Consider the following 502,152-nt stretch of genomic DNA (forward strand, 5'->3'; position numbering starts at 1 on the left):
TCCATCACAAATGCCACCTCTTTTAGAGGGAAGGAGAGTCATCAGATGAAGAAGAGATGTGACACTCCTAAGACATAAGCTAATTTCTCAATTTCTTAAGTTAATTCCTGTATATTAGTTATTTGTTTAAGTATGAAGCCATCTGCACATGTCAGCAATGGACTGGAACTGATAGAAAAGCCATCTGCCTGTTTGTGAAGTCTCGCATTTCTTTCTTGGCATTAAAAAGAAAAAGAGGCAGAGCTCATATGAGGCTAAACTGGAAAGCTCCTTGGAAGTTAAAATTGGAAACTGGGAAGGAAAAGTATCAGTGTGGATGCTAGCTTTTAATATGGAAAGTTATAATAAATAACCAGAATAGGCCTGTGCTGAAGATGAGCCAGGCCATGTGAATGGAACACAGAGAAATACACAAATAATCTTGACAGGAGAAAAATAAAATGTTTGCTAACTCTGAAAGGACTAAAGAATGCGAAGCCATGATTGTTTCCCCTATCAGATTTCACTAATTATTTATCCATATGAAAAACAGGTCTCAGTTTCAGGGTTCAAATTTCAAGGGGGAGCTATCAGATATACATAGAGCAATGTAATTTGAGTCTTCTCTATCCCTGTTAGTGTATCTCATATGGTTTTCCTAAAACTGAAGGAAAAACATTGATATAACCCATTATTAGTGTCACTATTTCATATCTCTTGTAGTTGTTCCTTTATTGAAAGTTATTGCTGTATAGTTGGATAAAGATAATCTGTTATCTTTGTAGTTTGCTGCCTTTAGTACTTAAACAATATCTTTCTCTGTCTATCCTAATGGTTTTTACTTTAATTCTACTTTACCTATGTCAAAACCATATATATATGTTTGCCAGTCCTGAGGCTTGAACTCAGGGCCTGAGCCCTGGTTTCCTTTTGCTCAAGGCTAGCACTCTACCACTTGAGCCACAGCACCACTTCCAGCCTTTGCTGTTTTGTGGTGCTGAGACAAGTACTCTACCACTAAGCCACATTCCCAGCCCCTAAGCCCTGTAATTTTTAAAATTTGAAGTTTTCTATTTTATTTTTAACGTTTGAAACCACTTAATTTTAGACATATCCCTTTCAGCAGCATAGAGCAATCTTTTCACCAATAAGTGGAATCAACTTGCTTATGTGTGTTGATATGGGATCTGTACATTTAGTGTTTCTTTCGTCATATTGCTCTGTGTTATATTCTTATGAAATATAGAAAGTTGTTCACTATGTACACTACTCTTTTGCTCCATTCATTTTTAAGATATATACTAAAGTATTTGATGGTAGAATGTTACAATGTCTGGGATTTAGTTTAAAATACATTGGCCATAAAATGTAGTATTTGTAGGATTCAGAGAATAAATTCAACAAAATGTTTGTGGCTATTGAAGCTGGATATTGAGGTTTATTGTAATTCCTAGTTTTAGATACATAGATAGTAAATAAATATTTTATCTTTAAAATGTGTTGTTTGTTTAAACAGTTAAAAACCTCATCTTTTTCATCTATTATACAGTTTGCCTGTTTTTTAATTTGCTTTGACAATAAGCCAAGTTATATCTCCATGAACATAGACCTGAAATAATTAAAACGTAAAAACACCATAAAAAGCAGTGTTAGTCTCTAAATCAAGTAAAGACCTTCTCTATTGCCTCAAGCTCTGCAGTAAATTATACATACTGTAAATGAGCATAGCTCCTTTTAAACTCACAAGGAACAGTTTTGTCTTTGTGAGAGTTTTATAACTACATTCAACAGCCTATAAAAAGCCTGTCTTTATGTGGTTCCCATGGTGACAGGACATAATATATGTGTCCATTAAATTTGGAAATGTAATGAAGTGTAATAAAAATCTACTTCAGAAAAATACACTTTCTCAGCATATTTTTATTAATTAAAATATTACATTGAGCATTTTTCATGTCTGCATGCCTGACAGCAAATAAAAGCTTTGCCACAGATTAACTGTGACTCTTGAGTTCCGTCCAATATTAATTGGTACAAAATAGGAAAGGCATTTTTGCAGAGAAAATATTTTGACTGGTGGCCCAGAGTGATTAATGGATAAACAGTTATGCTTCCTGAACTATGCACATACCATTTCAAATGCCATCAGCAATACAGATTTGACACTTGTATTCATAGGGGCAGGAAAAGATGAGAAGTGCATGTCTTCAGTACTTGAGGAAGAAAAGAAGCTCCTTATTGATGACTGCCCTAGCCTTGCTGAAGGTTTTGTACCCATTTTGTCTGGGCAGGAAGCATGGTATTATAACAAGAGCTTAAGAAAACCTTGTATAGCCAGGCCTTGTTAGCTCCTGTTTGTGATCCTAGCTACTTAAGAGGCTGAAATCTGGGGCTAGGGATATGGCCTAGTGGCAAGAGTGCTTGCCTCGTATACATGAGGCCCTGGGTTCAATTCCCCAGCACCACATATACAGAAAACGGCCAGAAGTGGTGCTGTGGCTCAAGTGGCAGAGTGCTAGCCTTGAGCAAAAAAAAAAAAAAAGAGGCTGATCTGAGGATCATAGTTCAAAGCCAGCTTGGACAGGATAACCTATGAGACTCTTATCTCCAATTAACCAATAAAAAGTGAGAAACAGTTGGCACCAGTGGCTCATACCTCTAACCCTAGCTACTCAGGAGGCTGAGATCACCGGATCCTGGTTCGAAGACAGCCTAGGCAGAAAAGTCCCCGTGAGACTATTATGTCCAGTAAATGACTCAAAAAATCAGGAAGTGAAGCTGTAACCCAAGTGGTAAAACACTAACTTTGAGCACAAAGAAGCTCAAAGATAGCATCTAGGCTCTGAGTTCCAGCCCCAGGACTGGCAAAAGAAAAAAAAGTCAGAAGTGGAGCTGTGGCTGAAGTGGTAGTATGGTGTCCCTTGAGAAAAGAAAAGACAACCCTGTTGAGCTTTTTCATTCAAGGTACAGTGTGCAGGCCCTGGGTTCAAGTCTCAGGAGAGGCACAAAGGAAAAAGGAAAGAAAATCTTGTTTAAATTCAACTAATAATGACAAGAGCTAAGGCTCTAAAAGCCATCTCAGTATGCCCTTGCAAGCAGAGGAGATGCAAAACAAATTAAGGTGGGATGGGAAGACCACAACCAAAGATAATAAACCAAAGCACTCTGTTTTGTTGTGGTGATGAACCCAGACATGGCTTTACGAACACTAGGCATGCGCTCTACAACTAAGCCTTCACAGTCTACTATGAATAATTAAAATTGTGTGCAGAACAAGAGGAGAGAACAAGTCTTAGTCTCTGAATTATCATCCAGTCAACTCCACAAGAGGAGTAGGAAATGTGGGCATCATTTGCTTGAATTATTTTCTACATTTATTCCTCCCAGCTAACAATGTCTAAATGAGTCTGAAAACATACTGGGAGTGGGGTGAGGGGGACTGCCTAGCTTGTGCCTAACCTTCAAGATCCCTGTATCACTCAGTCTTTTGTATAACTTTGATAAATACCTGAAAGAATAACCTAAAAGAATTAAAGATTTACTTGGGCTTCAGCTTCCTACATTTCAGCCCATCATGTTCCAGATAGTGTGGCTGAACAGAGCAGTTCAAGTGCTGGTAGCCAGAAAGCAAAGCCCATACTAATTGCTTGCTCTTTTGACCATTTTGTTGCATTGTAACGCCCCCCCCCACCTATGAAATGGTATTGTCCACCTTCAGATGAGCCATCACAACAATGAATGGCCTCTCCTAAAGTAAGTTCATGTGAGAGGTATTTGTCTTTTGAATTCTTGTGTCTCACTGCTGCCGTAACTGCCAGAATTATCTCCATGTTGGCTGTTGCTTCATAAAGAACACAAACTGATACAACCACATTGAGCAGTGAAACTGAAGGACAATGAACTGGACTCTCTAGCTCATAAATTTTCACTCCAAAATGGTTTTTTAAGACATATTTTTACTGGATTTCCATGAAAACACCACACCTCAGACTTGTAGTCCCATTTGGGGGAATTATGGAAAATATCTAAAAATGTCACCACTCTTGCTTGCAAAGTGCCACATTTAAAACTGAAATAAAATGTTTGGGCATAGTATTTACACTGCCCATCATTGAGGGGAAAAAATGTGGATATTGCATTCTACTATAGAGATTTGCCTTGCTGTGGCAACGAAAAGGCAACTGATATCCACCAATGTTTGGAAGTTACCCAAAGCAAACTTCTTTTTCCTACTGCAGCAGAAGGATTTTTGGAGGATAAGTGTTCATTTCAAGACAAAAACAGAAGGCAAAAACAGCAGACATGAAGAAATGGAAGGCAAGCCAAAACTGGAGAAATCTGAGTCTGCTGTGCTCTACTTTTCAGGACCAGGTATATAAGCATGCTCTTTCAGCTACCTGAATGGGCTGTTTCTCCACCAGAACTCATCAGTACTGTGTGGAGTCTCATCCTATTTACCCAGTTTCCAACCCATCCACTCCAGCTCCTGTCAATTCCAGCATTCCCCTCGGTGAAGAAAACAATTGTTATTTGGGGCACTCTACTTTTGTTTAGCGTGGGGGAAGTACCAGGGTTTGAACCCAGGGACTCATGCTGATATAAGTCTCAAAGTCTAAGGAGAGAAGAGGGTCTTAAGTGAGGTACAAGAAGCTTTATGGGATACTCAAGGAGTTCAGATTTATTGCACTGCCAAGAGAAGCCATTAGGCTGTTGTTAGGAAGGAAGTGACAAAACCTTGTTTTTAGAATAGATTACTTTTTATTATTAATTTTATAGTTTTAAATTTAGTTGTACCAACAGGTTTCAATTCAACATGTCAATCTGTGAGTCCAATGCATCTTGATCAATGTCACCCTTTCATCATTCTCTCCCATCTGTCCCAACCCCACTGATCACTTCGACAGAAGCAGAGTTAGAAGGTTAGTTATCAGATTCTGAAGTGAACATGTGAATCAACCCACTGTGGTCTCCCAAGTGTTAAGGGTAGGATTAAGGGATGGATCCTTGTAGCTCAGGTCAGCTGAACTACATATAATCTTGGGGTTTCTCAGTCATGTGGGATTTTGCTTCCCCAAAGAGGCAGCATCCAGAAGCATTCTTGGTGGTGATAATGAAGGGAAAACATGGCAGAGGTCATAGATGCTGTTTAACATCCTACAGTGCACATCTATTTATTGATGACAAGGTTGAGAAATGTGTACTGATACTCTGCTTGACTCCTGGGCTGCATAATAGAGCAACAGAGAGAGAAGAAGAAGGAATAAACAAGAAGGAAGGAAGGAAGGAAGGAAGGAAGGAAGGAAGGAAGGAAGGAAGGAAGGAAGGAAGGAAGGAAGGAAGGAAGGAAGGAAATTATATTGACATTATAAGATGCATGTATTCATGGGAAGAAAATATAAACAAACAAACCCTGAAAAACAGAACAAATAAGAAGGGTAAAACTAAACTCAATCCTCCCAAACTTGAAGTCATCCACAAGTACCTTCTGTACCAAAGTCAAAGTGATTTTGCTAGAGACCCTTTAATTTTAAAGTCCCTTTAATTTTATGTTGTACACTCAATACGAAGACCCTTAGAGATGGAAAATACACACTTAATACTTTCTTTTAAGTAAACAGCATATCACTTAGATTACATTATAGTGACACTTAGAAATCCTTAGTAATGGCACATTTTGTTCTTAGAAGTATCTCTGGGAGTTGCTAAATTGTTTTCAGAAATGTGAAAGTATTCTTTGCAATGACACCTAGACCTTTCTATTAATAATGTCTACTAATAGTGACATTATTTCACAGCAGACAGTTTAAGTTAAGTTAGGTGTTTGTTTTTCTTGAAAAGAGTGAGTAGTTCCTCAGGATTTCCCCAACAAATAATCAAGCTCAGTGTCAGAAAAGATCTCCCATTTTCAGGGAGTTTGTGGGATGTTATTATTATGCCTCAAAGGACACATGAACATTTGCCTTGCGTAATATATCCCAAGTCACTGTGTACCTCTGACCTAAATGAGTTGACCAAACAGAGCAATGAATAAGAAGCCATTCAAGCTTACCTTAGTAGTCTGAAATACAATATAAATCTTCAAAATAAATCCATAAATATGGGAGTCTAGAGATTTCCCTTAAGTGTCTCTATTTCCCAAATGTTGATATGGAGTGAATCAGAGGGAAATACAAAGACTAGATATTTGTACAAGACTGTGAGCATTAACCATACTAGAATGAAACACATTGTGATAGAGACAAAAGAAGCATGGACAAATATGCTTAGTGGAGAAAAGTACATGTTTATACCAGTTATCATGGTAGAAAGTGTGCTTTTGTATACCAATGGTTTGAGGATTATAAATCATTACAATGATACCTAACCTTCTCATTGCTTTCTATCATGTGAATGATCAGAGAAGTTCATAAAGATTTATGAATATTTGTCGCATAATTATATGAAAGACTATAAAATGATAGCAATAAACATTGAAGATTGGCTAAATGAAATATAGGTAACCCAGAATATGAAATATTAGTAAGTTATTAGTAATCAAGGTTCTAGAAAAGCATTTTAGCATATTCTTTATTGATGTTTCCCCAAAATATAAGACAGTACCTACTCTGTTATGTTGAGTCCTCTATAAGTATTTACTGATGAAACTATAATATTGAATGGAAAAGGATATGAAGTCATTTTTACAGTATGACCCAAATTCTTATAAACACACACACACACACACACACAGATAAAAAAGACCTTGACTAAAATATTTTTTAAAATTGTTTACAATGATGCTATCTTTGAGCAGTGTTTTTGTGTTGTTTTTACATCTTTTAATTTCAGCTCTTTTACAATAAATATTTGCCAAACCCATTATAAACAAGAATGACATTTTTAAATAGCAAGAGCAATGTGTACATTAGAAACATAAGTCACTATTTTTGGGTGATCTTCGTTGATAATCTTGATTTCTGCATAGCAATCCTTTTTTTCAGTTTTAACATGATCTTTTTAAATTTTATTTTATTTTCAAGCTGATGTACAGTTACATACATAAGGTAGTGAATACATTTCTTGTCATACTTGTTACCCTGTCCTCATTTTTCTCCCACCTTCCCTTCCACCTATTCCTCCCTGACCCCCCGCAAAGTTGTACAGTGAATTTCCAACATATTGTCTTTTTTGTTAAACTTTTTTCTTTATTGTCAAAGTGTGATACAGAGGGGTTACAGATTCATGTGTAAGGCAGTGAGTTGAACAAGTTGAACATATTGTCTTTTGAATATCGCTGTCGAGTTGCTTCACCCTTTATCCTTTGTCTACCATTTTGATGTTCCCCTTCCTTTCCCTAATTCAGATAAACCTATATTAAATACCCAGGGTACCAAAATCAAATGCAAGGACAACAAGGGATAAACCATAAGAAAGAAAAACAAAAGAAAAAAGAAATTGTTTCACATAGTACATTAAAAACAACAACGATGAAAAACCTCTATGGCAATTCGTGAATGTTTATAAGAACAACTAATTTTCGTTAACAAATTATTAATGTCCTTTTAGTTGTCTGTCATTGCCTGGCAGACATAAATGAACAGTACACTTCATACTGTTAAAGATCTTGAAGTTAATAGGAAGATATATCTTATTGTATGTCACATAAAAATAATACAGTTAAAGCTGAGAAACTTTTCTAGTATCTGAAGTCAACACCAGATACTAAAGACTATCATGGGAGTAAAGATCAGGAATTCTTTTCCTAAATTCAAGGAAATCCAGAAAAAACAACTGAAGTTTAAGAAGATAAGGAGGGCACAGCGCCATAGAAGCCACGGAAAAGAAACCAGAGCAGGAGGAAGCTCCGTTGTCATACTGCCAAGAAGATCACACCTGGCTGAGTAAATTTTATAGCTATGTTCCCTAAAGAGACTACTAAGCCCACAAACACTCCACAGAAAAGAGATTTCATGGTCAAAAAGCTTGAGAAGTGTTATGTGTCTTCTTGGAGAAATTTAATACATCTTGATGTGTTACAGATCAAATTTAGTGAAGTAAACATACAGCTTGCATAGCTTTGTTTCTTGGGGTGCATTCTACTCACATTCATTTCTCCTTGGGGAAGACTGCCTCTTCCAGCTTCATGGCCAATTTCCCATCCCCTCAACCCTCACTCTCATTTGTGAATCAAGCCCCTCTCCCTTTACAAACTTGATCACTCCACTTTCCATCCTTCCTCTAATAGCTATCATCCAGCAAATCCACGCAAAGAAACAGGACACTTTCTGGAGTTAAAGATATTCATGATTTAACATGCAGACAGTATCAATTCAAAAGAAGACTTAAGTAACTGCTTGAGGGAAATTGAAACAAAACCAGAGCTTTTCTCTGCTTATTGTCAAATTGGCATGGAAAGATGGATGACCTTCATACTAGATTTTTACATTAACAAATCTAATCCAAAGAGACAGCCCAGACCAAACCTTAACTCCAATGGAGTTCACACAAATATGTATTTTACTTAATAGCCACACAGGTTTAAAAAGATTATGTCACCAATAAGCACCTAGTCTGCTTTTGCTGCAATGTATAGTTAATCAACGAAAGTGGGAAATTTCTTAAATTCCACAGAACAGAACTTAGCATAGTTAGCATGTGGACTTTAGCACACTAGTGTCATGGAATTAGATAGCTGCCATAAAAAAAAAATGAGGGTCCTGGTTAAAAATTCTAGAAAACACTAAATTCGGTATTTCTTTCTCATTATTTCAAGGTGAATTAACTTTCTCCAAGACAGTAAGATATGTAACATTTCCCAAGTGGTGTTGACCCTATAATCTCTTTTTGTTGGGTATTTTAAAGGTCTAGCAGTTTCTTTGTGGATGTATAGGTTTAAAATTCATTGAGCCTGATTATTAAGAGAAATACCTAATCTTGGTGAGATGACCTTCTACAAGAGTTGTTCTTAACTGTGGATGCACATCAGAATAATTTGAATGACTATAAAGGCCTAGTGCTCAAGCCATATGTCAAAACGGTTAAAAATTATTTGGGACTAGGACCCGAGCATGAGTTGCTGTTTTTTTTTTCTTTTTCCAAGCTTGTTAGGGGAGGAAAATGGGTAGCCAAATTGAGAGCTGCTGATGTTGCCCTGACATATACTAGAGATGCAGGAAATTTCCACTTCCTTGATCCCCTGGTGTATTAGTTCTTTCATAGTAGAGAGCTTGAAGCTCCCATGGGAGAAGCAAACACTCCTCTGCTATGTTCAACAGAAGATGAAGCACTTTGTGTCTAAGATTCCATTTATCTCAGTAATATCTTACATTGCTACAACTGTAGGGCACACAACACATTCCTATCTTCCATCAATAAATGAATGGCCAATAATTTTTTTCTCCTTAGTTGCTCAAACACAGCATTCCAGATAAAATTCTTACACAACAAGCTTCCAATTTATTAATAAAATTCTAGCAGTAAATATTGGAAAGCAAATATCTAGATAGAGAGTACAGAATATTAACTGTGACATGTAATATTTAAGGGCAGAAATTTTTATTAATATTTATATACCTAATATGTACAATCTAGAAATCTAAATAGCAGAGATGCTTTTTGCATTATGCAGAGACCCAGTGAATCTAGCTAGCCTCTTAAACAGAGTAAGACTGTTTTAGAGATGGGGACTGACCTAGGCCACTTTGTTGTGATTAGAGCTTCAATTAACTTTGTTTGTAGTTCTCTCAAGTAATGCCTTGCTTCATTTCAATGAATCATTTGGAAACTATACTGTGTATATTCAATTGAATAATCAAAATTTTTTAAATGTCAACATTAAAGATTTCAGTAATACACCTAACCAATCAAAATTTGGGACTTAGAAAAGAAACAGTTTTGACTGACTCTACCAAAACCCAACTTCTAAAATGATACCCAACAAACAAAATATACCTAACTTGGTCTACTGTCAAATGCTACAAATCCTCCTGTTAAAATGTATAATATTTTAAAGGATTAAATTAAATTGATTGGTTTAATTTACCCATGGATTTCATGTAAAATTTGCACTAAAATGAAAAAAGGTATTTTATCATTTAAACTGAAAAGGCTATCACAAGGTAGTTGCATTGTTTACTTGAGCTATAAAATAAAGCCCAAATTCAACCTGACTTTCTAAAACCTTTGTTCCCTTCTTAATCCAATTTCTTTATTATTTGCATTGCTAATGACTATTTTGATTAAGAAATTAGGAATAGAAATGATAATGCCATATAATTAAGAATGAAGAGTTGGAGAGTTTTTGCCTTTAAAGTCAATGTACTCAAAGAGTTACATTTTGATACTAGATAATTTGTGCCATTATATTGTAACATTTATGTGTTAGGATAGTTAAGGAGCTAAGCATTTCACGATTATTCCATATCCAATGGCTAGTAGAACATAAATATACCAAATGAGTTTCAGAAGATCTTTTAAAAATCCAATTTATTGAATTAAGTATGAGTTTTAACAGCCTAATAAAACATCATTGAAAGATAAATATTGGGAATTACATCACTCAATTTTAATGCAGCAAGTCATTTAATTTTATCTGTATAAAAAATAAATATTACAATTATTTCTTATGACAAATTTGTACCTAATTTTAATGACACTCCTTATAAAATTGCTAGTTTTTATTATACTGTAGCAATATTCACAGCTATTTGTAACACAGCTTGTTAGTCAAGACTTAGGGAAATGAGTAGTGTTTATACTAAGGCAGAAACAAGAAAGAAGCTGAGAGGACAGGAAGAATGTACGCCTTTGTTTACTTCTGTGATTGACTGCTGTCTTATAAAATAGGGATTAGAAAATCTGTGATGTTACTGGGAGCTTCAGAATTCATAGACATAGATATTTAGCACAACATAAAAATAGTTTTAAGTACTCAGAATTATCTCGAGGGTAGAGTTTCACAAATGAAACAATTCTTTTATTAATAAAGTCAAACAGCTCCAGGTTTGATCATCACAAAAAGGCATACTGAAGATGACATATACTGACTTAAAATCTGGGAGTCAACAGGATGGCTTTTAAAGTCTGTGTAACACTATGAGAGTCTAGAATTAGCTAAAATACATCACAATTGATTGGGACTTATAAAAAAAAGAAAGAAAAACAAGGAATTGGGGCTGGGACTGTGGGCCTAGTGGTAGAGTGTTTGCCTAGCATGCATGAACCCATGGGTTTAATTCTTCAGCACCACATATTCAGAAAGAGCTGGAAGTGGTGCTGTGGCTCCAGTGGTAGAGTGCTAACCTTGAACAAAAAGAAGCCAGGACAGTGCTCAGACCCTGAGTTCAAGTCCCACAACTAGAAAAAAAACAACAACAAGGAATTTATTGTGAACAAATCATTTGAAATTTCAGCTGTCAAAGTGTGTATATATATATATATACACATGTATTACATATGTGTATATAATATATTATGACTTAATAATAAAATTTTTCAAAAAAAATCCTTTGACCCAAAATAAGCTTACTAGGAAACACACATTGTTACAATTTAAAGCTTTCCATATTAAACATGTACAAAGTATGATCTTTTTTGACATTTCATATTAAAAATATAAAAAAACATGTTTATAGTGATATCCATGCTTATAGTGATATCCACCATATACTCATAAATTATTAAGCTTTTGTCTTCCTGTTATATATTTATTTATGTTAATAGTTATTTTCTAAAAAAGAGTATGGCTAATCTGCAAACATGAATAAACTATTAGAAGTACAGTGTGACATGATTTGTGAATGAATACTCAACAAATAAAGATAAAAACTTACACACAGATAATTCTTCATCAAACCTCTTCTGAACCTCAATTGTCTGTTACTGTTTTATTTTGCTACTGTGTTCTTTGTGTTAAAGAGAAAATGTTAAAGTACCAAATTATACTTTTGTATCTTTGTCTTTTAATTTCTTGGTGCAAAACTCTGTTGAAAATTCACACAAGTTGGTAAACTATAACATTCAGGACAAATGTTACTGTGAGAGCACTGTCCTAATATTTTTTTCTATAAAATGTTCTTAGAAATATTTTACATCTTAGAGTAATTTAATTTAAAGTTAAATCATTATTGACAATTATTTAGAGTTGTAATGTCAAAGGGTATATCAATTATGAGGACAGAAAAAGTACCGAGAATTAATTGTGTTGAATTATGTTATTTTGTCAAGCTACAGCACCATTGTTAAAATCAAAGCAATAACCACATGGCATGAGTTCAGGGGAAATTTTGAATTTTTATGCAGCTGCCTGCTAATATCATGCAAGAAAACCTACAAGAAAAATCTGTGTAACCTCTCTGTACCACACTTTGACAATAAAGAAAAACGTTTTTTAAAAAAAGGAAAAATATGTACTATTTGTTTTGTATTGCCACCCATGTGCATTGTTTTATAATCACCACTGTCTTCATTTAAATGTTATAGCTGAAAGTTAGAGACATCACAGGAGGCCTTAAAAAGAGGTTCAAACTCTAAATGTTTAAGATTATTTGAAATATCTAACAATCACTATGTGAGATAACAGTCTTTTAAATGCAGTTTCTAGTTTCCATCAGCTTTGCATGTTGTGTGACTCAAATCATCACTCTAGGAGATGTAATTTTGGTGTTGGGCCAAAGAATCAATGTGTCATTAAGAAAAATCAGATCCTCCTCCTTCCAAGCCAACATCATCACTTAGCAATGAACATGGAACTGGAAGGGGCCAGCCTTAGAAAACTGGTAGGAATTTCCCAAGTGTGGTACCCTACATCAGTATCCTTTTTCTCAGCTAACTTAGTCACTTCATCCCCTCATGCAAACTCAGCACTATCTCTAAGTTCTATGATCAATCCTTCACCTGCAAGCACTTATGAAGTGCCAATTCAGAACTCAGTAACAAATATCCAGTCAGCCTAACTCTGGTTTGGTCTTTTGTACCAGCTCTGGAATTCATTCTGATGCGCAGTCCTTCAATCAAGACCTCTATCTCTCCTCAATCTAAGAAACTATTCTTGCTTTCCCTGCTCCCCCCTGCTGCTGATTGTATGCTGGGTTAACAAGGCCTACAAACCAATTTCTCTGCAGTTGAAACTCAACTCTCCCCTCATGTTTGACAGAAGTTGAGACTCCTGAATAGTTTTGAACTACTCACACACACATTGTAAATGAGTGTCAAAATTGTAGTATTCTTTAAATGTTTACTTTGAACAAAACTTGATGTTCTTAACATGCAGAAAAAAGCCCAACAGAATATACTGTTTTCAGCATAAGAAAATTATAGATTTTCTAAAATCAGGTCAGAATGCATTACAGGAAATGTAGCTGCAATAGGATTCTAATTTTGTTTTTTAAATCCACAGTTTGATCAATGTACTCAAAGCACCTGTGTAAACCCTCATCAAGAGATGTGTTGAATGATCCTTTGTCTTTGCAGACTTGGTTTTTAAAATATAATTATATTTTTATTATCTTTAAGTACTTGTACAAAGGAATTATAATTCCAACACGTCAGTTTACAAGGACAAGGCATCTTGATCAATATCACCCTGTTCATGGTTCTCCCTCATTCCTCCTGACCCTATCCATCCCTCTCAATTTTCCTAGTTTCATAGGGTCTGCATTAAGATTGATGACTGCCTCTTCCCTCTCCCTCCTCTCTTCATTTGTCTATCTGCTTTAACCACCTCACCTGCTCTGGGCTGAGACTGGCTGGCACAGGCAACTAACTGGCTGCCCTTGGCTTTTTGTTGAATTTGCCAGTGGAGATTAGTAGCAGGAAATTGAAGGGAATGGTGAGATAGGTTCAGAAATAAATGTCCCCAGCTTCAACTTGCTAGTTCCCCAGTGGGTTGGTTGACTCTCTCAGCCTGTAACTTTTGCTCATATAAGGTTATTTTCTCCAAATTTTGCTTACATCTCTCCCAAGCACCCTTAAATCTAAGGACAATAACAACCCTTCACTGTTCCTAGCTTCAAACAACTATAGTATCTCCTTGTGGTCTCTATTCTCCAATGTGGTGGGTGCTATTTATTTCCTGTTGCAACTTGCTAATGGGGGAAATATGGCAAAAATTCTAAACCTAGCCAAATGCCAGTGGCTCACACCTGTAATCCTAGCTACTCAGGAGGCTGAAATCTGAGGATCATGGCTCAAAGCCACCCCAGGCAGGAAAGTCTGTGAGATTCTCATCTCCAATTAACCATGGGAATGCTGGAATTGGTGCTGTGGCTCAAGTAATAGAGTGCTAGCCTTAAGCTGAAGGCTTAGGGACAGAGCCCAGGCCCAGAGTCCAAGCTCCATGACTGACAAAAATAAATAAACATATTAAAAAAATTCTAAGTAAATATAAAGTGCATTGACCCTTGTGGCTCTGCTTTGTTAGCTCTGGGTTTCCATAGACTATGTCTTAAAAAAAAAAAAAAGAAAGAAAGAAAGAAAGAAACTTCAGTCCTGGCTCTGAGCCAGGGTTGTGGGTAGTTAATTTTATGCTACAAACTATTAGAAACCCTAGTTTGACTTCTCAAGTTTTGTATTCCTACTACCTTAGTTACCAGACATTGTACCCAGTCCTATAGATTTAACAATGGAGTCATGTATCCAAAATTTAAGTCTTCAGCAGAGAACTGTTTCCTGGACATTCATGCAATTCCACACTAGTGTGCATTAAAGGTTTCCCCTGAACAGGACCAAAATTTCAGATGGTGCTTCTGCCCACTCAGTCTGTTTCTCCTGGAAAACTGCCTGTTTCACCAAATAATGTTTTCATGCATCCACATATAGGGGAAGAAAATCTTGAATCCTTTCTGATCCAACCCATTAGCAAATTCTGTCCGTTCTGCGTTCAATACATATATCCACACTTTCACCGCCATCCACCATCTCCACCATGGCAACCTTGGTCCAAGCAGCAACATCCCTTACCTACACTAACATGGAATCTGCCTGCAGCTTCTCCACTTCTGTGTTTATTATGTTACACAGGAAGATAGGGAATCTTTGCCCAAAGTAGGTCAGCCCATGTCACTTCTCAAATGAAACCTCTGCAGTGATTTCCCCCTGTGCATAGTGTACATAGAAAGCTCCAGTCTTCATCTCTAATTCCCCCACTTCTCATCTGCATCATTTTAAGCACATCTTCTAGCACTCTCCTTCATGTGTTCCATCCATTCCAGCTCTAGAGACACCTGGGGTCTTCCATATATCTACTTCCACTTTAGAGACTGCTACAATTTCTAGAAACACTCTTCCTCTAACATCTGCCTGTCTTGCTCCATCATTTGCTGAAGGTCTCAGCTGAGATATTAGCTTAAAGAGTCTATTTCTAACTAGTTCTATACAAATGAGTATGTCTTATATAGAACACATCTTATCCCCTTTATCCTGCTTTTTGTTTTTTCTCATTGAAAATAATATGCTCTGTATCACCTTTCTTTATCATAAACTATGAGGTTTAAGAATTTTATCTTTTCAGTATTTTGGACAGTGTGTGCATGCTACAGGACAAGTGTGTACACTCTATTCACTAGAGGATTCAATGAATCAATATGGTACCATTTGGTTGCCAGTCTTCTCCCCCAATGGAAGTCTGGGTCTTTGTCCAACCTAGTACATCATCTGGAACACAATCAGATCTTGGTCCAGGCACTCACAATGTTCCAAGGAAGTGAAATCTAGACTTAATCATCCTTCCCAAATTGGCTTTGCCTTTTGGGCGTTTTATCATCCCTTGTACCAAGACTGCTGACTTGAGTTATTACAATGTTCTCCTAAGGAGTCATTTGATGTTCATAAAACCCTAAAAACCAGCACCTATGGAACAAAGAGGCCAATGTCATGTGGAGATACATTATCCTCAACAGCTTAAGATGGCTTCCAGGAATAGGTTGTGCCGTGTAATAGCGTAATGGCCTGTCCATTTCTCATTAAAAGGAGACTGAGTGCAACCAGCATCACACATTTATTCTGAGAGCTCTTTCTCTCTGAGTTTCTCACTGTAGACTTAGAGGGAAAATACAAGGTTCTAAATGAGATTTTCTAATATCTGGGCAAATAATCAAAATACCCCATGCCTTTTCAATGTGGAATTAGAAAAATGAGGGCAAGGGGGGAAGAAAGCAGGGAGAAGTAAATGCTTCAGAGATAACATCAAGCAAGCTGCAAACAAATCTTTACTCTAGGAATTAATGTTTTGAAAGACTAGCCAGAGAAAATATCTTAACTCATTTTCTCTGTGTTATCTAGATAAGTTGTTGACTGTATAACAGCACTGAGAATTTTTTTGTAGGTATTGTTGGTTTTAATCTTTTTGTGATGTTGATTAAGACCATGGACTTCGATACTACAGACACATAAGTGTGAGCTGCTATGTACTAGCTGTGTGACTACACCAGACCTCTCTGATCTTCTATTCTCTTCATAGTGGAAAGATTAAACAAAAAAAATAGATGAACAATGCTATCTGCCATAGCAAATATAATGTTAACAATAGATAAAGGAGCAGGTATTGCAGGAAGAGAATGAGAAGAATGAAGCAATGTCCAATATACATGATACATCTTCCACATTTTCATATTTCTAGTCAATGTTATGTGTTTTTTGAAGAGTTGGTAACAGAGCTAATAGCTCTAGACTCCTGTTTCTCGTGGAATATGAAGAGTTTAGAGATAATTTTCCTTCATTGGACATCTGATTTCCTACCCAATTCATGCTAACTTTTGGGTATGACATTGCCATGCTTTTGCTAAGCATTCACACTCCCCTTATGAGAACTGAGACAAGTCCATATTTCTGACATTCCTCAAATCCTACCAGTTCCCTGTACGCTATGGTCCATTACAGAAGATTCATCACCACTCCTTAAAGACAGGAAGCATTTAAGACATCTCAGCTCATGACATTTTCTCCTGCTGATGTTTTTCTTTGTTTCCACCCAAACCCACTCAGACATCCTCCACACAAAGGTCCTACATATGTCTCCTAAAACAACAATGAGAAAATGATTTCTGACTTCTTTCTCACCCTTGGTGCGCCTTATTAGAATGATATTATGGCCCTAGTATTGATATTGCAACTAATTCTTCATATATATCATGAGATTAGGATCTGATAAACCTGAATTCTAATTATAACTTCTCATTTACTTTGTGACTTTGAAGATGCTATTTAATGTCTTTGTCTCTTCACATATACAAATACACACACACACACACACACACACACACACACACACAACACAAGATTATTACCAGATTCCAATTAGATCATGGAAATTAATATTTAACCCATGACTTTCAAAGTGTTTTATATGCACAGTATCTGACATATAGAACTCAACAACATTGAAAATGCTTATAAAACATCAGTTCTGTATAAGGCACTTGCAGTTCAATAGGGAACATAAGTCGCAATTCCAGAACTGAAGAGGCTGAGTGACTCTGGGGTGGGGCCGGAAGTGCTTCCGGGGTAAGGTGCAATAGAACAGTGCATAAAATGTACGGAGAAACAAGAAAAGCTGAAATCATGACATGTTTTGGTGTGTGCTGCTAGGAGTTGAGATCACATGAGTGGACACACATACCCCTGGGCAGCAGAAAGGCTTCTTAGAAGCTCTGGGATCCAAGCTGTGATCTGAAGGGGAATTGGGGATTAGACACATGGTGGTGTACATGGGGGTATTTGAGGTGATGATGTTAGTGGGATTGATGGTGCTAGGAGAAGCAGGACATGAAGGCTATTCTTGAAAGGGAATATATAGAGATCTTGAAACCAAAGAAGACATATGAAGTTCAGAGAGCCAAAGGCACTTCAGAATGGCTGGCAACAGTGAAGAGAAGCAATAAATATTGAATTAAGTAATTTGCTAAGCAAGCAATGAATTGAATTCTTGATTTTCTTTTCTTGGCTGAACTCTTACAGTAGTTGCTGCTGTGTGCTACATGTATTTGAGGATGTAGTCACACTCAGTGTAAGACAATGAGTGGTTCAAAGAAGAACACTATATGTATAGTACATAGGTTCAAATCCCAGCTCTGCTATTTCAGTAGCTATGGGACATCAGTCATTTTTCTTTCTGCTTTTTGCTTGATGCAACAGAAATAAAAAAGAAATGGTTCTATGGATTTAGATAAGAAATGTGGTAAAAGACAGAGTGATTGTCCCATCAATGTTATGGCACAGTAGTGTTCCTCCGTATCCGATTCCTATCAATACTTCCTGTCTTCTTGTCAGATTATAAGCTGCTTGAGGCCAAAGTCATCGTTTAAAACATTTTTTTCCTTCCTGATTAGATAGACTTGTGCTAGTGCTGATAATTGTATCCACTCAGGCTGCATAGCATAGTGTATAAAATTGCGAATTCTGGAGACAGATGAACCTGAGCACCTATTTGTATCTCAACCATGTGCTGATTCTGTAATCTCAGGAAACATGTTTAATCCTCTCATTTTAGTGTGCATACATATATACATATATATATATATATATATATATATATATATATATATATACAGAGAGAGAGAGAGAGAATGATTATCGGCAGGATTTCACTGGTTTGTTATAATGGGTTGACCTATAGAAGACCTCTAAATCAAGGCTTGTATTTAAGAGGCAATGCAGTTATTTTTAGGATGCTCATATTTGTAATTTTATAGAAGAGGGAACTCAAGATGTGTAAAGATGCTTCCAACCTAAAGAGACAATGTCATAAAAGTGTATAATTTTCATTTGTCTGTATATAACCAGTTGCAAATATGCACAAACATATACCCTCAAACTCATACTAAAAATAACAGTCTAATAAAAGACCATGCATAGTGTTGTTCTTGCCTTATACTTAATTTTGTCTTAATAGCTATGAGTCAAACAGAATCATGACTTCAGCAGACCCCAAATAAGAGACTACAGACTTCCCAGAAGTCTGCATTTTAATATTCTGATACCAACACATACTCAAAATTACAGCTTTAAAAGTTTAGATATTAATGATGGATCCAATCCTAAGAGACTTAATGCAATTTGAACCATCAAAGTCAGTTCTAAAGCTGGATCAAATCCACTTACCCATTCCTGATCTAGAGCTTATGGATTTTACTCTTCTAAGGATCTGTAATCCCAATATCTCATTTGGGACTCAAGGGGAAAGAGGCAATAAAGTGTACAGAATGTGAGGAATTCAAATGGGGGAATTCTTAACTCCTTAATTAAAGTTGCAGGATAATTCTTTCTGCATCAATCAGATCCATAAAAGTATAATAACAACTCCAGATTTATGGCTAGACAACAGATATGTGTCATGCTCTGAGATACAGCTGAAGACAGAGTTTGTTAAAGCTGAGTTATAGCAAATGCCTTCCACTGAAAAAAAATGTATGCATAAAATATTAGCTATGATGCACATCGAATACTCTGCAGTATAATAAAGACAGTTTCTTTTAAAGGTCATAAATTAAGATTGTTTCCTTTCAAATGAATTACAATTATCATTTTCTTTTTAAGAGTGGCTAAACATATATGATATGTCTGTCTTCTCAATAAAGTATATGTCTTTAGCCTTAACATTGACCTATGCAATTTCACCCAATGTCCCTAGACTACAGGCACAAAGCTACTAGATAATTGAAAATGAAGTACAGTTTCGTCATTGCAATCAGTAATTATGCTAGCTACCAAGCTGCTTCTACAAATACTTTAATTCAGTGGATAGGCTTATGAATGTTCAAAGCATCTGTTCCCCTTACTGATTATTTTAAGGAAATCCAGCTGGAAAAGACTTAGGCAATAAATATTCCTAGGTCACTCACTATGAAGGCATACTTCATTTTCTTCCAGGAAATAAGAGGAGAAAATGTTTTAAAGTATTTGAAGGTATGTTTTTCCTCAGGAAACCAAGGGATTTGAGGTCATAACTTATATGTTCAGGAAAGGGAGATCATCAGGTTCAATAAGTGACGTGATCAGACCTGGGGACTTTCACCTAGCTGCAGGTGATGAAATGAGTTTCAGTAACACCAATTGTCAGGTTTGTAATAATATTTCAGCTTTGCAAATTGCTTTACCAACTTCCAACATCATCCATCTATAGTGCCCCTTACAGCAAAACTTGGCATTGGTATCCACTGGTTTCCTGGCTTGAGTTATTGCTGCGATTATGTAAAACTTATCAGCTTTGGCTTCATCTCCTTATGGGACGAGTGTGACTCACTTAAAGCTTTTTCTTTTAAAGGGAAAAATACACACAGACATGCACAGTTAATTCTTTTTTTTTTTTTTTTGGCCAGTCCTGGGCCTTGGACTCAGGGCCTGAGCACTGTCCCTGGCTTCCTTTTGCTCAAGGCTAGCACTCTGCCACTTGAGCCACAGTGCCACTTCTGGCCGTTTTCTGTATATGTGGTGCTGGGGAATCGAACCCAGGGCCTCATGTATACGAGGCAAGCTCTCTTGCCACTAGGCCATATCCCCAGCCCCCAGTTAATTCTTTAATATTGTTTGTTAAAGGACTCTAACTGGATCTTAAAACATATTTTTTAATTCATAAGGTATGTTTGAAAGTGTTTGAGATTTCCAATCTATGTGCTTTCAGAACAGAGAACAGAGAAAAAAATAGACAAAAATTCCTTGATCATCACTTGTCTTTTCTTGGCTTTTGATTTGTTTGTTTTTTGTGTTTGTTTGTGCTGTTTTTGTCTTTGCCTTTTCGGTTTGTTTGTTCGGCCTTAGAGACTCACACTTGCTAGGCAAGTACTCTACCCCGTGAGCCACATCGCAAGCCTTTTTTGTGTTAGTCTACTTTTCAGATAAAGTCTCATATGTTTTTTGCTTGGGGCTGGCCTTGGACAGAGATTCTCTTGGCCATGCCCGGTTTTTGTTGTAGTTGGATTATTCTTTTGCTAATTTTGCTTTTTGTTTGTCTTTTTTTGATTGAGGTAAGGGCTCACTAACTGTTGTTCTGGCTGGCTTCAAACCACAATCCTCCCATCTCTACCTACCAAGTAACTGGGAAAGCAGGGATGAGCCACCATGCCCAGCCCTGTATTTTTTTCACATACATACCTCTCTCTCTCTTTTTTTCACATGTATGTGTGTGTGTGTGTGTGTCGTGTTTGTAGAACGCATGCTTGTCACTTTTCTTGAAAGAAAACATCACAGTCATTTAAATATAACAGTACTTCTTAATTCTTCTTTGCTGCTGCTAAGAAAAGTGTGATTAATTATAGGATCATAAAGGTTTTTTTCCCCTTAAGTCTTGGAGTTTAGCTCAGAAGGAGGGCATTTGTCTAGCATGTGCAAGGCTCTAGGTTGGATTCGTAGCACTGAAAACAACAACAACAACAAATAAATCCATTTATTTCACTAGGCAGTAAAAGCATAATGCCTAAGGTCAACAAAAATTTTGAAACCTACAAAACACAATTAAGAGAAATAGGAAAAAGAAAATTGCAATGCAAGAACTAATATATGCTATGATTATAGCTACAGAAGGCATCGTTTTGTTAGTCAATGATGATTAAATCTGAAGCCAGTCGTATGTTAGTTAAAATGTTCCACTTATTAAAATGTGGTTATTTCAATTTAGTGTATTAAATTTACTATGATGTGGGCCTCCAAAAGACAGCCTGTGACCTACAAACATGTTAAACTGGCTGTAAATTTAAGGATTTCCTCCAGTTACTTTTTTTTTAATATAACATACCTAAAGTACCTGTGTTAATCAGCTGTCACAGTGACTAAATAGCTGAGATATATTAACTTAAAAGGAGGAAATGTTTATTTGAACTCATGGGTTGCTTCCAGACCATTCAATCTACAGTTACTCAGTCCAATTGCTTTGGGCCTATTGTGGTCCAACACACCATAGGTGGAGTATAAGCCCAAGAAGTCTATTTACCTCAGGACAGCTGAGAAGCAGAAAGAGGGGGGCGAGAGGTGGAGGGGAGGGGGTGAAGAGAGAGAGGAGGAAAGAGAGGAGGGAGAGGGAGTGGAAAATGAGAATGGCCAGGGCCATCATATCCCCTTTCAGTATATCTTCCAATGACTTAATTTTCTGCCACACTACCCCATCCCATGAGGATGCTAGCACCTTCCAAGATCACCACACTCTGGACAACAAGCTTCTTCAGCCCACTAGACCCTACTAGATTCCACCTTTGGAGGATTCTATCACCACTAGACCTCCTCTCCCATTACAATCCCAGAAGAAAGTGTGTGAGGAGGGTCTGTATGAAAGGCATTGCAGTACAACTGTTCAAGCACATTAAATCATTCTGATCATTTAGGGTCAATTTTATATTAGTTTAGGAATTTGTTTTGTACTATAAGTTCTGCAATGCTAGCCAAACACCATCTTTGCAGGAATCATTTTCTGAGGATGGCAGTATGGAGTTGGCTCTGTTAAACTATTTTGCCCTTTTAAGCCAAGCTTCATCAGAGTCTCAAGTTGACAAGCACAGAATTTTTTTTTCCTCTTGGAAAAATGAAACCGTGATTCTACCAATATAAACATACCAGTCATTAGAAATAAGGAAGGTGTGTAGAGGACAATGTGTGATAACAAGTAATCATGAATAACCCCATTGGTCAGATGTATAAATCTAAATCTATAGATTACTCATTGATCCTTAAGGAATGTGATTTCCAAGTACCACAGGAGTTAAGGGCAGAAATTGAGGTATTCCTGGCCCACAAATCTAACCTAATGATTTCCACTGAATGAAATCTTTCTATTCCCTGTGGAAACTAAGTGGATGACAGCCATGATGACATGTATGCTGAGGCATGTTGCTAAAAAGAGGACTATTGCTGCTGTGTCTCAAGATCTATTTGTTATCACTTGGTTTGGAAATAGCATACATTTGTAAGGTGAGGAGGTTCCATTGTGGTATTTCCATACAGGCACACAGTGTATGTACTTTGAACAAATGTTTAATTACTACAGATGGAAAATGAAAGCATTAGATTCAGGTTGCTTGGCAAGAAAGTAGTTGTGTCTCTGGATAATATACCCCTCAAATCTCAGGGTTTTTTCATCAGTACATGGGTAGTCAAGAACAGAGCCTTTAATATCCTAATGAATCAGTCCTGTCACCTGTAATGCCACTGATGCTGCTAAAAATTTGTAGCGCTCGGGATTCAAGAGTCTCTTATTCTATTCAGATGTATGAGTGGGAGAGGCAGGCAGCAGGGAAGTAAGTTAGGGTTAAGGAGAAGTGGCAACCAAAGAAAAAATCCTGGAGATTAAAAATATGCCCACATTAAAAGGTATCTTCCATGCACCCTGCTTGGGAACTTTTACTCTGGACTATTTCCTGTGTTCCAGCTGCACTTCCCCTTCCTTGTTTTTAATAATAAAAATCCAGCACATTAATTTTTTAAAATATGAAATGATAGGGCAAAGACTCGATAAACAGCCGAAATGTTAATCACACAAAGGCTCCCAAAGCAATTTCTCTCTGGACAGATGCCTCATGGTTATGCATTACAATAGGAGTTTTCATCAAGAATACTGACCCCAGGAGGGGCTGCTGAATGAGCAACACCTAGAGCAGCCTGAATCTTAGTGACAGTTCTGGAGGGCCAACCCAGGCAGAATGTTCCAGAAAAACTATTGCATAAATAATGGTAGAATTTAGGTTCCTTTCTCACTCTCTCTTATTTGCTTTAAAGCATTGATCACTAGTTAAAACTACTCTGTCATTAATTTGTTTACTTACATCATCTATATCTCAGAAGAACAGGATGTACGTTGGGCATTAGTGGCTCACACCTATAATCCTAGCTACTCATGAGGCTCTGATCTGAGGAAAATCTCTTATCTCCAATTAACCAGAAAACAGCCAGAAGTGGAGCTGTCACACAAGTAGTAGTATACTAGGCTTGAGTAAAAGAACTAAGGGATAGCTCCCAGGCAAGTTCAAACTCCTAGTGGCAGCAGTTTTTGTTTTTATCCCCAGGGCTCAGAACAAAGCCTACAGCACAGTGCTAGATTTTGTGAACAAATATTAAGTGAATTATGATAATTATGTTTCCATTAAATGTCTTTGTTCTGTATAGCACTTCCCCTTTATAGATCAAACATTAAACTGCAATAGTGCTATGCAGCTGGAGAAAAGACAAATTAGCATTTTATAACAAAGAGAAAGAATAAAAAAGGCTCAAGTTAGGAGTCTGAAGCATTGCTTAGGTGGTAGAACACCAACCAGTGAGCAAAAGCATCAGATACCAAGTTTGAGTTCTGAGCTGGGAGAAAAATTTAAAAAACATAACGAAAAGCCTCAAGTTAGAAAGGCACTTGTAGACAGTCACAATGCTGTATTTTAGTAATGAAAAAACCAGCTCAGAGAAGCTGACGGACTTCCCCAACTAAACTTAGCATGGTGTGTGTGACTAAGAACAACCCTCCAAACCACGGATCTCAGTCTAGAACATTCTTCTCTTGTTTATCCACCAGCTGACCCAACTTAGTCTTTGTGATCAGATCCCAGGTTTCCCACAGTATGGATGAAGTTCAAGCACTAGAACTTGATTTATGGTCTTGCTGAAAGAACCCCCAGTGCCCTGAGTTACAGCCCCGCTCTTCTCAAACCAATTCTCCTTTCTCTGTTGAAAGAGGCTGTAATTATGTTCTGTTCTTTGCTTGCTTTATAGCTTGGTAGTGACATGGCAAGAACATCTACAATAAAAATGTCTATAGGGCTTTGTTTCCTTTTGTATAAATTCATTGTCTGAAATCTAGCAGCCACATATCATGGTGATTTATCAGAATTAGTCCATTTAGAAAGTAGTGCCATGCTGGACTGGAATCTGTTTTCTTTGTCTTACCCAAACATGAGTCTTGTCCATGAGGCTTAAACTCAGTTCTCATATGTATCTAAAAGAAAACAACTAACCGCAGTCAACTCTGATCCTAAACCACTGGGTTTTAATCTTTTTTTTCTTATTCTCTATCATTAATGAATACCACTTCATCATGAGTTTCTTTCCCACCACCCAACTTTTCATCAGTATTTGACAACATAATCTGATGGCAATCTTCACTTATATAACAGAATGTACAATGGGACAGAAAACTATTTTTTATAGATAGAAACTTCATTACTTGTGAACCATGATTGCTTATTGAGTACATAATGGATAACAATGAACAATAACATAAGATTCCAACACCTATACATATATTAATACCTTAATATATTAAATCTTCAATTCCTAAAATAATGGCTATTTTGAAAGAAATCTTCTAATATGCAAAACAGATCCTAAAAATAAGTGATACATGAATGAAATTTCACAAAGCTTCCTGAGATCTGTCTCACCATGTCAACTTCAGGGAGCTTTTAATCAATAAAAGCTCTATGCATGCTTTTCAATATATGATATATGTTTTATTCCCCATTTATTCAATTGCAGACAAGGAATGCATACTTCATTGTTATTAAATCTTTTAAAAAAGGATAATTGTATTAATGCACAGTATTAGCATTTTTTCACTTGCTTCTTTGTTCCCTATTTTTGGTTGTCTAAATATTCTTTTCTTCTAATATATTCATGGTACAGATTTGCAAAATTCAGTGCCAAGGAGTAGACAAATTCTGGACATGTAAATTGTAGGACAAGTCAGGCTATTATTCTAAGACAAGAAATAAATGTTTACTGCCTGCAGGGATGTTAGAATCTAGATGATAAAATATAGTCCCCGACACATAAATATTGCAGTCTAAAAGGTGTTGAGAGTCTCCTACCCATCACATGGATTTTGTCCTTGACTCATTTTCTGACTCTAGCCCAGGGTGCAAGGATTGGTTTATGTGGTTTGCTTTTAGGTAAGTGAATTCATCTTCTAATGATTTGTTTCTCTGCCTCTGATACCCACTCCCACACACATGCATATACAACACAGGTGTAATATTCCCTCAAGGGTTTGCCAACATAAATAAAGTAAACGATGTCAAGTGATACAAGGAGAATTTTTCAAAGAAATTCTAGTTGGCATATAGAATCCACACATAGGACAGAACATTTGAACCAACAGACCGCATGTTTGTAAAGCTGTTTCTCTACAACACCACTACACAATACCACTGGTGTGTGAAAATAGCTGGGCTAGGACAAGGAAGCAATAATTATGCCCCAGAGTGCTGGAAAGTTAAGCTTCTCTGCTCCAGGGCTTAATTTGAGCAGGAAAGCTTGGTGTGATTTGGTTTGGACTATTGTAGCCCTTTCTCTCTCTTTTACAAAAGAACCAAAGATCATATAAAGTCTTCTGCTAAACAACATACTGTTAAAACACAATGCTTCTGATTTTTAAATCATTCTCCCACAGCTAATACCTGTTCATTATAGACTTATTAGGAAATGAGCAAAATATATTTTTCAAAAAAACATGTAATCTTATTTCTGAGAAGTAAGCTTCTAACATATTGGGTACATACTCTTTCTAGACCTTCTGTTGGAATATTTTCATAGATATCCCTCTATGTCCACACTCAGGTATACACACAAAATGCATACACAAACACATACAGGATGGTATTTTCCATCACTAGATAATTGCTTAATATCTCCCTCGTTAGTTTTCCTTGTCTGTAAAACTGCAAATAAAATGATACCTACATCATGGAGACAGTTCAAGTATGGAGTAAGGTGTCTTTTCTATTCCTTTTCTTTATTAGATCTCAGTAGAAATGGTCCTCCTGGAGCCTTCTTTTGTCCCCTAAGTAAGTTCCCTTCTTCACACTCTACCTCATTTGCTTTAAAACATTGATCCCTACTTAAAATTAGCCTGTTTATTCGTGTATGTGTGCGTGCACAAGCACGCACGTACGTGCATGCGTGTTAGTGTGCACACACACTGGTCCTTCGGCTTGAACTCAGGGCCTGAGCCTGGGTGCTGTCACTAAGCTGCTTTGGCTCAAGGCTAGCACTCTACCACTGAGCCACAGTGCCAATTCCAGATTTTTCTGAGTTTACTGGAAATAAGAATCTCATGGACTTTCCTGTTCCAGCTGGCTTCCAGCCACAATCCTCAGATCTCAGCCTCCTGAGTAGCCAGGATTATAGGCACGAGCACCCAGTATCCATGTCATACTTTTGTATACTGTTCTTGAATAACAGGAGAAAAATACAAGACCCTTTGTTCTTGACCATATTCCCAGTGCTCAGAACAAGGCCTAGAACCCATACGGTTTTGCGAACAAATATTCAATAATATGTAATTAATATAGTTTCATTAAATGCCACTGAAGAGATTTAATGGCTGCATAAGAGTCCATTGAACAGAGTAAGTGTGGTATCATGAATGCCTTCTCTTGGTTCCATGTTATGGTAAGGTAAACCATGGTCCCCCATTTGCCCACATCCTAATCCACAAAACTGGGAGTGTTTATCTAAGGTAGCAAAGAGGACTTTGAAGCTGCAATTAGGCTATGATTCGTAATCTTTAAAGATTAAGGTTAAAAGATGGGAATATTTTGCTAGACTATTTGCATGAGCCTGATACAATCATCACAGTCCTGGGAGAGAGATACACAAGCAGGAAGAGTTAGGGCTATGTGAAGATACAAGAGGGGTCAGAAGGTAAGTACTTAAAGATGGTCCACAAACTAGGAACTATAGATGATCAGTAAACAGGGGAACTATAGATGATCAGGGAGAAGGAGGAGGGGGAGGAGGGGGAGGAGGGGGAGGAGGGGGAGGAGGGGGAGGAGGGGAGGGGGAGGAGGGGGAGGAGGAGGAGGAGGAGGAGGAGGAGGAGGAGGAGGAGGAGGAGGAGGAGGAGGAGGAGGATTATTAAACCCACATACCCCAGGTAAGATTCACCCGCACACTTGACTTTTGTCCAGCAAAACTGATTTCAGCCTCTGACTTCCAGGAGCATAAGAGCATTTGTGATCTTTAAACTCACTAAGTCGAAAGTGATTTGTCACAGCAGTCATAATTTAGAAGCAGACCCTAAATGTTTGCTCTTAAAATGATGCTATAATCAACTGCCTTTTAGAGACATTTTCCTCTGCCCTTCCAATGAGTTCATTACAATGAATTCCTAAATGCCAGATCACTGTAACCTTCCACTGTCTTACAGCCTCCTCCTGTGTTGGCTGGACAACCTGGCTGTTTAGAAAGTTGGCTATTTGGAACCATAGTCACGTACCATAAAGAATTAACCCAGTTTGTGTAACCATCTCATTCAAACACAGATTGCTTTTCAGGAGAAACAAGGCATTTAAAATAATAGGCCAACACACAAGAGCATTTTTAGCTTGGTTCCCTCCCCCGCCTCCACTTCCCCATTCTACCTTCATTTTTAGCACCATAATTTAAAAGTTCAAGAAAGGGTTAAAAATGGAAGCAAAGAAGAAGCTCCAGTCTAGCTGCAAAAACTTCAACATACCTTTGATAGCTGCCAGATGGGCCTTTGAAGTTCAAAACAAGAGCAGGTCCCTGAGGGAAGGCTGACACTCAAGTCCTGACCTGAGAATTAATCAGAGAAGTCACTGGGTGTGAACAGAGAGCACTTTAGTGGGTGTGGCTGGTATTCTGCTTGACCAATGTGGTCTCCGAGGCAAGAGAGAATAATTTATTTGCCAGTGAGGAGATTAGTATGGGGACTCTCAGCCCAGGCCAGGAGCAACTTAAAAACATTTAATCATTGATACTTGAGAAGGACCACATTTTGTGCTTTCTAAAATGTTATGCCCTAGAATTTTATAATCCATGTATGCTTTGTATAAAGCCATATAAGTGCCGCATACCAGGGAATCTCAAGAAATCATGGAATTAGAATCCAAATTTTAACAATGTTTCTACATGATCCTTATTCATGCTAAAATTTGAAGACAAAAGCCCTCCAATGTAAGCTACAAAAAAAGCAATCTTGTTCAGTATTCTAATTCCAGTACTCAAACAGTTTTTCACATAACTTGGGAGTGCTTATGAGTGTTAAGATAAGTGAATGCACTTAAGTTCACATATTCAAGATGAATTTGAAAAGATGAGTTATTCTTGCATTGTCTTCTTTATTTTAGACACACATGTATGTGTGTCTATTGATACACGTATGTATCAATAAATAATGTTTGTGCATTTATGCCTTTCAGATGCATTAGTACAACCAGAACAAGTGGTTATAAAATGAAATCCTTCTCTAGTCAATATAAAAACATAAATCCAACAAATAGATTGAGAGTCAAGATCTGGAAGGAAGTTAGGAACTGGTGGCTCATGCCTTTCATCCTAGTTACTTAGGAGGCTGAGATCTTAGGATTTTAGCTCAAAGCCAGACCAGGAAAGTCCATGAAACTCTTTATTTCCAACTAACAAGGAATAAAGCTGAAAGTAGAAGTATGGTTGAAGTAAAAGAACACAGCCCACAGACAGCACCCAGGCCCAGAAGATCAAACACTAGCACTGGCACAAAAGAAAAACATTCTGGAATGAGACCAGAGAACTTATTCCCAGAACTGCAACATGGTCTGTGGTTTCCTCTGTGGAGAAATTTATACCTGCTTGGGAACAAATAGTACAAGACTCAGAAAGGAGTGGGCTTTAAGAAACCTGAGGCTAGAGAAACCTAGTGTGGTTCATCCTGGACATAAGTATCCCAGACCCAGAAAAGCTTCCTTTGACCAGCCTAGGCATAAAAGCAGCACTTCCCTCTTCTTTCTCAGTCTTATTCATCCCAGATAATGAGCATATATAATCACAACCCTGATAATTTGAAGACAACATAAGCCACATTGTTCAACAACTCTAGAAAGGGGGCAAATGAAAGGACCAAGGCCAATTTTTTTCCCAGCTTTCAAGGAGGCTGTGAGTCTGATATAATTCTATTTAAAGAAAATTAAGGGTGACATTTACTTTTCCAAAACTTATTTTAAGTTTTTCATTGTGAACATTTCAAATATGCAGAAGGGACAAAGGGGAAAGTAAAATGAACTCTCATTATTGATCATTCAGCCTCAAGATTACAGGCACATGCTACCACATCCTGCTCTATTTAGCAGATTTACTGAGGCCTAAAATATATTTAAAAAATTCCATTTTAAGAGTACAAGTCAGTGTGTTCTAATAAATTTATACATATATGAAATATTATCAGTCAACTTTTAAAAGCATTCTCATAATCCCAAGTCACCCTGTGCTATTTGATCCCTTCCCTACAACTAGAAAACCACAGATCTGCCTAAAGATCTGTGTCTGTACAGGTTTTCCTTTTCTGGAAATTTCACATGTAGAGAATTATATAAGTCCATGCATGTTGTAATAAACCTAAGTAGTTCAATAATTTTTATTCATAGATATATTCTATTATATGTTTATGTATTAGTGAGTAGATGGACACTTAGATTGTTAACAGGGATAATATAATAGTGGTATAAACATTCAGTGAATTTTATGTACATGTTTTCATTTTATCTTGAATATATATTTATATGTGGAATCGCTAGGTGCTGTGGTTTCAATGTGTACCCCCACAATTCGTATCCTTGAAACTTAATTTCCAATGCAACAATATGGACAAATAGAACCCGTAAGAGGTAATTAGGACATGGAGATACAGCCTTCATGAGTAAATCAAGGCTGATATCAAGGGGGTGGATAAATTATGGAAAAAAAAGAGTTCCCTCCTCATTTCCTCTCCCTCCTCCATTCTCTTGCCATGTGGTACTTTCCACTGTGTGATGATGTAGTAAGAAGGCGCCCACTAGATAGATATAGGATCTCAATCTTGGAGGTCCCAGCTCCAGAACCATTTGTCAAACACATCTCTACTTTGAAAATCATTTTTCTCAGTCTGTAGTATTGTGATATAGTATCAGAAAATAGATGTAACTATTGTAACAAGTATAACCAGGAATTATAGTAAATTTTTCCAGAAGTTTAAATTCCATTATCCAAAATGGTTGCACTACTTTACATTTGTATCAGAAACATGTGAGTTGCAGATTTTCCTCATCCTGTCCAACACTAGTTTTGAACGATTATAGCCATTCTAGCACACAATGAGATCCTAGCTGAGTGAATATTTGTTCTAGTATTAATTCACTTTCACATGTCTTCTATATGAGAAATCTATCCGAGTCTTTTGTCCTGTTTGGCTTGTTTTCTCCTTATAATTTAGTATCAAGCTCCTTAGGATACATCATAAGGGTTTGCTCAAATAAATCTGACTTGTCTTCTCATTTTCTTAATGATGTCTGTGAAGTCCCCCTGAGGTTGCACATTGATAAAAATTTGCTTACTTGGATTGTGTAGGTACCTCATTCAACTACATTTAGTTCTTTTGGCTATCAGAAATGACTGGGAAATCAATTTCACCTGAAGCTCTTTATGCTTTATAAAGTACAAAGACTTGCATCTGAAGAAAACAATTCTGAACCAGCTGCTGGCAGAGAGGAGCACTGAGGGCCTTTCAAGAGGGCAGGAAATAAGTCCAGCAGAGCATCTGCTTCAATTTTTACAGCGATTGATTGAATGGATAGATAGATTTGGGGAACACCAACATCTTCCAATTCATTGAAACGGTATTTCTCACTTTGGGTTTACAGTTTCCAACATTACAAGTCTATCGTTCTTTTGTTAAGTTTATTCCCAAAAATATTCTATTCTTTTGCAGCTATAATGAATGGAATTGTTTTCTAAATTTCATTTTCAGACCATTCATTGCTAGTGTATAAGATTACAATTGATTTTTGTGTATTGATCTTGTATCCTGCGACCTTGTAAACTCATTCATTATTTACAACATTTTTTTTCCTCATGGATACCTGAGAATTTTCTTTACATAAACTGTGGCTTTTTGCATGCATGCATCTATGGAATAAGATATCCTAACTTTAAATTAAGCAAATGAGAATATGCTCAAGATTATTCATATTAGAGGCTTCATCTGCCTAAGGAGAAAAGTGGCAGAGATGTTCTAAGAGCCTCTCTTTTATTGTTATTATTATCTTTATTAATTATACAAAATGATTCAATTCAAAATGTCAATTTATATTTTTAGGAATTACACTTCATGCTTTACCTACAGCTATACTTATCTAGTCTATAGCCTTATGATACAGTTTCATGGTGGATTCATTTATTAAAATGTGCCTACCATGTTTATCGCGGCACAATTCACAATAGCCAAAATATGGAAACAACCCAGATGCCCCTCCACAGATGAATGGATCCAAAAAATATTGTACCTATACACAATGGAATACTACATAGCAATTAGGAATGGTGAAATACTGTTATTCGCAGGGAAATGGTCAGAACTTGAACAAATAATGTTGAGTGAGACAAGCCTAGAACACAGAAAACAAAGGGGCATGATCTCCCTGATATATGACTGTTAACAAAGGGAGACGGAGAGACAGTAGAGACCAAGTCTGTGAATACTGTATATGTTCTTGATACATTGTATATTGCATATATGTCAACCTGACCTAGACAAGGGATAGAAAAACAGGTCGTAAGATATCACAAGAAATGCACACACTGCCCTACTATGTAACTGCACCCTCTTTGCACAACACCTTGTAAAAAAAATTATGTCCAATTAATAAAAAAAAGTATGGAAAATTTTCAAGGTGAAATATACCATTGAAAATAACTGAAACCTGCATTTCTGGGCCACAATCACTCATATTGACTCAGAATAAACTATTTTCTTGTTTTCTTAAAGCAGTGTTATTTGCATGTTAACAGATGGAAAAAATAAAGAGGAAAACAAATGAAAAAAAAATGTGCCTAGGCTATCAGTAACATGTGTCAGAGGGGAGAAATCATTGATAACTGATGTCTTTTGAAAGTTTCTTGACCTGAGACAAATCCTTGAGGAATATGACAGAGAGAGGGAAGAGATGAAGAAGAGTAACAGTAGTATGAGAAAGGAACAGAAGAGACATGGACTTCTATCCTAGGTGATGGATTAAATAAATAATGTATAAGAAGGGTTGACTTCCCTAGTTGTCAGAGAATATAGATAATGGTGAAAAAAATCCACATTTTGACCCCTGTAATGCATGTTCAATTCAAAGTGAATAAAGGCAATGAAAGGAAAACATGTCGTCAATGGCCAATTACTTAAAAAAAATTTTCAAAAATCCTTGTTTTCTAATATCATTCAAAACCAGTACATCATTTTAAAAATGTGTAGAGCACTTAGTTTTTATTAATACTAAGTATTAAATGAATGGCAGCTTCTTATTATAATACTAACAATTACTACTACTACATCTTCAACTTAAATTAGAGGCATTCTATCACTTCTTCCTAGTATTCAACATGGTCGGGGAGATCCTTGCTCAGTTTTATGGCCATTTCAGAGACCATATCATGGATCTGAGAAAGTAGATCTGGCAGCCTAGGGTAGAAAAGCTTAAGGGGCGGGGTGCATAAATGAAAAGAAACAGAGAGAACAAATACAGCAGGAGTTCTTACTAGACACTATGTTGAAAATGAACTATACAACTTCAGGGTGGGGATGAAAAGGAAAAACTGGGAGAGAGTGAGGGAAAATGCAAATTGTCCAAAAAGAAATGTACTCATTATATGATTTAGGTAACTAGATCCCCTCTGTATATCACCTTCACAATAACAATAAAATAAGCATTTTAATTTTAGAAAAGGAAAGGACAAGGAGGAAGATGAGAAGGAGAAGGAGGAGGATGAACAGAAGGAGATGGTGATCACCATTAGGACTAACCACCCATGGAAATTAAGATTACAGAGTGCATTTGGGGAAACTAATGAGTGAACCTGCATTAGCCAACTTTTCATGTGAAGACAAAACATTGAAGGCAGGCAAACATAAAGAGAAAAAGGACTAGTTAGCTTGTAGTTTGGGAGGTTCAAATTCAAAGGCCGGGCAAGCAATGGGGAGGGCCTGTTAGTTTGGCTTCTGGTGAGGGTCTCACTGGGAATGTGTCACAGTGGTGGAAGTGAATGCAGGAGGGAGAGATCACACTTTGTAATTTAGAGGCTCAAAGATGCTTCCCAGAGCTTCGGTTTGCTCTTTGTTTTGTTTTGGTTTTTTGTTTTTTGCCAGTCCTGGGGCTTGGACTCAGGGCCTGAGCACTGTCCCTGGCTTCTTTTTGTTCAAGGCTAGCACCCTGCCACTTGAGCCACAGCGCCACTTCTGAGGAATCGCACCCAGGGTTTCATGTATATGAGACGAGCACTTTACCACTAGACCATATTCCCAGCCCTTGGGTTTGTTGTTATAGTATGTCTCTCTACTGAGAGCTATGGATGAGGAGAGTTCTCAAGAGCTACCTTAATCCCTTCTCTCAGGGATCGAAGGACCTCCTGCGAAATCCTACCTTAAGCATTCCACATTGCCTCCCAATCCTGGCAGCAAAGCTTCCAGCACATGAACACCTGGGGGAAACATTCAAACCTTATCCCATACACAATAATACCTGAAGTGTTTGTGTGTGTGTGGGGGGGGGTGTAGTCAGAAAGTTTATTTTATGTTTTAATCTACAACCACGTTTAGCTATACCTTTACTACTAGCTTGTAAGTTAAGAAACATGTTCCCTTCTTGCTTTTTCTTTATATTGAAAGCCTCTTATTATTGGAAGTAACGACAAGCCAGAAATCGCTTGACAAAGGGCGTTTGAGAAGGGAGCTCTTCCCTCTATTCCTCTACTCCTTTCCCATCCTTCCTTCCCCTGTTCTCCCTTCTCTTCATGCATTAAGGGTGGACTCATCTGATCTAGCATGTTGCAATGTCATGACTTGGGAAGTAGAGATTCCTACATTTTGGTTCATTTTACTCCAATTTGCAAACTAGAAACCAAATTCAACTTCAGTTTGGAGACCAATTGCACTAGGTTCTGAAGAAATTATTTCTATGGGTTCTTGTGGGCTAAGTAACATGAAGCTAAAATGTGTGAGAAGATGGCTCAAGGAAAAGCATTCCAAGGTAATGATGAGCAAAAATGCTCAGGCACCTCCTGGTGAAATTGGCACCATTGATGCTCCCAAGACTGACCAAACACAATCTGCCCTCTAAGGCTGTTCTCTAAGGCTAATTAGACATGATATGCCTCCTTAGACCCTCTCCTTTCAACAGATAGAACATTTATAACCAGCACAGAAAGGGAGACAGAGACAGAGAGAGAGATGAGAGACCTGACTGATACAAGAAAGAAGCACTAAGCATGGTGATTTTCTCTGTGTTATTTCTGCCGAATACCTTGGCAAACTGTGGCCACTGCCTTAGGAAATGCTGTGCTAGAACAGAACGAACATTCTAGACTCCACTTTGCCAGTTAGAAAATTAAAATCATTTTATTTTTCTGAGTCTCAATTTTTGCTTCTAAAATTTCCAAGTGAAATAATTTCTACTTGCAGGGTTGCGTCAAAGATAAAAAGAATGTTCTAGAATGTTCTCTGTGAGGTCAAAAGAATATAGAAATAGAAACCAAAACTATGGATAAGTTGCCTCCATGTTGTAACATGTCAACATGGTCCAGATATTCATATTTTATAAGTTGATTTTCCCACTGTCATTGTTTAAAAGAAAAAGTAATTGAAGTTATAAATATATATGTACATATATTATTATTTTCATACAATTCTTTTTTTGTGTGTCAGTTGTGGGGATTGAGCTCAGGGCCTGGACACTATCCGTGAGCTCTTTTGTTCAAGATTAATGTTCTACCTGTTTAGGCCACAGCACTGCTTCTAGTTTTTGAGTGGTTAATTGGAGATAAAAGTCTCATGAGGACTTTTTTTTGCCAGGGCTGGCTTAGAACCCTGATCCTCAGATCTTAGCCGCCAGAGTAGCAAGGATTATAGGTAAGAGCCACCAGCTTCTGGCTATTTTCATAGAATCCTATAGTGTCATTTTCATTTGTATAAAATGAGCTGCTCTAGGGGCTGGGAATATGGCCTAATGGCAAGAGTGCTTGCCTTGTATGCATAAAGCCCCGGGTTCGGTGCCCCAGCACCACATATATAGAAAATGGCCAGAAGTGGCACTGTGGCTTAAGTGGCAGAGTGCTAGCCTTGAGCAAAAAGAAGCCAGGGACAGTGCTCAGGCCTTGAGTCCAAGGCGCAGGACTGGCAAAAGAAAAAGAAAAAAAAAGCTGCTCTAGCACTTTTTCTTTCTTTCTCTTTCTCTTTCTCTTTCTCTCTCTTTCCTCTTCCCTACCTGTAGGGAATGGCTATGCCTTTAAGACCTGGGGCGGCTGGCCGCTGGCCCGTCCCACCTCCTTCCGGTTCCGGTTCTGAAACCAGAAGAGTAGCCAAACCAGCCCCTGCCTCTCCCTGGCGAGCCTGATGATGCCTGCTGACCCAGAAGGTGGAGCCAAGAGGTCTCCGCCTCTGCGGGAAGTTCTGTGACATCACTGCAATGGACATACTCATTAGCCTATCATTAGCACCTGGCCAGTCCCTCTCCTTCACGTGTCATTACTGCTATAAGATTGTTAGCCCCGCCCCTGAATAAACAGACAGCTCTTTGAAGCTTCTCTGAGAGCCCACGCTCCCTGTGTCTTCCTTGGCAGGTATAGGGAGGGGGAGAGCCTCTCGCGACCACACGCTGACGGAGGCTACACGTGGACCTCACTTCCGCTGTAATTCCTTCTGGCCAGAGGATATGTGTGAGAGCGATAGGGGACCACACGGAAGGGGCAGACAGGCCCAGGACCTCTATACGGAAGGAGGTAGAGCTTAGCCCAGCACCTACCTCCCTCTCTCCCTCTTCTCTCCCCCTCTCTCCCTCTTCTCTCCCCCTTTTCTCTCTACCACTTCTTAAGTGGGTCCCTATACAAAAAAGATGTTGTTTATCATGGCTCTAATTGGTTCCCTTGCTTCAATCTGACATTGTGTAATCCCTGTTTCCCACCACTGCCAGCCTGCTCTCCTTCACAGACAAATTTTAGGTTGACTCCATTTTTTTCCCTAACGACCTATATCTAATCAGTCAAGTCTTATGGTGTCTGCCTCCTTAATATTGCTCAAATTCATCCATTTTTCCCCATCCCACCTGACATGCCTCCATTTTAATCACTATCATTTCTCACCTGAAACTAATGACCCAGCCGCCTACACAGTCCCTTAGAGCCCCATGTTGCTCTTTACCGCCAATCCTTTCTCTGCACTACAGCCAGAACGATCTTCCTGAAGTGCAAATTTTATCTTGCAACTCCCTGTTGGAAACTATAATTGTTAGGATAATCCAGATAAAATCCCCAACGGCTGGGCCAGATTGACTGCTGTTTTGGCTCGTTCCTTTTGAGTCGAGCTCTTGGTCAGCTCCCATGTGCTATTTCTTTTATTGCTTTGTTAAACCATTCCTAACTCTGTAAAGTGACTCTTATGTCACATTCTTTTATTGTGTCAGCTTATGCTGTCCCCTGAACCTGGGAAAGATATATAGATAAAGATACATATATTTTATATATGTGTGTATGTGTACATATATACACATATATGTTATTTATATATGTATATACATATTTACACCCATACGCACAGCTTTCTTTACTGAAAGTCAAAATATATGCATATAATGCACAAACATAAGTTACAGTTCTGAAATAGTGGTTCTAGGGAGGTCAGAATTGGGCAGAAAGGAGACAGAGCAACAACTAATTGAGAAAGTACTTTCTGGGCTTTCACACTGATAAGGAACACTACAGAATGTAGGGGTTCATCACCAAGTAAGAGGTGTCAGGAAAGAGGTACACTAACAAGAATCATCTTCCAAGTACACAGTTCCAAAGAATTCCGTGACCAAAAATGTGTGCCTTTCCCTGAAAAGCCCAAGAAGATAAAAGCTTATTAGAAACACAAAACTTAGGTTTAGGCTAGTCACAGCAGTGGATCACAAGAGTCCAATAGCTATGCCCTTATGAACAAAAAAAGATGATGCTAAGGGAAATGAACTCCATGATATGGAAATGACTGTTATATCACTGTTGTAATTACTTTCAACATGCGATGTGAAACTGTAGCATTATTGATGATCCTCTTGTATCCCCTTCCTGTGGTTGTACCTGCACTATCTCTGTATCTTATCTGAGTACATTGGAAACCATGTATACAGGTATTAGAACTAGGAAACTGAAAGGGAATATCAAAATCGAGAGACACAGGGTAAAAAAAGACAAACAACTACAAAAGCAATACTTGCAAAACTGTTTGGTGTAAATGAACTGAACAACTCATGGGGGGGAAAGGGAAAAGGGGAGGGGGAGGGGAGAATGAGGGACAAGGTGACAAACAGTACAAGAAATGTATCCAATGCCTAACGTATGAAACTGTAACCTCTCTGTACATCAGTTTGATAATAAAATTTAAAAAAGAAACTGCATATATATGCATATATATATATATATATATATCCCATGTGACCCCATGAGGAAATAACATAGCCAATTGAAGGGTTTATTTTTTTAATAGCGTGACAGAGTGAAGAAAGACATTCTTGAAGATGTATGCATCCATTAGACACTGATCATATGAAAGGGAGAGAGAGATGGGAGATAAGTACTCTGTTAAGGACTGCCTCAGAGAGTGTGTCGATCTCAGTCCTTATCAGAAGTCAGATGAATACAGTGGCCAAGAGATGACCAAAGGAACATCAAGGGAGAAATTGATGAGGCTGGAATTGACTGGATTTGGTTGCTATCACCTTTAATGATGAGAAAGCTGGGAGAAGGACTCATCAAACCCCAAGCCTTTCAAGGCCTCTGAGATTATCTAATTTGATGCTTGTCAGCCTTTTTATGTCCACATAAGACTTTCAAAGTTTCAAGAATAATTCTAAAGTGCAGAACACAACAGTACAACTGTTGGGACATTTTACCAGATTGTGTGAAAGGGAAAATATAAGGAATTCTTTTTTTTTTTTTTTTTTTTTTTTTTTTTTTTTTGGCCAGTCCTGGGCCTTGGACTCAGGGCCTGAGCACTGTCCCTGGCTTCTTCCCGCTCAAGGCTAGCACTCTGCCACTTGAGCCACAGCGCCACTTCTGGCCGTTTTCTGTATATGTGGTGCTGGGGAATCGAACCTAGGGCCTCGTGTATCCGAGGCAGGCACTCTTGCCACTAGGCTATATCCCCAGCCCCAAGGAATTCTTTTCCATTAGAGAATACTACCTGGGAATATTTAGGGCAATCTAGATCTGAACTGGCCTCAACCTACAGACTTCACAATTCAAGTACTATCTCTTCCACTTTTACAATAGTCCCAGACAAACAAGTTTCAGAGGCATTAGTATTCCATGTATGTAATTCTGGAGGCCTTGATGGGTGGAAAGACTCATAGCAAGATAGACAAAGGTTGAGATTGAGTTGACTCCTTGAGATCAATGTCTGGTGCCATTCATACCCACTGTATGTTAACTTCAAACCATTCAACTTTCTTGTCCAGAATTAAGCCTTCTTCTGTCTTTTTCCATCTGCAGAATTAGAACACTAATTGACTAGTCCCCAATGTCCATAATCATTATGAAGATTAACTTTTCCAGCCAGATTATTATTACAACACCTAACACAAGGCAAGCAATACATTGAGCTCATTATTTAAGAAATCCATTATATACCAAGCACTAGGGTAGGTCCTTGGGGATAGATCCAAACAGGATAGTATTTAGGTTTTCAATGAATAATTGCTTTCATTTACTAAACCCTGAAATTCTATTGCAATATTTTAATGGTGCTATCTTTTGTGGATGTACAAAGTGTGTCTGTTCTTAGACACTCTCTTCAAAAAGTAGAGCCAATTTTCTTCACCCTAGGTACAGGCCTGATTTAGCATCTCACTTCTAACAAGAAGGTTTTGTAGTTTCCTCCATGCTCTCTATCTTGGCTACTCTCTAGCACCACTGGATATTATAACATAATATGCCAGGGACCATTTGGATAGTGTAACTAAATTCTAGCTATCAATAAAGGCAGATGGGCCATGGGAAGACAACAAGTAGCACAGGTGTCTGTCTCATCATGAACCAAATGATTTTGAGCATCTTATACAACTTGTAGGCAGGATGTTCACCTCCTCCTCAGGGGAAGCCAGCTGTGATTTGGAATATCACAGCTTTGGGGTATCCTAGAAAGAGGAATACTTTTTCATTAGCACTTAAGACCATGGGGGGGGGGGAAATCAGTCTATAATTTTGTCTACTGGATGTTGCAAGGTATTGAGCCAATATTAACTTCTAAGTGTGGAGTGGAGCTAGTCTGGAGCAGATACCCCAAACCCTAGTGAAGGCTTGGGTTGAATACAGACATCCTGCCTATAGCCTTGTGAAGGATACCGAGGTAGAGTCACTCAGATAATCTTTCTCGGATTACCTGAATTACAGAAAGTGTATGAGATGATCAATATTCATTATCTAAAGTCCATGACTTTTGAGTTAGATGGTTACTTCCATAGAAACTCCATAAGCTATGAATTATTGTCCACATTACAGATAAAATTAAGGCCAGAGATATTATTTTATTTTTATTTCCACATAGCATACATGGTAAGAGGCAGTTCTACTTCATCACAGTGTCATTAGAAGAGCCCATTTTACAGCACATGTAAGGTAGTATTCAGAAGCAAACATGTCTCTACTGTGTTTATTTTCATTTTCCCTGAAACGAGCACAGAGCGTGAGAAAAAGGACCACTAGCCCCAAGAGGAAGCATTATATAAAGATGCAGAGAAAAGCTTAATTAATATATCCCCATGTTACCTGAGGCCTACAAAACATATACTACTTTATTAGCCTTGAAGACTGCAGGAATAAAATCCACCCATAATTTTCTCTACCCTATAAGATTCGTATCTCTAGCTCTTAGCATTCTTGCATAACACAGAGCTCACAGAAATACTATGCAATGTTACATTTTCACAAACAAGTAGCACAGTCTGGAAAGACATGGAAAAACCAAAACCCACAGCTACACTATACACGTACTGCATTCTTTCTCTCCCAGGTGCCCCCTAAATCATCGCCCATGTCCCATTTTTCTTTTGCTCCTTTGCATTTGCAGACATTAGGATTGAGCCCTAGATCATGCCGTCAGGTTTATGAGGACAGTCATCTGTCATCAGTACCCAAGGAGCCTTTTGCTTCCCTCTGGCTGCATGAATTCTCCCAGCCTAACCCTCTGACCATTGATGAGCAGATTTTCCTTAGCTCTCACCCCCAAAGCCCAATCCATTCTTTGCTTTTGAAACAACACAATATGCAGTGTTTTTTTCCCCCTTTCCCCTCTCTGCAACAAGAAATTGTATATGACCCACTGAAAAGAAAAGGCTGCTGAGGTTTTATCCATTTACTTGCCTACTCTTCAGGAAGTAAAGCACAAAGTTGGACTTTTTTGAGGCCACACCTGATATCGATATGTCCATCTCCAACCATAATTCTACCACTCTTCAAAGCTGCATATGGTAGAGATGCGTACTATATGAAAACTCAGAAGGGCAGCAGCACATGGAGGCATGCAGACTGGAGAGTTAGTATGTCTGGTCTTTGGTAAAGCACTTAGTAGAATTTCTGGTAAGAAGTAACTTCTAAATAAGCATTTTTTTCATATAAATTATTGTCTAATGGGCAAACTCACGTTATTTAGAGGTCTACCACTACTCTAAGATGGAGTTGGTTTGTCATTCAGATTTCCTAAAAATCAAATACCATATCAAGTCCCTGGAGCACTGAAGAAATGATTCAGAACTGTCTCTGCCCCCATTCAGAGCTAGGAAATTTATTATTATTTTAAAGAAAGAATGTCTTCATAGATATATATTGGCATAAAATTTCTCTTACAGTCATTCTTCTATATTCTCTAATTCTTATATACAAAGAAATTGGCCTATAAGATTATATACATAGTATGTTTATAAAATATTGTGTGTGTGTGTGTGTGTGTGTGTGTGAGAGCGCGTGTGTGTATAATTACAGTCCATACTCCTATCTCCTTGAATCATGGGCAATATATAAGGTATTTTCAAATGAAAATTTACTCATTCTTGGTTTCTACACTACTTTTTAAATTTGTGAGTATAACTTCATTGAAGTTGTCCTCTACTTTGCTAGTTTTGTTGTGCCTTATAGGGGAGTTTATTAGTAAATTAACTTGTGATGTAGTATGCCTGAGATACACCTTTTTCTATGTATTATATAAGATCATTCTTCAGAGAAGTATGGTAATAATCATTCCCACAAATATATTGAACACTGTGCAAAGAAACTCAGCTATGCTTTCACTTGATTCATCCCCTATCACTACTCCAAACCCCTAAATACATGAATATACTTTTCACTTTTTGCGAGCAATGGTTAACTAAATCAACCCTTTTGCAAAGCCTCAGTTCTACTATCTGATATACTGATGTTCCTCATACTTCAGCATGAAATCAAATCATCTGCAAGACCTGTTTCTTAGTAGAGGGAAGCCCAAGAATTTCAATTTTTTCATTTCTTTATTGTTAAAGTGTTGTACAGAGGGGTTACAGTTTCACATGTAAGGCAGTGAGCACATTTCTTATGCAACTTGTTACCTCCTCCTCATTTTCACCCCCCTCCCCCCTCCCCATCTCTCCCCCCCAATGAGTTGTACAGTTGGTTTACACCATATAGTTTTGTAAGTATTGTGAAGTTTAAGAGAGACTAGAAGGAATAAGACTTAGAAAATAATAAACTCTAAAGTAATTAGCAGCTATTGTACACATGCATTGAAAATCTGTGTGCTGGAAAAATATGTAAAATCATTATATATTAATCAAAAACTTTAAATGTTTTAGAGACAGAAGTCTTAATTACTCTGGTTTGATCATTACACACTATATACATGTATCAAGTACTATCCTGTACTCAATAAATTCATAGGATTAAATTAATAATTACCAGAAAATAAAATAACAAATCTTAAAAAGTAGATTAAAAACAGCTTCTGGTTAGTTTTAGAATCTCTGTGTAGAGAAGAATCTTTGTTATTTTGAAGGAAGAAGTCAAAGAGAATCCATCAAATGCTGATGTCACAACTAGACATGTAGTTTATATACTGAAAATCAGCAACATCTTTTCTAGTCTTCTGAAGGTATGTATAGATAAAGATGACTTCCAGATAACTCCTAGGGGACTAAAGACTGTTCATAGTTCCTGGTGTTGGTAGAGAGAGACAGCTCTGCTAAGAAGTGCTGCTGAAAATTGACATAAGGATCACAACTCCAGAACGCACAGTGTTTGTATGTAATCAGCTATTCCAGTCAACAATAATCCCATACTCTTTTCTATCAACAGAGTCTATCAAAACAATGAGCAAATGTTCAATTCACCATTTTCCCATAGCATCACCATGGAATTTCCCTGCCTGCCTGAGAGAGCTATCTACATGGCCGAACTTAAGCTTTCCTGTGACTTAACTAAAAATCAGATTTTGGCAGATTTGCTTCAGACCCTGCAAATAGCCTTCAGGTCTTTGTTACCACTTCTCTGAATGGGTGCGTTTGTTTCTGGAAAAAGCTAATAAGGTATTATTGGGAGATGAAGATGATGAGGCGAAGAAGAGGAAGAGGAGAAGGAGGAGGAGAAGGAGGAGGAGGAGGAGGAAGAGGAGGAGGAGGAGGACGAGGAGGAGAAGGGGGGGGAGGGGGGGAGGAGGAGGAGGAAGGGGAGGAGGAGGAGGAGGAGGAGGAGGAGGAGGAGGAGGAGGAGGAGGGCAAATAATTTATTGGATGTCTGCTAAATGCTGAGATTGGTGCGCAGTACTCTTTCTACATGCTCTCAATTATCACTAAGCACCAATAATAAATTAGGTTATATATATATATAATTTATTTCACTGTATTCCTGTACTGTGGAAAAATTAAGGCACAGAAATATTAAAAAATTGATTAAAAATCAAAGGCTACTAAATATCTCTTAGGATTACATCCTAGCTGTAATGCTTATAAAGCTTAAAAGTTTATACTAAATATTAAGACAACCATAGCTAGCAAAATAAATTCCATCCATATTTTGGAAAAATAATTTGTCTTTGATTTTGATTGTAAGAATTTCTCCCAAATTACATTACCAGCAACACACCATATCATTTACTCAAATGCAATGTGATTTAAACAGAAGGAGCTATGCTTTTGCTTAGTTCACAGTCCCTGAAATGTGCTTACTTCTTTCATAGATTCTTGGTATAACTTGAATGGATGGCCTTCTGTTCATGATTCAAGATTAGGAAGGGTGTGTTTTTCTCATTTTAATAGCAATTCCATCCTGTTAAAGTTTTAGACTTTAGGGATTGGGTCTTCCTCATTAGACTTACAGATCTCCCAGATCTGTAAGATGGAAATATGATCAGCCTTTTTTTTTGCTAATGTGCACAGCACCTTAGCTAGAACAACAAATGCACAAAAACATATATGCATATTATTTCAAACATTAGGATCTGGTAGAATCTGTGGTCACATGCTAATACTTCTACTTTTCTAATCTAAACCACTAGAGGAATGTGCTGAGCTCATGTTTTGCTTTGTGTGTCCTTTGAAGCATTAAGACATTATTGAATCACTGCATATATCAAGCTTTCTAGTGTTAAGAGTATAAGCCCTTCTTTTTGTCACTGCCAAATCCTAACTCCTCGAGTACACATGAAATCAGTTTTGTGATCACATAACCAGTTTTGGAATCTAGATGGAGGAATGTGGCACTACAAATCCTTGCACTCACAAGCATTACATGATCTTGAGATATTGAACAAATCACTCCAACTCACAGACCCTCTGTTTCTTCATTTGAAAATGGTGTATCTTACAGTGTTTTCATAGGTATTAAATGAGGTAAAGTATATAAAGGAGCTTAGCACAGAACCCGACACTGTAATCAACCAATAAGTGATAATAAATGCTGATAAAAGCAATGAAAATAATGACAATATAATAAATTGTTTCTTGAGTGCTTACTATGTAACCACAACTTTAAGCATGTGAAAATAGAAGAGTAATGCATGAGTGTTCATTTTAGCATTCAAAGTGACTATGTAAAACAACAGCTTAATAATGAATACAGAAATTGGCTTATGGGGGGAATTGAATGGGTTCTGAATTTTGCTCCTTACTAAAAGTGTGTACACCAGTTAGGAATTATACTTGGCTACTGATTTTTTTTTAAAAGACCACAAATAATAGCCATTTAAGTAATATATCATTTTATATCCTGTTGTATGAAAAAAAATTCAGAGATAGTCCATGGATGGCTAACTGATATCAAAATCCTCATCTTTCCTCTCTTTCTGCTATGTCCTTTGTGTCCCAAAGAATAATACACAGTTCAAAGATGCTGCATTGATACTTTGTCCTAGGTAGGAAGCAGGAAGATTAGAGAAAGAATAAGAGGAGCCACATCAGGTAAAATATCCTTTTAACCTCAGGTATGGCTCAAGTGGTAGAGCACCAACCTAGCAAGCCCTGACACCCTAATTTCAAGCTCAAGTACTGCTAAATAATAATAATAATAATAATAATATACTTTTTGGAATTTTCAGTTAAAAACATTTACTAGATTCACTTGGCCAGAAAAGGAAGGTTGGAATATTAATCTTATAGTTGGACCATAATCATACTAAATAAAGAATCTGAATAAAGAGAGAGATTGGACATCCAGAAGAACTTCTCAGGCCCTGCTCTACTAGAATCACACAAACAAATCACCTTTAGGTAAAATCAAATTCTTACACCTCTTTCCCCCACTTAGTGCTTGAAGATGTTACAAGTGAGAATCAGAAGGTTGTAATATTCACATTGTGGCTATCTAGTACAAAATTAGTTAATGGTTAACAGTGTATTACTGTTTTTATTATACTGGTAATAAATTGTTACTAAACACTGGTAAACAGAGAAATAATATCCTGCTAAGTTTATATCAGAGTCCAGTGTTGGTTGATATGCACATATGCCACAATAGTTTTGAGTGGGAAAAATCTAACACTTGGATCCCTCATTATTCCTCATGGTTTTCCCTTCACTTTCAGAGGGAAAGCCAAAACTCTCAGGTTAGTACACAATCTATTTGTGCTTGTAGACACTTCTCAGCACCTTCAAATATGAATCTACTCTTTCTTTTTTTGGAGATGCAAACCATCACAAATAGGCCTTTTATTTGTCACTATTAAAAATATGAATTTAAAACAGATTCTTAGACTGGTTTGTATCCACCAGCTTGTTAGACTTTAGAACCAGTCTTCCCCCAGTAGCTTTTCCAGAACTTCCACCTTCACATGAAGCTCTATGAGTTTTCCCAATTCAAACTTGGGCTTCTTCAGTATTTTTACTGTTCTAACGAAGACATCATAAGTGGATAAATAGACTTGCAAGACTTGTATGACTTTCCCAGTGCTGCCTAGAATCAATTTATTTACTACTTTCAAGTCATTTGTCTGCACTTCGTGGGTCATGATGTCCATCATCCTCTTCCAGATTTGGCAGGTTATTGATGCTGAGCATAGGAAATCTTAAGTATCTGAAGGTTAATTTTTTTAAGCAAAACCAACACAGAACAGATGAAGAAAATAACCACTTACAGTCTAACACTTTTTGATCATGGAGCACATTTTGTCTCAGGTGAGAGCCATTCCATGAAAGTTGGTCAGATAGTTCTTGCCCTGAACATCCTCAGTCATTAGCTTGGATTTTCTAAATGCAACTTCATCATTCTGCAGGTCACTGAGGCTCACTTCAAACATCCAGCCGCTGAGGCCATCAGATGTGATTTTGGTTCCTAGTCATGAAGATGACTAGGGTTTTCTTATATTGAACATGTCTGGCCATCTTAGGAAATGGGTCACCCACTTTTTTCTTGGCTCCTTTTTTTTGCCACCCTTTTAAAGGCCTTTGTTCTTGCCAACTGCCATGGTGCTGCTTCTTAGAGAGACAAAGGGCATCTTATTTTTTTAATATATTTTATTACCTTTACAACATGCCAATTTATGTATAATGATCTTGATTAGTGTCACCCAGTCCATTATAATCAACCTCTCCTACCTCCCAATCTACTGTATCCCTACTCCATCCTGTTCTTGAACCTCTCTATATGTTCATGGTGTCTTCTTCCCTTGGACCATTGGCACAACCTGTAATTGCCATTCAAATACCTGTCTCTACCCATATACAACCAATAGGATATATAGGAATTGGCTCATGTAGTTATGGAAATTCTCAAGGTCTGCAGCTCCCTGGTGAGCTGATGGTTTAGTTTCAGTCTGAGTCTAAAAGCCAGAGAACCAAGAAAGTCAAGGATATAGCTTCAATCCACTTCTTTCAATATTATTTTCACCCAGAAACATCCTCACAAAATATCCAAATACCTGGGCACCCTATGGCCCAGTAAAGTTTACATATAGAATCAACTCTTATACTAACCATAGATAGCCCTTACTGCATGCTATTTAACAATCTGCTTGCTTATCTATCCCACCTAACTCCTGTTTCTTCCCCTCATCATGGGTCCCTTCCTAATAAGTCTATGAGCTTATCTAGGAATTTCTAGGCCCATGAAATTATTGAATACATGTTGATTGCCTAATACAAGTTTGTTGGATAAATGTGATAGAATGAAACAAGAGAGAGAAAAGTATGATATATACTTGAGTGTAAATTGATAAGTAATAATACAGAGAAAAGGCAATAAAAGTGATATTTTTGAGAACTTAAAGGAACCAGGTACTTTGCTGTATGCTTTACCTCTCTTACTATCAAGTATATGTTATTAACTGTGAGCCAGGTGCCTTTCTACGTAAGTGCTATACATAAATCCACTCACATTATCTCTCTTCCAGCTTGATGAGAACCAATACTGCCAATTTGTAAATCTCCCATGCATGGAGAAACAACTCAGAATCACCAGATGTCTGACTCCAGCAGGTAATAATAACAAGAGTGAAGAAGTAAGTAAGTTGCAAGAAGATATGACAAGACTCCATGACAGCTGAACAGAACACCCATTAGAGTAAAATGACAAATGTATCTGACAGATCTCCTCTCATTATTCAGGCACATTTTTGTCTCTTTAAGGGGATTACACAATAGAAGTTATAGATTCCAATCACCTGAAGGACTAAGGAAAAAAGGAAACAATGCTGGGACTGGGTAAGTTACTTTGAGAGTATTGGTATTACTATCATAATTATTTTTAACTGTCTCTTCCTACAAAAAATAAGGCTAGGATATGGTCAGAATACAAGATGTATCCTGTATTCATTTTATTGTTGAATGACAGATTATCACAAAGTTGGTAACTTAAAACAATATCCACTTGTTAGCTCACAATTTTGTAGCTTGGGCATTTGAGAGCTCATTTGCAATCACAGCTCGGGTTTATAAGATCACAATCAAGGTGTCAGCTGGGCTATGCTCTTATCTAAAGTCTCCAGGGAAATTTCTCCCTTCAAGCTTGTTCAGGTCACTGGTTTCTTACAATTACAGGACTGAGGTGATATCAATAGCTCTTAACACTGGCTAAAAATACTTATTTTCAAGCCCCACCTTAGGGGCTTGAACAGGGGCACTTAAGTTTATAAAATCTATAAGTAGTTATAATTTTGAGCAAGGCTGAAAGGCCGTTTTCTATTTTTTCTTTAATTTGGAATATTTTTCATTATTCATTTATTTTTTATAAACTGTACAAGAGATTTCATTGTGATATTTCAAAACATGCAAATAATATACTTTGACCAAATTCATCCCTGTCAGTTTCTTAGCTCTCTGCCTCACCTCCATTTTAACCGCTTTAAGTGGGTTTCATTATAATGATATTTTACAAACACACACATGTGTGGCGAGTGAGTACTTTTTTTTTATCATATTCATGCCCAGTCATAAATGTATTTTTAAGCTTTTAAAGATCTTGGATTCAAATATAAGGGCCAGTAAGACGCACTGTTAATGCAAAAATCTCTTTAAATTGTCTTAATATCTTCCCAAACTGACGTGCATCACCTGTTTCTATTTCCATGCATTCAATGTAAAGAAAAGCAATGCTTTAATGATTTTTATATAGACCAAGTCAGACAATTTTGCTTGGAAAATTCTTGTCTCCTTGAAAATGGTGTCTTACTAAACAGGTCTCTCTCTACTGCTGTACTGGAAGTCTTGGGTTTGATTTGTACACAGTTTCATGGGCTCAGCAGTAAGGACTATCACAAAGGATATTTTGGAGTTACATTTAAGTGTTTTCTAAACTATGTAATATACAGTCATGTTTATTACCGAACAGAAAGACTAAGCAGGTACTTAGTCAACATAAAAAACCAGGTGTGCATATATACATTCAGAAACAAAATTGTTTTGAGGCTGAGATCTGAGGATTCTGGTAGAGTGCTAACCTTGAGAAAAAGAATCTCAGGGACAGTACCCAGGGCCTGAGTTCAAGCCCCAGGACCAGCAGAAGGCAGATAAAAGAGAGACAGAGACAGGGAGAGGAGTCCTGGGGCTTGAACTCAGGCCCTGGATACTGTCCCTGAGCTACTTTTGCTCAAGGCTAGCACTCCACCACTTGAGCCACAGTGCCATGTCTCAATATTTTTTGTCTATGTGGTGCTGAGGAATTGAACCCAGGGCTTCATGAATGCTAGGCAAGCACTCTACCACTAAGCCACATTCCCAGCCTGAGAGGAAAGTTCTTATGACTAAGACAGACCTTTGTCTGTCTCAAGAATCAGATATTTGCATTCTGGGTTCTTTTTGTTTGTTTCTGGTTTTTTTTTTGCAGGCTGCTTTAAAAACAAGATAGTGGAGGGTGCCTAGCAAAGTTGAGGCCTGGCTAGTGTAACATAGTATGGCTTTTTTAGCTCAAGCAATTTAATCTTAACCTACTCTGTAGTTCAAGGACATCGACTTATCCCTATCAGCCATACGTGTATCTGTATTTCCTCAGTCAGGAGAAGAAAAAAAAATAGACACTTAGATTTTGTCAATATTTCCCAGCTCTAGAATTCTACTGCCATCCCTATTATTTCTTTTTATCTTTTTAACAACAACAGCAGGTAGAGCATAGGTTCTGACGTTGAAAGAGCACTCATTCTTAGACACCACTGAGGATTAGGGCTTGTCACAGGCTGCTAGGAGTTGGCCTAGGCCTAGCAAGCTGAAGGCCTTTCACCTTAGAAGCCCCATGTGGTCCTTGGTCCCCTCCCTGTTCTCCAGTGGAATCCTGGCTCCAATATTATTTGCTCATACCGACTCCTTGGGGCCATTGCTTGTTGGGGGTTTTAAAGCCACTCCTTCCTCCCCTGCTACAATTGGTATTTAGCTACAGGAACTACATTGGAGGATCAGAAGAAATTGGTCTCCCCTGGTGGGACTCCCCACCAACCACACAGCTCAGGGTGCAAAAAATTACACCTTCAAATGAACCAGGCAGCTAGCTGGTACCTCTGCTCTCACTACATGGGTGACGCCAAGTCCAGGAGCGAACCAGAAGGAGTGCACAGCACAAGCCAGCACACCTGCTGCCTCCAGGCCCACCGGGCTGGCCAGGTACCCGAAGCCGCTAATTGACAGGAAAGGTTTCAATCACCAGTCCCTCCTTTTAGCGCCCAACGAAACCCGACGCACTGCATCTTGGGACTTGTAGTCTCCATCACCTCCAAGGGCTGCCACGCTCCCTTCTCAAAGGCCCCTAAAGGAATACTTCATTTGACCTCTCTGAAGGAGATCCGTGGCTTGAGGGGGTGCTGGCGTATTGTGCTCCGTGGGGCGCTCGAGGGTGTCTCTGGGGTGGCTCGCTCTGAAGCGAGCGGACTACACTTCCCAGCCGGCCCTGCGCGGAGCCGGGAGCCGGCTGCTCGCTTTGCGTGAGCGCGGCAGGTTGGTCCTGGAGCAGATGAGCGCAGAATATTTAGGCGAGAGCGAGGGGCGGGGGGAGCGCGGGGCAGGAGGAGTACCTCGGCCGAGAAAATTATGCATGCGTTAGGGAAGCTCTGAGAGAATGGCTGTGGAAGGTAAGGGACGCTTGGGGCATTTTGAGCTCCCTCTTAACCCGTGCACCCCAATCCTGACACATCCCCGGGGAAGCTCAGCTATGGTGGGGAATAGAGGAAAGGGGGTGGCGGGGAGAGGGGCCCCCTTTCCCTCTGAATGGGCTCTCACCTGAGCCGCCGAGGGCCAGAAGGCGCTCCATTCGGTTGCTGTGGAGATACACACGCAGGTGCACCCGACTTCAGGGTAGGAGATGGAAAGTGCACCTAACGGCACAGCGATGTGCAGGGGGTGGGGGGTAGTGGGGGGTAGGGTGGGGAACAGGAGCCATCCGGCCTCAGGCTACCGTCCTGAGGCGTCCCTCTGCCTGTCACTTTTGGCTAGGGCCGACTAAGTGGCTACCAATCTGGGGGGTGCTTGCTTTGCCATCCACATGTGGGAGAAATCCCTGGCCAGGCGCGTCATCCCAAAGCCTGGTGTGCGATTGGGTTGAGGGCCCCTTGTCCTGTTGTGCCCAGCAGCACATCTTCAGCAAAGGTACCCACGGGTGACAGTGTCTTTACACCTGCCTCGGTTTATACAGTCCTACCTGGGGCTGGCAAAGTTCACAGAGAGGAAGTCTTGTCATCAGCCAGGAAGGAAAGACAAGTGGCCTCTCTGAGATTTTGGGGGGGGAATCCTTTACTTTGAAAACTACCTTCCTCTCACCTATTGCAATTTTTGAGTTTGGGATTTGCTGTTTGGTCTGCACAGCCCTGCTACCTTTGAACTTCCTGGTTAAAACATGGGCTCAGGTAATGGTGTGAGCGATCCCCAGGTTATTTTTGTTTTGTTTCTTCTTGAATCTCAGTTTCACTTACTTTGGAACACACGTCTCTTTGTTTAGAGGAATTGAGAGGGGAGATGTGTAAACCAGAAGGGTTTCTAATGTCAAATTGTGCCTGAATGCTCCAATGAAGTGATTGTAGGAAAAACGAGGCCTACTTTCACTCTAGAACTATGGTTCCTGAGTGCAGCTAGGGTCAGAGGGGAACAGAGGTAGGAAAAAGAAGGCATGCTTGCCAGCTGCTTTAGGCTCCTTGCCAAAGGGAAATGAGCCTGTTCCTTGTATGCAAGAAGCAAGAAGCAAGGGTTTACTTGTTTCTGCCACCACTCCCTGCCCTAGGAGAGAGAAACTGAAACAATCTGATTCCTGCTTTCTTTATAATTACTGTCTTAACAACCTGAAGTAGCACAACCAAACTCCTACACTCAACACCCGTAAACTCAGCAAACTAGCAACATTGGGTGGTCTAAGGTTCAGAGATCTACATCTGACCACATTCAGTTTGCCAACTGTATCAACAAACATAAGATTTTTCTCTTTCTCCTCTCTCTGTAAAAAAGGTAGTGTTGATAGTTCTGAAATTAAAACACAGACAACCATCATTCCTTCCTTGCTTTTTCTCTGCAAACATACGAGTAGGGCAGTCTTACTTTTTGCATGATGTAAAATGGATAGACTAGACTTCTGGTGACACATAAAGCAAAGTTCATATGTTCATATTGAGTTTGAAAACAGTAGGTTGACTCTTCCACCTTACCCACTGATGACATTGATTATGATATCTTTTCTGTGTCCCCACATGAGTGACACTCCCACCTGTTGGCAGGCTATAGTGTTCTTGAAAATCATTTCCTGTTCACTGTAGGAAGTATAAAATCAGATTTCTTGTCCTATGGATGACTATGCCTGTGGAGCCAGACCTTAGAAAAATGAGAGCTCTGAAAGGAAACTGATGGCCTTTTTTGTTGTTGTTCATGTGACTTCTCTGGTGAAAATACCTGTGTAGTAAACAGAAGACCATAGGTGAGAATCACAATGATGTCTCAAGATATGTGATGAAAGAAGTGTTTTAAACTTTTGCCACAAATGACTTCTGTGTCAGTCTTTGTAAATGTAGTTTCCTTAGTGTGGACTGGGGTTTGCCTGGAGAATCCCATGGGTCTTTCAAGGTTCCAGAAGCACTTCAGTTCCTCTGAGAACCTGTCCTAGCCATCTTGGATGCTCTGCCTTCCCAGTTATATGAACTTCCTGTACTGAGCTTCCCTCAAACCAGTAATTGAATCTATCCCAATACTTTCCACACTTAACCTGTTTCACTAAACTCTGAGATTCCTAGGGGAATCTCCGTGGACTTTGAACTTCCTAGCCAATAGCATGGAATCTGCCCATAATAGATGCTCAGAAAATATTTATGGATTGCGTGGTCAGTATATTCATTGAGCTTTGGTAATTGTCTCTATAAGAGCCTGAGGTCTTTCTTAGGAACCCAAATGCTATAAAATAAAGGACTTTGAAACCAGAGGAGCTTTTTAAAGAAATGCTCCTTGCCATAGTCTTTAGTTTTGATGTTAAAAAAAAACACAGAATCTATTCATCTACTGCAGACAAATTTGGACAAATTTGGGATGTTGAGGAACTGGTACTGGTGGCTAGGAACAAGGAAGGCTGTGTTGAGTACTTTGTGACCATGGCCCAGTGATGTTAAATATACCGAAGTTCATGACTATCCTACACAGAATTTCCTGACCAAGACCAAGCAATGCAATTTACTCAAGTTCATTGAGAAACACTAATTTGGAGAATAAGACATCTTACTAGAGGAACTGGAGGAGGAAATACAGTACACATAATTTAACATTGCAGCTTTAGCTTTCATATGTGGAAAAAAATGTGCCCTGTACAGTTTACTTGGTGGGAACAGTGTAAAGATTCAATAAAGGAAAGGTTTTACTGAAGGCTGCAAGGAATCTGGATTCTCCATCTTGCTATCCTCCCTTCCCATTCTATCCTTACAAAAAATGTAAAACAAAGAAGAGAAAAAGCCATATGCTTTCATCCTGATTTTTTTATTCATGCCATCTAGTCTCCCTACTTGTCACACGTTAGAAGGATATTATAATGCTTAACCTTTCTCTTAAGGAAACTTGAATATATAAAGGTGTTCATTGCTAGAAGAGTGTTCATCCATTTGGCCATTTTGCTGAAAACATGAGAGAAGGTTGAGGCCAACAGCCATGTTGGCTCTGACGTCACTGGGCTACTCCTACTTGGTTCTGAATTGCCTCCTGGTGGTGATCAGTGATAGGACGATGGTGATTCCATGTGGGCAACACACTGTCCTGCTTATTAAGCCACAGAGAGTCTTGGCTTCTCAAGCATTTAGATTAGCTACCACACAATTCCATTTTAGCCAATAACACAATTGCTAGAAAAGGAAACAAAACTGACATCCAAGGAAAATGACCAGCTTCTGGAACTCCCATTATGACTTAGACATTGAATAAGTATAGTTTGCATGCCAGTCAGTCTTTCTAATGAGAAACAAATTAGAAGGATTTTATGATGTGTAACCTTTCTCTGATGTGAACTTGAACTTGTAAAAGTGTTCATTTTTAAGTAGGGTGCCCATTCACTTTGCTGAATCTGCAGCTAAGTACTTAATATGAAAAGGAGGTACCTATTGTTTATTGTGTCATGCATACCGTATATTTTCTTCTCTGAATTTAAGAATATCTCATTGTATTTCCTAGCCTAGTGTTTTGCTTTGCATTTGTCAGTAGCTGGGCATCTTGGAAAGTATGCGTTCCAACCAAAGAACACGTGTCACATTATAATCTGCATTAAATTTGGGAATGTATTGACATCTATTGTCTTTTTTTTTAATGGAGAACTAGGATCTTAGATTAAAAGGTCCCAGCTGGAGCCCCAGAGTCATCCTGTCTCTATGGAGAGAACATGTTGATGGTATTATCTATTTTTAAATTTTATTTATTTATTTATCGTCAGAGTAATGCACAAAGGAGTTACAGTTTCATACATAAGGCAGTGAGTACATTTCTTATCAAACTTGTTACCTCCTCCTTCATTTTCCCCCACCTTCCCTCCTACTGGGTAGTACTTATTGATGAAGCACTATGTATCAGAACTGGGTTGCAATATTGTCCTCGGAGAGGAAAACAATGTTCATCATTCAGGGGTTGTATTCATCTTTGGATTCTAAGAACAGTGCCTGGCAATTAGGAGGCCCATAGTAATTCTTTCATGAATGAGGTGTAAATGCATGGTCTTCTACACCCAGAGAAGTTTTCTTTTTTCATATTTCTCTCATTTCCCCCAGTTTCTTTTTTCTTTCTCAATGCTTTATGAGAAAAGTTGGGTGGATGAACATTGTACATAATGCTTCTATCCCAAATCAAATAGAATAGCTCCTCTTACATGGCAAAAAACAAAACAAAACAAAACAAACCCTGCTTTTTAATTTGCAGCACTGGCAACTCTCCCACCCCACCCCTGCTAAAGAAAAGTGGATTTCAAATGCAAGGCTATGTGCTCTAAATCACATCTATGTTAAGGGGTCTGAGTTTTTTCCTTTTAAGTGATCAAATTAACTTATTAAGTGATTTTAGATAAGTCACTGAATATGTAGATTCTGTAGGGTTTTTTTAATGTAGTGAAAGTGATAAAATAGTCCTTCACTGGAGTTTGGAAAGGCTGAATAATAATTGAATGGCGGGGAAAAGAAATAGTGTTGGACACTTGTAGAAATGAGAAGCAGTGATGGTACATAGGCTTTGGGAACCAGTAATTGCTGACTCTCTACCCAACTTAAATTGAGAACATAGAGTCAGAGGGGTAACAAGAGGCGATAAAAAGATCACTCTTATCTCAAGGCCACATGGGTGAATTCTTTAAGCTTTGGCCTGCTAACATTGCTTTGTCAAGTAGTAAACTTCTGTTTCTAGAAGCACCCCTAACCCCTCCATTTTTCTGCTAGCCCAGAGCAGAGAGAATATGGGCAGCCTCTATGTGGGACCAAGAGAAGAGGGGAAAGAGGGAGGAGAGGAAAAATAGATGAGAGAGAGGATGGGAGACAGAGGAGAGAGAAGAGAGGAGAGAGAAAGGAGACTGGAGAGAAAGGGGGGAGAGGGAGCTGTGTCCTCTATGTGTTGTGATTCTTCACAGACTTGTACATGAGATCGCTGTTGTCTTTTCTCCTAAGCAGAGGTCATAAGAGGATGGAGAGAGACTGGAAGCATCTTTGTGATGAGTTTCCCCTTATACAACACTTGGAACAAGTGGGGGAGATGGCTTCCTCCTATCCTGACATGCCTCTCATTGCCAGCCAGCCAGCCTCTCAGTACTTTCTCTAACTACCTTTCCATTTTGTCATATGCCTGACCCAGCTTCAACCTCTGTGAAACATATGGAAGGCAACTGAATTACTGATTGGGATTATGAATGAGTTTGATTTCTACAGTAGCCTCCCCCCACCCTCCAGGCTTCTGGAGAATTCCAAACTGCATTCATCTGCACAGTACATGTAAAGATGACTGGCAAGCCAGGCATTGGTGACTCATACCTCTAATCCTAGTTATTTAGGAGGCTGAGATCTGGGAATCATGGATTGACAACTTGGGCAGGAAAGCCCATGAGGCTCTCTTATGTCCAACTAACTACCAAAAAAGCCAGAAGTAGAACCTTGCTAGCTTTAAGCAAATGAAGTGCAAGGATAGCTCCTAGGCCCTGAGTTCAAATCCCAGGACCAGCACACACACAAAAAGCGGTGATAATTTCAACAAGTTTCCCTCATAGGTATTTAACTCCTGCAGGCCCTGTGTTAAACTAATTGTTCCCTGATTGTCTTTCACTCCTCCTCATCAGGGCCTTTTTTTTAGGTTTACTTACATTTTGTTTTCCAGCTCATCAGATCTGACTAGTAAAGAGCTGAGCAATAAAGAGGTTCTACTAATGCTGCCTCAACAGCTGCTATCAGTTCACTGTTTTTGGACATGGGGATGGTAACAAGATGGCAGTCTTTGAAAATTCCTGTGCAGTGACTGAGTGAGCAAGAAGTAGAGCCTTAAACTCTGGTTGGAAACTTGCAAGGGCAATGGTTCCTGCCCCTCCCATTGCTTTCCTTGCCTTTTTAGCCAGTTCAGACAGGGTTGGGTCTAATCCTTCTATTGCCTGGCATGGCCCAGCCCTTCTTTTTATCCCTCTCCATCATCAGCCTTGTTCTTATATGACAGAAGGAACAAGGGCTGGGGCAAAGAATGAGAGATGGAAAATACCAAGTCTGCCATGGTGAATCACAGTGGCTGCTGTCTTGACTTGTTACAGAGGGTGAGCTGGGAAATCTGAAGCCAAGGATACTTGAATTCCCAAGCTGGTACATCTCATTCTTTAGGAAAAAGAGAGGCTAAGGGAAACTCTCATTCACTGCCCTGAAGGAGGGTCTTTAATTATCTTTCGATAGTCAATAGTAGAATATGGCCTATGAGCAAGGAATTCTACGTGTTTTGGAGAGGAGTATAGTAAAGAAGGGACCTGACCCTACACTGCCTCTCCCTTATCCCCCATTCCAGCTTCCACTTTGGTGAAGGAGAGAGAAGCAGATTAGCCTGAATGATACAAGTGCTAAAGGAAAGCACAAGCAACATAACGTGGGAGGTCTGCAAACAAATGGAGCATTTAGTTTTTAGCTGGACTGCAATAGCCTACCAAAAGGAATAGCATTTGAGTGATCCTTTGAGTAGGATTTCAATGGGTGGGGAATGAGAAAAGGGCAAGAAACAGAACACTGTATGAATGATGTGTGCTTCCTGCTAGGGACTTTCCCAAGTCTTGGTGCTGTGGGAGTTTAGTCCTCTGGACATGAGAGTAAGGAAGAAGGTTCCTCTAAGGGCTCTAGAATTGGCCAAATTTCAGCACTTCTCACAGCCTTCATAGATCTTGCATAGTATACCTTTCATCCCTTTTTGTTCTGCTGGTATGGGAAGGAGGCAGGATTTTAGAAATTAAGTGTTTCCCACTTACTTGGCTGGTGTTCTACTGCTTGAGTCCTGCCTCCAGCCCAGCGTTTTGGCTGTGGAGCCACACAGTCTTTTCTACCTGGGATGGCAGTGAATCATAGTCCTCCAGTCCTCTGCTAGGATTATTGGCATGAGCCACTAGCAAAACCACAGGACCCAGCAAGGGAAGCTGCTCTCTTGCAAAATCAAGCTGCTTCATCCCTGATTCTCCGAAATAGAATACAGCAGCTCCATCCTCTCCAAGCTGGCTCATGAGAGAAACATGACTATTTTTAGTCTGATTCTTCTAAAGTGTGGGTGCAAGAAGATGCTCGTACAGCTTGCCTCTCCAAGTGCAAAGCGTTATGGGCACAGATGCGGGTGACACTGGTGGCCCGCCTCACTGCCTCCCACAGCCTCGTTCCCAGGGTGCTGGGGCACAGAAGATCCAGCTGGCAAGTTGAGCTCTTTGCTTCTCCCTGTTCTTAGCTGTCTTGTTGCTGCCAAAGGTGTTTGTGTTATTCTGTTCAGAACATCCCAAGATCTCAAGTGATTTGACAGATGTGTGTGGACCAGCTCTAGGGTTGACCTTCAGAGCTTCCACTGCCCATGAGACCTCAGGCAGGACCAGAGAACTTTTTCTTGGTCTATCAATGTGTGAACATCACAAACGTGAAGGGGGGGAGGGCGCCTAGAATTTTGACAATGTTGGCTTTTAACATGTAAGCTCTGAAGCCAGATGAGGCTGAACAGGTCTGAGGAGGATGTGCATTCTGTGTCTGAATAACTCACAGAATGGATCCGAGACTCTTTTGTCTCTCTATCCAATGGGAATACTAATAGTGATGTCATCATAGGCTGTGGGAAAGATACATTAATAGCCAGGAGACTCAGAAGAACGGGTGTGGCAAGTGCAAAGATAAGCTCAGTAAATGTTAATCCTGGTGGCGATATAGTCCATCTTCCTACCACACTGAAGACAGTACTAAAGCCATGGTAATATAGTATGTAATAGAATAACAAGTGTTCAGTGAAGGACGGTAGGTTTTCAGAGTTGGGATAATACCAACAAAACATAATCAGCAAATGGTAAAGCATTCTGTTTGTTTGTTTGTTTGTTTGTTTTTGCCAGTTCTGGGCCTTGGACTCAAGGCCTGAGCACTGTCCCTGGCTTCTTTTTGCTCAAGGCTAGCACTCTGCCACTTGAGCCACAGTGCCACTTCTGGCCATTTTCTGTATATGTGGTGCTGGGGAATTGAACCCAGGGCTTCATACGAAGCAAGCACTCTTTGCCACTAGGCCATATTCCCAGCCCCTGATAAAGCATTCTCAAGTATCAGTTTCTTATTTCATGTGTTCCTTATCTATTCTTCTGCAGATATGAGGTAACCAAGGGAAGTAGGAGGTACATGCAAGAGTACATTAATTAAAAAACTCATTTACATATTTTATCTCACCCCAAACTTGTCAATTAACATCAGCAATTTTGTAGGTTGTTCTTTCTTCTTGTCCGATGATCACCCAGACTTGCAGTATGTAGAAAAGACTCATTTGCAGAACAGAAAGAAGTTTCAGATATTTAAAAAATATCATGGACTATAAGAAAATGAAATTTGGGGGAATGGCTAGAATCACAAAGTTATAGACAATTAAAATATCAACTGACCAAGGACAGGTAACCATTAAATAGGAGAAAATTGGCTAAGTATACAAGAGAAATAGTAGGACTTTCTAAGGGGAAAAAAAGTGATGCTCTCAAACATTTTGAAAAAACTGATCTCCTTCCCAGGCTATGAAAAGTCAAGTGTGAAATGAAAGATGCTTTGTCCTGTTGCCATATATTTTCTTGCCAACATTTTATAACAAAAATAGACTTTTTTCTCTTTTAACAACACATCTACAACCGGAACCTAAATATGATTTAAAAGATAAATTTCTCAGCTTCTCTTTATAAGATAAAATATAATTTTCTATTGAAACATTTTGAAACACCAGTCTCCATTTCAAGTATTCCTTACCTCCCCTTCCCTTCTGCTTTATTATTTCATACTAGGATTTTAAAGTTTATAAAGTTTGGGTTATTTAGGTATAATTTATATACAGTAAAATCTTTTTTTCCTTGTAAGTTTTGGAAAGCATATATACCCTTTGTTGTCATATAGAATTCATAAGTTCTTCCTTGCCCTTCCCTCTACTAATTTATTTAAATTCTATCCCTATCTGTCGCTCTGCCTTTTCTAGAGTGTCATATAAATGGCATCAGTGAGATGCCATTAACGGGGTGGTAGCTCTGACTGGATTCCATAGCACTTTATCTATGCTGGTACATTAGTTCATCCTTTTGCGTTGCTGAATAGTTTTCCATTGAATAAATAGATTGAAGTTTGTCTAGCACACGAGTTATTTTAGTAACTGTTGCTGATGCTTTTCAGTTGTTACAGGACTCCATTGGCCACCCATTTGGCTACTAGCAGGGAGGTTTTTCAAGTAATATAGTACATAAATATGTTTTAGTTTTATAAGAGACTGCCAAACTATTTTCCCAAGTGGTTTTTTTGTCTCATGTATTCTTCTTTACTTGATTATCATTCTCTGTAAGATAATTAGACTGTCTAGAAGGGAGCAATTTACCAAAGACAAATTCCTTAAGTGTGCAAATATACAAGTCTGAGTCCTCAGTTGCTACAGAATTTAAGGATAGATATTGCCTAAAGATGCCACTGGCAGTAGCATACCAAGTAAAAAAATTCTAAATTTAATTTGATAATAAGTAGTATAAGACTTTTTTCATGAAGTTCTGTATGTTGATTTTATTGCTGTTGTTTTTGGAGAAAACAAGATAATGAGATGTTACTTTGGGTGAAAACTAGGCAGAGACACAACGGCAGGAAAGGGCAAAACTTAATTTAAGAGGCTACAAAAACAGTTTAGCTAGAGAGGAAAAAAAACTCAATCTGAAAGGAATTGACCTCACCTACCAAGATGGGTTGCTCCTACCTGCCAATGTTTTGGAACTCATCTTTCAAAACTTAAGAAAATGTTCGTTAGCCAGGCACCAGTGGCTTATACCTGCAATCCTAGCTACTTAGCAAGCTGCGATCTGTGCATCTTGGTTCAAAGCTAGCCCAGGCAGGAAAATCCATGAGACTCTTAACTCTAATTAACTACCAGGTAAATAAATACATAAATAAATAAATATAGAAGTGGCTCAAGTAGCAGAGTGCTAGTCTTGAGCAGAACATCTCAGGGACAGTGCCCAGGCCCTGAGTCCAAGCCCAAAGTCCAAAGCGCAAGCGCATACACATACATGTAAAAAGAAAAGAAAATATACTTGATAGTTTCTAGTGCGGTTCACTTTTGAATATGGCAGAGATCAGGCTCACATCTCATCGTCCTATGCAATTCTGAATCAGAACAGGTCTCTCATGAGATGTCATTGTATCTAGAGGGAGCAGTGCCTTAGCTTACTTTAAAGAACAACACCAGCACCACCACACATATTTTCTCAGGCATAAATGAATATAGGGCTTGCTAATGGAATTGGTCTCAGAACTGTTGTTTGGATGCTACCATTTGGGGATTTCTAGGGCTTCTCATTGATCTTCGGGATCAGAGGCTGGAATGTTGGGTTGAGCTCCTATATTAGTGAGCTCATAGTGCTCTTTGAGGTTGTAAAATGTATTTTACATGAAGAGTTTGGTTTTGGCTTTGGAAAAGTGCCTGTGCCTTCTATGGAGATGAAAACAGGCCATTAACTAGGCTGTGGTAGGTGTAGTGTGCACAGATTTTTCTGGAGCTTTGTGGCTGCTCCCCTGATGACTACTGGTTTAAAGGTACAGGAGAGGGAGTAGTCAGTAGCCAAAAAAAGGAAGTGGAAATGGGCGTCTGTTTCATGGCCTTAGCTCAGACACCCCCTTTCCTACCAGCTCCCACTATGAGAGGAGTGCTAGGTGTGGGTCATGGGCTTAGCGTGGTCTCACATCTACCTTCTGTTTCTTTTCTAGCTTTTCCACATTGTGGCCACTCAGTAACTCTTCTGCCTTGATAAACTATAGGATCAATCACTGGTGTTGGAGTCACATAGGAATTGATATGAAGTAGGAAATTCTTTTCCTGTTGGTTATAAGTAGAATAGTTTTTTTTTCTTTTGTTTAAATGATTTCTGAGGCCTACAAAATACCCTGCTCTAGAATAGTTTTATTTTCAGTCATACAAGGTGATGGTAAGCTCAGAAGAACTAGGAGTGCTAGAGACCGAGTTCTTCTTAGGCAGTGCCTCTTATATAATTCTCCTAGGCTGATCCTTTGGGGGTACATTAGAAATAGGGCACTGAATTAAACATGTGTCCCCTGTCATTCTTACCAAAGATATCTGTGAGACTTTAAGGGTAGGAATCGTTAGCTGAAGTCTTAAGAGGATTTTGAAAGATGCTTAAAATCTTTACAACTGTAGGAACCACTTGTATATGAACATGGTGTGTATTTTTCATTGCCAAGGGACTGGGGTGTTGGTTCTACCCTCACAGGGGCTGGAAATAAGTGGTGTTAGATCCTTAAGAACAGTTTTCATTTTGTAATCTACTTCAAGTCCCTGCACCTGGTCCATAGAAGGCACTCAACTGTTTGACAAACACAAGAAATGTTATTTTGTACCTATTCTGAGCCAAGATCTTTTATATTGTTCTCTAAAACTTAGTTCTCATAGTACAGTGAGATAGGTAGGTTTTCTTCTATCCAAGAAGAGAAGGAATTCAGGCCCAGAAGAGATAAACAAACTCCCACGTCCAGTTTACCTTGTGTTGGGATTTGTAGATAAGTTTGCTATATTCTAGTATCTGCTTTATTAAGCCCATTGTGTTGTTTCTTGGTTTGCCCCAGTTTAGTAATTTAGTTGTGGTTGATTAGAACTTGATAACTTAAGCATTTTAGGAAACAGATTGTGTAATCATGTTTTGCATTGTGGAAATTTCTTTGGTGCTTTTGGATCAAATCTCTGGTGCAGTGTTTGTCTCTCTATTAGTGGACTAAACCGTTGCACCTTTCTGGAAGCTGTGCTAATTGTTTGAGGTTTTATTGTTTTCCAGGGCTAATGTCCAGATTCACCTGTTCAGCCACTCTGTAGTTTTGAAAGTTTCTGTTTTACGTGGCCCACAGGTGTTTATCGTGCAGCTGCTATAGGCTCGGCCCCGTGAATAGCACTGAAAGATATAAAAACATCTGAAAATGATGAACCTTTCCTTCCTGAAACTCCCAATCGGTGAAAGATTTCAGGCTCATGTTCTGTCTCATAGCCAAAAAAACCTGCACAGGAGATGATGCATAGAGGCTGTGTCCTCGGTACCATTGAGCGCCCCTTGAGAACTCGCTGGAGGTGTCTGTGTTGTTTTAAAGTTGTTTTTCAGGGAAAGTTTGGTCACAGTCTGCAAAGACTGAAAACACAAGGGAAAAAGATGAAGTAATGCAGTCTATAAAGTGATCAGGGTAAAGAGGGAACAGAGCAGAAATGTTTCACCTTATAAAAAGAAAGCTAGGATTTGGGATTGTTGACTTATAATAGGGAGCAGCAGATATATATTTGCTTCCTTCTGTGAGGGGCCACTCCATTGCCAATAAAACGAACTCCAAGCTCCTCAGTGCGGAGGGCCTTCCTAGAAGGACGTGTCCTCTTCTCCAGGGATACACCACACTCCTGAACAATCTTCCTTTGCTTTCCAGTATCTGTGGAAGCAAGATTGAGCTTCTAAAGTTGTAAGTAAATACCTTGGGTGGCATGCAAGTGTATACAAACGTATTAACTGAAATATGGTAGATTCAAGGGAGAACTCAAGCTGGGTAATTCCTGAGAAAGGCAAAGTTCAACTAAATCAATCCCAGGAAGTAGTTACTTGAAAGGGTTGGAGTAGCTGGGAATATGGCCTAGTGGCAAGAGTAGTTGCCTCATATACATGAAGCTCTGGGTTCGATTCCCCAGCACCACATATATAGAAAACAGCCAGAAGTGGCATTGTGGCTCAAGTGGCAGAGTGCTAGCCTTGAGCAAAAAGAAGCCAGGGACAGTGCTCAGGCCCTGAGTCCAAGCCCCACGAATGGCCAAAAAAAAAAAAAAATGGGTTGGAGTAGGGTCAAGGAGAACATGGTAGGGAAATGGAGAATGCAGTAGAGAATTCAATTATATCCTGTAAATCAAGAGTGAGGGAAGGGATGGGAAGGAAAGAGATGGGTGAGAATATTGAAAAGGGAACATTGATCAAGATGTATTTATGAGCTACTTTATTAGATGGCAACTTCTTTGTACAGCTACTTAAAGACAGTAAAACAAAAATGAGAGAACCATCTCAAAAAGAATCCTCCTTTGACACTCAGAGCTTCCTGGACTACTAACATGCCATTCTTGTCCTATTAAATGCCTTTCCTCACATGCGTCCATGTTCTCCCTTTTATGTCCTACTGTAGACACATTTATAGCAAGAGAGTAGGTGGACAAAAGCGTGAAAGCCTGGTGAGAGAAAAGCATGACTGCCAGGCAACTGCAGCATTCCAGGGTTGGGCAAGGGTAAGGAAACTGCAACAGACAGGAAAACAAAGCCAGTGCAGGTCAAGAACCATACCATCTCCAGTCTAGGCATTGCCTGAAACTGGTCAGTCAGTAAGGTGCTTGCTAGGACCTGGTCATGAGGTTTGGCAAGCCGTAAAGGCATTATAGTGAAAAAGGAGGTAAATATGAATATGTAGAAGGTACCCCGGAAGTGCAAATCTGGAAATGGGAAGAGGGAAATAATGTATTCATGGGGAGAAAAGGCAGAAGTTGTTTGTAGCATGAGTAATCGAGATGTATTATGCTCATAAACTGGCATGTTGAATGGTAACTCCTTTGTACAACTCTTAAAGGTAAGAAAACTAACTTTAAAAAGGTGAGATCAAGCTCATAGTGATTGTAAGCATGGAGAAGTTGGAAGATGGAAGACAAGACCAGAAATACCTTCTGTATCTGTTTTCTTAATGATAGAAAGTATTTGGTAGTGTTTATAAAATGTAAATTGACTTTACAGCAAAGGTGTATTTTGTAGATATGGAGGATATAGAAGGTTATGAAAGGCAATCAGCAGTTAAGATGTATTAGTTCTTAGAGTAGGGACTGTTCTTTCTGGGAAGGTTTAGGCAGTAGATGGGACAGATAAGGAATATTGTAATGACAAATTAAGCACATGACTATTAAAAAAGTCTTAGGTCCTGGGCAATGTTCTAAGTGCTTGTTATATATTAACTTACTAATCTTCCCATCAGTCCTATTCAGTAAGGACCAAGAACATCCTTATTGAAAATCATGAGAAAAAAAAATAAGAAAGCTTAGGTAACTTGCCTTGGGCCACACGGACAGTAACAGAAGAGCTGGCATTTGATTGAGATGTTGTCTAAAAAGGGTGATCATCCCATTTCCTAGTTAGGACACTGGGGAATACTAGAGTAAGGCATTATTGTCTCCATAATATTCTTTAAAAGGAAATGGAATCATTAAAGGGTGCTTTGTAACATATGGGGCTTTGACAGCTTCTTAAGAATTAGTTTGTTTTGTGATACCTAATTCCAGGGAGACAGGAAGTGGAAGGACATCTCATTCTAAATGCTGGTGGAGACTTTTTAGAGCATGAATCATTTTCTGGAGACATTTGGCCTTGCAGAGTGCCTGGTGTGGGGTAGGGGTAGGTGCAGGAGCTAGCTAGAAGTACCTCAAAGGGACTCAGATCCTAAACACTGGGGCTGGAGTTTAGGGAGACAACAGAAGGCAGAGGTAATGTCAGAAAGGGAAGCTGAGAAAGGTGTAAGAAAGCAGATGTCTCCATTTTGCCAAGACAGAAACGTGATCTCATAGTCACACTTCCTTCTATCTTCTTCTGCCTTCCTGCCCATATAGCTTTATGTTTTAGGTTCCAGGGTGCTGAGATCATTGTCCCTGATTCTAATGGGAAGGGAGGGATTTGACTTGGCTGAAGCTCAGTCTCTTGCTTGCTAAGTACCATTAAATAGCTCTCTGATGCTCCTGCCTCCTTCTAATTTTCTTTGGCTAGCCAGGGTTTCTTAATTGAAACTCAATTGCTGGTAGCTTTGGCATCCTTTGTTTGCTAAGACCTACTCTAAGGCCATCATCAATAGGATCATGCCACTCTAGCTTCACACTGCACAATCTTCCTAAGTACAGTCTCACATTTGAGCCACAGTGTATCCATTAGCAACTTGAGCAGGCACTCTTGCTTCCTTTTCATAAATAAGATTGTAAAGATTCCCTTGAACAAGCTCCATTAGTGTCCTCAGTGTTGTTTTTTTAATCATCTCTTCTCTCATTGCTGCCATGAGTTGAAGAAAAAACAGCTGGCTTTGAAGGGGCTTGTTAAAATATTAACATCAGTCTGGAGTTATTTTGACATTGATCAAGATACATTGTACTTATTAGCCGATTTGTAGAATGGCAACTTCATTGTGCAACTACTTAAAGATAATAAAAATATAGCTTTAAAAAAAATCTGTCCAGTAAAAAAGTAAAAAGGGGCTGGGAATGTGGCTTAGTGGTAGAGTGCTTGTCTAGCATGCATGAAGCCCTGGGTTTGATTACTCAGTACCACATAAACAGGAAAAGCCAAAAGTAGCACTGTGGCTCAAGTGGTAGAGTGCTAGCCTTGTGCAGAAGGAAGCCAGGGACAGTGCTCAGGCCTTGAGTTCAAGCTCTAGGACTGGCAACAAATAAATAAATAAAATAAAAGGGATCCAGAATTTATTTTTTTAGATTATGGATAAAGGCTACTAAAATGAGGTTAGAAACCATGTCATTCTGTAGAGGTGCCTGGCTCCGTATTGTAAGAGGTTCAGTTCTTTTACTTTCTTGGTATTTTGTTAATTGAATTTCTATAACTGTTTAAATATTCATATTAAGATAATACTTAAAATGTTTTTCTGAGTCTGAAAATTGTTATACACCCCATAGAAATTTTACAAATAGATCATAAAAACACAAAAAGAAATTCAAGTAATAGCCAATGTTACATTTATTAGGCACTCACTGATACCAATAGCCAGGGTGTTGTTTAGTCAGTAAATCCTAATTAGCTATACTGGTTGGTGGCCAGTAGCAGTTCCAATAGGTTAGTGTCTAGGACATACTGATTTTTTAAAATCTTTTAAGTAGTTGTCCATAGAAATTTCCATTTAACAAAGCAGTTTATGAATAAAATAGATCTCGATCAATGTCACTCCTTTCAACATTCTCAACCATCCCTTGCGACCCTACCCTTCCCATCACTCTTCTTAATTTTTGTAGGATATACATTGGATTCTTGACTACATTTCCCCCTCCCCCCTGTCTTTTCCTCTTCATTTGCCCACCCCTGTCCCTTTTAATTCCACCCCATCTCTTTCAAATACCCACTTCCTGGTGTTTATTTCTAATGTCCCACTTTTCACAACAATCCTACAAAATGGTTATTGATATTACTTCCATTTTCTACATGAAAAATTAAGGGCCAGAGAAATTAGGTAATTTCCCCAAGGCAACCAAGTAGAAAATGATAGCAGAAGCATTCACATCCAAGTTCAAATGACTTCAGTGTCTGTTCGGTCACCTCTAAGAAAATTTGCTTTCCAGAATTCCCAGTAGGTCACACAGGGAGAGTTCATATTCTTTGGGGATTTATAGAAATAACTAGTTGTACCCGGGGTAATAAGGTTATTCTAGCAAATCTTAATAGATCTCGGTAAATTACTAAAAATATTAGTGCAGGTTCTTTGTAGAATCTTGTTTGTAGGTGCAAGGACATGAGTCAAATCCATTCTCCTCAGATTTGGTTAGCACTTAATGAGGACCATAGTGAAAGTCTGGGAGGTCCAAGTTTCAGAAGCTGTCCTTGTTTTATGTCAGTTCTGTCTTATGACTAGTCCATGTAATGGGTTGGGATTAGACATCAACAAGACACCTGTTGTATTGAAAAGTGTATCTGTGTTGAATGGACTGGGAGGTCTTTGCAATCAGGACAGTATCTGAGTTATTTATAGAACTGGGTGGTAAGTCGTTCCTTTAATTCACCCCTTTGGCTTCTCCACTTTGGTCACAGCCTATTGATTACTCACTATTCATCACTTTTACATGATCATTGCTGTGATTTATTCTTCTCCCAGTTTCCCCTCCTATCTCTGTCAGCATGTTCTTTTAACAAGGATTTTCTACCTATGTTAGCTGTTACTGTTAGTTTTTTTTCTTTATATTTTTCCTTCTATAGGGAATTTGAAGGCTTTTCATGCCTAGAAAATGTATTTCAAGTTTTAAAATGGTTTGTTATATAGCTATTCAAAGATCTGGTAATGGAGATCAATTGACAAAACACTGAGAAAAAGAACTGAGCTTCCCATCATGCTGAGCCAATTATTAGGCAGCTCTGAAGAATGACATGATCTCAACTCCTCACTCTGCCTGCCTTCACCCATAATTTAATTTAATTTAACCTATCTTTTTCTTGTTGAATTGGTTCCATTAATTATCTCCCTCATGTTCTACAATTCTTTTCTTCTTTCTTTTCTTTTTTTTTCTTTTCATTATAGTATCCAGGCTATTCAGCCACTTTGGTTCTTAATGTTTTCGAACCTTTGATTAAGCACTAGGAACATTGTAATTCTTCTGTTCTGCCCTTAAGTGTTCTCTTGAGTTCATGTTTTAAATTCTAACTATTCTTTTTAAGATGATAAAACTTACCTAAGTATTTCATGTACAACTATAGACAAATATTCTCTGCTATTTATTAAATGCCTATGATATATCAAGGACCAAGGCTTATTAACATGCTGTGTAATATCTCCAACAATTGTACTCATTCTGAGTTTTTTTTAATTGTTTAAATTTTATTGTAAGAGTGGTATACAGAAGAGTTACAGTTACATAAGTCAGGTCATAAGTACATACCTTTTTGAACAGTGTCACTGCCTCCCTCATTCTCTCCCAGTTTTTCCCTTCTCAACTTCCCTAATCCACAAGTTGTATAATTCATTTCCAACATAGTGTCTAGTGAGTATCATTGTTGAATTGGTTCACTTTTTGTCCCACTCTTTCTGTGCTTCCCCTTTCCCTCCCCAAATCACATAAATTTATATACAAAACTGTGCAGAAAATTAAAAAACTGATAACAAAATGGAATAAACCAAAGGGAGGTGGGGAGAACCTCAAACAGGACAATAAAAAAACCTCTTATGGAAGTGAGAATGGCCAAGAGGCTAAACATATAGCTCCCCTATGACCCAGCAGCCCCATTTTGGGGCATTTACCCAGTGGATTACAAGCAAGACCACATTAAAGCCACTATCACAACTATGCTCATCACAGTAAAATTTACCACCACTAAAATACGGAACCAACCCAGATGCCCCTCAGTAGATGAATGGATCAAGAAAATATGGTACATATACACAATGGAATTCTATGTTTCTGTCAGAAAGAATGGCATCGCCCCATTCATAAAGAAATGGAAAGACTTGGAAAAAGTCATACTAAGCGAAGTGAACCAGACCCAGAGAAACATAGATTCTATGGTTTCCCTCATTGGTAATAATTGATACATGTCTAGGATAGTCCTAGCAGATGACCACAATAGCTCAATATGATGCTAAGCAAATTCAACTCCAAGTTACGGAAATAAGTGGTTTATCATTACTGTTATTTTTGATGTTCCATGTGAAATCATGCCATTTTCTTTTGTCTTTCTTCCCAGTAGTTTCACCCCTGATGTCACTGTAACTGATTTTGGTACCTTAGGTATCATATATACATTTATCAGGACTAGGTAAGGGAAGGGGAACATCAAAATGGAGAGACAAAGGGTAACAGCAATACTTGCAAGACAATATGCTGTAAACAAACTATACAACTCAAGGGAAGGTGCTTGGGGAGGGGGTAAGGTGGGGTAAAAATGAGGGAGGAGGTAACAAGTTTGATAAGAAATGTACTCACTGCCTTACGTATGAAACTGTAACCCCTCTGTACAGCACTTTGACAATAAATTTTGAATACATTTTTTAAAACCTCTTGTTTCCATTTCTTGGAGTTCCTTTTGTTAAGATCATTTTGTATGATCGTATGCACATAGATATTGAGCCCTTGTGATCCTCTCCTTTGTTCTCACTGTGGGAATGTTGAGTGCTGTTTAATTAATCATGTCCAAGTCTAAGTATTTGTCTTTTACTATCAATTGGGTTTACTTATACATTTATAGGCACATTCTAATTATTACAAATGAAGGAAACCATGTAAATTATGTTCCTTTGGGTCTGGCTTACTTCATTTAGCATATTTTCCCAAGTATTTCCATTTCCTTATGAAAGGGGCAATGTCACTTTTTCTGTCTATATACCACATTTTCATGATCAATTCATCCATTGAGGGGCATCTGGATTTATTTCATATCTTAACTATGGTAAACAATGTGCTGCAATGAACTTGATTGTGTTTTAATGTGGCCTGGTTTGTAGTCATTTGGATAAATATTCAGGAGTGAGGTTTCTAGGCCATAGGGAAGCTCTATGTTTGTTCCTCTGAGAAACCTCCATACTGCTTTCCACAGTGGTTGACCAAGTTTACATTCCCACCAACAATGTAGTAGGGTTCCTTTTGACCACATCCCCACCAGCATCTCTTATTGTTAGTTTTCTTGATAATGGTCATTCTAACTGGGATGAAGTGGAATCTCAATGTTGTTTTGATTTGCATTTCTTTTATGGCCATAGATGTCCAATATGTCTTCATGTGTCTATTGTCAATTCTTATTTCTTCTTCTGAGACATCTCTAAGTGTTCATAGCCCACTTATTAAGTGAGTTGTTGTTTCTCTGAGGATTTCTTTTGGGGAAGTTTAATTTTTTTAATTTAATTTACTTATTAATTGAACACAAATTTTTTGACAAGGTGTTGTGAAAAAAGGGTACAGTTACACAGTAGGGCAGTGTATACATTTCTTGTGATCTCTTACGCCCTGTTTTTCTTTCCCTTCTCTAGGTCAGGTAGACATATATATATAATATACAATGTATCAAAAACATATACAGTAGCCAGGTGGCCAAGCCCAAGAAGATTCGCCTTGGGCTTTGAATGTAATGTCGATATTAGACAATATGTCGACAGTAGTCTTATATGAACGTACATACATAGCTTTTGAGCTATTGTATTCCACTGAGAGGTCAATTTTTGACCTTTATATGTTGAGTAGTTGTTTGGTTTTAGTTACATACTGTTGGGTCGCTGCCCCAATCCTGTGGGAAATACCATTTGACAAGCAGTTTTTGGTTTCACAGACCTCGTCTCTACTGTCTCTCCATCTCCCTTTCTTAACAGTCATATATCAGGGAGATCATGCCCCTTTGTTTTCTGTGTTCTAGGCTTGTCTCACTCAACATTATTTGTTCGAGTTCTGACCATTTCCCTGCGAATAACAGTATTTCACCATCCCTAATCACTATGTAGTATTCCATTGTGTATAGGTACAATATTTTTTGGATCCATTCATCTGTGGAGGGGCATCTGGGTTGTTTCCATATTTTGGCTACTGTGAATTGTGCCGCAATAAACATGGAAGTACAAATGTCTTTTTGATATCTTGGGACTTGCTGTTTAGGATAGATGCCTAGGAGTGGTATGGCTTGGTCATAGGGTAGGTCTATACTGAGCTTTTTGAGAAACCTCCATACTGTTCTCCAAAGTGGTTGTACTAATTTGCACTCCCACCAACAATGGAGAAGGGTTCCTCTTTCCCTGCATCCCCTCCAGCATTTGTTGTTGCCTGAGTTCAGAGTATAGGCCATTCTAACTGGGGTGAGGTGGTATCTCAGCGTTGTTTTTATTTGCATTTCCTTTATTACCAGGGATGTTGAACATTTCCTCATATGTTTCTTTGCCATTTTTATTTCTTCTCTTGTGAAGTCTCTCTTTAGCTCATTTGCCCATTTCCTAATTGGTTTATTGGGCTTGGAGGGGCTTAGTTTTTTGAGTTCTCTGTAGATGACAGATATTAGGCCTTTGTCTGTTACTGTGCTGGTAAAGATCCTTTCCCATATCATTGGCTGTCTTTCTGTTTTGGTGGCTATGTCCTTAGCTGTGCAGAAACTTTTTAATTTGTAGTGGTCCCATTTGTTGAGTCTCTCCCCTATTTGTTGTGACCCTGGGACTATATTCAGGAAGTTCCTTCCTGTGCCTATAAGTTCTAGTGTCTTTCCTACTCTGTCCTTCAGTAGTTTCAAGGATTCAGGTCTGATATTGAGGTCCTTGATCCATTTTGAGTTGATCTTCGTGCATGGTGATAGACTTGGGTCTACTTTGAGTTTTCTGCATATGGCTGCCCAGTTCTCCCAGCACCAGTAGTTGAAGAGGCTATGTTTATTCCATTGTATGTCTCCTTTGTCGAATATAGCTCCTTTGTCGAATATCAGCTGACTGTAAGAGTGTGGTTTTATTTCTGGATCTTCAATTCTAATCCATTGGTCTTCCGATCTGTTTTTATACCAATACCAGGCTGTTTTTGTTTTGATGGCCCTGTAGTAGAGTTTGAAGTCTGGTATTGTGATACCTCCTGCACTGCTTTTTTTGCCTAGAATTGCTTTGGCTATTCTAGGTCTTTTGCTGTTCCATATGAATTTATGGATTGCTTTCTCTATTTCAGTGAAGAATGTGACTGGGATTTTGATAGGGATTGCATTGAATTTGTATAACAATTTGGGCAATATGGCCATTTTCACTATATTGATTCTGCCTACCCATGAGCATGGGAGGTCTTTCCATCTCCTTGTGTCTTCTTTGATTTCCCTTATTAGATTTTTTTATAGTTTTCATTAAATAGGTCCATCATGTCCTTGGTTAAGTTGATCCCTAGGTACTTTATTCTTTTTTTGGCTACTGTAAATGGAATTGTTTCCATAATTTCCTTTTCTGTTTGTATATTGCTGGTGTACAGAAAAGCTGCTGACTTTTGTGGATTGATTTTGTATCCTGCTAGTTTGCCAAAATGGTTTATTAGGTGTAGGAGTTTGGGGACTGAGTTTTTTGGGTCCTTCAGATATAAGATCATGTCATCTGCGAATACGGATAACTTGATTTCTTCCTTGCCGATGTGGATCCCTTTGATGTCCTCCTCTTGCCTTATTGCTATGGCTAGGGATTCCAGCACTATGTTGAAAAGAAGTGGGGAGAGTGGGCATCCTTGTCTTGTTCCTGAGTTTAGGGGGAATGATTTAAGTTTCTCTCCATTTAATATGATGTTAGCAGTTGGTCTGTTGTATATGGCTTTTATTGTTTTGAGGAATGTTCCATCTATTCCTGTTCTCTCCAAAGCTTTTAATAGGTATGAATGTTGTATTTTGTCAAAGGCTTTTTGGGCATCGGCTGAGATAACAATGTGATTCTTGATTTTAGTTCTGTTTATGTGGTGAATTACGTTGATTGATTTACGGATGTTGAACCATCCTTGTGACTGTGGGATGAAGCCTACTTGGTCATGATGTATAGTTTTCTTGATCAGTTTCTGGATCCTGTTAGCTAATATTTTATTGAGGAGTTTTGCGTCTGTGTTCATTAGTGATATTGGTCTGTAGTTCTCTTTTTTTGTTGGGTCTTTGCCTGGTTTGGGAATGAGTATGATATTAGCTTCATAGAATGAGTTTGGGATTTCTCCCTTTGTTTCTATTTCACGGAAGAGTTTGAGGAGTATTGGTATTAGCTCCTCACAAAAGGTTTCATAGAATTCATTGGTGAATCCATCTGGGCCTGGGCTTTTCTTTGTTGGGAGGTTCTTGATTACCTCCTGTATCTCACTGTAAGTTATTGGTTTATTTAGTTGATTTATTTCTTCTTGGTTCAGCTTGGGCAGTTTATACTTCTCTAAGAATTGATCCATTTCTGTAAAATTATTGTTTTTTTACTGAGTAGAGGTTCTGGAAATAGCTCCTTATGATTGTATGAATGTCGTGTGTACTTGTAATTTTTCCGGTGGAGTCCCTGATTTTACGTACATGAGTCTCTTCACTTCTTTTTTTTGTAAGTCTTGCGAGGGGTCTGTCAATTTTATTTATTTTCTCAAAGAACTAGCTTTTAGTCTTTATTTGTTGAATGGTCTTTCTATTTTCAATCAGATTTTTCTCTTCTTTAATCTTTGTGATCTCTCTCCTCCTAGTCATTTTAGATTTGATCATTTCTTGTTTCTCCAGTTGTTTTAGTTTCATCGTGAGGTTATTCACCTGCTCTGCTTCCATTCTTTTAATGTGAGTGCTGAGGGCAATGATCTTGTCCCTCAGTACTGCCTTAGCTGTGTCCCATAGGTTTCTTTGTGATGTATTTTCATTGTCATTGTGGTTTATGAATTGGTTGATTTCATCTTTAATTTGGTCTGTGGCCCAAGTGTTGGATAACAGTGTGGGGTTTAGCCTCCAAGAATGTGTATAGCCTCTGTGGTAACCGTTGTTATTGAGGGTTCCCTTTAATCCACTGTGATCAGATATAATACATGGGATGATGTCAATACTTTCATATTTGCTGAGGTTCTTTGTGTGGTCTATGACATGGTCTATTTTGGAGTATGATCCATGGGCTGCTGAGAAGAAGGTGTACTGGGTCTCTGTAGGGTAAAAGATTCTGTATAGATCTGTCAGATCCATTTGGGATATGGTGTTACTTAGGTCCTCAGCTCCCTTGCTAATCCTCTGGGTGTTGGATCTGTCTCTTGGAGAGAGTGTGGTATTAAAGTCACACACTATGATTGTGTTTGGGTCTATCTTGTTCTGTAATTCTGTGAGACTTTGCTTGACATATGTAGGGCCTCTTTTGTTCGTTGAGTATACATTTATCACCGTGATGTCTTGATTCTGGATTTTTCCTTGTATTAAAATGTAGTGTCCTTCTTTGTCTTTTTGAGTTGATTTTAATGAAAAGTCCAGCTTGTCTGAGATCAGGATGGCTACACCTGCCGTTTTGGTAGGTGCGTTTGCTTGGAAGATCTTGCTCCACCCTTCCATTCGGAGCCTGTTTTTGTCCCTTGCTGTAAGGAGGGTCTCTTGTAGACAACAGATGCCAACTTTTTGTTTGCGGATCCATTCTGCCAGTCTGCTCCTCTTTATCGGAGAGTTTATACCATTTATATTTAAAGAGATCAAGGATAAGAGTGTTTTTTCTCCTTCCATTTTCTTGTTGGGCTGTTTTTTCCTCTTTTTTTTTTTTTTTTTCTTGTCTTTAGTGAGCTGCTCTTTCTGTTGGCCTCTGGCTATAGTAGTTCCTTTCTGTTTCTGTCTGTGTGTCCTGTACGATCTCTGTTGGGTGGGATTCCCCTCTTAGAATTTGCTGTAAGGCTTGTTTTTTATTCACATACTCCTTTAGATCCTCTTTGCTGTGGAAATATCTGGTTTTCCTTTCAAATGTGAAGTCCAATTTTGCTGGATATTTAATCCTAGGTTGCATATTGTTGGCCTGTAGAACTTGGATGGTGTTCTTCCACTCACTTCACGCTTGGTAGGTTCGTGTGGAGAGGTCTGCTGTTATTCGGATCCTCTTCCCATTGTAGAAAATTTCTTTCTTCGCTTTGGCTGCGTTCAGAATTTGCTCTTTATTCTTGAGATCTGAAGTCTTGAATATTATGTGCCTTGGGGTGGCTTTTCTGGGGTCTGGCCTGCCAGGTGTCCTGTAGGCTTCACTTACCTGGATGGGGTCCCTTGTGAGATTGGGGAAGTTTTCTGAAATAACTTTATTGAAAATATGATAAAGCCGTCTGCTCTGGTATTTGGCTCCTTCTTCTATTCCAATTATGTGCAGATTATATCTCTTGTCTTTGTCCATTAGTTCCTGGATTAGTCTTCCCTGAAGCTTCACCATTTCTTTGAGTGTGGTAATTTTCTGGTTGTTGTTGGCTGCTTCACCATCCAAGAGAGAGATTCTGGATTCCATATGGTCAATTCTTTGTGCTGTGGATTCAATTGTGGAGTTTATGGATGTCAGAGAGCTATTTATGGTTGTCAGATCAGCTCTGATCGTGGAAATTTCTTCCTTTAAAGAGTTGTATTTTAAATCTATTTTTTCATGCATTTCACTTCTCAGGATGTTAAGGTCTTCTTTAACAGAGGTTTGCATTGTATCCATTTTTGCTTCCATCTCTTTCTTGGCTTCCTGGATGTCCTTCAAGACTTCTACTTTAAACTCCTGGAATTGTTTTCTGATTTCATTTTTGGTGCTTTCCATCATTTCTGTTAACATGGCCTCATTTGCTTTTTTATTCTCCATCTCCTCTTCAGTCGTGCTGCTTTTTGGAGCTGGCGAGTTGGCTTGCCCTTTGATGAACTGTGTTATATTTCTTTGTGATTTGCGCATCTGGAGATCTGTGGGTGGCTTCCCTGGTTTGGTTTTGTGCTGGTTCCCGCTGGTCCATCAGTGGGAGCCTTGTGCCCTGGTGTACTGGCTCTGGGTTTGGGTTTGGCTGTTGAACCTTGCTTCCCAATGGGTGAGTGTGACCCTCTCGGTTGTTGCTGAGGTGGTCACTCTCCGTGCACTTGGGGGCCGGTAGGTTCTGTGTCTTTCTCTGCGGGACAGTGTCCTGCCGCTGTGCTGTGCTGACCCTAGCGTGCCCCTGTTGGGGATTTGCTGGTCACTGATTCAGTGTGGCGTGGAGGCTTATCTTCTTTGGTTCTCTTTTCCACTCTGTATCTTGGTCAGAGGAGCTCACCTCTCAGGCAGTTCGCCTTCCTGTGTGGACCGCTCTGGGGCCGGTGTTGTTGGGGTGCGGCCCACCAACTTGTGCGAAATGCACCAAAGTGAGTGGGCACGGGCCGATGGAGAGCCCATTCTGAGTTTGCATGTGAAGAAATAGACTCTGGATGGACAACTTTCCTGAGCCCCTTAGTAAGAAAAGCAGTTGGAAGTGAAGCCTGTGAATGTATGTAGAATTAAAATCATCGTAAAAATGAATTTAAAAATTGTAATATGTCCAGAAGCCTAATGAGCACTTTAAAAACTTAAAATTTAGGTCTTATTTTATTTGAAGTCACAGGTGAACATAATTTTGGAAATGTCACTCTTTAAAAAATAAGTTGATTAAGAATTGGAACTTTGGCTCAAGAGGTAGAACTCTAGCTTTGTGTAAAATAGCTCAGCAACTGTGCCCAGTCCTTGAGTTCAAGCCCCAGGACAGAAAACAAAATAAACAAACAAAAAACCACAAAACTCCAAATTAAACAAACACAGAAAAAGCTGCTTAATTTTTTGTTGTTATTTGTATAGTATCCTATAAAGTTATCATGGACTCAATTCAAAAATTGCCTTCATTTGATAAATCTCTTCCCAAGATGGTAAGATTCTTAACTTTTTAATTTTTTCTTTGTGATACAAGGGTCTGATCAGAGATTCATGTTTGGATAACATTGTCTGCCATTTAAGCTATACATAGTCCTTTTGATTTCAGTTTTTTTTTCAATTACAATGCCTGACTTTTGCTCATTCAGGTCCTGAACAACCAACCCTCCTAACTTTCTTTGCTAACTAGTGCTATAGGCATGTACTAACATGCTTGGACACCATATTTTATTGACAGTATTGACTATATTTTTACTTTTTTTGTATGTGTGTGACTGTCCTCTGGCTTGAATACAGGGCCTCAGTACTGTTCCTGAGCCTTTTTTTTTTTTGCTTGAGGCCAGCACTCTACCATTTGAGCCAAGGCTGTGCTTTTGGTGGATCATTGGAGATAAGAGTCTCACAGATTTTCCTGGCTTCAAACTATGATCCTCAGATCTCACCCTTCTGAGTGGCTAGGAATATAGCTGTGAGCCACTGGACCCCGGCTATTTTTTTTTTTTTAACTTTTAATTGAACTTCTCTTTCCATATTTCTTTCTTCCAAGTTATTTTTAGAAAACTTTTTCATTCTGGTCTTTTTCATATATTGTTTTCTTCAAATGTTGATTCTTTGCATTTGAATGACTTACTTAAAAATAATACTCTCTAAGTATGAGTAGGGTTTATGATCATGATTTTCATTTTTAGTCATAGTCTCACAGTAAGATGATCTAACTGGTTTAGGGCAGGGGAAGGGCCTTCTTATTTCAGAATACATAGGGTTTAGTTTTCTTTTTCCTATTTGGCTGCATTTCTCCTGAGAAGAGCAAGTATTTGAATCTAATATTTGACCTCTATGCTTCTATATTTCCTTTTTATTAATTTCTAATAAGATTCAATATGTGTATAACTTGTATTTTTTTATTTTTCTTTCTCTCCCTTTTCTCACCTTTCTTACCTATTTCTCTGTCCTTCCCTCTCTCCCTATCTTTTTCTTTCCTTTTTTCCTTTCTTTCTTTGAAATAAAACCCAGGGCCTTGCATCCATTAGACAAGTCCTCTTCTCATGAGATTTACGTTCAGCCTTATTGTATATTTTGAAGGAAGTTAACAGTCTAAACAGACTTTTCTTCTCATTACTGAAAATGTTTTCTGTATGCAGGAATTTCTTTTCAGCACACTGATAATTTTGTTTCTTCATTGGTGTGTTTGAACACCAAAAGGAATATATAGTATAAGTGCTTAGAAAATAACCATTGATTGCGGAATTCACATTTTGTTTGAAATACTGGGTTTCCTGACCAATTTATAATAGGCTATAAAAGAAAGCTGCATTTCTGAACTCCTGTCCTGTGCTGGGGTGCCCAGGTGTGGACACGTTTGGGTTTGATAAAGGCAGGCATGGAAATGAAAAATCCATTCAGCCTTGAAAGACGAGGTTCTGCTTTATGGAAATTCTTCGGGGCAAAGATATGATTCTTTCTATTTGGGATTATTGAGGGGAGCCAACCATAAATTGGCCTGAAACAGACAATAGAAAAGACTATGGGGTATATAACTGCTCAGCTTACGAACACTGAATGTACTCCTGTTAGGATCATAGCATTCTGCATCGTGATTCAAACATACAGTCTGCCGACTGGGTCTTTTTAAGGTCTCCCAGAGATCTTCCCATCTGTTCCCTTCTGCTGACTGGGTCTTTTTATACTTAGAATAGAGCACTATTCCCCAAGGGGACACCACAGCTGTTTCTTTCCATTCTCACTAGATTTCTTCTCTCTTGGCTTCTATTCACTAATTCATCACTGGAGTAGAACTCAAAACAGGAGTATACTAACACTAAACTGGCCTATTTGGAAGAGCTGGCTGTTGCCCAAAGGGGTTTGGCCATTGGAATGGCCATTTTGTTCCATGATGTTATTGATGCCCTTCATTTTAGCATCTATGCATCCATCCAGGCTTCCATTCTTGGAAGGGGTCACTGGGGTGAGGATTCACTGACAGAAGGAAAAAGAAAACAAGAATTCATTAGTTCTAAGGTTTGTTTCTCTTTGACAAGAAGGAGGTACTACCTTTAAAGATAATTGTCCATTGAAATTGAATTCATGATAATAAGGTCATTCCATGTTGACTTATTTATCAGTACATGGGGAAAGAAAAGGAAGTTGTTTTAGGAAATAGAGCTATTTTCTAATTAGAAATATGGTGTCTGGGAATATTTAAGCCAATACCACTAGGTGTTCATTCACTAGGCATGGAAAAAAAGATAATTTACCCAGTTATATAGCTATAGCATATACTTAGACCATAGCTATAGTTTGTAAAATACAAAAATTTTAAACCCAATTTAATATGTGCTTCTAATCTCTTACAGAGATATGAAAATTTTACAAATTAAGCAAATATGAAACAAGCTATTTCTCTACCTTTTAAGCCAACCTTTTAAAATAATTACGATTAAATGTTTACTTTATATGCCCTTTGGAAAGCAGAAATAAAAATGTTGCTGATGGATACACCTTCAAAAGAAAGCTGCTATTAGTATGTGGCATATTTTCTTCTAACTTTGTTCTCTCTGTATAGTTTTTGGTTTTGTATGTCAGTCATAGGCATGTTTGTTTGCTTTTAGTGGAATTTTTTGGTCTTCAGTTGGAATTGACTGTGGTTACATTTTGATAAAGCAAGTCTGTGAATTATTCTTTTCTTGTCATGAGGTTGAATAAGCAATGCCATAGTTCTCAACTTGAATAAATTCTCTATGTGCTTTTAACATAAAACACTGTTCAGATTAGAAAGTGAATAGTCCTTAGAGCAAAAGAAGTATGAGAATATGTTTCACAGCCATTAAAAATATCAGATCTAAAAGGAAAAAATGTGAATCACAGAAATAACTTGACATAGTACATAACAAAGACAAAAGTTTAAGTTTCTTGTGATAGGAACCAGTTGGTTCCCCTTCCCCCCTCCCCCTCTTCCCCCTCCTCCTCTCCCTTCCCACCCTCCGCCCCCAGTCCTGGGGCTTGAACTCAAGGCGTGGGCCTTGTCCCTGGGATTCTTTGCTCAAGTTTATCATTCTACCACTTTAGCCACAGCACCACTTCTGGCTTTTTCTGTTTATGTGGTACTGAGGAATCCAACCCAGGGCTTCATGCATGCTAGGTAAGCACTCTCCCACTAAGCCACATTCCCAGCTCAGAAACAGTTTCTTAATTGTCTCAAACAGAAAACTGATATCTAGTATTATCTATTGAGTATGACACATTACATGCCATATGAAATGCAAGCCTCTGGAATCCCGACCCAACTTTGTTAGATCTATCTATGTATGAAGAACCCTTCTTCTGCCTTTACTGTCTGTATGTAGATCTAGCAAGGCTTTATTCAGGGCTCCATCTTCTAGATGATCAAGGTGTCAGCAGGCTTGTCTTCTCCTACATCCTGTTTCCTTGGCTTACAGGTAGCCTTGTTTTCCTATGCATGTACATCCCTGGTATCTCTTCTTTCTTACAAGAACATCTGCCATATTGGATTAGTGAGCCACCCTTTGACCTCATTTAACCTCAATTACCACTTTAAAGACTTTACTTCCAAAATATTTATGATGGAGGGTAGGCATCAACATATATAAATTGGTAGGGGACACAATTGAATCCATAACAAGTACTGATGCTTTGACACTTGGATGATAGCTAGGATTCCATTAACTAGAAAAAAATGTAGGGATATGCTTTCATTGAACACCTTGCATAGAGTTTCAGGCTGTAAAGGGCCCTATTAAGCAGAACTGTCTGAAGCAGCCTTGCAGAGGGAAAACATACCAGACAGAAGAATAGGTGAATATTTATGAAAGAGGAAGAGCACCCCCTCCCCATTGCTGCTCATGCAGTCATTTAGTTGTGTGTGTGTGTGCTTTATAGTTGTCTTTAAGAAGTTGTACAAAGGAAGTGCCATATCACAAAGCAGTTTATGAATACAATGCATCTATCTAGTCATCTTTTACTGGGCGCAGTGCAGGAGCCAGGGACGGTTCAAGATCCTTGTTCTCATGAATTACAGATTTTCTTGGAGGAGTCAGACAATAAGCACACATGTTGTTTAATATCAGAGAATACCAAGTGACATGTAGAGGTCAAAAGAGAATGATAGAGTACTGTTTACATGAGAAATGTCTTAGATTATCTGGGCAATGTCCTCGCTGAGGAATTGATGTGTTAAGTGGGAGTTTGAAAGACCAGGATTCTGCCAAACTGAGACACAAGGTTCATAGCTGATGAACTATCTCTAAGTCTTTTTTTCGTGTCCACTGGCAAAGTGCATGCTTCTATAACCAAGTAAGCTGTGGCTGAGGAGGAGCTGGAGGGGCTCTGAGCACTGAGATGGGAAGACTTCTAGTAACTGAGGTCTAAGATGCACTCGTTGTCGTGTGTGTGTGTGTGTGTGTGTGTGTGTGTGCGCACGCGCACGCACGTTATGCCACTTGAACTCAGGGCCCAGGTGCTCTTCCTGAGCTTTTTCACTCAAGGGTAGCACCCTAGCACCTTGAGCCACAGTGTCAATTCCAGTTTTCTGGTGGTTGGTTAATTAGAGATAAGAGCCTCACAGACTTTCTTGACTGGGCTGGCATTGAACCTCAGATCTCCTCAGATCTTGGTCTCCTGAGTAGCTAGGATTATAGATGTGAGCCATCAGCACCCAGTCAGCACACATTGTCCTCTTCATGAAGAACAAAATCCTATTAGGATCCACTGGATCATGCAGAACTGGTGCCCACCCCCACTTCTAACCTCATCCACTACCAACACCCATGTCCCCTGTGCCCTCTGCCTACTCCTGCTTCTCCATCATTGCTTCACACATGAGAGCCACATGGATGGTTCTTTGCCAAGTAGATTCTAACATGTTCTCAGGAAGGCTTTTCTAGACACTAACCTCTGGGGGCGTTTCCAGTTCCTCAGATTCTACCCCAGCCACATACAAGCTGTCCAATATCCTGTGTACTGGTTCATTTTGTAGCTGCAAAACCATTTCTGATGTTCCCTGCTGAATGGGGTAGGGGTGTGCCTCCTGATAACATGTTGTTGGGCTATGAACTGTGGTTGTATAGGGTCCAGGGCCATGCATGCCCTCCTTACCAAGGGAGCATCAGAGATGGTGATATATAGATTGTCCAGTGAGGAATGCTAGAAGGGAAATGGGGTAAGCCAATCTCCCCTGGAATTTCTGGGGGCGGAAGGGCTGGCGATATACTTCCAAAGACTATGAATCATCTGGTTCCGCGTATTTGTATAACCTTGAGATCCTATATCCATGTACTACCATACGTGACCCTGCTTCTAATCTTGCAATCACGGTCACATGTGCTGCCTCGTGTAACCTTACATGGCCAGACACCACTTTCATCCAGTGGGAGTTGGAAGCGTGTGCTGCCCTAGGGCAGGGCGCTGCTGCTGTGGGCGGTGGATGAAGCAAGGCTGCCCCTGAGAGCCTGTGCATAAAGAAAGCATGGAGAGGAGAATCTGCACAACATCAACAAGTCCTAATATGGATGACACTAGGAAGACTGAAAGCTATCGGCTTCCTCTGGTGTCCGTTGTTAGTGGAATCAGCCACAGGTAGAAAAGCCAGAGTATGGTGTATGGAGACAGGGTGAGAGGTGGGAATCAGCTGCGTCAGGTGGACAGTGCTCTTGGGAGTGGAGGGACACATTGTTTGCTTGAGCAGACTCCGTAGGTGGACTGCTGGTTTGAGGAAACTTACTTCCTTATCTCAGTTTGTTCATCTGTAAAATGGGATCCTGGTATTTCTACTTAGGAGAATTTAAATGTTCTTGGCATGTGTATTCACTACTGCTATGTTATACAAATTATTTTGGAGTCTGAAAAACTCTGAAGGATGCATTTATTGTTCTCATTTAGTCTTCTGGCTATGTGGTTGTGGCTCTGGGCTCTGGTAGCATCAGTTATGCTTTATGTGCCCTATTCTGGCATTTAGGTTAGAAGGTCCCCTGTTTCCTGGGTATCATCACTTCCTCTGCCTGTCATAAATGCACAAGAGACCAAACCAAACTTCATACATCTTGTCTATTTATATCCATTGGCCAAATAAATGCCCAAGGCCAACCTCATTGTATACAAATGATACTCTGTCCCAAGGAATAACGCAGTTATTCCATGGATCCTAATTTGTAAGTAGTTTAGAATAATGCCCAAATAGGTCTTCTTACACTTGAAATAATAACACACTTGCGACAATCCTATTTGGGATTGGGTTAAGGAAGCAAAACATTTAATAAATGAGCATGAAAGTTGCTTAGTGCAAGATTGGAGCATGTTACTAGACTTAAGGGCTGCTTGAAGATATGAGACAGAGTACAGTAAAAGAGAGGCGATTTCTTCCTCTTGGCTTTTAATACCAGTTACAACAGCAGCCAAGGAAGCAAGTGGTTGGATTGATAGACTTTGATCTGGGCCTTGTGTTCTTGATTTCTTCCCCCTCCTCCCTAATGTTAAGGAGAGACTTAAGTAGTAACAGTTGGTGTTTACAATGTTTTAATCGCCATCATATTGAGAAGTGACTGGAAGCATCTTTAGAAATACTTTACACCACCATAAAATGAATTGCTAGTCTTTCAGAGTGGATTCTTTGGAATTTTGCTATTTGTTTTTGTATGCCAGCCAAGAAGATACAGACCAATGATGAAACTGGTAGAATATTTTAGAAGCATCATCTGATTTAAAAAGCTAAGTAGGAATATAAATCCTTTTTAAGTGCACACTCATGCTCTGCTGTTTGCTTGTGATTTTGCTTCTCTAGTTATCTCCCAGAGCAGTGTGTTTGCATATAAGCAACCCACAGGAAGCAGGCTCACCAGTACTAAGCTGCTGGACTCATGGAATGACTCTGAGTGCTCTGGGTTATTCGTTAGCTGTCGTTGTTTAGCTTCTACCTGGGTCCAGGACTTAAAGAGACACAGGTAATAATATTGGTGAACAACAAAATCATTACTTATAGAATTGAATTTTGTGGTAGTGAATTAAAGTGATAACACATTGCCCTTAATATTGTGGATAGTGCTGTGAGTGTTCACAATGAGGAATATAGGCATGGGACAGGGCCAGAGACTTTTGTTGCTGAATATAGTGATGCTAGGGCTCCAACTCACGGCCTTGTTCATGCTAAGCCCACACACAGGCTTTCCCACTGAGCTACACCCTCAGCCCCCAGGCAGGACATTTTTAACAGACTACATCTTGAAGGATGCTCATTTATCAACACATTGAACATGAATACTGTTACTGTGTGTTTATTCATCCATATTACTGAAACAACATGAGCTAAGTTTCTGCTGGCTACAAACATTTATCTCCATAATTACTTAAAGAAAATGATCCCCAACTTGTGCTAATATCTCAAAGTCCATGACATCTAGGCTGTCCTTTAGTCTCATCTCCATGATTTCCTTCCTCCCTCCCTCCTTGCCTCCCTCTCCCCTCCCTTTCTTCCTCCCCTCCCTCCCTCCTCCTTTCCTTCCTTTCTTCTTCTCTTTCTTTCCCACAATTAATACCAAAAACATAATATCTAAATAAAGAACAGGGCTTTTGCTGAAACCATTTGGTCAATGGAACACTCACAATGTGGTCTGGCTTCTCATTTTGTTGTAGACCAATGAAAGCTTCATTCTGTGTTTCTCTCCTCTCTGGATAGACATTTGGGAGCCACTGTTTTAGTAGACTGTGAGCTGTACCAGACCTGATTTATCTCACAATCCCAATTTATCTGTATCCCCCTCGGAGAAAATCTTAGGTCTATAAAAGCTTGTAACAGGAAAATAACTGTGATTTGTGACACAGAAGCAACTAGGTTGGGGAATAGATTATTCAAAGACCTGACAGTTGTCTAAAATAACTAAACAGGGAGTCACTTGCTTTTACAAAACCCTGTTTGAAATGTGTATGAAAGAGCATTAGACAGGTTACACAGCCTGTTCAATTCTCAGAGGGCTAAAATTTTATATAAAGTCCCTAATAATGGCATGATGGTTATTTTTTTCCCTACAGCATGGATATGATTTAATGATTAGATCATTTCAGACAATTAAACAACTCTAGAAAAAATACTCTGTAAAAGGTAATTTCTGACCTCCAGTTTTGGTTTTCTCAGTTGTTTTCGACATCTTTATAATAGACCAAAATCATTTTAACACAGGAGAAAGACAGATGACCTTCAAGCTTTTGCTATCTAGAACTTTCTCTGATGATGGAATTTGCGCTGTCCACTTATGGTAGCCAAGAGCACACAGGACTACTTAAATGTGGCCTGTACAACTGAGGGACCAAAATTTAATTTTATTTAAAAATAGTTAAGACAGTTGTTAACTGTTGTGAAACAATTCCAACTCCAATTTTCTTTTTCCTTTGCCATTTTCATGGTGGTGAACATCTGGAAGTCTTTTCTTCCATTTAACATTTACTTTAGAGATGGAGATGGAAACTCTTTCATGTATGTTAATTCTGTGCCACTTGCTTTTTTCTTCCTGAAAGACCAGATTGTAACACATAAAGATGTTCTAAATGATTACAGCTACCTTTGTCTCATTAACTTAGCTTTCTAGAGAATGCAGTCCGCTTGTTAGTAGAAACTGTAAAACAGGTGCAAACTACTTATTTTATCTTCATTTGAAACCTCATTTAGCAATTCCTACCAAAGTTGTTTATATATTTGAAAAGCTCTTCTTTTTTAATTCTTCATGTTTCTCAATTGAATTTCACTTTACTTTGTCCTTTTCATTTAGGATTGTACTTTTCAAGTCCATACTAAGCTTTATCTTTTAATAGTGCATGGTTAACATTTTATTAAGTATCTGTGAAATTCTTAGTGTCCAGTTCTCCTTCATGGTAGGAAGAAAGCAATAGGGTAAAGGTAAATGTTTAATGAATATATGGAATGTCTTCTGTTTTTAAAAATCTTATTTGTACATTATTTAATAGTGTATGTTAATTATACAAAGGGGTTGTGTTAGAGTATTCACAAATACATATATTGTACATCCATCATATTAACTCTCTATATTGCTTTCCCTTTTCCCTGTCCCTCTCCCACTTTACAGTAGATTTCAGTGGGATACCTTGTACATCTTCATATATAAATTCAAACTATTTCAATATTGTCCACCTTCCATCATTATCTTCCTCTTCCCTACCATATATGATCCCCTAATTACAGTCATGTTTTCATGTGTGTCTGTGTGTATATGTGCTTGTGTGTGTGTGTGTGAGAGAGAGAGAGAGAGAGAGAATGGGGAGAGAGGGAGTTGTTTAATATGTATTTTATTTATCAACACATTAGCATTATAAGGATCAAAAGTAAGGTAATATTGCTATTGCCATTTTGCAAAAGACAGGTGATATAACTTGCCTGTGTTTAAGTGTTTGCATATATGTATGTATATACATACATATATACTATATAGTTTCTGTACACACACACACACATACACACACACACACACATAGTCAAGAAATAAATTTTGGACTTAAAGCAGGTATGTTTTAAATGGAGAAGAGTGATATGAATGAAAACTAACCAGAAGTCATTTGTAAACCTATAAAGTATGCCTATGATCTGTGTTTTTTACAGCTTTGAAATTTATATGATAAGCAGCAAATGTATTGTTCAGTTCCTTCTATTATATTTAGGTAATTTTGTATAACTCAAAGCAAAAAGTAGACTGTTGGGGACCATTTTGGTCTTGGTGGAAGAAGGGCACCAAGAGCGAGACGCTGCCCTTCCCCCAGCCCTGGGACAATGGGAGGGAGCCGCTCCCACCTTCCGGCCTCAACCGGAAGAGAAGCCCCCCCACCCCTTGGGGAGCGAGCGCGTGTGTGCCACCATGATGGTTGCCCGGCCCTGAAAGGAAGTTCCAGGATCACTTGAGTGACAGCACAGTCAGCCAATCAGTCAGTCACCCCAAGTCCTTCCCCTTCCGCCTTTGTCATTGTAATAAATTTCTCTGTCCCGCCCTCTGGGGGCTTAGACGCACCCCACCATAGCAGTGTGTCCCTGATGCCTTCTTTTCCGCCCCCGCTTCTGGTAACATGTGAGGGGACTGGGGGGAGGGGAGGCTTCAGCAACCTTTCCTCAACTTAGCGCAAGTCCATGAGAGTACGCCTTTGGCCTTCTGCCGGCAGAAGGCAAGGCCGAGTGCTCTTTCATAGATTTTAGGGTTCAAGCAGGGTTCTCCCTGGGAGATCGGGGAGAAAGGGATCATTCAGATCCCAACAGTAGACCATTTCTATTCCCAAAGCAGTGCTCTCTACTTTTTCCCATTATATCTCTTCCCTATCCCCTTTGGTTCTGGGGTTCGAACTCAGGGCCTTGGATTTCCTAGACAAGTGCCCTACCTCTTGAGTCATGTCAGAAGCCTTTTCTGCTTTAAGTTACTTTCCAGATAGGGTCTGGTGATGTTTGTTTTCTGACTGTGATCTTCCTGCAGCCTCCCACATAGCTGGGATTACAGATGTAAACCGCCATGCTTAACTTGTTTGTTGAAATGCCATCTTGCTAACTTTTTTCCCATACCAGCCTTAAACCACAATATTGCTGAACTCTGCTTTTTAAGCAGCTGGGATTGCAGTAAACCTTGTTTCTTCCATTTTGCTATTGAACCCATCCACTAAGAGTTTTATTTTGGTTATTATATTTTTCAGTTCTAATACTTCCTTTTGTTGTTCTTGTCTTTTCTTTTCTAGTACTTTGTATTTCTTAGCATAATCCTTCAACTTTTTTCTATCTATGTCAAATATAATTGCTCATTGAAGCATTTTTAGAATAGCTTCTTTAAAATCTTTGTCAGATAATTTAACATCATCTGATGTTGACATCTATTGATTATCTTTTTCTTTCAGTTTGTGAATCTTCTGGCTCTTGGTTATGGTTGATTTTTTATTGAAACTTTGATATTTTCATGTTATTAGACTCTGGAGTTTATGTAAATCTTTTTTTACAAGATTTTTTTGTAACATTCTTGCCAACGATAAGATGTGTTAACACTAGGCTGCTATCAGATAGAATGAGAAATCTAAGATCTCAGCATGATCTCAGTTGCTGTCTGAGAGGTAGTCTCTTCATTGTGGCTTGGTGCTCATGGAAGTTCTCTCTCATCAAGCTTCCTTCTAACACCACAAGGGGATAGAGAGCTTACTTCTTCTGGCCTCTTAGGGGAGATATTCTACCCTGCCCTATCTTCATGCACATGTGTGAGGTGAGGAGGTAGCGTAGTTTGCAATTGCCAGTCATAAATTAGTCTCTGCTTGGTTTCTCATGGCACTGTATTGTTGGATACAGTAGTGGTACCTTCCTACAACAAGTCTCTCAGGCTGGGTAGTCTTTGTTAGTATGGATGATAGGTCACATTGTGTGTTTGTGTGTGTAGTATTTCAGAAGAGCAGTCACTATCTAAAAGTTTTCCATCTTTCTAGCCTGTCCCTTTCCTGGTCATTGACTAGAGAGGGCAAGTGATTTTGAGTGTTTGTGTGTTTGTTTTTGCCTGGCCTTTTTTTTTTTTTTCTAAGCACCGGCTATTTTAAGTCAAAAGGATGATCAAGGACTTCATACCTTTAGCATTCATCCAGTTGTAAGGTCTTTAAGGGGTTCTGACTTCCCTTTACAATTTGGTCTTTTTATATTTATTTTAGTTATGGTGTCCATTACTTGTGCTTTTAATTAGGTGAGATGAATTGAGAAAAAGATCAGTAGATCATATGTATCATTTAATAAAAAGTTGGTTATAGAAAAATAGATACATACACATACATACATACTTACATATATATGTACATACAGCTATGTTTGGTCATGGGTTTGCAATATGAAATGTATTTCTTACATTCTCAGGTTAAACTTATTTTATTTTATTGTTTGCCAGTCCTGGGGCTTGAACTCAGGGCCTGGGCACTGTCTCTGAGCTTCGTTTTTGCTCAAGGCTAGCACTTTGCCACTTGAGCCACAGCACCACTTCTGGCTTTTTCTATTTATATGGTACTGAGGAATCCAACCCAGGACTGCATGCATGCTAGGCAAGGACTATACCACTAAGCTACATTCCCATTCCTACACGTATTTTAAAGTCACCAATATGACATCACTCTCACAATGTGATACCTGAATTTCTTGCCTAAAGCTTCACAAAATCTGAGTACATCTCCCTATGTCCTCTTCATGAATATGAACAGTTCCTGTGTGTGCACTGTGGAGATTGTCCAAAGCCTTTCCCCACACTAATGGTACTGAAACACGTAAGCTTAAGCATTGTCTTACTATCTACTATATTTACATTGTCTAGTATAGCTATCATAGGATGTGTGAATATTTGATGTGGTGATTATAGTTAAGTAGTCTTTGGGGAATGAGATTCCCTTGTAACAAACTGTTTTACAAAGATGAAATTGTCTTTGTAGACAAGCAAGCCAGAGTGAGTATGTATCATGCAGCCTAGGGCAAACAATGTCCTTTACACAGCAGCACGTGGTCTGAACATCTGGCTAGATGAACAGTCATCTGTACCCAGCTTCAGTGGCCACATCACTGTTGTAAGGACTCCTATTAGGCAACTTGTGGGGACAGTTGGCTATGTTTTGTGGATCTAGTACCTCCATCGTGTTATTTCTTCTCCTCTCTTTTTAGAAATGGAATGTATTCCAGTTCCCTTGCTTCTTCTTGCCTAGAATAGGGGAATCAGCTATTTATTACTGGTTACTTAAGACTTTTGGGGAAGAAAAGCTCACCATTGTAATGATGCTGAATTGCTTTGTCTACAAATTTGTCTTCTAACCCTGTTGTTTTTGATAGAGCTAAAAAAATAGTTCTACCTATATTTTAAAATTTGGAACTTTATCATGTATATAGAAAAATCCATTTAGCTGACCGAGACGTTTGAAAGTCATGTTCTACCTCCTCATAGCTTCACCCAAATGACAAAATTAAACACAATTGCACTTATTTAAATTGCCAGGGCTTGGAGAAATGTAGGATACCTAAGATGAGAGTCTTGCAAAGCCCCATAGGCTCCTCCTTGTGCTGTTCAAGAAGAGGAGATGAATTGTGTATCTCAGGACAAGGTGGTACTGAGCCCAACTTCAGTGAATGTTTTCTGTAAAGGACCAGATACCAAACAGTTCAGCCTTTGCTGCTTCACCACTTGGTCACAAAATCCACACAGACCAAAGGCCAACCAGGTCTGCTCTCTGCAGCAGCCACAGCAGTTTCTGAGACGTGGAGGGGGAAGACCAATGCTATCCCAAGGCAACCTTGTGGCCACCAAACATAACTCTGATGCATTTAATCTGGAGTAACTGTTATGATAGAACTGTTATGAACCCAACTCTAATCTTGGGAGGGGGTGGGGCAGAGCCAGAGCAGGAGCACTCTGGGCCTGTCAATCTTTACAGGACTCCTAGATTCCCTGAGCACTTTTCCATGAACGAGAGAGAGAATAAGGAATCAGTGAAACCAGGGAGTTTGGGAGCAGACTGGAGGCAGCTTCACGAACCGCCACAGTCCACACAGCTAGCACACATGTTAACCTGTATCCTAAAGATATTAATTAAATATTAATCCTAAAGAGTTTGAGAGCACAGGAGAGAAAAATGGAAAAGCAAAATCTTGGTCTATACCAAAGAATTGTCAGGACCAGATGTACATTTGACTTTTAGCATAGATAGACATAAAAAACAACACACTGATTTTACATCATTATATACCACATGCTGCATATTTGAACCTTTTGGAGTTTTTGTTAGACACATTTGCTTGCACCCAAACATGATTGTTACGCCAAGTCGCGAAACAACCACCAAGAAGGCCACCGAGACTCAGATGTTCCGAAATGCAAAAGCAAGGCAAGGCTTTATTCAAGCGAGCTGCAACTCGGGCCTTGTCCTACCCACCGACACAGTGGAGATTAGGAGGAAGCCTCGAGCTGCGATTACACAGGGCTTATAAAGGCAAAAAACAAAGTTACAACTATCAGGTGTTCAAGCAAGCAAGACTAGGACACAGGTACAAATCTGATTGGCTCAGGGCTCGAGGCATTGTGGGGGCAGTTAGAGTTAAGCATTCCCAGTGGTTAGAGATCTTGACCGACTGGGCCCTAATAAGCTTGTCCTGGGTTTGCTCACAGGGCCTGCTTATCTCAGGTTCACGTGGTAAAGTGGGGTTCGCGTGGTAAAGTGGGGCCTGACTTCAAAGTCTGGCACTTCACTACCCACTGACACAGCGGAGGTTAGGAGGAAGCCCCGAGCTGGGATTGCACAGGGATTATAAAGCCAAAAAACAAAGTTACAGCCATCAGGTGTTCAAGTAAGACAAAAAACAAAGTTATAGCAATCAGGTGTTCAAGCAAGCAAGATTAGGACACGGGTACAAAGCTGATTGGCTCAGGGCTCGAGGCATTCTGGGGGTGGTTAGAGTTAAGCATTCCCAGCGGTTAGAATTCTTGACCAGCTGGGCCCTAATAAGCTTGTCCTGGGTTTGCTCACAGGGCCTGCTTATCTCAGGTTCGCGTGGTAAAGTGGGGTCTGACTTCAAAGTTTGGCTCTTCAATGATCAGTTTGGGTTTAGAACCTGTTTTTTTGTGGGTTTTTTTTTGTTTTGTTTTTTTAATCTTTTGGCTTGGAGTCTGCCTCCTGGCTCTTTACTGTGACCCCACCCACAGGCTGCAAGGATCCGTTTAACATAAAACTTAAGCAAATTAAAATAGTTAAAAAGGCAAGTGATCTTTAAACCATGATGCTAGTTTTTACATGCTTTACCCACAAACAGACAGACAGACACACATACAGACAGTTGTGCACAAGCTTTGGGCATAATTAGAAAAAAATTTTCTTTTTCTGAATTGGCCATGTAAATCTCCTGGAATTCCAGTGGCAAAATGATATTCTTTTGCCAAATTTTAGAACCACATGGTCTGTTAGAAAACAAAACTTTTAGCAGGCTCACCGCAAGACACCTTCATTGTAAGGCCACTGCTCAGGTGGGGGGCAGGGTTATCGGGAGCCTCCAAGCCCCTGCCCACCCTTGAGGAATTTCGCAGGCCCAAAACCTGGGGCTCTACCTCCAACCAATGTTTAGGATTTAGCCAAACAAGCAGAATTTAACCCAATCTCCAACTTAGCAAACATCAACAAGAACCGAAAGCCTTTTTTGTCTCTTTCAAAGCAGATTAGCCAACAACAGATGTTAATAAGCCTTTTTCTCCTGGGCAGCCAGGGGGCTGTCTCCCCCCCCCCCCCCATCCAAGACATTTTTCAGCAAATGCTTCCCAGGCTCTTTTAAGCCGCCTCAGAAGCAATCCTCTCCCTCTGCAAAACATGGTGGGAAGCCCTCGCCTCTGGTGGAGGAGGGGTGGCGAGGCGGCGGCAAGTGTCCTGGGGCCAAGACGCTTGGCCCAGGATCCGGGGGATGAGACCAAGGCAGGTGTAAGGCCCCTTCTGAATGAGGCTTTGCACCCCTCTCCTCCTGGGCAGCGGAGGGTTGCCCCGCTCCCAAGCAGCCAGGCTGCAAAGGCCGCCAGCCGCCAGCCAGAGTGCTGCGTGTTTCAGCCCTTCCCAGACCCTCCTGGTCTGGGAGTCCGAGACCCCCAAACCTGTGTTTTGTAGCATGAAGCTCAGTGCTTTGAGCACTGGGTCGTCATGCTGAGTTTGTGCCTGCCCCATCTTTTTGGGGTGCCCTCACCTCAGAATCCAATTGGCCTGGCCCGCCGACAGTTTCACCTCGCCGTGTGCTTTGAGCCCCATGTTTAGGCACCAAAAATGTCAGGGGGTTTTAGCCTCCCGGGCTTTCCTGTCCTGCAGGAGAGACGGGAAAACACGCCCCACCCGGGCAGACCAGGAAGAGGAAAGGGCCGATGAACTGCCACCCCAGCCCCCCTTTTGTCGGAGGACACACAGACAGTCCCGGAGCCAGTCAGTGCTAACACTCATTTAATGGCAGCAATGAGCTGTTCCACGGCCCTCAGGACCGCCTCTGGGTTCATCACTCACAGCCATCTTGGCACACACGCAGTCTGAGGCGGGCAGCAGGGCTAGCAGCCACGCGGCCCCAGGGTTTGAGAAGAGGCAGGCCTATTAGGACCGCCTCCTGAAGCTGCAAGCCAGTGCCCCACATACCTGAGACTTTGGGAAGCCAGGGTTTTGTTTTCCATCTGCATATGTTTTGACTACTCCCTTGTAAGTGGAATCATATATCTGAGTTTTGTGCATGGCTGATTTTACTTAACATGTTTTCAATGTTCATTCATTTTTTTGTGTCTATCATTGTATCCTATTTTGTTTGATCCATTTTTCCATCCATAGGCATTTGGGTTGTTTCTACTTCCTGATTTTTTTCTACCCCTTCTCCATCAAATCAGTCTGTCCTGCTTCCTTCACACCTATTTATGCCAGTCCTCCATGAAAGATCCATTCTGTCTCAGCTTTACTTCCTTCTCTATGGGAAAACTGCCACACACTTCTCTCATGTGTGAGCTTAGACCTCTGTGTCAGAAAGCCTTGTGGGATTTTTTTTTCTGGCTACTGTGCTGTCACATGCACACTGTCCTCTAGATGCTTCGTCTCTTCAGAAAGTACTACTACGTTATCTATCTGTGCCCAAGCACAGTATAAGTTCCTGCCTGGCCGGCACCAGCATGTCAGTCATAACCATAATTTTCCCTCTTGGGTCTACTCTAGCACATACACGCCCTTTAGAAATATTTAACGAACTAAAGAATGAACCCAAGAACTTTATTTATGTAATCTTGCCTTAAATCAGAAGGAAAAATTTTTTTTTCCCTACAAGTAAATACCGGGTGCACAAAATGTATGCTAACTATAAACAAGAGATATTTGACTTTCTTTTCACGTAGCTTGATTCCTCACACAAATATTTTTATCCTCCATAGCTGTTCCCTCTTTGACTGCAAACTCAGTAGTTGATTTAGGCTTTTGTGCTTGGACTTATTTATTTCAAATGATTTCTGACAGGTTTGTGCTTTTGTTTTCCCTGAAATTTCATGGCCTTAATATTTGCAAACCAGGCTCTTTTCCAGTGCCTCCTTATACGTGACCTTTGTCTCTTTGCTTATCTTGTAAATGGTATACATGCTTTGCTTTCTTTACTTTGTCCCCATCCTTCCCACTTTCTTGTCTTCACCAAAGTTATTTACTCAATTTTCTGGGCTTGGCAGCTTTTAGAGCAGCTTCAAGACCCTCTTCCTGTGTCACTGCTTTTCCCAGTCATTCCTGTGCCTAATGGATTTCTGGTTATTGAGTTGACATTGAGGGTGGCCTAAGGTCTTTACCTTGCATGCTTCTACTCTTTATTATGCTTATGTGAACATCGCTAACACTAAATTCTTCAAAAGGATGTATGGAAATTTCACCTAGACTTTATAAACACTGTTCTAAAGAAAAATGTAGCAGGGAAATTTGTTTTCACTGAAGACGCATGAATACTCTTAGTTCTGTTTTGAAATGCCATTTTGAAGGCACCATCATTTTTTCATGTGCAAAAATACACTTTCCCCCGTGTTGGAAGCCAGTGGCCCTGCTGATAGCAATGTGGAAGAACGCACAGGTAGAGGAGAGCTTGTTTTGTGGAGAGGGAACATGGTGAGAGCAGGTGAAAGAAGTATGAGAATCTCCTTTTGTGAGAGGAAATAGAAAATAGGAGGGGTTGGAAGCTGGCTACCATATTAGCTACCATACCTGCTACTACACCAATAGTTATTGGTATCCCTAGGTATTTCAAGGTAGAAAGCTGCAGGGGATAGATAATGCTACAGAGAAAGATAAAAGCTATCTCTTTTTTTCTCTCTCAAATGGATTTTCAAACTCCCAACAGAAGCACACCTTTTTAGTGTAATCATACTTTGTGTATTTAATTGATGGTAAGTAGGAGAGTCTTTGGAGATGGGGAATTAATATTAACCGTAAGTAGACTCATGCTCTCACAGATTATGACTACTAAGTTCTCTTTCTGTCGATGCCTAGTTTGGGCACTGTTGTTGGTTTCCCAACAGGCATGCAGTTTGAATAATCAACCTTAGTTGAAGGTCAAGTTTTAAGGTAATCCTTTCTTCACATCCAGGGTTCAGTAATGGTCATGTGATTCACTCCTGGCCAATGAGAAAGGGGGAACATTTGGAGGAAGTTTGGGACCAAGAGATGGTGGTCAAGCAAGTTCTCTTGCAGTGTGAAAAAACACATGCTGTCTACCACCACACTACCCTGAATGTGCCCAATCTCGATTGTCTGATAAAACAGATGCTTACAACTCTGGGTGCTGAAAGGGTGCTTAAGCTTAGCCTGAAGATAATGCTCTGGATAGTAGCATGGAGATACAGAAACAAAATCAGAGTTCTTTGGACCACTGAAAAGCCACAAAATCAGCTAAACTTAAAACTTGTACTGAGACTAGACTTTCTGTCATACAAGCTGATACATTTTCTTACTGTTTAATCTCTAACTTAAAATCATGTCATTCGAAATTACCTTTGATCTTTGTCACCTTTTTCAGATACCTGCCTGATCTTTTATGATCCTAACCCCATGACCCCTTGGAATCTCATTTTGCTTATCTGGGAAATGAATATAATTATGTCTCTTAGAATTTTTTTTCGTGAAGCTTTTTTTTGAGATTCAGAAGAAAGCCCAAGGCGAGGCACTGTTGAGTGTTGACACATGTTGCGATAGATGCTGAGTGCTGACTCTATGCACAAGATAGGCTGCTCCTTGGTTTTAGGACTCACAGGAACTGATGGGAGATTCCCACAGATGGGAATGGGAGAAATAGGATTGCATGTATATGAACCTCTGTACAATCAGGTTTTCAAATCATGCATATGCATGGCTTTCTTTTAGATCATATTCATTGGATACTCTCTGTTCCATACACATGGGCTAGCCTGGGAGGCCTCAGGAGCAGAAACAAGGAAAAGGATGAAGAGAAGGCATATTTGAAGAAGACTTGAAGACTTAGACTTGAAGTCATATTTTGAACTTGAAGGGTTTAGGAGAATATCCTAGAAAATGTGCCTACAGTTTTATTAGTGGGGTTATCTATATTCAAGGATGTAGGAAAAATAAAATAAAAGGACTAAGAGCCATTGGGCTTGGTAATCCTAATTTCACTTGTGTCTTTTCTTCTCTTCCCTATAGTAGTGATGACTGTTAAAATAGGTGGTTTGTGTGCCTCCTCCATTAGACTATGGGTTCTGTGAAGGTGCTGCCTGTCTTTGTGTAAATCTGTGTAGCCAGGGATATCCTCTATATCCTCTAGTAAGCACTTTAAAAAATATTGGTTGAAGTAGGGTTCCCTTTTGGCCACATCCCCTCCAACATTTGTCATTGTTAGTTTTCTTGATATAGGACATTCTTACTGGGGTGAGATGGAATCTCAATGTTGTTTTGATTTGCATTTCTTTTATGGCCAGTGATGTAGAGCATTTTTTCATATGACTCTTGGCGATTCTCATTTCCTCATCAGAGAAGTCTCTTTTTAAGTCTTTAGCCCACTTTTTGAGGGGGCTATTGGTTTTTTGCTGTTTTGTTTTGGAAGAAGGTAATTTTTTTAGTTCTGCATATATTTTAGATATGAGGCCTTTGTCCGTTGTGTGGCTGGTAAAGATCTTCTCCCAATCTGTGGGCTTTCTGTTTATCTTGCGATCTATGGCCTTTGCCCTGCAGAAGCTCTGCAGTTTGGTGCAGTCCCATTTGTCCAACTTTTCTTTGATATGTAGCCTTTCTGGGTCATTGTTAAGGAAGTTCTGTCCTGTGCCAAGAAGCTCAAGTGTTTCTCCTCTCCTTCCTTTAGTGTTTTCAGGGTATCATTGTTGGTGGGAATGTAAACTGGTTCAGCCACTCTGGCAAGTGGTATGGAGATTCCTCAGAAGCCCTATGACCCAGCAGCCCCACTTTTGGGTATCTATCCAAAAGACCACAAACAAAATCACACTAAAGCCATCAGCACAGCAATGTTATTCGCAGCACAATTTGTCATAGCTAGAATCTGGAACCAACCCAGATGCCCCTTAGTGGACGAATGGATCAGGAAAATGTGGTACATATACACAATGGAATTTTATGCCTCTATCAGAAAGAATGACATTGCCCCATTTGTAAGGAAATGGAAGGACTTGGAAAAAATTATACTAAGTGAAGTGAGCCAGACCCAAAGAAACATGGACTCTATGGTCTCCCTTATAGGGAGTAATTAGCACAGGTTTAGGCTAGTCACAGCAGAGGATCACAAGAGCCCAATAGCTATACCCTTATGAACACATAAGATGATGCTAAGTGAAATGAACTCCATGTTATGGAAATGATTGTTATATCACTGTTGTAACTACCTTCAATGTGCTATGTGTAACTGTAGCTTCTATTATTGATGATCTTCTTGTATCCCCTTCCTGTGGTTGTACCTATACTAACTCTGTATCTTATCTGAGTATATTGGAAACCATGTATACTGGTATTAGAACTAGGAAATTGAAAGGGAATACCAAAATCGAGAGACACAGAGTGAAAAAAGACAAACAACTACAAAAGCAATACTTGCAAAACTGTTTGGTGTAAATGAACTGAACAACTCATGGGGGGAAAGGGAAAGGGGGAGGGAGGAGGGGGGAATGAGGGACGAGGTAACAAACAGTACAAGAAATCCAATGCCTAACGTATGAAACTGTAACCTCTCTGTACATCAGTTTGATAATAAAAATTTAAAAAAATAAAAAAATATTGGTTGAATGAATACAAGAGTGGCTGTTTGGAGAATAGAGAAGTTTAGGGTGATGGTGGTGGAAATGAGCACTTTCCAGATGAAGGTAGAGGCATACACCAAAGCACAGTGTTAAAATAATTGAATGCATGTTGCAGTAGGAAGTGGGCAGACTGGGCATTCTCACCTGTAATATAGGCCTAGTAAGGTGCTTGAATTTAAGATACTTGAGAACTGGATTTTTCACTTGGTGCCTTTCTGCCTTCCAAGCTCAGAGATTTCCCCACACCTGTTCCATTTCTAAACCCTGAGATGTAGATGCCTTGTTTCTTTTCACTTAGGCCTGTTGAAATGCATTCTGTCATGGACTTTATTGATTTGTGTAGTATTGGGGCTTGAACTCTGGGCCTTGATTACTCTACCACTTAAGCCTTTTTTGCTTTGTTTAAGTGATACTGTTTTTGCTTGGAGTGGCCTCCAACTGCCACACTCCTACTTTTGACCTCTGGTATAGCTAGGATTATAGAATTACATCACCATGTCCTACTTATTGATTGAAATGGGGTCCTGCTAATTTACTGACTCTGGCTGGCTTCATGCTGTGATCTCCTGAGTAGCTTGTATTATATGCGTGCATCCCCATAATCAGTCTGGCACTTTGTTTGCATGATTTCTGAGTTCCATTTTTGTTCCTCTTTCCTAGCTCTCCATTGTGGTTTGAATCCACGGGGTATTGATCACCCTGCCCATGCTGATGGTATTAAACTGCAACTTGATGGTGAAGGTGTGGAATCTCAATCCATTAAAAACAAAAGTTTCCAGAAGGTGCCTGACCAAAAAGGAACCCCGAGGAGACTTCAGGGAGAAGCTGAGACAACTAAGGTAAGTAATAAGCTGTTAACTGGAGAGAATCTAAGGCCACAGCTCTGCTACTTTTGTGGTCCCACCACAAAAACCTGATAGTGTTTCCATTGAGGACTTCTGTGTCCAGTTAAATGAGCACTGCATCCTGAGGACAAGTGATAAATAAGTGACAATACTGACTGTCAAACTCATAGCACTGCTTGTAGAGAAGAGCATCTTGGGCTTTAGGACACTGGGCACCACGTCACTTTGTAAGTCTCAGATTCTCCATCCGTAGAGTGGAAATCATAAAGTCTACCTCTTCTACTAGTTTGAGCTGATCAAAGAATTTGGTACTTGTGGAACATTTTGTAAAAGCCTGGGCATAATAGGCTTTGGGTGATAAATCCTATTAATTAATGGTACCTTATGAAATATAATCTGGCAGATTTCAAGACAATGCTACATTTTCTGTTCCATTGCATGGAGAGGGTTAGTTGTATACCATCTCATTTTCACGGGCAGTAGTTGAATCTCTTCTAATGATCCCAAGACTTCAATTAATGGAGGATAGACATTTTTTCACTTTTGCTGAAGGATACCTGCTTATCAGCCTAAATGGAGATATCATAAAATTGACAACATTTTCATTGTAAAGATTTATGAAAATGTAGGATTTCAAAGGTAGGTGACTCTTTGATGCCTCTTAGAAGGGCTTTCTATAATGGGATTGGCACTTTATGAATTTCTGTCTGAATCCAGCGATAATACTCAATGTTGAAGATGTTCATTTTGGGATTTTTCCCATTGGAAAATGAAGGCATTAATATTCAAATGACATTTGATTTCTCTCTTTGTATATTCCCTGCAAGAGAAGACCTTTCGGCTTATAAACATTGGAAAACCAATGTGAGCACCACAAAAAAATACCTTAAGGGAAAGGTTACTTTGCTTTTCCCTAATAAGGGTCTTCTAGATTAAAATTTGAGGTTTCATTTTTCTTTATCTATAGTTGTGAATAATTGCAGTGATTACTTCCTTTCTTTAGCTTAGATAGCTAACAACTGATGCCATTATTTGTGTTTGCATGTGGTACATGCACACATGTGTATGCACACTGGTGGGAAGTAGGGAGTGGTGATTGAGGGAGAGATTACAGGTGCTTTGCACTAGACATTTTAGCTGAGAACAGCTGAGTCTCCCTGGAAATTGGTTGATGATTCTTGAAGTTTGCCTGTGAGCAGAGTTGGAAGTAAATGAGCCCTTCTATACTGACTAATCTTAAGTAGTCTGAGGAGCCACACAGGCGTCTTGAAAAAAAAACACAGAAAAAAATGTTCTCAGGATCTTCTTTTACTAAGAAGATTAAAATAAAGCTTGCTTGAGTAGGATTAAAAAAATAACACTGAGGTCTAGCATATTAAAAATAAGGGGGGATAAAAGACAACTCTTGATAACTTGTTTGATTTTAGTTTAATGATAAACATTTCCACATTATACTTCTTTTATTCATAAAAATTAGTAATAGAAAAATCTGGATCAATCTACTACGGTTTGATTATTTGTGAATTATTTTAAGTAAGCGATCTTACAGAAAAATCTGAATTTTGGTGTGGTTGCCCATTGTAGTTTCTGTAGTACTGATAACATAATTCATTCATAATAATAGATCTCATTATAAGCCCTTCCTCATGAATAGTATTGAAAACTAGATTTATTTAAGTTTGTGCAAATGGTATATAATAAAATGCCCAAAGGAGCTTGAAAGAAGACTCAGGAGCTTTTCACTTTGATATCATGTTTAGGAGTGAACACACTGGAAATTTTAGGAAAGCTTAGATGAAATATTTGTCTGCTTTATTTTTTTCATGGGGGAATAGAGAATAAAAGTTGTTGTTAGGGAAAACAGTGGATGATTACCGCAGGCTTTGGTGCCTCACAGATACTGAGGTTTCTGTTTCACAGATAATGTGAACTTGTATTATGCATGTGAAAACACATTTACATTTTCTCTTCTCTTACATTTAGAGGGTTAGTTGGGAGTCAACCTCTTTTCTCAGACAGGTAATTGAATCTCTGGTAACTTGACCTACTCTAAACTTATTAAACCTCTGGCCAGAAGAACATGTATTTAAAGCCATTTGGTAATAAAAATAAATTGGTATTGCTTTTCTGGAGGACACTCTGATAGAAAGTATTAAACTTTACATGGATATAATTTTCAGGCCAGTAATTCTCTTTCTAGGAACTTATCCTAAGGAAATAATCAAATGTACAGTGATAGATGCATGGGAGTGGGTACTGTAGCAATGCTTATAAGAGAAAAACCTTGAAAATGGCTTACCTATCCATCCGCAGGACACAGGCTAAAGAAATAGTGTATGTTCCTGCAATAAAACTTGTATTATTCATTTCATGTGGGAAAATGCATGAGAAAATATTTTTAAGTAGGAAGAGATGCAAAAGGATAGAATACTACAGTGTGTGTATGTGTGTGTTTGTGTGTGTGTGTGTTATAATGGTCTCATTTATGTAAAAATACGTTCTGTACATTACCATCAGTCAGTGAAAATTTTCTCCATATTTTGGAACATAGTTTATATTTGCAGTTTAGATTATGTGGGACACTTTGACTTTCTATACTTCTGTTTTGTTTGAATTTTTAATAACACTTTTTTTTGTATTTTGTTTTTGGTTTTGTTGTTGTTTTGCTAGTCCTGGGGCTTGGACTCAGAGCCTGACCACTGTCCCTGGCTTCTTTTCACTCCAGGCTAGTACTGTATCACTTGAGCCACAGTGCCACTTCTGGCTTTTTCTGTTTATGTGGTGCTGAGGAATTGAACCCATGGCTTCATGCCTGCAAGGCAAGCACTCTACCTCTAAGCCATATTCGCAGCCCCTAATATTTTTAATTCTATTTTAATTCTATCTATTTTAAAGCAATTTTTAGACTAATTTATTAACTGAGTAGCCCCACCATGATTTGTCCTGGATTTTGGTCAAATTTCCTCATGTGGCTTCTGAATCTTGCTACTAAGTATATTTACCAAAGGAAAGAGTTACTAACAGGCCTTGTATTGTGGGGGACAGTTGATGAGCTACTTTTGCATTTGTCTCAGTCTGAACACAAGGATGCAATAGCTTTGACCAGGTGTTACTTTGGTGTTTCAAGTTGTAGTTCTAAGTATTTGCTTTTGGCAGAAATCGAGTCCTTCATACAGAACATAGTGAGCTCCTTTCAGGGAAAGTTCTCAGTCTGTTTGGAATCTTTGTGTTCTAGTATGTTGAGTCTAGCCACATTGAGCTTTGAAACCAGTCCTTCAACACATCACTTGTTCCAGCCACTGTGAGCTTCCTGTCTCCTCACTGTAGTGTTTTTCTGATACCCAGAGATTTTTTTTGTTTTTTGGCCTGGATTCCAATCTTGATCTTACATAAAATTTAAAACATTAAATACAGTATTCAGTATTTTTCAGCAGTACTAGAGCATCAGTGGGGATCATACTATGTACTTAATCTATCATATATATGTATGTAGACATATATGTATACATGTAAAAATACATATATAAGCATATAAATCTGCAGATCCATGGGAGCATTAGTATTATGTGAGATCGTTTTCTTATTTGGGAATCATTTATTCAAGCTCTCCTCAAAACGAAGAATACCAATTCCAGAAGAAAATTGTCTCTGCCACTAGTTTTACAAACCAAAGAGAAACCAACTTCTTGTTAAGTTCTTTGTTCAGGCCATCTTCAGTCTAGGTGGGAAAACAGTGCAATGGAAATAGGACTGTGCAAAAGCTATGTAGTCCATGTGGAAGTCGTAAATGCCACCAGCCCTTGGGGATCCACACAGAGCATGCATACACCCCAGAAGCCCTGGTTCCAAGCTCAGGATGCAAAAACTACATTTTCTTGGCTTTACAAGTGGGCATAAGGCAAGATATTTTATAGGCATAAAATTTTTATCTCATGGGGAGGTTTGGAGGTGCTCCAAAGGCACAGTATCTTTTTGCCCAACTCAACCCCTGACTATATGAATTGTCACAGCACAAACTGTGCTGTGAAATATGAGTAAAATTCAAATACCAAGCACTAAGGATGGAAGGTTCTCTTATTGACAAGGCCTAAGTATCTTGGTCCAGGTATGGCATCAAAGATAGTCAGGTATGTTCAACATCAGTCTTTTAGACTCAGGGTTTTTGATGTGGAAATTGGGGATAGAGTAGTAGGTTGGGGCTCACCTATATAGGACTCAAATGTTTTGGTGAAGAGCGTGGATGAGCCACAGTGCCACATTGGCTTTTTCTGTGTAGTTTATTGGAGATCAGAGTCTCACAGACGTTTCTGCCCAGGCTGGCTTTAAGCCATCATCCTCAGATCTCGCTTCCTGCGAAGCCAGGGTTACAGGCATGAGCCACCATGTGGCACCTACCGTTGGCTATTTAAACGTCTTAAAATTCTATAGTGAACATTTTTATTTCTATGGGCAAAATCACCACTTTCATCTATGTGATCACCACCTATGTAAAGGGGCTTCATAGTTTGGACAATATGGAAGTGGATGATGACAGTTATGGCAGGAGGTTTTGTTGGGCATTGCTATTGTAATCTCAGAAACAACTGAAGATTTTGGATACAGAAGTAAGATGGAACGAAAGTTTCTACTGGTGTTCTCTGAACCTTGTCCTTGGGCTTTCTTGAGAGTAGGTACATGCTTCAGTCAAAAAATATATAGTCAAAATAATGAAGGATCTGTTTTTGAAAGTGGTGTTCCTAAACATTCTGATGGTTGGAATTTGGAGTTTCTACAGCACCTCTGACTATGGACTAATAGGCGATCAGCAGGCAAGATCTTGGCTATCTCTCATGTTGGAATTCTGGGATGTGTCATCATAAGGAATAGAAACATGACACTGGGAAGTTAGAGACTCTATTTCTGGAGTTGATTTTTTTTAAGTGCTTAATGGGAACTTCTCTTTGCCGTATTTTTATGCTTTTTATCAAAGGCTACATAAAGCTTCTTTATTTATGAAATATTTTCTATGCTGTGATCCTAATGCCAAGAAAGAGAGCCTTCTGAGTGGCCTTCATATTTGCATATCTACCACATACTGTTTATTTTTAAAGTCTGCATCACCATTTTTACAGCTGAGATATCTAACATTTTAAATGAGTTTACAAAATTTGGTTTCTAGCAAGTGAATGGAAGAAAGTGGGACTCAAGTCTAAGTCTAAGAGTTTTGGATTCCGAGCTTTAGATTTCCCCTAACATTAAATGAGCAAGCTATTTATTCAAGAAGAAAATGAAATCTGTTACACAGAGAATCTGGCCAACCAAGCAAAAGAAGAGGTTAAAAGAATGTGTGCATTCTTTACTCCTCAGAGGAGAAACACAACAAGTCTCGATTACTGTGTAATATAAGGGAGAAACAATGCCACCTCAAAAACAGTGAAGATTGCTTACACTTGGTTGTGGGATGTATTGTGTGAATCTTTGGCAGCAGATAGCCTTTTTTCATTAGGCTAATATTAGATTTAGTTTGTATTTCTTTGGCACAGAGTTAAAAGAGCTGGCTTGCAACTTTGTGCTGGAGGCAAGAGGAAGAGAAAGCCTAGTGTTTTGAATAAGCCATAGGCTACAGGCCACAAGCTTGGGGGTGGGTAAATGAGAATTGACTGCAGGGCAAGTGGTAGACATTTGTTACAATGAGTAGGAGTCATTAATCTGGGATGAAAACAGAAAGTTAAAGAATTTAGACTTAGGGTAAAAGATGAAGAGTTGATTATACTTAACCTTGATCAAATTACATGGCTCAGCTCCCTCTGAGAAGGGCTGGGGCAATCTTGGGGATAGAATGATCTCATTTTTGGCTATCTGTGTTTTTTGGCTCAAGGAACAAGAATGTCTCCAAATGAAGCTGCCAACCCAGTATGTCACCAATGATAGGGAAGGACATAGTGCATGAGAAACAATAATGATCAAAAGAGACAAGCAAGAATGACTTCATGCTGTATGAGTTCAGGGCCCCAATGTCTCTCTGTTGGGTACAGTCAGCTCACATTTGAAGACATAAGCATTTATCACTAACAAATAGAGCTCTAAACTGCATAATAATAAAGACTACATTAAACCCTAGTTGCACCATGTAATCAACAAAGAAAAGCTCTAGGGAGCACCTGGCCATCTCATTTATCTTCCCAGGTAAGGGAACTGAAACTTAGATTAAATTGTTTCTATATGAAGTTGGCAGTAGTACCATGTATCTTAAAACACAGTTCCTATGCATGATCAATGTTTTCACTCTCCTATGATTTAAAAAAAAACACCAAAAGGTTATGTGACATAAGTGCTTGCAGCCTTTTGGTTAATGGTATATTTCTGATGGCCTGAGACTACAGTGTGTGCCATTTAAGATGCAGGATGAAGGTTAGTATTCAGGCAAGAAAAAGTCCCAAAGAGTGGATGTATCAGAGGGCCCAGTGCTAGGTCCATTGACAGTTTCCATGTAGCAAAGATAAGCCTCAGAAGAAGAAGAAGAATACTCCGTGTTTGAGTTCCAGAGATGACTTGCCGGTTTGTACTCTACCTACATGTTGTTCTTGTCCTGACAAAAACTCTGAAGATCCACATCTAACCTTTGCCATCCTCGCAACAGCAGAAAAATAATACTAACAGTCAAAATTGGATAAGATATTTCAGAATTACAATTGAAGTATTTATGTGAAGACAATGTTCAGGGGTTTTTTTTGAGAAAGACAGACAGGGGAAGAACTCATGACAGCATTGGGTTAATTTTACAGGTAAATCTAACCAAGAAACCTGCCTTTTACCCAGGGATGTTAAGAAAGCCTAGAGGAATCTAAAAGTCCTGTCCAACCCAGCCAAGTGAAGAAGAGCCAAATAGAGAAGGATGAGGCAGTGCGAGCTGACCAGTGGAGTGTGTGGAGCAAAGCGGGGTTAGGTCTTTCCCTACACCTGTAGCCAGGGGGCTACCCTGTGGCTTCATACATATATGTCTTCTCTAAGCAGATAGTTTATTTTCTCTCTCAATATGCATACCCTAACCTCTCTGTGTAAATGCACATTGTAAGGTATTTAAGTAATTCCTTGTTTATTTTTTCCATAATATTCTACACTGCCAGACTATGGCTCTTTGGACATGGGTGACCATTAAGCACAGAACTTACAAGCTTTCCCTGGAAAGGGCTCTGCATGGTAGGCATCTATAGTCCATGTGATTCAGAGGAGACAGATACAGTTTGTTGAGATACTAAGTGGTAGGGCCGTGGTTTGAAACTTCCCTACAGCTCATTACCTCCACTGGGCCTCAGAATGGCTGATCAGAGATGCTTAGCCGTAAATACTGCATGTGCAGTGGTGGTGCGAACCAGAACTGATGGAAGGGGTGTTTTAAGTTACTTCAAACCCAGCATACCATCACCACTTCCTTCTTCTTTTTCCTGTTTTTGTACTGGTCCTGGGGCTTGAACTCAGGACATGGGTGCTGTCCCTAAGCTTCATTGGCTCAACGCTAGTGGTCTACCACTTGAGCCACTTCCAGCCTTTTTTGAATGTTTATTGGAGGTAAGAGTCTCATGGACTTTCCTGCCTGGGCTGGCTTCTAGCTATGATCCTCAGAGCTCAGCCTCCTGAGTAGCTAGAATTACAGACATGATCCACCAGTTCCTGGCTCTTCTATCAATGCAATATTCTATTTGGATTAGTTTTGCCAAAAGTTGATAGTTGTAAAGACAAGGAACATCAGTATAAGAATGAATGATTTAGAACTGCCTTGACATCACTGATTCTTAGGAATAGAGAAAGATTTTACAGTGATAACTGAAGTGGAAAAAATAGAGAAGAGTATGCTAACTATGCAAATATGGAAAGGCAATTCTGTTGTTCAGAGGTGGTTTAGCAAGGCCTGCTCATTCTCCCCACTACATCTGAAATCTGTGCTATGTGCCACCACCACCGTCTTGTCTCCATAGAGCCTATCAGTATCCTTTTGTAGCTTCCACTCCACTTCTGCCCTTCTGTGATCCATTCCCCCATGTCGTAGTTATGAATTGGGAGATGACACTTGCCTGCTTAGCATCGTTCATGGTTTTTCATAGTGTGTCAAGTAAAAAATCCAGCCCTTTCCTATGATTGACAAGTAATAATAACATTTGGGCCCTACTTACATCCTTTCAGGCCCTATTCTGGTTGTCTGAGCTCAAGGATACTTGCTTTTCTTGAATCTATTTAAATAATTCCATCTAAGGTTATGGGGACACGCCATGCCCTCTGCCTATGGTTTTACCCCTTTATTTTTTGCCTACTTTGTTTCCTGTCTAGGTCCCAGCTCAACAGGCACATTCTGACCACCTTATTATAGTCGTCCTCAGACTCACACATACTCTCTTCTCTTTTTCCTCTCTCTCTCTGTTTCTCTCTCTCTCTCTCTCTCTGTTTCTCTCTCTCTCTCTCTCTCTCTCTCTCTCTCTCTCTCTCTCTCTCTCGTCACTTGGTCTGGTATTTTCTAGAGACCTTTTTTCTGTCCCCCACACTGGAATTAAAAAAGCACCACACTTGTTTGTCTTGTTCAGTAATGTCTGTTGTGACTGTCCACCACATAATTAAGATTAGGTTTTTGAGACAGGAACAATGTAACACAGAAGCCCCTTGTCTCTGGGTTTTCCTATCTCTTCTGTTTTGTAGTTATTTCTTTCTCTGCAGCTTCTCCACAAGAAGGCAGAAGACAGATCCTGTGGGGTCCTACATCTGAGGAGAAACGCTTTTCTCCACTGGTGGGTGCCAGCTTTCTGCTTCCAGAGCCACTCATTGCCCTGAGCCCTCAAAAAATCTAGATTTTTCCATCCTTCCAGGCAAAGCCTGATTGGAGAGTATGGCAAGATTCCAATCTTCACCTAGAGTTTCCAGCTTTCACATCAAGGCCTGTGATCTCTCTGCTACCTTCAGGGTTGGCCACCATTTCAGAAGCAGAAAAGGCTTCCTAGAGCACTGCACTGATCAGAGTCTTCAGTACAGGCATCAACTCACTTCCCTGGTTTCTGACCCATCCTCCAGATTTAGCCCAAAGTGGAAAGAAATAGAAAACAAACTTTTTCTCTTGGATTGATTAGGAATTCTGGCCAACTGCAAAATCAGACCAGAAGTTACCAAGCAAAACCTGCAGCTGGTTTCCGAGTGTTGCTTTCACAGTCCCTTTAGGTGTATATCAGCCATCTTGAGCTGCTATAACCGACTACCATGGCTGGCTGGCTTCTACAACAATGGACATTTATTTCTCACATTCCTAATGGCTAGGAAATCTAAGTTCAACTTATCAGGTCCAGTGGAAGTCCCCCTCCTGGCCTGCTTTTGTGCTGGTTGCTTTCTTGCGGTGTCTGTACATAACAAAAGAGTATAGTTCAGCTCTCTAACTTTTCCTGTAAGAACATTCCTCAGTGATATTCACTAGAAACTATGCTAAAAATGAAGTTTACATCTTGTGGAGGAGAGGGAGGCCAGGAGGGAAAAATCTGGGAGAAAATGAGGGGAGAGATGACACTTAAAAAAAGAAATATACTCTATACCTGACTTATGTAACTGTAACCCCTCCGTATATCATCTTTACAATATTTTTCTAGAAGAACATTACTCCCACAATGATCTCACCTTGCCCTAATTAACTTCCCAAAGACCTCACCTCTAAATGCCATCAAATTGGACTTCAGGGATTCTATATATGAATTTTAGCAGGCGCAAGCTTTCAGTCCTTGACATGCACCAAATATACATTTTAACCAAATGCCAAGTGTCTGAGTAAAATCATTATTTGGCTGAAGTTGAATATCATCATCACAAAATGAATGTCTGAAATACAATAATAAATCTAAAATATTAATAACAATACCTATTTATTACAACTTAATTAAAGTTATGCCAAGCAGATTTTTAAGTATTAGCATTATATAGCATTGGTAATCATTTCTTGGAGCTGTCAGTTCCTGTGGAGTTTTTTATTACACACTCATGATACTGAAAATCTGTTCTCTTCCAACCAAGGTCAGTGTGGGAGCAAAATGCATTTTTGTCAAGTTGTCATTACAGTAGTAATGCTAATAGTGAAAGTCCTCCCCCCACCCCTCAATCATTAAGCTTTCTTCCTTTACAATAATGAACAACCTAAGTAAAGACTTGATGGGCTCCACTTGGCATACTGGTTGATGGCCATTATGCAGTTTGTGGAATCAGTTCCATAAAGTAAAGCTTTGGACTATGGTCAAAGGTGCTTTTTAAAAATTCTCGGAACCACCAGTGATTGACTCCTGTAATCCTAGCTACTCTGGAGGCCGAGATCTGAGGTTTATAGTTTGAAGCCAGCCCAAGCAGAAAAGTCCTTGAGACTCTTATTTCCAATTACCCGTCAAAAGCTGGAAGTGTCTATATGGCTCAAGTAGTAGAGCACCAGCCTTGAGCAAAAAAATGCTCAGAAACAGCACTCAGTTCTGAGTTCAAGCCTAAGGACTGGCAGGAAAAAAAATCACAAAACAAAGCCTCATTTTATTTTTATTCATTTGTAGGGTTTTGGGTTTTTTTTGCCAGCAATGTTTATACAATTCCATTGCTAAACCTAATTCTCAACTAACTATGAGATGATCTTGTTAATGAATGAGTCAGACCATGCCATTCCTCTACTGATGCATCTCATTATCCAAATTAAAAGCCAGAGTCCTTACATCGTCCTTCTGGGTACTGTGTGATCTATCCCCTGGCCAGTCACACCTGTTATCTGCTCCTGAGTCAAAGCATGCACCTGTCCTCCTCAGAGCCTTTTCACTGGCAGCAACCTCTGCCTAGCAGACTCTTTCCTCAGGATACGTGAAACATACTCCATCTCCTTCAGATCTCCACCCAGGGCAACTGGCTCAGGAGGTAATTCTACTCGATTCATAACCTGTTCCCCAAGGGCCTAATCCTGTGACTCATCCTATTACCCATCCCCGTACCTTTATCCATTTTTATATAGAAAACAGTATATAATTTCCATATTTACTATTTCATTATTATTTGATAGTACCAACTGCTAGAGTATAAATTGTGTTCACTCAGTAAGAGACCCCCAGGTCTTACAATAATAGAGCTGTTGGTGATTAGGAGCCAATAGCATTTTCAACTTGCTGTCTGTGACCTTCCTGCAGAAAAACTGCTGTCATTCACCACTACTCAGGCTAATAATTGTTCACCACTTCTTTTCCTCTCCTGTGGGTTTCCCTGAATGACTCCTTCTAAACAATAGCCAGTGAGAAAGAAAGTGATGTGCTGTAAAAAGGCTCCTACAGCAAAACTCGGGACCCTGGAGGTCTGTGTCCTCCTTATGTTTTGCAGAGTACAGTGGCTATGTTTTGTTGTTAAGGTGGTTAGGCCCAACTTCAAAGGACTTTGACCAAGTCACTGCATGGAGGAAAGTTTTCCAGAAGCTGCTTTACAATATACTTTGCATGCACAGGAAATACAGTGCTATCATGTCTTGGGTTATGAGGGAGATTTGGTACTGCAAAAATTTTAGCTTAACTAGATTCAACTAGGTAGCAAATAGAGAGAAAGTTATCATGACTGCTCTTCAGTGGTAAGCGCCTCTCAGGAAGGCATCTTGCTGAACCTTAGGCTAAGGGCAACTCCTAACAAAGATGAATATCCTTCACAACCTATTTCATTTAAAAGACATGGAGACTATCCGTGCTTTTTCAACTCCTAACTACTGAACTAAAATTTAGATTCCATGTGAAGATTCTAAAGCTTTTCTTCTCGAGTCCAGAATTTGTTACCTATGACAAGACATTTTGGGGTATGCATCCTCAGTAGTGCCCTATTTGGTCTTCCTGTGTAATTGACAGCACTCAGCAGCTGGCTTTACCTCCCTCTGGTGCTGGGATTTTCTTTCCTGTGATTCTAGCTTTCTGTCCCATCTGCCACTGAGTTCCCAGGCCTTGCTATGGGTCTCAGTTACTAGGCTTGAGAGTTAGAGATGAATGTTGTTTGGTATGTCATTCGTGTGTGTGTGTGTGTGTGTGTGTGTGTGTGTGTGCGCGCGCGTGCATGTTGGTTGGGATAGGGGTTAATTTCCTTAAGTAATTATTGTGTTTTGGAGAGTCTAACCTATTTTTCCATTCGGCATGCTAATCTGACCTACTATTTACATATCAACTTTCTGAAACACAAGTGCTTCTCCTTGGATGACCCCTTCTCCTCTTGTGCTTACTTGGCTAGTATTTATCACCAACATCTGGAGTTTAGTTATTTACAGCCACGCTTATTGGTGCAGTTCTGTGAGTCATGGCAGGTTGTAGCCAATTCTGCTGTTTTGTTAAGAGTGGCCCCCTCAGAGCTCTGAGCTTTTCCAGCCATTTCTTGGGAAGCAAAGACTTTGTGTTCATAAAATACCCTAGAGAAAAAGAATGGTTACAGTTTCAGTGGTCATTAAGAACCATCTAGTGCAGTCTTCTTATTTTACTGGTGAGGTATTTATAGGTAAAGACAAATGGTTTGCAAAACTTTGCAAATAGATTACAGAGATGCAAGTAAGAGCTAGCTTTTAGCTTTTGTTGTGCCATGATGCACCATGACTTTTCCTAACTCGTCCTTATTCAGTATTTGATCCATAATGTTTCTGGGGAAAATACCTTCTTCATTTGTAAATCATTTCTTGGGTATCCTTTTATTCAGGGGAAAAAAAGATAAAAATTTGGGGTGTGTTTGGGTTAGTTTTGGAGTTTAAAGGCTTCTTGGCCTTCCTTATAGAGTTCCCTGTAGAACCATCAGTAGGTTAGGAGGCAGTAGGCCTGTAACTTTGTGCTATGGATTGGATGGAGATTGTTGGCCAAGAATGTAATAGGAAGGAACTGGCTCTTTGCACTGTTGTTCACCGAGGTTCTCAGGCCTTACCTATATCCTCTTCTTTTCCAAATAAATATGTGATATTTGATACTTACTTAGGAACATATAAACTAGATGTATATGAGTGACTTTAAAGCTATCAATGACAAAATCCTTCACTAAATTTATAAAGTTATCTTTTCACTCCTGCATTAATCTCTGCTATTCTCAGGACATCGACGGCTCTTTTAACTGTTTGGTTTTCTTTTCTGGTATTTTTTTTCTTTCTTTAATATGTTGTTTGACTGTGTACATTTGTGTGTTCCCCTGTCATTAAAATACCACAACTACAACCATGTTTCCTTTTTTTATTTTAATTTTTTGAAAATATTGTCTTTATTGAAAAGGTGATAAGCAGGGGGGTTACAGTTACATAAGTAAGGTAATTATTACATTTGTGTTTAGACAGTGTTACCCCATCCTCCATTTTCTCCCCCTTATAATACAGTCCTGAAGTATAGTAGTCTCCGAGACAGTAATCTCCAAGATTACCATCAACTCTTTCTGTATTCTGCTTTTTTATTCTTACAATTCTCCTTGGCAATCTCTGTGCAGATAGCAGCCAGAGCTATTGTCCAGGCAAGCCTGGCTTCTCTCTGGTCCTCCTTCTCCATTTTCAGTTGCTTACTGAGCAGTTGTATGTGGACGTGCTGCTGTCCTTTCAGAGGGAAACAACAAAGAAATATAGCAGAGAGAAGGCTCCACCTTTTCTTTAGGAATGCCCAAGTGTTTGATATAGAAATCAAGGAGGGAAAATCCAATATATTCGATGGTAGTGAAGCCTAATTTTTAATGCCATAATTTTCAAGGTGAATATTTCTTTATAGATACTCCATATCCAAAATTGTTTACTAATATTTTTTCTAAATCTTTGCTTTCTATTCTTGATATTTGTATTCATGGACTGAGAAGAAATCTGTTGTTACATTTTATAGCTTCCCAAACAAAGTTTATTAATCACATAGTCTTTTAAACCATAAACTTTAATGCACTAATTTCTTTTACTCTAGTCAAAAGTTACAATTTAACAGTTGGCTCTTTTTAAGACAGTTTTAAGACAATAATAAAAGTTTAAGTTTTAAGTATTTATAAATGGTTTTAATTCTTATTTAAAGTTGAACTGACAAGGACAATGCAGATATAGTTTAAAACATAGAGATGCAGATGCATTTTTCATTTTAAAAATTGTTATTATCATAATAAATTGATTTTCAATGCATTAACAAAAGTTTAAATCTTCGTAATATTTAGGCCAAAATGTCACTACTAATTACTCCACCAAAATTTTCCACCAAGCTTATTTTCATTGCTGCTATTTTTTTACTTTGACTATGCAGATGTACTTTACACAGTTTTGAAAATTTAGCTACAAGTTATCAAATATAAAAATGCATATTATTTTAGATTATGAACAATGTAAGTCTGAAAAGCTAATAAATATAAATATTGCAACATAGAAAAATGTTTTTGATAGCTCATATTCCTCTGTAATACATTTGGCCTGCATCTTTCAACTATGCATTGATAACCTCTTCCTAAAACAATGGTGTTTAATTAATTTTTATAACAAGGAGAGACATAATTCAATCTCGCAGGTGTTAGAATAGAATTTTTTGGTATTAATATTGAAGTATTTTTTATCATGTGACCTTTCCTACAGATATTCACTGGTTATAGTAACAATCAGGCTTGAACCCTAAAAGAGAAAATATGCTGAGTTTTCCTTCCTTCTATTCCTCTCAAAAGAGAAAAAAAAAATAAGCCTTGTTTATAATTGCATATGCTTATTATGTTGCCAAGTCTGTCTCATACAGCCTCTGACTTGATACCTATGAAAACTTAAATTCTCATCTTTTAGTTTTCCATGTGTAAAGATTAGAAGAATTTCTCAGAGCCTAACTATGGCTTGACTACATTACTGCCTCTTACATCCAGTGTTAAATGGCACTGTTTCAGTAATTGAATACATCCATCTGGATGGGAGAGTGGGAGAGAGATTTTTACAAGTCAATCTTGCACTGAGAGTGATGTCAGTAACTTACCTGTACATGAAATAAGTATATAGTACCATATACATTCATAAATAGGTTTTACTGTACACAGACAAAATGTGATTTTCCTTAATTTCTCCTTACCTGAATTCTCCAAACTGGCTGTGGGTGCTTCAGCATCAAAATGACGGATGGCAGGGTGGAATAGAGGCAGAGGCAGTTATCTTAATGGACTATGGATGACATGTCTTGCTTTTGCAAATTTTACAAGCATTCTCAAATTAAATGACCATGTAAATCCATAGGCAGGGCCTTTTCTTATCCCTGAGCAAAGGAACCTTCCATTCCCACAGCTTTACAGTGTAGTTGCCTCTATTTAGCCTAAGTACACGTAAGAATTCCCAAAACTTAGATACCTTGACTCATAGTTTATGATGTATTTGTAGTTTTACATGGTCACATTTTAAAATTTTATTGTTAAATTTCAACATATTTCCTTTGGGGTACTACCTTCCCTCAACAAGTGTGTAATTTATTTTAAGTTGAATGAAATAAAGGCACTAGGCCACCGCACCTTCCCATAGGAGTTGCTGAACTTTCACTCTGTAGAGAAGAGACAAGCATGCTTTGGGTGACAGAAAACACTTGTAGAGCCATTACCCAGGCCAGCCGTTGTTCCAAGTGCCTGTGATCTATGTCACCATATCTTGTTCTGGCAGAATTACATGGTAGATAAACTGAAAGCCCTTCTACTACAAATCTCAAGAAATGCTAGATCAAACATAACAAACATTCTAATAAATGCATGGCAGACCTTGTAAGGACATGAAGCAAATCACTGGTGCTAGAAAACAAAGAGAGCACTGAAACCCAGGAAGCCAAGTGTGGAAGATGGCCTGGTGGGGCCTTGCCAGCAGATAGTCTGTGTTAAATCTTCATTCCTTCTTAGGGGTGGCCACATAAAATAAGAACCTCTCAAAGTCTGTATTCTGTTGGAAATAATAGTGGTGTAAAGAGTTTTCCCTCTAGTTTAGGAACACAAAAGGAATTTTTCTGCCTCAATCAGGATTCTTGCTAAGGAAAAATGACTTAACCTTTTTTAGTTTATCTACTCGTGGCCTTAGAATAGGTGTCAGAATCAAAATTCACTCTGAAAGAGCTCTTTTGAGTTATCAAGTAACAACACATAACTCCTTTCTTGAATCCTTGAACTGGGATCAAACTACCAAGTGTCTAATCAGGAAAATATCCTGACAAATCTGGTTGGGCAGTGCACATATTGACTTGTTAACACTTCACTTTCAAGTCTAACCAGCTTCTCCATTGAGACTTAGCTGAGTATCAACATTACAGGCCTCCTTATAGGACAGGCCATTGAAGGAAATTTCCTAACGATGGTCTGTGTTCTAGCAGTCATCCTTGTCATTCTACCGTGACAGAGGAATTGACTTAGCAAGATGTGGCAATTATAAAGTTGTATGCACATAGTAAAATAGCCTCAGAATGGACAAATAAATAAGTTGATGAATTTCATAATTAATAGTTAAATTTTATAATTTAGAAGAATATTTTAACCATTTTAGTCATTGAGGCCTTTGGTAGGCCAACACTGAAATAAATATGAAAGTATGAACAACGCAGTAAACTATCTTTATATATTAGAAAAAGTTAGAACCTTGGACTAACAATGACATAATACCATCCTTTTGTGTGAATAAGCCAAAAAGCTGTAAGTGAAAAAATTAAACATGATAATACCTTGCATAAAGAAAGCCTCTAATATAGAGACAGTTAAAGAAGTGTTCGCTGCAATATTCTCATAGGAGAGAAAAACAAGGGAAAACCTAAATTTCTATGAGTATTTGAATTGTGTCATCTTGATCAAAATGAACTCTTCTAAGTGTTGCTTCTCTCTTTGCACATTCATTTGCTCCGACATTTTGACAACATAAACCTGACCCAAATCTCTTTTAGACACTATTATTATTGAAGACAATCTCTGTGTCCTTACCATCCATAGCTATTAGCATCTTTATACTTAGTAGATTCTGAACATAACATTAGCAAATTAAATTTAAGATTGCATTTCAGAGAATCCTGGAGCCAATAATTATTCATTGGTGAAATCACTCACCAGTTGGCAAAAGTAGGCCATTGAAATGTCTAAAATATTATGTTACCTATTTGAGAGTCTTGGTCAGTTCTGTGATGTAAGTCCAAAAGAATGCTAGAGAGCATTTTGAAAGGTGCCCTTTAACTCTTCATGGTCTCATTAGAAATCCTTGAAGCCCATGTTGAGTGTCTAGAGATAACATTTCTGTTCTAGAATCTCTAATGTTTAAGGATTAATGCTATTCTTGGAAATATAAAAATATAATATTATGCCAGGTGCTGATGGCTCACAACTGTAGTCCTAGCTACTCAGGAGGCTGATATCTGAGGATCAAGCTTCAAAACCAGCCCAGGCAGGAAAGTCTGTAAGATTTCTATCTCCAATTAACCAGCAGAAAACCAGAAGTGGAGTTATGGCTCAAAGTGGTTGTGTGCTATCCTTGAGCAAAAGAGCTCAGGGACAGTTCCCAGGCCCTGAGTTCAAGCCCCACAATTGACCAAAAAATCATACTATATACAGAATAGTTTTTCAGTTAAATCTTTAACATGTCCTTTGCAAGAGTTGGTAGGTAGGTTTCCATTCTTTACATTTTAAAACATGAGAATTAAGGTGAAATAATGAAACTCTAAATCTCAGCTTGGTACTTTTTACATAGTGCCCTGTCCAGAATATTTTACTCCGACATTTCCAATTCTCAGGACTTAATGTCTTCCTCTTCTTTTTGTTTGAACCAGATCAGTGGAATGTCATTGATGACTAGGATACTCACTAGAAATCATGCAGGGTTGGTAATTGTACCCCCCCCCAAATCATTTTAAAAGTATGTCACTTTAATAAGCAGTGAGTTCATGCACTGCTCAAAGTGCTCATGACCCAATTTCATGTTGTAGTAAGTGCTGGTTCCATCCAGTAGACACTGGCATGGCAGAAAAATGGATTACTCTAGACATATAGCATTGTCAAGAGAAGAAAGGGGGAGTTTCAGACAGATCCAAAAGCTCTGGAGTTTTCTGTGTCCTCAGCTTTTAATTAGAAAGATAGTCCATTTTATCTTGGAGTTGGTTCCACTTCACAGATCAAAGGGTACATTCCAAGAGGCAGATAACAGAATATCTGGATGTAGTATAGATTAGGGACACTAAAGAACAGGCACTCATAACTAGACAGGATCACTGTAATTTCAAGTACTCAGAATCCTGTGTTTTTGTCACTTGCAGTTTACACACAGGATAAAGAAACATACATAGACCATTTTCTACTGGCAGCATGCTTCCCGCCACACCCCCACACCATCTAATCATACTTCCTGTGCTATCATAGCTCACACCAGGCTCTAGGGCCTCTGCAATTGAGCATAGAGTATCTGTGGTTGGGCTCTGTCGTAAAGGCTTCATTATGCTTTATTTCTCTGTGTAGGGAATATAATACTAAACATGCAACAGAGCAGGAACTGGTCTGCACATTGACACTCTAGGTTATCTGAGGGAAACTGGGAGGTGTTGGATGTGCTGATTCAAAGAGCATGAGACCTCCTGTTTATATTTTATGGTATTAATATTTTTGAATGTTAATTAGGATGTCATTGTGGGCTATAGAATATACTCCCTGGTGTGCTTCACTAATAAAATTCTTTGTATGTTGGGTCTCTGATAGTGTGGAGGAAGTCAAGCCTATGGCTACATATCAGTAGTCAGAGTGATGCCCAAGGCTACAAATTGCATGGTGGGAGGAAAGGAGGGAGAAGGAGTGTTGTTTTAGGGAAATGCATTTAGTGTGTTTTTCTTTCTGGCACCCACTCAAAAAGAAAGAAAAATACCATGAACAAACTACAGAACTTGGGTAGGAATGTTTTCATTGTTTTGTTAGTGATTTAAACAAAATAAAGAATAGAAATCAAGTGCAAAGATAAACAATATCTAGAAAGGAAATATCCAGTATGTGCCCTGAAAAATTTTTCATAGAAACTTATTTATAGTTAATTGATGTGAAGAGACATCCTGTATGTGACTTGGTTTTATTTTCACATTTGTCATGTTAATGAACAACAGATGAATGTTAGTTATTTTGTAGTTGCTCAATTATTATTTTCCCTCTTTGCATTCCAAACTCTTAATTGGTCATTTATAGATATGAATGCACAGACATAGAAAAGCATCTGTAGAAAAGCATACATATATATATATATATATGCATTTTCTTCATAGACATCACACCAATGTTACGTTATTTTGCCTCTTATTTTTTTCTCTCCTTTTTCACTGTTTTTAACTTCTGTATCTTTTGTTTCATATGTAAGTTTATCTGTTTTAGGGAGGGTAAGGGGGAGCACAGGAATGGTGGGACAGAGGGTAAACAAATGCAGTAGTGATACTCACTAGACACTATGTTGAAAATGAACTATACAACTTATGAGGGAGGATGATGGGGAAAAACTGGGAGAAAATGAGGGAAGAGGTGAAATGTACTCATTACCTGACATATGTACAGCCCTGTTAAAATGACAATTCAAAAATGAAATCACACCAATGGTGCATCTAGGCCTATGCTATTTATATATTGAAAGACTTATTAATTAGGGACTTGGCTTATGTGCTTATAGGGACTAGTGAGTTGAAATCCATATGGCAGGCTCACAAACATAGGCAGGATTTTTACTTTGTAGTCATGGTGCTAAATTTCTTCTTTGGGAAACCTTTATATTTAAGCTTTTGAACTAAATAGGCAAGGTCCAATCACATTGTGAAGTTATCTGCATATCAGTTGTGAATTACTTTAAAAAGAAAAAGATCCTTTATGGTGGTGTTTAGACTAGTATTTGTCTAGACAATTAGCCTGCCAAGTTGATAAATTAAATGATCCACCATACATAATACTTTTTAAAATTATTTTCATTATAAAGCTATTGTGGCTACATTTCATGTTGTTGCAAAAGAAAAAGAGGAATACATCTATTACCTCAGCAGAGCTTGGTTTATTTTCTTACAATCTTTTAATAAAAGGATATATTTTAAAGTGATTTGAAATTTTTGCCGTAGTATTTTAGATAGATGAAAGCTCTTTTGCTCTTATATTTGTCCCAGTTGACAGAAGAAAAACACTAAAATGGAAGCTTAGGACTCTGCATGTTTTTGTTGTTGTTGTTGTTTTAGTATGCTACTCAGCTACCTTCATCAGTTGACAAGGAAATGGAATCCTCTTGGCTTATGGTTTCCTTAACTGGAGTGAATAGTTTGGCACTGATAATCTCTAATTTTTTCTTTAGCTGGAATAAATTCAAGAGTTCTCCAACTAGCTTACTTGTAGTACCCTATTATGTATATGCCAGATATTGGGGAATTAACCCATGTTTCTTGGTAGTTTAATATTTCATTGTGTACCTTGAAATGAATATAACTAGAATACCAAACTGTGATGTCTTTGTTATCACTGCTTAAGACAAGAAGAAAACTGACAAAGGGAATATGTTCCAACGGAAGTGTTAGATTGATATGGGAAAACACTAGAAAAGACTAGAGCTTGGGACATATCCTATATTATCCTATGAATCTTAACTTGGTGGGTTCTCCTGCTTCTTTATTGGTCTGAGAGACTGATAAAAACCACCAATTTCTTAGCAGACATTAGCATAGATCATTTCATATTTTGCTTAATCTGTACTGTGTACAACCATGTACCATGTGCCAGTGCAGACTACTTGGGTGAAGAAGTGGCTGTTGGTTTGATCCTAGGAAGCTTAAAGTCTAATGGTACATCAGAAATGCAGGAAGTTAATTATAGCCCCCAATCATATCTGTACTAATAGCTGTGTTACAAACCAGAGTTGGGATATAGAAGGGACAGGATACCTTGGGGTACTAGGAAAAGTCTAAGTGAAGTCTTGACCTAGCCAACAAATTGGGGGTGAGTGGGTACAAGGGACCTATAGAGGCTTGGGTATTTTGTTGATTTCCTAATTTTAAAAAGTCCCAAGTGACCATCTTGAGCCACATCAGAGACTACTTGTGAGTGAATGCCACCTCTGTACTTACATGTAGCCTATCATGGGGCTTCTGTTTCTTTAGTACTGAATGAATCTCAAGCAAAAGTGTACAGAGCCTTTGAACATTCTTTTTCAATATGGCTTTTGTCATTTTTGCTTTCAAATAAAGGGACAAAGAAGGAAAAAATGGTTTTTAATGATCTTAGTTGAGGAAAACCTTTGCATCCATAACTAAATGCCCCAGCCTGCTTTTGTGTTTGTTGGGAGTCTACTATAAAGCAAATGGATGTAGCCTTCTGTTCGGTTCCTGGAGCCAAGAGCTTGCTGGGCTGGGTTCCTGCTGAGACCGGGTAATGTGTTCCTTCTGCCCCAGCCCTACTGCAGATCTACCACAGCTATACTGCAGATCTGCCATGGCTGACATCATCACCTTGAGTAATAAAGCTTCCCAAATGTTAAGAGTCTGCTGCCTCAGTGGAGCGGTGGGAGTTGGGGCGGGGGTGGGGGGGGCACAGAACCTTGCCAGTGAGTTTCAACATTGTAATTCTGTCTGCGTTCTTAAAAAAAAAAATCTTTGGTAGATATATCACTGTAATTAAGAGACATCACACATTCAAACTTGAAGCATTGTATAAGGCTGATTTATTGCTTTTCACTCGCTGCCCTGCACGCACATCAGTTCATCTTTTGCTTGACAGCTAGCTGGATTCATGTTTGCTTTCCATCCCAGTGGGCCTCAGCAGGACTCCTTTGGAGCTGGGGGGTGGGGGGAATTTGATGCACAAAGTTAGGGTGGACCACCAGGAGTATTGACTCAATGTGGTATGGAATCAAATTCTCTTTCTGGTTGAGAGCAGATGATTATAGGGCTTTTATTTCTATACCAGAGTTTGGGTTTATGGTCATCTCCCCATTCCTTTCTTTAATTTGACAGTTTGATGGTACTCATCATTGTTCAGGTCTCAGCATGAGCATTAATTGTGGTCCAGAACCCTTGACTGTCAGCCTGCGGCTGGTTCAATCCCAGATTGTACTCTCTAGGCATGCCCTGTGCTTCCCTCTCATCACATGTGATGAGAGTTCCTTCACTGTGTGCTGCGTACAGGGAGGAGCAGGACACTAACACAGGATACCTGCAGTGGCTGAGAGCTCGCTTTGTGTCCAGAACTTTTCTCAGGATTTTTTGGTGCATTCTATGGTTGCATGCAACCTGGTCTTGGAGTGCAACGGCTCCTGTCACCTTGGAGGACAAATAAAGGCTTTGGAGTTGACAGCCATTTTAGATTATCTCATACTAGGTGTATTACTTGAGGAGCTTAATCTCAGGCATAGAACCACAGATTAATCCTGACTGTAGTGGGAGCTTGACAGATGTTAAGTGCATCTCATCAATTAAAACATTTATATTTTTGACATTTCTGAAGTTGTAAGGGTGCTTACTGTTGCTTGCATTTAATTTGCAGTGGGATTTTCCCCTCTTTCTTTCTTGGGTGCATCTAAATACATTGCAGTGAACAAAAGATATGAGGTCTAGAGGAAGTGGTAGATATCCTAATTCAGCAGTTCTTGCAATTATCCATCCTTAAATATTTGTGTAATATTTGGATCGTATGAGCTCTTTGTTTAAAAAAAAGTGTGTGTACACACAAATTTATATGTATGCGTGTATATATGTACTCCTTTATACATATATATGCATCCACACACAAAATATTCATATACATATGCATACAGAAATACTTTTTTTTTGCCAGTCCTGGGCCTTGGACTCAGGGCCTGAGCACTGTCCCTGGCTTCTTCCCGCTCAAGGCTAGCACTCTGCCACTTGAGCCACAGCGCCGCTTCTGGCCGTTTTCTGTATATGTGGTGCTGGGGAATCGAACCTAGGGCCTCGTGTATCCGAGGCAGGCACTCTTGCCACTAGGCCATATCCCCAGCCCCAGAAATACATTTTTAAAGTTTTACATATCAGCCTAGCTCTACTGATTTGTATTTATATGACTGAAGCATGGATATCAATGTTTTATCAATTTCCCTAGAGGGATCTGTTGTAGATGGCATGAAATGACTTGAGAATAAGTGTCTATATATACTTTACCTCTTAATTATACTTTATCTCATTCGGTTTGATGTTTTCCTTTCTTCTCTTTATCTCTGGATGTATGTAGCACAAGACCTTGCATATAGCATGGTCTTGATAAACCTAACTTCTTTTCCCATGATGTTTTCACAATTAATGTGAGTAGGAAGTGTAGAGAGGAGCATGTGTTGAGAAAGGAGGGATGTGGTGAGAGGAGAACTGCTGAGTGACTTTTGTAATGGTTGTTAGCAAACCAAGAGGAGTGAGGAAAAAGAAGGAAACATGACCCTTAAGGTCATATGCTCTATCTGCCTCTGTACTATGCTGTTCTTCCTGTGTATTAGGGTCTCCATAGGTTTCAGTAATCTTTCAAGATTTATGAGTCTCTATCCTCTGGCTTGACTCAGTTCCCATCATTTCGAAGGACATATGCTTGTAAAACTCAAATTCTAGGAAGCATTTGTGATTTGCTTGTTCATAGTCATAGACAAGTATGTCTCTTACCTTGGAATTCAGATTCCTCTGTATATTCCCTCAGCTCTTGCTTCTGTTTGGCCTTGCAATTTACCCTTCAGCACCCTTTCCTGGGGTTTCAAGGGAAGGTTGAATGCGTGCCTTAGCCAAAGGTATGACAAGGAAGGGAATCCTCTTTGTTTCTGATTGCCCTTAAAACTAGTTGATCTCTCATCAACTATACCTCTAAACCTTGTGTGTTAATAGTTCACACTGAAACTATTATATTATAAAACTAAAAGTTGATCCACTTTTGTGCCCAGCACAAAAGTGATGATTACATGTTTGTGATATTAGTTGAATATCTGACTGGGAAAGGCTGACAATGAGTACTGCCACTTGGCAAAGCATTGGTAACTAGCCTAAGCCATGGAGGGTAGGGGATAATAAGAAAGATGGGGTTGGTTGGGGTCAGATAGCAAAAGATCTAGGATATCACGTCTAAGAGCTCTGATTCTGTTCTTTATGCTGAGGGTCTTAAGGGATTATTCTTAGCACAAGAATTATGGGACAAAATGATATTTTTGTATGATTCCTCTATCCCTGGCTGCTGGTCATGGGGAGATGTTGGAGATGATGTGATGAGAGGTAGATATGAGGCCATTCCAAAATTCATAGATGCCTATGTTTTGAATAGCGTCAGAGGGATAAAAATGGAGATAGGGATGCAAAAGTAAGTTCATAAGGAAGAATCTTTATTGCTGCTATGCACTAACCAAGATCCCTGAAGTTTCCTCAGTGAAGTTCAGTTAGAGGTATAGGAGAAGAAAGCTGGCTAAGGGGAAAGTGAGATTTTGTTTGATTAGATTAAAGCATGAAATGCAAGTCATTCATCTAAAGGGAAATCCTAGCTACCAATTACAGCAGAATGAGAAGCCAGGAGATAAGTCAGTAGTGGTGATGAGCCACTTGGAAGTTGAACCTACAAGGGTATAATTAATATACTGAGTGTTGAAAAGTGAGTGTAGAAATAAAGACCTAGACTTTGGGGTTGCTCAGAGTGAGTAAGCGCGGATTCCACAGCCCCCCAGGAGTGACATGAAGTTTCAATTTTCTTAGTTCTGTTTACATTTTTGAGAGAGGACGGGGATAGGTTTATGAGGAAAGCACTTTTCTTTCATTCTTGGGTTCTTTTTCTTGGTTTTCTTTCATTTTCCCCTTCCCTTCTTTTATTTCCTTTTACCTCTTTTTAGGTGTTTTACCTTTTCTCCTTTGCTGCTTCTACTTTCTCTTTTGTCAGTCTTATCCTGGCTTCCTTTTCCCTTTCGAAGGGAAAAGATGCCTGGATATTTAGCCATAGGCTGGGGATAACCTTGGATATAAAAGGAGGGTAAGTAGAAACAAACACACATACAACCTTGGGAAATTCATGGTCATATTTTTTGTATTATATACAAGGCTACTCTGTTCATCAAGGGAAAATTATTTCTCATAATAGAAATAAAATGCATTTTGTTAAATGGGTTTACAGTAAGCCCATATATGAGCATAGAAATTGACTTTCATTTGGATCAAGTTATCAGTAATCTCAAAAGTGATTGTCACATAAATGTCTTTCCGTGTTCTATCAATTTTTAATACTGGAAGGCTCCCTGTGTTTCTGGGTAGTCATGGTGAAAGTTAAGGTCAGAATATTCTCCTCTTTCCAAGTACCCTGAGAGCCATATTCCCCAAAAGAACAGACTTTAAAAGATATATCTAAGATGATACTCTTGTTCTCTTGAAATACTGTAATACTTTAAGCAATTATATTTGTGACAAATTTTCTGAGCTGTAAATATTTAAATTTAGTTCTGAAATGCATGTAGTTATTCATAAAGTGATTTCATTCTTTTTAAAAAATGCTGTGAAAATCGATGTGTTTATTTCCCCACTGAGACTGGGATGATAAAATCACCTTCAAATATCTCAGAGAAAAAATATCCTCTAGACACTCTTACATTGCTGCTTGATGTTCTTATCTTGATATTGTCTCAGTCTCAAACCTTTACTGATTTTCTGTACAGCTAAGGCAGCCTTGTTTCCCACTGGCCTAAATAGTTCTTTCATTCTTGCATGAAGTAAAGTAAAATGCCCTTTTAGGGGAACAGCTGCCTATCTTTGTTAGCTTTATCTTCAGTGAGATACTAGTCACACTTCCCTTCAAGAATCAGAATACTCAAAATCAACATCATGATAGATTTATATGTTTATTTATTTGGGTGTCAGTTAATGCAATGGGTGTGCTTTTTTATTCTATTAAAATATTTTCAGTATGTGGAACTTAGCAATATGGAACTTAGACTGGTTGCATGGCAGGAAACTGCTTAGAACTGCAAATTATTACTCTGATACCAGAGTTGAATAATTTCGATGGAAATTGTGTGTCCTGTAAAACCTGAAATGTTTATTGCCTCGTCTTTCAAAGATGAAGCCTACTTGACCCTTAGCTTTTATCAGCATGTTATCTGATACCCAAAAAGTTGGCCATGGGCTCACAGCTAGGCAGATTTAAATTAGATACAAATTCATATAAAACATTTTATGATTTCCTGGAGGAGCATGAACTGAAGAGCAAGGAAGGCATAGACTGAAATCTGTTTCTCTCTTTGGTGGATGGATGTCTTTAAACAGAGACTCAATAACACAGCCCAAGTTTCATCGGGATTGTATGCCTTTTAGGTCTGTCCTTCCTGAGTTATGAGGATTTAATGAAATAACACACATTTAGTACCTAAACATACCACTGTATTCAGGGTTTGCTTCTTTTTTTGGTTTAGACAGGTCCTTGGAGCTCCAGGCTTATACACTTTTGCTGAAAGAGATGAAAGAAAATCTCATCCTCTCTCCCAGCCTCCTTTCAGCGTGTTCAAACGCATTCTGTGGGGCATTGCTGGTTCATACTAGTAATCCTAGTTGCTTCAGGATAAGGCTAAGATCTGGAGAAACACAGTTTAGAACCAGCTCAGGCAGAGAAGTCTATGAGAACTTAATTTCCAAAATAACCATGGGGCTGGGGATATAGCCTAGTGGCAAGAGTGCCTGCCTCGGATACACGAGGCCCTAGGTTCGATTCCCCAGCACCACATATACAGAAAACGGCCAGAAGGGGCGCTGTGGCTCAAGTGGCAGAGTGCTAGCCTTGGGCGGGAAGAAGCCAGGGACAGTGCTCAGACCCTGAGTACAAGGCCCAGGACTGGCCAAAAAAAACAAAACAAAACAAAACAAAATAACCAGAAAAAAGGCTGGGCTGGAGATGTTATTTATGTAGGAGAGCACTAATGGAGCAAATGTGAGGTCTTGAGTTCAACCCCAGTACCAGAAAAGTTAGCAAACACAAAAGGATCTCTATTGGTCCTGCTCAGATCACATCCAAACTGTGGATTAATCATTGCTTGATCAGGATCCAAAGAGCATTTCCTATCAGAAAGGAATACCACCAAAATGTTATATACATGTCCAATGTCCTGTTCTTACCTCTCTGACCTCATTTGATTTTTTTTTTGCCAGTTGTGGGGCTTGAACTCAGGGCCTGAGCACTATCCCTAGCTTCTTTTTGCTCAAGGCTAGCACTCTACCTCTTGAGCCACAGTGCCACTTCTAGCTTTTTCTATATATGTGGTGCTGAGGAATTGAACCCAGGGCTACATGTATACGAGGCGAATACTTTACCACTAGGCCATATTCCCAGCCCCCTCATTTGATTTTTTTACCCACTATTTGCATATATTCCAGCTAGAAATAATTTTTCAAAGGTCAAGACCTAGAACATACTGGTAGGTGTTCTGGGCCAGTTGCAATGACGAAGGCTCCTCTCTGTAATGGCCAAACCTTATTGAGTTACTATGATATATTTAGAATTCTATGAAAGACATAGTCTCTGGGATCTTTAACTTTCAATCTGCCTTTATAAACATAGAAATGTTTTTCTCACAGTGAGCATACCTCTGTGTACATACTCAGGGTGGTGTACAATTCTGTCCATGCCGGCTATATCAGATTTCTCTTCTAAGAAAACATATGGGAGTGCAACTGAGACTGACACTATTACAGATGACCTTGAATCTGTTCAGGAAAAACCACCATAAATGCTAGCCAACTTTCGCATTTTATTATAATTAAAAACCTCACTAATGACAGACCTCATCAGTGATCACAGTACACTGGAGACCTGTGTCATGACAGTTGAAAACCACTACCCAGCAAGAAGTTGGAGTCACCTTAGGATGATGGAAGAGACGTATGTAATGAGTGATGATAAAGGTAGCAAAGGTTGAGTGCCTTCTAAATGGAACCAGCCTCTGGAAGCTAGATGAGTTGAAAATGTAAGGCAAACTATAAATGGAAGAGTCTTATGTTTGTAGACCTGTGTTAGGGATTAAGACTCAGCTTACAAGAAATAAAATCCCCTGCTTAAACAAAAAACAGTTTATTTTATATGGATTACTATTTTATAGTTCTCAGTTAACTAAAATGATTCATGGCACATATTAGGTACACTCAAAATATCTCTTAAATAAATGAACAGCACCTTAAAGAAGCCCGAAATCATATTCTATCTACAGCTTTTGTCTCTCTTTTTTCTTTTTTTTTTTTTTTTTTTTGCCAGTCAGGGGGCTTGGACTCAGGGCCTGAGCACTGTCCCTGGCTTCTTTTTGCCCAAGGCTAGCACTCTACCACTTGAGCCACAGCGCCACTTCTGGCTTTCATTATATATGTGGTGCTGAGGAATTGAACCCAGGGATTCAAGTATACGAGGCCAACACTCTCCCACTAGGCCATATTCCCAGCTTGTCTGTTTCTCTGTGCATGTATCCTTTTACATTTCCTTTGATGCAGCTGGCTTCTCTTTTCCAGGCTGTAAAACAGAAAGTACTGACACCAAACTCCTTAGTTTACCCTGTCCAATGTTAGCCTTCTGATGAAGCTGACATGACTTCTTCATTCTCAACTGTAAATTCTGGGAGAGAAAGAATCTGATTGTCCTTAGTGAATTAGTGGTCCAGCCTTGGAAAAATCACCTGTGATACAATCAAGGCATTAGGACTGGGAAGCAGGATGAGAGAGCATTCCTAAATAAAAACACACCGTTCATTATAACTGAAAAAGCATCCAGTAGTGTCTTCTATAAGCCACATTAGATAGAAGTGAGAGGGAGAGAGAACATATATGAATATACTATTTCTACATATAGAATTTATATATACTACAACCTGTTTATACACATACATATGAATGAATGTATTGTATATCTACTCCAGCTTCTATGTAGCATGTAGTTTACAGAATTTTCTGGAGATTGCTAGTTGAAACTGGAGTCTGAACATCAGTCTCCTGGTCTTGGGTAGAAGGCTAACCCTGCTCTTTTACCTTTACTATTGTCAGTTAAACTCCATGCCAGTCAAGAGAACATAGAATTGTCATTTGCAAAAGTGTTGATTTGAGGCATCCTTATTTTCATGATAGCAGCTAGTTGGTGCTGAATAATAATGGAATTCTATTCCTGGACTTCGTGATTCCATCTCTAAGCAAATGCAGAGCAGATCTTGGCAGGTATATCTATATATGATCAGCAGTGCCAAGGCTCTTCGTGCTGCTAATGCAGTACAGCTGATGTGACTGACATTTTTAGGCTGTTTGCACCGAGTATAGTAATGTTTTAATGTGGGATGCATCACATGTTACTCTTGAGAGGTAGCTTGGTTTGCAGAAAGGGGCATTAAGTTTATAGCCTTGTTAGGCCACTTTCTACCTCTAAAATATCAGGCAAGTTCCTTAACCTTTCTGAGTTTTACTTGTGTCATATGCAAACTAGAGATGTTATTGCGAAAGAAAAAGTACATCAATAGATGTCTTACTTTGTGCCATATGTAAAAATAAATTTCTTATTAACATGCTAAAATAAAACCTTTAATCAGAAGGTAGTATAGAAGAAAGGCTCCTTTAAGAATCACCAAAATAATATTTGTAAATGTAGAAAACTACTATGAATATAGTTCATAGAAAACATGTAATTTATGATGTATTCAGCAAAACAAGTCTATTATAAATCATTAAAAATCTATCAAATACATGAATAGCATAAAGGAATATGCAGACAATTCAGAGAATAAGTTTTCCATGACAGTCAACTTACTGGTTCAATTTCATTATTAACCAAAGAAATCCATTTTTTTTTAATGAGAACATTTTGCAGAGTATAAACAAAAAGCTAAAACACAAAACATTTGGTACTGATGATACAGAACAAAGAGCACCTTCATATATTGTTAATGAGAATATTCTTTGCTATAATTTAATTTTAGGTTATCTTAGCATTAATCCAGAGATACAAAATTTGAATACTTTTTAAGCCAGCAGTGCCACTTTTAAAATATTCTAACATTTATTGTCTTTAAGTAGTTGCACAAAAGGGTTGCCATTTAACAAAACAGTTTATGAATACAATATATGTTGATCAATGTCAACTTTATCAATGTTGTTACCCATCCCTCTCCTATCCACCCTTCCCTCATTCTTATTAAGTTTGCAAATTTTTCAATATATACATTGTATTTTTTTCTTTTGTTGGTTGTGGAACTTGAACTCAAGACCTGGTCTCAAGGCTAGTGCTCTGTCACTTTAAACCACAGTGCCACTCCAGTTTTCTGCTGGCTAATTGGAGAACAGTGCCACTCCAGTTTTCTGCTGGTTAATTGGAGATAAGAGTCTCATGGACTTTTCTGCCAGGCTGGCTTTGAACCATGGTCCTCAGATCTCAGCCCTCTGAATAGCTAAGATTATAGGCGTGAGCCACACGTGCCCAACCACTTGGACATTGCCTTTCTAAATATTTACACTTTTGAATTATCCCTTGAATATACAATTTTTAAACATGTTTTCACCCAACAATTCCACTTTTGGAAAGCCACCAATAATTCTTATGAACAATGATGATTGAGAATTATGAACTATGTTATAATGTACATGAAGTTCTATTTTAGTACATTTTGTTACAGAGAAACAAAGAAGAAACAATATACTTTGGTAGTTGAGTAGTTAAGATTCTAATTTATTCATTAGAGTGGAAAATTGGAAATAGATTAATGTCCTTTAATAGGACAGTAGCTATATAAGTCATGGTATATCAATTTGATAGAATTGTATGCAAAGATCTGAGCGACACCGGCCTTCACCGTTTATTTTGGAAAGTTCTTCAAGACCTATAACTTAAAGAAAATAATTGAATCAGAATAAAAAGTAGAGCATGATTCAGTTTACATAAAATTATTCATACATATGTACATTAATATAAGGAAAAGGACAGAAGTGATACCTATCAAATTGGACAATAAACCATATGCCGGTGGCTCACACCTGTCATCTTAGCTACTCAGGAGGCTGAGAGCTAAGGATCATGATTCAAAGCCAGGAAACTCTGTGAGACTCTTATCTCCAATTAACTACCAGAAATCCCGAAGTGGTGCTCTGGCTCAAGTGGTAGAGTGCTGTCCTTGAGCTGAAGAGCTCAGGGACAGCGCCCAGGCCCAGAGTTGAAGCCCCACGACTGACAAAAAAAAAAGTACATCAAATTGAACAATTTGTGGAAAAGATCAATACTGAAAGATAACAATTACAGTTTCCTACGTTATTATGTGGTTTATTTTGATGAAACCACATCGTTTCTTCTGAAACATCAACTAACAAATGACATTGCTATGAGTATAAAGTTACATGCACATCACTTAGGGCAATGCATAGCATATACTAGGTCTTTGATGCATATTGCTGTATCTCTCCCTCTAAATCTTATCCTAGAATGGAGAAGAATTGATGAATTAAAAAACATTCACTTGAGGAAAGATGAGAGAAAAAGGAGGGAGGAGGTAACAAGTATGACAAGAAATGTACTTACTACCTTACAAATGTAACTGTAACCCCTCTGTACATTATGTTGACAATAAAACTAAATTTAAAAAAGAAACATTCACTTAATACATACTATGTAGCCTGGTAAGAACTAGTTTGGAATGACTTTCTATTATGTCTTTAAAAATAAGATAGAAACACTTGGAATTTGTGAATTTGCAACTGAAAATTATCATTCAAATTAAATGAATAATACAAATAAAAACTACCTAGGCACTTGACAAGGATATAGGCCCCAAGGGAATTATATCACTGTAACCTCTAGTACCTCTCAGAATTGTGTTATTATTCTCTTAACCACATGCAGAAATCTCCCTGCTGAGGGTGGAGATGACCACTAATGGGTCAGCTCAAGGAAGCTGAAATTTATATTAATAATGAGGGTTAGGATAATTTTGAATAGGAAGAGATGAAGCTGTATGGTATTTGTGGGACTAGTGTCAGGGTGAGTTGTGACAATGGGTAAGATACTAGAATGAGTAAAGGCTTGATTAATAATACATACACACGAATCAATAGTATTGTCTTTATTCTCAAAATGTTCTCAAATTGGAAATAAGGAAACTGCATTCATAGTTGGTCTCTATACTGGTGTGCTGTGGGGGAGATGCAACGGGGTACCGAGTCATAGAGAAAATACAGTGTTATTTGCGTTTTACAAAGAATGATTTGGCACCTCTACAGGGCATAGTTTGAATGTTGATTCTGGAAGCCCCAGTTATGAGTCCTCCAGTGATTTGGGCAGAGATGATGTGACTACAAGCCATGGAGCTACAAGCCATGGTGATCAGAAAGAAAAGAAAACAAGTTCAAATATATTGAGAGAATAAGGAAGAATTCAGAACTGTCTGGAGGGGAAGAAGAGGGAAGAGTCCCCAGGTCCATCCAGGATCCTTGGTGAATGTGGCCCAGTGAATAGGATTATTGGATACTAATGGAATCTGTGTGGCTCCATGAAGATGAGGGGCAGATTCAGTTTCCATGACCTATTTGCAGAATAGGCAAGTGTTGTGCATTGGGTGATTTCATGGATTCAGAGCTGAAGAGAAGGATATATCGAGGAGATATAGTTGGGTTTATTATTAGATTGTTTTGCCTGCCTAGTGTAATTACTGGACCAGTGTTTCTTTCCAGAGGACAGTGATTCGCAAATGCTGATTGTAGAGACAGTTTTTCTTCCCGTTCTTGCGTTCTCTGTTTTGCTCCATGCCTCAGAAGGCTATTCTGAATGGACAGTATCAAGTTCCCCCAACCCTCATTGGCACTGACCTTGACAGAACTTTGAGGCTCCTGCCTTGAAAACAAAACAAAACAGTTGTGTTTCCTTGAAGCCATTGATGGCTACTTTGTACTTTTTGATAACTCCTTCATCTTGTCCTTTCAGCCTGGAGGTGTGAATAGCCCTCTGCTGGTGTTCCCATTTACTTTATCCCCACCAGCACCTTCATTAAAGTCCTCCTAATCACTCCATTTTATGTGCTGTTTGCTGCTTGCTACACCTGGGCCTTGGATTGGCTGCATCAAAATCACCCGGTGTGCCTGTTCCAAAACCAGGTCTCTGAGCTTCCATCCTGAGCTGCTGAATGGGAAGGTATAGGGGTTAAAGCAAAGACATCCATTTAACAGTGTCTCAAGTGATTCTTGTCTGTGGCCAAGCTGAGGGGCCTTTCTTGTTTTTCCTTAGTGACCCTGCTGAGGCTCATTAATGTCATGAGCCCATGGTTAACTTAAGGAGCCCTGCCATTTGCCATTGTATGGCCTGTGGCAAAATTATTTACCTGGCTAACCCTTGGGATTTCACAAATAGAAAGAGAGTTAATCGTTTCTACCCCAGATTGTTCAGAGGCTTAAATGAGGAAATCCATGTTAAACAGCAGGGAAGTAATAAGCTTCCTGTAAGTGTTATTTATTATCTATTGATAATTTCCATTTAATCTCCACATATGTAGTCCAATTTTGTCAGCTTGGGGGCAGATAAGACTTATTTCCTCTATTTAGTCTTGTGAAGGACACAGAAAAGTAAAACAGTTGTAACAAAGTACAATTAAATACTAGTTATAAAGTTCTAATTTATTAACTTCTAATTTATGAATTCTAATTTATTAACTTCCATTGATGTCAGCAAAGCTGGTGACAAAACACAAGCTGGCCTTATTCTCTTATCTGTGGTAGTTAAGACAACAGTGTTGCTTTGAACATACAAATACATGTGTTTGTGAGCCTGTGTAGAGACTTTTCCTACAACTGCTTTTAGGAATGAGCACAGAGAAGTGAGCAGAGATGAAGGAAGACTTAAAGACCTTTTCGAATCCTTGCAAGCACTGGAGAGGAGGCAGGGGCATATTTAAGTCACAGGTAATAGCATCTGGAGTCTGTGAAATGTGAAAATATGGAAATAGGCATAGTCTGATAGAGAAACAACACAGCATTAGAAGCATCTGGTGAGGTTTGAGTCAGTCTTTTTTTTTCAGGCTAATATTTGGAGCTTCAACTATGGATCTGGGACTCTTGCGAAGACACAGATGAATGCACATTGGCAGAAAGCATGTCTGTCCTAACAGCACTTGTACTTCTTTTTTTTCATTTCTTTATTGTTAAAGTGATGTACAGAGGGGTTACAGTTTTATACATAAGGCAGGGAGTACATTTCTTATCCAACTTGTTACCTCCTTCCTCATTTCCCCCCCTCCTCATTTCCCCATGAGTTGTACACTTGGTTTATACCATATAGTTTTGAAAGTGTTGCTGTTGCATTGGTTTGTCTTTTTATCCTTTGTCTCGAATTGGGTATTCCCTTTCCCTTCCCTAGTTGCAATACATGTATATACAATATCCAGGGTACTAAAGTCAGTTACAATAACATCAGGGGTAAGAAGTTTTAGTCAATGAACAAAAAGTGTGTCTATAATGTGCAGTGGTGATCCTTGTCATAGAAAAGTTTACAAAGCAGGTGGTTGAGACAAAGTGGGATAGATGCTGGTAACACACAGTCTAAGGAAGGCCTCATGAAACTAGAAATTAATGCCAAAGATATCCAAGTGGATAGTTTTCTGGGAAAAACCATTCCAACAGAGAGAACACCATCTAAACACTGTGAAGTGAAGCTTTCTGCTATGCTAGAGGAGCAGCCAGGAATCTGTGTGCCTTCAGCACAAAGAAAGGAAGAGTGGTAGGAGACAAGATCTGAGAATGGAGAAGGGGTTTCAGTTCATGTAAAGCCTGGAAACCACTGGGAGCACTTTGGCTTTACTCTGAATGAAGCAGAGAAGTATCATCAGGCTGATAGAATCTAACTTAGCAGAAAAGACTATCACAGGATTCAGGAAAGTGGAGATATCTCATTTAGGAAGGAGAGGGTGATATACCAGAGCAGTGAAAATGGAGAGGAGGGTGTCTAAAGGATCCAGAGGTAAAGGCAACTTGTTTTGATGATGGATGGTATATGGATATAAACACAAGGGATAAGGAATAATTAATATTGATTTAAGATTTGGGGCTTGAGAAATTGGAAGATCCTAAGTACTAAGTGTTGCAAATAATTACAGGAAGAATAGGTTTTATGAGTACAGGAATTCTCATTTATGTACTTTTAGGTAGAGTTGTCTAGTAGGCAGCTAGATAGATAAGCCTGAAGATCAGTGGAGAAGTCAGAGCTATGCATAAAAGCATCCAGAGACACCAGAAAATAAATGGTTTTTAAGGTAGGCAGACTTTCCCAGGAAACCAAAGATGACTGCTGGGCCTGACTGCTGGGCTTCCCTTATTCAGGAGCAGGGGAAATTAGAAGGAACCAGTGAAGGAGCAATGGTGACGTAGGAGGAAAAGATGGTGAGTCTTGTCCTGAATGCTAAAACAAGAAAGTGTTTCTGGGCAGAATGATAGGCCAAAATGTTCCTTGATATGTTGAGTATGGGGTCTGAAGTAGACTCGGCAGTATTTGTCCCTGATGACCAGGGAGAGCTCAAAAGCCTCATAGATATGGGTTTATTAGAAAATGGGCCAGCTGGATTGGGAAAATAAGAGCAAAGACAATACCTTCCAGGCATTTTGCTCTAAAGAAGTGAGGATAGAGGGTAGGTGTCTTAAGGACTGTGCCCTGATGGAGTGGTCCCATGGAGAAACATTGAGGATAGGTGGAAAGAGTGGACATATTTTGGACCGTTTGACTTCAGGGAGTCCCCACAGTTACAAGTGAAAAGGAAAAGGAAAAGGACCCAGAGATACAAAAAATAAAAATGGAAGGATAAAGTTCTATTCAGACAACTCTACTGAAAAGAACTGTAGTGCCCATTCAAAAGAGAGGATTGATGGAGAGTAGGTTTATTATTATTATTATTATTATTATTATTATTATTATTATATTACTGAGGATCAAACTCAGGGCCTTTCACAAGCTAGGCAAATGTTCTTCCACTGAGCTAAATCCTCCATCCTGAGAAAGGACATTTTGAAGGGGAAATGAGTGAGAGAATACTGAGGTCCTCTTGAATGATTGGCCATGAATTTCAAAGGAAGCCATTTGGCAGAGTTGATTATATTCTCTGGATTCTTCTATATTGGTAGCCATAGGTATTAAATAGAGTACTAATTCATGCAAGATTGGGGTTTACATGCCAGTGAGATATACCAATAAAACAAAGGAGATGCAAAGTATGCTACCTATCATAAGATTTCCTCTTCAAGCCCTGAGAGTCAGCTATGGTTGTGTATGTGTTTTACACAGATACATGTGATAGCAATGGGGAGAGGGTTCTACAATTACAACCAGTGATGAGTGTTAATTCCTTATTATATTGTTTTCACACTACGATTGGTGTCTCCTGTGTAGCTCATGGACTCCTTTCCACGTCTGGACCTATCACTAGAATGGAATCCTTTTACTCACATGCAAATAGGAATTTCCATTTTCATAGGAGGTTGAAGGAGCACCCCAGCTCCTGTCTCCCCATCCCTCAGACTTAATAAACCATGTGCCTATTCAGCAGTCTCTGAAATGTTTGTGACTCCCAGAGCTCATTTTAAAACTTTTGTGTATCCCAGTGCACCTAGTTGTCAACCCCTTTGGTTCAACTGGGCCAACTATTTTCAGATACAAAATATGTTTTGTAAGTTAGATATATATCTAAGAAGTACATTTTTGTAAAGCCCAATAAAATTACATTTTCAGCCAGAGAAATATCAAATATCAGAATGACCCCCAAGGACCAAAACAGTCAAGAACATTGTGTATCTTATTAAGTAGAGAGATCCCAACAAAACCCATGATGGGGGTTTGTATAAAATACCTTTACACCAGAATAATCTGTCTTATATACTCTCTTCTCAGGATGGCCTTAACATGGTTACTTGCTTTATATTCTCAGGAACAACTTTATGCCTTCTTTCAAGTTTGTTTTTACTTCAGGCTGAAAAAAAAGAATAAAAAGTAACTTTAAAAACTGTTTGATCCATTAAGCTATGTTGGCTTTTTTATGCATTTTATATCTGACGATTCCTTTTGTTTCTTAGGATAACAAGTTGGGGAAGGTATGCTGACAAGATCTACAAATAAGTCAGTTATTAAATTCCTTAATCATACCTTGTCACTGGTTGATAAAAACATGTTCCTAACAACATTTTTAAAAGACTTTTTTCTTTGTGAAATGATTTTTTTTCTGTTTTTCTTTGATGAGACCTTCATTAAAGGTCATGTTTATTGATAAAATGCAGTTGTTTAGTACTAACTAAACATTTGTCTTTCTAGACTTCACATTTGTCTTTCTAGGTGGGCATTCATTTTTAATTAATTTGGTGCCTGAATTTGTTTTTGTAAGCCTAGCATCATGTGCTTAGGTCTCCAGAATGCTGCTGTAAACAGCTCTTGACCTGACCATCAGCCATTAGAAGTAACCTCAGTAGGTTGAACTGAAGGTTGAGTTGAGTTATGTACTTGGGTTCTCTTTAGAACATTCTGCCTATTTTTTGTTTTGTTCACATTTTCTTGCCTGCCACTTCTCTCAAGTTTATTTGTACATATGTGCGTATGTGAGGGGGGAGGGAGAGGGATGGAGAGTAAGAGGAACACACACATATGCACTAATCTTTTACTAAGCAGTCTGTGTTGCACACCTCAGGGAATGGAATACAAAGTGATGGGAAGACAGTTTTCATCCCCAAGAGTATGATTTGGGGAATACTGGACACACAGTGGTATGTTAATTACCATATGGACTAGAGACCTGCTAGTCAAACAGTACATCTTTGGCACCATGTATTTGCTGTTGACAAACATGGACAAGCCCCATGTAAGATCCCTTATTGAGTCATCCAATTTGAATTTCAAAAACTAGGCAAAAACATCTGCCTGGCACAATGGAGGCAGAAAACTTAGGCTTTTGTCTGTGCTCTCTAGCTCCTGAGTCTGGCTGAGTGCCAGCAAAATGAGGCGGCTACAGAAGTATGACATTTAATTACCTGGGAAAGAAAGAAGCTTAATAAATTCTTGGTCTTATCACTTAGCATTATTATTATTACCATTAAGGAACGTAAGGGCCAGGGGAAGAGCCATCAACATAGTCCTCGCCGTCTTGGATGCTCCCCGAATGTGTGCATTGAGCAATAGAGAGCAGTGAAGGTCACGCATGAGTCACTTCAACCATACATGTGCATATCTGGTAGAATAACACTATCAGCAGTGGCATTGTCAAATATGCAGGCGGCCAGGGGGGATAAATATGGGAGCTGTGTGAAAGGTAAAAGCAAGAATGGAAGAATAAATGACAGTGAGCACTTATCTCTCAATGAGAGAAATGATTTTAAATGGACCCTCCTTCAGGCCAGCTCTGACAGTTCTCTAATACAAAATCCTGTGCATAACACAGCCAGCATCTGACAGTGAGAGACCCTGTGCTCAGCCACCTCTGCTCAGCAAAGGGATGAAGGAAATAGACATGGCAGCTGGTGTTAAAGGAGCTTAGCTCAAAGGGAGGATCAAGGGAAATGTGACAGGCAGTGAGTGCCGGGTTGAGATAACAGCTGTGTGATGGATGTTTAGAAATGTGTGAAGAATTGGTAAATGCAAAAAAAAAAAAAAAAAGAAGAAAAGAATAGAGTGGAAGAAACGCTATAGTTTTTAGATCAATATGCACAAGTACTCTGGTTTGGACTAAAAGGTGAGGGTCCATCAGTCATTCTCAGAGACAGAGCTTAGATGGGCAAGAAGGAAAAAGAAATGTGTACATACATGTTTTGTACACATTGTAATTAAAAATCCGCACAGAGTTTCACAAATCTTTAGTGCCTGAGCAGGTATACCACAGGGATGAGACTGATGGAGAATTGGTGCTACATAATAGGTTTACCCTTGTCCTAATTATTTTTTATGGATCACTACCCAGACTGGATATAAAAAAGAATGGCTTTAACCTTTCTCTCGGGCTGATTGGAGTTTTACTATCTTTTTGCTCTTCTCCTTTCTAAATCAATGGAAAAAAGAAGTTTGTATAAGAAACAGTAAATTGAGCCACTCTGACCTTTTGATATTTGGATAAAGCAAAAATCTAAGTGATTGTCTTTAGATATCTTATTGATGAGCCTCCCAGAAGAGAAATCTTAAGTCTCTTGCTTTTCTGATTACTTTTCTTGGGGTATTTCATCCTTTCTCAACTTTTCCACTGAAGCCTCTATCTTTTACACATGCCCTATATGCTCTCAGAAACAGTTCATTCAAATACATGCCATGGACTAAATGTTTCGGTATTTATTATCTAGATTCGAATGAGCTTTTATATTTTGTAAGTTATCATTTTTACCTCTTTATTCTCATACTAATAATTTGGGGGAGGGGGTGGACTTGTGTTAAGGGCAGTTTCATCCGCCGACATCAGTAATAGCTGTGTTGTAACCTATCTGATGTCATGTGATCTCTTGCCACACCTGCCAATTCAGTCATTCCAGGCAGGAGGATGTCAGGACAGGCATCTAAGTGATTTAAATTGACTATGTTTTCTGTAAAGCCAGGAATTTGAACATAGAAATTTTATATCTTTTTTTCTTGCTCTCTCTCTCTCTCTCTCTCTCTCTCTCTCTCTCTCTCTCTCTCTCTCTCTCTCTCTGTGTATGTGTATGCACATGCATGCATGCCTGTTCTGGGGCTTGAACCTCAGGACCTGGGCACTGTCAAGGCTAGTGCTCTACCACTTTGAGCCACAGCTCTACTTGTGGTTTCCTGGTGGTTAACTGGAGATATGAATCTCGCAGATTTCCTGCCTAGGCTGCTGGCTTCAACTGCAGTCCTCAGATCTTAGTCTCCTGGGTAGCTAGGATTACTGGTGTGTGTCACCAGCACCTGACCACCACTACTATTACTACATTCCCCTCCTCCTCCTCCTCCTCCTCCTCCTCCTCCTCTGCCTCCTCCTCCTCCTCCTCCTCCTCCTCCTCCTCCTCCTCCTCCTCTTCCTCCTCCTCCTCCTCCTCCTCCTCCTCCTCCTCCTCTACCTCCTCCCCCCTCCCTCCCCTCCTCTTCCTTCTTTTTCTCTTGCCTAAAGTTCAAAGTGTATTCAGTTTACGTTTGTCATAGGTAATTAAATCGTCATAGTCTAATATTGCACTTATTTTAGGGAAAAAACCAAGCAAATTAAACTAGGAATAAACTTACCCTTCCCTTGCTCGATTCTGCCCTTGATGCTGTAATGTCTTCCCTTGGCTGTGGGTCCACAAAAAGCTCATTCATATTACTGACAATTACCTGAAATTATCAGTAATCATACAAGAGGCAATTAGAACTTATGGAAGCACCAACATAATTGTTACATTTTTAACACTGAACTTAAATGTACTGTAATAGCTTGAATACAGACGGTGTTATTAGTCCAATTATCAAGAACACACAGACCACATGTTAGATCCATTTATTTTGCCATGGCCAATAAGGGCAAGTCTTTATATTTAAACAGTATATAGATCTAGACAAAGCATGGATTTGCATTCCTGGTTTAAATCATAGCATATTGCTCAAGGTCATACCACAAATCAGATCACCCGTAGGTAGAGGGTATGATTATATGGTATGCTTGTGTGATCGTGTGTCAGCATCCCTCAGTGTAAACAGTGTAAACAGTCAGCAAATACTATCTGCCACTTGAAAGCAAAGGCACGGCCATTACACATTCATATATCATCCAAATGAGTTAAACTGTGCTCCAAGCTCTGGACATAAATATATTATAATACACTGACTAGGAAAGGCTTCCCAGAGGGCTTAACATTTCTATGTAGAGAAAGAATATAAGAATGTCAGCCAGAACCAGGCAGTACTAATGGCTCAGGCATGTAATCCTAGTGACTCAGGAGGCTGAGAGCTGGAGAATAGCAATTCAAGGCCAGCTCAAGCAGAAAAGTCCACTAGGCTCTTCTCTCCAAAATGAGGACGTTAAGGTATAGAACAGTGAAATAATTTCCCTAGGTAAGCAGTAAATGTTACAACGCTAGCTGACCCTTGAGTCTGAACCCAAAGTTCTGATGTAACTACTGACCAATAGCATCTGGCTCTGTATCTGAATTGGTTTTTTTTTTTTTTTTTGGCCAGTCCTGGGCCTTGGACTCAGGGCCTGAGCACTGTCCCTGGCTTCTTCCCGCTCAAGGCTAGCACTCTGCCACTTGAGCCACAGCGCCGCTTCTGGCCGTTTTCTGTATATGTGGTGCTGGGGAATCGAACCTAGGGCCTCGTGTATCCGAGGCAGGCACTCTTGCCACTAGGCTATATCCCCAGCCCCCTGAATTGGTTTTGACATATAGGAATTTGATACACCTGTGAATTTACTCCAGAGTTTTTTCCCTTTTCTTTTCATCTACTATGTTATTCTTGGTGACTCCTATACCTTTTAATCCCCTTTTGAGCTAGGAACCATTCAAAATTAAAGCTGCTTCTTTCCCATGGACTACTGGTGGGAATGGATATTCACTCACATAAGGAAAGATGAGAATCGGCCTAAAAGTAAGTCCTAGATTTTCTTGGAACTGTCTTTACATATGGAATCTGTAGAAATATAGATTATGCCTAAATCCTATTAACATATCAATTGGTTTGTCTGGAAAAAAAACGAAAAATATCAGCAATAAAAAAAGAGCCTTGAGTTAAAGTTAAGGGGAAAAAAATGAGTCAACAGGAAAAGATAACTGGAAATAAAATATGTGGAATCTAGGCAAGGAAAACAGAAATTTCCGGGCCTTCTTAAAGGCAAAGACAGGATAGGATAGAATGCTAAGGATAGCATTCTGTATTTGGGGTCTCTTGATCCCTGCCCTGAGTAGTTCTCTATGTGTAGTTTAAGCAATACATTGTAATGATATATATATAAAATGAAATTCTATGACAATTGTCATGGTCAACATAAATGAAACAACTAGACTAGTATTATAAAGCACCATTTATACATACAGATCCTCAATACTAGAGTCAAACAAAACTCACAAGGACCCGGAAGTACATGATGCAGAAGAGGACAGATGGGAGAAGCCGATGACAAAATAGATTAAAGAGAAGGTGACTGCAGAAATGAATTCCTCTGCATTTGAGCCTTTCCGGTCTATTTTGCAAATTCTTGGGGGCTAGAGGCATGACTCAAGTGGTGGGCCACCTGTGTAACAAATGTGAGGGCCTGAGTTCGAGCCCCAGTATTGCCAAAACAATAGCCAGCCTGAGCTGGGTCCTCAGACCTGATCTTCCTGAGTAGCTAGGATTACAGGCAGGACCCACTGGTACCCAGAGGACAATTGATTCTAAAAAGTTTTAATTCAGTTGGATATCAGCACTCAATAATAGAAACAAAATATGAATCCTAAGTATTTCTGGGAAAGTTATATTTTCTGGAAACTGAATTCCCACAGAGAAATAAAAAATTTCTACAGGTTTCATATGTGTAGAAATAATGGGCTAAAACACAATAGCAATGGTGTAATGTTTTATGCTTACTTATGGCTCCCGTCATTGTCTTTCTAAAACAGAAGTGAGGTGTTCTCTTGCTATTGATAGTTGGGCTTTGTGGTTCCTTCCTTTAGCCTTCTCTCCTCATTTTTATTACCTGTTTTGTCCCTGCAGGGAGGCATATTCCTGACCTCTGCCAACCACTCTATCACCAAAAGGTCCTCTCCTCCCCAATCTCCCCCCCCCCACCCATGCCAGCTGTCTTTACCAGAATCATTTGCCTTAGAGGCATTTTCTTCCTTTCTCTTTAGCGCAAACAAATCCTATCCATTTCTTTATAATAGCAGAAAGTTTCTGTTGTACATGAGCCACCCTTTAACATATGCACAGGAATATCTGTAGTTACTGAGGTTTGTTGGTTGTGGATTTCTTTGGGGGAAGGCTGCTTTGAGCAGCATCTGTTTAGCAGAATAGGTATATTTCTTACTTTAACATGCACCCGCTGGGCCAGGCTGGCCATTTGCTATTGCCACAGTCTTTCCTGTATCCTGACTTTAATTTTTTTTTATCGATATGTGCAAACACCTTTCTCTTTGAAGTTTCAACTCTATTCATCTTTATTGGGTTGGTTTTAATATTTTATTTCTAAAATTTTTTCTTAGTGCTCTCTGCCTATCCTTGAGTTAGCTGCATTTTGGCACATCATTTGATTTGGTTTTGCAAGAGAAAAATCAAATAGTCAGATGACTGATTTATGTCTTATATGAATTAGCTTTTTTAAAACTTTTTTTGGTGTTTGGTCTCTCTATATAGCTCAAGGGTGGACTGTTACAAACTAGTCAAGGTTGACAGAGAACTCACAATCCTTTTATCTCACGGCATGACAGACATGTTATGATGGCCTGTTTAAACCAACTATTCAGAATTTATTTATCCTAAACAGTTTAATAGGCTGTGACAAAGTAAATGATTACAGTCAAATCAAGACAAAACCTACACAGGTCATACACACAAGACAAAAAATAGTACCAGTGCTCAGACACACTAACAATAACTGACCACTGTGGAACCGTTAGTAGAGCATAAATGTTTCTCCAGTATGTTTCTTTACATAGCAAGAGCTTTATAGAGGACAGGCAATTGTAATTGGACAGAAGGTTGAGGGAACGCTTCCCAGAGGTGATGCCATTTCCACTTGGCTTTGAAGGGTAGTTGAATTGGAATAAGGGAGAAAGAATCCTAGAGTGTGCATCTCAAGCCAAGAGAATGCAGGTGCAATGTACAGGGTCACAAAGGGAAGGTATGTTCAGGTGTGAGCAGAACAGCAATGGGGATACATCTCAGAAAGTCAGGAACAACGTATGGGTCATATCATTGGGGAAAGAAAACGAGTAGGACCAGATCACAGAGATCTCAACTGACCGCACTCCAGGATTTAAGCAATAACCAAGAAAAGTCTGTCTTTCTAGCCATGACCTGGTGATTTGATTTTCCCTTTGTGTGGTCACAATAAAATTTGAATGTTGGATGTAATCCTGTTTAGTACAAGACATACATTCATTTGTAAGGGACATATAGGTAAAGCAGACTATTTTATGCAATCAACAACCATTCAACCAAATATTAGGGTACTTATTGGATCCAAGACTTGAAAATTAGAGCTTAGGCATGGCTGGACTCCGAACTCACACAGTCTCATTATTCCTATCTTCTAGGTCTGTCTTTTTGCTTTGCTTTCTTCACTGTCTCTACATGTGGCAATCCTCAGAGGTAAATGTATCTTTCCTGGTAATTTTTACCCCAGTCTTAATCCAAAGTAGCTAAAAGAACCATTTTAATTGTGTTTACTTTCCTGACTAGTACTTGAACTGAGAGCATTGGAGAGGTACTCCAAAAACAATATAGATCCTATTTTAAGATGAAGAGGAGTGAGTACAGATTTGAGGGGGAAGGAATATCTGATCCATTCTTTTCTCTTGAAAAGGGTTGACCACTGTTTACTTACCCATTATTTAGTACTAGAGGCTTCACTTTCATTGTTAAGAAAAAGAGCAAGTTTAGTCTCTTGGCCTATCCTAAAAGTAGCAGTATTTGGTTTAAAAAAACACCTGTCTCTTCATGTGTTGATTTGTATATATCCTTGCATACTTCTACAAAATAAATTGTTATCTATAACATGATCACAATGAGCAATGATTTAACCACAACCAAATTGTGTCAGTTTAATTTTCCAATATAAAATCTACATGATAGTACAAAGCCCAATGCAAACCTTTATTCCATTGTGAATTTTGTGTTGCAGAGTGTTGAGAAATATTTTCTTTCTCCCTTAAGAGCTTTCTATAGAAGGTTGAATGTAGGGCTTTAAGAAAGAAAGTGCTTCTTCAACTGGAACTATTGACTTGTCTGGGCCCTGCCATGTAATTGACAGTAGAGGTTCAACAAACAGTGCTCTTAAGTTTACATTATCAAATCAACCCAGATTTTCCAATCCACAAAACATCCATTCATATACTTTTTTTTTAAACATTGAGAGGTTTCTAAATTTGTCAATTGACCTGCTAGACATTGCTTATTATGTTGCCTAAAATAACTGCATATACTGAAAGCAGTGGAATTGTCAAATCACCTACAGTTTTAACCGTTTTCCCTTTCATATGAACATTTTAATTTCAATTGCTGTCAGTTCCTCTGAATAAGAATCGATCTTTTCCCCCTTTGCTATTCCCATCATTCCTGGTGCTTTCAAGGCAAGTAGCCAAATTAAATTAATCTCGACAGCTTTGAGATTTTGTATTTATTTATTTATTCCTTTGTTATTTGGTGAAGGTATTGCACTAAGACATCCCTTTTGTTAACAGTTCAATTTCCTTTTACTGTTCTAGATGAGTTGTCAATGATAAGCAAAGCAATATTTGAATTCTAGTAGGTTCTTTGTGAAGAAAAATATAATAACTCATATGTCACAGTCAGTTTACTTTTTAAATGACAACAGTGCTGTTCTACATTTTAACTTGAATTTTGTGAGAAACTTCCAAGTTTTAATAGCTTTAAAATCAGTAGTAAAGCAACCACATTCATGGTTTCTTCAAAGTAAAGACATTCTGTATAATGAATATTGTGAATTTTTAATACTTTTAATTTTTTACCCAATCTCTTTATAGATACACTTGGGAGAAAATGAAATATTAATGTTGAATACTAAGTAAATAAGTAAATGGTGCTTGTTTTTCTGCCTCAGGGTTTTTTTTATTGTCACAGTGATGTACAGAGGGGCTACAGTTTCATATATAAGGCAGTGAGTACATTTCTTATCCAACTTGTTACCTCCTCCATCATTTTCCTCCCACTTTCCTCCCTCCCCATTTCCCTCCACACCCATGAGTTGTACAGTGGATTTACAGCATATAATTTTATAAGTATTGCTGTTGCATTGATTCACCTTTTATCCTTTGTCTCTCCATTTTGATGTTCCTCTTTCCTTCCCTGGTTCCAATAAACATATAACTAATTTTGGTACCCTGGGTATTGTATATACGATTATTTTCTCAGCTTTTTCTTTTAGAGTAACTTTTTAATGAATAAAATAACCTGAAAAAATATTTTTTACAGTTTTTATTTCAATAAAACAACAGGCAACACTTGATGTATAAAGTACTACATATGGACAACATTTACACAAATGTACAAAACTTCAAAAAAGCTAAACTACAGTTTATTTCCATAGCCTTAAAAAGTCAGGAACACATAAAAATAGCCAGTCATGTTTATTCTTTAGGAATGTAAAATCTAGGAACACAGTTAGAAACAAGTATATCTGTGTCTGAATATGTGCTTTTTACTAGCATCAAGATTCTAGTTCACATTCTGTTGTTTCTTTTTATATGGAGTATCTTGTGTGCTTCCTACTTTCTCAGACATGTATTATTATTTTTTCCCAGCAAATACACTTGTTGCCTCAGCTTTTTAAAGGTTGGTTGGAGAGGTTCCTGGTGTTGGATGCCTAGTAGACTTGTATTGTAATTCCTCAACGTGACCAAGAGGTGGCACTATCCAATATGTGATACTCACTGAAAGGCAAGGAATAACCAAAGGGAGGATGAATTGCTTGATTTCACTTAGATAAATGGCACCCTCTGGAATTGTGTTTCCCAGATCTATCTTCAAAGTTCAAGATTGATCAATTTATGTGAAATAACTTATTATCCTACTTTATAAGCACAAATGGAGTATTATGAACAAAACATTCATCAATGTACAGTTCTCATTCCTGTCTTTTAAAAAATGATTGTGTTACTGAGCAACTGAAGGAAATAAGACTTTGTTCTTCAGTGTAAAATCTGTAACTGATGCATATGAGATTTCTCAACAGTAAAGATTTGTGGGAGTTCTGGGAGTTTTGCCCAGTGGTAGAGCACTTGCCTAGCATGTGTGAGGTCCTGGCTTTTAGACCCAGCACAATGAAATAAATGAAAAAAAGATTCTTAGACCTTACCTAAGCCTATGCAAGCAGAAATATTTTAGTAGGGGGAGCAGTCAATAGTCAGCAACTTAGGAAATTCTTTCTCTCCCATTTCAAAGATTACTAATGACCATAAAGTACTTCTTCAGTACACACTGGAAAGGTTACTTATTCCATTAAGATGATAGGAAGGTGGAAGTGTGTGTGTGTGTGTGTGTGTGTGTGTGTGTGTGGTGTGCACGCATGCAGGCACACACACATAACTGCTCTAGGTGACATAGGTAACTCTCACCCTCAATACTGTCAGCTTTAAACAGCAGTGACAATGTTTTTCATTAGTACTGAAGTAATTTAGTGCACATTAACTAAATATTATGCTATGCTTTGTACAAATATCATTCAGATTTATAACCTAAGAAAGTAATGTTGGATATTTAGGATATATGTTAAAGAGAAAAATGTGGAAATCTAAATATTTTATTGTGCCAGGCAGAGTGGTGCACACCTGTAATCCCAGCTACTCAAGAGGCAGATATGGAGAAGACTGTGGTTTCAGGCCAGGTGAGGCAAAAAGTGAGTGAAACCCAATTTTAATAAATAATTTGGATGTGGTGGGTCATGCCTATGATCCCAGAAAGGAGGGTTGTATAGACAGGAGAATCTTTGGTCTGTCACTAATTCTAAGCAATAATTCAATACCCTATCTGAAAGTTTAAAAAATAAATAGATATTTAATTGTAGAGGTATGGCAATGATGTAGAGCTGTTGAGGATGTTGTACTGTACTTAAAAATGGCAAACACCCCACAACGTGGACTTCATACATCACAATGAGGAAAGGGGTGTTTTATGGGTAATGCTTATTCTTGATTTTGGATAAGTTACATATAGGATTTCTATATTTGAGAAATAGAACCACTGTAGGAACAAGATTGTGTATTAGATGTGTCCACTCCTGCCCTCAGAGTCAGAGCCAGTTTTATGAAGACATAATAAGCTTGTATTTAATGGGGCAGAGATTTTTGGAAGCTTGCTTCTGCTGCGCCCTAGGGTCTGTCCAACAACACTACCCCTGGCCCCTGGCCCCTGACCCCTTTCTGCTGCCTGGGCTAACCTGGGTGCTTCATTGGGACAGCGTGGATGACTGTTTGGGCTCTAGGTTGATCCTGGAGGGTTAAATATTATTACATTTTAGAGAACTGACCAAATCCATTCATACAAGAACTTGAGAAGTTTTTGTGTTTTAGCACTCTGGAATCCAGGCACTCACCCGCACACATTTCACTAGGCTTGTGAACTATTTGCCTCTTCACTGAAGTGCAATACAAAATCATCCTAGGAAGTGATGCGCTACTTTACCAGTAAATTATTGAATCTTAAGGCTAGAAGGCTAATATTCTTTTTTTGTAGCATCCCTTTGCCTCCCAAGTGTCAATTCACTGTCAATATTTAGACCAAAGCATTATGAAGATGAGATGTTATTACAGAGCAGATTCCATAAGAAATTTTCCTCCACTACTTTGGTACGATACCAGGCTTTCCTTCATGTTGTAAAGCTCCATTTTTTAATGTTGCCTTGGCCTAGAATAATTTCCAAAGTTGCAGGACAAAATGAAATTAGAGAAAACACATTCATCCCTTTCCTATCTCTGCCTCTGCCTAGCTCTGCCTAACTCTGATTGCTCCCTGGAATTGGGTGGGAGGTAAAGACAGTGTGTAATCATTGATCACTGGGTATGTATACCCCAAACTGTCCCTGTATTGAAAAAAATAGTGAAAAATCATGAAACCCCTTCCCAAATAGGTATAGGAAAGATGAATGCAAATAAGTAGCAAGTGATATTGAGACAAGAATCAGAGATGTCACAGAGTTGTCTTTCTTGCCTGCTCTGATGTGCGGAAATAACAGGTAAATCAAGATTGCTTTCATAAATCAGAATTTGTTATTCGTTGTAAAGGTAGTGACACTTAGGAAAGCACCTGGGTGACTTCTGTCTTTGGGAGAAGGCTACTTTAAGTCTTTGATTCCATTCATTTTTATACAGAAAGATTAGTTCAGTGTTGGAATTTGCTTAATCAAACAAGTAGCTCCTTATTTTGAGAGTGAATACAATCTGGCCTTACAGAGTACTTCCCTTATTAGTTGGAGAGAAGTCAAGATTTCTCACCACTTCTTCCTGGATCTAGACCTGTGTGTTCTATACAACAGCTAATATATAAGAAGATCTTACTATTAGGATTGTAGTTCAAATTATGTTTTAATTAGCTTTGGGATTCTGGGCAAAATACCTAGCCATCTTAAGCTTTGGTTTTTTTTTTTAAGTCTGCAAAATAGGAATAAAAGGGAATATGTAAGAGAATGGTCATTACCATGCAGTGTATGTTATAATCCCTAGCTGTGCTTTGTGGTAGATATTATCTGTATTACCATTAACTTAAGTGGTTTGCAGGCCAGCAGTTAATGTGAAACATGAATTGTGACTAATTTAATATAAGGTGAAGTTTAGAGGAGGAAGAGATGAATTCTTATCCAGAAGACCAAAACATGTCATTTGACCCTTGCTTTCCTGGGGATAGAGAATAATTGCACCAGCAGAGCTGGAAAGGTAGGAAAGCACACACTATCAGCAAGGCGCTCAATGTGACTGCATTATATAATTCATGGTGTACAGTGATGTGGGTGAAGACTAAGGCAAATGAAGCTTATAGTGGATGATAAGTAAGCATGTCTGGAATGCTTTTGGAGTCTGAAAGTTTGGTCTTTAAGCCATGGACAATGGATTTTTTACCTGAATTATTTGAAAGGCTTTATGGTTGATTTTTTTTTTTTTGTAGATCTTTCCATACAAGTATGGATCAAACAAAGATGTTTGTTTGGTTTTGTTTTTGTTGCCAGTTCTGGGGTTTGAACTCAGGGCCTGAGCACTGTCCCTGGCTTCTTTTTGCTCAAGGCTAGCACTCTGCCTCTTGAGCCACAGCGCCACTTCCGGCTTTTTCTATATATGTAGTGCTGAGGAATCGAATCCAGGGCTTCATGTATACGAGGCAAGCTCTTTACCACTAGGCCATATTCCCAGCCCTGGTTGATTTTTTTTTTTTTTATAGCCACTATATCCACCCACAATTCAAGTCCTTCCCCATTCCCTCAGCTTCCTACTGGCACATGACATGTGTCAATCACCTAACAGCTGGTGGCCCCTTATTACCTCTGATGTCTATTATTATCCAGCTAAGCATACTTTGTACTATACCAACGTAGTCTTCTAGTATCAGAAGCCTTTTAAATTTTTTTTTTTCTCAATCCTGGAGCTAGAACTCGGGGCCTGGGCACTGCCCCTGAGCTGCTTTGGCTCAGGTCTAGCACTCTACCACTTGAGCCACAGCATCACTTCTGGATTTTTTCTGAGTAGTTTATTGGAGATAAGCTGGCATTGAACCACGGTGCTCAGATCTCAGCCTCCTGAGTAGCTCGGATTACACATGTGAGCCACTGGCACTTGGCCCCCATTTTTATTTTTGACAAAGTGAAAAGATAATGTTTCTAATTATTTATTGATTTTTTTTTCTACTCAGTGTATATCTAGGAAACCCTTTTTTTTTTTTTTTTTTTTTTTTTTTTTGCCAGTCTTGGGCCTTGGACTCAGGGTCTGAGCACTGTCCCTGGCTTCTTTTTGCTCAAGGCTAGCACTCTGCCACCTGAGCCACAGCGCCCCTTCTGGCCGTTTTCCATATATGTGGTGCTGGGGAATCGAACCCAGAGCTTCATGTGTAGGAGGCAAGCACTTTTGCCACTAGGCCATATTCCCAGCCCCTCTAGGAAACTCTTAGAGGAATATGCCAGCCAGTGTTAGTAGAGATACTGGAATGCATATGATACTTCATGCACCAAGCCATGCAAGTGCTTTTTATCTATATATGGGTCAAAAAACCCAGATTAAGAAATGCTGTAGGCTTTTGTAGTTCTTATGAACATTATTGACATGGTGTGTGTGTGTTTCCCTTTTCCTCATGGAAAGTTGCACCATAACACAGATACATGTAAGAGCTACAATAGCAGGCAAGATAGAGGCTGTCAGGATGACCAGAACCTCCATAATAGTCTACACCCATGTCATATTCAGTGGGTATTTCAGTTGAGACCCAAGCCATAGAAGGTTTCCAAAATTCTTAAGTACTGACTTAGAAAAATGAATCAATTATCAGGCTCCATGCACAATAAACAAATTAAAACACTGAAAGCAAAGCTATTGATTAGTCAGGAGAGATAAGAATGAACAAGGAGTTTGGGAAATCTCTAGGAAAGTCAAGGTCCTAACTTTCAGCCTGAAGCTTGGTCTTTTTATGTGCCTCCTGTGACCCATCCTTAGGAACCAATTACCTGTATCATTAGTGTGGCTGGAATGATGAGTTCTGAGTTCTGTGGGTGACTAGAACAGTAAGCCACAGAGCTAATGTATTAAATTTACTTTCAGGGATAATGAAATTAGGATGCTAAAGAATGATATTTCAACCAGAGCATGAAGGAATATCCAAATCCTATTTAGGGGTCTAAAGAAAGTTTTCTAGTGACTGGAAAATAGATAAATGAACACATTCTTTTTGGCTGTTGTTTCCCTGTAAATCCTTACATACAGAGCTCCAGTAATTGAGTTCACAAAGAATATTCTGTGTTTCTAAGCTGGTGGGCATACTAGGATTACATCAGGCTGTGAGTTGCAGAAAACCTAATTAAACAGTGGCTTAAGCGCATGGCTGACTTTTCTCACATAATATGGAGCCCAGAGTATGTGGTGCATGGCTGACTTTCAGATGTATGGTAGCTTCAGTGTCTCCCACTCTTTCTTTCTCTGTGTCTTTCTTAGTATGCAGCTTTTTCACACATGTGGTTTCAACTACACTGGTCATATTTGCATGCATAGTTCAGGGGCCAAATGTGAATTCCAAGAGGATTCACATTTGCTCTTGTTAACAGTTTCACTGGAAACTAATGCCAACTCCAACCTCTATTTCTTATTCTAGAAGTCAATCCCATGGTTCCTTTCAAAGGAGCCTGGGAAGAGTAGTTTTCTTCTCTGAAAATGAAGATGCATATGTGAAAAAGAATCAATATGAGTGGAGCCAGGAACACTAGTTGCCAAGGCCAATTAAATCTAACCTTAAATAACCTTTATTCTGAATATGTCAGGACAAAGTGGGCCCTGAGAGTTGCTTACTTCTGCTTCTTTGTACCAAAATTTAATCTCAAATTGTACTGCACAGTACATTGTACTGTACATTGAGTACTGCTATGCTACAACTCCTACCAGATGAGGAGACCAAAAGTCTGAACTCAGTGTGCCACCTGGGCTGTGTGCCCTCAAAAGTTCATTCCTTGCTGGCAACTGGAAACAGTTTTTGAGACTCTCAGCATTTCTTGGCTTTTGGCTACATCTCTCTCCTCTCAGTTTTTATGCTGTCCTTTATTCTGGAAATCTGTCATCTCTACTTCTCTGTTCCAACCACTCCTGGGTCTTTCTCCTTAAGGACACATTCTCATTGATCTAGGGCCCAGCTACACAGCCCAGGAAGTCTTGTCATCTTAGTGTCTTAAAGTATTATTATTACACCGACAAGATGCTTTTACTAAGTAAGGGTACATTCACAACTGGTGAGAATTAGGACACAGGCACAGGGTTTTAAAAGCCACCAGTCAACCCTCTATACCTCTTGTTAAATACCCTAAATGTTTTAGAAAATTGCAAACCAAAGGCACAGTCATCAGATACTTTCATCCGGTCTGAAGAAATGATTAAGAGCTGGGGCCCTTTTGCCTGTGGATGGACGCTAGAGGGTTGTTTTGAGTGGTATATGATGTAGGACTACATATACATTGAGATAGGAGAATTCCTCCATCATTACTATGGTGTGGTTTGCTCATCTGGTTTTCTGTATAATGCTTAGCTAGGACTTGTTGTCTTATAGTGATGCTGTCTTACTTCTGTGGGTGCAGAAGTGCTTTGTACATTTTGACTTTTGCTTCCTATTAAACTATGGCTTTGGTATATAAGTAAAGAGTCAATGTGAAGTGGATAATATGCTGAGTTAGCAGGAAAAAGAGGGTAACAAGGAAAATGTGTGACACAGGCTATTTATTTGGAATAATTCTTCTAAAAAAAACCTATTTCACTACATAGCCTTTGAGAATCTCCCAAAAGACCGTTAAATATAATAAAGCTGAAGACATGTCCTTCATCCAACATGGCCAACTTGGAATGTTATCATTATTTTACATATCACTCAAAATTGTCTCAGGAAAACATTTTGTGATAATACTAGTGCTTTCTTTTGTTTGTGGCTTAGGTATTTATTTTAATTTTATTTAACCGGGGCCAGAAAAGGGATGGTGGTTATGGAAGAGAATAGACATGAGAGAATGAGAGGTAAAGAGACCAAGAGGAGGGAGATGGCAGCAATATTATGATTCTCTATCCAACCCCAGGTGGTCCTTGTTTTCTGACAGCCTCAAAACATCTTCCTTCTTAATTCAGAAATGATGGATAGTTGCAAGTAGGGTAGGGGTGGGTGGGGTCTACAGGAGAGGGGTAGAAGAATGAATGGGGGAAATGAGTAGAATGCAGGCAAGAATACATTGTATATGCCACAGAACTGAGAACTTAAGGGAAGGGGTAGGTGGACATGAGGGTGAAGATGTTGAAGGGAAGACACAGATCAAGATGCATTGTATACATAAATTGCTTTGTTAAATGGCAAAAAATTCAATATATAACCTAAAAATTAAGAGAGGAAAGGAATGGAGTGAGAGGGGTGGGTGAGAATGTTAAAAGGGGTAACAATGATCAAGAGGCATTGTATTAATAAACTGCTCTGTTGAATGGTAACTCCTTTGTACAACTACCTGAAGAAAATAAAAATATATTAACAAAGAAATGATGAAAGACAATATAATCTTGGAAAGAGGGACTAATTCTCTCTGAATTTTGTCTTGAGGATGAATTTGGGCATTGTTGGAAGTTTTCTGGAGGGCTAGAAGGAAGACTAGAGAAAATGAGCTATAGGAATGCTGTTGGAATTCTGAGCCCAATTGAACTCTTCTTAAGTAGTTGTTAAATGAATGAAAGATTCTAATGCCTATCCATTAAATAATGTGCTCCATTAATGGCCCAGTCCCAGTTGCAGAAATAATCACTTATATTTCTTAATTTCTCTTTAGGATGCACTACTAGTAGACAAGCTTATTTTCCAATATTAAGCTAAACTGCAATGACAAGTTATATGTCCTTTTGTTTGCAAGAAATCCCGTCAGACAGCATTAATGGATTTATTTTAAATTGTTTGTAAAAATGAATGCAGACTCCAAATAATTATATAAAATGGTTTTTTAATGTTTGCATAATTTTTTCATCATTAAAAGCCACCAAGCTCTTTCATATTGAGGCAGAACCAACCACTAAACATAAAAAATTGATACCTTGATGATTTTAATATCTTTGCAACACACACACACACACACACACACACACACACACACACACTTTCTCTGTGCTAACTGGTTATTTATAGTGCTTGTCACGTTTAGTGCTAGATTCTGAAACATGTGTTGTTTGAGCATGAACTTTGATAAGAGAAGGATAAAATCCATGACCTGAAACTTCCTAGAGACTACATGTGTATACCTGGTCACTACAGAGAAGGAAGCAAAACTGTCCTCTTCTTTTACCATTGGAGAGATCCTTGCTTTTCTCAGTATACCTCTGTATACAAACTCATTCCCTGCATAAGCTATAACTTAATGCTGGAAAGTCCTATAGAATGTACTCATTAGGATCAGAATCTTGCTTTATAAAATATCTTTTTATTCAAAATTGCAGAGGTAAGCTGAAAAGTTCAACAGATATTTGCTTTGAATTTAATTTCTCATTTTTATTCACCAAAAACATGAATGAAAAATGTGCCCTTAAAGATCACCCAGATTTCAATGCACAGGAGATTATTAGTGCTTTGCTTTCCCCTGAATTTTCAGAGATATTGGAAAACAAGTTCTTCTTGTCATTTCTGTATAACTGACAACTAACCTATGATGGTAAGACAAGCTAGTAAGTAGTTGTCAATAATTTTTGTGTCTCTTTGAACTAGGACCTTCATCAAGGAAACCATATATACAAAAAGAAAATACTAATGGTAATATGCATTTGTCTCACATAACCCATATGTATTCATTAAAAGATCTCACTGGTTTTAGGAATTAAATGACATTAAAAATGTGGAGATTTTACAAATTAGACTTCAAATTCCCAAACATGTGTATATGTGTGTGCCTATACACACATATATATTCTGGATAATAAAATATTGCCATATGTATAATCTGGATAATAAAATATTGCCTTTATCTATTACAATGAAATCTGAAGAAGATACAGTTTTAAGAGTCTACAAAGCAGTCACAATGGTTAGTGTTCTAATAAAGTGGAAGCTTACTAGAGATAGGTAAGCTTGGATTTCAGTCCAGACCTACTGAATCAGAATATACATTTTAATAGGATGTCCAGATGTGCTAATCAGTTTTTTATGGCTGTGAAAAAACACCTGAGCAAGACAACTTAAAGAAGGGAAGAATTGCATGGTTCATGGTTTCAGAAGTTTCCATCCATCCTGGCTGGGAGGTTATGATGAAGCACCTTATATTACAGTGACCAAGGAGAAAGAGAATATATGTGTACTGACTGACTTTCCCACTTTCCAACTTTTTTAAATTTTAATTTTATTGTCAAGATGATGTACAGAGGGGTTACAGTTCCATACATAAGGCAGTGAGTACATTTCTTGTCAAACTTGTTTCCCCCTTCCTCATTTTTCTCCCACCTCCCCCCGCAATCACCTTGCCAGTTGTACAGTTAATTTCCAACATATTGTTTTGTGAGTATCGCTGTTGCATTAGTTCATCCTCTATCCTTAGTCTCACCATTTTGATGTTCCCCTTCCCTTTCCTAATTCAGATAAACATATGTAAAATACCCAGGATGCCAAAATCAAATACAGTGACAACAGAGGATAAACTATAGGAAAGAAGAATGAAAGAAAAGAGAAATAATTTTACATAATACATTTTAAAAATAGTGAAAAACCCTGTTTCCTTATCTTGGAGTTCATTTCATTTAGCTTCATTTATATGATCATATATACTTAGAAATTGAGCTATTGTGATCCTCTGCTAGGACTATCCTAGAGATATATTAATTATTACCAATGAGGGAAACAATGAAATCTGTTTCTTTGGGTCTGGCTCACTTCACTTAATATGGTTTATTCCAAGTCTTTCCAATTCCTTATGAATGGGGCAATGTCATTCTGATGGAAGCATACAATTCCACTGTGTATATATACCACCTTTCCTTGATCTATTCATCTACTGAGGGGCATCTGGGTTGGTTCCATATTTTAACTATGGTAAATAATGCTGCAGCAAACATGGTTGTGCTAGAAGCTTTAATGTGGCCTTGTTTGTGATCCTTTGGGTAAATGCGCAGAAATGGGTTGTTGGGTCATAGTTTAGTCTTTTGAGGAACCTCCATATTGCCTTCCAGAGTGGCTGAACAAGTTTACACTCCCACCAACAGTGTAGTAGCTTTCCCTTTTGGCCACATCCCCGCCAGCATCTATTATTATTTGAACCCACAGACCTGTGAGAACCCAAAGACCTAATCTTTGGTAAGAGAGCAAAGAAATATGATGTAAGAAACAAAGCTTCTTCAACAAATAGTGCTGGAAAAATTGGTTAAACATTTGTAGAAAACTAAAGTTAGATCCTTATATATCACCCTGCACCAGAATCTGTTCCAAATGAAGCAAAGACTTCAAGATAAAAGCAGATGCCCTGAAAACATTACAAAAAGGAATAGGGGTAACACTAGGGCTCCTTGACACAGGCCAAAATTTTCTTAAGACCCAGAAACACAACAAATAAAGGAAAGGTTAGACAAATGGGAGTGCATTAAACTGCAGAGCTTCTGCATGGCAAAGGACATAGTCAGCAAGATAAAATAGAAAGCCTTCAGATTGGGAGAAAATCTTCACTGGCCATACAACTGACAAGGGCCTCATACTTAAAATATACATAGAACTCAAAAAATTAAGTCACCCAAAAACAAATCCTCTAAGAGTCAACTGCCCCATTATTAAATGGGCTAAAGACTTAAAGAGAGACTTCTCTGAAGTGGAAATAAGAATGGCCAATAGATGCACGAAGAAATGCTCAACATTTCTGGCTATAAAAGAAATGCAAATTAAAACAACATTCAGATTCTACCTCATACTAGTTAGAATGGCCATTATCAAGATATCTAGTAACTTTCCATCTTTTGCTCCACCTTGGCCTCCAGCCTATGGTATGGTGCTGCCTACATTCAGTGAGTGCCTCCCCTTATAATCCTCTTTGTGAACTCCTTCAAAAACACATACAGAACTGTATTTTACTAATCTCCTAGGTATTTCTCAGTCCATTCAAGCTGGCAGTCAAGATTAATCATCATACCAGGTCATCTATATGCATGTTAAAGTTTGAGAAACACAACTCTGGACTAAGCTCTATTCTAATACATTTGTATTACTGTGGAGTTATTAGACTAACACATCATCATGCAACACAGAAGGGAAAGTTGCTTTTCAAATGCCATTTGGAAAGCCAATTTCCAAGTTGGATAGACCCCCAGGCCATATCCATAAAATCATGTATTATGTCTTGTCAAGAACAGAATTCTATACTTTTTATGTTTTTAATTAATTTATGATATATTGACAAACAAAAATTATAAATATTTATGGTGTAAAGTATGATGTCTTGAAATATGTATACATTGTGGAATGACTAAATCAAGCTGACGTATGCATTACTCTACATATTTTGTGTGTGTAGTGAGAACACTTAAATATCTAACTTGAGTCTTTGTGTTTTGGAACACTTCCCAGTCAGTTGTGATGAATGGCTGGTTTAGTAGAAAGCAAGACACTGAGACAATAGGGCATAAAACTTAGTTTAAGAACTTTGGATGGAAAGAAAATGGGTAGCAGAAATTTCATATTGAGAAAAAAGTTCGTGCTGGATTGGCTTTAAAGTCCCCAAGTCTAATCAGTCAAGGTCTGTTGGAGAAGAACAAAGGGAAGTGGTAGAAAAAAAACAGCTACGGAGACACTTCCTTCATTTCACATCTATAATGTGTTTGTTCTGCACAAATGACTATGCTAGTCCCTGGTGGGTGGTGGGATGAGTGATAGGACACTCTGCCTTGACGTATTCTCTGGAGAGAATGGAATATAACAGTTCTAATGGATGTGAAAACTAACTAAATAGGAAAACAAGGTAAAATGATTATTTAATTCTGAGTATGGAGGCAGGAAGAATCCACTGTTGCTTTGCTGGAATGAACCTTTATACTTGTGTTGTAGATACATTTCTAATCTCATAACAGAAATTATGGAAAGAAAAGTTGATAGACAAAGTTCAAGGATAAGATCAAAACTCAGAGATGTGAAAGATATTGTGAGGTCCAGATCAATGTGTTGTCTGATAGCAGGAAAGCAGCCCAACTTTGTGAAACATGCCATGGAAAAGAACTTTACTGTTCTAATAGGGGGGCTCAGGAAGCTAAAGTAAGGACAGTGTTCTTTGCCTGCATGCTACCTACTCTTGACTACATCGGTGATTGTCTTGCAGTAATGAGGCTTGAAACAAGAGTCTTCTGCATGCTAGCCAGGTTGTCTACAACTGAGCTATAGCTTTAGTCCACCTTGCTGATTCTCTTGAGGACAGTCTGAAATGAGATCAAGGTTTTTATTATTCAATGTAAGAGATACTTGAAGATCTTAGTTTTTGACTTGGTGGTCATAGAATCTGTGGCCAACATTTGTTTATTATTTGTTCTTTCATCAACCTTGATCTTTGAGCAGCCCCTAATTTTCATTAGAATTTCTCTAACAAGATGTTTTGTGAGTCCAACTTATCCTGAACACTGCTCTGGAGCTTGTTGAGCCTTTAAGAGTAACTCTGTCATTGCCCCATGAGCTGTAGGTCACTATCCAAGGTAGGCAGGAGTATTGCCATATAGTTTTGGTTTGAGGGGATTAAGAAACTTTTTGGGCATATGACTTGGATTTGAGAACAGATCAATTTCACTCTTACTGAAAACCACTGTGTAAACTGTGTTTCAGGTAAATATATTTCTCTTCCTTCCCTTCCCAGACCATAGAAACCAAATTTTCTGGTCTCCTTTTGGTTGAGTGGTTCTGGCTAAGTGGTAGTGATATACATCATTTTCTGGTTAAGAGCATATAGTTAACCAATTAGAGGCCAACTGTTCCCTTTCTCAGTCTGTGGTCATTCTGGAAGTGTACACATGTACTGTGTTTTACTTGCTCCTGTTAGTTTTGTAATTTCTTTCATTCATTTTTTTTGTCGGTTGTGGAGCTTGAACTCAGTACCTAGGCATTGTCCCTGAGCTCTTTTGCTCAGAATTAGCCTTCTTCCACTTTGAGCCACAGCTCCACTTCCAGTTTTCTGTTGGTTAATTGGAGATAACAGAGTCTCATGGACTTTCCTGCCCAGGCTGGCTTTGAATGATGATCCTCAGATCTCGGCCTCCTGGGTAGCTAGGATTATAATTGTGAACAACCAGAACCCAGCTTAAATCTGTAATTTCCACCATAAATTTCACACTTAGTACCTTGTGTATTTTTGTTGATTGAATAAACATATTTCTATTTTGAGGTGAACTCTATGGGTATGTTTTACTCTCATGACATTTTATCAATATCATTTCTATTTCTATTGGTTTCCATCTTTTTCACACCATATAGCATAAGCCAAGGAAATTTTGGATGCAAACAGCAGCTTATTCTAAGGAATTTAGCTTGGATAAGGCACATGTATATTACCATTAATTAAGAATTAGAAAGAAATGTGTAGTGATGTTAGAGATTCATAGCAGTGATCCCCCAGTTTAATTTGATGTTATGCCTAGAGCTGTCCACATACCTCTAGGAGTGTTGTGAGATAATAAATGTTACAGGCACAGCTTGCCGATCTAGCAGATTTTAAATAAAAGGCATTAGTGTATATTAAGTTATTTATATTTCATGGCAAAGACTATGTCATTCTCCTTTATCTTTTATGTACCATATTAATGAGCCTGTCTTCAAGGGAACAGCATATACTTGTATAAACAGAGTCCTTAAAGGGAGACTGGGAAATCATTAAAAATCATTCTTTAAAAGCAATGGTACAAAAAAAAAAAAAAGCAATGGTACATTGTATTTGTCTCAGTGGTACTCAGAAGCATGCTGGTCCAAAGAACTATGTCTGTGGTCATGGACTCTACCCTGTTCTAACACATTCATCACTCTACTGTGTTCTACTGTGTTCCAGGCCTTCCCCATCCCCTTTTTTTGCTTTTTCAGTCACTCAACATTCCGCTTCTTCCTCTTCTCTTTAATTCACTCTGTGTTGTTTCCTTTCCCCATTTTGATTGTCATCCTTTGTTTCATATTCTTCATCTAGTTCTATCTTCAGAAATTTCATCTTGGTCTCTTAAGTGTCATTGATAACTCCTCAGAAGTAACATATTGATCTCTTAAGTTTTATTGATATTTCCTGTAACATTTTAGATTTCATTAGCAGTTATCAGAATTCTTTTTTTTTTTGTAGTACTGTCTGAGGTTTAAACTTTGGGCCTTGTGCTTGCACTGTGCCACTTAAGCCACTCCACCAGCCTCTTATTAGAAAGTTTACATTCATCTAGCCATTTTTATATGTCTGAAAACATTTCCAACCTTAATTAAGTTTAAAAATCCTCAAAAATGTACTTTTTGACTAAAAATATTTTTTCTGTGCTCTTGTTTAGATATCATAAATTATATTATTTCAAAACATAATTTCACAAATACTAAAATTGTGCTAGCTAACATTTATGTACTTCTATCATCTCATTTAATTCTTACAAAAACTCTGAGGGGAAAGTTCTATTTTGAATCCCATTTTGTAAATGGAGAAACTGTGACATGGCAAAGTACCAGTCAGTAAATGTGGAGTTTGCCTAGAACTAAGCCTCCATTATTTAAACCATAAATTAAACTATAAGTTAAAGATAGAGAAGTTAAATAGATTAGAGCTGATCAAAAACACGCATCTTCCAAGATTGTCTTTCCATCAGTATCAAAATTTTATATCCAGCTTTTAACTAGTCATTAATGCATATTCATTTATTAACTAAAGTGAACATGTAAAAAGCACACCCACCTGAATTTAAATGAAAAGTACTGCTTGCATATTCGCAATGATTTTTAGACTTTGACAAAAAAATGAGTATCACAATATTGTACATCCTTGAAAGCTCTAGAATCAGAGATGATTTAGAATCATGTGCTGTGGCTTACTTAATGCTCAAAGTCTTAAGTCTGGCGTAGTATGGTTGGGCTTTTCTCATGAGAATCTTAGTGATCATACCTGGTTGTCTTCCAGTTTATACCTTTGGTGTCTAGGCTCACACTGCTTCTTTTCCCCACATCTTCTGCTACAGATAGTGATGATAACCAAAATTCGCTGAAGACTTACATAATGTGTCAAAGTGTGAGCCATATGCTTCAGAGGCATTTTTGTGTATGCAATTCTTATAAGAACTCCACCATCTACATATTCTGCCATATCCCTAGTGTATGGGAAGGGAAATTAAATGTGAGGAAATGTATTTGACTTCATGTAGTGTCGGGATTTTTAGCCCCCCCAGCCCCGCGCTCCCCTGACCTGCGGGAGAGACAGGGAAGGCACACCCCGATCTGAGGAGCCAAGCAAGGAAAGGGTCGACAGACCGCCCACACCCAGCCCTCCCTCACCGGAGGACAATCAGACAGGTTTGGGAGTCAAGTCGGTGCAAGATCTCCTTTATTGAAGGGAACACATGTAACTAATATAAGGCACAGGAGCCAATCAGATCGGCAGGAAGGGGAGGGGTATATGTGCACCTATCTAGGGACTGTAAGGGGAGGCATGAGCTGTCCTTAAGGGCGGAAGAGCCGGGGACCAGTCCTAGAGGTAGCCATATTTTTCATCACCGCCCACAGAACTGCCTCTGGGTTCAGCATCAGGCACCATCTTAGCCACACGTGGCCCCAGGACTGAGAAACAGGCAGGACCAAATAGTTGACTTCCTCTTTCTTATCCAGGTGTGTCCCACAATATAGGAGCAAAGGTGGAAAATTGCAGAATGGGTAGGCTTTGCATTTTAAGGATGGACAGAAAACATTCTTCTATCAGCCCTTCTTTTTCCTCCCTTCCATTCCATTCCCTCCCTATTCCCTCCCTTCCTCTCTTCTTTCTTTCTTTACTTCTTTCCTTCCTTTCTTCCTCCTTCCTTTCTGTTTCTTTCTTTTCCTCCTCCTCTTTCTTTCTCTTTTTCTTTCTTTCTCCTTCCTTCCTTCCTTCTTCCCTTCCCTCCTCCTGCCTTCCTTTCTTCAAAACATTGTCTCACTCTTTAGCTCAGGCTGCATAGAGTCTCCACGTAGTCTAGGGTAGCCTTAACTTTGTAATTATCTTGTCTCCACTATCTAAATACTAAGATTATGGGGGTATTATCCTGCCTAGGTCCACAAAGCTTTTACCATAGATGCCTTATTATATGAGGCATTGTCCTGTGTATTTGCAGGAAGAAAATGGATTTTATCCTCACATTTTTGTAGATGATCAGACACCCAGGACCATACAAAGAGCAGATGAAGAGATGCAGGCTGATTGGTAAAGACTGGCTAACTCTCAGGGGAAAGCTGGGAATGGATCCAAGACATTTGCTGTTTCAGCAAGAACTAACCAGATAAATAGGAAACAATATTTAGGACCAGGATAACGTCATGATAGAGCCTCAAAATGCTTTATGGATTAATTCCACAAATATTTTTGTGTCTGATTCAGTGAAAACTTCAAGGACTGTCTACACGGACCTTATACCTCACCAATTTCATGCAAGTCATGACAGACTTAGCACATGGCTACTGCTGTGTATTTACAAAGTGAAAACCAGCATAGCTTCCATATTGCTTTCTATTCCAGCTTCACTAAGTTACCAAAGACCTAGTAACTTTCAACAAAATTAGTTACTACCTTATGTAGAAGGCACAGGCAAGCTAGGAAGGGTTTGTTTAATAGAGTTGTGGAGCAGGAGCAAAAACTTGATAGTAAAATGAATGAACATTTAGAGGCTTTTGCTACTGAGAGCTGACCTCTGCAAAAAGACATTGTCATGCCAGGCAACAGTGGTTCTCACCTGTAATCCTAGCCACTCAAGAGGATGAGACTTGAAGATAAAAGTTCAGAGCCAGCCTGGGCAGGAAATCCCATGAGACTCTTATTTTCAATTAATCATCAAAAATCTGGAAATGGAGCTGTGGCTCAAGTAATAGAACACTAGCTGTGAGCAAAAGAAGCTCAGGGACAGTACGCAGGCCTGCTCAAACCTCAGGACCATCACAAACAATAAATAAATAAATAAATAAATAAATAAATAAATAAATAAATAAAATAAATGCAAAAAAATTAAAAGACATTGTCTTGGGGAATGGAGAAGTAGAGAAGTCGGTGAGTTGAGAGAATTTTAAAACATTGAGATACTGGCAACTAAAGGGGTAAATAGATTAAGGAGAGAAAGAATTTAGGGATGACCCTAAACTTTCTCAATCAGCTGGCTAGCAGATGTTCTTTATTTCCAGTTTAAAATAATATTTTCTGAAAATGTGTCAGCATAAATATTCCTGGCCAGTACAACATTAGCTGCTTTGAATTATAACAAATTTCTGGTGTTAGGCCTTCCAGCTGGTTATTTATATTTTCTGCTTTAATATTTTTCTTTCCCCTGTTGCACATTATTGTATAATAGCGAGTATACACAGATGTTGTGTTAAGCTAGCTGATGATTGAAATTTTGTGATATGATAGGCTTGAGATATATTGTGTCTGGCTTTTGATGCATTTAGGAAAATAATTTTTATAAATACTTATTTTAGGTAAATAAATCAATTTTTAAGAATCCATGTGTAGAATATTGGCTTTTGTATATGGTTTATGTATTATAATTTGAATATACTGCATTCTGAAGCACTCCCCAGAACCGTTTAATTCACAGTGTACTTCCAAGTTTCTTTTATTTCCAACATTATGTTACTTGTTTTTGTAAGTTAAAGAAGAAGCATATTTTTTCTCACAGACAATTTATGGATACACTGGGCCCACTGTAATAATACTTCTGAAAGAGCTGCAGAGATTTATAAGAAACTTTAGACATCTATGAGTGGATGTTACAGCAGATAGAATGAGCCACGTTTCATTCACATTAATGAATCCCACACCACCAAATCAAGTAGCTTAGATCCCTTCCAGTGCAGCTTATGATGTGTTTATTAACTGCTTACTGGTTTTTGTAAGGGGTGTGTGTGTGTGTGTGTTGATACTGGGGCGTAAACTCAAGGCATCAAGCTCTCGCTTGCCTTTCTTAATTCAAGGCTGGAGCTCTACCACTTGAGTCACAACTCCATTTCCAGCTTTTTGCTATTTAACTGGAGATAAGAATCTCACAGACTTTTTGGCCTGGCTTCCAACCTTGATCAGTAGCTCTTAGCCTCTTGAGTAGGTAGGATTTTTACAGGAAATGCTTATTGTTAGACATTGTTTGCAAACACTGAAAAATATATGTGCAAAGTATGTGACAAAAGATTTGTATTCAGAATATATAAAGATATTATGAAAAAATATTCTTCAAAAAGATAACTCAATTTTTTAATTGAAAAAGACATGAATGGACACTACAAAAGCAGATATTGAAGATATTAAATTTTGAAAACACTGAGTTTCATTTCCAACAATGGAAATCCAGCAATCAAAAAATACAACAGCAAAAAAGTAATTGGTCAGTGGGACCATAAAAATATATTTTGCAGTAGGAATGAAGAGATGTAAATTGGATTCCAATGAAATGCTGCTTAATACTCCAATAGATTTTTTTAAAAAATGGTAGCACCGAACTTCAGAGAGGACCACAAGCAAGCAGACCTCTTTTGCATTGTGAGTGAAAATGTAAAATGGTAAGCCACTTTTGGAAATTGTTAGCAGTGTCTCAAATTAAAACATATGGCAAATACAAACTTAGCATGAGGCCCTGGTTGAGATTCCCAGCCAGGAAAGAAAAGAAAGGGGGAAAAAAGAAAAGAGGGAGAGGGAGAGAGGGAGGGAAAGAGGAAAGAAAGATATAAAGAGGGAGAGAAGGAGAGGGACAGAAAGTAGTAAAAGAAAGAGAAAGGAGGGAGGAAAAAATGATGTGGGAAAGGGAAGGTAGAAGAAAGGAAAGGAAAGAGAAGAGGGAAAGCAACGGGAAAGGTGAAAAGGAAAAAAGTATTAATTTTCTCAATGACTCAGCAGTTCTACCTGTGTGAGTTTCCAAGTGTATTGTAGATATACAGGGCCCTGCACATGAATCCTCTCTGCAGCTTTCTTCCTAATACTCTCAAAATGTAAACAACTCATACATCTATGAACAAGAAAATAGACTAACAAATAGTGATATATTTGAACAATGGCATGCTCCACAACATTAAAATAGGATAGATTACTTATATACAGAGCAACATGATTTAATCTCACCCATACTGTATCGAGTGAAGGAAAACAGACCCCAAAGAACACATCCTGGGCTGGGGAGGTAGCTCAATTGTAGAATCATTTGCTTAGCATATACAAGGCCCCGGGTTCAATTTCCAACACTACAAAACAAACAAAAGCACACACACTGTATTGTTCCATTTGTAGAAAGGAAAAAAAAAAAGAGGCTGGGAATATGGCCTAGTGGTAGAGTACTTGCCTCACATACATGAAGCCCCTGGTTCGATTCCCCAGCACCACATATATAGAAAAAGCCAAAAGTGGCGCTGTGGCTCAAGTGGCAGAGTGCTATCCTTGAGCAAAAAGAAGCCAGGGATAGTGCTCAGGCCCTGAGTCCCAAGCCCCAGGACTGGCAAAAAAAAAAAAAAAGGAAAAAAAAACACAAAACTAATCTGCGGATATAAGAGAAATTACTATAAAAGGTAGTGTGACTATCTCTATAATCTTATCTGAGTATATTGGAAACCGTGTTTATTGGTATTGGAAATAGGAAATTCAAAGGGAATACCAAATTTGAGAGACACAGGGTAAAAAAAGAGAAATAACTACAAAAGCAATACTTGCAAAACTGTTTGGTTTAAGTGAACTGAACACCTGGGGTGGGGGGGGAGAGAAAGGGGGGAGGGAGGGGGCACGAGGGACAAGGTAACAAACAGTACAAGAAATGTATCCAATGCCCAACGTATGAAACTGTAACCTCTCTGTACATCAGTTTGATAATAAAAATTTGAGGGAAAAAAAAAAAGGTAGTGTGAATGTAAAGGAACTTCTGGGAGTAGTAAAATGTTTTATATTTTGTTTACATATTTGTTACATGTATAAAAACAGTTATGAAAATGTATTAAGTTATATTTAAATAGATATAGTTTACTATAAATAAATTTTGCTTAAAAGAATAATACTTTGCTAGATAACCGAGAATCCAATAATGGACAACCTTGAGGGCTTTGTCTTTGTGGTCTGCACTTGATGAAGACGTGAAGAGAAAGACACTAGGGAAGGGATTACTTGTGTGTGTTCCTTAGGATACATTGTCACGGGAATAAAGCAGGAAGAAACCCCAGAAATGTCTGGTGTCTGAGAAAAATGACACTGAAGCACACTTTTCAAAGGAAATGAGAAATACTTCATATAATTGAAGAAGCAAGGAAGGACAAAGTTCCTTAAGAACCCAGAATGTCAGAAGGAATCAAAGACATCCATGATGACCAGTTCATACAAGACCAAGGTTGTTACTTTTGCATCATATCTGAGAGATAAACATCTGAGAGAAAAACTTAAGAGTAAAGGAATTACATACTTTGTCTCATGGTTTTGGAGGTTTCAGCCCATTGTGGCTGGGAGGGTGTGGCATATCAGAGCCTCAGACATCCAGCTCACCAGGAGGGTTGGATCACTAGAGAGGGGGTGCCTATTCTGCAGTACTTCCTCCTTCTATCCCATTAGTTCTATCTGGGGCCATGGCACAGATTCATATATGCCACCTACTTTCTGGTGATCATCCCTCCTGAGTAAATCTTCTTTGGAAATGTCCTCACAGAAACACCCAGACTATTCTTCCAGGAGCTTCTCAACCCAATCAAGATTCACTGCTACAGAAAGGATAGCACATGGCACTGGAAAGATGGGCAGAAGCAGGCCTGTGAAAAGGCATGTGGACCCAATTAAGCACTTTGATATTTATCCTGAGGCAATGGAAGGTCGTGTTGGGTTTTACTTTGTAGAATAACATTGGTATAGCAGTGTCTAATAGGTTTCCACTACTGTTTGTTCTTTCATTCATTAAATCTTGACATTTTTCATGGGGTATAGCTGTCCAATGTAAAGCCTTCGTTTTCTACCCTAACTAGCAGCTCTTTGTAGCAATGTGACCAAATTCTGGCTAGACGGATAGAAAAGAACATGTTCTTTGGAGGTTTTGCAGGGCCTTATCTGGGAGGGAGCTGTGATGTGTCCTCTTTCTTCTTTCTTCTTCGCTCTTTCCTGCATCCAGGAACTTACATGTGGCCTTGAACTTTAAAGACACTGGTCATACAGTATGGTCAGATCCTGTAGGTATTATGGAGAAGATTTCACACAGATTTGTGAATCCTGAGTTCTGAAGAAGAAAGCAATAGGAAGATGAAGAAGGCAGAAGGGAAAGAAATTTAGGGTTTTTGTTGTGATAGCTAACTGAATGGTATCCTAACCAGCATAGTCCGAATTGTATTTGAAGAAACCATCCTGTCTTCTTTCTAACCTGTAAATACAAATCATCATTTACTTTCTTATTCTCAGCTTTCTCTTTTATTCCTTTTGTTGTTAGGAACAAAGATGATGAAAATGAAGCAGATCCCTATTAATAGCATGGTGTTTTGTGGTTTTTACTTTTAGTTTCTGCCAGTGGCTGCTTTAAGTTATAGAAAAATGATACACACCATCCACAATTATAAACTAATTGCCAAGAATATCAAAACTAAATCTCAGTAAATGGCTTCCCATCCCTTCTAGTTTGTACTGAGCAAAATTGATTAGCACCTGAAATAGGAAACTGACATGACTCCTATATCTGAGTAGCTGTACGATGTGAACATAGGATAATGTTTTGTTCCATCAACAGTATCAGACTCCTTATATTAAAAATGCCCCCAAACAGTAAGGATCTAACATATTGTACTTAATAAAGGTTTACTCCATCTTCTAGGAGAAAATAGAGACAAAGAATTTTCAGAGATATTGTACAAAAGGACCGTTTTTCTCTCTATTAATCTGAATTTTCTAGGATGTTTCTGAAGCACAGAGCTGCCTCCTTCTACCAGATCCTCAATGTCCTAATAATAAACAATGATTTTTATAGTTGTTTAAAGCAACTATATCATCATGTTGCTTCCTTTTCATGTATGAAAGAAAAGGGAAAACCAGCATTTAAGAAATATAATAAAACAGCCATTACAACAACTGTGTTTAGAACAGAAGGATATTATGAGCTAAAAATGTTTTAGATTAGTTTGTAATGTGAAAATTAAAGGCATTATAAATACATCACATGAACAGGATTATAACCTCCAGTCAATAGAAAGAAAAAACATCCTGATAGGAAGCGTTTTTTAAGCACCGGAACAGATTAGTGAAGGAAATTTGTCAAGGTGGTTTCTCTAGAGATCTTTAAAGGGGAAAAAGCTCATTTATCTTAGTTGGTTTAGAGGAAACCTGGTAGGAAGTTAGAGGCTAAAATTGCTGACATTGAAAAATGTTTTCTACTAGAGAAAACCCATTTGATAGTCTTCTTGATTTTTATTTCTATGCTGACTGGATGCCTTTGATACCAGAGACCCATTTTGACCCTACTTAATTATCGAGGTAAGTAGACTTTCATAATTCACCAGCTGTTATTTCATATATCACAATGAATATCTTGGTGTTGGGGGGTAACAATGAGTTTTATTAAACATAGCCCATTTCTTTAAAAAAATCATCAGATTACAGAAATAAGAATACTGTTGTGCAATATTTGACATGAAATCTGTGACAACCATCAGCAGGAAAGTAGAACTGGGTTAGAAGGTTGGGACCAAATTGCTGTTCTATATCACACACTAGTTCTGAGCAAGTTGCTTTTCATAACTAAAGTTCATTTCCTTCTTCTCAAAAGGTCATCTGGGAAACCAGAATGAAACAGTGCTTACAGGAATGCTTAGCACAACATATAATCGTTAGTAGGCTAAAAGCTTCATAAAAAGGCAGCCCTTTTAGTCCTCCCAAAGTCACATGAGGCATCCAGATGTGGATTTTTTTCCTTTTGCACTATCATCTCTGTTGGCCACTTTTATTTGTTTATTTGTTAAACGGGGTATACTGTACCTAACAGCATGACCTACCAAACAGCTGGAAAGAACCATAACAAAGACCTAGGTGTCAGATAGTTACCTGTGTGAGAAAGCCCACAGTGTTCTAGCTCTGTGGTTGGTCCTTTGTATACACAATTGCTGAGTGTTCTGTTTGCCCACATCAGTTCACTCAGTACCCATCTTTAAACTAGTCATATCCTGGTAGAACCGCATTATACAGGCTTTCTTGCCCTTCATCTTGCTGGTGTTCCCAATTGCAAGATGAGCCAGAGGAAAGTGGGAGTTGAATTCTTCCAATCCACTTTTCTTGGACTGTGCTTTGTTTTTGTCTGGTACCAGAGCTTGAATTCAGGGCCTTCTGCTCTCACCAAGCTCTCTTGCTTATCACTGATCCTCTACCACTTGAGCCATGCCTCCAGTCTATTACTGTGCTTCAATAGTGACTGCTTTCTTTTACCAAGACAGTGGCTCCTGTTGAGTGCACTTCTTCTCTAACTGCGTCCCTCTTCCCTTGCTTTTGAGGCCAAGAGATTGTAGCTGCTTCTCACTCTTGTAGGTACAGGGGTGCCTAAGTTTTCCTTATTGGTTTTATTAGACACTCTATCCTTGTGCCACTCATACATACTGCATCCTCTTTCTGTTATCATAACAAATCCTGTTGCTTAAAGCCATATACATTCATTACCCTGCAGTTTTAGAAGCCAGAAGTTTAACATGGGCTAAAATGAAGGTGTTAGTAGGGCTATGTTGCCTTTTGGAGGATGAAGAACCCATTTCCTTGTCTTTTCTAGCTTCTTGAGATAATCCACATTATTTAGCTCAGGGCATCTCATTATGTAAGCGTCCCTGCTCTTTTGTGTATGTTTGTGTGTGTGCACCAATACTAGACTTGAACTCAGAGCTCTGCACTTTTTCCTACTTTGTAAAATCAAGGCTGATGATCCATGATGACCTACCACTTAATCCCAACTTCTGCTTCTCATTTTTGCTGATAATTAGAGATAAATGACTCTCAGATTTGTCTTCCCAGGCTGGCTTTGAACCCAGATCCTCAGGTATCAGCCATCTGTATAGCTAGGACTACAGTTGTGAGCCACTGGTATCTGGCAGTGTCACTACTCCTGACAACAGTACTTGGTACAGTTGGCACTCAGAATATATGCTGACAGACTGAATCTGGTTTTAATCTTCCTTGGTGTCTTTCTGAAGGCCCTCTCTCTCTGAGCCTCAGTTTTTTCATCTGTGAAATGATAAAGTTACATTGTGGTGGTATTTAAATTACTAAATAAGAAATGGTGAAAGGCAACACCCAGCCACTAGGAAGTCTTCAAACATATTTCTATAATACTGTCTATTTTAATTATGAGCATGTTTCAGGATTTATCATTTTATTATTTTTTAAAAAGGTAGTAGATATTTGGGAAACTTGATGATCCAGCTGTGACTTGAAATAATCAAACTTCATTTTGAAGACTGAAAATCAAATCCTGGCCATTGGCCAGGAAATAAAATGTTATAATGAATCTCACTAGGTGGCAATCTCGATCTCAATATGGCTGGAGTTGAGTAATTGATAAAAGTTCTTATTTGTTAAAGCAAATTGTAAATGACCATATTTAATGACACATCCATGGCAATAAATGTAGAAAGTGATTGAAGACTGGGTTCTTATAGTGTCAGTCTTTTTCAATTTACAAATCTAAGTGGTATGTTTCTCCATAAAAAGTACATGTTAATGCAAAACAGTGTCTCCTTAAAATGTCAAGTGCAATGAATTACTAAGATGTTGCTGATGGTTTGTGCTTTCACCTCAAACACTCCCTGTTATTGTCTTGATTGTTACAAATAGCAGGTATGCTTTCTGACATGATTATTCCTTTATTAAATAATTTTGTTTAGCGCCCTTTTATACCTCTTCCATGTTTTCTTAATAATTTATTCATGAGGCTCATTGGATTCTGCAGAAAGCTTCCATGATTATATTTGCACCTGAAATTCCTTTAGATTGAGATGGATGGCAAAGATTAAATACTTTAAAAATACTTTGCCGCACTGCCCTCTAATTGCCAATTTTACTGAATGTAAAATGTATTTACTTTCTCTTCTTTGTGGCTTCCCTGGGAATAATACTGAAGTTACCAAATGAAAACCCTGCTCAATACAGAGTAGGTAGCTCCCTCTTCTACCCCTGCGAGAGGAGTTTCATTGCACAAGTATCAAAATGTCCTTATGGGGTGACTTCTATGGGGATCCTGAATTGCTGATCGTTGGACAGCTTTTAAAGACAAATAAAGCATATTTATTGTATTTCCCTTACCTTCCTTTTATTTGGTTGGCATTCAGATAAAGCTAGACTTGAAGTACGCGAAGTAAAGTAAGTTATGACAAGTTAAAATATCTGTTCCACAAAAAGCCTTGTTACTCTGGGGTTAAGATTGAAAATCAGTGCTTATGCTGGTTTTGGAATGGCAGATGTCATCTTTTATCAGTGGGGTCTTACTTGCTGCATTGAGGCTCATTTAATGACTTTAACTATGGCCTCCTACACCATATACTCTATTCATGAGAATTTGGGCAATAAAAAATAATGAATGGTCGTTTCACAAATATCATTGAGCATCTTTCTTTTGAGGCAAAATTACATGGATTTCTTTCATAGTCAGCCATGGGATCTTTCCTAATTTGTAAAATAGACATAATAGTTATCATTTCACTTAGGAGGTTGTCAGAGGAAATACATCAATTAACATACATAAGATTTCTCTCAATATTGTTAGGACTCAGGCGGGTGCCTCTATAACAGTCATCCAGGACAAACTGCAGATCCTACCTTGCGTATGGCACCTTTGATCTCTCCTCTTTCTGGCTGTCTTTGTGATTTATTGTCTACGTCTTATATTGTAAGGCTTTACTATATTTAATGGAACTCTTTATTGTGACTCTGCTAGTATTGCTGTATTCATGTAAGTCAGTCTTACACATTTATTAAGATCATTGAGGGCAGGGCTGGTAACCATTTTTAAATCCCTCCTGAGCCTCATACTGTGTAGTACAAGGCTAGTTAAGTCTTTGACTTCAAATCACTGGTGAACAAACATCAAAATGACCTTCTCTTCAAAACCTGTTTAGGACTCTATCTCTGTGGTATAGGATTAATTGAATCTTAGTGTTTCTTTATCCTTAAGCTCTCTCTCCCTTTCCACTTCCCTCCTTTCCTTCCTTTTATTGGTTTATCAGTCAACCACTTATCCAGCTATATAGCAAATATTTTTAACCTCCCACTATGTGCTTAAATGGAATTAGGTGTTACAATGCAGGTGGTCATGTGATTTCATGAAACATATCTTACTCTGTAAGCACAGAGTTTAATACTTTATTATAAATTGCTTACAAATATGACAAGAAATGTATTCACTACCTTATTATGTAACTGTACCCCCTCTGTATATCACCTTGTCAATAAAACTTAATTTAAAAATTAAATAAAAATAAAATAAATTGCTGTACAATCTGTGATGGGAAAGGACAGCATGCTCAGAATGAAGAATGATGGGAACTTTCTTGGTAGTGATGGGAGACTGATCTTGAGAGAGTGATATTTAAATGATGACTTAAAAGCTTAGAAGAAATCTCTGTGCCAGGATTGATGGGGAAGAAAAAGGGTAAGGAAGGCCAGAACAGGTGTATGGCTTGAGTTATGAAGGGTTATTCATGGACCAGAACAGCACCTGCACCACCACACCCAAGTCTGCTGAGACCACTAAGCAAAAAGCAAAGATGACCATGCATAGCCCTTGCAGCTGTATCAAGATCTAGACTGATGGCAGTTGGGGAAGTAGGGGTTTGCATGGGAAAGAATGGTCTGTAATGAAGGTGTGTACTCTCTTGTGTACAACTCATATTGGTTGCTTCTATGGATAGTGTTTTGTAGGGTCTAGGTCAATGTCTGGGGTGGGGGGTTCAGTTATGAGGAGGCTACTGCAACTTATATTACTGCATTTAACACATTGTGTTATCTTATAATTGGTGTACTTGACTCTGTTTGCATGAAGCAATATGTACGTATACGTATGAGTGTGCATGTATGTGTCTGTTGACAATTAAGGGTTGGAATTAAAGGAATCCTTTACTGTAGTCCAGAATTACTGCTGCTCTTGCCCATAGTACCATTCTCTCATTGTACCCTGGTTGGCATTGGTCCTGCCCAGGAGTCATGCATGGCCTCTCTACTAATAGCAGTGATCAAGGACAAGATTCTCTTCTACTGAAACTGGTATGAAAGAAAGACAACTCGCTTTTCTATATCTGAAGGATCGTTCAATTATCTAATGGGAAAGTTTCACAAAAAATATGCCTGATTTTGTTTCATTTTTAAACATTCTTCTTGGTGTTATTCTACAAAGTTCTGCCCTATTGAAACCAAATAGATCAGATACTGGGGACGTACATCTCTTCTGTTTACTCTCCTTCCTTTATTCTTGTTTGTGGGATAATTTAAACAATTCTGGAGAAAGAGGAATTTTGGTGATGTCTAGGGATGTAGCAGTGAACATAAAGACATCTGGTCTTGAAAAGTTGGATTTCCAGGAATAATTACATAAGAATTATGCTTGACACTAGTGGCTCATGTCTATAATCCTAGCTATTCAAGAGGCTGCGAACAGAAGGATCATGGTTCAGCCTAGGCAAAAAGGTTTGCAAGACTCTACTCAAAAAAAATAATAATAAATGGCAAAAAACAGGACCGATGGAAGGGATAAAGTGGTAGAGCACTAACCTAGCAAATGTGAGGTCCTGAGTTAAAAACTGGATGCCACTAAAGATGATTAAAAATGGAAGATGAACTGCTGGTGTGTGATGGAGTTATGACTAGAGAAGGCATCGTTGAAAAGGCAAAGCAGTATTTAAGAAAATATTTGAGGGTGAAGGCTTTGAGGATATTGGAAAGAGCTGCCAGGGTAAAGGTTATGAAACACAGAGTGCCTGGAAGCTGGAGGGCCTGCAGGAAGCCAGTGGACTTAGGAGTAAGCTAAGGGAGAGCAGTAGGATATGTACTCAATGAGATATTAGGAAGAAGGGACTGGAAACAAGCCTTTTGTCTTGTATAAGGACTTGACTTATGGGGGAACTGGAAAGCTCGTGCAGGGTTTTAAGTGAATGAAATACAGGCGTAGTGACTGTTCCTTACTGACAGGGAAAACGGTCCACCAAATCCATTTGTCTTAAAATCCGGTGTCCCAGGTGTGGGCTAAGAATTTGCTAACACAATGATTTATGTTCATTGCTCTAGCAGCATAATGTCAAATAATAGAGTGTCTGCTCTTCTCTAATAAGGTCCTAGAACTCCCACCCACTGCTGGAGAGCTGGTCAGGATCATGAAAAGTAGATCAGTGTACTACAGATTGCAATGACAGAAACTGCCTGGAGTTGCTGGCCATTAGGAAGAGACTCAGCTGTAACTTAAGTAGATAGAGCTGCCCAGAATAGTGGTTTATAGCAGAGATTCTTGAACCTAATCGCTTGGTCAAGTACTGCCATTTGCAAGCTGTATGGAATTAGGTAACTTCACTTTTTATGCCTCAGTGGCTGTAGCCATGAAATGGAAATAAATATGATACCATGTGGAGTTGTCATGAGAAGTGTTTTATACATTTTTAAATGCAATCTGCATCTACTCCTTCCTGTTGCTTGGATTTCTGTACCAGGTTTATTACTTTGTGGCTTAAGCAAATTAGGCAGCTCTCCTGATAGCCCTGTTGGCCTTTCCTTGCTTTCTGTATTTTCTTCTCTGTCTTTAGGTGGGCTATAGCTCTGCAATTAAGCCCGACAGCTCAACACTCTCCTCCAGTCCTGATTGAAAAGCGAACAACAGCTTCCCATTAATGAGAACACTCTGTTGGAGGGAAATATTTTGGCCAAGTCATCATGCTAATTATCTAAGGCTCAAAGGAATTAATTTTCTGGAATTCAATGAGCTCACTGCCTTTTAAAAAATAGTTTATTAAATTAATGCACTATAAAGGGATTTATATTTAAGTGATTGGTGACTAGAATAAGAATGGAAGCATATTAAGAGCAAGAGGTACAGGGTCAGGCAGGCTATGTTATTGGACATATATTAATTCTTCATAGGTTCTTTGATTTTTGAAGAATTGGCATCAATGTGAGAACATGCTTAGAATAATGAGGTGAATTTTTTTAAACTCTAAAATCATGTAAGTCTAGAAAAGTAGCACTGACAATGAACGAATACTCTTCAATTCTTAAAAAAAACTACCTTAGTTTAGTCTCACTCGTATCACAGTCATGTCTAACTTAGATTGAGGAAACTGAGGCAAAGATAGCTGCTCACAGAGAAACCAGTGTTTATGACAATCTGCATCTTCTTGCAAAACTTCAGCCTTAGCCACTTCGTTTTCTATGTCTTTTGGTGATTAGTGCTAGATGATGTAAACGAAAAACCTTGCTGTGTTTCAACCTGGTAGAGCTGTGTTGTCATCATTCTAACCTTAGTGTCAGAAATTTAGGTTTTTCCGTGGCTTGGATGAGAGTCCTGCAAAGATCTATGTGTTGAATATTTGGAACCTTGAGGGACCATGGAGAGATGTGTGGGCTTTTCAGAGGTGAGGTCTAGTGGGAAGTCATTGGTCATTTTGGAGTGTACCCTTGTAGAATACTTTGTGACCTGGCTCTTCCTATGTCTCTGTTTTTTGACTCATGCTCTGAGTCTTCTTCATAGTATTGCCATTTGGTACCCTCATTAAAGACTCACAGCAATGGGTCTCCCCAGTCTTGGACTGGTACTTGCTGAACCATGAGCTAAATAACCCTTTTCTCTTTATAAGTTGACTGCCTTGGATATTCCATTATACTGATGGAAAACTGACTAATACAGACCCCTATAGTCAACATTGTAGAACTGAGACCCATGTGTTTATACTATTCCCAATACTCATCGACACTTAGGGGCTTGTTTGAACATTGAATCATTGGAGCATTCATATGAATAAAAACATTGGAAAAATGGGAAGAGCTCAAAAGAGATAAACTGAAAGAAAGGCAACAATTTGATTTCAAACTCTCTGGACTGGGTGATGGTGAGGAATGTCTTCCCAAAGTCTAACCAAGTAACTGTCAGAGAACAATCAAGAGACTGCCACTACATATGAAGCCATTATTTGGAATGGACCATCAAACAGACTACAGAATCCAACAGTTCTCTTTCTTGGTCCTGTAACTCATCCAGATGACGAGAGAGGCTTGCTGACATGGGCAGCTTTGGGAAGTGATGTGTTCGGTTGGACCTGGTTGGTGACAGGCTCTCTAGAGAATGTGCATTTGCACTGCTACCAGCAGCGTGGAAGAGGCACTGAGTATTGCTCATGAGCTGGCAGAGGACCATTGCAGCCAGAAGAACAAATGCCAGTTTCTGAGTACTGAGATTACTTGGCCTTTGATACTTGGGGCTGCCAGTATATGAGTGAGGGCATGAAATAATTTTAGCATGCATTATAAATACTTTTAAGGACATCCTTAGTATTATCTTATTCCTAGAGCCACCTGTTCAGATTTGTTAAGTTGAAATGGCAATCAATGCCAGGCATATTGCCTGTATGCTACCCTGTGATTTCCATCTATTTCATGCATATTCTTGCAATGATCTCAGCTATGTAATGTTTCTCAACAGGTATCTGGCAGCTTTTGAACTATTGTGTGAGAGGGACATAATTACTTATGTCTCACCTTTGTGGGCCACACTCTGTTAGGATTCACAATATGACAAACATTTCAGGTACTGTGAAATAGGAATCATCCCAAACAAGTGTACCTTTGTAACATCAAAAATTGGACTACCCAGTAAAACTTAGGAATTATTTAGATCCTCTTACCCTCGGTCTCAAATGAGAATTTTCCTCTATTTGTATGGCAAGCATATGACAACTAGAGCTGTTTACCCAGGCTTTGGAGAAGCCTGGCAGAGAACTCACCTAACTAATTAGCAGACCTTGTCAGCCAGAGCCTCAAATTCTCTTGAGGTATGGGGACAATTGTATAGTATTCAGAATACAAAATGGTATTATGGTTTATGCTTTTACTTAGATGAATAATGTAGATGGAGGGGAAGTACTTTTTAGGGGAGATTTTCCTCTGCCCACCATATTGCAGGTTTAGTGAGTTATCTGGACGAAGACGGTGTCTTGCTTGTGAACACTGAATAATTTGTTAATTCGTTAATCCTATCTGCTTCTCTTAAGAAGAGGAAAAAAAAACCCTGCATGTGATGCTAATGGATCTCAAAGCCAAAAAAGAATTTTCTAAAAGGTTTTCTGTAACCAGATTGCACTGTATCTTCCTGATTTTACTTTCATTTGTAGTAAGCCTCATTAGAATTTATTAAGTAATCTAGCAAGTGTTATTTAAGTGCTTCTGAGAGGTGGTGAGGCATGGAATGCAGACTTTGGAACTAAGACTGCCTGGATTTCAAGCTTGGCACTGTAACTTGCTGTCCTTATGATTCAGTCAATTTACTGAGCCATTCTATGCTTTGGTTTCAACATCTTTCAAATGGGAGTAGCATTATGGTCTATCTTACTGGGTTTAGGAGAATAGTAAAAGAATTAATACATACAAGAGCACTTAAAACCATCTTTGTCATGCAGTTAGCAGTGCTGAGATACATATTAGATGATGATGACAATGATGATAACAATCATAGTCATATTGATGGTGACAGTGATCTTTATATTGCTCTACTGCTCTACTAGCAATATAAAGGGTGGAAATGTAGCCAAGCCAGCCTATTTCTTCACAGATTTGTTTTGTGCTAGAATAGATATGTGCAGTACTGTAAGAGTATACAGAAGTGACAGGTAACAGTGCCAGGTGCCTTTCAGGAGGCTGAGATCTGAGGATCATAGTACAAAGCCAGCCCAGACAGAAAATGAGTCCCCATGAGACTCATCTCCAGTTAACCACTCAAAAACTGGAAGTGGCACTGTGGCTCAAAGCAGTAGAGTGCTATCTTTGAGTAAAAGAGCTCAGGGGCAGTGCACAGGCCCTAAGTTCAAGCCCTATGACAAAAGAAGAAGAAGGAGAAGGAGAAGGAGAAGGAGAAGGAGAAGGAGAAGGAGAAGGAGAAGGAGAAGGAGGAAGGAGAAGGAGAAGAAGAAGAAGAAGAAGAAGAAGAAGAAGAAGAAGAAGAAGAAGAAGAAGAAGAAGAAGAAGAAGAAGAAGAAGAAGAAGAAGAAGAAGAAGAAGAAGAAGAAGAAGAAGAAGAAGAAGAAGAAGAAGAAGAAGAAGAAGAAGAAGAAGAAGAAGAAGAAGAAGAAGAAGAAGAAGAAGAAGAAGAAGAAGAAGAAGAAGAAGAAGAAGAAGAAGAAAAGAAGGAGAAGAAGAAGAAGAAGAAGAAGAAGAAGAAAAGAAGAAGAAGAAGAAGAATGATGATGATAGAGGAGATGATGTCAGTGAGGAGATGGATCCAGAAGTGTCCTATGCCAACCATGTCAGAGAGCCATGCTTTCTAGGAGGAAGAAATGCCATGTGTGAAGGTGTCTGATAAAATGGGCAATCACTGTTACACAGACTACAAATGAGGGATCGTGGCTGGAAAGGAAAGTGCACAGGGATCATATGCCGTGATGAGCCACTTGAGTTTTATCTGGAAGTTCTAAAGCTGGTGAATAAGAGAGTAAGGGTGGCATCAAATCAAAGACATGAAGACTTAGGAAAACAGCAGTGACTCTTGGAGTTTCCTCCTCTACAGATATGGTTTGGGCCTGCGGGATCTCAGCACGCCTGCAGTGCTTTTAAACCCAGGAAGAATGGTCAGAGTGTTCTCTTGTTTGATTCTTTATCAATAAAGAAGGAAGCAGATGGTATACAGCTAGTGTGTGTTTTTTTTTAAATGTTCAGGAAGGGATCTTGGAAGTAGGAATGAGGCTTAGAACCAACAGGGCATGGTGATAGAGAAAGAGCTCCCATGGGGAGAGAGCAGTGTGACAGAGCATGATTCAGTCAGAAGCCCAGAGGGAGCAGTACCTGAGGGAGGACAGAAGCTGGAGGCAAGGGCCTTGAAATAGACTGGAGCAAGATGTCCTGCCCCTACCTTCTCCCACCCCCTGCTCCTACTTCCCAGACTGCCAGCGATGAGGCCTCATTGAAAGCAGGAGAACTATGGGAAGGTAACCTTTCAGGGCCAATCGGGGGACCAAGAATGTGTCAGATAAGCAAAGATAAAGAACCAGCACTTCTCTTTCTTTCCTTAGCTCCTCTCTCCTTCCCCCTTTCTCCTCCCTCCCTTCTTTTCTCTCTCCCTCCCTTCCTTCCTCCCTCCCTTTTTCTCTCCCTCTCTCTCTCTATCTCTGCCTCTTTCTTTTCTCTCTGTCCTAAAATTGTCAAAAAAATACAGTAGCTATGGGTAAGATAGAAATCTATGGAATTTTTACAAACCACCTTTCTACTTACTGTGAGTCATACTGTCTTTTTTTGTTTGTTTCCTTATTTTAATTATAACCAGCTACTTCTTTCTGTTAGGGCATTCTAATAGAAAATACCAGAATACATTTAATAATTCTTCCTCTTCTTCCCATTTATTGGAACTCAACTATGTGACGGGCTGTTGAGATTGATAGCCAATCTTTAAAACAATCTGGAAGGAGTTTGGTATTATTCATGTTTTATAGATGAGGAAGTTGAAGCTGTGATATTTCCAGTGAAACTAGGAAATAAGAGAAGCAGGAATTAAACTCATTTTAGTGTCTATTTACACTCCACTGCCTTGACACAATAGAAGTCCTTTAGCTAGGTCTACCTCTCTGCTTTGTGGAAGACACTGGATACCTATTTGTAACCATCACCACAATCACCACCATAAATACCATTATCTACACCACCATCTACCTTACCAATACAAGTATCACCATCATTTCCTTCACACCATCACTGTTGCCATTACTATCATCACCACCACCACCTAAATCTCATTGCCATCACTACTACCATCACTACCTCCATCACCACCCTCACCATCACTACTGCCATTTCCACCAACATACCACCACCTATAACTCCAACAGCATTATCACCATAGCCAGTACCAGCACCACTGCCATTAACATCACCAGCACTATCACCACTACCACCAAACAAAGACAATAAATAGGAAAACCAGAACCAAGTTTCCTGGACACTAAATCCAAGTATTTTATTTTATTGTTTTATATTCATATTTGTCTTTTATTTTTTTTCAAATTTTTATTATCAAACTGATGTACAGAGAGGTTACAGTTTCATACGTTAGGCATTGGATACATTTCTTGTACTGTTTGTTACCTCATCCCTCATTCCCCCCTCTCCCCTCCCCCTTTCCCTTTCCCCCTATGAGATGTTCAGTTCACTTACACCAAACAGTTTTGCCAGTATTGCTTTTGTAGTTGTTTGTCTTTTTTTACCCTGTATCTCTCGATTTTGGTATTCCTTTCAATTTCCTAGTTCTAATACCAGTATACATGGTTTCCAATATACTCAGATAAGATTACAGGGATAGTCTAGATACACAGGAAGGTGATACAAGAACATCATCAATAGTAGAAGCTACAGATACACATGTGATGTTGAAAGTAGTTACAACTGTGATATAACAATTGTTTCCATAACATGGAGTTCATTTCACTTAGCATCATCTTATGTGATCATAAGGGTATAGCTATTGGGCTCTTGTGATGCTCTGCTGTGACTAGTCTAAACCTGTGCTAATTATTCCCAATAAGGGAGACCAAAGAGTTCATGTTTCTTTGGGTCTGGCTCACTTCACTTAGTATAATTTTTTCCAAGTCCTTCCATTTCCTTACAAATGGGGCAATGTCATTCTTTCTGATAGAGGCATAAAATTCCATTGTGTATATGTACCACATTTTCCTGATCCATTCATCTACTGAGGGGCATCTGGGTTGGTTCCAGATTCTAGCTATGACAAATTGCGCTGCGATGAACACTGTTGTGTAAATCCAAGTATTTTTTTCCAATTTTTATTATCAAACTGATGTATAGAGAGGTTACAGTTTCATACGTTAGGCATTGGATACATTTCTTGTACTGTTTGTTACCTTGTCCCTCATACCCCCTCTCCCCCCTCCCCCTTACCCTTTCCCCTCCTGAGGTGTTCAGTTCACTTACACCAAACAGTTTTGCAAGTATTGCTTTTGTAAAGAAGAATCATTGTGGCTCAGCTTTAGGTTTTTGGTGGCACGCTTCAATTGTACCTTTGCAAAGAGGCTTTATCAGGTTTCTTTTACCCTTTCTTCTGAAATATATTTTCATTCGGTGACATTGATTGTAACTTGGCATTATGAACATTTTAATGGAAGTATTGGTTTAGCCACTACTTTATATTTTGACATTACTAAAATTTCTCTAGCAAGGTGAAAGATGAAATTGTTTCATGTCTACGATTACCCTTCCCCTCTCACCAAAAACTGGTAGTTGCTAAAAGTTCTTCTAACTTCAGATGGTGTAATTGAATAATTTGTATATCAAATTAAGGTCCAGATGATGCTTTTAATAGCATAATTATTCATAATAAAGGAAAGGTCAGCATTCACTAGTAATTACCTATTCTCTATAATTTTTTAAAACATGAAAAAATGCTGTGGCCAGCACATGCACAGGGGAAAGGCAGTGTGGAACATCACTAGGATGAGAAAACCATGCTTTATTATTACATTAGTAATTGAATTTGAGAAACATAATATGTAATTGATCAGCTAATTTGCCTGGAGCTTTTCATTTAGATGCTATATTTTATAACTTCTTGAATGCACACTTTTGTATTGTCAAAGTCAAGTATTGTTGTGTTTATTTAGCATCTTTATATGTCTTTGACGGTACATAAATTATTACATATCTTAAAATCAATTGCATCTTATACCAGATGAAATAGGGATTCAGATATTCTTTTTATTTTTTCCTAATGTGTTAACTCCAAAAGATGTACCCAGCTAATGCTAATGCTGGATGAATGCAGAAGCGTAAATCTATATATTGTAATGCAGACATTCATTTCACTAATTTATCTTACATGCCTTATATATAGGAGACACTGTGTTACTACTTCATGGGAGTAATAACCTCAATTATAAAAAATATCTTTGCTTGCATGGAGATAGTGTTTCAAAATTTATCAAGGTCTATTATGTATATCATCTTATTTACTCTCACAGTTACCCTGAAAACTAGACATTATTCCTGTGCTCAGTCTAAAGAATAAGCAACAAACTTGAAGTTCCGGTGATTCAGCTGAAGTTGACTACATCAGGGCTCACTAAGCATGGACCAGATTTTGGTCTTTGATCTCCTAGTCCACTACATTTATTGTTTTGCTTTTAGGAAAAAAAAAAAAAAGAAAGAAAACTGAGCAAGAAAACAAGGGACTTTCAAAGCTGCCAGGTCTGCTGTGATAACCACTTTGCAATCTAATCCCAAGGGCACTCAGGAAGATTATCTCTTTAATTTTGCTTTTGTTTTGGCCAGTTGTAGAGTTTGAACTCAGGGCTTTGGCCGTGTCCCGTGTGCTCAAGGCTAGTACTCTTACCACTTTGAGCCACAACTCTACTTCTGGTTTTCTTGTGGATAGTTTTAGGTAAGAATCTGTCCATGTTGGTTTTGAATCAGAATACTCAAATCTCAACCTTCTGAGTAGCTAGGATTTACAGGTGTGAGCCACCAGTGCCCAGATACCTCTGAAATGTTTTAAATTGCATAAATAATACATGAAAAAACATTCTGTCAAAAAGTAAAACAGTAAAAAACATAGGAAATTTTTAAATATATCAAGATCACTACCCTTTCTCTAGTATTTAAGATGTGTGTGTGCCTAAATAGCTATTTAAAAGCATACATAGAGCCATAGTATATTCCATATTTTGTGATTTTTCTGAGATTCTATCTTGATGATTTAGTCATACACTCAACAGATATTTGCTATTCTCAGCCCTGCCAAGTCCTCATATATAGTTTTAGCACACAAACTCTCTGACAGATAAAGAATATTCTATCATATATACATACATATGCACCATAATTTATTAAAACATCTTCCCATCATTGGACACATTTAGCTTGTTTCTCAGTATCATTTTTATTATAATTAATGCTACAATAATAATATAAAAAGGTAGTACCTCCTGTCTGTGACATGTGTATAATTGTGAACTAGCTCCCTAGATGGTGGTTAAAAAGTAAGTATATGTAAATCTAGTTGCTTTAGCCTCACTGTCCACAAAGGAAACTTAATCAGTGGTGGGTCAGAGTAAGAAAACTGACTCTTTGTAGGCTGAATTTATAAAATACAGGAAGTAATACTTACCTCATGGAATTCTACAGAAAAATCCCGCAGACTAAACTAATGATAGCCATCCAGTTGGATTTCATTGTTTTCCATGAATAGGACAAATGCTCAGAAAAGTACCCAACAAGGAGTCAATGCTAAGGGACAGTGAGTAATTTTAAGAGGCCAGAGGAAGAAAAGAAAGTTCTGGCAAATGATAGAAGAAGGACAGAAGAGTGCAGATGAATAGATTTGGATTGGAACATTCCAGGAAGAACAAGCAGTGTGGACCAAGGCAGAGAGAAGAGCCGAGTGCAATGGGAACAATACATCAACATGAAGCACATATATGATATGATGACATTGTAACCTCGCACTACAACTTGAAATGTTTATCCTAAGACTTTGCATCTCAATCATGTCGCAAAGTAAGCCCCATCCACTGTGCTTAGCCATTGCTCTGTATTATCTCACTTCTCTGCAAAGTGATGGAACAATACACCCATAGATAAATTACCAGATAAAATACTGCATATTTTCCTAGCAGTGCATATATTCATAGAAAGGTCAGTAATAGAGTTGAAACTGAAGTAAGAAATTTAGTCTGCTTCCACAATGAAGCTACATTTCAGTTCAACTTACCTGATGTACTCTTATGCCCAGTATCTTGCCAAGCACTTCTGGAGGGAAGAGAAAAGAGGCAGGCAACAAATAGTTTATAAGACCAAGTCCCAATCCTCTACGTGCTTTCATGTAAGAAACAGAATATTGTTTCATACCATCAGAGTCAAGTGAAAGACCCTGTTCCTTGTTGGATCTCCCTGTGCAGAATGTGATTTTCTGATGGCATTTCTGATCAGTGGAAAGAGTAGCTGAGTTTATGAAAGACATTTTGGCCTTTGTCAGAGAGAAAGCTGCTTCCATTAAAGGTGTTTCATTTTATTTTGTTTCTGAACCCATCAGGATGGATTGGTTCACAGAGGCAGTTGGTGAAAATCCATCCTTCTTTCCTAGTTATCTTACCTGCCAAAGATTGTTCTGATAGGCTTTTGGTGTGCTTACTGCTTTTTACCTACCACTCACAATCATTTCTTAGTTTTAGGAGCAAGGCGTGCGTGTGTGTATGTGTACACACTGAAATACATACTTCCTTTGCTAGGGTATTACGTTATCTGGTATTCTCCACTGTTATCCACACTTACATTTTGTGCTTTTGATGAAGTAAGGCTTACAGGAATTGGATTGCTGAAAGAGCAAGGGGTGATGACTTTAGCAGTTCTTGATCTTTCCATGGGATGGATAATGTGATCTGCAGTATGTGCCACATTGGTTTCCATACTTCTGCTTCAAGAGGACTCAGAAACCACAGGCTCATGATCCCACCAAGGCCTTTGGGCACTTAAATTGGAAAAGTGTCTTAGTGATTTGAACACGTACTCTAAGTAGTGACCCTGAGTCATAAATAGATTGACCCTGTTATAAATAGATTGAGGGCCATCTACTCTGCAGTTTTGTTTCAGACTGAATCGATGGAGTGGTATTTGAACAAATCCTTACAAACTAGCATGTTTGGTTTAAGCCAGGCTCCAAACTACTTCTGAACTGCTGAGCCCAAGGCTGTCTGATGCTGGATGTCCTTCAAGTCTATCAATGACTTCAGTCTAGAAATCTTGATAGTGCCTCTTTTACATGGAGACTCACTGAAGCCAAGATCACGGCCCCAGGTTCCTCTGTAGGGTCTAGCACTGCTCCAATTCAACCTGAATCAGAGATCTTAACTTTTTAAGTAAGAACACAGCTTTTGAAATATAAAACAACAAAATCAATAGTAAACATAATTAATAAGCATTCCTTGCAATCTTTCTGATGTATAATCATTATTCTAAGTACTACATGTACTACTTAATTCTTCAACAAATCTGTAAGGTTGGTACCATTATTTTTATTTCACATAAAGAAAACAGACATTCTAAGATTATTTTCTGAATATCATGTAGATACTAAGTGGAGAAATCAGCCCACAGATTCTAACTCTAGCATCTGGAAACCTAGAGGAAACCATGTGGACAGGGAACTACATAGGCAAGAGTCAGAAACATTTGATGCTTGGGCCACTGCTTCCGAATAGACAACTCAAGAAAGTACATTCCTGTCATTTTCTGTTCTCCACAGCCTAGTATCCTCTTTTATGATTCCTACTAGGAATCATTGATTACTGAAATGGTTTGTGAAGCCATCCAATTAAGTGAGCCAAGAATTACATGTCAAGTGTTACCATCTTTATTTGCTTATGTCAAGTGGAGTCAGAGGGTTTCTGTGATCAGCAAAGCAAGTGTAAAGTGGTTGATTAATTTCCTTTAAGTTTTGTCAAAATGTGTGGGCAGGGAATCTAATTTTCAGTCTAATTTTCTTCCTTAAACCCATACCCTGTTTGGTGTCTCTCTCCAATCTCTCTCTCTCTCTCTCTCTCTCTCTCTCTCTCTCTCTCTCTCTCTCTCTCTAACATATTATTGATGATTTTTCTTTTCTTGAATGCTGAGTTAATAACATTAATCTGAATGCTTCTCTTATAGTATCTAAGTACTTTGTAAAGAATAATCAGTCAGTTACAGACCTGCTTAAAATACATAGCCATTTTTAGAATACTTATGGAAGCAAATTATTTTTACTAAATTTTCATTTGAAATACCTATACTTCCCATACTATATTTTTGAGGTAAACATTTTTGTGTGATTTATTGTAGGCTGGATATGGAGAGAAGCATGAATAAAATAAAACTTCAGGTTTTGTCACAAAGAAAGTGAATTTAGAAAAATTAGGTTTATTTTATGGATTTCTGATTACATTATCTGACCTTTATAAATGTATTAGTCTGATGTATATGTAAGTACCCAGTAAATACTAGCTGTGGCCACACAGCTTCAGGATTATCTTGATTTCTAATTCCACGATCTAGTACCAGCTCACAACCCTGGTCCAAGGTCTTCTCTTTGTTCTCTGAGCTCCTGAAATTGTCTTGAGATTCCTGTCTACTCCTTTGCATACTTATTCTTTAACTATGACTGTTCTTAGTCTACTGAGATTTCATCTGTAAAATCACTGTGCAAGGTGTTCATTATAAGTACAATAGCATTTTGCTGGTGTCTTATTCTTTATGTTAAGGAACTGAGACGTAAGACTGAGAATATTTTTTATTCCTCCTGTGATCTTGTTTTCTTTTAGTTATGCTGAGTAATGAAGCCTCTGATGTGGAATTGATCTATTTTAGAAACCGAGAATGTAACATAATCGCCAAGTCTTGAGACCCAGAACCACCTGAGGGACTATCTGGGTTTTAAAACTGAAATTCCCAAGTCCTATAGACTTCTTCAATCCCAGGTAAACTTAGATGGTTAGTCATGGCATTCAAGAACATGCACCTCACATCAATGTTTGCATGTAACTACTTCAGTGTAATAATGATTGCCTCTAAATTCATGAGAGTGTTGCCTGGCTTTTCCCAAGGGTAGAACTTCATAGAATTATGTGGAATCTGGGTCTTACCTTCTGCTCTATATATTTCTGAAACTATGTGTTTCCTTTCCTGTGGAGATAAACAGGTCGGGGTGGGAGAGGCAGTTTGGTAGAATTATTTAGAGACCACCATTTCTCAGACCACTGAGAAATGAGACCTCTTTTTCAATGATTTGAAGTGAGAACTGGAACTGGCAAGCAGATAGGTTTGGGTTACAGGAACACCTTTTTTTGGCCTCTGTAAGGAGAGTCAGCCTGGAAAAAACATCACATAATTAGAGTATTGTTGCTTAGTAATCATGGTCAATGGATATGAGAAAGCCATCGGGTTTTATGAGTTTAACTCATCCATTTGAAGGAATGGATAGGAAAAGGACTCTCCAAACTTACCAGTGAAATACAGCTGCATTTGGGTCTGCATAACAGAGATTTCTGAGAGAGACTTCATTCAGGCTTTTCTCTTAAAAAAACGTTTTTCAAGCTATCCTAATTTCCAGCCAGAGGTGCTGCCAAGGATGTACAGATCACTCACCCTTGAGGCATGGAGAACATTGTCCACTGGATAGTGTCAGACCCTCTGACAACCAAGCATTTTGCCTCTGCTTTAACTCTAGGGAGCTCAGGCTGTCTGTTAAACTATTCAGAAAAGCATAAAGCCTGTTTCCAGTTTGTGATTGCCTGAGCAGACCTCAGGGTCATTTCAACAGGACTTGGGAGTTGGTTGTTTCGAAGCTGTTTCATATGGTAAAGGTAAACGTGTAAGTGGCTCATAGCCTCCATTTATGATTGGTGTTTGAGTGCCAGTTTTGAACAATGGTATATGCACATCTTGCTCCTAAAGCGTAAAAGAGAGATCCACTGTAAGTCTTTAATGGGAATTGCATTCTCTAAAAAATAAACCCAGTAATACCATAGTGAATTATCCTGTGTATCTTTCACTCTATGTTGGAAATTTCTCTGTATCTTCTTGTCTTTGGAAACTTGTAGAAGCTTTTATTGTTAGATAAACAGGTCAAATTCCCAAATATAAAGAGCCCTCTAACTTAGGATTCTTTTAAATGTTCTAATTATGTTCAGCCTGTCGTACCTTACTTCTGACTGCTTTTCTCTGAGGCATTCTCTTTTGTGGTTCTGGTCCCAACTTTCACGGCCCAGTGGTAATACAAAGTCACTCTGTCCGTACTGTTTCTCATTTACAGATATTTTTGAAGGTGAATGACTCAGTCCTATTACACTATTTTATAACACAACCAATTTCAGTTCAGCAAAGTTAGCTCTGTCACCTATCATAAATATAAAGCTAGCACATTTCTTTGCAGTGGTTATTTGAGGCAACTTTTCCCAGCTCCCCTTTGTTTATTTGCAAGGCCAGCGGGTGAAAGGCTGTGTATAATTGAAGGAAGAGTTGAAATCCTAATCCTTTTAGCAACACTATTACTCTTTTGGGCTTCTCCTGTAAGCAGCCTTTGAAATATTATTTTCATTTTTCTGGTTGTGAAAACTCAGGCATAGTCTCACAGAGAGATTAAACGACCTCCCCAAGGACATCATTGCTAGTCAGAGGTTGATCCAGTAATCTAATTAAGGCCTTATAATTCCAGCAGTGTTGCCAAAACCACACTTTTCCCTCCGCCTCCTGCCAAACCCAGTAATTGAGTATGATGACCTGCCTGGACCTCTGCCCTCGAAGCCCTCTGCTCCACACACCTGCAGCCATTGGACCACATTTTTTAAAAATGTGTTCTACTCCAAGCTAAGGGTACAAGAAGATGGTTCCTCATCAGGGGGCATTTAAGAGACCCTCACAGGATTTGGGGCTTGCCACTTGAGCTGGGCCTTGGTAGGAATGGCTCCACTCTACAGTGTAAACTGTTACTTACAATGAACAGGGTCACTCTCTATTCCCCTTCGTTGGATTCTGCCTTTTGTCTTCCAGTTCCTGCAAGTTGGAGAGGCTCTCTCTTGGGACCTAGCCCACCTCCCTGGAGTCCACGTTCTTTCTCTGTACCTTTGCCAAGCAATAGAAGCTCTGCTCTCTCCTGCCCACTCACCACCTGCTCTCCTTTTAGCATGATGCTGGCATTCACATGTGCCCTCACTGTGATCCCCAGTTAAATCCCTGCCCTTGATCCAGTCCTCCTGATTCACTAATGCCTGCCTTAGCCACTCTGTCTCACCATAGGCTTAGCATCTGTTCTGTCTCTGCCTGCCAGCACTTCTCTCCATACTTTAGGGCTTGGTCATTTCACTCTTCTGAGTTGGTCTAGGTTCAAGGTTCTATCTCATCCTAGAGCTCTTGTCTTGTGGTCTCATAAAGAGCTACTCATTTACTGTGCTCTTGCAGACTTTGTCTGAAGTCAGTACATTGTCTCACTTTTACTTCTTTTAGGAGTTAGCCTGTGTTCTTGTATTTTGACATAATCATTTTTTAAAAAAATCACTTTTTGTCCTTCCAAGTGATATTTGTTCTCTCTGCTTTTGACTTTGTGAATGCTCTTCATTTCTTCTGGTCTTTATTTTCAAGTTACGGTGTCAAATTTGTATGTGTGTGTTCATTAGTTTGGTTTGGTGGAAGATGTTTGATTCCTCTCTCACTGTATCAGTCTACCCCAATGGACAGACTGATGGACAAAGAAACTATCATTCTGCTCATTTCTTTTTCAAGGATGCATGGTACCCAGAGTTAAGAGTATCTGGTACCTACGAAACTGAGTGGCGTTGGCTTTATGGATGATATTCAAGATATACCTGTTATTAATAAGAAAGAATGGTTGTTGTCTTACTACATTAAGATTCAATGTCAAAATGACAGAGACCTGTACACAGGAGCCAGAATAACCAGATCCTTCACTTTGTGTAAGAAGAGAAGCAAGACAGGCTATTAGTAGCCTTTGGAAATAAGTAATATCTCCAAAGAAATCACATGTGCACATCATTCTGAATTGCAGTATTTGCAAATATTGGAACGAAGAGAGATTTTAAATCAAGCGGCCCTAGAAAGGGACAGGCATGGAATTGGAGCAAAATTACTTTAATTTCATATCTTGTACCATAGGCTGACAGAATCAATTGTAGGTATTCCACAATTTATTTAACCCTAGATACATTTAGGTTGTTTCTGAGTTCTCACTGTTGTAAATACCACAGCAGTTCACTCTTGTCTGTGTACTTTTCAACATTTGTGCCTGTGTTTCTAAGAGATAAAGGTGGCAAAGTGGAATCTCACACTGTAGACTTTTAGAAAAAGCACTTTGTGTTTTCACTCCAGAAAAACAAATCTAGTCTAAAAGAGGGAACATTTCCCATGGGACATTGTCAATCTTCTTGATAGTTGCATAGCTTTTGGTTGAAACTTAATTTTCTTTTCCTTTGCACATCTGTGTTTGCTGGTGAATACTGTGCTGTGATTGAAAATAATGAGGTTAATCTGTAAGTGAATCTGTATGTTTAACCAATAAGTTTAAAGAGCCAATTGGAAAGCAATCCACATGACACTGTTCTATTCATGAGGGTGGGCCAGGTTCAAAGAAAGTTATGAATTAGTTGCATACTGTGTGGCAATGTATGCCTATAATCTAATATTTGTGAAGCAGAGGCAGGAAGATCATGAGTTCCAGGCCAGCCTGGACTATATAGCAAAACTTGGTTGAAAGAAGGCAAGAAAAGGAAAGGAAGGAAGGAAGGAAGGAGGGATGGAAGGAAGGAAGGAAGGAAGAAAGAAAGAAAGAAAGAAAGAGAGAGAAAAAGAAAGAAAGAAAGAAAGAAAGAAAGAAAGAAAGAAAGAAAGAAAGAAAGAAAGAAAGAAAGAAAGGGAAAGATACGAAGGAGGAAGGAAGGCAGGAAGGAAGGAAGACAAAAGTTTTAAAACTGTATGTGTTAGTATTTTATATATGTACACGTATCAAATACATAAAGAAAATGAGCATAAAGATGTATCTCAAAATGGTGATAGCAGCTATCTCTGTCAAGAAAAATGGAATAAAGAGACTAAGAATATTAGAATGTCCCTTCACATATCTATTATTTGAATTGTTTTAGTGAGCATGTTATTTATATTTTTAAATTAATTTTTAAAAACTGCAGTGTAATATGTTTTGTCACAGGTATATGAATCTTTGTTAAATGACTGCTGAAACTGCAAATTTTACAAAAGCAGACATTTATGTAATCAGCAAATACTAGGGAACAACCATGTGTTGATGCTATGAAGAGTAGGAATGATGGATAGAACTGTCAGTACCTTTGAAATGCTCATGGCTCTGTGTGGAAGCAGACATTTAGGCAGATAATTAAGCCTTACTGAGAAAGAGACTCTAATTGCAGATTATTGCCAAGAACTGTGGCAAGTAGCTTCAGTGGGAATCCCTTAAATAGAGGTTATGTGTGATTTGGGGCTCAAAAGGTATGCATGAGTATACTTTTCCAGGCTTAAAAAGAAAGGTGGATATGACACGAGTTATGTGCAGGAATGAGGAAGCTAAAGAGAAGCAGACATTGGTCACAGAAGTATTTCTAGGGAAATGGTGAGTGGTGAAGCTGAAACTATGTTGGGTACCAGTCATATTAACTTGACTGATAGGGCTACAGAAATGGGTTTCTTTTACTCTCATATTACCAGTTCCAGCCTAGCACAGTTTAAGAGGATGTGTGACCATATGCAAGTTCACATCCCTGCTATCGTTAGGAATCAACTGTATCCCTGTTGATGGCTCCTTCATGCTTGATACTCCTCAGCTCCTCTCCCATCCTCCAGCCAACAGTCTTCCCCATCAGAATCCTCCCATGCTCTCAACTTTTCAGTTTATTATTTTTTCATTACATTGGTACTTTTGTGCAAAACTGCCCTCCATTTACTCTCTTCAATCTAGCGTGAACTTTTCCTTCATATTAACTAGACCTCTCCTTATCTAAAGTACACTTCCCTGTCTAAAGTACACTTCTCCTCTATCCAAAGTAGACTTTCTTCCTCACAGTGTTCCTCACTTTTGTCCTGGATTCCCCCCACCACACACACACCTTTCTGCTCAGCTTTATCATTTTCATGGCATGTGTCACTGATGGACTGTTGACCCAAGCGCCTTGTCTTAGGACAAAAGTCATATGTGAGAGAATTACCTGTCAGTCTTCCTCATAGAGTACATTTCAAAATGACTGCTGTGTAATAGATACTTGGTATCCTTCTAGTTATTGCATAGGAAAAAACCCTGACCATTGCCTTCTGCTTGATATTAAAATTTCCCCATATTTAAGGCTTTTTTTTTCCTTTTAAACTTCTAGGAGTGTGTAGTGGTTACTTATTTGACAGATATGAAAATCTTTGCATGTACCTGATGAAAAATCCCAAGCACAGTTATTGGTAATAGTTTGCTTGTTTTAAGTAATTTGAATTACAATATGCAGAAACATTTCCCTGTTTCCCTTCCATCCAGCCCTTCAACATTTTGGAAGTACTCTTGCTTAAAGTAGAAAATAAAGAAAAATGGAGAGGTGCTGCTGAATTTATTCACACCAAGAAATCAGATGTTTTCCAAATAGTAACTATAAAATTAATGTGATAGATTATAAATTACTGTTGATGCTTTTTTTCTTTTTAAAAGCAATATATTACTATTTTAAAAGCTGAAGTCAAGAACTAAAATGCAAGTGCATACATATAGACTTGTGCATACACACTCATAGCTGGAGACTTAACCACTATTTGCTTTGAACAATGGGGCAAACGGAGCATGAAATTAAGTGTCGGCCACATTAAATCTACAGATTTTAAACTTTATATGGTCACTTTTCATTGAGTAACAAACTTGAAAACTAGTTTTGACTCTAAAAAGAATTATGGAATAAAACACATTTGATGAGGCGAAATACCATGATTGAAAAGCTAAGCGAGATGCCGGCATCACCCTGGCTTGCAGTATGTGAAAGATTTTTGCTGCCTCATAATCAATAATCCCCAAATGACTCTGAAGGACTCTGCTGATGTATGAAAGGTACAGAAAAATAATGTAATGGAGGAACAGAGAATCAGTGGAAAATCAGTTTGGAATCCTTTTCAGGCTATTTCTTTTAAGGATCAGAAAAATGCCCTCCACTTGATTCTCTCTGGTCTTTATATCAAATGTGTAACCCAGATATTTTTATTATTAAGGTAATGTGCTTTCAAATCAAAGAGGTCAAGAAATGCAGGAGATACCTTTGAGCCTTCAGGCTCCTTTTGTACCTGCTCAGCATACCAAATGGCTAACAGATCAGAATGAGGCCCAGAATAGAAATAGAAAAATAATGTGCATGCAAAGACAGAGGGTGATGGTTTTTAATTTAACAGCCAGACTACATTGGAGGGGAAAATGGAAATGAAATAAGGAACAGAAAAGGGAGCTTATTAGAAGGGAAGAAACAGGAGATAAGAAGGATGAAAACATGAAGATTTTAGCTGTTGTGTTGTGGGAAAATGTGATTTACATAAGTAGGGAAACTGCATTTACCGTGTGTGTCTTTTATTGTCATTGTTCAATGGCATTGACATTGGATGGTGTTTTTCAGGTGGGAGCTTGAGGCTTGTAAAGCACTTCCATAGGAGCCCAGATTTTCATGCCAAAAACAGCACTCATGAGCTGAGTGAACATTGCTCTGTAAGATTCCAGATTTCTATTTAAGGCCCTAAATCATTTTCCCAAGAGTTCAGTCAGCCATGACAACTCAAAGGACTAATCTTACTGGAAGAAAAGGCTAAGCAATTGAAATTTTCTTTCCTTAGCCAAGGTGTATGTGTTGATTTGGAAGCAAGGATTTGTGGGTACTTAGATCTTTAGACCTATCAAGGAGCACGGCGAAATTTCTCTTTCTAATAAGATATAGCTTCATGCCTAGGTTTAAGAAATAAATAGGAGGTGTTACTGTATTTATCATCTTTTTCATGCTGATGTTTGAAAGGGGGTAAAAATTGGTGATCATCAATCTTTCACATTGTTTGCTTTCCTTTCAGTCAGGGTAAATTCTACTCATGGTAACTAACTCATAGAGATAGTTATATAGTTTTTGAGAGGTATTTCTAAGAACATACTTTAACTGTCATTTCTTTTTGGCCCATACATCTTCAGCAATAACAAAAATGGTAGTAGCAGTACTGTGAGGAGTGGCTGAAATACAGAGGATCATAAATTAACAAAAATATTGGAGATTACCACTTATTAATGACATTAGTACCTAATGGCTAAACAGCATGTTTTATGCTTACAATATAATAAAATGCTTCTAGCAAACCTAGGAGAGATGTGTATATTTCACTTATCATTGCAATAAAGTAGAGGCCTGAAGAAGTTAAAACTCCTTGCTTATGCTTACAAAGCTAGTAATTTAAAAAGTCAATATGTGAACACAAGTTCGTGGTAATGCAGGCCTGTGAATTTTCATTTGAACACTATTTTGTTACACGCTCGTGGCTCTCGCCTGTAATTCCAGCTACTTGGGAGGCTGAGATCTGAGGATCACAGTTTATAGCCAGCCCAGGCAGAAAAGTCCTTGAGATTCTCCTCTCCAAAAACAAACTACTCAGATTAGTAGAAATTGAAGTGAATTGAATTGAAGTGAGCTTCACTTCAATTTCTACTACTCTTAATACTTTCTACCCTTCAAGAACCAGTTGGAGTCTCAGCTTTTTGCTGGCTAGTTGGAGTTGAGTCTGAGAAATGTGGGACATGTACACAATGGGATTCTATGCTTCCATCAGTAAGAATGACATTGCTCCATTCATAAGGAAATGGAAAGACTTGAAAAAAATCCTATTAAGTGAAGTAAACCAGATCCAAATAAACATAGGCTCTAATGTTTCCCTCATTGGTAATAATTAATACATGTCTAGGGTAGTCCTAGCAGATGATCACAGTAGCCCAATAGCTATGTACATATGATCACATAAAATACTAATCGTAATGATCTCCACAATATGGAAACAAGAGGGATTATTTTTTGTGGTTGTTTTTTCTTTATTTTTTAGTGTACTGTTAGCAATTATTTCTTTTACCTTTGGTTTTTGGGGGGTGTTTTCTTTTTGTCTCCACTGGTTTATTCCCTGTGGTCACTGTTTCTGATTTTGGTACCTTTTGCCTTGCATATAAGTTTATCTGATTTGGGAAAGGGAAGGGGAATCACAGAAATGTTAGAACAAAGGGTGAACCAAGGCAACAGCGATACTGACTGACATTCTATTGGAAATGAACTTTACAACTTGGGGGAGGGAAGTTGTGGAGCGGGAAAGAGAGAGAAAATGAGGGAGGGGTAACACTGTTCAAAAAGAAAATTTTCCATTGCGTTACTTATGTAACTCTAACCCCTCTGTACATCATTTTTACAATAAAATACTTTTTTAAAGTAAAAAAAAGGGGGGCTGGGAATATGGTCTAGTGGCAAGAGTGCTTGCCTTGTATACATGAAGCCCTGGGTTCGATTCCCCAGCACCACATATATATAGAAAATGGCCAGAAGTGGTGCTGTGGCTCAAGTGGCAGAATGCTAGCCTTGAGCAAAAAAGAAGCCTGGGACAGTGCTCAGACCCTGAGTCCAAGGCCCAGGACTGGCAAAACAATAACAAAAACAAAGTAAAAAAAAAAAAAAAAACTACTCAGGAAAAAGCCAGATGTGGCACTGTGGCTCAAGTGGTAGAATGCTAGTCTTGAGCACAAAGAGGCTCAGGACAGGGCCCAGGCCCTCAGTTCTAGCTCCAGGACTGGCAAAGAAAAAAAAAAAGAAAAAATTTTCATTTGAAACACAAAAACACATCAAAACCTAAAACAATCTAAATGCCTTGTCACAAATAGTGACAAATCACAATAGTGATTAAATTAAAACTTTCCAGTGGAATATAGATGTCTGTAAACATTTAGGTTTTTATGAACATACATTTTTTTGCATGTGTTAAAATACCCATGCTAAAACTCACTTTTTTATTTGATAATATTTTACTTATTTATAGTTTAAACTGAAAAGTGGGTTCACAGTTATTCGTAGAAGTTGACTTACCATTCTATTAATTGTTGTAAGCATGTTATGATAAAAATATAATGAAAAAGACCTTTTGAGTACATTATTTTCTTAAAACATAATTTTCATAAAAGATTAGAATATACTTATTTAATTTGCATATCATTCCTGTAGTTATTATTTTGATAAGATAATTATGTGCCTTTCAGACTTTTCTCTAAATACTGCCATCTATTTTTACTCTATAGTAAGAATACTTAGTATGTAAAAATATAAGAAATTGGTGCTCATATCCTGGAATTAAACTATTAAAAAATACAGTTCTTTGTGTCATACCAGATACAGCAATAGCATTATGAGATGTCATCTTTGTTGGTACTTCACAATAAAAATGTTTGAAGATAGTTATGAATAGTGTGGTCTGTAAGACCACAGGCCTGTAACTTTTCATTTGAACAGATTAGAATGCATACCTGTTCTTGATGTCATTTGGTCTCCTTTCTTGGGATTCTTGCTTTGTTTGGGTCTTACTTACTCATGTTCAAAAATCCAAAACTGAGTGGAGATTCCATTGAATACTATTAGAAAGGAATAGTAAAATTATAAATACAAGGTGGAAATAATAGAATGGAGAAGAGGAGAGATATCTATGAAGACAAATTAGGGAAGCCAAGTAGTAAAAGCTATCATCAATATAGACACATAGATACAGATAAAGTGTTGGCTAGCCAGGGGGCAGGTGGTATGACTATGAGATCTCAGAGATCTAAGCTTAGAAATAGGTGTGAGAAATAGAGCAAAAATTCCTTGTTAGGAAGGGCTAATTCAACAGTATTTTGATCCCACTTCTGCTAGTAGAAAACAGCCCCACAACCAGACTATCTAGCATGAAAAGTGTGTAAAAAAACTGTATCTTTTAAACATGTGTGTGATTCTGTTCATTGTAAGGTACCTAGGGTGAATTTGGGGTACATTCCATAGCATTCTATAGCAATGACTTCTTGTTTGTGACATTTGGGGGGACACATTATGTTGGACAACATGTCCAACACAGTGTGCAGAAATCCTAGTTTGACCTCCATCACTTCATTAGTTTTTAAACTAGATAACAAAATAAAAATATGTTATTTGCAGATAATGTACATATAAGATTGAATATGTTCAAAGAGAACTTTTAAAGAGTATCATTGTTCCCTTAGTTGCCTATCAGTAACCTCGAAACATTTAAAAATATGTTATTCTTTAAATATTTTGAAAGTCTTGATACTTTGAAAAGGGAATAAATCAATAAAAATGACACCTGTTAGAAATTGAAGGATCATAATAAATGAAATGAATTTAAAATATAATCATTTGCCAAATGGAACAGAAAACTGTTCATCATGGAGAGCAAGGTCAGCAAACTTTCCCATAAAGGGCCACATAGTAAATATTTTTAACCTCTGTAGCCATGTGTCCTCTGTCACTGTTATTTACCTCAGACTCTGTCATGTAGAAGCAAATGAGCATGATCATATTCCAATGAAACTTAATATTTATAAACACAGAAATTTGAATTTCACATGATGTTTATGTGTCTCATGTTTTCCTTCTTAAAAAATAAAATCTTAGCTGGACACCGGTGGCTGACACCTGCAATCCTAGCTTCTCAGGATGCTGAGATCTGAGGATGGGAGTTCAGAGCCAGCTTAGGCAAAAAAGTTCATGAGATTCTTATTGTCAATAAACTCAGAGACAGCTGGAAGTAGCGGTGATCATAGACAGGCTCAAGGACAGCACCCAAACCCTAAGTTCAGGTCCCAGGACTGCCAAATCTCTCTCTGTCTCTGTGTGTGGATGTGTATGTGTGTGTGTATCTGGGACTGGCACTAGAAAATAGGTAAGTACATTTTATATCATTTTATGTATGTTTTATGTCATTTACAATAATCAAAAATATATTTTAAAACAATATAGAGATAGTGTAGGTAATCTTATCTGAGTATATTGGAAACCATGTATACTGGTATTAGAAGTAGGAAAGAAAGGGAATACCAAAATTGAGAGACACAGGGTAAAAAAAGACAAACAACTATAAAAGCAATACTTGCAAAACTGTTTGGTGAAAGTGAACTGAACACCTAAGGGGGGGAAAGGGAAAGGGGGAGAAGGGAGGGGGGAGGAGGGACAAGGTAACAAACAGTACAAGAAATGTATCCAAAGCCTAACGTATGAAACTGTAACCTCTCTGTACATCAGTTTGATAATAAGAAGTTGAAAAATAAAAAAATAAAACAATATAGAAAATTCATATTTAATAGGATTTCTATAAAATAGAATAAACAGAATGGAGAGTGTTTAGAAATGATAGTATTTCTATTTTATTTTGTTGTTGTTGTTGTTTTGTTGTTGTTTTTTTTTGGCCAGTCCTGGACCTTGGACTCAGGGCCTCAGCACTATCCCTGGCTTCTTTTTGCTCAAGGCTAGCACTCTGCCACTTGAGCCAAAGTGCCCCTTCTGGCCATTTTCTATATATGTGGTGCTGGGGAATCGAACCCAGGGTTTCATGTATACAAGGCAAGCACTCTTGCCACTAGGCCATATTTCCAGCCCAGTATTCTATTTTAAAAGGACATAAAAACAGAATAATAATGCAAAAGTCATCATAGTGAATCTTTACATTGAAATTGTGTACTGAGTTCCTGTCCAAAAAAAATCAAGTGTGTATTGTTGCAAAGCAGTGTTTGTCTAGTCTGAACAAGGACCTAGGTTTGATGACCAGAATACCTCATCCCCAAAATAGGTTGCCAGGCCCCAGTCACTCATACAAATAATCCTAGCTACTCAGGAGGCCAGTATCTGAGAATCAAGGGTTCAGAGCCAGCCTGGAGAGAAAAATTCCTGAGACTCTTATCTCTCATTAACCAGAAAATATTTTTTTTTAATCCCGAATGAGAGAGAGAGAGAGAGGTGAAAGAAGGCCTATATCTGAGCACATTTTTATGAAATTTCAAAACATCAAGAACAGCATCACCAGAGAAGATGGCACCGTCGTGATAGGGAGGCACCCCAACTCGCTCCAATGGAATAGTGAGCTGGGAACTCCAGCATCCAACACCCCATCAAGAATCCAGCAAACCCAACAACCAGAAGCAACAGAGAAACACAGGAAACGAAAAAGAGCAAATAAAGAAGAACCTATAACCTGCACAGAGCCGGAAAATCTCTGGGGTACCCCTCCCCCACCCGCCGACCCCGGCCCGAACACGACCAGGCTAGGAAAGGTGACCCAGCACCAACAAACCGACTGCCAAAAAGTCACGCCAGGGGCTGGGGATATAGCCTAGTGGCAAGAGTGCCTGCCTCGGATACACGAGGCCCTAGGTTCGATTCCCCAGTACCACATATACAGAAAACGGCCAGAAGCGGCGCTGTGGCTCAAGTGGCAGAGTGCTAGCCTTGAGCGGGAAGAAGCCAGGGACAGTGCTCAGGCCCTGAGTCCAAGGCCCAGGACTGGCCAAAAAAAAAGTCACGCCAGGAGTGCAGAGTCCAGACAGCAAGAGCTCCACGGACCCCAGGGGGAACGCAGACCAACTGAGACACCAGAGCTGCGGAACCGAACGGCCAGGATCAGACATAAGCAGCAGGGGAACCCAAGGTACAGACGGGGAGAGCCGGGGCTGCCACCACCAAACGACCAATTGCCACACCCCAGCACCACAGCCCCGAAAATCCCACAGTAGTGCGGGACACACACTCAACCCAGGACCAGTAAGTTCCCCATTGACACCCCCCCACACAAAAAACAGGAGACCAGCACTAGCAGAGACCCAAACCCTACAAAGAAGCTAGAGCTCCCTCCCTCCCCCTCCCTACCCCGAGGGAATAAAGCAGCTCCATAGCTGGTGGCTAAGACCTCTGGGAGGACACAGGAACTAACAGAGGCAGAGCAGCTCCAAGGCATCCACCCCCAAAGCCCCAGCAGAGCCGTCTGAACCTGGCCGCACTGGCCCCACCCCTCCCCAGCAGGGGCCTGGGGACTGGTAGGCATTGGAAGCCCCAGGCTCGCTGGTGAGCAACACCAGCACAGCAGGGTCACCTGGGCCCGAACACACGCCCCCCCCTCACGGCAGAGGCACAGAGAGTCTGCGAGCAACAACCGGCGCCCGGGCACTTGATCCTGCTGGGGCCCACGCATACTGTCCCCAGCAAATTTGCAAGAGGACACAAGCACCCTCCAACAACTCGGGGCAACACAACCCCAAAGGAAGCCCTAGAGTGCATACACATGCGCCCCCTGGAGGGCCAGTGGGGGCCAGCATGCTAGCCCCCCCAGCAGGAGGACTTCTTGCCCAAACCACTGCGGGAGCGCACAAGCGGGCACAAGTGAGGGTGACTACCTCAGCAACAATTGAGAAGGTCACGCTCACCCATTGGGCAGTAAGGTTCAACAGCCAAACTCAAACCCAGAGCCAGGACACAAACAAGTCTCCCACTGACGGACCAGCGGAACCAGCACAAAGCCAATCCAGGGAAGCCACCCACAGATCTTCAGATGCGCAAATCACAAAAAAATATAACAAATTTCATCAAAGGGCAAGCCAACTTGCCAGCTCCAAAAAGCAGTACGACCAAAGAGGAGATGGAGAATAAAAAAACAACTAAGGCTATGATAGCAGAAATGATGGAAAGCCTCAGAAACGAAATCAGAAAACAATTCCAGGAGTTTAGAGTGAAAGTCTTGAAGGACCTCCAGGAAGCCAAGAAAGAAATGGAAGCAAAAATGGATACAGTGCAAACCTTCGTTTAAAGAAGACCTTAACATCCTGAGAAGTGAAATGCATGAAAAAATAGATTTAAACTACAACTCTTTAAAGGAAGAAATTTCCACGATCAGAGCTGATCTGGCAACCATAAATAGCTCTCTGACATCCATAAACTCCACACTTGAATCCACAGCACAAAGAACTGACCATATTGAATCCAGAATCTCTCTCTTGGATGATGATAAAACCGATAAGGACCAGAAAATTACCACACTCCAAGAAACGGTAAAGCTCCAGGGCAGACTAATCCAAGAGCTAGTGGACAAAGACAAGAGATATAATTTGTGCATAATTGGAATAGAGGAAGGAGCCAAATACCAGAGCAGAGGGCTTCAACATATTTTCACTAAAGTAATTGCAGAAAACTTCCCCAGTCTCACAAGGGACTTCACCCAGGTAACCAAAGCCTATAGGACACCTGGCAGACCAGACTCTAGAAAAGCCTCCCCCAGGCACATAATAATCAAGACTTCAGATCTCAAGAATAAAGAGCAAATTTTGAATGCAGCCAAAGCGAAGAAAGAAATTTATTACAATGGGAAGAGGATCCGAATAACAGCAGACCTCTCCACACAAACTTACCACACGCGAAGAGAATGGAAGAACACCATCCTAGTCCTACAGGCCAACAACTGCCAACCTAGAATAAAATATCCAGCGAAGCTAAAGTTCATATTCGAGGGGAAAACCAGATCTTTCCATAGCAAAGAGGATCTAAAAGAGTATGTGAATAAAAACCAGCCCTGCAGCGAATTTTAAGAGGGGAACCCCACCCAACAGAAATCATACAGGACACACAGACAGAAACAGAAAGAAACTACAATAGCCAGAGCCCAACAGAAAGAACAGCTCACTAAAGACAAGAAAAAAAAAAAGAGAGGAAAAACAGCCTAACAGGAAAATGGAAGGAGAAAAAACACTCTTATCCTTGATCTCTTTAAATATAAACGGTATAAACTCTCCAATAAAGAGGAGTAGACTGGCAGAATGGATCCGCAAACAAAAAGTTGCCATCTGTTGTCTACAAGAGACCCATCTTACAGCAAGGGATAAAAAAAGGCTCCGAATGAAAGAATGGAGCAAGATCTTCCAAGCAAATGCACCTACCAAAACGGCAGGAGTAGCCATCCTGATCTCAGACAAGCTGGACTTCTCATTAAAATCAACTCAAAAAGACAAAGAAGGATACTACATTTTAATACAAGGAAAAATCCAGAATCAAGACATCACAGTGATAAATGTATATTCACCGAACAAAAAAGGCCCTACATATGTCAAGCAAATTCTCACATAACTACAGAACAAGATAGACCCAAACTCAATCATAGTGGGTGACTTTAATACCCCACTCTCTCCAAGAGACAGATCCAACACCCAGAGGATTAGCAAGGGAGCTGAGGACCTAAGTAACACCATATCCCAAATGGATCTGACAGATCTATACAGAATCTTCCACCCTAAAGAGACCCAGTACACCTTCTTCTCAGTCATAGCCCACACAAAGAACCCAGCAAATACAAAAGTATTGACGTCATCCCATGTATTATATCTGATCACAGTGGATTAAAGGGAACCCTCAATAACAACGGTTACCACAGAGGCTATACACATTCTTGGAGACTAAACCCCATGCTGTTATTCAACACTTGGGCCACAGACCAAATTAAAGATGAAATTAACGAATTCATAGTCCACAATGACAATGAAGATACATCACAAAGAAACCTATGGCATACAGCTAAGGCAGTACTGAGGGGCAAGATCATCGCCCTCAGCACTCACATTAAAAGAATGGAAACAGAGCAGGTGAATAACCTCACGATGAAACTAAAACAACTGGAGAAACAAGAAATGATCAAATCTAAAATGACTAGGAGGAGAGAGATCACAAAGATTAAAGAAGAGATAAATCTGATGGAATATAGAAAGACCATTCAACAAATAAATAAGACTAAAAGCTGGTTCTTTGAGAAAATAAATAAAATTGACAGACCCCTCGCAATACTTACAAAAAAAAGAAGTGAAGAGACTCATATACATAAAATCAGGGACTCCACCGGAAAAATTACAACAAATACACACACCATTCCAACAATCATAAGGAACTATTTCCAGTACCTCTACTCACTAAAAAACAATAATTTTACAGAAATGGATCAATTTTTAGAGAAGTATCAACTGCCCAAACTGATCCAAGGAGAAATAAATCAACTAAATAAACCAATAACGTACAGCGAGATACAGAGGGTAATCAAGAACCTCCCAAAAAAAGAAGAGCCGAGGCCCAGACAGATTCACCAACGAATTCCTTGAAACCTTTAGTGAGGAGCTAATACCAATACTCCTCAAACTCTTCCGTGAAATAGAAACAGAGGGAGAAATCCCAAACTCATTCTATGAAGCTAATATTATATTCATCCCCAAACCAGGCAACAAGAAAAGAGAACTACAGACCAATATCACTAATGAACACAGACGCAAAGCTCCTCAATAAAATATTAGCTAACAGGATCCAGGAACTGATCAAGAAAATTATACATCATGACCAAGTAGGCTTCATCCCACAGTCACAAGGATGGTTCAACATCCGTAAATCAATCAATGTAATTCATCACATCAACAGAACTAAAATCAAGAATCACATTGTTATCTCAGTCGATGCCAAAAAAGCCTTTGACAAAATACAACATCCATACTTATTAAAAGCTCTGGAGAAAACAGGAATAGATGGAACATTCCTCAAAACAATAAAAACAAAGGCCTAATATCTGTCATCTACAGAGAACTCAAAAAACTAAGCCCCTCCAAGCCCAGTAAACCAATTAGGAAATGGGCAAAGAACTAAAGAGAGACTTCACAAGAGAAGATATAAAAATGGCAAAGAAACATATGATGAAATATTCAACATCCCTGACAGTAAAGGAAATGCAAATAAAAACAACCCTGAGATACCACCTCACTCCAGTTAGAATGGCCTATACTCTGAACTCAGGCAACAACAAATGCTGGAGGGGGTGCGGGGAAAGAGGAACCCTTCTCCATTGTTGGTGGGAGTACAAATTAGTACAACCACTTTGGAGAACAGTATGGAAGTTTCTCAAAAAGCTCAACATAGACCTACCCTATGACCCAGCCATACCACTCCTAGGCATCTATCCTGAACAACAGGTCCCAAGATATCAAAAAGACATTTGCACTTCCATGGTTATCGCTGCACAATTCACAATAGCCAAAATATGGAAACAACCCAGATGCCCCTCCATAGATGAATGGATCCAAAAAATATGGTACTTATACACAGTGGAATACTACATAGCGATTAGAAATGATGAAATATTGATATTCGCGGGGAAATGGTCAGAACTTGAACAAATAATGTTGAGTGAGACAAGCCTAGAACACAGAAAACAAAGGGGCATGATCTCCTTGATATATGACTGTTAAGGAGGGGGTAGGGGGACACAGTAGAGACCAGGTCTGCGAAACCAAAAATTTCTTGTCAAATGGTATTTCCCACAGGTGTAGGTCAGCGACCCTACATTATGTATCCAAAACCAAACAACTACTCAACATATAAAGGTCAAAAATTGACCTCTCAGTGGATCACAATAGCTCAAAAGCTATGTATGTACATTCATATAAGACTATTGTTGACATATTATCTACTGTCAACATTACATTTAAAGCCCTAGGTGAATTTTCTTTGGCGTAGGCCACGTGGCTACTGTATATGTTCTTGGTACACTGTGCATTATATATATGTCTACCTGACCTAGGGAATGGAAAGAAAAACAGGGTGTAAGATATCACAAGAAATGTACACACTGCCCTACTATGTAACTGTACCCCTGTGTGCATAACACCTTGTCAAAAATTTTTGTTTAATTAATAAAGTAAAAAATAATAATAAATAAATAAAAGAACAACATCACCACCAACAACAAAAAAAATCGTTAAACCTGGAGTGAAAACTAACAAAAAGGAAAAGGAGTAAGGATCAAACTACCTGAGTCTTCTCATACCATTAATTGGAAGTAGAAATCAAAGAGTAAAGGTGAAAGATGTTTTCTTTTTAAATTTTATGACACATGAGGACTGAGAATATTTATGTCCCACAAGCCTGTATACTTACAAATGTGTTCCAACAAAAAGAGTATATAAGCTAAGAAAGGGGAAATGAGAGACCCAGAAAGCAGTTTGTTTGCCCATCCACCCACCCACTAATCCAGGGGGGCAATGGAGGCGAATCCTAAGAAGCCCCTAAATAGCAAATCTGGGGAGCAGCCAATCTAATCTGGATTTTAGATGTAGTTCTTTAGCAGAAAGGGGATTTGATGAACAAAGACTCTAATTTTTTGTAAATGTTGAGGCTTAATAAAGAAGAAAAGGAAGCTGCCTATGACAAAGACCACAAAACTTTATATGAATATTTGCTTCAAATATGAAATAAACTATAGGATGATTTTAAGCAACTGTTAGAAGATATAAAATAAAAATTCTGTTTGCTTTGTGTGTTGGGAAACTTCTTAGATATTTTCTGTGGAAATGACATTGACTGCTGAGAATGTGACAGAAGAAAAAAAATAATCCAAACGAGACTAATTGATGCAGCGTTTGAACAGTGTTTACACAGTCATAATATGGTAAATGCTGCTTATTGATTTTTAACTTAAATCAATCTACAATCATAACATAGCAGACAAAATCAAGGTTATGGGACTGAATAAATAGGTCATTAACCTTGGCAACATAAAAGTAGTATTGCAGATGACAGAAGGCAGAAAAGAAAAGAAAAATTAATAGCAGCACTGTGATTTGGAAAACCATGTAAATTTAAATATATTAAGGTTACAAAAATGATCAGTAGAAGAATAGTTAATAATATCAAGTGTAAACATTTGGGAGGATAAATGGCAAGAGAAAATTAGCATTTATGCCCTAATTATTCTCAAAGTGTGATAAATTAATGGTACAAAAAAAAAAATCCATGGAAACCATGGAGAGTTTGCCCCTTGTGTTACTCCGCTTTTCATGGATGTGACACACACCTGAGAGAAATAATTGTAAAAGACTAAAGATTTGTTTTGCCTCACGGTTTCAGATGTTTCTGTCCAAGTTCAGCTGGTTGTGTTTCTCGTCAGCCTTTAGCCAATAGAAACATTGTGCACACTATTAGCAGAGGAAAGCTGTTCCTTTCATGGAGGCCAGCAACAGGGAGGAAGAACAGGAAAGGGCCAGGGTGAAATATACCTTTCATATAGGCATGTCCCATTGACCTTCCCCCAACCCAACCTCAACATCCGCAGTCTACCACTCCCAATCATTCACAATTGGAATTCATCACTGGATCCATCCATTGATGAAAGGAGAGTGAAATAGAACAAGAGACATGAGTTTTCACTAAAAGATCTTTTATGTAACTTACTATTTTAAAAAATCTGCCCATACTTTCTTTGCTAGCAATAAGAATAGAAAATAAACAGGATAATACAGAAGCAAAAATTGCTTCAATTATTACTACATAAATTATTTGCTTAGAAGAGTGTGATCATAGTGATGAAAGCATAGACATGGTCAGTTTATAAAAATAAACATAATTAGAGTAATGAAGTAAATCCTCAGTAAAAACTTTTAATTGTATCAAAGCCTGTATTTTAGAAAGCAAATGTAAATATGTAAGAGAAATCTATTCTGGTTATCTGGTAATTCATATAGAAAACAGAAGGCTGGTTGACCTTAGCTGGGTGTCAACATCTCTCCCCATGAACCCTCCAGACAGAGAGGCAGCTACAAAAATGTTGTAAGGGTGTTGTTATTAAACAGATGAAGATGTTGGAATTGGAGGAGCCTAAAAATTCTAGAATCTGGAGTTGATCAGAGCTAGTTTATCCTCTTCCTGGTTATATGTTGGTATGAGATTTTCAAAGCCCTGTTGTTCTTTGATCTTCAGATTACTTGTCTGAATAAACCCATCTCTGAACTAGTTTTCCCTTGTGTTAGTTAGATTGACCTCCCATAACAGAATTCACAGGCTGGGTGCTTAACCAACAGAAATGCATTTGATCACAGTCCTAAATGGCTACTCTGTCACTATGGTATGGGAAGGAAGAGTAAGAAAAAGAGAACATGGAGGAGGAAGGAGAAGAAGAGGAGGAAGGGGAGGAAGAGGAATGGAACAGAGGGAGATGGAGTGTGAGCAAGCAAGCTCTGGTGTCTCAGAAGAACCCTCTACCAATTAAGGCCTATACTTATGACCTCATTTAACTTTGATTACTTCCCTAAAGGCCTCTGTTGCCAAATACAAGTTGAGAGCTATGGGATCAACATTACTGATTTTGAGGAAACACAAGAATTCATTCCATAACAGCCCCCATTGAATTAATGCATTATTTGGCTAAATTAGAGATAAACTATTTTGTCATTGAGAATGCATGGGGTTAACTTTGAACTCAAGTTCACTGTTAAAGCCTATGACTAAAATTGCAAACCTGGCTCTGATCAACCACAGATTCTAGAATTTTTAGGCTCCTCCAATTCCAACATCTCCATCTGTTTAATAACACCACCCCTATAACATTTTTGTAACTGCCTCTTTGTCTGGAGGGCTCATAGGGAGAGACATTGAAGTCACCCATCTAAGGTCAACCAGCCTTCTGTTTTCTATAAATTCTCCAAATTAAACACTCAGATTTTTTTGTTATTTCATTTGACTGTCATTTCCATTACATGCAAAGAGTAGATATTCTCATTTTATTTTACTGGTAATGGGAGAGGGAAAGAGAGAGGGAAGAAGATCATCACTACCCTATTATGTAGTGTTGATGTGCCTCCTTCCTCTACAAGGAGTGTGCAAAGGACCCTGGAATAGAGGCTGCATGTTGGATTTGAGCCCAGATTAGGACAAAAGCAGGGTTGTCTTTGATCAAATTTATATTAATGGAGCCATTAAAGAAGCATCCTATTACTGAGAACCTCTGTAAGATTAGTTCACATTTGTGAGTCTCATTTCAACACCCTGTTCACCACACTAAAGTGGTATGAAGGTAGTAAGCAGCAACTGTAGCTTTACTGCAGACCTGGATTGCGGGTAGCTCTTGAAATTCACAAGCACTGAGACCTTGAATGAGCTGTTTTGCATCTCTGAGCCTGCTTCTCTATAAACTAGATTCAGCAAGTGCTTTAAAGGTGGTTGTGAATATTAAAGTTCTCAGAACAATTCTTCCTGTAGTCTGTTGCTGCATTGTATCTAAGACTGTATTTAGAATGGTCTCAGAATGGCCTTCCATCATGTTCCCAAGCCTGATCTGGTCAGGCGTGGCCACACATGCCCTCACAAGGATTTAGAAAAGTGAAAACATTAGAAGCATACACATTCCCTTGGGAATTCAGCTCACCTAACATCACTGCAGTCTTGTTTTTTTTTTTTGTCAAAGCAAACCTCTTGCCTCCTCCTTGTGCCTCAGACTCAGGAGGTGGAGAAATAGATGCCAGTATATGAGTGAGGCCCTACAGTCATACTGCACCAAGAACTTTTAGCACTAAAAATGTTTTTGTTTGCCTTGATCTACTGTGGTTATGCCAGAGGAATTTGTTCTAGAAGTGTAAGATGATGATGATGGTGATGATGACAACAACGATGGCGATGATGAAGAAGAAGAAAAGGAAAAACAACCATTTTTATGGTTTGTTTGTTTTATGCTTTTATTCATCCAATATTCACAGAGGGGTTTGTTTATATGACACATACGCACTACATTTGTGCCTTTGTGCCTTACGTTCACTTCATTCCTGAAAGGTGTGGATGAGTGATTGATTTTTTTTTCTGCATTTAAAACAGAACAGACACAGAGTGCATTGTGATTCTCTTCCTCCATATTTCTCTTGACAGGCTAAAAAATCTAAGCTGATAGGAAGAGCAGGCCTTGATAACCAGAGCTATCCAGAATGCCAGAGACATCTTGTTTCTGGTTGATGGCCTGGCCTGTACACATGCATCTGTTTATTCCCTCTGTGAGTGTGTGTGTGTGTGTGTGTGTGTGTGTGTGTGTGTGTGTGTGTGTGTGTGAAACCCGGAGACCCAGAAGCATCCATTTAGCTGCCAGCAGATCTTACTATGCCTTCCAACATCCCCCTCATGGCTTTCGAGCAAGATAGTGCACCATTATAAGTATCTTGATATAAGTATCTTGATGAGATACCTGGGAAATGAAACTGTGTTTTTGGCGTGGGATAGAATATTTTGTCATGACCCATCCCAGGAAATGGAAATGGGCTGGCTGATTCTCAAGGAGCACCCATGGCATTTTTTGTGTAGTTCCTATAGGAAGAGTTGCTTGAATAAAGACATTGTTCAAAAAGAAAGGTATTCTTTATCCGACTTACGTAACCATAGGCCCTCGGGACATCACCTTTACAGTAACAATAAATACATTTTTAAAAAAAGAAAGACTATCCCTTTGTTTCTATAATGTGGTATCTTTAGCTATCTTTTTTATCTTTACTGTATCCTCTCACTTTCTTGTTGCATATGCTTGTTGGCATACTGGTGAGCTTTTATTTTCTTCCTCTCATATTAACTGTATTTCATTAAGACTGAGCTGAGTATACCTCATCATGCATAAAATCCAAGTTGCTTGGACGCCAAAGACTGCCCATGTCCTCCACGCCACTCTTGTGTTTCCTCAAATCAGGCTGCAGAATCCCAACCCAGGAGCATGGTAATACCATACAACAAATTTAAATGTATTTTCTGTATGCATAGCATGTGGCAGGCCCTGTTTAAGTGCTTTAGATAAACCATTTCTGATCCTTCCACAGAACACAAGTTAGGAATTATCTTCAGGATATGGAGAAGCATGTTTCGAAAGATCCAGTGATAAGCCTGGGGCCCACTGTGTTAGTGAATGCCAGAGCTGGCCTTCATTCCTGATCTGCTTGAGTCCAAATGCCAAGCTTGTTTTATCCTATCACTCTGTGTCAGTCGAAAAGGGAAAAGAAAAAAAAAAAAGATTGAGGCTTTGAGATGTGAGCTATCCTGCTAAGAATTATAGTGCTAGACTGGTTCGGTATTTCTGGCTCCATATAAAGGAAATCTAATTGGAGGAAAGGCTGTTTTTAGTCCCAACTTGAGAATGTCAGAAGTGAAGCTGGGACTTGAACCAGTTTTCTGACACTCAAAGGACATAGGAGCTTTGATATATAATGACAGCAAGACAGTTCTTCCATTCACTCAACAGATAATTATTGAGTGCCTGCCTTGTGCCAGGAACTGGTCTAAAGTTTGGGTTTCTTTTTTAAATAAGAAAAAGCTCAACCCTTGTGTGGGGTGCAAGGAAGTGAGAAGAGATAGAAAATAAACAGTAGATAAAATAAGTGACTTGTGGAGTATGCTGGGTGACACTTTCTATGGAGAAAGAGTGCAATGAGGTTCGAGTCTGGGAAGCATGAAGTGGTAGATCATTGTATTTTTAAATAGAAAGCCAAAATAGGCATTCATGAGAGAAAAATTGAGCAAGGGCAAAGAGGGATTAGCAATGTCAGTAGAAGAACCTTCTAGACAAAATGAGAAGTGTTCCTAGTTGGCATGTTTTAGCAACAACAAGGAGACAGTTGCTATGAAGCAGGATATAGTAGTGAAAGTTTATAAAAGATGACATTGAAGATACTGGGTAGCCAGAAATTGTGGGGTTTTGTGTACCATTTTAAAGATTTTAAATGAAGACAAAGAAAGGGAGAATGCCCCATTAGATATGTTGTGTGGTCAGATGCAAAGAATGTAGGTGTGGCATGACAGCATTTTCAATTAGGATTGTGTAGTGCTGGTGGTGATAAAATGTTGTAAAGTAGATCCTTGAGTTTTCTCCGATAGAGTGAATGTGGAACATACAAGAAAGAGTGAATTAGATGGCAAATCCCAAGATTTGAGCTTCATGGATAGGAAGAAGTTTCTGTCGAAGGAGCATTTCTGTCAGATGAGATGCTGAACAGAACAGATGGAACACTGTTGGTGGGAAGAATGGGAAGACTGTCTTGGACATGTTGAGTATGAAGTGTTATTTTTTGGATATGTAAATGGATCTGTGAAGGTGTCAGTGTATATAGGATTCTATAATTTGGGAAGAAGACTATGGTAGGGGTGTAATTTGGTATTCATCAACCTATATCATGGTAAGAAAAATAAGCCACACAACACAATGGAGAGCACTAATGTGACATGTGAAATGGAAATAAAATAATGGGTGGCAAAGGCATTTATTTTGGATTTTTTAAGTTAATGGAAATCTGACTTTAATTTGAGTACGAAAGAACATTTTAAGCCATTAGTGCTTATTAGCAATGAGTGACCTGTTTTGCAGGGCTTGATTGCTAAAAGCTGTATATTTTCAAAGGAAACTCTAGAAACTGGATTATTGTTTTCCTAAATTTGATATAACAAAAAAGAGACAGGAAGGAAAGGAGAAAACTAGTCGTTTTCAAGTAGGACACTGACAATTAGTCATTATCCAAGTGAAGTAAATTAAACACACACACACACACACACACACACACACACACACACACACACACCTACCTTTATATGTTCCTGTGTTTATCATAGTTCAGATCTATCCCTGTCCACTATTATAGATGTATTAAAGTAGATTGTATTCCTGGGTTAGATTTTAACTGGAACCAATTAATTACTCAAGTTTTGTGGTTCCCAGAATATGGAAATGATCAAGATTATCATTAAAACTTCATAAGAGCAAATTAAAGGAAAATTTTCTCTCAGGCCAAATTCTCCTTTTATTCTATAATGATACCATATAATGTGATGGCTTAGAACAGTGGTCATCAGACTTATAGTTTGAAGGCCTCAACAAGCTTTCTTTTTGTTTAATATGGATGATGCCAGGTAAATAAATGTTTATTAGAGATTTCAAATGATGGATGTCTGAAAAATAAAATATAGAAGTCCAAGCTCACTAGGGGAAAAAAAAAACCCTCAAGAGTTTTAGGTTTCCTCTAAGTTCAGCATGAGCCAGTGGTGTGACTTGGTAATAATAGATTTAGTTTTTTTCATTTCAAATTTCCATGTTTGTAGTAAGCACATTTAAGATACTGTCTTTTGAAGGAAATATGAAAGAGCTATCGTGTCCAGCACAGGAGAATGGAAAATAAATGGTGTACAACAGAACCCTTTTGTAGAATGGGTAGAATAACTAATGGTGTTTCATTGAAGGAATCATCAGGGGACTTTCTTCCCATTCCTGCCACCTCAGACCTGTGAGTACTGCTAAGGTAAGAGAGGAGAATCACAGTTCTGGAAACACAAAAATAATTCAGGTGATACTACACAGCTGTTTAAGATGGAAGATGTGAAATTGCACATTTGTTTCTTTGATTTGCCTAAGAGAAAGTACATTTTCTTTTACCTTCATACTTTCTAGCAGTGAGATGCCTTCTCTTTGGGAGGCAAGCCATTTAAGAGCTTCCTATATCATCAGACATTCTGGTCCAAATCCAAGGATGAATATTCAAAGTGAATCGAAAGCTAGGTGCCACTGGTTCATGCCTGTAATCCTAGCTACTCAGGAAGTTGAAATCTGTGTATCACAGTTCAAAACCAGCTTGGGCAGGAAAGTCTGTAAGATTTATATCTCCAATTTACTACCCAATAGGTAGAAGTAGAGCTTTGGTTCAAAGTGGTAGACCACTACTTAAAGCACAAAAGCTTGAGGGCAGTGGCCAAGCCCTGAGTTCAAGCCCCATGATCAGCACCAAACAAAGAAAAATTTAAAAAGGTGATTCTAGAAATAAAAACTAAGAGGTAAGATGCCTTTTCATAATTTTCTAATCACTTCTTTTGAAGAAGCCGTTAAATGACAGAATAAGCATTATTAATGTTTAAATAGTAATTGTGTCAAGTACAGAGTGTTCTGTGGACTAGTGCATTTCTTTCTGATACTCAGAGACTCTTTTTCCAAAGAATGAACATTAAAAGCTGCTGAAGTAAACACTGATAATTTGTTGTAGGTGAATGTGTGGTTCTTCCTCATCCTTCTTCCCTCAACTTTGTCTTTCTACAATCTTCAGTAATATAACAGGAATAGGTAATAAAGAGAGATAATAGGCAACTACTTAATGATAGTAAAAATGTAAAATAAAATAACTATAGAAAGGAAAGGATGAAACGTAATAGTAAGGAAAGCAGTTCTCACAGCCTGCACACATTGGCTTATAATGAGATACTGAAAATTTGCGTGCCACTTTCTGACATTTGGTCATAAAGCTCACTGTTCTGTCAATGGATATCAACAATCCAAGTATTCTTTACTTTTTCACAATTAACCAACTCGGCCCATGTAAACTCACCTAGTCTAAAGTTTGGGCAGCAGTCAGGAACCTAAAATTGCCATGTTCTTTTATAAATCAAGGCCCAGCAAACTAAAAGAGAATTTACATTGCAAAAAGACAAGTTACTTGGTAAATTAAATAAAAATTAACTTTAAAGGCACTGTATATGTTCCTTTAATGCCAGACTTCTTGAAACCATTTAATTATTTCATTACTTAACACAAAAGCTTCAAGTTTACCTTCAAAAACTTAAAATGTAATGCTTTAGAATTCTTTTTTTTTGGTTAGACACAAATTTGAAATGACTATAAAACAAGTTGAAATTATCATATGAGGGTATATTAAAATAAGAATCATTGGCAAAAAAATTTACAATTTTCTGTTTTGCATATCTCTCAGAAAAATAGAAAATAAATGCATCTGAAATGCAATTTCATTTTTGTCTACCGAAAGCCAGCCTTGATTCAGATAGGAAATGTCTGGAATTTGCTTGGTGTCACAAAACATAGGGGTTAAAATAATAAACTGCCTCCGGCCTCTTTCAGGGGGGCAGCAAAATAAACCAAAATTGTCTCCAGGGTTGTAAACCCAGGAATGATGTGGTAGACGTGAACATGGGGAAAGAAAACTGGGTAAATGTTTTTTTAATGTTTGCCTTTGGGCAAGATGTTTTTTTTTTTTTTATTAGTTTACTGTTCCTAGAAAATGTGAAATACTTTCTCTTTGCTGTATGAGCTATTATTTTGTTTTAGACCCCTACTGTGGAGAGGGGGGCAGGGGAAATTATTTTTTTAAAGAGAATACATTACAAAGAAATCACCTAGTGATGAATGTAAAACAAGTATGAACATTGCAAGGCCCAGGAAAAGTGACCAGTAGAAGGAACTCCTCCAGTTCCTACCTTCAGCTCATGGATTTTCTTCAAACACACTTCTTGTTCTAAGTTGGATGTGGAAGTTAAGGTTAGGTCTTTAGGCGGCCAGGACGTGGTATTCACTTCCAACTTTTGATTGCAGTTGGGTAAGGGAAATGATGATGAGAAGGAGGTATGAAGAAGGATTATCCAGGTAGTACATGTAAAACAGGAGTAGGCAGGACAAATGAAGACTAGCTATGGGAATCTAGTAAGTAGAGCATATAGGAGAGTCATTATGGCTCTTCACAAGTATATATGTGGCAAACTAATGGAAATTTCATAATATAACCAAGGCTAAGAATCAGTTAATCCATAGGATCCAGACTTGAGTGGCCTTTTGCTTGAGAAGCCATTAAGTATCTGGGCTCCAGTGGCTTACCTTATAATCCTAGCTACTCAGGAGGCTGAGATCTAAGGATCACGGTTCAAGTCCAGTTCTTGTCTCCAGTTAACTACCAAAAAAGCTGGAAGTGGAACTGTGGCTCAAGTAGAACACAGGGGTCAGGCCCTGAGTTCAAGCCCCTGGACTAGCACAAAGAAAGAGACAGACAGAGTGAGAGGTAGATTAAACAGTGATTGTTAATGGTGAAAATTCTTATCTTCCATTTCATTTATTATACCAGTTTATATGCATGCCTGTTTCTCTAAGTGCATACAGTCGTGAGCTTTGAGTTTATCCCTGACCAAGCAAGTAATACAAAATTACTACTTGATTAGAATGTGCTGTGAATGGAAAGTAAGGCAGTTCTTTGAGGGTTAGCCTCAGAATCACTATGTTTATATCACTATGTTTAGGGAAATGTATAGCAAAAGCATACATGGTGGTCTGATAAGGAGATTTGGCACAAATAGGTAAGTCACCACCTGAAGCCCATTTGAGTGTGCTAGTCTTGGTGTAGAATCTCCTGTCCCTGAGGAAATTAGTAAGTTAAAGAATGACCTTTCAGGAGGAAAGAAGTTTAATATATTGATATATAAGCAACTTCATCCTCCTGCCTTTGCCTTCATAATTTACGACTGTCTGTGACTGGTTTATAGGAGTATTCAAAAAAAATGTGATTAGCTTTACTTGCAAGAAACTTGCAGGAGTTTTGGGGCAATGATGTGTCAGCTGGAAACTCATTCAGTTAATCTGAGGGCAAGTTTTTAGAGTAGCAGAGAGCCCACTTCAGGCGTGCTGACTTGTAAAACATGGTGGTAAATGCATTTCTACCTAGAAGATTCTTAAATTCTAGCTAATTATGCAAAGGAACAGCAATGACAGTAACATAAAGAAAAACAATACTAAGCATCAACAATGAAAACCCTCCCATTTGCACTCTCTCTGTCCAAGATTTTTGTCTCTCATCAAAATTAGGAAAATAATATGTTTTCTTAACTTCATAAAGAAGAAGGAAAATCACTGGCAGCACAAAAGACCAAGGCACATCCAGGTTCTGTTAAGAGACAGGTTCTGTAAGGTGTGAAGGAAGGAGACCTTCACACGGTTCAGGCAGTAGAGCGTTATTAGCAGAACCTAACCTTGGCCCACATGAGATGCAGGCATGCAGAGGTGATGACTTAAGGCAAGGACAAAGGTTTTATAGGGAGAGGGCTGGAGGAGGTGTGGCTAAAGCAACGATGTGGAAGTGACCTCACAGCCTGGGAACCTCTCCCATCCAAAGGAAGCATGACCTGGGTAGATGAGCATGTGACTAGAGGAAGAGACCTCAGAGCCTAGGGGACCTAGGCTCTACCCCCAGGTGTGCCAGTTACCTGGGTTATAGATCCTCATGGGGTGGGAGGGGGGAGCCTTATAGAGAGGGCCATATGTGCTCAGTGGGAGAGCAAAGGACAAGGGGCCATTTTTCCCAGGAAGACCCAACAGCCACAAGGCACATGTTTGGATAGGAGCCTCATGGATGCTGTAGAGAAAGTAGCCAGAAAGTGACCTGAAGTTTACTGCTGCTCAGTGATACAGGTCTGTAAACACTGAGTCAGTGAAAGTTGTGCTGTTTCATTGACTCATTCACATATTCTTTGATATGCACCAAACATCTACTAAGTGCAAGGCACCCTTGAGAACACAGAGTGACAGTTGCTTCTCCTCTCCCAGCATATAACATAGTTACTAGAGCTGTACAATAAATTACTGTAAGTCCTTATGTAGTGAAATAGTTATAATGTTTACTAACTTGTGAATCAGAAATTTATGGGGTGTGGGACGCACCGACTGACCCTGCCTGTTCGTGCCCCGGAGGTGTGTGGCTATTGCCTCGCCTCCCAGGAGTGAGGCCCTGAAGAGCCCCACCTGCCTCAGTCCCTAGGGGTGTGTTTGTACCGCCTCCCGGAAGAGGGATCCCAGCTAGCCCTGCCTGTCTTCCGGGTCGGAACTGGAAAGGCGGCTCTAGATGGCCGCGCCTCCCAGCCTTAAGACCATGTGCAGCAAGATGGCAGCTGGCAGTAACCTGGGGGTGGTCCTGCTATAGTGACTGTAGACTTAGGCCGCCCCGTAGGAGGTCCCATGGCCTTCCGCCCTTGACTGACAGCTCGGACCGCCAATCATAATAGCCCCTGGCTAGGTATGTTACACCCCTCCTCTTCTTGCCGCCATTGCCCATACTTAAGATCCGGTCCGCACCAATAAACGGAGAGCAGTCTTGAACTTCTCCCGAGTCGACTGACTGTCTAACCAGGGCAGAAAGGTTGGGTTGGGCTGCCTGCGAGCCACTCGCGGCTCATTACCTGTTCTGGGTTCACCCTCGGTGGGGTGGGCTTCCTCGCCTCTCCAGCTGGTCGGGAGAGCGCCCGGGGTGCAGGGACCCCTGCAATGGGGCACATACAAAAAGCCATGTCTCTGCTTCATGACATCTGATACCTTAGGTAGAATTGTCTGAAGGTAGAATTATTAGGTAGAATGATCTGTTGACTGTAATTATCTGAAACTTTGTCACTCATTTATCTAATGGTTGCTAGAGCTTGTCATAAGACCTTAACAATATCGAAGAGGTTTGCAGAGGTGAGGAGGAGGAGGACAGGAACCAGAAATTTATCTTCAAGGAGTCTGAGCGATAGCCTTTATTACACACTCTAGGACATTAGGTGGTACTGCTTCTCCAGGCCCGAGGCTGGCATTAACAGACCTCCTTTTTTCTTTATTTATAGTCAGCTACGGTGAAGCTGTCAAAGCCAGTGGCTCTGTGGACCCAGCAGGATGTCTGCAAGTGGTTGAAGAAACATTGTCCAAATCAGTATCAGATCTACAGCGAGTCATTCAAACAACATGACATAACCGGTAAAGTATGCAATGCCCAAAATACTGTCCGTCACTCCCTCCCCAGCAAAGTGACCTTTCCCACACCCGCACAGTAAAACAGCATCTTCCTGCTGGAATTTTCTGACATGGGTTTACTCAAAAGGTCGTGATAATCTCCAGATCCTCATGGAATGTGATACTTAACAACAATTAAATGCTTCATAGCGGAAATTGGATTTTGAGTATTCAGTTATGTTCAGGGGAGTGGTGGGGAATCCTAGATGAAACAAGAGCAGGCCAATGCTAGACCAAAAACTAAAATAAAATCGTAAAAACCAACTTGGTAACAGGATTTATATAGGGGATCTTCAAATAGGAAGATATTCTACTTAGGAAAATACTTTTTTATTAAGCTAATGCATAATGACTTTTTTCTGTTTGTGTGGTGCTGAGGAATCGAACCCAGGGCTTCATGCATGCTAGGCAAGCACTATACTGCTAAGCCACATTCCCAGACCCCCTACCGACTTGCTAATTGATGAGTCATACGTGTGTATCCACTCTTGTCCTTCTGCCATCTAATTCCCTGAAGATAACCCTCTTATGTCCATACCCAGTGATGGTTCAAGATTCTGAAGTGAAATATAATAGCTCATTGCCCCAAGATGAATACCTTGAAGGCACAAATTAAGACTCCATTTAGAAGCTTGGCACAGGTGGCTCATGTCTGTATTCCTAGTTATTCAGGAAGTTGAGATCACAATTCAAAGTCCACACAGAGCTGAGAAGTCTGTGAAATTCTTATCTCCAATTAACTAGCAAAAAGCCAGAAGTAGAGGTATGGTTTAGATGGTAGAGTGCCAGCTTTGAACAGAAAAAGCCAAATGAGAGCATGAGGCCCTGACTTCAAGCTTCACGGGCACAAGAAATAGAAGACTCTATTTAGATCAAGGATATTTGTGCAATTTATATGGAGATCAGGAAGCAGAAAATAGTATAGAATATAGGACGGCAAAGCCACTTCAGATCGAATCTCTTAGCCAAGGGATGGGATGGGTGGTGAAGCAAATATGCCCACACCTCATGGATCAAGAGTACTGTCATGTGTTTCTGAGAGTCTTCCTGCATGAACCCCTCTCAACTCCTTCACAAACAATGCAGTGGAAATTTGGACTGGGAAGGAGTACTTTCTGGGCTCTAAAATGTTGAGAGTCCTGAATCTTTTCTAAATCTTTTCTTTGGTCTGAGAACTGTTGTTCAGGAAAGTAAGTCGCTCCTCTTACTTTGAAAGGAATGCGTTAAGCAGAAGTGTGTCTGTTTGGCAGTTCTTATTCTGCAGCTTGCAGTCAAAGGTTGATCCTTCACCTCCCTAGAGCAGGACTTCATTGGAGATTTTCAGAGTATGTTCATTGGAGCTCATAGCCACCAAAGGGACCTGAATGTATTTTAGGTTGAGGTGGGTGTGTCACACAAAATAGTTCAGTTTAAGTCTGTTTCACATATCCCATATACAAAACAACAACAACAACAACAAAAAAAAAAAACCTGTACTTGGAAAGTGGGTTTTAGCACTAGATGTTTAAATAAAGAAATTCTGAACTAGGTCATTTTAGGTTCTGCTGTCCATGTTGATGTATAAATAGGCAAAGAACACACCCAGGTGTAGCTCCAGCTGAGTTAACAAGACAGTGAAATTCTCTCAACTCAAGATAAAAATGATCCTTTATTGTATTTCTACTCTCTTCTCTACTACAGTTAATGGTCCTTTGGATGAAATTCCTAGCATCCTGAAGGCATTGAGGGTGTTTAACCTAGACTACAAGGGTCAAGATTTCATTTTCTGCTTCTCCTACCCCCAGTCTGTAAGAGAAGCCCATGTAGGGTCCTTGTTCCATCAAAAGAGACGGATGAGTCAGTAACCATTCACCTGAGGACTGCTGCCTTTGTCAGAACAAAATGGCTCCTTATTTCCCCTGATGCCTGAGTGGTCGTAATGGCAGAGCCTATCTGAAGGCAGTGGATTCCTTTATGAGGAGTGAGAATGGTGTCATGCCCATTGACGGAAAGGTGAGTTTTACAATGGCTGGGACAGGATAAGCACTATACTCCTCAGAACCAAGATATTAGTCTTCAGTGCTATTAGAGTAAAGGAACAACTTTCCAGGTTCTCTACAAAGTGGATAAGAAAATGAGTGTAGGAATGAGATATGTCATAAGCAGTTGACAATCAGAGCCATCTTTGGATCTTGGACAAACTTATTACCCGGGACAAGTTATTTTACCAGCTTTCTCGCCTCCAAAATGGAGACAATAGTCACAATCTCAGAGTTGTATGAAGATTAAATATTATAGGCCAGCTATTAAAGCAACAAAATTGTTGACACTTTTTACCCATAGTGCTATGTTGTTATTCATACCAAGCTTCATGTAGAAGTGATGAAAAGTATGCCTTGCCTTGATTCTAGAGTAGCCTACTTTGTGGCAAGCAAAGGAATAGGGAATTTGGGGACTTGGGGCACAGAAAGAATCATTTTACATTAACATTAGACCTAGCTGGACTCTAATTGTTCATGTTTACAATCCTAACTACTCAGGAGGCAGAGTTCGGAGGATCACAATTCAAAGATAGCCTAGGCAGACAAATCTGTAAGTCTTCAATTAACCCAGCTATAAGCAGGAAGTGGAGGTATGGTTTGAGTGATTGAACACCAGCAATCATTTAAAAAGCTGAGCAAGAGCTTGCAGACTGGAGTTCAAACCCCAATATAAGCATACATTAAAAAGTTCCACAAGGGATCCACTTTTTTTAACATTAAAAACCTCAGAAAAGCTCCTTGCTTCGGCACTGGTCTCTCCCTCTTTCAGGGTAGATATTAACCTGTGAAATGATGCTCCCAACTCCAAAATGGCCAGTACATAGCTCCATAGACTTGAGCCCATCTGTAGTGGCCCTATGATGCTAGAAGCTATGGGAATCCCCAGATCTTTGGAGGCTATGATATAGTGAGTGAGATATTAGATGGAATCAAAACATTAATATGCCTGCAGCTGTGATATTTGTAAAAAACTTAAGATGTAATGACAAAGCAAACCTCAACCGGTTGTGCAGACAGGACAGTAACTTGGGGAGACGCCAGAGGAGTGGGTACAAAGGGCAGGTCTAGAGCTGCAGCATTGATAGGCAGTCTTGCCAAGCTGCTTAGTACACTTCAGTTGGCTTTACTGTGTAAAGGAAATGATTATAGTTCCTTCCTCCTAGTGTGGCTGTGAAGAGAGTCCAAGTCACTGGAAGTACACCACGATTGTGAATTGCTGCTGTCATCCTAAATCCTTTCCTGGTTTTGTAAAAACAAAATCACTGGCATAAGAATTGTTGAGTTCATCTAGCTCTATTATCCTGCAAAATTGGGAAACGAGTGCCTCAGGGGGAAGCAAAACAAGCTGGGCTGGTGATACCCAGTTCTAATCTGCTAGGCAGCAAATAAGGTTTTTCTCTTGTCTCTGACTTGTGCCTAGATTCTCCTGAGTGCTGTTGCACTTAATTTTCCTAAAACCTATCTCCACTGTTGTACTCACTGAGGAAGCATGGAATGTCAGTGTAACCTATTTTTAAACAATCCTGTGATTTAGAAGTAATTGATCCAGTGACAGTAAGTAAAAACAATGTATCTTAAATGGAAAGAAAAATAAGGAAAAATAAATAAAAGGATGGGGTGCTTTCTGATTATAGGTCTGAGTCAAATCCTTCTAGCTGTTCTTCACCCTAACCTTTAAGACATCATAACTGCATAATGTCATCACAAGTTGGTTATTTGTCAGAGGAATGAGAACAATGTTTATTTGAAAAGTTGTTGGGAAGATTAAATGTGATGATATATCTGAAGGGCCTAGTTTAGGGCTGACACGGAGTAGACACTCATCCATTTAGCAAGTATTTATAGAGGAATCTGCTGTGTACCAGACTAAGGGAATAAGGGAATAAGATAGTGACTCATGTATGGAATGAAATTATGTTTTCATGGAGAACTGTGCATGGCCATCTATTTCATATCATGGCTAATTCTGATTGTAGAGAGCTATTCTCCATTTCTGTACATTATAAATAGTAGTGTTTAGTCTTCCTTATTCATGGATTGCTTTCCATGGATTTAGTTACTCTTGATCAAGTGTGGTCTAAAAATATGTCATGGAAAATTTCATATCCTGAGAAAAGACCACAGTCACATAACTTTTGTCAAGATTATAAATGCTCATCTCTTGTTTCTAATTGATCAACTCTATCATAAGGAAAGTATGGATATGAAAAAACATGGTATTTTATAGAGTTCTGTACTACCCCTTGGTTTAGGTGATTTGGAATGTATTCCCTAAAGGCAGTTATCAAAAAATAATTCTTGTCTATAAAAGTATAAACCACTAAAAAAGGTGAGCTCTGCCTTGGGTTTGTTTATTCATTTCAATCTTCCCAACTTTTAATTGTGTCTGTTTTTTGGATTCTCTTTGTTAGCTAGTTGTCACATCTCACCAGTTTACTCATTAGTGAGTTTAAAGAAAACTGAAAACATGTATTCATTTTTGCATTTGTGTAAAGTCATGATTTTAACCTTTTATGATAAAATGATACTTACACGTTGGTAGTTTTAAAACATTTCTTCTATATATTTTTTCTCAAATAATTCTACTGTATTAACATTTTTCTTATGCTTATGCGTTCCTTATGCTTAAAGGACACTAGATTATAACAGATTTTCTCCCTAGTTGCTTCAACATCTAAGAACATATAGTGTCTCAGTTTTGGGGGAATTTTGTTTGTTTGGGCCTTGATCTTTCTGGACTCTACCACTTGAGCCATGCCTCCAACCCTAAAACATTTTTAGCCCACAGTGTTCCAGAACTTCTTGTAAATTTCATATTCCAATTTTTCATAATTTAATTGTGTCCAGAAGGCACTTGCTGTTTTTTTTGTGTGTGTGTGGCAGACAGCTGTCATAAAAAAATTGCTCAGACAAAGGCCTCATATCTAAAATATATGCAGAACTAAAAAAATTACATTCCTCCAAAACAAAACCACAAAAAACCAATAGCTCCCTCATCAAGTAGACTAAAGACTTAAAAAGAGACTTCTGAGATGAGGAAATGAGAATGGCCAAGAGACATATGAAAAAGTGCTCTACATCACTGGCCATAAAAGAAATGCAAATCAAAACAGCATTGAGATTCCATCTCACCCCAGTAAGAATGTCCTACATCAAGAAAACTAACAAGAATAAATGTTGGAGGGGATGTGACCAAAAGGGAACCCTAGTTCATTGTTGGTGGGAATGTAAACTGGTTCAGCCACTCTGGCAAGTGGTATGGAGATTCCTCAGAAGGCTAAACATAGAGCTCCCCTATGACCCAGCAGCCCCACTTTTTGGCATCTACCCAAAAGACCACAAACAAGAACACACTAAAGCCACCAGCACAACAATGTTCATCGCAGCACAATTTGTCATAGCTAAAATATGGAACCAACCCAGATGCCCCTCAGTAAACGAATGGATCAGGAAAATGTGGTACATATACACAATGGAATTTCACGCCTCTATCAGAAAGAATGACATTGCCCCATTTGTAAGGAAATGGAAGGACTTGGAAAAACTTATACTAAGTGAAGTGAGCCAGACCCAAAGAAACATGGACTCTGTGGTCTCCCTCATAGGGAATAATTAAAACAGGTTTAGGCTAGTCACAGCAGAGGATCACTGCCTAATAGCTATGCCCTTATGAACACAAAAGATGATGCTAAGTGAAATGAACTCCATGTTATGGAAACGAGAGTTATATCACTGTTGTAATTACTTTCAACATGCCATGTGAAACCATAGCTTCTATCGTTGATGATCTTCTTGTATCCTCTTCCAGTGGTTGTACCTCCACTATCTCTGTATCTTATCTGAGTACATTGGAAACTCTGTATACTGGTATTAGAACTAGGGAAGTGAAAGGGAATACCAAAATCGAGAGACACAGGATAAAAAGACAAACGACTACAAAAGCAATACTTGCAAAACTGTTTGGTGTAAACCAACTGAACAACTCATGGGGAGAGAGGGAAAGGGGGAGTGGGAGGGGAGAATGAGGGACAAGGTGACAAACAGTACAAGAAATGTATCCAATGCCTAACGTATGAAACTGTAATCTCTCTGTACATCACTTTGATAATAAAAAAAAATTGCTTGTAATAATTTCCTTCAGAAGCATTCTTAAAAAGGGAGTAAGATAGTTAGAACACTGGAGAGGCATATTAAGATACATAGATTAAAATATCCAGATTAGGCTTGAAGAAACATAGAATGTATCTGTTTTTCTATGCTTGCAAGGTTCTTTCCCTTGCTTTCTGAGACGAGGCTTGGAATGCTGATGAGAAGGCTCTACTGGGGCCAGGTGTAAGCTCACAGGCAGCTTTCAGATTCCCTTTTATGCACAGTTATAAATCTTTTCAGGTTGGCGGAGATTGCAGCCTCTAGCTGTGTCTAGTACTCTTCCTATGGTGGTGCTAAGTCGCCTCAACTCCTTTGGCTTCAAATCCTCCATCTGTGAAGGGCTCCTTCCCCTGCCAACTTTAAAGACTTATTTCATGGATGAAGTACTCAGAACTTCCCAGAATATAAAAATTTTTTAAAAGCGCTCTTGAATGAATGTTATAAAGGATTTTTTAGTCTACTTCATGGAACAACAATACATATCTTTCAGATGTCTGCAGGAAGAGTTATCTTTTGAGGATCCTTGCAAATGGTCTGTATTGATTTGTCATATTGCCAAATGTGCTTATACAAAAGAGTTAAGTACCACTGGTCTTTTTGTGTGCTTCAACTGTTGTCCATTTGTACCTATTCCCCCCTTTTAAAAGTATTCCACTGAGATTTAGAACCCTAAAACTTAGCAGCTCTGTTTCTGCTATTGAGTAAAGGGAAATCACTTTGTGGCTTTCAAATCTTTGGAATGTGGCTCAATACATTTGCTAGCATTGCTTGGTTCAGTGCTGATTTTTCTGAGCTTTTGGTTTTTAGCCCTTTATCTTTCCCAGTTGTCTTTTATTATGGTTAGAGCTCCCCATAGAGACAGTGGGGTGTGTAGTTAACAAATGTCAAAAAAAGTAGAATAATTACTTTATATGCTGTACCTATGAGAATACTACTTAGTGTAATCCATTATAGCCAAATAAAATGTAGATATATTTAACTGCCACCGCTTCACCTGCACATTTTCTTGCCTTCATTGTTCATTTCTGTGGATATTATATTCTATTTTTCTCTATCTTTATATTTTGTGTCATTTCATTTCTATGTGAAGTACATATTTTATATAATATACTGTGTATATTATACCTATATGGTAATGTTCCTAGCATCAGTAGAGAATGAGTCAATAATAGCATTTATTCTTTATTGTTAACCCTTTTTGGTAGAAAACTTACCAACTTCCTACTTACTAACTTAAAAAATATTCCTCAGCATTTTTAATCTGATGGGACTGAACTTGTATGTTTTGGGGGTTGTAATATACTGATTAGTGTTAGAAAGGGTTTTAAGGGTCAATGTAAAAATCCTTTTTAATTAGAAATCAACAGAAGAGTTAGGAAAAATTGGACATCAGAATATCAGCTTTATTTTCTTTTTGGCTTGAGTATAGATACTATTTTCTATAGAAAACTTTTCTTAGCTTTTATTTAAAATGCATGTCCTATCTGGGTAGCTCTCAGGATAGGAGTTAGGGCTACATTTGTCATGTTAAATTGCTAGTTAAGAAATTTATTACCACCTTCATGCTGAGAGGTAACTAAAACACCTCTTTAGGCTCTGTTTAGGTTCCCAGGTTTGAAATACTTACTGAAGAAAGCCATGATAATGTCTACCTTTACAAAGTCTTTCTTCCAGGCCATAATGGAGCCATGGTGCTATCTCCAAATACTCTCTTCCTTCGTGTAGACTGTTGTTTGGATAAAACAAAATGCCTCTACCCAAGTTCCTTCTTTATACATGTTATTTCCTCAGTACAGACTGTGAAATGTTTTATCCTTCACTTCAATCATGCACTGCTTCTCCATCTACTTTTGTGAGATGTTCCCTGCTACTCTTCTGTAAACAACACCTTCTAGATCTGCTTTATAACCAGGTAACTCCTATATCCAATAGATATTTGTTTCCTCATTTTTCTACGTTCTCTGATCTTCACTCTGAGTATACTGGCTTTTTTTTTTTGTATGTGTGTATAAAACAGTTCCATTTTGGCTCTTTGAGCAACTTGTTTCTATTCATTTCATTTATGCATTAAACCATGGTTTATTCATTACTTATGCCAGGCAGAGTGCTATACCAAAAAATTTGGTGTACACACTGTTCTACTTCTTGAGAATAAATCACGTAATGTACTTTATAGCAGGCCATAGACAAATGAATTTCAAAAACTGAAATCTTGCAGGGTGCATGTTTTCTGACTACAACCAGAATTAAATTAGAAATATTAGCAAGACACTGAGAAATTCTCACATAAACTAACTACTTGGGAAAGGAAAAAAGTCACAGGAGAAATCACAAAATATTTTGAACTAGATTACAATGGAAACATTCAAACATTGTATGATGCTAAAGCAGAATTTAGCAAAGAAATACTCCAGGAAATGCCTATACTAAGAAAATAGAAAGAGGTAATATCAATGAATTGAATTTCCTTCAGAAAGTTAGGAGGAAAATATATTAATCCCAAAATAGGCAGAAGGAAAGAAACAAGTTCAAGAGCTTAAACTAACAACACAGAAAACACCATAAGAAATTTACAAGGATAGTTAATATGTAGAAACATTGAGTTCAGTGAAACCATGATATATGTAGGAAAATGAGTAGAATTGAGGATCATCATGTTAAGCAAAGTAAGCCAAACTCAGAAAGCCAAGTATTACATGTTTTCTCTTATATGCAGAATCTAACTTAAAATTAAGAAGAGAGAGATAATAGAAGGGAGACTGTTTTGGACAAAGGGTACCTGTGGGAGGAGGAACAGGATGAGGCAATTGGATAGTAGGAAAATGATCAAAGTACATCATATACATGTATTAAAATTGCATAATGAAACCCACTATTTTGTGTAATTAATATGTGCTAATAAAAGAATAGGTAAAATTTTAAAGCAAACCAGCTTAGGTATTTTTTCCTCTGCAAGAATAATCTGAAAATGCCAAAGCAAGTCTCAAAAAGGTAGACATCATTTGGAGTATTACTACCAACAGAACAGCTCTTTGGCCTTTATAACATCCTGCTTGTTGACTCAACAATTAGTATTGATTTCAAAGATTATTTAAGCTGTAGAAATTATTTTTCAAGTGACATATGGTTGCCAGCCCTGTATTTTATCCATCAATATCTTTAAATTAAGACCTACTCTCATCACCATTTTAGAAAGGAATAGAATTTTAGCAACCACCCAAATCCTCATGATTTAAAAATGTAATAAATTTTGCTTTAAGAAAATTGTACATTGTTGGTGGCTAATGCCTGTAATCCTAGCTACTCAGAGACTGAGATCTGAGGATCAAAGTTCAAAGCCAACCCAGGCAGGAAAGTGTGTAAGACTCTTATTATTATTATTATTATTATTATTATTATTATTATTATTTTTTGCCAGTCCTGGGGCTTGAACTCAGGGCCTGAGCCACTGTCCCCAGCTTCTTTTTGCTCAAGGCTAGCACTCTGCCACTTGAGCCACAGCGCCACCTCTGGCTTTTTCTCTTTATGTGGTGCTAAGGAATGGAACTTCATGCATGTTAGGCAAACACTCTACCACTAAGCCACATCCCCAGCACCTGTGAGACTCTTATCTTGAATTAACCACCAGAAAACTAGAAGTAGAGCTTTGGCTCAAAGTGGTAGAGCTCTAGCCTTGAGCAGAAAAGTTCAGGGACTTTGCCCACAAACTGAGTTAAACCCACAACAATAAATGTGTGTGCATATGTATTTGTGTGTGTTTCCCTCCCATTTTCATCATAGAATATGACCACATTGGGGCTGGGGATATGGCCTAGTGGCAAGAGTGCTTGCCTCCTATACATGAGGCCCTAGGTTCAATTCCCCAGCACCACATATACAGAAAATGGCCAGAAGTGGCGCTGTGGCTCAGGTGGCAGAGTGCTAGCCTTGAGCAAAAAGAAGCCAGGGACAGTGCTCAGGCCCTGAGTCCAAGCCCCAGGACTGGCCAAAAAAAAAAAAGAATATGACCACATTGTAGATTAGCATAAAGAAACCACTGCTCCAAGGGAACATTCATTGACATTCTAAATGCAGGATTAATTTAATATTAGTAATAATACTTGACAGAGTAAAAGGGGGAATCACCACCAGTTGAACTCTTTATTTCATGAACTAGAGTATTTGAATAAAAGTTACCATTGCACTGTGGAGCAGTCCTGTTTTAGACACCCTCTGTCATCTCTAATATGCCTACTGCTGCTTGGAGGCTTTCTATGTGCAGGATCTCTTGAGAAACCAGTGTACATTACAAGCAGATGTCTGCCAAGTATCTAGAATGGTGCCTGGCACTGTTCAGCATTAAAGAATAAGAAGATCTCCTCAGCATGTAACATCTACAAGATCTCCATGTCAGATTTTTGGGAGGACTAGGCAGTTACATATGGAAAATACTTAAAATAATGCCTGATACCTTCCAGGAGGTCCATAAAAATTATTACTAGTCTGTATTTAGTTAAGTGATAAGTATTTGATAAGCAATGCCATGTGCCAAATACTGTGCTTGATGGAAGTAGATGATATCTTTCCAAATACAGTTAGGTAGAAACAGGAAATCATTGAAGCTTCCATGTCAGACTACAAGGAACCTCTTCTCTCTCCTATTTATTTTCCAAGAATAGACAGAGTCCCAGCACAAAGGTGATTCATAAGGGAGCACACAACTTTTGAATTACTAGAAAATAGTCAAAGGTAAGTCACGTGGCTAAGGAAGAACAGGAGACCCATTTGTGTGAAAAGTGAAGTAGATGGTTTTCCAAATTGAAGGAATAGAATGAAGGTCATATAGTGACAGACTCAATCAATCTGCTTACTCATATTCAACCAGATCCAGTTTTTCCTCCATTATTCCACTTCTGTAGTCTCGTCTGAGGTTGCCCTGTGATACTAAATCAGGTTTGACCAACAGCCTCCACCCTTTGGTCAGTTTTTGAAGGCTAGGCTTTCTAGTCTGCTAGGTCATAGAAAATAAGTCAATTGTGCATGATGTGTTTTGAGAAATCACTATTTGATTTTTGGCTCCTATTTCCATTTGATACCATTTTTGTTGCTGATGTTGACAACTGTGTCAATTTCTTTGTCAGTTGGTTTTTTGGGAGTTTTGTATGTTTTGAGAAAGTGCTGGAGTCCATTTATATCATTCAGTACCCTCTACCCTTGCCCCCCACCCCACTTTACCTCTTTGAAAGTTAATATGCCATATGCTCCCTTCCTGGTAAGTCAGAATCCACATCCTTACTGAGTCCTAGCCTGCATGTGTAAGAATCTCCGTAACTGAATTTTGTCAGGGAAATCAGAAATTAGTCTCTTAGAGGCAGTCAGCTTAATGGACCATTGACTCTCTTCCTTTAGGTGGGCTGATGCATTATCTTATTGATGGAGGAAACTGAAGCCTGAATATGGAGGCCAGAGTGTGTGTGTGTGTGTGTGTGTGTGTGTGTGTGTGTGTGTGTGTGTGTGATCACCTGGACTGTTTCATTAAATGTCATTGTCTTCAAGAAATATTGCCACGAGTTGCATAACATAGGGTAATCCCAACAGCTGGGATGTTGAAGCAGAAGGATTATAAGTTTGAGGCTGGCCTAGGTGCATTGTGAGTCTGTGGGAGGAAGATCTTGGCCAGCATAGTAGGATAATTTTGTCCATGTTAAGATTTTCACTGGAGATACTTCCAATTCCCATGTTAAAATGCTCCTGCCAAGTTTTATATCTATGATAGTTACAAACGACTAGAGAAAAATAATGGACTCTGGAGGCTTGTGACAGAAACCATGCTACCGATTAGTCATTGCATATGGCCCGTGCCAAGTCCAGGTTCCCTTTTCTCTAAAATATAATGGTGATAATGTTACCTTATAAACCTGGTCATAGTTGTTCTTACTATTTATCTGTAGTTGTATGAACTCAATGCAAAATTGTGTGAGGGAAAACATTTTCAAATAGTAAAGAATTATATAAATGTGTACTTTTCCATATTCATATATGTGCACATTTTTGTTTCTATTATATACACAGAGTACCTCAGCTATCCAATTCGCATCCTAATACCTGAAAGTTTAATTTTTCTTTTGTTTTTCTTTCTTTTTCTTTTTTTTTTTTTTTTTTTTGGCCAGTCCTGGGCCTTGGACTCAGGGCCTGAGCACAGACTGTCCTTGGCTTCTTTTTGCTCAAGGCTAGCATTCTGCCACTTGAGTCACAGCACCACTTCTGGCTATTTTCTTTATATGTGGTGCTGGGGAATCGAACCCAGGGCTTCATGTATATGTGGCAAGCACTCTTGCCAATAGGCCATACTCCCAGCCACAGAAAGTTTAATTTTTCCATACCAACAAAAGTTGTCAAAATTGCATTCCTGAGTAGTATAAGCTATTAAGTTATAATATAATAAGTTATATGTTATTAAGTTATAATAAACACTATCCCATCTCTTTAACATATATTTAATATCACATGTTCTCAAGGTATTTCCTTTTTAACCCAAAGTATAAAGGACTCAGATAATGTGGCTGTTTTCCCTCCTTAAAGTATCATCATGTTGATGAACACCTTATCCTTTAAAAAATATTTATATAAAGAAACCATGCAACCTTTGTTTCTCTGGGTCTAGTTTATTTCACATCATATAAATTTTTCAAGATTTTTCATTTCCTTACAAATGGTACAACATCATTCTTTCTAACAGATGAATAAAATTGCATTGTTCATCCCTACCACATTTTCTTTATCCATTTGTCCATTGAGGGGTATCTGAACTATATGTATTGTGGCTGTGGTAAATAGTGCTATGGTTGGGCTAATGGCTTTACTGTAACAAAGGGTGCATGCTTTCCTTCACTTGTGGTAGATACAATGTACCTATGAACTCTCTATGAAAAGATCATATAGTATAATCTTTTTATTTTTTTTAAGTGAAGTACAGAGGAATTACAGTTTCATATGTAAGGTAGTAAGTACTTTTCTTATTCAGCTTGTTACCTCCTCCCTCATTTCATTGCAGCACAATTTGTCATTGCTAAAATATGGAACCAACTCAGATGCCCCTTAGTGGACGAATGGATCAGGAACATGTGGTACATATACACAATGGAATTCTATGTCTCTATCAGAAACAAAAGGACACTGCCCTACTCGTAAGGAAATGGAAGGACTTGGAAAAACTTATACTAAGTGAAGTGAGCCAGACCCAAAGAAACATGAACTCTATGGTTTCCCTCAGAGGGAATAATTAGTACATGTTTAGGCTAGTCATAGCAGATCACGATAGCCAAATAGCTATGCCCTTATGAACACATAAGATGATGATAAGTGAAATGAACTCCATGCTATGGAAGCAAGTGTTATATCATTGTTGTAATTATTTTCAACATGCCATGTGAAACCATACCCCTCTTTTTTTTCTCTCGTATTCCCTTCCTGTGGTTTTACCCCCACTATCACTGTATCTGATCTTAGCACCCTGGATACGGTATATACATGTATTAGAACTAGGGAAGGGAAAGGGAATACCAAAATCAAGAGACAAAGGATAAAAAATAAGGGAGTAGTATAATCTTTTGAAAAGACTATACCAAAACCCAATAAAATCAAAACCAGGAAAAGAGTACGTCTAAGAAGGGGTAAAGTGGGGAGCAAGGAGCAAATGGTAGACTAATGAAGTGGAGAAGAATGTAGCAAATATTTTATTGTATTTACCACAAAATTAAGAGAAGTAAGGGAACCCTGTAATCCTAGCTTCTCAGGAGGCTGAGATCTGAGGATTTTGGTTCAATGCCTACCTGAGCAGGAAAATCCATGAGACTCTTATCTCCAATTAACCATCAGAAACCTAGAAGTGGTGCTATGGCTCAAGTGGTAGAGATCTATCCTTGAGCTGAAGAGCTCAAGGACAGCTCCCAGGCCCAGAGTTCAAGCTCTATGACTGACTCTATAAAAACAGGGGAGTGGGGAGAGTGATAAATTGAAGGGGGTTAAGAATGTTAAAGGGGTAACACTGATTAAAATGTATTCATAAACTGCTTTGTTATGTGCCACCTCCTTTGTACAATTACTTAAACATTGTAGATATAGTTATCTAGTGTTTGTAAGCCAGCCACCACAGTTAGTATTTTGCTTATATTGTTGAATTGATTTGTTACAGTAACAATAAGACTAAATGAGAATTTGGTTTGTGTTATATCACACAAACCCAAAGATAGCAAAGTCAGAGCTGTTTGATTCCAAAGCTCCTATCTTGACCTATACAGAATGACTGATGGCACCTTAGAAGCTCAAACTGAGTGCAATAGAAAATAAAGGCAGAAGTAAATACTAAAGAAGAAACAAAAAGGGAATCATCTTTGAGCCATGTGGATTAGGAAGCCTTCTTAGAAGTGGCCCAATTTATCCTGTGTAAAATTTTAGAAGGTAAAGCCCTTCAAGTGTTACGCAATTAAGTTTGGCTCCTGGAAATTTTTTACAGAAATAGGAGAGCCCTTGAAACCTTGTCTGACGGCTTCCTCTCAGCATCAGACTCTGCCTCTTCATATACGTGTGTAACCTGAAGGCATCTGAGTGTGTGAGCCTTGAGGTGGGAGGGTGAAGGTGAGAAGTCAGAAAGGGAGACTAAGTGCTGCATTGCAGGAGGTTTTGAGGTCTGGATAAAGGAAACCATGTTTTCCTGTCTTGAATATGCTTTAGTACCACTTAATAATATGACTTGGTTAGTAATGAGTAACCAAGGGTTAACTTGATGTAAAAATCAAATCAATGTGCTGATGAGACCTCTGAAACTACTGAATAACTCCTTTCCCTGTCTTTAGTTTGTTCTCCTTCCCAAGCTTACTTAGTGGTTTCATACCTAATCTCCCTTCGACAAAGTCTCCATGTCTCCCCACAACAGTGAATTTCCCTGACCTCTTCCTGTAAGGTTATCTCATCTTGACCCCTTCTTCCCCCGTTTCTTTAATGTACCAGGAAAAAGATGTTCTCCTTGCTTCCTTCTCTCATGGCAAAATTGTAGTTTCCCCTTCTCTGCTGGGCCTTCAAACTTCCTGTCTCCACTATTGCATTTCAGTTTGAAAACATAACTGCATTCTGTCTATATCCCCTTCGATTGGTACTGCCATCCTTCCGGCCTGTGTCTTCATTCTGCTGGACAGCACGGGCCCGTAGCCTTAGGCTCCTGTCCCATAACTTGAAGCAAGCATCTATCTTTCCACCTTTCAAAAGCAAACTTGATCAGATCTACATCCAGAATACGAAAACTTAATTCTTGGAGACCTGATTCTTTTATTAAATTTTAATTTCATTGTCAAGATAATGGAGAGGGGTTACAGTTACATATGTAAGGTAGTGAGTACATTTCTTGTCAAACTTGTTACCTCCTCCCTCATTTTTCTCCCACTTTCTCTCCTCCCCAATTCCCACCCCCAAGTTGTACACTTATTTTACAGCATATTGTCTTATAAGTATTGCTGTTGCATTGGTTCACCTTTTATCTTTTGTCTCACCATTTTGATGTTCCCCTTTCCTTCCGTAATTCAGATATATGTATATACAAATACCAGGGTTCCAAAATCAAATATAGTAACAATACGGGCTAAACCATAGGGAAGAAAATGCAAGGAAAAAGAAATAATTTCACATAGTACATTAAAAATAACAACAATGACAAACCACTTGTTTCCATATCAATACCTGATTCTTGAGCTTAGCACATGAGGTCCTTTCTCAACTCTGTTTTCAGCCATTCCTCCTATATAACAGTTCTCTTATTCTTGACCCAGCGGCCCCCAGGGAACTGACTCAACTTACCACTCTTTCTTCCCTTCTTGCCCTCTCCTAACAGAACTTGTTTTTTGAGGCTATTTTCTTTACATTTGTACTGTCACATTTATCATGTGATCTGAAAGTTACCTGGTTATGTTTATCTCCCTCCAACTAGTCCAGAAAATACTAGAGAGTAGAAATAGAGTCTGCTTTGTCTTACTATCTTTAGCTCTGTTAACCCAGAGCTTGGCATAAAATAGGCATTTAATAAGTGTTGATTTGATTAAATTGAGTTTGTTCTTCCTTTGATCATCTTAGCACTGAACTTAAAGTCTTTCTTCATTTCTCTTGATAAGGACACTTTGATTAGTCCTTCACTGTCCTGATTTGCCTCACTTTCATAAGGCTCATCTGATACTTCCTATCTGCAGCTTCTTATAATTACATTCTATTGATGTTCAAGACTGTCTCCCTGTCTCATTCTTGAAGACGTCCCATTTTGCTTTTTTAAAGAATTCCTATTTGGGATCCAAAATGCCATCCTTAAGTGTGCTTGACAGACTCCAATTTGTGCAATTTTTGAAATCTCAAGTTCCCTTCAGGCAGCTCTTCCCAGCCTGTTCTGGTAGACTGTGTCTAGTACCCTGCTCAGTTCAAGAGTGATTGTCAGAGTACTATGAGAAGGTTCACTTTGCTGGAATTTAAGTCAGGTGCTGTTTTCTTGGGTGGAAAGAACATTTCTTTATTTGAAAACCTTCTATGTGGGATAATAGAGCAGAAGCATGAAACTGTCAAACCATAATAGGGATAATGAAGTGCTGATTTGAATACTTCACAAGTAATAAAGTGCAATGCAAATATAACCTATCATTTCAGCCACCCAAATGCCCAAATTTTGATGCTATCGTGGTACATTTTGGTTGTGTAAGACCCTATAAAGTTGCAAATATAGAGTGATCTTGACCAACAAAATGTCAGTTTCAGTGGGCTTTAAGATACTAATGGAATGATGCATCCTCTTTAAGGGAAGTACATAATATTAGTGAATAGAAGCTTACTATTTATTGGACACTTCCTATATGCCAAACACAATGTTTAGCATTTTCTGTTAACTTCATAAGGACTCTCTGACTTCTTACCCTTCCCTTCACATATAGAGAGGTGAGACATGGAGGTTTTAACTTCCCCAAGCTTACACACATAGTAAGTGGTTGGAACTTTTTATGTAAAGGGTCAGGTAGGACATTTGACTGTGAGACCAGTTGGGCTCTGTCACAATGATTGAACTACCTCTGTGGTGTGTAAATGAATAGTGTAGCTGTGTCCCAATAAAACTTTATTTACAAACAAGTGGCACACATGCTGTAGTTTGACAAGCTCTATGCTGATCTCTTCTCTCTACCCAAATCTGTTTTGTCAGATTTTATGAAATACAAAGGTGGTGACTTTTATTTATATTTTATTCATTCAGACAAGGAAAATCAGAAGCTACACACACACATATACACACACACACACACACACAAGCATGTGTGTGAGCACACACACACACAGGTAAAATTCCCCTCATGAATTTTAACACCCAGAAATAATCACTGATATAAACACTTTCTGTTGATTTTTTAAAAAATAGTTATTGCTGTGCAAATATTTACTGCACATAAACTTATTGTTAAGAAATGATATTATCTTAAGGTAATATGGCCTTTTCCTACTTAAAAATGTCTATCAATGCATTTCTATGTCACTTGCTCAGGCAAAGCATTTTTTTTTTACTATTTTAGTTATTCCCTGGATGTTAGACATATGCCCCCTTTCCAGATAAATTGTATGTCTAGTATCTTTTGCTTCTCCACCCAACACCCCACCCACCCTTCCCTGGATTCTTATATTCTGTCTTGGATTCTTAGATTATATTCTGAATTCATCTTCCTTATGCTTAACCATACACAGAGGGATGAGTATGTGCCCCAAGACCCTTAATCTTTATACCAATAGTTCTCAGCTATATAAAATTTTCTTTCTCTAGCATGTCTCCCTCTTCTGTCCATGAGATTTCTTCTCCTTTGCCACAGTTGTGACCAGTCACAGTCATAAAACCAGCTTGTAGGTAAATGAGCCTCGGAATAAATCTTGCCTCTCCAAGGTCCTGTCACTGTCCTCTGGGGATGCCACTTTGGGGGATGGTGTAATTTCCCCAAGTATTTTCTTTTTTTTTTCTCATGGCCTAAATAAACCTTTATTTATCTAGAATGCTTTCAGATATTATTCCTCCATTATTCTTGGAGCAATATATCAGCAGGTGGAAGTGGATGGGGACAGAATTTTGTCTAAAGACAGGGGATAGTAAACTTTTTAAAAATTACATCAGTTTTCTTGTCAAAAATCACAGTTATATGTGGAAGAACTTGAAATTTTTGTTTGTTTGTATATTAAAAGTAATTTAATATTTTAGCAATTCATTTTTCATGACATTTCTAAGTTATACAATGATTTTAAACAATGTTAGTACTTTAAAACACAACATAGCAAGTGGTAAATTAAATGACAATTCTTGGAACAACACTGAAAGCATTGCACAATGTGTTAGACCCCATTCTAGGGAATTTACACATGACACATCAAATATTTTATTCATATTACAAAAAAGGTAATTATGATTAGTATTGACATTTTATGGATAAAAATAATACAGGCTTACATATCTTAAAAACTTATATAAACCTAGAATTCTAGATTCAGAGCCATTTCAAATTTAGTCAGCTTCTCCAGCTCCTATTAGTAGGATTTTCCTTATTTGGTTTTGTACATGGGCTAGGCATTGGATTATGTATAGAGGCATTCTTATTTTAGATAAAGGAAAGAAAAGACTCAGAAAGTCTAAATTCTCAACTAAATTCACACAGAGGATCAAACTCAACCTGTAATATTCAAGGATGGACATTTTTCCCTTTCAGAAGCAATCATTACATTTGTTAACTTATTAACAAATAGTAACTGATAAGTGATCACAGGAAACATGTTTTTGAAGTTTACCAGTCTAATTTCACAAAATGGTTGCTCTTCTTTTCTTCCCTCCTTTTTTTTTTCAAATTTTTATTATCAAACTGATGTACAGAGAGGTTACAGTTTCATACATTAGGCATTGGATACATTTCTTGTACTGTTTGTTACCTTGTCCCACATACCCCCCTTCCTCCTCCCCTTCCCCAAGTATTTTCTGTCTATCTCTTTCTTCCCCAAGGCTCCTCCAAAAGAGAAGCTTTGCACAGCTTTTCTTCAATTCATTAAATTTTCAGCATCTTCCCCCAATGGTTGGTCCGCAGAAAGTAATTTAAGCCACTAAGACATTCGAATTCCTTCCAGGGGAGGACATGTGGGAGTGGCTTCTGAAGGTCGCATGCTGCACAGTGTCCTCCTCGAGGAATCTTTCAGTGGATGGTGAAGCAAATCTGTTTGGGGTAGTATTGGGAGAGTCAGGGAGTTACTGTAGTTATCCAGAACGATCTTAAACATTTCTTAATAAATCCACAGTGGTGATAAATTGTGCACCTAGGAAAAGGGGAACAAGGAGATACTTTCCTTTATAAAACAGGTCCCCACTAAGTCCAGGTCAACAACTAGCCTGTGTCCCACCAAACACAGCCAGCTACAAAGTAAATAAAGGGTGAAGTGACTGCTGTGTGCAGACACACAACAAATGCTGCTGTGGGATATACAACTGAAGCTATTTCATTTCTCCAAACAATTTCCTGAATGTGTTTGGTTAACTATTCGGAGGATGTCCTCAGAATCTCATAAGTTTTGTGATTCATAAGAAATTTCCCACTGAGCTTTGTATCACACTTGAAATTTATAAAGTGATATTTCACACATATTATCTAATCTCAGAAGCCCTGTGGATAGAATAGTAATGTGAATCTCTTTTTAGATGAAGAACCTAAAACTCAGATATGTTACATAGAAAGGGGAAGAAAGGAAAAGAAGGAAGGGAAAAAAAGAAGGAAGGAAGTGAGGGATGGAGGAAGGGAAAGAGGGAGGGAAGGAAGGAAGGAAGGAAGGAAGGAAGGAAGGAAGGAAGGAAGGAAGGAAGGAAGGAGGGAGGGAGGGGGAGGGAGGGAGGGAGGGAGGGAGGGAGGGAGGGAGGGAGGGAGGGAGGGAGGGAAGGGAAGGGAAGGGAAGGAAAACTGACCCAGATCAAATGGCCAGGAGATGGCAGTACTGAGCTCCTCTGATACTTCAAGTGAAATTTTTTTCTCAAATAGAAGGAAAACTCTGACTTCTCTACTCTGATCCTTTTGCCTTCATTAATTAAATAATCAGCATAGTAATATTTACTTAGCAAAAATTACCATATACTCGTGATTTGCAAACTATTGGGAAAATTTTTTACACCAAGGAGATTCAACACTATGGGATGATATAAATGCACCCCAGGTAATAGCTTTCAAGTTGTTTTTAATAGTGAAACTATTACTCAATAAGAGAAAATTTGGTCTTTCTTTAGAAATGGAAGAAAAAGGAATCTTAATCCACTCACGCCCCCTTTTCCTTGTGCCAGTCCTGGGCTTGAATTCAGGGTCTGGGCTCTGTCCCTAAGCTGTTGTGGTCAAGCCTAGTGCTCTACCATCTTGAGCCACAGGTATTTAATTGTAAATAAGAGTCTCATGGACTTTCTTCTCATGCTGTCTTTGAATCGTGATTCTCAGTTCTCAGTTTCCCAAGTAGTTAGAATTACAGGTGTGAGCTACCAACTCCCTACTTCACCTGGCTTTTTTCTTAACATCATTGCAAAATATCACAGACAGATGGGCTAAAAACAATAGAAAAACATCCTTTTAGTGATGCTTCTCCTTGATTGTGTTTCAGCTGTTACACTGGCAAGTGTTTCATAGTTGAAAAAAATGTCCTCGTCATTTTATTCTGCTTTAACTGGTTGGTTTACTTTCTGAGTGTTTTTGCAACCTGTATTCCTTCCTGTCATTGATAGCTTACATATTTGAGTTTGAATTTCTTTGGAAATACATTTAGAAAGGAAGAGGAAAAGCGCGCACCAGTTGCTCATGCCTATAACCCTAGCTATGTAGGAGGATGAGATCTAGAGGATGAGGTTAGAAGCCAGCCTAGGCAAAAAAGTCCATGAGACTCTTATCTCTGATTAACCACTCAAAAACTGGAAGTGCATGTGTGCCTCAAAGTGCTAAAGAGCTAGCCTTGAGCAAAAGAGATCTGGGACAGTGCCCAGACCCTGAGTTCAAGCCCACAAATGGCAAACAAAGAAAATAAAAAAGAATGAGGAGACAATAAAATGAACCTACAAGTAGATCTGCTTCTTGTAAGAAGTATCAATATAAGTAAATGAACAAAGCCATACCCAGTTCAGAAGGTAATAGACACATGGTACCCAATTTGAAATATCATACTTTAAAAACAATAAATGTTACAAATTCATCAATTATAAGAGTTGGCTCCTGCATAAAGAATAGATAGACAGATAGATAGATAGCAGTAAAAAAATCAGGATTGAGTTAGTGGTAGAAGAAAAGAAAGAGAAAGAAATAAGCCAACTGGAAATGCCCATAGGCTTTGCCCTTGCCAAGAATATTGGGGCAACTTGTACAATTGATATGGGACTCAGATTCCTTATTGGCACCCTAAAGGAATTTGAACAGAAAAATACTTCTCAGGGATGTTTTAACAGTGACATTCTAAATTGTGCTTTCAGCAGTTGAGTTATTAAATAAATTGTTGTTAATAATGGGTTATTATGAAGATAGCACTGTGAATTGCACTACTCACTAATTTATCTAATTTTGTTTCCATACCCATTTATATGGTTACAGTGTGGGAAAATAATAACATTTCTCTCCATTGAAAATACACTGTGGTTTGGACCTTTCATTTTTTTAAGGAGATTTTCTTTCTTCAATCTGGCCATTTGTTTACTTACTGAATTTCTTATAGTTATCTCTATTGAAGTTTAATTATTTACTGATTAACTAAATAATTTGTAATTTATTATAAATTGCTAATTTACAAATCATTCATTACCTACTAATTGCTCAATTATCTTTAAATTAGTGCTCCTTAATTTACTCAATAAACATTTGCTGAGCTATTACTAGGGGGCAGGCTCCAGTAGAATGGAGACACAAAGAAGCCTGAGTGGGAAACGAGGCTGTTGTTTCAGGAAGGAACTCTGTTCTGACAGGCTGGATATTCTTGAGTCCAACTCATATGTTTATAGCATGTCTCCATGATCCACATTCTACCCAGCTATACTTTTAAAAATTAAGAAAAAAAAACTTCCCACCTCCAAACTAATCTAAAGAAAATGCCTTTTGCAAACTTGGTTGCACTTTGGAAAATGTAAGTGCAAAGAGTTAACTGATTCCTCCAATCAGATTTTTTAATTTATATAATCAGTCCCAAATAGCATGCCTACATGTCTGCAGATATCTATCAGTGTTACATGTCTGAAAGGGTGAATGAATAGAGACGGATGGAGATGGTAGCAAAAAATAAGACCGAGGGAGGCGATGTGGAGCTCCAGGCCTGTCTGGCAGCTTCATCATATGAGTTATCTTCAGAGTAGTACCGGCCAGGCTGATCAAACCCAAGTGAATAAAACTGTTCATCACCAGATTGTTTGACTTTCGTTTAGAACAATTCCTTCAATCTGGATTTTTAGCAGCTGAGCATGCAGTTCAAGTAGCTAAATGTTATTTTAGATGAAACCAAGCCTTTTGTTATTTGATTCTGCCCAAGTTGAAAGTTCTCCTAGGTTCTCACTGACTCCCAAGGGCATATTCCAGATACCCTGAGTAAAACAGCAGTGTCTTGGACTGTCCTTTGCTAGCATTTGTGTCATATGACTTAACGTTAATGTTGTCTGGCTGAAATTCTTTTCCTGGTCTTGCTAACTTAGAATTATGGTTCATAGTAATTGGTATGTAAGATAAAGTTCATCATTTTATAGAACATTTCCACTGTATTTCCTCATCTCACATTTGCTGCCCTCACATTGATTGCACATGCGTGTGTGTGTGTGTAAAATCAAACTTTCTTCTTGATTCCATTTCAGTGGAACTATTGAATACTAGTTCAATAGTATTGAAACCAAGCTTTCCTATTCTGACAGAGAGAAAAACCTATTCTCCTCTAACACTGACCCGCGGTAGCTGTTCTTCCTTGAGCTATAAGAAACATCTCCAGACACTTTAAAGGGAAAAAGAGGAAGCCACGCTAGATCAATGATAACAATGAGACCACTATAATGGCAGATCCATTTGAGTCATCCAAGGCTTCAGGCTCTTTGTAACATAAAGCTCTCACCAGTCTATCACATAACAGGCAGATCCCAACATGTGAGCTGTGTGTGTGTGTGTGTGTGTGTGTGTGTGTGTGTGTGTGTGTGTGTGTGTGTATGGAATGTGCCCTGGAGATACGCTTTTGATGTAAGTGGGCATTCTGACAACATGCTTAGAAACCAAGCGTGTTTATCCTAGAGGAGAATTAGGTTCCTGAAGGCTCTAGGCAAGAAGGAAGTCTAATTCTTTCAAAACCTCATTAAGAGTCAGCTCATCTTGAACAAAGAGCAAAATCTCCAAATTCTCATTTAGTCAAATTATTTTTTTCCAATTAAGTACAACCTTTTGTCAAGAAGTATGTTTTTCCTCCCCCCTGTCATTTTCAGAATATAAAGCAGCTAATTATTCCTAACAGTCTACACACACAGACACACACACACACACACACACACACACACACACAGAGTACCTTAGAGCAGAGTATCTTGATTTTTTTATAATGATTTTTCTTTGAATAGGACTGAAGGAGACGAGTCTTGTCAGGTAAGCGACAATCATACAGTTTGGCTCATTATGTGTGTCTTAGTTCATGTTAGGGTGCCAGTGAAATAATTAAAGATTTTGGATTTCAACAACAACAAAAAAATTCTTTTGTGGAATAATGATGGTAGCAATGTTTGTCAAGCCTTTCTTTCCCCTTTGTCCTAAACTGATATTCAGCCTTCTCGTGGAGAACGGGAGCTAGGATGGACCTTTGCAGTTGGCTTGAGGGCCTCAAGATGGAGCTTTTCCACCAGGTCAGGGCAGCAGGTAGGGGACTAAGGAACAGACTTCAGTTGGATATTAGTCAGCATTAACTTACCATAATGAAATACCTCCAGTAATTAGTGTGTAGAGAGACAAGGTTTATTTTAGCTAACTATTTGGGAGGCTTCAATCCAACTTCAGGTAAATATGGCTTTGGCCCTCTGGAGAATGTGTAAGATGGCTGAGCACACACATACTCAGTGGCCTAAGGACCTCCCACTAGGCCCTGCCTCTTAAAGGTCCCCCACCTCCTGAAAGTATCACAATGATACCATATCTTCAATACATAGATCTTTGGGGGACATTCAACATCTTGACTATCGCAAAGTTCTAGTTGAGCTCTCTGTGGGTACCTTATTATCTGTTTAGATGTGTGGAGACTCCCTCTGATAAGCAAGGTGACATGAGATGACAGCCAATCAGTCTTTATAAAACTTAGCAAGTCAGGCTGGATGCCTGTGGCTCTCACTTATAATACTAGCTACTCAGGAGGCTGAGATCTCAGGCTATGACAACTCCAACAGACAAATCTAACAGATTTGTATCAATAGATAACCAGCAAATAAAGCTAGAAGTGGAGATATGGCTCAAGTTGTAGAGTACCAGTCCTAAGTGAAAAAGCTAAGAGAGAGTACAAGGCTTTGAGATCATGAGTTCTACACACACACACACACACACACACACACACACACACACACACACACACACATTAGCAACTCAGACTTGGATATAAATTAATCAGCTTCAGTATTGGGTGCCCCCCTATATGCAGGGGACATAGTCTGTATCCCCCCTAACTCCAGGAAGCTGCAGAAGCTGAACTTCAGACATGTAACATTTGACTATGGTCTACATTTGAGATTCTGTATTGTGATGTAGCACAAGATGGCCCAGAATTTACTACATAGCCCAGGTTGACTTCAAACTTGCTATCTTCCTGCCTCAATCTCCCAAGTACTATGATTACAGCCATGTACCACCATCCCAGGTAGACATCTACTAGTAATTAGTACATCTTTTGTGGATGGAGCTATTCAAACCTACCATCTTATGCTGCCACATAAGCAGTGCCAGGACTATGGCTAATGTGAATGAGTTTCTTTTTTCTCACAAATGGGATTATCCTCATCCTTTAACAAACTCCAAGAGAGATTCTCCCACCCCACCACCAAACCCTGTCCTTTACCCCAAATCTATGTCCAGAGTTAGAATATGCTTGACCTGAAGCCTTACTGTTTCACAACAGATACTGAAAGGCTATTTCCTAGTTCTTCTTTAAAAGCTAGATATGGCACACTGCCATTAAAATATAATTTTTGGCAGGTGACTATTTGCTGTTACTCAACCTCTCCATTATCTTCAGATGTAATATCCTTAGGGAAAAAGTTGAGACAAAAAATTTATATAGTAATATTTTTGTTTATGCTTCTTAGAAATCCAGTGCCCTTTCCTGAGAAATGCAGTCTTTTAAAGTAAAAATGATTCCTCTGTTTCATCTCTGTAAACACAATGGGAGCACTTCTGTGGAATATAAATATTTGCAAACTCTTTGTGTAAGCACACTTAACCAAACACCTGGTAAGTGTAAAGCAGTTTACTAATGACGCCTAGTTGGGAAATAGCATTATACCATTATGATCAGTCATTTGGCAGATAGTCAAGCCTGGCAGCAATTGTTTAATACCTTTTAACCTCTAAAGATTCTGATTCACTAGAAGCCTATAAGATTTCAACAGATTTCCCACCCACCCCCTGACCATGTACTAAATTACTCAATTGTTTTCCATAGAGATTTGAAGTAATAGAAAAATGCTGGTAAGCAGTACTTTTTTTTTTTTTTTTTTTTTTTTTTGCCAGTCCTGGCCTTTGGACTCAGGGCCTGAGCACCGTCGCTGGCTTCTTTGTGCTCAAGGCTAGCACTCTAACACTTGAGCCACAGCGCCCCTTCTGGCCGTTTCAATATATGTGATGCTGAGGAATCGAATCCAGAACTTCATGTATACGAGGCAAGCACTTTACTGCTAGGCCATATTCCAAGTCCTTTTAATTGTATATTCTGTTGTCTCTATTGTCTGAGATGTTTTCCTCAGTTATGGATCATTCTTTGCTTTCTTTGTATATTAGTTGGACACTTACTGTGCGGGTGAAATTGAGCTAAATCCTGTCAGGTTGGGGATGAGACACGAGCAGTAGTAGGACATGAGAGTGGCTTCCATATATTGTAGATGTAGAGAAATATGAAGTCCAAAAGTAAGTTAAATAGCATCTCAAAGCAATCTAGGTGCTAATGGTAAAAACAATGAAATAAAAAAATTCTATAGAAATCTACATAGAAGGGCATTGTAAGATGAAGTGACAGAATTTGAGTCTAAGATTATAGTTTATCTAAACTACTATTAAGAGTAGTAGACCAGTCATGGTGGGACACATCCTATAGTCCCAGTTATTCAGGAAGTGAAGTGGAGGTAGGAGGATCATAGTTCACTGCTGGGCCAGGAAAAACATGAGACTATAGAAGAAGAAGAGGAAGAAGAAGAAGAAGAAGAAGAAGAAGAAGAAGAAGAAGAAGAAGAAGAAGAAGAAGAAGAAGAAGAAGAAGAAGAAGAAGAAGAAGAAGAAGAAGAAGAGAGGAAGAGGAGGAAGAGGAGGAAGAGGAGGAAGAGGAGGAAGAGGAAGAGGAAGAGGAGGAAGAGGAAGAAGAGAAGAGGAAGAAGAAGAAGAAGAAGAAGAAGAAGAAGAAGAAGAAGAAGAAGAAGAAGAAGAAGAAGAAGAAGAAGAAGAAGAAGAAGAAGAAGAAGAAGAAGAAGAAGAAGAAGAAGAAGAAGAAGAAGAAGAAGAAGAAGAAGAAGAAGAAGAAGAAGAAGAAGAAGAAGAAGAAGAAGAAGAAGAAGCCAGAGAATTGAAGTGTAGCTTAAGTTGATAGTGTGCTTGAACTCATTTCAATTCCCAGTACTACCAAAAGGAAAAAAAAAGGAAGGGGAGGGGAGGGGAGGGGAGAAATGCATGTAGGATTAGGAGGAAAGAACACTGTAAGAAAATAGTATTAGATGGTCCCTTCTTACTAACCAGTTCCATGATCAGGCACCAGTATTTCTCCCTGAGAATGATTTTCTTATGTTTCTTGGCTTTATCCTAAGTGAAGGTAAATACATTTTTTTTCTATAAAGTTACTATCCAGTATTTTGAACTTTTGTTTGCATGTGGTATCTTTGTTGAAATTTATTCTTTAAAAAAAAAATCCTAAAACTCTAAAAATCTTCGTAGCTTACCAGACATTTAGAAGCAGCCCACTGCTTACATTTGACCCACAAGTTTACATTTCCTACTGTAGGTTTATGATTTCTACCATTCTTTTATTATTTCCCTCTTCCACAGCAATCTCTTGTTTACAGTTGAGAAGTTGTCTTGGAATGTTCCTAACACAGAAATTTTCTTAGTGCAAAGCCCTCTTTTATGCTCTATCTGCCTCTTTTTAGCCCAAACTGTCAATACATTCTGTCAAAATTCTCTTTAAAATGTTGTGAGTTTCCTAAATATTGTACTGGAATTCACTCTGGTATGCAGAGTCACATGCAAAAAATCCTTTAGCTATTCCTTTTTTGAGGAGGGTGATGGGTACCAGAGTTTGAACTCAGGGCCTCATGCTTGTTTGGCTTGCTGGCATTTTGCCATCTGAGTCATGCCTTTAGCCTGGTTATTTTTATTTATTTATTTATTTATTTTTTGCCAGTCCTGGGCCTTGGACTCAGGGCCTGAGCACTGTCCCTGGCTTCTTTTTGCTCAAGGCTAGCACTCTGCCACTTGAGCCACAGCACCCCTTCTGGCCATTTTCCGTATACATGGTGCTGGGGAATCGAACCTAGGGCTTCATGTATGGGAGGCAAGCTCTCTTGCCACTAGGCCATATCCCCAGCCCCTAGCCTGGTTATTTTGGAGATTGAGCCTCTCAGACTTTTCTGCTCAGGCTGACTCAATCCTCTATATCTCAGCCTCCTGAATAGCTAGGATTATATGTGTAAGCCAGAGCCTAGTTGTAGATGCCTTTCATGACTGCTTTGGAAAACTAATCCTTAAGGTTTTCCAAGCCCCTATTAAAAAAAACCCAAACAAACAAAAACTTTAAAGTATGGTCTAAGATTCCTGTGTTGTTGTGCTTTGTTTATTTGTTTAAAACAATTACTTTTGAAATCCCATCTCAAATCTTTTGAGGTGTAATTTATTGTGAGATCACATCTTCTTCATAGTATTATTGATTTGATATGTGTGCCATGATGCCTTTCTTTTTTGGCCAGTCCTGGGGCTTGGACTCTGGGCCTGAGCACTGTCCCTGGCTTCTTTTTGCTCAAGGCTGGCACTCTGCCACTTGAGCCACAGCGCCACTTCTGGCCATTTTCTGTATATGTGGTGCTGGGGAATCGAACCCAGGGCCTCATGTATATGAGGCAGGCAGTCTTGCCACTAGGCCATATCCCCAGCCCATTTCTTTGATAATGTTCTATGAGTGACACTGGAGCTTGAGAAATAATTTTGTTTTGGAACTCGGCAAATATTGACTCTTTTATTTTACACAAATTCTTCTTGAAAACTGAAAGTTTTCTAACTCAGCGATCTCATTCTATCCCTTATGACATTCTTCTGGAAAACTTCTTAACCATATTCTCCAACTCATTAGTACATCTTAACTTTTTCACATGTAACTTTTTCAAACATTTCCATACTAATAAATAAGGTCTCCTTTTCTCCAGCTTTTGGTCATCTTTTCCTCGCTGTCTGATAACATTTTCCTTACTGCTTTTTGTTACCAGAACCTGTTTAAACATATTTCCTTCCTTTGTCCATACCCAGACTCAAAGTCAATGCTATTTGTTTATTTTGTTGTTGTTATTATATTAGTTCTTTCCTTTTTGTAACAAACAAACTCACAATGAAGTGGAATATCTTAAGACATTTTATAGATAAGGAATTTCTCTTCCATATGATTATTCTATACCTGGTAATATCATTTGAGGTAATTTCCTGGTATTAACCTAGCAAATAGTCTGGTACATAGATCCATCATGGCCTCATTTATATGTATGCCTCAGAAAATCTGGCCCAATGGAATCTCCCATATGGGTGTGACCTCTCCTACATGGCTGTTTTAGGGTAACTGAACTTCTTAAGTAGCAGCTAATTTCTTCCATAACATAACAAGCACTCCAAAAGTACCAGGAACATACTGACTAGCTTTTATTGACAACAACATTTAGTTAGTTGAAAGAGATAGAAACTCACCAAGATCCAAGTGTAGAGACATAATCTACTACCTCTCAATAAAAGGAATGTCAAAATCAGCATGCCTATGTTTTAAAGCCACTGGAGTATTCATAAATACACATCATATTTCATAGGAGAAATTTCTCATTCATAGCCCTGTTAGAAACATTTCGACTGAAGCTTACACAGTCCTTTATATTCAGTCAGATATAGTACAACTTTTCTAACCTTCATTTCCCGAAGTGTCTTTCATGCATTTCCATTTTATTTTCTATTACACAGCCCAATGAATAAACACTTTCAAACATGTATCCCCAATATGTGTAAATACACAATGATATACACTCTAACAGCCTCATGATTATGCTCATTATAAGACATACTTCCAAACAGAAACTAAAAATGGATCGAATAGAGACAACTATAAAAAAATGCTTAAGTATGCGAATTGTAATGTATTCAGAATATATTATCATTATCTAGTGTTTCAAGAGAAAAAGATATACTTTAAGATAACATGCAGATTTAACTGCAATGAATGTAAATACATATTTAAATTTGCCTTCCTTGATAATTTTGAATTCAGAGACCATCTTCTTGCCAAAATGGCACATTATTGATGCATTGCCTCATAATACAGCTAATTAAATGTTTTTCTTTAGAGTGAAAAGTGCCAGCGTCACCATTTTATTGGTTTCCAAAAACCATTTTAACTTTCTGTTCCACTCTGTGGTGAGCCAGTTTAGTTAATACCAGAGATGAGAATCTATAAAAACCATTGAACAGTCACAGTGCAAACAAGCTGTTCCCATGTGGTTACCAAGAGTGAGTATGGCAACACTACCATCTCTAAAGCCTGGCCATGCATACCTTCCTCTCTTGGGATGTTCCTATTGTAATTTGGGGATGGGGCAGGGGGATTCATGCGCAGGCGTTCTGGTTCTGTGGCTTGAACGTAGAGCCCCTCACTGTGCCTCCAGTGTAGCTTTCTGATGGCTTATTGGAAATGAAGTCTCATAGATGTTTCTGCCAAACTGTGATCTTCAGGACTCACCCTCCTGAGTTGCTAGAATTACATGCAAAAGCCACTAATGTTGGAATGTTTAAGATATACCAACCTTCCAACTAATAGATGCCTTCATTTTAAATGAGCAATAAAGATAAGCATAGTTTTCTTGAAAATTCTAGTGAGTCATGGAGCAACTCCCCCTACAGTGCAAATATGGACATAGTGAAGGCAACTGACAAGAGAGGCTGCACAATATGTTCTGTTGACTTTTAAAAAATGACACACAGAGTAGGCATTCTGTATTGAATGAAAAAATCAAGTGATCTGCAACAACAAAAGTCTTCATCTTCACTACTCATCTTCTCAGTGATCTAGTCAAAACATTATGGAAGAGGGAGACTGAGTGTCCTATGAAATGATTTCTCAATGGTTTGAAAACTTGACTTTCTGCATTAGTGAAGATGAACAGTTCTTTTCTCCCCTGCTTACCCTTTGTGATTTCTTCTTCATATCCTGGACTTTACATGCCATAACAGCCTCATAAATAATTTAATTTTCTTCAATACTTAGCTAAGTGGAGTTAGCAATATTACTATATTTTTGTTCTTTTTACTGGAAGTCCTAAGGCAGTAATGTTACTGAATTGTACACTTTAAAACAGTTAAGATAGTAAATTGTATATATTTTGATGCTAGTGGAAAAAGCAAGACACAGTGTTTATCTTAGCCTAATTTCCTCATAACTAATGTAGGAGGCACACATTTGAAAGAAGGCCTGTTTATTTCTCCTGTTTAAGCTTCTTTTCTATAGTCAGCAGAAAATAAACTAGATACTAGGATGTGATTTAATCAAGCTTGTGTAATGTAGTTAAACCAACATTTCTCAGTTTCTCCATGTCATTGAACCTTGCTCTATGGAAACTATTTTTATGACTGACTGTGAGAGAAATAAAAAAGAAATCAACAATATTTGCTTTGTTATCTGTTTGCACATATGATTTCCATCTACGGTTAATATTTATCTATGGAAAACATTATCTCCATCTAGGCTTTCTGTATAGTTTAAAAATGCAGCTGAGAAAAGAGCATAATAAAGTCCGGGGTCATTAGTGGCAAAGATCCAAAAGAGTTTCAAACATGTTTTCTATCCTTTCCAGTTCTAGGACAAAATAATTTGTCCTTCATTTTTTCTTTCACTTTCATTTTTTTTCTTTCTCTCTCTTTTCTTCCTCTCCTTGGTTTAACTCACATTCAGTTAAAAAAAACAACAAATATTCTACTCAGTAAATTTTTACATGGAGCAAAACAGAAATTTTCTGGAACCCCAGAAAACCCTTGTGTTTCTTCAGTCAGTGACCTCAAAGTGAACCACTCTTCTAACTTTTGCCACTCTAGATTATTTTAATTTTATTAATTTATTTTTGATTTGTTTATTTATTTACTTATCTATATCCTGCCTGGCTTTTCTCGCTCAGCAAGGTTTCTGGAGGATTCATCCATATTGTTGAGTGTAACTATACTAATTTTTCATTGCTGAACAATATTTAGTTGTGTGGATAGTTATCTGAAATTCAAATTTAAAGTTTATCAATGAACTATTCTCTGAAAAAATAAGTAGGGGCTGGAAATATGGACTAGCGGCAAGAGTGCTTGCATCCTATACATGAAGCCCTGGGTTCGATTCCTCAGCACCACATATACAGAAAATGGCCAGAAGTGGTGCTGTGGCTCAAGTGGCAGAGCGCTAGCCTTGAGCAAAAAAGAAGCCAGGGACAGTGCTCAGGCCCTGAGTCCAAGGCCCAGGACTGGCCCCCCAAAAAAGAAAAAATAAGTAAAATTGCTGAGTCATATATATGTGTGTGTGTGTGTGTGTGTGTGTGTATAGAAAGATGGATAGACAGATAGATATAGATATAGACATAGAAATAGAAATAGATATAGATAGCTTAAGTACCTCAGAATTTATAGAGGTTATTATCCCATTTACCCTTTGATCAGTAGTGTGTGATAATTCATGTTCCTCCACATCTTGCCAACATGTGGTATTGTTGGTGTTTTTTACTTTACTTTAGCCATTACAGTGAGGTTGCAAGAATCATTTTTTCATGAATTAAGAAAGACAATTTTAAAAAGAATGCAAGTACAGGTCTCAGGAGAAGGCAGTGGTGATCTAGTATTTCTCTACTATGCCTGTAATTCTGTCTACTTAGTAGGCTGAGACCTGAGGATCACAGGTTGAAGAAGGTTTGGTGAACTACTATTTCTCTAATATTAACACCCCATGACTTCACCCTAGATCAGTTGAGTCAGAATCCCAGTCTATGAAACCAGAATGTAAACTAAACCTGTCTTAACATTGTTGGCTTAGTAGTGCTTGTGTAGACACCACCACTTAAATCTTTGTGTGGCAGAAACCTTAATTGGCAATGAAGAAAATCGAGCTAAACATGTGGTGACTATATTCTCAAGCTAGCAATGAGACACTGTAATTGGAACTCTCAGAAAATTACAGACATCCTGTCCTTCATATCAAATGTTCCTACACACAGGTATTTGGACTTCCAGATGGAAAAGAGAGAAAACGAAGTTTTTGGTTTTGTTTATAACCAGGAACTTTGCAAAATTAGTATAGACTTGCAATAAATCTGTATAGACCCAAGAAACTTGAAGAATACCTGTAGCTTATTTTACAAGTGAATCAAACACAGACTATAAAACTCAGCCTTTTATTATTGAAGAACAAACATGATTCATCACATAGTGTAAAGATCTGGGAGCATTTTTGTCATCAAGAACCCCATATTCTCTGAATACAGGTTAGCAGATCTTTGTATGAGACTTTGCTATTGTTTCTTGACCTTCTAGAGCTTTCTTATTTATTTCTCTATGATACTTCATTGTTCTGTATCATAACAGACTGTGAAGTCCCCATCTTTGAAGTTGGCACTTGAAGTGCATTTTCTCCAAATATTCAGTTTGTCTTAAGAAATTCTTTTGGACCTGTACATGCCTATAATCCTAGCTGAGATTCTGAGAATCATGCTTTGAAACTAACCTGTGCAGGAAACTCTATGAAACTTGCATCTTCAATTAACCACCAAAAACCCAGAAGTGGATCTGTAGCTCTAGTGGTAAAGTACCAACCTTGAGTGAAAAAGCTAAGGGGCAATACCCAGGCCCTGAGTTCAAGCCCCAGTACTGGCACAAAGAGAGACAGACAGAGAAAAAGAAACAGAGACAGAGAAAGGAGCAGGAGAAAGAGAAATTATTTTGGTTGGTTGGTTGTTGCTCTTTAAAAAAAAAAAAGAATGGAGTTCTTATTAGAATCCTTTCCCTGTAACAGATACAAATCCCATGAAATCCTCATTCTTTTGATATTGTTAAATAAATGCCATTACACTTCTTTAATTTGGGGTATTTTTTTCTAATAGATGCAGACTGAGGACAATGGAACTTAACATTTTGTCTAAATATACAAAGTTAATATGTGAATTAGCTGGGACTTAATCTCAAGAGATATTATACCAGAACTTTTTCTTATTGTGCTTTATAGCCTCTCAAGTTAATAATCATATGTATATATACATATATACATATATTCCACTCAGAATTATAGCCCAATTTGCTCAACAAGTTAGGACACATTTTTCTCTTGCTCTTTGCTTTCAGTTAACTCAGTTACAGCAGTGACCTAGCTAAAAATAGCAAATACTCTGGAATTCCCATGTTAAGAATTGGCAGTCCAGTGTGAAGATGCAGCATTTCCTGCCCAGGCCACAGCTGGTGCCAGTGTTTATGTGGACAGATGTGATTAATCACGAGGGAAGCTTAGTACCCAGCTCACAGTACAGTTTGGGGTGGGCAAACCCTCTGTAGGCATTCCTGATGCATTTCAGAGATTACTCACTTGTGGCGTTTACCTGATTTCTGTATATTCCGTTCAGTAGGTTTCTCTATCATAAGTGGCTTGAAGCAACTGGTTGTTGGCATCAGATATATTTTTTTTCTTATGATGGAAAGCAATAAAGTATCAACAAGACCATGCTGCCTTATCCAGGGCTTGTGTTATTAAAGGTCACATGGTGAAATCTGAGGATAACTTTTTTGATAACCGCCCTCTGATTATCTTGACAAATGTCAATATCCCCTATTTTTTATGGCTTTCTTTCTTTATCAGCACACTATCCCATACTTCCTTGCTCTCTCCTCCTCAAATACTCCCCTCCCACACACACACATATACACACTGAGTAGAACTACTACTCATTGCTCCTTGCTAGAAGAAAAACAGAGCCAGAGATTTCTAGGATGACATGACATTCCACAGATGAAAGGGTTAGGGTTTTTACAGACACAGGAATATCTACCAGCCTTTGACCCCTGTGGCTTTCCTATCTCTCCCAGTTCCTTTGTAAGTCCCAAGCCCTGGATCTTTTCACCTTCTGGCTTTTCTGGCTCTGGTAGTTCCCTTTTTAAATCCCAGTTCCTGGATCCTTTGCCAGAGTGCATATCATACATGATTTGAATCTTTATCTAGAAAACTTTCAGATACATTTCTGCCTCCTTGATGTTTCAGTGTGATTTTTCCACTTGCCTCTGCTCTATATCTTACATATTTCTCTGTGATATTTTGGTCTATGAGGACTTGTGCCTTTGATTGAGGGCTCTGCTCCTTAAATGTGATTTTTTTTTTAAGTTTCCCTACTTTATCAGAAGATTATAGGTGCTTCCATGATCCAACTTCTCTGGCATAATAAATCTTGGTGTCAAATGCATGTACTTTCTTTGATAGATGACCTAATGAGCCTTTCTATCTCTAATTTCAGTGACTTTGTGATGCTGAATTATTTCTTTTCATAGCTATGGCATTTTCTTCTCTAACTTCCCTAGGTTGCATAGGTTTTCACAATTAAATGCAGTGGATTATTTTAGGCTCTCTCGATTTTAAATGTGGGCCATTTCTTTTGTGAAGACAAGGAAATGGAGTTTTATGAATCAGAATATTGACCTTAAAATATAACTAATAAGAAAGACATAAAGAAAATGTAAATCATATTCAAGAAAAACTCACTTTCATCTTACAAGTAAAAAATCATGTGGATACATTTATACGTGATGAGAAGATATTCTTAAACCAAAATCTCTAGGTTAAATGCAGAAACACATCTAGTAAATATTTGAGCAATGTCAGTATCTTCAAAGGGTGTATGTTTGTGAGCCAATGTGTGAGTGAGTGTGTGTGTATATGAATTATATGTGTTGTCGAAGCAGAGAATGTTATTACATAGTTTATTTAAAAGATGTATTCTCAGGTCACATGTAGTGGCACATACCTGTCATCTCAGCACTTGGGAGATTGAGACAGAATGGTGAGTTCAAAGCCAGCCTGGACTATAGTGATGGCTTGTCTCAAAATTTTTTCTTTGAAATTTAAAAAAATTTTAACAGGATTCTGGTAGCCCGTGCCTGTAATCCTAGTTACTCAGGTGGCTGAGTTCTGAGGATTGCTTTTCAAAGCCAGCCCAGATAGGAAAGTTGATGAGACTCTTATCCCAATTAACTAGCAAAAAGCTGGAAGTGGAGCTGTGATTCAAGTTGTAGAGCAATAGCCTTAAGCAAAACAAACAAACAAAAAAACTCAGGTAAAGTGCCCAGGCCCTGGTTCGAGCCCCAGGACTAAAACACACACACACACACACACACAATTTTAACATGATGAATCCTCATAGATTTTTTTTACGTATCCCCCTGAGTTTTAGTGGTTCTGTGTTTTAAGTGATGCCCAGAAATGTAACAATCCATTGCAGAAATATATAGGATCTAAGGAGAACGAAAAGATGAAAGAAAGAACAAAATCAGGATCGCTATTGACTTGCTGTCAAAGGAAATCTGAAAGAAATGGTATAAATTCAAATTTTCAGCTGTGGCTAGTTTTCACAGTGCTTTATGAAAGAGGAAGAGCTCTGAACATATTCAGTTCAAACACTAACATCCTTTCTGTTAGAAGCAAATTACAAAAACGGTCCAGAGTCCTTAGAGTGAGCTGATGTGCCACTGTAAAATCCAACCCGAACCAAAAGAAATTTGATATGTCCTTGGAGATGTAAAGTCATTTCAAAGATGGGGCCATCTCTTTTCTTCAGTTTGGGCACATTTCGAAGTTATTCTTCACCAGAATAGTGAAGTTGTAACATTTGACATCTTTAGGTAGTCCACTTAATTTAAGCAATATAGTCTTCATTTAATTCAAGCTGTTGATATTAAGGCAGCAATGCATTTATCAGGTAGGAGATCTTTTCTCAACCTCTGCTCTGCTTGTTGTGACTGATCAGTATTCATTGGAACCAGCCCCTCCTCGGACGGAGGCCGTCTCCTGGATGGTGCCAATATGGTGCAATGTGTGTTGATTTACAGATTTTTGTAGCTGAAGGCATGTATTCCGCTATGCTCCATTACTCAGCATACAGAGGAAAACATTTCCATTGTGAAAGAAAGCTCATTTCAATTGTTGAGGAAATGTACCTGCTGCAAGGGCCAGAGGATGAGTCTCCACTCTCCTGTGGCTTTGTTGGTGGAGACTTTTACTTATTTACTATCCAAGTGTCTTCTAGTGGAAACTTATTATACAAAAACCTAAAATCATGGATCAGTGAATTACACTTTGTGTTGTTAATTATGTAAGAAATTTGCTCAAAATAATGTTGATTGTGTTATATTAATAAAAACTAAATTGTCTGGATCCTGGTTGTCATAGATTTGACCAAAGGCAGTAACTGTTTAGATTAGAAAGCCATTGTCAGGATCCTTAACCTCTTTAGGTGTTAGTTGATGAATCTTTAAAACGAGAGGAAAGTAATAGTGTCTACCTGTGAGAACCTGATGAGATAATTCATGTCAACCATGAATTATCTGCCCTCAGCAAAATTGATTATGCATAAATGTTTATATATGTGTGAAAATATATGCATGTGTATGCATATTTATGTATGTATTTGTGATTTATATAGTGCTCAAGTACATTGTGTACTGTGATTATATAGTTCTCACAGTGTTCATGGAAAATGAAACACACTTATAAAATCAATAGATGATGTACACAGAATTTTTAGCAGGTTTGTCTTACTAATTATACATTTCCAAGGCCACTATTAAAATTCATTTTCATTTTCTACACACATATCTCCTCTCTGTAAAGATAGGTGACCTATAAATATGCTAGATGATATCATAAAGCTAACTGGTCAGTTTTAACATCACCCTGGGCTACATGCAATATTTGTGTCAGAGAATCTATTAACACCTCTTTACACCTTAAAACCATATAAGAGTAAGAAGCTAGCTCAGAGAAAGTAATCTGCCAGCCAGAAGCTTATTGGATAGTGTCCTTGTGTTGAGCAATTTTGAGAGAGATGATAGTTGAGAGCAGAGTTGAGGCTAGAATGTGATTAAACACAGCTGGGCCTTGGTTAACCCCATGGGCACTCTGGAGATAGAATTGTCCTTCTAAGTTGGGTCAGGTTAGATTACCAAATGGATCTAGGTAACTTCTTTTCCTGCCCATGTGTCCAGTATTGGATTCAGGCTGCTTTTCAGAAGAGGGCAAGGTGGCTCTGAATATAAGCTAGTTCCCAGAAGAGCTGACAGCTGTCAACAGACCACTCCAGAAACACCCTTAAGCTCTTCCCTCTGCACCAAAGCTCCTGGAATAGCATATAGTCTTTCTCACTCAGTAGAATCCATTCTTGTTGAGATCCTTGGCTTTATGTAGGTTATAGTTTTCTACTTTTCTTACATCTGTCTCACTCCCTTTTTCCCTTTCTCCCACCTTTCCATCACCCATTTATGGCACAATTAATTGCACATACTTAAGAGTGTGAAATTTGATGAGTTTGTTACCTGTGAATGGCCTGGTGCAACCATTTCTACCACTTAGATTATTTGTTTCCTTTCCTTTTGAACCCATCCCTCTCTCCTCAAACTTCCTCCCTCAATACTGCTAAACTACTTTGCCACGTAATGTTGTTCACTTTCTAGAATTCTACAGAAATGGAATTGATGGCACTCTACTGAGAGCTGGAAGTAAAACAACATGGAAAGATTCTCTTCCTTTTAAAACTATTTCTTTGTGTATGCAGAAAAAGATCAGGCAGCACAGAGCGTGGAGGAGATGAGCTTTGGAATAGGAAAAATAGTCATTTGAAATTTATAGCTTACTCGTTATTATGTATGTGATTATCCTCACATTATTTAAATCCTCAAACCCAATTTTTCCATTTAAAGAATGAGACTAATAATTGAATTTACCCAGAAGGTTGTCACAAAGATGACATTAAGAATGAGCAATTGCTAACAGTTACACCCAGTACATCATAATGGTCCAATAAATTGTTGTTTATAATGATGGTTTTTATTGTAATAATGAGGTGGCAAAGGTTTATGGATCTATTTCCATGTAAGTCCTTCACCTTTGTCTATTGGGTCAAATGAAAGATACCTCACCTAAGAGAACAGCTCTTATTACATGATGTAGACATGACTCTAGTCTTATCCACACTCAGGGTTTCTGTCCTTCATTGATTTTTTCCATTGTAAGGCTTGCTTCAATGATCTAATAGTAGATTCCTCAGCATTCAATAGATGGTCGGTCAAGTTCTTGAGCTACATGCTTTTTTGTTTTTGTTTTTTGTTTGTTTTTTTTGTAAGTCCGGGGGCTTGAACTCAGGGCCTGGGCACTGTCCCTGAGCATCTTTTGCTCAAGGCTACCACTCTACCACTTGAGCCACAGCACTACTTCTGGCTTTTTCTGTGTATGTGGTGCTGAGGAATCAAACCCAGGACTTCATGCATGCTAGGCAAGCACTCTACTACTAAAGTCACACTCACAGCAGCTTTTTGGTTTGTTTGTTTTGGCACAGGTACTGGGGCTTGGACTCAGGTAATAGGTGCTATCCCTTAGCTTTTTCACTCAAGGCTGGTGCTCTACCACTTGAGCTACACCCCCACTTTTTGGTGATTGATTAATTGGAAATAGGGCTTCACAGGCTTTCCTGCCTGGGCTAACTTCACACTTTAATTCTCAAATCTCAGCCTACTGAGTAGCTAAAAGTTTAAGCATGAGCCACTGGCACCCAGCTTGAATCCTACTTTTGTTTCTTTCCATATCTATAACCACTCCCTAGGAACCTTTCTCACTATCTACCCACAGTGCCCATTCTGTGCTGGAGTTTTTCATTGCATCAGAACTGAGACCTCTTTGCTCACATTCAGTTTCTCCTTGCACAGAGGCTCTGATGTCAACTCTATGATGGTGATTTCCAAGATGAAATTCCAGACATGGCTTCCTCTTGAAGTTTTAGCCTTTATGCTTACATGCCTCCTTTGCCTTTCTCCTGAACATCTTGTCAACACAGTCAGATCTGATTTCTTCCATGTCCAGACCAGAACTATTGCTCTTTTCCTTCATACTTGTTGTGCTATTTTCCACATCAGTACTTGCAACTTTCATTTATCTCCCAAGTCAAGAACACAAATACTAAATCTGTCACCCAGTTCTTTTGTTTCTACATGTAAATTACTTCTCTCTGCTTGTCCTCCTATCTTCACCTTTCTAATAGAAACAATCAGGATGTCTTAGCTCACCAAGAGCTCATTTCCTAATGATTTTCCTTTACTTCCAAGCATTATCTGGATTCTCAACTGAGATTACTTTCTATAAGAAACCACAGAGAAAATGTTGCAATATAAATTTCATCATCATATTTTAAGCAAGACTCTATACAGTTTTACCATTGCACTTACAGTAAATAGTGAAATCCTTGATCTGCCTCTAAAGCCATGAGTGTGCCCTAGTTTGCCATCTACCCTCATCTCAAACCCTTGGCATCGTTTGGAGCCCTGTTCTACAATAAATTTGCATGCCTGTTCCTTCTGCCTCAAAATCACTGAACTTACTCCTCTCTCTTCTATCTGACACTTCAGATAGCCACCTCAAAATGCCTTCTTCAAGTACAGACACTTACAATTCTTATATTCTTTCCACGAAAAGCATTGTATTATTTTTCTGTTGAAATTTTGTATTTCCATGAGTAATTTTTAGTATTTCCATGAAGCTGAAAACACAGTGAGTGTCGGGATTGAATATTTTGGATTCAGTACAAATGCCCAGGACTTGATCTAAAAATCAGGCATATAGTAGGACAATAATTACTTATTAAGTGAATGCTGGACCAGAGGCAGGTACCAGATGGTGCCTTATAGCAGCAGTAGCGTTCTAGTCTTTGCTTGGCTACTTATTAGTCATGTGACTTTACACAAGTCCCTTCGCTTTCCAGAACCTGTTTCCTTTTCTGTAAAATGGAGGTGATATTATTTTTTATTCTCACATTGCCATTCATTTATTCATCAGACCTTTAATGAACTTCTACCAACTGCTGAGCTCTAGAGTCACTGAATTAAATGTAACTTGTTCTCTTCAAAAAGAGCCCAGAGTTAAATAGAGAAGAGAATATGAACAAATTCACACTTACACTGTACATAACATCATGAAATCTAGATGGGGTTTACTTAATACTTGACTTGAAATAACCCAAATCAAGTTACATATCATGTAAGTTTATTATTTCTCAGTTTTGTATCAAAGCCCTAAATGATTAAAGCATTTTAAAGAAGAAATTGTGACCTACAGTATTTAGTAAGTTCCTTAAAATGACACAGCCATCATGAGGAGACACCAAGCTTCAAAGTCACACTCTTCTCCAAATTCAGGTCTCCTTACAAAAACAATCCAAAAACAATGAAAATATATAAACACAAACAAACATTAAGCCAGAGCTGGTGGCTCACACTTGTAATCCTAGCCACTCAGAAGGCTGAGATCTGAGAATCACAGTTTGAAGCCAACCCACACAGGAAATCTATAAGACAGTAAGACTCTTATTTCCAGTTAACCACCAAAAAAAGACAGAAGTGGAGCTGTGGCTCAAGTGATAGAGCACTAGCCTTGAACATAGCACCCAGGCCCTACGTTCAAGCCCTAGGACTCACACACACACACACACACACACACACACACACACACACACGTGTGTATTTTAATATGTACATACACATTCTTTTTTACATAAAAGGAAAGCCTTGCTCACTTTGGTTTTCTCCAATAATTGTGTTAAAGTCAGTACTCTGCCACAAAACACTCTATATGAGGTTCTCAAAGAATTTCAAACCATGGTCCTAAGTAATACATTGTTCACCATGAATATGAATAGAATACACACTTACTACACTCATTGTGTAATTGACCATAAATAGTAATAAAATGGATCAAAAGGACGTTAATAAGGAGTAAAAGGAAATAGGGTATAATTTTCTCTTCTGAATTAAATTTGGCTTTAACATGCTTAAATTCAAGCCAGGTATGGTGGCTCACTCCTATAATCCTAGTTATTCAAAAGGCTGAGATCTGAGGATCGTGGTTCAAAGCCAGCCTGGGTGGGAAAGTCTGTAAGACTCTTACCTCTAATTATCAGCAAAGAAATGGAAATGTGTCTCCAAGTGGTTAGGTGCCGGCCTGAAGTGAAACAAGCCAGAGGATGGTACCTAGGCTCTGAGTTCAGATTTCCATACTGGTATGAAAAATATAAAAAGCTTAAGTTCAATGTTACTTTATTCTTCCTGCAATAATTAAACTTTAGTCAGACTTCATTACTCTTTTCTTCATGAGTTTTCTTAATTGAAATCTCACAAAGTCCCATGGTTATGTACTTTAAGAGGTTCAAGATCAAAATCATGGAAGTTCTACTTGTAGAACTTGTAGATTAAATTCCTGTTCTGATACTTACATGTTTTTTATTTGTTGTTATTTGGAAGGGAGTGTGTTACCTTATCACCATGAATATCATTGTTCTCATGCTTAAAATGGAGATGAAAAATTCATTCCACATTAGTGTTGTGGATTAATTTGGGACAATAGATGGAAAAAGATCTGACCTGAATCTAGTAGAAGCCTTCCCCAAAAGAGTGTTTTATGTTGATTTGTCTCCCAATCTATCTATATCTTACAAACTTTTAATTTTGAGAATGAGTCTGCCTTTTATTACCATTTTGAGAATCAGTTATTTAAAAGAATACTTGTAGATCAGTGATTCACAACCAGGATGGCTTTAACCTCCATTAGACATTTTTGATTTATGATAATGGAGCAAGGTTGCCAGTTGAAAGATCAGAGACATTTCCAGAGATATACCCTACAATGCACAGGACAGTCCACTTTCCTCATGACAAGTAGGTGCCCAGTCCTCTATGGGGCTGTGGAACCCTGTTCTAATCAGACAATGTGAAGCAGAAAAGCTTGAGTACACTTTAATATCATGTTCAAGACTGCATGTGTGTGGCTGCCCTGAGCTTTTGTGCTCAGGTTAGTGCTCTACCACTTGAGCCACAGCTCTAGCTCTGGCTTTTTTTTGGCTGATTAGACTTTTCTGCCCACGCTGGCTTTGAACAGCTATCCTCACATCTTAGCTGCCTGAGTAGATACAATTGCAGACATGAGCCACCAGTTCACTGCTTTAAAAGTAATTTTTGGAGAGGATTTGATAACTATATGTACTACTAACAACATAAAAATATTTCACCTTTTATTTACCTCTGAGAAACCATGAATTCCTTCATAGAAGACTAAAAATAACATAGGGTCACATTTTTTAAATTCTATTTGAAAAGCACTGGGATATACTTTCTTTCTGAATTTATATTTCTGGTGAGAATTAATGTTATTCTAATTTTGTCCTATTAACATCATCAGCACCTGAATATAGTCAGCCAAAAAAAAAAAAAAACATAGATTGTCTAAAACAGTCTTTTTACCTGACTGGTAAAAAAAATAATAATAATAAATCAATATGCATTTCCCATCAGTAGGTAAAGTACTTACAGTAACCACAGGGCAAATTTCTATTAACTCTTCCTTGGCGTAGGGAAGAGTGAGGAATTGGTTGCTAATCATTAAATGTCACTAAGAGCGAGAAAGCAGGCTAGGCAATGGGCTATGTTCACAAGTAGGAGTGAAGGAGATGGATTGGTTTTGGAAGGTTTCACTCATCGTCTTGCCAGGAAATGAGGTATTGGGTTGGCTGACCTCTGAGTCCTTGCTACTAGCTCTGTTGGGTGTAGCTACCTTTAAGAACTCGGGGACATTGGGTTAGAGGTTTAAGAAGATGGACATGAAGTACATCTTCAGGTTATAATAAACAAAGGCTTGTTCAGACTAGTCCTTGACTCCCCTTGGTCACAGCTGGCTGTAGACTAGGCAGCACAGAATTCAGTGGCACAGCGTACATCCCATTCCTACAGTCACTTAAAACCCGGAGGGTAAGACTGCCCAAATTCTCTTCCTGTGAAAGCAGGAATGTTGAGAAAGGAAAAGGAAGACAAGTCAAGATACTGAAAGTATGACCATTTTTTAGTAAAAATGACCCATGATTTGTATACCTCTTATAACATGGAAAAATAGGCAGCACTTTCAGTTCATTGTTTACACTTTATTTTCAGCTTTAAGTAGTTGCACAAAAGAGGTGTTATTCAACAAAGAACTATTCAATACAATGAATCTTAATCAGTGTCACTCCTTTCATATTTCTCCCCCATCCCTCCCAGCCTTACCCCTTCCCTCTATTTTCTTAATTTTGAAGAATATACATTGAATTTTTAAACTGAGAATTGTCATAGATGCCTGGATATTCAGTTGATTTTAACTTAAAAGTAGGAAAAGGAGCAACTGTCATCCTATATTCTGGCTGCATTTTTTGCATAGCAACGTGTCTTTAAATTGTCAGCTTTAGAGAAGTCAACCTGTTCAGTTCATTAGAGCCCACTTAATTTCAGTGGTCCCTTAGACCAGTTCTCTCCCTAGTTATATGCTATCCTGACAGGACACTGAGTTAGTGACCTCTGGGGTAATTGGGTAAACAGGTTGCCCAGGTGCCTCAAAACAGATAGAAATGCACAGCCAAGTTTAAGGTGTATTCCAAGTACTTTCTAAAGAGTACTAATGAGAATGCCAATATTTCCAATCATTAAGTTTCTTTTAAAAAAAATCAGGTTACTATAGATACAAATCATTCTTAACTATACCACAGGAGGTATTTTTTTTGAGATTGGGTGGAGGAGTGACCATTTAGTGACTCACCAGCTAGGATCTGTTTGTCAAGATTCTCATGGTGCATAAAATTCAGAGTTCAACTGGCCCCTCCCCTTTCTATCCTCTACTTCCACCATGCATTGACTTATATAGCCCAGAAACCCACAGACAGGGCTGTCTGACCAGACAGAGCTACGTTGAAGAAATGAAATCCTTTTGTGTTCCCCCCTCCTTCTCCTCTCAGCTCACATCTATCTCTTTCATTCTTAGCTCTGCGATCTCTGCTAACCTAATTCTCTAGAATATTTTTCCAACATGACAGCAAAGATAGCCATGCACAGCAAATATAGCATTGTACCTTGGGACAAGGTCCAAAATGGTAACCAGAACAATTCCAATAAAGAACTTGTATTTGTTCTGCCTAGGACATATGTTCAACAACAATTTAGCAAATATTCAGTGCCAATATGAGTCAGGTTTGGCTTGAGCACATGGAAATATCAGTGAAACCCTGTATTCATACAGCTTTTATAATTTGAGGTGGTAGAAGGTAGAGTGTTTCACGACTGTGCACATCACCTCTTGAATCTACATGTGTCCCTCCATGGTGGGAGGGGAAGGAAGAGATGAGATCAAGGCTGGTCTATGAGACATAAGCCCGGGTGAGGCCTCCTTCCTGCCTCATGCTTTGTGCCCAGCAATGTAGTCCTCCTTCCAATTCCTTTAGTGTCGTGTTCTGGTTCTCACAGCCTCTTTGTCTTTGCCTCTTTCTTGTGCCTTGCCTATCTTTCTCCTTCCTATTCACCTCCTTGACTTTTTTGTTCAAAGGTTGCCAGAAATTAGACACCACTTCCATGAGTTCCCAAAGGACCCGCACTTGTGCTTCTGGCAGGGAAATTAGCCTCTTCTCTGTCTTGTAGCTCCTAGTAGAAGGGCCAGGTCAGTCCATGGTTTACACAGGGATAAAGGAAGTGATGGGCCTGTTCAGTAGCTATACCAGACCCCTCAGTCCTTCCTTATACAAGGTGATGTTAGTCCTGTGTCTCCATCACTTGCCTCTAACTCTGTAGAAATGGTGATCATTCCCTGACCCTCAGCCTTGTTGTCTGAGGACAGGTCCCTGTGTAAGACTTGGAAGCCATGGACTTGAGAAGGACACGAGGTTCTGGTCCAGGTTAGTGAGGTGGTTAGCAGCATAACTTCTACAGTGGCTTGTTAAGTGTAAGACCTTTAGCTGTGATAGCTCTTAATCCGTCATAATACTTTCAGAGGCCTGTTTTAAATGAGTTCATCCGTGTAAAGCACTTAACACTGTGTTTCACACACGTTAACTGCTCACATTGCTGGGAGGAGGAGGAGGAGGAGGAGGAGGAGGAGGAGGAGGAGGAGGAGGAGGAGGAGGAGGAGGAGGAGGAGGAGGAGGACTTGAGAGTCAACTATCACAGTGGTTCTGAATTATAAAGGATGTGTGCATATTGTGATTTGATTCTCGCTGTTATTCTGTGTAATGGTGTAATTTTTCTTCATCTATTAGGAATTAAGACTCCAATTGGGCTTTCCTAAGAGATATATATATATATATATATATGCATACAGTTCCATACACACACACACACACACTGAGAGAGAGAGAGAGAGAGAGAGATTAGCAATAAATGGTTGACTTTTGTGATTAGTGAAGTTGCTAAGTCCAAAATCTGCAGAGCTGGTGGCACAAATGGGGACTTTAGCTCAAAAGCCAGAAGTTGGGGTCCATGCTATAAAGAATCTGCCTTACCAAATCTACCAAATTCAATATTCATCTCATCCAGAAGCCATAACTGAATGTATGAGTACCTCATGACCCATCCCACCTGCTCTTATGGAGCTAGCACACACAGTAATATCTTCAAATGCAGCAAAACTTACTTTCCAAACTGCACCAGCTCAATGTTTAGCCGGATGACCATTCTTATTGTATATTTTCTGACCTGGACCTCCACAAGAAGTTCTACACTTTGCTAGCATGGAGGACTTCTGATGGAGTTCAGGTCTTCTTTCTCTAACACCCACCACCAAGTAAACAATCTTAATTGTCCTCTTTTGTTTCATTGTATCCTGTACATTGTTCCTTCAGATGGCAGGTGTTCCCAAGAGGGAAAAAAATAGCACATCTCTGATTTCCTCCCTCTAACACATCCTCTCCTAGAGAAGTGACTCAGTTTCCTGCTCACAACTAGGGCTCCCAGCCATTGGTGGGTCAAGTTGAAAACCTGAATCATCTTTGAGGTCTGCTTTTCCTTCATGTGCTACTTTTAGGCATTATAAAGCTTAAGAATAGATTCAGAGTTCTTAGTCTTTTCTTCCTCTCCAGTCCTAAGGCACCATCACTTCCTGTTTAGTCTTCCATGGTACTTTCCAGAGTCTTCTGAGTGCCTATACTTACCCCTCTACCTCTGATCTACTTTCCACATAGTGATGGGGTGAGTTCTGTTAATTCCTAATGTTGTGCCCAAGTTACCTTGCTCAAAAGCATCTATTTGTAAACAGGGCTATACTATCTAGCCCCCGCCTGCCTCAGACTCTGTTTCCTATCTTTCTCTTGTCTTTTACCCTCTGCCACAGGGACACTAGCCGTTCCTCTAAATGCCTTGGCAATTCTATTCCTTCCTATTTGCTTCTGATTCCAGTGTCACCTTTTCACTTTCTTAATCCCCCAAATGACAACATCTATCATCTTCCTCTCAGGAGTCCCTGTATGCCCCCCACCCCCCGACACCCTGCCTTGTCTTAGAGCACTTACTTCAAACTGACAAATAATCTTTGTTTCCATATCTGGAGAGGGCCTCAGTGTATTGGTACATCCTCTTCCTCATACTGTTCAGAGCACAGCGAGGGCAGAAGACACTGTGCATCTCCTCAGCACCTAGAATTGTGGCAGGCCTAGGATGGTGCTTAGCACCAGTGTTGAGAAAAGAAAGAAGGGAAAGAACTGAAAATGATAATGGTGTGAAAACTTTGAATGTCTCCCAACTCCAGCCTGAATCTGAGGGCCCAGCTGCCTGTCACCTACCATTTATAACCAGGTTGAGGAGCTAGGAAACTCATTAAGTGCTTTGAGATGGAGATGATTGTTCACTCTTGATCCTCTGTGTGTGTAAAACAAGTGGATGCAGAACAAACATGCTTTTATGAAAAAGTTAAAGCTATCCAAGCTTTTATAATTCTAAATGGTGAAAAAATAAAGCCATTCCCTTTAAAATCAGGAGCAAGACAGGGATGTCCGCTCTCTCCCCTCCTTTTCAACATAGTACTAGAATTCCTAGTCAGAGCAATTAGGCAAGAAGAAAACATAAAGAGGATCCAAATAGGAAAAGATGTAGTTAAACTTTCTCTCTTTGCAGATGACATGATCCTATACCTAAAGAAACCCATAGACTCTACCCCCAAGCCACTAGAACTGATCCAAAACTTTGGTAAAGTTGCAGGATATAAAATAAACCCTCAAAAATCAATGGCATTTCTATATGCTAATGACCCAAATGCTGAGGCTGAAATCAGGAAAGCAACTCCTTTTGCAATAGCCTCAAAAAACATAAAATACCTAGGAATAACCTTAACCAAAGTAGTGAAAGACCTCTATGATGAGAACTTTAAAAACATGAAAAATGAAATTAAGGCAAAACTAAGGAAATGGATAAACCTCCCATGCTCCTGGATTGGGAGGGATCAATATAATCAAAATGGCAATATTACCAAAGGATATCTACAAATTCAATGCAATACCCATTAATATCCCAACACAATTTTTTAATGAAATAGAGGAAGCAATCCAGAAATTTATATGGAACAATAAAAGACCCAGAATAGCAAAAACAATCCTAAGCAGAAAGAACAGTGCTGGAGGAATTACAATACCCAACTTCAAGCTATATTATAAAGCTATAGTAATAAAAAAACAGCTTGGTATTGGCACAGAAACAGGTCTGAAGACCAATGGAACAGAATTGAAGACCGAGAAATTAGCCCACAGAACTATGCCTACTTAATCTTTGATAAAGGAGGAAAAAAATAGGATGGAAGAAAGACAGCCTCTTTAACAAATGGTGCTGGCAAAACTGGTTCAACACATGCAACAAACTAAAACTAGATCCTTATATATCACCCTGCACCAAAATCAATTCCAAATGGGTCAAAGACCTTGAAATTAAAACAGATAGCCTGAAAACACTAAAGGAAGGAGTAGGAGAAACAGTTACTTGGGCTACTTGGCACAGGACGGAACTTCCTTAACAAAGACCCAGAAATGCGACAAATCAAAGAAAGGATGGACAAATGAGAGTGCATCAAACTGCAGGGTTTCTGCAGGGCAAAGGACATAGCTTGCAAGATAAACAGAAAGCCCACAGATTGGAAAAAGATCTTTACCGGCCATAAAACGAACAAAGCCCTCATATCTAAAATATACGCAGAACTAAAATAATTACATCCTTCCAAAACAAAACCGCAAAGAAACAATAGCCCCCTCATCAAGTGGGCTAAAGACTTACAAAGACACTTCTCTGATGAGGAAATGAGAATGGCCAAGAGACATATGAAAAAGTGCTCTACATCACTGGCCATAAAAGAAATGCAAATCAAAACAACATTGAGATTCCATCTCACCCCAGTAAGAATGTCCTATATCAAGAAAACTAACAGTGACAATTGTTGGAGGGGATGTGGCCAAAAGGGAACCCTACTTCATTGTTGGTGGGAATGTAAACTGGTTCAGCCACTCTGGAAAGCAGTATGGAGATTCCTAAGAAGGCTAAACATAGAGCTCCCCTATGACCCAGCAGCCCCACTTTTGGGTATCTACCCAAAAGACCACAGACAAGATCACACTAAAGCCACCAGCACAACAATGTTCATCACAGCACAATTTGTCATAGCTGGAATCTGGAACCAACCCAGATGCCCCTCAGTAGACGAATGGATCAGGAAAATGTGGTACATATACACAATGGAATTTTATGCCTCTATCAGAAAGAATGACATTGCCTCATTTGTAAGGAAATGGAAAGACTTGGAAAAAATTATACTAAGTGAAGTGAGCCAGACCCAAAGAAACATGGGCTCTATGGTCTCCCTCATAGGGAATAATTAGCACAGGTTTAGGCAAGCCACAGCAGAGGATCACAAGAGCCCAATAGCTATATCCTTATGAACACAAAAGATGATGCTAAGTGAAATGAACTCCATGTTATGGAAACGACTGTTACATCACTGTTGTAACTACTTTCAACATGCGATGTGAAACCTTAGCTTCTATTATTGATGATCCTCTTGTATCCCTTCCTGTGATTGTACCTGCACTATCTCTGTATCTTATCTGAGTACATTGGAAACCGTGTATACAGGTATTAGAACTAGGAAACTGAAAGGGAATACCAAAATCAAGCGACACAGGGTAAAAAAGACAAACGATTACAAAAGCAATACATGCAAAACTGTTTAGTGTAAATCTACTGAACAACTCATGTGGGGAAAGGAATAGGGGAGGCAGGAGGGAGGAATGAGGAAGGAGGTAACAAACAGTACAGGAAATGTATCCAATGCCTAACATATGAAACTGTAACCTCTCTGTATATCAGTTTGACAATAAAAAAAAAATCTTTGCTTTATCTATTGAGTTGTGCTTGCTCTTTAAGTCTTAGATTAAATGGCCTTTACTATATGACAGCTTCCCAGTGCCCAAACCAGGTGAGGCCACCCAATGCTGAGCCCCCATATTACTCCTTACATAGAGTTCATCGGATCCTGCAGACACATTAGCTTCCTTCCTTGTCAGTCAGAAAGCTTCAAGAGTGATCTTGTCTTCATTACACCCAGGTGATGCACATAGTAAATGCTCAATGTTTGTGGGAAAAAATGTATTTTATGATAAGCAACAAAAATCCACATGATAAATTGCAAACAAGAGATATAATTGATGACAGCCTTCTTACTTACCTAATGCCTGCTTGGAAAGCAGCACATTTATATAGACTTTTCTTTTAATGCAAAGTCAGCAGGAGTGACAAAGGACATTGATAGGATATTGCTCCCGGGAATGATTTAATTGTTGCAAAAAGTGGCAGAAGCACCAACCTGTATAGTGGGAAGAGTTTGGAAATATTTTTGCATGTCAAATATTCTTTAATTTCCATTTCCTTTTCTACGGAATGAAAAGTAAAACTTCTATCGTCTCAAGATTCAGATAAAACCATTTGAACAGCTGCCTAGTTAATATTGAAACAGATATGTGCTTGTTCCAGTGCAAGCTCAGAGTGGCAGAGACTTATGGGATTTGATAGGAATCGCGGTAGAAGGCTAAGAGAAGCCTATCCTTGCTCTGTGCTCTCCAGATGTCTGTTTCTCCCTCACTCACCCTCTTGGGCCTTTACCCTCAGCAAGTGGTTGGGATTTTTAAGAACAGAGTTCTCCACAGCTGGAGACAGACACCAGTCTAATGCCAGCGGTGCAGTGGACATCTGGAGCGCTGCAGATTGAAGCCAGATTTTTTTATACGTGTTTTATGGAAGCATGCTTGTATCTTGGGCTGTACTTTGCTGGGGTTTTCATAACCAGAGTTAATGCATCTGGTTCTGCAGCTGGGGTGTTGGTGACAGGCTGCTGTGGCCTCCTGAGAGGCCACCTCCAGGAAGAGCATTGTTTCTATGGAAACCTGCAATCTGTGACCCAAATATCCAGATTTGAAATTTGCTATTTTATCAACCTGCATGTATGGACAAGTGAGGATTGTTGCTACTGCGTTAAAAATTAGGATTTTCTTACACATGTGACCTCTTCATCCAGATCTTTTGCTAATTATATTTTTTTACTCTCTTCAACCAGTTGTACAATGAGGTTTTAATTCAATGTATTAGTTTGAGTGCAATGCATCTTGATCCATGTCACCCCTTTCGTCACCCTCCCCCATCCCTCCCAACAACACCCATGCCCTTCATTTTCCTAATTTCGTAGGATGTGCCTTGGATATTATGACTGCTGGTTCCTGTAGCAGGAGAAGCATGTTTTGAAGCATGGGTGCTTAGTTAGAAAGTTCTATTCAGCAAAATATGCCCACGCTGGAAATCCTGCAGCAAATTGCTCATTTGTTTTTGTTTGTTTGTTTGTTTGTTTCGTTTAACCCCTTTGCAGGAAGAGCTCTGTTGAGACTCACAGACAAGAAGCTGGAGCGCATGGGGCTTGCTCAGGAGAACCTCAGACAGCACATCCTACAACAGGTGCTCCAGCTGAAGGTGCGAGAAGAGGTCAGAAACCTGCAGTTACTCACACAAGGTAACCTGCTGCCTCCCAGTGCACGGGAGAAGGCCCAGGGGGAGACAGAAAGCCTGTCACACTGATACGGGGGAGGTTGAGAGACTTAGTCACTGTTTGCTTGCAAGATCCTTTCATTTAAAAAGAGAGAGAGATGCATATTTAAAGACCATTTCCCACCCAAAATATTTCTTTTTCATAGTTTCCCACAGAGAAAGAGATGCATAAATGATGTTACCCTCTGTAGCTATACAGATTATATACTTCCCGACCTCAGACTATGCCTGTTGTATAAACCAGTGTTTGAGTTTAGCCTCTAAAGTTGTTCATTGTACAGTCTGCACAACTGTACAGTGTAGCTGTGTTGTCTTCATTTAACCACCCATGCTAAGGGGGTCCTTGCAATTTGAGTGATTCCATAGTTACCAGTGATATAGGTGGAAATTTTGTTGTTTTGTTTGCTTTTCATAGACTAATGGAAGACAAATATTTTAATGTGTGTTTTATGTAAATAGATTTATAAACACAAATTCTGAGCACCCTATGTGGCCTTTTGAAAATAAAACAAATTAAAAATATAGACTAAGATAATATAAATATGGGCTATTAAGGCCTTATAATTCCTAACAGGAATTATTAATAACTTCAGTGTTTTGAGATCACTGGAGTTTTATAGCTATGAGCTGACAGGGGAAAAAATCCATAATTTGAAAAGAACATTGTTACATTATGTGTAACTTGGGTATTTACACACAAAATCAACTTTCACTGGCTGTAAACTTTGTTTCCCTTTTAGTGCCCATTCTGCATCATTTTAAAAGAAAAGATGATAAAATATGTGTTTTCAAGAGCCTTGGGTATTTTTCAATCTGCAGAATATTGTAATTGCATTCGTACTGATATTGGAGGAATCTGGGTCAGCCGACTTTCATGTTATTGCATTTAGATTAATCCAGTAATAGTCCATTTGCCTAGAGGAAATAATATGCCGCCTGAAAGAAAGCTGCTGCAGTGGAATAAATATAGACTGTGAGCTATATGAAAATAATATGGTTTATCTGATAAGCGTTGTTTGACTTTTGTCCCAGACACTCCCAACTATGAGATATACTGAGTGATTTAAGTTTGAAGGTGACAAACTAATATACTTTAAGAAAGGGGTAGACATGTGAAGATTTATAACAATAATAACAACAACGAAGAACTAATAGTGCTATCTATAAAATGAAATGAAAAACAATTGAAGAAAACCTCAAGGATCAATAATATGGAAAGTAATCCTGCTTAATTTCATAAGATGAATGAAATGTTACTTGTGATTATGCATATACTATATATGTATATATACACACACATATATATGTATGGACACACATATCATGCACAAAGAAGAAACATTGCAATGGAGTAAGCAATATTTGAATAGCTCTCTCTGAGTAGTAGAATAGTGAATGCTTTTAATTGTTTTCTTTATATTTCTCAATGTTTTCCAAGTTCACATTTTAGTGACAATCAGAAAATCTGTTAAGCTACCATAATAGCAAATTTCTACCTGGTTCTGTGCAGCTTCTTTTTAAGTACCTGGGCTTCCTCAGCTGTGTTTCCCCTCTGAAGCTCACAGAGTTTTGTGTGTGTGTGTGTGTATGTGTGTGTGTGTGTGTGTGCGCGTGTGTGTGTGTGTGTGTGTGTGTTTATAAATCATTTCCTGCAGCCTTCATTGCCCCAGATGCATAATACATAGAATATTCCCTGAGATAGTACTCAAGCCTATTAAGCCAAGTACACGTTTGTGTTCTGGTAATACTAAGTTCAGCCTTTCGTATTTTATGGTTGTCACTTCCTTCAGCTGTAAATAGCTTGTACATCTTTTGCTTATCCATTTGATTTAGAAGAGATTACTGTTCTCTAGCTCCAGGTATTTTGTCTAAACCCCTATGACCTTTCGGCCTTTCTTTTTCTTTTTCTTTCTTCCTTTTTTTGTTGGCCGTGGGGCTTGAACTCAGGGTCTGGGCAATGTCCCGGAGCTCTTTTGCTCAAAGCTAGTGCTCTACCACTTTGAGCCACAGCTTCACCTCTGGTTTTTGAGTGGTTAATTGGAGGTAAGAGTCTCACAAGACTTTTCTGCCTGGGCTGACTTTGAACCATGATCCTCAGATCTCAGCCTCCTGAGTAGGACTATAATGTGTGAGCCACTGGCACCTGGCTTCTATGTCCTTTTTTACTGCTTACCCTTTGCATATTAATACTCACACTCATTTTACATCAGGCATCCTTTAGAAAATCTGGTGTATTATTGATATGATAGTTTCTTTTAAAAAATACAACAATAAGGAAACAAAATTGACATCATTTTAAGATTAAAAATAATAGTTCTAGGGGCTGGGGATATAGCCTAGTGGCAAGAGTGCCTGCCTCGGATACACGAGGCCCTAGGTTCGATTCCCCAGCACCACATATACAGAAAACGGCCAGAAGCGGCGCTGTGGCTCAAGTGGCAGAGTGCTAGCCTTGAGCGGGAAGAAGCCAGGGACAGTGCTCAGGCCCTGAGTCCAAGGCCCAGGACTGGCCAAAAAAAAAAAAAAATAATAATAATAGTTCTAAAGGTAACTATGGAAGCCTTGAAATATTTGCATCTTACTCTGTTCAAGTAAAAATTGGAGTTCTTCCAATTAAAGGAACTGAATGGCTTAACTTGTATTTGTCATATAGAGACTTGCCATATGCGGGACCTTCCACTCAGTATTAGATATTTGAGTCTTCCTATATGCTGGTATTAATCAGCAGAAAGTGCAGGCAGATTTCAGCATATACCTTACATTTTGGAAGTGCCTGGGCCTCCCTTCAATAGAAGCTTGTCGAAATGGAGCAGACTTTCCTAGATCCCACAGAGCTGTGTAAATACTTTTGTTTCTGTTGGTATTGATTGTCTAGTCTATTTGGTTACTACAATAAAATACCACCAAATGGATAGATTATAAGCAAGACTTTATTTTTCACTTTCCTGGAGACTGAAAAGCCAGTGTTAAGGTATGCAGGAGTCAGTGTCTACTGAAGGTTGCTTCTTTCTAGGCTTTGTACCAGGGCCTATGCTTTGCTATTCTCAATTAGCAAAACAAAGAATGAGACCTCTGGGCACAAATCCACTTGTGACACTCCATCATTAACCCCTAATTTCCCAGTGAAGGTCCCACATTGAACAACATCAGCTTAAGAGATAAGTATCCAACATGTCTGTTTTGAAGAACATAGTATTAAGTCCTTGGCATTAATGTCTTAAGTTGTTTTTTTTTTTTTCCTTGCTAATCAATTAACACCTTAAAGGAAATTTCTTGGCCTGGTGTGGTGCCACCACAGGAGGCAGAGATACTGGGATCCTTGTAGCCTGAAGCTTGCTCTAGTATAAGTCTTGTGACCCTACCTAAAAAGTAAAGCAAAAGCATTCTTCGGGTGTGGCTAAAGTGTTAGAACACACCTGTCCACCTAGCACAAGGCCATGAGGTCAAACCCCCGTATCACCATAAAGAAGGTTCTTATCTCCAAAGTAATCCACTTTTTTTTTTTTTGCCAGTCCTGGGCCTTGAACTCAGGGCCTGAGCACTGTCCCTGGCTTCTTCCCGCTCAAGGCTAGCACTCTGCCACTTGAGCCACAGCGCCGCTTCTGGCCGTTTTCTGTATACGTGGTGCTGGGGAATGGAACCTAGGGCCTCGTGTATCCGAGGCAGGCACTCTTGCCGCTAGGCTATATCCCCAGCCCCAAAGTAATCCACTTTTAAGGAAAGGAATTTATATTGAATATGGTTGGATTTCTTATGTGTATATTTCTTGCCTTGGAAATAGTTTCCAAGTGTAGATTCTTGGGAAGAATTTAGTGACCATTTGTGAGGCGAAAGATAATTAAATTATGGTACATCTACACAATGGAATTTTCTGAAAGTATAAATATAACTAACCTATAAATATATATAACACGTAACAAATGCTAACATGGGCTGGACAAGGTAGCCCATGCCTCTAACTTTGGCGCTTGGGAAGCAAAGGCAAGAAGATCCAGAGTTAAAGTTATTACTATGAAATGCTCGAGTTCGGATCCCCCGAAAGACCTCCAGAGACCAAGATCAATGCAAGCAGCAAAAAGGGCGTTTATTTCAAGCTAGCTCGGTCCTCCACGCACTCAGCGGCTGGTGACGATAAAGAGGCCCTGAGCCTTGGGCTTCCAGCTGTTTTATACATTCTTTGGGGAAGGCAGGGACTTAGCATACATCACAGCATCTTCCAACAAATCAACACACACTGCAGGAAAATTAAAAAACAATTCTTAAGCATGTTTGGTGCATTTGTTGGTAGGAAAGAATCTGGGAAGGGTCATTGGTCAGATCAAGGGACCATCGCATTTAAAATTGATTGGTTAAGCCTTAGGGGTGTAGCAAGGGGGATACATGCACAGCTGCAGGTTTTTAATTAGATACTGGAAACCTCACCTGGGTGGGGGAGTCCTGGCATAACTCCAAAACTTGTTTTTCTTCTCTGCTGGTCACTCTTATGGGTGTTCATGGTTTTTCTGAGAACGCTCTGTCCCAGGGCGTTTTATGGTCTTTAGGGCTTACAGTAAGGTCAGTCAGGTACAGAATGGGGTCTTAGTACAACATGGAATTACTCTGGTCCTTCACTTCTGGCTCTACAACTACAGAAGGATTTCTAGGATGCCATGAGAAATGGAAAACAAAGCAAGGTGTAGAACAATATGTACAGCATACATTGGCCAAAGAGGGAGAAATAAAAACGCCTTTGTGTGCTTTGTGTACTTAAGAAAATACTGATTGTTACACAAGAATCTAATCACCTGTGGAGCTGGAAGATGATAGATGGAGAAAGAATGTATGCCATTTATGTCACTTTGCAGTTTAAAATAGATGAATGTATTAACGATCTAAAAGAATAAACATTTTGCCAGTCCTTGGTGGCTTATGCCTATAACCCTAGCTATTCAGGAGGCTGAGATCTGAGGATGGGGCTGGAAGTCAGCCCAGGTAGGACAGTCCTTGAGACTCTTGTTTCCAGTTAAACACCAAAGGAAAAAATATGGAAACGGCACTGTGGCTCAAGTGGCAGAGTGCTAGCCTTGAGCAAAATGAATCTCAGGAACAACGCCTAGTCTCTTCTACTTTCTGCCTGTTTACCTGTTCCAGGCATTTCCTATAAATGGAATCAAATAGTATACTGTCTTTTATGATTGGCTTTCATTTTAAGGTCTACTCGTGATGTGAGCACATGTAAATATTTAGCTGCTTCTTTTACTAAATGATATCCAGTATAAATGTACTATTAATTGATGGATAGATGTTTAACTTGTCTCTGGATTTTAACACCTATTAACGCTTCTTTGAATATCTATATGCAAGTTTTTGTGTAAGTACACAGTTTGATAGGCAGCAGCATTCACCTGGCTGGTATGGTAATACCATGTGTAACCAAAGCCACCAGCACTGTGTGAGTTCCCGTTTCTCCATATCCTCACCAGCACTTGTTACTGTCTATCCTACTTGTTCTTCTCTGCCCTACTTGTTATTATGTGGCCTAAAGCTATTCCACATGTGAAATGGTATCTCATCCTGGTTTTGATATGCATATTTTTGTTGGCAAAGGTGCTGCATACTTCTTTATGTGCTTATTGGTTATTTATGTATCTTCTTTAGAAAGAAATATATCTAGTCAAATCCTTTGCTCATATTTAGTAGGATTATTTGTTCTTTCCTGAGTTTTACTTAGATCCACAACATTTCTCTGCGCTTGATTAACCCACCTTATTTACAAGTCTAGAGGTAAATATTTTGTTACCTTTACAAAGAGGAACTCCATCCTCTAAGGTTGAAACTTTGCACCCACTGAACATATTTAGAAAAACCTGCCACAAACTCAAAAATCAATTCCAAAGTGAAACAATTGAGTGCACTCTAAAGATTTTCTTTCAAGGAAGCAACAATCTTTTGGATGTAGAAATTAAACATGCACACACACACACACACACACACACACACACACACACACACACTGAATCAGTTGTATCTGTTCATACTCAGATCTCCAAATAAGATATCACACCTGAAAACTCATTCTGAAGTGTTTCCAAAAGAAATAATAGATTATTAAGTCTACCTTTCCCATGATCAATGGCTGTTTTAAAATTTGTCCTTGAACTTTAAATTCTTGCCTGGTATTTTTACACAGTTTGCCAGGAACCGTAACTATGGCCAGGTGGTTGTAAATGCACTGGTAAAGCTGTACCTAGACATTATGGATTACTTAAACACAAGGAAGATGAATTATTATTCATTTTTGTCAGTTGTGGGGCTTGACCTCAGGGCATGAGTGCTATCCCTGAGCTTTTTCGCCCAAGGCTAGCACTCTACCACTTTGAGTCCTCGCTCCACGTTTAGTTTTCTAGCGGTTAATTGGAGATAAGAGACTCACGGACTTTCCTGCCCAGTTGGGCTTTGAACCCTGATCCTCAGCCTCCTCAGTAGGTAGGATTACCAGCATGAGTTACTGGTGCCTAGCTAAGAAAAATGAATTATTTGCTTTCCTCTTTTCTTTCCCTCCTTGTCTGGATGCTAAACAATAAATGGAGACCTTATTTTTTTTTAATGTGTACAATGGACTCAGAAATATATCACCTTATCCACACAGGCAGTCTCTGAGTGATAGAACTCCTGAAACAGGTCAGCATCAGAAACTAGAACCATCCTTCAGCCTAAATCCTGGTGTTTGACTCCACTACTCTGTACATAATGATCCCATAATGACTTCATATTTACAAGTAACATAATTAATGCTTGGCCTGGCTTTCATGCCATCCCTTTTGTGCTCTTAAAGTGATTTTCTCCTTTGAGAGCCTTTGATCTTCTGTGCCCTGTCCATTGAGGAACCAAGATGTCATCCTGGTCATACTTGATTGCATGTTCCTATTAGAAACTCAATTGGGTCAGGATAGCTCTAGTTTTCTTTTGGGAAACACACTGTGCAATAGGAAAATCGTTATTCCACTTTCCTGTGATTGATTCATGAGAGCGCATTGGAAAAGCATTCTATATAACACATGTCTGTGGGGGAAATTATGTTGGACTCCAGTAAATTAATCCATAGCCAAGGTAATCAGGGCTATTCTTAACATTTTAATCATGGGTGTTATTTCCACAGAGCTCCCGAGGGATAGTGAATGCTGTTTTCATATAGTTATATGAAGTGTTTACTATATATGAAACAAGCACTAATTGTCACATCAGCTCTTGACATTTTCTCTACCAAGCGCAGTACCATACACATGAAAGAAAATGAGCACAGAGGACATAGGCAATGTACTCAAAGCCAGACAGCTGGTAAAAAGAAGGGCACAGGTCTAAATCACAGCAAACTTTTTTCAGTCACATTTCATTGTCTCTCCTCTGTCAAATGGGGTAAGAATTTTCATTCCAAGTGGTAACTGAATGAGATTTTGTGTGGAAATCATATATCGTAGTCCATAGCCTATGAGCTAACAGTTCCAGGGGTTAGCAAACTTTCTTATAAAGAAACAGATAATGATTTTTTGTAGGCTGTACAGTGCCTGTTGTACCTGTTCTTCTGTGCAAAAATACCATAGATAATACATTAAATGGGAATAGCTTCATTCCAGTTGGTTTACACAACTGAACAGAGTAAAAATCCTATGGGTTGGAAGAAAATGATTTAAAGTTATATATTTGCTAAGGGGTTAATGTCCAGAATATATAAGGAACTTCTACAACACAGCAAAAGATATATTTTACTTTAAAAACATGAGAAAAGAACTTGCATAAATAATTCTCAAAAAATGGCCCAGAAGCACATGAAAATATACTCATTAGTAATCATTAGAGAAATGCAAATAGCTCAAAACCACCTTGATATATATCACTTCACACACATTAGAAGGAACATGATCAAAAATGTAGAAAATAATGCATTAGGAAGAGTGTGCTGTTGGTATAAAATATAAACTAATATAGGCATTTTAGAAACAGTATTGAGGGGGTTGGAGGTATGGTTCAGGCCATTAAGCGCCATTCCATGAGCCAAAGCCAGCATCAGATACTGAGTCCCAGTCTTGGACAAAATGGGGGGAATCCAGAGAATATTTAAAATAGAATCATCTTAAAATAGATGGATTCCACTTTTGGATGTATGTCTAAGATAATTTGAAGCAGGATCTTGAAAAAAATATTTGCCCACCCTCTTGTTGCATTATAACCATTCACAATAATGTCATTCACAATAACCAAGAGAAGTAGATAGGTGAATAGACAATGACAGTATATACAGATACAATAGCATATTATAGAGCAGTGAAAGAATTAAAAATCCATCACATGCTACCACACGATTGAGCCTTAAGGATATAACACTAAATGAAATCAGGCAATTACAAAACCACAAATATGTAAGATTTCACTCACGTGAAGTATATAACATAGTCAGACTCATAGAAACAAAAAGTTAAAAAGTGGGCTGGGCCACAGTGGCTCACACCTGTAATCCTACTTACTCAGGAGCCTTAGTGAGATCTGAGGATTATGGAAACCAGCCAGGGCAGAAACATTCGTGAGATTCTTATTTCCAATTAACCACCAGAAAACCAGAAATGGTGCTGTGGCTCTAAGTGATAGCACAGTAGCCTTAAATAAAAGTGCTCAGGGACAGTGCCAAGGCCCTGAGTTCAAGCCTCATGACCACCCAAAAATAAATAGATAGATAGATAGATAGATAGATAGATAGATAGATAGATAGATAGATAAAACCAAGCCAAAGAGTAGTTTCCAAGAGCTGTGGAGAGGAAGAATTGGTGTTTATAAGAATAGAGCTTCAGCTTCTCATGATGAAAAAATTATGGAGATGTGTTGTGAAATTATTTCACCATATTAATCAATATTGAACTTCATAATTAAAAATAGGCGTGATGGTAAATATGATTTCAGTATTTATTTCATTACAAATCATAGGTGTTTTCTAATTCAACAATGTCAATGATCCTCATCAAGATTATTATAAATCATTCTCTCAGTCTTAGAAGCACCTTAATATGGTCCTCATCCTGTGGAGTCACTTTCAGTGACTTTGTCAGCTACAAATACATGGGTAGTTTACAAATACATCTGCAATTGTGAGAGCTGGATAAATTCAGGCAGTAGAAAGCAGTCTCCCAATTGGAAGTGAAGACAGATGATGGTAGTAAATGTTACCATCTTCAAATGTCTTTATAATTGCTACCCTGCAATATGAAAGAGAAAAAGAGCATGAATTTTTTTTACCAGGACTAGTTTTGGCTCATTCAACATTAGTGTTTTCCAAAGGACTTCTCCATTGTCCAAATAGAAGTGTCAAATTTTAGCTAGGAACTGCACAACCAGATGGACTTCCCCAAAGCCCCATCTTTTTTGAAGGGCAAAAATTAGCAACATTACATTCTAATCTGAGAAGACTTCCCAGCACTATGTGTACAGATGGGGTATTTCAGTCTAGTCCACCACCACAGTAAAGCTTCAGCAACTGAAGTAGGCCATCTGAACTGAAATGGGCCATCTGCTCCCATACCTTGCTTAAAGAAGGAAGTCTTTGTAGAACCAAGCAGTGGTTCCTGAGAAATCATCCAGTCTCATTTTACAGATTTGAGTACCAAGACTCAATCAATATTAGAGGATTCTTTGTGATTATGGAGCTATTTGGTAATGTAACTGAAATTAGATCTCAGTAAAGGCGATAGCAAGGGCTTTTACATATGAAAATCACTTGCCATATTGTATTGCCTAATATTTTTAATCCTTGAACATTTTCCTGAGTGACATTGTAGTGATTAAATTGGACTGTGTCTCCTATCATCCAATTAATTGCTCAGTGGCTCATCATAGATAAAGATTTGGATGAGCAATTCTAGAAGATTTTATACAGATTTTACTTCTGTGATTGGGCTTTTCACTATTTCATTGTCATTGATTATGATCTGCCAAAACCATACCCCTTTCCAATTTTATCTAGGACAGCATTTCCTCAAACAGTTCCTTCCTCAAGATTGCTCCTGACACATTTCAAAATCCTCATATTCTGTTACGCAAATTTTGTGGTGAGACATATTTAGAATTCTATCAAGTCTCTAAGCTGTCAGAGAAATTCTGCCTACTATGAGTTTTATAGAGAGAAGCCTAAACCAAACTATCTTTGAGGGATTATAAAAATTCTCATCTCCGTTTTATCAGTAGAGTTTAGAATGACCTGTACCCTTAAGAAGTAGATTCTCAGCCACACTAGTGACTCACAAGCATGTGAAAGTTTGAGTACGACCGGCCAACACTGTATATGTAGAATGCTAAGTACATGGATTGGCCAACAGCTCTACCCTTCAGAAGCTACTTTGCTTATCAAAACCAAATGAATTCAGAAAGAGATTTTCTGCATTCAGAATTCTTGGAAAGGTTTCAGTATGAGGGGAGTCTGTGGAGGTATCCATCTTAAAACCCTATTAGGATAGAATCATCTAACAACTAGCTTTGCAGATATTTTCACCAGGATCCAAGAAAAATGTTTCATCTTCCATAGTTCTCATCACACAAGGCCACTGAAATCCTACCACCTGTTTCCCTTAAGTGAAAGGAGTTCTGGGCAGCTTCACAGAACAGTTAATAAGATACCTTTATAGAACCCCTACTATTTCCTGCATTTGACAGGTGTCAGGGCAAATAAACAGAGAGAAAGAGAAAGAGACAGAGAGAGATAGTTCATACATTCCTGAGATTTGGAGATGCTAAGCAATCACTCAGGCTTACATTATAATGAAACAGAGATGCCAACCTCAGATTTCCTAATGTCACCAAATAAATAAACCTGAGGTAATCTTAATTTTGTTAGATTAATGACATGAAAATTTTGCTAGTTGGCATTGTGATTGATTTAATTGAAATTAATTCAGCATAAATGAGTGCATGAAAAATTATTAGCAGTGACCTCATGGGTTTCAGTTGTCTGCTATGTAAGATGATTTGGCTTTGATTTATATATTAGAAGACTTACTCAAGTTATGGTAGAGAAGCAAAAATAATTCTTAACATGAAAACATGTCAGTAATATTGAGTGTAGTATATCAGACTTGGAAATATTTTAAGAAGCACTTGAGCATTCCTTTCAGTTCATCCAATTTCCTTTCAGTTCATTGTATGTAAACTACATGTATGGATATTTATCCTTCTAAGCACCAAGAAATTTGGTTTTTCATTTGTCTTTGCAGCTCTAAGATTCAGACCAAACCATTATAAAATAATAAACTCTTTTGGTTGGTATATTTTTAAAAATCGAGCCTCTCTTACAAATTGGAGATTGGTTTTCTTCAACAAAGAGTTTTATTCTAATACTTTTGACTTAGCTGGATTTGACAAGTATTAAAACACAAGCAAATGGTCTTTTTTGTTTTTAAAGTTTCAATGTGCATTTCCTTTTGTGTTGCTTATCTTCCCTTTGATCCATTTCTTCCAGGCTTCTCCCCTTCCGCACCTTCCCTCCCTCCAAATGCACTCCTCTCAGCCAAGAGAAGGCCTATTACAAATTTATTAATTAAAGACCAGTTTCAGCTTCTTTGTCAGGGACAATCATTTGTTTAGAGCTGATTTTCTGCCTTAATTAAATGAAAATGTCACTCTGCCGAATGAATTCATTTGTATTTATTTATCCAGTTCTCCAGGCTTGAATTTCTTAGTAGGGACTTGGATTCATCACATTTCCTCATACAATGAATAGAAAAATATCTCTTACATCAGTTTAAAAGACTCACAAAATGATCGCTTCATGCTACAGAAGCACTGTGTAAACAAAGCTGTGATTAACGATGTGGGAATGGCCATTTTCTCATGGAGATGTTGTCTGAATGCATATAAGATGTGTATTGGAGTATGTGTGTGTCCACATATCCACCTGTGTGTACTAGAGCAGGAGTAAGGAATAGTCAACCATGATGGTCTCCTGAAACTGTCCATGGTAATATGATAATCACCTGTGTGTTTATATTTACCTTTTCCAAAGTACCAGATTCAAATTCTACCTAATCCTTCCCTACAAAGGCTTAGGGGATTATTGCGTGACTCTAGCATTAAAGTAAGTGTTTTCAGATATAAAGGCAACATTTACTCATTCAATAACTTCTGTTCAATAACTTCTGTTATTGTTTGAGGAAGTCTTGCTATATAGCCCTAGAAGACTTCAAATTCATAACCTCCTGTCTCAGCATCCTGAGTTCTGAGAATACAGGCATGCACCACCACACCCTGCTCCATTCAACAATTTACTGAATACCTACTGTGTGCCGGATGACGCATAGGAATCAGTGATGATCAGTGCAGTCTCACCTGGATAAGGGGAAAAATGGGACATGAGAAAGTAATGAGATCATGAATATGATCAAAATATGTTATATACATGTATGAAAACAATAAATCCATATAGCCAGCAGTCTATACTTAGCTTATGATGGTTATGGTCTCGGGCAAGTAGTAGATACTTAAGAAACTGAATACACAAGTAAATTATTCTTGCAGGAGAGATAGATTGTAGACTAGTAGTTACAAGGGTATCAATCACATGAAGTCCTCACAGGAGTATATAGGGATTTAGGATATTAGATACTGGAGGTTAAGAGGAGAGTTAACAGAGTGCAGTATTCCTAAGGAAGGTACATTGATGTGAGATATTTCACTATGGCAAATACGAGGATCATCAGGTGGTCGGTGTCAGTGAGATTGCAGATTTATAGCAAAGGTAAACCACCAGGAGCTTTTTTTTTGGCCACATTAAGCATGAGGACCATAATCCCAAGAACTCTGGATGTTCATTGACATGCTTTAAGCACAAAAGTGACACAATCAGGTTTCATTTTGAGAAAATAACTCTCACTACTCCATCGAGAATATACAGTAGATTGAGCAGGTGGAAGTTCATATAATTTTTCTATGCCTGCTGTAACAAATCACCACCAGCTTAGTGGCTCGAAACAACACAAATTTATTACCTTACAGTTCTGAAGGTCAGAATCCTAAAATGAGTTTCCTCGAGCTAAAGTCAAGATGTCAACAAGCAGTGTTCCTTTCATGAACTTGGAGAATATCCATTTCACGGTTCTCTCCAGATTCTCAATGCCACCCATGGTCGTGGCTGATCCCTGTTTCTACAGCCTCAGAGCCAATCAGGCCAAGTCCTTTCATACTGCTGTGGCTATGGTTTCCTCCTCTTCCTTCCCCTTCCCCTTAGAAGGACCATGTGAGTAAATAGTGCTATCCTGATAATTCAGGATAATGTCCCCATCTCTGAAGAGCAACCTTTCTACCCTTTGCAGCTTTGATTCTTTCATATGTTCACAGGATCTGGGCCTAGGACCTGGATATTTTTTAGAAGACCATTCTTTCACCTACCATATTGAAATGTTGTTTACAATGCTCACTTTTCCCATGGGGACTTCACAGTGACACTTTTTTTCTCTTGCATGTAGCCACTGTGAAAAATAGTTTTGCTTTGTATTTGTTTGGTTTAAATTTAAATTGACATTGGCCTCGATTAACACTGACTTCAAAAAGTTAAACATAGGGGCTGGGAATATGGCCTAGTGGCAAGAGTGCTTGCCTCCTACACATGAAGCTCTCGGTTCGATTCCCCAGCACCACATATATGGAAAACGGCCAGAAGGGGCGCTGTGGCTCAGGTGGCAGAGTGCTAGCCTTGAGCAAAAAGAAGCCAGGGACAATGCTCAGGCCCTGAGTCCAAGGCCCAGGACTGGCCAAAACAAAAAAAAAAAGTTAAACATAGAGACTCTTATCTCCAAATAACTAGCAAAAAAACTGAAAGTGGAGGTGTGGCTCAAGTAGTAGAGTGCCAGCCTTTAGAAAAAATAAGCTACATAAGAGGCATGAGTCTGCTACTGACACAGAAAACAACAACACAAACAAAAGCAAATAAAAACAAACAAACAAACAGAATTACCATTTGTCTCAGCAGTTTTTACCCCTAGATATATACTTTGAGCAGGAAAACAATGTCTATTCAGAAACATGTATACAATTGCTAATAATAATAATAATGTCCCTAAGTAGTAATAGTCAGCACTCATGCACTGATAAATAGAAAAAACAAAGAATAATGTGATGAAATGTTGATTCATTCATGAATGGAAGGTTATTCAGCAATTAAAAGGAAAGGGATACTGATATAACAAGGATGAACCTTGAAAATATTATGCTAAATAAAGGGAGCAAGTCACAGAAGACAGTGTTATATAATTTTATTGTTGAAATGTTCACAGCAGGCAGATCCATAGAGACAAAAACTAAGAGGTAGAGGGTTTCCTTTTGTGATGATAGAAATAATTCTAAAGTTAAACAATGGTGTTAATTATACAACCTTGTGAATATACTAAAATCTACTGAAATGTATACTTTTAAATAGTTAAAAATCATGAACTTTGCTAGATGTCAGTGGCTCATACCTGTAATCCCAGCTGCTGGGGCAGTGGGCGGGGGAGGGGGGAGGGAGGGAGGGGAGGGGGGTTGAGGAGAGTGATCTGAAGATGGCAGTTCAAAGCCAGTCCAAGAAGCAGCCTGTGAGACTCATCTCCATTTAACCACCAAAAATCCAGAAGCCCAAATGGTAGAATACTCTCCTTGAGCAAAAAACCTCAGGGACAAAGCCCAGGCCATGAGTTCAAGCCCCAGGACCAACACACACACACACAGACACACAGACACACACACACACACACACACACACACACACACACAACATACACAAATAATAATGAATTTTATCTCATTAAGAAAAAAGTGGAGCTCTTGATTTTTTTTATAGCACACTGAGATTTAAATGGGTTTGGCCACAGTGGTGTGTTCCCAACACTCCCTTCTCCAATTGGATGGGCCCCATTCAGTTCCCTACCTCTGGGAGTGGTAAGATGTATGCATGGGATGTGATTCTCCTCCTTGATGAGGTTATGTTATACAGTAAAGGTGATGTGATTGTGAAGGTATAATTAAGGTCCTAGTCACTTGATTTTGATTAATCAAAAGGGAGTCATCCTGGATGACCCTCACTTAATCAAGTGAAAGCTCTTACAAGAAGAACATGGTCCTCCCCTAAGTTAGAACAATCCCATTGCTGGCTTGGAAGACAAAAGCCATCAGGTTGTGAGAGGGCCATCTGCAGCTGCCAGTACCCTTAGTTCTGCAACCACAGATGCTGAATTCTAGGAATAATGTGAAAGTGTTTTAAGCAGATGCTCCCCTATCCTTCAAATGTAACCATCACCCAGCTGTGGTTGAATTTAAAGAGCCCCTAAAAGAAGAAAACCCAAGTAAGCCCCGTTGTAACAGGACTGTGACCTACAGAAACTATGTAATTATACGTGTGTATTTTTCAAGCTGGTAAATGTCTAGCCATTTCTTACATACAGTAGAAAATAAGTGCAGATACTCCTTGAAATTGACAGGCTGCTTGCAAAGTCTTTAGGATTTGAGCAATCCATGATTCTCAGCTGTGTTGCCATTTTCCATGGTCACACCTTGAAAAGGGTGCATATTTCCTAACTCTTGTGGGGAAAGGGCACTCAATGAAACCAATTCTCAGAGTAGAAATGGGCAGTGAAGTCCACCTACAGTGATTTAGACTTCCTGGTCATCCCACAAACATATATAGGAACTCTCTTACACATACCCTTTGTGGTTAAATCCCCATGGATACACCGAGGAGCTTTTGGATCTCTTATACACACACACTGCTGTTTCCTTTCTGTAAGACAAGCCTGAGTGTGCTTCCCATATCTTTTGCTGGGTTTAAAGAGATGGAAAGTGTAGCCTCCACTGCCCTAAAGCTTCTCCAGAAAACAAGCAAAATTTCAATCCTTAAAATAAATCATCCTTTTGTTTTCTTCTCTGTTTCAGCATTAGAAGAGCTAAAATTATGAAGGCTTGGCAATTTCCGTTGTGAGAGGCCATGGCTCCAGGGGAGTCAATTGGTTCCTTGAGTTAACCTGGCATTAGGGTCAGAAACTGCCAGGACTTTTGTTTCTTTATCCTTAAAATAACTCCTGCTTGCTTCTAAGTGCTGTGACAGTAAAGATAATTGAAATAATTATCACTTAGACTCCAGGGAGCCCATTCTATTCAAGCCCTGGGCTTATAAACAAAAGGTTGAGAAAGGGTTGACTTCTCTCTTTCTCACTGTGAAGTTGAGGGTGTTGACTCTGACTGAAATCATACTGCCCAGGTGCAGAAGAAAAGACCACTGAGTGTCTCTTGGGCTGAGTAGGAAGATGGCTTTCACCTAGAATTTCCATCCTAAAACCTCTAAGGAAACTCAGCAAGTATTCAAATGATAAATATCTATGCAATACTTGTCATATGCTATAGGCCCTAGAGCCCCTGCTTTCCAGCATCATTCAACCCAGTGGGTGTGAATTCAACAATTTTTAAATTGTATCAGAATATGTTCATAGACCCAGGATATTTAAGTCCATGAGGCCAAGGTAAATGCATAGTAATGATGCCATCTAGGGAGACTGATTCTTTTTCTCCAACCATTAAAGAATTAGTAGGCAGTAAAGTGTTTAAAGTAGAAGAAGTTTATATGAAAGTAAAAGGAAAGCATTGAGACTCTCAGAAGAGAATGACTCCCCAAAAGGAGTTCAATGTAAAGGGCAGTTCTTCTAATAAAGGATCCTCCCGTATCTCCTCTTTTGAGGTTTTCACTGATTGCTTGATGGATTGTATATGAGCCTAGCCAGCTTTTCCCATAGGTTGAGCAGGGATCCAGGGAATCATGAGAAGGATTTGAGCAGGAATTGATGGCGCTATGGCAACAAGAACTTCCTGATTGGCCACATGCTGCAAGAGTTATATCTGGGAATACAGGCAAAAATGGTCTCAGCCTTAGCTGGATATAGAACCTGGTGAGAGATGGTTGGATTTCTAGAGCCATCCTAACAGTCTTGGTATCTGTCTGTGTACCAATCTCCTTTCCTTATGAGAACACCAGTCCTATTGGGTCAAAACTCACCCTAATAAACTCATTTTAACTTAATTATCCCTTTAAAGACCCTTTCTCCAAACCAAGTTATATTTTAAGATATTAGGTATTAACTTCAGCATATGAATTTTTGAAAGGAAACAATTCATCCCATAATAGAAGGTAATGTTACAGTAGAAGGTGTGTGTATGTGTGTGTGTGCACATGTGTGTATACACATACAGAAGTGCCTCTTGATTTGTAATGTGGTTGTATCCCAATACATACATTATAGGTTAAGATACTAGGTTAAATACATTAAATAAACCTAGCAATAAATATACCAGTTTAGCAACACAGAACACCATAGAATATCAGTTGTTTAACATCACAATGTTATGAGAGCTGGGCAGTGTGGCTTACTGCATCTACCCAGCACCATGAGAGAATATTACACATATGAGTGCTAGCCTCATTGAAATTTAAAATATGGTTTCCACTAAAGGTGCATCACTTTCACACTGTCCTAAAATCCTAAGTAAAGCCATCATTGATTGGAACTTTGTGTGTGTGTGTGTGTGTGTCTGTCTGTCTGCCTGTGTCTGTGTGTAATGATACACCAATTAACTGGGATACGTTCTGAGAAATTTATTGCTAGGCAATAAGTTTATTGTTGGGCAATAAATCTAGGCAAGATGATCTTTTTAAAAATTTTATTTATTTATTTATTTATTTAAATTTTATTTATTTAAGGTACAAAGCGGTTACAGCTTCTTACATAAGGCAGTGTGTAAATTTCTTACCAAACTTGTTACCACCTCCTTCGTTTTTCTCCCACCTTCCCCCCTCCCCAGTTTCCTCCCCACCCTCCCCCAAGTTGTACCCTTGGTTTACAGCATATTGTCTTGTAAGTATTGCTGTTGCATTGATTGGTTCACCTTTGGACCTTTTTCTCTCCATTTTAGTGCTCCCCTTCCCTAGTTCTGATAAACATTCATACAATACCCAGTGTACCAAAGACAGTTACAGTGACATCAGGGGTAAAACCATGAGGAAGAAAGGCAAAAGAAAAAGGCATAATTTCATATGGTACGTTGAAAATAACAACAGTGAAAATAAATCACTTATTTCCAAATTAGGCAAGATGATCTTAGAGGACCATTATTACCCTATGTTGGCCATCAGTGACTGAAACAGCATTTGCACCATGTAACTGTGTGTGTGTATGTGTGTATGTGTGTGTGTGTGTGTGTGTGTGTGTGTGTGTGTGGAGAGACAGAGAGAGAAAGAGAGAGAGAAAGAGAGAGAGTGATACTCTGTAATGTAGCTATAATGGATTAGCAATGCAAGATATGACATTACCTGATCCATTATAGCTACTTGGTTTTGAAGTAATATCTAAAGACTTGATTTATATCTGTAATTGTCCAACCCAGTGTTGATATGATGTCTGCAAACACTGCATACTGTCTCTCAAATGAGTTTAGTAGAGCATACTCCCAGCTCTTGACTATCCATATTAGAACATACTCAGCCAATCAGTTGTCTTTCCAAATATTGTGCTCCTAGGCTATATTTGTTCTGCTTTGGCCTCTCTTCCTGCCATTTATTTTGTCATCTGATACCAGTTTTGACTCATAATGGCAAAAAAGAAAAGACATGTAAGGGATAGTTTTGGAACTGTAGCAAGGAAACCTGAAAAAAGTATATAATTACAGATGTTAACATTCAGATTCAAATTTGTTCCTAAGACAATGGCAAAAGGACAGGATAAAAATAAGTAAGCAATTGAGTATTATCCGAACCTAATGAAAGTCAACATAACTATCACTGTTGCCTCAAAGTAACCACTGGTTTGGGAATTAAGAGAATCTTTGGTAAAAGTTGTAAAGTATTTCAGTGGATGTTTCTTTGTTTATGTTGGTCCTTCCCGCTTGGATTCTAAACCTGGGAACTGTCCCTAACCTTTTTTCCCTTAAGCTCTATCTTTTGAGCAATAGCTCCACTTCTAGCTTTTTAAAAGTTAATTGGAGTTAGTAGTCTCATGGACTTTCCTGCCTGGGCTGGCTTTGAACCAAGATCCTTAGACCTCAGCCTCCTATGAAGCTAGGATTACAGGCATGAGCCACCAGCACCTGGCTGAAAGTTGTTGTTTTTTGTTTTGTTGTTGTTGCTTTTATTTGTCCATGTCTGTGAAGTTTTGCTATAACAGCTGTATTATGCTGCTCCCCCCTTACCACCACTACAACACACACACACACACACACACACACACACACACACACACACACACACACCAGCAATCACACAAAAATGAAATGCAAGCAGAGTCCCTAATTTAGACTATGGAGTAACCATAACATTTACGTGATGAAAAGGAGAAACTAGGATTGGGCAGGTGAACTGTGGAGGAAAGGCAAGCACATCGTGAGAAGTATGTGCTAATTATGCTCTCTTAGGAACTTAATATAAGCCAGAGGTTGGACCACAGAGCTTGAGAAAGTCATGTGGCCAGTAAAGAAGCAAAGGCCACATGCCTTAGGTCTACATTAGAATGCAGTTGAGAAGGGCTGGGGATATAGCCTAGTGGCAAGAGTGCCTGCCTTGGATACACGAGGCCCTAGGTTCGATTCCCCAGCACCACATATACAGAAAACGGCCAGAAGCGGCGCTGTTGCTCAAGTGGCAGAGTGCTAGCCTTGAGCAGGAAGAAGCCAGGGACAGTGCTCAGGCCCTGAGTTCAAGGCCCAGGACTGGCAAAAAAAAAAAAAAGAATGCAGTTGAGAAGCCAATATACATCTTACAAAATTAAGAGTGAGGGACGACATGGGTGGGGGGTAATGGGTAAGAATGACGAAAGGAGTGACATTGATCAAAATTATTGTGTTCATAAACTGTTTTGTTAAATAGAAAGTCATCTGTACATCTACTTAAAGATATTTTTAAAAGAAGCTAAATAAGAAGCTATGAAAACTTATTTAAAATCTAAATTTTTCAACTGGCAAATAATTGTATATGTTTTTGGAATACACTGCGATGTATGATGCATGTACATTATAAAAAGATTAACTAAGATAATTAACCTATGTGTTATCTCACATTGCCATCATGTCTTTGTCATGAGAACACTTGCCATCTACTCTTCAGGCAAGTGTAAAATATACAGTACTGTTAACAGTAGTCCTAGTACGTATAATAGATCACTAAAACTTATTCCTCTACCTCGACCTGGAAATTTGGACCCTTTGACTAATATCTATCCTTTTTATGTTGAGCAGGGAAGAAATGAGATGCCATTAACATTTTTTGTAGTGTGTGTTCACACTTATGTGGAGAATGAATTGGATGAGGGCAGGAATGAAACCAGAATGAGGCTGATAGGGCAACTGTACAGAAATTCAAGCGAGACTGAGTGGTGGTTAGAGCTAAAGAGGTGGCACTGACCTGAGCCAAGATGATGAATATTTTAAGATAGAATCAACTGCACTTGGTTGTTGAATTTTATATGGAGGAAAGAAGAAAACCAAGAGTGAGTTGAGATGACTGACCCTGAGCCCACAGAAGAGTAAAGAATACTGAAAGAAGAGCATGAGGCAGTAGGCTGATCTGGAAATGAGGTTAGTTTGTAACATGTTAAGTTGGAAACATCTAAGAAAGCAGTAACATGTTGAGCTCCAAGGAGGGGGCCCACTGAGACAGAAATTTTGGGAACTACCTGTATATAGCTGACCGTTATGCTGTGGGGGTGGTACAGTCACTTGCCTACCGACCAACCATCAATGACCTTTATAGACTTTATGTCAAGTAAAAGAACTGGAGGTGCAGGCTCCAAGCATCCTTCTCTGAGATTCAGGTCAGCATACATATATACCTCAGGGGTCTTTGCATATGAAATTTTTATTCCACTATATGTTATGGAAGGCATGAGAGGGACTGGAAGCTGAAAACAGCTCAGGTAAGGAAAGTCAGGGTCTAGCATTCTGAGACTGTGCTATTCCATGGTGTGCCATGCTGTTCCCTGTACTGGTTCCCTTCCATAACATTGCTTTATATAAGTGCTGCATATAAGAGTGGATCAAAGCATAGTCGTTAGAGTCAGAGGATCTAAGTTGTTACCTCAGCTCTTTTCCTTTTTTTTTTGCCAGTCCTGGGCCTTGGACTCAGGGCCTGAGCACTGTCCCTGGCTTCTTTTTGCTCAAGGCTAGCACTCTGCCACTTGAGCCACAGCGTCACCTCTGGCTATTTTCTACATATGTGGTGGTGAGGAATCGAACCCAGGGCTTCATGTATATGAGACAAGCACTCTTGCCACTAGGCCATATTCCCAGCCCCTCAGCTCTTTTCCTTATAACCTATATTACCACAGAAAAATGAAACATCCTTTCTGAAAGTCAGTTTTCTCTGCTGAAAAGTGAGAGCAAAATACCTAGCTCAGACAGTTGTTATGAGGATTAAAAGAGATATTTCTGCAAAGTGATTATGCCTATATCTCATTAAATGGTAGGTAGTAAGTGGATCTACTGCTAAGAACATATTCTATCTAGAGATTAGTGTAAGGATAAAATATACATTTCACGTGTCTATCCCAATAAGTTAATAACTGGATTTTTGTTAAAAATCCTGCAGCTATCTTAAACCAGCAAGATGAGAGAAAGCATTTTAGAGATGTATAAGTTTAGTCGTGTATAATGTTACCTCAGACAGTTTCAGAAACAGGCCAGTTTCTTTGTCAACTGCACAAAGGTACTCCAATATCTAAGGACAGGTTTTATTTTAAGTCCAGAGAGTGATGTAGAAACTTCTATGCATCACTGTTCATTTGCGTCTTTACAATGATTTCATTTGGTCAGAATGTGTAACCTTTTGAAGAACTCCTTCTGAGGTCTTAGGTGGGTTCTTTCTGAGTACAAGAGGATATTTCAGATGACACCGAATTTTTCTAGTATTATTCTGGCACTAGGAAAATCCTCAACATCACTATCTCCAACCATCTAGTCTATATTTATATTAGTAGGTCCTTCTGTTTGAATTTCTACTGAGAAATACTTACGATCCTTACTCAGGCATCATTTACCAAGTCTTCCCTATATGTTCAATACTACTAATACTACTTGGATTTATAATGAAGAAAGTCGACACCTTCTTACTTGTTATTCTTAGTTTTATAAATGTGATATAACTGGCAAACAAGACTAAAACATGTCTTTTTTTGGGGGGTGGGGGAGGCGGTCCTGGGGCCTGAACTCAGGGTCTGAGTGCTATCCCTGAGCTAATTTTTCTCAAGGCTAGCACTGTATCACTTGAGCAACAGTGCCACTTCAGACTTTTTCTGAATAATTTATTGAAGATAAGAGTCTCACAGCCTGTTCTGTCTGGGCTGCCTTTAAACCATGATCCTCAGATTTCAGCCTCCTGAGTAGCTCGGATTATAGGCCCCCAGCTGAACATTATGTCTCAATAATCACTTGAGTCATGTGTAATGAGCTGTTCTAGAACATCTAGGGTCTAGTAGGACTTTCTACCATAATGGAAATGTTCTAGATTTATAGTATTTCCTTCAGTAGCCAAAGGTCACATGTGACTGTTGAGCACCTGAGTTGTGTTTAGGGAACCTAAGAAATTGAACTTATGGCTTAATTTTAATCACTTGAAACATAAGCACACATGACAACCAGTAACCATCTTGAGCAGCACTGTTCCATCTCTCTGAGGATGATTGTGGCCTCTAAGAATTCAGTAAAGAAATAGGGCTTCAGTCTGAGCTTAGAAATAAGGATTGGAACACAGCCTCATCTCAGGCTAAATGTGCAATCAAAGGCTGAGAAATAGGGAATAGTGTGGCTTATGAAAATAACAGAGAAGGGAATCAAAGGAAATAAGATGAGAGAGAATTTTTGCAAGTATTTGAAAAGAAAGCTCTAAAACTAGGCCTTTCTCCCATCTATAAATTTTGTTAAAAGTATTTTACCTGCATCTTGCTTCCCATGACTTGAGCTAGGTTTTGCCAAGTGTTTTTTTGAGTGCTCTTGTAAGTAGTGATTACAGAGTTGTACCATGTAATTCATAAGTTGTTTGTTGTAATTTTCCATAGCAGTCACATGGGAATCAATTCAGTGACTCACTTACCTAGCAGAGGCTTAAGGAACTCATGGGGTTGTTGAGTTATGCAGGGACTATCAACAGAAGGAGACTTAAGGGAACAAAAGGACAGGGTTAGAGGGTTCTGGAGAGAAGTAACACTATAAAGAAGGCCCACTGATCAGAGGAGAGAAATCTTTACAAAGGCTATACCCAGTACCAGAATCAAGAAAAGTAGAGTGCAAATGGGAAGAGTAATCCAATTCCTCACCTCCTGCCTCCTACTAATGTCTTTTCACTGGCTAAAGATAAGCAGAAGCTGTCAGGGAAGAGACCAGAGTATCACCACCCATGGGGCAGGAAGTGGGGAAGGATGGAGGGAGGGAGCCTCCCATGACATAGAGCTGGGCAGAGAGGGCAAGAATAGATTGTGGGGAAGAGAAAGGGAAAGGAAAAGAACATGAAAATAAATCTTTCTTTAAAAATTTATAAGTAGGGTGACTCTGGGTTGGTGTAACAAAATACCACATACTAGGATACCTTAAATAACAAAAAATATACTCACAAGTCATCAGGTTGTTAGTCTCAAATCATAGTATCTAGAGATTCAATTTCTGTTAAGGGCCTTGCCTTCTTGCTGTATGCTTCCATGCAAGAAAAAAGGGGAGGGATTTTTCTTCTTATAAAGGCACTAATCCCATGATGGGTGGCCCACCTTAATAGCCTAATTACCTCCCTAAGGCCTGATCTCTAAAGACTATCACTTTGAAAATTAGGGTTTTAACATAGAGATTTTCCGGGAACATAAACATTAAGTCAATAGCAAAAATGGAAACTATTTAAGCATCTAATGTGTTGGTTGAATTATAAACCAAACCATACAGTGGAATGTAGCATTACAAGTACATGAAATGACAAGAGAAAATCCCAACTAGATATTAAGTAAAAAGAAATATGTGAAAACAGCACCTAAAAGATGATCAAGATATTTTTTTCTAAGGATGGCATATGCAGAACAGTCTAAGTATATATTTCCTCACACAGTGAAAACATTAAAAAGCAATTCAGTGATATTTTCACAGTGTATCTCTGGATTGTGGTTTAAGGGTGAGTTTCACATTCTTTACATTCTCCTGGGTTTTTCAGATTTTCTAAAGTAGCGTAATTACTGAGTTTTTATGATCTGGAACAGAGGTTCTTTTGTTTTTTATCTATTTGCAGGACTATGCTGCATTGACAGGTATGTGACCAGTTCCTTTAAGTTATTCATTGGCTCTCCATTTGGGCTTCTCATTATCAGCACATCCTGCTTATGACCAAGTGACTGAACTGCATGTCCTACTGCGTTAAAAATGAGATGAGTCAATAAAATGCTCTTCTTTTAAAATATTTCACTGAGAAACCCAGAGGTCCTCGAGAATGGCCTAATTTCCTATTGATCTCTTTATTGCCTCAATTATTTCCACGATCACAGTTAGTTAATTTAGATCCCCAGCAACCACCTTTTCTTATTGTCTATTATATTTGGTCTCTACTAAATATGAATCTTTGTTGGCACTTCCATTACTAAATTGACACTTGCATAATGCTTTATTGGCATCTGTAAGAATGGAGCATATTTCTTAGGAACCATGGAGACGGTAGCCATTATTTTTTTTTCTAAACCACCCTAGCAAAGCCAGCGTTTTGTGCTCTTGTAATCTTAATGTTAAAAACAGCAATCCATCTGTTTCATTGTTTTATTCTTTCCCTTAATAGAAGAAAATTTCCCCTACTGTCTTACTGATCTACAGTCATCCGACCCTGATGGGCTCTTGTAAATGGAATTAACTCCAGTGATTTGATGATTTTTCATATTATCAATTCAGCAAATCCATTCACTCTCCCTGGCTTTCTTTTTAACCTCCAGCTGCTACCCAATTATTAGTTCTTGGATGACTGCTTCAGCAGCATTACTGTAGTACTTGCTTGTAGTAGATATTAATAATAATAAACAGTTTGTAAATGTGCTGTGTTAAATGCATATAAGGATTACTGTTGATAAGCCTAATTATAATCATAGTTTTCCAGTGGGTAAATTAGGATTCTTGTGGTTGAAAAAAAAAATAGCAGAGCCAAGAGGCATCATGGATTTGTTCCAATGCACAAACAGAGGCATCTTTGACAAGTCTCAGGGCAAAGAGGCTTCAAAGCCCCAGGCAGAATTGGAACTGTGAACTGGCCAGTAAGAATCCCAACCATAGTCTGATCTCTGTTTCTTTGTCGTATATCTATCTACTTCCTTTTTCATTGTTTAGACATGACCTACCTGCCACTTCATAGAAAAATAAATTGCTTCCCACATCCTCCTTCATGATTTCAGAACTATAGCAAAAGCTCTCAGAACAAGTACTGTCTTAATTTGTCAATCTTCTGATCCTGATTATGTTATGCTGCTCTGTATCCCAATTCCAGATTTCCTGGGCAGGAACTTGGATTGGTGGGGGGACGGGGGCGAGGGAGGGAGGAACTTTGATCCAATCAACAACAGCCAGAGGCAAGCTCAAGATGTATATCCTGTACTGCCTAGAGATAGTCCCTGTACCTTATAGTCATTCTGTGGTAGTCAGAGTCATTAAAAGGTGTTGGCCATAGTTATATCATTGATGCTCTCATTGTATTTAGTAAATTATAGAGATATAAATTTGCAAATGCATTAATATTTAGATGGAAAAGCATGTAGTTGGTAAAGATGAAGCCAATGAAAAATGAGTTTTAAAGACTTTGAGAGATTGTCATAGATATGATCAAGCCATATGAAGTAAAGTAACAAAACTGGGAATAACACCAAAAAATGTAAAATAAAGGACTAGCCCTTAAGAGGTAGGTAGGTCTCCCATTGTGAATATAGTAGTTTTGTACTAAATTTAATAAAAATGTATTGTGCTTAAACCTAGACAAACAACCTGTACATATTTTATGACAACTTGCATTCTAGAAAAAAGATTTGTTTTGAGGCAGCCCAAATACAATTAGCCTTCCTATGTGGTTTTACAGCATTGAATCTCTAAATATACCCCTATGTGTTATTCATGCATCTATTCAATATTTGTAGAACACCTACTAAGCCTCAAGTAAATTGTAGCATTATGATTATCAAATAAACCTGTACATGAGTTTTTAGTATTAAACTCTGGTGTAGGTACTTGAGGATTTCATATTCTTTAATTCATTTATGAGTTATGAGAACTAGGCTCTTCTGTGATTCCCATTCTGTAGAGCAGAAACCAAAGCTTTAAGAGACTGAAATAACACGGTCAAGGTCACATAGTTTAGGATTGATTGAATGGGGAAGAACTCAACCCTAGATATGTCTAAACATGAAATATTTATGTTTTTTATTTAGGGTTTGAGATATATTGTTATGGGTTATTCAGTCTTTCTTTTGATTCTCTGGGGGGCAGTGTAAAGAGCAGTTCGCTAGCCTTACTACAGATAAACACCAATACAGACTTGTGGATCCTTAAAACATGACAAGCAGGGTGTGCCATGATTCACACTATGATTACAATAGCTGGAGAAAGGGCTCCAGCATTTCCCAGCAGTGGCACCTTGGGGGAGGTTCTTTCTAGATTGGGCATCCTTGATAGTGCACTGGTACGGTGAAAGAAGCCAGCAGACCTACCTTGGTGGTGGTTCTGTCTGTGGAATAAAAGAGTTGATATATGAAAATGTTTCAATATCATGCTCAAAAAAAAGCTAGGACTCCTTCAGCAGCAGCTCTTGCTGTTATCCACAAAATAATATGTACAGAGAGAAAGCAGGCTTTGCCACATCAGATGTGGCTAGGCAAACAGGCAAGCTTTCAGACATTTAGAGCAGGCTTCCTGAAGAAAGGCTTTCCATCTATTCAACATAGATTTGTTGGATATATACCGTGCACCATACACTAGCCTAGGCATCAGTTAAAAATAGATAAGCAAGGCATGTCTGATTCTGACTTCAAAATGTAGATGAATATTAAGACAAAATGATTGCCAGAAAATATCTAGGAACAATTATGGACATGGCAAATTTAGGATTGTCTCAAGGAGATAGCAAACTGATTTCTTCACCAAACCCTTTCAAATTTCTTCATTCCAGCAACTTTTATCATGCTCTGGGCCTGAAGGCATTTTCCTCTATACACCCATCTATATCTACACACTACAAAATATGTCACTGTCCTTCCATTTCTAGGATGACATTGTGACTCTTCATATGTCTTGTTGAAGGATTATTCAGTTATCTAGAACATTCTTCAACTGGAGATAGCTTGAGAAGGGATAACGAAAAAGTGTTAAGGCATATTAAAAACTGGCTTTTTCCTGGTGGCAGTTTGTCATTTTTCATTTTGGCATCTTTCCCTGTTCTTTTTCAACCATAGAGATCTGTATGAAAGTTGATTCAGTGGGGATTTTCTTGTGAAATGCTTTTCTTCAAGGATATGGATAAAATTGCCAGGTTTAATTGAAGGCTGTTTAGAGTCTTGCTCTGTTTACAGTCAAAAGCAGATCATTTCTGTTCTTGGCCTCCATCCTAGATGCCCAGGAAATTAATGTGCCTTGTGGCCCATGACAGTCAGTTTACTTCCTGGAGTTAGGCCCTGGCTTTAACTGGCTTTCTGTGTCCGGGATGGTTTGGACCTGGAGCCCATTCCACATGGGACTGTTCTCCTACCCCTAGGCCACTCTCATTGACTAGCCAGCCCATCCCACAAGAATCTTTTAGTTCTGTTTTCCCATAGATTGAGGGAGTTTTCTTAAAAGGACTTCATTTATGTTTAAAAAGTTAATACATTTATGGCATTATTGTGTTTTACAGATAAGGAAATGTAGGCACGTGAAAGTTAAGAAGTTTGTTACACAGCTGATCACTGGCAAAGTGGGACAATTAACTCAAGAAAAGGCAGAGCCAGCCCTCCTGAATCCCACCCTGCCTTGCTGCTCTGCCTCACTTCCAGGTTTTCCAGACCCACCTCCTATTTTATTCAATGAGTTTTGAAGAAAAGCTCTTAACACAGTGAGAGTTAAATAAGGGCTGGCTGTTATTATTAGTGTGTTTAATGAATGTCGAAAGCTGAAACTAGAGAAGTGATGGGTGTTCATACATTTAGGATCTCCCAAAATGTATTCTGTAGAATACTTGTATCCAACAGGATATAATAAGTATTTTATTTTTGAAAAATTAACTATGGTCAAATGGTTTGGGAAAATGTTGATTGAAAAAAAAATCTTTTGTTCTACAGAACTTCTAAAGAAAGCCATTAGTATGCCAATGTGCATTATTACCCTCCAAAAGGTGGGAATGGGGTTCAGAGTTTACCCATCCCACACACACTTTTTGCACTTATTAAATGATAATGGAGAAAAAAGTTAGTACAGAAGACCTGTCAGGGCTTTCCTCAGAGAATCCTCTTTGCCAGTCTGGCTCTTGCTGAGATCTGAAAACATGGGTTTCAGGAAGGTTCTCATTACCCCTGACTACCATGGCTTCTGGTACCTAAACTATACTTACAGTGCCATTTATGCCAAACTCCAGTGTTCCATCTGGGATCCTGGAATGTTGGTCCATGCCAGGTAAATGACACTTAGGTGAATAGCCCCAAATACAAATCTTAGAAACTGTGTCTGTAATGGGCACACTCAGTCGGACAGACATTTTACATGTATCATCACTCATTGTTGGAGAAATTAACTGTGTTCTATGTGATTCTATTGGCAGGGGTCACTTGGAATCTCAGGCCTAGTTTCCTCAGGGTTCTGTCCCATGCGTCTTTTCTCTTTTGCTGTTTTTGCTTTGTATCTTTTTGCTGCAATAAATCTTAGGATTACAACTGTATGCAGAGTTCTGAGTCTTCCCAATGAACCACTGAACCTGAGAATGTTCTTAGGGACACTGTCATATCCAGAAAATCCTTTTCCCCACAATATCTTTTACTTTTACTATCTCGTAGATCTGTGAGGGATACCAAACCACACAGCGTAGGCCATCATGACCTGTTAAATCCTACACTTAGAGGCGGAGATCATTCCAGACCCACTACTCTAAACTCTTTTATGAAAAAAATGTTAGCATTCTTCAGGCTTATGTGGAGGTCATTATCAAGTTGTTTCCTTGGCAAGGACTCAGATTAAATATACACCGACAGACCAAAACTGACTGGTGTAATTTCATTGCCCTTTTAGAATAATGGTGTGGGAAGGATAAGGAAGGATGGAATCAGTAACCTCAAGATTGAAGCATCCTTTATGTTCTCTTGAAGTCAGAGTGAAATGACTTATATAATTGTGTACATACATTAGTATTTGTGTAAAATTATATTAAGCTGATATGTTGTATGGTTTATTAATATAGCTAATCAGAATGTGCTGATGTAGCAATCAAAAAAGCTTGTTGAAGTCTGTTTTTAAGTCTCCGGTGACATTCCTCAATAAATATGTCTTTCTTAAGTTCATTTCACGGAGCCAACAGCTGATCAAGGATCTCCTGACAGCAGAGCGGCTGCTATGGTGCATGAAAATCCAAATGGAAAGAGTGATTAGCCCAGTGTGCATTCCTCCAAATACCTTTCTTGGTCTTCCTCCACCTTCTTCATAATGGATTTGTCTTCCTTTTTGTTTCTCACAGCTTCCAGAAATCTATTTACATATCCTGCATAATGGGTGGAGCACTGTGTTTCCTGTGATTGAGCCAGCATCATCTGGCTCTTCTACACTGTATGTCCAGACAGGCCTAACCTGGTTGTCTTTTGTTCTTATTGTACAAGGGGAGGGGGACCCCTTGTGACATTTCCACCCATGTATTAAATGTATTCCATCTCACTTCTAACCCTTTCCCTTCCTCCCTCTCTAAAACAATCTCAACAGGTTTTGTTTCCTACTTTCATACATACAAACAAGTATTTTGACCATATTCATGCTTCTCGGCCTCCTTGTTAGCCAACCCCCTTCTAATTAGTACCCACCCCCTCAAAAGAGCCTTATTTTTCTTTCCCTGCACTGTTTCAAACCCATATTGAACAGTTTTCTTTCAGATTCTTTCTGCTGCAGTCATATATAGTTGGAATGTTTTTGAAAATTATTCGCCCTCTATTTTCTTTTTCCCTTCCCCTTTCACCCTAATCTCTTACATAGTCCCCTGCTCTTTGCCTTCGACCATATCCTTACTGCTTTCATTGAAATGTTTTCAGATAATGGACAGTCCTATATCAAGAACCCACCAGTCACTATTTGGTTTAACTGGCTCCTTGACAATATGATTCATTAAACAGACAATTCTCTGGGAAGTTAATTCTCCTCACAGTCTCGGTACAACATGCTTAGACTACATCCACCACCATGTCTTTACTATGTCTTTTCCCATTTTGACATTTCCAAATCCCAATTGAGGTCCCATGAAACCAGTCTTCTTCAAGGGACATCTACCTAGACCCCTGGGTGCCCATCAATATTTCTTTCTATGGTATAGGCACTTACCATTTTACTTATATACCCAACACAGTAACTGAGCTCCTTCTAAGAGCCATTCATTGCACTACCCAATGGAGATAGGAAGGAGAACAAAACAAAGTCCTTGCCAATAGGAGCTTACTGTCTAGTTGTGCTGCATTCTACTATTTATAACCACATGTTAGTGCTAATTCTTCCCTTCATCTCTAAACTCGCTGAGAAAAGAGAATTCCTCTTCTTTTTCTTTTTACATTTCCATTGTGCTAAGTTAGCTTAAACAAAGCTTAACAGCTTCGAAACAGACCTAGTTCCTGTCATTTCTATAGTTTACTAGCAATGTTAGCCTCTGTAGTTATATTACCTTTTACTTAGGTGGTGTTTATAAAAGACTGAACCACCATTTACTAATCACATAAATAAATAGCAGCAATAGTTTTTACTAGGCCAGCCTATGACGTAAGAGATTATATTTTTTTTCCTGGAACTTTGGCCTTGGGCAGCAATGGTAGATTTGGCCTGATGGGAGAGATCCAGCATTGCACTGTCAACCTTCCCACATTAGAGCCAACAGGAGCAGGAAGGGAGGAGATAAAAGAAAATGCAGTTATGAGTCACAATGCTAACAATGCATGTAAATACTTGCCAGGTTTCCTCTCTACAAAGGCATTGATTCCCATATCCATTTTTGGCTTGATGGCTGCTGTACAAAACTTGCTTCAATTCCTGGAAGTCACTAGATTCACAACAGAGGGTGGAAGGAAGGAAATAATTGAATATAATGTCCACATTCTATGTGGCTGGTATCATATACATGTATAAGTTCTTAATGCTTATCATAGCACCTTGGGGACCCATCCTTCCATACATAGATATTTAGGGGTTTCTCATCCAAATATCACTTTCCCCATAATAGAGGATCAACAAAGAAGTCCATAGGCTAAGTACATTAAAATAATCTAGAGTATTAATTCAACATACAGATTTGGGAGATGGTCCCTAATTCTTCTGAATCGGAAGGTGATTCTTTTACTAGAGTTTAGAAGCTACTAATATAGATTTGAAATTTTTTATATGAATGACTTTTTATTTAGTTTCTGGACTTTCACTTCCTTGGAGGCATTAAGTCATTACTTCCATCATCATCTTGTATTTCTACTTGCCAGTCAAATTCAACAAGAAATGAAAATCACTACTCTTTTCATCAAACTGTGATTTGGTCAGGGCACATATGGGAGAAGGAACTGCTCAGAACAGGAGACATTTAGTTTCCTCTTGTGGGTCATGATAGAATTATAAAGAAAGATTCCTCATTTACCACTGGTATATTTTCTGTATCTCGTCAAAAAATGATTTAAAAAAAACACTCAAGATCTTCATTTCCAGAAGTAGGCAAAGGATTTCAAAATACACATCAGTATTTTTTTTTGTAAGCATCGGGTTTAGTGCTTATGAACATATCTGGTACAGGGAGGTTCTCAGAAAGTGTGAATTAGTTACCAACATGTAAACTCATATTTTGACCCTTAGAGTGATAAAAGTATCCATCTTCTAAGTTAAAAGTTCAACTTATGTTCATACCGGGCCTTTTATGCATTGCATATTATTCCCTAATAATTCATATACTGGGACACTATTCCTAGCACCCTGAGTACTGCACTCTGATGAATGTGATTAGCACCATATGAAAGTGACTCCATAGAACTTCCTTTCCTTCTCTCTTCTTTGTGAGGATACAGTCCGCAGTATTATCCCAGAAGAGAGCCCTCGCCAGATCCAACCATTTCAGTACTCTGATTATGTCCTTCTAGCCTCAAAGCTAGAAATTAATTTCTCATGAGAATTTAATTTCTGTTGTTTCAGCCATCCATGAACACTTTAACTATTGAGAGGTGAAATCCGTGGACACTCTCTTGAATGTGAGAAAGAATGTTGACTGCCATCATCCAAAATGTGGTACAGATAAGTTTGAACTAGTTGCTAGGCTTAGGTGCTAAGAAACCAGAAGAGCTCAATTTCTATCTCTTGGTACAGTTGAACCACCATGCTATGGGAGCCTATGCCACTTGAAGAGCTCCTAGAAGAAAAGACGTCATATAAATAAAGACAGAAATGTCAAGAGATGAAGAAGTCATATTGGAAATAGACCTTCCATTCTCTTAAGAGAATGTCACACAGATTAAAAGTGAACCGCCCAGCTGAGCCCTGAATGAATTCATGACCCCCCAAAATATAAATAAAGTGAGATAATGGTTTTTAAACTACAAATTTGGAATCAATGACAGAAAGAAGAGACTGACTCTTATGTTATTTCCTGGATTTCTTTCAATTGTTTTACATCCTAGCTCCTAAAAATTTTGGGTTCATATCTTTATTTAAACCACAGTCAGGAGACCTTTGGATTTTCAACTTAGAGATGTTAAATATTAAAAAATAGACATTTCTTCATGTGTGTATAGACATACATATTACTGTATAGCTGGATAGGTGGATATATTTGTGGATTCAACCAACTGAAAATATTCAGAAACAGAAAATTACATTTGTACTATATCTTATTATTTCCTAGATAATACATTAAAACAGCTATTTATATCGTGTTGACATTGAATTGGGTATTATAAGCAACCTAGGTATGGTTTAGAATCTATGGACAGATGAGTGTAGGTTATATGCATATCCAGGCCATTTTACATAAGAGATTTAGGCATCTATGGATTTTGGCATCCATGGAAGATCCCAGAATGGATCTTCTAAGAATATCCAGATACCTATATATGACAAAAGTAGGTAGCAAGAGCAGCTGAGGTAGCAGATAGAACATAGCATGGAATACTTTATTTTCAGTGGACCTCCTTATTCAAGGTGAAGAGAGGCAGCACAGGGTGCCACATTGGTCAGCACTGAGGCTTGATTTTCTTATCTAAAAAAAGTAAGCCCTGGGCTGGGAATATGGCCTAGTGGCAAGAGTGCTTGCCTCATATACATGAAGCCCTGGGTTCGATTCCTCAGCACTACATATGTAGAAAAGGCCAGAAGTGGCGCTGTGGCTCAAGTGGCAGAGTGCTAGCCTTGAGCAAAAAGAAGGCAGGGACGGTGCTCAGGCCCTGAGTTCAAGCTCCAGGAGTGGCCAAAAAAAAAAAAAAAAAAAAAAAAAAAAAAGCAAGCCCCATTCATCTTTAACATTGATGGAACTATCAGCAACATGGCTCTGTTTTTGTATTATTTACTTTCAGCATATATTTGTGTTTCCTGTAACCCTAGAGATTTGCTTAGTCCATGGCAGCCCAGCCTGTGAAACAAATGAAATTTCTAGTTCTGTGTTGCTGCCTATGCCTTCCTTGTTTTGTACCTCTAGCTCTCAGTAAATATTTGTTGAATAAATGAGTGAACAAATGAATTTGTGTTAGTCACCACACTTACAAAGACAAATGGGACATGATTCCTGCCCTTGAGGAGCTCACAGTCTATTGAACACAGGCAGGAAATTAAATACTGGTCATGCCTCATAGGTAGCACATTCTTTAATTCAGAAACACCATTTCATCTGTGTCTAGCCACCATTCACACCTGTGTGCAAAGGAAATGATGAGATACATGAAACTATGCCTTGCAGGAGCCTAGAATGGGGCAGGAGGGGCCCAACCACCTACCCAAACAAGGCAGCCTCTCTTGCTATGCTTAGTTCCTGCCTGGGAAAGAAGAACAAAGAATACCCCACCAGAGCTGCAGAAACCCAAGTGTAATTACTCAGAATCGCCCTCAGGGACCCATCAGAAAAGCAGGAACAAAACCACTGACACATCATTCCATCAGGCTGCGCCTGCACTGACTACAGATACAGCCGCAGAGCCCCTTGATCAACGCCACGCCTTGACTTGCATCTCCAGATGAACCATCTGGAACAGACACCAGGATTTTGCTTAGTTTTGTGTGTGTGTGTTTTTTAAACACAAAAAGATGCAAGACCTTCCAAAGATTTTTAAAAGTTAACTGTAAAACATAATGGGGACTACTAGAAGCTGGGAAGGGTAAAAAGGAAGGTAGGTGATAGAAGGTTGGATAATGGGTGTTCCAACACAGTTAGCTTGATGGGGCACAGTGGGTTTACTAACTCATAACAAGCTATTGTATATTTTATGAATAACTAGAAGAAATGGCTCAAAGTCTCCAATCACAAAGTAATGATAAAGAGATCAAACAAAACTCTGAATTGAACAGCATATGTTGTTTACAGGTGCCAAAATCACACTTTGAATATTTAAGAAGATGGAGATGTTAACTATACTAATTTGGTCATTACGCACTGTATGCATGTCATATTATACCCCATGAATATGTACAATTAAAATAATTAACTAAAAGACATGTATAGAAGGCCTTGACTTTAATCAGCCCAACCTATCTTTGAGCTTCAGGGATTTTCTTTTGCTCTTTTCCCCTTCTGAAGGATGTTTGGGAAAATATCAGCTTGAACACTTCTACTCTCTCTTTATAATGAAGGACATTAGTGAAGTTGGAGAAGAAGCAAGGTGCTTGTCTAATCTTACAGATAAGTAGTTTCCAGGTCTTCCTTTCATTTTCTTGGTGAGATTGAGTGCACTGGTGTCAATATATCTATATGGTCAACACTTATAAGGTGCGGACAAGGTGGGAGAGTACTGCCCCTCTTGGTTTGTCTGAGCAGCAGGACTGAGCTCTAGCTCTGGCAAGCTCCACTGGTAGAAATGACTGTCTGTAATGGAGAGAGCCTGGTAAGATCTTAAACTAGTCATCAATGTGCCACCTTTATTCTCTAAACCCTGAGTTCTTTTGAGCAAAAATTACTTAAGAAAGGGATAAAACAATGACAAAGGCAACCACATTCCTATCTTTCTCACAGTTTAAAAAAAATGTCATCCTAGTATCTTGGGGGGAAAAAAATGCTATCTTTATTAGCAGATTCTTTTTAGCTTTAAAGCATAGCTTTTGTCATTCACGATTAGGATCCAGAATAAATAAACTCATTGTGTTGGTGATCACTTAATATTATAAAAATAAATGAAGTTATTAAAATTAAATTACGGTTTCAGAGACCAACGATGGGGAGCAATTATAAGCTTTGTCATCAGTTTATATTATTTATTATATGGCATGTGTTTCTAGTCAAACAGATTCACTTTCAGAAGAGAAGAACTGTAAATATTTGTGAAAGCATATATTTGCTTTTTAATTGTTTCTGTCCTTTTAAGTTTCACATCCTTTCTATGACATCAGGACTCACCTCTTAGCTGCTATGAGTGTCGACTGTGTGATTGTTGTATATCTAAATGTAGAAGCTCATGGCCCACTACTTCTATCTTTATGGAAAGTACCACATGTAGGGAATAAAAAAGTTGGAGGTGAATAAAAATGATACAAGGGTAAAGAAGGCATTGAAGACAGCATGCTTGGTCTCTCTCTTCCAGAGGGGCCAGAATCAGTCAGCACCAAGGGACCCAGGGCACATGCAGAGTCACTGGTGTGAAAAAGTAGAACTAGTGAGGAATGGATTACTGGTCCCAAGCCAGCAATTGCTAGGGACCTACTTCATTGCAAAGTCTTGTCCCTTAATCTAAAGTAGAGAGGTTACATGGATGAAATTCTTGATGTGTAAGGCTCTCTCTTCCTCACTTCATAAACAAGATTCGAACATCATAAAAATCATAGACCCAGAAGGTGCTAGAAAAGACCACGTTGTCCATGCCCCTGACTTCAGGTAAAACCATGTGTAACCTACTCATGAAAGATAACAGTGGGCCTGTTTTTAAGCCTTCAATGAAAAGGAGCTTTCTACCTTTCTTTGATAACCTGTTCTGATGTAATTTTCCTTCTGCAGAAGAAAAGTCCTGGTGTGGCTTCACAGCCAGAGAGAACGGAAGGAATTCCAATAGCTGTGCTATCACCCTCTGGCTGTGTGACTGTTAATGGATTACTGATGTTGCCAAATCTCACTTGACTCATTTGCATCATGGGAATATGTAGTGAGCTACTTATATCAAGGAGTGCTTTTTAAGGGATAGGGAAACATGTGCTCAAACCTGTCAGACACGGAAGACCCTCAACACATTTTACTCCCTCCTTCGTTCACCTAAGCTGATGCCCCCATATGGCATTCCTGGACGTCCCCAGCCTCGGTGTGGATGGTTAATGTCAGATGTCTAATAAGTCTTCAGGTTTGTAGACAGCAGAGTATAAGTGGAAGATTTGGCACACACTTTAAAACTGGCTGGCTCAGAATAACAGGATAATGTAAGATGGCATTTTGTCTGTCGCGCTAGATCATAGGAGTTAATAGTTATTGAAAATCTTATGCCAGATACTATTTAACATTATGATTAGAATATGGGACAATGTAATTTGTAACCAGCCCTCTAACTAGTGAAAGGAAGAAAGTTCCTTGGCAAAGCAACATTAAGCATTGTGCACTAATATAAAACTAGGGAATCATGACAGCAGTGGAGAGCTACAGAGAGCCACAAGCACTGGTGGAAGGGGAGGGGAACCTGGGTTTGTGGGTACTGGGTGCAATACACATTGGGTAAAGGGCTTTGAAGTCGTGGAGGTGTGTTCTTGGAGTTCTGGTAAGTGCTCCTTGCTTTAGTGGTCTTTGCTGGGGCCAGGAAGTTCCTGTTTTTACAACTTAGGTTCAATGCAAAAACTTTCATCATTATACTCGAGAAAAATATTTTTAAAACAACCTTGTACTTGAAAAGTGGTCATTAAGAGCAGAATAAATTGATTTGAGTTCATCACAGCACAGTTTTTTGAAGTGGGACTGGCTGGTGAAATATTACAGTACTTTTCAAACTATAGGGAGTCATGAAGAGAAAAGAAAGTGAGAATCCAGAGGAGGCTGAAATTATGGAAGATGTGATTTAGATTTAGATTTGAGAAGACTTCCTGGCAGTAGAAATAATGAATTTAAAAGGACGAAAAGGAGTGGGCTGGGGATATAGCCTAGTGGCAAGAGTGCCTGCCTCGGATACACGAGGCCCTAGGTTCGATTCCCCAGCACCACATATACAGAAAACGGCCAGAAGCGGCGCTGTGGCTCAAGTGGCAGAGTGCTAGCCTTGAGCGGGAAGAAGCCAGGGACAGTGCTCAGGCCCTGAGTCCAAGGCCCAGGACTGGCCAAAAAAAAAAAGGACGAAAAGGAAATGGAAAGAGAGAGGAGGAGGAGAAATTGTGCTGGCTTTTTACATACTTTAGATGAGAAGGCAGACATATGCATTGTCATTCCTGATATTAACTGGATTTATCTTTCAATCATTTGATCTAATTTTTTCACTAGCCAAAGAGATAACAGTCTGCACAGCCTATGTAACATTGAAGTCCCGAGTGACAGATGCAGACCAGGTCTTCAGAGAGCAAAGACTCATGTCTGATGCTCAATCAATACTCGCTGTTCAATAAATACATAAATGCATGTATATAAAGAGGTAAATTATAATACAATGATATTAATATTAAAAATCTGTTATTGAAGTACTCTATCACTATTTCTTGCTATGGTGGAATAAATAAGGAGCTCTTGGTAGTGGCTGTGGGGTTTGGGTTCCATCTTGATAGGTGGTTATTGATTTGTGTGTTATGCATTGAAGTGATGGGGCACACATCCTAGTGACAGATAGTTAATTTAATAAAGTCAAGTCCTACTGTATTTATCATTCCTTAGACCTTTCATGAGTATGGAACATTTCCTTCCTGGCACTCATTGGTAAATACATAAAACAAAAGAATCACTATTTGTTTGCTAAGTGTACGTGGGTCAAGTAATTCCTCAGCTTTGGAATATCAGCATCAAGTAGTTCTACACATGCCTTCTTGTTCAGAAGTAGCACACTGAGACTAGGATATGTAAAGCTGGACAAGTTTGCAGTCAGCTCCCACCCAGAGAGTGGTGAGACTTGGTATAAAAAGTAGATGAGGCGATGCATAAGCTACACTGTGATCCTCATAAAAAGAATCTATAGAGTACAGCCAGCTTTTCCTTGAGCGCTTGCCAACTTATCTGACATGTGAAAATCTCAACCATGTATAGAGAGAGTGACTATGATGCTCAGAGCTCTGCAAACAATATTAAGTTCTGTCTCTTATGTCCTCCCACCAAGAACAGATAAAGGGAGAAAGGGCTAGAGCTGAAGGGAATCAGCTCATCCTCCATGAAACAGCTATTTGTTGAGTACCTTCTGTCTTCCAGAAACTAAGCTAATGCTTGGAGGCAAATACCACACATTCTCTGCCAGCAAGAATCCCTTGTTTTCCTCCAGGAGACAGACATTTCCTCTGGGAGACAGATTACTAAACAGACACAGATACACACACAGACTCACAGACACACACACACACACACACACACACACACACACACACACACACACACACACACACACACACACGAAAACCACCTAAGATAAATAAGGCCTTAGACAAAAGGTGCCTAGGGCACTAGAAAGAGTCTCTGGCTTCCCCTGAAAGGAAGAAGGTTCAGAGGTCAGGAGCTGGGGACTCTAGAACTGAGGCTGAACCAGGCAAAGCATTCCAGGGTTGAGAGGAATATTCAAGAGGTGACTTGCCTTGTGGAACTGGACTTTGATGTTTGAGACAGGGCAATTATGAGGACGGAAACTAATGTATACATGAAAGTGTATGATGCTGACCTATAGGAATATCCCTAGTAATTCTTCACAACATTACAGAGGGACTAGCTCCATGGGAAAGGACCCACCTACATGTTTTTATACCAAAGACTTACACTCTGTACACACACACACACACACACACACACACACACACACACAGACCATCATACATGTGTACCTTCCCATCCCTGCAGGGGTCATGGTAAAAAAAAATAATAAACCAACAACAAATAGCCAAACAAAAAGAGCACAATTGTAAGGGCTAGTGTTCTGGCTACATAAATGAAAAAACACCTGTGCATCCTCTGGAAAATGAGTCAAATTATTGAAACAAGTTGAAAAATCACAACAAATGCCAATCTCAGTCACTGTAAGCCATGCTGGTCACTTCGTGTGTTAATGAATGGCTTCATGATCAGTGCTCATTCAGGTTAATGAAGAGGAATTTTAGGTTTCTGATTTCAGTGGAACATTTATAACATATAATCATTTTGTCAGAAGGATTTTAAACATCCAGTTACACACACACACACAAAAAAATACAGTGTTACTCTAAACTCACCAGGGCAAATTGACTGTTAACCTTTTTGTGGTGTATATACTTTTAGGCTTTTATAAATATTAGTATTAACAAAAGAAATGTTTGGTTATTTTCTCCATTTTCTTAGTTTACATTCAACTTTTTAATTTTTTATTTGCTTCATTTCTCTTTTTTTTTTTAAGGAGAGGCTAGTTTGACTGTTTCATCTAAGTTTCCCTTTAAATTTTCCTTTCTCTCCAACTCACCTCAAGAACATGGAAGGTAGAATATCAGCATAAGTTTCTCTGTTGGTTCCTTTCAATTTTTTAAATAAAACTATAATAAACATTCAGGTGCTGGTGGTACATACTTGTAATCCTACCTACACCCTATACAGAAGGCTGAGAAGCTGAAATATGAGGATCACAGTTTTATATATATACTATATAATGTATATATAAATTCTGTATGTAATTCATATGTGTATATATAATTTATATATACATATTAAATAATTAGAGTAATATAACAATTATTTTCTAAGTCTGTTTTTCCATTTATTAATATAAAGGAGGAAATGATTCATTGACTCATCCAAATGAAACCTCCCACGTTTTCCTTCCCTCAATTTCCCCACACATCCCACCCTCCCTCTACATTATTGTTTTTCCATGAGATTTCCATCCCAATTAATAGGTGAATTGTTGAATCTCCTATAATCACATCTTTTGTTTCAAGAATATTATTTAGTCAAGCGCTTGTGGCTCACACCTATAACCCTAGCTACTCAGGATGCAGAAATCTGAGGATTATAGTTTGAAGTCTGCCCCCAGGTAGGAAGTTTGTAGAATTCGTATTACCAGTTAAATGCAAAAAGCCAGAGGTAGAAATGGGGCTCAAGTGAAAGAACATCAGTCTTGAGTGAAAAAAAAAAAAGCCAAATGAGAGCTCAAAACCTTGAGTTCAAGCTCAAGTATTGGTAAAAAGAGAGAGAAGGAAAGAAGGGAGGGGAGGGGAGAAGAGGAGAGGAAGAAGAGGATGGAAGTGGGAGAGGAAGAGAAGACTATGCTGTCCTTGAGCCAGAATGTAATGAGCAATGATTAGCATATGCTAATTCCAGTTGCTTTATAATAGGTTTGACTGTCAACATACAGCACCTATAAATATGTATAAAGCCTATAAAAATGGGTGGAAACATGTCATACTCAGCCTATATATTGAACATTGCTATTAGAGCTGGCAACTTGAGAAGACATTTACAAACCCTGTCCATCAGCTCATCTTGCTCATCTTGCCAGTCATTCTTGTCAGTGAAAAGTTGGGTCCAGGGACCCTGAAGACCACTTAACACCCTCTGGAAATTAGAGGAGTATACCACATTAAAAAAATTATTATAGAGGGCTGGGAATATGGCCACCACATATAAAGAAAAGGCCAGAAGTGGTGCTGTGGCTCAAGTGGCAGAGTGCTAGCCTTGAGCAAAAAGAAGCCAGGGACAGTGCTCAGGCCCTGAATCCAAGGCCCAGGACTGGCAAAAAAAAAAAAAAAAAAAAAAAAAAAAAAAAAAAAAAAAATAAAATTAATTCTCTGACATTAGAAAGCATTGAATAGCAACTATATGGAATAGAACATACGTACTGAAGACTCTATAATAATTTTTGCTTTTTTATTTTTTGCCAGTACTGGGGCTTGGACTCAGGGCCTGAGCACTGTCCCTGGCTTCTTTTTGCTCAAGGCTAGCACTCTGCCACTTGAGCCACAGCGTCACTTCTCGCTTTTTCTATATACATGGTGCTGAGGAACCAAACCCAGCGCTTCATGTATACAAGATGAGCACTTTACCACTAGGCCATATTCCCAGCCCCAGAGAGTTAATTTTAATAAAACTTCACTTGATTTTTCTGCCATCTTTTTGCCTCATCCTCTATCTGACATTTATCTTTTTAAAAAGAAAATCTGTGGTACTACAACTACTGATTCATTCTCAGAATCATGCCACCTGAAGTGGCGAACAATTCGATCATTACACACCCTATTTGTTGGTACTGATGTCACAAGAGTACTGGAGAACTGCATCCTGTGCATTAGAAATGGATAACAAAGATGAGCAGGTCAAATTTTCTGCCATCAAGAAGCCACCCACTCTAGAAGAGGTCAGAGGAAAACAAATAATTGTGATAAAATGGTACAGAGATGATAACACACTTCAGAGGCAAGAGAGAAACCAGGAGCTCTTTCAGGATTTCTTGCCAATGGGGATTACTTCTGTAGGAAATTTGTGTCAAAAGCAAAGAAAAAAAATGGATAGCCCTTGCCTCTAGAAAAATCAATGAATTTTACATTCTGAGCAATCCATTCATGTAGTTCTTATGCAATCGCCTTCACAGAGACAATCTGTCTCAACCAGTTGCTGTGAAGATCAGGGGCAGATTTACAAGGCCACAGCGTGGTCACTTCATGAGAGGGGCCCAAATAGTTATTCTCTCCTTATTTCCTTCCATCTTGGATTTGCTTCACTGTAAATGCAAAACAAAACTGATGAATGTGGCATTAATTATGCCTGTGCATTTATTTTCTGCTAAGTGGGATCATGTGGAAGACATCTCCACACACAAAAGAATGGAGCATGTCACCACAAGAACCAGTTCTGCATCTTGCTGTCCCTTATGAATAGTAAGTACTTTATTGAACATGTTGCACCCATTTCCATAAAATACTGATGACTCAGGAAAACATTTTCAGTTTATACAGGATTAAATCATTTCATACCTTGATACTATAAAGTAGCAGCTCCTTAGTTGGCCCATCAAAGCGGGGTGGGGGCGGAGAAGGGACAGTGATATACACTAATTAAATTCTTCATCAGTATAAGTTCATAAACAAGTAGGGGTGATTCTCTTCTCTCTTTTTGGTACCTGTCATTATCCTGGAACTCTAAGGCAACATGGGGTCACTAAGTCATCAGATCAAAGTATGACCAAGGACATACTCTGGGTATAAAAATGGGTATTCTTTTCCTAGCCTGAGACCCTGATTTAGAGACCTCTTTAAGGAGGTGACATTTCACTGAGTGCCCTTCAGTCCTGGCAATTTTACGCCCATCCAGATTCTGGAATAATTGTTTCTAAATTCTTTTTTACTATTATATTTTTATTATCTTTAAGTAATTGTACAAAGGGATTACCATTGTACATGTCAGTTTGTAAGTACAGTGTATCTTGATCAATATCACTCCTTGGGTCATTCTCCCCACCCCTCCCAACCCTTTCAATGTTTCTAGTCTCATAGGATATGCATTGACTTTCTTCTTCTCCTTTCCTTTCTTCATTCTTCTATTCCCTCTTCCCCTTGAGCTTGTCGTCTCACATCTCAGGTACTGGCTTCCTGGTATCCGCTTTGCTAGATACGAATGAGTTTTCCTAAAGAATTGCATTTGAATTCTCCCCTATATAAACTATGCTCTAATATTTCTGTGTGCACTTGCATATGACCCCATGGGTGTTCACTTGTATAATAAATATAAATTAGATCTGACTTCACATATAAGCATGCATTCTTTTTCTCTCTGGACTTGACTTTTTCCAGACCCATCCATTTTTTTTCAAGTGGTGTCATGTCAATCCTCCTAAATTCTCTGTGAGAAAATTTAGTTATCATTTGTCTTTTAAATCTGTGCAGATGACTGGCAGCTATCATAGAGTTAATCTATGATAGCTCCTATGATAGCTCTATGATAGTTAATCTATAATTCATATATATGTGTGTGAGTGTGAGTGTGAGTGTGTGAGTGTGCCCATCCAATTTGACACAGTGGAGCAAGGTGCTGTTTTTGAGAAATTGAAGCACCAGGTGTGATTAAACAAGATCACACATTTCAGCCTCTCCTTAATTTCACATCAGCCTTCAGCAGCTGAAACCCTGTGTTTCTCTCATGGATTCGGTATCACCATACATCTTTTACTATGCCCAGCAGAGCAGTGGCAAAATATTTCCCAGTTAATCTGCCCTGCTGGGCTGTTGTGAGTCAAATCTAGTTTTCCTTCCAAATTATGCAGTATTGGTAGGCTCTGTTTATTAATTCATTTATCTCCCTCGAGTGTAAGACTTCCGGTACTTTTACATCATTAGTGTTCTATTTTAACTTAAAGGAATTTCAAACATAGGCCTAGACTAAGGATAAAGTCTAGGGAGGGGGAAAGGGGAAATGTTAGTCAAAAGGGCACAAACTCCCAGGTGTCAGGTGATTTGGAGACCTAATGTACAGCATGATGACTATAGATAATAATAATGTAATGTACACAGCCCTCTGTACTCTTGGGTTATGGATCTACAGATTTTAACTCTGGACAGCAACATTCTTTTTTTCTCATTATTTCTTATCAAATAACATAGTATAGCAACTATTTATATAACATTTACATCGTAATAGGTATTAGTCATAATAATCTAGAGATGATTTTAAGTATATGGCAGAATGTTACATAAAAATACTCTAGCAATTTATATAAGTAATGAGAGTATCTGTGGATTTTGATATCTGTGGAATGAAGGAAGGTTCTGGAGCCAATTCCCCATAGATACAGAGGGAACGTGGCACTTGGTTAAATTTGTTTAAAAAATAGTGTTCTCATCTCTCACACACAAAAATACACACACACATACACACAACTGTTAAAGGTGGTTGGTCTGTTTATTAGCTTGATTTGACAATCATTTTCAGTGAGCACATAGATCCAAATACCATATTGTATATCTTAAGCATATACAATTTTTATTTCTCAATAAGACTGGAGAAAAAAAAATTGCAAGCCTTCACAACATCTCCTCACCTCTTCCTCTTGCATTATCTAATGTTCTACATCTTTGTTCCCATCCCAACTCTCCTGCTAAGATTAGGACCTGAGAATGACATTAATATGGTTCCCTTTGCAAGCAGGTCTTAAGAGGATATGTGTGAGACATTCTGAAGCTATTAAATAATTAAGCGGGATTGCATATGAGTCACACTTGCTATTTAGCAGCAGGAAACTTGGACCAGCAAGAATCAAGTATCACTGCTAAGAAGCAAACAGTGGTCATGTGGCGTACTCAGCTCAGAAGTGAATGCCATCCAGATGAAGTCTCCAGAGAGAGAGCAGGACTGCCTCTTCTAGCCACATGTGCTCTTGCTTTAAACCTGGAGGCCAAGTACCATGACACGATGAATCACCTGCATAGCATGGTAGGGGTTAATCCATTCCACTAATACAGACTGCATGTCTAAGTGCCAGGTGCTGTCCTGACAGAACAGACACCATTTCCGCCTGAAGAATCTCTATCCCCTTTTTAATGATCTCACCTCTGGTTGGAACTCCATTCTGATCTGCTCACCTCTAGATGACTCTATTACTGTCCAGCCAGGTAGAATAATCTGCAGCCCATAAACAACATGTTCTTTCTTGCTGCTATTCTGCTTTGTGTGCCTTGGGAACATGACCTTCTCTTCTCCCCTTTAACTACCTAGCTTCAAGCCAAATGTCGGTTCACACGCTCCCTGTCCCTCCCCAGTTCCTTCCCAACTCCAACCTCACTGTGGTATCTTCATCCACCCCTGATAGATGGAACATTTTCAAGGGTTCGGTCATATTTTACTCATTATGTTGCAAACCCCACTGAGACATAGTGGCTACTCAATAAATATTTGTTGAATTCATTATTATGGTTGAATAGGGTCCATATGTACTCATTTTCCCTTTGTGTGATCTTTGTAAGACCCACAAGATAGCCATTAAATAGCAAGTGGAGAAATTGTGACATTTGTAATCTTGATCACTTTAATTGTAGTGAGAATTAACACCCCCACGTAGTTCTCATGAAAATCACCTTCCCTCTGAGGTTTGCTTTTTACTAAGAATGGAACCCCTTGGCAAAATTAAATTGGAACTGTTAGAAATATTAGGTGGTTCTTTTTTGAAATCACTTCTGGAGAATTACCAAGGTCGTTCTTTCCTTACTAAGCACAAATTAAAATGTATTTTAAAAATAAGGAGACTAAGAAACAGATTTATAGCTATGAAAAATAAACCTGCACATGAATAAAAGAAGGCAGTGGGCAAAAATGAAGGAGCCATGATTGATTGGTTGAGTTTAGGGTAGGTTCTCCTATTGTTAAAATGTTTTTATTAGTATTTTGTAATTTATCTTTGATGGGAAAAGTACTAAAAAGTAAACATGACTTTTTGAAAGAGTACATATCTAATACACTTACTTTTTGAATTTAACTTTATTGTCAAGGTGATGTACAGAGGAGTTACAGTTACATACATAAGATAGTGAGTTCATTTCTTGCCATACTTGTTACCCCCTCCCCAATATTTCTCCCACTTTCCCTCCCCCAATATTAAATAGTTGTACAAAGGGATTTAAATCTTTAAATAGCTGTACAAAGGTATTTCAATTCAACATGTCAAGTTTATGAATACAGTGCATCCAAGAAGAGTTTATGTGTGTGTGTGAGAGAATGTGTGTGTGTGAGAGAGAGAGAGAGACAGAGAAAGACAGAGAGAGAGAGAGAGAGAGAGAATATGTATGTGTTCAGAATTCAGGGCCTTACACTTCCAGTTGGCTTTTTTGCTCAAGACTGATGCTCTATCACTTAAGTCACAGCTTCACTTTTAACTTTTTGTTGGTTAATTGGAGAAAAAAATCCCATGGACTTTTTCTGCTCTGGCTGGCTTACAAACTTGTAATCTTAGATCTCAGCTTTCCAAGCAGTGTAGGCATGAACTACCAGAACCCAGCTCAAAGAGGCTTTTTTAATGTGAGTAAACAAATAAAAGAGTTTCCCTGTGCAAGCAAACAATTTCCCATGATGTTGCATTATGTAGCTCTTTCCTAGATTTTTTTTCAGAAAGGTTTCATTTATTTATTCAGCAAATAGGTATTAAATATCAACTGTATATAAGATATTCTACTAGGTTTTTCATTTCTCTATATTAATGATAATGATGACAAACTTTTATAGCCTCTCTTACCTCTCATGGCTGTTTCCTTTATTTCCTTATTGTCTTATGAAGTAGATGAAGTGTGTATCTTAGTTAAAGAAACACTAGCTGCTGTAACAAGTGAGTTCTAAAAAGTTAGTGGCTTTCTTCTTCATCATTCCTACCAGAAGGATGAAGGGCAGGGATGTCTATTCCATAGAGTCATTTAGGGATCTAGCCTGAAAGTAGAGGGCCCTGGTGTGTAAAAAGAGCTGATACATGCCACTAGTGCTCACATTATGTTGGCCAAACCTTAATCACACAAACACACCAGCCTCGAGGCAAGCTTGGAAATGTAGTCTCGATTTGTGAACAGAAGAAAAGATTTTGGTAGATAGTTAGCAGTGTCTGTCACCACAAATATTTTTAAATTGCCATTTGTAAGATGAAACACCTAAGACTCAAAGAGGTTGACTTCAGTCAGATCCTTCCATTAAATATGAACAGCAACAACTGGCTGTTTGGCTTTTGAGAATTAGATCAATACCTTTCCTTCACTTTGACTGTAAGTACTGGCTTGGTCAAAACATTACCTGTGAAGATTATGTGTAGTGCCTATGAGAATATAAACTACTCTACTATAGACCAGAATTTTATATCTATCTCTTATTTCAGGAAATAAAAAGGATGCTTTTAGTACTTGAAGAAAGGCTAAACACTACCTTGGAAATGTTTTAATGGAAGCAATTCTTTTACTTCTCCATCAGCCCCAGAACATGAAGGAAAATACACTGATAAAGTCTCATGCCCACATGGAAACTTGATACCCTGTCCATTAACATGATGTAACCCGGGCCGTCCCTTCTGTCTTCAGTTGCTCTCTAGCCAATGATTCATTAATGAATATTTACAGAGTTACTGATTATGTGTGCTCACTGGGCTATGGAGAGGATCAAGTCAGATACCACCCAGCCATTGTGGAGCCTCATTGCTGACAACTAGCAAAACGATTATAAACGTTAATGAAAAGTGCTAAGAGACAATAATGGTGGGTCATGTGAAGATCAGGGTAAGGTGGTAAGCCTTCCAGACAGAGAAACAGGAGTAGCTATTCAGAAGAAAGAAGAATGTGGTACTTGAAGGAACTGAAGAGTAAGACTAGGGACACTGAACAGTAGAGACTGTCAAGATAAGAATAGATAAAGTATTCTTACTTATCCTTCACAACTACCTACAAGGTGTATTACTATTAACAGCTTCATTTCTGAAATAAGAAAACAGACATGGAGGAATTATATGGTTAAATGGCCAGCTAAACTGGCCTGTCACACACTGAGTGAATAATCAAAGCCCATTCCTATATTAGTGCATTGTACTCTAGTACTGCCAGAACAGGACTTGAAATTTACACTCTACCCATATATACATATTATTTTTTAATCTAAATAAGAGAAAAAGTAGGAGAGGGGCATGTACCTCCTCCCCTAAGCAAGGAAGTCACAACATGATCCCTGAATTCTTCCTTAAACAAGAAAAACAATTCCAAGGAGATGATGAATTTGGATACAACATTTTTTATGAAATTAAACATATTTTTACATTTTGAGTCTAGGTGCAAAACAGTAATCCCCATGTAGCATTGTCACCAAAATCATTAGGCTCTTTTTTTGTTTATTTCATTGTATTGTGTGTCAGTCCTAGGCTTGAACTCAGGGTCTGACAACTGTCCCAGAAGCTTTTTTCTTATTTTTTATTTTTAGATTTTGCTCAAGGCCAGCACTCTCCTACTTGAGCCATAGCTGTACTTTCACCTTTTTTGGTGGCTAACTGGAGAGGAGTCTCCATAGATTTTCCTGCCTGAGCTAGATTTGAACTAGAATCCTCAGATTCCAGCCTGCTGAGTAGCTAGGATTATAGGCATGAACCACCAGTGCCCAACCATTAAGTCTTTCTTTTAAAAACTTAGGATTTTCACTCATCACTCTCTTCAATTTATGACAATCATTATGCCTAGAAAGACTATTTAATACACTGAAAAGGTACATGTATTTTTTTCTATCACCAATTTTTTCATTTATGCTTGTATCAATATAAATGTTTTATATGTTATAAAAATACTCTACTTATGTTTTATTTTTGCACTTGAAAATATTCTTGGGAAGGGATCCTTACTTAAGCTTTATCAGACTACCAAAGTACGCCATGGCACCAACTAAGCTAGGATCCTTCCCCTTCATCCTTCCCATGTTTAAGCTCAGACCCTTAGTTCCCACCTTGTCATGTATGGAGAGTAGTCCATAGGGGATCATCTGTACTTGCTTGCATTTCATTTGTCACTGAAGACATCCAAAGTTCAACCAGTCCTCTTCAGTATTTTCTTTCCCTGATACTGGTAGAATTTTGCAACTATCACTTTTTTGTCAAGAACATTTTTTAGCTCCATACTTACTTGGATTTTACTCTATAGGATCCTCATCTAATCACTCCTTTAAAAATAATGTTTGGTGTTCTTGGTAAAAGGTGTCCAGTTATGACATTGGCTGTGTCTACATAATAATGGTAACAATCCCAGATAACTTCTTTTTAGTTTCATTATTAAGTTTCCAGCTATCCAAATATAATGTTGGTCTGCATATCCTGTACCCGTCAGAATAACACATCAAAGTAGAACTTGTATATTGTCTCACCCACCAAGCCTACTCGTCACCTGTGTTTTATGATTGACAACAATGTCTTTTTAACCACTGGGGGCTACCTTCCATTGCCTCCTCTCCCATCTTCACTCTAACTTCTCTGGAACACATAGTCTCCTTCTGGTTGACATTACTAAGCAAGTAGACTTTTACTGGTTCACCTAACAATCATGTGTAGGACTGAACCTGAAGTAGAAATTCTAGGTATAAGTTGTCTGAGTATGATACCAATTTATAAGATTCTGTTCTTTTCGTTATCTTTCTCTTGTCCACAACTTCCATGAGGAATCTGATGGCGGAGTTATAAAGTAAAAGTGTATTGTTTTTCTTCTCCTTCTTAGCAAGGAACGTGTTGAAAAGTTCCTTCCATTGCTAAATAGGGATTTTTTAAATCTTTCCTTGAGTGGAGCAGGGTAAGGAGAGGTGAGTTCTTATGGACTGAGACTGTCATAGTTGACTCTGCCCTCAAGAGCTGCAAACTATTAAATCTTTGGTGGGTTCTTCAGATATCCCTCACCACTATCCCCATTGCTAGAGTTGCTCACCCATGGGAAATGCACCTCCTTCCTCCTCCAGGTTTGTGTATTCATGGACTCAGACTTCCAGAAGTGCATCTAGCTTTTCTGTTGAGATGTGTTTTCTTTTCAGTGGCCTTCTGGAAGACACTGGATGTTTAGAGCACTCATTCCTGTAAACCACTGTGTGTAAATACACCACAATTCGCTTACATCTTCCATAGTGCATGGGATTCAAGCAATTTCCAATGTGAAACTTATCTATAAAAATGTCTTTGAATGGGGTGGCAATGTGGCCTAGTGGTAAAGTGCTCACCTTGTATACATAAAACCCTGGGTTCAATTCCTCAGCACTATATATATATATATCCAGAAGTGGTGCTGTGGCTCAAGTGGTAGAGTGCTACCCTTGAGCAAAAAGAAGCCAGGGACAGTGCTCAGGTCCTGAATCCAGCCCCAGGACTGGCAAAGAAAAAAAAAATGTCTGACTATAACTGGATTTGGCCTTAAGTAAGCATAGTCACTCATCCTCTTGATATATATTAGAAGCTTTACTGGGCCACAGGGTAGATATATTGTTTTCTACAGTTTTCATAGCAGAGACCACCTAGACTGATTTTTTTTTTCTAATAATCTGGAAGCTGCGAATCTGAGATTGAGCTATTTGTGAGGTTGGTTCCTTCTGAGACCTTTCTCCTTGGCTTAAAGAAGGCCATTCTTCCCAATATCTTCACATCTTGTATATTGTGGTTCAAATTCCTCCTCTCAGAAAGATTATTGCCATGTTGTATAAGTGCCCACCCCAAAGACCTCATTTTAATTTAATTAGGTTTTTTAAAACCCTGCCTTAAAAAACAAAACAAAAACACTGCTTCAAGTACAAGACTAGGCAGGATATTAACAAATGAATTCTGCTAAGTATTAAAAGTTTCAAAAGCCTATCTATTCTCTTATTCCATGTATATAACATTCCTGAAATAACAAAGTTACACTGATGGAGATCATATTCATAGTTGCAGGCGCTAAGGGTGGGGAGAAAGGAGTTAAGCTGATGATGAAACATCGACTGAGCTGATGATGAAACATCGACTATGCTGATGATGAAACAGCTCTGTTTGGATTGTGGAGGTGGTTCACAACCACAAGTGTGATATAATTCCACAGAAATATACACACATACATACAAGTAAAGCCAATGGATTATAACAATGTCAATTTCCTAATTTGGATATGTATACAACTTCCTTATACATCCTTCTGTCACTTCCTTTGAATTGGTCATTCTTTGCTCTCTTTGGTTCTTTTTTTCATTTTATTTTTCTCTTTTTTTCTTTCGTTTTTCTTCTTTTCATGGCTTGGGGGTTTGAACTCAGGGCTTTCCCTTGCTAGATGAGTATTCTATCAGTGAGCCACACCTTTAGCCATTATAATTCTTTCAAAATGAAAAAGAAGTATGAGAAAGCTGCTGTATTTTACAAATTGCGGTTTCCCTTGGCAATAGATGCACATCTCCTTAATGAATGATAGCTAGATTTCATTTTAGTCTACAAAATTTATAGCTTTAAGTACTATTTTAGACATGGGAGAAAAATGCATAGAAAATACCAAACCTATATTTGCCCCTGCCACTTTACTTTTAAGTTGATAGAGTTAGTGACATCTGCAATAGGATCTGTAGAGTTGCGATGACAGTTTCTTTTCCATTTTTGAAAGATGAAAGACAGAAATCCCTTGAAGAAACTTCACCTTTAATCTTCAGTAAAAATTCAGAATTATTTATCACCCTCTGATCCCCTCTCTCCTTCTTCTCCCTCCTATCCACCCCCACATCATTCTTTCTATATAATAACACACTACAGTCAAAGCCAGAAAATTGTTAACTTACTATCATATGTCAAAATCTTTATAATTTTGAGCATTTATTCTTTCCACTAAATCATGTTAAGTAGGATAAATATTTCGCTTGAAAAAAAATCAACAAATGAGGCCACAGGAGTTGTCCCTTGCCAGAGTATGTGATTTCCCCCTTCTTGCTCACCTCTACCTCAGCCACCTTTAGCCCGCTGGAACTAAATTTCTCTTTGAAATCACGTGTACTATACATCCAAAATAACATGCTTTCTACAAATGAGACAGAGAGAGAGAGAGAGAGAGAATTCTTTGTTAATTTCCTTATACTGAGTAAACCTAGGAACACTCTGGTTGCCAGCAGAGCTACATGGCAGGTAGGTACCTGTAGGAAAGGAGGGAAGATCAGCAGGTCCCACATTTGCATCTTGGAGGAACTCCAAAACCATCAGCTCAGCTGTTGTAAGTGTTGTTTTGTACTTGGCTGAGTGAGGAAATGCCAGTGAAGAAATGCCAGAGTACCTTCTCTCCACTTACAAATAAACAAATTGCCCTCAGATTATCTAATTTTCCTCCCTGCTGCTCTCACACCTGCATGCCATCAGTGCTTTGAGCTTATTTGTCAATACAAGGGGGGGTGGGGAGCATTAATTGGCTTTTATTCTACATGGATTTCTAGTTTGTATGTTTGTGTGTTGGTGATAGAAAAACATCTTTTTACCAAAGGGAGAGACTATTACAGTGATTTTGTACCAATGACTCTTGATGGAAAGGAATACATAACATCCATCTTTAGATTTCTACACTGTAAGGTAATCCCAAATATACAAATTATACATTTTTCTTCCATAGTGTTTTAGTCACTAATTTGATTTAGTCTTTTTTAAGACAAGACAACATTCCTTACTCATATTTATGGGATATTCCTAATTCACCCAATACTACACCATAGAGACTAAGTGCCCTTGGTTCTTTGTACAGAAACTATAAGTCTAGTCTACTAAAAGCAGGAGATTTGTAGTCCAGACTCTGAGTTTAGCTCTGATTGTTGCCGGATGATTTTTTTTTATTTGGACATTTTGACCTTTCTGGAACCCAGTTTTCCCAATGATACATCTTAGAAAAACAGTGTTACCATAAAGAACATATTAGATATTATGCATCAAAATGCGAACAGCATCTCCTACAAGGCTATTCCTTTTGTAAATGATTTAATAGAAGCTATGGTTGGAGGTGGGGATGGTAGAAGCATTTGAGTATGGGAGGAGTGTGTGTGTTTGTGTGCGTGTGTGTGTGTGTATACACATTTAAGAAGGGGAAAAGACTAGCGTCAAACAATATTCTAAAACAATACATAGAATTACATGTCATAGTGGAGGTAACAAGTTGGATAAAAAATGTACTCACTGCCTTTTGAATGAAACTGTAACCCCTCTATATCACTTCGACAATAAATAAATTTTAAAAAAGAATAAAATTCCATAAGTGCTGTATGAACATAAAGAAAAGGGTAAGTAAGTATAAAGTGGCCGTGTTACTATTAATGAGGTGAGACCTCATCTATGTGTTGATGATATAATGTTTGGCAATGGGAAAGGGATACGGTGGCCATTCAGGTAGTGGTGGGCAACATAGGATGGATCTAACAGGTTTTGCCTGAGGGATTATGAAATGTTCACAAAGAGGTTAGAAACTAGGAGGAAGGAGGGAAAGAAGCCACAGCATCCTTAACTTCATAGTCAGATGGCATTTAGTTTCGCGGGAAGAACAAATAGCCAAATATTCTGAGCCGCTACATAACAAAAAGTCGCAATTGCTGAGGATTAAGAGAAAGTATGGGGAAAGAGAGAGGTCTCTAAGTGGTTGTGAGATAATCCAGGTATGAGATGGTGACATTATATAAAGGAACAGTAGATCCCAGGATCCCCCAAAATAAAGAGAAAATAAAGAATGCAGGTGTATTTCTAAGGCTAAAAAAGACTGAAAAGGCCAAGCACTTTCAAGCTCAAATGCAATAAGGATACTACAGTGGTAGTAAAGACAACTCAAGAGAAGATGCTTCTTTACCCTCTAGACATAATGAGTTTGAGGTAATAGTATGTTTTTAATAATTGAGAAATTGTTGAGGACATGATTGTAAGTGACCAAGAAAATTAAGTTCAGGGGGAAAATTCTTTTTGTGATCAAAAATACGATGGTAATTATTGAAATCCAGTGAAAGAATATATTGCCCAGACAAAGAGTACTGAAATTTTAGGTCACACAGAGAAAATGTCACAGTGCAGAGTCAGAAAAAAAATGCCAACTAAGAATATCAAAGACAGGTATTTCTTCTGGACACCTTCCTGAAATGCCTACATAGATTCTATGTGACAAGAGCCTCGACATCTACATGGTGGTTTTTAACCACCTAGTCCTTCTTTAGAATTCTAGGGTGAGTCTCGCAGAACTGCATCTTCCCGAAATGCTCAGAAATGCAGATCATCAATTTGTTTCTGTAGAGGCCCTGCCTGGCCATGAATATCGTGTACATTGTAGTTCAGATAGTTTCTCCGATCTGTTGCCCTCCCCCACTCAGCTCTGCTGTTGTAGCCAAAAAATATAGTCATAAATATTGAATAAATATACATTGAATATTGTTCCAGTACTGTAGGGAACACTGAAACTGGGCTGTGAAACCTGGAAAAAGTTTGAGAGGTTGGAACTCCTCCTTTACAGCACTTGGAATGCAGAGAGCTGGCCATGGAAGAGTTAAAACTGACAGCTCTGGAGCCGGTTAGGAGACTGGAATACCACACCTCCCCAGCCTACCTTAGTGCTGGGGACCTTAGGAGCTAACAGCTTTACCTTGGCCTAGATAAGTAGACATAGTGTCTGGTCTTTCCCTGGGCTGCAATCTCCTGTCTCAAAAGATTAAGGGAACCAGTGTCTCTCACAAACTTGGTGTTAGCTCTTATGGTAATATTGACATAGATGCTTTATGTTTTGCATGTATCCATGGTAACCTTCCCTGTGTGAACTCAAATAAATATGCTTGCTTATGGGGACTTGGGGGCCCAGTGCCAGTGAACCTTGGGACCCCTGGTCCCCGCTGATTTTCTTATCTATCTTAACATTTTCTTTTCTTTTCTTTCTTTCTTTCTTTCTTTCTTTCTTTCTTTCTTTCTTTCTTTCTTTCTTTCTTTCTTTCTTTCTTTTTTTGGCTCCAGTATCCCCTCACACAGCCTCAGGTTGTGGTTCACAACACAGTACAACTTTATAAAATAGGTAATGGGTCCTATTTGACCCACAAATAGTCTGATATAGAATGTACATTATGCTAACACAAGTCATGTCTTCTGGCATTGTAAGTATCCCTTCTGTGTTGCTCCATAATTTGAGAGGACGTAGAGTACAGTAAGAACCTGTACATGCAATTGCCTCGGGTTATCTTGTCTCTGTGTGCAACATCATACCTGCTGTTTCTCTTTTAATAAGCAAACACTTGGCATATACCTGAAGTTATTTTGAACTATCAGGAAATTCAGAACTTAGCTGAGGTTTACGGTCACTGGGAATATAACAAAATGCAAAATAATCTATTCCCATTGAGTACTGATCATGCTGCTTTAATTTACCGAACATACAATGATATGATATTAAAATTCTGATGCATCACTCCAGTGGCAAATCTGAAGTGAAAACTGACAAATGTGTTCAGTATGCTAAGTACCATGCTGGGATTGAGAAATTGTGAAGATTCCTAAGAGTTCTCATTATTTAAGAAATGCTACTTTGAGCTCACTGTCCCAGGCATTCTCTTTAGGGGTCACAAGTCAGACCTTGAAAGGCCTTGAATTCCTTCTGTTTTCATGAAGACAGTCCCTGACAAGTGGGTTTCAGCAACAACTTAGTTTGCCCACAAACATTCTATTGACCATTCTGTAATTGTGATTACAAAGGCATGAGTATAAATGAACATTCTAAGGAAGTCTCTAGATCACTTCAGTATCTTACACATAGTAGGAAACCTCTAAAGAAGATAAAAGTTCCTGCTTATCATCAACCAGCAACTTTTTCAAGTCAGCATTGATGTGTCCAGTGAATCTGACATTCAGTAATATCTTTTCTAGATTTTTTCTTTCAAAACCTCTTTAGCATAGAAAGAAGAAATGGCATAATATAAAGATCAAAGGTTGAATTCTATACAAACCTGGGTAGGAATCTGACAATAGCTACTAAATCCTATATCATATTCATTAAGGAATTTGCTAAGTGTTCCTGATCCTCACCTTTATATTTATAAAATATGTCTGACCTGACTTCATAACGTTGTTGTAAAAATTAAATAGGTTAATAGAAAATATGTCACATTATTAGAGCAGTAGAATGCTTATTCATACCAACATGCATTGTTTTACTACAAAATGACAGACACTCTTTTAGGCATAGAAGTTGGCAAACATGAAATAGTGATTTCTAGAAGGAGAAATCACTCAAGCTATTTTAAATAGTAACATAGGAAAGTAAATGCTCACAAAATTATTTGAAGGACTGAGAAAAGTCCAAGCTCCTGGCTGGAATCCTAGAAAGGGCATCTAAGCAAAACCATTTTTCTGTCCTGTGAGGGCACTGACCCTCTTTACTTCAATAAGGGAAGTGAGGATTCAGGAAACTACCAGAGAAATTATTGTAGACATTGAAGCAGCAATCCAGGGGTCATTGCAGCTGCCTCTATTCACAAATGGAGTTCTTTTCCTCCTCAGAGCTATGTGAAAAGACCGTTCAGTGTTCCCACAACTGTGGACATATACGTCCACTCATTTATTTTAAGTATCTAATTGGCTGAGTGTACTACAAGTGAACTGCAAGGTATCTGTAAATGTAATTATTTGGCTTTACAGTCCCTTCAGTGCAGTGAAGCACAAGAGAATCAGAAAGGGACAGACGTCAAACACCACCTACTCATCAAGGTAGAGGAGCAAGAAGATCAGCAAATAATATTAGGCTGAAGCAAAAATATGAAACATGGAAACAACGCAAAGTATACTGGCATCCCAAAGGAAAGAGGGATTATCTAACTAGAAGTAATACCTACCCTGACATAGTAATGCACAACTATAACCCCAGAATGCAGAAGGCTGAAGCAGAGAGACCTTGAGTTCAAAGCCAGCCTGGGTTATATAGCCAAAAACTTGTCTCAAAACATGCAGACACACACACACACACACACACACACACACACACACACACATAATCTATATACTTTTTTCCCAACATTTTCACTCCCTAGGCCTGGAAGCTTCTCTGTAACTTCCATCATGTCACTTAATTCCTCTGAGCTTCATATGGTTCACTATGAGACAACTGTAACAACAATAATTGTGCAGGTTTGTAATAAAAATAAACTAAGTTGGTATCTAATATTATCTGCCTGCAGCAGAGTCCCTGGCATGTATTAGACATCATTTAATCAGTTCTCTAATCTGCCTCCCAGCTGAGGACAGCTCTTTCACTCGTACTTGCCTTATGAGTTCCCCAGAAGTACTGTTTCTCACTGTGTGATCCACAGACTGTGTACTTGAGAGGCACCTGGGGTCCCTCTCTACAGACAGTCAGTCTGTGGCTCCCGCCTTGGTCCAAATAAATCATGAGCAGAAGGACATTAATCTTCATTTCAGACAAGTTTCCCCACATGATTTTCATACACAATAAAGTGTGAGACCTACCATCTTAGAAGTCCATATTTCTAATTGATGTCCACTTGGGCCATGTACAGGTGAGATTTATCTGCGCTTGACAGTCATTACATGCAGTTACAGTCCATCAGCTCCTTGAACAGGGGCCATCAGACCAAGCACTAATGGCCTGCCTTGTGATGTTAGGTCACGCTGGTTCTCCATTTTAGTGACTTTATTAATACCCAAGGAACAATGTACCCGGACTTTTAATTTAAAAATCTCTATCATCCAGACTGTAATCATTTTCCACACTGGAAATCAGCTTGGATCTTAAACACCTCCCCACCCTATTGCAAAAAAAAAAAAAAAAACACTTAATAGGCAAGGCATAAACTGTAAGAGGGAACACAGCTTTATAAAAGCATTGCATAGAGAATAGGTCAATTCTGAGTATAAAAGAACAGACCACGCTGAGGGTATGATCAGAGGGTCAAGCACCTTTCTGTGATTAAGGAAAGGAGCAAGAAGAATTATGAGCAGTCAAGGACAGAAACGAATCCTATGATTTGGGTCCTGAATCCTTTAGGATTCACCATGGCTATATATAATAAACATGGACTTAAATAGTAAAAGCTTATACAAAAGAGAGTTTTATTTGCTGCTCATGTAAATTTGCAGAGGTAGGCAACACAAATCTGGAATGGTGGTGTGGCTGCACAGAACTCTTAAGGTCTCAGATTCCTTCAGGCTTTTGGTCCAGCCTTCCCTAGAATGTAGTCATGTTCCAGTATGGAACTCTAGAGGACATGTGACACTAAAAAGGAGTCGCAGCTATTGTTTTTTCTATTAGATACATGATGGATTCAGGGAAACGTGGAATTACTGCCACATGTTCTACAGCTTTAGAAACAGTGGACCTTCTGCTTCTAATACAATAATTATCACTGAGGTTCTCATCAAGAGCACAGATATCTTTAAGAGGAATTTAATGTATGGAATGGGCAACAAAGCAATAAAAGAGTTGAATATCCAAACTTGAACAATGAAGCAGCCCAGAGATCTGCAATAGTAGGAACTTTCTACCACCCCTAGTACTGACGGAACAAAGCCTATTTTCCCTATACTTGAACTCAGTGGATTAGAGCCAGAAGGAGATGCACACATTGCCAAAGATGCCACCAGAAACTAAATGATAGAGGAAGAAATATACTGAATTTTCTCTTGTCCCTCAGTCTCCTTCCAGAATCTCACACTAGTATAAACTGCTTGGAACACGGGGTGCAAAGGAGCCTGGGAATGTAACATATAGTGGACCTGGCTGAACTGCTAGTGTTTGAGAACTTGCTGGGTACTATTTCTGGATAAAGTGAAAATTTTTCCAAGCAGAAGAAAGCAACAACTCTAGGAAGGTATGTATCCAAGGTTTATAGCAGTATTATTTACAAGACCTAAAAAACAGCTACCAAGAGACACAATTTAATATACATAATATGTAATACAATAAAATTTGGGTATAAAATGGCAGAATTATGGTACATATCTTCACATAGGTAAATCTTGAGATACTAAGTGAAATGAGGGAGACATAAAGTGAGAAGTATTATGATTCCACATGTAGAGGGCACTTAGGGTATCAACTTTATAGAGACAGAAAGTTGAATAGGAGAAGGATTACCTCAGCTTGAGGTAGAGAGCAATGGAGAGTAATTCTGTAATGGGCATAATAGACTTCTTATTTGGAGTAATGAAGAGAGTCTGAAAAACAATAGCAGCTAACAGTTGTAAAACACTCTGAACATACTTAGTGCCATGGAACTACACATTTTTAAAAGATTAAAATAGTAATTTTTAGAATAAAATATTTTACAGCAGTGGGATCACTAGACACTAGGTTGAAAATTATCCAACTCTAGGAAGGGACTGGAGGGAAACAGAGAGAGAGAGAGAGAGAGAGAGAGAGAGAGAGAGAGAGAGAGAGAGAAAGAGGTTACATGGTTCAAAAAGAAATGTACTCATTATCTGATAATTATAAGTCCTCTGTATATCACCTTTACAATAACAATACTATATATTAAAAACAAATAAAATAGTTTAGAAGTTAAAGCATAAAAAGGAAGTTTCTTTACTTCCCTTCTCAAATGGACTGATTGAAAAACTCTTAATGGAGAAGATGCATGTTGGTAGTGAAGCAATGGAAGTCGACTAATAGACAAAACGGTAGGATCAAAAGACTATAAGAACTTGAAAACCAAAGCAAAAATTCAGCTTCCGAGATTTACTAGCAAGTCTCCATACTTTTTATGGTGGAGGAAGTCTCTCCTCTTCTCCCAAACTGAACTCATTATGATGGTGAAGCATGAGCATAATATAGAAGCAAAAAGCAATATCAGAATCAGGAGCCAGCTAAATTGAATGCCATCTCCCTACATGGAGTGTGTAGAGAATAGAAGAGGAGAACAGAACCTGGAGGGCCCAAAACGTATAGTCCGAAGGATAGAGATAGGTGGGAAGATGTTCCACATCTGGGTATCATGCTATGTTGTAAAGGAGAATCAACGTATGCTCACTGGTGTCAAAGGCACCCCATAAATGACATAGAGGATCTGCATTGAAGCTGGCTGCTGGTTTTTACAGCCAACGAATGCACAAGGTCATCTTCCCATTCCTCTGATGGGATGAGGGATTTACACTGGTATGGAATGAGCAGAACCGTGTTTCCTCTGACTCTCCATTTGCTTGCTCGACAGAAGCAGTAAACAAACCCTATTCCCAGAACTATGCTGACAACATTGATGATGGCGGCACACAAATGAGGAGGTAAACAAAAAGCCATGTTAATTTCAAGCTCCATTAGAAACACAGGCTGAAAAAAAAATTAACATCTGCTGAATAGAAAAGGTCAAACTCAGAAGGGAAAGTAACTTCCTTTTTGAGATCCTAAACCAGTCCTTCTTGCCAATAAAGACATAGATTGTTTTGTATCCCCTTTCACTTTTGTCAATCAGAATTCCAAACCAAAGCCCCGTTAATACCTCCTCAAATTAGAGATGTGAGGGGTGAAATAGGAGCTACATGTTCTTTGTCCTGAGAAAGGAATCCTTACAGAATTGGGGAGGGGGGACATGTAGCGGCAGCGTTTAATTCCAGAGCTCACTTGTATTTCTCTTCCATAAAATAATTGTTTTACTTTTTTTAAAAAAAAGCCCTTAATGACTTTAGCAAGATGTGTAACTATTCCTTTGAAGAGTCCACAACATACATTTTCTGTGACATAAAATTGGCATAGCTATATAACAGAGAGACCTCAAACTATTTAATCCTTTTGAAGAGCATATTGCATATCCCTGATTGAGTCTAGGAATCATACAGGTCCTTCTCTTATAGCCCAGTATTGATGGGGATGCTACACAAATGAAAACAGATATATCCCTTGTCACTTCTGTTGAATGTCATGGCATAGATCATTCTGTGTCTTTGATGATGAATGAGTCATTTGTAAATTTTAAGCCATATGTAATATCTTCATGTTTCTCTGAATGTATTTTGTATTAGTGAACATCACATATGGCTTTTTAATTTTCTTGTGCCAGATGCCTACTTGCACTTTGATTCAATATATGCAGGAGGAAAAGATGCATGACACATTTCTTTGTAACTTTTGGCCAATAATAGTCACTGATTCTACCCCACTTGCAGGAAAAAGATTGGTAGTGTTATGGGTTTTTCACATTTGTCTCTGGATTCCCTGAGCCTATGGTATCACTTTTTTACCAAAGTAAGTAAATAAGGTTTAAAGAATCAAGCATGGAGATGGGAGGGAGGAAATGGGAGAGAATGAGAGAGCAGATGACACTGTGTGAAAGGAAATGTGCCTGTTGCCTGGTGTATGTAAATGTAACCCTTCTGTATATTGCCTTTCTAATAACAATAATGTAAATTAATAAAGGAAACAGAATGCAATCAAATCCATCGTCATACCCCTAAAAGCTAAATAGATATTATCAATGCACATATATGTTTCAAGAATAATAGATTTACTTTTGAGCATGAAAATATAGTCATTGCTAAGTTACATTACTAGACTGAACTCCAGGTGTTAGTTATAGGGCAAAGTAAGATATTGTAGGAAACTCTTAAAATCAGAACACAGATCCTGCCACAGGTTTAACTAACATAGAACTGTGCAGGATGGCACTTGGTTATTTTCACTTTGTTCCTTTAGTATATGTCCTCTCTAATGAAGCATTCTCCAAATGCTTTAATCTAGTCTTGCTTTCTCCACCTCTGTTGTAAGCTCTTTGAGATCAGTGAGAATGTCACACAATAAACACTCAATGAATATAAATGAGCTTGTGACCAAAGAAATAAATAAATGTGACCAGAGATACAGGATGCTACCATTCTCAGTATGAGAAGTGATCTGAGAGACTCAAGAAAAGAAAACAAGAGGTTCTCTGTTCTTCCTTGGGAGGCATCCAAACACTTCTCTGGCTTCCACGGATAAGACAGTTTTATCTACCCCAGGGGGGAAAATATAGTCTTAGACATGTAATGCTAGAAACTATTGAGAACTTTGCCAAATTCCAACATTTGTATATGTATATACTTATTTTATTTTTGGCCCTTCTTTGAGATTTTTAAATTTCTATTTCCATTGTCTTCTAAGTGCATTCTCCTAAGATATGTTTTATTTTTTTTTCTCAAATTTTTATTATCAAACTGACGTACAGAGAGGTTACAGTATTATACGTTTTGCATTGGATACATTTCTTGTACTGTTTGTTGCCTTGTCCCTCATGCCCCCCTCCCTCCCCCCCTTTCATGTTTTAAATGAGAAGATCCTAAAGCCCAAGCACTATACCTACAGAAAATTTCTCTAAGAACAGCATATGAAATAAATGGCAGTGATTATGCCTGGAAAGTATAGAAATTCAGGAGCAAGAATGTTCAGTATATGATCTACCCCTAGTGAGAATATTCAAAATATAGAAAGTATTTCCATCAGTCAACGGGTCATGAGGGACACTTCTATCACAATGGCTTTTTATATCTCCCCCCCCCCTTTTTTTTTACTCTTGATAGTTTTCCAGATTTCTCATTGCACATGTTTTGATTGTCCCCATGGGTGACACCTTGCTAATTATTTATGTTCACATTTCCAAAGTTTTTCTTTCTCTTTAATATTTCTATGTTCATTTTTGCTTCAGTCTATTTGCTCCTACTTTTAATTTGTCCCTAGCATTTTGACTCTGGCTTATTGGCTTTGAGTTTCTGAGAATGGCTCAGCCTTTGTTACACATCTTTAAAGCCATTTAACCTTTCAATAAAGAAAAGCTTATAGGTACGTAAATTTACTTGGCTCTATAAATGAATGCTCAAAGGTATAGGCAGGTCTGGCAAACATCTGTTTGCATTGTAGCAGATTTGAAATAGGTAGAAAGCTTTTACATTTGTGCATTGAAATTTTCATTTCCAGGAGAGTAGTGTATAAATATCAGACACATATAAAACTTCTTGATGCATTGGCTATAGGTAAGACCCAACGTTCAAAAACAGAGCTATGTATTGTGAGTAATGAACAGAGAGCCTGCCAGATAACTGCTCCTCCTTAACCCTAAAAATGAGTATTATTAACCCTCAGTATCCGTGGTAGATTGTTCTGGAACCAAAATCCACAGCTATCTCAATCCTTTATATAAAAGACTGTAACATTCACATTTACCCTACATACATCCTTCTGTACACTTTAAACCATCTGTACACTATTTATAAATATAAAATAAATGTAAATGGAATCTGTACTACTGTAATAGGTGAAATGCAATATGTAAAACAGCCATATTGTTTAGAGAATAGTGACGAGAATAATATGCAGACCTGTCCAGTCTAGTCACAGGTGTCTCGCTGGGTGGGGAGGTGAATTTCCACACATGTGGAACTCTTATGTGATGATACTATTTCTGTGGCCCCTCTAATGCACCTACTTTCTCTGAACTCTGCCCCTTTTCTGCAAGTTCCCCTTTCCTGCCCACACCAACCTCACTGAATCTGACTACTTGCCTAACTAGAGGTTTGCTGTATGCCAAGCTCTGGTTCTATACTCTTATACATCAGTTCTCTCCTGAATTCCTCACACATTTTACCCTATGATTGAAATAAGCTCTAGTCAAGCTATCTTCTTTCTGTTGTGCACCTGTGGTATCATTGTCCCCAATAATGCTCCCCCATGAATAACTACACAGATACACAGAAAGTGATGTTTCCTAGGTATGTGTTATTGTTACTTTCCTTCCTCAACTTCCTCACAGAATTACCCACGTTAGCATACATGAAATCAAAGCCCAAAGATTATGTAAAATAGTTCACATTTTTAAAACAGGTTTTTTTTGTTCTCCTGACTATAAGCAAATATATCTATTTCCTAAGGAGAATATTGAAGCCAGAATGGACATGAAATTTACATGAAGAAACATATGTATCTGCAATTCCTGTCACCACCCAAAGATACTCCTTATCAACATTTAATTATGTATTTATATAATGTGTATAGTTATCTATTCATACTGTGCCTTTAACATAAACCTAGATGTTTACTTATCCTGTTGTATATTCTGGCTATCATTTATTTAAAGTTGTGGGGGTTTTTTGTTGTTTTTTTTCTTCGCCAGTCCTGAGGCTTGGACTCAGGGCCTGAGCACTGTCCCTGGCTTCTTTTTTGCTCAAGGCTAGCACTCTGCCACTTGAACCACAGCACCACTTCTGGCTGTTTTCTGTATATGTGGTGCTGGGGAATGAAACCCAGGGCTTCATGTATGGGAGGCAAGCACTCTTGCCACTAGGCCATATTCCCAGCCCCATTTATTTAAAGTTTAAAAAGTGTTGCTACCAATTTTCTTGTTGTTATAGATAAGGAGATGAGCATTTCTATATGTAAATCTCTGTAAGCATACTTGATAATATTTCTAGGGATGATTTTTAAATGATTTTTTTGGTAAAATACATATTTATAGGGTCCTATTGACATTAGAAGGGAGTATCTTTAGAACAGAGACATGGCATGGCTTAAACATTTTGGAAGCTTCTCTTTTATAATGACTACCATATCCTATTAACTTTTTTTAGCTATTAATAGGATCTATCATGTCATGATATTGGAACCAAAAATGCATAACAACTGCATAATGGTGGCTGTAGCATCCTTTTGGGCATATGAACCAGGCACAAATTCAGCTCTCAAGAAAACATTCCAATTACATGTGATCCATGAGAGTATACATCCATCATGTAAAGCTTATAACTACATGATTGTTTCACACATAGGCCTCATATTTAGATCTATATTAGTTAATAATTATATACTAGCATGGCTTTCCATGTGTTACAGTCTTACACACAGACATATATGCCAGACATGTAGAAACTACATAAAGAGCAAACAGTACAAGAAATGTATCCAATGCCTAACGTATGAAACTGTAACCTCTCTGTACATCACTTTGACAAGAAATAAGAAAAAAAAAGAAACTACATAAAGAAGACTAGAGGTATGATTCAAATGGCTTAACAAGCATAAAGCTCTGAGTTCTAACCATAGTACTACAAAAAATGCAGGGAAGAAGAAAAAAAGAAAACAAAGACAAACCAACTTGGAGGAGAAGAAAGAGAAAAAAAAAGAAAAGAAAAGAAAGACAAGTGAATTTAGATATCTGACTTAAGTAGTAGAATACCTGTATAGGAATTAGATCGAGGCAGAGCATAGTGGTACATACCTGTAATCCTAATGCTCATGGGATTGAGGCAAGATGATTTTGTTTGGTACCATCATGGGCTCCTAGCAATACCCTAACTCAACACACACACACACACACACACACAATCAAGATTGTGAACTAGTGTATTTTAAAGTATACTGCTGTTCATTCTAAGGATTTGTGTCTATTCTGTAGGCTGTTGTATCCCCACCAATGCCTAGCACAGAGTAGGTATTTTTTTAATGATTGCTATATAGATAATGACCAAATGAATGAGTGAAGTAACATTTAACAACTGAACATCAAGACCAAAGCTATTATGTTTGTATTAAGTTGCAAATATTTTCCAGTGTGACAAGATGTATGTGCTAAAAAGGTAGAATGACATGATGGACAGGCAAGACTCAGCAATGCACCCTTGGCTTTGAGAATGAAAAAACCTTGTCATTCTTTCCATCAAAGGTTATTGAGCACCTGCTCCATTTTCTGCTCTTGGCAAATGCTGGTGAAGGGTGTTATAATGTTGATCCTGTCCCTTAGGGAATTAACTATCTCTTAGGGAAAAGAAAGATATACAATAACCAAATATTCCTACACAGAGATAGGGAATTACAGCTTTTGGTGCATGATAGATCTATGTCAGGATAGGCTTATCTGACTCCAGTGCTCAACAAAAGGCTCCCTCCCCTGAGGAAGGGAAAGTTGAGCTGTGTCTGGAGGCAGAGGGAGCATTTCAGACCCAAGTTCAAACAAACAACGAAAGTAATGAAATCACCGTGCACTGTAGAAACTGAGAGTAGTGCAGGGAAACAGAGAAGGGGAAGAAAATGGGGAGACAAAGCTGGATGGAAGTTTCTTTGCTATGTAGTGCCCTCACTGAACATGCATGAGCTTTGGGATACCGACCTGATAACTTAATTATGAATATCAAGCAGTCGTGTGTGGTTCCTTTCTGAATGAATGCTATTGGAAAAGCTTAGTTGTAGTCATTTCCTTTTACTCTTTTCTTCCAGTCCTATGTCTTGTGTTCAGTAAGAGCATGATCTCAGCCTCATGTCTGTGGGGCTTCTTATTACCTATCATATCACATAGTGTGAACTGCTCAAGAAACCCTCACTAAGTGGCCTCTGGACTTACCATTGCACTTACTAAGCAGTCTTGTGTGTGCTGAGGCTTTTGTTTAATAAAACTTGCTGTGGACTTCAAATAATAAATTGAGTTCCTAGCAACTGGCACTTTCACATGTGAAATTATGCATCTTTCTCATCCATTGGTATCTGAGGTTTGAATGTGCTTCTTGGACTAGACTCCATTTTCAAATAAGTAGAATATTGGTTTGTTCAGATCATCAAAGCATCTCTAAGATTTAGGATGATAAAAAAATGCAATCCATACATATCGGATTGCTGTGTATACTTGCATCACAGCAATTTTATGAGAGCAATGAGAAAAGTATATAAATATAGAAATTGAATGAGTGCATAAAAATATCCTTTCAGCAATAATTTGCAGCTCAAACAACAAAGCCATAATTTAGAGCTCCGACCTTGTAATTCAGCTGATTAGAGGAATCCAATTCTCTTTTTATATCATGTGTGTTGTAGCTAATTGATGGAGAACTCTGAGTGAATCAGTATGCCCCAAATTGACAAGTTCTATTCCTTTTGTGTCACGATGACTTGTGTATCCTGTTTTTCCAATTTTCAAGATTTTACCAAATAAAATGTTTGTTTTCCTCGTCCTAACTGCCAACATTACAGACTAAGTCTAGCGTCTCCCTTTTTCATTCTCACATCATTAATATCATAAAGCTCTTAAATTCCAATCCTTGCTGACAATTCTGTTGACAATATGTAGGGCAGAGTAAAACAGATCCCTGTATTCCTTAGCTAGATGAGTCTAAGCAGTTGTAAAAACTCATTTTAATCAGATTTACTCAGACCCAACCAGATGTCCAGCACCCAAATAAGAGAAAAATGAAAAAGTGTCACTTCTTGTTGCATAACCCTATATGTTTCTTTTTTATTTTCTGATTATTGACAGTGGAGACAAGACAACATTTATACTCCACATAATAATCTCATAGCTATCTTTTTCTCTTTAATTCTTCTCCTTTTACTAAGAAATTGTGTTCCTGTTTATCCTACCACTGGGTCCCTCTTACAAATGCAGTTTTGTGTGCTAGCCTAGTTATAAATTATTAATGTCACACTGCAAAAAAAAAAAACCTTTAAGAAATGAGCCCCTCTGCCATGTAAACTACTGGTAATTTTTGCCAAGCTCCAGAATGCATGAAGCAGACCTAGGTCTGAAAGTGAAGAAAACTACCAAAGCTCTTTTTCCACTGGGAAACAATTAACTTTATGTTCCATTTGTGGATGATGGTGCGTGCCTAAGTTGATCACATTTGTGCAACCCATGTCAGTCTTTTCAGCTTGCTCAGCTCAGGGGAGAGTGCAGTTATACAGCCGGGCTCCAAATCATTTGTGTAAAAAATGAAAAGATTTGTACTCATCGAACAAGAAAATAGCATTCCTGGCCATCAGTCTGGAAGGAAGTGTTTCTCTGCAGTGTTGCATAGCATACTTTCTGCCTATATCCCAAATGTCAGCTCAGGCCTTGTTTTTGTTTCTTCTTTTTTTAATCTTTAAATAGTTGTACAAAGGGGTTATTGCCACTTAAGAAGGCAGTTTTATGAACACAGTGTGTCCTGATCAATGTCACCCCTTTCAACATCACAAGCCTTGTTGAGTAAGCATCTTGTCTTCCTTACTAATGTGACAGGGAGACATGAAAACAGTCTTCCTTCTGCTTAGAAACAAGAGTTCCCCAAATTGGAGATCAGTCGTGTTAAGCTGTGCTATGTCTTCTTTTAGGCACTATAGATTTCTTATTAGTCTTCAGTTTTGCCTATAATGCCTAAATCAAGTGTAATAATGGTCCAATCAACTTGGTGAGGGAGACAGTATTTTCCTAGTGGCATCTCAGCCTCCTTCTCCTCTTCCTACCCTAGGTTATTCACCCACAAGAACCTGGGTTTCCCAATAGGGTGCTTGTGAAGGAAGGGGACACTATCTGAAGGAGTGGGTCTTGAGCCTTGGGTTCAGAGCATCACTTTGGAATCTGTGATCTGCCTGGACCTGAAAGGTTTGGGGTATGATATTTCATTTCACAAGAAGAGAAATTGCTGAGTGAAACCATGTACTTTAAGAAACAAATACAAATTGACATCTCTGTTTTCTGTTTTCAATTTTTAAGTATTGTTTCCTTCATTCACTTATATTGATTAGATGCCTAGCCTGTGTCACCACTAATGTGAACAAAATGGACACTTTTTTTCTGACCTACAAGAAGTTAACTGTCAAATAGATCTAAGAAACTTGAGGGAATGGATGGGGTTGGGAGACATGGGGTAGAATGATGGAAGGGATAACATAGATCGAAGTGCAGTGTACTAATAAATTGATGTGTTGAATTAAAATCCCTTTGGAGAGCAATGGAAAGATAATAAAAATCGAAGGGACAAGGTAACAAACAGTACAAGAAATGTATCCAATGCCTAACGTATGAAACTGTAACCTCTCTGTACATCAGTTTGATAATAAAAATTTGAAAAAAAAGAAAAGATTAAATGATGAAATATCACACTAATAAAATAATTTACTGGAAAAAAAGATAATAAAAATCAATTGATTAATTTAAAATTAAGTTAAAAAGTAAGAGTAAATATCAAGGTAGCATTCCCTTCAGATAGCATGAATTATTAACATTGATTTCTTGAGGATTGATTAGCACTTCATACTTCACACTTTACCATCTTTAGATCTCTCCCTTCTCTGAATTCTTATGATCATGTGGGAAAGGCTGCAAAATCCCAAAAGCAGCTGACAAATATTCTACCAGGTTGTACTGATGACTCCTGTAAAGTCTTGAGGCTACTGGTTAATGTGGCTGAGCTTCCAACACCGTAGAAGGGAATTGGCCCAATTTGCAAGGCTCGGGTTTTTGCTGTTATTGTTTTCATTTCTTTTTATTAGTAGAAATGGAGCTGGAGTTTGGCCTGGCTGCATGGCAGCACGGAATCGAAGTAGCTATTATTACTTTTCTTGTGTGTCTGTGAGCAAAGGTTTTGATCCTAAGATTCCAGAATTTTCTAGATTTACCAAGATGTCCTGATTCTAGCATGTTGACATTTACAGTAGGCCATAGAATTCAGTTTCTAAAGCATCTCTCTAGCACTTTTCGGTTTTTGTAGACCCAAATGTGGGAGCCCAGAAAAGACATGACTGATTGTACAGGTGTGTTTGGGATCCTTTGCTGAAAGCCCAACATGCTGTCCACAGAGTCAGTGGCCCGTGAGACCACCTTTCAAAAGCCACCACTATGTGATCTGCAAAAAGGAAAAGTTGTGACAGTTTATATTAATCCTTCCTGTTTTTCTAGCTTTTTTCCCCCTCAGTGCTAGGGGGAAAAAAGGACAAAAGGTTTTTCTCTGGGAACTAAATGGTAATGAATGATAGTAGGAAAACTCCAGGAAGTTAGTAAGTGTTTCCTTTGAGAGCTGAGCACACACCAGGAAGCCAGCCCTCTTAAACATCAGTCAAACTATGGAAACTGGCCTGAGCTGGTTTTGTTAAAGATACCAAAGAATAATTAGACCATGAGGGGAATTTTTTTTTCCATTCCTCAGGGGACTGTGATTAACAAGTGACACCATGTCATTCGTTTTTCCACTTCCTGTTTTGTTTCCCCCTTGGAGAAAACTTTTTGCTAAATGATGGGAACAGTTGAGAGGGGAGAACCTCTAAAGTCTGGGCTGTTTTAGAAATGGGCCCAACTAACAGGGCTGGGTTTTCCTTATCATCCACTAGCTGTAGCTCTCCTACAGGCCTGGACTGACTCGCTCACCCTTCACCTAAGCAACCGAATTATAGAACTTTGTTTTCAGAAAGTGTTATTGTTGTTTTGTTTTGTTTTAATGTATGCTGTCAATCTGAGAAGAGAGAGGAGGAGGAAGAAGGGAGAGAAGAGAGGAAAAAAGAGAAAAGAGTGGGGAAAGGGGGAAGGAAGGGAAGGAGGGAAGGGAGGAAAGGAGGGGAGAGGGAGAAAGAGAAAGAAAGAAAGGAAAGAAAGGAAGCAAGCAAACAAGCATCTATGACATAAAGTTATGGTATTTGTGTCCTGATAACAAACACAGTAAAACCCTATCAAAATAGGAAAAGACTTTTAAGGTTTTCATTATACTAACGACTGTGCACAATTAAATTGAAATATAAATGTAAGCCAGCATTTCAGTTAAGCTGCTTATTAAAATAATTAGGCCAGTGAAGCGAAGAGTAAGCCAAGAAAATTAGAAGGTTTGGTTAAAATGCTCTCTCTGCAGAAATATACACTGTGGAAGGGTAAAGGAGTTGTATAGCCATGAGTTTACTGTACTAAAACTGAGTTTATTATACAAAACATGGAAAGACAAGGGCAAAGACAAAAGAATTTATTTTCCTATTTGCCTATTTGGAGTCATAGAAATCCTGAGATTTGTTGTTGTTGTTGTTTTATGAAATTACTTCTGCACTAATTGCCATATGTTTTCAGTTAAAACAAACTTTCTGTATGGCTTTTACTTTTTGAAAGATTTGAGCTTATTAAATAGTAATTAACTTGATTTTCTGCCAAGTGGAGATAGTCTTCCAAAGAGAAAGTTGGACTCATTTGAAATAATTAGTGTTATGTTATACAATCTGTATATAGCTAATATAATCTATACATAGAGCAAATAAATGTGCCATTTGGACCAACCCGAGCAATTCTTTTATGGGTAAGCATACAATATCTGATAGGTTTATTGTATAAGAGGCAAGGAGACCTATAGCCACTTTTGAGGTCAGCCATTGGTAACCACTGTCTATTCCAGCCCCCTTATTATATGGTAGGTTTAACTTCTCAAACCAAGAATCCACAGTTTCGTGCAAGTGCAAGTCTACAATAAAGGTCTCCCAAGTTCTAGCCTAGTACTCTCTCTATATGCAACTGTACTAATGCTCTATAAATCTGAGAGAGCGCATGCTCAAGTGAATGCACAGGCTTCTTCTACTCAAGGGGCTTTGGTGCTGTCCCTTTCCTTTATTGCTCAAGGTTGCTCTACCACTCAAGCCACAGCTGTACTTCTGGATTTTTTTTTTTTTTTTTTTTGGCCAGTCCTGTGGCTTGGACTCAGGGCCTGAGCACAGTCCCTGGCTTCTTTTTGCTCAAGGCTAGCACTCTGCCACTTGAGCCACAGCGCCACTTCTGGCCGTTTTCTGTATATGTGGTGCTAGGAAATTGAACCCAGGGCCTCATGTATATGAGGCAGGCACTCTTGCCACTAGGCCATATCCCCAGCCCTACTTCTGGATTTTTGGTGGTTCATTGAAGATAAGAATACCATGGGCTTTCTTGCCTAGGCTAGCTTTCAAAGTGCACTCCTCAGATCTCATCCTTCTAAGTAGTTAGGATTACAGGTATGAGCCACTGGTTAAAAATGAGAGGTTTTGACTACTGTTAATCCCAATATTTTGGAAATATGTCTGCACTAGAAATACCATAGAAATAGCACTGTAGTAATTCACATTCTTCTCTGGACTTCTCATTAATTTTTCTTAATATCAAATTGGTCGTTTTTATTTTTGGTCTCATATGCCATGCTGTTATATAAGAGCTATAACTTTTACTTAGCTGATTATTTGTAAGCTTGCCAAGATGTGAATCTTCCTGAGTTCTTTCATATAAACGTATCCTCTAAACCCTTCCATTTGATCACAGAAACAGGGAAGACCAAAAAGGCTCAGAAGATACCTGTCTTAAATGAATACTTTTATATATTTTCTACTTCCTAATTGTAAGGACATTTGGGATCCAACTCTCTACTCAAAGAAAGCTGAAGAATTTAAAAAAGAGTTTGAAAGTTACTTAAGGCTAGATTACGTTCCAAGACTGTATCTTCTCAGAGTAGAGTTGACATCAAAAAGTGAATTTTTTAAAATAAAAATACAACTTCACCGAGCATTAGAACAGATGATAACAACTTAAGTGCAACATTGGAAGCCTCTGATTCAAGCTAGCATCTTGTGCGCTGAGAAGCCAGCATGAATGACTGGTCCACCACAGTTGGAAGCATCATATGTTTAGACCCCCAAGACATGCCATGAGTAGATGATAAATTGCTGATGTTTATCAAGGCCTGTGGAGAACCTGGGCTTGCGGAATGCTTCAGAGACAACTTTATGTCCTTCCCATCACATTAAGAAAACAGAATGCTAATGATCTGCCATTTTGAACTGTTGCTACCAAGGAACCTAGTGGGCCAAGATGACTTCCCCGGGGACTTTTACGTGATCTATAAGACATCTGTCTTCCAACTTATCAACTAGGAAGAGAGCAGAGGAAGATGCAATGTATTAGATGACCCTCCAACAGATCACTCTAAAACTCTCGTACTGGAGAGTATAATTCAAGTTGCCAGGAATTCAGAATTTGCCTGATGACATCCCCAGAAGTCTGGCTGGGTTTGTCTGGTTCACTTTGCTAAATGAAACTGCTGAGATGACTGTCATGGGGTAATTGATAAAGTACATAAATCTTAACTATGGGAAGAAAAAGAGATGAATTGATATGTGCACATATTGGAAATGTAATGAAATCAAATTGAAGCTACCAGGATTTGCTAATATATTATAGAAACACAATACCATGCTTATTGTTCCTTGCTGGGCTTCCTTTGTTGATTCCATTTCGACCAAAAAATTTTTTAAAGCCAAGAAGACATATTTAGTGCTGTTTTTCAATTTTTTTTTTTTTTTGCTTCAGAGACCTGAGCTGGCAAGAAAGTAAAAATGATATCATATAGGCATGCACCAGGTATTTATCATTTATTATATATTCTACTCACATTCACAAAGCAAAAAAGAAAGAAAAAGGATCAGTCCAACTTCCCTCGAAGCGATTATTGAATGTTGTTAGTCATCATATATGAAGTTTTGGTAGATTTTAAAGTAATTAAAACCCTAAAGCAAATGAACACTAAATGGTCTCTCATCTTTGAAGTTATTTTTTCCTAACTAAATAGCTCTGTTCTGCTAATTATATACAAGTCATTATAAAATTACAAATGATTTTAAGTGAATGGATGCTTTTTAAGAAAGTATTTGTTTCTTGCTAATTATTGTGAACTAATTGTAGCTCATGAGGGTCCTTAAGAATTCTAAAATCACTAAATCACTAACCCCCAATAGTTTCAGTTTCAAAAGGAAAAAAAAACTGATGAGAAAGAGGTTTTCAGTCTTTCTAAGTCAGAATTTTTATAATATTGGAAAGTTCTTTCTTTCTGAAAAATCATTGCAGAGAATTGCACAGGATAATAGAATATTCACCCCCCAAAAAAAAAAAGGATGAACTATTGGCAGTAAATACTTTGGGCTTTGTGGGTCAGCCTCTGTTGAAGCTACTCAGTTGTGCAACATTGTAAGTAGCCATAACAATATATAAACAATTATGACTACATGTCCATAAAACTTTATTTGCAACAACCAAAAAAATTACTATTAGCAGGATACCTTACCTGTATTAGATCTTAATGACTTTTGGTGTGATGTTAATGTCTCAGAGCCTCAGTCTTTAGTACTTGTTAAATAACAGGAATAATAATACCTACCTAGTAACATTGTTTGGAAAAACAAAACATGTCATAGTAGCCATTACTATTAGCGTCATCATTGCTTCTCCTCCCTCTAGTTGTTATTTTCTGATAGAAAAACTTAACTTCCGCTTCGTGGTTGATGTTCAGGACAGTCAACCATGGCATCTTGTGATGTTCTTTCCAGTGGCAAGTTTGTATCTGTCAGGAGCACGGGGATATAAATCAATTCATAAAAGCAGAAGTTTTCCATGTCATTTTCCTGTTCCAGTATCAGGATAAGCATGTGTAGAAAGCATGACACTTCAGGCCACATATTTATTTTGGACTTTCCCTGTGAACCAGTAAGTTCTTGAAAGGCTACCAACTCACAAATGTATACCAGTATCTAGTAAGAACAAAGAATAACCTATAATTGAAGGAAACCAAAACACCAAATAACAATGAAAGCTCTGGAGAGGTGTCTCACAAATATCCTTCTTCTCTTAGTCTACTCTTTGTAACAAATTGATATCAAGAATTATACAGATGAGTGAAAAGTGAACGCAGGTATTTCTTTCAGGGGGCTGAGATAGTGAACACTAAGTTCAAAGTTTCCCTAGGACTTGCAATTGTTGTTATCAATAAACAATTTCCTCTTAACTCTCCTTAGCTCTTTGCTCTGATTTCTCAGTTTTCATTTTGTTGGTGGTTTAAAGAACATTCTTCCTTAGTCAGTTTCTTGGTTGTTGGGACTATATTTGCTGATAGTTTCTTTTATTCTGGCACAAAGTGTCTTACATCTGTTATGTAATTAATCCTTAACACAACTGAACTTTAGGGCGAGGTGTCCCAGTGTACATTTATCATCCTAGCTGCACAGGAGGAAGAGATGAGAGAGTGGCAGTTTGAAACCAGCAACGACAAAAGTAGAAAATACTTGAAAAATAAAAGTAAAAGATGCTGAGGGCATCACTCAAGTGCGAGGCTCTGAGTGCAGTCCCAAATAAATACAAAAAAATTTTTAAAAAATCAGTTTTAAAGCTGAGAAAATTGTATAGGGTTGTCAAGATCGTAAATCCAGAGCAAGGCCTGAGTGAAGGTTTTAGGCATAGAAAACCAGACTACCTGGCTAGTTGTATTCAACATAGTGAGTTCAGATCTGTGATTTCAGGTGGGATTCTCACAAGAGGAACCACAAGTTATTTCTAAATGCAAACACTGTGATGCCACTTAAACTGTACATCCTTAACCTGGCTTCTCCAAACCTTCACCGCCATTCTCAATGGGATCTCCCCAGTTCTACTGGTACATGGTGTTGGTCAAGAGATACAAAAACCCATGCTTCCTTCCTTCTCCTTTAGTTAGTCTCCTTTTTGCTCACAGTTAGGGCTTCCCAGCTAAAAGGATCTTAGAATTACCTGCTAGCTTATACCACTTTGCCCCAGGGCTAACAGAAGAAAACATTTCAGTCTTAGTAAAGCCGAGGGAATGGTAATATCAGCCTTTGCTAAGATGCTAGAATGAGAAGGTTGGAGAGGTGTCAGGCAAAGGGAAGAATAAGGATTAATTTAAAAAAACAAAACAGGAAACAAGCCATGCTCCCAGATGGACAGACATCAACAAAGAATGTATACATAATCGACAGATGAACCCAACACACAGCTCCCTAACGTATGGTTACTCCTACCATTCCCAGTTACCACAGCTAGCCATAACAAGTTCTTCTCCAAATATCAAGAGAGAGTCTGTATTTTAAGAAAGAAAAAGCTACCAGTTCCTATACAGCCACCATGTACTAGATTAGGTCCAATACACAGAGTCCAAGTCAGTCTTTGCAGTAATTCTGTGAAACAGATATATTGCTCTCAAGCTTACAGATAAGAAAAGCAAGGCTGAAAAGACCTAAGAAAAAATATGTACATGAGAAAAGGGTAGATTTAGTGTCAACAGTGAGCCCTATTCTTTCCAGAATCTGTGTCACATAAGAGGAACCAGGCAGATTATAAAGCCTGCCAGTCTGTGACACTGGGTTTTAATAGAAGGGTACGGGTACCAGTGAGAAGGGGAACATGAGTGTGCATGTGTGTACACATGCGTGGATCAGTCCTGAGGCTTGAACTCAGAACCTGGGTACTGTCCCTTAGCTTTTTTTGCTCAATGCTCTGCCACATGAACCACACATCCACTCCTGGCTTTGTGGTGCTTAATTGAAGAGTCTCAAAGACATTTTTTTCCCAGGGCTGGCTTCAAGCCTCCATCATCAGATCTCAGCCTCATTCCTGAATACCTAGCATTAAAGACACAAGGCACTGGTGCCCAGCTGGGAACAGGTATTTTTTAGCAAAGTCTATTGATGCCATACAAAGTAGCACTGGCTCTTCATTTTTGTGTGTGTGTGTGTTTGTATTTATTGAATTTTTATTCATTAAATTTTTATATTCATTAATTTTTCCACTATTTTTTAAATTTTATTTTATTGCAAAGAGGATGTACAGCAGGTTACAGTTACACAAATAAAGAGTATGTTTCTTTTTGAACAGTGTTATCCCTCCCCCTCATTTTCTCCCACTTTTCCTCCCCCTGACTCCCCTCCCCCCAAGCTATAAAGTTCATCTCCAACATAGTGTGTAGTGAGTATCACTGTTGCATTGGTTCACCCTTTGTCCCACCATTCTGTGATTCTGTGTTCTGTGATTCCCCTTTCCTTCCTCAAATCAGATAAACATATACAAGACAAAGGGTACCAAATCAGAAACAAAGACTATTTCATTAAATACAGCAAACCTTAAAGCTGTGATATAAATTACTTACCTTTTTCTATTTGTCCAGGTTTTTTTTCATTTTGCAATCTCTTTTATTCCTTACCAAAGTTTATGAGATGGCTATGCCAAGGAAACTAACAGATCTGTCATGGAAATTTAATTTAAGACCCCTGAGTATTCATTATAACATATGAGTGATATGGATACAAACCACAATGGAGAGATCCTGTCCAGAAACACGTCATAGGAGCAGAAAGTCAAACAGGGGATCAAAGCAGAGCCTGCATGATTTCACAGGGTGTAAGAGCACATACCATAGATCTCTTCCCCACTCAAGAATTAGAATAAACTTTATGTAGGTCATTTGTCTGGGATCACGTAGTTTCCATGAATGCATGAATTTTGATTCGCTGCTTCTCCAAGTTTCTCCTATATCCAGTTGATGCTCTGTATACATAGTGTCACCTTGGGCAATTACAAGAGAGTTTAGTGGATGTTATATCATCATTTCCAGTTAGCCTTGATGGTCCATTTTTTGCCCAGGTAGAAAACATAAGAGAGACTATTTCATATTCCTCATAGATGAAGATTGGAGGGGACAGGGATATTATCAGGCAATCATAGTCACTCACTTGTCAATCTAACTGTGCAGATGTTCAACACAGGGTGTGCTGATTCTCGTCCAATTCAGTATCAAAATTTAGACTCCTTGCTTGAAGTGAAGAAATGAGGTCATTTCAGCCCATTTGAGATCATTTCTATCGCAAGCCAGGTGTAGACCAAAACTTTAAAATGCAAGGCAAGCTAGGCTCCAGCAGCTCATGCTTGTAATCCAAACTACTCAGGAAGCTGAGATTTGAAGATGGAGCTTTAAAACCTGTGTGGGACGCTTATCTCTAATTAACCACCAGCAAGCCAGAAGTGAAGTTAGACAAGTGAAAAAGCTTAGCAAGAGCTCAAAACTCTGAATTCAAGCCCTTCTCCCTGTACCCAAGGGCAATGAGGATGGGGAGAAGGAAGGAAGCTTTTGGCCCTGGCTTTTTTTTTTTTTTTTTGGTCCCTCATTTGGGGCTGGAATTCATAATCTTGAGCTTTTTTGCTCAAGGCTAGCACTTTAGCAATTGACCTACCGCTCTACTTTCAGCTTTTTGGTGAGTAATTGGAGATAAAAATCTCACCAACACCAACTTTCCTACCTGGGCTAGCATCAAACAGTGATCCTCAGATGTCAGCCTCCTGAATAACTAGGATTACAGTCATATATCACTAGCCCCAGCTTTCATCTGGCTATTAAGAGTAGAAAAAACTTAGAGTTTTCATTATTTTGTGATTAGAAAAATTATAGATGGGCTCACAATGACAGATTATAGTGAGTCTAGAGACTATATGTAAAAGAGCTTCATTAGAAGTCTGAGCAATTGTTTACAGTCACAATTTTATCCATTTTATTGACATGAAAATTATGACTGAGAGTCACCCACTTTCCACAGTGTGAATCAATTTACTTTACAGTGCAAGGGGCATCTTTAGACCCGAGCCATTTTCTCCACTCTTAATATTTATGAATAGAAATATGCCATAATAGGTAAAGTTTCTGAACAAAACTCCTAAGTAATTAGACAACTGTGCTCTCCAATCCACCCTCTTTTGAGTCCATGTTCATCTATGGTCAATCTCCACCCACACATTTTCTTTTGGGGAGAAATTCTTTTTGTTCATTCTATTTTCACTCCATCCTTCAAGGTCTACTTGTACTATAAGACACAAAGAAACCTGAAGAACCTTGCTCTTTGCAGAAGGCTCATCATTAAAGCGCAAAATGTAGCTTTCCTTCCCTTGCCTCAGTTCAGTGCTCGTTTATTCCTACTCTAGCTTTCATGCAGGTGTAGTCAACAACTGACTTCATCTTATATACCAATCAGACTGGTTGTAGCTGTGTAGAGGAAAATCACATGGACCACACCACATCGTTAGGAAGAATATCATGATGGATGAAGTTCACAACAAGGAGTATTTAGGCTATGTATCTGTCCTTCCATAAGTAACCTGTAGGTACATAGAGAATAAGAATCTCTTGCTTTAGATTTACAACTCTTGCCTGCCTAGTGTGGTTTTGAACTCACAGCAGAAGCTCAAACCCTGTTTGTGGATTGATATCCCAAAAAGGTGCTTTTAGCATATCAGGAGTAGGACCCAAAGGAGGGTAGAAAGCTGGCATCTTGTTTTTGCCAAAAGACAGTATTTCTTGTAAAAGTAAAGTGCCAGAGAAGAAGGATTGTGAATTTTCTCCATGAATCCAGGCAAAAGATCAAGACAATGTGGAACTCTACATGTCATGCTTAGAATTCGATTTTCATTTGTAGTTTGCCTAGACTTTATTTGTGGATTTAATCCATAAAAGCACTTACTTATCTCATTGTACCTTTAGACTTAATAGAAAGTCTTAATGAACAAGAGAAAATAAAACAAAATATATACATAAATACATACATATAGCATATATAAAACAAAACATATAAGGATAGTATATTTATATACATAAAACAAAATATAATATCATTATATATTTATATATCTTTGTACACATATACATGTATCTGCAGTTACTTCTATATATGATCATATATATAGCTACAGAAATAGAAACATATATGCAAAAATAAAATTAGATGATTTATGAGAACTACAGCTAATGAAAATAGTCTACACAATAAAAATCACCTAGTTGCTTTAAAACCCATGGTTATTTCCTGTACCTCCAGCCTGAAAAACTGGGCAGTGTCAAGTAATGCATCTACATGCTGATCCCTGTTCAGTTTCAGCAAATGCCAGTAACATTTGAAGTTCATTCTCATTTCATGAAGAATCTAAACTCCCCTATAGTTACAGCACTTACAGCCGAGGTTAATTGGAATTTCAACTCCAACAATTTCTTGAAGCTTAGAGCAAAATATTGTGTGTTTGAAAAGCAAGAGGAATAAATTGCAGGAGACCAAAAGGTAAGGTTTGCACAGAAGTTCTGCTTTCTTTGGATCAGCAGTTGTTGGTACCATGGAAGAAGTTGGCAGCTGCCGGAACTCAGCTTTCCGCCTGCTCTAAAGGCAACCTCTTGCAGCCTATACAGGAGAGCGGAGGAAGAAACAGCCTTCAGCTACCTCGTGCTCCAGTGGAAAATGGTAAAAAAAAAAAAAAAAAAAACCCACAGACTTGGAATTAAAAGAGTTGTAGTAGATTTTTTTACCTTGGCCGTTCAAGAGTCCTTGAAAAAAAGGAAAACTCCTTTCCACTGTACACATATGATTCGGCAATTTGAAAAGAGCACTGTATCCCACAATCTTCTAGAATCTCCATGCTTTCTTACTAACTCTGCATGTAAAGTTTCTGGGCTTCTGTAAAATTACAAGCTTGAAATGTGTTCTCTAAGGATCCTTTCAATTATAGAATGACATATGCTTGGACCTTAGAAATATCTGTGCCTTGGTTTCCATTTTTCTCAGAGAAATGACAATATTTGTCATACTAGCACTACTAGCTGTTTCTGAAATTAAGTTTAAGTATTACTAATGATAAAAAGTACCCATTTAAATTTAAGGGGCTGTGAGGATTATGATTAAGATATAATAGTTAATGTAAAAGCAGTTCCTACTTAGGAATTGAGAATGTACTCTCCTGCCCTTGAACGGAAGGCTTAGAAATACCTGCCTCTCTTGCAGGTGGCTGGTAGGGCCTACCTTATTAAGAACCTCGTTTCCTGTGGGACCTTGCTAACTGAGGCACTTCAGGCAAGTGAGTATAGAGTAATACAGTTGAGATATGTCTCAAATCCCTAATGAGAAAATAACCTTTTGTCACCATTTATGTGTGTTCACCAGAAGCTGGGCCCAAATCCGTTTCTCGTTTCTGAAGAATATTTAAGCCTTTTCTCTTTCCCTGTGCTATTGCCTGAACTTGCTTTGTGAAACTGACCTACAACTTTTATTTTTCCTAAGCTTGATAGATAGTGGAGTCCTGGCCCTCAGGGTCATTAAATACGATCGGCAACATCCAGGCCACCTTCACTATATTTTGTTGAGTGCTTAATAGGAAAACACCCTGGAGGGATCCGCTATGATAATTTTGTCCTTGATTTCTATATAAACTCAAGCTTCTCCCTGCCCATGTAGCACAGAATAGGCAAGGGGGCTGATGGGAGATAAGTTCAATGCCCTTTGGGGGCCTTTGCCTCTCTCTCAGGTTCTTGGCTACAAAATAACACCAAGGGCATGTTTCACTTTTACTGTGACACACTGGGCTGAAGAAATACATTTAGACTAAGAATGAGGACACTGTGCTATCATTTACTCCAAGGTTTGTTTCTGGAATACATTGTTCAGCTGAAGAAAATGTTATGGCTACTGATTTTGCTTATCTGAGTACTTTCAGCAGAACCTAGTCATTATGCTGTGGGCCACCCTGACCCCTCTCACTGTCACTGAAAAGACAAAATGACCTAGTCACATGTACAAATGGAAAGAGCAAAGGTTAATGCTGAATTGTGGTATGATCCTAAAGCAGTGACTTGTTTCCAAGAGATGTCAGTCACGAGTCTCATGTATTTGTGTTGTCTCAACTTCAGTGGTCTGCTTAACCGGCTGCATCCTGGTGAAGCAAGTCCCACAAGGCCAGCCTGTTCATCTCCCATGAGCTGCTGGGAAAAGAAGCACTGAAATCTCAGATTCTGAAGGGAACAGGATTGTACTGCGTGGAAATCAGTAACAGTGCGTCAAATATGCATATCCAAATTACAATGTTAAAATAACCTTCTTACTTCTTAGCTCTTGTGCATAGAAAGCACTGATAATACACTCCACAGTGTCAAAATAAGGAAGCGGTGGCTGAATTAACTTCTTCAATTTTGTGTCTGACAGCTACATTTCAAAGCATTATTCAAATAGGGAGCAGAAATAAGTGACTAAAGTTAAGTTTCAAAAGATAAGCATGTTCGCAACACTTCCCGTGTCACCATTTCTTCTGAAGGCTAGTCATAAAATTAATGAGAAGATGGCAAGAACAGATTGTGGCCTCATACTCAAAGCCACTAAGGCACACCCAAGTTTGATCTAGATATTCATTCCAGTTAAAAAGCACGGGAAGTTGTTAGGGTACTTTTCTTTTCATGTGTATTCATTCAGTAATTACCAGTTGGTAATAAAAGATTTTTTTTGATCAGCAGAAGGCCTTAAAAAAAAAACAGAATTAACACCAGCTGATTGTAATTTATATTTCAGAAAAGGAACAATTGTGAAACTTTCTGTCCCAGCTAGGAAAAATCTCTTAGGGTGAGCATTGGAGCTTTTGGACCACTTAGAATTCTTCTTCAGTTTTGCATCGGGGTGAAAGCGGCCCCAAGCCCAGATGTGCACTTGGCTTCTGTTCAGTTCCAGCTCTCTGGGGAATAGTTTACTAAATTGTGTAATTTTTTTCACTGACTGTCCAGATTATGTAAACATACCCATTCTGTTCCAATAGCCAAGCTCGGGACACCCACTGGGACAACATGCTAATACTTTATTTTCTGATTTGTATTTTGTGGAAAAGCTTGCATAGAGAAGGACTTTGGGCGTTCTGTAACCTCAGATGTTAACACATCTTATGACATGAATACACATGGCTTTATGCTGCCATATTGTTCTCTTTCATCATGTGTGAAGCTTCAGAATGAAAACTTGCCCAACTTGGTGCTTGTGTTTGTGATCACTGACTTCAAATACAGTGATGTGAACTCTAAATCCTTCCCACATGCTTAGATGATAGGCTGACTTTAGCTATGTGGCTTCCAGTCTGGCTTTGAGCAGAGTAGTGAAAAACTGGCCCATGGGCCACCTTTATGGTTTGGTCTGTAGGCTACTCAGATGTTGGCGTGCTCTACTTTACTTAATTAATTTAATTGTATTCTATTCCCTTTTATTTTGGCAGTGCTGGAATTTGAACTCAGGGCTGCTAATCAAGCACTCTTGCCACTTGAGCCACACTCCTAGCCCATTCTTGTTTGAATCTATTTTCCAGAGGATCTCTCACTTCTACTGCCAGGCTTAGACCATGATCAGCCTATGTTCACCTCTCAAAAAGCTGGGGCTATGGGGATAGCAACCAGGCCCAAAACAGTTTTGGTTTGTTTTGCTGGGGCTGGAGTTTGAACTCAGAGACCTTGCACTAGCTCAGCTATTTCTTTGGGTAGTTTTCTACCTCTTGCACGACACCTGCAACCAACCTTTCTATTGGTTATTTTGAATACTGGGTCTTTCCTGTGCCCAGCTGCCTTAGAACATGCTCTAGATCCCAGCCTCCTGAGTACCTAGGTGTGCAGGCATAAGCAAGCCACTAGCGCTGGTTAGGTTTTTGCTCCAATACTGGGGCTTGAGTTTGGGGATTCATGTTCTCACTTGGCATTTTCACTCATGTCTGGAGCTTTACCACTTCAGTTACACCGCCAGGTCTAGCTTTTCTCTGATTAACCAGAGATAAGAGTCTATCAGTGTTGTTCTGGATTGGCTTCAAAACTCCGAATTCAGATCTAAGCCTCCTGACAATAGGATTATGGGCATGAGCTCCTGACACTTGGCACAGCTTAGTTTGCGACAGCTACTGATGTTTTTGCTCATGTTAGACTTGAACTGAGATTCACATGTCTCCTCCTCTCAAGTAGCTGAGATTTACAGGTACGTACCACCATGCATCTCTTAAGTCTGCATTAGATACTCATATAATACAAGGGGGGGAGCATATTTAGAAAGATAGAGAGAGAGAGTTTTTTACAAAGAGAGAGAGTTTTCCTCAACCCTTTGCTTGACAAATAATATTAGCTTCTCTATGGCACTCTTGGGCCATTTGTGAAAACCAGCAAGGTGCCTTATAATAATATTTTATACATAGCCTTTAGAACTACATGGACTCTTATATAAACACATGCATGTTTTTTATGCAGTTTATGATAAACCAACACCATTGGACTTTATGGAAGGCCTAATTACTCTCAGAGACTTAGGGAGTTTTAAATGTGAACTATTTAGCCAAAAGTAAAAATGAGAATTAAAATTAAAAATTACTTGATACCAGAATCCAACAAAAGTTTGCTTCAAAAGCATTTGTTTATATTACCACTGTTTATGTTTTCCCACAATCTGGACTCTTTCTGGAATTGATAAATACCATGTTTACTAACAGAATGAGCACTAGCAATTAGCAGAGTTCTAACCAAGGCTCAGTAAATAACTGCATTGTTTGCTATGAAAATCACCAGCTAAAGACTAAGAGTGTTCGTTCAAGCTCTGAAAATACTTCTAGAAGCTCTCTGTACAGGGAAAAGCAACATTATTCAGGAGAAAGGATATGGACTATTAAATTAGATGGGGTCTCAATTTTGTTATTTAATAAGATCAAATTTCTGCATCAATATGTCATTATAGTATGGGGATTAACTATTTCATTGAGTTGTTCTTAAATAAGGTGAATATATGTGCAAGCAATATTCATGGTAGACGTCTAGAAGTATTTTGTTAGGGTTAATACCTATTGCTCCTTTGTTCCTTAAAGAATATCACTTGACAGTGAAACTCTGCAAATGTTTTTACCCAGAAGACACAAACCAATTTGATTTCCCTTTATCTCAGACCTGCAGAAATCTGTCAGCACTACATAAGGAAATGATGGCATCAGAAACAAAGTATTATCATTCAGTTCTAACAGGATGAATGGCCAGAGGCTTAGAGGGGGAAAAAAGATATATACATTAAAAGCTGTAGGTCAAAGGCAGGCACCAGTGATACATGCCTTTAATCCTAGCTACTCAGGATGCTGAGATGTGAGGATCAAGGTTTGTTGCTAACCCAAGCACACAGATCCTGAAGACCCTTATCTCCAAATAACCAGCAAAAAGCCAGATGTGAAAGCATGGCTCAACTAGTAGAATGCCAACCATGAGTTAAAAGAGTTAGAGAAAATAGAAAACCCTAAGTATAAACCCAATACCAGAAGAAAAAAAATGTAGTTCAACCAGGTGGATGGATGGATGGATAGATAGATAGATAGATAGATAGATAGATAGATAGATAGATAGATAGATAGATAGATAGATAAGGTCTCTTTCACAGAGGCATTAGAGCTGGCATTTCATGGTCTAGGTACTGTGTGGAAAAAAAGAGGGGCAGGATTAGGCTGAACCCTGAATTAGGAGAACAGGTTGAACTTTGTATCCTTGCACAGAAGACAAAGAACAGAAGCCCAAAGGGAGACATTTTTAGTAGATGAATTAGGAAAATACACATGCAGAATATTTGCTTTTCTTAACTCCTGGTGGCAGAGGGTACTTGTGATCTATAACGTCTAAGTTTATAGAGGATAAATTGGAGTAAGAAAGAAAAGGTCCACAAAACAAAAACCTTCAAGTAGTCAGAAAAAAAGTTGGTAACTGAAGAAAAATAGAACAGATACTACAACAAAACAAAGTAGAAGCAACAAAACCTAGGTTTTTCAGTCAGCAAAATTATTGTAACTATATTATCCCCTTCCATTAAAAGACAGAGTGTCGGGGCTGGGGATATGGCCTAGTGGCAAGAGTGCTTGCCTCATATACATGAGGCCCTGGGTTCAATTCCCCAGCACCACATATACAGAAAATGGCCAGAAGTGGCGCTGTGGCTCAAGTGGCAGAGTGCTAGCCTTGAGCAAAAAGAAGCCAGGGACAGTGCTCAGGCCCTGAGTCCAAGCCACAGGACTGGCCAAAAAAAAAAAAAAAAAAAAAAGACAGAGTGTCGAACTAGACTAACATACACACATACACAAAGTTGACATGATTTTTCTTGAGACACAGAATGGCTGAAAGTAAAAGCTAGAAATTTTATATTCCAGGAAAATAAAAAACAATCGTTAGTGTAATAATATCAAGCAAAATAGAATTAAAGGCAAAGGCAATATATGAGAATAAAGAGGTATACACATTTTCTTGATAGTTAACATTCTTCAGGGAACTATAATAATGTTGAATTTACATGTACTTAATAGCGTAGCTTTAAATATGACAGGAAAATTAACAGAATTACACATCCAATCCCACATTATGCAAGAAAAAACTTTTTGTAACTGTTGGTAGAACACAGAAAAGTAAAATGACACAATGAATAGCCTGGCCTTGAGCACATAGATAAGACATTGTTCCCACAGCTGGGGAACAGTTGTTCCTTTGAGGGGAAAAAAAAGAAAATAAGTACAAATTAATTATGTTCTTGAGTATGTGTTTTAAAGGATTCATTTTACCATGTAGAACATAAAATAAACAATTATATAAAGATAAACTAAATGCATGCATATGAGAAAGTTAAACCCACTTTTCAGTAATGGATGACTTCAAAACTAAAATAGAATTTGTAGGAATTAAATGATTAAATATGTAGTACTTATAAAAATGTGTAGGACTTATGATATTACGTGGAATAAAACTAAAATAATACATGTGGAGAAATGTATAGTTTCCAGTGCTTATGTTAGAACAAAAGTATATGAGTTAATTATCAATGGGATTTTTAGAGGGCATCAGAATAAAATCTATATGTAATGAAGAAAACTTAAATAGCAAAAATTAATATAAGAGAAAACAAGAGTTTAGAATCACCAACACTGAAAAATGATTTTTAAAGAATAATAATTAGCACATGCTTATAACTAAAACCCAAGGAAGAAAAGGAAAGTGCACAAATGAATATGATGAAGTATATGAAAGTGTCTACAATTGAATATATACATGAGGTTATCAGATATAAAAGCAATTTTAGCACCAGGTGCCCATGTCTCTTGCCTATAATCCTAGCAACTCAGGAGTCTCAAATCTAAAGAACACAGTTTGAAGCCAGCCTAGCAGGAAAGTCTCTGGGACTTTTATCTCCAATAAAAGGTACCAAAAAGCCAAAAGTGGAAGTGTGAATTAAGTAGCAGAGCACTAGCCTTGAGCAGAAAGTCTCAAGATAGTGCCCAGGCCCTGAATTCAAGCCCCAAGACTGGCAACCAAAAAACAACAATTTTATGCCAAGCGCTGGTATCTCATACCTGTAATCTTTGCTATTCAGTTGTCTGAGATCTGTAGGATTGAAGTTCAAAGCCAACCCAGGCAGAAACATCCATGATTGTACATATTCAAAATAACCAGTAAGAAGCAAGGCTGGACAAATGGGTCAATTGGTAGAGCAACAGCTGAGAAAGCAAGCTCAGTAAGCTCAGGGCCCTAAGTTCAAATCCCAGTACCACCAAAACAGCAACAAACCTTCAAAATTAGGAACAAAATCAGGATGGCTATGATCATCACATCTATCCAACATAATTTTGAAGGTTCTGGCCTACAAAAACATGGGCTAGAGATTGATTTTATAGTAAGAAATATACATAAGTGTATTCGTAGCAGTTTTGATATTAATAGCAGAAAACTGGACATTAGCCAATTAACCTTTAGCTTTGAATGGATAAAGCAATTACAGTTACATTCAACTTGAAGCTCTTAGGACCCTCAGTTGCCCAATAATTATATTCAATTGATGCAGTAACCCTTTGGCCTTCTTATGTTATAAATGTTTTATCTCTTCTTCATGTGTTTATCCTCTGCTCCTTTGCTCTGTGTTCTTTCTCTGTGGTTCAGAATATATGTCACTGTTGTTTTTTGGGATCATAAAATCAAATATATAATCTAGGATATGTTTATGGATGTGTCAAAGAAATTGCTAAGAAAGTATCTTACAACAATGTCATTAGTGTGCCCTTTAATTGCCGAGCCCTGAAAAGTACTAAAAGTCAGAACACAATGTGTTCTGTAACTCCCCGAAGAAAAACCCAAATAAACAGGAGAAATGATTCTATTCTATGTGCTGTGTTTGTGATATGAAACTTGTAATCTAAATAAACATTTAGATGAGAAGGAGAAACACTCAAGGCCATCTTACCCTGTGGAAATTTACAGTATAACTAGGACAAACAGAGTAGATGGAAGAAGGGAAGAGGTTGGTAATGAAATATAGTAGTCCTGGCACTAATCTCTATTCATGAAATGGAAATATATCAAAAACAGAGTCAGCTAGTTGTAGGCATTGAACAAAGAAAATAAACCAACATATAGAAGAAGAAATATCACTTTCTCCCATTTTCCTTCTGCCTTTTGATAGTTATACATCCAGTCTATTTCTTCCAGTCCTAGGACTCTGATTATTTTGGCTTGAGTTACTTGCAGGGTCTGTAAATGTTAAGGAGACTTGTGCTAAAGAAAATATGAGAGAACATCTAGTTATTGTGCCAAAAGACCTCAAATACATTTGGGAGTCACATAGTTTATAGGAATTTGTGAAACAGCCTGGCTAGGATTCTTCATGAAAAAGTAACTACCACTGCAGAAACTAGACTTTCCTCAGCCCCAACACCACCCAAAGCAATCGCATTCCAAATTCTATTTTTTACTTTATCGTGGTAGCCACACTAAATAGCTCTGCTGACCCATGAAATACCAGTTGGTGAGTCTTAACAACTCCCACTGAACAAATGAGAGATACCTATTGGGGTAGTAACTCACCCAGGGTTACATAAACAGCAAAAATGGGTCTAGGATCCAGAGTTGTTCATGCTAGTAGATTCAATCTGAAACTACAAAGGAAGAAATGTCCAAGTCTTTTTATGCAAACAGTTATTGCTAGCTGGGATAAAACAAATTAGATAAGAGGACTAGAGAAGTTTTATAAACACTACTAAAGCACTTGGATCGATAAAAGAGACCAAAAACTTGATTGAATAAAACATCTTGCTTCCACCTCATTGCATCCTTGTCCATAATTGATCAGCTGTAATAGAGCATGACAAAAGGTATTGATTGACTGAAGCAATTCTCAAGTATTTGGGATGTGAAAGCAGCTATAGACTACCAAGAAGGCAGTGCTCTACAGAAGCCTGAAATAAAGAAGGTTAAGTGAAAAAAGGGGACTCAAGCTTAAGGTATTCATTCTGTATCAATCTGACAAATGACTTACTCCAGGCAGAACAGGCCTCATTTTCTTCACCTGTAAGTTACACCAAAGCATATGCAGGTTACTGTCTTATAAATAGCTGTTGATAAAATGCCTGCTTAAAGTATCTGCCTGGCTCTCTGTAATATTGATTTCTACAGCAGTCTTCAAAACAGCAGATTGGATGCAAACTTCTACATGTGTTCCCAACTAGAAACCCCAGAGAGACAACAGTGAAGAACAGTGTGAAAGGCTAACGCCACCCTGACATGGAAAACAGGAAGAAATATGACTTTTTGAAATGTTAGGAAAAAATTGAAAAGGGGAGTTGAGAAGAGAAGAATCTATGGGAAATACCTTAGCAGCCCCTAAATGGTGTTATCTGAGATTATTAGGAAGTTTGAGAAACAGTAAGCAAACTCAATAATGAGAAACCGCTCCCCTTACACTTTTTTATATCTTGGAGACAGTCAAAACCTCACCTTGACCAGTGGGTTGAAACTTTATCCTGCAGAGGATAACAGTAAGGATCTCAAAGAACAAGGCCCATCAGACAGCCTAGAATAAGCTTTCAGTGGATGAAAATGACAAAATATCAGAGATAGGAGGCATCTTACAAGGAAATACTGCAAACTGGTGAAAAGTTAGGGGCAGTGGGGATAAATACTTAGAAAATCCAGAAATTAAAGATCATCATTATCACCCAAGAAAACTAATCACAAAGAGAATGTGATGGTACTTGGCCCCTTGCACACAACTGATTTAATGAAAATGACAGCTCTGAGCTACAGTGGTATTAGAAAAAAATGAATGTATGAAATTGAAGTGAAAGGAGTGAAAGGAGTTAGGTACTGTGCTTCCATAGTGAAAAATTCTTGTAGGTTTAATGTAGTATTTAATGTAGTAGTATAGTCCTATGGAGAAAAATACCAAAATAGTCAACTAATCAATTTTAAGGAAAAGAAGCAAAGATGCAGGCTTTAAAAAAAATATAGAGAGCAAAGCATGTAGAGCAATTTGTTTACCCCTTAGGCCTGTGTGTTGGTCTGTATGTGTATGTGCATGCAAATATACATACACGCCATCTATATGTAGATAATATACATATATCAAAGAGGAATGCTTACAATTTGTTTAATATAGTAAAAATGTTCAAAGTGGTTAATAAAAAATCAAGTGGAAGTATTCACTGAAAAGACAAGCAGTGCTTGCTTCAATAGCCAGAGGGGAGGAGAAGCCAATGATTTTCTCTTGTTACCACATCTTTCCTAGCAAACTTCCTCTGTGCACATGCTACTTAACTGATCCTTCTCTGGTCTTGAGCTGAAAAAGTCATGTACCTGATCTTAAAAGTGATAGCAACCAGATGGCACAAGCTTTTTTAAAGCATCTTTTTCTTTTCTTTTCTTTTTGCCAGTCCTGGGCCTTGGACTTAGGGCCTGAGCACTGTCCCTGGCTTCTTTTTGCTCAAGGCTAGCACTCTACCACTTAAGCCACAGCGCCACTTCTGGCCATTTTCTGTATATGTGGTGCTGGGGAATTGAACCCAGGGCTTCATGTATACGAGGCAAGCACTCTTGCCACTAGGCCATATTCCCAGCCCTCAAAGCATCTTCTTTTTAACTGCTTTTATTTATTTATTTATTTATACTTCTGGTTATGTTTCTTTGGCACAGTGATCTTGCAAGTAAAAATTTTCTGAGACTAATGGCATTGTAAAGACCCCAAAATATTTGATGTTTATGAAATCTACTTCCTTCTTCAGAATGAGTAGGATGTATATGCCTTTTACTTTAAAAAATTAAGTTGGAGGCCAGGTGCCTGTGGCTCATGCCTTTAATCCTAGCTACTCAGGAAGCTGTGATCTGAGGATAACTGTTTGAAAAGTCCTTGAGACTTTTATCTCTAATTAAACTCCAAAAAAGCCAGAAATGGAACAAACTAGCTGAAGTGGAGGAGCACTATCCTTGAGCAGGAAGCCCAAGGACTGCACCCAGGCCTTGAGGTCAAGCCCCAGGACTAACAGAACACAAAACAAAACAACAAAGATCAGAATGGAAAAGGAAGAACTTAGTTGCCCAGATCAGTGTTTTCCACTTTATTATATCTTACCATCTTAGATATGAAGCTCTGTTGTTCTTCATTCCTTGCTTTTAACTTGCAAATACACACATGGTATGCTACACATTTTGACATTTGTGTAATATTGTAGACTGAGAAAATCAAGCTAATATATTTGCATTACCTTCTAAATCAACCTCTTATGGTGAGAACACTTCTAATCTACTTTTTAAGTAATTTTTTTGTCAGTTGCGGGGCTTGAACTCAGGACTTAGACACTGTCCCTGAGCCTCGTTGTTCTCAAGACTAGCACTCTACCACTTGGAGCCACAGTGCCGCTTCTGGCTTTTCAGTAGTTTATTGGCATCAAGAGTCTCATGGGTTTTCCTGACTGCCCTGGCTTTAAACTTCAATCCTCAGATCTCAGCCTCCTGAGTAGCTAGGATTGCAGGTGTGAGCCACCAGTGCCCAACCTTCCCCACCCCCAAAGTCCTTTTATTTTTTTTTATTTTTAATATATATATATATTTTTATTATCAAACTGAATTACAGAGAGGTTACAGTTTTATACATTAGGCAGTGGATACATTTCTTGTACTGTTTGTTACCTCGTCCCACATTCCCCCCTCCCCTTCTCCCTTTCCCTTTCCCCCGCCCCCATGAGTTGTTCCGTTCATTTACACCAAACAGTTTTGCAAGTATTGCTTCTGTAATCGTTTGTCTTTTTACCCTGTGTCTCTCGATTTTGGTATTCGCTTCCAATTTCCTAGCTCTAATACCAGTATACCCGGTTTCCAATATACTCAGATAAGATACAGAGAAAGTGTAGGTACAACCACAGGAAGGTGATACAAGAAGATCATCAATAATAGAGGCTACAGTTACACATGGCACGTTGAAAGTAGTTACAACTGTGATATAACAATTGTTTCCATAACATGAAGTTCATTTTGCTTAGAATTATCTTATGTGTTCGTAAGGGTATAGCTATTGGGCTCCTGTGATCCTCTGCTGTGACTTGCCTAAACCTGTTCTAATTATTCCCTATAAGGGAGACCATAGAGTCCATGTTTCTTTGGGTCTGCCTTACTTCACTTAGTATAACTTTTTCCAAGTCCTTCCATTTCCTTACAAATGGGGCAATGTCATTCTTTCTGATAGAGGCATAAAATTCCATTGTGTATATGTACCACATTTTCCTGATCCATTCTTCTACTGAGGGGCATCTGGGTTGGTTCCAGATTCTAGCTATGACAAATTGTGCTGCGATGAACATTGTTGTGCTCGTGGCTTTAGTGTGATTATGTTTGTGGTCTTTTGGATAGATACCCAAAAGTGGGGCTGCTGGGTCACAGGGGAGTTCTATGTTTAGCCTTCTGAGGAATCTCCATACTGCTTGCCAGAGTGGCTGAACCAGTTTACATTCCCACCAACAATGAAGTAGGGTTCCCTTTTGGCCACATCCCCTCCAACAATTGTCATTGTTAGTTTTCTTGATATAGGACATTTTTACTGGGGTGAGATGGAATCTCGATGTTGTTTTGATTTGCATTTCTTTTATGGCCAGTGATGTAGAGCACTTTTTCATATGTCTCTTGGCCATTCTCATTTCCTCATCAGAGAAGTCTCTTTTTAAGTATCTAGCCCACTTGATGAGGGGGCTATCGGTTCTTTGCGGTTCTGTTTTGGAAGAAGGTAATTTTTTTAGTTCTGCATATATTTTAGATATGAGGCCTTTGTCTGTTGAAAGGCCAGTAAAGATCTTCTCCCAGTCTGTGGGCTTTCTGTTTATCTTGCGAGCTATGTCCTTTGCCCTGCAGAAGCTCTTCAGTTTGATGCAGTCCCATTTGTCTAAACTTTCTTTGATTTGTAGCCTTTCTGGGTCTTTGTTAAGAAAGTTCCGTCCTGTGTCAAGGAGTCCAAGTGTTTCTACTACTCCTTCAATTAGCGTTTTCATGGTGTCTGTTTTGATTTCTAGGTCTTTGATCCATTTGGAATTGATTTTGGTGCAGGGTGATATATAAGGATCTAGTTTTAGTTTGTTGCATGTGTTGAACCAGCTTTGCCAGCACCATTTGTTAAAGAGGCTATCTTTCTTCCAAACTATTGTTTTATCTCCTTTATCAAGGATTAAGTAGGCATAGTTCTATGGGTTCATTTCTGGGTCTTCAATTCTGTTCCATTGGTCTTCTGGCCTGTTCCGGTGCCAATACCAAGCTGTTTTTATTACTATAGCTTTATAATATAGCTTGAAGTTGGGTATTGTAATTCCTCCAGCACCGTTCTTTCTGCTTAGGATTGTTTTTGCTATTCTAGGTCTTTTATTGTTCCATATGAATTCCTGGATTGCTTCCTCTATTTCATTAAAAAATGGTGTTGGGATATTAATGGGTATTGTGTTGAATTTGTAGATAGCCTTTGGCAATATTGCCATTTTGATTATATTAATCCTCCCAATCCAGGAGCATGGGAGGTTTATCCATTTCCTTAGTTCTGCCTTAATTTCATTTTTCATGTTTTTAAAGTTCTCATCGTAGAGGTCTTTCACTTCTTTGGTTAAGGTTATTCCTAGGTACTTTATGTTTTTTGAGGCTATTGCAAAAGGAGTTGTTTTCCTGATTTCAGCCTCAGTCTTTGGGTCATTAGCATAGAGAAAGGCCGTTGATTTTTGAGGGTTTATTTTATATCCTGCAACTTTGCCAAAGTTTTGGATCAGCTCTAGTGGCTTGGGGGTAGAGTCTATGGGGTTCTTTAGGTATAGGATCATGTCATCTGCAAAGAGAGAAAGTTTAACTACATCTTTTCCTATTTGGATCCCCTTTATATTTTCTTCTTGCCTAATTACTCTGGCTAGGAATTCTAGTACTATGTTGAAGAGCAGGGGAGAGAGTGGACATCCCTGTCTTGTTCCTGATTTTAAAGGGAATGGCTTTAGTTTTTCACCATTTAGAGTTATGCTTGCTGTTGGTTTGTCATAAACTGCCTTGATTATATTCAGGAATGTTCCCTGGAATCCCAATTTTTCCAGGGCTTTTAGCATAAATGGGTGCTGGATTTTATCAAATGCTTTCTCCACATTGAGTGATATAACCATGTGGTTCTTTACTTTGCTTCGGTTGATGTGGTGAATTGCATTAATTGACTTGCGTATATTGAACCAACTTTGCATCCCTGGGATGAATCCAGTTTGATCGTGGTGTATGATTTTTTTGATTACCTGTTGAAGTCTATTGGCCAGAATTTTGTTGAGAATTTTTGAGTCTATGTTCATCAGGGAAATCGGTCTATAGTCCTCTTTCCGTGATATGTCCCTGCCTGGTTTTGGGATGAGGGTTATACTGGCTTCAGAGAACGTGTCTGGTAGTGAACGTTCTCTTTCAATTTCATTGAAGAATTTGAGAAATATTTGTGTGAGTTCTGTTTTGAAGACCTTGTAGAATTCTGCAGTGAATCTGCCTGGACCTGGGCTTTTCTTGGATAGGAGATCACTTATTGTCATTTCTATTTCAGTGCTGGATATGGGTCTGTTGAGAAGGTTTAAATCGTCATGGTTGAGTTTGGGGATATGAATTTCTTCTAGAAAATCATCCATTTCTTCCAAGTTCTCGAATTTGTTGGCATAAAGGTTTGCAAAATAGTCCCTTATTATGGTCTGAATTTTGGTTGTTTCTGTGGTGATGTCGCCTGATTCATCTCTTATCGTGTTTATTTGAGTGTGCTGCCTTCGTTTTTTGGTCAGGTTTGCTAGGGGTCTGTCTATCTTGTTGATTTTTTCAAAGAACCAACTCTTTGTTTTGTTGATTCTTTCAATGTATTTTTTCGTCTCTAATTGATTTAATTCTGATTTGATTTTAATTATTTGCTTCCGTCTCTTGACTTGGGGGTTGGCTTGTTGTTCTCTTTCAAGGAAATTAAGGTGCTTCCTTAAATGATTGAGTTGCTGTTTCTCCAGTTTGTTGGTGTATGCATTCAGAGATATAAATTTTCCTCTGAGTACTGCCTTTGCTGTGCCCCAAAGGAGCTGGTACTTTGTGTCCTCAACTTGGTTGAGTTCCAAAAACATTTGAATTTCCATTTTAATTTCTTCAATGACCCACTGATGGTTCAGCAGTGTGTTGTTTAGTCTCCATGAACTGTAGGATTTTCTGTGGTCAGCGCCCGACTTTTTAAAACAATTTTAAAGCATACCATATATTATTGTTAAGTATGATTACCATGGTGTACAATAAGGCTCTTTCACTTCTACTCCTAGTAACATTCTACAGCTTTTGTTCACCTCTGCTTGCTACCTTTTTATTCTTTGCCTGTAAAACAGCTTTGCCTTTATAAATTCTGCATGTGGATGAGATCAGTGGTATTGTTTTTTCCATCCCTGGCTTGCTTTGTGTCTTCCAGGTCATGGATGTTGCCTCAAATCCAGACACCATCAGGAAAAAATCCTATGAACAGATTTCATATATACCTTAGTAGAATCCCAAACAGGAGACTAAATATTATTGAGCCTGTGATGGTCTGTATCCTTTTCATATTAGTTACAAAACAATGTTATGTTAAATGACTGAGTGGATACAAAGTGAGGAAATTTTTACATCTAACTGATAGATTGAGTTAAAACAAGCACATACAAAAAGTGCACTATTTTATGTCATATCTTTTGGAATAAGAATTTGTTCTGAATTTCTTTCCACTTTCCCTTGTACCTCAACTCAGCCAGCAGAACTTCAGAGTATCTTCTCCTGTACCCAAACTCATGAATTCCAGCCTCAACTTGAAAAATTTGCCCTCAACAGTACATCTTGCCATGCTAAAATAAATAAATAAATAGATAGATGTTTCATTCTGTCCAATTTGTTCTACATATTCAAAGCTGACATATGGCTTCAATGGACATCTAGTGAAAATGCATTTAATATCTCATAAAAAAACGACATAAAGATGTCAAATGCCCATAATTAAAGACAAATCCTCTTTGAGATATTGCTTTGCCAATTAGCCACCTGGAGCTGCCCGGCCAAATCCTGATCAATTAGCCAGTTATGAATGTTTTGAAGATGTACAAGTCCTAAGGAGAGTTGGGAATACTTAGCAAGCTTAGTAGTGATGAGAGTGTCAGGATAACTGGATTCGGATGTTCTCATTATGAAAATGCTTCATGCAGTGCAGTTTCTCCCCCTTAGGTAATCACCATTGGAAGTAACTAAGCAACATTACTGAGCCCTGCTCTTTGCAAGATAATAGACCTTACAATGTGAGGAGCAATAGCATAGAGGTCATAGGAAAGTACTTTCTGAATTAACCTTATTCACTTGGTGGTCCCTTCCTTTCTACAAAGGACATTCACATCTCAACTTAATTTCTCAACTTGCTACACCGACAGGTCCATAATGGCTCATTATCATCTCCTTCCCCATCAATTACCTAATCAAGTAGCCACAGCTAAGGGAAAGGTCTGCTTCAATGTCTCATGCCTTGGGAACAGGTGTACAATAATTCAGATACTCAGGTTAGATGCCCAGAGACTCCATTCTTACTATAACATATTTTCTACATTTTCTGTCTTCCCCTGGTCTTTCACATCACTCTTCCACAGATGGCAGCAATATTGTTTTTCATTCTCATGGTTATCCTGACCACAAATTAAAAACAACCAGTTCAGAGTATCTTGATGACTTTGGTGTTTGGTCATCATAGCTTGCAAGATGTGTTCTCTAAAAATAATTTTGTCTTCCTCTGTTGGCTTTAAAAACAATGGACTAACCTAATACATGTCATTAAAGTGTAATATGAGCATATGCTTTTTGTAGAAGATTTTTGTAGGATTAGAGAATATTCTTCAGTGAAATTTGAGGAGAGGAGACAGAAGAGGGTGTGTCAGTGAAAAATATACAGTCACAAAGAATGGAAAAACACTGGAAGTTAATGAGACACAGGGATAACTATAAAGGAATCATTTACCTTATGAAGAGTGTTAGATCGAAGATTATACTGATTTTCCCAGGTAGTCTTAAAAAATGATGTAAGCAAGCTGTAATTACAGCTGAAAATAAAACAAGTGTATGCTTAGAAACAACAGACCTTAGCTGTATCTCACTAGCAACAGAATATGCTACAGCTCTTATGAAGTGAGAGTTTCAAATTACATGATTAAACCTCTCCTCACAGTTTAGGAAAGGAGAGGTAGATACATTCACAGATTGTGAGAGAGCTTTAGGGACTATTTATGTGTCTGCTGTCAGTTACTTTATTGAACCCTCTTCTAATACTGGCCCTCTACATGATGACTGTTGCACGTGTCTGAGCAGCAGTTGTTATTCAGCATCTATCACTTAGACATGTACAATTTTACATATAATCATCTGCAGTTTACTTTCATATATGTTTTTGTATGTTAGTTTGGACTCTTTCTCTTGTAGTTGCACTGCCTTCCCTTTGGAAGATAGTCTTGATGTTTCTAGAACTTTCTAACAGCTAGCAACAGTATCCTTTTCAGGTGTGTGTGTGTGTGTGTGTGTGTGTGTGTGTGTGTGTGTGTGTGTTGTTTGTGTTTGGTTTGGTTTGATTTTCATTGTGAATAAAAAGCCAGCCTGTCAACAGAGGAACTAATGCACTATTAGATTTTTGAGTGCATATTTCTGTGCCTCTAAACAGTATTCTCTTATTTACCTTTAGTAAAATGTATCTCAAGAGGTTTACATTTCCCAATATCCAGGACTTTAGAACAAGGCAAGATCACTAAAAGCACCTGATGCTTCCTGACCTAATTTTGTTCCAGCTCTACATTGGCCATGAAAACATCTGACTGCATCCTCTATTACTGATTTTGTGTGTTCACACAAAAGAGTTGTTGTCAACATTCATTGAATGTTTCCCTCTTACAGGGCTCTGTGCTGAACATTTTACAACTCTTCCTCTTACCCATAGCTATAGGAAGTAGGAACATTTTACAATCAGAGGAACTATGAAACAGTATTTATTAAGACTAGAGTTAAAACATCAAGAGTAGTAAGGGATTGAGTCCATACCTTGAGTCCATACCTTGGCTATGCTGAATAGTGTGACAATAAACATGGTTGTGCTGGTAGTTTTACTATATCCTCTTTTGTAATGTTTTGGGTAAATGCACAGGAGTAGAATTGCTGGATCACAAGGTAGTTCTATTTTTAAATTTTTGAGAATCCTCAAAGTTTATATTCCCACCAATGGTGTATTAGGGTTCCCTTTTAGCCACATCCTCACTAACATCTGTTATCATTTCTTTTCTTATAATGGCCATTCTTATGGGGGTGATGTAGAATCTCAGTGTTGTTTTGATTTACATTTCCTTTATGGCCAGAGATGTTAAGCATTTCTTCATGTGTCTTTTGGCCATTTTTACTTCTTCTTCTGAGAAGACTGTCTTTACTTCAGTGGCGCATTAACTAATTGTGTTGTTAGTTTTTGAGGGTTTAATTTTTTAAGTTCTCTGTATATTCTTGGTATTATGCCAGTGTCTGATGTGTAGCTGGCAAAAACTCTTCCCATTCTATAGGCTGTCATTTTAGCTTGTTGGCTATCTCCTTTGCTATGCAGAAACTTTTTAGTTTGATATAATCAAATTTATCAAGTCTTTCTTTGCTCTGCTATGCTTCTGAATCTTTACTCAGAATGTTCCTACCTATGCCCAGGAGCCCTAATGTTCCCCCTGCCCTTTCCTGTAATAGCTTCATGGTTTCAGGTCTTATATTGAAGTCTTCAATCCATTTTGAATCGATGCTGGTGCAAGGTGATATGTAACAATCTGGTTTCAGTTATCTGCATGTGGATATACAGTTTTGTGAGCATCATTTGTTGTAGACGATGTCTTTCCTCAAACCTATGTTTTGGGCTCCCTTATTGAATATTACATGGCTCTAAATCTGTGGGTTTATTTCTGGGTCTTCTAGTCTATTCAATTGTTCTTCAGGCCTGTTTTTGGCCAATATCAAGCTATTTTCATTACTATGGCTCTATAATAGTGTTTGAAGTTTGATGTTGTTATTCCTCCATCACTGTTCTGCCTGCTAAGGATTGCTTTTGCTACCAGGTTCTTGTTCCATATGATTTTTTTTCTTTCTTTATCTCATTGAAGAATGGTATTACATTGAATTTGTAGATGGCTTTGAGAAGTATTGCCATTTTCACAATGTTAATTCTTCCAATCTAGTATTATAAGATCTAGTATATAAGATTTTTCTATATTCTTAAGTCTTCTTCAATTTCCTTCTTTAATTTTTTTAACATTTTCACTATAGAGTTCCTTTACATCTTTGTTAAGTTATGCCTAAATATTTTAATTTTTCTGAGGCAATTATAAGTGGAATTGCTTTCCTGATTTCAGTCTCAATCTACTTGTTGTTGGTGTACAGAAAAGCTATTGATTTTTTGTGAGTTGATTTTATAGTTGCTACTTTACTGTTTTGAGTAGGCTCTGTTAGCTTGAGGAATGAGTCTATAGGGTTCTTTAGGTACAGGACCATGTCATCTGCAAAAAGGGATAGTTTTACCTTCCTTCCCTATTTGGATCAGCCCAGATGCCCTTCAATGGAAAAATGGATCAAGAAGAAAATGTGGCATATATACACAATGGAATTTTAATCTTCCATTAGAAAGAATGATATTGGGCCATTTGCAAAGAAATGGAAAGACTTGAAAAAGAATACCTTAACTCAAGTAAGTCAGGTCCAGAATGACAAAGGATCCATGTTTTCCTTTATATGTGGAAGCTAGACTTAGCTTACAAACTCATAAGTAAATTTGTTGTGTGATATTAAGTGTATTAACAGAAATATGTAGATTCAAGGGAGATCTCAAGTAGTGTGATTGCTTACAAAGCACAAATCGACGTTCAGCAAAATAAAACACCAAGAAGCAGGTACTTGAACTGCGTGGGGAGGCATCAAAGGGAAGGAAAGAGGGGGAAATGCAGACAAGAATGCAATGTATGTCCTACAAAATTAAGAAGAGTAAGGGAAGGGGTGGATCGGGAGGCATGGTTGACAATATTGAAAGGAGTGACATTGACCAAGATATAATGTATTCATAAACTGTTTTGTTAAAAGGAAATTCCTTTGTATAACTACTTAATGGCAATAATTTTAAAATTTGCAAAACAAGAAGGTAAGTCAAGATAAGATAAAACATGGGAGGAAATAGGAGACTTTGTAGATGGCTAAAAGTGATGGGAAATGTACACAAAAAGTATTTTTCCCCACATTTAATATGTTTGAAACTGTCCCCAAGACAAAATGTTTAATATCATTTCAAAAAGACATTAATGAAATAAAAAACACTTGTCAAAAGAAATAACATCTCTTCTTTCTCTAATCTGGTTGAAATCATTTGAGTGCCTCAGTTTAGTATAAAGAACATAATTCACAATTGCTAGCTAGTGGCTCACACTTGTAAAGGTAGCTACCGAGGATCTTAAGATCTGAGGATTGTGGTTCAAAGCCAGCTCAAAAGCTGTAACTCTTATTTACAATTAATGATCAAGTTCAAGTGATAGAGCACCAGCCTTGAATGAAAAAGCCAAGCGAAAACTTGAGGACCTGAATGCAATCCCCTGGCACAAAAGAAAGAATGAAGCAAAGAAAGAATAAAGAGAGGAAGAAAGGAGAAGGGCAAGGAGAGACTAGAGAGAAAGGGAGAGGAAGAGGAGAGGAGAAAAGGGGAGGAAGGAAGGAAGGAAGGAAGGAAGGAAGGAAGGAAGGAAGGAAGGAAGGAAGGAAGGAAGGAAGGAAAGGAGGGAGGGAAGGAGGGAGGGAGGGAGGAAGAAAGGAAGCCAGCCAGCCAGCAATGGTCAAGTTAAGTCCATCTGGAGGTAGAATGTTTCCAAATATTACCATTCCCTATGGTACTAACATCTTGTGATTATCCCATACAAGGCCATTCTGCACCCCAGGAAGACATAATGCAATGTCACTTCAAATGATATGAAATAATTTCTTCCCCTGAATAACTTCTTCAGCCATGCTTTTTCCACTAACTTCTACTGTATAAACAGCTTCTTTTCCATGTTGTCTGTTTCGCTGCCTCATTTTCTTATTGCCAATTGACAAATTGTGTGTCTCTGTTTAGACTTCATTGTGGCATATGCTTTATTCTTTTCCATCTGTTCTGCATTGTAGGGTTTTTTTTTTATCATATATTAGGTGCAGGGTAACATTGAAAGAGACAACCAAGTTTGCATAGGCCTTGAGCTTTGTGTCTTTTAGTGAAAAAGAATCTTAGACTATTAACAGCAATTTGGATGGTGTTTCAATACACTGTAAAAACTATTGTACCTTTGACATTTTGTGAAATTCATGTTCTTTGGTTCTTTTCCTCCTTGCATATTTCTTGTCATCATTTTTAGCCCTGGCCCTCTTCCTCCACACCAAAACTAAGTGGCATGGCCTCTGGGGTTAGACCAAAAGTCGAGCACTTTCACATCAAATGAACTGGTATGTCGTCAATTGAAAATTCAGAAGCTTTACCACACACTGGTGGCTCACATCTGTAATCCTAACTATTCAGGAGGCTGAGATCTAAGGATCATAGTTCAAAACCAGCCTGAGAAGAAAAGTCTGTGAGACTCCTATCTCCAATTAACCACCAAAAAGCCAGAAGTGGAGGTGTGGCTCAAATAGTAGAGTGCCATCCTTGAGCAAAAAATTTAACGGACAGCATACAGGTCCTGAGTACCAGCACCAGAGAGAGAAAAAGAGTGGGAGAAAGAGAGAGAGAGAGAGAGAGAGAGAGAGAGAGAGAGAGAGAAGCACAAATTCAGAAGGCCCTCTATACTTATGGCCTCTTTTGGGTACTGGAGGTGAGGGGCTAATCAAGGAAGGAATTTTCAAGTTGGGCCTTTTGAGTCATCTTACAGGAACTCAGGTCCTATCTTAGCAACTAGCTTCCACCATGTTTAGCTCTGCCCTCCAGAAAATGACAGAGTTGCTACTAACCTGATAATACTGTCATGAAGATAAACTTCAGAACATGTTCAGCATAGGACCTGTCACCTATTACAAAAACATTGTAAATAGTCAATGCCCACCATCACTGCTAACTCTGTAATCACTGCCTGCATGAGAAAGTACTGGGAACACTAATAGCAACCAAAACCTAAATATGTTTTCTCGGTTACCAAATTAAGTTGGAACTACTTTTCACGTTAACAGCAGGCATTTGCTAACTTAGGAAACACAGCTACCAACAAGACGCCAAAAGAAGGTCTTTGAGAATGATGTTCATTTAATGTGTCATATTCACATTGGGTGGGAACTCTTCCTGAAATGTGAGAGTCTTATTCAATTTATTTTTTTCCCTTTCTTGTCTAACCAACTGTCATTATATGTGTCCTCAGAGGTGGAAGTTTTCTGACCAGGGCCTGGTTAGGACAGAAGTTTCATGCTTTGATTTTGTTTTGTGTTTGAGGCTAGCAATAAAGAATTCAAAAGTAGTACTGTTAGATGCTCTAGGGGAGAGGCCAGGCATCACCTTACTTCTCTTTTCTATGAAGTTGAAATGACAAAGAATAGTAATGCTAATAAGTAATACTGTGTCTAGTGGAGTTCAAAAAAATAATTCACTACTTCTAAGGAAATTGAAGTCTTTGATGAAAGCAGCTTTTCTTGACAACTGAAAAACACTAGGACTGATTAAAATTTGATTGTAACATCTGTATTCATTCATTTACACATTTCATAAACATTTATGGAGCTTCTTCTTTGGGCCAAATTATTTGGTAGACACTGGAGTAATTGAAATACGGAAGACTATTGCAGAAGGAAAGAGAAAGTGCCATTAATATCCATCATTTCAGCAGTGTTTCAGAAGGGGACTTCTTAGTGATATATGGATTCAGTTTAATGTCACAAGAGATCATACCCAAAGGATTATAATACCCAGGAGCTAGGGCACCCTTTGACCTTTATGAATAAGAGGAAAGAGTGATGCTGAAACACGGAGGAAGGCTAGTATAAAGAATGTCGCCTTTGAGACATGGTGCCAAATCAGAATGGGCTGCCAAGGATATAAAGAGAACTAACTCTGAAGTCCCTCTCTTACTTCCTGGATCTTCTGCTTGTTCTTCTTCTACATTGATGAATCCCCACTGCAAGCCGCAGGCAAGAGCTGTTTTTTAGGCTATATATAAGGGCAAAAAAGTGGGGAAGGAAACTGGAAAAGGGTATTGGGAAGAGTCTAACATAGCCTTGAACTCCCTGAAGAAATTCAGTCCAGTGCTAAAAGACTGAGACACAAGCAGATCCAATTAAAATACCCCCTGTAGAGATAGGAATGAGATGTTTAATAAAGATTTTAAAGTCAGAAAAAAATTAAAAAGATAAAATGCCCACTGTGCTTAACAGTATATTAGCATGCACAAAATAATGTAAGAGCCTAGATAATATACTGCTAGCTCTAGTGTTAGGGAACATTTGTTCTAGACTTCAGAGGATAAGTGCAAGTTGTCTAGTGACTGGCACAAAGAGAAAAATTAACAAGAGATGGAACCAAAAACAAAGTCACACACAGCTATACAATGTTTCTTTAGAAATCAGTAGGACTGGAGCATTCGGCGCACATATTTTGCAACGCTCTCTCTTGATTGTTGAAGAATGTGATCCACAACCACTACATGTTTAGTCAACCCCCAGTCCATTTTCAAGGAGATGGTGTACCGTCATCACTGTGCTCAGCACCTAGAATAATAGTCTAGTACAAGCCGGCTGCTCGCCTGCTGTCTGGAGAGTCAAAGAACGAGAAGACCAAAGAACTTTTTGTACCTGAGCCTACATCTTCTCTTCTATCGGTTCAAATTAAATGTGACATTCTTTAGGAATAAGTAGATTTCAAGACCAATGGTTTAGTGTAGCAAGCACAAGATAAGGAGTCTGAGCATCTATCCATCATGGAAACCTTGTACAGTCTTGTGTAGTCTTCTGTCGGTCAGCTCTTCTATCTCTAAAGTGAAAATGGTACTTTCTCCCTTGGCTATCACACAAGGTTATTGTGAAGTAAGACTGAAGGCGGCTGGACAGACCTTGACAGGTATGATCAGTGATGTTTCAGTGTCCTTTGCCTGCATCAGTAGGAATGAGTTTCCCAAATAATCAAAGTGTGTTTCATCCAACCAGAAATTCTTGGCCTTGGTACCATGCATGTTTGGAGCAAGGCATTTTGTTGTGGAGACCCTTCCTGTATATTGTGTATTATAGGATGTCTTGCAGCATCCTAGGCCTGATCACTCTCAACACCAGCACAACCAAAAAGGCCTCCAGACATTACTACATATTTCCCTGAGGGCAAGACTGGCCCTGGGTAGAGACCCTATGTTTTTATTTTCCATCTTAACTACCCTGTGGCATCCTTCTAAATAGAATCATAACTTCCCTGGTCAGTTAAACATAGGCCTCTGGATTATAACACTAGAAAACTAGCTGTAATGATGATAGCTTTTCTCAGTCTTGTTAGAAACACTTGTCTGTATACTCATCTGCTATATTTTTGTAAACTTTGTGTTGGTTTCATGGTTTTGATTTTCCCTCCCACTCTGTCTGTGTGGCTGACAGCTGTCATTTTCCTATAAGCATTGAAGTATACTAATTTTCTATTTCTAATCTGCTGAGAATTTAACAAGCAGTTAGCCAGCTTTTGTAACCAAATCTAAAATAAGAATCCACTGAGTCTGGGCCTGGGTATACAAGAACTGACAGATGGTCTTGAGTTTTTGGTTTGTCTGGCTTTTTGTATGTCTGTGGGGTTTTTTTATTTGGTTTTTTTAGGTACTGGAGTTTGAACTAAAGTTTTCACAATTGCTTTCCAGGCACTCCTACACCCAAAGCACATCCCCTCCACCCACCCACCCCCACCTTCCTTTTGTTTGTACTGCATTAGTTATTTTTTTAGATAGGGTCTCACATTTTGGCCTGGGGATGGCCTTGAACTGTGAACCCACTACCTGTGCCTTCTGCATAACTGTGATTAGAGGCATATATATATACATACTCAGCTTGTTGGTTGAGATGGGAGTCTTACTCACTTTTCACCAGAACTTGCCTCCAACCATGATTCTCCCAACTGCCACCCCCCTAGTAGCTGGGATTATAGGTGTGTGCTACCAAGTCCAGACCTGTATTTGGTGAGTGATTTTTTTTCCAGACATGAAGAACCCTTTTTCCAACCTATTGTATAAATGTTTTCTCTATCACATTTCCCTGTTCTCCCATTATTCAACGGGTTTCAGGGGGTTCCTTATGCTATCTTAATAAACAGACACAATATATTTTGGGATTATTTACAAAAGGCCTTTTTATGTCCCAGTTCTCAATACTTCTCCTCTGAGGGACATCTGCCATGTATGTGGGTGCTGCCATCATTATGCTTATTACTAATATGACTTTGCAATGTTAGCTATATCCGCTTTCCCGTTTCCTTCATTTAAGATGAGATAGGGAAAGATGGGGCATCCAATGCTAGCTAAAGCTTTTACGACCATTTCAATGAGTCACTGTCCTTTCTATTTCCTCATGGCCCCCTAACTCCTGCTTCCATTTGGAAATTATATGAGGGGATACTATATCATTATATGGTCCATGGTATGAACAGAGCCGGAATATAATAGGCCCAGTAAGATGCTATTGGATACTTTGAGTAAAATAAGCCTAGTATATTAGCACCTAGCCTTGCAGCTGGATGCCAGGCACATGGTAGGCACTCAAAATATATTAATGTTGGGCACCAGTGGTTCACATCTGTAATTCTAGCTACTCAGAAGGCTGCGATCTGAGAGCTAAGGCTCCTAAGCCATCCTGAGCAGGAAAAAAAGTTCATGGGACTCTTATTTCCAAGTAACCATCAAAAAGCCAGAAGTGGAGGTGTGGCTCAAGTACTACAGCATCAGCTTTGAGAAAAAAAAAATTTAAAGGAGAAAGCCCAGGCCCTGAATTTAAGCCACACTACTGGCATCCAAAAAAAAAAAACAAACACCATATTTGTGGAATAAAACACGTGAATGAATGACAGAAATATAATCTAACATCCCAACTGCTAATATGAGAGAAAAAAAATCCCCTGATGTAGGTGTGGTGAGCCATAGATAAGGACTTCAAAACTCCAGATTAGGAAAGTGGTTGGTAATGAAAGTGCCGCTAACCTTTCATGTTGCAGATAAAGAGAGAACAGTAATAGTCCCAGAGGGGAGAAAATGAACTGACTGAACTTCAGCCATTTCCTGTTCTGCTGCAGCTCTCTTTTAAATTCACAGATTGGGAATGGCCAGGTAGATTCCGGCTCCGGGACAAATTCACCTCCTTTTATTTGCTCCATTGCCAGTGCTTGTGTTTTTCAATGGACATAGAGAAAGGTTAAAACTCTCAGTGTCTGCCTGACACCAGAGGATAGCACCGCCAGTATCTCTAACAGCTTGCTTGTCCGGGTTGTTAGGCTATTTTGGTCTGCCATAGCAAGAAATAATCCCTCACTCCAGAATAAAGCAACCTGCAGTGGAACACTTACCTGAATGGTGAGCAAGGTCACAGGAAAGCATTTCATTTAAAACCGACTCTGTACATTAAAAAAAAAAAAAAAAAAAAAAAAGGAGGGAGGGCAATCAGTGTTCAGTATAACTTTGAACAATGGAGAAGAATGGTGTTTGTCTGACCACATTGTTTTCAAGGTCATGGCTGGTGTTAAGAGTCCTCTTGGGTGGTAGGTTTTCAGAGGGTGATACTGATCAGCCAGACTCAGGAGGAAGGAGGCCAAGGCTGACCAGTTTCCACCTGGGAATATGAAAGCTGAATCCATCCTTAGGGTAAGGCCTAGCTAGCATCCAAGCTAATCTGTGAATTATACAGGCTTTGCATTGTTGCAATCTCACCTGCAAATATCATGTGAACAATTCTTTAAAAAGCTCTGTTAAGAAAATCAAGATCATTTATTTGACTTGACCAGAGTCAAGAAAATAACCAAAACTTGAAAGATAAAGAAATTCTTAGAACATACTAACCACTGACTTGAGTTTAGTGGGGGGTGGGGGGAATCTCTATGTGTCTCCTGGGTTCTATAGTGTCGACATTTCAGGTAGATCACTGGTTAATTGGGTTGGGTTAATGGTTCTTTTTTACTATGACGACTTTTAACCACCTTTCTAGCAAAAGGTGTCTGGTTAAATTAAAAGGTGTCTGGTGCTGGGAGGAGAAAGCTATCACTCTCTCAGCCTTAAGTCTCACCCAGATAGGTAAAAGAGGAATCCCACTGAGTAACTTTGGAGCCTAATGGCGATTTGCCCTTGATCTGTGTTCATAACAAAGAGCAGTTGTTGAATGCCTTTTGTAGCACATCTGGGGCAATACCTTAGCCTTGGGGTCAGGAGTAGAAGCAAGTAGTAAAGACCTATGAGATTAATTGGATTCGAGTATTGTTTAGCATTAGTAATGCAGTAGGAATGAAGGATAAGGGATCTTAGGGAAAGTGGAAACACTGTGCTTGCTGAATTCTGTAATGTTGAGTCCAAGGCATCCTAAAAGACCCATCGGGCTCCAAATTCCATGGGGAAAAAGGATGCATATTTAAAATATAACATAAACAGATATGCTGGCTAAAGGCACTTCTGCTGTCTACTTGGAATTATTTACTAAGTACTGGTAGGTAGGGCTGTTTACATCTATGTGCTCTAAAAAAGTTATTATAATTCTTAAATATATGAATTATTATCTTTAAAGATCAAGACCTGGAAACTAACCTTAATTTTGAACAGAAATTTGACTAACAGAACTGAACTTAATTCACAGGTTTTCTGCTTCTGTTTTGTCCACTTTATCCTAGATAAAATGTGTTCCTCTCACACTTCATAGGTTAAAAGAATTTTTGAGGTTTAGCCTGGGAAACTAAACTCAGCAATTGCACTTATTCAGTGAGGAGAGACATTCTCATTGTAAATGTGAAAAAGAGCTTTGAAACATAACCTATTTCTAGCTTACTGGCTGACCATAGACGTTTATACTCATTATAAAAAAAAAAAAAGAAGTATATATGCCAGGAGCCAGTGGCTCATGCTGATAATCCTAGCTACTCACAAGGCTGAGATCTGCGGATCATGGTTCAAAGCCATTCCAGGCAGGAAAGTCTGTGAGACTCTTATCTCCAATATACTACCCAAAAAATCCAGAAGTGGTGCTGTGGCTCAAGTGGTAGAGTGCTAACCTTGAACAAAAAGAAGCTCAGGAACAACATCCAGGCCCAGAACTGGCAAAAAATAAAATAAGTATATAGAGTGTAAATATGGAATATAGGTATATATGATATGCATTTGTGTATATTATAAATGAGTATAAATATATTTAAATATTTGTATATAAGTTAAATGCATGTTATGTGAAAAATACTGAAAAAATATAGTTCTCAAAGTATTGACAATACCTAGCTCAAGAACATGGGATGTAGGATAACTTTCTTGCTTATGGCATTCATTTTTTCTAGAAAGTGAATGAATGTTTTGGAATTAACTCTGTCTTTGTGCATGGTAAGCATGCTTATGGCCATCAAACTACACTCCAACCTCACAAACTATACTTATATATGTAATAAAGCATAGGTCATTTTAGATTCTATTGCATTTGGGTAGTCTTTATGATCTGTTCCTCTATTTCTGTCACTTCTATTACAGTGTGTAGTTTATGATTTTGAATGTGAGTCTACGAACTTATGAATTTAGTTTGTCCAAAGGCATCAAGTCAACAAAATTAGGCTATATCACATGGTTACTGAGAGTGAAAGGACATTTGGGGAAACTATTAGGGAGGAGGCAATAGAGAAACCAGAGAGAGAACAGAACGCTTGCTCTATAGTGCCTTCCTGGAGAAAGCATTATTGTTTGAGAGAAGAGGAAACTAACAGAAGTATCTAACACAAGTGCCTCAGCCCCTGAAATCAATGTGGGTGATCTCAGAGCGTGGTGGGTAAACACAGGCCACGCAAGTACAAGTCCCAAACTATGTACAGAAAATTGAGAACTGAATGGGCATGTAGTGAGCACTGGCATGTTCGAAAGGCATGCCATAGAATGAGATCCTATAGGAAGTGGAAGAACTCTTATGACTCATCATCATGGGAAGAAATTGACAAGGGAGTGGGAAGAAGGAAAATGGCCTCAGGACAGAGGAATGGAAACAATTTGATACATGTTATTAATTATTGTCTCCAAAGAGACTGGTGTGGCAAGATGGATGATGACATAGGAAGTATTATTTAAGATCACTTCCAACACTGCTTACCAGGTCTTTCCAAGTGGCATGAATCATGATCTCTGGAATCTTCTTGTTTCCAGGAGGGAGGCTGCAGCACTGATTTAAAAAAAAAAAAAAGAGTATTGAGAAGATTAAGTGTTACATCACTACCATTTTTGCAATTGTTTCTCATGCTCCTGTCACCCCTGGCCTGAACAATCCCAGAGGAGAAACATTCACTGCTACCTAGGTTTTGACATATTGATTTTACAATGATTTTTTTAAAACTTCGAATATATTCCAAGTAAGTGGTTAAGGACTTGCATTCTCCCCACACCCTCTTCTACATCCTTCATCTTCTCCCAAAACAAATGTAGCCAACTTTTGCATGGAATAAATCTTTACTTGGAGGGAGAAGATGGTTTAAGCATTGTTATTGTTACGGCTGAGGTTGCCATCGTCATTTAAATTTCACCTGTGTCTAAAATGCATCGGAGACAATTTTCTGGGGTACCATAGAACCATTCAAAAAGATTGGAACGTAAGAATATCTCAACAGAAAGGGTTCTTAGAAGCTGCAAGCCCAAGTGTTTTCATTTCTCATGCCAGGCATTTTCTTCTGGGTGCATCACCAGTATTCAATAAATATTTTAGAGTTAGGAATAAGTAGGTGTTTTGGTTTTTTTTTTTCATATCAGTTGCTTCTCTTGTTGCCTTGGAATATCATATCCTCTTCCTTTCCTGCAGTCTGGCCTTGGTTGGGGACAGGTTGATGAGCACATGTATTTATTTAACTTGCTGAACACGCGGCATGATGAACATCACAGATTATGCCAAGTGCACCCACACAAAATGCAATACTGCTATCTCTCCCCAGATAGTAACATTACTAACACAAGCTTCCAGAAATATCTACCAGCCCCAGTGTTGATACCAATGACCTACTAGTGACCTGCTATTCACAGGCAGCTTGCCAGGTCCTATACAAAAAGCTTATAGAATAGCTTTATCAAAAGAAAAAAGTGAGACATTCTTATAAAATTAATACTAGTGGCACACAGCATTAGAGTTTAAAGTAGTTTACTATAGATAATTTAATTGTGCACAGAAATAGTACAAACTATCCGTTGCCACTATTTCAGTTTGGGGATTGAGAAAATGGAGTTCTGTAACCCATCTCTTAGAAGTGTGACCTACCTGATAATGTCCAGGAAGACACAGAGCTAAAAATATGGGATCTTTCCACAAGGCTTCTCATTGAAATACCAGTCACACCCTTACTCACCTTAGTTTTGCCAAGTACAAAGATTGAGTATGTTTATACTCTTGAGCTGTCTCATGTGAAAATACCCAAGCAAGGTTCCCTCTCCCACCAAAGCAAGCAAATTGGCCAGGATGTTCTCGTACTTTCCATATCAGTGCTGTCTGTCACTTACTCATAGTCAGCTTAGATGCTCTACCCCAGATTTTTTCACTTCTCGGCACTACCATCACCCTCTTTTTATCCAACTTCTGCTTTCCACAGTAATTTCCAGATAGCCACGGTTCCACAGGAAAAGTAAAGCCCGGGGCGGCGGGGGGGGGGGGGGGGGGGAGAGTTTCCTTGTCCTCCAGAGAATAGACTCTGATTTCAGTTCTTTGTAAGGAAAGAACACCAGTGTAGTAACCGCCCATAATAATTAGTCAATTAATGTTTTGGTAAATGAAAGGGAAGTTGAAGAATGTGGAAAGAGTGTGAGGAGTAGGAAAATAGGAGAAAGGGAATAGAAAATAGAGAAAAGAGAATAAAATAGGAAGAGGAAGAAAAATGAGGTGAGGAAGGAATGAGAGAGAAAGAGAAAAATAAGAAAAGTTAAAGAGGAAAATAGTGAGAGCTAGGAGAGGGTGCCAAGCCTTGCCCAGGCAAGAGAAAACTAATGTTCCTCAAACCAACTGTGGGGCCTGAGTCGTCATTCAATGTTGTGGACTACAGAGCCAAGGCAGGAGGGAATCAGATCAGATCTTAAGACCAAACTCTCTCCACATGGACATCCCTACTCCCATCCTGATCCTACAGTATCCAGTGAAGGCCGCCTACGTGGAGCCAGCAAACCGACCCAGCCTCCCCCCCATTCTCTGTTCATTTTTTTCTAGTCGTCATTTCTTACTGGGGATTTAAGTATCCTGGTCAGCCATAAGAAAGGAAGCACAGCTCATTTCCATAGGAACTACATAGCAGAAAATAGAATGGATCCCAGAAGGACAAAATCTTATTTCATTTAGCTCTTCTGAAAGCCAAGTTACTTGCAAACACAACCGTAAGTTCTGTACTCTGTGGCACCAACCAGGAAACTTCAGAGAGGAGAATGCAAAATGAAATATGGATATTCATAATTGAAGTATCGTTCCCCCTGGGCATCTCATCCTTACTTTTTTTTTTTTAATGAAAATTCAGTTAACTGCATATTTGGATCCCCAAGGAAGACTCCTTAGCTGTGGAGGACGCCCAGCACGTGCAGAGGGACTCTAGCAGAAAATGATGCTACCTCACAGCTAATAATCACCTTGCCTGGGATCAGTACAACAGAAGGTCTTTGAGGTTGCCCTTCTTTCAGCTGTAAAACAGGTATTAGGTACAGCGTATAGCAAAAAGCATTTTATGTGCGCTTGCAAACCAAACGGGTGCTGGATCCAATTTTATACATGTACAGGTATATCAAATAAATTTAATTTCCCCCATTGAAAGTGCTTGCTTTTAATTCTGGGGCCAGCAGTGCAGAACCACGTTGAAGATTAAATTTGCCATTCTGAGAAAGAAATCGTCGGGGAAAGAACTTCTAACGGACCAGCCACCAAAAAGCAGGTTTTATGGCCTACCCAGGATAGGTGAGGATATAGAAAAATAAATTTAAAAGGATGAAGAAGTGAGTAATAGATGAGAAAACTTTGGATACAAGGTTACCTTTGCCACCTCATCTCAAGCCAGATCATTGCCTCTCTTATAACCAACACGGGGTTGCTTTAATTCCCCAGTTGCAACAACAGGTAGTCTTCTGTGTCATCTGAGTCACCTGGTGCCTGCCATACAGGTGGGCTGAAACCTGGTTGTACAATTTAACCACAGCCACAAGTAGGCCTAACTAAGGTATCATGTTAAGGCCAGGCTTAAGTGGTGTGCAGCTGGCTTCTCCACAAAGCCTTCCTTGCTTGGTGCTTCTCACCTACCATCCCTTGTCTAGGTCATCCTTTGTCCCACTCCTCAGTCCCTTTGTTCACTGTCTGAGGCTTCAGCTGCCACAGGAGAAAGTGTTCCCTTGAGACCAAGTTCAGTAATTCTAGGTAAGTTCCTTTTCCTCCATACACCTTGATTTTTGTACATTTTTAAATGGTAGTCTCAATAATGAGAACCTGACAGACACAAAGAACCATTTAATAAACAGCACAGGCCTGAATAGCCCGTGTTGCATATTCTGTCTTCTCCAGTTCCCTATAGCCCAACCAGAGCCACACTTCACTCACTAACTTTTAGCCAGCATTTGATTTTTGTAGTACTGCAGATTTAATCCAGGGCCTCACATACATGAGACAATAATTCTACTACTTCAGTTACATCCCTGGCCCTTTTGGCTTTTATTCTGCCTTCCCCCATAGAACACCTCTTGGCCCTATCAGGGAAATACCTTATTAACCTCCTAGATGGACAGCCTCCTGTCCTAAAGGTCAGACATTCAGCCACAGGTACAACTCAACAACAAATCTGTTTGGCTTACCCTCCAGCCTTCCATAGAGACCACTAAACAAATACTTATCTGTGGATTCACCCTCACTCACTCCAGAAGGCCACTCCTGCTCATGATAACCCATTAATCATGAAGCCAATACACTGGATCTTGATTAAACCCTACCCCAAGAGCATATTTTGCCCTCCTCTGCCTTCATGATATTGTTGGGAAATAATCCTAAAGTTCTTATGTCATCTAAGATCGTACTCAGGCTGTGTGGGTGCAGCTGAGAACAAGGACAGACACCAAGGGGCTGCTGTCTCAGACAACATATTCACGCCCTAGAAATTTCATGTCTTCTGTTAGTGAGAAGCTACCTGTCGTTAGAATTACTTTTCTTACTTTCTAAAATACTATTGTATAGGGTGTCTCAGATGACTTATGAGAACAGAAACTATAACTGAAGAAAATGGTGTGTGAAAAATACATATACAATACCTTTCATTTCAGAAAAAAAAAGAGAAATCATTGTTAGTTCAAGTAGTATTTTGACAAAAGCAGCACTTTCCGTTCAACTGATGGTCCTTGAGCATGAACAGATTCTCATGAATAAAGAGGTACTCAGAGCAATATTTATCTGAAACTGGTGCTGTTTTTAGAGAGTTGGATATTTAAAGGAGAAGTACATGTTAACAAGTTAAAAGAGCATTTTAATGGGAATACTTGGTGGGGCTTTTGTCAGCTAATATTGAGCCTACTCTAATTGACTTCCATGTGTTGTGCTTAGAAGAGAATGTATTTCTTCTGATGTATAAAAATATAAAGTCACCTTCCCATTAGTCACTTTGCCAGATAGTGACTAACACACAGACAGGGCTAAATCTAGGTGAGACAATAGCCATGAATGATGCCAGCAGATCTGTCCCCTTCTTGTAGACGTCCGACATCAGTCTAGGGCATCTTAAGGCTCACCTAAATGCCATCCTCCCTGAGGTAACCATCATCCATCGTGTTAGACAGCAGCTTGCCCCTGGGCTAACAATCCTTTTGCCTTTCCATATTCAGAGCCAGTGTTGACAAGAGTAGCCAAGAGCAAGAATATGATTCCATACACAACATAGAATAATGAAGAAATAAATATTTGCTATGAAAATCATGCTACATGATGCCTAACAGAAATGGAATACAGGTTGAGCTCCTTGACCAAAAACCCCAAATCTGAAATTCTCTCAAATACAGAAATGCTTTGAGCATTGGTATAATCTAACTGAAAAACTTCCACATCTGACCTCAAATGGTAGGTCACAAGCAAAACACGGGCACACTGAAAATACTGTATAAAATTTTCTTTGAGCTATGTTATATAAGATATATGTGAAGCATAAATAAATTCTACATTTAGAATTAGGTCCCATCCCCATATATATCTCATTATACTGACATAAACATCCTCAAATTTGAAAAGGTTTATAGTCTAAAACACTTCTGATCCCAAACTCAACCTGTAGTAGCTGGAATATGATTTATCACTGGTAATTAGGCTATGTTGGAGGTAAGCAAAGTGCAGCTCCTACCATATAAATTTTGTGTCTCCCACCAGTGAAATGCCCATAGAGATACAGGTCCTTCTCCACTGACTTTATCTCATGCTTCCTCCTTACATCTGTTAGCTGACTATCACTGTGAGAGAATACTTGATACAATCCACTTGTAAAGAAGAAAAAACACTAATTTACTTACAATTTCAGAGGTTTCAGTCCATGCTAGCTTGGTCCCCTTCCCATTGCCTTTGGGCCTATGGTGAGGAGTGTGAGAAAGCAAAGCTGCTCACCTCATGGCAACCAGGAAGTAAAGACAGAGGGAAAGGATACGCCAGGGTCCTATTATCTCCTTATATCTTCTCCAGTAATCTAACTTTCTTCTATGTATCCCTACCTCCTAAAAATTCCACTACCTCTCACTAGTGCTATAGGCCAAAGCTTCAACATGTGGGCCCAGTCATGTGGGCACACATGTGGGCACAGTCCTAATCAACTGTAACCTCAGCAAGGGCAGGGACTGCATGTGTTTCTAGTTGAGTTTATGCCCATCACCAATGGATGCGGTGAGTAAACTGAAAGGAGTAAATTCTACCTTACCTGTACTCTACTAGCCTTCAGTCTTTCCTCCTTTATTTTTATCCTTCTATGCAACCATAAGCAGATCTAGATATCTGCCAAGCATTTTCGACCTACTGAAACCCCAAACTCAGTTCCAGCCATGGTGGTTTCCCACCCACCAAACATTGTATTTTTTGGTCTGGAAATGCCAACCAGTTATGTTTCCCCCTGCATGTTATTTTCCTCTTGCCCTTGTGCCTCTTATTCATGATAATTACTCATGCCAACCACCCTACTCTGGTTTATCCTTTCAAACTCAGCTAAGTCATGACTGTGTTAGAAATTGTTTCCTTTATCCTAGAGTTGGGAAATCAGTGCCTCCTCCTGAAATCCATCAGTCTATTCATATATATAACATCCATGCTATCAAATGGTCTATTTTTATATTTCCTTGAATTGGTTGGATTTTTTTCAGCATGTTACAGTAAGCTCTAACTGTAATACATTGGAACATGGAAATTGAAAAAAGCAATGATGATTTCACTTGCAGTTTGATCTAAAGGGTCACAGTTTATTAGGACTTGGTTTTTCTGTGATTCTCTTGGACCTGTCTTCTTGGGTGATTTGGCTTAATCCTTCATGGTATATAAATGATTGGTAAAGTTCCTAGTTTGGGTTTCCTCACTGATAGTCTCTAGGGGAAGAAAAGATTTCTCTTCTCCTTTCCAACAGACAAAAGCTCTGACCTGCCTCTGACAGGATCAACGAAAGGATGGCACTCATGTCCAAACTAGTCACTAATGCAAAAGATGACAGTGAGATTCTTGGTTGATACTCCAGAGCTGGGAAGTTCAGGTCCCTTTAGGATGAGGAAAATAATAACTAAAAAGATACTTTGGAGGCCTCCATAATGTCTACTATACTCTCCAGTGAGACTTGGCTGCTGATGGTCATGTTTCCTCTACCATAATCATCTTTGCATTCTCAGCATATTGTCTAGTGCTGCATTCCTACATAGCAGGTGATCAATACACATTTACTTGGCTGAGAACTGAGCCTGCTTGTAACTGAACAACATACTTATATCCTCACTTACCTTTCTACTTTATCTCTGGGGTTCCACCCTGCAGCCTCTTACCTTCCACTAAAAGAACTCTCTGCCTGATGGGAATTCTTGTTCCCTTATATTAGGTTACCTTCCCTCAGTCAAATTCACCAGAAAACTCACCCATTCCTCCTTACCCTGATCACAGAAAGGTCTGCCTTAAAGATTACAGGTGTATGACTCTGTGACAAATGTAAGAACATATCACCAAAAATGATGGAAATAGCAAAAGGGATTGCTTTGCCAATCGGTCTTTTATTTTCTTATTAAATATTCCCTCAAGGCATCTGCTATATAGCTCTGGATTATTCCTATAAATTAAAGAATATAACACAGCAGAAAGACGCCAGACTTTGCAAGGAGGTCTGGGCCACATGCTGGCTACTCTATGAAAGGACAGACAAGTGATCAAGTCTCTGTAAGCTCAGCCACCTCCTTCCACCTAGGATTATAAGAAGAAGTAAACAAGATGAACTCTGTGGTGTGGCTGGGATAGTTCAAGGCCAACTAAGGCCAGTCTCTCTCCTTGTAGCATTCAGAGGGCATTGTTGGTATGTCTGTTGTTTCTGGATCCTTAATTCCAAGCATCCCACACTATTATTGGAAAAACTTTTCTCAGAGCTGATTTGGCCACACAGTGTCTAGTCACAGGAACCTAGGCCTTCTTAGCAATCTTTGGTATCATGTGTAGGACTCCAAAACTGGCATTTATCAGTCTACTTTGCTTGCCCTGGTTTTGTTTGTCTGATGAAGAAGGAACCACAATTTTCTAGCTGTGGTCACTCTGAGACCTGGTTAGAATGGATGTGAAAGTCAGGATCACCATGGATCCTAAAGTGCCTGGGTACTCTCAGGGCTCCTCTGAGGCTCTGATATTAAAAAGTCAGCTTATACACTGTTTCCAAAAATAAACTTCTTGAAAATGTGTGGCAGGAAGAGAAGCTGTTTGTTGAACTTAGCCCCTTCAGATTCCTCACTGGACATCCATGTTTATAAAAGTCCTATACAGTTATAGGGCTATTTTCTGGTTATCCCTTTAGACCGCTATGTCTCCTTGTGGTTGCTGTCCATATATTCTCTTTTCTCCTCTTTTCTACTTTTAGGTCACCTTTCTTTTTTGTACACAGAATACAATTCATACCATTGCTTTTCAGGGCATTTTAATCGTCAATTGTCATTGTTTTGACTGAAAGTCATCTCCTAAACTATAAACCTCATAAAAAAAATTAAAAAAAAACTTTATCAAGCAAAGATAACTTCTCCTTCAAAGAAATTCTAATCTCAGTTACTAAGAATTATTGTGGCCAGGTCTGTGATCCTAACTACTTAGGAGGCAGAAATCAGACCATCACAGTTCAAGTTTAGCCGGGTCACAAAAGTCTCTCTTACTCAGTAGCTTGGCTCAGTATCATGGGCCTCTTATGTCCTCTATAGGGGAGCCCAGTGTCCAGGAACAATGGACATCTGTCATCCCCAGTGGCACAGAAAAGCACAAGTGGGAGGATCACAGCCGAGGTCAGCCTGGAAATAAGAACTTATGTTGAAAATAAGGCCTTACGTTGAAAAGAACCAAAGCAAAAAAAAAAAAAAAGAAAAAGGCTGGAGGTGTTGCTCAAGTGCTCAACTGATAGGATATCTGTCTTATAAGCATGATGCTTTGAATTCAAGTTCCAGTATGGAGTATATGACATTCATGTGCAGACAGGAATGTTTTGTTCCTTACGAAGTATGTAGAAAGGACTGGAAATGTTCCAAAATCCCACTGATTACAAAAATAATAATAGTTTTGACACCTGATTGAAAGAAAAGCAAATATTTAACATGCTTCTTAATCATGGATTCCTATCAGGATAAAAAGCCCAGTGGCTCCTAGAGAAAATGTCATTTAGACACACACTCTGGAGCTTCCTTGAGGAACATTTCCTGGTATGGATTTTCTCCCTATGTAGAATTTTTTCCCTGGGGTAAATATGAATAAAAAGCAAGCCCACTTTAAAGTTTTCAGTTTTATTTCATAAGCACAATAACCAGAGACATTAAATTATCCTCTATAAGGACACAAGCCTTCAAAAATCACCATCACGGACATTTGCACAGATCCGAAAGCAGGAAAACATGATTCACGTTTTTGCTGGGCCTCCAGCTTGAACTCAGAGCCTAGCTACTATCCCCAAGCTTTTGTGCTTAAGGCTAGTGCTCTACCACTTGAGCCACAGCTCCACTTCCAGCTTTTTCTGAGTAGTTTATCAGAGGTAAGAGTCTAGTGGACTTTCCTGCCTGGGCTGGCTTCAAACCTCAATCCTCAGATATCAGCCTCCTGAGTAGCTAGGATTATTATTATTATATAGCTATGAGCCAGTGTACCTGGCATCATTAGGATTTTTAAACTAAATTTTACTTCCTTCATATCAAAAGAATGCAGATTTTTTTGGTAGAAAGTTAAAGTATACATATATGCAAAAGGAGTAAGTCATTCTCTATGCCGCAGCCAGGAGTAACCACTGTTAATATTTAGTTGCAAAAGTGTTTACTATTCCCAATGCATACATATCCCTGCATATGTCTTTTTTTGTTTTGTTTTGTTTTGTTGTTTTTTTTGGCCAGTCCTGGGCCTTGAACTCAGGGCCTGAGCACTGTCCCTGGCTTCCTTTTGCTCAAGGCTAGCACTCTGCCACTTGAGCCACAGCGCCACTTCTGGCCATTTTCTATATATGTGGTTCTGGGGAATCGAACCCAGGGCCTCATGTATATGAGGCAGGCACTCTTGCCACTAGGCCATATCCCCAGCCCCTGCATATGTCTTTTTAAACCAAATGGGGTCACAAGGATTTCTTTTACTTGATTCATGGCACACACATTTTTTAGCTCTTTCAAAGGGCTCATGTTAATTTTTGCTCTTTTTGTTTTAAATTCACATTTTACTTCCATGACCCACTGTCTCTTCAAAAATGCCTATTCATTTGCATAGTGTTAATATATACTATTATTTTGAGTACGGGTGTATTTGTAATCCACTTAGGTGATATTATACTAAAGACTTCATATTTTTTTATTTTCATTTGACAGTACTGGAGTTTGAAACTCAGAGCCTTACACTTACTAGGCTACCCTTCCAAAGCTACTTTTTTTCAGTTACTTCAAGATGTTTCTGAGATTATTTTATGCCAGGTACATACATGAACCACAATCCTCCTATTTTTCAGATCTGCACCATGTATGGGATGACAAACATGCACCACTATGCCCAGCCTCTTCCATTAAGATGAGACTTTATGGGCTTTTCTGCCCAGTCTGGCATGGAATTGTGATCCTTTCAATCTCAGCTTCTCCCACAGCTGACAGGTGCACAACACCATGCCCAGCTATTCTTGAGAAGATGTTAAGGATGTCTCCTATTATGCTGGGCTCAAGTAATGATTCTTCCAATCTCAGCCTCTCTAGTAGCTAAGATTACAGGTGTGAATCACCACATCCAGCTTATAGTTTCTTTTTTAAATTTAACATCATTTTGAAACCTGTTCATGTTGTTATGTGTATCTCTAGTCCCTGGGTCTAGCCGCTTCTCAGTGTTTCATGATATATTACTTATCCAATACCCTAGTCAGACACACTTAAATTTCCTCATACTTATAACTGGAATAATTGATTCTCTCTAGACCTCAACTGGGTATCCTTGGGTCATAGAATACCTTTTTTTCCTTAATTCACTGCAGACTACTAGATTGCACACAGATTGGTGAGCCACTGTCTGTCTATTCCCTTCAGAGTTCATAGTGTTTTCCAGATGTCTAATTCTGACCAATTTTGATATTTACAAAATATTGTTTAATTTTACACTTTCTGATAATCAAGAAGACTGTTTAACCTATACTTTTTAGCCAGTTGGATTTTCCCACTCTAAGATTACCCTATTCTAACCTTTTGATTTTAAGTTAAGGAAAGACCTCTCTCTCTCTCTCTCTCTCTCTCTCTCTATCTCTATCTCTATCTCTCTCTCTCTTTCTCTCTCTGTCTCTCTGTCTATCTCTGACTCTCTCTCTTTCTCTCTGTGTCTGTCTCTGTGTGTGTGTCTGTCTATCTGTCTGTATCTCTCTCTCTCTCTCTTTCTTTTGTTTATGACCAGGACTCAAACTCACTATCTGATGCTCATTGCCCTGCACTCTTCCACCTGAGCCACACCTCCAACACAGGGAGACATTTCTTACTTTTGTTGTTTTGGTCTGACTTTTTTGCAGGTTGTCTGTATTTTGACAGTCTTTTGTCTTTATTCAACTCTAGTGTCTTTTGTCAAAAATAAATTCTTAATCTTTCTTTTGTGCAGACAGCTTTTTTACACTTGTTACACATATCTGTCAAGTGGCATTGTTTTGTATACTAGAGAAGGCATTAGTTGAACATACTTCCTTGTAGAATTTCATATGATAACTAATGCTTCTCTTCACTGGACAAATTTAAGTTATTATTTTCATAGTATTTCTGCTGGTATGAATCATCTCATTTGATCCCTATGAAGAGTAGGTAATGTGGGTATTCTTCCCATATCATGGATGGGGAAATGGAATCAGTGCAAAATGATTTAGTGATAGGTCCAAGTTCACACAGTCAATCCAGGATCAATAGTGAAGTCTTTTAGTCCTAAAGTCAGCAACAACCCTTACCAAGAATCAAGATGATTTCCTACAAATATCAGCATCCTAAACATCTCCACGAGAGGCCAGCCACTAGTGGCTCACTCCTATAATCCTAGCTACTCAAGAAGCTGAGATTGGAGGGTTGTAGTTCCAAGCGAGCCCAGGCAGGAGAAAGTCCATGAGACTCTTATCTCCAATTAACCACCAAAAAGTCAGAAGTGGGTCTGTGGCTCAGATGGTAGATCACTAGCCATGAGCAAAAAAACTCAGCAACGGTGCTCAGGCCCTGAGATCAAGCTCCAGATGGGCATTAAAAAAAAAATCTCCATAAGAACATTGTTCACCACCTGCTATTGTTTGGATATTGGATAACCTCAGAACCATATACTTAAAAGCATGACCCCAGGGTGACTCTATCATTTGTGAGCTTTTAGGAGATCTGTAGATCACCAGACATATGTCCTCAAAAGGGATAGCGAGACTAGGGCCTTCCTAGATATTAGGAAGTGCCTTTTACTCCCTACCCCTGCCATCCAGCTCTTCTACTAGACACCCAAAGGATTGTGTCTGGCCAATTGTAAACTGGAACTTCCAAAACTAAACTAAGCCTTTTCTCTTTGCAAGTGTGTTGTCTCGGGTAATTGTTATAATAGTAGAAAGCTAACATACCACCTGAAAGATGCTCACATAAGCATAGTGAGCACCTTAAGACCACTGACAAGTGATCTTTTCAGAAAATAAAAAATAAAAGGTGCCATAAGGACACAGAATCCCATTGGGAAGTATACTTCTCAACCAAAGGCACAGGTTGGGTGTGGTTAAGGGATAGTATCTCTGAGAACACTACTGTGAGGAAGTTAAGTTTTCTTTATGAGTTCTATTCTGATGTGGTGAGCACACATTCTTTCTGGTTTTCAAGGTAAGCCATCCTTTAAATTTGCCCTCAGAATGTTGGCATGGAATGAGCCTTTGAGCTAAGACCAGAATATGAAGAATGAGAAGTAGAAAAAAACACCCTAATCACTCCCATATCAAAAAATGTCCTCCCAGAAAATGAGTAGGTAGTTAGTTTTGACCTCAGCAACAGACCATAAAAAGACAGATGCAGGAGAAATATTAGACTCTGGCCCCTAAAATCAATGAATGCTCTCCCAGAGATGAGACTAATGAGCTGGGGAGTTGAGGTGGTTATTTGCCGAGTTCTCAGCTCCCACTGGTACAGGAGAAGTGATTGAATGATGGGGTGATGGAAGATTCATTCTTCAGTGTAATCTTAATTACATTACAAAATGCTGCTCATCAGCATTTTGTGGACAAGAAGGAAAAGCTCAGTCAACTGCTGGTTAGTTTGAGCTTTTTAATCTTGCCAAGTCCTTCAGCACTACAGGCAGTAGCAAGTTAAGCATACATTCTCTGACAGAGCATGTCTGTCTTATTTTTTTAAAAAAATAGATTTCTTTTGCATAATCCAATTGAGTAAGACTTTAGTGGGCACATTAAGAAGGAGCAGTATCTCAGATATTTGCCAAATGAGCTGAACAGACTATAATAACAGCAATAATTATAGCCTCCATTTACTGACGGTGTACTGTGTGTGCCAAGCATTGTGTTTAACAAGCATTATTTCCTTTACTCTGGAAGATTTAAAAAAAAATCCCTAGGGCATAAGTACTATTCTCATCTCCATTTTGGGGAAGAAGAAATTGAGTCATAAAATGATAGAATAAGTTGTCCAAGGTTACAAACCAATAACTGGCAAGATTAAAATGTGAATCCAGAACTATGTGATGACCAAGGTGAATTTTATATTCTCTGACTTTGTATATGAGTTAATCACTGCTGCATAACAAATTACTCCAGTGTTTAGATACTTAAAATATTATTATAACTTGTGGTTTTTGAAGGTCACAAATCTAGGAGTGGTTTGTGTGGGTATTTCTGGATTAAGGTCTTTTTTTTTTTTTTTTTTTTTTGGCTAGTCTTGGGGCTTGAACTCAGGGCCTTAGCACTGTCCCTGAGCTTCATTTGCTCAAGGCTAGCACTCTACCACTTGAGCCACAGCACCAATTCTGGCCTTTTCTATTTATGTGGTACTGAGGAATTGAACCCAGTGCTTCATACATGCTAGGCAAGCACTCTACCTCTAGAACAGAGTCCCTCAAGGTCCTTTTTAAAGAGTCTGTCAGGATATCAACCATGGCTGCATTCATCTTAAGACCTGACTGCAGTGAGATCTTTCGCCATGATTATTCACACAGCTATTGAGAAGCGGCCTTAGCCATTTATCTGGGCCTCTCTGGGAAGCTGCCAGAGTTTCATCTGTAAATAAAAATATGAGTTTTTATAAAGATCCACTGAGACAACCTATGAGATAGTGCCATGTAAGTTAAAATAAGGCGCACACATTTGAACAATAACTGTTATATGAACTTATCACTATCTTGCACAGGATATTCAGGGATATGGAAATGCCACTGATTTCTGAGAAAGAAATAATCTACTCATGACTGTTCTATGTCCAGAGAGAGCACAGACTTTATGAAGGTGACATCTCATCCAAGACTTTTTAAGATAAAGAAGATGAGAAAATCTGGTTTATGTACAAAGCACACTTGAAGCTGGTCATAGACAATGGTTTGCCTGGGCATTTTATTTCTTTTATGTTGATTAGAACAACAAAGGCATTCTTGCTTACAGAGACCTTATGGCTGCTTAGACAGTGAGCACCCAAACTCTTTGATATTCCAGCCCCACCTGCTGAGATCCAAATCCAGGAAGGGAGTAACAGATGATCTGAGTAGAAAATGAGGCCAAGGCTTAGCCTAGGAAAGCAGAACATGGTAGAAAATATTTTTATATAAAACAGGCCCATCTGTGCTCATATTTGTCATGATGAACTGGTTACAGAGTGTTGAGATCTATAGGACATAGTTTGTACATAAAGCATCTAGAGAGCATCTATAACAAAGTAGATGCTCAGTAGGTAGAAGTGTACTGGTTGTTTTGTTGTGACCATGCCAACTTTATGTGGCAGTTTTGAGGTTTAAGATGTACAATTATTTTTTAGAATACTTATTACTCATTAGATTATGGGTTCTATTCTAATACTTAACTCCAAGAAAATGTCTAGAAAACAGTATAAGAATGAATATCTCTAACTGAGAGCTTGGTATGTAGTAAAGGATTTATGGCTAAAAGTTATAACAATCACTACAATTATCAATATCATCATCATCACCACCACCATCAGACTAATCATTCCCAAGGTATAAGAATACATTGGTGTGATAATTTAATGATATTTTTAGTCTATGACCGTGAGATGTAATTTCCTTCTCCATTTTAGGTAGCTTTAGTTCACAAAAGAAACAAGTTCTTTTCCTATTCTAACACAAGAATTGTTTGAACATATTGCTACGATAGTAGACTTTAAGGGGAAAACAAATTTTATACCTATAGAACTCCAACACTTACCCAGCCAGCTCACTCTCAAATTTTTTGAAGTCACGATCCTCTGATAATGAATTCTACCTCCACTATTTACTATGTGACCTTGAGTATGTTACTATATCTCTCTGATAATTCATGGCTCATTTCTAAAATAAGAAACTAATATCAACCAAGTGCGAATACGGCTATTGTAAGAAATAACTGAAAGCCTCTTTTCCAGCTTTTTTTCATGGGCCCTTTCCCGAGAATGGAATGTGTTTCCATAGAATGGAATGGATGTGTTGAGTAAATGAATGGTGTCTTTTACACCCCAACTTCACTGCTCTTTCCATCATCTGAGACAGCAGCACAAGCAGAGAATTTTCCACGTTCCAGGGAGTGGCTACTAGATGTTAGACAGAGGTTCTAGGACCTCATTGTGACTTTGGGTAAATCATATGTTATGATTCAGAGTCTCAGAGGATTCACCCACAAAACAAGAAGAAATTATGACTGTACAACAATATAAATGTTTTTTCTTTTTTCTTTTCCTTTTTTTTTTTTTTTTTTTTTTTTTTTTGGCCAGTCCTGGGCCTTGGACTCAGGGCCTGAGCACTGTCCCTGGCTTCTTCCCGCTCAAGGCTAGCACTCTGCCACCTGAGCCACAGCGCCCCTTCTGGCCGTTCTCCATATATGTGGTGCTGGGGAATCGAACCGAGAGCTTCATGTGTAGGAGGCAAGCACTCTTGCCACTAGGCCATATTCCCAGCCCAATATAAATGTATTTAATGTCTCTGACCTGTACACTTTAAAATAGTGAACTTTGTGCCATGTATATTTAACAAAAATAAAGAGGAAAATCCTGGCTGATCAGTTCACTAGGCGTTCTGATCTGGATTGCTGAGGTTTGAGACCAACAACCCTGATTAGCATTTATGAAGTCTTACATGTGTCAAGCACCACTAAAATGTCAGGCATACAATTTCTTGAACCCTTCTCGGTGGTCCTGTGAGCGAGTATTAGCACTATTCCATTTTATAGATGAGAAAACAGATAACTAATGCAGGATTTCTAGAGCTGGGGTTTGAGTCCATGTGTCTGATTAATGAGCTCATGTGCTTTACTGCTTAGTTTTCTATTTCAAAAACAAAAATATTGGAGATACCAGATTACAAATGAAGATAGCTTGAATTCTTTCCATGGCGATTTTTAGTAGACAGGGTGGTGTTGAGATCCTTTAAAGTTTGAGAAAGGCCTTGTCTTCTTACCTGTGTTCTTTAAAAGTCTCAATATATTCGAATGGAGGGAACATGTTAGAATGGAGTGACGGAGGGAAGAATATCGAAAAGAGAAGAACAGAGGGAAGAAAAATATATCAAGGCCCAGTTACCTACATTTTTGCTTGTTCTAAAAATGTTTATACTTAATTATTATATCTATATGATCTTCATAATAACGGATAATATATTGAATAATGACATCAAAATTCCAAATAGGGCCCTATAAGATTGGGAGGCCTGAAGCTATGTCCTTCTCTTCTATCTTTCTACCTTCCCATAGTGAGAAAGAGGTGCTGGGTGGCAGAATGACCAAAACTTAAATGGCTCTTTTTCACATACATATAGGCCAGGGATTCTAGGATACTACAGTCTAATATAGGAGCAGGAAATCCAAGGCTCCTACCACATCATCCATTGATTTGACTACACAGAGCTATTAGCACCACAACCTGAGAGATATTCCTCTTCTCAGTCCCTTCCAATGTGGACTAGATTAGCTCTTAAAAGATTTATAGTGATCATCATAGTAATAATAACAGCAATGGAACCATAGAAGACTAACCATTGGTCTGATCCGCACATTCTACATTCATTTCTCCCAACAATTAGTACATTCGTTAGATATCCTTTTTCTTCCTATTTGAGGAGACAGGGGAGCTGAGAGGGCAACTATTTGACCCAAGTACATGAAGTTTATAAGTCACAGAGACAGAATGTCATTATGGACATAGCTACTAGTTATGGTGCACTTCACAGTGGAGTTGTTGAGCAGATAGGTGGAATAATTTGTGTAACCACTTATCCCAGAGTCTTACAGTAGCTCTGTGAAGGTGATACCATTGTGATCCTCGGTTTACAAATGGAAAGTTTCTGGGAAGACAAACTGCCTCTGTGAAGCAGAGCAAGCCTTAGTTACCCTGTCAGGCAAAGAGGGGGAGAGGGAAGGAAAAAGGAAGAATGAAAGAAGGAGGAAAAAGAAAGAAATGTGAAGGGAAAGAAAGGAAAAGGAAGGGAAGGGAAGGAAAATTGAAGGAGAAACAATGTATTTGGGTCTGTTTCATAGAAAGAGAGGTAGAAGACCAAATATATACCTTTCAAATGCATGCCTCCATTGACTTACTTCCTCCCAGCAGGACTGACCTAAAAGCCCTTCATCTATGAACTCATACGTGATTACTCTGTTCACAAAGTCAGCACACGAGTTATCCATTGGCCCCTCAATAGTGCCACCAGTTGGGTACCAAGCCTTGAACACCTGAGCCTTGGGGAACATCATATCCAAACCACGACACTTAAGAAAATCAAATAACTGACTGGACATGCACAGCTGGAAAAAGGTGGAGCCATGAATTCCATCTTGTACCAAACTACAAAGTCCCTTTTGCACTTTGGTCTTCTCAGGAGCTGCTGAATTGTATCTCAGCCTTCCCAAACCTACTTACTTTGGTTCTACATGCACTGTGATTTCTCCTTTATTGATTTTTATGTAAATGCAGCATAGTGAAAGGTTGCAATCTCCTAAAACATGCCTTTCCATCATCAGGGCCAGTTTTGGTAATAAAATATACTGTTCCATTCAGTCCTGATATCAAACTTCTTATAGGTGATAGATAGCATTTGTAGTGTCTTTTAAAAGCACAAGCTGCAATTTCTTTTCAGTGATCTTCCCCATAGCAATACGGAACACTCTCAGCCAGCCCCGACAAGGTTTTTCCCATAATTGTGTCTGTAATAATCCACCATTTTATATTTATTTCATCAATTTCAACAGTTCACAAGAACACCTATAATCTTAGATCCAGTAATCAACTGTTACAGAATTACTCTGTCCTAAATTTAGGCCTTGAGCTTGGTAATTTAGCTAGCGAGCTCCATTGTTGAATGCTACTCTTGCACAGATAAGGGAAAGTGCTACTATTTGGGCTGTATTTAATACTTATTATTTAGTGAGTTGAACTGGCTACCATAGAGCTTAATAACGCAGGGTATAATTGCTTTAATGATATGAAGGGCACATGGCAGCTGACTAGCCTAGTCTTCACGAGGGTTTGCTCACAAATGAGGCATTGCTGCTCAGTGGGCCCTTTTGCTTCAGTATTTTAATAAAACAAACATGGTTGCTGTGTGAAATTTGTGAAGGCATCAGCTCTACGGATAAAGTAGTCACCGGGTGGAGCTATTCATAGCTGCTAACTTTCACTAAGGACTTAGTAAGTGGTTGACATTGTACTGTTTATTTAATCGCACAACCACCCTGGCAGGCAGGTACAATTACTGCCCCATTTATATTAGCTTAAAGAGATTAGTTCACAGTCTATGGGGGAGTGGCCTGCCCACAGTCACACGTTTACAACAGCTATTGCATTGGCTTCCAAGCACAGACTGTTTCTAAGGTTTTTCTTCAGCAGAGCACCAAAGTGGGTTAGACAGATAGAAAACTCAGCATGAAACACCTTGTAAGGAATTGAAGAAGAAGTTGTTCATTCTGGCTGTTTATTTACCTGTTTCCCAGATGATTGTGGTAACACTAATTGCTAGTCAGGTCTTCCCTTATTTCTGTGCATCCCATCTACTCTTCAAACATGACCCCAGCAAGTGAGAACAAGATGCGTTGCACTGTGAAGTGGAAAGAATTTTACAAAGCTATCTCAATTACCACCACTAACATCTCTTTTCCTCTCTAGAAAGGTTCATATCTGATTACCTGATGAAAATGTATTCTTCCTTTGAAATGTTTTAACCCTGCTGACACCAGTGTACATGTTTGAGAAAATGGATAGAGCATATAATCAAGTCTATTTAAGGAGCATATAAAATACATGTTATTTCTTAATGGACTGAATATGGCATCTTACTGACCCTAAATTTGAGGTTTGTACATTGCAGACAATTGGAGCAGATTTGAAAATAAATGATGATGGAATTGACAACTTATTTAGATAATACCCTTCTGATTACCAGGAAGTGGGATAAAATTCTAAGATGTAAGCATATTTATCTAAACTTTCCTTGGAACCCAGCAGTCAAACAAAACATATTGAAGATTCTTCTGTAAGAAAGCATGAACTAAAAAAGCCCTACTTCCAAAATTATTGAGAAATCAGAAAGAAATGGTTATATCTACTGAGAAAATATCCTTCTTTTTTTTCACTGTTTCATCTTATAGCACTAATTAGGTCTGGAGTTTACTTGTTCTCAAAACCTCTAAAATTAACCAAAACTTATGTTATGTACAATATATATTCTTTTGCTTATTGCTTCATTCAATCAATATCTCCTTGGGGCAGCATGATAAGAGGGGTGACATTGGTCAAGATGCACTGTATGAATGGTATCAACTGACTTGTCAAATGGTGACTCCTTTGTACAACCACTTACAGATCATCGAAATATAATTTGAAAAAATAACTACTTTTGAGTGCTGGGTTGGGCACTAGGAACCTAGGAAATGGCAGTGAGCCAGACACAGCACTTACCCTCATGGGCATTTCACTGGGGAGACAAGTTAGGCACACAAAACTCAATCGATGCCTGTAATTTCAGATGATCATAAATGTTATGACAAATATAAAAGTTGGGAGGTAGACAAGTTCTCTTTAGGGACCCAAAGAGTCAGGAAAGGCCTTTGAAAAATGTGGGATTCCAGCAGAGACTGATGAATGGGAAAGGATCTATTTACTCTTTTAGGTACCAATTCCTCCCTCAAAACCCCCCAGGGAAACATCAGTTCCAACCTAAAGAAAAACAATTCTCTCCTGCCTCCTCCTTGCTGTTGTTTTCCCAGTTCTCTTTTCTGTAGAAAACAACTCTCTGTCTCAGATAAAAGATCTCAGTCCATCTTTTCTTTAACACTGTTAGCAAAGTGAAGCCACAGCATTTTACTTGTCCTGAAGGAAAACCAAATGGGAGCAGCTGAGCTGTGGGAAGCTGTTCCCCCATTACCCAGCCTGCAGACTGTGAATGTGAAGGCTCCTGTTGGTGGGAGACCACTTTCTCCTTTGTATTGTTCATATGGAATATCTAAACACCTCATGCTCATCACCAATGCCTGGCATAGAACATCAGTATTACAAATTACAGTCTTAACCAAAGGCCGTTACAGGGTCTAGAAATATCATTTCCACTAGACAAAGGTGTTTTAGGCAGTAAACTGACTGTCTTAACAGTGGGTATCCAAACCCTATGGTTGATTTATAGAACAGTTGAAATAAGGAACAAGACAAATACATTTTAGGCTTTACCAAATTCCTCTCTGTTTGAGAGGAAGAAAAATATTATTCCCTGGGAATAAGAAAAAGAATAGACTCATTTCTCTGTGCTGTTCCATGGGTCCAGCCAAGCAAAGCCAAGTGCACTGATCAGTTTCTCTGAGCTGTTATTAAAGCTTCCAAGATACTGCTCAGATTCTTCCTGGCAGTGTTTCGGTATTTTCTGTTTAGACTGGAGTTGGGCTGATACTCTTTATGTTCTGTTAACATGCCCAAGCTGGCAAAGGCATCATGGAAATCATCTAGCTCATGGCTGATATCCAGCAGAGTCTAGGGATACCCTGAGAGGCGACATACCCCACCAGCTCTCTGATATGACTCATGCCAGGGATGCCCATATCAAACTTCTTCCTTTATTCTCTCTCTCTCTGCCTCCCTTTTTCACCCAGAAGGTGTTGTGTTAATGAGGTTGCAGTCTCTTGTCCTAGTCATCTCATGTTAAGGACATCAAAACTATTTCCCCTAGGGGCTGGGGATATGGCTTAGTGGCAAGAGTGCCTGCCTCGGATACACGAGGCCCTGGGTTCGATTCCCCAGCACCACATATACAGAAAACGGCCAGAAGCGGCACTGTGGCTCAAGTGGCAGAGTGCTAGCCTTGAGTGGGAAGAAGCCAGGGACAGTGCTCAGGCCCTGAGTCCAAGGCCCAGGACTGGCCAAAAACAAAAAACAAAAAAACTATTTCCCTCTGCTAATCTGGTGGATGTTAAGAAACTTCCAGCAGTACTCCTTTCAACTTTGTCCTTTGTCCTCACCATACCCACAAATACACCTGTTACACTTTCTTGAACACCTCAAACATTCATGTTCTCTTTTGCTAAGCCCTCTGATGGCAGCACCCAACTCCTCTCCCTCCTGATAAACTCTAGTTTACCTCTAGGTGTCAACTTAGACAAAAATGTCCTAGCCCAGTCATGGTTTGGCTGTCCCCGTTGCCTGCTCCAGTGGGGAGCCTGAGCTTAGCTCATCTCATTACAGCTTTGACTAGAGCTAAATTGTTTCCCTGGTGTACCTGGAAGCTGTGAGACAAAAACAAAGGCTGTCTTGTCTTCCTTCCATATAAGGGTGTGTGTTGCTGCAATAGACCAAACAATATTTTAAAACTCCAATATATTAGACTTCTATTTCTGCATAGAAGGCAGTATCAACACAAGTAACCAGCTAAATAGGAACATACTCTTCCATGCAATGATTCTGAAGCCCAGGCTAACAGAAGTTTTGCCATGCTTTTTAAGTGGTTTTCAAGTTCTCCCTAGAAGTATTCTCCATTCAATCTAACTAAAAGCAAAAGAAAAATGTTGAAGAGTGCCTCTCAGGAGGCCTTTAGAGACAAGATCTAGAAGTATATACATCATGGCTGTTCACATTCACAGGTGAGAACTCAGTCACATGACCACATTGACTTGCAAGGGATTCTGGGATTCTTTAATCCTGGTAAGGCAGCTACTACTAATAAAAGGTACAGTATAAGGAAAGAGGTATGGGTTTTGATAGACACCTTTGCAGCATGTTTGGGTCCCTAGTGCCTAACATAGACTAGCCAATCCCCTGCTCCAAAACACTTGCTGAAGAAAAAAGCAAATTAGTGAGCAAAACGTAACAATTTCATAAATTGCAAACAGTGATACAAGATTACCTTCTCACTGGTATTTCGGAGAAATAACTTCCAACTACCAGTAGTCAGAGAGACAGATGCAGATAAAAGGCACAATATCCCCTTTTCTGATTCACCACTTGAAATATAGTGTCTGGTCTAAAGTTCATGTTCAATGATAGGGGTTGAATGAATGTATGAAGGAGTGAATGAGAGATGTGAGATGTGGCCTAACCATTGCACTGGATGCACTGTGTTTGTTAGATTATCTTCCAGGTCCCCCTTTCTGGGAAGCACATTCCCTCCTGTAGTACCACCTGCCATCTTGAATCAGGCCTGATTTCTCTCTCTCTCTCTCGCTCGCTCGCTCTTTCTCTCTCTTTCTCTCTCTCTCTCTATTTTTTTGTCCAACATGGAGCTTGAACTCAAGGCCTGGGCACTGTCTCTGAGTTCTTTTACTCAAGACTAGTGCTCTACCATTTTGAACCAGCTCCATTTCCAATTTTCTGGTGGTTAATTGGAGATAAGAGTCTTGTGGCCTTTCCTGCCTGGACTGGCTTAGAACCACGATCCTGAGATCTCAGCCTCCTGAGTAGCTAGGATTACAGACGTGAGCCATCAGTGTCCAGCAGGCCTGACTTCCAAAGCTTCTCTCTTCCAGTGAGTTGAAATCTGGGTCCATGCCATAGTACAGAGGGAGATGAAGAGAACTCAAATGTATAAACATCTACTTTGTTCCAGGAGTTGTCCTAGGCGGAATTTATATTAATCCCTCTATGCTCCTTGACAACTCATGGAAGGAGGAAATCGCTTGGAGGTCAGTCTTCATTCCTCACCCACTTCTCTGCTTTAAATCCCCCCACTGACCCCTTGCCCTGTGACTTCCAGTTGCACTTGAAGTAAAATCTAAATGCTTTACCATGAACAAGTCCATTTACCTTGGCTCCTTCCTGCTGAGCATCTCCCCTGTTTTCTTGCTGTGCTATAAGCATATTTGTCATCTTTCTTTAACATCTCATGTTTATTTCCACATCAGGACCTATGCACTTGTTGTCTGTGACCAGAACCCTTTGTGCATAATTCTTTCTTTCACAGACAGCTTCTTGCCACTCAGCTTTCAATACAAATACACTTTCCCCCAAAGAAAACAGCTCTGATCATAAAATATAGAGTAGTTCCACCTTCTTAGGCAGCCATCCTGTCCCTATGGGTCACATAATCTGTGTGTCCTCTGGAGGACCTCAAATTCAACTGTGCATATCAGAAGCACTAGGGAAGCTTTGAAGAAACTGCACTCTCCCAGCTGGCATCCTCAGAGATTCTGATCAATGTGTCCTCAGGCTTGTTCAGGAGCCAGTGGGTCCTGGTATGAGTAGAAGCATCTGATGCAGTAACTGTAGATAATTGGGTTTCATCTCACTGTCATTACTAGTCATACTAAGGCAGCTATGCATAGTCTCTCATTCCCAGGAAGTCATCCCATAGGGGAACTCTTGTGTGTAGGTATCTGTAATAATGAGGGGGAGATAGGAAGGGGGTATAAGAGCTTCACTTTCTTAATGCATTTCATCCTGACATGCTTAGTTGAGAGTCAGAGCCCAGCTCGAGTTAACTCATTAAGTTCCTGGAGTTTGTTATAAACTTTCAGCCCTTTAATCATCATGGACAGCACCATAGGAGCAAAAATAATGAAAATAATGTCTGGGAAAGTAGGAATGGCAGGTCTAGCAATCCACTGTGATGGCTGGAAAGAGGGAGAACAAAGCAAAATGAATCTTTGTTAATAATAAGGCACTGAGCAGACACTAGGGAAGATATAAATAAGTCAGAGATATTTTTTAAACATGGATATTGTACAAGATATGTATTTGTTTCCAAGTCACTTCTTAGTCATGGCTCACTTTTTCCCCCCTTTAGGTTGAGACATAACCTTGTATGGTGAGTGGCAGCTGGGGCATGGGGCAAATAGATTGATTTATAGTCATAATGTTTTGTATCCACTAAGCTCTGTCACATGTTCAGTCACATTCCTTTGAGTGAAAGGTAAAGCATATGAAAATATTCTTATGTAATGAACAAGGAAAGGCAAGATGGCTTACCTAGCATCGTGTTGTTTATTGTGCCAAGCCTAAGAAGAAACCCAGGTCTTCTGATTCCTCATAAAGTTTTTTTTTCCATTCTTCAATGAGATATCTATATACAAGTCCATGTCATGATCTCTAGTGCACAGCTCATCTTTCTTATGGAAGCCCTTAACTCCCTGACACTGACCTAGGACCTGCTCATCTGTGCATGTGTGGAATTTTGCCCTTTCATCCACTACTCCATGGATCTTTGGGTGTTATTTAACTGTTTTCTTGATAGTCTATCCACCAATGATTTTCTTGAGAGCAAAGGCTGTATTTCTTGAGGGCAGGCAGCTTCTTACACAAGTAGTCAGGATGGATGGATGGATGATAACAACAAGGTTCTTTAAAACTATAGAGATGAATATGAAGCCAACTTACTGTCAAAGAGAACTTCTTGACTTTCCAGTAAAGATAGAATCCTCCTGATGCTTTTTGGTTTAGATCATCCACCATGATTATAGATAAATAGACAGACAGATAGATAGATAGATACGTACATACATACATACATGTATACATTTATATATTCTGTTATAATTTCTATTTCTGAAATGTATATACATGTATATATATGGAAATATATGTATATATGTGTATATGTATATATTTGAATGATACTTCAGTATGCTTTAAATGGAAACAACTTGTCTTGGGCAGCAGAATAATAATAATAGCAAATCTTCAGATAGGACTTGAATTAGGACTCTTGAAGTTATTGTCAAAATTGTCACTAGGAACTTAGCCTCTTCATTTCTCTACTTCCTTTTATATGTATGACAATAAGGATAATGCTTTCCATACAAACGGTTGATGAGAGTGAAATGAGCAAATAAATATGAAATACACAGTGAACCAGCATTGCAAAGGCTGACACAGTAAGGGCTCAGTGTATGTGGGCCCTTTTGTCTTTCCTTCTGAATGCAAAAGAACTTCTTTGACAGCCCCCGTATCAAAAGTTTGGCCTAGTCACTGCTATATATGTACACCCAGTTCTGCCAAAGCCTAAAATGGATTGAAACCACTCTAGGGAGTACACTGGCTTAATTCATGGCCCTCCTAGGCAGTTGCTTTCTTTCTCTGAACATCATCCCGTCTTCAGCCCTTGCAGAGCTGATTGCATGGTTTAGGGAGTTCAATATCATGCTCTGAGTCCCCATTATACCTGGCCTTGTCCCATGTATAGACTGGCCTATAAGCTCCTGGAAGACAGGGACCCTTCCACCCTTCCCTGTGCATGACTCCATCCTCAGCAGTTGTTTCATAAAGTTTTGCTGAGTGAAAGAAACTGAATTGCTTAATATACTCTTTGAGGGACTTAGTCAAACTTCTGAATGGTTCTGGCCCATTAGCCCTATTCCCTTGCAAACAGTTATGAACTTAATGATCCTGCTGCCCCTGCATGGCACTAAGCCTATTCCCTTATACATAACCCCTGGATCCTCTTTGAGCATCAGCAGCCTCCAAGAGGCCTGGCAGTACAGTTTGCTCAGAAGCACTTGGGAAGCAAGGCTAGGTTCTCTGTACACTTAACAGAGTGGCGTTCTTTGAGGTTCCAGAGAGCAGGACTTCATGTTCAGAGGCAGCAGATCCTCTCCACAGTTGTGAGTTCGTGTATATGTGCTTTTTTTTTTTACACTCAGCACAGCACCAGTCATACAAATACTCAATATATTGCTTCAATGGACATAGCTGCACAAGGTTCTTTATTGTATCCTGACTTCCATTTCTTCAAGTAAATTCTCAAAGTGGTACTACTGGATCATAAGGTACTACTATGTGCAAGTTTTTGAGAAACCGCCATGTTGATTTCCAAACTAATTAGACTTTTACATTCTATCTTTTACAATGTAAAAGTTTCTTCTCCACTCCCCACATCCTCACCAGCATTTGTTGTCCTTGTTTGTGTTCTTAATGATGGTCCTCCTAATAAATTAGATGAAGTCTGGATGTTGCTTGATTTGCATTTCCTTCATGGCCAGAGATGTTGAACATTTTATTGTGTATTTATTGGCTATTTGTATTTCTCTGGAGGATTGTCTGTTTAGTTCCTCTGTCCATTTATTTTTTATTGTAATGGTGATGTATAGAGGCATTACAGTTACCTAAGTCAGGTAATGAGTACATTTCTTCTTGAACAGTGTTACCCCCTCCTCATTTTCTCCCAGTTCCTTTGCCCATTTATTAATTTGATTGTTGATTCTAAACTCCTTGGGAGTTTAGATTTCAAGCTCCTTGTCTATTGCGGTTTGAAATCCCTTGTCATATGTACAGCTGGCAAGGATTTTCTCCCATTCTGTACATTGTCTTCTATTTTCTTTGCTGTGCAGAAGCTTTTGGTGCAAGCTCATTTGTCAATCTTTGCTCTTGTTTGCTGAACTATTGAAGTTCTATTCAGGAAGTGACTGCCTAGTCCAATTTGTTCCCCTGTTTTCTTGAATCTTTCCTGTTCAGTAGTTTCCTTTTAATGTTTCAGTTCTTGTATTAAGGTTTTTGATCCACTTTGAATTGATATTAATGTAGAACAAGTGATAGAGATCTAGTTTAAGTTGTTGGCATGTGGATTTTCAGTTTTGCCATCCACAGTAGCCAAGCTATAGAAACAACATAGATGCTCTAAAACTGATGAGTGGATCAAGAAAATGTGTCTGTATACACAATGGAATTTTAATCGGGAAGAAGAATGCAATCATGTTGTTTGCAGGAAAATGGATGGCCAGTAAGGTCATTATCTTAAATTAATTAATCCAGGTTGAGAAGGACAAAGGTCATGGTAAGAGGGAGATAGAAAAGAAAAGAGAATGTTAGAGGGCAAGAAATACCAAAATACATTAAATCTGTGAATAAAGGTAACAAGACAAAACTCACTGACAGCTGTTGGATAATAGTGAGTAGTAGTAGGAAGTGAGAGTAAGAAAGGGAGTCCATTAGATTAATGTACTATCAATGTATATGTGGACTCCCTATGAACAATTAATATACACTTAAAAATGAATGACAAGAAAGGAAAACACTTCCTGTTCGGGTTGTTGGTATTAGTGGGAGGAGAACAGGATAAACCGAAAGGGTGAAATGGGGTGAATATGGTTGAAATACTTGATATATGTGTGAAAATGGGACACTGAAGCTTGTTAAGATTTATTTTGGAAAGGAGGTGATGAGGGAGAATGATGGAGGTGGCAAGTTGGATAAAGGTATGGTGAATACATATACGGATATGTCAAAATGAAATCCCCTTATACAGCTAATTGATGCTAATGTGCATATATTCATATATACATAATAACATATGGATACACATAGAACATGAATTTAACTAAGGGTCTACTTAGGGTAAGGGAAAAGGGAAAATGAAAGAAGGTGAATAATTTTAAGGTACACTGAAACTCTATATAATAGCATACAGAACCTCAATGAAAGCTATTGATCAGTATTGAGTGGGAAGATTATAAATTATATAGGACTCTAGTCATTAATACACAGAGGCCAAAGGAGGATATGCATAGGAGTGGTGGACAAAGGCTTGGTATCTATGTACAAATGATGATATTAAATAATATTCCATGAAATCAACTCCAAGACCAGGAAACAGGAGACATTTTTGAGTTGCCATTGTAGATGTTTTTGTTTTCTTTTCCTTTTGTATTGTTGGTTAGTTTGTTTGTGTTTGGGAGGGCAAGGAGGATACATAAAGGGTGGAACAAGGATGAACAAATACAACAGTGATACTCACTAGACACTGTGGAAAATGTACTGAATATCTTGTGGGTTGGAACAGGAAGGAACGATTGGGAGAGAGTGACAGAAGGGGAGACATGGTTCAAGAAGAATTGAACTTATTAGTCATTACCCGGTTCCTGTAACTTTAACCCCTCTCTATATCAACTCTATAATGGAGGAGGGGGAGGGGAGGGGGAGGGGAGGGGGAGGGGGAGGAGGAGGAAGAGGAGGAGGAGGAGGAGGAGGAGGAGGAGGAGGAGGAGGAGGAGGAGGAGGAGGAGGAGGAGGAGGAGGAACAGGCTCTGACGACTGGTTAAAGAGATTTAGACTAATAATAATGGTGAAAGAGAATGGATATTGTTAAAATAGATTGTTGGCCATTGTGAAAATAGAACAAAGAAACCTAGAAATTGTATTAGGAAATGGGCACGTGAGTAAAGAAGAGTGACAGAGGCAAGGGAGAAATGAGTGAAATATACTGTTAACATGTGCACAAAATCTCACCCTGTATAGCTAATGTATGCTAATTAAAAAGAAGAACTATATTTAAAAAATTCAATACTCAAAATACAGTGAATGAAGGAATGGGTAAATTGATGAGTGAATCAATGAGGCATTAGGGTTTTTTTGGCATCAAAATGTGTAGCATTAAACTACTAAAGGAAGAAGACTAAGCAAAACTACCCTTACTATTTCCCAAAAAGGAAAAAAAAAACCTCTTCCCGCATAAATGATTTAATAACCTCTATAAGAATAAGTCATGGGTGGGGTGTAACAAAATCTTTAATAAATACATTTCAATATATGCTATCTCCGCCTATTCATGAATTCTTAGTTGAGAAATATCTGTAACAGGTGAGCAATGATATGTCGTTGACTAAAGATTGATGGAAACAGATATAAACCCAACGTGTTTTTAGTGCCAGAAATACTGTTTGCTCAACAACCAGTTACATCAAAGGCCTCGCACGTTTCCCACAGAGGTCAGCAGTTTTGCAAGGGATGCACTGAAATTCACAAGCACTCTGTTTTTGGCATGAAAAATGAAAAAGTCAAACCTGTTAGTATAAATACCCAGAGAAAGCAATTTTGCCTTTTCTGATTATTGGTCGAGGTGTCTCATTCTCTAAGCAGCCAGCGTCTGGAAGCTTGTTAGATGGCATAAAATTGAAGATTTTGTTTGCAATTTTATAAGACCTTTCTATTTGCATTTTTTCTTTTCATTTCCAAATCCTGGAATTAAAAGGGTAAGACAGGCTGTATTTGTCTATCCTGCGTGAATCTGTGAAGTCTTGTTTCAGCAATAGTCCCATAACAAGCTGCATCCTTAAGCAATCTTGTAGTCACACTATAACATGGATTTTCTTTGTCCTGTTGTTATGGCACCTCTTGCTATTTGAAACATTTGATTTCAGAGTCATAGCATTGGGAATTAGAAAATAAGGATAATAATAGTGCTTTTTAGTGCTAAATGAACCTTCTGCCCTTCATTGAATCATCACAATTGCTATATGCCCTGAGCATGTTGTATTACTGGTATAAGGAATAAGAGGAGTTTTTAGCCAGAGGTAGAGCACAGGTCTCTCCAAAGCCTGCCAGCACCTGGTTGCCACCCATCCCCATGCTCTAAACCTACCTTACCTGACCCATGTGTTTTCTTCCCACGTGGCTCCTGGCAACTTCCAACAAACAAAATAATTCACTTGTTTAGGATATGTATTATAATTTACTTATTCATGATTACTTCTCTTCATAGAATAATTTCTTGAATGTAAGATGTTTCCTTGGGGGGAGGTCTTTTCTGTTTATTGATGTGCCCCAAGTTCAAGAATGGAGCCTGCTTGGGTGTAGTGTCACACTCTTATCACCTGAGAACTCAGTAGATATGTTTCAAAAACAAAACTCAGGTCAAGGCATATAAGAAGCTTTTACTGTATATTCCGCTCGTTGCTATAACCTGTTTCCCTACTCTATGCCATGATTCCTATGTATGACTGATAGAAGAACAAGGTCAAAAGCCACTTAGTGATTTAGAAAAGAGGACACAGTGAATTGGTGAGAAACACTAGATCTCCTTATCACCAGGCCAATTTGTTGCCTAAATCCCAACTCAATCTTGCCCAGTACTTTTATTATGCTATAAAACAAATAACTGTTTATGAGTTCATTCCCGGGTACATTATTGCTTTAATATCACATCAAAGAACTTGAGACAGGCAAAATATATAGCTTTATTGATCTAAGAAACCTAACTTTTCTATCCCTCAAGGAATACTTGCTTAAGGCTCATTTTGATGACAGGCTCCATTCTCTAATTGAAGACTGCTTCCAACACATCTAGCTAGGCACACAGGCAGGGTCTCTGGAGTGACAACTTATAGAAACTTTAAAAAATTTTAGGGGGCTGGGAATATGGCCTAGTGGTAAAGTGCTTGTCTTGTATACATGAAGCCCTGGGTTCAATTCCTCAGCACTACATATATAGAAAATGGCCAGAAGTCATGCTGTGGCTCAAGTGGCAGAATGCTAGCCTTGAGCAAAAAGAAGCCAGAGACAGTGCTCAGGCCCTGAGTTCATAGCCCCAGGACTGGCAAAAAAAAAAAAAAAAAGAACAAAAAATTTTAGAAGACCAGAGTGGTCACCTGAATTGAGAACCCTTTTCAGCTCCTATCCATCAGACTTTTATGGAACCTTGAAAAGGGGAAAAATATCACAGTGCTAAGTATTAGCATTCTGAAAGTTTCTGAAAGTAGCAAGATGACTTGGCCTACTCAGAATCAGGCATTGAATTGTGGGTCTGATAGAGGTGAAGCCTAGATGGCAACCAAAGAAGCAAGTGACCATCTTAGAAGTAAGGGAGCGTTAATGAAAGGAATATGTATTTTCTTTCTGAAGAAAAATAACTCTAGAGAGCCTGTCCAGAGAGTACATTTGTTTGAGCCCAAGTTGTTTATCACCAACAACAGAATACCATCCTTAATTCTTTATTAAAATCTCTTCAGTCTGCTTACACTGGAATATGTCACTCTTCGTGGATGGTACGGTTTCAGAGATTTCTCTACTTCTGCTGGCCAGCAGTAGAAGAATTGACTATAGCTTTACTTGGCCAGATGGCCCCTCTACAATGAGCCTATGACCTTGTCTTGACTCTACCATACTGCAATGTTTCAGTACAATGATCAGGATAGCTAAGTGCTATAACTATGAATGCTTACAAAGTTCTGTATACCTAATAGAATGCTTTCTTATATATTCTTACTTATTCTGAAATCAACCTGAGTTATCATGACAGAAATTCTTATCATCTCTGTTTTACAAATTAGAAACCATACTTCAAAGAAGTGCATGATGCAGCCAGATCACATACCTGGAAACTGGCAAAACCCGTCTCTGAGGTCCTCTGATGGCTCAGTTCTTTCCACTGATGACGTTCTGCCTCCAGCCCACAAACACTCCAACTGGCTTCCCAGAGCACATCTAAAATACATGTCCAAAACAAACAAATCTCTGCAAAAACCCCACCCCTTCTCTTGTTTGTTTGTGTGTGCTTATTTGTTTGTTTTGCTGATCTGATAACTTTCTTTCTCCCAATCAACCATCCTGGAAACCTAAGAGGAGTCCTTGAACATCTGTCCTTTCCTTGAAATGCCAGAGCTCTTTCTTCTTACCTGATCTCGCTGCTATCACCCTGTCTCCACATCCCCTGACAGGATGGAGTATTCAGTAATTTCTCTCCTTCACCAAGTCATCATTGAGCCTCTTCCATGTTCCAGGCACTGTGCCTGGTGCCAGGGAGACTGTGGTGTACAAAAGCAAAACATAGACCTATTTTCATGTGACTCTGGACTACAATGAAGAAGTAAATAACCACTCCAACAAGTACAAAAGAGCAACTGTGCAGTCAATACAAAGATGGGCAACTTGTTCACTTGCCCTGCAGAAGTAGTAGGAAGTGATAGTTTTAAGTCACAACTATAATCATGGCACACCCTTGGCTTTAAAATGTTCCTAAATACCCAATGACTCCATGATAAAAACCCATTAGCCCAATGAACATGTCTCATCATGATCTGGCTCCAAGTACTAGATGAGGTTCCAAGTAGCTACAACCTCATTTCACCCTCACCCCTCTCTCAAATAACTCACCCTACAACTGAGTCATAGTCCATCGATTCTCTTAATTTCTTGACAATTCAGAAACAACTGTAACTCCTTTGTTATTCCAAACCTTGGCTTAAGCAAGAATCTTCCAGATATGCTTTTCGTCTGGTTATATAAGAAAATGTTCCATGGTGTAATATCTACCACATTTCATTGTATATACCACAAAACTAAGATAAGTAAGGGAAGTGGCCATATCAAAATACAGGCAAGTTGTTTTTGGGGAAGGCTTTGATCTGTTTGTTTCTTACTTAGTTTTTGCTGTGTGTGTGTGTGTGTGTGTGTGTGTGTGTGTGTGTGTGTGTGTGTTGGCACCGGTTCTTGAACTTAGAGGGCTGCTCACCCTTACTTGGCTTTTTCCCTCAAGTTTGATACTCTTCCACTTGAGCTGTAATGAGGTCCCCCCAAGGGAGGAGACCACAATGTAATGGGGTCCGAGGGGGGTATCCCCCATCCCTCCAAGAGTCCACCACTCAGAGACAGTCTCAAGCAAAAAAAATGGATTTATTGGGGAAGTAAAAAGTAGACTGATGGGCCAGGGCCGCAGCCCAGATTCAGGAGCTGGGACCGAGTGCCCCCGGCCATGCTTGGGGTAGGATTATAAAGGCAAATACCACTTGGTCAAGCCTGCCACATGCAGGTGGCCAATGAGGTTACAACACTTACAAAGCATGCCAGGTCACACGCAGGTGGTCAATGGAGTTACAATCTGCCTCATAGCAACTGTTTGAACTATCCTATCATGTTAGTTAGACTTGGTGCACAAATTTGGCGGGGCTCACATGATGCAGGTAGATATGCCTACTCATGGGAGGGCTCAAGTTTAACCTTGAACGTTCCACTACTGAGGTGGTCAAGCAGTCTTATCATACACACAATCTTATCATAGCCAAGGGGAACTTCCCTGGATAGAGTGGGGGAGATCTTAGTGAAGATGGAGTTGGCTTCTGCTCTTTAATCTGAGATGGACTCAATCTGACACCCCTCAACAGTTAATGATGGCGCTGGCCAGATCTGACCTCCATATTACAGAGCCACACCTCTACTTCTGGGTTTTTACTAGTTAATTAGAGATAAAAGTCACTTGGACTTTTGTGCCTAGCCTGCCTTTGAATCTCCATGCTTAGATAGAGGCCTTTGGAGTAGCTAGAATTATAGGCATGAGCCACCAGCGCCCTGCTGGTTTTTATTTTTAATAGGAGTAAACTTCAGGAATTAATGAAGCAACTGTCAATTCTGGGTCTATTGCTACATATCTCTGCAAAAGTAGCTTTAATGGTAATTGATAAAAATTGGTTCCCAGTATGTGCAACAGGAAGCTGAAAAACATATGGAAATAGTTAAGAATAGTTCTTTGGGAAACTGATTTTATAATGTGATAAGAATGGTAGTGGAAAAATGCAGTGATTAACAAAAAACAAATTCTTGAGTAGTTGATAAGATGTTGTTTAAAATGTACACTTTTTAAGGGCCTATAAGATTCCTTGGTTTTGGCAATTGAAGCTTTTCTTACAGACTATCAAATTTTATATTCTACAACCTAACAGTCACAGAAACCATAAAATGTAAAATCATGGCCAGATTATTTATGTAGATCAAAAATATGGATAAATATATTTGCAGAATGTAATAAAAAAATTAATAACCCAGCATAACTGCTGAAGAGAAAAAGGTATTATTCACATTTCCTTTCTTGAAGGATGTGACAATAGAATTGTACTTAACTAAAATGGTATACAGGAAAAGAGATCAGTTCTTGACGCCTTAGGCCCTGCCAAGTTGGACTGTCTAGCTCTAAGAAGCCTGAACCATTTGCCCAGAATGTCAGGCAAGCATTATCATTCAATACATGCAAAAACTTTACTAAATAAATAAAGCCAGGCACCTGTGTCTCATGCCTATAATCCTTGCTACTTAGAAGTCTGAAATCGGAGAATAGCAATTCAAAACCTAAGTAGGAAAGTCTGCGAAACTCTTACATTCAATTAACCACAAAAAAAATTGGAAGTAGAGGTAGGGTTTAAGTGGTAGAGTGTTAGCATTGAGTGAAAAAGCTAAGAAACAGTTCAAGCCCTTGAGTTCAAGCCTCAGTATAGGCACAAAATTAATTAATAACAATAGTCAAACGAACCATGCAAATGCAGAAAAACAGTCTCACTCACCTATTCATTACTGTGTGACAGATTATCTCTGACACTGAGTGACTTAAAACAACTACCATTTCATTACATCTCACAATTTTGACTGCTGAGAATTGTAACAAGACCAAGCCACTCTTTAGCTCTACATGGCATCACATGTGGTTGGCTGGCTGCAGACTGACCCAAGACTGGTTAGACCTATGGACTGGCAGGAATAACGGAGAATGTGGCTTATCTGGGGTTTCCCTGCTTTGTATATTCTCAGACCTTCTCCACTGGGTGATATATATATATATATATATATATATATATATATATGATATACATATCATTCAATATACATATATCATTGATATGTATATGATATATGTATATATTGCATATATGATATGATATGTACATCACATATGTGTCTATGTATGTATGTATGTGTATATATATATATATATATATATTCCATTAGCCCAATGTACATGTCTCATCATGATCTGGCTCCAATTACTAGATGAGGTTCCAAGTAAGGGAAGTGGCCATATCAAAATACAGGCAAGTTGCTTTTGGGGAAGGCTTTGATCTGTTTGTTTCTTTAGTTTTTGCTCTGTGTGTGTGTATGTGTGTGTGTGTGTGTAATATAAAAGACTTAACTCTTTTATATTTTTAAGTACATATATGATGTACATATCATATATATACAGACATACATGTCATATATATCATACATATACATATCAACCATATATATCACATTATACTCTGTAAATATATACAACTATTAGTGACATAATAAATACATAATAATTAGGTGTTGGCTGAATACTAATACTACTACTAATAAAAATTACTGATCTATAGGGGATAAGTAAGTAATTTGAGAATAAGCATTCTGTATGAACTACATGGCGATCATAAGGCAGTATGGTCACACATCACCAACCACTGGACTAGAAGCCCCAGCCAGGCCCCACGGTAAAAATGGATTCGAGTAAGGACACCCAGTAAACCACTTTCTTGAATGAGGCCCAGCCTCCTACTGTTCACCAGTAATGCCTGCATGAAACTTTGGAAGAGCTGGAAAATTATTTCCTCTTCCTTCAAATCCAGTTGTACAACACCATCAGGGGTAAAGTCGCTCATTAGGTTAGAACCTTCCTGGTCTAATTGCTTCTGGAAATACCCTCACAAACACATCCAGAAATGTACTTTACTAAACTTCTAGGTGATTCTTAATACAATCAAATGGACAATCAAAATTAGACATGGTGTGTTCCATTTTCAGTCCCTCAATAGATTTTTTAAGTCTATCAGTTATTTTTTATATGATACTGTACATATGGCCCCGCCCTACATGGATGCAGACTGCTGCAGTTTAGTTCGTTTTTCTGTTTCTTCAATTCTCTATCAACTACTATTAATTGGTATATATACTGGCTACTTCTGTCCTGTGGTTGTTCTGAGTGGACATGAAAGGTCTATGATTGGAAAACAATGATAGCTGTTTTGTGTGCATTCTATATAAACTTCTCAAAGCTACCTCACTAACAGTAAGATTTAATATAATGTTAGATCTGTCTTATCAGTTGCCAGAAAACATTTTTTTTTTTTTTGGCCAGTCCTGGGCCTGGGACTCAGGGCCTAAGCACTGTCCCTGGCTTCTTCCCGCTCAAGGCTAGCACTCTGCCACTTGAGCCACAGCGCCGCTTCTGGCCGTTTTCTGTATATGTGGTGCTGGGGAATCGAACCTAGGGCCTCGGGTATCCGAGGCAGGCACTCTTGCCACTAGGCTATATCCCCAGCCCCCAGAAAACATTTTTTTAAGAACCAGATAGTAAATTTGAGGGCGGGGTAGGGGGACAAAGGGGAGATGTGAGTCATATATCTCTGTGACAACCCTCAACTCTTTCATTGTAATTCAAAAATACCCCCGCACAATCATAAACTACTGAATGTAGCTGTGTTCCAATAAAACTTTATTTACAAAGCACGTTGTGTGCCAGATGTGTCCTATAGATGCTATCATTTTCTAATACCTATTTTAGTTGATTGAAATTGCCAGAAATTAACTGTTGAAACCAAGAGAGTTGACTATAACTTTGTGCATAATGAAAATGAGAAATGGGTTTCTTCATGTGTAAAGAAATTTTATTCTTCTAGCTCAATTGCCCTTTTGAGATTTTTTTTAATAAAGAACTTGAAATAAGTTTCACTACCAGATACCAACTGCAGTAATAGCTGACCTCCTTATTTAACTTCTGTGAGGTCCTGTCCTGCCTGGCCTCCTCCTTTACCTCTAGCCATTGTTCTGGCACACTTTCTACTTCCCTCTAACTTATTATGTCATGGGCTCTAACACCTTGCCTCCTACACTCCTGATTTCTTTGGAAAATAAATGTTCTGGCACCAGCCAACAAGTCTTGGGAAAGAATTGTAAGTTTATGTGAGCAAAGATGAACAATGTTTGCTTCTATTGAATTCAATACTGAGTGACCTTAAAATACTTTTCTGCCTCCTCTTGATTTCCAAATGAAACTGAACACCAAGTTCTTAATGTGCATATCCATATAATAACATGCTGCACATATGCCTATTAAAGTCTTTCTTGCTCCAGTGATATTTGGATTACTCAGAAACAAAGGAAGTCTTACTCCTCAAGCTTCCTTAGTGCAGAGTGCACTGAAGATGCAATGTGAACAGTGTCGCCTCTTTAGACATAAATGATACACTCAGGCACACGCACTATTACCATCCAGTTTAACATGCTACAGAGACCATACTTCAACATGCAGGCTGCTATATATGGAAACAAAAGATCTTGACTTTCTCACACAGGTGAATATACACTGGGTGACTAACTAAATCTAAAGTAGCATTGTCATCAGCCAGACTGTCTTCAAACGGAACTTCCATGTCAGTAGTACATGGCTGATTGTAATCCATCTATGTTATTCTGTCAGCAAGGTATTTTCTGCCTCCTTGGGACTCCACTGTGGGTAATATCTGACTAAGATGAAAGAATCCCCAGCAGTGCTTATTTGTCTCCACTCTGATGTACATCAGCTGTCCACAAATGGTTAGGAGTATTACAAGTACATTTGCATCAAATTCATGAACCCTAAGTAAGGTATGAGATTGGGTGAGAGAGATAATATGACGTGTGTGTGTGTGTGTGTGTGTGTGAGAGAGAGAGAGAGAGAGAGAGAGAGAGAGAGAGAGAACTATTTTCTTCTTGAGAAGTTCTTTACTCTTATTTATTTTCTAAGCCCACCAGAATTGACTGTGTACTCCTCTCACCATATGTTCACGTGAGCTAAGAAACCAGTCTGTGGGAATGCTGTAAGCTTAACCGCTGGCTGGTAACACTATGAGTGAAAATAATTATACAAGGGCTTCAATTCACGAGGGAGCAATCTAAGTTTACTTCCAGGGTCTGCTTCTAGGGATTCTAGAAAAGAAGACCAGCTCAGAACATCTTTGGCAACTAACCAGGGTAGTGAACCTTGATGGTCTATTGCTGTGTAATAGCATATTTTAGACATTCAAAATGACAGTTATTCTTAGATCATGATTTTGCAATCTAGACTAGGCTTGGTATGGAGCTTTTTTATTTTTTTAAACCCTGCATAATGAGGATCTATAACCAAGATGACACACAGAATGGTGGTCAGTTAGTCCAGGCAATGAGCCTAACACTCAGCTAGAATGTCAGATGGGAGCCTTAATACCTGTCTATGTGGCCCTCTCCATGTAGCTTCATGGCTTATTCCCAGTATGCAGCAGGATTTGAAGAATGAGGGGACCGTTTTCCAGTCCTTCCAGTTTAATCCCAGAACTGGAGCATTGCCATCTCTACAACATTTATTATGTAGGACAAAGTCATCACAATCCTGACCCAGATTTACGGAAACAGGGAGAAAAAAGACCCTCTTCCCCACTGGGAAATAGCCATCCTAAATAACGTGGGGATCATCCATGGTCCCCTGACTCCTGAAATATGAATGTTGTCGAAGGAGAATCCAATTCAACTGAACTTTTTCATCTCTTTTTAAAAAGATGAGGTCCAGACTCCATGCACACTTTTGAACTTCATCACGTTCTCATTCTTTATTAAAGAGGAGGGACTTGAGACCTATTGGGCATCCATGATATTTGCTCTTTCATTTACCATTTTTCATCACCCCTGAGATGTACTCTCTTTTTTTGCCTGAATTGTACATTTCACAATTGAGGAAGTCTTAGAATCATGATGGATCATATGGTGGTCTTGCATGCAGGGGTTTGGTGGTGATTGTTATCACACCACTGAAGAAATTATTTAAAATGGCTTCAGAAATATTATACCGTGATTTGTCATCGAGGTGAAAATGTATCTTATAAGCCAGAAGTCATGGAAACAGCACCATGAATACCATGAATTTTGACACAGGAAGTGTAACCACTATCTTATGTTTTTGCAAGCAGCAATCTGAGCTTTGCATTCAGCTAGAAATACATCACAAGGGAACTAGGATGTGTCATGTTTTATTACTGAGATACATGCACAAGGATTACCTATCACATGCGAAGCTGGAACCTGAAGGCAGAGAAATTGCTAGGTTCTTCAGAACAAATGAAAGAAATCTCAAAGCAACAGAAGACTAATACTTTGCTTTGTGCAGGACTATCAAAAGCCCTGTATTCTCATCAGTGGATTTGCTGTTCTTTCTTAATAGCACTTTTTTTTTAATAATGCACCCTAGGTTTTGATGAAAGATGATCATTTTACAAAAAAAAAAAAAAAAGTCTCTAAAACACACACAATTCTGGGCTGGGAATATGTCCTAGTGGCAAGAGTGCTTGCCTCATATACATGAAGCCCTAGGTTCGATTCCTCAGCACCACATATATAGAAAATGGCCAGAAGTTGCGCTGTGGCTCAAGTTGGCAGAGCACTAGCCTTGAGCTAAAAGAAGCTAGGGACAGTGCTCAGGCCCTGCCTGAGTTCAGCCCCAGAACTGGCCAAAAAAAAAAAAAAAAAGACACACAATTCCCTCTATTTACAGATGAGGAAGCTGTGGCTCAGAGAGTTTAGACAATGTGGCCATGTGTTGTTCTCATGAACACCCACTGATTCCTTAAAATTGGAGGGCAACCTTGGGTTGGCTCTCAAAAGCTAAATATAGTGCCAGCATTTCCCATCATCTCTCCAGTAAATTTCAAAGCCATGAATAAAAAACTGCTGCAGTCTCCCAAAACTCTTAAGTGTAGCTAATTTTTTAAAGAACTTATTTTGTACATTTTTTTTGTAAGAGGAGACCTTCTGAAATAATAATAATCCCTTAAAATAAAAAGTGTTTTCCAGCCTTTGATGGCAGGAGTCCTACATTTGGGAAGTGCTATGTTGGATGCCATATGGGGCAGCAGCAAGGGGCTGCCTTGCTCTTCCTCATTTCCATTGCAAGGATGAAAAGAGAGATCCCCTAAACTGCCTCTTCCACAATGAGAAGGATCCCCTCACTTCTTAAATAGTCACTTGTCATATGCTCACCCAGTTTATGAGACTATATTGCATGCTTGGGGGCTGTATAAGGATGCATACATACAGTGCCTTGCTCCATGATGTTTCCTTAACTGGGAGAGAGGAAAGAGTTGGGCAAAACTCCCAGCCATATCTGTAACCTGCCATGAGCATTCTTCTCCTCCTCTGCAATCTCTTGGAATATTGCCAATTGCAATAGCATGTAGGACACAGTGTGGTAATGGTTTTTCTGTGTATCTCTCACTGGACTGGGACCTGGCCAGTAATAAGAGCAAGGGCTACTTGGTATTCATTTTTGTATATTTGATACTTATCATGTACCTAGGTCAGCAATCAAGAAATGATTTTGAGGCTTGGTATAGTGATATATGCCTATAATCCCATTATTTGGGAGACTGTGGCAGGAAGATCTTCAGTTCAAAGCCAATCTGGGCCACACAGTGTGACCCTGTCTTAAAATAAAGGAAAGAGACAGAGAAAAGAGAGGGAAGAAGGGACTGAGGAAGGGAAAGAGGGAGGAAAAAGGGAGGGAGGGAGGGAAGGGAGGAGGGAGGAAGGAAGGAAGGAGGGGAGGGAGGAAGGAAGGAAGGAAGGAAGGAAGGAAGGAAGGAAGGAAGGAAGGAAGGAAGGAAGGAAGGAAAGAAGGAAGGAAGGAAGGAAAGAAGAAGGTTGGTCAAGTGGGATTAGCTGCGTAGTACATCACTTGCCTAGCATGCAATATGGCCCTGGAAATAAATTATATTTATTCCATTTAATCATCCATCCATTCGACAAAGTAATATGGGGTTCAGAACAGGGAAAGAGGCTTAGCAAAATGTTAGACACTTTCTTGGAAGTTAGTAGCCTATAAGCTTTCCATGCTGGAAAGAACTGGAGAGGAAAATGGGGAAGGAAGCAGAGACTATATAAACTTAAGTAAGGTCATAAAGGACAAATTTCATCAACTCTTTGGGATGCATTGTAGATAAGCTATGAAGGGAAGTTGAACTATAATCATAAAGTAGACTATTAGACCAAGCCTTTTTTTTTTCAAGTGGGACACATGTAAAAAGAATCCCCTTCTCAGAACTTTCAGAAGACCGCTCTGTTCTGGAGATCAGCCAAGAGGAGTATAGCTGGTTTCTCATGTTCTTCTACCCTGCAGAGCAGATGAGGTAAAACCAGTGCCACCCCAACAACAACAGGCTTCAGACTTGCTAATAATGCTGATACTTCCAGAGGAGACAGTACATACTAAGAGCAGTCCAAGCACCAAGTTCAACCCTGGCTCCATTACTTATTAGTAGTAGAACCCACCCTCTCTCATTCAAAGTGGAGCAAATAATCAAATCAACATCAGAGCTCTTACAAATCTTTAACATGATACACATGACCTAAAGGAATAGTACTCTTACATATTACTGTTCCACAAATGTTCATCATTATTGTACCTTCTTTCCTGGGTACTTTGGTTTTCTTGTCAACATGGTGATAATAGTACCTGCCCCAGCCCATTTCTTTTGGACTCTCAATTAGATGTGTGAAATCAATTTGAGTTGCAGAGCAGCAAGATGGTAGTAGAGCTGTTAATGACCTTACGCTTGGCTGAAAGGTGTTCGCAAAAGCCTGGACTGCAAAGATAGAGAATATGTGGAATATGTGTCTCTGAGCTATTGGCCACAGGGGTGTGTGTGTGTGTGTGTGTGTGTGTGTGTGTGTGTGTGTGTGTGTGTGTGTGTGTGTTTGGTATCTCTGGATATGCTATGTCAAAATGAAAGCCTTAACATCTGACTGGTTCAAGATTACATAAAGAACAGGAAAATCTAAGCTAGAAATAAAGTTTAGGTTCCATAGCCTTTCAAGAAGCATAATTTCAAACATCATAGTCTTGGACATCTGGGCTCTATTACCTGAAATCCCATTAAACTTTAGCTTCATAATTCTGCATAGAAACTGGTAAATTGCAAAGATCCTGCTGATGGCCATAAGCCAGTTCAAGCAATTAATCACAAGAGTCCCCAAGCAGGTTTGCAGTTCATGCCAAGTAGATCCTTTAAGAGGAAATTGTGTACATAAAGAGTCCGATCCACACAGTCTCATAGCAACATGCTTTGTAGCTCTGCCCACACAGAGAAATTATCTGTTATCATTAAGACATCCAAGCCTCATAACTTTTTCCTCAATGGAAATTAGTACTCACCAGCCCAGGGAACATCTCCAAACCTCGTTAACTGTAATATAGACGGTAACCTGCTGAGAGCAGATGGCTCCAGTTTAGACAAAAACTGGGCCCTGCTCATTCCCTACACCCCAGCATGTTCTCATTAGGGACAACTCAACTTGCAGTGAGCACTTTTTTTTTCTTTTAAAGCTTTCTGGTACATCTGAACTAATAGTGTTTGCCCCTGGGTTCTGGGCAAAAGAACTAGAATCTACAGCAGTGTAGCCTAGGAATCTGTCTTCCGAATTCTGCTAGACAGACCTCAAAGTGCAATGGATTCCTAACAAAAGAAGTATTTCTCAGGAGGAGGTTTCTGGCTTGGTTTTGCCAAGTCAAAAGGTTAATGTAAACAAGATAATCTTCTGCCCTTCAGGATGTTTATAAGGTGTTTTTTTTTTTCCCTAAGTACTGTGTTTTATATAGAGCAATCCTGGGAACATGATAGAAAACAGAGGGGAAGACTTGAGACTCCCTATGTAAAACTGGAAGAAGAGAATGGGAAGAACAGATTTACAGTTTGTGAAGAGCACTTGAAGCTTTGCCTGTGGTTTTTATTTGTTCCTTCTCCAACCTTTTTTTTCATAATTATCTTCAAGTTTCAATTTTCTACTCTGTAGTGTGGCACTGTCATTTCCATCATTTCAAATCTTGCCACCGGACCAGCACTGTTGTATGTTAAGGAACTGCATGGACTTGCTACCAAAAGTATAACCCCAGGGACCAGATCACCTGATAATTTATTAGATCTGTGTGATTACCAAGATGCCTGCATCTGCACACTTCAATCTGAGAAGCACTATTCTAAAATTACCTCTGGCGTGAGATTCTGTGTTGAATTTCATCATTTGTTATCAGCCTTACATTTGTTTATAAATTTTTTCAGTTTGCATAATATTGTTTTCATAAGACATTTCTAGCCTCTTGGGACTCAGTATGCAAAAGAGGAACACTAAGTAGACCCTGTAAGAGCTGGGGACATAGCTTATCTGTAGAGTGCCAGACTAAAATGTATGAGGTATGAGTTCAAACCCCAGTAGCACTCTTTCTCCTCGCAAAAAGAACAAAGTAAATAGACCTTGTAGACTGTTATAGTAGTGTGTTTTTCTCTTTCTCTTGGGAAATGTTCAGGCATCATAGATTTTCTTTTAATACTCCTTTTTCAAAGAAGAGCATATTTCCAATGAAAGTACTGCTGCAATTGGTCAGCAGGGATGCCCTTGAGATTAAGTGAGACTACATAGATTAAAAGAAAGAGGATAATGAATGAGTTTTAAAAATGAAATGAAAAGGGGAACAAAGGAGAAGGGGAGGAGAGAAGGGACAAGCATGCTTTTTACCTGAAGAAACTTAAGGTTCAGAACAGTTGTGCTTCAAGAGTGTTACTTAGAACTGGGTGCTAGTGACCTCACATCTGTAATCCTAGCTCAGGAAGCTGAGAGAGCTGGAGGATCACACTTCAAAGCCTCAAAACTCCATCTCCACTTAACTAGCAAAAAGAGTTGTGTCTCAAGTGGTAGAGCACCAACCATGAGCAAGAAAGACAAATGGGAGCATGAGTTATTGAGGTCAAGCCCTACTACTAGCAAAATATAAAAATAAATACAGTTGGGTACCTGTGGTTCATGCCTATAATCCTAGCTATTCAAGAGGCTGAGATCCTGAGGATCACGATTGGAAGCCAGCCTGGGCAGAAAAGTCCCTGTGAGACTCTTATCTCCAATTAGCCACTCAAAAACCAGAAGTGGGGGGGCTGGGGATATGGCCTAGTGGCAAGAGCGCTTGCCTTGTATACATGAGGCCCTGGGTTCGATTCCCCAGCACCACATATACAGAAAACGGCCAGAAGTGGCGCTGTGGCTCAAGTGGAGTGCTAGCCTTGAGCAAAAAAGAAGCCAGGGACAGTGCTCAGGCCCTGAGTCCAAGCCCCAGGACGGGCCAAAAAAAAAAATAAAAAATAAATAAATAAAAAAAACCAGAAGTGGTACTGTGGCTTAAGTGGTAGAGTGCTAGCCTTGAGTACAAAGAGGCTCAGGGACAGCACCCAGGCCCTGAGTTCAAGCCCACAACCAACAAAAAATAAAATTAAAAGTTACTTAGACTTTCATGTCACCAACTCCTGCAACATTATTAGAGGTTCAAATCCACAGGTCTACTCTAAACCTAGACCAAGCATCCTGGGAGATTTCTAAACATTGGAGAATATCATTCAAATACAATGCAATACAGATTCTAGTACAGTGTCGTAATGTGGCTTTCAAAACCCTCAAATCCTATGTACCCAAATCAGGGCAGGACACAGTAGTCAATGTCCAAAGGAATGTATGTTCCTGGACTTACACATGAGGAAACCTGCAGAAATCAAATAGTGCTAGTAAGGTAAAATATGTATCATTGGGAATTAAGACGAGTTGGGTAGCTTGCTCAGATCTCTGGGCTATCCCAGTCAGCCCTACTCCACAACCCACCCTTTGGCTCACTGCACTCTGTTATATCCAGGATTCTCACTGTTGTATTATATGAGCAATGCAGACTATAAACCACATTTTCCCACCATCTATACCACTTTTCCCTGCCTGAAGGACAAATAACTACTATTTAAGTACCCAGGGAAAGACGGAGGTGTTTTGGTGGACTAATGCCAAGTCAGCTTTGTGAGAATTACTGAGCCCCTTGTTAAGCGCAAGAATGTTCCTGTCTTCCCCCTGGATATTCTGAATCAGTGCAGAATGGAGGAGGTAGGATAAAACAAAAATTTTAAGAAGCTCCTGAGGGGAGGCTGGTACAATACTGGCAAGTTCAAAAACCTTGAGTGGAAATATCAGTTTTTAAACCTCAGAAACCTCAGAAACTTCAATTTATTCTGTAAGAATCAGAGTTGAAGCCAGACTCCAGTAGTTCATGTCTGTAATTCTAGCTACTCAGAAGGCTGAGATCTGAGGGTGGCAGTTTGAAGCCAGCCCTGAGCACAAAAGTCTGTGAAACTCCTATCTCCAATAAAACTACTCAGTAAAGCCAGAAGTGGCACTTTGGCTCCAGTGGTGGAGTGCCAATCTTGAGCAAAAGAAGCTCAGAGTTAGTGCCCAAGCCCACAGTTCAAGCCCCAAGACTGGCCAAAAGAAAAAAAGGATCGAAATTTATCTGAAAGGTTTGGTTTTCTAGTTTGTTTTTGTTTTTAGATGGCCAACCATTAACACCTTTAAGTAATAGTTGTATATATTTATGGAGTTCAGAATGAAAATTTGTCCACATGTCCAATGTGTAATGATAAAATCCATGTAATTGACATTACCTTAATGGGGAGTGATTTCTGAGTTTCACAGTATATAGTAACAGTTCTACTCACAGAACAGTAAGGGAACAAATACAGCATTTTCCCACCTAACACGCCTACCTCCCTTCCCCTAGCTAGAAATGAAGAAAAGAGGAAGGATACTTAACACATAAGTACAATCTTTCCCTCTCATCTTTCCATATATATTGGTAGAGGTAATTTCTTTGTCTCCTGGACCCTCCATTGTCGGGGCTCAAGACCCCCTCTCCCCGCTTCACCCAGGGAGATGATAATCCCAAATTGTGAAAAAACACTCGGCTTTACCCCCCGCCCCCCTCCACCCACGGAAGGAACAAAGCGTGTCTTTAAGGGCTATGCTGAGTCGAGAAAAGATGCTGAGACCTCCCCCCAGTACCCCTCACGTGTCCGGAGTAGACGCAGGAAAGAGATTTCGGGGAGCCAGTTTTGGATGTTCCACCAGTCTCAAAGAGCTTTAATCAGGGAGAGGTTTTATAACGGTAATGGCCGGCAGGAAGGGGAGGGACTAATTGAATATTAACGATTGGCTAGATGGGCTGTCCCTCAGGTGATGTCACGGAACTTCCTCTATGGGCGGAGACCACAGCCCCCCAAGGACCGGGCCTCTGGGGGCTCCACCGCCATGATGGCACATACGCCCCCAGGGGCAGGGACTTCTCTTCCGGTTGAAACCGGAAGGAGGCGGGACGGGCTAAAGTCAGCTGTCCTCTTAAAGGCACAGCCATCCCCAACACTCCATTTCTTCCCAGAGTGAGTTCTCATCTAAACCTGTGAGAACTGCATAGCCAGATAGCAGAAACAGCTCCTTGCTTCTGCCTGGAACAGGAAAACTGAGGGAGGAGGGGAAAAGAAATGGAAGTCAAGGGTTTTTTATCCAATCTAAGTAAATATTATCTGAAAATATTTCCATGAGGTCTTGAGATCTTACATTCTCTGCTTAACATTTCTGCAGTCAACAGGCAACTGAAAGGTCATAGCTAGAGCAAGAGTCATAGCCTGACATAAAGGCACAGTCTGTCTTAGGTCTTTATCTCCCCAAGTCTGTGGACTGAGAATCATAATACCTGTCTAAACTGATTGTTGGAAATGCACATAAATTCTTATCATGACATCATAAGTACTTGATTAGTGGTAGTACTGATTTTTGTGGTCATGTTGTCTGTAGAGTTTACATTACTCAGAAATCTCCTTAGAAATATAAGAAGAATAGAATAATAATATTTATATATATATGTAAATAGGTATACATACACATATATATGTACACACATATATAGTCTCAAGATCTGCAAAATGGAGACCTAGGATGGCCAATGCTATAGTTATAGTTTGAGTCTAAAAGCAGAAGAATCCCAGCTCAAAGACAGGAAGACAGAGAGTAAATTATCCCTTACTCATTCTCTTGTTCTATTCAAACTTCCAGTGGGTTGAACAGGGCCCAGATACATTGGGCAAGACCATATGCTTTTCTCAGCCTACCTAGTTAAACATTAGTTTCTCTCACAAACACCCTCATGGACTCACCTTGACAAATGCCTACCAAATACCTAGATGCCTTGTGGCTCCATCAAGTTGACACATAAAATGGAACATCACAGCTGCATTGTGGTTTCCAGTTTAGTTGGAACTCTAAGAAGTTACAGGCTAGTTTGTATACATCATCAACGTTATTGTTTTCTTAACCCAAGCTCTCTGATGTCCTGACAGTTACATTAGTGGAAATTCTGACCCCATCTTCACCATAGTCAGAGGGGAGAGTTGATTCCTTAGTCATACTCTCAATAAGTGCAAATGTCCCTCCAACCATTTTGAGGGGCAAAAAGTGGCAGAAATAGAACCAAGGCCACCAAGGATTCATATAACATCTCTCCCCCAAAAGGCTGGATGCAGAGTTCAGTTTTATTGCCACATAAATCATCTTTTGTCCCCCTTTTATCTCCTCACTCCTTCCACACATACTAATTAATTAATTGAGCATACCTGTCTAAATCATCCAATCTTGCTTCTTATAATGGTATGCCTGTGAGAGTTCTAGAAGTTAGAAGTGATTTAGTATTAGAGGTTTTGATTGCATTGAATATAAAATCAAATAAAATGAGAAAATGATGAATAGAAGAGGGGAGTGAGGTTTGAAATTAACCCTCATTTCCTGTACATACAAGAGGCCCACTTAGGTTGGTTTTTATCTTGGCCTATTTTGAGAGTGATATATTTGGCTCACAACCAGGAATAGAAAACAAGCAAAAGATTTGTGTCTTCTAAACCAACCTCAGCACTTTTGACATTTTGAGCTGGATAATTCTTTGTTGTGGTGAGTAGCCTATGCATTATCTAGGATCTTAAGCAGTGTCTCCAACCACTCCTTACCAAATGCCAGAATTATCTCCCCAGTATGATAACCAAGAATATGTGCACTTATCACTTGACCCCTAGGAGGCAAAACTGCACCTATATGAGAATCACTGTTTCAAACATTAAAAAAAAATAACTGTTAAAATCAAACTTGACTAACTTTCCCTGGATCAAACCTCTTTTTTTTTTTTTAACACTCTGTACCTAGGATTCATACGCAACTAGAAATCTTTTACACCACAGAGTGATTGGATTTCTTTTCTGCATTCCTATCACAGTTAAATAGTTTGTTTTCCTAATACACAGTGCTTGTTAGATAGATAGGGAAGGGTTATGATGAGAGCAGATCTGGGTTTTTAGTCTCAGCTCTATGCATCCCACCAGTATGACAATCACAGGTTCATCTACCTGCTGTCATTTTCTCCCATTGTCTTGCAAGGGTAATGCAACCCAGAAATCCAAAATGGTGGCAAAAATTCAATGAGTAGCTACCTATGTTGGTAGATGGAAGCTGCTCGGTAATTGTTAAATTTGCATATTTGTTGTCATGTAGAGACACTCTATGGATCTCACTCCTTTTGACTATGTACCCTACATCCACCCTAAAGACATCAAATATCACTTTCATGGCTTTCTTTCAGATAGATGATATGGCCCCTCCTTTTAGCTCATGAGATGTGGGTCCACCTAAGACAATATCTTCTGTTCTTCCCCTTCAGCCCTTTGTTGCTGGATGAGGAAAGGAAGAGCCACATAGGCAGATTCCAGATCTGTCTTTGAACCCTTTTGCCAGGCTGGCCATTGCCTGCCAAGCAAGGCATTTCCTGTCTTTGAAGTGTTTCAACCTCTCCTTATCACCAGATTGTCTGGATATCTGCACTAATCTGATAGAAGGTGGAAGCCAGAGGCTGATGACTGTGGCTTTGGCAGGCAGGAGGGGTTATCTGTCTCCTGGCAGGCAGGAAGTGGGTAGAAAGGCTTGACTTCTGGGCATTTTGTTTCCTTTCCTAGCACTTAGTTTTGGAAAATTGTGACAGTAGCAATCATAATACAAATAATTGTCGTGTATTAGTTACTTGCCTACTTAGCATCACGAAGACAGCTTTCCTGAGTCTATTTCATCATCATAGCAACCCACTGAGGTAGTGAGTATGCTCACTGTTTGAAAGGTAAAGAAATTAAGGCTTAGAAAAACATTAGGTGTTTGATAGCATGTAGCTGGTAAGTTTTGAGTCTAGGGATGAACCAAGCCTTGTCACATTGGATCTCTTAACAAGACATTAGGTATTTAAGCTTCCCCACTCACTAACCCACAATTCTGGGCTGTAAGCAATGATTAAATCCAAGAATGCAAAATTAATTTCTGAACTAATAAACAATAAGAGGCTGTTCTATCATTCTTCTCTTAATTCTGCAACTACATATTACATACTTACTATATACCTGATACCAACTGTTAGGCAGATAACTTTAAAACATGGAAACACCCTCCAAAACTTAGGGAGAAACTGACGTGTATGGTGCTCAGTTGTAGAACAGTTGTCTGGTGTGTGCAAGGCCTTCGAGTCCATCCCCAGCCCTGATGGGGGAAAAAGAGAGAAAAAGCATGTTATTGAGAAGGATAGATACATTAAAATAAAATGTTCAAGGTAGGCTGGGTGAGAACAGTTGAAGAAGCCATGCTAGCACATAGAAGAGAGTTATTTCTATCTAGAGGGAGGGAGACTTCATAAAGAGAGTGACCCTGGAGGGGATCTGGAGAGTTGTTGGGCCCATGTTCCTAGTGCCTGGGTACACACTGCAGACATCCTAGAGGGAAGGAAAGGATGGGCAGAGAATCCTTCCAGCGAGGAGTTGGGGGCACCATGGACTGCACCAAGGCAGACAATGGTTTGGTTTGGTTTTGGTGTGATTGCTGTACAAATGATTGAACTCGGGGCCTCCTAACAAACACTGGATCCACACCACAAACCCTTTTGCTTTTATTTTGTTTTGGAGACAAAGTCTTGCAGCTCTCCTTGCTCAGGTTGGCTTCAAATTTGAAGTTTTCTTCCCTCTGCCTCCTGAATCGCTGGGATTACCGGCTGGCACCACCATTCTGAGCTTACATATTTTTCTCTTTACATAGTCACAATCACCTAATACAAACTGCTATTCCTTGATCCTGAATTTAGTTGTACAAAGAAGTTGCCATTTAACAGAACAGTTTATAAATACAATGCATCTTGATCAATGTCATCTCTTTTAACATTCGCACCCATACCTACCCTAACCACCCCTGTCATGTTGCTTTTAGGACATGATATCTACCTCTGATAACAAAAAACTCTGGCAAAATGATGGCACCAGAGCCTTTTCCTGTACATATGTGACAGAAAACAGGCTAATGTTCAAAGGATTTTTTGCGCTTTTTTTCTTTCTGTTTGCGTCAGTCCTGGGGCTTAGGTGCTGTCCCTGAGCTTTTTTGCTCAAGGCTAACACTCTACCACTTGAGCCATGGCTCCACTGCTAGTTTGTTGTTGTTGTTTTTTGTAATAATTGGAGATAACCATCTCATGGACTTTCCTGCCTAGGATGGCTTCCAACTGTGATCCTCAGTACTCAGTCTCCTGAGTAGCCAGGATTACAAGCATGAGTCACTGACACCCAGCTAGGTTCAAGTTTTATTTTAGCCAGGTACCTTGTATATTGTTTCCTCGTGGAGCCCAATTCAAGATCGTGATCATGCAAAATAAACACAAAGTTAACTACACACACATTAAAGAGCAAGAATTACTAAATGCTGTGGAAAGGTAGAAAGGCAGAAATTGTACCATAGCATACTTCTCTTTTGGGCTATACCTTTTCCCAAAGTCCCTCTCATTATGGTAGCCACCAACCCAAACATCATATAAAATGCCCTAAGCCCCCAATTTGTCTAATTGTGGTCTCTACTTCCTTTTGTATTCATGTCTTGTAGGAGTCTCTAACTGTTCTTTGTAATATAATGTAAAATTAATTTAGATTCTTAATTCTATACCGTGCCCAGCAGGGTCCTTCATTATGCTGATTGAACTGAGGGAAAGACATGAAATTCTACCCAGAAGATTCTAGAAGATAGGATGGAGAAAGGGTCTACACTTGACTTATTTGTTTTCTCAGTCCTGTATTTCACTAGTATGTGACACACCTAAGTCTGAATACAACTTTGATCTTTGCTGTCCATGTAACTATAAGCCAATAATACTTTTGAAACTCAATTCCCTTTTACATAAGATTGAATAATAATCCCTTTTCCAAGATGAATATTGGGAAATCACAAGAGAAAAGGAAGTATAGGGGCTCTGCCTATATCTTTGGCAACAAGTAGTGTGGTTTCAAATATTTTTTGTTGTGTTGTGGGAGGTGAGAATTCTACCACTGAACCACCAATTATGCCTATTTTTGCTGTTGTGGTAGTACTAGGGCTTGAATTCAGAGCCTGGGCACTTGTCACTGTCCCTTTTGCTTAAGGCAAATACTTTATCACTTGAGCCACATTTATACTTACAACTTTTTTGGTGGAAATTGGAGATACGAATCTCACACACTTTCCTGCACAGGCTGGTTTTGAACTGCAATCCTCAGATCTCAAGTCTCCTGAATAGCTAGTATTATAGACATGAGCCATCAGCGCCCAGCTTACAAGTGTTATTATATGCTAACATTGTACATAGCAGCCTTCCATGAACTGGTAGAAGCCCATATAGAAAACTCGGTTATTTGAATGATAAAAACTAGTTATCAACTTATGACGAGGATACCAATATAGTAATACAGTGGGGCTCAAATTTCATGATCATTTTCTCCTTTTTAAACTTTAATTTATTTTACTGCTTATTCCTAATCAGTCTTTTCCATGCTCATACATTGTCCAGATCTGATTTTAGTAAGTTTCAAGAACAGTGTACTGTGTCCATGTCCTGAAAATCTAAGCTGCATTTCCAGGCTGCACTGCTCCCTTGAAGGTTGACCGTCTGTCTACTTTCCAGAGTTGTCTCCTGGCACAACTATGAAGTATATATTTTCTATAACATGAATTTTAAACTCCTGATGAGCCAGTGTTCATGGATCAAGTAAGAACCATGATCACAGACTTGTGAGGTAGATTTTCATTGCTGCTTTGCAAAATATCGTGACAATAAAAAAAAAAAATTCTAATGCTTTCACCATTTTTACTAAGAGTTTTTTATGGATATGTACAAATTATATATTATAATATATCTTAACTGTTTATCATGTTGCTATATAATCATTATAATTAGTATTACTTTAATGACCATGCAAATCATCCATCTTGTTAATGTACCATAATTTACCTAACTAAATTTCCAACAACAGGAGACAAGTTGTTCCTAATTTTTCCTCTGTTATAAATAAACCCTAGGTCATATATTTGCGCTTACAAGCTTCTTTCATTTCTTTCTTTCTTTTTTTTTTTTTTTTTTGTCCTTAGGGGACACTCCTAAACATGGGATCATTGGATTGGAGATATAAGGTTTTAATAATTTTAAATTAAGTTGACATTATTTTGCCAATTTTAATGCCATCGACAATATGTTAGCATTTTACTTGAACTATAACCTTCTAAAAGGTGTATGCTATTGTTTGATATTTAATTGCTTACATTGTACCTTTTGTTTTTACATTTTTCTTGAAAATAGTGAGCTTTAATCAAACATTTGCTTACAAATTATGTATTTTGTCATGCTTTGTAAAGCTAGTTAGATTTCAAAATCTAGATAGATTTCTTTCTTCTCCAACAATCATGTGTACTAAAATTAAAGTTGATAGTTTTTGAGAAAAATATTTAGTTGTATTTATATAAAAATTAGTTTCTTAGTACCTGATTATAGAGAACTAAAGAGAATATCCAGATAAAGGAAAATATTGAAATTAAAATTAGAAAAATCTATCCGTTTCAACATTTCCAAGGTAAAAAGCAGAGTTACAAGTCAGATAGTTCCATCGCTAGTGAGATTCTAAAGACTTCTAGTCCCTAGCCTGATTGGTTAGTCTGACTTCCAATGACCAAGCACAAGAGCTCCAGCCACACTGCTTACAATATTTCTTTTTAGATTCCCTGCCCCCCACCCCCCTGTCCCCAGATAACTTTCCAGGCAAATGAAATTATCCCTTCACTACCCCTGGGGGAAAAAAAAAGTGCCTCCTACCATTACCAACCTGATTTTGCTCCACACCAAACAAATACAGAAACCCCTGCCACATATAAAATGATTTCCCAACCTTCTTGCATTGGTCATGGGGCTGAGGGCCAATTACAATGATCTGGGTTTTCCTTCCCTTCAGGCAGCTTGGCCTGATTCTCAGATGGTGTCCTCCAAGTGATGCCAAAAGAGGAAAGGGCCTTCCATGCATACAAGCCACCACAAATCCATCCTGGGGTTGAGTAACTATCATCATGGTTACAACTTTCTGTTTGACCTAAGGGTGTTAGAATTTGTTTGAGGAGAATAATCACTACCTAGCAATATCCAGGAATGTAAAGGAAGTAACTTACCATGTTTCCTCCATTTTCTTCTTGCAGCCTCAGCTGAGGGTTCTCCATAAACCCAGTTGGCCTTTCAAGCTGCTGTCCTGCCATTGGTGTGAACATGGCCTGCCTCTTGAGAAAGACTAACTCAACCGCGCTGCCAGAAGAGATCCTTGGAGCACTGGGAGATTAACTGGATTAACTGATAAAACACTCATTCAATCAAGATTATGGGCTTTGGGGGAAAAACAATCCTGGTTTGCTATGGATTTCTAAATGAGGTATATAATATGCAGTGCCAACTTGTTCCAAGTGGTCATTGGCAGACCATTAGCTGGAAAATTGCTTCCAGTTCTCATCACTGTGCATAACTCAAGTTCCCTTTGGGCTCTATCTGTGCCCTTCACTAGAAGTCCTGTCTTAGCATGGCAATTACTGGATTATTTTATTATGTGTGCAGATGGCATGATGTTTTAGAAAAAAAAAATTAGAGCAGTTCTACAACCTCAGTGGAAGTGTTCACAATGTTATGTCCTGGTAGGATGTAAACCTGTCTCGATTATGTTAGTTATGATGTTTAAAGGTATTCTGTCCAACTTGAAGCACTTTATATGAGATTACTATGCCGAGATGAATTAGCACGTTTGGTACATGTAGGAAAACAAGAGTTTTCTTTTCTTTTCTAAATCTTGTCATATTTTTGGCTCAGACTGTCTAAGACAAGATCCACTCCTAGCATATCCCCAGTCATCTGTGATAGATTGGTATAAATATGGCCATAATACTGTTAGATTTAACCTCGTCACACTTTGCTGAGTACCTGGATTACTTGCAGCACCAAAGGAAAGTAGAAGGAAACCTGGCGATTGGAATATTTGGGTTCTTGCTTCCTTACACTGAGGTACAATGTAACACATGCACATATAAATATCCAAGTACAGGAGAATTCTATTGGTCCACTACATATATCCTCTTGTTCTGTAGAACAGTTCTTCCAAAAACAGAGGCAGATGGCCTTCTTTTTATTAAAGATGGCCATGGATTGATGTTAAGGGCCGCCAAATGCAACTTTCCTATGTAGTCTCACTTTAATCCCTTGGAAAGTTTTCTAGGTCCATTTTAAATCACAGTTCTGTAAAGACAAACAATATCAAGGGACCCTCCATGTCCCTAGAGAAGAAAAAGGGTTGAGGTTCCTTCCTCATCATAGAACCTACTAATCCTTTTTAGTCCTTTCTGGAATTATATTTGTGACTAGCTATTTTTTTTAACTCTGTCCTATGATAAAGCACACTCCTGGGAATCCAGTCCACTCAGTGATGGCTTGCCTGAGCCCTAGAGAAGGGTTCTTATTAACTAGCCCTACATAACACTTCAGCACTTTTTCCCTGGAAATATAAAGTTGGCTGAAACAAAAATTCACTAACGTATGATCTCTGTGCTCACTTCCCCCGGCCTGAGACTAACAGGTATCAGAGGCTTCTCTTTAAAAACAGATGTATCACTTCTGGAATCTTTCCAGCCCAAGCAAGCAGGGCCTTGTGAAATGTCTTGCAGGTACTCTCCTGTCTTCTCTTGGGGTCTCGGAAAGAGATCAGAATGTGATTCAGGTGAATCACACAGGAGAGCTCACAACCGAGTACCGGGCTGTGAGGAGAAAGGCAGCAGGGTCTCATCCAGTAGCCAACCACAATTTTGTATCAATCCAGATGAGCCTCCCTCAAGAGAGGCTGAGTTCCAACAACAGCCCCCTGCCACCTTCCCTTTCATTCTTTCTCTCATTCAGCAAGTATATACTGAGGATCCACCATGTGCCAAGCATTTCTGGTGCAATAATCATGCACAAGGCATACTCTTCCTGCCCTTCTTAAAAACTGTCTCTTCCTCCCAAGTACTACCACCACTCACTTTTTCCACAGTGAAAACTGAATTCAAACTGCATTCACTCCCCCGACCCAGAGTATAAACTAGGCCCTCCACTGGCCTGAGGAAAGAGGCAGCATCACAGCACATATTTGTACCTTCCTGTACAGTTAGCCCTTCTACAGTGAGATGATCAAAGCTTTCCAAAGTAGCTTTCAGTTGCTTTCTTTGATGTTTACCTATATTCTCATTCTTGACATCAGTACGACCATTTATTACTCCACCTTGGTCTCTAAAGCTCCAATTCTATCACTAGTCCCCAGGATGCTGAATTGGGACTAGTGAATCCTAAAACTTCCTGCCAGGTGCTGAGCTATTGTCACTGGGAACTACGTGGTCTAGCCAGGAACAGGCTGGGACTACTGCTAACCCTCTAGGGAACCTGGCCGTGTGTTATGGTGCAGATGTTCACTAAATGACTGTGGTGCATTGTTACTTCCTTTTGGCTTTATGGCAAACTGTTCTGAACAATTAAATAAGTGAAGTTTTCTGGAAACCACCCCTCCCCCTTGTTTGAGTTAAAAGTGTGCTGGAAAACTATTGAAAGTTAGAGATGGAAAAAGACAAAATGGAGACCGTAAAGAGCCCAGTGGGAGATGGTGTCCCTGAATGTGCCTTAATGCCTGGCACACACCACTATGTTTGTATATGAACTATTACTGTTTTCCAAACTGTCGACCTCTGTTTGAAATCATTTTGCAGCAGCCTTTTTGGAAACATGGTGGCATAAAATCTGAGCATTCACAAGCGAAGCCAGCAAAATGGAGAAATGATTTCATTCACATCTCTTGCCATCATTGTGATTTCCTTCTCATGGTTACTTCCTGCTGTGCTGTTTCTCCTTCCCAAGGCGTGTGTTGTGTGTGTGTGTGTGTGTGTGTGTGTGTGTGTGTGTGTGTGCATTTGAAATTTTACCTCCCAGAATTTGAGAAATGGATGTGGTGAGTTGAGTTTAGCAGAAAGCAAAGACTTGGGAGGTAAGGGATACATTTTTTTTTTTTCATTTCTAAAGGCTGAAAACTGTTGAGACTTAACTTTCCTTTTACTTAAACCTGTGCTACACCTTTTATTAAAAGGCTGACACCCACACTTGTGTAGGAAAGGCACTCCTGGGAATGAGCTGAAATGAATAATTATCAGGCTCGCCAGGGTGCCAAGGGGATTAGCTCATTCCAGATCCAGAAGTGAATCTAAATAGGCACAGCCTTGGCAGTTCTGCTAGGGGAGGAAGCAAATCACTTGAGTAACTTGAGACTTGCCTAGGGGAATAGGGACCCTAGTAGCGTTCTTTATGGAGAGAGAAGAGTATGCTCTCCGACCCCTGGGCAGCCTCTGTGAGGTCTACACCCACAGATTTGACATCTACCTCCGGAATACGGGTACACACACACACACACACACACACACACACACACACACACACACACACACACACACACCAGGTTTCTCTCCAGTCACTTTGCAGTTGCCCAAACATAGGCTCAGTTCTTACCTCTAAGGGAAGCATGTGATTTCTAGCACTCTAGAGGGGGAAGGAAGATCAACCTTCAGTGCAAATAGAAAGTAAGAACAAAACATCTAAGGGATTACCAGCCCTTCTTGCTGTTTGTAAATATTGCCTTTTTCCACAAGTGTCATATAATTGATTTGGGATGACAACAGTAAAAGTCTCAAGGAAATAAACTTTTCAAAGACCCCCCTGAGCGCTTGTGCTTTACCAAAACTTCCTCTTCCCAGTGCATTAGCAGCTTCATTTTTTTTTTTTAGATGTTTGCCTGGAAATTTGGTAATTTTGCTACCTGACAGTTAGGCTTAAGCAGTCATAAACTCAAAAAATCTAATCTTTGAAACTGACACCAATTTCTTTATTCCTTCAAAGCTATTTTGATTCACCTTTCCCCAGCCCCCCCCACCTGACTTTTTGCTTTGTGTGTGTTGTGTGTGTGTGTGTGTGTGTGTGTGTGTGTGTGTGTGATTTTTTTTTCCCTTTTCATCTCTTTCTTTTAACAACATACTCTTGGGGGTTGATTTCAAGTCTTCTACAAAGAAATAAAACAGAAAACATAGTCCTCATCTTATTTTTGCTCAGTCCTAACTAATAATTCCTTCTTGAGCTTGACCTCCACACAAGCTTTCTACCCAAACAGCAGTGCGGCTAGGTTCTCATCTCCAGGAGGCCGCTGGTCATCAGTGATCATCAAAACAAAGCCCTGTGGGATCAGGGAGGAGGACAAGCCCTGAGATGTTTTCACTTGGGCACAGCTGGGGACTCTTATTTCAAAGACAAGCAGGTCCTGCCCCTCGGTTTTCTTAGATCTGTGTGTAATCCTGGAGCCCAAGGACTGTCTTGTGAATTGCGATTTATCACTGCACCTGATTCCTGACAACAAAACAAGGCTGCTGTTTCCATTATTTTAATCTGGTGACTTTCCCTACCCAGATGATTAGGAATATCCCTCGCAAAGCTGTTATTGTAGTATATGTGAGGAAAAGCTGCAAAAGCACAGGAGAAGGTTCTGCCATATTTTAATTAAAAAAAAAAAAAGAGCTTGGGAAAGTGGCTAAAAGGGTCAAGGTCAGTTCTGTTGCCTTCCAGCCATCATTTTGGCTGCACAAGAAAAGTTCTGAGCAGGGAAGTGAAAGGGAGAACACTCACTGTTTCTCAAATCTAAAAATTTGGGGCTGAAATTTACCAATGACAAATGTACAGGGTAAATGCCATCCAACAGGAGACTGGTACACTTCTCTCTGTGCAGCATCAAAATGACAGAGACTTGCGGATAACAAAAGAAGCAGGTGTGCAAGATTTGGTAAAATTGGAGTTTCATTTGCCACATAAGACTATTTCGCAATCTTGTACACTTTGATATCAGAGCCTTCCTCCTAATTATCTCAAACCCTAAAAGGTACCAGCAGCATACACTGACTATAATTCAAAATTCATCATAAAATAAGGTTGAATTGCTTTCAACTGGTTGACATAATACGAAATGCCATTGATTACATAAACTTTTTGTATCTTTGATCCATGGTTTAGAGAATTTCATGTGTTTATTTGTTTGTCTTGTTGTTTTCCAAATCTTGGGTACTTCTAGAAGCTTAAGAACTGATCTTGATTGTAAGAGCTTCTACCCAAAGTGCAGAGTTACTAGAAACAGCTTTACAGACAGCCCTACAAAAAGAATATTGAATTAATCTAATCTTGGAGATACTCATACCTAAACAGATATGGAAATTGAATTTGTTATGTTCAACTGTGATTGGCTGGTTGACATTAAGATGAAATGCTGTTGATTATGTAAGGTTTTCATATCTTTGACACCATGGTTTGGAGAGTTCCATTTTGTTATTTGTCTTTTAAACTCTGGATAAACTCCAAAGTCAAGCATAATTTCAAAATTAGGATACGGAATTGAGATACTGCCCTGGTCCTTAATTTCTAGGACCTCTGAATCAATTCTAGTTCTTTTTTAATGTACTTATTTACTTATTTTATTGTAAAGGTGGTGTATAGAGGGGTTACAATTACATAAGTCAATTACACTGTCTTTTTGAACAGAGTTCTAATTTATCGTTTTGAGTATCCTTGAAAGCACGCACACACTCCTAACTGCATTTAGTCTATTTGATTCAGAGTTTCCTGACGACTTCCTTCACTGATGACAGACAGCTTTTGGTAATTCCTGTGTTCAGGTCAGTGCATTGGAGAGGATCAGTATTTGTCTCCCTACCTACCAGCTGCAGAGCTTTTAAAGTGTAAGCCCAGATCTTTTGCTCATCGAAAAGGCCCCTGACTACCAGTGGAAACTTGAAGAGAATATGGGGTGAGGAATGCTAGAACCTTTGTCAAACTTATTCTTTTTTTTTTTTTATGTGTTTGTTGTTTGGCTGCTTGGTTTTGGTTGTTTTTGCCAGTATAGTAGCTTGAACTCAGGGCCTCATGTTCTCCCTTGGCTTTTTCACTCCTGACTGGTGTTCTACCACTTGAGCTATGTCTCCAGTTCTTTGCTTTGTTATTGTGTGCTGTCCAGGATTAAACCCAGGGCCTCTGGCATGCTCTAGCAGTAAGCTCCCCCCCACCCACCATTACTTTCATTCATATCTCACACACACCTTTAATCACCAGTCTCTACAGTGGATGTTGGTCCCACTGAAGACCATGGGGCTTCCCCTTACTTAAACTCACACTCGGCAATCACAAGGCTCTCCAAGGCTCAGTGTGATTTCTCTGCCCCTGGCTTTGCTCCACCAATAAAAAAAATGCTATCCTGACAAGGCCATGCTAGAGAAGACCAAGGTTTGTATAGTCAACGGAGCTCCTGTTCTAGAGAGCTCTTGACACTCTGAGTCTCCTCAAGTCATGTTTAAAGTAGAGAAGCAACTGGTCTGCTGAAAAGCCAAGCCAGCACAAATATTCTGAAATTTAATTCCACTGGAAGTTATATCATATCACTAAATCAAACTACTGTAGTTCCAGTTAATCTAACTATTTAATATCATTAGGCACTAAATTAAATAGCTTTACACAAAATTTTAGAAAAGATCGATACTGTAACAAAATTACATATTAGCAGTAAAAAGCACCTGAGAAAAGAAACTATTGATCTGTTGTGGTTGATATACTTAAGTTATTCTTAGGACTTTGTATAGAGATTGGCACTGCTCTGATAAAGGAGAATAAAGTGTTTTGAATTCAACAATGCTGGACTAGTCGAAATGATCCAAACTCTCTGGGTCTCTGCCTATGTAGGATGCTCTCTGGAAACTAAAAGGAGCTAATGGGAAAAGCTGCCCCATACCGTCAATATAGACAAAATTACCATGGTGAGCATAGTGATTGGCTTTGTTTAATGATATCTTACCTTGCTTGAAGGCTTCTTCTCTAAGCTGTCATTACTGAGACTTCACTCAGACATTCAAAAGCACAAAAAGAATGACAAAATGGCAACAATCAGAATTTTAAAAGACATGTGTGTCTTTTTCTTTCTTTCTTTTTTTTTTTTTTGCCAGTCCTGGGGCTTGGACTCAGGGCCTAAGCACTGTCCCTGGCTTCCTTTTGCTCAAGGCTAGCACTCTGCCACTTGAGCCACAGTGCCACTTCTCGCCGCTTTCTGTATATGTGGTGCTGGGGAATTGAGCCCAGGGCCTCATGTATACGAGGCAAGCACTCTTGCCACTAGGCCATATCCCCAGCCCCACGTGTGTCTTTTTCTAACATAGAGGAGCTGACCTGCCAAAATGGTCTCCACTTATATCCACTTTACTTCTCCAAGATTCAAGGCTCTATGCCTAGCAAGGGTACTAGTTCCTCCCTCCCCCAACATGGCTCCATCTGCCAGTCCTCAGAGTGGAGAAGACTAATGAACAGTGTGAGATTAGCACATGGAGGGAGCCGGCAGCCACGACAGACTTCCTTGATTAGGAACTATTGCATATTTGTATTTGTTCCAGGAAAGAAAGGGGAAAGAAAAAAAATCACACAAACTGATAAATCTAAGGCCAACGTTCTGTACAAAGACTGAAGGGGAAATCATATTTTAAAAAGATTGGCTCGTTGTTTTACCAACAGTAACAAACATAGATAGCTTAAAAAAAAAAAAACAAAAACACTTTCATAACACAGAAGTCTATGTCTATGGCAGACATTTTTACAACTTCCTTAAGTGAGCAGTTAAACCAGTACTCTAAATTCTGTTGATCCCCCAAGAGTGGTTAATTAAATAAGTATTTCCCTTGTGCATTGCCCACAACCCTTCTTTGGCTCTGTCTCCTCTGTCTCTCTCTCTCTCTCTGTCTCTCCCTCTCTCTCTCTCTGTGTCTGTCTGTCTGTCTCTCTGTCTCTCTCTCTTTCCTCTCTCTCTTTCCTTCCCTCCCTCTTTCCGTTTCTTCTTCCTGGCCCTCTCCCTCCTCCTCCCTCTCTCAGAAAGACTCCCAGGCCCTAGACTTAGGAAAACACAAACAAGTAACCTGGCAAAACAAGAGTGCCTTTTCTGTTAGGTGTTCACATTTGGTCCCTGGGTTCCCAGGACATAGATGTTTAGAAACATTTTTTTCTTCTCTAAACATAATAATTACTGTGCACCACAATTTTGAACCACTGATTTCTGTATCTTAAGCAGCTACCAACTTGCCAATTCCCTTTGGGTCTCCTTTATTATATTTTCTTATATTTCCTTTTGTTTAGGGTTTTCTTCAAGAAGAACTGGGGAGGGGCATGATTCTTTTTAAACTGATTTTAAAAAAATGAAATAAAACTGTATAGATTTTTGCCCACTTGTATCTGTGAGCATGATCTCTATCAGGCTTGAAAATCTGCATTACCATTTTGTATATTTGAATATTTTGTATTCCACATTACTTGTCTCCTTATGTGCATGGCAATGTATTAAAATGTGGGATTTCTATTACCGTGTAAAAGTGTTTTGATTCTGATTTTCAACATATATCCTTGGCAAAAAAAAAAAATTACATTAAACTTTTCATTTCTATTTTCTTCAGCTCATCAGCTTTGCAAAAGAGAAAGAAAAGTTAACAGCATTTCACTTTCCTTGTGTTAGCTAATGATGCAATTCATGGTGGAAAATTGTCTCCAATTATGCTGTATTTCCTGGAGAAATAATATATGTGGAATGAATTGGTAGCCTCCCTCCAGTTTCCAGCACAGAATTCCCCTAGCACCAAATTCCACCAGTACGATTGCTCTTACTGTTCAGTGCTTCAGTATTGAGCACAGATGGACCAAAGTTAGAACTCTTTTCATCCCCAGACATGGTAACACACCAGAGATAGACAAGATAACACATCTAAGCCCACCAATTTTCTCTCATTCCTGTCCCTCCCTCCAGAGTCTTAAGTGCTTCCAATAGCATGATAAATGGCATTTCCCATCACCTCCTGTCTACATCTCTCACCAGTGGTCTGTCTTTCATCAATACAGATAATGACCTTCAAATAACACCTACCCAAGATGGCTGGAATTAGAAAACAAAATGCCAAAAAGACTTGGTATAACCAGTTATCTAGTTCAGCAAACATCCAGATATCCTTTACTCTCATCCATATATTTGAAAGATGAAAATAACAATTTTTTTCTTTAAACTAAAAAAGAAAACAATAGGATGCACAAATATAAGCAAGAGACCATTTTGCCTGCTCTACACAATAGTTTTCACCCTCTTGTCTCAAGGCGACATTGTAATGAGCACTCTAGACCACACCAGGTCTTTAGTGAGTGTGATCAATTGCCTCAGCAGAGCAGGAAAAACACATTTTCCTGAAAAAAAAAAAATCACCTATCAATTCTCCATCAAAAAGAAAAATGACACTTGCTTCTTTTCTTTAACATGATTACTAAGCATTAATGCTTCTCTTTATTTCCAAAAAGGATTCCATAGCAAAACCTGTGATAACCTTTTGGGCTAGCTCGTTGACTCAATGTATAAATGCTCTAAATATTCTGCAAACCTTTTAAACCTTAAAAGCATATGTCTCCCCCAGTTTCTCTGCTTGTAGGATGAATACATGGAAAATGGGGTGTTAGCATATTTAGAAGTTGTTAAAATTATAATCCCCAAACCCAACATTTTCTTTGTCTTGACCTCTCTAGGATCATTTCTGATGCTTTCTCCTTGTCATTGTCTTTGTCATGTTCTTCCTCCTCCATCAATTCTATACCTTTAATTGACTTCTATTTTTATGTGGGCCATGACACTTTGCTCTACCTCTTTTGTTGCACCTCCTTCTCCCTCTTTCCTCTCCCATGGTGATCTCTTGATTATAACACATCTACTTTTTCCTTCTTTGTAGGGTGGGGAGCTCATATGTATTTGTGTCCTCGTCTCTTGGTACCTCATAAGTGCTTAATAAATGTTAGGTGACCTGAGTTAAATTTGAGACTATGTTCTCCCCAGTTTATTTTCCTTCTGCCGGTAAAGTCTAGCTACCATTCTACTGCTTCATTGTTCAAGTCTACTTGTAATCACAAGGACGAAAGTCAGGTATGTTTCTAGAGGAGATGCAGGGTTTAGGTAGCAGGTCCTCCCCAAACCTGAAGTAGGAAGATTTCCCTAAATACAACCTTAACACTAAGAGAAACTGTCCTGCCATCTCAGTGCTTGGAGTACTCATGCTTCTCTGAGTAAGCTTGCTAATTCTTTGGAGCAAGAATAGGGGAATTCATACCAGACACCGGATGCACCTGTAATCCTTGCTACTCAAGAAGCTTAGATCTGAGGATCGAGGTTCAAAGCCAGCTCAGGGAAGAAAGGCCCATGAGACTCCTATATCCGATTAACCACCCAACAAGTCAAAAGTGGAGCTGTGGCTCAAGTGGTAAAGTGCCAGCCTTGAGCAAAATAGCTCAGAAACAGTGCCCAGCTCCTGAGTCCAAACACTAGGACTGGCATTAAGACAGACAGACAGACAGACAGACAGACAGATGGGTAGATAGTAAAGGATTTCTGTGAAAAGTTCAATTGAGACCACCAAAATAATTTATTGGCCTAACATTCAGAATCTTACTAAAATCCTTTTGTGAAATCTAGTACAAGTGTACTGTGAGCTAGATGTCTTGTAGAGAAATTTAAAAATGCCTCCAAGTTTCTTGCTAATACATCTTTCCTAAGACATAAACCTGGTTGAGGAATTCTCTTTTGATTATGAAAGTATTCAGTTGTTAATACTTTGTTTCTCAGCTATCTATTTTAAAGTCTATTTCTCAGATATCTATTTTAATATTCTCTGACCTCTGATGGATAGTATATAAATAGTAAGGAAAATAGCTTTAAAAGGGCTTGCATAGAGACAAGTGCATCCTTCTTGGTATAGACCATGGAGATGCCAGGTGCTAATAGAGAATGAAAAGTACTTACAGTTGTTCCACAGTTAAAGATGCCCCTTTTTCATCTGCAATGGAAGTGTGCCAAACTTTCTCTCATTTCTTTCTCCTGTTACCTGTCTAACCCAAATATTATGAGGTCCTCCTTAGTCCAGTCTTGCAAGGGTGTGCAAGAATGGAAGGCAAATGCATACAAAAGTACTGCCCGATTTTACTTTGACTTTCAGGAAAATTCCAAAGTAGAGTGAGTGGGTGTGGTTACATTATACTGAAAATACATTAAAAAACCCTTCCCACCTCTGCCACTCTCCTTATTATCCACCCAAAAACAGTTGCTTCCTTCCATGTCCATTCTTTTCTTTAGAAGAATTCTTCTGTATCTGATCTCTTTTTCAGGATATTTCCAATTTTCTTGCTTTTTCCAGTTCAACTTTTCTCTACCTATTGTCTAGATTCTGCTCCCCTAAACTATAAAAGCCATGAAAATGATGAAAATTTGTCTCAAGTGAATAATAGAAGAAGAAAAAAAGACTATAAGAACACAGTGTTTTTCTTCATAATTTTCTTTACCCATTTTTCTTATTAGTGTTTGCTCTGAAATTATGAAATCAAGGATCAGAAAGTAGAGAGTCCTGAATGGAGTGTAGAACTTTACACCTGTAACCCCAGCATTCAAGAGCTGGATACGGTGAATAATAAGTTCTATTTTCAATATACTGTTACTCTGTCTCAAAACAATTAGAAAAATAGCAAGTAAACTAAACTGCAAATACTTCCAGTTAGGTCAAATTTGAAGCCTCATTCATTCTCTGATGCTGGGATTGGAGATGCTCTGAAAGCATGATATAGGTAATCTCCATCTCCTAAGAGACCCAGAATACAACAATAAAGGCTTTGAGAAGTCTTGCAGGAAATAATCCTATCTATTTGGCCAGAGCAGTATTTTCAAAATTCATTCAAGCATCAATTACTTTCCACTAAAGAATACCAATTAACAGCCTGTAAAGCAACTGTTTGGGGAAGTGCTGTCGTATGCCAGTCATCAGTTTGACAGCAATGTTAACCACAGTCAGATGACTGTACAACCCCTCAGGAAACAAACGGTGCAAAGGATGGGTTTCTGAGCACAAGCTAGAGACCTGGGGGCCAGGAAGTGGCTAGAAACAAACATGCCAATTTCTATGAGAAAAGTAATTATAAAGCAGCTCTGACATGTTCAACTCCATAAGCCTGTCACATCCTAGCCCCGTTGCCAGCCAGGGATGGGAGACGGGCAGATATTTGCCTAATTTTGGTGAAGGTTACATTCTTTCCAGAGTTTTAATTTTCACTTCTGAAATGTTAGGGGTTTGGGATAGATAACTGCAATATTCTTTGGCAGTCTATAAATTAGTTCTAACCACATATTCTCATTTTCAATTTCACTTTTAAAGTTAGGCAAACATATTTAGAAAGATCTAGAACATTATGGTTTACTTTCCTTCTTAACATTAAAGATTTTAATCTTACATATTTTAATCTCCCAAGGTAGATTTAGTTAAGGAGTTAGTTGGGTGGATTAAGGCCCAGGACCCTTGGAGAATATTTTGGAAATCAGCCTACAGAAAATGCTTCAAAAATCCTAGCTGCAGAGAATAATGTTTCTGATTTCTATCACTCTTAGTCCCCCGCCCCCATAATCTTAGGTGGGGAGGGGGAGACTAAGTGCTAAAGAGATACCTAATTGAGAACTACTTTCAGGTCCGCAGGTAAGCCTCTTCCCATGTTCCCAAGTCTTCTCCAACTGGCCAGTTGTCCTACACCTCATATACACAGGAGTGACCAATCAGAGCACAGCTCTGGATATAAAAACACCTGGATTCAGCTACTAGAGGGCAGAGTAGCAGCAGACTTCCACCTGGACAATGCTCTTGCACTCACCCTTCATTGTCACTTGCAGACTTAAAAACTTTTATCTTTATCCAAGCATTTTTTCCAAAGAAAGAAAAAGTTTGGACTAGAATTTGAGCAATCACACAAGAAGTGCATAAACCCACAATTAGAAATTTTGCCAGCAGGTATTGATTTTACTTTGCTTTTATTTTACTTTTGCTCTTTTTTTTTTTCTTTTTTCTTTCTTTTTTTTTTTTTTTTTTTTTTTGCCAGTCCTGGGCCTTGGACTCAGGGCCTGAGCACTGTCCCTGGCTTCTTTTTGCTCAAGGCTAGCACTGTGACTTGAGCCACAGCGCCACTTCTGGCCATTTTCTGTATATGTGGTGCTGGGGAATCAAACCCAGGGCCTCATGTATACAAGGCAGGCACTCTTGCCACTAGGCCATATCCCCAGCCCCCTTTTTTTTCTTTCTTTATATAAGGTGGATCTGGAATTTATGATCCTCCTTCCTGGGCTTTCCAAGTGTTAGATCACAGGCATTACAATCCACCGCAGTGGATTACAGTGTAACTACTATTGAATTCTATTGTTAAAGCCAAAAATCTTTTTAAAGTATTCTTTGATACAGTAGAATCTTTATATCTAATAACATTTCAAATAATTTGAGCAAACAATATCAAACTTGACAATCTGAGTATTATTCTTGATGGCATCTCATTTAAAAACAAAATTAGGAGAGTTAGGGGGGAAGGAAAATTTGTAACTATATTATTTAAAAAAGAAAAACTATTCAGAAAAAATACCTAGCTTCCAGGAAATAAGACATCTGAAATCCATGTGTGTGGGAGTGAAGCACAATGATGGTGAAAGGGAAGGAGGAAGAAGCAGAAAAGGCTTTAAAGAAATATCTCATTCCAAAGCCAGCACAAGCTGCAAACTCCAGGAGATTTTATCTACAATTAACCACCAAAAAGATGGAAGTGGTAAAGCACTAGTCTTGGACACGAAAACTCAGTGACAGCACCCAGACCCTGAATTCAAGCCCTGGGACAAAAAAAAATACATTTAAACATTTTAAATACGATTTACTTTGAAAAACAAAAGTATGAAAATTAGAAATGGGGAGGGGGCACAAATGAGGAAGGAGTTAACAGGTTAGATAAGAAATGTACTCACTGCCTTACATATGAAAGTGTAACCCCTCTGTACATTACTTTGACAATAAAGAAATGAAAGAAAAAAAAAGAAAATTAGAACTAGTCCTGGTGATTAAAGAATATCTCACTTAATACTCACAATATTCTGTTATAAATGATTATCTATAAGGAGAGAAAGCCGAAAGAGATTTTTATTCTTAGGCCAGATGACACAGCCAAGCCAGCTATTTCTGGGTAGAAAGCACAAAATTTCAACCATGAGACTGGATACCCAATTTTAGAACACACTAAACACAGGGCATTACACCAGGCAATTAATCCCTCCTGTAAGTGATATTTGACTTCCTCAAGATCACAGAATATCTTTATTTTTCATTTTAATGAACTCATACATATATACACATATATGTGTATATATGTATATATGTATACATATATATATATATATGTTCCCTAGGGAATAGCATGATATTCCACTACATATATACAGCATGTAATAATTAGGTCAGAGTAATTGGCATACCCATCCTCTCAACTGTTCATTTCTTCTTTCCTTTTTGTTTTGTTTTGCCAGTATTATTTGAACTTAGGGTCTCATGTTTGTGTTTTGGCACTTGAGCAATTCCCCCAACCCTTTTTGCTTTAGTGTGTTTTTGTAAGGCTTCACACTCTTGCCTAGGCGAACCTGTGATCATAATTCTGCTATCTCCACCTCCCAAGTAGCTAGGCTTTTAGCTATGTACCACCATGCCGGCCTTTTATCATTTCTTTGTGTAATAAACATTCTAAATCTTCTCTATACACCATTTTATACTATCACCCCACTGTGCAACAGAAGTATTTCTTCCTATCCATATACCTCTCTGCAAAGTATTTTTGAAACATTGTTCAAAGCTATAATCTCTTTTTTTTAAAGTATACAATACACAAATCTTGGCATATGTATGAGAATGGTTCCAAAGTCTCTCTGAGCCCACTCCATTTTAAGAATTTCTACCTTAAGGGATAGTGTAGACTTTAACGGATAGAGGGGTGACACCGCAAGCAATGACATGGCTTTCAATGCATAGCCAAGTTCCTCTCTGAAGAACAAGGGAGCTATCATGATTCACTCCAGAACGATGTATTGGGAGCAACAGGGTATGGACCTCGTACAGTATGTTGTCCAGAGAAACAGAAAGTAAGTGGATTTTACATGGTGCAAGGAGATTTATACTAGAACCAGATCACACAGCTGACCCAGATATTTTTGGCTGCAAATTGAAACTTTAGACTTCATTCTGCCTTTTTTTAAAGCTCTTTAATGCCTCTGAGGGTGTCCAAGAGACCAGCTAATTTGGAATCAGATGTTCATAATAAATGAGATTGCTGTTGCACAAGCTCTGTCCCCATGTGTAAGGTTGAAAATATAATAAGCCTTTCTGTTAACAAAAATATTTTCCCAATTGCCTTTGGTAAAAAGGAAACAAAGAGACCCCCTTCTCTCAAATGCCTATTCCAAACCTCTGTTCTCCCAAATCGGTATGAATGTATTATCTTCAAATTAGGACTCTTGATTTTCTGTGTGATAGTCAGTGTGATATCAACTATGCCTTTTGTGCCATTTTGGTTTAAATTTTAAATGCCTTTTTTCTGTTTAATGTGTTATTCAGTTCAGCTAATGTTGGGGGTAAGTGGGCTATTAGTAGGAAACCAAGTGCATGTCCTACATCCTCACATGGTACAATTTCAAGCTTGCAAACTCATGCTTTTATGTGTATACAAGTGGTTTTACTTATTCATAACCCATTTATTTCCACAAAGTAGTTGAAACAATTCATAAGAAATATACTATAAACTAGAAAGCTAAAAATAAACTAAAATCAGGGTCAGAGAAAATGTAGAGCAATATACAGGTATAATAAAAATGACATAAACAAAAAAAAAAGAAAATGTAGAGCAATTAGAAGACAAAAACAAGGATATAGGTTGTAGCCAGTAGTATTTGGCCATCATTATTAAAGAGGAACCATAAATTTCATGTCAACCTTGGAGACAATCAAAGTGATTTTATACAGGATTTATAATGCCTATAAAAATAAATATGGATGTGTCATGGAGAAGAATACGAAAGTCCTATGAATTTTAAACATAAAACAATAGAAAACGTGCTTACTTGGCTCAGAGCTGTGCATTCCATTCCTGAGCTGATGGATTGGATCTTCTTGGATGAAGGGGAAGAACAGTTGGACAAACATCACTTTGGGGAAAGTCTTTGCTATGCAAATCTGAGGGAAAAAAAACCCAAAACATTCTTAATGCATCTATCTAGTCAGGATCCTGAATGAAGCAGTGGGCAATATCCTTATAGCATGTACCACAAAGGTTTTCAAAGAGCTGTTTATGAGATCTCCAAAAGAACAGGGCAACCCAACTATGGGGCAAACTGGTGGGAAAAAAATGAACTAGAGACTCAAATAACATGGTCTCAGCTAATGAGCTCATCAAATCTTAACGTTACCTAAAGGGTTGAGGAATAAGAAAGCGACTGTTCATGACTACAGCGTCTAGTAACCAACCTCAGCCATAATGGTAATCATATTTGGGGCCTTTGTAATGCAAAGGCCACTTTAAGGGATTGTTTTGTTTAATTCCTGAAATAACTGCAACGTAGCTGTTTTGGTCAAGAAATCGAAAGTGACTCAAACTACCATAAGCAGAGAGAGGAAAAGAGAAGGAGGTCTTATTGAGTGACACTGTAGGAAAATTCAGGGTTATGTGAGCTTTTTGGTCCTGCCCCCCATTACTCACCGGCATTGCCTTCCTCAGGAGTGGAAAAGATGGCCTCTCACAGCCCCAAGACTGCATAGAAACCAACCTTCTATCTAAGCTAATTCTGAAAGCTGATTCCAGTTTTATTTGGTGAGCAGTCACAGCTCACCCCTTAGCCCAATCAGGGGGTTCCATAAGCACGTTAGCGATGTCCATAATAAGTCAGCCAGAAATAAAACCTGGAACGTTCACAATAGCACACACAAACCTGAATTTCTACTTGTGTGACACCCAACCATGGTTGAGGTGGGCTCTCTGCTCCCCAGAGTACTGGGGTACAGGGTGATGAAGTTGGTGCTGAAGTCCAGATGCTTTAGGTTCCAGACCCAGGAAGCAGAGGAAGAGAGAGACAAGAAGCAGCGATCGCCATGGTCACTGGCCCTGCCGAACTGACAGATGGTGAGGAGCTGGCTGGAGACTGGGGGAAAGGGCAGGGCTGTGGGGCTTATGAGTACTAGCTGTATCTGGCATTTGCATTTATGTAATTGCAGCTGTTTGGCTCTTACCTGTCGCAGTCACGTGCTCCCCCAGTGATCAGCTTCTTTGAGTAGCCATAAGTCAGAAGGCACAGGTATGCTAGCTCTTCAATTGTTCCTAAAAGAGAGAATAGATTCAGAGGATGCTACTTACAAAACTGGCTAGCTTCGTATCCAAAGCGTCATGGTGGCCACCCTATCTTCCCTTAAGAAGCCCTGAGAAGGAAATGACAGGAGACGGCTCATCATCCAGCTGAGAAAGAAGAAGGGAAGAAGGAAAGGAGAGAGACAGGAAAGGGGAAGGGAAGAAGGAGAGGAGAGAGGAAGAAGGGGAAAGGAAGGAAGGAGAAGAATGGGCAAAGAGAAAGAGAAGAGAGGCTAGGGGAGAAGTAGGGGGAAGACAGGTAAGAGGTGAGGCAAGAGGCAGGCAAGGCAAGGCGAGAAGTTCCTATGCCAGGTAGTCCTTCCTGTGATTTATATTCTCATCGTGAGTAACAATAGAATGGGAAGACCAGTTCAGACTCTCCAAATGCTCCCTTACAGCCTTTTGCTGTGATGTGAAGTAACAATTTAGGTCCATTCAAACTTTACATTTGCCCCATTTTGGTCCCAAACTCCTACACATAGTCTAGTATCTGCATGAGATGTGTAGTGAATGAGAAACTCCCTCTGATGTCTCTTCTGGTCTCAACCAGAACTTGACCTATGTGGCAGGTTAGCATTAGGCCTCTTTCACCCTCGTTCCACTCTAGTGACAACCTGGCCTTCATAAGGCAGAGTAGAAAACCTAAGGCCAAGAGAAGAGAGGAAAGGAAGCTTTGCTAAAGAGAATACTAAAAGGAGAGTGGTGCCTTTAACTTCTTTGCTTCTTCTACTCTAAACCCTACTTTTAGTACCATTGCCACCACATCAACTGTTCTTGGAGACTTCCTTATTGACAGCCCCCTTACCCCTTTCACATAATAATGTCTGATGCTCCCCAAATATTCTATGTTCCATTCTCCCTTGCATTGTTCAGCCATGGGGCTGGATGACCTACATGCTCTGAACAGAAGTGACATGATCCCCCCCAAGCTCTGAGCAGAAGCAATGTGCAGCCAGCGTGTCTCCTTCCATTCTTCTCTTGTAAGCACCCAAGGCCCCTGTGTGGGCAACAGGTGCTGGAGGGTGAGGCTGCAGGATGGAGAGGCCCCGCCTACAACAGACGTGACAGGAAAAATAGGATTGTGTTGTGTAAGCCATTGAGATTTCAGGACCTGACTGCTGTCCGTCAGCATCCATTACCTCACTAATGGAATCTGAGAAATGTGTATGAAATCCTAATTCGTGAAAGTTCACCCAATGAGCTTCGATGGTTCTTTTCAGAAAGCCCTTTGTTCTGGAGCTAAGTTTCAGTATTTAATTCCTAACAACCCATCCCCATTTTAGATGTCTCTTAAGACATATTTCTGAAAGTGTGTATATGGTTTTTAATTTTCTTTTTTCCTTTCTCAGTTGGATAAGAATTGTTTGACTTAAAAATTGAACACTTTGACACGATTAATGACTTCACTTTTCATCTTAATAATATTATGTTAGGGAGGTTAGACTCCTAAACTCTAGTCTCAAAACATTTGCTCTTTCATTTCCCATGTATTTTTGCAAAGAAGTAAGATTTTGAAAAACCACCATAGAATTGCCAAAATATAACCAGAGGGCCCAAAGTAAACATGATGGCTCAAACATGACAGCATGTTTCAAATTTCAGATTGATGAAAATTTCCATTTGCCATAGGAACAGTGGGTGAGAGGTTTTTATGATGACAATAAATGGAGGCCTAGAGGCTTGCATGCAGCTCTATCTATTGCCTGGGCTTTGAGAAGGGTCTTCCTAGTCCCCATCCTGTGCAAGTCAGTTTAATGTTCACATGGCAAAACATTAGTGCGAGTCATATTGCTTCCCAGTTTTCAACCTTCCATTGACCTCCCCTTTATACTCCATGTAAGGCCCTGCATACCTGCCACCACCTGCCCCTCCCTCATGCCCATCACTGGTGCTTTCTCTCCTGCTTCAAAGCAAATTTTGAAGTTTCTCAAATGCACCCACATTCCTATCTTGAAATCTCTCTGTTCTCCATGCCTAGAAGGCTCATACAGCAGACCATCAATGACTGCTTCTCCTTAACATTTGAGTCTTGCCTCAAATACTGTATCTTTAGCAAAACTTGTTATCACCCATACAATCTGTGTCTGTCTCTGTCTCGTGTCTCTCTCTCCTCTCTCTCATGCACACATACACACATACACATACACCAATAGCAAACACAAGTATGAAGGACATTTCTAGGGAGATTGAGGAAAACTTTAATTCTGCTCCGTGTTACATGATGTTACCATATTCCTATTAAGAGTTTTAGGAATCAAAATGACATGGTTATTAATCATATATTCACTGGATTATTTATGGGAAAAATAGCATGATGGCTATAACTTACTCTAAATTGTTCAATAACAAAAATCTGCACTTGTGCTTATAAACATGTACATGCATAATGTACATATATACATTAGAGAGAGAAAACAAATGTATTTCTGAGTGTCCTGGTATGTGCCTGTAATCACAACACTCTAGAAGCAGAGAATAAAAACTCTCTGCAAGTTCCAGAATGAATTACATAGCAAGACCCTCTTCCATAAAAAAAAACTAATATGAAAGAAGGAAGGAGGGAAGAAAGGAAGGAAGGAAGGAGGGAGGGAGGGAGGGAGGGAGGGAGGGTGGGAGGGAGGGAGGGAGGGAGGGTGGAAGGAAGGGAGGGAGGGTGGAAGGAAGGAAGGAAGGAAGGAAGGAAGGAAGGAAGGGAGGGAGGACGGGAGGGAAGGAGGGAGGGAGGGAGGGAGGGAGAGGAGGGAGGGAGGGAGGGAGGGAGGGAGGGAGGGAGGGAGGGAGGGAGGGAGGGGAAAAGGAAGGAGAATGGGTAAGAGGGAGGGAAGGACTACTCTGTAGATTTGAAATCATTCAAAATAAAAAAGGAAAAGTCTTAGGTCTACCCTCCCACTTTCTACCTTTTATGGTACTTTATAATTTACAAAGCACCTAAAATTAGTTATTTTATTACTGGATCTTCTTCTTCCACTATACCATAAGATCCTGAGATGAAGCTTGTATCAGTCTAGTCAATCACTTTATCTCAAGCACTTAATATTTGTTTTTTTATTAATTTAATTTATTTATTAATTGAACACAAATTTTTTGACAAGGTGTTGTGCAAAAAGGGTACAGTTACATAGTAGGGCAGTGTGTACATTTCTTGTGATATCTTACGCCCTGTTTTTCTATCCCTTCTCTAGGTCAGGTAGACATATATACAATATACAATGTATCAAGAATATATACAGTAGCCACGTGGCCACGCCCAAGAAAGTTCGCCTAGGGCTTTAAATGTAATGTCGATATTAGACAATATGTCGACAGTAGTCTTATATGAATGTAGATACATAGCTTTTGAGCTATTGTATTCCACTGAGAGGTCAATTTTTGACCTTTATATGTTGAGTAATTGTTTGGTTTTAGTTACATACTGTTGGGTCGCTGCCCCAATCCTGTGGGGAATACTATTTGACAAGCAGTTTTTGGTTTCACAGACTTGGTCTCTACTGTCTCTCGGTCTCCCTTTGTTAACAATCATATATCAGGGAGATCATGCCCCTTTGTTTTCTGTGTTCTAGGCTTGTCTTGCTCAACATTATTTGTTCGAGTTCTGACCATTTCCTTGCGAACAACAATATTTCACCATTCCTAATCTCTATGTAGTATTCCATTGTGTATAGGTACCATATTTTTTGGATCCATTCGTCTGTGGAGGGGCATCTGGATTGTTTCCATATTTTGGCTATTGTGAATTGTGCCGCGATAAACATGGAAGTACAAATGTCTTTTTGATATCTTGGGGTTTGCTGTTTAGGATAGGTGCCTAGGAGTGGTATGGCTTGGTCATAGGGTAGGTCTATATTGAGCTTTTTGAGAAACCTCCATACTGTTCTCCAAAGTGGTTGTACTAATTTGCACTCCCACCAACAATGGAGAAGGGTTCCTCTTTCCCTGCACCCCCTCCAGCATTTGTTGTTGCCTGAGTTCAGAGAATAGGCCATTCTAACTGGGGTGAGGTGGTATCTCAGGGTTGTTTTTATTTGCATTTCCTTTACTAGCAGGGATATTGAGCATTTCCTCATGTGTTTCTTTGCCATTTTTATATCTTCTCTTGTGAAGTCTCTCTTTAGCTCATTTGCCCATTTCCTAATAGGTTTATTGGGCTTGGAGGGGCTTAGTTTTTTGAGTTCTCTGTAGATGACAGATATCAGGCCTTTGTCTGTTGCTGTGCTGGTAAAGATCCTTTCCCATATCGTTGGCTGTCTTTCTATTTTGGTGGCTATGTCCTTAGCTGTGCAGAAACTTTTTAATTTGTAGTAGTCCCATTTGTCGAGTCTTTCCCCTATTTGTTGTGCCCCTGGGACTATATTCAGGAAGTTCCTTCCTGTGCCTATAAGTTCTAGCATCTTTCATACTCTGTCCTTCAGTAGTTTCAAGGATTCAGGTCTGATATTGAGGTCCTTGATCCATTTTGAGTTGATCTTGGTGCATGGTGATAGGCTTGGGTCTACTTTGAGTTTTCTGCATATGGCTGCCCAGTTCTCCCAGCACCAGTAGTTGAAGAGGCTATGTTTATTCCATTGTATGTCTTCAGCTCCTTTGTCGAGTATCAGCTGGCTGTAAGAGTGCGGTTTTATTTCTGGGTCTTCAATTCTAATCCATTGGTCTTCCGATCTGTTTTTATACCAATACCAGGCTGTTTTTGTTATGATGGCCCTGTAGTAGAGCTTGAAGTCTGGTATTGTGATACCTCCTGCACTGCTTTTTTTGCCTAGAATTGCTTTGGCTATTCTAGGTTTTTTTCAAGCACTTAATATTGTTAAATGAGTGAATGCATAAGTAGCTCACTGGGATACTCCATGAGTCAAGTCAGGGAACACTGCCAGTTCCCTGACCACCAAAGAGCCAATCCAATAGAACACACAAGAAATCAACAAGCCTGACTGGAGTTTCCACACTCCACCATGAGGAGATATAAAAGCAGGGAGCCTCAGTCTCACCGGAGATAGCCGACAAGTTCATACACAACAGAGATGCCTGAAAGAGCTTGTTTTACTTTACTTGGACAAGTATTGCCCAAGCAACCCCTCAGATCAGTTTGGCAAGATAAGTAAACTCTTTGGCCTGTGGACAGAGGAGGGGACCCAAGTCTAGAAAAGGCTCACATAGCTTGTCCAAAGTCTAGTACTTTTAACTGGCAGAGCTAAGATTTAAACCCCAATTTTCTGACTCACAATTACTCTGAGTCTCCATTTATCAAAACTTAGTGTGTGGGGAGCATGGCTCAAGTGCAAAAGTACCTAACTAGAAAGTGTGAGACCTTGAGTTCAAACCCCAGTGCCAGCAAAACAAAACAAACCTTTTCAGTACATATCAAACCATCTAAAATATCATTTACAATTTCAGGTAGCATTTGAATTGCCAAGTCCCATCTATGTATATGTATATGTGTATATTTGTGTGTAATATATGCATATGTACATGTATATATCAAAAGCACATCCAGAAATAGCTCATCATATAAAAGAGAAAAGATTGCATGTCCAAGAGTTGGAGCTTCATAATACATAGTGACAACTATTTACTTGCCGGTCAGATAGAAGTTCAGAGGCACTGGTTTTGAGCTAAGCCTTTGTGTCCTTCAAGGCAAGAGGTTTGGTTCCTTAATCCTCCAGCTTGCCCTTCTGCACTAGTAGCCCCATAAGGACAGTCAATACATTACAGCGGGTGGCCCCAGAGCTCTAACACTGCCGTCTGACAACCCCTAACACCTTGTAAGCTACATAGAAATAGAACTTTGCTTCAATCAATACTTGGATGGGAGGCAAAACACTGAAAAGGAATTTCAAGCATGGTAAGGCATAGTGTTGTTCACGCTGGAGATTGCACTCTTGACTCTGAGTCAATATTGTAACCCTTACCTAATAGCAAGGAAGAGGGCTGGTTGGAAAGCTTAGTTCCCGTCCATGCAAGGGACAGAAAGTCCAATTCCTGGGATTAGGCATTATACCAAGAGAATAAGCCAACCCCAGAAGAACAAGGACTGTATGATCCCACTTACATGAGGCATCAAAAATTACACAGACTATAGATGCAGAGACTATAATGGTGGTAGAGAAACAGAGGCAGGAGGGAGCTTTTCAATTAGTGGAAAGTTTCCCTTATTAAGATGAATAAATTCTAAGACTATGATACACACCACAGTGTCTACAGTAAACAATTATACTATATTTTGAAAAACATGAGTGTTCACCAAAAATAAGGGGGCAGGAGGATATTTTTGTGAGGTGGTGGGAATGTTTATCATCCTGATTCAGGATGGATGCGTGTTCAAACCTATTGTATATACATACAATTATACCTCAGTTATACCTCAAGAAAGCCATTCTTTAAAAAACAAAACAAAACAAAACAAAACATTTCTCCAGTAGTATTTTCCAGTTAGAGTAGAATGTCTTTTGGCTGAGGTTCAAATCAGGTATTACATTTCCATCCAAATTTCCAATGTTTTCTAATTTGCTCTAACGGGCATGCTGACTTGGTATGCTATAAAATACATTGGGAAGCTCACTCTAAATCCAATGGAATTATTGCATCCATATTTTTTGCTTTTCTGTGTTTTTTTCTTATACTTTGGAAACTGGCTATAAAGTCTAACATTCAGAAACCCATTGGGTTTTTTTTCTTTGTAAATGGCTTTACTGAGATAATGTAAATGTGTTACAATATGCCTACTGACACTTTAAAAGCAGAATTCTGTATTTTAAAGTATATTTGTAGAGTTGTGCAACCACTGCCACAATCTAATCTGAGAATAATTTCATGACCTTATACCTGGTAGCTGTTATTTTCCAGTCTTTCCAATTCACCCTTCCCCCAGGCCCTGTAGACCACTAGTCAAATGTCTCTTTCTATAGATCTGTGTAGCGGAGACAATTTGTATGAGTTAAATCATATAGTCTTTTACGGACAATTTCTTTCATGTAGCATAATGTTTCCAATATTTATCCATTCTATAGCTTATATAAGTAATTCTACCTTTTCAGTGCCAAATATTATAACATTTTAAGGATATACCACTTCTTGTTTATTAATTTATCACTTGATTGAAAGTTGGATTGTTTCTAAATTTGACTTTAATGAGTAACACCATTATAAAATTCCATCTACAACTTGTTGTATAGATGATTGTTTGCATGTCTTAATGTATAATGAGGATAGGAATTTCTGAGCCGTATAAGAACCGTAACATATAGTCAAATAGGAATATTCAAACCTCAAAGATCTGCCAGACTCTTTTCCAGAGTGGCTAAACCATTTCACATTCCACCAGCAATATGTCAGAGTTGTAGTTTTACCTCATCCTTGCCAACACTTGTTATTTGCAGCTTTTCATTATAGTCACCCTAATAGCCAATTATATTTCAGAGTGGCTTTGATCTGAATTTCCAAAATGATAAGTGATATTGAAATGTGTTAAGTACTTATAGAGAAATTTTATACCCTCTTTGAAAAACCTCTGCTCATAGTTATCTTTTTTTTATTTAGTCAGTAGAGTTATTTGGTGTGTGCATGCGTGTGTGCGTGCCTGCGTGTGTGTGTGTGCACTAGTACTCAGGCTTGAACTCGGGGCCTGGATGCTGTCCTTTACCTTTTTCACTCAAGGCTGGCTCCCTGCAGTTTAAACCAAACCACTACTTTCAAACTTTGGGTGATAAATTGGAGATAAAAGTCTCACAGACTTTTCTGGATTGATTTTAAACTATGTTCCTCAGATCTCAGCCTCTTAAGGATATAGAATTATAAACATGGGCCACGAGTGTCCAGTTTATTTATCTTTCCTAGTTGTAAGAACAATTTCTATTTTTTGAAACGCATACACACAAATCACAATTCCCCTTGTTCTCTGTTGTGTTTTCATATTTTGGTGGTATAATTTACAGCCTAGAGGTTTTAAATTTTGTTGCAGTTCAATTTACCCAGTTTTTTCTCTTGCAATTTTGTGACCTAACTCCAACAATGATTTACTCCTAAGTTATCTTCTAGGATTTAGAAGTTTAGGGCTTACATCTATATTTGTGATCCACCAGGAGTTAATTTTTTGTGCATGATATGAGCTAAGAGTCCAGCTCTATTGTTTTGCATGTGAATTTCTAGTTGACTCCGAACCATTGGTTGAAGTGATGAGTTTCCCGCAATGAAATATCTTGGCATCACTGTCAAAATCAGTTAATGAGAAATGTAAAAGTAAGGTGGTTTTTTTATATATTAAGCATGCCTTACAGACATGTCTGAAGTTTACAGTTAGTTAAATTGATCTATTTTTTTATTAGTTTGGAAGTATGTGTTTTTAGAAATTTTCAAGAAAAAAATTTGCAAAGTATCATGTACATAAACCATAAAATATAACATCTTAAAGATGATGTTAAGTCCTTTCCACGTTTTATGAAGTATCTTTATTTTTGAACTAAGCCAGCTGTGGTGGTTCAGTCTGTAATTCTGGCTACACTGAAGGCAAAGATTGGGCAGATATAATCAAGACTTGCCTGGACAAACTGTTCTTGAGACTTTATCTTAACTAATAAAAAGCCAAAGATAGTGCTATGTGCCTTTCAACCTCACTACACTGGAAGAAAAAAAAACAAAACTAAGAAAGTTGAGGTCCAGGCCAGCTCAGGCAAAAAAGGAGACCTTATTTGAAAGAGATACCTTATTATGAAAGCAAAAGGCTGAACTGTGGCTCACATGGTAAAGTATTTGCCTAGCAAGCACAAGGCGCTGAGTTCAATCCAGAAAAAAATAATAATACCAAGAGTAATAATAGCTAACATGTCAGGCCAAAACAGTGCAGAACTTTTTAAGTGGGGAATCACATTAATCTTCACAAAAGCTCCATGATTTCAGTCATTTCCCAGCTGTGACCAGGCTCAGAGAGAGCTTAATTGACTTCTTCATCTAGCTAGTAGCTTGTCTTGTATATTTCCAAGTCCAAAACGAAATGCTCCATTCTGTGTGACACATTTACCTGTAGATAATGACTGACAGAGGCTATGAATGTTCAAGTATCCCCTTTGGGTCTGAGGCTATGGATCACAGCAACCTACCACATTCTGAGAGTTCCTCCAGTGTTCCATTTTCATCTTTAAATTCATGTAAAAATGTCTACCTCTATGATGTGCTCATTTATAACAATTATTTTATATGAAAACACTTAACCAAGAGGAGAAACAGAAAGCTTTCTTTTTTTTTTTTTTTTTTGGCCAGTCCTGGGCCTTGGACTCAGGGCCTGAGCACTGTCCCTGGCTTCCTTTTGCTCAAGGCTAGCACTCTGCCACTTGAGCCACAGCGCCACTTCTGGCCGTTTTCTGTATATGTGGTGCTGGGGAATCGAACCCAGGGCCTCATGTATACGAGGCAGGCTCTCTTGCCACTAGGCCATATCCCCAGCCCCAGAAAGCTTTCTTTAGTCTTGGAGATAATTACCCCCAGAGAAGAGTTCCCAGATAGCTTAGAGGTTTCCTGGAGGCAAGATATTGGCAGTAGATGATTCTGGGCTGGAGGGGTAGCTCCATGGTGGAACACTTACCTGGTGTGGAGTAGGCCTTGGATTTCATCCTTAGAACCTCCTCATTTTTTTCCTCCTCATTTTTTCTTTGTTACAATTGAAATGTCTCAGTATACATATTACCTCTTTGCCAACCCCCCAGAACTATCCTTAGTTCTGTCTAAAAGAACCCTCAGGGCCTGAATTTCTGCTGACAGCCTTGGTGTAGCTGACTGATGGGCTACACACGTCCTGAAGCATGGCTATAAAAACAATCCCCTTCAAGCAAGTCTTATTTTTATACTGACTTACATTATAAAAGTGAAAATATATTCCCCCAGGATTGAAGAAACCCAGTCCCAATGCAGACTTCTAAAGGAGCTTTATCCGCAAGAAAGCTTTTTGAAAAATCATGTATTTTAAAATAAAGTCTATTTTTTGATTAAGCAATATTAGAGCCAAACTGAGTTACCAGGAGAGCAAATAGCATGCTCAAACAAAGCACTTTGCCAGACTCTGATATACATATATATATATATATATAATTTTTTTTTTTGTAGAGCACCTTCCAGGAAATAAAATTTGTGTACCAAGTTCCCTGGATTTTGTAATCATTCTGTGACCAGTTTTCATTTTTTTAAGTTCTACAATACTAAATATCTTTAAATGAGTTCATAAAGCAAGGACTCTTGGGTAATCCATGGCTAGGGCCATTGATGTATTTGATTAATATTCTTTGTACTTTATAAGTATGAATGGTTTCCTAGCATACATACTTCTTTGCAAGTACAGTTGTTGTTTTGTCCCCCCAAATGGGACTTGATTTCCACAAGTGGCATGCAATTATAATTTCCTTACCACACATTAAAAAAGGAAAGGAAAAAAAATGCTGGTCAGTTGATTTCAAAATTTAATAACCTTTGAAGACCTTTCCTAAGCCTTATTAACCATGTTAGCTAAGAGAGCAAAAGCATATTGGTTATTGCATGATTGTACCCATCTTCAATGTGCCTGACAGTCTGGCAAGGCCACAAATGAGAGGCTTATTTGCAAGAGGCCTAAAAAAGCAGCTCCTAAAAAACATACCCTAGGAGCTGGGGATATAGCCTAGCGGCAAGAGTGCCTGCCTCGGATACACGAGGCCCTAGGTTCGATTCCCCAGCACCACATATACAGAAAACGGCCAGAAGCGGCGCTGTGGCTCAAGTGGCAGAGTGCTAGCCTTGAGCGGGAAGAAGCCAGGGACAGTGCTCAGGCCCTGAGTCCAAGGCCCAGGACTGGCAAAAAAAAAAAAAAAAAAAAAAAAAAAAAAATACCCTAAAAGTATCAGAAAATAATGAGGAATACAGGAAGAAAGCTTTGGCTGTTACTGATCTCATCAATAACTCCACAACACTCTTACACTGGATAAGGTGAGCTTTTAATGCTGTATCTCAGAGCCTAGGTCCTTGCGGAGGAAAGTACATAGTAGCACTTCCTTGCACTGGGTACCAGTGGCTCACGGCTCACTCCTGTGATCATCTCTGAGGATCACAGTTTGAAGCCAGCCCAGCCAGTAAAGTCCATGAGACTCTTAACTCCAACTAACCAACAAAAACCAAAAGTGGAACTCAAGTGGTAGAGCCCCAGACTTGAGTATACAAACCTAAGGGACAGTGCTTAGGCCCTGTGCTCAAGCCCCAATATTGGCACACACACACACACACACACACACACACACACACACACACACACACACACACAGAATCCCCTGACAAAATACTGTTCAAATGCTTTCCCACTGCCCCCATAGAGCAAATAGTAAGGAAGAACACAATCCCACAATCCCTTATGTCACTGTAGGTCACTGGGCACTGCGAGCCTTGAGCACCTACGGATAGATTGACTTCATGTGGTGGGAGCCAGCTGCATTTCAGTAGCTGCAATGCCCATGCTCAGTGAAGCAGAGAAGCCCAGTAGGGATGGGCAGTTCTGGAGCACAGGGGAGTTGCTCCCTGGGGAACCCTAGCTATGCAGAGGATGCTGAGGCCTTGAATTATGTAGAAGGAGCGAAGTGCCAGGGAAATCTAAGTTTACCACGATTCTATCTTTGTTAATATCCATAGTCTATTGAGGCCTAGGGAAACTTAGTTTACATATACAAACCTAGTGTATATGAAGCAATGAATTTTATGTGCATTTAATTAAAATGAACGTCTTCCTGAGTTTGGCAATAATGTGCGCTGTGCTCTCTCTCCCCAGCTTTGTGCATCATTGCCAACCTGTAAATGCGAATAATCATACTTACTTATTTATAAAGTTCTTTGAGGTTTGGGGATGAAAGGCTCTTTTAAAGTACAAAGCATTAATTTTTGTGACAGAGCAATGTACAAGAAATGAACATGAAGCAATATAAAAATCTTTGTGTTCATTCTTGCTGGAAGTCCTTAGTTGCTTTCTTTACAGAGCCACAAAAGCTAGTCTCCAAGAAGGAGATTGGGAAGTTGAGATAACAGAACCAATAAAGCTACTGTAAGTAGGAAATTCTAGATAGGTTTGAACCAGCTACTCCTTTTGAAGGCATTAGAAACAAATTGATAGGCAAAAGTATTCTGTAGGCTGCACGGATGATGGTGAGGGTATGTAAATAGACCTCTATTTATAGAACTCTTATATCCATTTTTGACCAGGACAAGCAAGCACAGCGATAGCAATAGTCAATCATTACAAGTAACCAGACCACAAGAGAAAAATGTGCCAGTTGCTAGGTGATGACTTTCAATCTATCATTTTAGGCAATAAATATAAGATGAAGTTATGAGGAAAGAAGCTATTCATAGCTAAAACTCTATCTCAAATGGCTATTATTTATTGCACAGAATTGAAATCGGATGAAGTTAAGAGACCCAGTCTTACCAACTCAGAAGCCAGGATGCCAGCAAAGCAGACATATTTCAAGGGCAAATTCAAAGACAAATAAGAACCAAGGACTTAGGAGGTAAGTGGTAGGGTCAAAATGCAAAATAAAAAAATGCATCCATGTCAATTATTACCACATTTCAAATCATACCACTAAGAAGGAAAGTTAATGATACAATGGCCAGAAGTTTCCAAATTCTGGAATAGATTAAAAATTTTATCAGTTCCTGTCAATTAAATGGCAAACAGCACTTCACATATTTGGCACAATGGCATATGCAAATTCTACATGAGATGTTATGTTCTTGCCCTGTGAAAGCATACACATTAGTTTGGAAATACAGGTAATATGAAGTGAATAATCAAGACAACAACACAAGGTATTAAAAATCATTGGTTAAAATGCCACCAGTGGCTCACACATGTAATTCTAACTACTCAGGAGGCTGAGATCTGAGAATTGATGTTCAAAGCTAGCCTGGGCAAGAAAATCCATGAGACTTTTTATCTCTAAGTAACTACCAGAAGTTTCTGTGGCTCATGGTGGTAGAGTGCTATCCTTGAGTGAAAAAGCTCAAGGACACTGCCCAGGCCCAGAGTTCAAGCCCCATGACTGACAAAAATATATATATCGTTGGTTAAAACCAATGCCTGGAACATGACAAGCACACACTAGCAGAGTGATAAAGGAGTGTGCATCATAGCACATGTTCATGTCTCTCTAAGGTGAGGATTCATTTGACTTGATGAAAATCTCCAATATCTAAAACCCAGTTGCCCTTGTTTATCATCTAGCTTCTTTAAAAATCCCGAGAGCATGGATAAGATTCTTATGTTTCAGGTTGCTTCAGAAGAAATCCCTAAAAGAGAAATCACTGGGCAGACCCCCAGTGGAACTTTTCACCCATTAGGTCTGGTCAGGATAAATTGTATTTCTAGCATGAATTCATATTGACACCAGCCAGCACATTTTGAGGACCACTGAGCTAAAAGATAAAAAAAAATTAAACCACAGAGAGGAACTTAATAACAGATAACAATTACTCAGTACCCCTTCTGCCACTGTGATTCAGATCCCCTGTTAGAATATATATGATTTCTGGTGAGAAATGTGTATTCTCGCCTTTGTGTCTGTGTCTCGGCACAGAATCCCTAAATCTCTTGTGAAGTCTTAAGCAAGACAGGTGCTAGGAAAATTATTTGTTCTAATATTTGGCCTTTGACGCTGGTTCCTAATTCAGAGCCCCTAAGTCCTTGGAACTTACCAGATGGTCCGAGTGTCCATTGCTGTAACAAAATGACCCTTGATGGACTTCATAGCTAGCAAAGTTGGGTGGCTCTTTGGGCTCCAGCTCCACCAGCACCAAGGTGGGGTAGAATTAATCATGAATTATGGCTCTGTGAGGAAGCTTCCACGTCTGAAGGACAAGGTTAGGAAGCTCTAGGTTTCTTGTCCTAACATGGAATTGAAGTTCTGCATCCCTTCCTCTTTTCCTTACCCTGTGCCTCTCTTCTCCCTGGCAGCTTTCTGAGTCATGTCCTTTTATAATAAATGGATAACTTGTGAAGCATTCTCATGTACTCTGAAACCGTGCTCTGGTGAGATAAACTGAGAAGAGTCATGGATGCCTCCAGTTTACAGGCAATCAGAAGCACCAGCCACAATCTGGGATTTTGCAATCACATTTGAGGTAAGAGCAGAGTTGAGGGACTGGCGTTATCTCCAGATGGACAGTATCAGAATTGAGACCAATTGTGAGACTCCAAGAACTGATGTGTGGAGGGAAAACCCAACACACACACACACACACACACACACACACACACATACACACACACTCACACGCATGTCAGAGGGAAGTACAGCTCAGGTCAGTGTAGAGTAAGGAAAAGTGTTTTCTACTGTGATCTCTTCATAGAGAGCGAAAGAATGAGAGAGAGAGGGAGAGGGAGAGAGAGACAGAGAGACAGAGAGAGACAGAGAAGAGGGTAGACAGGCAGAGAAAAACGGACTCTAATTTTCAATGCATACACAAATACATAAACAAACATTGTTCGTCACTGTTGTATTGGTTAAAAACCAGAATGATGATAGGGCAGAGAGGGACTTGTCTAGAGCATGCAGACATCAGATTGGAGCTCTCACTTATTGGCAGTCTCCATCAGTGCCCATGCTTCATGTGCCTTGCCATGCCAGTCTGTGTTTCTGCAAAGACTTACACACTAAGTAAAGTGCCAATAGGGGCAGATTGGGAGAAGGAGGCCAAGGCTAGCTGGGAAGAAGAGCCCTCGGCAATTTTTAAGGGTTATGGCTCTACTCACTAGCACTTGTGTGCTAATCACACAAAGTAACAGCTGACAGCTGACATCTCTTGAAAATAAGCCAATGTCAGAGAGAGGAACACAACACGCCCAGTCGTCGGAGGTCCTCAAGAAAAGACAGCATAGCCTGACTCTCTTCATTCAGAGACAGGGCACACAGTTTTATTGCTCCAGATGACCCTTGACAGCAGTGTAGGTGTCAATGTCTCCCTTGTGGCAATATCTTCGCTACAGCTGGGGCAAAAACTATCTAGCAGGGCCTTCAAACTCCAGAGATTGCAAAATTACATTTTCTCTTCGAAAGCCTCACACTTCCTCCATTGACCTGGTCCTCAAGTCATAATTATAAATGTAACCTGAAGGAGTAAAAGTCATAAGAAGTATCTTCTGACCACAACAATAAATACCAAAAACTGGAAGAAGAAGAAGAATGAATGAATGAATGAAAAAAAAGAAAATGTTCTCTCCCTCCTACTTTCCTTCCTCTGTCCTTTCTAGGTCTTGTTGCTGTTTCCTCTTCGCTCTCCTTAAATGGACAAGAGCCCATTTGCTTCCTAAGCTAAGGAAAGCATTGGAAGGAAGACCCCTTTCTACCAATTCTCTAGCTTGCTGCTTTGAAATTGACTCATCAAGCCATCAACATTTTTTTTCAAAGCTTCTTCAGTGGGTTCCAGTGTGTTACCAAATGTGAGAACCGTGTGTGATCAGTGTTTATGTTTTACCTACAATCTCTCCTTCTATCTTTCTTACCTAAAAATATATCCCCATTATCCAATTCCAATAGAAAATACACCAATTGACCCTGAATCTCTACAAACTACCATTCCATCTACATTCTTTTTTTTTTTTTTTTCTGCCAGTCCTGGGCCTTGGACTCAGGGCCTGAGCACTGTCCTTGGCTTCTCTTTGCCCAAGGCTAGCACTCTGCCACTTGAGCCACAGCACCACTCTTGGCCTTTTTCTGTATATGTGGTGCTGGGGAATCGAACCCAGGGCTTCATGTATATGAGGCAAGCACTCTTGCCACTAGGCCATATTCCCAGCCCTCCATCTACATTCTTAAAAATCACATAGAACAGGTTGTATACCCTCATTTATTTAAAACCCTTCAATATTTAACCCCTCAAAATGAAACTTTCATCTCTAAAACCCAACCCAAGCTGTGCTTTGCCTCTGTGTTTACTCAGATCGTTAGTAATCTCCTACTTGTTGCTCAGTCCTCTTCTTTGTCAACGTGAATGCATTTGATGCCAGAAATCATTTAACCTCTGAAACTCCTATGCCTTGAATTTGTGACTTGTCTCAATATTGACTTGGATCGTTTTTCAACCTTTTGCATCTTGCTCATTTTTTCCCTTTTGTCTGCCTCTATCCCCAAAGTTCAAGAAGTTCCTTAAGGTTTCATGTCGTTCTTCTTTCCCCTTCGAAATCTTGTCCGTTTGCAGTCAGCACTTTGGGAAAGATTCTCGGCCATCTTTATCTACAGCTCATGCTTCTTGCAAACTCTGGACCTAGTTTTTATCTGTTTACTGGACCACTCCACCTATATAAATTCAAATTCAATACATCCACAAATGAATTTATCATTGTCCTTGCTCAATCTATTTCTCCTCTCTCTTCTCTTATAAAATCACAGCACTCGTTAATCATCCAAAGTTGATACCTTGACATTATCTGAGTCATCTTTGATTGCTTTCTTTCCTGCCATTACAAGCACATTCCCACTAATTATATTAAGGTCTTCCTGAGATATAATTTACTTTCAATAAACCACAGAAAGTATCTAATTTGGTAAATTTTGTTATTTGCACACATTTATGAAACACTCAAGACAGTGAATAGAGCCATAACCCTTAAAAATTGCCTAGGGCTCTTCTTCCCAGCTAGCCTAGCCTCCTTCTCCCAATCTTCCCCCAATGGCTTTCTGTCACTATGGAATTGTTGGCAGTTTCTAGAATGATACTTTTAAATATATATATATCCATTTAAATCTTTTGCTAAAATGTCAACTTTTTAAATTATATTTTTATATGTTGTTATTCACCCCAATCATATATTAATGCATTATTTTTATTACTGATTTATATATGACCTAGATATATACAACCTTTTGCCAGATATATGATCTGTAAATATTTTTCCTAGGCTGTGCCTTAACCTTTTTGTTCTCTTCACAGGTTCTTTTGAAAAGAAGTTCAAAGTGTTGATGAAATCTTTTTTCTTTTATTGTATTTTTGGTGTCCTGTCTAAGAGCATTGTGCTTAAGGTTCTAAAGGTTTTTCCCCTACCTTTTCATTCTAGATGTATAATTATATATTTCACACTTGGATCTATAATCCATTCTTAGTCTTATTATTTTGTATTATCAAAATGCCTGTTGCTGCATCAGTAAATTGTTGGTCAGTATTTATAAAATTCTTCCTCTACTTGGTTGAGAAAAGAAATCAACATGTATGGGGCTCTCCTTTGCTTCTAGACCATCTTTTTTGTACTACTGATCTATTTGGTTAAATTGGCATCAATATGCCTTGATTACTGTAACTTCATGCTACACTTAAAAATCAGGTAAATTTTTTCTTCATTTAGAAAATTTGTTTGGCTAATATGGATCTATTGAATTTCCATAAAATTTTGATATGTTTTGATTGGCAGTGCATTGAATCTCTAGATCAATTTGGAAAATAACTGGTATATTAGAAATACTGAGACTTCAGATCTCTGGGCATAGTATATTTCTCAGTTTGTTCAAGTCTGTTTATCTAACTTCAGTAGTGTTTTGTAGCTTTCAACGTACAGATATTGTACATCTTCAGTAAAGTTTCTATATATTAGGAGTTTTACTTTCTTATCTGCTATATTTTTTATATTACTATACATACTTTTTGGAATTGTTCTAGAATATACTGACTTGGCTATTGGGAACAGTTTGATTCAGGGGTGTTGATGTAAAGGGTTGTTTGGTTTTGTTTTTTTTTTTTGTATTTTGTTTTTTTACACAGAACCAGAGGATCAATTAGTCCAAAATCAGTTCCTTCTATTGGTAAAAATAAAACCATCCTGCATATTCTATCTCATATTTCATGAATTACTGTTTTCTACATTTTCTGTTTTTTGCTGGTGTGAGCAGACAACTTTCTTGGCCCTAGATGACATCCTAGAAGCTGTTTCTCTTGGATTCTTCTTTTCTTGGCCTTAGGTAGTTTTTTCACACACTTTTGTGGACTAGTACTCGGATGAGTAGTCAATGGACTCCCTCTACAGATCTACCAGAGTCCTCTCTCTACAAATCTCTCTTGTTTCTGGTATTCTTTCCTGTGAATTCTAGCCGCTCTGGAGTTTGGCCTCCTTAGGCCTCCACCTTTACCTCCGAAAGGCCTCTGACATCCACCCAAATTTCCTTTCCTGTATTCACATCTGGGAACGTTCTCAATCAATAAGCTGGAACAACCCTGAGGGCTCACTTTACTTGTCTCATTTCTCCAGGAACTTTGTCATTTATTGTCTGATGTCCTTTATCTCAAACATATTGCCACATATATTTTGACTGTTTTGACATTGCTATAAGTGGAAAAGCAGTCTAATCCTTCTTATTTCACCTTGGCTATAAGCGAAAGTCCAATGATCTTCTTCTATGGCTTCCTTTTCAACCCCTATTGTCTGTTGTAGTGTTCTCATTGTAGTGTTGTAAAAACTATGCTGAAATAGCTTTCTTTGCAAATATCAGCAATATGCCTGGTCTTGTATCAAACACTTGACAAGTAGTTTGTTCAGCAACTATGACTATAATTTGGCTCATTTGAAAAATGTATTAAATATTCAATTTAGTAAAGTTAAAAGTGATATAAATGTTCTCCGTAACTGTAATTGACAACACTTGTCTGTCATATTTATTTCTGCAGTAGCTTGTTTCATATGTTCCCTCATTTTCAGTCACTGTTACCTAATTTTCTCCTTTCGAGAGTCCCATTATCCCGAGGTTAGTGTTTTTCATGTCCATGGATTTGTAGATTCACAGTAGACTTGTTTGAATCTGAGGCTAGAAGAGATTAAGTAGCTTGTATAGGGTCATTCCACTTATAGTTAGTGGAGCAAACCTTAGACTTCAAGTCTATCTGTCTGGGATCTGAGTCTTTACCACAAGACTACATTTATCTTCTTAAATCCCATTCAAATCATATCAGCCCCCAATTTTGATTGCTATTCCTGAATTAAATATGCTTCTCATCTTGACTTTATAGTGCTGTAAAAGCTTGACTTCAGTACACTGTCATGACTCCTACTCTATAAATCTCTTTCAATCTAATAAAACCATTTGGGTTTTTTGTCTCCCTAGTATTGCACCAAATTTCCTTGTCACTAAGTTATCATGTATGTTTTCCACCCCCCTGGCTGAAATTTTCTTTTACCCACATTTTTATTAGTACCTATTAATTATACAATATTGGGGAGGTATCAGTGTGATATTTTCAAACATGCACATAATATACTTTGATCGCATTCTCCTTCTATTGTTTTTATCTTCTTCCCTTTACTCCATCCACTTCCCTAAAAATTTCTTCTTTTTTTTTTATTTTTTTACTCAAGGCTAGCACTCTACCACTTGAGCCACAGAACCACTTCTGGCTTTTTCTGTATGTGGTTCTGAGGAACCGAACCCAGGGCTTCATGCATTCTAGGCAAGCATTCTACCGCTAAGCCATGTCCCCAGCCCCCCACTTTCCTAAAAATTTTTTAAAAACAGGCTTCAAAATCAAGAAAGACTGAAAATCTCTTGGTCACATCTATAGTCCAGAATAAAGTGAGAATTGTATCCTTTGGTCTAGAGCCAATGGGGTCAATCATCAGTAAGGTCTAAAGACCCTCTTTGATCTCCTCTCATAAAAATATAGTTCATTGTTGTTATTTTCAACATACTATGTGAACTTAGGCCCTTTTTTGTATTTCTTTCTCATGATTTACCCCTGATATCACTGTAACTGATTTTAATACCCTAGATATTGTATACACATGTACTGGAACTAGGGAAGGGAAAGGGAATACCAAAATCAAGAGACAAAGGATAAAAAGACAAGCCAATGCAACAGCAATACTTACAGAACTATATGGTGTAAACCAACTGTACAACTCATGGGGGGGAAAGGGAAATGGGGAAGGGGGAGGCAAGCGAAAATGAGGGAGGAAATAACAAGTTGGATAAGAAATGTACTGTAACCCCTCTGTACATCACTTTGACAATAAAGAAATGAAAATAATTTTTAAAAATGTTTCATTGACCTTTCCATCCATACATGCAATGTACTCTGATCACATTCTCCCAGCATGTCCTTTCTTTCCTTCCCTCACTTCCACCTGTCCACCCTCCCACTAGCCCCACTTCACACATCTGTTTTGTCCTTACATCTAGCTCTGTATATGAGAGTACACATGTTGTGTTTAGAAAAATTGTAACAACCCCTCATAGTTCATCTGGCAAAACACACTGTTCTTTCATTTATTTATTCATGTCAGATATTGGTAACAAAGAACAGATGGCTGTTTGAGTCTTTTCTCCTTTCCATTTGGGCATTCTGTCTGTCTGTCCCACCCTGTAGCACATCATTTTTCATCTCTTCAGTCAGCACTTTGCCGTATTTCACAGTGCTTTGTATACATTCTTTCTCTGTCCTATATAGTAACTTTGTCTTTTTAATACCATTTTACCATGATACCATTGTACACAGCTTATTGAATGTAATGATGGTTACATTAAACTGTGCATAAAAATCTTAGAAAGTATAGGACTTGAAGATAGTATAGTAATTATTTCTAATTTTCAGTCATTTAAATATACTGAGTACAACGTTTTCTTACATTAACGTATACATTCCTTTCAAAATATGAAAACATCAGGTCTAACAGGAAGAGACCTACTGTCCAGTATTTCTACAGCCAACCTCTGAAGCACAAAAGGAAATCAACTCCAATCTTCCACTCACAGAAAAGGGCTTTCACATCTAAAGGAAGGGGACTGAAAGATGTTTGGATCCAAGCAATGTTGTTAGACCAAATTTTCTTAGGGACACAATCTGATATTATCTCACACCACAGATGTTTTGTTCTGTGTTGGCTTGAGGGATTATAAGTTATTATTATGGTCATGTAAAGTGCCACAGAAATGAAAGGGCTTGCTATAAATTGGTCTTTTTTTATGGTCATTGAGTTTCAGAGTAGCCCTATTTGAGGTGGAATAATGGACACAGTAGCTTCCACAGATATTTCCAGGCACCTATGATACCATGTTATAGTCTCCTTTGCTTTCAACTTAAACAGGATAATGACTCTGAGACTATTAATTGCATAAAGCTAAAAATAAATCCTGTGTTAATGCTACATACAATGAAAGAAAGGCATGCTTCATGATACAGGGAAAAAAATGATTCTAGATAAAGTACTTGGATTTCCTCCTGTAATTCTGACACTAAATTTTACTGTGCTTGGTGGGGATTAACTAAAGAATGAAAAGGGGGGTGGGGAATCTAAAGCCAGAATAAAAGTTCTAGGGTGCTTCACATTATTCAACTCTGTGTATATGGACATTGCTAACTTAAACACATGCCATTTCCTTTCATCCCCACAGAAGCTGAACAGCATAGACCTGTGCTCAGGTGTTGAAGAGAAAGTAACCAAAGCTCTACTTGTAGGCACATTCTCCATCCTAGCTTCCACTCGCTTGATGTAATAGTACAGAAATATACTAAAGTTCTTATCCAGGGAGCATCAAGTATTTTCTTTCCTTGGATCATATACTTGTGTAATACAGTAATAGGGCACAATGTAGGCATCCTTCCGGTATGGTAGTTGCCGTACTAGGTTTTATAGTAGGTAAAATATGATCTCTTCTTTTGAAACTCTCACAGCTAAATCCATATATATAAAGAACTTTAAGATATTATGTCATGAACTATAGTTAGATATGCACTCCCCAAATCAAAGACCTTATCATCTACCACATGGATCGATGATGCATCTGGTCTGTATGTTCTGAGCATTCAGTTGTTATTTTAATTTAGATTTGGTTTCACTCTAAATTTAGAAATCTGCAACAGGGTTTGTTACAGGAGTTAGTAAAAGAACAATGAAAAGAATAACCTAGCCTATTGAACCCACACCTCATAAGAAATTAGCTACGAAGTGTTAAACAAGTACAAATAAATATGTGCATATTCATTACACTTGTGTATAAAGTGTTACAGTTTAATAACTAAGCCACAACTAATATGCGGATCTAACTTCAATATATGTCTAACGTGAATGGTCTTGCTAACAGTGTCACCCTAGAGATCATCACCATCTTTGCAGAGCTCAGCTCTTCCCAGCTTACCTCCTGATTCTGTCCGTGTGCTTAGTCCCAGTGGTGTCCAGATTGATCCCTTGCTAGGATGCTTACTTCATTTTGCATACCAAGCCTGGCATACTCTTACAGAGAATTGCCCCTCTCTTTTTCTGTCATTGCTCTCAAGGCTCAGGTTTAAGTTTTTCTTAGATATTTTACTCTAATCTCAGCTCTTACTGTTTCTGATTTGTTATTACACATGCACATGCAGTTGGCCATAGAATGCCCACTCCCCGCTCATGCCTATTCTTCTCCCTTGTCTGTTAGCAGCCCCAGAATAGTTGATACTAAAATGTAATGGTATGAGGCATTCCATAGAATTGTCTGGGAAGATCGGGATCAACTTCTTGGCTAAATACTTCCTAAAAAAAAGTTTCTACATTGTGAAGAAAGTTTCTGCTGCTCTTATTTCTCTCTAGGGTTCCTCTGAGTAATCGATATATGCACATTTACATGAAGTTAGCATTATGAGAAGAGTATGTGAGGGCTGCGGATATAGTGCAGTGAGTGGTACAAAGCTTGTCTACCATCCACAAGGCTAGGGTTCAATCCATGGGGACAGAAATGTTGGGGAAAATGTAATGTAAGCCAGGTATTCTGGGACATACTTGTAATCCTCATACTTAGAAAGCTGAAACAGGAAGACTCGGAATTGAAGACCCGCCAAGGTCACATAGTAAGCATTGTGAATTCGAGGGCAGGAATAGACTACCTTGGCTACATAATAAGACTATATCTAAAAATAAAATAAATTAAAAATTAAAGAGGATGAGCAGGTGCTATTGGAGCACAGAGGGGAGAAGGGTTTACTCCCAAATAATGTTGTGTTATATCAATTAGAAGTTTTGTTCTGAGAAAGTATGGAAGGACATTCCAAGTATAGGGAAGCAGGGGGAAATGTAAGAATATTACAATTAATGGCTTTTAATGGTTTATAGAGCAATGAGACTGGATTTGATAAGGGGAGCAAAATTTTGTAAGTCCTCGGAGGCCCTGATAACTACTTTGATGTTGTTTAATATAATAATAGATATGGCATCTGTATCTCCACAGGATATCTATCCTCTGACTTTTGCTTAAGCAGGTTTTGACATGATATAATTTGCTTTTTCAAAAGGAAATTGGGGTAAGCCAAACTCAGAAAGACAGAGGACACATCTTTCCTTTTATATGTAGATCTTAGACCCAAAATATAACTTCCCAGGTGAACACACACAGGGGCATCAACTTAATACACAATTAAGTTGATTAAGATCTTATATATGCGGGAGTGAAACTGTGAAGTAAACATTGCAAACATTAGCAGACAGTTTAACAAAACGAAGCTGAAGAAAATTTCAGCTGGGAGGAGGATAAAGTGAGGCTATTCAATGTACATATATGATGAAAGAAATTTGAAATGTGTTGGAGTGAAAGAGCAGATGAAATGGGAAAGAATGCTTTAAAAAGGAGTGACTGTAATTAAGAAGCACTGGACACTTAAAGGGACATGTTAAATGATCTCCAATTTATAAAAAAGCTGGAAGCTTTTTTTTGTTCCTTTTGAAAAATTATTTCAGCTAAAACCATGATCTATGTAATTTTTGTATGGCATACAAAACATAATATTCAGCTAGTTAAATGCTGCCATCAGTTTATACCTAACTCAAAGATAAAAGGGCAACATGACACAATTCTTCATTTCTATAGAAGCCATGCAAAATGAGACAAGGAATGGTAATAATAATAGATAACATGTATTGGATATATTGCAGGCCCAGTGGTATGTTTTATAACTTGTGTTAGGCTCCCTATAAAAAGATTCCTAGATAAGGAAAGAAATGATTTTAATATTTGGATTCCAGGATATTCCAGTGAGATAGAAAAGGGGGGCATAAAATTGAGCAAGGGTTTAATTTCAGGCAAATTCTTAACTTGCAAGGTCTCCAGGTCTGGAACTCAGGGTTCCTCTCAGATGTCAATCATTGCCTCTTTCCCATCACAGTATAATGATGTGAACAGTCAGGAACTTCTGGCTCTCTATGCAACGAAGGCAACTCAAGCAGCTTAAGATCAGCTATTTGGGAAGATATTCAGGCACAGACCTTTGCATGCACAAGGAGGCAGAAGGGAGGAATGCAAAGGGATCAATGAAGACCCTGGAAGAATGCTGACAATGTCACTATAGCCTACATCTGATTTATCCTCATCATAATTGCATAATCCATTCTACAGTCAAGAAAGTCAAAGCTTAGGTTTAGAAAAGCCTGATCTCATACCATCAATCAGTGATAAGTCGGGAATACAAAACCAGATATTCTAGTCCTGGAGGATACTTACTTCAAATAACTATTTTTGTTCTATCAAAGAATGCTTATTTTGAAGCTTATTTGGAAGTATATCTGTAGCCACTGAAGTCCTTAAAATGAAAGCTCCTATGGAAAAGGGATAGCTTTTCCAATTCTGCTTGAGAAGTCTTCATGCAGGCTCCAGACTACCAAGCACAGATGAGAGCTACTAATCCTGTCCAACTCCCTACTTTATAGCTGGGAAAAGTAGTCACAAAGAGGCATCAGGATTGGCCCAGAGTGCCCACAAAGAAAATCAGTGCAGGAAACAGAACTCGGCCTCAAGTCCACTGTTAACAATGCCAGTGGCTTCTTCACTTCCCCATAACAACTCTAAGAAGACAAAGGCCCACAGTGGACATGAAACTAATTCCAAAAGTCAGGAATCGAACCAAAACATTTCTAGTAAGTTGTTCTAACTCAATGCTATATATATTTAAGAGGCCAAAGAAAAGATAGAGCATGTAAATGCATGTGCCTAGGAGACTGAAATGGAAATGCTACAAGAAAAATGAAAGTATGCTAGGTGCTTATGACTCATGCCTGTAGTTCTTGCTACTCAAAGGCTGAGATATGGAGACTTGTAGCTGCAAACCAATCCAAGCAGAAAAATTCCTGTGACTTCATCTCCAGTTAACCAGCAAAATACTGAACTGAATGCATGGCTCAGGTGGTAGGGTGCCAGACATGAGCAAGCAAGCTGAGCAAGAGCTTGAGGCCCTGAGTTCAAGCCACTGTATCAGCACAAAAATAAATACTCAAGTCACCAGGCACCTATTGCTCAGGCCTATAATCCTAACTACTCAACATGCTGAGGCCTCAAGATTGAGGTTTAAAGCCAGCTCAGGCTGGAAAGTTCATGAGATTCATCTCCAATTAACTATTAAAAAGCCAGAAGTGGAGTTGTGGCACAAATGGTAGAGTGCAAGCCTTAAGCAAATGAAGCACAAGAACAGCGCCCAGACCCTGAGTGCAAGCCCCAGGACTAATGCCATAAACAAAACAAAACCTGAAATGTCAGAGACAGCAATAAGGCACCAGATGGGACTATAAGCTGATTAGTTATATTTCAGAGGAAAAAAAAATAGGTAATGAAGATATGTCTGTAGAAAAGCCAAAAGGAAACACAATAGAAAAAAACAAGACCACAAAAACCAGAGCAATGTTGATCTAGGTTACAATATCTCAATCAAACATAAATGAATTTGGAAGCCATGAAAGGGAAGGGGTCAATAAGACATTTGAATAAGTGAAGTTTTCACTTCTGCCACACTTATTGTCAGATTTCCAAAAGGAAGAAAAGCCAAGGCATTATCAACCAAGAATGTAAAGACAACAAAAGAGGGCTGGGAATATGGCCTAGTGGCAAGAGTGCTTGCCTCATATACATGAAGCCTTGGGTTCAATTCCTCAGCACCACATATATAGAAAAGGCCAAGGCCAGAAGCAGCACTGTGGCTCAAGTGGCAGAGTGCTAGAGCACTCTGAGCTAGAGCAAAAAGAAGCCAGGGACAGTGCTCAGGCCCTGAGTTCAAGCCTCAAGACTGGCAAAAAAGACAACAAAAGATTTTTAGAAGCAAGCATTCCACTACAAGAGATGATTATAATGGAAAGCCAGAGACAATAAAAGGAAAAAAATAAATTCTGCAAGATATCTATAGAGGATCTTGTGATAGAAGCCACAGAAATTAATGTGGAAAAAAATGAGGCTTTTCAGTAGCTTTGCCAAAAGACATTTATGGAGCTTGTTAAGGAGACGATCATAGGAATATACAATAAAAATTTCTATATGAAGCACAGCCTCTGGCAACAAACTATTTTGTTTTTAAGAGGTTTGACAAATATTCAGGTTAAACATGTTAAGAAGAAAAAAAAACATTCTCCTACAAACTAGCAAAAGCTAGCATCAAAACAGTACTGTTTGGGGCTGGGGATATAGCCTAGCGGCAAGAGTGCCTGCCTCGGATACACGAGGCCGTAGGTTCGATTCCCCAACACCACATATACAGAAAACGGCCAGAATCTGCGGCGCTGTGGCTCAAGTGGCAGAGGGCTAGCCTTGAGCGGGAAGAAGCCAGGGACAGTGCTCAGGCCCTGAGTCCAAGGCCCAGGACTGGCCAAAAAAAAAAACAAAAACAGTACTGTTTAATTTTTTTCACAGTCAGGGACAAGAAGGAAAGAAGAAAATGGGAAAGTAGGAAGATCAATATTTTAAACATGTTGACCCAACAACTTAGCTTTAAGATATGATTTGGGCCAGGCACTAGTCGTTCATACCTGTAAACCAAGCTACTCAAGAGACTGAGACCTAGAGGATTACTGTTTGGGGTCAGCCTAGGCAGGACAGGCTCTGAGATACCATATCCAAAATAACCCACAAAAGGCCAGGCTAAGGGAATGACTTAATCTGTAGGAAACAAATCTTTTTTTTTTTTTTCAAATTTTTATTATCAAACTGATGTACAGAGAGGTAGGAAACAAATCTTGAAAGCCTAAGAAACACAAAGTTCCTAAGTTAAAGCCTCAGTACTAACTTTTAAGAATGGTTTGGGTGTTAAATTAGCAATCAATCTGCAGTTCTTATTTGATATCCCCAGTGTGGCCCAAAACATAGAAAAATAGCTGATGATTCATCAAGAGTGGCTTCTATCTGCTAATAATTTCAGTTATTTGCCTTTTTATTTTAAGTTAAGAGTTGAAAGCCAAGAATATATTCTTTGTATGAGTGAAAATTAAACTTATTAATAAAATTACATTTGTTTGCTTGGTTGGTTGGTTGGCATGCATAATGCATGGTGTCTGTCTGTCTGTGTCTGTGTCTGCGTGTATTAGTACTGGGGCTTAAAATTAGGGCCTCACATTCTTGCTTGGCTTTTTTGCTGGTTAAGAAGCGTGATTTGAGCTACACTTCTTGCTGCTTAATAGGAGATAAGTGTCTCATTTTCCCAGGCTGTCTTTGAACTATGATCCACAAATCTCAACCTCCTCATTAGCTAGTATTATGGTCATAAGCCACTGGCTCCTGGCCAATAAAATTAGTTTTTAAAAAGAAGTAATGGCCAAATGTTTCCAAATTTGTTGAAAAGAAGCTCAATAAACCCTAAGTGCACTACAGAAAATAAATGACAGGGAATGTGTAAGAGATTTGGTGGATATAGTGCTAGTTGGATAAGGGAGGCACAACTGAGAGAGTGAAAGGGAGTAAATATGATCTTGGTACTTTATATACATGTATGAAAATAGAGAAATGAAACCTGTTGAAATTGCTTTAAGAAGCAATGTAAGAAGCAGGGAGACAGTGACAGAGTCTGATAGAAACACTGAATTTGATCAAAGGACTTTGTATTCATCTATGGAAATACCAAGAAAGAGCTCCTTTGTACAACCAATATACACTTAAAACATTTAATTAATAAAAAACATCTTGTATAAGAAACAGAACACCCCCTCATCAAGTGGGCTAAAGACTTACAAAGAAACTTCTCTGATGAGGAAATGAGAATGGCCAATAGACATATGAAAAAATGCTCTACATCACTGGCCATAAAGGAAATGCAAATCAAAACAACATTGAGATTCCATCTCACCCCAGCAAGAATGTCATATATCAAGAAAACTAATAATAACAATTGTTGGAGGGGATGTGGCCAAAAGGGAACCCTACTTCATTGTTGGTGGGAATGTAAACTGGTTCAGCCACTCTGGCAAGCAGTATGGAGATTCCTCAGAAGGCTCAATATAGAACTCCCCTATGACCCAGGAGCCCCACTGTTGGGTATCTATCCAAAAGCCCACAAACAAAATCACAGTAATGCCACCAGCACAACAATGTTCATCGCAGCACAATTTGTCATAGCGAGAAGCTGGAACCAACCCAGATGCCCCTCCATAGATGAATGGATCAGGAAAATGTGGTACATTTACACAATGGAATTTTATGCCTCTATCAGAAAGAATGACATTGTTCCATTTGTAAGGAAATGGAAGGACTTGGAAAAAGTTATACTAAGTGAAGTGAGCCAGACCCAAAGAAACATGGACTCTATGGCCTCCCTTATTGGGAATAATTAGTACAGGTTTAGGCAAGCCATAGCAGAGCATCACAAGGCCCAACTATACCCTTAGAAACACATAAGATGATGCTAATTGAATTGAACTCCATGTTATGGAAACAAGTGATATATCACAGTTGTAACCACTTTCAACGTCCTATGTGTATGTGTAGTTTCTATTATAGATAATGTTTTGTATCACCTTCCTATGTTTGTACCTACACTATCTCTGTAATCTTATCTGAGTATATTGGAAACCGTGTTTACTGGTATTGGAAGTAGGAAATTCAAAGGGAATACCAAATTTGAGAGACACAGGGTAAAAAAAGAGAAATAACTACAAAAGCAATACTTGCAAAACTGTTTGGTGTAAGTGAACTGAACACCAGGGGGGAGGAGGGAAAGGGGGGGAGGGAGGGGGGCATGAGGGACAAGGCAACAAACAGTACAAGAAATGTATCCAATGCCCAACGTATGATACTGTAACCTCTGTGTACGTCAGTTTGATAATAAAAATTTGAGAAAAAAAAAAAGAAACAGAACAAGAGCTACCCCAATGTACATTATAACAAATTATGATAAAGAGAACAGTTTTTATAGCAGTTAGGCACACTTGTTCTGAAGAGTAAAGACAAGGATGACAGTAGATATCTCACATGAAATAATGCAAGTTAAAAAGCAGTGGAGAAATGTTTTCAAGGTACTGTTAAAAAAAATTTATAAACCTGCAATTATTTTTATCCCATAAGAGATGCATTTTAAAGGTGAAAACAAGTTTATAGAAATTCATCATTAAAAGATTTGTATTTCAATCAGAATGAAAATGATAGATACCATTTGAATATTTGAAGCTATTCAGACCAAAGAAGAACTTTAGAATAACTTTGCTCAGTATTGATATTTAAGTATGTTTCAAAGTAAACAACTACTTTTAATAACAAGAACAAGGATGTATTGTAATGTTTAAACTTCAGTAGAAGTAAAATTCTCCAATTGTAACAATGTTTTCAGACTTTATCAAATGTTCCATTCTGTGGGAATGAAAGATAAAAAAGTTTTTTCATTTCAGAATCATGGGATAAAATAAGGAAAGTTGTGGTATCTGTGACAAGACGAACAAATGGACCACATATATATATATAGTCAATTGACTTTTAAGAAAGATACAAAGGTGATTCAGAGGGGCTGGGAATATGGCCTAGTGGTTGAGTGCTTGCCTCGTATGCATAAAGCCCTGGGTTCAATTCATCAGCACCACATATATGGAAAAAGCCAGACGTGGCACTGTGGCTCAAGTGGTAGAGTGCTAGTCTTGAGAAAAAAAAGTCAGGGACAGTGCTCAGACCCTGAGATCCAGCTCCACAACTGGCAAAAAAATAAAAAAAACAAAGGTGATTCAGAGAAGAATGACTTTTTAAAAATAGAAAATGGCTGGGCCCCAGTGCCTCACACCTATAATCTTAGCTACTCAGGAGGCTGAGATCTGAGGATTGAAGTTCAAAGCCAGGCCAGGCAGGAAAGTCCATGAGATTCTTACCTCCAATTAACCACCAGAAGACCAGAAGTGGTGCTGTAGCTCAAGTGGTAGAATGCTAGCCTTAAGCTGAACAGCTCAAGGATAGTGCCCAGGCCCAGAGTTCAAGCCTCATGACTGACCCAAAAAAGGAAAATACAAAATGACATATATGATATGACTCTTAATACAGTTTTATTGATGAGGAATTATGATAAAATGTTTCCATTTTGAGTTAAATAATTCAGTGATTTGGGGAGAATTTACAGAGCAATCATACTACAAGCCAGATTTGACTTCTTAGACATTTCATATTGACAGAAACATAATAATCCCATAAATATAATCCCATAAATATAATCCCATAAATATCTGTTAATGTGACTAATGGCAATTTGAAAGCATTTTTCTAATCATAGGCAATATTTCTTTATAAATACATAATAATGTCTTCTGTTTTCCTTCAGCTCATTTGTAGTTTTTGATGCACAAATCAGACATGCTGTTTAATATCTTTCACCTTTAATTTTCTAATAGGAAAATGGGATAATATTAATAGTTCTAGCTTCTTAGAGACAATAAGGCTTTTCTGAATAGTACATAAAATCAAGTGCAGAGCAAGTAGTATGGTAACAGCAAATGTTAATTCTATGTCAACCACCATCATTGTCATTGGCAATGATTATAAAGCTATAAATTTATGATTATTTCCCCAGAACAGGATCATACGACTGAAATCTCAGAGCTTGTTTTCTATACATTTCAAAGCAGGCAGAACATATTGTTGGCTCTCTTCCACTTCTTTTCTGAAACTGGGAACATAATTTGGCTCTTTGAATTCTTGCTCCAGTGCCTTGTTCTGGTGTCTCTGAGAGTTCAGTAACTCTGTGTGCAACCATCCCTCCAGGCAAAGCACATCAGGCCTATTGCCCTCGTGTTGAGGAATGTACTGAGTGGCCCTGCATAAAAACATTCAACAAAAGAGCAGTTTTCAGAAGGACCACTAACCAGTAGTCCTAGAAAGACTAAATCTGCTTTAGTTAGAAATAGTTGGTTGGGACTAGTGTAATCTAGTTATATCTAGTTTAGAAGCCCCCAACTGGCCAGAGATCTTACGAATTTTCTAGAACCTAAAGGGAAAAATTGTTTGAGGTGTAAGCCTCTAGTGTCCAGCCCTCTAGTTACTTCTTCAACTTCATTTCCTGTTGCTAGGTCCTGTGATACCAAACTACACAATATTTGCCGTTGCTCCCAATGTGCTTACTCTCCCAGCTTAAACAGATTACCTACTCCTATCTCGCTTCATCTGGCTCCTATTAACAATTCAGGATTCTTCTTACACACTACAACTTTGTGGAAGTTTCCCTGACTCCAAATCTGGTTTAGTGCTCCATCCTTAAGCTCCCATGGCACCCTGTCATTACCCTTAGTGGATTTAAAATGTCTGTTTATTGCCTCCTTCCTGATCACACTATGTGGCAGCCATGGGGTTGTGTCACTTTGATCTCCCTTCACGAAATAACTTGCTATTTAGCTGCAAGGAGTGCAGTTAGCTGACAGCCTCCAGCTGTTAATGCCTTCAAGATCTGCTTTAACTTGAAAGCTGAGGCCATGATCTTTTTCTAGGCAGCCCGGCCAATGACTGAGCCTAACGGTGGGATGAGGGCCAAGTCAGGATTCTTAATAAGAAATCTTTGGGTTGATCGAAAGTGTGTCTGATCTGCATTGAAGTCTCAGACTCTGTCTTCCCCATCCTGCTTCCGTGTTCTTTCCTTTCATGGAGGATTTGCTTGCACTGTTGTGTGAGATGTTCACCTATCTTCCCCATCACATTCATGGGGCTTATGCTACAACAAACCTCTGCTAACCTAGTCACTGAGCTGCCTTCTAAAAAACATGGCTTTGCAGACAATAACGCAGACAATGTGCTCTTAGAGTCAGGGACCACATTCTTATCCAAATTCTATCTTCAGCTCCCAGAACAACATACAATAGAATCTCAATAAACAACTGTGGGGATAGATGGATGGACGCTCAAGTTTTCAATATTGAGGTCTTGATCTTATATAGATCCTGGTTAATATTTAAGGTATTCTAACTTTATTTGAGACATTCTGGCTTAAAATTTTAGATTCAATGATGAAATGAGCTACAAGAATAATATAATTGTGAATTTTCAACTGGGTATTTTCTAATGGTTAGATTTATGCCAAGTGTGTCATTTACTCCGTTAGAAAAGTAGATGTATGTACTAGAAATTGCATTATAACTATACAATTACTACTTACAATCAAAATACCAAGTTTTAAATGTTGCTGCTTGCACTCAAAAATCTTCTCTAAAGATTGCTTTGTAAAATAATGTGTAAAGCTCTAATAAACTTCCAGTATCTGAGACCCTTTTACTTGGCAATTGTCATACTTCTAGCAGTATGAAATGTTGAGCTGACTAACTCTCCACTAGACCGTGAATCCTCGCAGGCAAGTGTACTTTGAACTTCTTGAACTACTATCACCCTTCTCTGATTTTAACCCCAGGACCCAATGAGATTTGTGCTTCACTGAAAGACACATGAACCGGAGCACCTCCGTAGAAAATTAAGTTCCACCACTCTCCAGCTTTGAAAACTCCTCTTGGTCTTTGTCAGCTGTAATCCAATCTCATAAAACTTTGCAGAGACATTGCATCTGTCTGTGGATGCAGAGGTCAAAATGAAATGCACAGAAAGCTGTTCAATAGTAAAGGTAAGGGGGTGACACAATGAGAGTAAGCAAGGAAGCTAATTTGATTAAAGTACTGTATATGCTTGTATGAAATACCACAGTGAAATCTCTTTGAATAATGAGTATAATTAGGAGTGTAAAACAAGTCTTGGATGATGAGATACAAGTGGACAGGAGGGATGAACAGAGAGAGTGAAGACTGACAAAAAACATCATGTCATATGTAAAAAGGAAATGACACTAAAATTGGTCTGAGAAGAGAGGCAGAGAGGAAGGAGAATGACGGAGCAGACGAGTTTGATCCAAGTACAATACATGCATTCATAGATATGTCTGAAGGAAATGCCCTTGTAAAACTAACTGATGCTAATAAAAATATGGAAAGGAAAATTGAAAGCAAACTACAAAGCTGTAGTGAAGATTGGAAATGGGATTTATATTTTCTCTGTCTTCCTATCCCCTTCATTTCCTTCCTTCATTCCTTTCTATTTCCTTTCTTTCTCTTCTTCCCTCCTTTCCTTCTTTCATTGCTGCTGTCCTTCCTTTATTCTTTTTCCCATCATATTTGACTGATCAAATAAAAAAAAAACTGGTTAAGTAAAAACAACAAATTATTGGTTTTCAATCATTTTTATTATTAGCTGGAAGTAGTTACACGAAGTAGTTTCAATTCAACGAGTCAGATTATGAATTCAACTCATCTTGATCAATGTCATCCACTCTCTCCATTAGTCTCCCCCATTTTTTCCAATCCCATCCATACCCTTCAGTTACTTGCTTTCATTTTCACATATGTACATTGAATATAACAGATGCATTTGCCTGCCCTTCCTCTCTCCATTCCTCTGCCACCCTCGATCTATGATTTTTAGGAATAAAAGGCAAGTCTTGGTTTACTAAATATTTACTACATCTCATGACAGGTACTTTTGAAGCAGAAGCAAGTGAAACAGACAATGCTGTGCCTTCCAGGGACTCTCATGGTGTTGGTGGAAATGGTGACAACACCCTACTTTGTTGATGCTTGTTACCCAGCACACTCCCGCAGGAGCATGAGACACGAGGGCAGAGATCTCTAAGGACTACTTGAGCCACAGAGCAAATGCCAGGCCAAGCTGTACCACCTAGTGAGACCTTATCTCAATAAATACAGAATACACAAACAAATAAATATACCAAAACAAATTGCCAAAATAGTGAATAGGGGCTGGGGATATGGACTAGTGGCGAGAGAGCTTGCCTCGTATACATGAGGCCCTGGGTTCGATTCCCCAGCACCACATATACAGAAAACGGCCAGAAGGGGCACTGTGGCTCAAGTGGCAGAGTGCTAGCCTTGAGCAAAAAGGAAGCCAGGGACAGTGCTCAGGCCCTGAGTCCAAGGCCCAGGACTGGCCAAAAAAAAATAGTGAATAGCCTTAATTTGAATTTCTGGCCTCTAGGATGATAAGAAAATACATTACTGTTTTTGAAGCTAAGAGGTTGCGATACTTTCTGATAGTTACCATAACCATAAGAAATGATCAAAGAGGAGTAAATACACAAGCTACTCCAACCTAGGCCAGGGGGTCTGAAGATAATTCCGTGTATATCTTGGTCCTCCCAGGTTTTTTTTGTTTGGTTTTTTTTGTGCTTTCAGCATGCTAGAGCCATATTGTAGAGTGCTCCAGAGAACCTTAGATCATTGGAAAAGACTCCGTTTTTTTCTGGATTCCCCACTTCTTTCCAGATTGATGCACTCCCATTTTGCCCTTGCTCAGAAAGCTGGAGATTAATTAACTTCTCTTTGCTAAAGACTCTCTGCAGTCTATACTTTGAGAAGAACACCACTGCCACCCATCATTTGAGCAGGTGCTATTCCATAGCATTTTTTTGTACTTGAACCATTAGATAGTGTAAAGTACAAAGGAAAACATCCTTCATGAGTCCAGAATTTTAGTTTAGTTTCTGGTATCAATGGATTTGTGGGTCCCGGATGAGGCACTTCAGTTATTTATGGCTCAGCTTCCTTGTGTGTGAAATGAGGAATGGAGATAGGTTTAAATAGAAAGTTCTCCTGAGGCTTAAAAGAATAGTTGTAATTCCACAGTCAACTTTTTTTTTTTTTACATTTGTGGAGAAAAATACCTATGTAAATTGACATCAGATTGTGCATAATGAATTCAGTAAATAAAGAGTTCTGCAAAACACATTACCTGTAAGGAAGAGGGCCCACCCTCTTAAGTACTGTGCCTTTTGATTTTGTACACTTCCATGGTTCCCAATAAATCAGAGATGCAGGTAATGGCAAGACTTGATTCTGCCCCACAAAACAAAGCTCAAAATCAACCTTTGGAAATTATTATTTTTCTAATATTGTAAGTTTGATGATGACATTTCCACTAAGTAAACTTATACAAGTAGTTTAAGCTGAGCTATTCAACCTGAAGAGATTCACTATCATATTTCCTTAATGAGTTTGGTAATAAACAGGTCCTAGCTGGTGCCTGTGGTTTATTCATTATTGTTATTCATTATTCTAACAGATTTCTGAGTGTGTACTAGGCAGACCAAGTCTAAACACATCTTCTTCCCCCTCCCCAGATCACTCCCATGAGCTATATGACACAGCATATTAGTCACTTATATATACCGATAGATATCCATCAAGAATCCTACACATTCATCCAGCATTTCAGACATGACAAATACATGACACATAAGTAGCTTCCACCATCAAAGTGTGTCTGTGTCAGCAGCCCGTTGCTAGGGCCAACATAAGAGCATTTGACTTTATCACAGAAGCAGGACTCACATGCAGTGGTCACGAGGCTGCAGTTAGGCACGGATCCCAGCTCTCCAAATCACCCTGATGTATACAACCCAAACCATGAAGCAAATACTCAACAGCTACTAATGGAATGGGCAAATGTGTGGTTAGAAGCAGGTGAGGATAGTCCCAGAAGAATATGAATAGGTTGGGGCTTAAATGACAGAAAAGAGCTGTTCTAGGGGAAATAGAAGAAAAATTACAGAAATAAGAGGCTTCTCTAGAGAGTCAAAGTAGGATTTGGATATAAAAATTAATGCTAAAATTGATTCTTAAAAGGTCAATGTCATTTCAGTTCATGGCTTGTATGCTGTTGAGTAGTCAGAGTCTGCTTCTAACGTTTGTTAATTTTGGCAGAGGAAGCAGAGGGTTCAAGGTCCTCAGAGAGCTTTGCAGCCTCCTGCTGAGGCCAACTTGGGAAACTTTTCCTAATTTAGTGCCAAGGTCTTTAGATGACCCCAGGTCCTCCAGATAAATACTGAGAGCCTTTAGTTGAGGGCACTAAAAATATTAGCTATTCACTGCTGAGCCTAAAATGGTATCATTTCATGTTATCATGGACTGGAGCTAGAAATCTCCAGCATATACCCTTTAGAATCATCTTCAGGAGAGGCCATTTTCCAAAATTTTCTAGAAACTACCACAGGAATGATCTAAACTCAAGATCCTAACCTGTCCTGTCCTTCCTTTATTCTTCTCCCTAGATTGGGTCTATAGAGTTGAATGTTCTAGTACCTTCTTTCTTCCTCACTCATTTTTGTCTTGCTCACATTCTAATACTTACCATGGAGTAAGGTGGTACTGTAAAGGTAAACTAGGTATGAAGATTCTCCTCTTAAGATATATGGCCTCTTCTATTCCTGTCTGAATCAGAATATTCAGGCTCTTTATCCAGAACTATTCACCAGAGATATGTTTGCTGTCTTATTTCAATTCCCTCTTCTCTACCTAAGTTTCTATACGTGTACCCTACCCTTGTATTATGGCGAGTCACACATAGGGCTGTCTGTGAGCAGGCAGCCTAGTGTATAAGGCACTGGATTCAAAACAGTAGACCTGCCGGGCAAAAGGGACTCCTGCCTGTAATCCTAGCTACCGAGGAGGCTGACACCTGAAGATTGTGGTTCAAAGCCAGCCTTGTAGGAAAATCCATAGACTCATATCTCCAACTAACCACCAAAAAAGCTGCAAGTAGAGCTGTATCTCAAGCATAGAGACAACCAAGAAACATTTTAAGGACAACACCCAGACCTTGAGTTCAAGCCCTAGTATTGGCATGCACACACACACACACACACACACACACACACACACACACGCCCCCCTCAAAAAAAAAAGTAAACCTTGCTTTTGAGACTTGATTCTTTCATTTATCATCAGTGTGACCATCCTAAGTTTCCTTTTCCACATGATAAAATAGGAACAAGCATTTCCAACCTGTTATCTTTATATTTATGGGAAGACTGAGGAGAATCTGAGATTGGACCTTTGAAACAACCTGTGTATAAGGCACACAAGCACATAAGAAACAATTTCTATGAACATTATAATAATCTCAAATTACTAATTATAAAATGCTATTAAAATCCCAAGACCTTCAAAACACCTGAGTCAGATAAGTATTGACAATTGTCCCTTGGATGTCACTGTCTATTAAAAATTAATTCTATCACTTTGTATCTTTTTGTTCATTTTGAAATACTCTTATTCCTGTGGTTAACATTCTGTAATATTCAGTACATTTCTGTAGAATTAATGTATGAATCACTCAATGCTTATCAGTCAAGATATCCCAGGCTATAGTGAAATAAAGGATTTAGCCTGGGATCTTGGTGACTTAGACCAAGAAAGCTTTACTCATATAAAACCTCCTGTGGGTCATGGGGCAGGGCTGGGCTCTGAAGAATTCATAGGTCAATATTCTAAATCAACACATAGATTTGACAGAAGGAAGACAAAGAAGAGACATCTCATGGCTAGAAGCAGTATATTTTACTTCTCCTCACAGTCTATTGGGCAGAATTAATCATACAGCCCAACCAAAGTGCAAGAGGGGCCAGAAACTGCAAGGAAGCAAATGTACCATTTGTCAACCAAATTTCCTGAAACACAATACCTCCCACTTCCAGATACTATTCTGGGCGCTAGGAAATACAAAACCACACAAGACAGTCAAACTGCTTGATTCCGTGGAATGTATATTGGGGTGGAAGAGTGAGAACATTTTAGTTACACTTCAGTTTAATGGTATTTTGTAGCATGTACCTTTCACCTAGATAATTATTTATTCTTTTACTTCAATGGCAATAGCACTATACTGAAACCTTAATAACAGATGTCAATGTGTTTTGGGTTTGTTTAAAAAAAATAAGACTGAGACCATTTGTATCCGCTCTCTGTTCCTCCCTGTGGAGGTGAGACCTGCCTTCCTCACTTCGGGCCATGTCTCCTGGTCATGAGGTTACTAGGCCCCTGTGGTGTCTGCTGGAAGGAGGGTAAAGGGAAGGAAGTTCAGGGCCTTCCTACTGGGCTTGTTTAGATTGGCACAAATCTTCTAAACATCCTTGACTCCAGAGCTGCTGGAAAAATTTATCACCCTAGGAGTTGACTGGGGAGCAGGAGGTCCCAGCTGATCAAATCTAAAATGAAAGTTGTTATTAAAAAAAAAAAAGGCACTGCATCTTTTGGTAGGTGATCAAAAGGATCCAGCTTTAGGGTGTGAACAAGATGCTGTCTCCCTTCACTGTCCTAGCCAGATGGAATAGAGCTTGCCACTAATATCTGGATTGACTTCAACCAATATGAAGGGCAACTCTAGGGGAGACTAGAATTTCTTCAGTTTAGTTATTTAGTTAGTTAGCTAGTGTGTTAGTTGGTTGTGGGGCTTGAATTCAGAGCCTGATCGCTGACCCAGAGCTTTCTTTTTTAACTCAAGGTTTAGCACTCTACTACTGTGAGCCACAGCACCACTTCTGGCTTTCTGAGAGTTAATTGGAGGTAAGAGTCATACAGACTTTCCTGCCCTGGTTGGCTTTGAACTGTGATGCTCAGATCTCAGCCTCCCGTGTAGCTAGGATTATAGACAGGAGCCATCAGAGCCTGGTTTTAGAATCTCTTCATTCTATATATTGCACTTGATGCTTATGTTAATATTATTGACATCCATTCTCCCCAACTCTTGTTTTATTACATGATCCAGAAAGCTGAGCATTTCATTCCTGATTATCCCTTGTTGTTACACTTGCTGCAGTATAGGGTCCACCAGTGACCCATGTTTTCACACAATTGGAAAGTGAAAGGGTAGTGCGCCATCCTTCTTTGTTAGTGTTGATGTTGGTTGATGCACGCACTTATCAAATATGAGCTTTCTTAGAAGTAAGTCTAGGAGCCAGCCTGGGGGCTATGACACAGCTGTCGTGGTGAATGATGTTGCTTGCCGCTTCCTGAAATGAGTGTCTACTCCAAGAGAAGTCTTGAAGCCTAATGGAGGCCCTCTGAGTTCACTTCCCACCATTCTATGTTTAACTGACTAGTCATTTAGTCCCCTATATTTAACCTGTATTCTTTTTGAAATACTTGGGTTGCTAAGACTAAACACCAAAGCTTAGTAGCTTATAAATCTCAGAAGTTTCATTTATCATAATCATGAAAGCTGGACTATCCAAGATCAAGATGCCTAGATCTAGTTTCTGGGGTCATCTTGCTTTCTACTTCTTAGGTAGCACCTTCTATCTGTGTGTTCCCATGGTGGGGAGGGAAAGAGTATCTTCTGAGCCTCTGTTTTAGAGACAGTAATCCCACCCACAGGGGCTTGGTCCCTATAACCAAATTGCCTCCCAAAGGCCTTGGCGGTGAGAGTTGAATGCATATACTTTGGAGTACACACACATTCAAACCACACCAAATAGCTCTAGTGGATTCTGTGGGTTTTTTTTTTAATGTTCATTGCCTGACTTATACACCATCTCCCTCAGAAATTCATTTACTCTGTATCCTCTTCAAAGCCACTCACTCTATAAGGGGTAGAATCATGATACCTATTCTAAGACCCTGTTCTTATTTCTATTTTAGGCTACTTCCTTCCTCATCCTTTAAGACCCTCATTAAGTTTCACCTCCATTCTCACTTTGTCCCTGACTCCTTAATTGCAAATGGATGTCTGGCCCACGCCATTATTGTTGACTCATTCTGTTTAATATTGATAATTAATTTTCCCCCTTTAATCTCAGCCCTACAAAATAAAGTAAAAATTTAAAAAGTTCTTATGCACAAGAAAAATGCTCACTCATATATATTCTTAATAGTTTTGGACTGTGCTAACCCACAAAGCAAAAAAGAATTAATTCAGTTTATAAGGAAAGTGTCTGATTTTTCTCTTTAAAGTGATACTTCTTTTTCAAACCAAAAAACAAAAGAAAACCCAGTGACTAAAGGGCACTTCCCAGTACTGTGGGGAGCAGGGGATGCTCATTGTAGTAGAAGAACAGTCTAGATTTCCATAGAATCTGGCATGGTGGTGAGGGTAAGGTTGAAGGGGTGTAGTGGGGGATCAGAAGGACTTTCATCAACCAGAACGTTCAGGATTTTCTTCCTTGCTGACTGATCATTTCGTGTGAATCGCCATTATTTTTCAGCAGACATTAAAGTGGCCGTCCCAATTTACACGTGTGAAGCAGGCGCTGGAGGCCAGCTCTAGGAGCAAAGCTATCAGCTGTGCATGCTACCAACCGTTCACAAAGGGAAACTTCAAAGTAATTTTCAAATGTTAGAGGAAACTTGCCAGCCTGGAAGTCACTGGAAAAAAATCCAACACGTATGACATCGTTCTCATCTGAAAAGGAGAAGCCAAAGGCTCCATAGACTGTAGCCTCTTTGGGTAGAGAAAGGCAGGTAAATCAGAATTCCACATTGAGCATGTAGATTTGTAACTGGAAGAACTTCTCTTTGGGAGGTAAAGTTTGGTTTTCTTAAATTCTACTTCAGGCCCTACGATTATTACTAGGGTGTTATGATTTTTTCCATTAGGCCCCTTAAAACTTTTTGGTTCTGGCTCCAGTTTTTGTTTTTGTTTTTTCATTTCAGGACAAGTAAAACAGAGCAATCTGCTAATGGCTTCAGATGGAACGTGACAGGAAGAAGGGAAGCATGAGGATAGAATGGCAGCTTCAGAAAGTTGGAGGATGAGAGCGATCTGTGGGAGCATATGAGGAAGGAAGATGGGAGAGCCCAAGATGCCAAAGAAACAAGAAAGCAGAGATGAAGACCATTTCTACATGGGAAAGGTGGGTGTCCAGGTCTCCTGTCCAAGACCAAGCAGACAAACTCCTAGAAAAAGCATTGCTTAGATCTCCCATTGTATACAGATCAATGGGTCAATCCTTTAGAGTCCTTTTCTGTTTCCACCAGTGTATATTTGGCTTCACAAATGCCAGCTCCTCTGGTCACTTCTGTATGATCTCTAGAGTAGCAACAGCAACAATAGTATTACCTGCAAGTTTGTTACAAATGCAGACTTTCAGCTCCTTTGCTGGCCAGGCTACATCAGAATCAGTATTTTAGTCGAATCTTTCCTATACTTTAAGCATTGAAAATTGACAGGCACTGCCCTACAACTCCAGAACTAACCCAGCACAAGAATATGACAGTGAACGAAGGAGTTTGTGCTGAGGATGCAGGTGTAAAGGTGTTTGTGGAGAGCCTAATGACAGTTAGGCAATAGATGAGCTGTGGTGAAGGAAATAGTACCTATCCTACCACAAACAAGACAAGTTTGATTGTATCTTAAGATAGTGGCTCCCAAAGATTAGGGTGTGTTATTGTTACCTCCAGAGCTCATTAACACACAAATTACTGGACCCTCCACCTTCTAGAGGTTCTAGTTCAATAGGTCTAGAATAGGCCTGAAAATCTAGCTTGTGTAACCAGTTGCTAGGTAATGCCATGGTGTTGGTCCATTGGTGACATTTTGAGAACTGCTCCAAGTGATAAAGATATTCAGTGCTACTACAAATTATTTGGGATAATTATGGCCTCAAATCCTCTATTGAATTGGTCACTGGAGAGCAGACCACTTTATGACTTCAAGAAAGAGCCCCTTGTGGGAAAGCCCTGATGCATTTCAGGCGGCTGGACTGGGCTGAGAGCTAATTAGGAGGGAAGCTAGAATTGTCCTGCTTTCCCAAGCGTGTTATCCAGCCAACGCACAGACACTGGCTTGTGGAAGAAAATTATACAGATGAGACCCAGAACCTGCCATTTCATTGAAGGGAAGGTTTTGCCTTTTCATTACAAGAGAAAGCTAACATTTCCCATCTTTCCAGCTCCACCAAAAGTAGGCAAGCATAAAACCGAAGTCAATTTCTTACAATTTAGTAACCTCAGTACCAACCAATTATATTCTGGGACATGAGAAACAGCTGTTGTAACATTAGAGCGCCAACAGTTTCATCTCAGCTATTTAAGGGGATAAAAGAGCCAATATTTTCATTCCCTTGTGATATTATCAAGACATGATAAACAACTAAGACCATAGTATTAATTACATTAATTTGGAGAAGAGAGGGATCACTTTAATTGCTCCAAGCTAGAGAATAATTTTTTATGGACAATCATTCCATAAATTCACATTAGAAAGGGTATTTAATCTTATTCTATCAGCAGCAAAACTCTCAGAAGCAACAAAACCATTATTGCCTTTTTAAGGTGGACTTCAGTAGAAAAACCTGTCTCATGTATCCAATTTTGACTCCTGATAGGTTGTGCTATTTACTGAGATGAAACACATTTATCCTGGAAGAACTCATGATATAAACAAGGAAGAAATTGGACCAACACAGCTAGATTTAAACTTTTAAAATATATAAAATGGATATGAAATATTTTGCCTCCCTCTTAGGTTTACAAAGACCAAATAAATGGAGGACATAAAAACTCTTTGTTAACAGAAGAGAAAGGAGAATGATCACTTATTTTCTTCCCCACTGAGCTAGATCTTAACTCACATAATCATATAACATAACAATGTGTATGGATATTTTCTTAAGTGTTAATAATATATAATAAGCTTTAGAAAGAGAAATAAAAACACACAAAAAAGAGCATGTGATCAGAAATGGAAATGTTGATTTTGTAAATGTGAAAGTATTCAGGTACAATAGCATGGTTCACATTAAATACAAGGATACTATGGGCATCCTCTCTTTTTCAGAAAGTACCGTAAATATTGGTGTGCCAGATAGGTAATCAGATTCTGAAAATCACTGAAGCACATGCTGTAGGTTTTTCTTATGAGAATGCATACAAGTAAATGCAGTAAATTCAGGGGTAGGGATGGGAGAGGGGCGTATGGAGCTGCTCTAGAGAATTCAGCCTTCCAGAAAAGAGCTCCAAAGAGCTGCTGAATATATTAAGTGCTGCTGTGGCTTCAAGCTAGCGCAGGGGACTCTGTCCTGGATTCTAGAAGTGCTTTTTCTAGAAGTTGTCCATGAATAGTGCTAATAATGTTGCATTTTTACCAGATCCTTTTGCAGGTGTGAGAAACAGGTCTTCTCCATGGAGCATTCTGGAAACTAGATAGAAGCAGTTCAACTTACAACTAGTAACAACACACACACTAAAGAAGAGGAGACTTGAAGAAAAAAAAATGGATCAAACATTCTCCTATTGTGTCTCTCTCAGCTGGTAAAATCACAGATGCTGTTAGAAAATGACAGCATGAAGAACTTTGAATATTGCCATATTCTAAACTACAGAGTTCCATCCTGTAGAGGAACAGAATCATAATATAAATGTCCAATAGGAAAATTGTATGAGCAATGGAGCAATGAGATGAACACAAAAATTCGTGCAGTATAACTGTCTACTTCATTCCAGAAATGAACACACATTAAATATGGTGTAGGGGAGAGAGCAATTTCAGTTACAAAACAGTATTGTTGAATGTGATCTCACCTTTGCTTAAGAATGTGTAACTATGAATGGGAAAATATAGTCAGTGTGTGGTTGATAATATTAACATTAGTTGTCACTTGGTAATGGGCACATGTCATTATTATCTTCTCTTTGCTTCTCTCCATTTGCTAAACATCCTATACAACATAAAACTTATAAAACATTTTACTTTCTGGACAAGTTTTGTTTTTCTTATCATCAAGATAGTGACAAATAATATTTTTGCATGCTTAGCTCATGCTGTGTTTTGCCTGCATTCACCATATTCTCCTCATAATAGTGTTCTTCATGGAACAAGACATCACTCCGAGGAAGAAAATAATAAATTGTACAGTTTGGTGTGTCTTTCCATTATTCCTAGGTCAACTGGACACTCAGCTCTTCCTGACTTCTTTTTTTTTCTTTTTTCTTTTGTAGCAATATCAGAACATTAACTCAGGGACTGGACGCTGTCCCTTAGCTTTTTCACTTAAAGCTAGCACTCTACAACTTGAGCCATGTCTCCACATTTTGCTCTTTGGTGGCTAATTGGAGATAAGACCCAACAATTAGATCATTCGAAGACCTCAGTCACATCCATATCCAAGTGGTCTCCCCCAAAATCTCAGTTACTGCTATTTTACACTATCCCAAAGAGGGTTTATTGTCAACCAAAATTTAAGACTTAGTTGTTCTAAACACTTAAATCAGGGCAGAAGAATTTATCTGGGCCTTATCTAATAATACAACTTATTCCTTGCTAACACCATTCAACTTTTGATTGGATATTGAGCTGAAACTTTCTTTGAGCAAGTGGGTTCAGCTGTAATGGATTACACTTAGCCTAAGTCAGTCCTCTCACCTGCAGATCATTGGGAGTCATGTGATCTGCTTTAAGACAATGGAATGTCAGGGGAATGCTATTGTGTGGATGTTTGTGGACACTTAGTTTTTTCTCTTCGATAAAAAAAGTATATCACAAAGAAAGGCTGCTGTGTTATCCCTTTCTTCAAGCTTTCAGTTAAAATAACACGAGCAGAAGAGGTATGAAGGTCAATTAATGCAGTAAAAACTGCAAAATGAGCTAAGGAGAGGTATACTCTGTGGTAGAGCATTTGCCTAGCATGCATGAGGCCTTTGGGCTTAATTTCCAACACTATATATATATTTCTACAGAAGGGAAGCCCTTCAAAACTGCATTCATAATAGAGCTAGCCTGCTACCAGCAATAATAGCCCACCAATGTCCATCCCTAGAGTTCTTGTAAAGTGACAGCTAATAGTAAATTATTTTGTTTAAATCATGCTTACTTGGGGGTGTGCTACTATTCACATCAGAAACCAGTCAGGGAATGAAAAAGTATAATCCTCTTTCTTGCTGTATTTAAAAGTGTCTTCTTTACAACCATTTCAGCCATCCAGTTAGAAGTGTTACCCAAAAAAAAGTTTTATTTTATGTTTACTCATAGAAAGTCACCTCTGCAATAGGACGAGGAATGTAAGGGACGTGAGAATGCCTACTGCTAATGACTTTTCGTTCAAGTTCTGGTTGGTTAGACACATCCCAGTAGCTGAAAGAGGAAGAGACTGGAAGGTTACCTTTTTCTCTTTCTCACAGTTGGTGCCAATATTCCTGAATCACTATCAGACTTCAGATTTCCTGGAGAAAAACAATTTTTCTAGGGTAAGACAGATCTTTTAAAAAAATTATCATTAAGTGGTTGTACAAAAAAGTTATAAATCGGGATGGGAATATGGCCTAGTGGCAAGAATGCTTGCCCCGCATACGTGAAGCCCTGGGTTCAATTCCCCAGCACCGCATATATAGAAAACGGCCAGAAGTGGCGCTGTGGCTCAAGCGGCAGAGTGCTAGCCTTGAGCAAAAAGAAGCCAGGAACAGTGCTCAGGCCCTGAGTCCAAGCCACAGGACTGGCCAAAAAATAAAAAATAAAAAAATAAGTTATAAATCTCTATTTCAAGTTATGGGCTCACTGCATCTCAATCCAGTTGTTGTTGCTTTTTGGCAGTAGCGTTTCATAGTAGGTTTTATCTGTTCTGGTTTCTGAAGGAAACTTTCATTTTTCTATATTTTTATATAAAGTAGGAAACAAGGAAGCTGGGCACTGGTGGCTCATTCCTTTCATCCTACCTACTCAAAAGGCTGAGATCAGAGGATTGCTGTTTGATTTTTTTTTTTTTTTTTTTTTGGCCAGTCCTGGGCCTTGGACTCAGGGCCTGAGCACTGTCCCTGGCTTCTTTTTGCTCAAGGCTAGCACTCTGCCACTTGAGTCACAGCGCCACTTCTGGCCATTTTCTGTATATGTGGTGCTGAGGAATTGAACCCAGGGCCTCATGTATATGAGGCAAGCGCTCTTGCCACTAGGCCATATCCCCAGCCCCGAGGATTGCTGTTTGAAACCAGCCCAGGCAGAAATGTTTTTGAGACTCCATCTCCAGCTAATCCCCACAGTGCTATGCTGGAGCCATGGCTCAAGTGTGGTAAGCCTAGTGAAAGCATGAGTTCTCAAGATCAAGCCCGAATGTCCGCACAAAATTAATAACTAATTAGTTAATGAACTAGGAAACCCATTCTAAAATGTGTTTGATATCCATACTGACCGTGATGCTAGAGGAGACATGTGCACAGATGGCCTTGGGATCTGACACCTTGCTCCAAGCCCTTCTACTTCAGGAGGCCTGGGGTAGGCTTAGGGAAATGAATGAAAGGGAGGATTTGCTATTGTTTCTTGGCTATGGGGCCACCTGGTTACTGTAGGATTACTCACTTGGAGAAGGCTAATGATCCCTCCTTCATCCAGGTGAACTGCATACGTGGGTGCAAGATTTTGTCTTGAAAATGAGCTCCAGCCAGTAGTAGACCTATTGAGAGTAAGGCAAATGGACTTTCAGACACAATTCAGAATAATTCAGAATGTGTGCCTCTCTTTACAAGTAGCACCAAAATAGGAGTGAAGATCAATTTGATATAAAGAAACTTCCATGTGCCTACTGGGCTGTACATAGATGATTAAAGATGACTTATCAGGCTGATTAATTTTCAGTTGACTTGCGTTTCTACCCTTTTGATTCAAAGTTTTCCTTTTCCCTTCCCTTTCCCAAATGTTCTCTAAAACCCAATGTGTATTACATTGAATTGCATTGCATTACTAGCAAAGAGCCACTTGTCCCTTCAATCATCTTTTAATATGTGTTTAACAAGTAGTTGAAAGCAATGTGCTTAGTGTATCACCTTGCACCTCTTGGAGTTATTGTCCTTCTGGTATGCCATTATTATTATTATTATTATTATGTCAGGTGCAGTGATACACATCTCTAATCCCAGAATTTTGAGAGGCCTAAGCGGAGAGACTGAGAGTTTGAGTCCAGCTTGGGCTACATATTAAGACTGTCTCAAAAAAACAAGGTGAAAAAATGAAGAGCACACAAGTAGGGAATAAACAAATATGCTATAAATAATATATTGCTATATCACTTATCAACAATTGAATAATAGAAATTCAACATTAATGCTGAGATACTGACAAGGCACAGGGATGAGCGATACCAGAATAAATGATACATTTCATAGGGGAAAAATTCAATAAATGACTCTAACAAGGAGCCAGTGGCTTATGCCTGCTGTTCCAGCTATGTGGGAGTCTGAGATTGGAAAGGATCACAGTTTGAAGCCAGCTCAGGCATAAAAGTTCTCCAGATTCCATCACAATAGGAAAAACATGGATGTAACCTGTACCTATCATCCCAACTATGTGAGAAGTGTAAACAGCTGGATCACAGTCCAGGACAGCCCAGGCAAAAAGCAAGACTGTCTCAAAAAATAAAGCAAAAAGAGAGCTGGTATCATGGCTTAGTGGTAAGAACACCTGCTTAGCAAGCATAACACCCTTAGATGAAACCCTAGCACTGAGGAAAGGAAGGGAGGGAGGGAGGGAGGGAGGAAGGACAGACGGAAAGAAGGAAGGAAGGAAGGAAGGAAGGAAGGAAGGAAGGAAGGAAGGAAGGAAGGAAGGAAGGTAGAAAGGAAATGAAAAAAGAAAGAGAGAAGAAAATCCAGGCACCAGTGGTTCAGGCCTGTAATCCTAGCTACTTGGGGGTTTACTCTAAGGACTCTAGCTGCTCTGAAGATGGAGAATTGAAGTCAGTCTCAGAGAGAGACTAAGAGAAGTCTAAGAGAATATATCTTTAATTAGCTAGCAAAAACAGAAAAATAAAAGACTGGGGTTGTGGTTCAAGTGGTTGTCCACCAACCATGAGCAAAAAGCTAAGCAAGGTTTTCAGTTCAAGCCAGTATCAGCAAACCAAGAAAAAGAAAGAAAGAAAGAAAGAAAGAAAGAAAGAAAGAAAGAAAGAAAGAAAGAAAGAAAGAAAGAAAGAAAGAAAGAAAGAAAGAAAGAAAGAAAGAAAGGAAGGAAGGAGGAAGGGAGGGAGAGGAAGGGAAGGAAGGAAGGAAGGAAGGAGAAAGAGAGAAGAGAGGGAGGAAGGGAGGGAGGAAAGAAAGGAGTGAGGGAGGGAAAGAACAAACAAGAAAGAAAGGCAGGTTTAATTTTCATTCATAATAACTTTCTTTTCTGTTTTGGGGGTACTGGAGTTTTAACTCAGGGCCTCAAATTTCTTAGGCAGGCACTTTATCTCTTGAGCTGCAACTCCAACCCTTAAAACAGGTTTTCTGACAATATTAATAAGCCCTACCAAAGCAATTCATTTGTACTGAAATTTCCATAAACCAATTTCGTGTGTGTGTGTGTGTGTGTGTGTGTGTGTGTCTGTGTGTGTGTGTCTGTGTGTGTATGTGTGTATGTTCCAGTACTAGGGCTTGAACTCGCAGCCTGAGTACTGTCTGTTAACTCTTTTGCGCAAGGGTAGAGCCACAACCTTAAGACACAGCTCCACTTTCTGCTTTTTGGTGGCTAACTGGAAGTAAGAAGTCTCATGAACTTTCCTGCCTGAGCTGGATTCAAACCTCAATAGTCAAACCTCAATACTCAAATCTCACCTTCCTAAGCAGCTAGGATTACAGGTATGAGCCACTGCCCCCAGCAAACCAATCTAGCTTAAAGTAAGATTTGGTTTAGGTGATATCTGTTTTATTTTAATTTGCTTTTTGATTCAATTTATTGTTTTAAATTTTTTGCCAGTCATTGGGCTTGGACTCAGGGCCTGGGCACTGTCTCTGGCTTCCTTTTTGCTCAAAGCTAGCACTCTAGCACTTGAGAGCCACTTCCGGCTTTTTCTGTTTATATGGTGCTGAGGAATTGAACCCAGGACTTCATGCATGCAAGGCAATCACTCTACTACTAAGCCACATTCCCAGTCCCTAATTTGCTTTTTTGAGAATGAGGCTTTAATCATTTTGCTATTAAAAATATGATTGTACCCATTTTGTGGCGGTAGGTAGTACAATGCTGGCTCTTGCTATGAAGATGAAAAGAGAAAGCAAAAATGGGCAAGAAGGAAAGAAAGAGGGCAAAATAGGGCTGGGTCAAACCTACACTGGTGGCTCAAAGCATATTTAGGAGCTTTGGCCTCATAAATTAGAGACTCAATTTCTACCTCAGATTAGAAAAACCAAATGGAACCAACCACTTTCTTTTTAATTAAGGTAAGAACATCAGCACTGCAGTTAAAGTTGTAACCAAATTTCCTGATGGAATCCTTTCCATCAACACAACATTAATTATCCAATTTACAGCCAAGCATTTGCACACACACACACACACACGTTATACATACACATGACACAGAAAACAGAAATTATCAGAAACTGATTTATGATTTAGACAAAGCCACAGGGAGGTTTATACTGGAATAAATTGCCTTTGTAAATCCCCCCACTTCTGGCATTCTGCAGGATGCTCTTCTGAGTGTCATCATGAGGAAAGACTTGTGTTAACCAAAGCCTGTGAAGCCAAGAGGAAACCGCACCCAATGGTGTGGGTAGGTGTATAATTGGAATAGTAGAATGCCTTCAAGTTTCAGAATTTACCCCCCCCCCACCTCCGCAAAGCATTTATTTGAAGGGTATAGAGAGAGAAATAAATTAGGCTGCCTGTAAACTGTAGTTAGGAGCTAGGAGCAGAATGATGTGATGAGATTGTATAAGGAAGATTTTTTAAAAAAGAATATCCAATAGAAAAAGGAGATATGATTTTCCCCCCTCAACACTGGCCAAGTCTCTATAGCTTCCTTTTCATGTGAACAACAGACAAAACCTATTGGCACCCACAGCTTCCTCAGAGTTGTTGGAAGCCAGAACCAAGGAGCCTAATTTATAAAAATGTAGCCTCTTAGTTCTCTTTCCTGCTCTAGGAACCTAGGATCATCTAGCCTTAGGGTACTGGCAAGTACTCTGCCTTCTCTCTGGAAGTCTCCTCCTCTGCTTGCAAGGTCTGCTCCTGCTTATTCTTCATGTGGATTGCTTACACGCCTCCTCTGGGAAGTCAGCCTGCTCCCTGTATTTAAACATTGCTGCCATGCTTAAGTGTTTTTCCTTTCCTGGGTAGGACTGGGTGTTTATCATTTACTTGTTTATTTACCTGTCTACCATCCTCTCCCTCCCTGAAGAGACCTCACAGTCCTTTGGGGGTGGCATTGGTCCATGTTGCCTGCCACGTTGCACCCCACGAGATCTAGTAGGCATTCAATAATATTTGTTATTGAATGGATAAACAAATGATTGAACATGTTTTTATAAGCTCTGCAATAGTTCACTATGATTTGCTGAGAAGTCAATCTTAATTATGAAGGACATTAATTTAAATTTGGAAGCCATAGCTGCTGAAAACACAGACTGTGAGACTGAGTGTCCTTAACCCTAAGGGGCTGCTAGGGAATTGAGGAGAGATGGAAGAGAGGGGTCCATTCATGAAGCATCTTCTCTGGATTGCTGCCACAGTTACATGGTTGTATTCATACACATCTGAAGTAGTGATCATTAGTCTTGGGGCGAGGGGCGGGGGGAGAGAAATATAGGGAAACTAAACTGAAGCTTAGAATCCTTAAGCTACTTATATCAATTCACAGAATGGATGTAGAGAGCCACAAGTGAATTCAAAAGACAGGATTCCAAAGCTAACCACGAGCCTATCTTGATTGCAGTGTTAAACAGCAGATTAAGTAAATATCCTGCATGAAGTGGGTTCAGTTGAGCAAGCAGCTGACACTATAACAAGAGACTAGACAGGGAAATACCAGACAGGTATCTCAAGGTTACATAAGGAAAAGATGTTGTTTGGAAGAAAGGTAGCCAGGAGAGCTGTGGCATCTCATCACCTCCAGTTGACAAGGGGATCTTAACCTCAGAAACTGGCTTGGTGGTCTCTTCCGAAAGCCCCCAGGATTAGCATTCTCCTTGTCAAAGGCAGCATGTAATTTACAGCAATTGCCAGTTCCTGTTGCCAGGAATTCCAAGACCAGACAAGCCAAGAGGAGTGACAGGACAGGTCAGGTCCGAGCTTCGATGGAGAAGTTTCAGGGGCAGCAAGGGGGGTGGGGGGGGGGCTCAAGAAAAGGGGTGGAGGGGTGGTGGAAGGAGACATTTTACAAAGCACTGGGGCCTATCTTCCCAGTGCCAGGAGCAGACTTTGATTGAGGGTTCCCATTAGCAACAAGTCTCCACAGGCCAAAAAGAACAAGAAGGGAGCCAGGCTTATCCAGTCTTAAATAGGACTGAAGTCTGCATTTTCCCCATGTCACGGAGAATTATTGAGACAGCTGCTAGGATAGGCCATCACAGGCTAAAATCCTCAGTAGGAGAGAACAATTAGGAAAACTGTGAAGTAGCCCTCTGTGAGCAATTCCTTCCTTGAGGCCTATCTGAAGCTGGAATGTACACTTTTAGTCTACTTTGGTGAGAACTCAATTTTCAGAGATCAGGCCTGTGCAGAAATTTATCAATATATTAAAGTATCTTCAGTTATAAGTCATCTTCTGTTAGTTTTTCTTCTAGTTCCTAAGCTGCCTGCATATCCTCTGTGTGATCAATGACTGAGAAATTAAGAAAACAAATGTTGGAAGAGATGAATGAAGGGAGGAGTACTGGGATCCTGGAATGCGCATTGGATGTAAAGTTATCTTTAGTTCACAGTGTGAGAAATGGTTCTGTCTGTTTAGATTGCATGTTCGTAGAGCAAAAGCTTACTAACGGAAGAGTTGTATCTCCAATCATGTAGATTTTTGTGAGATACAGGCATAGTTTTGTTTTTACCTATGTAGAAAGATACTAGGCATTGGGAAGATAGCCAGGAGATTTGCTCTTAAGGCCTTAAGAATCCAGAGTTCAAGGAAACAGAGGAAATTCAATCAAAGAAACTACCTTCAGGGGCTGGGGATATAGCCTAGTGGCAAGAGTGCCTGCCTCGGATACACGAGGCCCTAGGTTCGATTCCCCAGCACCACATATACAGAAAATGGCCAGAAGCGGCACTGTGGCTCAAGTGGCAGAGTGCTAGCCTTGAGCGGAAAGAAGCCAGGGACAGTGCTCAGGCCCTGAGTCCAAGGCCCAGGACTGGCCTAAAAAAAAAAAAAAAAAAAACAAAGAAACTACCTTCAGCTCATCCAGGGGTCATTTGGATAATGATATGTATGGACCATCTTTTCAGCCATAAGGTATGAGTGACACCATATGCCATGCACAGATCACCAGCTCTAAGTGGTTCAGATTGCCGTGGAATGCACTTAAGTCACTGAAGTAAGATGGGATGTGATTTCACTACACTTGGGTGCGTTGGCAGGTACTTTGAGATCTTCTTGTGTCTCATGGTTATGGATAGGAACACCAATAAGTTTTGGACCATAAGCTACACAGAAGTGCTACAAACTTTTTTTTTTTAAGTTTCAGTTGACAGAATGTAAGACAGCTTTATGCTACTGGGTATTAGAAGTGAAAGATGGAGACCTGGAAATGTAGTTCAGTGGTAGAATGCTTGCCTCACTGGTCCAAGACCCTGGGTTCAACCCCCTAGAACTACCAAAACAAATAAAGGTGCAAAAAGAAACAAACATCAGACAGTACTAACAGACTATTGTATAACAAAATGTTCACATTGAATGGGAAAAGTGGACTTGAATTGTGAGCAAAATCCTGATTTCAGCACCTTCCAAATTGGATATTTCCAATTCTCTTTTTCTCTCAGTTACTTCAACTATAAATGAATGTACTAGGCTCAAGGGACCCTAAACAACATGGCCACTTCTTCCTGTTGGAGATTAAAGCCAGTTTTATTGTGATTATTTCTTTCCATGTGTGCTTCTCCTCCTAGCATGTGAGTCCTTGGAAGGCTGGGGATGGGTGGCCCATATTTTCTGGAGAGATGTAAGTCTATGGAGTGGGGAAAAAGAATGAAAGAAAAAGTTACCCGGACTGGCAAGTAGAATAGAAGTTCTGTATCCTCCACCAGGGGTCGCTGCCACTTTTAGGAGGCTCCGAAGGGGAACATCCACATTGAGCAGCAACTTGTCACCAAGTGTCCCTCAGAAAACACCAACGGGAGATTGTGCTATCATTGGAAAGAGCAGCTAGTTCCAAGCTGTCAAGCACCCACAGCTGGATGTGACTTAAACCGGTGTGTCAGTGTGTCAGACACTAGAGTTAGAGAGGGAGAATGCTCAGCTTAAAGGTGCAGTCGGAAATACACCGAGGCAATGCCCAGCCACTAACACCAATTGGCTTGGTTCTCATTGCCAGGCTTCTTACCATCATCAACATAGGATTTGAAGTTTACCTCTCCTTGTGACTTGCCACTATCATGGCTTCCTACAGTCTCATTGCAAGGAATAAAGACTTTCAAAACTATGTACTAGACATATAAATCTTTCTGTCCTTATCTCCTACCATTCTTCCTTTGTCTTCTATATTCCAGCAACAACAGCATTCTTGCTGATGTGCTACTTTAGTGGTTCTCAAAGTGCATTCCTTAGAGTTAGTCTTAGCTTTGAGACTGCATAATATTATTTTATTGCATAAAATAATATTTTATGAGATAAACTCCATGAAAAGGAAATGAGATTTTTTTTTGGCTAAAAAAAAAAAATTGCTCTATGATTTTAGCCAGGCTCCTAGCCCTTTTCACTGTTTTAGTTTTTTTTTTTTTTTTAAAGAGAGTCTTACACTTTTTCCCAGACTGGCCTTTTCCAAGATCTTCCTACCACTCTCTTATGGGCTACTGAAATTGCTGGCATGCACTACTCTGCCCAGCTGGGTATATCCTTCTTCAGAGTCTTTTCTTCTCAATCATGCTGAAATCCTACTTAAAGTGAGCCTCCTTGTTCTTTCTCATCCCAAACTATTTGTTAGCTTTCTAACTTTTCTTTAGAAATGTCAAATTATCTTGCTCATTTATTTACTTACTGTTTCATGATCTAATTCCTCAGTTTGGATGATAGCAAAAGGCAAGAGGTATGGACTCCTCCCTCTCCTGGTACTTGGAATAGTGCCTTCCATCTATAGTTGGTCTTTATTAAACTTATTTAAATGTCTATGAGAGTGTTTGATTGGCCTGCCTTGAAGAAAGAAGACAAATTACATTCTCTAAAGGAAGCTGTGGTCATCTTGTCACTATGCCTGGCACAGAGCAAGAAGATGAGGGTCAAATTCTAAATTCACCACTTAAAAATCAGCTGATCTCCAGCTAATCAATTACCTAGATTAATGGATCGCAGCTGGAAATGCTTTTGTGTCCTAGGAACATTTGACAATGTCTGGAGACTTTTTCTTTTTGCACTGCATTTAGAGTAGGTTCTATTGGCTTCTAGAGGGTTGAGGCCACCAGTGCTCCTCACCCTGAAGTGGTGGGGACTTGTAAATACCCCACAAGGGGCAGCACTGCATCGTAGAGCAAAGAATTTTGCAGAGCAAAATGTCACCATTGACTGGGGCACGGTGGTGCACACCTGTAATCTGTGCATTCAGAAAGCTGAGTCAGAAGGATTGTGAGTTCAAGACTTTCCATGGTACATAGCAAAGACACTGTCTGAAAAGAATAAATAAAAGCAAATTCAGGTGTGGTGACTTATGTCTATAATCACAGCTACTTGGGAAGCACAGGTTGGAGCATCACTGTCCTAAGTCAGTCCGGGCAGAAACATGCAGTTGTAGGCACTTGCTGTGCTAGTTATGAGGGAAACCCAAATAGGAGACTCACAGACCAGGCGGGGCCAGGGCGTAAAGCGAGATCCCCGACTCAAAAACAACACACAAAAAGGTCTAGGGGCATGGCTAACGTAGTAGACTTACTGCATAGCAAGCACAAGGCCCTGAGTTGAAGCCCCATTTCTGCAAAGCAAAGCAAACAAACAAAAACAACCATGACAACAAAGAAATAATCTACTCCAGTTTCTTGGCAGAGAGGGAACTGGAACTTGGGCTCCTGATTCCTGGCTGGAAATGGCTCCACTCCTTTGGGATGCCCCAGCATTCCTTAAATTAACTGGCTTTCCCCGCCTTCCACAAGCATGCAG

General features: G+C 38.9%; 1 protein-coding gene and 1 pseudogene across 7 annotated transcripts; one reads left to right on the forward strand and one right to left on the reverse strand.

Moving 5' to 3' along the window:
- Positions 1-46,080: 46,080 nt before the first annotated feature.
- LOC125360582 lies at positions 46,081-46,822 on the reverse strand (annotated as a pseudogene).
- A 3,949-nt stretch (positions 46,823-50,771) lies between these two features.
- Samd12 (sterile alpha motif domain containing 12) lies at positions 50,772-430,828 on the forward strand. 7 transcript variants are annotated; one of them, XM_048358515.1, is made up of 6 exons: positions 50,772-50,908; positions 98,500-98,678; positions 145,993-146,076; positions 216,033-216,162; positions 267,831-267,971; positions 430,041-430,828. In XM_048358515.1, the coding sequence occupies exons 1-6, from the start codon at positions 50,896-50,898 to the stop codon at positions 430,061-430,063; spliced, it is 570 nt and encodes a 189-aa protein (XP_048214472.1). In that variant the 5' UTR covers positions 50,772-50,895; the 3' UTR covers positions 430,064-430,828. The 7 variants fall into 7 exon arrangements, with proteins under 7 accessions (XP_048214472.1, XP_048214470.1, XP_048214471.1 ...); XM_048358513.1 differs by lacking the exon at positions 430,041-430,828 and adding an exon at positions 378,979-381,482; XM_048358514.1 differs by lacking the exon at positions 430,041-430,828 and adding an exon at positions 300,392-301,543.
- Positions 430,829-502,152: the final 71,324 nt, after the last annotated feature.

Source organism: Perognathus longimembris, chromosome 12, assembly GCF_023159225.1.
Source record: "Perognathus longimembris pacificus isolate PPM17 chromosome 12, ASM2315922v1, whole genome shotgun sequence".
Lineage (NCBI taxonomy): Eukaryota > Metazoa > Chordata > Mammalia > Rodentia > Heteromyidae > Perognathus > Perognathus longimembris.

Excerpts from the sequence above, each read along its gene's own strand:
- Samd12 (XM_048358511.1), top strand. Across the intron at positions 98,679-145,992 it reads GAGAAGCTGAGACAACTAAG|GCAGAGTGGTGCACACCTGT; the intron begins GTAAGTAATAAG and ends TTATTGTGCCAG. Across the intron at positions 146,077-216,032 it reads CAGGCCAGGTGAGGCAAAAA|TCAGCTACGGTGAAGCTGTC; the intron begins GTGAGTGAAACC and ends CTTTATTTATAG.